Source organism: Bufo gargarizans, chromosome 1, assembly GCF_014858855.1.
Source record: "Bufo gargarizans isolate SCDJY-AF-19 chromosome 1, ASM1485885v1, whole genome shotgun sequence".
Taxonomy (NCBI): domain Eukaryota; kingdom Metazoa; phylum Chordata; class Amphibia; order Anura; family Bufonidae; genus Bufo; species Bufo gargarizans.
Window position 1 is genome coordinate 700,692,373 of NC_058080.1, and position 570,904 is coordinate 701,263,276.

Sequence of the window (570,904 nt, forward strand, 5' to 3'; positions counted from 1 at the left end):
GTTCCGGCAACGGAATTGCTTGTCGGATCACTCTGCCGCAACAGTGAAAGTACCCTTACCCTATTTGTGGAGGGTGTCCATTACTGTTTTCTGGACACATGTAAAGTCAGCAGTTTTCTCCATGATTGTGTAGCCTACAGAACCAGACTGAGGGACAATTTAAAGACCTAGGAAACCTTTGCAGGTGTTTTGTGATGATTATCTGATTAGAGTGTGACACCATGAGTCTACAATATTGAACTATTTCACAATATGCAAATTTTCTGAGATACTGACTTTTGGGTTTTTATTAGTTGTAAACCATAATCCTCAACATTAAAATAAATAAATGCTTGAAATAGATCACTGTGTGTAAGGAATCAATATGAGTTTTTATTGAATTACTGAAATAAATGAACTTTTTCATGATATTCTATAGAGATGAATTTGTACACAGCGTTAATACTTACCTTCACTCCATAACATTAACTGTATCTTTTTGTTACCTATAAAGCTAAATGCATGGATATGTCACCACCACCAGCTCGAGTCTGGAAGATCATCCCTTTCGTCAGTCTGATTTCCCTGCAAAACGCTGATGGTTCCTGGAATCTTACCCCAAAATTCTGCTCCATTCTGGGAATATCAGAGCAGGACATTAACAAGAATCCAGATCAGGTATGATGGATGTGTATGGATAATCTCAGCTTGATTCGACATTCTTGAACATTTTTACAATAAACAGAGCTGTGTAGTTCTGGTGTAATAGTACATCATAGTGATGGCGCGGGGACAGGAGCTGTGTCCACATCATCACTTGCAGGTGCCGACTATCTTATGTAGCCTTCAACCTGCTAGAGACAGGTCCTAATAGGATGCCTTTGAGCATTACATTGACAGTCATAATACACTGCAATACACCAATGGGAAGTTAGTCCTATATGGGACTGAAATAATAAAATAAACACATTTGTAAATGGTTCTCCAGCTTCTTAAAAAAATTTGGCTCTTTGCCTGCCAGACTTCCAGAAGGAAGCACACTTACCTACCTCCTGCTGCTTGGTTCCAGTCACTTGATTATACTATTGCATTCACCATGACAGTCCCTGACTGTAAAGTTCCAGCATGGACGGGGGTCATGTGTGTTGCAGCGGTGACTCGTCCCCCAAGCAACTCTAAAATGGCATCAATGGAAACAGAAGCTCTTACACACAGGTTGCTGAAATGTGGTTTTGTTAAGCTGGCAGAGAGAAGCTCTCCAGCTGTCAGACAGGGACGTGTGATGTAAAAGAAGTGACAGACAAGCAAGGATATCATTTTGCTGCTGTCTTGTTTTTGTGCTTACAACCTTTTTAAAAAAAAACCTGACCATGCGTCAGCCTATACCTATTCTTTACTGTTGGCGTGATTTGGATGAAAAGAGACATATGTCCGATCTCAAGCAAATCTCACAGGGGTTAATAGGTATCAAGAATTGAGAACTCTCAATTTGTATATTTTTTATCCACCGACTAACATGATACAGATATGTTTTTTGGATTTTACATGACAGAAAAAAAACTTGTGATGTCAGAAGAGATTACTCAAGGAGAGAAGCCCACAGCCGAGAGCTCCTGTGCAAGAGCAGTTAATGGGCGCCCTGATTTTCAAATACTAATTTGGCGACAGTGGGGTGCTAGCTATAGACATCTAATTTAGGCCTCTCCTTTGCCACTCTACCAAGTCTCCAGTACTGTAAATGTGAAAGTGGGTAGGGAGGCATGTGGCACATTACAGTTGGTACAGTTCAGTTGACAGCTTCTCACTACCTGGGTGAAATACAGTACCAATGCTCCATATATCATATTTAATTGAAGAAAATGATGGCTCTTGTCAAACTGAATGCTTACCGGGGAAACTGAGGGTAATCTAATACATTAATACTACACATAGGATGGATACCACCTTTAATAAAAGTATAGAACCTATTGTTCAAACCATTCACCATCCACAATAATATCTACAACTTCGCTGTCCTGAATAGTGTCAAGATAGTGATGTGTTCAGTTACAGGAAGCAACACTACAGAATCACTGGTACTCAGTTACCATCACTGGATGACATATTCACTGCTCGCAGCAGCAACAGGGCAAAAATTATCTGCGGGGATCCAACTCACCGCGGCCACAGCCTTTTCACTCCCCTACCCTATGGTAGGTGTCTTAGAGCCCTACATGCCCGCACCACTAGGCTGAAGAACAGCTTTTACCCCAAAACAATCAGTCTCCTAAATGCTCGGAGATTATTGCCCCTTTTTAGGATAGAAACTACCACAGACTGAAAGTGACTGCTGCATTCATGACCCCATGATGACCTCTTGTCTGCAGTGGTGTCTGAATCAGTGTGTATATATACTCACAAGCACTTCCTACTTTGCTCTTGCTATATATATACTGTGAACTGTGAATAGTAATGCTTTCTAGTGCAATGTTTAGTTTTTTTCTAGTGTAATGCTTTAGTTTAAATGTCAGTTCTTGTTCCTCTGTCCATGGCATCTAGGATTGCTCCAAACAACATTTCATTGTATTGTACATTGTATTGTACAGTGACAATAAAAGCATCTTATCTTATCACAAGAGCCTCGTGAGAGCACCGTACCTGATGTAGATAAGTGCACGTGTCACCAGGATCTCACAGTAGTGCAACCTCAGGCTTTGGACCTGAAACTTTAAGTGCTTAGATAATATATTCCGGTTTAATTTATAATTTCCTCCTCACTAGAATATGGACTCATCAGTGTGGGCTACGGTCTTGGCGGTGATCTGGATCCATGCATCTTGTCTGGACCAGAGAGAGGAATGGGAATTACTGGAAGGTAAAGCCATCTCCTGGCTTAAGGCTAAAGCAGGTAATAGCTTGGAAATAGATTTGACATGTTTCTAAAACTGACGTGTTAATGTAGAGCCCTAGTGTTTTAGCTTCAAATGTTGTAGGTTCCTGAATATTTCAGGTGCATAGAGTCCAAAGTTCTCAGGAAGGAGCTTCCACCCAAAATATTTGCTTTATATTCAGCCACGGGAATGATTTGTACCCTAAATAGAATATTACCTCACCATAGAAATTCTCCCACAGCAGCAGGTTATTCCCAAAATGACCTCACCATTGTTTCTTGACTTCCAAGGACTTCACTTGGACCATTCTTTTAAACTGCAGCATAGTCTACTCCTGGTTGTTCTGTTTTACTTTGTGTTTAGATGGAACAATTTACCACCAAATTGTGTGGCTCTATAAAGATGGCCAAGTTGACCCAACCAAACTATAACAGTAAGCAATTAACAATTTTTTTCCACTTCAGTTTCCTTTAAGCTCCTTCTCAAAGTAATATCTGACACCGCTCGTGTATCCTGTTTGGTTGCATCTCATGGCAGCCAGTAGGCAAGGGTCTGCTGGATCCCATAGTTGTTAGCTTTTCTGCATATCCATTCTTAAAAAATTAGATCCAACCATACATTTTGGTGAAACAAAAAAAATGTGTAGGAGAGAAAATGTAGTAAAATATCAAGAGAGGTAAGAGGAAGAGGCAACCAACAGCAAGATGGATAAAACGTGAAAGATAAGACAGAACATGCTGCAGGAACACCAGCCATATGGTCTTGCTTGCTGTAATTTAATAATATTTTTTTTTTCTGAAAACATATGCCCACATTTGCAACCATTTATTATGCTCCAATGCAGCTAAAATAATAAAAAAAAACTGCTTTTCAAATAGTCCTCTGCTGCTTTTGTACAGTATCATGCACAGGTTTTAAGAAGGTGTGATAAAATGCTGCAAAGTAAGAATGCTTTAAAAATTAGAAGCGTTAATAGTTTATTGTTATCAATTAACAAAATGCAAGATGAAAGAACAAAAGAGAAATCTAAATCCAACAACACCAGTTCTCCTAGGTACGTTTGTACACAGGTTTTGAAGGAACTCAGAAAGGAGGTTGTTCCAATCATCTTGGAGAACTAACTACAGATCTTCTGTGGATGTAGACCATGGTGGCTGAAATACTAACCACATTTCAACTGACATATAAATGGCTCCTTAATACAATATTTTTGTTGTAGTTACAGCTTTTGAGATGCTTGATTTTGTCAGTCAGTTGTAACGTATCTAATGCTATTGATGGTTCTAACCAGGGATTTGTTTCCTATTCTCCCAGGTTCCTCCTTGGATCAGTTGGTCAGAGCTGGAAATGATCTGCTGAAATCCTCAGTGAATCCTAATGTGTTTGGCCTGTGAGTAGAAGAATGAAGATGGTGGAGGTCTTTGGGTACGACCAGACGGTCAGGTCTCTGCATGCAGTTTTGGAAGCCAAAATCAGGAGCGGATTAAAAAAGGAGAGAAAATATAAAGGAGAAATAGAACTTCTCCTGTTTTTTTTTTTCTTAACTCACTTCTGGTTTGGGCTTCCGAAACTGCAAGCAGAAACCCGACTGTGTGGTTGTACCCTTCTAAGGAATACTGCCGCCCTCCAGAATTTTACTGCTTCTCACCTTTACTTTGGAATCAATTTTCATGATCTAATTTCTGTGTCTTATTACTCTTGAAATGAGATACAAGCCAAAGATGCAAATGATAAGTCTAGAGAATCATCTTTTATATTCTCATTACACAGACCTGTTAATGTTCACTTATTTTTAGAATGTACAGAGCAGCTCCACTGAAATATATGCATACATGGAGAGAGGCCTTAGGGGTGTACTGACACTTGGGAAAGTAGTAGTGCAGAAGAAAACCATTCTACAATGCCACCCTAAAAACTGGATTATTTCTTACTACACTCAATCAATAGATACCAATCAATAGTACATGTGAATATAAGAAATTTTGTAATGCATTTAATCAGAGAAATTATGCCTCATTCTACACTTTCAGCATTTTCTCTCCCTCTCCTCCTAAATCAACATTCATTGCTAAATCCACCTTGAGAGACTGATAAGGACTGTCAGCTCACTGAAGGATCAGATTATAGCTGCCAATAGGAGTTTATAGCGAGGGGAGGAGGCGTGAACTACTAGAGGGAAAAATAAAAACAAAATTCTGAAAGATACATCACAAGGTTTCTTATATTAACCTGTAATATTGATGTATACAACGTTTGTTAAAAGATTAGTTGTCCAAGATTGGAAAAACATGGCTGCTTCATCCAAAAGCAGAACCACATCTCTCCACAGGCTGTATATGGTATTACCACTCAGCCCCATTCATCTTAGTAGAACTGGGCTGCTGTGGGTAGTGTGTTTGGAAGAAAGCAGCCATGTGTTTCTAATCCTGGACAATCAAATTACAGTTTTTTCCTCCATGACCTTGTATTTAAATAAAGATCTGTTGATGGAAGGTTGCATGTGTCCTTCACCCAGGCCAGGAGATCTCTGTTCATCTTTATTGGTTGGTGGTATAAGTCAGAATCTCTCAGGGCAGCCAATAAGTTGGCCTTCTTTGGCTTTGCAGACACCCTGGAGGAAGGGATCAGTGTATTCTGTAGGGTATTACTGCTGAGTATTGTTTACCCTGTCTATGTTCCCATATGTATCATCATCATTAAACCGCATTTATAGTTCAGATGTTGGTGTCGTGGTTGTCTATATCCATCAAAGAGACATGATTAGCAGTCATAACATAAGGCCCAGCCGCCCCCACAACTATGACATGTTATTTATAACACTCCTGTTCTCTTAAAAGGCATGTCAGCAGATTTGTACCTATGACACTGGCTGACCTGTTGCGTGTGCACTTGGCAGCTGAAGGTATCTGTTTTAATATATGCAAATGAGTCTGTAGGAGCAACGGGGGTGTTGCTGTTACACCTAGAGGCTCTGCTCTCTCTGCGACTGCCGCACCCTCTCTACTCCTGGAGAAGTCAGGACCAGAAGTAAAGACATTTACACTGCCTGGCCCTGTCAATCAAAGTGCAGAGGGCGCAGCAGTTTCAGAGAGAGCTGTACCTCGAGGAGGTTGCTCCTAGAGGCTCATATATTAAAACAACATGTTCCTCAGCAATGCGGGCACATATGAACATGGGACCAATACAGATGCCTTCAGCTGACAAGCTCACATGCAACAGGTCAGCCAGTTTCATAGGTACAAATCTGATGACAGATGTCCTTTAAGTGGCAGAGGGCTCTCTAACATAACACAGCCCACATGCACCTGCAACATAGTATGTCCCTTAACCCATTGGCAACATGATGACAACTGCCGTAACTGTATCTGACAAAAGTGAGTACACCCCTCACATTTTTTTAAATATTTTATTATATCTTTTCATGGGACAACACTGAAGATCTGACACTTTGTTACAATGTAAAGTAGTCAGTGTACAGCTTGTATAACTGTAAATCTGGTGTGCCCTCAAAATAACTCAACACACAGCCATTAATGTCTAAACTGCTGGCAACAAAAGTGAGTACACCCCTAATTGAAAATGGCCAAATTGTGCCCAGTTAGCTATTTTCCCTCCCCAGTATCATGTAACTCTTTAGAGTTACAGGGTCTCAGGTGTGAATGGGGAGCAGGTGTGGTACATTTGGTGTTATCGCTCTCACACTCTCTCATACTGGTCACTGGAAGTTCAACATGTCACCTCATGGCAAAGAACTCTCTGAGGATTTGAAAAAATGAATTGTTCCTCTACATAAAGATGGCCTAGACTATAAGAAGATTGTCAACACCCTGAAACTGAGCTGCAGCACAGTCACCAAGACCATAACAGTGGTTTAACAAGACATATTCCATTCAGAACCTGCCTCTCCGTGGTCAAACAAAGAAGTTAAGTGCACGTGCTTAGCATCATATCCAGAGGTTGGCTTTTCAAAATAGACATATGAGTGCTACCAGCATTGCTGCAGAGTTTAAAGGGGTGGGAGGGCAACATGTCAGTGCTCAGACCATACGTTACACATTGCATCAAACATCCGTAGAATGGGTCTGCATCTGTTCTGCAAATTGCCAATTGCGGACCAATTCACCTCTATGGGGCAGGAATGGATGCGGACAGCACACAGTGTGCTGTCCGCATTTCCAGAGCGCGCCCCCTATCTTCCCGTCCATGGCTCCAGAAAAAAATAGAACATGTCCTATTCTTGTCCGCAATTGCGGACAAGAATTGGCAGTTCTATGGTGGTGCCAGCCGGGTTTATTGCGGATCCGCAATTTGCGGATGTGTCAATGGACCCTAAGGGCATGGATTACTGGAACCATGTCCTGTGGCGTAATGAGACAAAGATAAACTTATTTGATTCAGATGGTTGTCAAGCGTGTATGGCGGCAACCAGGTGAAGTGAGTCTTGCCTACAGTCAAGCATGGTGGTGGGAGTGTCATGATTTGGGGCTGCAAGTGCTGCCGGCTGTGGAGAGCTACAGTTCATTGAGGGAACCATGAATGGCAACATGTAATTGTGCCCAGTTGAGGCTGCATGTGGTTCTACTAAACATCTAGACCAGATTGTTTTGAACATTGCCATCCTGAAGTTGCTCCAATTGCTGCTCAACTGTTGACACTGGGGTAAAATCAGCACACGGCCACATTTAAAACCTAATTCCCAACCCCTTTCCTAACTCCATACCTATAATTATACTGTGGCCACCAGGAACGGACTGGGAACTTAAAGTGGCCCTGGAAAAAAATACTAAAAGTGGTCCCATTTTGTAGTCAGGTCCAAAATGATGGAAGGCAAGGCCAGCAATACCATATTGCAGCACATTATACCACTCTAACAGAGCCAAATACCACAGTCCATCACAAAATACTGCCCCCATCAGCACAAAATACATACCCAAAAACTTCCTCTGGCTGGCTGCTAGGAGGGCTCAGACGGCCCCCTGGGCATCAGCCCACTGAGAAATTTCCCTGTAAGATCTATGGCCAATCCGCCCCTGGTGGCCACACTAGTCTTTTACTACTCCTCCGTCATCCATGCCTCCGCTCTCTGCAGTGTTGTACAGCACCTCCAGTTGGTCAGGAAATGGAGGCCAGTGTTCATCTTCACCCTGCATGAGGCAACCAGCCACATAACATGGGGATCATGAACAGGGGCCATTTCCAGCAATATGCGGGCATGCCAGTCCAGATGTGGCAGCAAAGTCCATCCCCCGACAGCAGTTATGGGTGGTTTGGTAACCCTGGTATGTTTTTTTCAGGGCCCCTAAAACTGTACATTTAGCCAGCAAGAGGTGGGCCTTCAGGGCTGTCTAGACCACACATGCCAGTTCATTTGGGAAATGGAGGCAAACAGCATGAAGTAGGGGGGAACAGGGTTTGCCTCGGCAAGAGTAATACAACTGGGAGTAAAGTCAGAATTTTGGAGACAATAGATACTTGCTTTGTGATTCTTCTTCCAGGGATTGAGCAGTTGAGAATAGCAGTAAAAGGGACAAGGCAAGAGGAGCTGAAGAAGCCCAACAAGAACAAGCTGATGCTGATGTCAACATGGGTGAGTTGTCTCCTGATTCATCAGAAGATGAGTCATCGAATGGGGAAGAGAGAGGATCCAAGCAGGATATAATGTTGAAGGCCTTTAAGAAGTGTGCTTAAGTATTGAAGGAAAAAGAGGGTGTAATAAACTCACCTGTCCACAATGCAGCAGTGCGATCCTGATCCTCAGTACGACCGCGCCGAGAGAGATGCGCTGCTGAGCCAAGCTTCCTGATGATGCAACCGCATCCTTACTACAGGATGCAATTCTTTGTTTTTCCCGACAGCGGGCAAGATTAGCAGTGGGTTGATTGATAGCTCAACTGCTCTATGACTGTGTTCTTGCGTTTCTGACTAATGGAGCGCTGAGTCAATACACCTATCAGGTTCTGATCCAGGAACTTGCCACTCTATTTAAATCCCCTAACTGCATGTTACCATTGTCAGTGATAGTCTTTGGCTCACTAGCTAGGTTTCCTGTTACTGCATTGCTGATTGATTCTTCTGTGTCTCTGACCCTGGCTTATCTTCTGACCACTCTCTTTGTCACATTTTGGTACTGGTAGCACATCTGGATCTGACCCATTTCTGACGACTCTGGTATTGTGTTTATCTGTCTGTGTGTTTGTCCATCTCTGCACTTTAGTAGAATAGGGACTGTCGACCAGCTGCGTTCTAGCCATTTAGGGCTTGTACTTCAAGTAGCTAGGGACAGTGGGTGATTGCAGTTCAGGGCCTCACTGTCCTTGTCTGTATCTACACTACTGATGTTACAGGGGATGAGCAGAAGAAGAAAAGGGAAAGCAGCGTAGACAGGCAATTTGGTGAAGGTGATGGGGGCTAGGGATACTTATGCTTGCACTTTATCACCTATTTACTCCCATTTAGCTCCTAAGACCATGAAAAAAATTAGGGAAAGAAAATTTGTTCATATATTTGAGCTAACGAGGGACAGTAGCACTTAAGGACAAAGGATACAGCGAGGGAGAGAGCAGACGCAGATCGATAAGGAAATGGATTAAGGATTTTGTCTTTTTTACTAGTGTTTTAATAGAACAGGGACAGAGAAATTGTGGAAACCTGTGGTGCTATATGGACTTGATACTGGATTCCAGCTCTTTTTATCGTGGGTCGGGTTTGTCAGACTACAGCAAGAAATTTAGAAGGAAATGGCGGAGAACGAAGTCCTGAGTTTTGGGCAGAAGTACGTGGATTTGTGGTCCAGATTGATTGTCAGAAAAAGAGTTGCGTGGTCAGTTTTCCTGAGAAAAGCTGGTGTTAAAGCTGCTCTCAATCAGAGCCAAATGTATTTGCTCTACTGCTCCAAATTGTCTTAATCCTAGGATTTTACATGCATGGAAGAAACAGAACTGACACCAGGCAGGGTCAAAACAGTTCCTATTTATTACAGGAAGTTAAGCAGTTTTTATATCATCAGAGAGGACATCCCCCCTGAGGCTCGTGGCATTGTTCCAATAGCTAGAATACAAAAATAAGAAAAGAGATAACACTTGGCATCTGCGCACTGTGGATTGTTTTACTAACTTTGGTATGTAAACTATGCAAACATCTAGGTGCCAGCGCCATCTTGTAATGGCTTCACACTAACAGCAGTACAGCATATGTCATATATGACACATCAAGGAGGAAAAATGATATCCACATCTCTACCACTTGAACAGCAAACAGAGGGAAAATTGTTTGTTGGGCATATCATGAGAAGAGAATAATCGAAAATTGGTATTAGAACCCTTAAAACATAAGCATTTATTAGTATTCTTAAAACGACCCTTGGTGGTCAAAAGAAACTAAATAATAAACAAAAACACCCTTATTCAAAACAGTCAAGGGCCCAGGGGTAGGTATATGTGAGGATACAACCATGTGAGGAAAAAACCTTTCCCTATAATGATTCTGGTTGATCCTCAGCCTGAAGGCATCACCTAGAGGTGGTGATCCTCTGTCCTGGATTGCCCTAAATGCACCCTAGCAAACAAATAATACCCTATCATCCTTGACTCATCCTGCATGTTGGCCAGTATCGATATAGTAGAGTTAACACTCATGCTTTATGAGATGTGTTATCTAAACTAAATGTGTTAAGCAAACAGCTTCAATTGCTTTTCAATGGCTTTTGTTTCTAGATAACACGATGAGTTAAGAAATTTGAGTTAAGAATTTGAGTGTTAACCCTGCTACATCTGTAGAATCCCTCTACAGCAATATCCCCCATGAGAGCGGATTACGAGCGGTAGATTATTATCTACGCACCCGTGGCACTCACTGTAGAACCCATAATGAATTTATTCTCAATCTCCTGAGATTCGTCCTTACCAACAATTTCTTCCTATTTAATGCACGTCTTTACATCCAGCACAGGTACTTCAATCGGGAGCCCATGTGCCCCCACTTATGCTAATTTATTTCTGGGCTGGTGGGAGGACAACATTGTTTTCCCTGACTACCAGATGTGATGTCACAAGGAAATCGTGCTATGGACTCGTTACATCGATGACGTGTTCATCCTGTGGAATGGTAATAGCATTGAATTTACTCAGTTAGTTGACAGCCTTAATGTACATGAGATTGGCCTTAGCTTTAGTCATGAGATCCATGAGGATTCCATTACCTTCTTGGACGTTAGTGGTTGCCAACCTCTCCCCCTGTTTGGAGACCCTATCTTCAGAAAGCCGACTGCTACCAATAGTATTTTACATTGGGAGAGTTGCCACCCTCTCCCCTGAAGAGGGGTATCCCGAAGGGCCAGTATCTGAGGGTTAGGAGAAATTGTTCCAAGTCAGAGGAATTCCATAGGGAGGCCAGGAGACTCTACACTAGGTTTCAGGATCGGGGTTATCCCCAGGGGGTCTTTAGGAATTCCCTTCACGAGGCTCATGCAAGGGATAGAAGTGATCTCCTTATTCCTAAAACTCTGAAATTGAATAAGTCCCCAATCCGACTCATCTCCGCTTTTGATAAATGAGAAGGATCCTCAAAAAATATTGGTCTATTTTGTTAATGGACTCTGACCTCACTGACACCATTACGAAATACCCTAGCATCACTTACCATAGGGGCAGGAGCCTTCGTGACCGTCTAGTTCGTAGCCACTATTTGGCTCCACCTGCTAAGGACACCTGGCTTTTTAGGAGACCTATTGGCATGTTCAGATGTGGAGGATGTAAGGCATGTACCTTTATCTCCACCTCTAAAATGGTTACATTTTCGATCACGAATCGCATTTTTCCGATCAGGAATTTTGTCAATTGTAAAACCAGGGGGGTGGTTTATATCTGCCAATGTCCCTGTCCATTGGACTATGTTGGTAAAACCATCCATGAGTTGAGGAGGAGAATCTGTGAACATGTTAATGATGTCCTTAACAAAAAGGACACCCCAATTGCTAGTCTGGGATATGGGAGCTCACTGTAATAATTTTTGCACTTTACCCCCTGTAGCGGCCATGGATACGCGAAGTATCCGATTGTGTATGTGGGTGATGTTTATCCTGCCACCTGGCTATTATCAATTATGTTTATTTCTATATGATTCCCTCTGCATCGTCTGGGATTCCGTCCTTTTCAGTTTTTCATGTGTTGGAACTGACTTTTTCTGTATATGTGTGGCTGTGTTTCCGTACTACCTTGATCATTTGTTATATATACAGGGCCGTCTTTACCAAGGGGCAAAAGGTTGGTGCTGCCATGCCATGCCTGCCGGCACTGAGTCCAGGCATCGTACTGTTAGAGCTGTGAATGTGATCTAGGACCTTAGATGACATATGCTGTGAAGATACGAGATGTGCAGCACCTGAAGCTACGGATACTGGAAGCCTGTGCTAGCATTTCTCCTGCGGTGTTGCTATCAGTGTGTGAAGAGTGGGAGAAGAGGGTTGCATTGACAATCCAACACAATGGGCAGCACATTGAACACATTTTATAAGTGGTCAGAAACTTGTAAATAACTCATGAAAGAATAAAGTTTTGTTAAAACCAAGCACACCATTGTTTTTCTTGTGAAATTCCCAATAAGTTTGATGTGTCACATGACCCTCTTCCTATTGAAAAAACAAAAGTTGGATTCAAAATGGCCGACTTAAAAAACCACCCATCTTGAAAAGTTTCCCCCCTCACACATACTAATGTGCCACAAACAGGAAGTTAATATCACCAACCATTCCCATTTTATTAAGGTGTATCCATAAAAATGGCCCACCCTGTAGTCTCATTTTAGGCAGTTGAAGTGAGGAGCTTAGGGGACGTTACCAGCGGCATAGATAGTTATAGTGGAACGCAGTGAGGGACAAAGTTACTGAGTATTGCTACACTGACCTCTATCAAGTGTAATAGAGGCCTCCATTTTTGCCACCAGCAGAAAAATTATGCAGATTCCTGTGTTAAGTGTCGACCTGTAGCTATGGTGCAACCAGCAGCAACCGTAAAAAGAGACAGTAATACTGTCGCTATAATTGTAACCTTCTGTACAGGGATCAAATAGGAGCGGTTCTCTCAGTTTGACACAATCGCTACACAGGTGGAGGAGCCTCAAACAAGGCTTGATGGATTATTAACAACACAGCAAACATAGTGACAATCACCCCCATGAATAAAGTTGGACGAAATTAATCAACTAGGGGTCCCCACAGAACAAATGTGATCATACCACTAGTTTTCCAATTGGAATATATTCCTATTTATGCACCCCAAAGGCATTTAGGAGTAAAGAGTAGGTTGCCAGTAGCAACCAGTAGTAACACAAAAAACTACCTTATACCTCACTGAACACTGAAATTTTTAATTGGTTTTTCTTTTTTGTGTGTATGTCTTGAAATTAATTAATAAAGATAAGATTTTAAATATCAGTTAGGGACCCCTAAAGGGATTTTTGGTCCTACAGACCATTTCAGTATTTGCAAATAATATCCCGAGGGTCTCTAAAAGGGACTTAGAATATTACTGCTATACTGCTCTACTATATACTGTGGGGTACTGTATAGTGTGGGGTGCTATACTGCATACTGTGGGGTGCACTGTAACACTAGGGTGAGCCGAGCCCTGGTCTCCTTCCTGCAGAGCGGTGCCCACTTCCAGCCTGAGCCCAGAGCACTGATCCTGAGCCGCTGGAGTCTTCAGAACTGGAAGTATTTACAGTTATTCACTGTACTCTACCAGATGTGTGGATTTTTTGTGTGTTGTGTTGGAGGGTGTGATTGCCTGCTAAGGTGTGGGAAGGCGGGATCCAGGGGGCCCAAGTAAATTTTTGCCCAGGATCAAATCAATATTAAAGATGGCCCTGCATATATATCTCCAGTCTCTCTCTAAAGTTAGTAGCATTTGAGCCTTATTCGGTAATTAATTGACCTTTATTATGGTTATCTTCCATTTCTACATCTTATATTTGTTTTATTGTACCAGCTTAATTACGTTTTCTCCTCCTATTTTATTACCTTGTGGGAGGCAATGCTTGGCTCTGCGCCATCTCCTTCCCTTGATTATGTAGGCAGGAGGTTTGGCTCTTAGTCCCTCTGCCGGTTGGATCGCTAAACTGGAAGTAAGATAACTTGCGCTCCAGCCTGCGTTCTGCCTACAAGAAATGGGGTGCGTTCCATGTTCGAACGCACCAGAAATCGGAAGTAACACAGCTATTGGCATGAATGAGCGCATCTGGCACGGTTATTTTAACCTGCGCTCGCAGCCTTAACACAGGTCCGCTTTATCTTGGTACCTCTGGTGGGGCTGGATGCTTGACAGTGCATATGAAATTTTGAGTACTGTTCTTTCTTCCTTTTTTCGATTAGGATTGTGTGCTGCATTTGACTGGGTGACTGACTGGGGGTCTCCTCCATTTATATGTTTTATGAGGAACCCAGCCATCTCTATATTGGATCACATATCCACTTCAGCTATAGTGGTATCAACCAACCCCACCTCTTGGCTTCACTTTTCCTCTCCTCCTTTTTTGTAGGTGAAGGAGGAGGGGGGAGAATTGTAGCTGGTGGTTAGCCCTTTTTAACCACCCTCTATGGGTTACCCCATGATGAACCCAAATACTGGAGGAAATGCGTCGGGGTGATAGGGTACTAATTGGTTTGCTAGGGGGCATTTAGGGCAATCCAGGGGAGGTACGAGGATGAAGGATCACCACCACTAGGGTGATGCCTCCGGGCTTAGGATCAATCAGGTTCATTATAGGGAAAAGTTTTTTTCCTCACATGGTTGTATCCTCGCATATACCTACCCCTGGGCTCTTGACTGCTTTGAATAAGGGTGTTTTTGTTTATTATTTAGTTACATTTGACCACCAAGGGTCATTTTAAGGATACTAATAAATGCTTATGTTTTAAGGGTTCTAATATCAATTTTCGATTATTCTCTTTAATTTTGTTGGAACTCACTATAAACGCTTTATTTATCAGAGTACTTTTTTTGTCATATAATGAGAAGGCATGTCGGGGATATATAGCAAATGTTTTATATAAAAGAAAGGATCAAAGGAAATATTTCAAAGGGAATTGATCCTCGAGGTGGACATATAAAACACCTCAAAAAGAGATTGTTGTTAATTTAATTATGTTGTGCAATCAGTAAATCATTTTGTGAAAAAGAAAAGCAACTGCAGAGCTCACCTGTGTTAGTTGAAGCCTGGACTTGGCTTTTGGCAATGTGAAGAAAAAAGGAGAAATCCAGCTTACCATAAAAATGTAGGCTTTATTTCTTCAACGGTAAAAGCACAACATGGACACCACGGTCTAGGCGTTTTGGACAATTATATCTTAGTCCTTATTTATGACATGCCTTTTTTTCTTCACAATCAGTAAATCATGGTACAGGCATCTGTGCAAAAATATAAATGATTTATTATACAATAACTTCTTAAATGAATATAAAAGTAAATAATATGCAATAACTCACAGTTATATGCAGTACCCAAAATAACACCAAGACCAACGTATACACAATACCTCTCAAACATAAAATTGAATACGATCTGTCTCGACCACAATTATCAGATATAAAACTCAATAATTTTAACGATAGATACGAAACCTTGCTCTACACAAACTATGACAAATCTCAGATAATCGGGTAGTATTGCCACACAACTTATAAATTATCAAGCCTGGTATTGACTATGGAATGAAATTATTCCAATCAGAGAGTTTCCTCTGAAATCAATATTAGATCTTTTATTCAGTAATATGCATCTTTACTGTATAGTGGAAATATTGATATAGCACTTTTAACACTATACATCCACCATGCAACAGGGAGTTTTCTAAATATCAGGCTAATTAATTTATATCAACATTACATGGAATAAAGTTATACGTTACCCGAGAATGCAGATGATGTGCAGAGACTAAGGGAAGTCAGCTCCAAAGTCTGTTCTGGTCATTGGGATTTTTACTCCTGGGCTTTCTTTGTTTGTCTGTGCTTTCCTTGTTCCCCCTGTTCTTTCTTCTGTTGCTGTTTTCTGTCTCATATGTGTGTGGTTTATGATCACAAACTTATCAGTTAGACACATCTTCCTAACTTGGAGCTTTCCAATCATTGTCGGTTAGGCGTGTACATATGATAATGACAGTGATGTCATTGTATTACCCAAAATGCATTTCTGCTGTTATTCATGTACCCCTAGGTGACACTATTACCTAAGCTATTAATATCATTCTAGTAAGGGTTAAATATCCAAGTTTGACTTTGTCTCACATTCTATACACATGACATATGACACCTTAAATCAGAGCTCCAGGGATTAGTTCTGACACGTATACCAATTAAGCACAGACTTTTAGGTACCAGTTGGATGTTTCTCACACTCTCAGATTTATTTACAGATAATAATACAATGAACCTTGTTCTCTCACAGACATCTGTGCCTCCTCTGCTACTCCAGTGGGTGATTGATGGTTAGTTAAAATAACACATCTTTCCCTAGACAGAGACTCAACAGTTTTCATCATTTTCTAAGAATGTATGTGTTCCTAGTGAGAAATACAGTGCCTTGCAAAAGAAGTCCCCCCTTGACTTTTTTTGTGTGTTTTGGTGCCTCACAACCTGGAATTAACATGGATTTTTGAGGATTTGCATAATTTAATTTACAGAACATGCCCACAACTTTGAAGATGTTTTTTTTTTTTAAATTGTGATGCAAACAACAAATAGAAATAACAGAAAAAGTCAATGTGCATAACTATTCACCCCCCCCCCCCTAAAGTCAATACTTTGTAGAGCCACCTTTTGCAGCAATCACAGCTCCAAGTCACTTTGGATAAGTCTCTATGAGCTTGCCACATCTTACCACTGGGAGTTTTGCCCATTCCTCCTTGCAAAACTGCTCCAGCTCCTTCAAGTTGGATGGTTTGCGCTTGTGAACAGAAATCTTTAAGTCTGGCCACAGATTTTCTATTGGATAGAGATCTGGGCTTTGACTAGGCCATTCCAACACATTTACATGTTTCCCCTTAAACCACTCAAGTGTTGCTTTAGCAGTGTGTTTGGGGTCATTGCCCTGCTGGAAGGAGAACTTCCATCCTAGCCTCAAATCACACACAGAGTGGTGCAGGTTTTGCTCAAGAATATCCCTGTATTTAGCACCATCCATCTTTCCCTCAATTTTGACCAGTTTCTCAGTTCCGGCTGCTGAAAAACATCCCCACAGCATGATGCAGCCACCACGATGTTTCACTGTGGGGATGGTATTCATTGGGTGATATGATGTGTTGGGTTTGCGCCAGACATAGCGTTTTGTTTGATGGCCGAAAAGTTCAATTTTAGTCTCATCAGACCAGAGCACCTTCCTCCATACATTTTGGGAGTCTCCCAAATGCCTTTTCGCAAACTGACAACGTGCCTTTTGTTTTTAGCCAAAAGTAATGGCTTTCTTCAGGCCACTCTGCCATAAAGCCCAACTCTGTGGAGCGTACGGCTTATTGTTATCCTGATACTCCGGTCTCTGCTGTGGAACTCTGCAGCTCCTCCAGGGTTATTTTAGGTCTCTATGCTGCCTCTCAGATTAATGACCTCCTTGTCCGGTCCGTGAGTTTTGGTGGGCGGCCGTCTCTTGGCAGGTTTGCTGTTGTGACATGTTCTTTCCATTTGGTTATTATAGATTTGATGGTGTTCCTGGGGATCATCAAAGAGTCAGATATTTTTTTATACGTAACCCTGACTTGTACTTCTCAACAACATTATCCCTTACTTGTTTGTAGAATTCCTTAGTCTTCAAGGCAGTGTTTGGTTAGTGACGCCTCTAGCTTAGGTGTTGCAGCCTCTGGGCCTTTCAAAAAAAGGTGTGTATATGTAATGACAGATAGACACACAGATTGTACACAGGTGGACATTATTTCACTAATTATGTGACTTCTGAAGGCAATTGGTTACACCAGAGCTTTTTATGGGCTTCCTAACAAAGAGGGTGAATACATACACACATGCCAATTTTCTGTTTTCTATTTCTAAACAATAGTCTTATTTATATATTTTTCTCATTTCACTTCACCAACTTAGACTATTGTGTTCTGATCCATCACATAACATTCAGATTAACAAAACATTGAACTTAAGGATGTAATGTAACAAAACACGAAAAAAGTCATGGGGGGTAAATTCTTTTCCAAGGCACTGTATATTCTAGGCTACACTGATAAGGCAAGTATATGGAGGAGTCAAGAGAGATAGCTTTAAGCCAAACAGTCATTTGACTGACTGCTATTGAAGGAGAGTGGGCACCTTAAAACCTTAGCAGAACTTCTATGATGCAGGAGGGGAGCTATATCATTTTTTTCTATATAAGATGACTGTACAGTGCATGGCATAAAGACTGCTCTCCAGAATCAAATCAGGGAAATAAGATGCGCAAGCACTGAAGAAACATAGACTGCTGGGAGATTTCAGCTCTGAAGCAATGCGGAATTGTGGCTGCAGCTCTGAAGTATAATGCAGGTTGTATCGTCAGATTAGTACAAGTTAAGTGATATAGTGCAGTAGAAGACAACTAATCCATTCCTATACAGAGTTCTGATATGTGGACACACAAAAAAGTGAGAAAATCTGCAAAGAAACGGCACATACCTTTAACCCTTTCCACCCTGGGCCAGTTTACACCTTCCTGCCCAGGCCATTTTTTGCAAATCTGACATGCTTTATGTGGCAATAACTTTGGAAAATTTTTACTTATCCAAGCCATTCTGAGATAGTTTTTTCATGACACATTGTACTTCATGACAGTTATAAATTTGAGTCAATATATTTCTTTCCCCTTTATTTATGAAAAGAATTATATTTCTCTGCTTTTAAAATAGAAAGTGATACCTCATAAAATATGTATTCCTTAACATTCCCCATATATCTACTTTATGATGGCATCATTTTGCAAATGTCATTTAATTTTTGTAGGATATTAGAGGGCTTTGAAATTTTGATGCAAATTTTAGATTTTCCTGAAACTTTCAAAAACCCATTTTTTGAAAGGACCAATTCAGTTATTAAGTCACTTTTATGGGTTTACATAATAGAAATTGCCAATAAATGACCCCATTTAAGAAACTACACCACTCATGTTATTCAAAACTGATTTTACAAACTTTGTTAACCCTTTGGGTGTTCCACAAGAATTAAATGAAAAGGGAGATGGAAAATCAAAATTTAACTTTTTGGGCAGATTATCCATTTTTATCCATATTTTCCTGCAATACAGCAAGAGTTAACAGCTAAACAAAATTCAATATTTATTACCATGATTCTGTGGTTTATAGAAACACCATATTTGTGGTTGTGAACTGTTGCATGGACACACAGCAGGGCGCAGAGGGCAATCATCAACATATGGATTTTGGTGGGCAGTTTTCACAGGAATAATTTTCATGTGCCATGTTGCAATTGAAGACCACCTGATGCACCACTACAGTAAAAAAAAATCCCCAAAAGTGACCCCATTCTGTGAGCACTTTGGCCCCAAAGGTGTTTCATTGAATTAGGAAGCACATGACTATGAAAAGTTTTCACGCAAAAGTGACTTTAGGCTCAAATTTTCCACTTTCACAGGGGAAAACTAGAGAAAATACACCCCATAATTTTTTGCCCATTTCCTCCTGATTATGGAAATACCCCATATGTGCTTCTATACTGCTATATGGGCATACCATAGGGGTCAGATGGAGGGCAGATTTCTTCTGAATAATTGACAGGCACCATCTTGCAATTGAACACACCCTGTTGCACCCCTACAGTGGGAACCCCCAAAAAGTGACCCCATTCTGGAAACTACACCCCTCAAGGAATCTTTCAAAGTTTGTAGTGAGCACTTTGACCCCAAAGATAGTTCATAGAATTGGTTGTGAATTTGAAAAACTACATTTTTTTTCTAGAAAAAATGACTTTACGCCCACATTTTCAACTTTCACACTGGGTTAAAGGAGAAAATACACCCCAGTATGTGTTACCTATTTTCTCCCCATTATGGAAACACCCCATATGTGATTGTAGCTCGCTGTATTGGCGCACAGCAAGCAATCAATAAAATATGGATTTTACAAGCAGCCCTGAATAGACAAACATGGATTTTAGGTGTCATGTCTCGTTTGAAAAATTCCGGAGGTCCCCAGCAATTAAAAACCCCAAGAAGTGACCCCATTTTGGAAAGAGCACCCCCATACAAACATTTTAAGGGGTGGGAAATGGCACTTTTCAGCAAACAGGTGTCTTACAGAAATGAATATGTATTGGTTGGTGAAAAGTGAATGTAAGCAATGTGGACAAAATGGTAAAACTACAGGGAGCATCAATTATGAAATTATTTCATGGATGAGTGGTAAATTCTAAAACACTCCTTCATGCACAGGCCAGGTTTTTCAGGGCAGGTTTTGCAGTGGTAAATGGCGTCCTTCCTAAACCCCATTTTTGAACACACTCTGCATCTTTTTTGGGTCCTTCGCTTTCTTGCTGTCTGGGGGACTTCACCTGGGAAATGTGGTCCTTGGTTTGGAAGAATTAGGGCCTTAATCACTACTTCTTGAAAGTGAAGAAATGTTCCTGTGTTTCCTCTAGACTTAACTATGTCCTATATCTTCTATATAAAAAGAATCTTCATATAAAAGAGAGGATAAAAAAATATACAAAAATTATATGATCCTTCATAATCGCCTCTAAGTTCTTTTATCGAGTATCTTAATTTGTTTTGTGCAAGCAGTGAAACAAAGGGACAATTGTCTGCGCAAAAATATATATGTAGAGTTGAGCGAACACCTGGATGTTCGGGTTCGAGAAGTTCGGCCGAACTTCCCGGAAATGTTCGGGTTCGGGATCCGAACCCGATCCGAACTTCGTCCCGTATCCGAACCCCATTAAAGTCAATGGGGACCCGAACTTTTCGGCACTAAAACGGCTGTAAAACAGCCCAAGAAAGGGCTAGAGGGCTGCAAAAGGCAGCAACATGTAGGTAAATCCCCTGCAAACAAATGTGGATAGGGAAATGAATTAAAATAAAAATTTAATAAATAAAAATTAACCAAAATCAATTGGAGAGAGGTCCCATAGCAGAGAATCTGGCTTCCCGTCACCCACCACTGGAACAGTCCATTCTCAGATATTTAGGCCCCGGCACCCAGGCAGAGGAGAGAGGTCCCGTAACAGACAATCTGGCTTCATGTCAGCAGAGAATCAGTCTTCATGTCATAGCAGAGAATCAGGCTTCACGTCACCCACCACTGCAACAGTCCATTGTCAGATATTTAGGCCCAGCACCCAGGCAGAGGAGAGAGGTCCCGTAACAGAGAATCTGTCTTCATGTCAGCAGAGAATTAGTCTGCATGTCATAGCAGAGAATCAGGCTTCACTTCAGCCACCACTGCAACAGTCCATTGGCATATATTTAGGCCCAGCACCCAGGCAGAGGAGAGAGGTCCCGTAACAGACAATCTGGCTTCATGTCAGCAGAGAATCAGTCTTCCTATCATAGCAGAGAATCAGGCTTCACGTCAGCCACCAGTGCAACAGTCCATTGGCATATATTTAGGCCCAGCACACAGGCAGAGGAGAGAGGTCCCGTAACAGAGGATCTGGCTTCATGTCAGCAGAGAATTAGTCTGCATGTCATAGCAGAGAATAAGGCTTCACGTCAGCCACCACTGCAACAGTCCATTGTCAGATATTTAAGCCCAGCACACAGGCAGAGGAGAGAGGTCCCGTAACAGAGAATCTGTCTTCATGTCAGCAGAGAATTAGTCTGCATGTCATAGCAGAGAATCAGGCTTCACGTCAGCCACCACTGCAACAGTCCATTGGCATATATATAGGCCCAGCACCCAGGCAGAGGAGAGAGGTCCCGTAACAGACAATCTGGCTTCATGTCAGCAGAGAATCAGTCTTCATATCATAGCAGAGAATCAGGCTTCACGTCAGCCACCAGTGCAACAGTCCATTGGCATATATTTAGGCCCAGCACACAGGCAGAGGAGAAAGGTCCCGTAACAGAGGATCTGGCTTCATGTCAGCAGAGAATCAGGCTTCATGTCATAGCAGAGAATCAGGCTTCACGTCACCCACCACTGCAACAGTCCATTTTCATAAATTTAGGCCCAGCACCCAGGCAGAGGAGAGAGGTCCCGTCACAGACAATCTGGCTTCATGTCAGCAGAGAATTAGTCTGCATGTCATAGCAGAGAATGAGGCTTCACATCAGCCACCACTGCAACAGTCCATTGGCATATATTTAGGCCCAGCACACAGGCAGAGGAGAGAGGTCCCGTAACAGAGGATCTGGCTTCATGTCAGCAGAGAATCAGTCTGCATGTCATAGCAGAAAATCAGGCTTCACGTCAGCCACCACTGCAACAGTCCATTTTCATAAATTTAGGCCCAGCACCCAGGCAGAGGAGAGAGGTCCCGTAACAGACAATCTGGCTTCATGTCAGCAGAGAATCAGTCTTCATATCATAGCAGAGAATCAGGCTTCACGTCAGCCACCAGTGCAACAGTCCATTGGCATATATTTAGGCCCAGCACACAGGCAGAGGAGAGAGGTCCCTTAACAGAGGATCTGGCTTCATGTCAGCAGAGAATTAGTCTGCATGTCATAGCAGAGAATGAGGCTTCACGTCAGCCACCACTGCAACAGTCCATTGGCATATATTTAGGCCCAGCACACAGGCAGAGGAGAGAGGTCCCGTAACAGAGGATCTGGCTTCATGTCAGCAGAGAACCAGTCTTCATGTCATAGCAGAGAATCAGGCTTCACGTCACCCACCACTGCAACAGTCCATTTTCATAAATTTAGGCCCAGCACCCAGGCAGAGGAGAGAGGTCCCGTAACAGACAATCTGGCTTCATGTCAGCAGAGAATTAGTCTGCATGTCATAGCAGAGAATGAGGCTTCACATCAGCCACCACTGCAACAGTCCATTGGCATATATTTAGGCCCAGCACACAGGCAGAGGAGAGAGGTCCCGTAACAAAGGATCTGGCTTCATGTCAGCAGAGAATCAGTCTGCATGTCATAGCAGAAAATCAGGCTTCACGTCAGCCACCACTGCAACAGTCCATTGTCAGATATTTAGGCCCAGCACCCAGGCAGAGGAGAGAGGTCCCGTAACAGAGAATCTGTCTTCATGTCAGCAGAGAATTAGTCTGCATGTCATAGCAGAGAATCAGGCTTCACGTCACCCAACATTGGAACAGTCCATTGGCATATATTTAGGCCCCGGCACCCAGACAGAGGAGAGGTTCATTCAACTTTGGGTAGCCTCGCAATATAATGGTAAAATGAAAATAAAAATAGGCTTGAATGAGGAAGTGCCCTGGAGTCCAATAATATATGGTTAAGGGGAGGTAGTTAATGTTTAATCTGGACAAAGGACGGACAGGTCCTGTGGGATCCATGCCTGGTTCATTTTTATGAACGTCAGCTTGTCCACATTGGCTGTAGACAGGCGGCTGCATTTGTCTGTAATGACGCCCCCTGCCGTGCTGAATACACGTTCAGACAAAACGCTGGCCGCCGGGCAGGCCAGCACCTCCAAGGCATAAAAGGCTAGCTCTGGCCACGTGGACAATTTAGAGACCCAGAAGTTGAATGGGGCCGAACCATCAGTCAGTACGTGGAGGGGTGTGCACACGTACTGTTCCACCATGTTAGTGAAATGTTGCCTCCTGCTAACACGTTGCGTATCAGGTGGTGGTGCAGTTAGCTGTGGCGTGTTGACAAAAGTTTTCCACATCTCTGCCATGCTAACCCTGCCCTCAGAGGAGCTGGCCGTGACACAGCTGCCTTGGCGACCTCTTGCTCCTCCTCTGCCTTGGCCTTGGGCTTCCACTTGTTCCCCTGTGACATTTGGGAATGCTCTCAGTAGCGCGTCTACCAACGTGCGCTTGTACTCGCGCATCTTCCTATCACGCTCCAGTGCAGGAAGTAAGGTGGGCACATTGTCTTTGTAGCGTGGATCCAGCAGGGTGGCAACCCAGTAGTCCGCACAGGTTAAAATGTGGGCAACTCTGCTGTCGTTGCGCAGGCACTGCAGCATGTAGTCGCTCATGTGTGCCAGGCTGCCCAGGGGTAAGGACAAGCTGTCCTCTGTGGGAGGCGTATCGTCATTGTCCTGCCTTTCCCCCCAGCCACGCACCAGTGATGGACCCGAGCTGCATTGGGTGCCACCCCGCTGTGACCATGCTTCATCCTCATCCTCCTCCACCTCCTCCTCATCCTCGTCCTCCAGTAGTGGGCCCTGTCTGGCCACATTTGTACCTGGCCTCTGCTGTTGCCAAAAACCTCCCTCTGAGTCACTTCGAAGAGACTGGCCTGAAAGTGCTAAAAATGACCCCTCTTCCTCCTCCTCCTCCTCCTCCTGGGCCACCTCCTCTTCCATCATCGCCCTAAGTGTTTTCTCAAGGAGACATAGAAGTGGTATTGTAATGCTGATAACGGCGTCATCCCCACTGGCCATGTTGGTGGAGTACTCTAAACAGCGCAACAGGGCACACAGGTCTCGCATGGAGGCCCAGTCATTGGTGGTGAAGTGGTGCTGTTCTGTAGTGCGACTGACCCGTGCGTGCTGCAGCTGAAACTCCACTATGGCCTGCTGCTGCTCGCACAGTCTGTCCAGCATGTGCAAGGTGGAGTTCCACCTGGTGGGCACGTCGCATATGAGGCGGTGAGCGGGAAGGCCGAAGTTACGCTGTAGCGCAGACAGGCGAGCAGCAGCAGGATGTGAACGCCGGAAGCGCGAACAGACGGCCCGCACTTTATGCAGCAGCTCTGACATGTCGGGGTAGTTGTGAATGAACTTCTGCACCACCAAATTCAGCACATGCGCCAAGCAAGGGATGTGCGTCAAATTGGCTAGTCCCAGAGCTGCAACGAGATTTCGCCCATTATCACACACCACCAGGCCGGGCTTGAGGCTCACCGGCAGCAACCACTCGTCGGTCTGTTGTTCTATACCCCGCCACAACTCCTGTGCGGTGTGGGGCCTGTCCCCCAAACATATGAGTTTCAGAATGGCCTGCTGACGTTTACCCCGGGCTGTGCTGAAGTTGGTGGTGAAGGTGTGTGGCTGACTGGATGAGCAGTTGGAAGAAGAGGAGGAGGAAGCCGAGAAGGAGGAGGTGGCAACAGGAGGCAAAGAATGTTGCCCTGCGATCCTTGGCGGCGGAAGGACGTGCGCTAAACAGCTCTCCGCCTGGGGCCCAGCTGCCACTACATTTACCCAGTGTGCAGTTAGGGAGATATAGCGTCCCTGGCCGTGCTTACTGGTCCACGTATCTGTGGTTAGGTGGACCTTGCTACAGATGGCGTTGCGCAGTGCACACTTTATTTTATCAGATACTTGGTTGTGCAGGGAAGGCACGGCTCTCTTGGAGAAGTAGTGGCGGCTGGGAACAACATACTGTGGGACAGCATGCGACATTAGCTGTTTGAAGCTGTCTGTGTCCACCAGCCTAAATGACAGCATTTCATAGGCCAGTAGTTTAGAAATGCTGGCATTCAGGGCCAGGGATCGAGGGTGGCTAGGTGGGAATTTACGCTTTCTCTCAAATGTTTGTGAGATGGAGAGCTGAACGCTGCCGTGTGACATGGTTGAAACGCTTGGTGACGGAGGTGGTGGTGGTGTTGGTGGTACATCCCCTGTTTGCTGGGCGGCAGGTGCCAACGTTCCTCCAGAGGCAGAGGAAGAGGCCGAGGCGGCAGCAGCAGAAGAGGTAGCAGGGGGAGCCTGAGTGACTTCCTTGGTTTTAAGGTGTTTACTCCACTGCAGTTCATGCTTTGCATGCAGGTGCCTGGTCATGCAGGTTGTGCTCAGGTTCAGAACGTTAATGCCTCGCTTCAGGCTCTGATGGCACAGCGTGCAAACCACTCGGGTCTTGTCGTCAGCACATTGTTTGAAGAAGTGCCATGCCAGGGAACTCCTTGAAGCTGCCTTTGGGGTGCTCGGTCCCAGATGGCGGCGGTCAGTAGCAGGCGGAGTCTCTTGGCGGCGGGTGTTCTGCTTTTGCCCACTGCTCCCTCTTTTGCTACGCTGTTGGCTCGGTCTCACCACTGCCTCTTCCTCCGAACTGTGAAAGTCAGTGGCACGACCTTCATTCCATGTGGGGTCTAGGACCTCATCGTCCCCTGCATCGTCTTCCACCCAGTCTTGATCCCTGACCTCCTGTTCAGTCTGCACACTGCAGAAAGACGCAGCAGTTGGCACCTGTGTTTCGTCATCATCAGAGACATGCTGAGGTGGAATTCCCATGTCCTCATCATCAGGAAACATAAGTGGTTGTGCGTCAGTGCATTCTATGTCTTTCACCGCTGGGGAAGGGCTAGGTGGATGCCCTTGGGAAACCCTGCCAGCGGAGTCTTCAAACAGCATAAGAGACTGCTGCATAACTTGAGGCTGAGACAGTTTCCCTGGTATGCATGGGGGTGATGTGACAGACTGATGGGGTTGGTTTTCAGGCGCCATCTGTGCGCTTTCTGCAGAAGACTGGGTGGGAGATAATGTGAACGTGCTGGATCCACTGTCGGCCACCCAATTGACTAATGCCTGTACCTGCTCAGGCCTTACCATCCTTAGAACGACATTGGGCCCCACCATATATCGCTGTAAATTCTGGCGGCTACTGGGACCTGAGGTAGTTGGTACACTAGGACGTGTGGATGTGGCAGAATGGCCACGTCCTCTCCCAGCACCAGAGGGTCCACTAACACCACCACGACCATGTCCACGTCCGCGTCACCACAACAACCAAAATATTATTTGGCCCAATGTATTGTATTCAAATTCAGCGGGATTTAAATTTGAGGCCTAGTATTTAGGCGCTGGGTGACCGGTATGGATTTAGTGACAGAATTAGACTTGGAAATGCACAGTAGCGTGTGTGTGAAGTTATTCTGAATGACCCTATGTGCACCTTGAATATTATATACCCTTTTAGGGATAGATTTCAAATAGCTCTGATATAGCAGAAACCACTAAATTATGAAATTGCTAAATTGGGAATTGTATTTCAACCCAGAACAAAAAATGTGCTTTGACGGACACTAAATAACTTTCCCAGCCACAACAGTACAGCGGTAACGAGAGATTTAGCGGGATATAAATTTGAGGCCTAGTATTTAGGCGCTGGGTGACCGGTATGGATTTACTAACAGAATTAGACTTGGAAATGCACAGTAGCGTGTGTGTGAAGTTATTCTGAATGACCCTATGTGCACCTTGAATATTATATACCCTTTTAGGGATAGATTTCAAATAGCTCTGATACAGCAGAAACCACTAAATTATGAAATTGCTAAATTGGGAATTGTATTTCAACCCAGAACAAAAAATGTGCTTTGACGGACACTAAATAACTTTCCCAGCCACAACAGTACAGCGGTAACGACAGATTTAGCGGGATATAAATTTGAGGCCTAGTATTTAGGCGCTGGGTGACCGGTATGGATTTACTAACAGAATTAGACTTGGAAATGCACAGTAGCGTGTGTGTGAAGTTATTCTGAATGACCCTATGTGCACCTTGAATATTATATACCCTTTTAGGGATAGATTTCAAATAGCTCTGATATAGCAGAAACCACTAAATTATGAAATTGCTAAATTGGGAATTGTATTTCAACCCAGAACAAAAAATGTGCTTTGACGGACACTAAATAACTTTCCCAGCCACAACAGGACAGCGGTAACGAGAGATTTAGCGGGATATAAATTTGAGGCCTAGTATTTAGGCGCTGGGTGACCGGTATGGATTTACTAACAGAATTAGACTTGGAAATGCACAGTAGCGTGTGTGTGAAGTTATTCTGAATGACCCTATGTGCACCTTGAATATTATATACCCTTTTAGGGATAGATTTCAAATAGCTCTGATACAGCAGAAACCACTAAATTATGAAATTGCTAAATTGGGAATTGTATTTCAACCCAGAACAAAAAATGTGCTTTGACGGACACTAAATAACTTTCCCAGCCACAACAGGACAGCGGTAACGAGAGATTTAGCGGGATATAAATTTGAGGCCTAGTATTTAGGCGCTGGGTGACCGGTATGGATTTACTAACAGAATTAGACTTGGAAATGCACAGTAGCGTGTGTGTGAAGTTATTCTGAATGACCCTATGTGCACCTTGAATATTATATACCCTTTTAGGGATAGATTTCAAATAGCTCTGATACAGCAGAAACCACTAAATTATGAAATTGCTAAATTGGGAATTGTATTTCAACCCAGAACAAAAAATGTGCTTTGACGGACACTAAATAACTTTCCCAGCCACAACAGGACAGCGGTAACGAGAGATTTAGCGGGATATAAATTTGAGGCCTAGTATTTAGGCGCTGGGTGACCGGTATGGATTTACTAACAGAATTAGACTTGGAAATGCACAGTAGCGTGTGTGTGAAGTTATTCTGAATGACCCTATGTGCACCTTGAATATTATATACCCTTTTAGGGATAGATTTCAAATAGCTCTGATATAGCAGAAACCACTAAATTATGAAATTGCTAAATTGGGAATTGTATTTCAACCCTGAACAAAAAATGTGCTTTGACGGACACTAAATAACTTTCCCAGCCACAACAGTACAGCGGTAACGAGAGATTTAGCGGGATATAAATTTGAGGCCTAGTATTTAGGCGCTGGGTGACCGGTATGGATTTAGTGACAGAATTAGACTGGGATATGGCCAAAAAATAACCACACTATTGCTGGTTAAATGCACTTGGTGTGACAGCTTGACCAACCACACTACTGAGGGTTAAATGCACTTGGTGACGGGCGCAGCTTGCCCCTGATGTAGTATATATATGGCCAAAAAATGAACAGACAATTGCTGGTTAAATGCACTTGGTGTGACAGCTTCACCCTGATGTAGGCTTTAGCCAAAAAACAACCACACCATTGAGGGTTAAATGCACTTGGTGACAGGCGCAGCTTGCCCCTGATGTAGTATATGGCCAAAAAATGAACAGACTATTGCTGGTTAAATGCACTTGGTGACGGGCGCAGCTTGCCCCTGATTTAGTATATGGCCAAAAAATGAACAGACGATTGCTGGTTAAATGCACTTGGTGTGAGAGCTTCACCCTGATGTAGGCTTTAGCCAAAAAACAACCACACCATTGAGGGTTAAATGCACTTGGTGACAGGCGCAGCTTGCCCCTGATGTAGTATATGGCCAAAAAATGAACAGACTATTGCTGGTTAAATGCACTTGGTGTGACAGCTTGACCAACCACACTACTGAGGGTTAAATGCACTTGGTGACGGGCGCAGCTTGCCCCTGATGTAGTATATGGCCAAAACATGAACAGACTATTGCTGGTTAAATGCACTTGGTGTCACAGCTTGACCAACCATACTACTGAGGGTTAAATGCACTTGGTGACGGGCGCAGCTTGCCCCTGATTTAGTATATGGCCAAAAAATGAACAGACTATTGCTGGTTAAATGCACTTGGTGTGATAGCTTGACCAACCACACTACTGAGGGTTAAATGCACTTGGTGACGGGCGCAGCTTGCCCCTGATGCAGTATATGGCCAAAAAATAAACAGACTATTGCTGGTTAAATGCACTTGGTGTGACAGCTTCACCCTGATGTAGGCTTTAGCCAAAAAACAACCACACCATTGAGGGTTAAATGCACTTGGTGACAGGCGCAGCTTGCCCCTGATGTAGTATATGGGCAAAAAATAAACAGACTATTGCTGGTTAAATGCACTTGGTGTGACAGCTTCACCCTGATGTAGGCTTTAGCCAAAAAACAACTACACCATTGAGGGTTAAATGCACTTGGTCGCAGCTTGGATGCACTTGGTCGCAGCACCGCACAAGACACAAAATGGCCGCCGATCACCCCAGAAAAAAGTGACTGACAAACGGTCTGGGCAGCCTAAAAACAGTGAGCAATTGAGTATCAGCAGCTCAATGACCCACAGCTGCAGATCGATCAATAATCAAGTCCTTTGGAGGAGTTAATCTGCCTAATCTCGCCCTACTGTCGCAGCCGCAACCTCTCCCTACGCTAATCAGAGCAGAGTGACGGGCGGCGCTATGTGACTCCAGCTTAAATAGAGGCTGGGTCACATGGTGCTCTGGCCAATCACAGCCATGCCAATAGTAGGCATGGCTGTGACGGCCTCTTGGGGCAAGTAGTATGACGCTTGTTGATTGGCTGCTTTGCAACCTTTCAAAAAGCGCCAAGAAAGCGTCACAAAAGCGCCAAGAAAGCGACGAACACCGAACCCGAACCCGGACTTTTATGAAAATGTCCGGGTTCGGGTCCGTGTCACGGACACCCCAAAATTCGGTACGAACCCGAACTATACAGTTCGAGTTCGCTCATCCCTATATATATGTAATTTATTATACACAATACAAACCAAGAATATAAAATCAATACAATTGCAAAGACAAACAATGAAGCTGTAAAATAATACCCAAAATATGCCACACGGTGGTGCTAACACACCACTATCTCACCAGCACAGTACAATTTAAAGTTACCTGTGACAAAATGCCAATGCTATACTTTTAACAAACAGACCAATGATTTATATACCAGGAGAAACTTAGGATCTTCTGTTTACCAAACGGGCTATAACATGATAAAACATGGACTAATGCAGGAAAAATAAATGTTATCCCTTGACTCTGTATACCCTATGACCAATCAAAAATATATGATATTAATATGACAAAATATCCAGCTCGGCAATCAGACTACGGAATATAACTTCCCAAGGGTGTAGTCCTCTTTTCAAATAATGCCAGATCTTCCATTAGCAATATGCATCTTTGCTAAGAGAATAATCAGCATTATGGAGGCGCCTAACACTATATATTCCCACAGTATGGGGACTTTTGGCTATATACCGAGATAAATATTTTATTAATATCACGAACAATAAGCACAGTATACGTTACCGGGTCAAAGATAGACAGAGTTTCAGATGGGACCAGTTCTCAAGAACTAGTAGTCAAAATATAATCCAAGTTTCTTTTAGTATATCTTTCTTGTGGTCAGTTTCCTTTGTGAGCTTTTCTTTTTTTTGTTTGTGATGAGAGCTTCCTCTGATGCTCTGCACTCAAGTACTTATTCCCTACCTTATCTAAGAATCATCCCCTTCTGGATTAGGGATTTCCAATCAGGTAATGTGGGTGTAATCACATGCTAATAACACAATGATGTCATATTAACCCTTGACATGGTATTAAAGAAATGGTAAAATAATATAATATTGTCCATCTGCCTCCAGATGGTACTGTTATATAACATATTAACATCATATTTTTAAGTGAAAACTTTATATAACATGGCATCATTTTATTAGGTACCTTTTAATCTTTCTCAACATATCAAAGAGGAGGGATACTTCTCTGACACTCTGAAGTAATCTTTCCCAGACTTAGTAGTACCATCATGATTTTCCTAGACTTGAAATTATGGGTTTGATAATAAATACAATGGGCCTTACACTTGCACCGTGGGTTTGTATATCTAACTGTCCAAGCTATTGAGTAACGATGCCTGGAATAACATTAGATTTTCTGAGAAACTTCCATTAGCAGAAAACCTTAGTATTTTCTACACGTCCTAAGACTACAGTTGCAAGAAAAAGTATGTGAACCCTTTGGAACGATATGGATTTCTGCAAAGATTGGTCATAAAATGTAATCTGATCTTCATCTAAGTCACAACAATAGACAATCACAGTCTGCTTAAACTAATACACAAATAATTAAATGTTACCATGTTTTTATTGAACACACCATGTAAATATTTACAGTGCAGGTGGAAAAAGTATGTAAACCCTTGTATTTAAAAACTGGTTGAACCTCCTTTGGCAGCAATAACTTCAACCAAACGTTTCCTGTAGTTGCAGATCAGACGTGCACAACGGTCAGGAGTAATTCTTGACCATTCCTCTTTACAGAACTGTTTCAGTTCAGCAATATTCTTGGGATGTCTGGTATGAATCGCTTTCTTTAGGTCATGCCACAGCATCCAATCGGGTTGAGGTCAGGACTCTAGAAGGCGTATTTTCTTTTGTTTAAGCCATTCTGTTGTTGATTTACTTCCATTCTTTGGGTCGTTGTCCTGTTGCTTCACCCATCTTCTGTTGAGCTTCAGCTGGTGCACAGATGGCCTTAAGTTCTCCTGCAAAATGTCTTGATAAACTTGGGAATTCATTTTTCCTTCGATGATGGCAATCCATCCAGGCCCTGACACAGAAAAGCAGCCCCAAACCATGATGCCCCCACCAACATACTTCAAAGTTGGGATTAGGTTTTGATGTTGGTGTGCTGTGCCTCTTTTTCTCCACACATAGTTTTGTGTGTTTCTTCCAAACAACTCAACTTTAGTTTTATCTGTCCACAGAATATTTTGCCAGTACTGCTGTGGAACATACAGGTGCTCTTGTGCAAACTGTAAACGTGCAGCAATGTTTTTTTTGGACAGCAGTGGCTTCCTCTGTGGTATCCTCCCATGAAATCCATTCTTGTTTAGTGTTTTACATATCATAGATTCGCTAACAAGGATGTTAGCATATGCCCGAGACTTTTTTAAGTCTTTAGCTGGCACTCTAGAATTCTTCTTCACCTCAGTGAGCAGTCTGCGCTGTGCTCTTGCAGTCATCTTTACAGGACGGCCACTCCTAGGGAGAGTAGCAGCAGTGCTGAACTTTCTCCATTTATAGACAATTTGTCTTACTGTGGACTGATGAACAGCAAGGCTTTTGGAGATACTTTTATAACCCTTTCTAGCTTTATGCAAGTCAACAGTTCTTAATCATAGGTCTTCTGAGAGCTCTTTTGTGCGAGGCATCATTCACATCAGGCAATGCTTCTTGTGAAAAGCAAACCTAGGACTGGTGTGTGTTTTTTATAGGACAGGGCAGCTGTAACCAACACCTCCAATCTCATCTCATTGATTGGACTCCAGTTGTCTGACACCTCACTCCAATTAGCTCTTGGAGATGTCATTAGTCTAGGGGTTCACATACTTTTTTCACCTCCACTGTGAATGTTTACATAGTGTGTTCAATAAAAACATGGTAACATTTAATTATTTGTCTACCAAATTATTACCGGACAGAAAAAAATCGCAAAGAATTGCGAATCCACAAGGAGCCTTAACTATCAGTAAAGAAATTGCACAAAAATCTTTGCATAGTAAATATAAATAAACTTTATTGACAATGTAAAATACATACATGAAAAGAAGCCAGATTGGCTGGCGAAACGGCGTTGGGTCAGGAGGTGGCTGAGAGATCGACACACCACTCAGGGTATGCTTATCCTTTTCTCTTAATCACCAAGTCTGTTTATCCTCACATTTGTCTCCATTTGCCATTACTTGGGGCTTATTGTCTTGAGGTGTCTTGGTGACCAGCATCTGATTATCTTAATATATTTTTCCTTGACTCCTGGTGTGCTGACCTCCCAGCCCCTCCTTGGGTCCTATTCCTCTCCCTTGTGTTCCACCTTTGTGCTGCTTTTTTTCATGTATGTATTTTACATTGTCAATAAAGTTTATTTATATTTACTATGCGAAGATTTTTGTGCAATTTCTTTGGTGATATTTAATTATTTGTGTGTTATTAGTTTAAGCAGACTGTGATTGTCTATTGCTGTGACTTAGATGAAGATCAGATCACATTTTATAACCAATTTGTGCAGAAATCCATAAAATTCCAAAGGGTTCACATACCTTTTCTTGCAACTGTATATCCACTGAGTGAGATATACACGGCATAAAGTATGCATTAATATTTGGTTATACTATATATCAATATTGCATATTATACATGAATTATTGATATGTTCATACTAAAAAGCTAAATAAATGCACACATGAATATATATAATACTTATAAATATATGAATAGACATCACACACCAGATGTGTCTTAAGGATATAAATTCTTATCTTGTCAAACAAACATTGTTCCCTTCAAACAGACATGTTTGGAGAAGCCAGTATACTCCCTATAGATAAACCCATATATTTAAGCAATAACTTTTAAAATACAATGTCCTTTATATTCACTATGACTAGAGTTGGATGGACACCTGGATGTTCGGGTTCAACGGGTTCGGCCGAACTTCACTAAAAAGTTTGGGTTCGGTACCCGAACTTGACCCCGAACCCCATTGAAGTCAATGGGGACCCGAACTTTTGAGCACTAAAATGGCTGTAAAAATGTAATGGAAACTGCTAGAGGGCTGCAAATGTGGTTAAGAGCATGGCAAGTGCTCTGCAAACAAAAGTGGATAGGGAAATGACTTTAAATAACATAAAATACGTAAAAATAAAAAATTATAATCTTGATCTGGGAGGACGAGGTCCATATGGAGTAGGAGGTTGAGGAGGCGGTGGATGTGGCGGTGTAGGTTGAAGCGGCTATGGAGGAGGAGGTAGCCTACACAGTTTTTTGGTTTCAAATTTTATTTTTATTTTTTTAATTAGGTTACACCCCAAAACATTGGGAAATATAACCTGTGATAACCCCCTCCAGTCGTGCTAAACACACGTTCAGACAATACACTGGCTGCAGGGCAGGCCAGCACCTCCAAAGCGTAAAGGGCAAGCTCAGGCCATGTGCCCAATTTGGAGACCCAGATGTTGAAGGGGGCAGACATATCATTCAGTACGTGTAGGCGTGTGCATACATACTATTTCACCATGTCGCACGTCCCCGTGATGTCCAAGATCCAATTGGATATCTTCTCTATCAACTTTCTATGTTCTTTCATGCGCCTACCATGGTGATCACGGGTGGCATGGATTCAGGGTCACAGGCCAGAGAGGGAGCCTGAGAAAGCGATACTACATCCAAGGGAGGTCAATGGATGAAATTAAATGAGCGGAAATGTGGGACAAAGTATTGAAGCATAAGCTTCCTAGTTAAGAAGGGGGCGCGCGGCAATTACCCACTGCTGACTCGGTGAGGTAGTGACGATAAATAACAATACAGGACTCTTAAGATGCCCTGTTATTTGAATGAATAATAAAAAAATATAGGGAATGTCACTGTGGTATTTTGGATTTTGAAACGTTAGCCAGGAGGGGTACTTCCTCTTCCGCTCCAGTGTTTGGGAGATGGAGAGCTGAACGCTTCCGTGGGACATTGTGGAGATGCTTGGTGACGCAGGTGGTGGTGTTGCTGGCAGATCCTCTGTTTTCAGGGTGGCAGGTGACACTGTAACTCCAGGGGTGGATGAAGAGGCCAAGACTGCACAAAAAGAGGAAGCAGGAGGAGCCAGAGACCTTTCTTGGTTTTTGAGGTGTCTACTCCACTGCAGCTCGTGCTTTGCACTTAAATGAATGGTCATGCAGGTTGTGCTCAGGTTGAGAACGTTTATGCCTCGCTTCAGGCTCTGATTGCACAGTGTGCAAACCACTCGTGTCTTGTCATCAGCACATTGTCAGAAGAACTGCCACACCAGGGAACTCCTTGGAGCTGGCTTTGGTGTGCTCGGTCCCTTGATGGGCAGTAGCAGGCATACTGTCTAGGGGACAGCCGTTCCACTTTTGCACCCTGCTCCCTCTTCTGCTGTGCTGGTGGCTCTGTGCGACCACCGCCTCTTCCTCCGAACTACATAGGTCACTCGCATGACCTTGATTCCATGTGGGGTCCAGGACCTCATCATCCTCCACATCATATTCCACCCAGTCTTCACCCCTGCCCTCCTTGTCAGTCTGCACACTTTTGAAAGCCCCATCAATTGGCCCCTGTGTTTCGTCATCATCCGAGACGTGCTGCGATGGTCCTCCCATGTACTCATCTTGAAACATAAGTGGTTGGGCATCAGTTCACTTAATCTCTTCCACTTCTGGGGCATGGCTAGGTGGATGGCCTTGGGAAACCCTGTTAACAGAGTCATCAAAAAGCAGAAGAGACTGCTGCATGACTTGGGGCTCAGACTGCTTGGCTGATTTGCAAGAGGGTGAGGTGAAAGACTGATGGACATCGGCTGCAGGTGCCAACTCTGATCTTTCAGCAAGAGACTGGGTGGGAGACAATGTGAAGGAACTGAAGGCACTGTCAGCAACCCAATGTACTATCGCCTGTACTTATTCAGGCCTCACCATTCATAGAGCCACATTAGGCCCGACCAAATACCGCTGCAGGTTCTGTCGCCTACTTGCACCTGAGGAAGGGGTTTCATTTATGTGTGTAGCTGGCACAGATCGACCACGTCCTCTCCCTGCAACAGGAGCTCCACCAGCAGCACCATGACCTGGGCCACATCCCTTATTTGACACTCTCCTCATATTTCTCAAATTTAGGATCTTGTCCTAAATGTGTGTTTAATTAATAGCAGAATAGAACGACAGTATGTAAAGGTTGTATCTCAAACGTACAGATGCAGACTATGCTGCAATTAAAGTTTTTTGCCCAAAATGGTTGTTTTTCAAATAACTGAATAGAACCACAGTATCTAAAGGGTGTATCTCACACGTACTGATCTAGACTAGGCCGGAATTAAAGTTTTTTGCACAAAATGGCTGTTTTTCAAATAACTGAATAGAACTACAGCATGTAAAGGGTGTATCTCACACCTCCTGATCCAGACTAGGCCGCAATGCCCAAAATGGGTGTTTTTTTAATAACAGAATATAACAGCAGTATATAACCCTTGAATTTCACACGCTGTAATTTCAAGGGCTGTAAAATTGTGTATTTTGCCCAAAAAGGGTGTTTTATTAATAGAAGAATAAAACCACAATATCTAAAGTGTGTATCCCACACAGACTTATCCAGACTAAGCCGCAATTAATTTTTTTTGCCCAAAATGGGTGTTTGTTTAATAACTGAATATGACAGCAGTACATAACCCTTACATTTCAGACGTGCTGATGCTGCAAGGGCTGAAAAATGATGCATTTTGCCAATAAAAGGGTGTTTTTAAAAACCCAGAAAATTATGGCTGTATTTATAGCTTAAATTGCACACTGACTAATCCTGCAAAGGCACCAGATGTTGGATATTGCCAAAAATTTGTGTTTTTTCAAAGCCAGAAAATTATTTAAAAAAAATAAAACTTGTTTTTAATAATCACAGATGCAGCAAGGGCTGCAATATAAAGTATTTTGCAAGAAAAATGTTGTTTTTTTAATAACAGAATATAAAAGCTGTATATAACGATTGAATTTCACATGTGCAGATGCAGCTATGGCTGCTGTATTTTGCACAAAAAGGGTGTTTTTAAAAACCCAGAAAATTATGGCTGTATTTCAAGCTTAAATTGCATAGACTATTCCTGCAAATGCACCAGATGTTGGATATTGCCCAAAAAGTGTGTTTTTTTTTACTAACAGAATATGAAAGCTGTATATAATGCTTAAATTTCACACGTGCATATGCATCAAGGGCTGTAAAATTGTGTATTTTGCCAAAAAAAATTGTTTGTAAATACCCAGAAAATTATGGCTGTATTTCCATCTTAAATTGCACACTGACTAATCCTACAAATGCACCAGATGTTGTATATTGCCAAAAAAGGGTATTTTTTTTTAAACAAGATAATTAGTGCAGTATTTCAAGCTTGGATTTGAATGTCACAAAAGCTCAGATGCAGTGCTGGTGCTGGTGCACTGAGCTTGCATAAAATGGCCGCCGCCGCCGCCGCCCACCTAAATAACAAATAATAATAAAGTCCTTTTTCTCTGTCACTGGGCTCAGGGCAAGGTAAAAAAAATTGTGCACTGCACCCATACAACTAAATCTATGTACAGTCGTGGCCAAAAGTTTTGAGAATTACATAAATATTGGAATTTGGAAAAGTTGCTGCTTAAGTTTTTATAATAGCAATTTGCATATACTCCAGAATGTTATGAAGAGTGATCAGATGAATTGCATAGTCCTTCTTTGCCATGAAAATTAATTTAATCCCCCAAAAAAACTTTCCACTGCATTTCATTGCTGTCATTAAAGGACCTCCTGAGATCATTTCAGTAATCGTCTTGTTAACTCAGGTGAGGCTGATTGGGTTAAAATGGCAGACTTGACCTGTTAAAAGGAGGGTGATGCTTGAAATCATTGTTCTTCTATTGTTAACCATGGTTACCTGCAAAGAAATGCATGCAGCCATCATTGCGTTGCATAACAATGGCTTCACAGGCAAGGATATTGTGGCTACTAAGATTGCACCTCCATCAACAATTTATAGTATCATCAAGAACTTTAAGGAAAGAGGTTCAATTCTTGTTAAGAAGGCTTCAGGGTGTCCTAGAAAGTCTAGCAAGTGCCAGGATCGTCTCATAAAGAGGATTCAGCTGGGGGATCGGAGTGCCACCAGTGCAGAGCTTGCTCAGGAATGGCAGCAGGCAGGTGTGAGCGCATCTGCATGCACAGTGAGGCGAAGACTTTTGGAAGATGGCCTGGTGTCAAGAAGGGCAGCAAAGAAGCCACTTTTCTCCAAAAAAACACCAGGGACAGATTGATCTTCTGCAGAAAATATGGTGAATGGACTGGGGCAAAGTCATATTCTCTGATGAAGCCTCTTTCCGATTGTTTGGGGCATCAGGAAAAAGGCTTGTCTGGAGAAGAAAAGGTGAGTGCTACCATCAGTCCTGTGTCATGCCAACAGTAAAGCATCCTGAGACCATTCATGTGTGGGGTTGCTTCTCATCCAAGGGAGTGGGCTCACTCACAATTTTGCCCAAAAACACAGCCATGAATAAAGAATGGTACCAAAACACCCTCCAACAGCAACTTCTTCCAACAATCCAACAACAGTTTGGTAAAGAACAATGCATTTTCCAGCACGATGGAGCACCGTGCCATAAGGCAAAAGTGATAACTAAGTGGCTCAGGGACGAAAACGTTGACATTTTGGGTCCATGGCCTTTAAACTCCCCAGATCTTAATCCCATTGAGAACTTGTGGTCAATCCTCAAGAGGCGGGTGGACAAACAAAAACCCACTAATTCTGACAAACTCCAAGAAATGATTATGAATGAATGGGTTGCTATCAGTCAGGAATTGACCCAGAAGTTGATTGAGAGCAAGCCCAGTCGAATTGCAGAGGTCCTGAAAAAGAAGGGCCAACACTGCAAATACTGACTCTTTGCATAAATGTCATGTAATTGTCAATAAAAGCCTTTGAAACGTATGAAGTGCGTGTAATTATATTTCACTACATCACAGAAACAACTGAAACAAAGATCTAAAAGCAGTTTCGCAGCAAACTTTGTGAAAACTAATATTTGTGTCATTCTCAAAACTTTTGGCCACGACTGTAGATTGCTGAGTTCAATTAGGGTTCAGATCACAGATTCTGTCCTATTCTCTCCCTCAAAGCACCAGCAGCATCCTCTCCCTACACTAAGCACAGCAGAGTGATGTGCAGCACTATGTGACTCCAGCTTAGATAGAGGCTGGGTCACATGCTGCACTGGCCAATCACAGCCATGCTATTAGTAGGCATAGCTGTGATGGCTTCCAAGGTCACACAGTTAAACGCTTGTTGAGTAACTGCTCTGAGCCTTTCAAAAAGCGCCAAGAAAGTGCCAAACACCGAACCCGAACTTACTGAAATGTTCGGGTTCAAGTCCGGGGTCCAAAAATCCTAAAGTTCACTCAACCCTAACTATGACTCTTATACAAACTGAACTTGTCATGAACTCATCTTGGCCTCTTCAGCCACATAACAGAACATTGGTTCAAGCTGATTTCACTCTTAAAGGCCATGAGCATCAATTTTGAATATAATATCATTAGATAATACTGTACACTAATGAAAATGCACTACAAATCCCCCTTTATTACAATATATTCCATTGTTATAAATGTGAATGTATTGGAATGTCCAAAAGGGCTTTTCATACACCTTCTTCAATGTGTAGACTTGGTTTATAGTGTTCCAACCAGAGCTTAGTTAAAGTCATTCTGGAGAACCTTATCTATCGCATGACTTTGGATGGTCAAGATACTCAACCATCCCATAGATCCTGCATAACAGAATATAAGTCCGATAAATGTTTGTTTCGATTCTCCATCTCTGCATAAATATTTAGTAGGTTCCTTTTCAGTGAACCGATCTCAAGTTCTAATGTTTTGATAGAGATGGAATTGGCAACTGTTACACCTGTAGCAATAACAGCGCCCACTACGCCAACGATTATGGCGGCTACGATTGCAGAAAGGAATCGCTTTGGTCTTTGGTTTGTAGAAAATTGTTCTTTGCTGAGGTTCTTTCTCGCCTGTTCCAGGATCTGCAAAATCCGTTCTTGGGAAAATCTGATGTGCATCTGAAACCAGGATTGGATCTCATGCAACAGGATCTCGGACACGTTGAATTGTCTGTCGACGAAGATGCATGGATCAAGGCTGATGTAGATCTTCTAGGATAGAATCCTCTTGTTCGTCAGTATGAACCCCGCGGTGTCCTGCAGCTTGAGTCCGGATAAATGACCTAGTACAGCAATCGGCTTGGCGTGGAACTCCTTCACCAAGATTAGGATGACGTACACAATGGCAATAATCTGTGGTGGCATCTTGCATCTATAAAATATTGCATGACACATATGAGTACATACATCTTTCACTTTTTATCCTGCAAGAAGTTTTAGAGGTAAGTTAAGGGATGTTTAGTTACGGAGAAAACACAAGTGAGGATGGGTTAGTACACATATTTGTTCATACGATACCAATCCTGGTTTCCGTCTTTAGCTGGAACCTTGATATCTCTTCACCTCTCTTTATACAACTCCTTCTATCTCGCGAAGTCGGGAGCTAGGATGACAAACATGTAATTGGTTAATGTGCACCCATTTTTCTACAACTTCATCCCCCTTAGAGATTTTTATTTTGTAGACCACTGGTGACAACTTGTCAGTGATGACATAAGGTCCTTTCCAGGAAGGTAAGAACGTTCTCTCCTTCACTTGATCCCGAGCGAAGTTATAGAGATAAACCTGATCAGAAATTTGATACTCCTTCTGTGTAGTCTTCAAATTGTAGTATGTCTTAGCACTTATTGCCACTTTCTCTATATTCTTCTGGGCAAACGCAAAAGCACGCTGAAGGTGCTTGCGTCGATTTTCCACATATTGATGAGATGTTGTATCATTTATTAAATTGTGGTCTGTCGTCCGGTAGAGTAAATGCTGGGGTAACACCATCTTCCTGCCTGTGATCATTTTGAAGGGAGAAAGTTTGATTGCTGCACTTGGGATGACTCTGGTGGCCATAAGAACCAAAGACAACTTGACATCCCAGTCCTTACCGGATTTATTGACAAACTTTTTTAAAATGCTCACAATGGATTGGTTGTAGCATTCCACTCCACCACTAGAGGCTGGCTGCTAAGCTATATGCAGCTTCCTTTTTACCCCCAGTATCTCCCCACATCTTTGTCATCACCTCACTAGTGAAATGACTTCCACGATTGGACTTGATGCGTTGGGGAAGACCAAACCTGGAAAATATTTGGTAATCAGAAGAGATGTACATACGCTTGAACTGCCTGTTTTACAAGGCAAACATTCCACCAATTTTGTGAAACAGCAAGTCACGGTTAACATGTATCCGTTGTCTTTTGATGAGGTTGTTACTGGTCCGATGAAGTCAATTTGGATGTCCGACCATGGCATGGACATCCCCCTTTTCATCAGTGGTGCCCGATGAGTGGGTGCCTGTGGCTGGAATTGAGGGCAGTTTAGACATCCTTGATAATATGTGTGAATGTCTTGCAACATATGTGGCCAATAAGTGTAATCCCGTAACAATTCGTACGTCAACTTTTCACCTCGATGCCCAGCTGTTGGTGCATCATGGGCGTGTTTTAACATCAACCCTCGATATGCTGCGGGTACTACCCATTGCGTGATACTATTCTTCGAGGTCCTAATCAACAACCCATCCTGTATCGAGAATTGGGGCTTACCCTTCATCAAAATCTGTAACTCCTCTTTGCATTTATGGGACAATTCTGTGGATCTTCAATGTGTTTTTAGAAGGTACCAATAACTGGATCCCCCTTTTGGCTTGCGATGAGATCCTCACTAGGTGAATCTTGGCTCCATTCTAACACATTGGCTTCAGTTCCCTTTTGGGCCTGGCTTCTTGTTGTTGCCTCCACCTGGACAGTTCCCATGAGGTCATCCATGTCCAAAACTTCTCCATGGATGACTGCTTGTTTAGCGAGGCAGTCTGCTAGATCATTTCCTACCTTATCCATACCTGGATATTTTGATTGACCCCTTACCTTTTCCAGTAAATGGAAAAACTGTGGGTAATAAACATCTCGTTGATCTTACAAAACATCCTACTATGCTTGACTGGCTTGTTATTGCGGCTCATCATGTTGGATCTTTTCCATTCTGGGAAATACTCCACAAAGCTATTACGAATATAATCAGAATCTGTAATTATGGAAAACTCTTTAATATCATATTCGATAGCCGTTAGTACGGCTTTGTACACAGCGGTAAGCTCTGTGACCTGGTTACTTTTGGGACCGATTTCGTATCTGATGGACATATCCAGGAATATATTATTCCATACAATTCTGACAACTGCAACCAGTGTACGCTCAGTTCCCATATCCGTATGGAAAGAACAGCCGTCTACATATACATATGGAAATGATTTGCAGTACTCCTCTTCATAAGATTTATTTGGAGATGAAGATTGCTCTTCCAGGAAATCATTTTCTGGTGACTTACCTTTATGTTCTGCATTGGTACAATCATGAAGTTCAGCTAATCCTTGAGCAACTGGGTTCTTATTATTTTGTTTATACCTGATCTCCAACGGCCATCCCATTAAGGACATCGTCCAAGTGATTATCCTGCTGTTTGACAGATTTCTATCCTTGATCCTATCACTTTGCAAATATTGTAGTGGTTGATGTGCAGTTTCCACAATGATCTTTTCACCTTGAATAAAGCTCCTGAAATATTGCAAAGCCCACACTGTTGACAATAATGCTTTCTCACAATTATTGAATTTTACCTCAACCGGTGATAAGGATTTGCTGGCATAGGCGATGATCTTGTTCGGGTTTTTCTTTTTCTGGAGAAGGACTGCACTCACGCTTTTGTCGATGAAACCTGTTTCCATGAAGAAAGGTTTTCCACCCTCTCGATAGGCAAGGCATGGGCCTGGTCAAGCTTGGCCTTGAGTTCATTCACAGCTTGCTCATGATGCTCACTCCATTCCCATTTCACTCCTTTTTTCTGCAACTGCAAAAAAAGTTTTGTAATTGCGGCATAATTATCTATGAACTTACGGGAATAGTTCATCATGCCCAAGAAAGATCTCAATTCCTTAACGTTTGTAGGTGACTTTGTGTTGATCACTTCCTCCACCTTATTCTTCTGTTGATTCCATCAGCAGTGATTTCGTGATCTAGGAAATTAACCTTGGCATGACACTATTGAGCCTTCTGCAAAGAAAGTTTCACACCAGCTTTTCTCAGTTGGGTTAGTACATGCCTCAGTTCTGCAATGTGTTCCTCAAAAGTCGTGCTTTTGATTAGGATGTCATCCACATAGGATAATGTACCTCGTTCAGTGGCATCGGGCATTGCCTTATGCATGAACACAGCAAATTCACGGGCCGCATTTACGTACTCGAAGGGTAGTCGGGTCCATGCATATTGTTGCTTTCCAAATGTGAAGGCCAGTTTGTACTGATTCCTTTCGTCCACCTAAATCGTCCAATATCCTTGTGCACAGTCAAGGGCGGTGAAAATTTTGGATCCTTGAATTTGTGCCAAACATTGGTCAGTATATGGCACGGGCCATCCGGACATGTATACACGTTTGTTTAATTGCCTTAGGTCCGAGCAGAGACGAAATTGACCGTTGGGTTTGAGGACTCCAAGTATAGGATGGTTGAACGAGCTATGTATCGGACGGATGATGCCCCTCCTCTCCAGATTTTTTACGATTTCCGATAGTGACTCGTAAGCCACCAGCGGAAGTCGGTATTGTTTGACAAAGAGGGGTGCATCGGGATCTGTCTGGATTCTTGCAACATGTAGGTCTGTTTCTCCACAGTCGTAAGAATCCTTGGCAAAACATGTCCTGGAATTCTGTGAAGAGCTCCTTTAGCTGTTGACGCTCTGACTCATTGGAGCATGCGTTAGCTATAGAGATTTGTTCTTCCGCCTTCTCCTGAAATTCTGGAAAGATCTCAGGTTGACTTAACTCGTAAGTTTCTTCAAGCTCACTAGTTAAATCACTTTGGGTGTAGCGTACCTTATCCTTTCCTTGTTGGCATGACTCATATTTCTTTTCATCGATCTCATGGTTGAAAACCAATGATGACTCTTCGATGTAGCATGTACCTTCTTCAGAACAGAAAGGATAAACAGAGTAGATATTGAATAACCCCTTAGGTGTTGAGGAAAAACGTTGTTCCACTACCTGTTCTTCTGTTATTTATTCATCAGGAATAAGTCCAATGACGTCATTGTCGAATCCAAAAGTATAATATTCCAAATCCGTAGCTAAAAAAAAGGCAGAAAGGGAGAGAAGGCTCTCATAGGGTGAGTATGTCAGTTAGCAGTGCTCTTTTGTGGTGATGGTAGTGTGCTCACTTTTTTGGGTGGCACACCACAGTTAAGGCCAAACAAGAGAATTGTTGGTTGGTGCAGCCGAACTCATCCAATGACCTGGGGCGAGAGCCAAGTCGCCGGTCAGGTGAGTATTGGGTAGAAGATAAGCTAGACCAAGAAGGTCCAGCAGGCTTGTGGACGACAAAGGGCGCAGAGTCACAACCAGGCGTGATATTGATCTTGTCTTGCTCAGGGTGCATTCAGTGAAACTCACCCAATTTTGCAAGCAAGTTTTGTCAGTTTTGTCTGCGATTGCTTTCAGTTCAGTTTTTTTTCTCGTGGGTGCAATGCATTTTTCACGCGTGTGATAAAAAACTGAAGGTTTACAAACAACATCTCCTAGCAACCATCAGTGAAAATGCATTACATCCGCACTTGCTTCCGGATGTTTTTCACTGAATCCCCATTCACTTCTATGGGGCCAGGGCTGCGTGAAAAACGCAGAATATAGAACATGCTGCGTTTTTCTCGTAACGCAGAACTGATGAGTGAAAAAAAACGCTCATGTACACAGACCCATTGAAATGAATGGGTCAGGATTTAGTGCGGGTGCTATGCATTCACGTCATGCATTGCACCCGCGCGAAAAACTCGCTCGTGTGAAAGGGGCCTTACACATAGGTGCATATTCTCCGATATAGCTGCATGCAAGCAGCACATACATGTACAACCGCTTTTGACCAATACAGGCCTCCGTTGCGCATATGTGTTATTATCCCGAAACACGTCGTCTATAAATAAAACAAGATCAATATCATGCATGGTTGTGACTCTGCGCCCTTTGTCGTCCACAAACCTGCTGGACTTTCTTGGTCTAGCTTATCTTCTACCGAATCCATAGCTAGACCAATTACGGTGTCCGTTTGCAGGGATATGCTATGGGGAACCATGTTATGAATTATCATGTGCAATGGATCCTGACGGATGTTTATTATAGGAGTGGGTTTTACCTTTAGGCCGAGTTGCTGCATCCAGTTGGACAAACAGATCAAAGCATCAGTGTTCTTCAAATTTTGTCCCTTCTTCACTTGAATGGGAAGAATAAATGGTTTGCATCCTTCAGGGATTTTAACTTTATCAGCAACCATGATACTCACGGCATAGGGCATCTGTTGTTCCCATCATAAGGCTTGCTCTGCATCCTGGAACCCCTCTGGGCCTCCCAGTAATCTGGACCATAGATTATTATTGACCAGATCAATTTGCATGGTAAATCGGTTTAGAAGGTCGTTACCTATATACATCTGATGCCGTGGTTCATTCAACGTGACGAAAACGTGTTCTGTAGTCTTACTTCCTATGGAGATAGACAAAAGACATCTTGCAACCACATTATGACTCTGGGAATCTTCATCCAGATCATAAACCCAATGGTCCTGTGGAGAGGAACATTTAATCATTTTAGGATTGGTGACCTGTTTTAAGAGTCCTAGGCTTATGTAGCTGGCTTCTGATTTCAGTTCCAACTTGGCATATTTCACCCGGGCTATATTGTTCACCTTTATGGGAATGAATAAATTGTCATTGACCTCTTCAATCCGTACCATGGATTGAGTATACTTGGCCAGGTCCGCGACTTTGTGATTTCCCCTTTCAAGAGAAATAGTTAATACATCCTCATCCAAGGTTATCTTTTCGATTTTGTCCTTCTGGATGGTAATTATATGAGCGTCACCGTTGACAGCTTCCTCGGCCTTACCATTTTTCAGGATCGTGACATCCGGCGTTTGACTGTTCCTAAAATGAACTTCAACAGAGTTAGGCCTCTCTTCAATCACATGACAACCACGTTGGGTTTGTGCATTCCAAGAGTAATCATAGGCAATGGGTGCCTTCACCTGAGTCCAAACTGCTTCATTAATGAAGTCTATTATAGAACGCAACCTTTTCAGAAGGTCAATTCATATGATCAGCCGATCATATGGAAGGTCTACAATCAGTGTAGGGTGTCTAATTGTCTTCTTGCTAATTTTAATTTCCAACCATGCTGTAACTTTTACCTGCAAAGCGTCTCCACCTACACTTATCAAAGAGCCGGACGTTGATACGATAGGATCACTTGTTAGAGAAAACAGGATTGCAGGGATTGACATGATTAGCCTGCAAGATAGATAACATATTAGGCACCTCCTCACTGGCCACAATTTTAGGGTCAGGAACGCTCAAAGTCAAAATAGGATTATAAATTCAGCAGGCTGAATCTCAGCCTGCATTTGTGGGAGGGGTGAAGGGCTTTAAAAACACTGCCACTCAGTCAACCGGGCGCGCAATTTTTTGATACTGGCCACTTCCGCTTCCGGTTCATGGTCAGCGGCACCTCAGGACTAAGACAGGCAGCGTGAGGGCTCCTGTAAGTGCACGAGCGGCCGGGGCCTTGCCTCGCTACCCGTCTCCTTCCGGCATCTTCCTGACCGCGGCAGGCGCAAGTGGTTTCTCTTGCGGTCTCATCGGGGGTGGGCTAGCTCGCACCCCTGCACAGACATGGGATGGTCGGTTTCCGTGCCCCTTCCTCCGTGCATCTTTGTTGTTATACATGGCCACGGGAGTCGGAGTCCCGGTCTGCCCTGGACCCGTAGGTCCCTCTGTGTGCAGCATCAGGTGCTGGACGGGCCTCGGGTACCAGGGCAGGCATCTCCGCTCTATTACAGGTTGTTTGTGGCATGGCGCCCCCCACCGGCGGAGGGCAGGTTTGAGGTCTCCTGGCTGGAAGTACCATCCAGCTATTGTTACCTGCACTGGGGCTGGGCAGCCGACACATTTTGGGGTGTCAATCGTCACGTCCTGCTCATCTGCCTTCTGGCCGGGGCAGGAGGTCACGAACTGCCAAGACGGTTATGCGCTATTGCACGTCTCCTCTTATCAACTGGAGAAGAGGGGGCACGCACGTTGTGGCTTCGCCGGCAGTTCCTCATGGTTGCACCGCCATATTCACTCGCTGCCGTGGGAGGCTGTCGACGAAAGCACAGCACGCATATTATGGTCTTCTAGTTTTCTATGGTCCCCGGCAGTTGTGAGTTTGACTCATGTCTCGCCCACATTTGTCTTCTCCTGGGTCACGCAACCCATGTCTCCTTGCTTGGTACGCCCAGGCACCATGTCCCACACATTCTTGTCCTCGCCAGGCACGCCCCGGCTTCGTGTTTCTTCATGAGTCTTTGGTTTTCTGGTATTCTTTCCGGTGTCCTAGCCGCATGTTTCATGTCTCTCCCACGTTTGTCTCCTCCCGGGTCGCGCAACCTGTGTCTCCTTGCTTGGTACACCCAGGCACCATGTCCCACACATTCTTGTCCTCGCCAGGTGCGCCCTGGCTTCTTGTCTCTTTCATGAGTCTGGTTTTCTGGTAATTCTTTTTGGTATCCTAGCCGCATGTTTCATGTCTCTCTCTCTCTCTCGTTTGTCTTCTTTCGGGCCACACAAACCACGTCTCATTGCTTGGTACGCCCAGGCATCATCTTTTTTCCTCAACGTTCTTGTTCTCACCAGGTGCGCCCTGGCCTTTGGTTCTCATGGATTCTATTCCTGTCTCACTTCAGTTCTATCATGTCTATCTTGGGCTGGCCTGAAACTCAGTTTCCAGCTTTCCCGTTTCATCTAGTTTCTGTCTTCATCTCCTCTGTTTCAATGTTTCCACGTCTGTCCCCTTTTGGGCTCACACAGCCCGTGCCGCCACATACGGTACACCCAGGCGCTGGAACTCTGTCGGTTCGTCAGACACTCGGTCATTTCTTTCTTCTGTCAGTCTTAATTGTTTGATCTTGTTTGGGGTGTTCAGGACACCCCCCGTGGTTGCCTTCCTCACTCATGCATTCGCCTCCTGTGTTAGTTCTTGTCATATGCCAGGCAGGATTTGGTCTCGAGGTCGCCCTTCCATACTTAGAAGTCTATGATCTTATTCTTTTAGGTGCTAAGCTACCCCGCGGGTACCCTTAAAGATTCAGTCGTTGATTTCCAGGTAAGTGAAAAAGGTTCGCTTTGGCATTCCGGGCTCCTCGCATAGCCAATTGCGGCAAAATCTGCCATTTCCTTTCAGGTGACACTTCATTAGGCTTAGTATGAGTAGATACGACGTCTCCAGGTAGGTATTTTACCACTTTCACTCATCTCATTAGGGGTCACCAAGCCCAGCTACCGGGTCACGCTTCCACTTCTACCATCACCGTCACCTTGGGTAGGTTGAGGGCCTTCACGTTGCTACAATGTCGTCACTGGCCTCCCCATTCCACAGCCCATGCTCTTCACATAATGACAGGTCCCCCCCTTCTATCCACTTGTATTGCTGGCAAGGCTATACCATATTCCCTTCATTTTCAGCACATCATGTCTCACGGTTCTGATATTGAGGATTATCTGTCAACCGTAGAATCTGCGGTGTCGGAACAAGCCAGCCATTCATCCTACTGAAGTTGGACGGTTCCAAAACTGATTTCGGAATTGAACATAGTATCGCCTGTTGTTTTCCGAGCCTTCCAGTGCACCTGGAAGGCTCAATGTCCACTATCCAGTTGTCACTGACTCAGCTGCATGCCACCATTAACAGCTTGTCCAGCTCCCTGTTTGACATCAGTGCCAGATTACAGGCAGTTAAAAACAGGGGCGCGACACCTACTTCACCAGTCGCCTCCAGCCCAGGTCCTTCCACTTCTCGGCCTTCGTCACCAGGTAGGGTTTCCGGTGCTCCCGAGATTGCACCATCCTTTTTTGTCCCGGAGAACATACGCAAAGACATCCTGGCGGGCAAGGATGTCAATTTAGCGGCTATCCTTATTTCCACCCATGATAACATCAAAAGTAGGACCATTGCCAGCGGCGACGTGTCAGTGGTTCTGAATTCAAAGGATGCGAGGCTCAACAAAAAACTTACTATTCCAGAATTTGTACTAGCATTCAGTTTGTATCGGGACATCGTTTGTTCTGCACAGCCTGCCAGGAGGGAGGAGCTAGATGCTTATTCATATAGAGTCACGGAGTTGGGGTATAAGTATGGAGGATTTGCTTTCAATGACTATCATAGATCATTCTCGGCAAAGGCGGCGGCTGCACTCGCCCAGTTTCAGTACACAAACTGGGTTCTCCTAGACATGGAGCTCTTCTGCAGGCACTTTGCAGGACTTAAAGCCCCCACTTGCACCTATTGCCAATCAGTATTGCATGCTTCTGACTGGTGCCCCAGCTTAATTCTCACCTCCCAGGCAAAGCAACAGCCCAGCACGTCAGATCCCCAAAAGACACGTCCGCACCTGGACAAATTAGGCCGACCCATAGCGTTCCTGGAAAAAAATCTAATCTGCAATAATTACAACCTCACCTTCTGAAGCTACAATAAATGCAAAGCGCTCCATATCTGCTCCATTTGCTTCCGGGCCCATCCACAATCTTCCTGTTCCCAATGTTCAGGGAAAAGCTCCCGACTAGCCGACATTAAATTTACCGCCCTAGTCTCTCTTCTTAAAGATCACCACAACCCTGCATTTGTAAAATTTCTGGAATCAGGATTCACAGAAGGCTTTCATACTTTCATACAATGCCCCTAGTCTCATGGGAAGCACCCAACCTGGTGTCAGCCGTGGAAGATCCAAGTTCTGTGGATCTTCTACTGCAGGCCGAACTGCAAAAAGGCTTCATCATCGGTCCCTTTCCAGCTCCTCCCTTCAATACCTATAGAGTAAGTCCTATTGGTCTGGTCACCAAAACATTTTCTAATAAAAAGAGGTTGATCTACGACTTGTCAGCTCCTCATGCTTCCAGTATACCAAGCCTCAATTCCTTGATACCATCAGAAGAGTATTCAATGCAATACTCTTCCTTGGACGAAGCCATCCAATTGATTTAGCAAGTAGGGGGTCAGTGCGTGGTTGTCAAAAGTCGATATTTCTGACGCATTTAAGTCGCTGCCGATCCAGCCGCATTTATGGAAATTTTACGGAATCAAATGGAGGGACCAGTACTATTTTGCTACCCATCTGACGTTCGGGTCCAAGAGCAGTCCTTGGCTCTTCGACCAGTTTTCCCAGACCCTCCATTGGATTCTGGTAAATCACGGCAATTGTCCCAGGGTAATTCATTACCTGGACGACTTCCTATTGGTCGAGAGCCCCAACCACCTGCCTGACAGGTTGGAAAACGTGCTCAGCATTTTTGCAGAATTGCGTGTACCAGTGGCCCCATCAAAAGTGGAGGGCCCCTCTACGGTCATCACCTTCTTGGGTATCTCCTTAGATACAAACAAGATGGAGGCCAGGCTCCCGGAAGATAAATTAGCCAGGCTCAAAACATCCATTGCCAGCCATGTAGGATCTAGGACCATGACAAAAGTCAATTTACAGTCTTTACTGGGCTCACTCAACTTCGCTACCAAAATCATGCCACAGGGTTGTTCCTTCACATCAAGACTCCTCCAATTGTTTCCCGCAGCCACGGACCAGGATTCTCTTATCCATCTGGATCGGGAAGCCCTGACTGACTTAGCCAAGTGGAAGGTGTTCTTGTCCGAGTGGAACGGTATTTCCCTTTTCGTTCCTCAATGGAAAGAGACCTTCCCGACCATATACTCCGATGCAGCTGCATCATTTGGGTTCGGTGTCATATTCGGAAGGCAATGGTTCGCGGATTCTTGGCCGCCCCAAATATATTCCGACCTCCAGGCCATCAAATCTTCCCCACTACTGGAGTTCTACCCCATCGTGGCTGCTGCCCAAGTTTGGGGCAGAGACTGGAGTAACATTCCAGTCTCTTTCATTACCGATAGCCTCACAGTAGTTGGCATCCTCACCAAAGGCAGGTCCAGTTCGCCTAAGGTCATGCGCTTTGTGACCAAGCTGACATGGCTGGCCTTAAAACACAACTTCCACATCTCATACACCCACATTTAGGGCATCAAGAATCTAGAAGCAGATGCGTTGTCCCGCTTAAATTTCACCATTTTCTTTCAGGTCATGCCACAAGCCGAAAAGATCGGAATCACCCGCCCCCCGAAGTTCGAGTCACTGATTTTGGATTAGACAGGCACATATCAGTGGCTCAGGCACTCATCTGCAAGTCCCTTTCCACAAACTCAGCTAGAAATGATCAAGCAGGTTGGAAAGTATTCAAAGTTTTCTTTCTTCTTCATCCCAGGGGCAACACGGACCAAGTCACCTTCATCATGGCTTTTCTGGCTTACTGCCACAAAGACCGCCACCTATCATACAACATTAGGTTGTATTTGACAGGGGTGCAACATCACCTCATGATTAATCATCCCAGCAGCGGCTCCATTTTCTCCTCTCAAGCCATAAAAGCCACGTCACGCTGCATTCAAAAAAGCTCCACAAAATCAGAACACGTCAGGCAGCCCATTTCCGGGGAACTATTTAGGAAAATATCTTCCTCCTTAGACGGCCCCCCTTTCAGGCCACTCAAAAGCACCATTCTCAAGGCCACCCTCTACCTAAGTTTCTATGGCTTTCTCAGACCCGGGGAATTCACTAGCTCCTCCCCTCACCATTCAGGTCCAGTATTTAACCAGCTCGTCCACAAACAAGGTCATTTCATCTATATTTTACCCATATCCAAGACCTCGCAGTTAGGGCCCCCCGTGCTGGTAGAGTATTTCCCGACCAGCAACCCATGGTGTGCGGTGGCAGTCTTCAATAAACTATTAGCCACTCTAGGTGTCCGGGATCCAGATAGCACCTTACTTCCCTTCCCGTCATTTCCGCTTTCATCCACACAGTTTGTCAAGCACATGCGTAGCCTTGCGGCAGGGCTTGGGTACAACCCCAGGGTCATCTCAGGCCATTCCTTTAGAATTGGAGCCGCCTCCGCCGCTTCCAAGCACGGGGTTCCAGCTCACATCATCTGCAAGATGGGACGCTGGCAGTCGTCATGCTTCTCGCGTTATATTCCGCATCCCAAAATTGAGATCGCCAGAGCTTTTTCCACTCTGGTCTTGTAAGAGATTGTTTCAATAAACTATACCTACTCTCATGCTTTTTGCCCCCTTTATTTGCCTACCCTCGTACATGGCTAAGGGCACAGCACTAGCCTTTGCTTTGTTTTGTTTTAAGAACAGTTTTTATTTATTTTGTAGTACAACAAATAATGGAGCAGTGAGGTACAATTCCCGACTGTAACAAACTATACATAGTTGGCAGGCGGTACAAATATTATTGTAAACATTCCAACGTGTAGACAGTGTATGGTATTCACTTCACAGCAAAAAGCGGAATGCTGCGAAGAAGATATGTGCATCAGATATACGGTGATAAGTGAGTTAATGCACTAAGAAGAGAATACCCCATCATGCGATGCCGGAAACAGACACAGTGTAAAAATAAGGGGGGGGGGACAAATACAGGGAATGTAAAGGGAAGAGGGGGAGAAAGGAAGAAAAAAGGAATAAATGGGTGTGGGGGGGAGGGGGGTGCTGTCACTTACTTATCCTGTATTAGAGGAAGGACTGAAGTTAATGAATTGGATTCTTTCTTCTGCAAAGAAGTTGTTCGTAGCATGCCCCATGACTAACTGTGATAATCAGGGTTCTTTGTTTTAATAGTGCGACAATCTAATCTGTCGTCAGGCGTGGAAATCCCTAAAAGTTGTTCAAGGAGTCCAGATAGCTTCGAATCGTTGAGGTGTACGGGAGTCCCAGTGCGCTATCTGCTCTATACGGTACAATTGATCCCCTCTTTGAACCCATTGCTGAATCGGTGGTGTTTCTGCTTTCTTCCAGTAAACCGCTATAAGCAGTCTGGAAGAAGCCAGCAGGATTTTGCTAAGGATTTGTGTGGCCGCAGGGCATTTGAGATCCCTGAACACCCCAAAAAGACACAACTTTGGTGAAACCGGTACCTTCAACTTCACTATACTGGACAATGTTCTACATATTTCTCTCCAGTAGAGTCTTATCTTGGGGCAGGTCCACCATATGTGACTCTGAGTGCCTATGTCAGCGTTACATCTCCAGCACATTGGGCTACAGTCAGGGAACATGAGATGAAGGTGTTGCGGAGTATAATACCATTGGGTCATAACTTTATAACTACTCTCCTGTAGTTTGACACACCTGGACACCCTAAAGGGAGCTGTCAAGATGCTTCTCATTTCTTTTGCTGTGAACTGGATATTGAGATCCGATTCCCATTTTAAGATAAGCATATATTTATCTGGGCGTGCAAGGGACTTTAAGTTGGTGTAGAGTTTTGATATCTTTCCCTTTGGGTCTTTGATTTGTAGGGCCAGTTTTTCAAAAGCTGAATGTTCATTTATATCAGCAAGGTTTTTCAGGTGTACCTTTGTGAAATGTATAATATGCAACATGTGGAATGTGGAGAGGCCTATCAGCATGGGGTGTATTTTTAATTCATTAAGGGTAGGGATGTCGTTATTTGGGCATATGGCCAAGATGGGAGTAGAAAGAGTTTTGCAGGTAAAGTAGCTCTGAAATGAGCAGAGGATTGATAAAGCACATCTTGTACTTGCATCAGAGCAAGGCGATTTGGCAGGAATAGATCTGCCCAGTTGGAGTTCTGCCATATTCTCAATGTATATTTGGTGATCTGGCTATGTGTATGTAGAGCATCACTTTTCCAGTGTTTTCCTAGGAAAATTAAAGAATGCAAAGGGATATTTGACATGTTCTCTTCAACTATTAGGTCTAATCGCTGCGAGTTTGGGCGTAACCACTCCAGACATCTGAGACATATAAACGCTTTATGATAGACATATAGTTCAGGGATACCAAGTCCTCCATCTCTAGAATGTTGTGTTGTAATTTTGAGGGGTAATCTAGGTCTTCTACCACTCCATATGAATTTCGTGTGGATACCTTGCAGTTTTTATAGTATGTTTTGGGAATTGGGATGGGTAAGGCCTGGAGATAATACAGGATTATAGGGAGGAGTATTGTTTTAATAAGAGTCCTATGACCAAACCATGACACAAATGGGATATCCCATGAGCTTATCAAATCCTTCATTCGCTTCGGCAGTGCTTGGAAGTTTTCACGGAACAGGTGTGAGAATTCGGGTGTAATTACTATGCCCAGAAATACTATCAACTGACTAGTCCACTTAAAGGGAGTGGTTTTCTGCAGATTGGTTACGTTAATGGGGCTTAGGGACACATTTAGAACAATGGATTTTGATAGGTTTACAGAAAAATTTGACATAAGGTGGAAGTTCTGGAGTGTTGACATAATTTCTGGGAAGGCCGATTTTGGGTTCGTAATGAACACTAAAACGTAATCTGCAAAGGCAGCTGTTTGATGAGTTGTGGATCCTATCGTCAATCCCTTGATGTCCTTGTTTTGTCTGAAGGACTGCAGGAGTGTTTATATAACTAGTATAAAGAGTAACGGGGAGAGGGGACAGCCCTGACGAGTGCCATTTGATATTTTGTACATCAGAGAGAGGGTGCCATTCACTAGGATGCGTGCCGTTGGCGCATGGTACATTGCCATAACACTTTCTATAAAAGTATTCAGGATCCCGGATTTGGACAAAGTTTGAGCCATATAATGCCAATCCACTCTGTCAAAGGCTTTTTCTGCATCCATACTTAGTATGGCTAATGGAATTTTGGTATTTTTAGCTAACTGTATTAGATTTATAACTCTGACTTTATTGTTCTTCCCTTCTCTACCAGGTAAGGAAGCCTACTTGTTCTGCTGATATGAGTTCTGGTAAGTAATGTTTCAGTCTGTTAGCAAGCATTTTTGCGTAGAGTTTAAGGTCGTTGTTGAGAAGCGAAATTGGCCTATAATTTGAACAGAGTGAATGGTCTTTTCCTGGCTTGGGGATAATAGAAATCTGAGCCATTAACATGTCCCTAGTGAATGGCTTACCCTCCTGGGCTTCATTACAAACTGTCAATAGGCGGGGCAGTAATATTTCTTTAAACACGGAGTAATGAAAAATGGGGAGTCCATCTGGACCTGGACTTTTGTCAGGAGGAGACTCTTTCAAAGCTGCTTGTAGTTCGGTTAGAGTAAATGGGGAGCTTAACTTGTCTGCTTGTGTCTTGGTTAGTGAGGGGAGGTTCAAGGTATCCATCCAGTTCTGTGTCAATTATTTTTTTTAAATGACTTGTGGTGAGGTTGATGCCTCTTGGAGATTATATAATTGGCTGTAGTATTTGCAAAAGTGTTCTGCTATTAATTCTGTTTTCCGGACAACTTGTGAGTCCTGGGAATTTATATGGGAGATATAGGACGCCTCTTTCCTCTTTTTAACTTGGGACAAAAGCACTTTCGTGGCTTTATTTTCATGCACATAATATTTATATTGGGTGGACAGGAATATTTTCGCCGTATTAGTGTTTAATATATTTTTTTATTCTGACCTCAGGGTATCCAGATGTGCCAAAGTGTCTACCTTCAATGTTCTCCTGTGTTGATTCTCCAATTTGGAGATTTTTAGGGTAAGTTCTACTTTCTTTTGTTTTTGCTTTTTAACATAGGTGCCCAGGGCGATTAGCTGGCTTCTGATGACAGATTTGTGAGCATCCCAAATTATTGCTTGGGGCAAATCTTCTGTCTCATTCATTTAGAAGTACTCTTCTTTCAAATTCGCCACTTTTGGGATAGTGGAGGTTGATAGTAGTGTTTCGTTAAGTCTCCATCTGAATTCAGATTTAGGCATGTTAGGGACTAGGAGAGTTAGAAACACCGGGGCGTGGTCTGAGAAAAGTATATTCCCTATTTGCGCAGAAACACAATGCTAAAGGGAACTTACAGCTACGAAAATGTAGTCCAGTCTCTGATATGAGCAGTGGGCAGAAGAGAAGTAGGTATAATCTTTATCATTGGAGTGCATTGCCCTCCATACGTCTATGAGTCCTCGGCCTGAAAGTGCTATTTTAATTCTTTTCAACGCTTTTTTTGACATTGTCGAATTTCCAGTGGAGGAGTCAAGACTGGGGATTAAGGTCACATTGAAATCGCCTCCTAGAACAATGACGCCTTCAGCAAAGTTTTCCAACTTATCAATAGTTTCTAGTAGCCAGGGGGTCTGAGCTGTGTTTGGTGCATAGATATTACACAGCGTGAATAATTGGGGACCTAGCATACCCTTTACAAAAATAAATCTTCCTTCCATATCCCTTAATGTATCCTGGAGTATAAAGGGGGCACTTTTATGAATGGCTATGCTGACCCCTTTCGAGGCAGATAGTGGGGAGGGGCTGTGAAACCACTGATTATACAGCATGTGCGACAGTTTTGGGATATGGTTTTTCCTGAAGTGTGTTTCTTGTAACATCGCTATTTGCACTTTCTTCTTGTGTAAATGCTGGAATATTTGGCTCCGTTTTGAGGGGGCGTTTAGGCCCCTAACATTGTAAGTGCATATTCCTAACTTAGCCATTTAGATAGGTACTTCTCTGGAAAATTACTGCCCTTACCCGATTCCAGGACTCGTGTTGTGAACAGCGGGGCGAGGAGAAGGAAAAAGGAGGAGCAAGGTGGAGGAACGAAAAAGAGAAGAAGGGTGTAAAAACGGTAGGTACAAATGCAAATAACATAACATTTAACAAAAAATTCCATAACATGCACATAGGGATGGGGGGGTTGTCTATCAAACGTGTCCGTAGACCCCTATGAGAAAGCTATTTTGGGATACATATTTAAATGGCTAAGTTAGAAATATTCCTTATTCCAGAGAGACATATACCATAGAATTTTATAGTCTGAGAGATGAAAGACAGATAACAAGAGAAAGAGAATTTAGGACTGCGGGATGAGAACTGAGAAAAAGTAGACCTATTCTAAAGACAATTTAGCCGCCCACTAGATGGCGCTAGCTCGCCAAAAAACAAAATATTCTCGGCTAGCTCAGCGACACCTAGTGCAACCATACAAGTACAGTTATGTCTTCTTTTGCTGAAGGAAGGAGCGAGGAGTGAAACAGAAAAAATTATGAAAGAGAGGAAAGTGTTAAAGGGTATAGCTGATATGACAGGTATTAAAAGAGGTTGGTATCAGGCTAGAGAGAACATTAGGAGGATGAATAAGTAATCGTAATTATTCCCTACTAGTAGGTCAAAAGAAAGAGATATTGTTAGCTATATGCATATCACATCTTTGTGTTCTGTTCAGCTTGTGGGAGTTCGGCCGGGAATCCTCTTAGATTCTTGCTTCCTGGGGGACTTCTGCTGCCAGTCACTTCGTGCGGGTAGAGAAGGCAGAGATGCCAAGTTCGGAGCAGGGCACTAGTCTGATATATCGAGATCCTGAATGTCCAGACTCGCAGACTCTCAAAAGGTCTGCATTCGAACGGATGACTAGCTTCCGAAGTGGTGCATTGATTAGCGGTCCAAAGGGGTGAAGCCATCTATATGTCATTTTTTTCCGCTGCAGGACTTCTAAAAATGGTTTCAGATGTCAACGCTTCTTTAGGGTCATAGGTGATAGGTTTTGATATAATACTATAATGGACCCTTCAATATCAGCCGTTTTATTGTTGCGTGCCCACCTCCAGAATTTGTTCCTTTATCGAGAACTTTGTCATATGGCAGATGACATCTCCTGGGGGTTCTTGTGGTTTCAGCACTGGTCTCAGAGCCCTGTGAATCCTGTCCATTTCCAGGAGCTCAGGCGGGCAGTCCGGGACAAGGCGGGAAAAGAAAGCTTCCGCCTCTTGTTTCAGGGAGTCTTGCTTGACTGACTCAGGGACCCCCTTTAACCTGATATTGTTTCGTCTTCCCCTGTTATCTTGATCTTCTATTAGGGCATATAAGTGCAATGAGCAGGACACTGGTACAGTGGGTCAGCTATGCAGTGGGTCAATATATATGTGGGGAAGTTTGTGACGCCAATTGCAGCTTGCGCAGGTACTGTAGCAGGGCCCTTTGAGATGTTATAACTCACGTACCAGGTGAGGAATGCCAGAGGGGGATAATATCTCAGTGTAGTAGGTATAGTAGTGTCAACGGTGTCTCTTACCTTGGTACGGCTGGACTCCTGGATCCTGGCTGACTTGCAATAAATTGAGTGTTGTTTATAGGAGTAATTGAGGAATGATTGAGATACAGACAGGAGATATAATCCAACTTTTATTTACTGAATAGCAACAGAAATCCATACGAGTTACAGCAATAGTCTTGGGTCCCAGCAGGTATTAGCAATATGGGCAGGAATCTATATATATTCTGCTTCTTGTCATATGCCTAGAGAATCTGGCAGGTATCTATCTTCTGCTCTGTCTGTCTTCTGCTTGATGTGGGCCTGACTAGCTGATTTGGCTTCTCCTGGACTCTGGATAAGTACTCACAGGACTGCTCGCAGGGAATGATGTCTTCCTATAGATCTGTAGTTCTCGAGGTGTTGCTTGGTTGTCACCAGCTGAGGTAGATGACTCAGGCTGGGAAAAGTGATCCTTGGCCTCAGCCGAGGCTGGATCCTAGGTTGGGATCCCTGTAACTGGGAGCTCCTACTAACACAACCTACCCCCAGCAGGGGTGGCTGGTACACTAACTAACTTCCTTCTCCTCCTCATGAGACAGGACATGGGATCAGCCCACTTCTGCTCATACAGGGGAGACTAGATTGGAATGAAATATTCCAGTCTAGGTATACTAAACTGGCTAAATACCTGATCACACATTGCCGCCACCTGCTGGTGGACAGGGAAATTACAGCATGATATATGAAACAAGCATAGAAAATTATATATACAGGGAAATGCAATGTTAGATTACACAAGATGACAATAAATATACACCTGACATGTTGTAGCAGAGAGACAGAGTTTAGTGACATACTCTGGGATGTTACATACACGCTTACTTTAAGTTAAGCCATCCTCGGCTTACGCTAGGAGGGTGAGAAAGGAATCAGCTCTGGGTACCCAATAAAATACAAAGTGCTGCGTGAGTTACATATAATGACATACATAGACAAAACATATAACGGCTTTCTCGAGGTTCCTGCCCGCTGGAGTAAGGTGTCCAACACACAGTTTCCTTCTCTTGGTATAACCAGGTAACCTAATACTGCACAAAGCAAACATTACTGACTGACTTTGTATATTGTCCACCAATAACAAAGAAAGTATGGGGGTGTCTTTACTCCGTAATACCACCATTGTGTAATGCAAATCCAGCAAATAGAAGGGTGGCTTTATCCTGTATTCCCTTCCCTGCACCATAGCCTGAAGACATTTTGCTTGCAGCACGATCACTATGATGACTAAGAGGAAGCTGAGGTATGGCTCTAAGGCTTGAGGCGCCTTACCTTAAGCAAAATGCTCAGAAAGGGAGGTATTTATCGTCTCCGTATCTTCTGGCAATGTCACAGGAGGAGGGCCTTTAACACCTCAGGATGGGAACAATCTTAAAAATAAAACAAGCGGGAAGGAGCAGCCTAGGGCTTCTAAAGATTCCCGAAGCAGAAGAGGTACCTGTGAAGTAACTGGATCTGCCTGGACTTACCACTTGGTCCTACCCGGGTGTAGGCCATTAGTATACAACATCCCTATGATGACAGTCCGTATAAGGGGGGAGAGAACAAGAGCTGTAAAAAGGCAGACTTTAAGTAAGTTGCTACAATTTTTGTTAAGCGCAATGGTTAAGTGCAATCATGATAAACAGTGCATAAATTCACATTGTGGCACCTAGACAGAGAATACACACAATGGGCAGGTTATCTTAACCACTTAAGGACCACAGGTTTATACCCCCTAGTGACTAGGCCCTTTTTTACAAATCGGCACTCCACAACTTTAGCGGTTTATTGCTCGGTCATGCAACTTACCACCCAAATTAATTTTACCTCCTTTTCTTCTCACTAATAGAGCTTTCATTTGGTGGTATTTCATTGCTGCTGACATTTTAACTTTTTTTGTTATTAATCGAAATTTAACGATTTTTTTGCAAAACAAATGACATTTTTCACTTTCAGTTGTAAAATTTTGCAAAAAAAACGACATCCATATATAAATTTTTCGCTAAATTTATTGTTCTACATGTCTTTGATTAAAAAAAAATGTTTGGGTAAAAAAAAAATGGTTTGGGTAAAAGTTATAGCGTTTACAAACTATGGTACAAAAATGGGAATTTCCGCTTTTTGAAGCAGCTCTGACTTTCTGAGCACCTGTCATGTTTCCTGAGGTTCTACAATGCCCAGACAGTAGAAAACCCCCACAAATGACCCCATTTCGGAAAGTAGACACTCTAAGGTATTCGCTGATGGGCATAGTGAGTTCATAGAACTTTTTATTTTTTGTCACAAGTTAGCGGAAAATGATGATTTATTTTTTATTTTTTATTTTTTTCTTACAAAGTCTCATATTCCACTAACTTGTGACAAAAAATAAAAACTTCCATGAACTCACTATGCCCATCACGAAATACCTTGGGGTGTCTTCTTTCCAAAATGGGGTCACTTGTGGGGACGTTATACTGCCCTGGCATTCTAGGGCCCCTAATGTGTGGTTAGTAGTTTGAAATCAAAATGTGTAAAAAATGGCCTGTGAAATCCGAAAGGTGCACTTTGGAATGTGGGCCCCTTTGCCCACCTAGGCGGCAAAAAAGTGACACACATCTGGTATCGCCGTACTCAGGAGAAGTTGGGGAATGTGTTTTGGGGTGTCATTTTACATATACCCATGCTGGGTGAGAGAAATATCTTGGCAAAAGACAACTTTTCCCATTTTTTTATACAAAGTTGGCATTTGACCAAGATATTTATCTCACCCAGCATGGGTATATGTAAAATGACACCCCAAAACACATTTCCCAACTTCTCCTGAGTACGGCGATACCAGATGTGACACTTTTTTGCAGCCTAGGTGGGCAAAGGGGCCCAAATTCCTTTTAGGGGGCATTTTTAGACATTTGGATCCCAGACTTCTTCTCACGGTTTCGGCCCCCTTAAAATGCCAGGGCAGTATAAAAACCCCACATGTGACCCAATTTTGGAAAGAAGACACCCCAAGGTATTCAATGAGGGGCATGGCGAGTTCATAGAAATTTTTTTTTGGGGCACAAGTTAGCGGAAATGTATTTATTTATTTATTTTCTCACAAAGTCTCCCTTTCCGCTAACTTGGGACAAAAATGTCAATCTTTCATGGACTCAATATGCCCCTCACGGAATACCTTGGGGTGTCTTCTTTCCGAAATGGGGTCACATGTGGGGCATTTATACTGCCCTGGCATTTTAGGAGCCCTAAAGAGTGAGAAGAAGTCTGGAATATAAATGTCTAAAAAATGTTACGCATTTGGATTCCGTGAGGGGTATGGTGAGTTCATGTGAGATTTTATTTTTTGACACAAGTTAGTGGAATATGAGACTTTGTAAGAAAAAAATATATATATATTTCCGCTAACTTGGGCCAAAAAAAATTCTGAATGGAGCCTTACAGGGGGGCGATCAATGACAGGGGGGTGATCAGGGAGTGTATATGGGGTGATCACCCCCCTGTCACTGATCACCCCTCTGAAAGGCTCCATTCAGACGTCCATACGTTTTTAACGGATCCACGGATACATAGATCGGAACCGCAAAACACATACGGACGTCTGAATGGAGCCTTACATGGGGGTGATCAATGACAGGGGGGTGATCAGGGAGTGTATATGGGGTGATCACCCCCCTGTCATTGATCACCCCCTGTAAGGCTCCATTCAGACGTCCGTATGCGTTTTGCGGATCCGATCCATGGATGCGTGGATCCGTAAAACACATATGGGCATCTGAATGGAGCCTTAAAGGGGGGTGATCAATGACAGGGGGGTGATCAATGACAGGGGGGTGATCAATGACAGGGGGTGATCAGGGAGTGTATATGAAGTGATCACCCCCCTGTAAGGCTCCATTCAGACGTCCGTATGCGTTTTGCGGATCCGATCCATGGATGCGTGGATCCGTAAAACACATGCAGACGTCTGAATGGAGCCTTACAGGGGGGTGATCATCCCATATAGACTCCCTGATCACCCCCCTGTAAGGCTCCATTCAGACGTCCGTATGCGTTTTGCAGATCCGATCCATGGATGCGTGGATCCGTAAAACACATGCAGACGTCTGAATGGAGCCTTACAGGGGGGTGATCATCCCATATAGACTCCCTGATCACCCCCCTGTAAGGCTCCATTCAGACGTCCGTATGCGTTTTACGGATCCGATCCATGGATGCGTGGATCCGTAAAACACATACGGGCGTCTGAATGGAGCCTTACAGGGGGGTGATCAATGACAGGGGGGTGATCAATGACAGGGGGGTGATCAGGAAGTCTATATGCGTGATCACTCCCTTGTCATTGATCACCCCCCTGTAAGGCTCCATTCAGACGTCCGTATGTGTTTTGCGGATCCGATCCATAGATGCGTGGATCCGTAAAACACATACGGACATCTGAATAGAGCCTTACAGGGGGGTGATCAATGACAGGGGAGTGATCAGGGAGTGTATATGGGGTGATCACCCCCCTGTCCCTGATCACCCCCTGTAAGGCTCCATTTAGACGTCCGTATGTGTTTTGCGGATCCGATCCATGTATCCGTGGATCCGTAAAAATCATACGGACGTCTGAATGGAGCCTTACAGGGGGGTGATCAATGACAGGGGGGTGATCAATGACAGGGGGGTGATCAGGAAGTCTATATGGGTGATCACCCCCCCAGTCATTGATCACCCCCCTGTAAGGCTTCATTCAGACGTCCGTATGTGTTTTGCGGATCCGATCCATGTATCCGTGGATCCGTAAAAATCATACGGACGTCTGAATGGAGCCTTACAGGGGGGTGATCAATGACGGAGGTGATCAGGGAGTCTATATGGGTGATCACTCCTCTGTCATTGATCACCCCCCTGTAAGGCTCCATTAAGACGTCCGCATGTGTTTTGCGGATCCGATCCATGTATCAGTGGATCCGTAAAAATCATACGGACGTCTGAATGGAGCCTTACAGGGGGTGATCAATGACAGGGGGGTGATCAATGACAGGGAAGTGATCAGGAAGTCTATATGCGTGATCAACCCCTTGTCATTGATCACCCCCCTGTAAGGCTCCATTCAGACGTCCGTATGCGTTTTGCGGATCCGATCCATGTATCCGTGGATCCGTAAAAATCATACGGACCTCTGAATGGAGCCTTACAGGGGGGTGATCAATGACAGGGGGGTGATCAGGGAGTCTATATGGGCTGATCAGTGGTTCATAAAGGGTTAATAAGTGACAGGGGGGTGTAGTGTAGTGTAGTGGTGTTTGGTGCTACTTTACTGAGCTACCTGTGTCCTCTGGTGGTCGATCCAAACAAAAGGGACCACCAGAGGACCAGGTAGCAGGTATATTAGACGTTGTTATCAAAACAGCGTCTAATATACCTGTTAGGGGTTAAAAAAATCACATCTCCAGCCTGCCAGCGAGCGATCGCCGCTGGCTGGCTGGAGATCCACTCGCTTACCTTCCGTTCCTGTGAGCGCGCGCGCCTGTGTGCGCGCGTTCACAGGAAATCTCGGCTCACGCGAGATGACGCCTATTAGCGTTAGCGTAGCCTGGGAGAGGCGCCGCAATGACGCCTTTCGGCATTAGCGCGGCGGCAAGTGGTTAAATGTTGCAAAATTTGTAAACTGGTACAATAGTGCAAAATTATTAAATAGCATGAAATCACAAAGAGCTCAGGTATCACGTTTGAGTCCTTTCTTTGGGTGCAGACATTTACGTTGCAATAAAACATGTTATAAAATAGTGCAAAATTATTATTATTTTTTAATACAAGGATAGGCTCAACAATAACTTGAGTCCGGTTTCCTGGAAGTGTTTAAAGTTGTAGAATCCTCTGGAAACTGATAAAAGTCAATTTGTATTCCACAGGGTTAAAAGTAAGGGTTAAAATCAAGTAACCTGAGAAGGGGGATAAAACATTGAACTTGGACATGAGGGGGCTAAGTGCTGATGGGGGGAGTCCTAACTGGCAGGACCATCAGGATGAGGACAAAACCGGCAACCTGAAACAAAAAGTTAAAACACACAAAAACTGCCAACAGGTCCTTACCCGTCAGGAAACCAGTCCATGGAGTGGCTCCCAAATGTCACTGATTATTATTTTTGCTTTTCTTTATAGAGGACACCTTTTAGAGGACACCTTTTACAGATAGGTGTCCAGCTCCTCATCGCTGCTGGAGCTGCTGAACCTCATGAGAGGGTGTTCCTGCCTCTGATATGCTGCCATCTACTGGCTTTGTTATGAATTGCAGGTTAGCATCGCGAATCGTTGCTTTCGTTATGTGAAAAAAGGGATTGCTAACGTTGCTACGTTAGTGACGAGGTAAGAGTGCGCGCTGTACTCGTAACCCATTGGTCGAGATGTTGTTCATCACTTGAAGAGATATGGTGATTGGACGGATTGATCCCACCTGCTGAAACCGAGGATTTAAAGCTTGGTTCCCACCCCCACAAGCAATACCTGCATGTTATCCCCTGAAGACGCCGAGCACACATGTGTTGATTGTGTCCACCTGATATGTTTGACCTGTCCCTTATTTAAGGCCAGTGTCTCATATCATCATGTTGTCATGAGTAAGGATCTGAATTTGTTGATCTGAAACGCGTAGACCTGATGTACATGTCTGGATTTTAGAACGTTTTTCATTAAAGCATTTATATGGTTAATTGGAAGCTGGATCTCCTTTTTCACTTATATTTCTACTATCGCTGAGTTCCTGGCGAATATCCACTTCAAACTGGGACTAGCTGAGCCTCGACTATTGCTTTTTCTTGGATTACCTTCACTCAGGAACTGTTTGAGTGCTCCTGGTGCCTGCTGTTTATACCCAGTGCTAAATATTTTTATGGACACCACCAACGTGTCTCATACCTCCTTAGAGTCATCGATAATTGTGATGAAAGATTAAAAAAAATCAATGCTATATTCAATATAGAAGATGAGGATTCACGCAATGTCTTGGATCTTAAAATTCACATGAGTTCTCTTGAAAAGCTGCTCACACGTGAAATGCGCACCTGGTGGGACTTAAAGGGGTTGTCCAGGTTCAGAGCTGAACCTGGACATCCCTCCATTTTCACCCCGGCAGCCCCCCTGACATGAGCATCGGAGCAGTTCATGCTCCGATGCTCTCCTTTGCCCTGCGCTAAATCGCGCAGGGCAAAGGCATTTTTCTGAGTTCCGGTGACGTACCGGGGCTCTCTATGGGGCTGACAGGAACCCCGGTGACGTCACCGGCACTGATGGGCGGGATTTGGCTCTGCCCTAGCCAGTAAAACGGCTAGGGCAGAGCTAAAGCCCGCCCCTCAGAGCCGGTGACGTCACCGAACACACTGCTGGGCGGAAGTTACCGCCCGGCAGTGTGTTATTGTAAACACAAGAGCCTGTGCCCTGCGCGATCCAGCGCAGGGCACGGGAGCGCATCGGAGCATGAGATGCTCCGATGCCAGGCTCAGGAGGGCTGCCGGGGTGAAAATAAGGGTATGTCCGGGTTCAGCTCTGAACCCGGACAACCCCTTTAACCTCATTACAGAAGTATGTGGATAGAGGAATGATTCCTCGCGGCCTGAGGCTGCACAAGAAACCTACAATCACATATTCTGAGGATTTCACCACCAAATGGCAAACTATTTTGTTGGACTGCTCCATCAAATTAATGGGACTGATTATTTCCTATGAGGAAGAGACCCTGGTTAACCTCCGGGAAGAAATAAGAGTCACCCAAAATTTCATTGCACCTCTGGCGGACTCGTCCATATTCATTAATTTGGATGAGAAACTCCAACTGAATTTAAACAAAATGGAGGATAGTCTGATTGCTATTAAGCAGGACAAATTCGGCAGAGATATGCAAGACCACAAAACCAATAATGTCTACAATTGGTCTGATGCTAGAACCAACACTCCTTGCTCCATTATGAGGAAAACATACCGAGGAAAGAAATCAAAATCTCCTAAAGTCAGCTTCAGTTCCACAGACATCGACTCTTCTGACTCGCACGTCCTAGTGCATTATTTACACCTCATGTTACCGCAGAGGATACCACCTGCTCTGGGAAACCAGCAAAAAACGCCAAGCAGGGCGTAGACACAAGAAAAGGTGGGCGTTATCCTTCGCTTCAGAGAAAAACTTTGTTTATTCTCAAGTGATCAACATTTCCTCTATGATACTCTCCCAACCACAGATTCAAGTTCTATCTAAAGGACTATCTTTCTCACCAACGTGCCATTTTGACATCTACAAGACCTTTCTGGATGTGAACAAACTAGCTCGGGACCTTACTTTAAAGAAACATTTTGCTCACAATGATACAGGAGAATTCCCTCCTGTCAGTATGGTTCCTGCCCGTATTTCTCCTGTCATGAACTCTCCAAGCCAGACAAGCAAGTTCTTCCAGGAACTTGTTAACATCTCTCACCTTCACCAATGTTGGGACGTTTCTAGTTCTCTGTCTGTCTCTGATTTCTCTCATAATTTTGCAACTCACAATCGTGATTTTTATCCTATACAGTCTCACTATCTGGCTCTTGATCATTTTCCGGAATCAGTGGAGCGAGATTTGGTTGCATTAGGGATTCTTGCCAGTTCGTGTTTAAATTTAATACCAATTGTAACTTGTCCACAGCTGGAAAAAACGGCTGTAAAAGAGCTTGAAAATATGAAAGATGCTATATTCAAACAGGCGGATAAAGGGGGGTCGGTTGTGGTCATGGACCGCTCCATATATGCTTCCCAAAATCTTCTCATGTGAAAAATCCGAACTTCCCATCTCTACAGGACATAAGACTATATATCCAATAGATGGCGCTGTCCATGAGGAAAATGATAATAGTCTGCAGACTGTAGGACATAAGACTATCACTGAATGGGTGAATACCACTTGGTCCAATTATTAGGCATATTTGTGTGGTCATCAGGCTGAGGTTCTGGCTGAAAGCCATATTTCCTGTGACACAAGGTTTATTACCAGTGTTGAGCGGCAGGGGCAATATTCGAATTTGCGATATTTCGTGTATATTTGGATGAATATTCGTTATATATTTGCAAATGCGAGATCTCCAGTCATTATTTTCTTGAGTGCAAAAATCGGCAATCGGAAAATTCACAATAAAAATTTACGATAAAAAATTTGAAATACGAGAATTTGCGATCAATACTACTCTTTTTTTTCTATTAGAAATTTTTATTTAAAGAACATAACGTAACAAGGTACATACATAGGTATCTTGAACGTCTAGCATGACGTTGAGGTTGTACATTATATGATTCATTCCATACTAAAATAGACACTAATGACATATGTAGGCATATACAGTGGTTCAATATAATTGTGTTCCTGGTCACACATTGTTTATACATCTGATATTGTAAAATGCATCAGAGTAGATTTCTAGGTCATCCTAGCTATCAAAGATGATGCGAGTTCCTCTATATATTAATCAGGGTGTCTAAATTCGTGCCATAAACGCCGTTGTTTTTGGAATTTGTTATGGGTGCGGGCTTCCCAAGAGGAAAGTTCTTTAAATCTGTACAATTGGTCAATTTTTTATTTCCACTGTTCAAGGGGGGGGGTGAAGTTAATAACCAATATTTTGGCACTAGAAGGCGGGCTGCTATCAGTAGGTGCTTGAAAAGGAAGGGAGGAGAGGGTAGCTCCATATGGTCATCTAGATTAAGTAGTGCTATCAGAGGGGACAACTGCACTTTAGTGTGACAAATTTGGTTGCTTACATCAAATATTTTTTTCCACCAATTATTAATTATAGTGCACATCCACCATATGTGAAGGAATGTTCCTTTATCTTCGAGGCATCTCCAACATTTATCTGTTGCTGTATCCGAATACAGAGAGGTTACATCTGGCGTTTTGTACCACCTAGTTAAAATTTTGTAACTGTTCTCCTGCATACGTCCGCAGCGGGATGATCTATGGGGTGATAAGAGTATATCTGGTAAAGTAGATAATGAAAAGTCTTGGCCTAGATCTTTTTCCCATTGTCTAATGAATGCTGGTTTAATGAGTATAGAGGGATTGTTCAGTCTTTTATATAATTGTGAGATTAGCTTTTTTGGGGAGTTAGGGTTAGTTATAAGTGATTCAAACCAAACTAGTGGCCGAAACCAATAGCTACTACAGTCATGGCCAAAAGTTTTGAGAATTACATAAATATTGGAAATTGGAAAAGTTGCTGCTTAAGTTTTTATAATAGCAATTTGCATATACTTCAGAATCTTATGAAGAGTGATCAGATGAATTGCATAGTCCTTCTTTGCCATGAAAATTAACTTAATCCCCCAAAAAACTTTCCACTGCATTTCATTGCTGTCATTAAAGGACCTGCTGAGATCATTTCAGTAATAGTCTTGTTAACTCAGGTGAGAATGTTGACGAGCACAAGGCTGGAGATCATTATGTCAGGCTGATTGGGTTAAAATGGCAGACTTGACCTGTTAAAAGGAGGGTGATGCTTGAAATCATTGTTCTTCCATTGTTTACCATGGTGACCTGCAAAGAAATGCGTGCAGCCATCATTGCGTTGCATAAAAATGGCTTCACAGGCAAGGATATTGTGGCTACTAAGATTGCACCTCAATCAACAATTTATAGGATCATCAAGAACTTCAAGGAAAGAGGTTCAATTCTTGTTAAGAAGGCTTCAGGGCGTCCAAGAAAGTCCAGCAAGCGCCAGGACCGTCTCCTAAAGAGGATTCAGCTGCGGGATCGGAGTGACACCAGGGCAGAGCTTTCTCAGGAATGGCAGCAGGCAGGTTTGAGCGCATCTGCACACACAGTGAGGCGAAGACTTTTGGAAGATGACCTGGTGTCAAGAAGGGCAGCAAAGAAGCCACTTCTCTCCAAAAAAACCCATCAGGGATAGATTGATCTTCTGCAGAAAATATGGTGAATGGACTGCTGAGGACTGGGGCAAAGTCATATTCTCCGATGAAGCCTCTTTCCGATTGTTTGGGGCATCAGGAAAAAGGCTTGTCCAGAGAAGAAAAGGTGAGTGCTACCATCAGTCCTGTGTCATGCCAACCGTAAAGCATCCTGAGACCATTCATGTGTGGGGTTGCTTCTCATCCAAGGGAGTGGGCTCACTCACAATTATGCCCAAAAACACAGCCATGAAAAAAGAATGGTACCAAAACACCCTCCAACAGCAACTTCTTCCAACAATCCAACAACAGTTTGGTGAAGAACAATGCATTTTCCAGCATGATGGAGCACTGTGCCATAAGGCAAAAGTGATAACTAAGTGGCTCGGGGACCAAAACATTGACATTTTGGGTCCATGGCCTGGAAACTCCCCAGATCTTAATCCCATTGAGAACTTGTGGTCAATCCTCAAGAGGCGGGTGGACAAACAAAAACCCACTAATTCTGACAAAGGATTTGGGGTTAGGGGTTCTAAGCCATTCAACTGCTCTTGATAACAGAACTGCCCTACCGTTTAATTCAGGGTCTGGTAAGGCTATTCCTCCTGTGTGTTTAGGGTGTGAGAGTAAGGAGTAAGATAATCTAGGTTTCTTTTGGTTCCAAATGAACGATCTGAATAGTTTCTAGAGGGAGTCATAATAAGATTTAGGGATATGGATGGGCAAGACTTGAAGGTAAGTAAGGCAAGGTAATATCAGTGACATTAATAGGTTTTTACGTCCAAATCAAGATAAGGTAGGAATGTCCAGTCTATTTATGTCAGCTGTGATGGATTGCAATAAGGGTGAGTAGTTAAGTGCAAAGAGTTCAAACGGGTTGGGGCTTATTTTGATTCCTAAATAAGTTAGATAAGGAGATGACCAATCAAATGGAGAATTTTCCTTAAGGCTTTGTTGGGTATGTTGAGATATCTTTATACATAGAACTAGGGATTTTTGTTTGTTAATTTTAAAATTGGATAGAAAGCCATAGGTATCAATATATTTTTGAATTATAGAAAGTTAATTTTTCGGATTAGAGGTCATGATCATAATATCATCAGCAAAGGCTGCAATCTTGTGGTCATGACCTCCCAGCACCATTCCTTGGATTTCCGGATCTGCTCTCAGTCTGATAAGAAGAGGTTCCAGAGCTAGGATGAATAGCAGGGGGGAAAGGGGACATCCCTGGTGGGTGCCATTCTGTATGCGAAATGTATCAGATAGGTCCCCATTAATTAATACTGAGGCTGATGCTTGAGTGTACATTGCGAAGGTGGCTTGTACAAAGGGACCAGGCAGGCCAAACCCAAATAGGATTTGCTTCAGGTACGTCCAATTGATACTATCGAATGCTTTTTCCGCATCCGTACTCAAAAGGAGCAATGGTTTAGAGCGGAAGTTAGAATGGTATATTACATTTAGGACCCTGGACGTGTTGTCTCTGCCTTCTCTTCCTCTTACGAAGCCTACCTGATCCCCATGCACAAGCGAGGGGAGAAGGGCTGCAAGGTGGTTTGCTAGCATTTTTGCTAATAATTTGAGGTCTATGTTGAGGAGTGAGATGGGTCTATAACTTGCACATTGCTTGGGATTTTTCCCTTCCTTGGGAATCAGGGTTATATGAGCCATCGTCATATCTCTGGAAAGCTGCTTCCCCTGTAAAGCCAGATAACAAACTGAGAGCAGATGAGGTAGGACAATTTGTTGGTAAGTTTTGTAATAGTATACTGGTAGTCCATCCGGACCTGGACTCTTGCCATGAGGGGATTGCTTTAAGGCCGTAGTCAATTCTTCTAGCGTAAACTGGGATGCCAGTTTAAGTTTTTGGTTGGGTGAGATATTTGGTAATGTAATTGAATCCAGGAATGACGCTAGGAGAGCTGAGTGGGCTTCTGGGTTCAATGTTGGAGGAAGGTTTTATAATGATTCATAGAACGTACGGAATTGAGTACCTATTAGTTTTGAGGAATAAAGGGGGTTACCCTGGGGGGAATCTAATTGATGAATATAATTTGTTGATCGTCTGTTCCTAACCCTACGCATCACAAACTTAGATGCTTTGTCTCCATGTGCAAAGAATTTGTGTTGCGAATTCAGGAAATATTTGGCTGTAGAGTGTTGCAAAAGGTATTTCAGTTCTGCTTTAAGGTTTGATAATGCCAAAAACTGTAACTCTGAGACGGATTGTTTATGTGAGGATTCTAAAGAGTATATCCTACTACTTAAGGAGTCAATCTTTTTATTCCTTTCTTTTTTTAGAAAGGCTCCGAGGCTTATGAAGTGTCCTCTGATGAAGGGTTTATGGGCATCCCAAAGGGATTGATCTGATATCTCTGGCTGTTTATTTAGGGAGAAATATTCCTTGAGGGGCTCTGAAATCTTTTCCTTGATATTTTGGTTGTCTAACAGGGACTCATTTAAGCGCCATTTAAATTTGTTTGGGCTGGGGACAGGTGCAGAGATCGAGAGAAAGATAGGGGCATGGTCTGATAAGAGGATGGAACCTATTTTTGACCCGTGACAGAGCTGGAGATGTTCCTTGGACACAAAAAGGTAATCCAAGCGATGCAATGTTTTGTGGGGATGGGAGTAGAACGTATAGTCAATTGTGTCAGGATTTAATGTGCGCCATAAGTCAATAAGGTGCAAATTCCAAAAGCCCTCTCTTATGAAACGTAAAGTACTGTGGGTTAAAGCTGATTTACGGGTTGATGAGTCAAGCTGTGGGTTTAAAGTGGCATTCAGGTCACCTCCTACAACCATCAAGCCTTCAGCAAAAGATTCTATGATGGGAAAGATTTTTGAAAACCATACATGTTGTCTTATATTAGGGGCGTATAAGTTAATTATTGTATAAGTTTGAGGGCCAATAGAGCCTTTGATTAATAGGTATTTCCCTTCTGGGTCTTGTAGGTGAGAGATGTACTGAAAAGGAACCTTCCTCTGGAATCCAATACTCACCTCTCCAGATGCAGCAGAGTCACCTCCACAATGATACCACTGGGGTAGTTGGAGAAGGATAAGTTGGGATACTGATTAAATTTGAAGTGTGTTTCCTGGAGGAGAAGGACACTGGCCCCAGATTTGCGTAGCAATGTGAAGACCTGGCTCGTCTTAGAAGGGGAGTTAAAGCCCTTAACATTGTAAGACGCAAATGATAGATCAGCCATGTCGTCTGTTGTAAAGGGGATAACCTTGTTGAAGCCAGGTCCCCCTCCAGGAAATCCGTTTTTGAATGTATCCGCTTTGAGAAATCTGGGAAGGTGAGGTAGGAGCCAGAGGTGTTCTTAGTGTTGTCATTTGCATAGGAATGGAGAAGACTAGTACCTTAAACATAAAGCAAACAAAAGAACATGTAACTAATAGTGATGAGCGGCAGGTGCCATATTCGATTTCGACGAAATTCGCGAATATTCGATAGAATATTCGTTTTATATTTGTCAAAATCGAATATTCGTCATTATTCTTGTTATCGCGATTAATATGCGATTTAAATAATCAAATTTCGATTTTAACTTAAAGGCTACTCTCATATTGAAATAGCAATGCGATTATTTCAAGTTATAATAATCGAATTTCGATTTTAACTTAGCACTGCTATATTCCATATTCGTTAATTCTAGCCTAATATGGAATATAGCAGTGCTAAGTTAAAATCGAAATTCGATTATTATAACTTGAATTAATCGAATTGCGATTTCAACTTGGACCTGGTTTACTATGGTTGGCTTGGTAGAATTAGCGAATATGACGAATATATTCGTTATATTCCACAAAACGAATATGGCGAATGTATTCGTTATATTCCACAAAACGAAGATAACGAAATATTCTCCATCTTCGTTTTAGCTACCTATTCATCAACTTCGCTAATTCTAGCAATCATATAGGAAAGTTTACTATAGAGACAGCTAAGTTTAATTCGCTATGCGATTATATGACTGCTTTTTAAAAAAAAACAAATGGAATAATTATAATACCTGATAATTATTATAATTATTCTATTTATAAAAAAAAAGCAAAGTAATATAATCGCATAGCGAATTAAACTTAGCTGTCTCTATAGTAAACTTTCCTATATGATTGCTAGAATTAGCGAAGTTGATGAATAGGTAGCTAAAACGAAGATGCAGAATACTTCGTTATCTTCGTTTTGTGGAATATGACGAATACATTCGTTATCTTCGTTTTGTGGAATATAACGAATATATTCGTCATATTCGCTAATTCTACCAAGCCATTGAAGCCAACCATAGTAAACCAGGTCCAAGTTGAAATCGCCATGCGATTAATATAACTCGAAGTAATCGCATGGCGATTTCAACTAGGTAATTACATTCCTCCGCTCTCACACTCCTTCATCCAGCATAGGGCTGCTTCCCCAGGCTGTCAATCCAAGTCACCTCCCCCTCCTAACCCTACTATCCACAGCAAAGACAAAGACTTATATACTACCGGCACATACTGCAGCGCAGTGTCCGGCTCCACGTCTCACTCTGCCGATTCGGCTGTGTGCAGAGCAGTAGTTATGATTGCGATATTATGTCCCAGTTGTATATTCAGATTGTTACACCAGGGTGGAGGGGGGGGGGGGAGAGCTTGGACATAATATCGCTATCATAACTACTGCTCTGCACGCAGCCAAATCGGCAGAGTGAGACAAAAATTTGCATAGAAAGATAGCCTAATCCCTAATTAAATAAATAAAAATACATACAGTACAAATATATATTACTGCATATGGTGTTACTTTACTTTATGAATAAAAATGAATAATTTATATACATGTATATGTGCGTGTATATAAATATATATTATAATTATTATTATTTATATTATAATATAACTTGTAATATATTTTTATATTTGTAAAAAATGCATTGCTAGTTATCAATAATATCAGTATTTACATTTCTATGCAGTCATGCATTGCGATTGGTAGTGGAACTATGTATATACACAATATACTGCTGCACTGGATATAAATATAACATAAAAAACTTCTGGGGACTTAAGCTTATATTAGCAAATGTATATCAAATGAACTTTACTGAGGCTCTGAATAAGGTTGCACCCCATCCCCCCTCTCCCTACAGGCAGTCTGTGAATGAGATCGCACGCTATCTTTCTACACACTGATGCCCTGCCCTCCCATTCACTGAAAGCCGGTAGACAAAAGGAACTCCCTGTTTGGGGGAAGGGGGGGTATTGTCTGCAGGCTGAAAGTGCAGGTTATTTTCTGGCTGGAGACCCTTTCACTGCGCTTCTGGTGGAGTACGTGTTTATTAACTAAAATCAGGACAATAGCTAAAATAATGACCAGCAATAAAAAATAGCAATACATATAAATAAGTGATAGATCCAGGAGCATACACAAACAAATAAATTAATATCCCATAAATACTGTAGGTCCTTCACTAACTGCCTGCTGTCTCTGTTATATGGCAAATTCCATTAAAAGGTCGAAGCGCTGACATTGATAGTTACTTACCAACTACTGACACCTTGTCTATACTGCAACAAATTGCTGTGAACTTTGATACATATATATATATATATATATATATATATATATATATATATTCTCTATTCTCCTATTCTATGCTGCTACAATTATATTAGAATATGGAAGTGTCTTATTCCCCTCTGTGAATTGGAACACTATCTAACTCTGCTACATAAACTATGATATTTATGGGATATTAATTTATTTGTTTGTGTATGCTCCTGGATCTATCACTATTTTAAATGTATTGCTATTTTTTATTCATTGCTATATTTTATTGCTGGTCATTATTTTAGCTGCTATATTGATTTATTATATGTAAATATATTTTATATATTTATATTATATATACATTTACATATAGTATAATTAGTGTAATATTGTATAATTATTTTTTTAATACAGAGGTTATCTATATATGTCCATTATACTGTACAATACATTATATCTAAATCACCATACCTCATATGGATCATGGAATAAATAATTATACAATATTACACTAATTATACTATATGTAAATTTACATATAATATAAATACTGTATTAACATTCAGCCACTATAGGAACATAGTTAATAAATACACTGTATCCACTACTTCAGAGAAAAACACTTGAAGGATAAAAAAAAACAGATGAATGCAATAATATTGATTGTGTATCTGACATACTTGAAGCAAACTATCTTATTACTTGAAATTGGGACATTCTCTAATAACTTTCTTATCCCCTAAACACTGAAGGTATTTACATGCAAATCGCGATTCATATGCTAATGCCGCCCTTCATTAAGGTTGCAAGTACATACAAAAGGATCGACTAATGGTGTACATTGCAGTATTATACCTCAGTATCGCTGACTACACTGCCTGCGCCTGACTGGAAGCAAACTATCTTATTACTTGAAATTGTGACATTCTCTAATAACTTTCCTACCCCCCACTCTCAGTATGGCTACAATAGGATCTAAGGCCCCTTTCACACGGCGAGGAGGGGCTGGAAGGGTTAAAAATAGGGCTCATGGGGTTAAGAATAAATAAAAAATAATAAACTACTGTACAATGGACTAACTATACATTCATATATTTATGTACTGAATCACAATTATGATTCAGTACATCTAGAATATTAGACTATATATTTGCATATGCAGCTCTATAATATATCTGTATACACCGCTCCATTATGTCTTTAGATCTGTGATACAAGTGGATTAGATTTGGATAACACCTGGTGATACATTGTACCGGATTTTGTGCGGTCTACTGCATACAGATATATAATAGAGCAGTGTGTACAGATATATAACGAAGTGTTGTATACAGATATGTAATGGAGCAGTGAACAGTATACAGATATATAATGTAGTGGATACAGAGTGTATTTATTAGCTATGTTCCTATAGTGGCTGAATGTTATTACAGTATCGAAAAACAACATGTACAGTATGGATACATTTGTATTTAGCAAAGCCTTTTGAACATTTCCTCCTTGACGGCAGCCCCCCCCCCCCCCCCCCTTCTGCCAGGACAATTCCCACACCTATTCTTGCTATTCTTAATGTTGGATCTCTTTCTCCACAATTGCGCAATGGAAACCTAATATGAATTATGATGTTAACACTGACACCATTAAAACAAATAATATTGTTACATGAAAAACAAAAATAAATTAATTAATACAGCTCCAGCGCTGGGTGAGTTTTAAAATACACCAAAAGTTTACAGGCAAAAATAGACCAATATATACAGCGTTGCTGCTATATTGATTTATTATATATAAATATATTTTATATATTTATATTATATATAAATTTACATATAGTATAATTAGTGTAATATTGTATAATTATTTTTTAATACAGAGGTTATCTATATATGTCCATTATACTGTACAATACATTATATCTAAATCACCATACCTCATATGGATCATGGATTATACAATATTACACTAATTATACTATATGTAAATTTATATATAATATAAATACTGTATTAACATTCAGCCTCTATAGGAACATAACTAATAAATACACTCTGTATCCACTACTTCAGAGAAAAACAAATAAATAAAAATAAATATGGAAAACTCCATCAAGATACAAAACAATATACACTTAAAGGATAAAAAAAACAGATGAATGCAATAATATAGATTGTGTATCTGACATACTTGAAGCAAACTATCTCATTACTTGAAATTGTGACATTCTCTAATAACTTTCCTACCCCCACTCTCAGTATGGCTACAATAGGATCTAAGGCCCCTTTCACACGGGCGAGGAGGGGCTGGATGGGTTAAAAATTAATTAAAAATAATTTAACTCACCTTAATCCACTTGTTCGCGCAGCCCGTCTTCTCTTCTGTCTTCTTTCTTCAGGACCTGGGTAAAAGACCTGTGGTTACGTCACTGCGCTTATCACCATGGTGATAGATCATGTGACGGACCATGTGATGAGCGTAGTGATGTCACCACTGGTCTTTTACCCAGCTCCTCAAGAAAGAAGACAGAAGAGAAGACGGGCTGCGCGAACAAGTGGATTAAGGTGAGTTAAATTATTTTTTATTAATTTTTAACCCATCCAGCCCCTCCTCGCCCGTGTGAAAGGGGCCTTAGATCCTATTGTAGCCATACTGAGAGTGGGGGTAGGAAACAGATGAATACAATAATATTGATTGTGTATCAGACATACTTGAGTATTATACCCCTTATTAACCCCTCCAGCCCTATTTTTAACCCTCCAGCCCTATTTTTAATAGATAGTAAGATAATAAGATAGTTTGCTTCAAGTATGTCAGATACACAATCAATATTATTATCAGGCCTTTCACCCAGGTCCTGAAGACAGAAGAGAAGACGGGCTGCGCGAACAAGTGGATTAAGGTGAGTTAAATTATTTTTTTAAATTTATTTTTAACCCCTCCATCCCCTCCTCCTCCGTGTGAAAGGGGCTTTAGATTCTATTGTAGCCATACTGAGAGTGGGGGGGGGGGGGAACAGATGAATACAATAATATTGATTGTGTATCAGACATACTTGAGTATTATACCCCTTATTAACCCCTCCAGCCTATTTTTAACCCCTCCAGCCCCTTCTCACCCATGTGAAAGGGGCCTTAGATCCTATTGTAGCCATACTGAGAGTGGGGGGTAGGAAAGTTATTAGAGAATGTCCCAATTTCAAGTAATGAGATAGTTTGCTTCAAGTATGTCAGATACACAATCAATATTATTGCATTCATCTGTTTTTTTATCCTTTAAGTGTATATTGGTTTGTATCTTGATGGAGTTTTCCATATTTATTTTTATTTATTTGTTTTTCTCTGAAGTAGTGGATACAGAGTGTATTTATTAGCTATGTTCTATAGTGGCTGAATGTTAATACAGTATTTATATTATATATAAATTTACATATAGTATAATATGAGGTATGGTGATTTAGATATAGTGTATTGTACAGTATAATGGACATATATAGATATAGATAGATAGTAAGATAGATAACCTCTGTATTAAAAAATAATTATACAATATTACACTAATTATACTATATGTAAATTTATATATAATATAAATATATAAAATATATTTATATATAATAAATCAATATAGCAGCAACGCTGTATATATTGGTCTATTTTTGCCTGTAAACTTTTGGTGTATTTTAAAACTTACCCAGCGCTGGAGCTGTATTAATTTATTTATTTTTGTTTTTCATGTAACAATATTATTTGTTTTAATGGTGTCAGTGTTAACATCATAATTCATATTAGGTTTCCATTGCGCAATTGTGGAGAAAGAGATCCAACATTAAGAATAGCAAGAATAGGTGTGGGAATTGTCCTGGCAGAAGGGGGGGGGGGGGGGGGGCTGCCGTCAAGGAGGAAATGTTCAAAAGGCTTTGCTAAATACAAATGTATCCATACTGTACATGTTGTTTTTCGATACTGTAATAACATTCAGCCACTATAGGAACATAGCTAATAAATACACTCTGTATCCACTACATTATATATCTGTATACTGTTCACTGCTCCATTACATATCTGTATACAACACTTCGTTATATATCTGTACACACCTGCTCTATTATATATCTGTATGCAGTAGACCGCACAAAATCCGGTACAATGTATCACCAGGTGTTATCCAAATCTAATCCACTTGTATCACAGATCTAAAGACATAATGGAGCGGTGTATACAGATATATTATAGAGCTGCATATGCAAATATATAGTCTAATATTCTAGATGTACTGAATCATAATTGTGATTCAGTACATAAATATATGAATGTATAGTTAGTCCATTGTACAGTAGTTTATTATTTTTTATTTATTCTTAACCCCATGAGCCCTATTTTTAACCCTTCCAGCCCCTCCTCGCCCGTGTGAAAGGGGCCTTAGATCCTATTGTAGCCATACTGAGAGTGGGGGGTAGGAAAGTTATTAGAGAATGTCACAATTTCAAGTAATAAGATAGTTTGCTTCCAGTCAGGCGCAGGCAGTGTAGTCAGCGATACTGAGGTATAATACTGCAATGTACACCATTAGTCCATCCTTTTGTATGTACTTGCAACCTTAATGAAGGGTGGCATTAGCATATGAATCGCGATTTGCATGTAAATACCTTCAGTGTTTAGGGGATAAGAAAGTTATTAGAGAATGTCCCAATTTCAAGTAATAAGATAGTTTGCTTCAAGTATGTCAGATACACAATCAATATTATTGCATGTATCTGGTTTTTTTTATCCTTCAAGTGTATATTGTTTTGCATCTTGATGGAGTTTTCCATATTTATTTTTATTAATTTGTTTTTCTCTGAAGTAGTGGATACAGTGTATTTCTTAACTATGTTCCTATAGTGGCTGAATGTTAATACAGTATTTATATTATATGTAAATTTACATATAGTATAATTAGTGTAATATTGTATAATTATTTATTCCATGATCCATATGAGGTATGGTGACTTAGATATAATGTATTGTACAGTGTAATGGACATATATAGATAACCTCTGTATTAAAAAAATAATTATACAATATTACACTAATTATACTATATGTAAATGTATATATAATATAAATATATAAAATATATTTACATATAATAAATCAATATAGCAGCTAAAATAATGACCAGCAATAAAATATAGCAATGAATAAAAAATAGCAATAAATTTAAAATAGTGATGGATCCAGGAGCATACACAAACAAATAAATTAATATCCCATAAATATCATAGTTTATGTAGCAGAGTTAGATAGTGTTCCAATTCACAGAGGGGAATAAGACACTTCCATATTCTAATATAATTGTAGCAGCATAGAATAGGAGAATAGAGAAGATATATATATATATATATATATATATATATATATATATATATAGATATATATATGTATCAAAGTTCACAGCAATTTGTTGCAGTATAGACAAGGTGTCAGTAGTTGGTAAGTAACTATCAATGTCAGCGCTTCGACCTTTTAATGGAATTTGCCATATAACAGAGACAGCAGGCAGTTAGTGAAGGACCTACAGTATTTATGGGATATTCATTTATTTGTTTGTGTATGCTCCTGGATCTATCACTTATTTATATGTATTGCTATTTTTTATTGCTGGTCATTATTTTAGCTATTGTCCTGATTTTAGTTAATAAACACATACTCCACCAGAAGCGCAGTGAAAGGGTCTCCAGCCAGAAAATAACCTGCACTTTCAGCCTGCAGACAATACCCCCCTTCCCCCAAACAGGGAGTTCCTTTTGTCTACCGGCTTTCAGTGAATGGGAGGGCAGGGCATCAGTGTGTAGAAAGATAGCGTGCGATCTCATTCACAGACTGCCTGTAGGGGAGGGGGATGGGGTGCAACCTTATTCAGAGCCTCAGTAAAGTTCATTTGATATACATTTGCTAATATAAGGTTAAGTCCCCAGAAGTTTTTTATGTTATATTTATATCCAGTGCAGCAGTATATTGTGTATATACATAGTTCCACTACCAATCGCAATGCATGACTGCATAGAAATGTAAATACTGATATTATTGATAACTAGCAATGCATTTTTTACAAATATAAAAATATATTACAAGTTATATTATAATATAAATAATAATAATTATAATATATATTTATATACACGCACATACACATGTATATAAATTATTCATTTTTATTCATAAAGTAAAGTAACACCATATGCAGTAATATATATTTGTACTGTATGCATTTTTAATTATTTAATTAGGGATTAGGCTATCTTTCTTTGCAAATTTTTGTCTCACTCTGCCGATTTGGCTGCGTGCAGAGCAGTAGTTATGATAGCGATATTATGTCCAAGCTCTGGTTGGCTTCAATGGCTTGGTAGAATTAGCGAATATGACGAATATATTCGTCATATTCCACAAAACGAAGATAACGAAGTATTCTGCATCTTCGTTTTAGCTACCTATTCATCAACTTCGCTAATTCTAGCAATCATATAGGAAAGTTTACTATAGAGACAGCTAAGTTTAATTCGCTATGCGATTATATTACTTAGCTTTTTTTTTTATAAATAGAATAATTATAATAATTATCAGGTATTATGATTATTCCATTTGTTTTTTTTTTTAAAAGCAGTCATATAATCGCATAGCGAATTAAACTTAGCTGTCTCTATAGTAAACTTTCCTATATGATTGCTAGAATTAGCGAAGTTGATGAATAGGTAGCTAAAACGAAGATGGAGAATATTTCGTTATCTTCGTTTTGTGGAATATAACGAATACATTCGCCATATTCGTTTTGTGGAATATAACGAATATATTCGTCATATTCGCTAATTCTACCAAGCCAACCATAGTAAACCAGGTCCAAGTTGAAATCGCAATTCGATTAATTCAAGTTATAATAATTGAATTTCGATTTTAACTTAGCACTGCTATATTCCATATTAGGCTAGAATTAACGAATATGGAATATAGCAGTGCTAAGTTAAAATCGAAATTCGATTATTATAACTTGAAATAATCGCATTGCTATTTCGATAGGAGAGTAGCCTTTAAGTTAAAATCGAAATTCGATTATTATAACTTGAAATAATCGAATTGCGATTTCAATGTAATTCTCAAATCCGACAGTCCATTCTAGTATATGGAGACGTTCCCATGGTGATGGGGACGCTCCATGAGCAAGCAAGTCGGCAGAAGCGGCAACGGGCACTGACTGGAGCAGCCAGGAAGCCAGGAATCCAAAGGACAGGTAAGAACAACCTTAGGGAAGTGGGAAAGAAAAAAATATATAAAAAAAAAAAAAAAAAAAAAAAAGAATATTCGAAATATCGAATTTATATCACTATATTCGAAATATTCGAGAATTAGCGAAGTGCCGATATTCGCGAAAAAAATTCGATATTCGAATATTCGCGCTCAACACTAGTAACTAAAAAATAAACTTTTGAGTAACAAAACCCATTAACATGGGTCATTCTGAAAGTTAGAGTAAGGATCGCAAGGGGGGAAATGGTTTATCAACCCTATTGTGACCCTCACAGCACTAGAGGAAGCCTCAGCAGTGAGGCATATCGACAGACTGATAAGAAATTATTAATGGAGGGAGGGGGAGGGGTATATGAGGAATAACAGGATAAAGTGAGCGAGGGTAAATAGCAATCATCTTTGAAGAATCAATGGAGTACAGAGGGTTTAGGTGGATAGTGGGAGAAAGGAAAGTCGCAGGAAAAGATAAGGAATGGAGTTCGTAAGTTATCAGATCATTTCTGACGTTAGGGTACAGCATTGAAACCAGATTCTACTGTGTCATCTGTGCGGTCTTCCGCTTGAACCTCTGAGACTTCGGAGTGCGTGGTGGCTCAAAGGGTGAGGTCTTCGGTACTTCAGGTAAGTCCGTCAGGTCCTGGTATAGTTCCCAATTTTAGATCTCTAACGGAGCTATCTGGAGATGATCGTACACTCCGTTTAAATCGGCGAATGAAGTGACGGTGAGACGGCGCCCCTCATAGAAGAACGAGATTCCAAATGGGAAAGTCCATCGGTATGGTGTCTTCTTAGCTCTGAGCCAGTCGGTCAAGGGCTTCAGATTCCTTTGTTTCTTTAAGGTAGAGCCAGGTCTTGGTAAATGGATATAGGGACCTCTTCATACATCAGATCTGTAAGGTTTCTTGCGGCTTCCAGCACTGCCGTCTTGACCTGATAATTGAGCAGCCTACAGATGATATCTCTAGGCGGCTCTGACGGTTTGGGCTTGGATCTCAAAGCTCTGTGTGCCATCTGTGTGCTCTGTTTCCCATTTTTTTATACAAAGTTGTCATTTGACAGAGATATTTCTCGCACCCAGCATGGGTATATGTAAAAATACACCCCAAAACACATTGCCCAACTTATCCTGAGTACGGTGATACCACATGTGTGACACTTTTTTGCAGCCTAGGTGCGCAAAGGGGCCCAAATTCCAATGAGTATCTTTTAGGAGGGCATTTTAGGCATTTGGATTCTCACGCTTTAGGGCCTCTAAAATACCAGGGCAGTATAAATACCCCACATGTGACCCCATTTTGACACCCCAAGGTATTCCGTGAAGGGCATGGCGAGTTCCTAGAATATATATTTTTTTGGGCATAAGTTAGCGGAAATTGATTGTTTTTTTTTCCTTACAAAGTCTCATATTCCACTAACTTGTGACAAAAAATACATTTTTACATGAACTCACCATACCCCTCACGGAATACCTTGGGGTGTCTTCTTTCCAAAATGGGGTCACATGTGGGGTATTTATACTGCCCTTGCATTTTAGGGGCCCTAAAGTTTGAGAAGTATTGTCGTACTCAGGAGAAGTAGGGCAATGTGTTTTGGGGTGTCTTTTTACATATACCCATGCTGGGTGAGAGAAATATCCCCCTAAAAGACAACTTTTCCCATTTTTTTTATACAAAGTTGTCATTTGACAGAGATATTTCTCTCACCCAGCATGGGTATATGTAAAAATACACCCCAAAACACATTGCCCTACTTCTCCTGAGTACGGCGATACCACATGTGTGACACTTTTGTGCAGCCTAGGTGCGCAAAGGGGGCCAAATTCCAATGAGTACCTTTTAGGAGGGCATTTTTAGGCATTTGGATTCCAGACTTCTTCTCTTGCTTTAGGGCCCCTAAAATGCCAGGGCAGTATAAATACCCCACATGTGACCCCATTTTGGAAAGAAGACACCCCAAGGTATTCCGTGAGGGGCATGGCGAGTTCATAGTAGATTTTTTTTGGGGCACAAGTGAGCGGAAAATGTTTTTTTCTCACAAAGTCTCCCTTTCCGCTAACTTGTGACAAAAAGTTCAATCTGCTATGTAGTCAATATGCCCCTCAGCGAATACCTTGGGGTGTATACTTTTCCGAAATGGGGTCATTTGTGGGGTATTTATACTGCCCTGGCATTTTAGGGGCCCTAAAGCGTGAGAAGAAGTCTGGAATATAAATGTCTAAAAAGTTTTACGCATTTGGATTCCGTGAGGGGTATGGTGAGTTCATGTGAGATTTTATTTTTTGTCACAAGTTAGTGGAATATAAGACCTTGTAAGAAAAAACGAAAAAAAAAAAAAAAATTCCACTAACTTGTGCCCAAAAAAAAAAAATCTTCTATGAACTTGCCATGCCCCTCAAAAGTGATCTTTATAGCGCAGCTGCCATTTTACGGTGTTTTTGCAGTGATGCAGTATAGCACCCCACACTATACAGTACCCCACAGTATATAGTAGAGCAGTATAGCAGCCCACAGTATACAGCACCCCACAGTATACAACACCTCACAGTATACAGTAGAGCAGTATTGCACCTCACCGTATACAGCACCCAAAACTATACACGATACAGCCCCCCACACTATACAGTACAGCAGTATAGCACTCCACACTATACAGCACCCACAGTATACAGTTTACAACCCCCCACAGTATACAGGCCCCCCACACTATACAGGCCCCCACACTATACAGGCCCCCACACAGTATACAGCCCCCCACACTATACAGGCCCCACACACTATACAGCCCCCCCCCCCCCACAGTATACAGCCCCCCACACAGTATACAGGCCCCCTGAAACAGTATACAGCCCCCCACACAGTATACAGGCCCCCCACAGTCTACAGGCCTCCCACAGTATTCAGCCCCCCACAGTATACAGCCCCCCCACAGTATACAGGCCCCCCCTCACAGTATACAGGCCCCCCCACACTATACAGCCCCCCCCCACACTATACAGGCCCCCCACAGTATACAGCCCCCCACAGTATACAGGCCCACACAGTATACAGGCCCCCACACAGTATACAGCACCCCACTATACAGTAGTTTACAGTATATTAGCATAACAGCCCCTGTCACCTTTTTCTGATGTAATCTTTACAAACAAAAAAGCTCCACAGTTAAGGCAAACTTCTCCTACAACACTCCTGGTAGGACCTGTGATGACCTCATAGCCATGTGACCAGTAATATTGCTAGGTTACTGGTCACACTGGTGATGATGTCATCTAAGGTCTAAGGTCCTAGATCACAGCTCTAACACAGTACGATGCCTGGACTCAGTGCCGGCAGGCATGGCATGGCAGCACCCCCCTGTGCAGCTGACAGCCTGACACTCGGGGCAGTGGCTAGCAGGGCTCAAGAGGCAGCTGCTTTGGGCCCCCCAGGAGCAACTGGGCCCGGGGCAGCTGCCCCTTTTGCCCCTTGGTAAAGACGGCCCTGGTTGTCATGAGTAAGGATCTGAATTTGTTGATCTGAAATGCGTAGACCTGATGTACATGTCTGGATTTTAGCACGTTTTTCATTTAAGCATTTATATGGTTGATTGGAAGCTGGATCTCCTTTTTCAATTATATTTGTACCATCGCTGAGTTCCTGGCGAATATCCGTGCCTTCACTTCAAACTGGGACCAGGTGAGCCTCGACTATTGCTTTTTCTTGGATTACCTTCACTCAGGAACTGTTTGAGTGCTCCTGGTGCCTGCTGTTTATACCTAGTGCTAAATATTTTTATGGACACCACCACTGATTATTTCCTATGAGGAAGAGACCCTGGTTAACCTCCGGGAAGAAATAAGAGTCACCCAAAATTTCATTGCACCTCTGGCGGACTCGTCCATATTCATTGATTTGGATGAGAAAGTCCAACTGAATTTAAACAAAATGGAGGATAGTCTGATTGCTATTAAGCAGGATAAATTCGGCAAAGATAAGCAAGACCACAAAACCAATAATGTCTACAATTGGTCTGATGCTAGAACCAACACTCCTTGCTCCATTATGAGGAAAACATACCGAGGAAAGAAATCAAAATCTCCTAAAGTCAGCTTCAGTTCCACAGACATCGACTCTTCTGACTCGCACGTCCTAGTGCATTATTTACACCTCATGTTACCGCAGAGGATACCACCTGCTCTGTGAAACCAGCAAAAAACGCAGAGCAGGGCGTAGACACAAGAAAAGGTGAGCGTTATCCTTCGCGTCAGAGAAAAACTTAGTTTATTCTCAAGTGATCAACATTTCCTCTATGATACTCTCCCAACCACAGATTCAAGTTCTATCTAAAGGACTATCTTTCTCACCAACGTTCCATTTTGACATCTACAAGACCTTACTGGATGTGAACAAACTAGCTCGGTACCTTACTTTGAAGAAACATTTTGCTCACAACGATACAGGAGAATTCCCTCCTGTCAGTATGGTTCCTGCCCGTATTTCTCCTGTCATGAACTCTCCAAGCCAGACAAGCAAGTTCTTCCAGGAACTTGTTCACATCTCTCACCTTCACCAATGTCGGGATGTTTCTAGTTCTCTGTCTGTCTCTGATTTCTCTCATAATTTTGCAACTCACAATCGTGATTTTTATCCTATACAGTCTCACTATCTAGCTCTTGATCATTTTCAGGAATCATTGGAGCGAGATTTGGTTGCATTGAGGGATTCTTGCCAGTTCGTGTTTAAATTTAATACCAATTGTAACTTGTCCACTGCTGGAAAACGGCTGTAAAAGAGCTTGAAAATATGAAAGATGTTATATTCAAACAGGCGGAGAAGGGTGGATCGGTTGTGGTCATGGACCGCTCCATATATATGCTTCCCAAAATCTTCTCATGTTAGGAGATTCGGACACATATCTGGAGATGTCACATGACCCCACCCCCCAGTTTCAAAGTAATCTGCTTTCCTTGTTGTCCTTGGGGGTTAAGAGTGGTTTTATGGATAAAAAACAAGCTGATTTCACATATGTTTTACATCCTAATACTCCCATTTTCCACTCTTTAACCAAGATCCACAAGTCGGGCTTTCCCCCATCTATGCGGCCTATTGTGGCTGGGATAGGCTCATTTATGGAGCGTCTGTCTGCGTGGGTTGACAATTTGCTGCAGCCACTTGTCCAGACTGTTCCAGGCTTCCTCTTATATATTAGAACTGTACTCCAGTCCTTTCATGAATTTTCTTGGAAGCCAGAGTATATCTGGATAACTGCGGATGTTACATCTCTATACATGGTCATTCCTCACCATTCAGCGATTGCCTCATTACGATGGTTCCTGAATACTTATGCTGATTTCAGCTTGGAATTTCAGGACTACATATGTGATGTTGTCCTTTTTCTACTTAACTGCCTCCGGACCGCCTAACGCAGGATTGCGTTCCGGAGGCGGTCGATTCATTCCTCCTTGACGTGCCGGCGCGTCAACTCGCGAGACGCGAGATTTCCTGTGAACGCACGCACACAGGCGCACACGTTCACAGGATCGGTAGGTAAACGAGTGCATCTACAGCCTGCCAGCGGCGATCGTTCACTGGCAGGCTGTAGATGCGATTTTTTTTAACTCTTGAAAGGTATATCAGACGCGTCTGATATACCTGCTACCTGGTCCTCTGGTGGTCCCTTTTGCTTGGATCGACCACCAGAGGACACAGGCAGCTCTGTAAGTAGCACCAAACACCACTACACTACACCCCCTACCCCCCTGTCACTTATTAACCCCTTATTAACCCCTGATCACCCCATATAGACTCCCTGATCACCCCCCTGTCATTGATCACCCCCCTGTAAGGCTCTATTCAGACGTCCGTATGTGTTTTGCGGATCCACGGATCCGCAAAACACATACGGATTTCTGAATGTAGCCTTGCAGGGGGGTGATCAATTACAGGGGGGTGATAAACCCATATAGACTCCCTGATCACCCCCGTCATTGATCACCCCCCTGTAAGGCTCCATTCAGACATCCGTATGTGTTTTGCGAATTCGCGGATCCGCAAAACACATGCGGACGTCTGAATGGAGCCTTAAAGGGGGGTGATCAATGACAGGGGGGTGATCACCCCATATAGACTCCCTGATCACCCCCCTGTCATTGATCACACCCCTGTAAGGCTCCATTCAGACGTCCGTATGTGTTTTTTTTTTTTTATGATCACTGCAAAAACACCGAAAAATCGCTGCGGCGGGGCATGGCGAGTAAAGATCACTTTTGAGGGGCATGGCGAATTCATAGAAGAATTTTTTTTTTTTGGCACAAGTTAGCGGAAATAGATTTTTATTTTTTTTTCTTACAAAGTCTCATATTCCACTAACTTGTGACAAAAAATAAAATCTCACATACCATACCCCTCACGGAATCCAAATGCGCGAAATTTTTTAGACATTTATATTCCAGACTTCTTCTCACGCTTTAGGGCTCCTAAAATGCCAGGGCAGTATAAATACCCCACATGTGACCCCATTTTGGAAAGAAGACACCCCAAGGTATTCCTTGAGGGGCATGGGAATTCCTAGAATATATATACTTTTTTTGGCACAAGTTAGCGGAATTTATTTTTTTATTTTTTTCTCTTACAAAATCATTTTCCGCTAACTTGTGCCCCAAAAATATATATATTCTATTAACTTGCCATGCCCCTCACAGAATACCTTGGGTCGTCTTCTTTCCAAAATGGTGTCACATGTGGGGTATTTATACTGCCCTTGCATTTTAGGGGCCCTAAAGCGTGAGAAGAAGTCTGGAATCCAAATGCCTAAAAATGCCCTCCAAAAAGGTACTCATTGGAATTTGGGCCCCTTTGCGCACCTAGCCTGCAAAAACGTGTCACACATGTGGTATCGTAGTACTCGGGAGAAGTTGGGCAATGTGTTTTGGGGTGTATTTTTACATATACCCATGCTGGGTGAGAGAAATATCTCTGTCAAATGACAACTTTGTATAAAAAATTTGGAAAAGTTGTCTTTTAGAGAGATATTTCTCTCACCCAGCATGGGTATATGTAAAAATACACCCCAAAATACATTGCCCTACTTCTTCTGAGTACGGCGATACCACATGTGTGACACTTTTTTACAGCCTAGGTACGCAAAGGAGCGCAAATTCCAATGAGTACTTTTTAGGAGGGCATTTTTAGGCATTTGGATTCCAGACTTCTTCTCACGCTTTAGGGCCCCTAAAATGCCAGGGGAGTATAAATACCCCACAAGTGACCCCATTTTGGAAAGAAGACAACCCAAGGTATTCCGTGAGGGGCATGGTGAGTTCCTGGAATATTTATTTTTTTGGCACAAGTTAGCGGAAAATGTTTCTTTTTTTTCTCTTACAAAATCATTTTCCGCTAACTTGTGCCCAAAAAAAAATATTCTAGGAACTCGCCATGCCCCTCACGGAATACCTTGGGGTGTCTTCTTTCCAAAATGGGGTCATATGTGGGGTATTTATACTGCCCTGGCATTTTAGGGGTCCTAATGCCTGAGAAGAAGTCTGGAATCCAAATGCCTAAAAATGCCCTCCTAAAAGGTACTCATTGGAATTTGGGCTCTTTTGCGCACCTAGGCTGCAAAAAAGTGTCACACATGTGGTATCGCCGTACTCAGGAGTAGTTGGAAAATGTGTTTTGGGGTGTCTTTTTACATATACCCATGCTGGGTGAGAGAAATATCTCTGTCAAATGACAACTTTGTATAAAAAAAATGGGAAAAGTTGACTTTTAGAGAGATATTTCTCTCACCCAGCATGGGTATATGTAAAAATACACCCCAAAACACATTGCCCTACTTTTTCTGAGTACGGCGATACCACACTTGTGACCTTATTTTGCAGCCTAGGTGGGCAAAGGGGCCCAAATTCTAAACAGCACCTTTAGGATTTCACAGGGAATTTTTGACACATTTGGATTTCAAACTGCTTTTCACGCATTAGGGCCACTAAAATGCCAGAGCAGTATAAATACCCCACAAGTGACCCCATTTTTGAAAGAAGACACCCCAAGGTATTTTGTGAGGGGCATGGCGAGTTCATGTAAAATTTAATTTTTTGTCACAAGTTAGTGGAATATGAGACTTTGTAAGAAAAAAAAAGAAAAAAATCATTTTCCGCTAACTTGTGCCAAAAAAAAAAAATTCTAGGAACTCGCCATGCCCCTCATGGAATACCTTGGGGTGTCTTATTTCCAAAATGGGGTCACTTATGGGGTATTTATACTGCCCTGGCATTTTAGGGGCCCTAATGCGTGAGAAATAGTTTGAAATCCAAATGTGTCAAAAATGCCCTGTGAAATCCTAAAGGTGCTCTTTAGAATTAGGGCCCCTTTGCCCACCTAGGCTGCAAAAAAGTGTCACACATAAGGTATCGCCGTACTCATGAGAAGTTGGACAATGTGTTTTGGGGTGTCTTTTTACATATACCCATGCTGGGTGAGAGAAATATCTCTCTAAAATTACAACTTTGTATAAAAAAATGGGAAAAGTTGACTTTAAGAGAGATATTTCTCTCACCCAGCATGGGTATATGTAAAAATACACCTCAAAACACATTGCCCTACTTCTTCTGAGTACGGCGATACCACATGTGTGACCCTATTTTGCAGCCTAGGTGGGCAAATGGGCCCAAATTCTAAAGAGCACCTTTAGGATTTCACAGGGCATTTTTGACACATTTGGATTTCAAACTACTTCTCACGCATTAGGGCCCCTAAAATGCCAGGGCAGTATAACTACCCCACAAGTGACCCAATTTTGGAAAGAAGACACCCCAAGGTATTTTGTAATGGGCATAGTGAGTTCATGGAAGTTTTAATTTTTTGTCACAAGTTAGTGGAATATGAGACTTGTAAGAAAAAAAAAATCATCATATTCAGCTAACTTGTGACAAAAAATAAAAACTTCTATGAACTCACTATGCCCGAATACCTTAGGGTGTCTACTTTCTGAAATGGGGTCATTTGTGGGGGTTTTCTACTGTCTGGGCATTGTAGAACCTCAGGAAACATGACAGGTGCTCAGAAAGTCAGAGCTGCTTCAAAATGCGGAAATTCGCATTTTTGTACCATAGTTTGTAAACGCTATAACTTTTGCGCAAACCAATAAATATAAACTTATTGCATTTTTTTTTATCAAAGATATGTAGAACAATAAATTTAGAGAAAAATTTATATAGAAATGTAGTTTAAAAAAAAAAAATTACAACCGAAAGTGAAAAATGTCTTTTTTTTTAAAAAAAATCGGTAAATTTCGATTAATATAAAAAAGTAAAAATGTCAGCAGTAGGGATGAGCGAACCCAAACTGTATAGTTCGGGTTCGTACCGAATTTTGGGGTGTCCGTGACATGGACCCGAACCCGAACATTTTCGTAAAAGTCCGGGTTTGGGTTCGGTGTTCGTCGCTTTCTTGGCACTTTTTGAAAAGCTGCAAAGCAGCCAATCAACAAGCGTCATACTACTTGCCCCAAGAGGCCATCACAGCCATGCCTACTATTGGCATTGCTGTGATTGGCCAGTGCAGCATGTGACCCAGCCTCTATTTAAGCTGGAGTCACGTAGCGCCGCACGTCACTCTGCTCTGATCAGTGTAGGAAGAGGATGCAGCTGCTGTTAGGGCGAGATTAGGTAGTGATTAACTCAGCAAAAACATTTAATTCAGTGATCGATCTACAACTGTGGATCATTGAACTGCTGCTTTTTAATTGCTCACTGTTTTTAGGCTGCCCAGAGCGTTTTTATGTCACTTTTTTCTGGGGTGATCGGCAGCCATTTTGTGTCTTGTGGTGAGCCAGCACAAGCTGCCACAAAGTCCATTTAACCATCAATAGTGTGTGTTTTTTTTTGCTATATCCTACATCAGGTGCTTGGTTTTGCTTGCTATTTTATTGTCATTCACTTTGGCGCAGTGGATATCCGCACACAAGGTAGCAACCTCCACCTTTAGATGTTCCTCTCACTTAGAAGCATACATTAAAACTACACTTAGGTGGTATTATACCCCAGACAGGTTACGTGTGTTTTTCCCCAGTACCAGCGTACAATGTTGGAGAGGATGTGGCGAGCGTGGGACACTATATCACATTCTTTGGTCATGTCCGAGGGTTTGTTCCCTTTGGAGCCTGATGTTTACTGTGATATCTGGGATCGTTAGATATTTGATCACTCCAGACCCTGCCCTGGCCTTATTACTGATAGATCTTGACAAATTACCTGTTAGGTTTAGGGTTATTATAGCCCATTTATTGTTAGCCACCAAATTAGCAATAACAAGAAAATGGAAAAGTGAAAATATCCCTGATATACAGGAAATAGTCAGGTCAGTAGACACAACTAAATCCTATGAATATATGCTAGCACATCAATGGTTCCGAGTGAATCACCATCTTCAATCATGGGGGGACTGGAGGGGTCTGAATCCAACGATTCCGGAAAGACTGGGGTTAAACTGAGGGTCATATGAGTGTAATGGAGGGAGGGATACATCCGCAATATCTGAGATGATCTAAGCAAATCTCAAAAGATTTCTTAAAACATATTAACACTGAACTGACATGTTGTAGACATGACTTTAATTTGATTTGATTTGATTTTGTTATACATTACTTGCTGTATGAGCATTCTAGAATACAATGATTTGTGTTATATCATTTGGATTTTGTGAAAAAACATTGGAGACATGTGTTTGTATATACCGTTGTACTTATAAATTGTATACCACGAATTTAAACACAATCTCTGACAATAAAAACTTATTGAAAGTAAAAGGGTATATTAGATTGAAGGTGCGGATAGGGTCATCCTCAATAACTTCACACGCTACCGTGCATTCCCAAGTCTAATTCTGTCCGTAAACGTATACCTGTCATCCAGGGCCTAAATACTAGGCCTACAATTTATATTCAGCTAAATCTGTCATTATTGCTGTGGCTGGTCAAGTTATTTGGTGTCCGTCAAAGCACAGTTTTTGTTCTGGGTTGAAATACAATTCCCAACTTAGCAATTCCCTAAATTAGTTGTTTCTGCTGTATCAGGCCTACTTTAAATCTATCCATAAAAGGGTATATTAGATTGAAGGTGCGGATAGTTTCATCCTCAATAACTTCACACACACGCTACCGTGCATTTCCAAGTCTAATTCTGTCCGTAAACGTATACCTGTCATCCAGCGCCTAAATACTAGGCCTACAATTTATATTCAGCTAAATCTGTCGTTACTGCTGTGCCTGTATTAGTGTAATACGGTACCTAAATAGATAGCCAGATAGTTTTAGGTGTCTGTAAAAAAAGGCCTGAATTTGAATTCAATACATTGGGCCAAATAATTTTTTCTTATTGTGGTGAACAGTAAAAATGAGGAAAACATCTAGTAAGGGACGCGGACATGGTCGTGGTGGTGTTAGTGGACCCTCTGGTGCTGGGAGAGGACGTGGCCGTTCTGCCACAGCCACATGTTGTAGTGAACCAACTACCTCAGGTCCCAGTAGCCGCCAGAATTTACAGCGATATTTGGTGGGGCCCAATGCCGTTCTAAGGATGGTAAGGCCTGAGCAGGTACAGGCATTAGTCAATTGGGTGGCCGACAGTGGATCCAGCACGTTCACATTATCTCCCACCCAGGCTTCTGCAGAAAGCGCACAGATGGCGCCTGAAAACCAAGCCCATCAGTCTGTCACATCACCCCCATGCATATTAGGTAAACTGTCTGAGCCTCAAGTTATGCAGCAGTCTCTTATGCTGTTTGAAGACTCTGCTGGCAGGGTTTCCCAAGGGCATCTACCTAGCCCTTCCCCAGCGGTGGAAGACATAGAATGCACTGACGCACAACCACTTATGTTTCCTGATGATGAGGACATGGGAATACCACCTCAGCACGTCTCTGATGATGACGAAACACAGGTGCCAACTGTTGCGTCTTTCTGCAGTGTGCAGACTGAACAGGAGGTCAGGGAGGAAGACTAGGTGGAAGACGATGCAGGGGACGATGAGGTCCTAGACCCCACATGGAATGAAAGTCGTGCCACTGACTTTCAGAGTTCGGAGGAAGAGGCAGTGGTGAGACCGAGCCAACAGCGTAGCAAAGGAGGGAGCAGTGGGCAAAAGCAGAACATCCGCCGCCAAGAGACTTCGCCTGCTACTGACCGCCGCCATCTGGGACCGAGCACCCCAAAGGCAGCTTCAAGGAGTTCCCTGGCATGGCACTTCTTCAAACAATGTGCTGACGACAAGACCCGAGTGGTTTGCACGCTGTGCCATCAGAGCCTGAAGCGAGGCATTAACGTTCTAAACCTTAGCACAACCTGCATGACCAGGCACCTGCATGCAAAGCATGAACTGCAGTGGAGTAAACACCTTAAAAACAAGGAACTCACTCAGGCTCCCCCTGCTACCTCTTCTGCTGCTGCCGCCTCGGCCTCTTCCTACGCCTCTGGAGGAACGTTGGCACCTGCCGCCCAGCAAACAGGGGATGTACCACCAACACCACTACCTCCGTCACCAAGTATCTCAACCATGTCACACGGCAGCGTTCAGCTCTCCATCTCACAAACATTTGAGAGAAAGCGTAAATTCCCACCTAGCCACCCTCGATCCCTGGCCCTGAATGCCAGCATTTCTAAACTACTGGCCTATGAAATCCTGTCATTCAGGCTGGTGGACACAGACAGCTTTAAACAGCTCATGTCGCTTGCTGTCCCACAGTATGTTGTTCCCAGCCGCCACAACTTCTCCAAGAGAGCCGTGCCTTCCCTGCACAACCAAGTATCCGATAAAATCAAGTGTGCACTGCGCAACGCCATCTGTGGCAAGGTCCACCTAACCACAGATACGTGGAACAGTAAGCACGGCCAGGGACGCTATATCTCCCTAACTGCACACTGGGTAAATGTAGTGGCAGCTGGGCCCCAGGCGGAGAGATGTTTGGCGCACGTCCTTCCGCCGCCAAGGATCACAGGGCAACATTCTTTGCCTCCTGTTGCCTCCTCCTCCTACTCGGCTTCCTCCTCCTCTTCTTCCACCTGCTCATCCAGTCAGCCACACACCTTCACCACCAACTTCAGCACAGCCCGGGGTAAACGTCAGCAGGTGCAGCACGCCAGACCTGCAGGGTATAGCGACAGTGAGGTCACGGTATGGGCAATCGAGGGTTACTCACTTTTCTGAAGAGAACCCTGGGCAGGCATGCAACAGTGAAAGAGAGGTAGACACAAGTTCCTCTGGGGCACACTCTGTATGTAGGGACCAGGCCTGATGGTGTGTGAGGTGCCCTGGATGTTATAGGTGTTTTGAGTGCCTTAGGTAAGGTCCCTTTAACCCCTTAAGGACCAGGCTCATTTTCACCTTAAGGACCAGGCCATTTTTTGCAAATCTGACCAGTGTCACTTTAAGTGCTGATAACTTTAAAACACTTTGACTTATCCAGGCCATTCTGAGATGTTTTTTCGTCACATATTGTACTTCATGACACTGGTAAAATAAAGTCAAAAAAATTAATTTTTTTGCATAATAAAATACCTAATTTACCCAAAATTTGGAAAAATTAGCAAATTTCTAAGTTTCAGTTTCTCTACTTCTGTAATACATAGTAATACCCCCAAAAATTGTGATGACTTAACATTCCCCATATGTCTACTCCATATTTGAATTATTTTGGGAATTATATTTTATTTTTTTGGGATGTTACAAGGCTTAGAAGTTTAGAAGCAAATCTTGAAATTTTTCTGAAATTTACAAAAAAAACAATTTTTAGGGACCACTACAGCTCTGAAGTCACTTTGCGAGGCTTACATAATAGAAACCGCCCAAAAATGACCCCATTCTATAAACTACACCCCTCAAGGTATTCAAAACTGATTTTACAAACTTCGTTAACCCACAAGAGTTATTGGCAAATGGGGATGAAATTTGAGAATTTCATTTTTTTGCCTAATTTTCCATTTTAACCCATTTTTTCCACTAACAAAGCAAGGATTAACAGCCAAACAAGACTGTATCTTTATTGCCCTGACTCTGCTGTTTACAGAAACACCCCAAATGTGGCCGTAAACTACTGTACGGCCACACAGTGGGGCGTAGAGTGAAAGGTGCACCGTATGGTTTTTGGAAGCCAGATTTTGCTGGACAGTTTTTTTGACACCATGTCCCATTTGAAGCCCCCTGATGCACCCCTAGAGTAGAAACTCCATAAAAGTGACCCCATCTAAGAAACTACACCCCTCAAGGTATTCAAAACTGATTTTACAAACTTTGTTAACCCTTTAGGTGTTGCACAAGATTTAATGGAAAATAGAGATACAATTTCAAAATTTAACTTTTTTGGCAGATTTTCCATTTTAATATTTTTTTTCCAGTTACAAAGCAAGGGTTAACAGCCAAACAAAACTTATTATTTATGGCCCTGATTCTGTAGTTTACAGAAACACCCCATATGTGGTCGTAAACTGCTGTACGGGCACACGGCAGGGCGCAGAAGGAAAGGAATGCCATACGGTTTTTGGCAGGCAGATTTTGCTGGACTGTTTTTTTTGACACCATGTCCCATTTGAAGCCCCCCTGATGCACCCCTAGAGTAGAAACTCCAAAAAAGTGACCCCATTTTAGAAAGTACGGAATAGGGTGGCAGTATTTTTGGTACTAGTTTAGGGTACATATGATTTTTGGTTGTTCTATATTACACTTTTTGTGCGGCAAGGTAACAAGAAATAGCTTTTTTGGCACGTTTTTTTTTTGTTATTTACAACATTTATCTGACAGGTTAGATCATGTGGTAATTTTATAGAGCAGGTTGTCACGGACGCGGCTATACCTAATATGTATACAATTTTTTTTATTTATGTAAGTTTTATACAATAACTTCATTTTTAAAACCAAAAAATTGTTTAGTGTCTCCATAGTCTAAGAGTCATAGTTTTTTCAGTTTTTGGGCGATTATCTTGAGTAGGGTCTCATTTTTTGCGGGATGAGATGACGGTTTGATTGGCACTATTTTGGGGTGCATATGACTTTTTTATCGCTTGCTATTACACTTTTTGTGACATAAGATGGCAAAAAATAGCTTTTTTTACACCGTTTTTTTTTTTTTTTTTACGGTGGTCACCTGAGGGGTTAGGTCATGTGATATTTTTATAGATCTGGTTGATACGGACGCGGAGATACCTAATATGTATACTTTATTTTTATTTATGTAAGTTTTACACAATGATTTTATTTTTGAGACAAAAAAAAATAATGTTTTAGTGTTTCCATAGTCTAAGAGCCATAGTTTTTTTTTTGGGCGATTATCTTGAGTAGGGTCTCATTTTTTGCGGGATGAGATGACGGCTTGATTGGTACTATTTTGGCGTACATGCGACTTTTTTGATCACTTTTATTACCTTTTTTGGGAAGTAAGGTGGGCAAAATTGTAATTTTCTCATAGTTTTTATTTTTTAATTTTTATGGCGTTCACCGTGCAGGGAAAGTAACATCACCGTTTTATAGATAAGGTCGTTACGGAAGCGGCGATACCTAATATGTGTAGTGTATTTTATTTTTTACATTTTTATTTAGTGATAAATGTTTTGTTTTTTTATCTTAACTTTTTTCACTTTTTTAAAAAAAAAAATGGACCCAGACCCACATGGTTCTTGAAGATCCAGTGGGTCTGATGTCTGTATAATACAGTACAGAACCTATATAGGGTTCTGTACTGTATTTTACTTACACTGAACAGATCTATGCTTTTAGCATAGATCTGTTCAGCACCATGGACAGCAGGACACCTGAGCAGGCGTCCTGTTGTCATGGGAACCTTCCCCGTCTGCCACAACTTCGCAGACGGGGAAGGGTGAGGACGGGGCTTCGGAGGGCTCTCTCCCTCTCCATCGGGGTGGCTGCAAAGGCACAGCAGCCCCCCGATCGGAGAGGGAGGGAGCTCCCTGCGCTGTTAACCTTTTCCATACAGCGGTCCGTATGGCACCCTGGTATAACCCACTAGACGCCAACGATTATTCAAGGGGAGGCGGGCGGGGGATCGCGATCCCGCCTGCCACACCGCCCGCCTCCCGCACCGCCCCCACCGCCTGCGACACCCCCCCTGCACTACCCGCCGCCATCAAATCGTGCGGGGGGGGGGTGCAAAATCTTGATTTTAGGCACTCTGAAGTTTCTGATCCCCGCGGTCAGGGACCGCGGGGATCAGAAACTGCAAAAAGCGCAGCAAACCGCAGGTCTGAATTGGCCTGCGGTTTGCTGTGATCACCGACACGGGGGGGTCACATGACCCCCCCTGGCGTTTTGACAGGATGCCGGCTGAATGATTTCAGCCGGCATCCTGTTCAGATCAACCCCTGGGGCGCCGGAATGCCGATTTAAAGATAGGACGTACCGGTACGTCCTTGGTCCTTTAGGACTCGGGAAATAGGGCGTACCGGTACGTCCTATGTCCTTAAGGGGTTAAGGATCGTGACGCCAGTGCCTGTAACGGTGGCACACACCGATTTGTAGGAGGATTAATAGAGTACGCAGTTGGTAAACCAAACGTTGCTTTACTTTAGGAAACAATCCAACTTTATACATACAGTTGCAGTAGGTGAAAATAATGCAGTCCTTTCTAGTACAAGTGCACAGCAGGTTTATATCACAATCTGGCAGGTATAATCTTGCAAGATACTTGGAGGGCAAACAGTTATTGCTTTGCAGTACAATGCTGCTCTATCCCCTCAGCTATTCTAGCTGGCTGGATCCCAAGGCCCGGATGCCTAATTGCTGGCTTAAATCCTTGGTATATATAATCCTTCCTCCAGTATTGGCACTTGCTCTATATTAAACACTTCTGCCCATCAGGTTACTTAGGTTACTTGTGGTATCGTCCTTGCTGTGAGGGATACTGCAGGTTGCTCCCAGGAGGTGCTCTCCTACTACTGGGGTGTCTCATCTGTGTTGGTTGGATTACTGGTCTCCAGGCAGGCTGTACTCTTCCTAGCCTCCTAGTGCAGCTAGAAACCAGGACTATTCAGCTGCATGTCAGGAGGAGGCCCTCAGCATATCCTGGGCTGGTGCCTTCTCACTTCTGTCTTCACAGACTCCTGACTATGACCTAACCACTCCCTGTCTGGGCCTGGACATTTATACTAGGGGCTCCCTATCTCCCTCTAGTGTCTGGAATGTATAATTACACCTAACTAGGCCTGATAAGCATATAACAGGGGGAACCAAAATATGTAATACACATTGGAAAATACATTAAATGCATAGATAAATACAATATCACTGTCCCTTGTGAGCAGAAGTAACACGTTACCCAATTGACCCTTGTGGAGTGCCCACTCCTACCTAGTGGGACACTACACAGGCCCTTCTGAAACTCATATGTTTGGGGGACAGGCCCCACACCGCACATGAGTTGTGGCAGGGTATAGAACAACAGACCGACGAGTGGTTGCTGCCGGTGAGCCTCAAGCCCGGCCTGGTGGTGTGCGATAATGGGCGAAATCTCGTTGCATCTCTGGGACTAGCCGGTTTGACGCACATCCCTTGCCTGGCGCATGTGCTGAATTTGGTGGTGCAGAAGTTCATTCACAACTACCCTGACATGTCAGGGTACCACTCACCACCTCATATGCGACGTACCCACCAGGTGCCCAGGTGGAACTCCACCTTGCACATGCTGGACAGACTGTGCGAGCAGCAGCAGGCCATAGTGGAGTTTCAGCTGCAGCACGCACGGGTCAGTCGCACTACAGAACAGCACCACTTCACCACCAATGACTGGGCCTCCATGCGAGACCTGTGTGCCCTGTTGCGCTGTTTCGAGTACTCCACCAACATGGCCAGTGGCGATAACGCCGTTATCCGCATTACAATATCACTTCTATATCTCCTTGAGAAAACACTTAGGACGATGATGGAAGAGGAGGTGGCTCAGGAGGAGGAGGAAGAGGGGTCATTTTTAGCACTTTCAGGCCAGTCTCTTAGAAGTGACTCAGAGGGAGGTTTTTTGCAACAGCAGAGGCCAGGTACAAATGTGGCCAGCCAGGGCCCACTACTGGAGGACGAGGAGGACGAGGATGAGGAGGAGGTGGAGGAGGATGAGGATGAAGCATGGTCACAGCGGGGTGGCACCCAACGCAGCTCAGGCCCATCACTGGTGTGTGGCTGGGGGGAAACGCAGGACGATGACGATACGCCTCCCACAGAGGACAGATTGTCCTTACCTCTGGGCAGCCTGGCACACATGAGCGACTACATGCTGCAGTGCCTGCGCAACGACAGCAGAGTTGCCCACATTTTAACGTGTGCGGACTACTGGGTTGCCACCCTGCTGGATCCACGGTACAAAGACAATGTGCCCACCTTACTTCCTGCACTGGAGCGTGATAGGAAGATGCGCGAGTACAAGCGCATATTGGTAGACGCTCTACTGAGAGCATTCCCAAATGTCACAGGGGAACAAGTGGAAGCCCAAGGCGAAGGCAGAGGAGGAGCAAGAGGTCGCCAACGCAGCTGTGTCACGGCCAGCTCCTCTGAGGGGAGGGTTAGCATGGCAGAGATGTGGAAAAGTTTTGTCAACACGCCACAGCTAACTGCACCACCACCTGATACGCAACGTGTTAGCAGGAGGCAACATTTCACTAACATGGTGGAACAGTACGTGTGCACACCCCTCCACGTACTGACTGATGGTTCGGCCCCATTCAACTTCTGGGTCTCTAAATTGTCCACGTGGCCAGAGCTAGCCTTTTATGCCTTGGAGGTGCTGGCCTGCCCGGCAGCCAGCGTTTTGTCTGAACGTGTATTCAGCACGGCAGGGGGCGTCATTACAGACAAACGCAGCCGCCTGTCTACAGCCAATGTGGACAAGCTGACGTTCATAAAAATGAACCAGGCATGGATCCCACAGGACCTGTCCATCCCTTGTGCAGATTAGACATTAACTACCTCCCCTTAACCATATATTATTGTACTCCAGGGCACTTCCTCATTCAATCCTATTTTTATTTTCATTTTACCATTATATTGCGGGGCAACCCAAAGTTAAATGAACCTCTCCTCTGTCTGGGTCCCAAGGCCTAAAAATATCTGACACTGGCCTGTTCCAGTGTTGGGTGACATGAAGCATGATTCTCTGCTATGACATGAAGCCTGAATCTCTGCTATGGGACCTCTCTCCTCTGTCTGGGTGCCGGGGCCAAAATATCTGACAATGGACTGTTCCAGTTTTGGGTGACGTGAAGCATGATTCTCTGCTATGACATGAAGCCTGAATCTCTGCTATGGGACCTCTCTCCTCTGTCTGGGTGCCGGGGCCTAAATATCTGACAATGGACTGTTCCAGTTTTGGCTGACGTGAAGCCTGATTCTCTGCTATGACATGAAGCCTGATTCTCTGCTGACATGAAGCCTGATTCTCTGCTATGGGACCTCTCTCCTCTGTCTGGGTGCCGGGGCCTAAATATCTGACAATGGACTGTTCCAGTTTTGGGTGACGTGAAGCATGATTCTCTGCTATGACATGAAGCCTGAATCTCTGCTATGGAACCTCTCTCCTCTGTCAGGGTGCCGGGGTCTAAATATCTGACAATGGACTGTTCCAGTTTTGGCTGACGTGAAGCCTGATTCTCTGCTATGACATGAAGCCTGATTCTCTGCTGACATGAAGCCTGAATCTCTGCTATGGGACCTCTCTCCTCTGTCTGGGTGCCGGGGCCTAAATATCTGACAATGGCCTGTTCCAGTGGTGGGTGACGTGAAGCCTGATTCTCTGCTATGACATGAAGCATGATTCTCTGCTATGACATGAAGCCTGAATCTCTGCTATGGGACCTCTTCCTCTGTCTGGGTGCCGGGGCCAAAATATCTGACAATGGACTGTTCCAGTTTTGGGTGACGTGAAGCATGATTCTCTGCTATGACATGAAGCCTGAATCCCTGCTATGGGACCTCTCTCCTCTGTCTGGGTGCCGGGGCCTAAATATCTGACAATGGACTGTTCCAGTTTTGGCTGACGTGAAGCCTGATTCTCTGCTATGACATGAAGCCTGATTCTCTGCTGACATGAAGCCTGATTCTCTGCTATGGGACCTCTCTCCTCTGTCTGTGTGCCGGGGCCTAAATATCTGACAATGGACTGTTCCAGTTTTGGGTGACGTGAAGCATGATTCTCTGCTATGACATGAAGCCTGAATCTCTGCTATGGAACCTCTCTCCTCTGTCTGGGTGCCGGGGCCTAAATATCTGACAATGGACTGTTCCAGTTTTGGCTGACGTGATGCCTGATTCTCTGCTATGACATGAAGCCTGATTCTCTGCTGACATGAAGCCTGAATCTCTGCTATGGGACCTCTCTCCTCTGTCTGGGTGCCGGGGCCTAAATATCTGACAATGGACTGTTCCAGTTTTGGCTGACGTGAAGCCTGATTCTCTGCTATGACATGAAGCCTGATTCTCTGCTGACATGAAGCCTGATTCTCTGCTATGGGACCTCTCTCCTCTGTCTGGGTGCCGGGGCCTAAATATCTGACAATGGACTGTTCCAGTTTTGGGTGACGTGAAGCATGATTCTCTGCTATGACATGAAGCCTGAATCTCTGCTATGGAACCTCTCTCCTCTGTCTGGGTGCCGGGGCCTAAATATCTGACAATGGACTGTTCCAGTTTTGGCTGACGTGAAGCCTGATTCTCTGCTATGACATGAAGCCTGAATCTCTGCTGACATGAAGCCTGATTCTCTGCTATGGGACCTCTCTCCTCTGTCTGGGTGCCGGGGCCTAAATATCTGACAATGGACTGTTCCAGTTTTGGCTGACGTGAAGCCTGATTCTCTGCTATGACATGAAGCCTGATTCTCTGCTGACATGAAGCCTGATTCTCTGCTGACATGAAGCCTGAATCTCTGCTATGGGACCTCTCTCCTCTGTCTGGGTGCCGGGGCCTAAATATCTGACAATGGACTGTTCCAGTTTTGGCTGACGTGAAGCCTGATTCTCTGCTATGACATGAAGCCTGATTCTCTGCTATGACATGAAGCCTGATTCTCTGCTATGACATCAAGCCTGATTCTCTGCTATGGGACCTCTCTCCTCTGTCTGGGTGCCAGGGCCTAAATATCTGACAATGGCCTGTTCCAGTGGTGGGTGACGTGAAGCCTGATTCTCTGCTATGACATGAAGCCTGATTCTCTGCTATGACATGAAGTCTGATTCTCTGCTATGGGACCTCTCTCCTCTGTCTGGGTGCCAGGGCCAAAATATCTGACAATGGCCTGTTCCAGTGGTGGGTGACGTGAAGCCTGATTCTCTGCTATGACATCAAGCCTGATTCTCTGCTATGGGACCTCTCTCCTCTGTCTGGGTGCCGGGGCCTAAATATCTGACAATGGACTGTTCCAGTTTTTGCTGACATGAAGCCTGATTCTCTGCTGACATGAAGCCTGAATCTCTGCTATGGGACCTCTCTCCTCTGTCTGGGTGCCGGGGCCTAAATATCTGACAATGGACTGTTCCAGTTTTGGCTGACGCGAAGCCTGATTCTCTGCTATGACATGAAGCCTAATTCTCTGCTGACATGAAGCCTGAATCTCTGCTATGGGACCTCTCTCCTCTGTCTGGGTGCCAGGGCCTAAATATCTGACAATGGCCTGTTCCAGTGGTGGGTGACTTGAAGCCTGATTCTCTGCTATGACATGAAGCCTGATTCTCTGCTATGACATGAAGCCTGATTCTCTGCTATGGGACCTCTCTCCTCTGTCTGGGTGCCGGGGCCTAAATATCTGACAATGGACTGTTCCAGTTTTGGCTGACGTGAAGCCTGATTCTCTGCTATGACATGAAGCCTGATTCTCTGCTGAAATTAAGCCTGAATCTCTACTATGGGACCTCTCTCCTCTGTCTCGGTGCCGGGGCCTAAAAATATCTGACAGTGCCCTGTTCCAGTGTTGGGTGACATGAAGCATGATTCTCTGCTATGACATGAAGCCTGATTCTCTGCTATGGGACCTCTCTCCAATTGATATTGGTTAATTTTTATTTATTTTATTTTTATTTTTATTCATTTCCCTATCCACATTTGTTTGCAGGGGATTTAACTACATTTTGCTGCCTCTAGCCCTTTCCTGGGCTGTTTTACAGCCTTTTTAGTGCCGAAAAGTTCGGGTCCCCATTGACTTCAATGGGGTTTGGGTTCGGGACGAAGTTCGGGTCGGGTTCGGATCCCGAACCCGAACATTTCTGGGAAGTTCGGCCGAACTTCTCGAACCTGAACATCCAGGTGTTCGCTCAACTCTAGTCAGCAGCAATGTAATAGAACCAAATGAAAGCTCTATTAGTGAGAAGAAAAGGAGGTAAAATTCACTTGGTTGTATGACCAAGCAATAAACCGTGAAAGTAGTGTAGTGCAGAATTGTAAAAAGTGGTCTGGTCATTAAGGGGGTTTAAGCTAGGGGGGCTGAGCTGGTTAAACACAATGTATTCATGTTTAACCATTGTTTCTTCCTCCAACGCACCGGTAATTCCATGGGGGCAAAATTCTCACCCTCCATGGCTAACAGCTATATGGCGTGGTGGGAATCTTGCTATTTCTTTTCAGATCACAATATTTGGGGTCATTACGGTGGTATGGCCATTATATTGATCACTTGCTGTTCATCTGGTCAGGTGACCATACTGCCATACCACTGTTTTAGGAGTTCCTAAATAACAACACTTTGAACCTGAAATTCACTCTCAATTTCAACTGCACATCTATTGCATTTGACTTTGGTGGGCAATGCTGCCAAATCTAATGTAGTCCCCCGCACCTACTGCAAGAAGACTGCGGGTAACAGTTCTCTTTTCGCGTCCTCATGTCATCCTGCTCATGTTGTATGCAATATCCCTAGAGGCGAATTTATACGCCTCAGACAGAATTGCTCAAGTGACACGGGCTTCAAGGAAGAGCTCAACTTAGCTGCTGAGCGCCTTGTTGCCCGTGGATACAGCAACAGCAGCTTGACACAGGCCGCGGAACAAGTCAAATCACGGATAGATCTAGTCATCCCAAAAAACAGGGCTAGCATTCGATCTAATTTCATTAGTGAAGTCCCCAAGAACAGAGCCCCAGTTTTCTCCACGAGCTATAGTGCAGAATTTAGCAAGATCTGTCATAATCAGAAAAAATCTGTCCCTGCTGCGCATGGATGAACAGTTGATTGTTTCCACCTGATATGTTTGACCTGTTCCTTATTTAAGGCCAGTGTCTCACATCATCATGTTGTCATGAGTAAGGATCTGAATTTGTTGATCTGAAACGCGTAGACCTGATGTACATGTCTGGATTTTAGCACTTTTTTCATTAAAGCATTTATATGGTTGATTGAAAGCTGGATCTCCTTTTTCACTTATATTTCTACTATCGCTGAGTTCCTGGCGAATATCCGTGCCTCCACTTTAAACTGGGACCAGGTGAGCCTCGACTATTGCTTTTCCATGTTTATTATATGGTGTATGTCCTGATTGGACTTCTCAGGGCGAATTCTCTATGTCTAACACTGTCTAGATACAATTTCCCACTAAGGGGTCCCTACCTCTAAATCCCTGAACTAAAATCTATTCCTGCAACCCTACATGTTTCGCCGTGTACTCAGCGTCCTCAGGGGATGACATGCAGGTTTTGCTTGTGGGGGCGGGAACCAAGCTTTAAATCCTCGGTTTCAGCAGGTGGGATCAATCCGTCCAATCTCCATATATCTTCAAGTCATGGACAACATCTCGACCAATGGGTTACGAGTACAGGGCGCACTCTTACATTGTCACTAGAAACACAGAACCCTGATGAACCCTCAAGAATTTTAAGCCAGTTCCCAAGAAGTAAATGTATTTTAAAAGAGTGAATAATAAATATATAATTTTATGATTACTAGTCAGACAGGTTGCAAAAGGTCCGAGTGACCATTTAACCTCACAGAAATTAAAGCAGGCCCAGCATGCATGTGGAACCTACACTCCCTGAATTGTATTGTAGTATGGCACATAACAGGTAGAATTTAGTGTTAGGAACCCATCTTACAGAGATCGCCTTGATGTGTGGCAGATAGGCTCAAATAATTTTGTACAAAATAATTTGCCAAGCATCTGTAATTTATAAGTATAGCATTAGCAATTATTGTGCATGTTTGTACTTTATTTGGTTTGCAGAGAGCTGTTCCATTGCATGTTTTGTTTTACAGTGTTGTTTTCAGCCATAGCAACGTGCCCCTGCGCATTGGGATGTGCTGACTGACCCCCTTTTTCTTTGCACTTTGTACTGGAGTTGTGGCTGACACCTCAGTCGTGCATTCCTGACCAGCTCGTCTGTCCCATAGGCTGATTTTAATTAGTGTGAGTACATAGCTTAGCCTGCTCTTCCTCATTCATTGGAAGACATTTGGCACCAGGAGAGGTATAGTGTGGACTCTCATTGCATTCTTTGGTGGCCATTTGGCACCAGGAGTGGTGTGGAGTGGCTTTGGCATGCATGTTGGTACCTGCATTCCTTGGATATAATGGAGGCCATTTTGGCACCAAAGATGATATAAATTAAAGCAGGCCCAGCATGCATGTGGAACCTACGCTCCCTGAATTGTAATGTAGCTGTCATGGCACATAACAGGTAGAATTTAGTGTTAGGAACCCATCTTACAGAGATCGCCTTGACTTGTGGCAGACGGGCTCAAATAATTTTGTACAAAATTATTTGATAAGCATCTCTAATTTATAAGTATAGCATTAGCAATTATTATGCATTTCTGTACTTTATTTGGTTTGCAGAGAGCTTTTGCATTGCATGATTTGTTTTACAGTGTTGTTTTCAGCCATAGCAACGTGCCCCTGCGCATTGGGATGTGCTGACTTACCCCCTTTTTCTTTGCATTTATCTATATATATAGACTCTACCCTGTGACCACCCAAATATCTTTCCCCATCTCTTGGCCAAGAGAATGTTGTTCAACTGCTTTTACAATGTGCCCTTCCTGCCTTAGATATGCTAACAAGGGACACAATGCTACTGGCCATGCTGATATCACTGAATGGGTGAATACCACTGGGTCCAATTATTAGGCATATTTGTGTGGTCATCAGGCTGAGGTTCTGCCTGAAAGCCATATTTCCTGTAACACAGGGTTTATTACCAGTGTTGAGCGGCAGGGGCAATATTCGAATTTGCGATATTTCGCGTATATTTGGATAAATATTCGTTATATATTTGCAAATTCAAGATCTCCAGTCATTAATTTCTTGAGTGCAAAAATCGGCAATTGGAAAATTCACAATAAAAATGTACGATAAAAAATTTGCAATACGAAAATTTGCAATCAATACTACTCTTAAAGTAAAAGATATTGCAGCCTTATCATTGGCCCACAAGCAAGAAGCAGTGAGCGATCATGGGTATTGATGAAAAAAAATCTAGAATATTCGCAATATAGCACTATATTCAAGATTTTCGTGAATTCTCGAAGTGGCAATATTCGCAATAAAAAAATTGCGATTAGAATATTCACAATCAACACTATTTATTACAAGGAAATAATTCTACAGTACCTCTTATTTGCCCTTGTGCAGTGCAGTTATATGTTGTAAAGCTCTTTTTTCCATGTATTAGTAGCAAAAGAAAAATATATTTGCCCTTGTCTGGTGCAGTGATAGATTCTACAGCTCTGTTTGCCGTGTATTAGTGGCAAAATAAAAATATATTCGCCGTCCAGTGTTGCACTTATCTGTTGAAAAGCCTTTGGTGTTGTGTAAAAGTAGACAAAATTAGGGCCTAATTGCCATTCAGCGGTGCAGTGATATATTATAAAGCCCTGTCCGCGTTGTATTAGTTGCAAAAGAAAAATATATTCGCCGTTCAGCATTGCACTTATATGTAGAAAAGGCTTGTGTGGTGGAAAAATGGAAAAAAATAAGTGCCTATTTGCCATTCAGCGGTGCAGTTATATGTGGTGAAGCCCTTTTTGCGGTATGGACCGAATTACTTAGTGGTGAAATTTTTTATGTGAAACTGGCTTTTTTGGGGAAAATTGATAGGTGATTGTAGACCTCCTTTTGCTGTATGGACCGAATTACGTAGTAGTGAAATTTTTTATGTGAAACAGGCTTTCTGATAAAAATTGATGGGTAATTGTAGACCTCCTTTTGCTGTATGGACCGAATTACTTCGTCGTGGGTCCTGCAGTAAACATAATGAAGACGCTGATGACAACACACCAGCAGACTTTTCCTTTACCATATATTCACAATTAAATCAAGTAGCTTCAGTAAGTTGAAATCGTTCATGTGTTTTTTATCTGCTCCGTCTGCATTTGATCTCAGCTTTGGAGTCCAAGTACAGTTTCTTAAGATCAGGAGTTCCATCAGAATTGTGCGTAACATTCTTGGCTCCCTGTGCAAAGCCATAACAAAAGAACTCCGTAGGCAAAAGAAAATATATTCATCTTTCAGCGTTGCACTTACAGTACAGACCAAAAGTTTGGACACACCTTCTCATTCAAAGAGTTTTCTTTATTTTCATGACTATGAAAATTGTAGATTCACACTGAAGGCATCAAAACTATGAATTAACACGTGTTGAATTATATACATAACAAAAAAGTGTAAAACAACTGAAAATATGTCATATTCTAGGTTCTTCAAAGTAGCCACCTTTTGCTTTGATTACTGCTTTGCAAACTCTTGGCATTCTCTTGATGAGCTTCAAGGGGTAGTCACCTGAAATGTTTTTCACTTCACAGGTGTGCCCTATCAGGTTTAATAAGTGGGATTTCTTGCCTTATAAATGGGGTTGGGACCATCAGTTGCGTTGTGGAGAAGTCAGGTGGATACACAGCTGATAGTCCTACTGAATAGAATGTTAGAATTTGTATTATGGCAAGAAAAAAGCAGCTAAGTAAAGAAAAACAAGTGGCCATCATTACTTTAAAAAATGAAGGTCAGTCAGTCCGAAAAATTTGGAAAACTTTGAAAGTGTCCCCAAGTGCAGTCACAAAAACCATCAAGCGCTACAAAGAAACTGGCTCACATGCGGACCACTATACTAGTGTATTACTGTCCAGCAGCGGCTGCATGAAGCGCACGGCGTCATAGCAACCCATGACGCCGTGCGCTACAGCAGTCAGCAGGAATCCCGGCAGGGTTTTCACGGCCCGCACTCGGCCGCGGAACACGGCCGTGTGCATTCGGCCTTATTTAGTGGTGAAGTTCTTTGTGACATTGGCTTTTTTTCGGGAAAATATATGGGTGATTGTACACCTCCTTTTGCAGTATGGACCGACTTACTTAGTGGTGACATTATTTATGTGACACAGGCTTTTTTTCGGAAAATGTATGGGTGATTGAACACCTTTTGCAGTATGCACCGACTTACTTAGTGGTGAAATTCTTTGTGACTGTTCTGCTTCGCGTTATTGACTGTTGTATAACACTAGTCAGACAGCTTAACAATAATTCAGAAGTCAAGAAACGTGAGACATCAGATCTGTTTGTATTCTCTTTTCTGAATAACTTTGTAAAACTACAATATAAACATAAACAAAACATATGTATCAGTACATTACACATAATACAGTAGGCTCACTTCATCAGTGAGAGTACTCACAGACAATTCCACCATTAGTCCAGGAATAAATCAAGAGCTCCTCTGCATGCAGCCTGCAAGATCCAGGAGCAGTGATGAAATGGAGGAAATACAGTTCCAGGTTAAAGGTTACTTCCTCTGACTCAGAGAACAATACACTTCCTGTAAAGTTCTGGCGAAGTAGAAACTAACTTTGACCACTAGATGGCAGCAACGTCAAACATAATATTTCAGTACAATCTTTACAGCACATTATAATGCAAAATAGGCGGAACACTCCCTGTCTGGCATAATTATGTCACTACCTAAATAACTACTGCTATGCAGAAAAAACATATAAACAGGAAATGGAATCCTAGCTAATCTGAAACTAAAACTATGACGTCAGTTATAGGTCTAAGATACATTTTGGAAGTCCCATTCTTTGCAATCTTGACCTCCACCTTCCTAACTTTGCCATCCCTGCTTGGTAGAGCATTGACAATAAGTCCTACAGGCCACTCGTTCCTGCTCTCTTGGCTGTCCTTCAACAGAACAACATCACCCACTTTTACATTTGGGCGATCCTCAGTCCATTTCCTACGGCGTTGCAGATTTGACAGATACTCCCTCTTCCATCTTTTCCAAAAGGTGTCTGCCAAGCATTGTACTTGCTTCCATTGTTTAGCATTAACTTGTGTTGTACTTATGGTTCCGGATGGAGCAGACAAAGAGTTCACCTTTTGAGTCAACAACATTGCTGGGGTAAGGACTAGAGTTGAGCGAACACCTGGATGTTCGGGTTCGAGAAGTTCGGCCGAACATCCCGGAAATGTTCGGGTTCGGGATCCGAACCCGATCCGAACTTCGTCCTGAACCCGAACCCCATTGAAGTTAATGGGGACCCGAACTTTTCGGCACTAAAAAGGCTGTAAAACAGCCCAGGAAAGAGCTAGAGGGCTGCAAAAGGCAGCAACATGTAGGTAAATCCCCTGCAAACAAATGTGGATAGGGAAATGAATTAAAATAAAAATTAAATAAATAAAAATTAACCAAAATCAATTGGAGAGAGGTTCCATAGCAGAGAATCTGGCTTCCCGTCACCCACCACTGGAACAGTCCATTCTCAGATATTTAGGCCCCGGCACCCAGGCAGAGGAGAGAGGTCCCGTAACAGAGAATCTGTCTTCATGTCAGCAGAGAATTAGTCTGCATGTCATAGCAGAGAATGAGGCTTCACGTCAGCCACCACTGCAACAGTCCATTGGCATATATTTAGGCCCAGCACCCAGGCAGAGGAGGGAGGTCCCGTAACAGAGAATCTGTCTTCATGTCAGCAGAGAATTAGTCTGCATGTCATAGCAGAGAATGAGGCTTCACGTCAGCCACCACTGCAACAGTCCATTGGCATATATTTAGGCCCAGCACACACACAGGCAGAGGAGAGAGGTCCCGTAACAGAGAATATGGCTTCATGTCAGCAGAGAATCAGTCTGCATGTCATAGCAGAGAATGAGGCTTCACGTCAGCCACCACTGCAACAGTCCATTGGCATATATTTAGGCCCAGCACCCAGGCAGAGGAGGGAGGTCCCGTAACAGAGAATCTGTCTTCATGTCAGCAGAGAATTAGTCTGCATGTCATAGCAGAGAATGAGGCTTCACGTCAGCCACCACTGCAACAGTCCATTGGCATATATTTAGGCCCAGCACCCAGGCAGAGGAGGGAGGTCCCGTAACAGAGAATCTGTCTTCATGTCAGCAGAGAATTAGTCTGCATGTCATAGCAGAGAATGAGGCTTCACGTCAGCCACCACTGCAACAGTCCATTGGCATATATTTAGGCCCAGCACACACACAGGCAGAGGAGAGAGGTCCCGTAACAGAGAATCTGGCTTCATGTCAGCAGAGAATCAGTCTGCATGTCATAGCAGAGAATGAGGCTTCACGTCAGCCACCACTGCAACAGTCCATTGGCATATATTTAGGCCCAGCACACACACAGGCAGAGGAGAGAGGTCCCGTAACAGAGGATCTGGCTTCATGTCAGCAGAGAATCAGTCTGCATGTCATAGCAGAGAATCAGGCTTCACGTCAGCCACCACTGCAACAGTCCATTGTCATAAATTTAGGCCCAGCACCCAGGCAGAGGAGAGAGGTCCCGTAACAGACAATCTGGCTTCATGTCAGCAGAGAATTAGTCTGCATGTCATAGCAGAGAATGAGGCTTCACGTCAGCCACCACTGCAACAGTCCATTGGCATATATTTAGGCCTAGCACACAGGCAGAGGAGAGAGGTCCCGTAACAGACAATCTGGCTTCATGTCAGCAGAGAATCAGTCTGCATGTCATAGCAGAGAATGAGGCTTCACGTCACCCACCACTGCAACAGTCCATTGGCATATATTTAGGCCTAGCACACAGGCAGAGCAGAGAGGTCCCGTAACAGACAATCTGGCTTCATGACAGCAGAGAATCAGTCTGCATGTCATAGCAGAGAATGAGGCTTCACGTCACCCACCACTGCAACAGTCCATTGGCATATATTTAGGCCTAGCACACAGGCAGAGCAGAGAGGTCCCGTAACAGACGATCTGGCTTCATGTCAGCAGAGAATCAGTCTGCATGTCATAGCAGAGAATGAGGCTTCACGTCAGCCACCACTGCAACAGTCCATTGGCATATATTTAGGCCTAGCACACAGGCAGAGGAGAGAGGTCCCGTAACAGACAATCTGGCTTCATGTCAGCAGAGAATTAGTCTGCATGTCATAGCAGAGAATGAGGCTTCACGTCAGCCACCACTGCAACAGTCCATTGGCATATATTTAGGCCTAGCACACAGGCAGAGGAGAGAGGTCCCGTAACAGACAATCTGGCTTCATGTCAGCAGAGAATCAGTCTGCATGTCATAGCAGAGAATGAGGCTTCACGTCACCCACCACTGCAACAGTCCATTGGCATATATTTAGGCCTAGCACACAGGCAGAGCAGAGAGGTCCCGTAACAGACAATCTGGCTTCATGACAGCAGAGAATCAGTCTGCATGTCATAGCAGAGAATGAGGCTTCACGTCACCCACCACTGCAACAGTCCATTGGCATATATTTAGGCCTAGCACACAGGCAGAGCAGAGAGGTCCCGTAACAGACGATCTGGCTTCATGTCAGCAGAGAATCAGTCTGCATGTCATAGCAGAGAATGAGGCTTCACGTCAGCCACCACTGCAACAGTCCATTGGCATATATTTAGGCCTAGCACACAGGCAGAGGAGAGAGGTCCCGTAACAGACAATCTGGCTTCATGTCAGCAGAGAATCAGTCTGCATGTCATAGCAGAGAATGAGGCTTCACGTCACCCACCACTGCAACAGTCCATTGGCATATATTTAGGCCTAGCACACAGGCAGAGCAGAGAGGTCCCGTAACAGACGATCTGGCTTCATGTCAGCAGAGAATCAGTCTGCATGTCATAGCAGAGAATGAGGCTTCACGTCAGCCACCACTGCAACAGTCCATTGGCATATATTTAGGCCTAGCACACAGGCAGAGGAGAGAGGTCCGGTAACAGACAATCTGGCTTCATGTCAGCAGAGAATCAGTCTGCATGTCATAGCAGAGAATGAGGCTTCACGTCACCCACCACTGCAACAGTCCATTGGCATATATTTAGGCCCAGCACCCAGGCAGAGGAGGGAGGTCCCGTAACAGAGAATCTGTCTTCATGTCAGCAGAGAATTAGTCTGCATGTCATAGCAGAGAATGAGGCTTCACGTCAGCCACCACTGCAACAGTCCATTGGCATATATTTAGGCCCAGCACCCAGGCAGAGGAGGGAGGTCCCGTAACAGAGAATCTGTCTTCATGTCAGCAGAGAATTAGTCTGCATGTCATAGCAGAGAATGAGGCTTCACGTCAGCCACCACTGCAACAGTCCATTGGCATATATTTAGGCCCAGCACCCAGGCAGAGGAGGGAGGTCCCGTAACAGACAATCTGGCTTCATGTCAGCAGAGAATCAGTCTGCATGTCATAGCAGAGAATGAGGCTTCACGTCACCCACCACTGCAACAGTCCATTGGCATATATTTAGGCCCAGCACCCAGGCAGAGGAGGGAGGTCCCGTAACAGAGAATCTGTCTTCATGTCAGCAGAGAATTAGTCTGCATGTCATAGCAGAGAATGAGGCTTCACGTCAGCCACCACTGCAACAGTCCATTGGCATATATTTAGGCCCAGCACCCAGGCAGAGGAGGGAGGTCCCGTAACAGAGAATCTGTCTTCATGTCAGCAGAGAATTAGTCTGCATGTCATAGCAGAGAATGAGGCTTCACGTCAGCCACCACTGCAACAGTCCATTGGCATATATTTAGGCCCAGCACACACACAGGCAGAGGAGAGAGGTCCCGTAACAGAGAATCTGTCTTCATGTCAGCAGAGAATTAGTCTGCATGTCATAGCAGAGAATGAGGCTTCACGTCAGCCACCACTGCAACAGTCCATTGGCATATATTTAGGCCCAGCACCCAGGCAGAGGAGGGAGGTCCCGTAACAGAGAATCTGTCTTCATGTCAGCAGAGAATTAGTCTGCATGTCATAGCAGAGAATGAGGCTTCACGTCAGCCACCACTGCAACAGTCCATTGGCATATATTTAGGCCCAGCACCCAGACAGAGGAGGGAGGTCCCGTAACAGAGAATCTGTCTTCATGTCAGCAGAGAATTAGTCTGCATGTCATAGCAGAGAATGAGGCTTCACGTCAGCCACCACTGCAACAGTCCATTGGCATATATTTAGGCCCAGCACACACACAGGCAGAGGAGAGAGGTCCCGTAACAGAGAATCTGGCTTCATGTCAGCAGAGAATCAGTCTGCATGTCATAGCAGAGAATGAGGCTTCACGTCAGCCACCACTGCAACAGTCCATTGGCATATATTTAGGCCCAGCACACACACAGGCAGAGGAGAGAGGTCCCGTAACAGAGGATCTGGCTTCATGTCAGCAGAGAATCAGTCTGCATGTCATAGCAGAGAATCAGGCTTCACGTCAGCCACCACTGCAACAGTCCATTGTCATAAATTTAGGCCCAGCACCCAGGCAGAGGAGAGAGGTCCCGTAACAGACAATCTGGCTTCATGTCAGCAGAGAATTAGTCTGCATGTCATAGCAGAGAATGAGGCTTCACGTCAGCCACCACTGCAACAGTCCATTGGCATATATTTAGGCCTAGCACACAGGCAGAGGAGAGAGGTCCCGTAACAGAGAATCTGGCTTCATGTCAGCAGAGAATCAGTCTGCATGTCATAGCAGAGAATGAGGCTTCACGTCACCCACCACTGCAACAGTCCATTGGCATATATTTAGGCCTAGCACACAGGCAGAGGAGAGGTTCATTCAACTTTGGGTAGCCTCGCAATATAATGGTAAAATGAAAATAAAAATAGGATTGAATGAGGAAGTGCCCTGGAGTCCAATAATATATGGTTATGGGGAGGTAGTTAATGTCTAATCTGGACAAGGGACGGACAGGTCCTGTGGGATCCATGCCTGGTTCATTTTTATGAACGTCAGCTTGTCCACATTGGCTGTAGACAGGCGGCTGCGTTTGTCTGTAATGACGCCCCCTGCCGTGCTGAATACACGTTCAGACAAAACGCTGGCTGCCGGGCAGGCCAGTACCTCCAAGGCATAAAAGGCTAGCTCTGGCCACGTGGACAATTTAGAGACCCAGAAGTTGAATGGGGCCGAACCATCAGTCAGTACGTGGAGGGGTGTGCACACGTACTGTTCCACCATGTTAGTGAAATGTTGCCTCCTGCTAACACGTTGCGTATCAGGTGGTGGTGCAGTTAGCTGTGGCGTGTTGACAAAAGTTTTCCACATCTCTGCCATGCTAACCCTGCCCTCAGAGGAGCTGGCCGTGACACAGCTGCCTTGGCGACCTCTTGCTCCTCCTCTGCCTTGGCCTTGGGCTTCCACTTGTTCCCCTGTGACATTTGGGAATGCTCTCAGTAGCGCGTCTACCAACGTGCGCTTGTACTCGCGCATCTTCCTATCACGCTCCAGTGCAGGAAGTAAGGTGGGCACATTGTCTTTGTAGCGTGGATCCAGCAGGGTGGCAACCCAGTAGTCCGCACAGGTTAAAATGTGGGCAACTCTGCTGTCGTTGCGCAGGCACTGCAGCATGTAGTCGCTCATGTGTGCCAGGCTGCCCAGGGGTAAGGACAAGCTGTCCTCTGTGGGAGGCGTATCGTCATCGTCCTGCCTTTCCCCCCAGCCACGCACCAGTGATGGACCCGAGCTGCGTTGGGTGCCACCCCGCTGTGACCATGCTTCATCCTCATCCTCCTCCACCTCCTCCTCATCCTCGTCCTCCTCGTCCTCCAGTAGTGGGCCCTGGCTGGCCACATTTGTACCTGGCCTCTGCTGTTGCCAAAAACCTCCCTCTGAGTCACTTCGAAGAGACTGGCCTGAAAGTGCTAAAAATGACCCCTCTTCCTCCTCCTCCTCCTCCTGGGCCACCTCCTCTTCCATCATCGCCCTAAGTGTTTTCTCAAGGAGACATAGAAGTGGTATTGTAACGCTGATAACGGTGTCATCGCCACTGGCCATGTTGGTGGAGTACTCAAAACAGCGCAACAGGGCACACAGGTCTCGCATGAAGGCCCAGTCATTGGTGGTGAAGTGGTGCTGTTCTGTAGTGCGACTGACCCGTGCGTGCTGCAGCTGAAACTCCACTATGGCCTGCTGCTGCTCGCACAGTCTGTCCAGCATGTGCAAGGTGGAGTTCCACCTGGTGGGCACGTCGCATATGAGGCGGTGAGCGGGAAGGCCGAAGTTACGCTGTAGCGCAGACAGGCGAGCAGCAGCAGGATGTGAACGCCGGAAGCGCGAACAGACGGCCCGCACTTTATGCAGCAGCTCTGACATGTCGGGGTAGTTGTGAATGAACTTCTGCACCACCAAATTCAGCACATGCGCCAAGCAAGGGATGTGCGTCAAATTGGCTAGTCCCAGAGCTGCAACGAGATTTCGCCCATTATCACACACCACCAGGCCGGGCTTGAGGCTCACCGGCAGCAACCACTCGTCGGTCTGTTGTTCAATACCCCGCCACAACTCCTGTGCGGTGTGGGGCCTGTCCCCCAAACATATGAGTTTCAGAATGGCCTGCTGACGTTTACCCCGGGCTGTGCTGAAGTTGGTGGTGAAGGTGTGTGGCTGACTGGATGAGCAGGTGGAAGAAGAGGAGGAGGAAGCCGAGAAGGAGGAGGTGGCAACAGGAGGCAAAGAATGTTGCCCTGCGATCCTTGGCGGCGGAAGGACGTGCGCCAAACAGCTCTCCGCCTGGGGCCCAGCTGCCACTACATTTACCCAGTGTGCAGTTAGGGAGATATAGCGTCCCTGGCCGTGCTTACTGGTCCACGTATCTGTGGTTAGGTGGACCTTGCCACAGATGGCGTTGCGCAGTGCACACTTGATTTTATCGGATACTTGGTTGTGCAGGGAAGGCACGGCTCTCTTGGAGAAGTAGTGCCGGCTGGGAACAACATACTGTGGGACAGCAAGCGACATGAGCTGTTTGAAGCTGTCTGTGTCCACCAGCCTAAATGACAGCATTTCATAGGCCAGTAGTTTAGAAATGCTGGCATTCAGGGCCAGGGATCGAGGGTGGCTAGGTGGGAATTTACGCTTTCTATCAAATGTTTGTGAGATGGAGAGCTGAACGCTGGCGTGTGACATGGTTGAGACGCTTGGTGACGGAGGTGGTGGTGGTGGTGTTGGTGGTACATCCCCTGTTTGCTGGGCGGCAGGTGCCAACGTTCCTCCAGAGGCGGAGGAAGAGGCCGAGGCGGCAGCAGCAGAATAGGCCGAGGCGGCAGCAGCAGAAGAGGTAGACCTGCTCAGGCCTTACCATCCTTAGAACGGCATTGGGCCCCACCATATATCGCTGTAAATTCTGGCGGCTACTGGGACCTGAGGTAGTTGGTACACTAGGACGTGTGGATGTGGCAGAACGGCCACGTCCTCTCCCAGCACCAGAGGGTCCACTAACACCACCACGACCATGTCCACGTCCGCGTCCCTTACTAGATGTTTTTCTCATTGTTATGGTTCACCACAACAACAAATATATTATTTGGCCCAATGTATTGTATTCAAATTCAGCGGGATATAAATTTGAGGCCTAGTATTTAGGCGCTGGGTGACCGGTATGGATTTAGTGACAGAATTAGACTTGGAAATGCACAGAAGCGTGTGTGTGTGAAGTTATTCTGAATGACCCAATGTGCACCTTGAATATTATATACCCTTTTAGGGATAGATTTCAAATAGCTCTGATATAGCAGAAACCACTAAATTATGAAATTGCTAAATTGGGAATTGTATTTCAACCCAGAACAAGAAATGTGCTTGAACGGACACTAAATAACTCGCCCAGCTACAGCACTAACGAGAGATTTAGCAGGATATAAATTTGAGGCCTAGTATTTAGGCGCTGGGTGACAGGTATGGGTTTAGTGACAGAATTAGACTTGGAAATACACAGTAGCGGGTGTGTGTGAAGTTATTCTGAATGACCCAATGTGCACCTTGAATATTATATACCCTTTTAGGGATAGATTTCAAATAGCTCTGATATAGCAGAAACCACTAAATTATGAAATTGCTAAATTGGGAATTGTATTTCAACCCAGAACAAGAAATGTGCTTGAACGGACACTAAATAACTCGCCCAGCTACAGCACTAACGAGAGATTTAGCAGGATATAAATTTGAGGCCTAGTATTTAGGCGCTGGGTGACAGGTATGGGTTTAGTGACAGAATTAGACTTGGAAATACACAGTAGCGGGTGTGTGTGAAGTTATTCTGAATGACCCAATGTGCACCTTGAATATTATATACCCTTTTAGGGATAGATTTCAAATAGCTCTGATATAGCAGAAACCACTAAATTATGAAATTGCTAAATTGGGAATTGTATTTCAACCCAGAACAAGAAATGTGCTTGAACGGACACTAAATAACTCGCCCAGCTACAGCACTAACGAGAGATTTAGCAGGATATAAATTTGAGGCCTAGTATTTAGGCGCTGGGTGACAGGTATGGGTTTAGTGACAGAATTAGACTTGGAAATACACAGTAGCGGGTGTGTGTGAAGTTATTCTGAATGACCCAATGTGCACCTTGAATATTATATACCCTTTTAGGGATAGATTTCAAATAGCTCTGATATAGCAGAAACCACTAAATTATGAAATTGCTAAATTGGGAATTGTATTTCAACCCAGAACAAGAAATGTGCTTGAACGGACACTAAATAACTCGCCCAGCTACAGCACTAACGAGAGATTTAGCAGGATATAAATTTGAGGCCTAGTATTTAGGCGCTGGGTGACAGGTATGGGTTTAGTGACAGAATTAGACTTGGAAATACACAGTAGCGGGTGTGTGTGAAGTTATTCTGAATGACCCAATGTGCACCTTGAATATTATATACCCTTTTAGGGATAGATTTCAAATAGCTCTGATATAGCAGAAACCACTAAATTATGAAATTGCTAAATTGGGAATTGTATTTCAACCCAGAACAAGAAATGTGCTTGAACGGACACTAAATAACTCGCCCAGCTACAGCACTAACGAGAGATTTAGCAGGATATAAATTTGAGGCCTAGTATTTAGGCGCTGGGTGACAGGTATGGGTTTAGTGACAGAATTAGACTTGGAAATACACAGTAGCGGGTGTGTGTGAAGTTATTCTGAATGACCCAATGTGCACCTTGAATATTATATACCCTTTTAGGGATAGATTTCAAATAGCTCTGATATAGCAGAAACCACTAAATTATGAAATTGCTAAATTGGGAATTGTATTTCAACCCAGAACAAGAAATGTGCTTGAACGGACACTAAATAACTCGCCCAGCTACAGCACTAACGAGAGATTTAGCAGGATATAAATTTGAGGCCTAGTATTTAGGCGCTGGGTGACAGGTATGGGTTTAGTGACAGAATTAGACTTGGAAATACACAGTAGCGGGTGTGTGTGAAGTTATTCTGAATGACCCAATGTGCACCTTGAATATTATATACCCTTTTAGGGATAGATTTCAAATAGCTCTGATATAGCAGAAACCACTAAATTATGAAATTGCTAAATTGGGAATTGTATTTCAACCCAGAACAAGAAATGTGCTTGAACGGACACTAAATAACTCGCCCAGCTACAGCACTAAGGACAGATTTAGCTGGATATAAATTTGAGGCCTAGTATTTAGGCGCTGGGTGACAGGTATGGGTTTAGTGACAGAATTAGACTTGGAAATGCACAGTAGCGGGTGTGTGAAGTTATTCTGAATGACCCTATGTGCACCTTGAATATTATATACCCTTTTAGGGATAGATTTCAAATAGCTCTGATACAGCAGAAACCACTAAATTTTTAAATTGCTAAATTGGGAATTGTATTTCAACCCAGAACAAAAAATGTGCTTTGACGGACACTAAATAACTTTCCCAGCCACAACAGGACAGCGGTAACGAGAGATTTAGCGGGATATAAATTTGAGGCCTAGTATTTAGGCGCTGGGTGACCGGTATGGATTTAGTGACAGAATTAGACTGGGATATGGCCAAAAAATAACCACACTATTGCTGGTTAAATGCACTTGGTGATGGGCGCAGCTTGCCCCTGATGTAGTATATGGCCAAAAAATGAACAGACTATTGCTGGTTAAATGCACTTGGTGTCACAGCTTGACCAACCACACTACTGAGGGTTAAATGCACTTGGTGACGGGCGCAGCTTGCCCCTGATTTAGTATATGGCCAAAAAATGAACAGACTATTGCTGGTTAAATGCACTTGGTGTGATAGCTTGACCAACCACACTACTGAGGGTTAAATGCACTTGGTGTGACAGCTTCACCCTGATGTAGGCTTTAGCCAAAAAACAACCACACCATTGAGGGTTAAATGCACTTGGTCGCAGCTTGTGCTGGCGCACCACAAGACACAAAATGGCCGCCGATCACCCCAGAAAAATGTGACTGACAAACGGTCTGGGCAGCCTAAAAACAGTGAGCAATTGAGGATCAGCAGCTCAATGATCCACAGCTGCAGATCGATCAGTTAATCAAGTCCTTTGGAGGAGTTAATCTGCCTAATCTCGCCCTACTGTCGCAGCCGCAACCTCTCCCTACGCTAATCAGAGCAGAGTGACGGGCGGCGCTATGTGACTCCAGCTTAAATAGAGGCTGGGTCACATGGTGCTCTGGCCAATCACAGCCATGCCAATAGTAGGCATGGCTGTGATGGCCTCTTGGGGCAAGTAGTATGACGCTTGTTGATTGGCTGCTTTGCAGCCTTTCAAAAAGCGCCAAGAAAGCGTCACAAAAGCGCGAAGAAAGCGACGAACACCGAACCCGGACTTTTACGAAAATGTCCGGGTTCGGGTCCGTGTCATGGACACCCCAAAATTCGGTACGAACCCGAACTATACAGTTCGAGTTCGCTCATCCCTAGTAAGGACCATAGGTGTATCAGGGTCTGAGGACACAGGAACTATAGGCCTGGCATTCATAATAGCTGTAACCTCTGCCATAAAGGTGCTTAAAGTCTCATGGGTCAAGTGAGCAGTTTTAGTTTGTAGCAACATAGCGTCCAAGATTCGCCTGGCAATACCTATAAGTCTCTCCCAGACACCACCCATGTGTGAAGAGTGTGGAGGATTAAAGACCCATGTACATCCTCTGTCTTGGAGAAAGTCTTGCAATTGTGATTCGCTGGCACAAATGTTAAGTTCCTTGCAGGCTCCTACAAAGTTTGTTCCTCTGTCAGAACGGAGCAGTTTTGCTGGGCCACGAATTGAGAAGAATCTCCTCAAAGCATTAATAAAGCTTGATGTTGACATGGTTTCAAGTAGCTCTATGTGTACAGCTCGGGTGGACAAACAAGTGAAAAGGACTGCCCATCGTTTACTGTCTGCGCTGCCTCCTCTAGTGCGGCGGGTTAAGACAGACCACGGACCAAATACATCTAAGCCCACATTGGTGAAAGGTGGTTGAGCAATTACTCTGTCCTCTGGTAGCTCTGCCATCTTTTGACTTTGTAATCTTCCTCGCAGCTTGCGGCAGATGACACATTTGTGTATAACAGCTGATACCAAGCGTTTGCCACCAAGAATCCAGAAACCTGCGGTTCTAATTGCACCCTCTGTGATGTGTCGCCCTTGGTGAACTACTTGTTCATGATAGTACCTAACAAGCAGTGTTGCAATGTGGTGATTATAAGGTATAATGACAGGCTGTTTCTCTTCCTCTGAAAGTTCTGCAAGAGACAAACGTCCACCTACTCTCAACAACCCATTTTTGTCTAAAAAGGGGCTAAGCTTCCTAAGACGGCTTTGTTTCGGGAATGTCTTTTGATGCAGTCAATTTCCTTCTGGAAATGTTTGCTTTGAACAGAAGAGATTATAACAGACTTTGCCTGAGCAAGTTCTTCTAGATTGATTTGTTCATGGAAACTTTCCCACCTTCTGACCTGATTGCTGCTGGTTTCCCTCTGGAAGGTTTTAGCGACATGGATGAGTCTGGCTAGGGTCTTAACTAATATCTTCCAGCAAGAAAATCTATCAAAGCAATGTGAGTGAAGTGTGGCTTCAGAAGCTCTGGTACTGAAGCTTGTAATCTCAAATCTGATTTCAGGGTCAGCTTCAGGCCCTATGAGTGGAAAAGCATTAGCAGTGTCTATATCCTCACAGTGTGGTTGGTACAGAAAGGTTGGGCCTGAGAACCAAATAGAGTTCTGAAGGCATGCTGCTTGAGTAGGCCTAGTGGCATAATCTGCAGGGTTTTGATCTGTAGATACATAGGACCACTGATCTGGATGTGTAGACTGCCTGATTCTATTCACTCTGTTGGAGACATACAGATAGAACCTCCTAGTGGTGTTGCAAATGTACCCTAGGACAGTCTTGCTATCAGTGAAGAATTTCACAGCATCAAAATCAGTGTCTAGTTGATCTGTGATTAGCTCAGACATTTCGACTGCAAGTACAGCAGCACACAACTCTAAACGAGGAATAGTGTGGGCTGGTTTTGGGCTTAATTTGGACTTTCCCATGACAAATCCAACACGACACACATTTTCTGCATCAATTACTTTCAAGTAAGCTACTGCACCTATAGCTGTAGTGGATGCGTCTGAGAAGATACATAGTTCTTTCCTGCAAGCTGATGATAGAGATATGGGCACATAGCACCTGTCTATCTTTAGGTTCTCTAACGCTTGCAAGGATTCTGTCCATTGAACCCACTCACTTAGTCTCTCTTGTGGAAGCAATGCATCCCATTCATTTTTCCCAGATGACAGTTCACGAACTAAGGCCTTACCTCTTATTGTCACAGGTGATACAAACCCTAGGGGATCATAGAGGCTATTTACGGTGGATAGAATGCCTCTACGTGTAAAAGGCTTTTCCTCTGAAGAAACTCTGAAAACAAAACTATCATTTTCTAGATCCCAACTTAGGCCTAGGCTTTTCTGCAAGGGAAGGGCGTCTGTACCTAGGCAAAGATCTTTAAGGTCCTTAGCTCTGTCTGCTACAGGGAAGGCTTCCATTACTTTTTGGCTGTTGGAAGCGATTTTATGAAGACGCAGATTGGATTCTGCCAGCATTTGTTTTGCTTTGATAAGGATGGATATTGCATCTTCAGGTGTGCTAGCAGAAGCGAGTCCATCATCTACATAGAAATGTCTCAATACAAAGTGTTTGGCTTCTTGTCCATAGCACTCTGCATTTTTCTGGGCAGCCTTTTGCATGCAGTATATAGCGACGGCAGGAGAGGGGCTATTGCCAAATACATGCACTTTCATTCTGTACTCGACAATTTCTTTGTCTATGTCATTGTCTTTGTACCAGAGAAAACGTAGAAAGTCTCTGTGGTCTTCTCTGACAAGAAAGCAATAAAACATTTGTTGCACATCTGCTGTGAAAGCAACGGGCTCTTTCCTGAAGCGCATGAGGACACCTATCAAAGTATTGTTTAGGTCAGGGCCACTCAACAGTACGTCATTTAAAGACACTCCTTTATACTCTGCGCTGGAATCAAAAACTATTCTGATTTGGTTAGGTTTGTGAGGATGGTAAACACCAAACATTGGTAGATACCAGTGTTCCCTGTCTGTCTCAAGTGGTCCTGCAACTTCAGCGTGATTATTGTCTAGCATCCCCTTAATGAATTCAGTGAAATCTCTTTTCACTTCTGGCTTTCTCTGCAGTGTTTTGCTGAGTGAATGCAAACGCTTCATGGCTTGCTCCCTGTTACTAGGCAAAACACGTCTGGGTGTGCGAAAGGGGAGAGGAGCCACCCAACTGTGATTGTCATCTTGGTAAGCTTCTTTATCCATAATCTGCAAGAAGATCTGATCTTCTATAGAGAGGGCCTGTTTATCATCATCTTTAGTTTTCTGAAATACTGTTATCCCTAGATTGTCTGTCTCAACGTTGGAGTTGACTTCTTCTTTACCATATAGTGTAGAAAAGTCACAGTGTTGTGTTGACCTGCCAAAGCTTTCCTTGACAATGAAGTTGTTGTGACAGGGACTGAGAAGGGATGTGCGTCCATTTGTTAACACAGACGTCTTCAAAGTGCTCACGTTGTCAGGCTGGTGCACTGTCCCCAGGCAAACTTCTCCCACAATGACCCACCCCAGGTCCAGTCTCTGTGCATAAGGGGCATTATAAGGTCCATTGATTTGCTGGCGTACCTTGTGTACCTGAAGGATATCTCTTCCAAGAAGTAGAAGGATAGAAACATCTGGCTCAACAGCTGGGATTAGGTGAGCAATTGAGCGGAGGTGGGGGTGGTGATGAGCTACTTCTGGAGATGGAATCTCAGTTTTGTCGTCAGGTATCATGCCACACTCTATTAGGGTAGGAAGTGGGAACTGCACTTTCTTATTGAAGGATTCAATGGTAAAGTCAGTAGCTCTTCTCCCTGTGGTTTCAATTGTCCCTGCACATGTCCTTAGAGTGTATGGAACTGCACTTGCCTTAAGGTTAAAGATATCAAAGAAATCTGACTTTGCAAGGGATCTGTTACTCTGTTCATCTAGCACTGCATACATTTTCACCGCCCTTTCTCTCTTGCCAGTGGGATACACAGTCACTAGACAGATTTTAGAGCATGATCGTGCACTCTTGCCTTGTCCACATACTTCGGTGCAATTGGACATTACAGAGGAGAGTGAGGTCTCTTGTTGCTCCCTGCCCTGATCTTTCCTGGGTTCTACAGTCTCTAGTGGGGCAGGAGCAGGGCCGGGGTGCAAAGCTGCAATATGTCTCTCACTGCCACATTCTGTACATTCTACTGGTATTTTGCAGTCTTTGGCAATGTGATAAGTAGATCCGCAGCACTTGAAACAGATGCCGTTTTGTTTAAGGAAGGACATCCGCTCTGCGATGGGTTTGCTTCTAAAGCCTTTGCATTTCTTTAGTGGATGTGGTTTTTTGTGTATTGGACAATGTCTATCAGGGTTTTCTATGGTGTGTACCTTGTGGGTGCTTTGGTAGTCTGTGACTTCTGAAGGTACAGCTGTTTTGTGTGTGGATACATAGGTCCTACCGTGAGGTCTGTGAGGTCTCTCTGGTCTGTGTGATTGATTGCCGCTGGTGGTGAAGGCGAAACTGGGATCACTTCGGATTTTCGCTTGCTGTCGGACAAACCTAGAAAACACAGAGAAAGGGGGAAAAGAGACTCCATAATCTTCTTTGAATTTACCTCCCACAGACATCCACTTGTCTTGCAGATTTGAAGGTAGCTTCTCTACTATGGGATTAGTGCCTCTAGCTGTATCTAGATACGAAAGTCCTTGCAAGTAGCCATCCTCTTTGGCATATTCTATCTCTAGTAGGAGATCACTTAGTTCTTGTAGCCGCACGTTGTCTCTGTAGCCCACCTTGGGAAAGACTTCAAGTTTATTCAACAGTGCTCCTTCTATTACCTCTGGGGATCCATACGTTTCTTCTAGTCTTCTCCAGGTCATGTTGAGTCCTGCTGCAGGGTTAAACAGGTTTGCTCTTCTCATCCTCTTAGCGTGCTCTGCTGACTCGGTGCCAAGCCATTTTATCATTAAATTAATCATTTCTGCTGGTGATAAGTTCAGACCTTCAGTGGCATTCAGAAAGGAAGATTTCCATGCCCAATAGTTTTCAGGACAGTCATCAAATTGGAGAAAGCCTGAGCTAACCATTTCTTTGCGGATGAGATATTTGGTGACATCCGCTGCACATTGTTGTTCGCGCATGTAATCTGTAGGTTGAGGTGATGGGAACACTTGTTTTTTGTTCTTAGGGGTTTCTGGTGCTTCCTTCTTGGTTTGATGGCAGTCGCTGACCTCATGAGGTTGATTGGGCCTGCTCAGGGGGTATGTTGATCTCGGCCTGAATTCCTTTGCTTCAGGTTTAAGAGACTGTTCCTTTGTATGCGCATCAGTAAGGTTCTGGAGGTACTCATTTGTACGATCTGCAGAGAATAGAGGTTTTTCTGGAACCTCTGAGTCTTTATATGATCTTTCACTTCCTAACCGACTTGTTCCCATGTAGGCAGCGGCCTCTGCTTCAGCAGCAGCAGCTGCAGTCTGTCGCTGCAGGATGAGCAATTTTGATTCTAAAACCGCTTCTTCTTGTGCTATGGCCGCTTCCATAGCTGCCTCTTTAGCTCTCTCTTGTGCTATGGCAGCTTTCTTTGCTGCTAACTCCTGCATCATCATGGCTTCTTTTTCTGCATACTGTAGCTGGACGCGGGCAGCTTCTGCCTTGGCACGAGCTCTAACTGCTGAGGAACTTGCTGAGGACATCTTGCTAGCCTGTGAAGTTCTGGACACATGAGACTTTGCATCGTCTTGCTGGGCACTGGGAATGTTCTCCCTGCCTTGCTGTGTCGGCGGTAACGTGGCATCAGCCTGGTACTTTGTTCCTGATCTTAGACTCATGCTGCAGTAATGGCGTCTCAGTTTATTCCAGACCGCCACGTGGGTTGTCTTTTTACTGTTCTGCTTCGCGTTATTGACTGTTGTATAACACTAGTCAGACAGCTTAACAATAATTCAGAAGTCAAGAAACGTGAGACATCAGATCTGTTTGTATTCTCTTTTCTGAATAACTTTGTAAAACTACAATATAAACATAAACAAAACATATGTATCAGTACATTACACATAATACAGTAGGCTCACTTCATCAGTGAGAGTACTCACAGACAATTCCACCATTAGTCCAGGAATAAATCAAGAGCTCCTCTGCATGCAGCCTGCAAGATCCAGGAGCAGTGATGAAATGGAGGAAATACAGTTCCAGGTTAAAGGTTACTTCCTCTGACTCAGAGAACAATACACTTCCTGTAAAGTTCTGGCGAAGTAGAAACTAACTTTGACCACTAGATGGCAGCAACGTCAAACATAATATTTCAGTACAATCTTTACAGCACATTATAATGCAAAATAGGCGGAACAGTGACACTGGCCTTATTTTTAAAAATGTATGCGTGATTGTACACCTCCTTTTGCGGTATGAACCGAATTACTTAGTGGTGAAATTCTTTATGTGACACTGGCTTTTTTTCGGAAAATGTATGGGTGATTGTAGACCTCCTTTTGCGATATGGACCGAATTACTTATTGGTGAAATTCTTTATGTGACACAGGCTTTTTTGGGAAAATTTATGGGTGATTGTAAACCATCTTTTGCTGTATGGGCCAAATTACGCAGTGGTGAAATTTTTCATTTCAAAGCAAACTCTGCCGCTCTGTATCTCTTGTAAATTCAATGTCTCCAACTATGCCCCTCGCACGATTTACACCAAATACATTATTTTCATGTAAAGATCCAAGAATTATGTTGGAGGCATGTAGTGTATGCAAGCCATGTGTGACCCCTCTCATCACTCTCACGCTGTTCTACACCTGGTTTGCCTGGGCGAACAGAGTCACACAGAGGAGGAAATGCTGTGTCCTTCAGCAAGAAATCAAATCCTAGCCTTCTCCGTGACAACTGAAAATCGAGCAGGACCGGAACCAGCAGGTGGTGGCATACTTGGAGTGCACCCTGCCAGCCGTCATTGAAGATCCGCTGGACTACTGGACAGCCAAACTGGATTTGTGGCTGCATCTGGCCAAGTTTGCCCTGGAAAAGCTGTCCTGCCCAGCCAGTAGTGTGGCATCAGAGCAGCGAGGGCCATAGTTACCCCAAGGAGAATTGGCCTGTCCACCCTAAATGTGGAGAGACTGACCTTTTGTCAAGATTAATCAGGCGTGGATCAGCCAGGATTTCCACCCACCAATTCCTGATGCATCAGACTAGATCATCCATGGTGCCACATCAAGACTTTGAGAAAAGAGACCGATTATTTCTGGCTACCTGCCTCAGCTACTATTCTGATGCTACCACCCGCCTGATGCCACACATCTGATGCCAAGTGCTCCTTCTTTTACCCACCATCTTCAGCTGGTACTGGAATTGCCACCCACCTCCATACTATGTCACCTTGCCACTCTGTGGCCTCCTGATGATGCTGCCACCTCCACACTACGTCACCTTGCCACTCTGTGGTGTCCTAATGCTGCTGCTACCTCAACACTATGTTACCTTGCCACTTTGTGGCCTCCTGATGCTGCTGTCACCTCCACACTGTCACCTTGCAACTCTGTGCTGTGCTAATGCTGATGCTACCTTAACACTATGCCAACTTGCCACTCTGTGGCCTCCTGATGCTACCGCCACACTGTGTCACCTTGTCACTCTGTGGCCTCCTCATGCTGCTGCCCCCTTCACACTGTCACCTTGCCACTATGTAGCCTCTTCATGCTGCTGCCACCTCCACACTGTCATTGTCCCACCCTGTGGCCTCCTCCTGCTGCTGCTGCCACCTCCACACTGTCATTGTGTCACTCTGTGGCCTCCTTATGCTTCTTCCACCTTACCACTATGTTATAGGGCCACCGTGTGGACTTCTCATGCTGTTCCCACCCTCCCCACGTCATGACTGGGCCACTATTTTGCCTTTCGGCCTGGCTGACATCATCATTTATTTGACCCTTCTTCTGATCTGTCCGAAGGAAGGAAAAATGAGACTCACAACTGATCCTGTTTGTGTAGCAGCTGTAAGGCCTGTATGGTCCAATCAGAATTGGCTTATGATTTTGTAGCTAAAAGTAGGAGAGGGTACAAAACACAGCAGTCATGCAAATATTCCATTCACGTGTCATCTCTGTTTTGGATCCACTCCTGTTGGCATTAGCAATACTGATGGATTACTGACCAAATGCTGACCGAGTGAAGGCGGATGCTCCACAGACAGGATCCGTTTTTTCGGGGTTATTGTTCTGACGGATCAGAGGAAGGGCAAAATAATCAGTGATGTAAACACAAACTTACTGCTGACACCCTCTCCACTCTGTTGGGGGGGGGGGCTCTACTTGTATAAGCGTTTAATAGAACAGGTTCTGTAGACATCTATGTGGAATCAGCTGACGACGGTGTAAAAGGAGTGTGCTCTTTCACGCTACAATAGGATCTTGGGACTCTGCACGGTTCTTTATACCTGGTGCTAACATCGACCTGTAAGGCAGAGTTCATACTTGAGTTACTTGGTCGGTTTTGGCCCCATGACTGCCCAAATAAGTGAAGTGTGCAGTGATTCTAAGAGCGACGCCTGTCATCTGCATGTCATATGGACCCACTGTATAATTTCACTACCACAGCAGACTCCCTATGCGTGTTACTGCAAGGCACAGTGTTCTACACCACTATACAGGCTCTCTGCAGCCAGGAAATAGCCGTTTTTTACCGTAATTCGCCTCAAATTAATTCGGATCAAACCGTACCGGCGAATCAAATCTTTAAAAAAATGTCTCATCTCTACTGAGGAGATCTGTGTAGAGGAGTGGGCCAAAATCCCTGTTGCAGTGTGTGCAAACCTGGTCAAGAACAACAGGAAACTTTTGACTTCTGTAATTGCAAACAATGGCATCTGTACCAAATATTAACACTGATTTTCTCAGGTGTTCACATACTTATGTTCAGCAGGGCAAGACTAATACATTCTTAAAAAATCATACAATGTGATTTCCTGGATTTTTTTAAATGTTTTATTCTGTCTCTCAGAGTGGGAATGCAGCTACAATGTGAATTTCAGACTCCTCCATGATTTCTAAGTGGGAGAACTTGCAAAATCGCATGGTTTTCAAATACTTCTGTTCCTCACTGTATCATCTTGGCATATCTACTGTGAAGAGGGCATATCTTGGCACATATCTGTGAGTAGACCTGAGGGACTGAAACACTGGGTAGAAAATAAAAGTAGGCACATAACTAGGACTGATTCACATATATCCGCTCTGCAAAGAAAAATTGGGGGTCAGTCAGCACATCCAGTCTGCAGGTGCGCATTGCCATGGCTGAAAGCACAAAGGCAAAAAAATATATACAATGCAACAGCACTCTGCAAAGCAAATAAAGTACAGTAATGCCAAAATAATAGAAAGTATTCTGGTGCTAATGCTACGTTGATAAATTTGAGTTGCTTGCCAAATTATTTTGCATAAAATTATTTGGGCCCTTCTGCAATGAGCAGGACACTGGGTCAGTGGGGTTGCTATGCAGTGGGTCAGTTTATATGTGTAAAAGTTTGTGACGCCAATTGCAGCTTGCGCAGGTACTATAGCAGGGCCCTTTAAGATGTTACAGCTCATATACCAGGTGAGGAATGCCAGAGGGGGATAATGTCTCTGTGTAGTGTTAACGGTGTATCCTACCTTGGTACGGCTGGACTCCTGAATCCTGGCTCACTTGCAATAAAACTAGTGTGGTTAGCAGGGGTTTTGAGGAAATAATTGAGATCCAGTCTGGTAATAAAGTCAAACTTGAGTTTACTTAAGGGCAGCTTTGATCCATACAAGTTACAGCATAAGTCTTGGGTCCCAGCAGGTTTTGGCAATATGTGGCAGGAATTTATCTATTCTGCTTCTGGTACATATGCCTAGTAGATCTGGCAGGTATCTATCTGCTGCTCTGTCTGTAGTCTGCTTATAATGGGCCTGATTAGCTGAGGAGGTACTTATCTTCTCCTGGTCTTGGGATCTGTACTCACAGGACTGCTCGCAGGGTATGGTGCTGTCTTCCTGGAGATCTATTGGAGATGACTCAGACTGGGAAGATGGATCCTTAACCTCAGCCGAGGTTGGATCCAGGGTTGGGGTCCCTGTCACTGGGAGCTCCTGCCTGTTGGTAAACAGTAAAAACACAGAGCCTGCAACTAGAGAATCTCGGGGCTGTACAGAGAAAGGTGCTCAAAACTCAATATGAGTGCAATGCAATAAAAAACGAATTGCTCCTAAAGGTGTACATACAAAGTGTACTCAACCTTTTCAACAATTTTATTAAAGGGGTCCTGCAAGACTTTTATACTAATAAACTATCCTCTGGATAGGTTATCCTTATCTGAACAGTGGGGTCCGACACCCAGGATTCCTGACAATCTGCAGCTGTGTTTAGTATCGCCGGTCAGCCCCATTCACTTTAATGGGGATGAGCTGTGCCTAGGCCATGTGACCTATGAACGTGATGTCACATCGCCTAGGCTAAGCTTCGAGAAGGCTGCTGTGCTACTGTGAGCGCTGGTGCCTTCTCAAACAGCTGATCGGTCGGAGTCTTGGAAAACTCCTGGGATTATAGATTATACTAACCCCAATCGCCCAACTTGAAACCTACCATAAAATAAAGAGACACATGGACACATTATATAATGAATAAAATTAGGCCACGACCAACTTTATTAAAGAACAGCTCAATATTAAATAACCATATAAATTCCATTAATAATAACCACTGATGATTGGGGGCGTGGCCAGCTACCAGCATGTGAGCACGCATCTGATACCTGCTCCGATTCCCCTTCTCAATCCTGCTTAATCCTAGCAACCTGCTGACTCCTACCATCAAGTGGAGGGTGTGCAAGCGCAAGAGGAAACCCCGCACACCAAACATGGGTCCAAACAAAGCGCAAAATGCGGCTGAAAAGCTTAAAGAATATGCGAAGCAAGAGGCCCAACATGGCGTCATTGCGACTTCACCGTCGCATGCGGCGGTCACCCGCGGTCAGGCAGCGCAGCAACTGGAATCAGAGGGCTCAGAGGAACTGGAGTTCACCCTGAAGACAGCCTATGTCCAGCTAATGTCAGCGATCTCCTCCTGCCAGATATCGCTCACTGGAAAGATTGAGGAGGTGAGGGTGGATCTGAGCCTGCTTCGGCACAATGTTCAGCTGCTCAGAGATCGTGTTAAGAACACTGAGGACAGGGTGTCTACCCTAGAAGACCTGACTAGGCCCTTGGTGGGTAAAGTACAAGACCTGGAGCACTCTGTAAACCAGTGGCAGCAGAAATGTGATGATTTGGAGAACAGAGCCAGATGAAACAACGTCTGGATCCTGGGTCTCCCGGAAAGAGCAGAGGGTCAGGACCCTGCCACTTTTCTCGAGCAGTGGTTCAAAGCACAATTTCCAGAAGTGCTATTCTCCACTGCATACGCCATAGAGCGCACAGGGTTCCCACCAAATCCCCTCCTGCCGGAGCTCCACCGGGGCCTCTCCTTGCGAGATTATTAAATTGGAAGGACAGGGATGTCATTCTCAGCCAAGCAAGGAATAAGCAAGTAATCAAGCATGAAAATGCGACCATTTCCTTATTCCTGGATTTCTCAGCTGACCTACAAAAGAAGAGAGCCACATTTGTTTCAGTTAAACGGCGCCTCTGGGACCTGAATCTGCAGTACTCCATGGCATATCCAGCGCGCCTACGAGTAGTGGACAGCGAGGAAACCATCTTCTTTGCTGACTCCAAAGAAGCGGAAGATTAGGTCTCCAGAAAATCGGGACGTTCAGGACCACACTGATGCATTTCTGCTGTTAGGTGATCTTTCGATCGTCATAATACTAACCTGTCATTGTGTCTTCAGATGTGGGACTTGACAAACCGTGTAATCCTCTGTTAGCTGCTTTTGTTGCAGATTTCACTTGTTCGGGAGTTATGTTATAACTTATCTTACTTTTTTTATGCACACTAAGTCACTATCTGTGAACGCATGTTGTATGTTGCTTAATATGGGGTGGGAGCAACACCTGCATAGGTATTCCATCTATTTGCACTATGCAGGTCTCCGAAACCTTGGCCCTTATACTAGTTGGACTAGATTCCAACGACCTTTTACTCACTTTGTTACTTATATGTACCAAGTTATGTACCTTTAGGTTATGTTCCATCCAGGTGTGGGTTTCTCTCCTAGCAAAGCTAGATGGAGGGGTATCAGGGCATTGGTGTCAAAAAACAGATTGCATCTCTCCAGTGGAAAGAGTAGGGATACATCGAAAATGGCCTCCATGAAGGTTTTGTCGTGGAATGTAAGGGGATTGGGGGACCCCAAGAAAAGGATAGCGGTATTTTCACACATTCGCTTCTTTAACCCACTCATTTTTGGCCTGCAAGAAACTCACCTGACGCCAGAGACCGGGTGTAGACTTAAAAAACCCTGGGTTCAATACTTAGCTAATGCATATGGAAGCTCACACTCCAGAGGGGTCGCTATATTGGTCCATAGAAGCCTTAGGTGGGAGGTGCATCACTCAGTTATGGATCCGGAGGGGCAATATATTTTCTTATATGTGTATCTTAACTGTGTCCCTTACGTGGTGATTAATGTGTATAATCCACCGCCTGCCACTACCTCTCTACTGCAGACTGTTATAGGATTTGTGGCACAATATCCCAATGTTAGACTGCTCTGTATGGGCGACTTTAATCTGGTAATGAACAATGAGTTGGACAGATTCCGCAGGGATTCTGGTAGGAATAGTAGCTCTCCTTCTGACACTGTTCTGTCCAGAACAGCTGCGGAGATGGGGTGGTTGGGATGGTTGTGGCGGATCAGATATCTGCTTTTACAGGAATACTCATGCTTCACTTCATCTAGGGGAGCTCTTTCCAGGATTGATTACATTTTAGGGAATGCCTTAGTATACTGTGAGATATGGGCCTCAGGGTCCCTCGGATCATGCCCCGGTATTAGTAGAGCTAAAACTCCCCGATGCTGTTAGACTGGGAAGGAAGATGCGCATACATCCTTTTTGGTTATCTCTTTTCACCACTACAGACAGGGTTCCGGATCAACTGATGATGTTTCTGGAGGTGCAGGATGTTAAGATGGATGGTTTATTGTTGTGGCAAACGATTAAGGCGTATCTGAGAGGTTGCCTTAAATCGTCAATATCCTTCAAGAAAGATACGCAGCGCAAAGAGGTAGAAAAGGCTTTTACCACTTCCCCGACTGAGGAGAACAGGCTAGAATGGCTTAATAGAGGCAGATTATACATGTTACACTTGTCAGAAAAAAGCAACCGCAAATCATTCTTTCTTAAACAGCAGGCTTTTCAGATGGGTAACCAGGCTGGCAAGCTTCTTTCTCATCTTGCGCGCGGCAGCAATATGTCCCCTCCAGTTATCAGAATTCGGGGTCCTGATGGGCTGGTGCGGGAATCAGCAGATAGTATTCTAGAGTGCTTCGGGAGTTTCTACACAGATCTATATGACTCCGCTGTAACTTACACAGCGTGCGAGCTGGATGAATACCTTCTTGAGGTGCCTCCTCCTCAGCTGAGTGATCTGGATAGAGGTGTCTTGGAAGATGATATTACATTCGAGGAGATTAAACTGGCGATCACGGATCTCCCTGCTGGGAAGGCCCCAGGCCCAGATGGCATTCCGATAGAAGTTTACTCCAGATATGTTGACATACTAGGCCCGCAACTTCACAAATTATATTTGACTGCCCATACCCGAGGGTGCTTGCCGGACTCTATGTATGATGCGACAATTGTGGTTATCCTAAAGCCCAAAAAAAAAAATGTTGGAGTGCGGATCCTACCGCCCTATCTCTCTTTTGATTCTAGATTATAAAATATTCGCCTTAACAGAGTGGTCACTTCAGTGGTGCATAAGGACCAGTCAGGTTTCATGCCGGGCAGATCAACCTCTGATAACATCAGGAGGGCGCAGGTGATTGTACAGATAGGGGCAGCTGAGGGTAATCACTGGGCTCTGGCCTCCTTGGACACTGCTAAAGCCTTTGATTCGATAGAGTGGACATTTCTGCTTACTGTATTAAAGAGCTTTGGCCCAAAATTCATCAGATGGGTCGAGATATTATACAAACGACCAAGAGCCAATATATTAATAAATGGCCATCATTCTGATTCTTTCCCACTGAATAGAGGTACGAGACAGGGGTGCCCTTTATAATACTAACCTGTCATTGTGTCTTCAGATGTGGGACTTGACAAACCGTGTAATCCTCTATTAGCTGCTTTTGTTGCAGATTTCACTTGTTCGGGAGTTATGTTATAACTTATCTTACTTTTCTTATGCACGCTATGTCACTATCTGTAAACGCATGTTGTATGTTGCTTAAGATAATATGGGGTGGGAGCAACACCTGCATAGGTATTCCATCTATTTGCACTATGCAGGTCCCCGAAACCTTGGCCCTTATACTAGTTGGACTAGATTCCAACGACCTTTTACTCACTTTGTTACTTATATGTACCAAGTTATGTACCTTTAGGTTATGTTCCATCCAGGTGTGGGTTTCTCTCCTAGCAAAGCTAGATGGAGGGGTATCAGGGCATTGGTGTCAAAAAACAGATTGAATCTCTCCAGCGGAAAGAGTAGGAGGATATCCTATAAAAACAGGGATACATCGGAAATGGCCTCCATGAAGGTTTTGTCGTGGAATGTAAGGGGATTGGGGGACCCCAAGAAAAGGATAGCGGTATTTTCACACATTCACTTCTTTAACCCACTCATTATTGGCCTGCAAGAAACTCACCTGACGCCAGAGACCGGGTGTAGACTTAAAAAACCCTGGGTTCAATACTTAGCTAATGCATATGGAAGCTCACACTCCAGAGGGGTCGCTATATTGGTCCATAGAAGCCTTAGGTGGGAGGTGCATCACTCAGTTATGGATCCGGAGGGGCAATTTATTTTCTTATATGTGTATCTTAACTGTGTCCCTTACGTGGTGATTAATGTGTATAATCCACCGCCTGCCACTACCTCTCTACTGCAGACTGTGATAGGATTTGTGGCACAATATCCCAATGTTAGACTGCTCTGTATGGGTGACTTTAATCTGGTAATGAACAATGAGTTGGACAGATTCCGCAGGGATTCTGGTAGGAATAGTGGCTCTCCTTCTGACACTGTTCTGTCCAGAACAGCTGCGGAGATGGGGTGGTTGGGATGGTTGTGGCGGATCAGATATCTGCTTTTACAGGAATACTCATGCTTCATTCCCTCTAGGGGAGCTCTTTCCAGGATTGATTACATTTTAGGGAATGCCTTAGTATACTGTGAGATATGGGCCTCAGGGTCCCTCGGATCATGCCCCGGTATTAGTAGAGCTAAAACTCCCCGATGCTGTTAGACTGGGAAGGAAGATGCGCATACATCCTTTTTGGTTATCTCTTTTCACCACTACAGACAGGGTTCCGGATCAACTGATGATGTTTCTGGAGGTGCAGGATGTTAAGATGGATGGTTTATTGTTGTAGCAAACGATTAAGGCGTATCTGAGAGGTTGCCTTAAATCGCCAATATCCTTCAAAAAAGATACGCAGCGCAAATAGGTGGAACTACACACTAGATGCAAAGAGGCAGAAAAGGCTTTTACAGGTTCCCCGACTGAGGAGAACAGGCTAGAATGGATTAATAGAGGCAGATTATACATGTTACACTTGTCAGAAAAAAGCAACCGCAAATCATTCTTTCTTAAACAGCAGGCTTTTCAGATGGGTAACCAGGCTGGCAAGCTTCTTGCTCATCTTGCGCGCGGCAGCAATATGTCCCCTCCAGTTATCAGAATTCGGGGTCCTGATGGGCTGGTGCGGGAATCAGCAGATGGTATTCTAGAGTGCTTCGGGAGCTTCTACACAGATCTATATGACTCCGCTGTAACTTACACAGCGCGCGAGCTGGATGAATACCTTCTTGAGGTGCCTCCTCCTCAGCTGAGTGATCTGGATAGAGGTGTCTTGGAAGATGATATTACATTGGAGGAGATTAAACTGGCGATCACGGATCTCCCTGCTGGGAAGGCCCCAGGCCCAGATGGCATTCCGATAGAAGTTTACTCCAGATATGTTGACATACTAGGCCCGCAACTTCACAAATTATATTTGACTGCCCATACCCGAGGGTGCTTGCCGGACTCTATGTATGACGCGACAATTGTGGTTATCCTAAAGCCCGAAAAAAAAAACGTTGGAGTGCGGATCCTACCGCCCTATCTCTCTTTTGATTCTACATTATAAAATACTCGCCTTAACAGAGTGGTCACTTCAGTGGTGCATAGGGACCAGTCAGGTTTCATGCCGGGCAGATCAACCTCTGATAACATCAGGAGGGCGCAGGTGATTGTACAGATAGGGGCGGCTGAGGGTAATCACTGGGCTCTGGCCTCCTTGGACACTGCTAAAGCCTTTGATTCGATAGAGTGGACATTTCTGCTTACTGTATTAAAGAGCTTTGGCCCAAAATTCATCAGATGGGTCGAGATATTATACAAACGACCAAGAGCCAATATATTAATAAATGGCCATCATTCTGATTCTTTTCCACTGAATAGAGGTACGAGACAGGGGTGCCCTTTATCGCCTCTGCTTTTTCGCGGTCGCGGCGGAGCACCTAGCTCTTAGAATCAGGCAAGATCAGACGTACACGGATATCTCCATGGGATGCAGGGAGGATAAAATTGGGTTTTATGCGGATGATTTTTGTTTACGACCAACCCTGAGGTAACGCTCCCTAGAGCAATCGAGATTATCGAGCAGTTTGGCAGATTTTCGGGGTTGCACATAAATTGGACCTAATCCGCTATTATGCCCCTTTGGAACCACACATGGCCGTCTCACTACCATAATCTGCCAGTAGTGGATCGTTTCAAGTATCTAGGAATAATAATTACTAGAAACGCGCAACTGTCATACACTTTGAACATTGAACCCCTGGAGGCCCTCTTTGCAGACAAATTCAAAGGATAAAAATCCCTCCCCCTTTCCATCATGGGTAGATTGAATTTAGTTAAAATGATATTACTACCTAAGGGCCTATATCTCCTAGCTCATGCTTGCGCACCTATATCTAAAGGGTTCTTTGATCGTGTCCACGTAATGATTGCCTCATTTGTGTGGGGAAAGGCTAGAAGGAAACTTTCCTTAGCTGTACTTCAAAGGCCCAAATCAGGTCAGATGAATTATCTAATGCTGCATACTTCCTGCAAGTATACTTATATTTGAGCACTCTCTGGCCAGCCCTGGAGAATTCACACTGCCCTCGAGGTCGCCTGCTGCCCCTCCACAGGTAAGCACATCAAGTGTGGCAGGCTTCTAAATTACATTCATATAAGGACCTGGCCGATGTCATCCCGTTGTGGGATAACCCCTTGCTTTCTCATCTAAAATCGGTGGAAGGGGCTGACATGTGGAGGCTTCATGGGGTCTGCACACTGGAAGATCTGTATGAGGGTGGGCACTTGCGCTCCTTCTCGCAGATCCAGGACAAATTTGGAGTGCCCCGCAATATGTTTTTCAGATACCTGCAATTCAGGCATGCCCTACAGGCCCAGCTCAGAGAGGTAGGGAGGGATATCTCGAAATATCCCTTGATTGACATGTTTAGATCGCAGGGTCCGAGTGTAACGGTCAGCAGAGGAAGAGACCGTAGAGCAGGACTCAAGTACAGTGCAGCAGACAAGGAGGCTGAAGTAGAAACCGGCTTTATTAAAAGAGAACTCTAACTGCCGGAGAAGCAGATTTACAATATGAACAGCTTGAGAATTCACAACAAAGATAATGGAAATTTGCATAAAGAACACAAATGAATCACAACCACAAGTACAGACAATAGCAGGCTACTCTCTTCTAGGTAGTCCTATCTGTCCCCGCTACCCGGGGTGCACCTCTACGGTGCACTAAACTAAATCCTATTCCACTATGTCCTAGCTCAGGTTAGCATCAGTGCACTCACAGTTCGGTGTCCGCACATGCAGGCAGGTACAGTCTGGGTCCCGATCTGGTTGCTTGCTTGCTTGCTTCAGCGTGGCTCAGCTCTGGCCTCTCTTTGTAGTCTCTGTAACTCTGGTTAGAGATAATCAGCAGCTCTGGACGTGTAATCAGGCAGGGCCTGGAATTCACTCACAGTTCCTCTGGTAAGTGCCTCACACTACAGCAGACAGCACACAGATACTGTGTCACAGCAGGCAGGGAGAAATCGCTCTAATCTTCCCTGTGGATCTCCCTCTCAGTGCACAGCGTCCTTCTTCCTGTGTCCTCAGACACCTTCAGCCCAGGCTCATTGCTCAGCCCGGGAAAAAACACTTAACTCCTTGTCCTCTGGAAACAACTCCTCTCACTGTCCTACTCAGCCACAGTGGCCTCTGGTGGCTGGAGGGAAACATGACAGTCTGCTATATATATATGTGTTGGAAATGTTGCTGGATGATCAGGGCTGCCTCTTACACGAGAGGGATCATTTCCGTGCTGTATACACACTTGCTTTGCAATCGCATGACAATGAACCCTCTTGCCATTGAGAATAGGTGGAAGTTCTCCATACCCACTCTGACAGAAGATGATTAGAGTGAGGCGATTCTGACTCCAACCAGAGTTTCACCCTCTATTAATAATAGAATGATTCAGTTGTTCATACTGCACGGGAGTTACCTTACTCCAACCAGGTTGCATAAGATGGGAAGAAGTCCTCATAATAGGTGCCACAGATGCTCAACAGATAATGCCGACTTTTGGCATATGTTTTGGGAATGCAGCTATATCTGGTCCTTGGGGTGCTGTCTACTATGGTCCCTGCCACGGTTCCTCTGTGTCCCAAACTGTGTCTATTGGGTGTCCTGGATGAGGAGTCGTGGTCCCATTATAATAGAATATTTCTGGGGGAAACTTTATTACTAGCTAGGAAGGCTATTGTGCTTCGGTGGATGGGAGAAAGGCCACCATCACTAGGTCAGTGGAAGTCCTTAGTTTACCATGCAGTGTCCATGGAAAATATTGTCTTCAAGCATAGGAAGTGCCCGCAAAAATTTCAAAAGGTCTGGGGAGAGTGGTGTTACTCCTCGTTAACCTTACAAAACTCCTACATGTATTCAGTGGTCGATAATCTAAGCTTGGGTTAAATGTGCTGAGATCAGCCTCTTATCATCGCTTGAAACTCATTGTACCTACTTCCAGTCCTCTTCTACATGGTCTATTGTAATCCAATCTGTATGCCCTGTATCTTATCTTATGTTTAAATCATGTCATGCTAATCCCCTGCGTGGGAAACCCCTGTGCATTTCCTTACTTGATTCACACCTGGAATGTTAATCTTTAATAAAACGAGTTAAAAAAAAAAATTATAACCACTGATTAGGCCAGTCATAAGCTCGACTTAAATACCTGAATCAACTCGTCCGCTTGATAATTATTGGCAAGCGACCTTACCCAACAGACCATGCCACCTAAGCAGGGGGCATGGGCCCCACCCCATCCATAGCTAATTCGATCATGGTCTGCAAATCCAAATAAAAAATATCCAGGCCAATCTCTGAAAGATTAGTTTTATCTGAAAAATAAAGGCTGGGCAAACCTCCTTCCAAGTCCATGTGTCTAAAAGAAAAACCCCAAACTAGTGGCATAAAACGAGCCATGATCCTGTTTACACGAATTCTAATTTTGTCCAAAAATGTAAAATTCGCATAGCCATAACAATCTCGGCACCATTTCAGAAAAAAAAAACAGACGAGCGTCGGCAAACAGTCTCCTGACTCTAACTAAGTCTCTTCATACTAAATGTCAACTCAATAGTGCCTACCTTACCCACGTCATTACCACCCGCATGAAAAATAATAACATCCGGATCAGGATATAAAGAACACATCTCGAGGATTACGTCTAGCGGGGTTCCTAATGAAGTCTTCTAACACCGTTCCAAAAAATTCGAACATCTGTAGACCATGAAAGGTTGTCACCGTATGATCTTCCTAAGGCTCTTCTGTGGGCCCAGTGTATGAAGGAATGGCCGATGATCCATACGGTGCTACCTGTAAAAACTATCAAGAAAAACAAACAGCATTACATAACCTGAAGGGACGGTCTGATATAGAGCTGAAAACGGTTAGAAGACCACCTTCCCAACCTTTTAATCCGTGACTTACTCATCCACAAAGGGGCCGCTGTAGTCACAGCCCCAATCCTAAATGAATGAGACGTGATTTCAAAATCCCCCAGACCCAATTCCCTCAAGCATTTACACAAAACTGCTCTAAATGATATTGCGTTACTGGAGAGGAATCAACATGAACAAAAATAAACCCCCACCTGCTGGCGCAAGTGCCAGTAGCATGACAGAATACTACAGGGCAGATTACACCCGACTGGACTCTACCCACTCGGATCCATGAACCCTAACCTGCCTGATCTGTCTTTGAATGAGGAAGAAAACACTAATATATAATTACTATGCACACTCACGTTCATCCCAGACCAAACCCACATCAGATGTTCTACTTTTAGGTAAGATCTCACTGATCCTGAAAGCACCAAAAAACATGCATGCAAAAACTAAGAGAAAAGCAACGGCCTCATGTGCATTAGTTGCAGATCAACAACGTTACCTGACATAACAAAGACAACAAACTGGGGGAATAGGTCACCTATTATCCAGGAGAACAATTACCCACTTTATAACCCTTCAAACTTTCCTAACCATAAAATAATCCAAAACAAGAGGAACACCCAAAACTCTAAGAAAAAAAGGAAACACCTGCCAAAACCCGCACAACAGTTGCATGCACCAACTGCTCCTTAAAAAGATACAAACAAAAGGATAAGGTCGAACTTTCATCACCTACAAAAGGGGACCAACCCATAAACTTCACAAAACGGCACCACTTACCCCATGAACGCACATAATCTGACCAGGTAGCCGGGGCTAATGGTGACCGCAGATAGGACATATCTAGGACCAAATCAGATTCCAAAGCTATAGAGGACATTTCTCACCCTCTAGGTCGGCCCCCTTGCCAATGAGCAAAAAAACTGAAACTGAAAACGAGAGAGCGTGTCAGCAATGAAGTTATCCACACCCGGAATATGCCTAGCTTTAACCCAAATATTCAATTTCAAACACAGCAAAACTAAATGACGCAACAACTTAACAACTAATGGGCATTTGGACGATAAACAGGTAATTGCAAACAAAACCCCCTTATTATCAGTGTGCAGAAAAATCCTCTTTATTAGCAAAAAACGTACCCCATAAAACCAAAGACACCACAACAGGAAACAACTCCAATAAAACAATATTTTTCGTCACCCCATTCTCAACCCATGACGGATGCCATTTAGCCGCACACCAAAGACCTTTCCAATAAGCTCCAAATCAACAAGACCCCGCTGCGTCTGTAAACAAATCCAAAGCAGGAGCGGGGACAAAATCATCCTGCCAATACGAACAAGCATTATACTGCTGGAAAAATGTCAACCAAATTGACAAATCTTTAACTTCCTTTCCCAAATGCACATGAAATACTGGATTCAGCATACCCGCAACCTTAGCCGCCAATTGCCTACTAAAAACACGACCGATCGGGATAACTCTAGAGGCAAAGGCTAAAAGGCCTAATAGAGACTGAATTTCCTTCACGGTTGCATTCCGTTTACCCAACAACATAGTGATAGTAGAACATATTTTATTCACCTTCTCAACCGGCAGCCTAAACTCACCTTTTTCAGAATAAAAAACAATACCCAAATACTCCAAACAACTAACCGGATACACTGTTTTGTCAAACGCCAAACTCAGAACAAATATTAAGGATTCTAACAGATCTGAACAAACCGAAGAGTTCACTGGACCAATGAACAAGAAATCGTCTAAATAATGCATTACAGCACCCCGCATGCTCCTAACCGCTACCACCCACTCTAGGAAGGAAGAAAAAATTTCAAAATAAAAACAAGATAATGAACACCCCATTGGCAAACACTTATCAAAATAAAACAAACCCTGAAAGTGAAACCCCAAAGAGCTAAAAGCAGATGGGTGGATCGGCAATAGGCGAAAAGTGGACTGGATATCCGCTTTCGCCATCAAAGCCCCGTTGCCATAGCTACGCACTAGACTCACAGCTAAATCAAAGGTAGCATACTTTACTGAGCACAACACTTTATCAATTTCATCATTCAGCGACGCCCTATAAGGAAACGACAAATGGTGAATTAAACGAAAAGCACCCGGCTCCTTTTTTGGTACTACCCCTAATGGAGAAATGTGAACATTTGCAAAAGGAGGGGATGGGAAAGGACCAGCGATCCGATCCAATGCCAACTCCTTCCCAAACTTTGCTTGGACCACCAGCGGAAGCTACGCCACCTAAGATATAACCTATCCATAAAGCCGGTAAGTGGAAGCCTACCCCAAAACCCTCAAGGAGCAGATCCGCCACCCTGCGACTTGGGTATTGCTCTAACCAAGGGCGCATGATCTCCAGCTTTACTGGCGTCCACGCTCTTTGTAATAAATCCACTGGTAGAAGGCTTATTGGGCAAATTGTCTGTCTTAAAACAGCAGACCATGGGGTGGATACCCCCACAAAATGTACATTCGTGTCTGTATTTACAGGATGAAGGCCATCGGCACTACGCTTCATTAAACGCAAAGCACGCGCCCTTCCTCAGCCCAGACTGCTGTCCTGTCAAAGTTGGCTGCTGCTTAGGGGCGGAAGAAGATGTACACTGTGGCACCAATAAATTAAACCACAAACCCATTTGTGCCCCATCGCATGCTAGGGTATACCGCCAGCCGCTGCCTCATCGCACTCATCATATGCAAACCAACCCAACCACCCAAAATTCCTATAGGCTTCTAAAACATTGTCTAAATGCTGAAATAAACCCGAGCATCTTTGTGGGAACTTCTCACCCATCACACTGCAAAATATACAATAAGCCTGCAACCAGTTATTAAAAGTCTGAGGAATTAGACGTCTCCTATCCTCCTCCGTCTTATCATCCCACTTTTCTAATTTAGCAATAAATTCCTTTGATGCAGGCAACAAGGATAGGACGTCTACGAATTCATTACTCCATATCTTCTCTTTCATAGATATGGACAAATGAAAACCGAGAGGTGAGATATCACAAGGGAGCTGCTCTTTATAGGAAATCTCAGCCACCCCCTTCCCCCTAGAAGGTAACGGCAAAGGAAGGGAGTCCTCACTATCCGAGTGTTCCCCCCAAACTTGGGGGGACCAAACTCTGCAAGGAGGACAACATTTGACAACGATGCTAGAACAGGCGCTAAACCAGTGACACACTCACCCCCAGACGCCGCCCCCGGTTGATCCGAAGATGGACCGGATTCGCCAGGCTGCTGAAAGGAATCTTCTTGGCACGTATCACCCAGCTGCTCAACGCCAGAGCGGAGCTGCTGGGCTGGACGCTGCCCTGAAGGAACCCGACTCCTGCGCTGCCGTTCTTCTTACGATGCGGTGCCGCAGATGGACAGCCTCCCTGCAGAGCTGGCTGGGAACCTCTTCTTCTAGCAGGCAGACCGGAACTAATCTTCTGGACAAAGTTTCCGGGGGACCCTGAACTGTGGTGCGCAACCGGAACTGACGTCATCCGCTTGAGACCACTTCCTGTTCTGGCAGCAGACGCCAGTGTAGCGTTACATTACCCTACTTCGTGAGATTTCCCTACCTCCTGACTTCCCGTCGCACTGCTAATGACGTGAGGAGGCGTTCCTGAGTTTTGACGATCTGCGCATGCGCAAACCGACAGTTTATGGAAAATCTCAGCGGAGTTCAGCTTCACACCGGGACACTGCGCATGCGCCATCCGGAGTTAGCCGCACTTGCGCACTGGGCCGTAATATTTCCCTACTGAGGCTCTCCTGCGCATGCGCAGTGTTCCGGAGTAAAGCTGAACTCAGCTGAGATTTTCTATAAACTGTTGGTTTGCGCATGCGCAGATCGTCAAAACTCAGGAACGCCTCCTCACGTCATTAGCAGTGCGACAGGAAGTCAGGAGGTAGGGAAATCTCACGAGGTAGGGTAGTATAACGCTACACCGGCAGCTTCTCTGGTGAGGACCTGCAGGGGGTGGGAGAGAAAATTGTGCGCTGCCTCCTCTCAAGCTGAGGGGAGCGCAGCGCAGGAGAGACAGCCGGAGTCCCCACATCCACAGCCGACACAGCCGCGGATACAGCCGCCGAGACCACATTGCCAGGCTCCATCACGTCAGGAGCAGAGGATGAGAGGTCCAACAGGCAGGCATCCAACCAGGCAGCTGTTGGATGCAGCTGAGCTCTGCAATAAACAGCTCTGCAATAAACTCCTCCATGGTAAGAGAGATGACCGAGGCAGGCAGGGAAGCAGTCCACACGGGCGGCAGGCGGGCAGTCTGACCGGCAGCAGGATCCTAAACACAACTTAGGCAGACAGCCTAATACCGGCCACCTCGTCTTATATACAAAATCTACCCCACCCCCCCCCAAACCTATCCTCCAATGCCCTACTTGTTACTGGGGACCTAAAACGTCCTAACCCCAGCAACCATTCCCCTATAGGACCCCTACCCTAGCCAGTCACCCGCATTCTTCCCTTTACCCAGCAACCAAGCTAAATTTAGCCAACTAGGCCACTGAGTTTTGGCGGGAAACACTATCTTGGTGGGAAAATTCCCGGCAAAAACCCAATACTAACCCTTGGGAAAATCATAATCCCATGAAGATCCCTCCAAATGGGATTTTCGGGATCCTAACATTCTATTCTAAATGGCATACAATTAGTTTTTGTAACTTTTTTTTTAGATACATCAGAGCAGTATCACATATCATAGGTTTAGATACAGCAGTGCAGTATCACATATCATAGGTTTAGATACAGCAGTGCAGTATTACATATGATAGACTTAGATACAGCAGAGCAGTATCACATATCATAGGTGTAGATACAGCAGTGCAGTATCACATATCATAGGCTTAGATACAGCAGTGCAGTATCACATATGATAGGCTTAGATACAGCAGCACAGTATTACATGATAGGCTTAGATACAGCAGTGCAGTATCACATAAAATAGGCTTAGATACAGCAGTGCAGCATCACATATGATAGGCTTAGATACAGCAGCGCAGTATCACAGGATAGGATTAGATACTTGGGCTTAGCAGTGCACTATTGCTGATTATTTATAATGGAGCACAGTGTATATTGTGATGTAGACTATCCCTGCGGTTTATGGCAGGTTGGGGGAGTGTGCACACAGACTGCAGAGCCGCCCGTCCTCTCCCCTCAGCTGCTGGGAGCCCTGGACGCGCCCATCTACGGCACTGCCCCCTCCCCTCCTCCTCCCGAAGTCACTGACACCAATCCGGAGCTGATCACACTGCACAAGGGAAGCAGACGCACTGAGAAGACGGAGGTAATGTGAACTCTACAGTACATGTATACAGCGGTACGGTGCACCTAGTGTATATACACCTCACAGTACAGCGTATACTACTATATAGTAGATACTGGAGTACAGTGCACAGTATAGCATACACCCAGAGGTGTGGTACACACTGTACATGTGCAGTACATCACAGACAAGCATCCACACAGAGATGGAGAATATTCAGTATATAGTACAGTACAAGTATACATAGGTATGGTAACTGTATACAGAGTGGTATATAGTACAGAGGTATATAGTACAGTAGAGGTATACATAGGTATGGTAAATGTATACAGAGTGGTATATAGTACAGAGGTATATAGTACAGTACAAGTATACATAGGTATGGTAAATGTATACAGAGTGGTATATAGTACAGAGGTATATAGTACAGTACAAGTATACATAGGTATGGTAAATGTATACAGAGTGGTATATAGTACAGAGGTATATAGTACAGTACAAGTATACATAGGTATGGTAAATGTATACAGAGTGGTATATAGTACAGAGGTATATAGTACAGTAGAGGTATACATAGGTATGGTAAATGTATACAGAATGGTTTATAGTACAGAGGTATATAGTACAGTAGAAGTATACATAGGTATGGTAAATGTATACAGAATGGTATATAGTACAGAGGTATATAGTACAGTAGAAGTATACATAGGTATGGTAAATGTATACAGAATGGTATATAGTACAGAGGTGTATAGTACAGTAGAAGTATACATAGGTATGGTAAATGTATACAGAATGGTATATAGTACAGTAGAAGTATACATAGGTATGGTAAATGTATACAGAATAGTATATAGTACAGAGGTATATAGTACAGTAGAAGTATACATAGGTATGGTAAATGTATACAGAATGGTATATAGTACAGAGGTATATAGTACAGTAGAGGTATACATAGGTATGGTAAATGTATACAGAATAGTATATATGCCGAGGTATATAGTACAGTAGAGGTATACATAGGTTATACATAGGTAGGTATGGTAAATGTATACAGAATAGTATATATGCCGAGGTATATAGTACAGTAGAGGTATACATAGGTATGGTAAATGTATACAGAATGGTATATACGCAGATGTATATAGTACAGTAGAAGTATACATAGGTATGGTAAATGTATACTGAATAGTATATATGCCGAGGTATATAGTACATAGAGGTATACATAGGTTATACATAGGTATGGTAAATGTATACAGAATAGTATATATGCCGAGGTATATAGTACAGTAGAGGTATACATAGGTTATACATAGGTATGGTAAACAACAACAACAACAAACAAGATTCACGCCTGCAACAGCATTTGCTAGCGGCAGCGCGCCTAATTGTCGCAACCCACTGGAAAGACACGGCCACCCGGCGATTTCACAATGGCTTGCCAAGTGTGACCAAGTGTATAGAATGGAACAATTGGCTCATTGGGAGTTGAACAAACTGCATCTGTGTTTGAAGGGATTTGGGGGAATTGGAAGAAATTCAGGAAACTCAGTGACATTACCTGCCTGAACATCTTGTTCTCTTAGTTGCCATTTATAGAATTAATTTATCTGTACTCAGCGATATGTCGTTATTGTTCTTAAATATACAATTTATCAGAGTCTTTACATAAAGGAAAATGTCTGTTCTATTCCTGTATAATATACAGTGACATGGGGATGTGAAGGTCTGAGGTCAATCTAGATGTACAGTATTAGAAATACGGTGTATGCTACACACAGGAAATCTTTTTGTATCGTTGTTATACATGTCTGTCCTATGTCATTGTTGATGTGTATTCAATAAAATGTTTTAAAAACTAAACTAATGCTCTCCAAAGTGTAAAATTAAAAAAAGTAAAGACCCCCAAAAAAATAATGGCAAAGCATACCGTACTGCAGCTTCTTGCCCTGTCCCCGATGACCATAAACGACATGTCCCCCTACATCAAAAAAAGTGGACATAACTTAAAGGGAACCTGTCACCGGGATTTTAGGTATAGAGCTGAGGACATGGGCTGCTAGATGGCCGCTAGCACATCCGCAATACCCAGTCCCCATAGCTCTGTGTGCTTTTATTGTGTAAAAAAAACTATTTGATACATATGCAAATTAACCTGAGATGAGTCCTGTCCCTGACTCATCTCACGTACAGGACTCATCTCGGGTTAATTTGCATATGTATCAAATCGTTTTTTTTTACACAATAAAAGCACACAGAGCTATGGGGACTGGGTATTGCGGATGTGCTAGCGGCCATCTAGCAACCCATGTCCTCAGCTCTATACCCAAAATCCCGGTGACAGGTTCCCTTTAACCACTTCAGCCCCGCTAGCTGAAACCCCCTTCATGACCAGAGCACTTTTTACACTTCGGCACTACACTACTTTCACCGTTTATCGCTCGGTCATGCAACTTACCACCCAAATGAATTTTACCTCCTTTTCTTCTCACTAATAGAGCTTTCATTTGGTGGTATTTTATTGCTGCTGACATTTTTACTTTTTTTGTTATTAATCAAAATGTAACTATTTTTTTGCAAAAAAATGACATTTTTCACTTTCAGCTGTAAAATTTTGCAAAAAAAACCACATCCATATATAAATTTTTCGCCAAATTTATTGTTCTACATGTCTTTGATAAAAAAAAAATGTTTGGGCAAAAAAAAAAAATGGTTTGGGTAAAAGTTATAGCGTTTACAAACTATGGTACAAAAATGTGAATTTCCGCTTTTTGAAGCAGCTCTGACTTTCTGAGCACCTGTCATGATTCCTGAGGTTCTACAATGCCCAAACAGTAGAAAAACCCCACAAATGACCCCATTTCGGAAAGTAGACACCCTAAGGTATTCGCTGATGGGCATAGTGAGTTCATAGAACTTTTTATTTTTTGTCACAAGTTAGTGACACTTGTTAGTGACACTTGTTGACACATTTTTTTTTTCTCTTTTTTCCTTACAAAGTCTCATATTCCACTAACTTGCGACAAAAAATAAAAAATTCTAGGAACTCGCCATGCCCCTGACGGAATACCTTGGGGTGTCTTCTTTCCAAAATGGGGTCACTTGTGGGGTAGTTATACTGCCCTGGCAATTTAGGGGCCCATATGTGTGAGAAGTACTTTGCAATCAAAATCTGTAAAAAATGACCGGTGAAATCCGAAAGGTGCACTTTGGAATATGTGCCCCTTTGCCCACCTTGGCATCAAAAAAGTGTCACACATCTGGTATCGCCGTACTCAGGAGAAGTTGGGGAATGTGTTTTGGGGTGTCATTTTACATATACCCATGCTGGGTGAGAGAAATATCTTGGCAAAAGACAACTTTTCCCATTTTTTTTATACAAAGTTGGCATTTGACCAAGATATTTTTTTCACCCAGCATGGGTATATTTAAAATGACACCCCAAAACACATTCCCCAACTTCTCCTGAGTACGGCGATACCACATGTGTGACACTTTTTTGCTGCCAAGGTGGGCAAAGGGGCACATATTCCAAAGTGCACCTTTCGGATTTTGCAGGCCATTTTTTACACATTTTGATTGCAAAGTTCTTCTCACACATATGGTCCCCTAAATTGCCAGGGCAGTATAACTACCCCACAAGTGACCCCATTTTGGAAAGAAGACACCCCAAGGTATGTCGTGAGGGGCACAGCGAGTTCCTAGAATTTTATTTTTTTTGTCACAAGTTAGCGGAAAATGATGATTTATTTTCTTTCTCTTTTTTCCTTACAAAGTCTCATATTCCACTAACTTGCGGCAAAAATTTAAAAATTCTAGGAACTCGCCATGCCCCTCACGGAATACCTTGGGGTGTCTTCTTTCCAAAATGGGGTCACTTGTGGCGTAGTTATACTGCCCTGGCAATTTAGGGGCCCAAATGTGTGAGAAGTACTTTGCAATCAAAATGTGTAAAAAATGGCCTGCGAAATCCGAAAGGTGCACTTTGGAATATGTGCCCCTTTGCCCACCTTGGCATCAAAAAAGTGTCACACATCTGGTATCGCCGTACTCAGGAGAAGTTGGGGAATGTGTTTTGGGGTGTCATTTTACATATACCCATGCTGGGTGAGAGAAATATCCTGGCAAAAGACAACTTTTCCAATTTTTTTATACAAAGTTGGCATTTGACCAAGATATTTATCTCACCCAGCATGGGTATATGTAAAATGACACCCCAAAACACATTCCCCAGCTTCTCCTGAGTACGGCGATACCAGATGTGTGACACTTTTGCGCATCTAGGCTGCAAAAGTGCCCAAATTCCTTTTAGGAGGGCATTTTTAGACATTTGGATCCCAGACTTCTTCTCACGCTTTAGGGCCCCTAAAAAGCCAGGGCAGTATAAATACCCCACATGTGACCCCACTTTGGAAAGAAGACACCCCAAGGTATCCAATGAGGGGCCTGGCAAGTTCATAGAATTTTATTTTTTTCGCATTAGTTAGCGGAAATTGATTTTTATTTTATTTTTTCTCACAAAGTGTCACTTTCCGCTAACTTAGGACAAAAATTTAAATCTTTCATGGACTCAATATGCCCCTCAGCAAATACCTTGGGGTGTCTTCTTTCCAAAATGGGGTCAGTTGTGGGGTGTTTGTACTGCCCTGGCATTTGAGGGTCTCCGCAATCATTACATGTATGGCCAGCATTAGGAGTTTCTGCTATTCTCCTTATATTGAGCAGATATTGGGCTGAAAGAAAAAAATGAACGGCACAGATTTCTTCATTCCATTGATCAATGTGGATGAAAAAATCTCTGCCAAAAAAAAAAAAATGGAGGGGAAAGGCGTCTGCCAGGACATAGGAGCTCCGCCCAACATCCATACCCACTTAGCTCGTATGCCCTGGCAAACCAGATTTCTCCATTCACATCAATCGATGTGGATGAATAAATCATTGCCGGGATTTTTTTTTATTTTTTTTTATATATATACAAAGTGTTTGCCAAAGCATAGGAACGCCGCCTCCTCCTCAGCTCGTATGCATTGGCAAACGTATCTGTTACTGCAGAGTAGAAATCTCGTCTTGCAGCGCCGCATACACCGACTTGCGTGTAATCTGACAGCAGCGCAATGCTTCTGTCAGAATGCACATCAGTGCTGCAGTTAATCGATCGGTTGGTCCACCTGGAAGGTAAAAAAAAAAAAAAAAAAGAAAAGAAAAAACCAGGCCGCAACGCAATAATTTTATTAACTTTGCAACAGAACATATAAACTTTAACTTTTTTAACTGAACATTAACTTTTTTTCTTACGGCTAACTACACTGGTGGATGGGGCCACGGAACCTCCTGGGTACAGGAGGTTCTCGATGATCTCTTCCTGAAATTTGAGGAAGGATCCAGTTCTCCCAGCCTTACTGTAGAGAACAAAACTATTGTACAGAGCCAATTGAATTAAATATACAGACACCTTCTTATACCAGCGTCTGGTTCTGCGGGAAACTAAATACGGAGACAACATCTGGTCATTGAAGTCCACCCCTCCCATGTGGAGGTTATAGTCGTGAACTGAGAGGGGCTTTTCAATGACACGGGTTGCTCGCTCAATTTGTATTGTCGTGTCTGCGTGAATGGAGGAGAGCATGTAAACGTCACGCTTGTCTCTCCATTTCACCGCGAGCAGTTCTTCGTTACACAGTGCGGCCCTCTGCCCCCTTGCAAGACGGGTGGTAACGAGCCGTTGGGGGAAGCCCGCGCGACTAGTTCGCGCGGTACCACAGGCGCCAATCCGTTCTAGAAACAAATGCCTAAAGAGGGCCACACTTGTGTAAAAATTGTCCACATAAAGATGGTACCCCTTGCCGAATAAGGGTGACACCAAGTCCCAAACTGTCTTCCCACTGCTCCCCAGATAGTCAGGGCAACCGACCGGCTCCAGGGTCTGATCTTTTCCCTCATAGACACGAAATTTGTGGGTATAGCCTGTGGCCCTTTCACAGAGCTTATACAATTTGACCCCATACCGGGCGCGCTTGCTTGGGATGTATTGTTTGAAGCCAAGGCGCCCGGTAAAATGTATCAGGGACTCGTCTATGCAGATCTTTTGCTCTGGGGTATAAATATCTGCAAATTTCAGGTTGAAATGGTCTATGAGGGGCCGAATTTTGTGGAGCCGGTCAAAAGCAGGGTGGCCTCTGGGACGGGAGGTGCTGTTATCACTAAAGTGCAGGAAACGCAGGATGACCTCAAATCGTGTCCTGGACATAGCAGCAGAGAACATGGGCATGTGATGAATCGGGTTCGTGGACCAATATGACCGCAATTCATGCTTTTTTGTCAGGCCCATGTTGAGGAGGAGGCCCAGAAAAGTTTTAATTTCGGAAACTTGGACTGGTTTCCACCGGAAAGGCTGGGCATAATAGCTTCCCGGGTTAGCGGTTATAAATTGTGTGGCATACCGATTTGTTTCTGCCACAACTAAGTCTAAGAGCTCCGCAGTCAAGAACAGCTCAAAAAATCCCAGGGCCGAACCGATCTGAGCTGTCTCAACCCGAACTCCAGACTGGGCGGTGAAAGGGAAAACTACAGGTGCGGCTGAAGTTGGGGACTGCCAATCAGGGTTTGCCAGCACCTCTGGGATTCTAGGGGCTCTACGGGCACGTCTTTGCGGTGGCTGCGACGGGGTCACTACTGCACGTGCCACCGTACCAGCTTCAACTGCCCTTCTGGTGCTCGCTACTTCACCAGGTTGTACGGCAGTGCTGGTACTAGGTCCAGGAAGGGCTGGGCTGCTGGTGTATGCCTCACCACGTAATCCGACAGCACCAGCCCCACTCTGCTGCTCTTGAAGCGGATCCTGCGCAACCTGCGGTCTAGCGACACGGGGCCGGGTACGCCTGGTGCTATCAGGGACCTCAGCCTCCTCGTCCGAACTTTGGGTCAGAGAGCCACTGCTTTCTACAGGTTCGTATTCTGACCCGCTGGATTCATCAGATGAGGGTTCCCACTCCTCATCCGACTGGGTCAGAAGCCTGTAGGCCTCTTCAGAGGAATACCCCCTGTTAGACATGTGGGCAACTAAATTTAGGGGTATTCCCTGAGACTACCCAAGAAAAAAAAGCAAGCCTGTCTTACAAAGGGGAGGCTAGCGAAGTACCGGAGGCCGCTGCGGTTGATCAAAAATATCAAAACTGATTTTTTTATCGCCGCAGTGCGTGTAAAGTGAATGTGCAGCAATCAAAAAAAAATTATTTTTTTGTCACTGCGGTGGGGCGGGTGTGGGCGAACGCACGTGTGGGCGAGCGATCAGGCCTGATCGGGCAAACACTGCGTTTTGGGTGGAGGGAGAACTAAAGTGACACTAGTACAATTATAGATCTGACCGTGATCAGTTTTGATCACTTCCAGATACTATAAAAGTACAAATGCTGATTAGCGATACGCTAATCAGCGAATAACGGACTGCGGTGCGGTGGGCTGGGCGCTAACCGATCCCTAAACTACCTAACCAAGGGGCCTAAACTATACTGAAACCTAACGGTCAATAACAGTGAAAAAAAAAGTGACAGTTTGCACTGATCACTTTTTTCTTTTCACTTGTGATTGACAGGGGCGATCAAAGGGGTGATCAAAGGGTTAATCGGGGTGCAGGGGGGTGATCTGGGGCTAAAGTGTAGTGTTTGGTGTACTCACTGTGTAGCCTGCTCCTCTGCTGGATCCAACCGACGAAAAGAACCAGCAGAGGAGCAGGCAGCCATATAACAGATCATATTTACAAATATGATCTGTTATCTGGCTTCTGATTGGATTTTTTAAAAATCAGCAACCTGCCAGCCAATGATCACGGCTGGCAGGTTGCTGACGAAATACTCCTGAACGAAATGCCGGCGCGAACTGCGCATGCGCGGGCGCATATTCGCGTCATCTCGCGTCTCGCGAGATGACGCGTATATGCGTGACTCTGCGCAGCGCTGCCACCTCCGGACCGCACATCTGCGTTAGGCGGTCCGGAGGCGGTTAAAGGGGTTTTCCAAGACTAACAAATTCTCCACCATACGCCCCGGGCCCCTCACTCTGAATGATCTTGCCTGGCTCCCCGCTCTCTACACCTCTCCTGGTCCCCGTACCGCTGCAGATGCTTCTCCCGGATGAAAACATCTGGTGTTGGGGCGGGGGGAAGCAGCCAGTGGCAGGCGGTGATGGGGACAAGCCTCCCTAGCGTCACCAGCGATGCTAGGAAGGATCGTCCCCATCACCACCTGCCATTGGCTGCTCCCCCCGACACCAGATGTTTTCATCCGTGCATGGGGAGAAGTAATTGCGGCGTTCCGGGGACCAGGAGAGGTGCGGGGAGCCAGGCAAGTATATTCAGTGTGAGGGGCCCGGGCGCATGGGGGACATTTTTTTGTCTCGGATAACCCCTTTAAAAAAAAAGTATGTTTGCTATATAAATGGGTCAAAAATGTGAAAAACACATTTATTTCCTTTTTATTTTAAATTTTTTGAAGTTTTAAAAAATAAATACAAATAAATACTGAAATAAAAATTACATAAAGAGAGAGTGATCGTAACCTACTACAGGAGAGGGGGTTGCACAAGGAGAGGGGGAAGTTTCTGGGGGGGGAGGCCCCATTAAAAAATTTGCTGTGGGGCCCAGTCATATAGCAACGCCACTGATGCTGGGAGTTGTAGTTTCACAGCAGCTGGGGTGCCGAAGATTTCTGATCCCTGCATTAGGTTATACACAGAGGAAGAGTAAGGCCTCTTTCACATGGACGTCGCGTGTGAGGGCTGGACAAGATGTGGGTGATGGACCATGTAATGAGCGCCGTGATGTCACCACGGGTCCATTATATCAAAATAGAAAGAAGACATTCCAGGCTGAGCGTTCAAGTGGATTAAGATGAGTTTATTAATTGTTTTTAATTTTTTAACCCCTCCATCACTATTTTACTAAGCATTCTGTATTAAGAATGCTATTATTTTCCCTTATAACCATGTTATAAGGGAAAATAATAAAGATCGGGTCTCCATCCCGATTGTCTCCTAGCAACCATGTGTGAAAATCGCACCGCATCCGCACTTGCTTGCGGATGCTTGCGATTTTCACGCAGCCCCATTTACTTCTATGGAGCCTGTGTTGCGTGAAAATCACCGCTCATGTACACAGTCCCATTGGAGTGAATGGGTCCGGATTCAGTGCGGGTGCAATGCGTTCACCTCACGCATTGCACCCGCGCGGAATTCTTGCCCGTGTGAAAGGGGCCTAATGCATATATATGATAGTCGTGCAGCTGCTAAATATCATAGTATGCGCCTGGAGGTGCAGTGCATGCAGTAAGCTACAGCAGTCCATGCAATATAAGTTTGGACTAATTTTGCATTATGAATCTCTCCCTTAGTACTGTATTACACTTTATTTGCTCACGTGGGAGTATCTGTAATTTCTGACAATTCTCCCTGATGGGTGTAGTTGGGAAGAGTTTGCCTGAAGGAATACATAGTCAGTGACCCATTGAAGAAATACAGGTGTATTGAGTGTGATCAGGAAGTGTAGTGTCAGCCACCGCTCCCACATTACTCTCATTCTTCACATTGTGTGTATTATCTGCATCAGGATCTACATCCCGCCAGCCATTTATGTGTGTACATGTGGGGACATCAGTGTATTTGGTAGTCTGGACCCACACAATACTGCATCTGGCAGGATATGTCATCAGAATTTTTCAATAGTGCAGCCCCAGGCCTTATGCCTGTAATATCAAGTGATCAGATCTCAATACAAAAGAAAGTGAATAAAAAAGAGCTTTTGGAATTTTAATGTTCATTAAGAGTATTTAAAAATCCTCTAAATACGGTACCACTCCCACAAAAATATTTATTCTCTGACCTGTTAGAAAAGTACATGATGTAAACTGCAGTGAAGGTATAACCTCCCATCTGATCCTCAGCTGTGTCATGTGACCAGCACTCTGATCTCCAACTGACACAGGATAGGAAGTCAGTTACTTCTCTATTCATTCCTATGAGATTAAAGGGCTTCTGTCACCCCATTAAACCGTTTTTTTTTTTTCTTTACTAATAATCCCTACACTGCGATCTCATCATACATAAGCTAATTAATGATTTTCGTTCAGTAGAATTTGTTAAAAATCGATTTTTGAAATATGTAAATTACCTTGCTACCAGCAAGTAGGGCGGCTACTTGCTGGTAGCAGCCGCGTCCTCCGATGGTAATGACGCCCCCTCTGCTTGTTGATTGACAGATCCCGTCCGCTGGCCCTTTCTCTGCTGGCCCTGCCTGTTTTGATTCAATATCTGGCGCCTGCGCCGCGGCCGTACCTCTCTTCAATCTGCTTATGTATGATGAGATCGCAGTGTAGGGATTATTAGTAAAGAAAAAAAAAAAACGGTTTAATGGGGTGACAGAAGCCCTTTAACATTGAGGCTTCCATAGTAATACATAGAGAAACTGACTTCCTGTCCTCACATAAGACGCTGTGTCATTTGGAAAGTCAGAGTGATGGCCACATGACACAGCTGAGGATCAGAAGGGAGGTTATAACTCACAAATACAGTCACTGGTAAGAAGATTATATTCACCACAGATTACATCATGTACCTTTCTAACAGGTCAGAGAATAAACATTTTGTGGGAGTGCCTAGGCCTTTTTTAGTTTTTGCATTTTTATTTTTAAGCCTTTTTTAATTTTTGCATTTTTCTGTTCACATATCCATATGAGGGATTATTTTTTGCCGGACAAGATGCATTTTTTAAAGGCACCATTTAATTTACCATGTCTCGTGTTGGAAAACAGGAAATTTGGATTCTGATATTACGTCGTTCACTTTGTGCTAAAAATGACCCAAAATAAACCAAAAACCTTTTGAAAAATTTAAATGTTCTTTGCATCCCCATTTTTTGGCAGCAATATATTTTTTATATTAATCTATATTTCTAATATATATATATCATTTTTAATTTTTATTTTTACGTTATGGCATTCACTGCATAGGAAAAATATTTTAATAGTTTAGATATTTTTGGAAGCGGAGATACCTGTTATGTTTATTTTTTTTATTGTTGATGGTGGTGACATGACACGTCAAGATGGCCGTGACTGCCTCTCCGCGAGCAAATGGATGAGCTCAGTATGTATTTTTTTTGTTTGTTTTTTACTGCTGTGTTAGGAAAAATTGATTTGTTACCATGAAGCGCAAGGATATTCGGCTTCGTGATGAATCGACTTTTTCCTTAAATTCAGATCGCAGTCCACTTTGGTTACTTCGATTCTCTCAACATTAGTCTTTATGATGGGATTAGTATGACGGAGATGTGGTCTGGGTGGCCGAGGTGTGGTCAGGGGCGGATTAAGTGCATTATGGGCCCGGGGCTCTCTACCCAACTTGGGCCCCTCCCTCTATTTTAGTTTAGTTGTTTTTTCTATGTGAAGAGGCTGTGGTGCTTCGTGAGCGCCACAGTCTCTTCCTAGGCCATATGACATCACATTCATTGTTACTTGGCCTAGGTGCAGCTCAGTTCCATCTGAGTGGTTGGTGCTGAGCTGCAATACCAAGCACAGTGCTATCAAATGACATTGCTGAACATAGAGGCTGCGGAGCTTACTGGAACATTGCGGTCTCCTCAAACAGCTTATTAGCCAGGGTGCCAGGAGTCGGTCCCCCACCAGTCTCATATTGATGACCTATCCTGAGGATAGGCCATCAATATATAAATCCCAGAGAAACCTTTTACCTTATGCTATCTGTAGTGTTACATAGGACTGCAAAAATACCCAGGAGCCATTGGCTCCTAAACTGAAAAATTTAGGAGCAAAATTAATTTTTTTGTTGCCAAATTTAAAATACATACCGTATTTTTTGCTTTATAATATGCACCTGGATGTAAGTCACGGTATGGGCAATCGAGGGTTACTCACTTTTCTGAGGAGAACCCTGGGCAGGCATGCGACAGTGAAAGAGAGGCAGACACTAGTTCCTCTGGGGCACACTCTGTAGATAGGGACCAGGCCTGATGTTATGTGAGGTGCCCTGGATGTTGTAGGTGTTTTGAGTGCCTTAGGTAAGGTCCCTTTAAGGATCGTGACGCCAGTGCCTGTAACGGCGGCACACCGGTTTGTAGGAGGATTAATAGAGTACACAGTTGGTAAACCAAACGTTGCTTTACTTTATGGAAACAGTCCAACTTTATACATACAGTTGCAGTAGATGAAAATAATGCAGTGCTTTCTAGTACAAGTGCACAGCAGGTTTACTTCACAATATGGCAGGTATAATCTTGCAAGATACTTGGAGGGCAAACAGTTAATGCTTTGCAGTACAATGCTGCTCTATCCCCTCAGCTATTCTAGCTGGCTGGATCCCAAGGCCCGGATGCCTAAGTGCTGGCTTAAATCCTTGGTATATAATCCTTCCTCCAGTATTGGCACTTGACTAGATTACAATACCTCCTTTTCCTGGCTGTCTTGTCTGTTGGAAGGGAAAGGTGGCTGCAGGTCTCTCCCAGGAGGTGCTCTCCTACTACTGGGGTATCTCAACTGAGCTATCCTTAGCCTCAGGAGCTTCAGGCTGACTAGGTAACTCCTCTAGTCCCCTGGAATACACTAACTCTCCCCTGTCTGGGCCGTCCTATATATAACTAGGGCTCTCTAGCTCCCTCTAACGCCTGGGAGGCTAAACTGCACCCTGACAGGCCTGACACCCAGTTAACACAGGGAAATACATGCACATGGCATTCAATGCAATAAGACACATTAACCCCTTTTGTGTAGTGCCCACCTTTACCTAGTGGGACACTACACAATTCCTGGACAGTGTTAATATTAAATGTGACTATAAGCCCCTTCATCCATAGAAATTCACTCATGCACTGCTGCACATGGGTGTTTTCCTATGAATGAGGGGGGTTATAGTCACATTTAATGCAAACACTTAGGCCAATAATACTACAGCTCCTGGACAGTGTTTATATTAAATGTGACTATAGCACCATCCTAAAGGGTGCACCCATGTACCCATGCTCGGCATTTGGGTCGGCGTTGGGCCCCCCAGCGATGTCGGGCCCGGGGCTACAGACCCAAACGCCCCAATTATAATCCGCCACTGGGTGTGGTCGGGGGTTCCGCTCTGTATGCTCTTGGGATATTCGTGTACACGAGATCCAGTGCGTTCACCCCCCTGTCACAAAGTCCACATACTGGTAGAACCATCTTGAGATCTGCATGGTTGAAGTCACCGGCAACAATAATCAGTCAGTCGGGGGGCATGTTTTGCAGCTCACTGACTGCTTCATAGAGTTCACCAAGAGCCCCTTCTACGTTTAAGCTGGGTGGAATGTAGACTCCGATAATGAATAGTGATAATGGTAGGTAGAACGGTCTGTATGAACGAACGGTTAACACAGTCTGTGCACCATCTCAGGTAGGTATATAAGCACAAACTGCCTCAGCGGGTCTTGCCACAGAGAGCTGGGTTTGCTTGTCACGCAGCCAGCCCTTCCATCTATATAGCTGCATCTGGGACGTTGTCACAGAGCCATGCCTCTGTGCACACAAACACGCGGCAGTCCCTCGCCTCACTGCAGGGGTGGCACTGCAGTCGTATGTGATCCAATTTGTTTTCTAGAGAGCAGATGATGGGAGAGCAGAATTGATGGGAGAGCAGGTCGATACAGCGTGCCCTTTCTCCCCTCTTCTGGCGGATTGTGCATCTCTTTTGGTGTTCCCTTCCTGGGTGTGGACTTGCAGTAAACCGGATTGGAATAATCCACATTGACGCTATAATATGCAATGACTGGGTAAGGTGTAAATGATAGTAAAGAGTTTTTGTTCGTGGCGCCAATTGCAGGGTGCGCAGGGTACAGTCTCAGGGCCCTTTAAGGTGTTGCAACTCACGTACCAGGTGAGGGATGCCAGAGTTGTGTAGCAGTAGGTATAGTGTCAACGGTGTCTCCTACCTTGGTACGGCTGGACTCCTGGATCCTGGCTCACTTGCAATAAATAAGTGTGTTGCTAGTAGGAGTAATTGAGGAACTTGGTAGTAATGAATGAGATCCAGACTTGGAATATAATTCAAACTTGTCTTTACTCTGGTGCAGCAGTAATCCATATGAGGTACATCAATAGTCTTTGATCCCAGCAGGTATTGGCAATGTATGGCAGGAATCTGTCTTCTGCTTCTATCATATGCCTGGAGAATATGGCAGGAATTACTATTTTCTGCTCTATCTTCTGCTGTATATGGGACTGACTAGCTGAGGAGGAATTTGGCTTCTCCTGGTCTCTGGACGGTACTCACAGTTAGCTCACAGGATATGGTTCTTCCTGGAGTTCTGGAGGTGGCTGCTTGCTTGTCACCAGCTGAGGCTGAAGGCTCAGGCTGGGAATGATGATCTTTGGTCTCAGCCGAGACAAGATCCTGGTCTGAAATCCCTAGAACTGGGAGCTCCTACCAGCACAGCCTTCCCCTAGCCGGGGTGGCTGGCACACTAACTTCCTTCCCCACCCATGAGGCAGGATGTGGGAACATTCCACACCTCCTCAAAGAGGGGGGGCTAAACTGGAATGTACTATTCCAGTCTAGATATGCTAAACTGAACTAAGTCCCTTCTAAACACATTGCTGCCACCTGCTGGTGAACATGAAAATTACAGCAAATACATGTACAAGGTTTAGAAAATGCACATTTGCGAGGATGTGATGTAAAATTACACAGGATGACAATGCAGATACACTTAACAGGTTGTAGCAGGGTAAAAGAGTTTAGTAACATAACTCTGGGATGTTACACACTGCAGGACCCTCCGTGCATCTAGATCCAGACAAAGCTTCTGCTCCCGTGTAGTGCCCCCCTCCAACCTGGGGACTGTGGCTGGGCTCCTGCATGCAGCCGCCTCCGCCTGGGTACTCCTCCCAGAGCCGAGGGGTGCTTCTAGCATCCTACATCTCTGCTCCTTTTCTCCCCCATGTGTGGGACCTGTCCTGTTACTCTGCTTGGGACTGTTCCCTGTCTCCTGCTTGAGCTCCTCTGTCCTTACTGGCCCATATCCAGGCCTAGTGCTACTTCTTCCTGCCCGTTCATGTTCACCCCTCCCTCAATTCCCAGTACACCTGCCCTGGGCCAGGTTCTGGCTACCCCCTGTTGGCCATTTGCACTTATCGATCTAGCCGCTGTCCACCTGCCGCTTCGTTCTGATTCCCCCATCCGCCCCCCTCCTGGTTGCGGTAGCTTTCGCACACTGCGGCCTGGAGGTCTGTGTGCAGCAGGCTGTGGTCCTGGCAGGTAAGGCTGGGTGTGTAATGGGGGGTTAAGTGGGGGTCCAGCTCCATCTTCTTCCCCCGATTTCTCAGGTTTTATTGCTTGCTTGCTAATGGCAGAAGGGAGTAGTAGTGTGTACATACTGATGGGTCTGGATCAGTTTTATTGATAAAGAATTCTACATATTCCATTCCATGCAGTTCTAACTCCAGCATATAAGAGAAGCTTGTGCACCAAGCCCCTGAGATGCTAAGGCCTCTTTCACACGACTGTTTTTTTTTTTTTTCATTTACGGGACGTTTTTTTGCGTTCAGTATACGGAACCATTCATTTCAGTGGTTCCGCAAAAAAAAGGAATGTTCTCCGTATGCATTCCGTATTTCCGTTTTTCCGTTCCATTGAAAGATAGAACATGTCCTATTATTGCCTGCAAAATCCATTCAAGTCAATGGGTCCCCCCCAAAAAACTGAACACATATGAAAATGCATCCGTATGTCTTTATCCATTCCGTTTTTCGCTGAACCAACTATTGAAAATATTATGCCCAGCCCAATTTTTTCTATGTAATTACTGTATATGCCATATGGAACGGAAAAACGGACCAGAAACGGAAACAAAAACTGGAACAATGGATCGGTGAAAAACGGACCGCAAAACACTGAAAAAGCCGTACGGTTGTGTGAAAGAGGCCTAAGGCAGAGGATGGGAGTGGTAGTGGCCCTGATGAGATGTTATGTCACGTGTACTCCCTCAGTCTGTTGCTCCCTGAATATCGGTGCCATGGAAAGGTGGTTTGCGGAATAAGGCCAGAAGTAAATGTATAAAAGTCTCTCTTTACTTAGCGCAGAATATAACATAACATGGCATAACATTACAAGCGATTGCAGATGCCTCCCGGCCTGGGGTTTTGCACTCCTACTGCCTCCATCTAAGTAAGCTCCACCTTCTGGTGGGAGATATATAGTTTTTTTTCTTTAAAAAACACAATCTGCCTATTTTAGTGCATGATTGTAGTCCTGTTACAGTAACAATCCTGGAGCATCGTCTCTTAGAATTATGTTGTGTTATTCCTACTAGAAATGTATGAATTTATTGACAACTGCTTGTTACCAGCTGTGGGTGTCCTTACACTTTCTGACCGTCTCCAATCATTGTTGCCAATATCAGAATGTGTGGAAACACCCCTTAGGCCTCATGCACACGACCGTTGTGTGTTTTGCGGTCCGCAAATTGCGGATCCCCAAAACACGGATGGCCATTGATATAACTGCCTATTCTTGTCCTCAAAACAGACAAGAAGAGGACAAGTTATATTTTATTTGCAGACCACGGAACGGAGCAACGGATGCGGAACAGCACACTGAGTGCTGTCCGCATGTTTTGCTGCCCCATTGAAGTGAATGGGTCCGCATCCAAACCGCAAAAACTGGGTCTCGGATGCGGACCAAAACAACGGTCGTGTGCATGAGGCCTTAGTCTAACACAGACATGCTCAATCTGCGGCCCTCCAGCTGTTGCAAAACTATATCTCCCTGCATGCCCGAACAGCTTACAGCTATTACGATAAAGTATGTCCCAAACCTCAAGTATGCCTTTTAGGTATGATTCCGGTAAACACTAACAACAAACAAGATTCACGCCTGCAACAGCATTTGCTAGCGGCAGCGCGCCTAATTGTCGCAACCCACTGGAAAGACACGGCCACCCCGGCGATTTCACAATGGCTTGCCAAGTGTGACCAAGTGTATAGAATGGAACAATTGGCTCATTGGGAGTTGAACAAACTGCATCTGTGTTTGAAGGGATTTAGGGGAATTGGAAGAAATTCAGGAAACTCAGTGACATTACCTGCCTGAACATCTTGTACTGTTAGTTGGCATTTATAGAATTAATTTATCTGTACTCAGCGATATGTCGTTATTAGAGTTGAGCGAACACCTGGATGTTCGGGTTCGAGAAGTTCGGCCGAACATCCCGGAAATGTTCGGGTTCGGGATCCGAACCCGATCCGAACTTCGTCCCGAACCCGAACCCCATTGAAGTCAATGGGGACCCGAACTTTTCGGCACTAAAAAGGCTGTAAAACAGCCCAGGAAAGAGCTAGAGGGCTGCAAAAGGCAGCAACATGTAGGTAAATCCCCTGCAAACAAATGTGGATAGGGAAATGAATTAAAATAAAAATTAAATAAATAAAAATTAACCAAAATCAATTGGAGAGAGGTTCCATAGCAGAGAATCTGGCTTCCCGTCACCCACCACTGGAACAGTCCATTCTCAGATATTTAGGCCCCGGCACCCAGGCAGAGGAGAGAGGTCCCGTAACAGAGAATCTGTCTTCATGTCAGCAGAGAATTAGTCTGCATGTCATAGCAGAGAATGAGGCTTCACGTCAGCCACCACTGCAACAGTCCATTGGCATATATTTAGGCCCAGCACCCAGGCAGAGGAGGGAGGTCCCGTAACAGAGAATCTGTCTTCATGTCAGCAGAGAATTAGTCTGCATGTCATAGCAGAGAATGAGGCTTCACGTCAGCCACCACTGCAACAGTCCATTGGCATATATTTAGGCCCAGCACACACACAGGCAGAGGAGAGAGGTCCCGTAACAGAGAATCTGGCTTCATGTCAGCAGAGAATCAGTCTGCATGTCATAGCAGAGAATGAGGCTTCACGTCAGCCACCACTGCAACAGTCCATTGGCATATATTTAGGCCCAGCACACACACAGGCAGAGGAGAGAGGTCCCGTAACAGAGAATCTGGCTTCATGTCAGCAGAGAATCAGTCTGCATGTCATAGCAGAGAATGAGGCTTCACGTCAGCCACCACTGCAACAGTCCATTGGCATATATTTAGGCCCAGCACCCAGGCAGAGGAGGGAGGTCCCGTAACAGAGAATCTGTCTTCATGTCAGCAGAGAATTAGTCTGCATGTCATAGCAGAGAATGAGGCTTCACGTCAGCCACCACTGCAACAGTCCATTGGCATATATTTAGGCCCAGCACACACACAGGCAGAGGAGAGAGGTCCCGTAACAGAGAATCTGGCTTCATGTCAGCAGAGAATCAGTCTGCATGTCATAGCAGAGAATGAGGCTTCACGTCAGCCACCACTGCAACAGTCCATTGGCATATATTTAGGCCCAGCACACACACAGGCAGAGGAGAGAGGTCCCGTAACAGAGAATCTGGCTTCATGTCAGCAGAGAATCAGTCTGCATGTCATAGCAGAGAATGAGGCTTCACGTCAGCCACCACTGCAACAGTCCATTGGCATATATTTAGGCCCAGCACCCAGGCAGAGGAGGGAGGTCCCGTAACAGAGAATCTGTCTTCATGTCAGCAGAGAATTAGTCTGCATGTCATAGCAGAGAATGAGGCTTCACGTCAGCCACCACTGCAACAGTCCATTGGCATATATTTAGGCCCAGCACCCAGGCAGAGGAGGGAGGTCCCGTAACAGAGAATCTGTCTTCATGTCAGCAGAGAATTAGTCTGCATGTCATAGCAGAGAATGAGGCTTCACGTCAGCCACCACTGGAACAGTCCATTCTCAGATATTTAGGCCCCGGCACCCAGGCAGAGGAGAGAGGTCCCGTAACAGAGAATCTGTCTTCATGTCAGCAGAGAATTAGTCTGCATGTCATAGCAGAGAATGAGGCTTCACGTCAGCCACCACTGCAACAGTCCATTGGCATATATTTAGGCCCAGCACCCAGGCAGAGGAGAGAGGTCCCGTAACAGACAATCTGGCTTCATGTCAGCAGAGAATCAGTCTGCATGTCATAGCAGAGAATCAGGCTTCACGTCACCCACCACTGCAACAGTCCATTGTCATAAATTTAGGCCCAGCACTAGTGTTGAGCGGCATGTCCCATATTCGAATTCGCGAAATTTTGTGAATATTCGAAAGAATATTCGTAAAATATTCGCGATTATTCAAATTCGTTATTATTTCGCATATGCGATAATTCGAATTATCGCATAATACATATGCTATGCAAAATTCACATGTGCGCTAATGAAATCGCCTTACGAAGATTCGCAACTCAATTCAATCACTAATGTATGAATGCAATGCCCTTTGCCTCTGTTCTGGGACAAGTGTAGATATTCGCATGTGCGCTAATAAAATCGCCTTACGAAGATTCGCACCTCAATCACTTTCTAGGGAATGTGAGACTTTTGGGAATCAATCGAGATACAGTGGGGGGTGATGACAGTAGTTGACAGAGTACAGATCAATGTAATCTGTAAGGTGGAAAGTAAAATAAAAAATACGAATATTCGTAAATCGACTTTTACGAAGTTCTACGTATTCGCGAATATGGTGCTATACTATATGAATGCACAGGCCTTTGCCTCTCTGTTCTGGGGACAAGTGTAGATATTTGCATTTGCGTTAATAAAATCGCCTTACGAAGATTCGCAGCTCAATTCAATCACTAATGTATGAATGCAAAGCCCTTTGCCTCTGTTCTGGGACAAGTGTAGATATTCGCATGTGCGCTAATAAAATCGCCTTACGAAGATTCGCAACTCAATTCACTAATGTATGAATGCAAAGCCCTTTGCCTCTGTTCTGGGACGTGCCGATATTCGCATGTGCGCTAATAAAATCGCCTTACGAAGATTCGCGCCTCAATCACTTTCTAGGCAATGTGAGTAAGATCTGAGCTGTTGGACCTTTGGGAAACAATCAATTATATGTGTACTGTAATTTTGTGGGGGGGGGGGGGGGAAACAAAAAACGAATATTCGTTTTTACGAATATATAGCACTATATTCGAAATATTCGCGAAATCGCGAAGTTGCGATATTCGCGAAAAAAATTTGCTTTTCGAATATTCGCGCTCAACACTACCCAGCACCCAGGCAGAGGAGAGAGGTCCCGTAACAGAGAATCTGGCTTCATGTCAGCAGAGAATCAGTCTTCATATCATAGCAGAGAATCAGGCTTCACGTCACCCACCACTGCAACAGTCAATTGTCATAAATTTAGGCCCAGCACCCAGGCAGAGGAGAGAGCTCCCGTAACAGAGGATCTGGCTTCATGTCAGCAGAGAATCAGTCTGCATGTCATAGCAGAGAATGAGGCTTCACGTCACCCACCACTGCAACAGTCCATTGGCATATATTTAGGCCTAGCACACAGGCAGAGCAGAGAGGTCCCGTAACAGACAATCTGGCTTCATGTCAGCAGAGAATCAGTCTGCATGTCATAGCAGAGAATGAGGCTTCACGTCACCCACCACTGCAACAGTCCATTGGCATATATTTAGGCCTAGCACACAGGCAGAGCAGAGAGGTCCCGTAACAGACAATCTGGCTTCATGTCAGCAGAGAATCAGTCTGCATGTCATAGCAGAGAATGAGGCTTCACGTCACCCACCACTGCAACAGTCCATTGGCATATATTTAGGCCTAGCACACAGGCAGAGCAGAGAGGTCCCGTAACAGACAATCTGGCTTCATGTCAGCAGAGAATCAGTCTGCATGTCATAGCAGAGAATGAGGCTTCACGTCACCCACCACTGCAACAGTCCATTGGCATATATTTAGGCCTAGCACACAGGCAGAGCAGAGAGGTCCCGTAACAGACAATCTGGCTTCATGTCAGCAGAGAATCAGTCTGCATGTCATAGCAGAGAATGAGGCTTCACGTCACCCACCACTGCAACAGTCCATTGGCATATATTTAGGCCTAGCACACAGGCAGAGCAGAGAGGTCCCGTAACAGACAATCTGGCTTCATGACAGCAGAGAATCAGTCTGCATGTCATAGCAGAGAATGAGGCTTCACGTCAGCCACCACTGCAACAGTCCATTGGCATATATTTAGGCCTAGCACACAGGCAGAGCAGAGAGGTCCCGTAACAGACAATCTGGCTTCATGACAGCAGAGAATCAGTCTGCATGTCATAGCAGAGAATCAGGCTTCACGTCAGCCACCACTGCAACAGTCCATTGTCATAAATTTAGGCCCAGCACCCAGGCAGAGGAGAGAGGTCCCGTAACAGAGAATCTGGCTTCATGTCAGCAGAGAATCAGTCTTCATATCATAGCAGAGAATCAGGCTTCACGTCACCCACCACTGTAAGAGTCAATTTTCATAAATTTAGGCCCAGAACCCAGGCAGAGGAGAAAGGTCCCGTAACAGACAATCTGGCTTCATGTCAGCAGAGAATCAGTCTGCATGTCATAGCAGAGAATGAGGCTTCACGTCACCCACCACTGCAACAGTCCATTGGCATATATTTAGGCCTAGCACACAGGCAGAGCAGAGAGGTCCCGTAACAGACAATCTGGCTTCATGACAGCAGAGAATCAGTCTGCATGTCATAGCAGAGAATGAGGCTTCACGTCAGCCACCACTGCAACAGTCCATTGGCATATATTTAGGCCTAGCACACAGGCAGAGCAGAGAGGTCCCGTAACAGACAATCTGGCTTCATGACAGCAGAGAATCAGTCTGCATGTCATAGCAGAGAATCAGGCTTCACGTCAGCCACCACTGCAACAGTCCATTGTCATAAATTTAGGCCCAGCACCCAGGCAGAGGAGAGAGGTCCCGTAACAGAGAATCTGGCTTCATGTCAGCAGAGAATCAGTCTTCATATCATAGCAGAGAATCAGGCTTCACGTCACCCACCACTGTAAGAGTCAATTTTCATAAATTTAGGCCCAGAACCCAGGCAGAGGAGAAAGGTCCCGTAACAGACAATCTGGCTTCATGTCAGCAGAGAATCAGTCTTCATATCATAGCAGAGAATCAGGCTTCACGTCACCCACCACTGCAACAGTCAATTGTCATAAATTTAGGCCCAGCACCCAGGCAGAGGAGAGAGCTCCCGTAACAGAGGATCTGGCTTCATGTCAGCAGAGAATCAGTCTGCATGTCATAGCAGAGAATGAGGCTTCACGTCACCCACCACTGCAACAGTCCATTGGCATATATTTAGGCCTAGCACACAGGCAGAGCAGAGAGGTCCCGTAACAGACAATCTGGCTTCATGTCAGCAGAGAATCAGTCTGCATGTCATAGCAGAGAATGAGGCTTCACGTCACCCACCACTGCAACAGTCCATTGGCATATATTTAGGCCTAGCACACAGGCAGAGCAGAGAGGTCCCGTAACAGACGATCTGGCTTCATGTCAGCAGAGAATCAGTCTGCATGTCATAGCAGAGAATCAGGCTTCACGTCAGCCACCACTGCAACAGTCCATGGTCATAAATTTAGGCCCAGCACCCAGGCAGAGGAGAGAGGTCCCGTAACAGACAATCTGGCTTCATGTCAGCAGAGAATTAGTCTGCATGTCATAGCAGAGAATCAGGCTTCATGTCAGCCACCACTGCAACAGTCCATTGGCATATATTTAGGCCTAGCACACAGGCAGAGGAGAGGTTCATTCAACTTTGGGTAGCATCGCAATATAATGGTAAAATGAAAATAAAAATAGGATTGAATGAGGAAGTGCCCTGGAGTCCAATAATATATGGTTATGGGGAGGTAGTTAATGTCTAATCTGGACAAGGGACGGACAGGTCCTGTGGGATCCATGCCTGGTTCATTTTTATGAACGTCAGCTTGTCCACATTGGCTGTAGACAGGCGGCTGCGTTTGTCTGTAATGACGCCCCCTGCCGTGCTGAATACACGTTCAGACAAAACGCTGGCTGCCGGGCAGGCCAGCACCTCCAAGGCATAAAAGGCTAGCTCTGGCCACGTGGACAATTTAGAGACCCAGAAGTTGAATGGGGCCGAACCATCAGTCAGTACGTGGAGGGGTGTGCACACGTACTGTTCCACCATGTTAGTGAAATGTTGCCTCCTGCTAACACGTTGCGTATCAGGTGGTGGTGCAGTTAGCTGTGGCGTGTTGACAAAAGTTTTCCACATCTCTGCCATGCTAACCCTGCCCTCAGAGGAGCTGGCCGTGACACAGCTGCCTTGGCGACCTCTTGCTCCTCCTCTGCCTTGGCCTTGGGCTTCCACTTGTTCCCCTGTGACATTTGGGAATGCTCTCAGTAGCGCGTCTACCAACGTGCGCTTGTACTCGCGCATCTTCCTATCACGCTCCAGTGCAGGAAGTAAGGTGGGCACATTGTCTTTGTAGCGTGGATCCAGCAGGGTGGCAACCCAGTAGTCCGCACAGGTTAAAATGTGGGCAACTCTGCTGTCGTTGCGCAGGCACTGCAGCATGTAGTCGCTCATGTGTGCCAGGCTGCCCAGGGGTAAGGACAAGCTGTCCTCTGTGGGAGGCGTATCGTCATCGTCCTGCCTTTCCCCCCAGCCACGCACCAGTGATGGACCCGAGCTGCGTTGGGTGCCACCCCGCTGTGACCATGCTTCATCCTCATCCTCCTCCACCTCCTCCTCATCCTCGTCCTCCTCGTCCTCCAGTAGTGGGCCCTGGCTGGCCACATTTGTACCTGGCCTCTGCTGTTGCAAAAAACCTCCCTCTGAGTCACTTCGAAGAGACTGGCCTGAAAGTGCTAAAAATGACCCCTCTTCCTCATCCTCCTCCTCCTCCTCCTGGGCCACCTCCTGTTCCATCATCGCCCTAAGTGTTTTCTCAAGGAGACATAGAAGTGGTATTGTAACGCTGATAACGGTGTCATCGCCACTGGCCATGTTGGTGGAGTACTCGAAACAGCGCAACAGGGCACACAGGTCTCGCATGGAGGCCCAGTCATTGGTGGTGAAGTGGTGCTGTTCTGTAGTGCGACTGACCCGTGCGTGCTGCAGCTGAAACTCCACTATGGCCTGCTGCTGCTCGCACAGTCTGTCCAGCATGTGCAAGGTGGAGTTCCACCTGGTGGGCACGTCGCATATGAGGCGGTGAGCGGGAAGGCCGAAGTTACGCTGTAGCGCAGACAGGCGAGCAGCGGCAGGATGTGAACGCCGGAAGCGCGAACAGACGGCCCGCACTTTATGCAGCAGCTCTGACATGTCGGGGTAGTTGTGAATGAACTTCTGCACCACCAAATTCAGCACATGCGCCAAGCAAGGGATGTGCGTCAAATTGGCTAGTCCCAGAGCTGCAACGAGATTTCGCCCATTATCACACACCACCAGGCCGGGCTTGAGGCTCACCGGCAGCAACCACTCGTCGGTCTGTTGTTCAATACCCCGCCACAACTCCTGTGCGGTGTGGGGCCTGTCCCCCAAACATATGAGTTTCAGAATGGCCTGCTGACGTTTACCCCGGGCTGTGCTGAAGTTGGTGGTGAAGGTGTGTGGCTGACTGGATGAGCAGGTGGAAGAAGAGGAGGAGGAAGCCGAGAAGGAGGAGGTGGCAACAGGAGGCAAAGAATGTTGCCCTGCGATCCTTGGCGGCGGCAGGACGTGCGCCAAACAGCTCTCCGCCTGGGGCCCAGCTGCCACTACATTTACCCAGTGTGCAGTTAGGGAGATATAGCGTCCCTGGCCGTGCTTACTGGTCCACGTATCTGTGGTTAGGTGGACCTTGCTACAGATGGCGTTGCGCAGTGCACACTTGATTTTATCGGATACTTGGTTGTGCAGGGAAGGCACGGCTCTCTTGGAGAAGTAGTGCCGGCTGGGAACAACATACTGTGGGACAGCAAGCGACATGAGCTGTTTGAAGCTGTCTGTGTCCACCAGCCTAAATGACAGCATTTCATAGGCCAGTAGTTTAGAAATGCTGGCATTCAGGGCCAGGGATCGAGGGTGGCTAGGTGGGAATTTACGCTTTCTATCAAATGTTTGTGAGATGGAGAGCTGAACGCTGGCGTGTGACATGGTTGAGACGCTTGGTGACGGAGGTGGTGGTGGTGGTGTTGGTGGTACATCCCCTGTTTGCTGGGCGGCAGGTGCCAACGTTCCTCCAGAGGCGGAGGAAGAGGCCGAGGCGGCAGCAGCAGAATAGGCCGAGGCGGCAGCAGCAGAAGAGGTAGCAGGGGGAGCCTGAGTGACTTCCTTGGTTTTAAGGTGTTTACTCCACTGCAGTTCATGCTTTGCATGCAGGTGCCTGGTCATGCAGGTTGTGCTCAGGTTCAGAACGTTAATGCCTCGCTTCAGGCTCTGATGGCACAGCGTGCAAACCACTCGGGTCTTGTCGTCAGCACATTGTTTGAAGAAGTGCCATGCCAGGGAACTCCTTGAAGCTGCCTTTGGGGTGCTAGGTCCCAGATGGCGGCGGTCAGTAGCAGGCGGAGTCTCTTGGCGGCGGGTGTTCTGCTTTTGCCCACTGCTCCCTCTTTTGCTACGCTGTTGGCTCGGTCTCACCACTGCCTCTTCCTCCGAACTGTGAAAGTCAGTGGCACGACCTTCATTCCATGTGGGGTCTAGGACCTCATCGTCCCCTGCATCGTCTTCCACCCAGTCTTGATCCCTGACCTCCTGTTCAGTCTGCACACTGCAGAAAGACGCAGCAGTTGGCACCTGTGTTTCGTCATCATCAGAGACATGCTGAGGTGGTATTCCCATGTCCTCATCATCAGGAAACATAAGTGGTTGTGCGTCAGTGCATTCTATGTCTTTCACCGCTGGGGAAGGGCTAGGTGGATGCCCTTGGGAAACCCTGCCAGCGGAGTCTTCAAACAGCATAAGAGACTGCTGCATAACTTGAGGCTGAGACAGTTTCCCTGGTATGCATGGGGGTGATGTGACAGACTGATGGGGTTGGTTTTCAGGCGCCATCTGTGCGCTTTCTGCAGAAGACTGGGTGGGAGATAATGTGAACGTGCTGGATCCACTGTCGGCCACCCAATTGACTAATGCCTGTACCTGCTCAGGCCTTACCATCCTTAGAACGGCATTGGGCCCCACCATATATCGCTGTAAATTCTGGCGGCTACTGGGACCTGAGGTAGTTGGTACACTAGGACGTGTGGATGTGGCAGAACGGCCACGTCCTCTCCCAGCACCAGAGGGTCCACTAACACCACCACGACCATGTCCACGTCCGCGTCCCTTACTAGATGTTTTTCTCATTGTTATGGTTCACCACAACAACAAATATATTATTTGGCCCAATGTATTGTATTCAAATTCAGCGGGATATAAATTTGAGGCCTAGTATTTAGGCGCTGGGTGACCGGTATGGATTTAGTGACAGAATTAGACTTGGAAATGCACAGAAGCGTGTGTGTGAAGTTATTCTGAATGACCCTATGTGCACCTTCAATATTATATACCCTTTTAGGGATAGATTTCAAATAGCTCTGATATAGCAGAAACCACTAAATTATGAAATTGCTAAATTGGGAATTGTACTTCAACCCAGAACAAAAAATGTGCTTTGACGGACACTAAATATCTTGCCCAGCAACAACAGTACAGCGGTGGGTAACGAGAGATTTAGAGGGATTTAAATTTGAGGCCTAGTATTTAGGCGCTGGGTCACCGGTATGGATTTAGTGACAGAATTAGACTTGGAAATGCACAGAAGCGTGTGTGTGAAGTTATTCTGAATGACCCTATGTGCACCTTCAATATTATATACCCTTTTAGGGATAGATTTCAAATAGCTCTGATATAGCAGAAACCACTAAATTATGAAATTGCTAAATTGGGAATTGTACTTCAACCCAGAACAAAAAATGTGCTTTGACGGACACTAAATATCTTGCCCAGCAACAACAGTACAGTGGTGGGTAACGAGAGATTTAGAGGGATTTAAATTTGAGGCCTAGTATTTAGGCGCTGGGTCACCGGTATGGATTTAGTGACAGAATTAGACTTGGAAATGCACAGAAGCGTGTGTGTGAAGTTATTCTGAATGACCCTATGTGCACCTTCAATATTATATACCCTTTTAGGGATAGATTTCAAATAGCTCTGATATAGCAGAAACCACTAAATTATGAAATTGCTAAATTGGGAATTGTACTTCAACCCAGAACAAAAAATGTGCTTTGACGGACACTAAATATCTTGCCCAGCAACAACAGTACACCGGTGGGTAACGAGAGATTTAGAGGGAATTAAATTTGAGGCCTAGTATTTAGGCGCTGGGTCACCGGTATGGATTTAGTGACAGAATTAGACTTGGAAATACACAGTAGCGGGTGTGTGTGAAGTTATTCTGAATGACCCTATGTGCACCTTCAATATTATATACCCTTTTAGGGATAGATTTCAAATAGCTCTGATATAGCAGAAACCACTAAATTATGAAATTGCTAAATTGGGAATTGTACTTCAACCCAGAACAAAAAATGTGCTTTGACGGACACTAAATATCTTGCCCAGCAACAACAGTACAGTGGTGGGTAACGAGAGATTTAGAGGGATTTAAATTTGAGGCCTAGTATTTAGGCGCTGGGTCACCGGTATGGATTTAGTGACAGAATTAGACTTGGAAATGCACAGAAGCGTGTGTGTGAAGTTATTCTGAATGACCCTATGTGCACCTTCAATATTATATACCCTTTTAGGGATAGATTTCAAATAGCTCTGATATAGCAGAAACCACTAAATTATGAAATTGCTAAATTGGGAATTGTACTTCAACCCAGAACAAAAAATGTGCTTTGACGGACACTAAATATCTTGCCCAGCAACAACAGTACACCGGTGGGTAACGAGAGATTTAGAGGGAATTAAATTTGAGGCCTAGTATTTAGGCGCTGGGTCACCGGTATGGATTTAGTGACAGAATTAGACTTGGAAATACACAGTAGCGGGTGTGTGTGAAGTTATTCTGAATGACCCTATGTGCACCTTCAATATTATATACCCTTTTAGGGATAGATTTCAAATAGCTCTGATATAGCAGAAACCACTAAATTATGAAATTGCTAAATTGGGAATTGTACTTCAACCCAGAACAAAAAATGTGCTTTGACGGACACTAAATATCTTGCCCAGCAACAACAGTACAGCGGTGGGTAACGAGAGATTTAGAGGGAATTAAATTTGAGGCCTAGTATTTAGGCGCTGGGTCACCGGTATGGATTTAGTGACAGAATTAGACTTGGAAATACACAGTAGCGGGTGTGTGTGAAGTTATTCTGAATGACCCTATGTGCACCTTCAATATTATATACCCTTTTTGGGATAGATTTCAAATAGCTCTGATATAGCAGGAACCACTAAATTATGAAATTGCTAAATTGGGAATTGTACTTCAACCCAGAACAAAAAATGTGCTTTGACGGGCACTAAATAACTTTCCCAGCTACAACAGGACAACGGTAACGAGAGATTTAGAGGGATTTAAATTTGAGGCCTAGTATTTAGGCGCTGGGTGACAGGTATGGGTTTAGTGACAGAATTAGACTTGGAAATACACAGTAGCGGGTGTGTGTGAAGTTATTCTGAATGACCCTATGTGCACCTTCAATATTATATACCCTTTTTGGGATAGATTTCAAATAGCTCTGATATAGCAGAAACCACTAAATTATGAAATTGCTAAATTGGGAATTGTACTTCAACCCAGAACAAAAAATGTGCTTTGACGGACACTAAATATCTTGCCCAGCAACAACAGTACAGCGGTGGGTAACGAGAGATTTAGAGGGAATTAAATTTGAGGCCTAGTATTTAGGCGCTGGGTCACCGGTATGGATTTAGTGACAGAATTAGACTTGGAAATACACAGTAGCGGGTGTGTGTGAAGTTACTCTGAATGACCCTATGTGCACCTTCAATATTATATACCCTTTTTGGGATAGATTTCAAAGAGCTCTGATATAGCAGGAACCACTAAATTATGAAATTGCTAAATTGAGAATTGTATTTCAACCCAGAACAAGAAATGTGCTTGAACGGACACTAAATAACTCGCCCAGCTACAGCACTAGGGACAGATTTAGCTGGATATAAATTTGAGGCCTAGTATTTAGGCGCTGGGTGACCGGTATGGATTTAGTGACAGAATTAGACTGGGATATGGCCAAAAAATGAACAGACTATTGCTGGTTAAATGCACTTGGTGTGACAGCTTCACCCTGATGTAGGCTTTAGCCAAAAAACAACCACACCATTGAGGGTTAAATGCACTTGGTGACAGGCGCAGCTTGCCCCTGATTTTGTATATGGCCAAAAAATGAACAGACTATTGCTGGTTAAATGCACTTGGTGTGACAGCTTCACCCTGATGTAGGCTTTAGCCAAAAAACAACCACACCATTGAGGGTTAAATGCACTTGGTGACAGGCGCAGCTTGCCCCTGATTTTGTATATGGCCAAAAAATGAACAGACTATTGCTGGTTAAATGCACTTGGTGTGACAGCTTCACCCTGATGTAGGCTTTAGCCAAAAAACAACCACACCATTGAGGGTTAAATGCACTTGGTGACAGGCGCAGCTTGCCCCTGATTTTGTATATGGCCAAAAAATGAACAGACTATTGCTGGTTAAATGCACTTGGTGTGACAGCTTCACCCTGATGTAGGCTTTAGCCAAAAAACAACCACACCATTGAGGGTTAAATGCACTTGGTCGCAGCTTGTGCTGGCGCACCACAAGACACAAAATGGCCGCCGATCACCCCAGAAAAATGAGACTGACAAACGGTCTGTGCAGCCTAAAAACAGTGAGCAATTGAGGATCAGCAGCTCAATGATCCACAGCTGCAGATCGATCAGTTAATCAAGTCCTTTGGAGGAGTTAATCTGCCTAATCTCGCCCTACTGTCGCAGCCGCAACCTCTCCCTACGCTAATCAGAGCAGAGTGACGGGCGGCGCTATGTGACTCCAGCTTAAATAGAGGCTGGGTCACATGGTGCTCTGGCCAATCACAGCCATGCCAATAGTAGGCATGGCTGTGATGGCCTCTTGGGGCAAGTAGTATGACGCTTGTTGATTGGCTGCTTTGCAGCCTTTCAAAAAGCGCCAAGAAAGCGTCACAAAAGCGCGAAGAAAGCGACGAACACCGAACCCGAACCCGGACTTTTACGAAAATGTCCGGGTTCGGGTCCGTGTCACGGACACCCCAAAATTCGGTACGAACCCGAACTATACAGTTCGAGTTCGCTCATCCCTAGTCGTTATTGTTCTTAAGGGTACTTTCACACTTGCGTTTTTATTTTCTGGCACTGAGTTTCATCAAAAGGGCTCAATGCCGGAAAATAACTGATCAGTTTTATCCCCATGCATTCTGAATGGAGAGCAATCTTCAGTTCAGTCATTTTGACTGATCAGGCAAAAGATAAAACCGCAGCATGCTACGGTTTTATCTCTGGCCAAAAAAACTGAAGACTTGCCTGAATGCCAGATTCAGCATTTTCTTTTCCTTTGGAATGTATTAGTGCCGGATCCTGCATTCAAAATACCGGAATGCCGGATTCGTCCTGTCGGTCTGTGCATGTGCAGACCGAAAAAAAGGTGAAAAAAATAAATGCCGGATCTGTTTGGCCAGATGGCACCGGAAAGACAGATCCGGCATTTCAATGCATTTTTTTTACTGATCAGGCATTTTAAGTCTAACTAAAGCCATCAGTTGGTATGCGTTTTGCCAGATCCGGCAGGCAGTTCCGACGGCTGAACTGCTTTCTGGATCTCTCTGCCGCAAGTGTGAAAGTAGCCTTAAATATACAATTTATCAGAGTTTTTACATAAAGGAAAATGTCTGTTCTATTCCTGTATAATATACAGTGACATGGGGATGTGAAGGTCTGAGTTCAATCTAGATGTACAGTATTAGAAATACGGTGTATGCTACACACAGGAAATCTTTTTGTATCGTTGTTATACATGTCTGTCCTATGTCATTGTTGATGTGTATTCAATAAAATGTTTTAAAAACTAAACTAATGCTCTCCAAAGTGTAAAATTAAAAAAAGTAAATACAAAAAAAAAATGCAAAACATACCATAGTGCAGCTTCTTTCCCTGTCCCCGATGACCATAAACTACATGTCCCCCTACATAAAAAAAAGGGGACATAACCTAAAGGGGTTATCCGAGACTAACTCTGAATATACTTGCCTGGCTCTCCGCTCTCTACAGCCTCTCCTGGTTCCCGTACAGCCAGTGGCAGGCGATGCTAGGATGGATTGTCCTCATCACAGCCTGCCATTGGCTGCTCCCCCCGACACCAGATGTGGAGAAGTAGTTGCGGCGGTACGGGGACCAGGAGTGGTGCGGGGAGCCAGGTAAGTATATTCAGTGTGAGGGGCCCAGGCGCATGGGGGAAATTTTTTAGTCTCGGATAACCCCTTTAAAAAAAAAGAACGTTTGCTATTAAAAATGGATCAAAAATGTGAAAAACACATTAATTTCCTTTTATTTAAAATTTTTCGAAGTTTTAAAAAATCAATACAAATAAATACTGAAACACAAATTACATAAAGAGAGAGTGATCGTAACCTACTACAGGAGAGGGGGTTGCACAAGGAGAGGGGACTGCAAGGAAGTTTCTGGGGGGGGGGGGGAGGCCCCATTTAAAAATTTGCTGTGGGGCCCAGTCATATAGCAACGCCACTGATGCTGGGAGTCGTAGTTTTACAGCAGCTGGGGTGCCAAAGATTGCTGATCCCTGCATTAGGTTATACACAGAAGAAGAGTAAGGCCTCTTTCACAGGGGCATTGTGTGTGAGGGCTGGACAACATGTGGGTGCGTTGCGGGAAAAATTTTCCATGCGAGTGCAAAGCGTTTTAATGCGTTTTGCATGCATGTGAGAAAAATCGGCATGTTTGGTACCCAAACCCGAACCCGGACTTCTTCACAGAAGTTTGGGTTTGGGTTAGGTGTTGTGTAGATTTTATTATTTTCCCTTATAACATGGTTTTAAGGTAATAGCATTCTTAGTACAGAATGCTTAGTAAAATGTCCATTGAGGGGTTAAAAATAATAAACAAATTTAACTCACCCCATCCACTTGATCGTGTAGCAGATCTCCTTTTCTTTCTACTTTCTTCAGGACCTGGCTAAAGGACCTTAGATGATGTCACTGCGCTCTTCATATGGTCCATCTGTAATGAGCGCTGTGACGTCACCACGGGTCCATTTCATCAAAAAAGAAAGAAGACATGCAAGGCTGAGCGTTCAAGTGGATTAAGGTGAGTTTATTAATAGTTTTTTTTTTATTTTTTAACCCCTCCATCACTATTTTACTAAGCATTCTGTAATAACTATGTTAGAAGGGAAAATAATAAAGATTGGTTCCCCGTCCCTATCGTCTCCTAGCAACCATGTGTGAAAATCGCACCGCATTCGCACTTGCTTGCAGATGCTTGCGATGTTCACGCATCCCCATTCACTTCTATGGGGCCTGCATTGCGAGAAAAACGCAAAATATAGAGCTTGCTGCGATTTTCACACAACGCACAAGTGATGCGTGAAAATCACCACTCATGTACACAGCCCCATTGAAGTGAGTGGGTCTGGATTTAGTGCGGGTGCAATGACCTATTGAAGAAATACAGGTTTATTGAGTGTGATCAGGAAGTGTAGTGTCAGCCACCGCTCCCACATTACTCTCATTCTTCACATACTGAAAACCTTGTGTGTATTATCTGCATCAGGATCTACATCTTGCCAGCCATTTAAGTGTGTACATGTGGGGGGGACATATTTGGTAGTTTGGACCCACATGCCCGTAATATCAAGTGATCAGATCTCAATAAAAAATAAAGTGATTAAAAAACAATTTTTGGAATTTTAATGTTCATTAAGAGTATTTAAAAACCCTGTAAATAGCACTCCCACAAAAATATTTATTCTCTGACCTGTTAGAAAAGTACATGATGTAAACTGCAGTGAAGGTATAACCTCCCATCTGATCCTCAGCTGTGTCATGTGAAGGGCACTCTGATCTCCAACTGACACAGGACAGGAAGTCTGTTACTTCTCTATTCATTCCTATGAGATTAACATTGAGGGTCCTATAGGAATACATAGAGAAACTGAGTTCCTGTCCACACATAAGACGCTGTGTTATTTGGAAAGTCAGAGTGATGGCCACATGACACAGCTGAGGACCAGATGTCACGTCGGACAGGAACTCAGATACACAGACAACCAAATACACAAGTGTCTAGGCTAGATGCTGGGGACAGGTCACCTCCTAGCACATCCCTGACTTCTCTCCCTATGCTGCTAAGCCCACATTCAGACCTTAATGGTAGGAATGAAGTGTCCTCGTGCCTGGGCTGCAAACACCCTAGAATTCCTGAGATGGTGAAAGGGGAGAAGGGGCAGAAGACACACAAATAGCCTAGACCGCAAACAACACAAACAGAAATCAAACTTATCTGAGCTGGAACAGACAAGCCTTCCTTCCTTGAATCCAAGGCCAGACTGAAATCTATAACCCGCACGGCCCTCTGGAATTGAAGGCAATTTAAGCCAATGACCCCACCCAGATCAGCTGAAGGAAGGCGGATCCAGCATGATTCCAAAACAAACAAAAGGTTAGACACATGCTGCCAATCTGACAGACCTTCGCACACCGTCTGAGCAGGGCATGACAGTACCCCCCCTTCTAAGGGTGACCTCCGGGTACCCCGGACCAACCTTATCCGGGTGGGCTATGTGAAAAGCCCTAACCAGTCGGCTGGCGTTGACCTCCAGTGCCGGAACCCACATACTCTCCTCGGGGCCGTATCCCCTCCAGTGTACCAGATACTGAAGGGAACCCGGAAGAACTCTAGAGTCAAGAATCCTGGAGATCTCGAACTCTAAATTCCCATCGACCAGAACAGGAGGAGGGGGCAATGGCGATGGTTCCACTGGTGTCACATATTTTTTCAATAAAGATCTATGGAACACATCATGGATCCTCCAAGTCTGCGGAAGATCTAGTCGAAACACTACTGGATTGATCAGCGCAGATATTTTGTACGGGCCGATAAATCTTGGACCCAGTTTCCAAGATGGCACTCTCAATTTAATGTTTTTAGTGGACAACCACACCAGATCACCCACACACAGGTCCGGACCAGTCACACGTCTCCTGTCAGCCATTCGCTTATATCTCTCACCCATCGTCTCCAAATTCACTTGTATCCTCCGCCAGATAGAGGATAAGGTAGAAGAAAACCTTTCCTCCTCTGGCATCCCAGAGGAACTAGTCCCAAAAAAGGTACCAAACTGAGGATGAAAACCATATGCGCCCAAAAATTGTGACTTACCCGTGGATTCCTGTCTACAGTTATTCAAAGCAAACTCCGCTAAGGGCAGGAATGAGGACCAGTCCTCCTGATTTTCCGCCACAAAGCACCTCAAGTAGGTCTCCAGGTTCTGATTAGTACGCTCCGTCTGTCCATTCGACTGACCATATGGCCTGTCTAGGGTTCAGAAGCTTGGCAGATTGCAGATAAGCCAAATTCTTATGATCCGTATAAACAGTAACGGGGTGAGAAGCCCCCTCCAACCAGTGACGCCATTCCTCAAAGGCCAATTTTATAGCCAGCAACTCTATCTCCCACATCATAGTGGAAAAGAAAGCACACGGGACCCATTTGCCAGGAGAAGAACCCTGTGACAGCACAGTCAATGTCCCTGCCCACTGGACAGGCCTAGCGGATGGCGGACATAGCAGAGCCTGCAAGTCGTGCTGTGCCACTACCTAAGACACCCCTAGCCAGTGGCAGACACAGCAGAGCCTGCAAGTCAATAACTGCGCTGCAGTCCAGTACAGTAAAGTCTAGCCAAGGATATAATCCTAACTAACTAATGCGAGGCCTAGGCTAGTCTCTGTTACTTCAGGCACCACACAATATATTACAATCAGTAACAAGGTGTACTGATCTGCGTCCGTTCTGAGGCCGAGAATGCAGCCTACCAGAGATGGCCACCAACCTCTCAGCAACCGTGCGGCCTTGCTTGATGATGGGGTCTTCTGTCCACACACTGGACTGGTCTTCCTGGGACAACCTCACTTTCAAAAGAGCTGGATTCAGTAAAGGTACAACAGCCACTCTCCTTCTTTTGAGTGTCCATTAACTGCCGGACATCTGCAAGCCAGGATGGAATCGGATTCAGTCCCTCACAGCACAATCCTTCCACCATGCCATATCACCACTTCCTGGTTCACTCACTAGCAGCAGCATGAGTCATCACCTACTTTTCATATGCAAATCCCAAGTGTGCTGGTTGTAGCTGCAAAACAGTGGCCTCTAGTGCCCGAATGCCAAATGACAGTTTAAGTACAATTATTATGCAGAAATAGCTGTTTCACAATCTCACATGCCACCCCACTAGAAGTTGTCGCTTGCGGAAATTCTCCCCATACAAACTCATCCTGGGCATAGCGCTGTGGAGGCACACCAGGATTGGGCCTCGCTGTCCTTCTCAGATTGGGGGTTTCAGAAATACTGGGGACATCAGGCATATTTACAAGAAAGGAGCTGTTGATTGCTCAGCATTTCATCTGGGTGGCAAACCTGCTACGGCCGGAACCTCTAAGAACACTTGAGCAAGGAAGACCCACCATTCCTTCTCTTCCTCATCTGAGGGACTTTCCTCCATACCCTGAGCGTGAGGAGGCACCCCTTCGATGCACACCGGCTCATCAAAATTGCAACGTCTCAACATATTACGGTGTAAGTTCTGTGAGGGTCCCCCTGTCCCTACTGGCTCTACCTCATAGACCGGAATAGCGGGGTCTACCCTTCTCTTCACCGTGTATGGAACTGCCTCCCACCGTCCATCCAATTTCCCTGACGGCCGTTTGGCTTTGACCATACCCATCTTTCTGCTGTAATGTTGAGGACTGCGAGTTAACCGTCCCTGCAAACACCCTGCTGGCCAAAGTGTATGTGTCCGAAGGGGGTATCGCTCGACGAAGGGGCATTACGCTGCAGCCGGATAGGAGATCAGCCTGGACCTATGCTGTGGAGATCCATTCAAGGGAAACCACGACAGCGGAGTGAAACGGTTGAGTGATCAGAACCCTGACCCCGGTGTGGACTGCAGAACCCTGACCCCGGGGGAACAAAAGCTGCTGGAAGACACCCTCTGGGAATTTCAGGAGGCCTTCTCAAGACATGATGAGGACTTTGGGTGTGCTACTGCGATCGAACATGAAATTCCAACCGGTGATGCTGCGCCGATCAGGGAATGCTACCGGCAGATCCCACCTAAGATGTATCAGGAGGTGAAATATATGGTGGCCAGCACGTTGGAGAACTGGCTTTGACCATCACCCGATCACCAGGCACATACCCATCTTTCTGCACTGGTCTTGGGTTAGGATGTACCACCTGTCCCAGGCGCTCCCCCACAACCTTGTGGACCGCTCTCAGCTGGCGGCGGTGCTCCTGCCCCCATCTGGTGGAACTTCTCGTGGGGGCTCCATCGGGTTAGGCATGTGGAGATCTTCAATCTCCCGTCTGGCTAGTCCAAACATGAGCTGAGAGCGGTCCACAAGGTTGTGGGGGAGCGCCTGGGACAGGTGGTACACCCTAACCCAAGACCAGTGCAGAAAGATGGGTATGTCCCTGGTGATCGGGTGATGGTCAAAGCCGGTTCTCCAACATGCTGGCTACCATAAACAAACCGGATTTCAAAAAAGTTGGGACACTATACAAATCGTGAATAAAAACTGAATGCAATGATGTGGAGGTGCCAACTTCTAATATTTTATTCAGAATAAAACATAAATCACGGGACAAAAGACTAAACTGAGAAAATGTACCATTTTAAGGGAAAAGTATGTTGAATCAGAATTTCATTATGTCAACAAATACCAAAACAGTTGGGACAAGGCCATTTTCAACACAGTGTGGCATCTCCCCTTCTTCTTACAACACTCAACAGACGTCTGGGGACCGAGGAGACCAGTTTCTCAAGTTTAGAAATAGGAATGCTCTCCAATTCTTGTCTAATACAGGTCTCTAACTGTTCAATCGTCTTGGGCCTTCTTTGTTGCACCTTCCTCTTTATGATGCACCAAATGCTCTCTATAGGTGAAAGATCTGGACTGCAGACTGGCCATTTCAGTACCCGGATCCTTCTCCTACGCAGCCATGATGTTGTGATTGATGCAGAATGTGGTCTGGCATTATCTTGTTGAAAAATGCAGGGTCTTCCCTGAAAGAGATGACGTCTGGATGGGAGCATATGTTGTTCTAGAACCTGAATATATTTTTCTGCATTGATGGTGCCTTTCCAGACATGCAAGCTGCCCATGCCACACGCAGTCGTGCAACCCCATACCATCAGAGATGCAGGCTTCTGAACTGAGCGTTGATAATAACTTGGGTTGTCCTTGTCCTCTTTGGTCCGGATGACATGGCATCCCAGATTTCCAAAAAGAACTTTGAATCGTCACTCGTCTGACCACAGTCTTCCATTTTGCCACACTCCAATTTAAATGATCCCTGGCCCAGTGAAAACGCCCGAGCTTGTGGATCTTGCTTAGAAATGGCTTCTTCTTTGCACTGTAGAGTTTCAGCTGGCAACGGCGGATGGCACGGTGGACTGTGTTCACTGACAATGGTTTCTGGAAGTATTCCTGAGCCCATTCTGTGATTTCCTTTACAGTAGCATTCCTGTTTGTGGTGCAGTGTCGTTTAAGGGCCCGGAGATCACGGGCATCCAGTATGGTTTTACGGCCTTGACCCTTACGCACAAAGATTGTTCCAGATTCTCTGAATCTTCGGATGATGTTATGCACAGTTGATGATGATAGATGCAAAGTCTTTGCAATGTTTCGCTGGGTAACACCTTTCTGATGTTGCTTCACTATCTTTCTGCGCAACATTGTGGGAATTGGTGATCCTCTACCCATCTTGGCTTCTGAGAGACACTGCCACTCTGAGAATCTCTTTTTATACCCAATCATGTTGCCAATTGACCTAATTAGTGTTAATTGGTCTTCCAGCTCTTCGTTATGCTCAAATTTACTTTTTCAAGCCTCTTATTGCTACTTATCCCAACTTTTGGGGGATTTGTTGACACCGTGAAATTTTGAATCAACATATTTTTCCTTTAAAATGATACATTTACTCAGATTAAACGTTTGATCTGTCATCTACGTTCTATTACAAATAAAATATTGACATTTGCCATCTCCACATCATTGCATTCAGTTTTTATTCACAATTAGTTTAGTGTCCCAACTTTTTGGGAATCCGGTTTGTATTTCCCCTCCTGATACATCTTAGGTGGGATCTGCCGGTAGCGTTCCCTGATCGGCGCAGCATCGCCGGTTGGGATTTCATGTTCGATGGCAGTAGCACACCAAAGTCCTCATCATGTCTTGAAAAGGTCTCCTGAAATTCCCAGAGGGTGTCTTCCAGCAGCTTTTGTTCCCCCGGGGTCAGGGTTCTGCAGTCCACCCCCATACGGGCCGTGATCACTCGACCGTTCCACTATGCTGTCAGGGTTTCCCTTGAATGGATCTCCACAGCATAGGTCCAGGCTGATCTCCAATCCGGCTGCAGTGTAAAGCCCCTTCGTCGAGCGATACCCCCTTCGGACACATAAACGTTGGCCAGCAGGGTGTTTGCGGGGACGGTTAACTCGCAGTCCTCAACATTACAGCAGCGTTTAGGCACACATCCGTCTTTCACAACGGCAAGGGCCTGGGCTACCAGTGGGCGAATCTGCGTCTCTTCTTGATAAGCGGGCTCGATCAGGACCTCCAGTCCATTCAGTCTTCGTCCAGCCCCCACTGGCAGCATCAATATTCGCTCCTGTCAAGGTAGGATCTTCAACAGAGTCCTCCGTAGCACCCTCACGTCTCCAATAGCCCGTCCGGACAGGTTACTCTTTTGCAGGCTACAACTCCTCACCATTTGTTGTAAGACCTTCTGGGTAGGCCGGTGTGTGGTGGCCAGTTGCCAGTACTTTGTCCCTTCCTTGGCATAGAGTTGATGATCTAGGTCAGTGATACCTACGGCCCGCGGGCCAAATGCGCCCGGCAAAGCCGTGTCATGCGGCCCGCGCAGTGACCGGACTTTATCAGCGCAGGGAGCACTGCGAACGACACAGGCAGCAAAGCGATGCTACCTGTGCCTGCAATCTCCCCGCCCAGCGCCGCCTCCTAGCTAATTTATTCACTGCATTTGCCTCTGTGAAATTGAAGAAAAGCGCCGTAATCTCGCACAGGCGCACTGGCAGAGGCATTGAAGTGTGCATGCACCGTCTTCCTGGCCTCTGCCAGTGCGCCTGTGCGAGATTACGGCGCTTCTTTTCAATTTCACAGAGGCAAGGCAAGTGCAGTGAATAAATTAGCTAGGACGCGGCTCTGGGTGGGGGGGATATCTTTGGATGACACTAAGGGGGGAGATATCTGTGAATGACACTAAGGGGGGTAATATCTGTGGATGACACTGAGAGGGGGGATATCTGTGGATGACACTGAGGGGGGGATATCTGTGGATGACACTGAGGGGGGGATATCTGTGGATGACACTGAGGGGGGATATCTGTGGATGACACTGAGGGGGGGATATCTGTGGATGACACTGAGGGGGGGATATCTGTGGATGACACTGAGGGGGGGATATCTGTGGATGACACTGAGGGGGGGATATCTGTGGATGACACTGAGGGGGGGATATCTGTGGATGACACTGAGGGGGGGATATCTGTGGATGACACTGAGGGGGGGATATCTGTGGATGACACTGAGGGGGGGATATCTGTGGATGACACTGAGGGGGGGTATCTGTGGATGACACTGAGGGGGGGTATCTGTGGATGACACTGAGGGGGGGTATCTGTGGATGACACTGAGGGGGGGTATCTGTGGATGACACAGAGGGGGGGATCTGTGGATGCTGTAGGAGAAGCTGGCGGGAGATGAAAGGAGGAGGGGCCAGCTCCTGGTGGTGTCGGGCACACGGCGCAAGCATGGCTGTGGAGGATCTGACTGAAGCCTAAAGACCAGACATCAAGGTAGACCTGCAGAAGAAGGTGACAGCGCAGTATGTGATGTATATATGTGTGTAATGTATGTAGTGCAGTGTGTGATCATCACATACTGCACTATATACATTCATTACACACATGTATACATCACATGCCCCCTCACAGTAATAATGCCAAGATATGTGCCCTCTTCACAGTAGTAATGCTCACTCACGCCCCCTCACAGTAGTTATGCCCTGATATGTGCCCCCTTCACAGTAGTTATGCCCAGATATGTGCCCCCTCACAGTAATACTGCCAAGATATGTGTCCTCTTATGTAATGCTCACACATGCCCCCTCACAGTAGTTATGCCCAGATATGTGCCCCCTCACAGTAGTTATGCCCAGATATGTGCCCCCTCACAGTAGTTATGCCCTGATATGTGCCCTCCTCACAGTAGCTATGCCCTTATATGTGCCCCCTCACAGTAGTTATGCCCTGATATGTGCTCCCTCACAGTAGTTATGCCCAGATATGTGCCCCCTCACAGTAGTTATGCCAGATATGTGCCCTCTTCACAGTCGTAATGCTCACACGTGCCCCCTCACAGCGTTTGCATTTCTTTCTGGCAAAGCTACCTGGTTCCGGCCCGCAAAATTTATACCAAGTCTAGTGCTGCCCTCAGACGAAAAATGGTTGGGCACCACTGATCTAGGTCTCTCAGTATATTTATGCCCAGGGTCACGTCCTTTCCTTTCCAGGACGAATGATCCACCAGCACAACCCCTTTCTTGCCAATGTCTTGCCCAAACAGTCGGACCCGCATCTAGACTATCCCTCGGACATCCATCTCTCTATTTTCGGCAGCCGTCAGCCTGATGACGCTCCCGTCTTCGGGCACCATCATATGCCCGAAGTGCCTCTCGAAGAACTCCAAGGGCATTAGAGTGCATTCTGACCCTGTATCAACTGGGCAGCAAACCTTTTGGCCTTCTAACTCGGCTTCTAATACGGGGCTCTTCTGCCCGGCCCCCTCACCGGGGTTGTTCTGGGTGGCGTGGCACGAGGTGCAGGGACCGTCTCCGGAGGCCGGGACAGTTCTACCTTCATCTGAGACACTTCCAGTTGAAGCTCTTTCTATTCCGCTCATAGGGCCTGGACCACATCCTCTAAGGACTCAGATTCTTCAGATCCCGGCCGGTCCCTTGTAACATGTGCACTATTCACCACTCTCTGTGCCGTAGGTATGGGCTCTTCTTCTCTCTCTATGGCGGCTAAGTAAACTATGTTAGAAGCGCCCCTCAGCCCTGGGAGGAGTACCCAGGCAGAGACAGCTGCATGCAGGAGCCCAGACACAGTCCCCAGGCTGGAGGGAGGGCACTATACAGGAGCAGAGGCTTTGTCTGTATCTAGATGTGTGAGATTGTGAAACAGCTATTTCTGCATAATGTTTGTACTTAAACTGTCATTTGGCATTCCGGGCACTAGAGGCCACTGTTTTGCAGCTACAACCAGCACACTTGGGATTTGCATATGAAAAGTAGGTGATGACTCATGCTGCTGCTAGTGAGTGAATCAGGAAGTGGTGATCTGGCATGGTGGAAGGATTGTGCTGTCAGGGACTGAATCCGATTCCATCCTGGCTTGCAGATGTCCGGCAGTTAATAGACACTCAAAAGAAGGAGAGTGGCTGTTATACCTTTACTGAATCCAGCTCTTTTGAAAGCGAGGTTGTCCCACAAAGACCAGTTCAGTGTGTGGACAGAAGACCCCATCATCAAGCAAGGCCGCACGGTTGCTGAGAGGTTGGTGGCCATCTCTGGTAGTCTGCATCCTCGGCCTCAGAACGGACGCAGGTCAGTACACCTGGTTACTGATTGCAATATATTGTGTGGTGCCTGAAGTAACAGAGACTAGCCTAGGCCTCGCATTAGTTAGTTAGTTAGGATTATATCCTTGGCTAGACTTTACTGTACTGGACTGCAGCGCAGTTATTGACTTGCAGGCTCTGCTGCATCTCCCACCGGCTACAGGTGTCTTAGGTAGCGGCACAGCACGACTTGTATACGCTCTGTATTGTGCTCACAGCAGCGCTCGCTTGATAATAGTGCTAATAACATTGGGTGCCGATATCTACCCTACGCACTATAGCCCTGCCTGGGGAACACTATATTCTAGATAAAGGTTCACAGTGCCCAATCAGCATGTGGACCTAGCGGCTGCTCGACGCGTTTCTACTGTGTCATCAGGAGCCGATATTAACAATGGCTGCAAAGGAAAAAGAGTGCTGTCCGCCGCTGATGGTGTGCGGATGGCATCTATCTGGCACTGGGATGGCTGTACGCACCCTTTCCAACTGCAGGCTTAAATGATGAATGCCCCACCCCCTGGGCGTGGGCTTGTGGCAGCCAGCCAATCCGGAGTATGGGCGGGTCTACCACCCTGTCTCCGGAGGATGGCCAGCCACTGTATCAGATAACAGCCGGGGGAAAGAGCTGAACAGCGGTAACAGGTAAATAGGGGAAACTAAAAGGCGGCCATATAAACATAATCTACATTTCTACATTGGTCATCGATTTGAGGGCAAGCGCAGAGAGGATAAATGAGCCGTCACACAGTAACAGTGAGTCAAACAACGAGGGTAGAGCTCCTGCATTACATTAACTATGATATTCCCATGTCAATTGTAGTCCATTATGTCCAGGGCCGGTGCAAGGATTTTTGCCAACACAAGCGAAGCTACATTTTGGCGCCCCCCCCCCCCCCCCCATCCATGATCACATCATTACCCCCCCCCCCCCCCGCCCGGACGGCCCTGGCCCCATCCATGATCACATCATTACCCCCTAATGTGTCACATTTTACCCCCCCCCCATGGCACATTATTCCCCCACGGCCCCCGGCCGACCCTTCCTGGCGGCCTGGCCCCATTCCCATGTCACATACAGTGACATACTCAGAGTACAGACATTTACATTGTCCCCCCGGCCCTCCCTCCAGGCTCCATCATGTCACCGTCACACAAACTAGCGCCAGAGCAGAGGCGCTCAGGCTTAGCAGGGCATGATGTGTTTACATTTTTTTTATTACAAAACAACAATTAATATTGGGGGGGGGGGCGGTTGGGGTGTGTGACACCCCCCTTCCCCCCCAATATTAATGATTGTTGTTTTGTTATAAAAAATTTTAAACACGTCATTGATGTCGTGCTAAGCCTGAGCGCCTCTGCTCTGGCGCTAGTTTGTGTGTGCGCTAGCTAGCCTAGCGCTTTGCGCTCATCTCATCATTTTGAATTAATTTTAAATCAAATGATCATATTAATTATTATAAAATAACATTCAAAATTCAATTGGGACCTACCCTAACAAGTCCTGACCCCTGTTTAGTCCTGAAAGCCTGCCGAGTGCCAGTGTGCGTCTTCTGTCTGAAGGTCTGACTGACTCTGCTGAAGCCTGAATATATATGACTGACTGAAGAATCATCATCTGATCTTAGTGTACTTTCACACTTGCGTTGTTTGATTCCGGCAGGCAGTTCCGTTGCCTGAACTGACTGCCTGATCAGGCAAACTGTATGCAAACAGATGTAATTTTTTCTGACTGATCAGGCATTTTTCAGACTGATCAGGATCCTGATCAGTCAGAAAAATGCCTGATCAGTCAGAAAAATGCATTGCAATACCGGATCTGTTTTTCCGGTGTCATCAGGCAAAACGGATCTGTTTTTTTTTTTTTTTTTTCATTCTTAAAGGTCTGCGCATGCGCAGATCGGAAGGACGGATCCGGCACTAATACATTCCTATGGAAAAAAATGCATTCAGGCAAGTCTTCAGTTTTTTTCGCCGGAGATAAAACCGTAGCATGCTACGGTTTTCTCTTTTGCCTGATTAGTCAAAACGACTGAACTGAAGACATCCTGATGCAAACTGAACGGATTACTCTCCATTCAGAATGCATGGGGATATGCCTGATCAGTTATTTTCCGGTATAGAGCCCCTGTGACGGAACTCAGTGCCGGAAAAGAAAAACGCAAGTGTGAAAGTACCCTAATCTGATGATAATTCTGATTCAATTTCTTGGCGGGCGCAGGCCACGGCTGCCGTCTGACTCTGCTGAATATATTATGTCTGAGTGACTGAATTAGGCTGCTTTCACACTAGCGTTCGGGTGTCCGCTCGTGAGCTCCGTTTGAAGGGGCTCACGAGCGGACCCGAACGCAGCCGTCCAGCCCTGATGCAGTCTGAATGGAGCGGATCCGCTCAGACTGCATCAGTCTGGCGGCGTTCAGCCTCCGCTCCGCTCGCCTCCGCACGGACAGGCGGACAGCTGAACGCTGCTTGCAGCGTTCGGGTGTCCGCCTGGCCGTGCGGAGGCGTACGGATCCGTCCAGACTTACAATGTAAGTCAATGGGGACGGATCCGTTTGAAGATGCCACAATATGGCTCAATCTTCAAGCGGATCCGTCCCCCATTGACTTTACATTGAAAGTCTGGACGGATCCGTCCGAGGCTATTTTCACACTTAGCTTTTTTTTGCCATTTTAATGCAGACGGATCCGATCGAACGCTAGTGTGAAAGTAGCCTTAGATCAGAATTCATTCAGTCACTCAGACATAATATATTCAGCAGAGTCAGACCTCAGACGGCAGCCGCGGCCCGCGCCCGCCAAGAAATTGAATCAGAATTATCAGATTAATCTGATGAGATGATCTAATCAGATTATGAAATACAACACTTTCATTGTAGCTACTATTATCTGACCTAGAAGAATTTTGCTAATTTCAATATACTGTATGGTACAGAGCAGCCTTTCAGTATAATACAGTACATATCTATGCGCCTTGTGTATTAACAGCACATACATAGTTCCTTTCACTTGGCTAATGCTGTACTCACTGTTGATCTCTAAGCCTGTAACATCTTTCAATTTCCGCAGCTGCCTGTGTCAGTCTACTCACGCCCCCCTGTGCACTGCAGGTCAGGTGACTTGAGTTGTCAGTCACTAGTAGTGGCAGCCAGAGCGGCGTGCTGCTGAGCCAATGAATGAATATCTATCATTCATCTGTGCTCATCTATCTCTGCCTGCCAGTGCCTAGCTGCTGCTATGTTGCCCTGACTAGCACTACGAGTCCGGCCGGGCGGCCCAGCCAGCACACAGCCGCACTCGCACACTGTCCACACAGGGGGAGGGGGGCGGGGGGCGGGGCAAGTGATATCTGTTGCTCTAAAGTGAGTCCCTGTCCCTGACTACTGTCTCTAGACTAGACGAGCGCCGCGGCCGCCGGCCGGCACCCGCAGGGTGGACGCGGCAGGTTCAAGTAACAAGTCAGTCATAAAAAAAAAAAAAAAAAAAAAAAAACATTCATCAATTCTTCCGCCCTGCGCAGGGCGCGCCCTAAGGCGACCGCTTGGTCTGCCTTATGGTAGCGCCGGCCCTGATTATGTCACAAAAAGGCCAATGACATAAGGCATATCAGATCAGTGGTGTACATTAAGTGGTATACTGTCACGATACTGGTGCAACAGAACTGGAATCCGATGGCCAGGACTTGGGAGCGGAGTATATATAATACGGATGTAGGAGAACCCACATTGTTTACCCCATGTCTCCTTGAAAAGGAATAGTCCATAAAATTGCCACCAGCCCCGGAATCCACCATAGCAGAGGTGGATATCCACTGGGAATTAATTGAAAGTTTGATGGGGAGGAAACAATGAGAGTTTCTGTTATCCTTCTTAATACGAGGGGCCACTGAAGAGATGGAGCGGATGGTTGTTTCTTCCAATGATTCCGCTTCAGATGTCACAGAGTCTTCATCTGAGAGGGGTCTGTAATGGCTGCCACCAGTTTTCGAGGACGTCTGGGACAATTAATCAGAAAGTGGTCAGCTCTTCCACAATACAGACATAAGTTCTCTCGGAGTCTATGTTCCTTGCGATCAATATTTTCACGTTTTAAGATGGAGTCTATTTGCATTGGTTCGCTTTCTGGTTCCTTGTAGATTCTTTTTGGAAATTCTTTTGAAGTGTGGGCAGACGAAGAAAGTGCCTGCTTCGTAGTATAGTTCAGTGTGGCCCATCTTTCTTGCCATTGTTCAGCTAGTCGTGTATCAACTCGGATGCAGTGGTTGATAAAGGCATCAAGCTCTAAGGGGGCCTCTGCACGGACCAGCTCATCCTTTAGGGAACTACACAGTCCTTTCTTGAAAAAAGATAATTTTGCTGCATCATTCCAGTTAGTGTCAACGGACCATCTTTTAAAGTCCATAGCATATTCCGTGACGGGACGTCTGCCCTGGCGCAAGGCTAGTAAGGCTGCCTCTGCTGTAGCACCTCGGTTAGGGTCATCGAACATCTGGCTCATGGCCCCAAGGAAATCCTCCAGATTGTTTAGTCGGGCATCCCTAGTTTCGATCAACGGACTCGCCCAGGCGATAGCCTTGTGTGTGAGTAGCATAATGATGCATAGCACTTTAGATCGATCAGTAGAAAACTGGGAGGAGTTTGCGTCAAAGTAGAGGCGACACTAATTGATAAACCCCCGGAATTTGTTGCGGTCCCCGCCAAATCGGAATGGAGGTAATTTAGGAGTATTCTGGCTGGAGTATTCTGGAGTATTCTGGAGTATTCTGTCACGATACTGGTGCAACAGAACTGGAATCCGATGGCCAGGACTTGGGAGCGGAGTATATATAATACGGATGTAGGAGAACCCACGTTGTTGTGCTCCGCACAGATGAGGCAGAGTCTGTTGACGAGAACCGAGGTCAGGATAACAGAAGTCAGGGCAGGCGGCAAGCTGGCAGGAAGGTAGACGAGCAGAAGGTCAGGGCAGGCGGCAAGCAGGTACAAAGGTCCAAGAACAGTCCGGGTCAGCAACAGGAGGTAGCAGGGAGAACCGCTAGGGCACAGAACACATGGAGGAGTGAGTTCAAGCAAGAGGATTGTGGACTAAAAGCCAAACACAATACTCCAGCAAAGACAGGAAGGTCTGGCCAGTTTAAAAAGGAACAGGAACAGGGAGTGAGATGGTAACCAGGAAACACATAATCCACCATCTTGACTGAGGGCAAACTTGAGGGCAAAGTAAACTATATCAGGGTGGTTTCTGACATATACACAGAAACAAAGGGCTGCATATCCCTGTACATACTAGGGGTCAGATTCATGCTGACACAGAGCATCTGCAGGAGGCACTGCAGCAGACTGCATACACAGGAATAAGTCCCTGCTGCTCATTTAGGGTCATATACACCATATAGAATGGAGCCTCTAAAGGACATTGCTCCAGATAAGACTTAGGTTCTACGGAGAAAAAGCATTGTCCCTAAGTTGCTGCAAATTGACAGGAGGACTACTCCACAACTTCAACTTCCTATAAAAGAAAAAGGCACATGAGACCTTGTGACCAACAAACTATGTTGGAGTTTTGAGAAGGTGACTTTATTTAATCAGAATTGTGGCAAAAAACATAAAGCGTTCTCTTATTTGAAATAAGACTTGTTTCAGCACAGACTGTATGGTCATTTAGTTGGCACTCAGAGGAAGAACCTGAACAAGAAGGGTTCTGTAGATGGCTTGGGACATTGACCTTCCTTGTATGTGTATGACCGCACAATGGTGTTTTATCAAAACCAACTTAGATTATGGCAGACCTCCAGTGAAGACATGCCCAGTCCTAACAGAATTGTGGCCATAGTACTGGAAGCAGATACGGCAAATCAGGCCATGGAGAGTAGAACAGTGGACTGGTAAAGGGAATGGTTGATATAGGGGATAAGAATCCATGTACTACAAGTTTGGGGTCACCTACTAAAATGGCCATGGATACTACAGATGTAGCCAGTTTTTTGGCAAGTTCTTATTTTTTTTAACGTTATATCATAAACTGAGTGTACCATGTGAGATAATGATTGGAAATTCATATTATAACTTTACTAACTAGGTGATTATAATCCACATAAAGCTGGATTCCCACACCGAAGCATCTATACATCCATGTTACAGATGTGTGTGCTGGTCCGACCATGGGTTTACTGACCCAAACTCACAATATTATAAATCCCTACGATGCTGTGAGTTCAGGTCTGTGAACCCGTAGTCGGGCAAGGACACCCGTCTGTGGAATTGGTCTGATAGCTGTGTATTAACCAATTCTTGCATCTGACGTTGGCCATTACAAAACAAGCAAAAACTTCCCAGCAAAAACAGTAACTATACAATTGTATAATCAGCCAAAAATAAAAACTTATCTGATGTAGGATAGACTGTCTTTTCTTAACAGACTATCTGTTACCTCAGTAGTCCCAAATAAACGTTATATCATAAACTGAGTGTACCATGTGAGATAAAATAATATGTAGCTTTTATTAATCTCTTTTAAAATGAGTGAGACGGTGTTACTAAAATTCTTGCACACGCACTTTTGGGGCTAGGCGGTTTTATAATGGGAGTAGCGTCTTGGCGAGATCAACAGATATCACTCCTGTACAGCTTAGCCGAATTGTCTCTGACCCTAACTCTAGTATTGAGTGGGGAGATTGGCTAACTGGCTGTAGTCGGAGTACTTGCCCTGAAAAGAGCGACCCCCAGTGCAGTGGCAGAGCTTCTTCATATAAAATGCCAATCGCAGCTTGCTAAAGGATTCTGTCTCCTTTTGTAGTTCTAGCCCTGCCCCTTAGGCAGTGCTCAGCCAATCCCTGCGAGGCAGAGGAGGGCCAATGGGCAGTTCTAAACCGTCCTGACCCGCCCCACTCCGCCTACTGGGAGTGATGTTTAACCAGGGGCGGACTTGTTTCCATGGGGATCTTACTACGGGTCCTCGGCAGAATCACTTGCAGCTCACTTCCTGTTTTTATCAGCGCTGTCAAAACAATGACAGCGCTAGTGACGATCGGACTCATCCAGTGGCTCTAAACAGTTAGTATACTTAACAAGCTGTGTTTTAGTATGATTATCCTGTGTATATAGGTCAACTGATCATTTTCCTTACCGCCCACTTCCTATTTACATCATCGCTGTCAGAGGACTGTCAGCGCTGATCATAATCAAGCTCATCTAGCGATTCAAGGTAGTCAACCTATATTTTGTGGTCTCACAATCCATGTTTAAGTGAGATTAGTATATACAACCGCCCCACAAATATTATCCATCCATGCGATCATATTGAAAGGTTATTGCTGGCTTAGTTTAATCAAATGTACCCTATTGTATAGCAATTCTACAAATCAGTATGGGGGATGCAGTCTGAGGGCTCCGATAATTACCAACATATATAATTCTACAAATCAGTATGAGGGATCCAATCTGAGGGATCTGATAGGAACAAGACACATGGAGGCGTAGAAACCTAGTGTCTGTGGACGATAGATTCAAAGTCATCAATTTATCGTCCTATCAAATCAGCGAGAATTAAATGTCTCTCCTGAATAAAGGTCTTTCATATGTTCCTACAGTAAAATACGATTGCTTTGAATGGAGCAAAGATGTGGCCCTCTTTATACGCAAATTACAGTGGCACAAATATTTCAAAATACAATATCGGGAAAAATGTGAGGCATTGAATATAGATGCTAGTGATCTGACAGCAACAAAAACACTGGTGGGATTGATGGAAGAGGGGGAAAGGGACAGAGCAGAGGGCCCCTTTACCACACTAAAACTCAGAAGTACACAAATGCCGCCCCCCCTCCCAGATTCACACATATCTATTTTCCACAAGTTAGTTACCAGAGATCTAGAACAGATCAGTCAGTCTCTTCAAAAATTAGAAAAGGACAAAAATGTGGTCATAAAGTCCTCGGACAAAAGAGGCAATGTGGTCCTAATGGACCACGTGGTGTATAAAAGAATGTGTCTAGACATTTTTAAAGACACACAGTCATATACGATCTTACAAAATGACCCAGGTCCATCTTTCAAGATTGGTCCCAGGTCCAAGTTAAAAAATATCCTGGATGATGGACTAAAATGCAAACTGATTGATCAATCAGAATATGATTTCCTCCTGCCAAAAAACCCTATTCTTCCTACCTTTTACTCCCTGCCAAAGATACACAAGGGGACGACACCATTGAAGGGTCATCCCATTGTGTCATGGGTAGGGGGACTTGGACAAAATGTAGGTATCTATGTAGATAAATTGATCAGACCATTTGTGGACACCCTCCCGTCATACATCCGAGATACATCAGATCTGCTCCTCCAACTCAATGGTATATGTATCGACTAGACAATGATTTTGGATGTGGAAGCTCTTTACAGCTCAATTCAACATCATCTAGGCCTGAGAGCTGTAGAGAGCTACCTGTCCACTAGGGACAAAAGGCTGTCACCACACAACTCTTTTATACTGGATCTCCTACAATTCTGTTTAACCAGGAACTATTTTACTTTCAATGACCACTACTACCACCAGCTCAGGGGTACCGCGATGGGAAGTCCCTGTGCGCTATCTTACGCAAATTTACTCCTCGGCTGGTTGGAGGCCAACATCATATGGTCTGAGTCATTAAATCAGTGGTATACTGTCCTCATACACGTTAGCACGGTGTGTAATCTGACATGTAGCTAAACCTTTTTGTCCTCTGAGAGAAAAGAGACTGTTCCGCTTTAAGGTTCTCTTTATTGCTCGTAGACTGACAGGAAAGGTGAAACTACAGAATAAAACAGTAGTATTTTAGAACATAAATACCATGGTATATGGCATAAAACACAGATTAACCTGCTATACATCCAGTATATGATATAATACAATGATAGTAATGAGCTATCAATACAAGAAACATAATACAATGCAGTAAATGACACATAGATAGTGCTCTTACCGACTATGCTCAAAAACAGGCTGAATAACAGATGATGTGACAGGAAAACCAGTGAGAGAGCATGATTGCTGAGACATAAGATGGTGGCTGTTTGCTGTACCAGCACAAGACTAGCAAGAACCAGGAACTACCCACAATGCACTGGGACTCCCATAATGCATAGAGAAAAACAGGCTGGGTGAAATACCTAAACTCATCAATAGATGGTGCTGTTACGACACAATGTAATGCAAATGAATTACAACAGTTAAAATGCCATGTCAACTGATAAAGAGACAGAAACAACTGGAACTGAATCTGGGGACAGAACACTCCCCGCTTGACGTCAACCGACGTCACTATTGTATTCTTTTGGTGCAAACAGTAGAACGAGTTCTCCTACTGGTCTGAGGAACAATTTGGTCTCTCCCTGTCTCCGTATTTTCAATTCTACTTTGCGTACAATTCCGTCCTTACTTGGGAATGTCTTAGTCACAAGTCCTAACGGCCACTCGTTTCTCCGTGACTGGCAGTCTTTCATTAGGACTACATCGCCAGTCTGGAGGTTAGGCTTGTTGGTTTGCCACTTTCTCCTCGGTTGCAGAGTGGGAATGTATTGCTTTTTCCACTTGTCCCAGAACGAGTTTGAGAGACTCTGTACTTGTCTCCATCGATTTTTGTAAAGATCTTTGGAATTGAATTACTCCAGATGGAGCACAAATTTGTTCAGTCTTTTGGGTAAGCAGTGTGGCGGGTGTGAGAACTGTTGGGTCATCAGGATCGCTAGAAATCGGGGTTAGCGGTCTGGCATTTATGATAGCCGATACTTCTGCCATGAAGGTAGTCAGGCTTTCATGAGTCAGCTTTGAAGATCCTTCTTGTAAGAAGATTGAGTCGAGGATTCTCCGTGCGATGCCTATCATCCTCTCCCAAGCACCTCCCATGTGAGAAGAGTGTGGTGGGTTGAAGGTCCAAGTACATCCTCGTTCACTGAGGTATCTTTCTATGTTGTCAACATCCAAGTTGGAAGAGAGTTGTAGTTCTCTTGCTGCTCCGACAAAGTTTGTGCCTCGGTCAGAACGAATGTGTTTGACAGGTCCTCTAATGGCAATGAAACGTCGGAAAGCATTAATGAAACAGGAAGTATCCATAGATTCAATTACTTCAATATGGACAGCTCTGATGGACAGACAGGTGAACATAATCGCCCAACGTTTCCCGTGCGCACGGCCTCCCCTGGTTTGTCGGACAACCACAGGCCAAGGTCCAAACACGTCTAGGCCAACATTGGTGAAGGGTGGATCCATACTTAGTCGGTCATACGGGAGGTTTGCCATCTTCGGTGCCTGTGACATACCACGGAGTTTCCGACAGGTAACACATTTAAATATGAATCTGCATACACATCTTTTAGCTCCAACTATCCACATTCCAGCTGTTCTTAGAGCTCCTTCAGTAAACAGACGACCTTGGTGCTTTGTCTGTTCATGGTAATGTTGCACGAGCAGAGTAGCTATATGATGCTGTCCAGGAACTATCACAGGATGTTTCTCTGCTAGGCCTACATCGGCTTCCATAAGGCGTCCACCTACCCTTAAGAGCCCATCTTCATCGATCACTGGGTCTAGTTTCCTTAAAACACTACCTTTAGGCACGGGTCTTTGGCTGACTACACAGTCGATTTCCGTAGCATAGGTTTCATGCTGTACAGCCTGGATAATTACATTTTTTGACCGCTCTAGATCGAGAGCTGTGTAGACATGTTTACAATGATGCCAACCTCTACAGATATCTTTATCTGCCGATGAGGTTGCTTTGTACGACCGAGCAATGTGGGTCAGGCAAGTGATGGCACGGACAAGAGATCTCCAAGTAGAGAACCTACTGAATCTGTGGGATTTCAGGTGGTGGTCCAGAGTCTCCGTATGTAACACAGATACCTGAGGACGTATCTCAACATCAGCATGGGGGTCTACTAGTTCAAACATGGGCAGGTACCAGCGCTCTTCCGAGTCTCGAAGTACAGGTGCTAGCTCTGCATGACCATTCCGGAATATCTTTTCCATGAAGGTAAAGAAGTGATCTCTCATCTCAGGTTTGCTTCTTAGGTTGTGCCTGAGAGAGACAAATCGCTTGAAAACTTGCTCTCTATTGTTGGGTAAGCGTTGTCTTTGAGGTTTAAAGGGTAGAGGTGCAACCCAGCTTCTTGTTTCGTCCTGCACCATTCCCTGCTCCATTATATCTAGGAACAGTCTATCTTCGAATGACATCGCTATACGATTGTCTTCTTTAGTCTTGCGGAAGACTGTGGATCCCAGGTGGTCTTGATTGGCATCCCAGACGAAGTCATCGTAGGTGGGACCTGCAAAGGTACCTGGTGATGAAGTGCTTTGAGGCAGTTCCTTGATGAAGAAGTGATTTTCGCATGGTTGGAGAAGAGATGGGCGTCCATTCTCAAGTGTACTGGTAAGCATGCTGTAGACAGTTGTTGGTTTGTGTACACCTCCCAAACAGACTTCTCCTACAATGACCCATCCTAGGTCTAGTCTCTGGGCGTATGGAGCGTTGTGAGGTCCATTAATCTGCTGTCTAACCTTGTGGACCTGTAGGATATCCCTCCCGAGGAGTAATACTATCTGAGCTTCAGGATCAAGGTTCGGGATCAGGTGTCTTATACGCTTCAGGTGAGGCTGATGCGCTGCTACTTCTGGCGTGGGTATCTCGGACCTGTTGTCAGGAATCTGGTTACATTCCAGTATAGTTGGTAAAGGCAGACGCACTTGACCATCGCTGGACTCAACTATGTAGCCGCTTGCCCTTCTTCCTGCTGTTTCCACAGTACCAGCACAAGTTCTTAGAGAGTAGGGGGCACCGGGTCCTTTGATGTCGAAGCTATCAAAGAAGGCAGACTTCGCTAACGACCTGTTGCTTTGATCGTCTAGAATTGCATACACTTTGATGGCTTTGCTTCGGTCGTCTGCTGGGTAAACCTTCACTAGGGAGATTTTAGAGCAGGATCTGCCTCCTCTGAGGTCTCTGCAAACCTCCGTACATTTAGAAGTAACTGCCAAAGTGTCAGTATTTGTGTCCTTCAGCTCCCCGCTTTGCTCTTGGGTTTTGGATGAAGCCCATGATGGTGGCCCAGGGTGTAGAGCTGTGTTATGGTTTGAGCTGTCACATTCGGCACACTTTGCACTAACCTCACAGTCCCTGGCGAAGTGCGAAGTTGACGAGCAGCATTTAAAACAGATGTTGTTCTCCTTGAGGAAGGTCTTGCGGTCTTCCACTGACTTTTCTCTGAAGGTTCTGCACTTAAGTAGAGAATGAGGCTTCCTGTGTAAGGGACACTGTCTGGTCGGGTCCTTGGGTTTGTCTCCTCCTTGATAGGAGCTGAACTCTTTATGGACTGCACCTGTGGAAGAAACGTTAGTTTTGTGGACCTCCACCGTTGCCCTACGAGGTTTACCGAGTGAGGTGGTGGCACATGACATCATGAAATCAAAGCTAGGATCATTTCTGATTTTTGCTTGTTCAGAGACAAAATCTACAAACACATTAAATGGAGGAAATGGTACATTGTAAGTCTGTTTATACCGAGAACCATACATGACCCACTTCTCTTGCAAGTTGTATGGGAGCTTCTGAACTATGGGATTCACACCTCTAGCAGTGTCAAGAAATGTCAATCCCACCAGATCCCCTTCTGCCTTTGCTACACTCAGTTCCATTAATAAGTCACTTAACTCTCTAAGCTTTGAATAGCCTTTGTTCACTATTTTAGGAAAGTCCTCAATTCTCTTAAATAAGGTGCTTTCTATGACCTCTGCTGCGCCATAAACCTCATTAAGTCTCTCCCAGACCCTTTTTAGACCAATGTCTGGATAATTTACATCGATGTCTCTAATCCTTCTAGCGTGTTCGGCGGACTCACTTCCCAGCCATTTTACCAGGAGATCCAGTTCTTCACTACAAGACAGACCTAAGTCTCTGATGGCATTTTGGAAGGAAGCTCGCCAAGCTCTATAGTTCTCAGCACTGGTCGCTGAACTTTACAAGTCCCTTGTTGACCAGCTCACGTCGAGCAAGGAACCTGGCAAAGTCCATTGTGGCTTGATTGGCGCTGGAACCGGCTGGTGGTGTGTTGTCAGAGTGAATGTGTGGTGCATGGCCATACCTGTTGGTAGTCTCTGGTTTAATCCTGTCTGTGTAATACCGTTCTGAAGCAAAGGGCATCTCTCTTAGCAGGGGCGGATTTCTGATTCTCTGTTCTGGAGAGAAGTTGTTGTAGGCAGTTTCACTCTGATGTGTATTCTCTAGTCTGCTGCAAAGAGACCGATAGTCGACTTTCTGATGATCCAAATAAGCAGATAGGCTTGGCTTGTCAACAAACCGCTTTGTATTAAGCTGTGGATCTGGGTCGTCGTCCGACTTGGAATGTTGATAGATCTATTGTAAGGTACGCTGTTCTGGATCTTGGTATTCAACTTCTGGATGGACATTGCTGCGATGACTCTTGGTTTCCTGAAGTTCCGTGGCTTCTAGATACTCTGCTTCCGCTATGGCAGCTGCTGTCTCTTTATCTGCGGCCAGTTTTTCTAGAGTGGCTTCAAGTTGCGCTTTCTCCCTATTCAGAGAAGCTTCAAGTTGCGCTTTCTCTAGCTTTATCTGCACCTCTTGTTCTATGAAGCTGGCTTTTGCCTTTGCTGCTTCTGCTTTGGCGCGGGCAATGGCGGCAGCTTCTCTGATCGATGTCCTATTTGAGCCACTTATCTGAGACCTTGTCTTAATGGAAGATGCACGACTAATAGGCATGTTGCGACTGTTAGGAGACTTCTGCGATATCCGTAAGTAGGCTCTGCGTGGATAATGGCGGGCTCCGTATAGTCAGATATTCGGTGCGACTGTTAGAAGACTGTTGCGATATCCGTATGCAGGCTCCACGTGGATAATGGCGGCTCCGTCAGTCTGATCTTCAGAGCTTGTTCTCAGCAGTCATTTCACTGCTGTCTTTGGCAGTTATTCACTGAGCTTGTTCTCAGCAGTCGTTTCACTATACTGTCCTCATACACGTTAGCACGGTGTGTAATCTGACATGTAGCTAAACCTTTTTGTCCTCTGAGAGAAAAGAGACTGTTCCGCTTTAAGGTTCTCTTTATTGCTCGTAGACTGACAGGAAAGGTGAAACTACAGAATAAAACAGTAGTATTTTAGAACATAAATACCATGGTATATGGCATAAAACACAGATTAACCTGCTATACATCCAGTATATGATATAATACAATGATAGTAATGAGCTATCAATACAAGAAACATAATACAATGCAGTAAATGACACATAGATAGTGCTCTTACCGACTATGCTCAAAAACAGGCTGAATAACAGATGATGTGACAGGAAAACCAGTGAGAGAGCATGATTGCTGAGACATAAGATGGTGGCTGTTTGCTGTACCAGCACAAGACTAGCAAGAACCAGGAACTACCCACAATGCACTGGGACTCCCATAATGCATAGAGAAAAACAGGCTGGGTGAAATACCTAAACTCATCAATAGATGGTGCTGTTACGACACAATGTAATGCAAATGAATTACAACAGTTAAAATGCCATGTCACTGATAAAGAGACAGAAACAACTGGAACTGAATCTGGGGACAGAACAAGTGGCATGAAAGTATAGCTCTATGGTATAGATTCATAGATGACGTGTTCGTACTCTGGAGAGGCACAGAGCGGTCATTCACGGAATTTGTGAAAATCATTAACATAAATGATTTAGGACTGAGATTCACCTCCGTATCGAAACGAACGTCACTTCCGTTTCTCAATGTTTTGATCGAGAGGGGCCCAGATAATAACATTAGGACATCAGTTTTCCGAGAAACAAACGCGATGAATAGCCTACTCCGTTGGGAGAGTGCACACCCCTACTCCCTACGTAAAGGTATACCAAAGGGTCAATACCTTAGGCTATGTCGCAATTGTTCTAGCATGAAAAAATTCAAACTGCAAGCCAATGATTTAAGAATAAGGTTCAGGGACAGGGGATACCCTGATGGCATCCTCAGCTCTGTGTTTGAATCAGCATGCAGAGCAAAAAGAGAGTCGCTTCTGGTCCCCAAGAAAACAGCAGAGATAGAACAGCCATCAAATAGACAGATAAGAGTCATTGGGACGTATGATAACGCACACGCAGAAACCAGACAGACACTAATCAAATATTGGGATATCCTATGCGTGGATCCAGACCTGAAAGAGGTGATTGGAACATATCCACAGATCACCTTTAGAAAAGGACGGAGTCTAAGAGACAGGCTGGTTAATAGCCACTTCCAACCCCCACAACCAATGGGAAACTGGCTGTCAAGAAGACCACTGGGCATGTTTAAATGTGGTAAATGTGCGGCCTGTAGCCAAGTTAATTCCATCAAAAAATTTAGGAGCTCACACACGGGAATCGAGTATGACATCCGGGATTTCATAAATTGTGTGACAGTAGGAGTAGTTTACTTGGCACAGTGCACATGCCCTCTAGATTATGTGGGCAAGACCAAAAGGGAGTTTAGACGCCGTATGAGGGATCATTATAATTACATTGCCAAAGAAAAAGATATGTCGGTGGCGAGACACATAAATCAAGTACACAGAGGGGATGCATCATGCTTTAAATTTGTGGGCATCCAACATATCCCCCAACCTAGAAGAGGGGGGATTGGGATAATAAAATCTTGAAGGCAGAATCCAAATTGATTTTCAAGCTAAATAAAAGTTACGCCGAATGGCTTGAATGAATATCTCTCCTTCAAGCCATTCCTTCAATGACACCTTTTAGCCTGACCACTATGTATGGTAGGGACTCAGTCCTGTCTGGAGTATCATCTATAGACAAATCCTTATAAACTGGTTCATGGGCTATATTATGCCAGAATATATCAATTTCTGCCTCCACTGTGTAAGGATAATGTCAGCCACATAATAATACCGTTCATAGGCTGGCACATATACATACAGTTGCAAGAAAAAGTATGTGAACCCTTTGGAATGATATGGGTTTCTGCACAAATTATTAAATGTTACCATGTTTTTATTTAACACACCATGTAAACATTCACAGTGCAGGTGGAAAAAGTATGTGAACCTCTAGACTAATGACATCTCCAAGAGCTAATTGGAGTGAAGTGTCAGCCAACTGGAGTCCAATCAAAGAGATGAGATGAGATTGGAGGTGTTGGTTACAACTACTCTGCCCTACAGTTCTGGGTTTGCTTTTCACAAGGAGCATTGCCTGATGTGAATGATGCCTCGCACAAAAGAGCTCTCAGAAGACCTACGATTAAGAATTGTTGACTTGCATAAAGCTGGAAAGGGTTATAAAAGTATCTCCAAAAGCCTTGCTGTTCATCAGTCCACGGTAATACAAATTGTCTATAAATGGAGAAAGTTCAGCACTGCTGCTACTCTCCCTAGGAGTGGCCGTCCTGTAAATATGACTGCAAGAGCACAGCGCAGACAGCGAAGAATCCTAAAGGGTCAGCTAAAGACTTACAAAAGTCTCTGGCATATGCTAACATCCCTGTTAGCGAATCTACGATACATAAAACACTAAACAAGAATGGATTTCATGGGAGGATACCATAGAGGAAGCTGTCCAAAAAAAACATTGCTGCACGTTTACAGTTTGCACAAGAGCACCTGGATGTTCCACAGCAGTATTGGCAAAATATTCTGTGGACAAATGAAACCAAAGTTGAGTTGTTTGGAAGAAACACACAACACTATGTGTGGAGAAAAAGAGGCACAGCACACCAACATCAAAACCTCATACCAACTGTGAAGTATGGTGGTGGGGGCATCATGGTTTGGGGCAGCTTTGCTGCGTCCGGGCCTGGAAGGATTGCTATCATCGAAGGAAAAATGAATTCCCAAGTTTATCAAGACATTTTGCAGGAGAACTTAAGGCCATCTGTCCACCAGTTGAAGCGCAACAGAAGATGGGTGTTGCAACAGGACAATGACCCAAAGCATAGAAGTAAATCAACAACAGAATGTCTTAAACAGAAGAAAATACGCCTTCTGGAGTGGCCCAGTCAGATTCCTGACCTCAACCCGATTGAGATGCTGTGGCATGACCTCAAGAAAGCGATTCACACCAGACATCATCCCAAGAATATTGCTGAACTGAAACAGTTCTGTAAAGAGGAATGGTCAAGAATTACTCCTGACCGTTGTGCACGTCTGATCTGCAACTACAGGAAACGTTTGGTTGAAGTTATTGCTGCCAAAGGAGGTTCAACCAGTTATTAAATCCAAGGGTTCACATACTTTTTCCACCTGCACTGTGAATGTTTACATGGTGTGTTCAATAAAAACATGGTAACACTTAATTCTTTGTGGAGTGGGGCGGGTCAGGACGGTTTAGAACTGCCCATTGGCCCTCCTCTGCCTCGCGGGGATTGGCTGAGCGCTGCCTAAGGGGCAGGGCTAGAACTACAAAAGGAGACAGAATCCTTTAGCAAGCTGCCATTGGCATTTTATATGAAGAAGCTCTGCCACTGCACTGATTGCTCCCTGATGAACCATTGTATTATGGAAAAACGCTTCGGATAGAACTTGCAGTCAGCTATTAGAGGAAGGGATATACAGATCAGGCCCAAGGTTTCAGCGGCTGGGGGTCGCTCTTTTCAGGGCGAGTGCTCTGACTACAGCCAGTTAGCCAATCTCCCCTCTCAAGACTAGAGTTAGGGTCAGAGACAATTAGGCTAAGCTGTACAGGAGTGATATCTGTTGATCTCGCCAAGAAGCTACTCCCATTATAAAACCGCCTATCCCCCATTAGGGCAATAGACCTGACACCCCTTCTTTCAGTAAAGAGCCATACGCACAAAAGTGCGTGTGCAAGAATTTTAGTAACACTGTCTCACTCGTTTTAAAAGAGATTAATAAAAGCTACGTATTATTTTATCTCACATGGTACACTCAGTCTATGATATAACGTTTATTTGGGACTACTGAGCTAACAGATAGTCTGTCAAGAAAAGACAGTCTATCCTACATCGGATAAGTTCTTATTTTTGTCTGATTATACAATTGTATAGTTACTGTTTTTGCTGGAAAGTTTTTGCTTGTTTTGTAATGGCCAACGTCAGATTCAAAAATTGGTTAATACACAGCTATCAGACCAATTCCACAGACGGTTGTCCTTGCCCGACTACGGGTTTACAGACCTGAACTCGCAGCATCGTAGGGATTTATAATGTTGTGGGTTTGGGTCAGTAAACCCATGGTCGGACCAGCACACACATCTGTAACATGGATGTATAGATGCTTCGGTGTGGGAATCCAGCTTTATGTGGATTATAATCACCTAGTTAGTAAAATTATTATATGAATTTCCAATCGTTTAGACCACCATGTTGCAGGAAAATCAGTGACCTTGTCATTCTAAGGCTACATGCACACGAACGTTGTTTGTTTTCGTGTCCGTTCCGTTTTTTTTGCAGATAGGATGGGGACCCAATTTCAATGGGTCCGCAAAAAATGCGGACAGCACACCGTGTGCTGTCCGCATCAGTATGTCCATTCTGTAGCCCCGCAAAAAAAATTGAACATGTCCTATTCTTGTCCATTTTAGTTGTTGTTACAATGGATCCGCAAAAAGAAAAAGGGATGTCATCATTTTTTTTTGCGGATCCGCAATTTGCGGACCACAAAACACGTACGGTTGTATGCATGTAGCCTAAGTCACATGCAAAGAGAAGAAAAGTCAGTCATACACATTAGATGTATTTCTGCAGAGCCCAATATCAGCAGGGTCTCGTAACTCCCCTCCAGTGGCAGATGTCTGGGAGATAAAGATCAGGTTGTCGGATTTCCACATGCCCATTACTTTTGTTCTCGGGAGAAGTTTGGCAGCAGCTTTTTCCTGATAACACTTAGCGGGGATCAATGTTCATGAAATTCAGAGTTGTTAAGAAATTTCTGTGAGTCATAAAGGTTAGTGAGTATTAAAGGCGAGTAAGTAGGCAGTTGACTATGACTCTGAAAAACTGTAATCCCGACACAAAAGACTGGGGAGGGGGGGTACTGATAGGCTAAGAATGACAGCATGTTTTACCTATTAGTCAGTCTATTCCTTTCTTTTGTCACTTGATGTCCTCCATCTGCAGACCCTGTCTGCTGGAAAAGGATTTCCCCCCTTTGACCTCATATCAGCTCCCCAATGCCTCATATCAGCTCCCCATTGCCTCATATCAGCCCCCCATTGCCTCATATCAGCTCCCATGCCACAGAGCACATACAAAAAAATCCACTTACCTTTCCTGCTCCAGACGCTGCCACTCCTCACCTCCAGCGCGCTCCCTCTCTCTCTTCTTCCCTCTGCAGCTGTACTGTCACCAGATGCGCATAGCGTGAGGTCACAGAGCGCCGTCATACTGTGCGCAGCCACATCATAGCCGAGGACCAGGAAGTGCTGAGTACAGAGCCTTCACCTCTTCCCGGTCCTCCGGTACTAATGAGCGGTTCCATAATGGAAGCACTCATTAGTATTTACCCCATAAGACGCAGGGACATTTTTCCCCCACTTTGGGGCGAAAAATACGGTAGATAGATCATTGATAGCTATGAGATAAATGGATACTATTCTAACACTGCTATCAGAGGCTCTGTTCCTAGCCTCCGTCAGCATTTCATTTAGATTTGATGGATTTAGCGCTAAACTTCCTGCCAAAATGACAGGCACCACCGTTTTGAACCTATTTTTAAATGACATTCAACGCTACCAAACATACAGGAGAATACAGCGCTACATGCCTTGTACATCCAGTGACTTCTCCTATGCTTGTAGATGTTTTATTTTCTCATCTTTTGCCCAGACCGCCATGAAGACTTCTTTCAGCTATGCAGGGTTTCCCACACAGACATCTAAGGTTCCTTACTTTTCCATAATCATTCCCACTTTTTTAACATAAGCTCCCCATTCTGGGACCCCCACAATATCATCCTCCTTTCTCTCTTTGCCATAACTTGACCACTATGCTCCATAGCACCCCCAAATACTATATTGCAGAAACATGTAGTTTCCCTGAAAATACTAGTGCCACACAAAAAGTGCTCCCACGCAGTGCCCTCAAAAATAAGTACCCTGACAAATAATGCTACTGGCAGTAATAGTGCTACAAACATAATGGCATTTGAATGTGGATTAAAAGTACTTTTTCTCCAGCAGAAATGAGATCAGTAGGTGAGAGTAGTCATTAGATTCATCTGAGCTTCCGCCCTACAAGGCACTGTGCCTGGTGTGACTCCCTCTAATGTTTGCCATGCATACTATTATACAGTACATGATCATGAGTCACCAGGGATCTTCTGCTATATCTAATAGTATGGAGTAATAGTCACATGGAGTAAAACATCATATGGAGTTGTATTGATTGCATGGTTTTGGTTTAAGAAACAATAACTTGTCTGGTTTTAAACAATATAGCCAGGTGCCTCTACCCCAAAAGCATTTCTAGAATCCTTTATTTTCTCAACTTTAATTTAACAAAACTGCTAGTGCATGTCCTCATCTCCCACCCAGACTACTCTGTGGGAGATGCTGCCTGATACAAATACCTGTGTGTGAACTATAGTGAGGCTAAGAAGGCCATCCACGACCTCTGGTCCAATCTCCCCACCTCAACACATTATCTTCTGTTTCCCTACTGATTTCTCATTGAATCCCCTTGGGCTCATCTACCCCAGCACTTCAGACTGTTGTCTACCATCTGAACCTTCGAAAGCAACCTGAAAACCCACCTCCAGAAAGTCTTCAACCTACAATAACCCTGCTGTCACTATGCACTCATCTGAGCAGCTTATACCCTCAGGCGTGGCCTCTCTCCCTTTGTACCTACAGTACCTGTCAGTTAGCACATGTTTATTGTACTAGTTCCGTTTGTTGTCTCAGGTTAGGTACTGAAACCCTTTTTCGTATGTACACAACCCTGGGATTAAAGGGGTTGTCTCATCGCAGACAATGGGGGCCTATCGCTAGGATATGCCCCCATTGTCTTATAGGTAGGTAGGACCACTGGTACCCGCACCTATATCGAGAATGGATGGCGCATACGCAGCCTCCATCCATTCATTTTCTATGAGACTGCTGGCTCGGTTATTTCTGTTGAGCCCTGTGGGGATTTGCTCTGGTAGACAGGCTTGTGGGCGCAGTATAGAGGCAACGACAACGTCTTTAACTGAAACAGTTCGGTGTTTATTCACACATAAGGATAAGCCAAACAAAAAGTCAGTTTCAAGGAAAACAGTCACCTTGAGTCTGGTGTTTGTTCACACCATGCAGCAATGCAGAAGTCCTTGGACATAGCAGAAACCACCTGCTCTCACACCAACAAGGCCCAGGCCTGAACTCCCAGGTTCCAACACAGAGACTGACAGAGCTACACTGTCAGAGAGGAGTAAATTCCCACCACCTGACAGTGCTGCCTGTGTTTTATAGCCGAAACCAAGACCCGGCCTGGGACGTGGGGAGAGCCACCCACCCCACACTTTGGCTGCTCCCAGTAAGAGCTGCCGGATCGGCTTAACAGCCATACTAAATAGCAAAACCATGTCAGCCAGCACTAACTGTTGCTGACACAGGAACTGTTTTCACTCAAGGCCAGAAGATGTCATGTTAGATTATGTATAAAATGTGCTCTTTCAAAAATTGTAAGAACATTTTTACCCTTTTATAGAATTTCCTTTGATCCAACCATATTGGGGTTTTAAGGGTTTCTTGCAAGGTTTAACCCTGCCATTTTTCACCTTAAGGACCAGGCCATTTTTTGCTAATCTGACGTGTGTCACTTTATGTGGTGATAACTTTAAAACGCTTTTACTTATCCAGGCCATTCTGAGATAGTTTTCTCGTCACGTATAGTACTTTACGTCAGTGGTGAAATTGAGTCAAAAAAAGTAAAAAAAATAAATTTGAATTCCAAATTTACCCAAAATTGGAAAGAATTGCAAATTTCCAAATTTCTATTTCTCTACTTTTATAATAGATAGTAATACCTCCACGAATAGTTATTACTTTACATTCCCCATATGTCTACTTCATGTTTAGATCATTTTGTAAATGCCATTTTATTTTTTGGGGACGTTTGAAGCAAAATTTCTAAAACCCACTTTTCCAGGACCAGTTCAGGTCTGAAGTCACTTTGTGAGGCTTACATAATAGAAACCACCCAAAAATGATCCCATTTTCCAAACTAAACCCCTCAAGATATTCAAAGCTGATTTTACAAACTGTGTTAACCCTTTAGGTGTTCCACAAGAATTAATGGAAAATAGAGATAACATTTCAAAATTTCACATTTTTGGCAGTTTTTCCATTTTAATCAATTTTTTCCAGTTACAAAGTAAGGGTTAACAGCCAAACAAAACTCAATATTTATGGCCCTGATTCTCTAGTTTACAGAAACACTCCATATGTGGTTGTAAACTGCTGTACGGACACACGGCAGGGCACAGAAGGAAAGGAACGCCATATGTTTTTTTGGAAAGCAGGTTTCACTGTGATAATTTTAAAGGGGTTGTCCAAGTTATATTTATTGATGACCTATCCTCAGGATAGGTCATCAATATCCGATCGGCTAGGGTCCGACACCCGGCACCCCCGCCGATCAACTGTTTGAAGAGAAGGCACGCGCCGTGCCAGCGCCGCCTCCTCTTCAATGTTTACCTTCTCGCCATTGCATCTGCAGCGGCGAGCAGGTGTAATTACACCTAACCATCCCATTCATTTCAATGGTACGGATCGCTGCTTGACACTTGTATAGGAGCGATCCGTCTCATTGAAATGATTGGGATGGCTTTGGTGTAATTACACCTGCTTACTGCTGCAGATGCAACAGCGAGAAGGTAAACAATGAAGAGGAGACAGCGCTGGCACGGCGCGCGCCTTCTCTTCAAACAGCTGATCGGCGGGGGTGCCGGGTGTCGGACCCCAGCCGATCTGATATTGATGACATATCCTGAGGATAGGTCATCAATAAATTTGACTTGGACAACCCCTTTAAGCTGCCATGTCACATTTGAAGACCCCCTGATGCACCCCTAGAGTAGAAACTCCAAAACTGTGACCCCATTTTAGAAACTACACCCAGCAAGGTATACCAAACTGATTTTACAAACTTTGTTAACCCTTTAGTTGTTCCACAAGAATTAATGGAAAATAAAGATGAAATTTCAGAATTTCACTTTTTTGGCAGATTTTCCATTTTAATCCATTTTTTCCAGTTACAAAGCAAAGGTTAACAGCCAAACAAAACTCAATATTTATGGCCCTGATTCTGTAATTTACAGAAACACCCCATATGTGGTCATAAACTTCTGTACGGGCACACGGCACTGCGCAGGAGGAAAGAAACACCATGCGCTTTTAGGGAGGCAGATTTTGCTGGTTTATTTTACACCATGTCCCATTTGAAGCCCCCTTGATGCACCCCTAGAGTAGAACCTCCAAAAAAGTGACCCCATTTTGGAAACTACGGGATAAGGTGGCAGTTTTGTTGGTACTATTTTAGGGTACTTAGGAAGCCAGCGGTGTGTGCACATTTACACACCTTCTCTAAGGAGACTGCTCCACTCCAGTCATCCGGCGTGTGCCTCGGGCCTGAGTGATCCGACGAGACACCAAGAAAGCAGCACTGGATTGGTGGAGGCGGGGCCGGAGGCAGGGCTCGATGTAATTAACTGGGAGAGCACTTGCGTGCGGGGCTGCGGAGACAGCGATAATTAGGACTTGCAAGGGGGGGGCCCTCTTAGAAGCGGTGCACAGGTATCGGCAGTGGTATCGGGGACATTTGCACGAGTACAAGTACTCGTGCAAATGTCCGGTATCGGGTATCGGGACATCCCTAGTACTATTATAGGGTGCATATGACTTTTTGATTGCTTGCTATTACACTTTTTTTACGGTATTCACCTGAGGGGTTAGGACATGTGATATTTTTTATAGAGCAGGTTATTACGGATGTAAGTTTTACACAAGGATTTCATTTTTTAAACAAATTTTTTTTTCTGTTTTTGGGCGATTATCTTAGGTAGGATATGATTTTTGCAGGATGAGATGACTGATTGGCACTATTTTGGGCTGCGTATGACTTTTTGATCGCTTGCTATTACACTTTATGTGATGTAAGGTGACAAAAAATGGCTTTTTTTACACCGTTTTTATTTTACCTGAGGGGTTAGGTTATGTGATATTTTTATAGCCCAGGTTCTTACGGACGCGGCGATACCTAATATGTATACTTCTTTTTATTTACTTAAGTTTTACACAATAACAGCATTTTTAAAACAAAAATAAAATATATGTTTTAGTGTCTCCATATTCTGAGCCATATTTATTTATTTTTTTGGATGATTTTCTTAGGTAGGGGCTCATTTTTTGCGGGATGAGGTGACGGTTAGATTTGTACTATTTTGGTGGGCATATGCCTTTTTTATCGTTTGGTGTTGTACTTTTAGTGATGTAAGGTGACAAAAAATTGTTTATTTAGCACAGTTTTTTTTTGTTTTGTTTTTAAGTGTTCATCTGAGGGGTTAGGTCATGTGATATGTTTATAGAGCTGGTCGATACGGACACAGTGATACCTAATATGTGTAATTTTCATTTTTTTCCCCTATTTTTTGCACATTTTTTTTAACTTTATTTGGTGAAAATGACAAAAAAAAATTACTTGAAACTTTTAATTTTGGGGGGGAAAACTTTATTTTTTAAACTTTTTATTCACTTAAATTTTTTTCCCCACTTTGGGACTTCAACTTTTGGGGGTTTGATCCCCTTTACAATACATGTCACAAGCCATGTCACATTTGAAGACCCCCTGATGCACCCCTAGAGTGGAAACTCCAAAACTGTGACCCCATTTTAGAAACTACACCCAGCAAGGTATACCAAACTGATTTTACAAACTTTGTTAACCCTTTAGTTGTTCCACAAGAATTAATGGAAAATAAAGATGAAATTTCAGAATTTCACTTTTTTTGCAGATTTTCCATTTTAATGCATTTTTTCCAGTTACAAAGCAAGGGTTAACAGCCAAACAAAACTCAATATTTATGGCCCTGATTCTGTAATTTACAGAAACACCCCATATGTGGTCATAAACTGCTGTACGGGCACACGGCACTGCGCAGGAGGAAAGAAACGCCATGCGCTTTTAGGGAGGCAGATTTTGCTGGACTGTTTATTTTACACCATGTCCCATTTAAAGCCCCCTTGATGCACCCCTAGAGTAGAACCTCCAAAAAAGTGACCCCATTTTGGAAACTACAGGATAAGGTGGCAGTTTTGTTGGTACTATTTTAGGGTACATATGATTTTTGGTTGCTCTATATTCCATTTTTTGTGAGGCAAGGTAACAAGAAATAGCTGTTTTGGCACCGTTTTTATTTTTTGTTATTTACAACATTCATCTGACAGGTTAGATCATGTGGTATTTTTATAGAGCAAGTTGTCACAGACGCGACATTACCAAATATGACTACTTTTTTGGGTTGTTAAAGTTTTACATAACAAAGCATTTTTGAAACAAAAAGATTTTTTAGTGTCTCCACTTTCGGAAAGTCATAGTTTTATTTATTTTTTGGGTGACTGTCTTGTGTAGGAGGGGCTCATTTTTTATCATGATGAGATGACGGTTTGATTGGTACTATTTAGGGATGTCCCGATACCATTTTTTTAAGACTGAGTACGAGTACCGATACTTTTATTTAAGTACTCACTGATACCAATTACCGATACCAATTTTAACAATAAAATACACACACACGTATTTTGTGACCACTGACCAACCAAAAGGCGCAAAAACAGAACTATAACATTCTTTAAGTACAAGAGGCAGTGTATCAACTATTTATGTAATATAAGTGGAAGGTTTTTTTTTTTTTAAGCGGCGCAGTTGCTGATAGCAATGTTTACTTTTCCTTTGTACAAGGGTTAATAAATGAATAAATGGGCATATAACCATGTTTCACAACCAATGTGCCTCCAGCAGTTGCAAAACTACATCTCCCAGAATGCCTGGACAGCCTTTGCATGCTGGGAGGTGTAGTTTTGCAACTTCTGGAGGCACACTGGTTGGGAAACACTGTTATATGCCCATTTCCTCCCCCCTCCACCTTATTTTATATTCTCTTTTTACTGAATTTCTCCTAAGCTTTATTACTATTTACTAGGGTCGGTTCCTCTACCTTTGGAAACTCCTGGCAGGCAAACTCTGTGTGAGGAGGGTGTCTGGACTCTGGAGAGGCTTTTCCCGTGGCAGGCTTGCTCCTGTGCTCCGATTCGGAGATCAGATGTCTGTGGGCAAGGAGAGTTAGGAGACATTACACTGGGGGTAGCCACAAGGAGACGTTATACTGTGTGGGGGCAGCCACAAGGAGACGTTATACTGTGTGGGGGCAGCCACAAGCAGACGTCATACTGTGTGGGGGCAGCCACAAGGAGAAGTTATACTGTATGGGGGCCAGCCACAAGGAGACGTTATACTGTATGGGGGCCAGCCACAAGGAGACGTTATACTGTGTGGGGGCAGCCACAAGGAGACGTTATACTGTATGGGGGCAGCCACAAGGAGACTGTAAGGGGGCCCTAAGGAGACATTATACTGTATGGGGGCCACAAGGAGACATTATACTGTAAGGAGTCAGGACAACAATTTTTGAAGCCCCTCCCCCCTCAGTATAATAGTCTTGTGGCCATCATACAGTAATGTATATTTCTTCTTGCCCTAATGCCTGCTTTTAGAGATCAATGTGCAGCTCGCAGGCAGGAAGGGAAGGACCAGGGCCAAAGAAGACAGACACAACAATCTTCTAACTAAGCTTTATACACTTACTAGGGTCGGTTCCTATAACTTTTAAAACTACTGTCAGCCAGAGGGTGTCTGGACTCTGGAGAGGATTTTCCCGTGGCTGGCTTGCTCTTGTGCTCCGATTCGGAGATCAGATGTCTGTGGGGGGAGGAGCCGGGGACTGTGGCGGCCGCTGCGGAAAGTGTGAATCAGAGCAGCCGCAGGAAAAGTCTCTTTCCAGACAACCTCCAGGCATAACTAGAGTTCTATGGGCCCCGGGGCAAACTTTGAATTGGGCCCCCCCACCGGGCCCGACCCCCCCAGTCATACACAGGGGACTGGCATGGCAGCAAATTGTTCATAGAGGCCCAGCCTCGGGGGCAAAATCATGAAATATATACAGAGCGGGCAAAAAATGTAATATATACACATGAGACAAATGTAATATATACAGAGGGGGCAAAATGTATATATATATACACCCTCTGCGACTGCGATCGTTGCGCCCCTGTCTTTTTATAAATCTATTTTGCCCCCTCTGTATATATTACATTTGTCCCCTGTGTATATATTTAAAAAAATTCCCGCTCTGTATATATATATATATTTTTTTTTTCACTTTGCCCCTATATATGTCATGATTTTGTCCCCCAGGCTGGTCCCCTATGAAGGATTTGCTGCCATGCCAGTCCCCTGTGTATTACCACTGTGCCACACTGCCAGGTGCCCCTCTGTGAGTTAGGAAGCCAGCGGTGTGTGCACATTTACACACCTTCTCTAAGGAGACTGCTCCACTCCAGTCATCCGGCATGCGCCTCAGGCCTGAGTGATCCGACGAGACACCAAGAAAGCAGCACCGGATTGGTGGAGGCGGGGCCGGAGGCGGGGCACGATGTAATTAACTGGGAGAGCACTTGCGTGCGGGGCTGCGGAGACAGCGATCATTAGGACTTGCAAGGGGGGGGCCCTCTTAGAAGCGGCGCACAGGTATCGGCAGTGGTATCGGGGACATTTGCACGAGTACAAGTACTCGTGCAAATGTCCGGTATCGGGTATCGGGACATCCCTAGTACTATTATAGGGTGCATATGACTTTTTGATCGCTTGCTATTACACTTTTTTTACGGTATTCACCTGAGGGGTTAGGACATGTGATATTTTTTATAGAGCAGGTTATTACGGATGTAAGTTTTACACAAGGATTTCATTTTTGAAACAAATTTTTTTTTTCCAGTTTTTGGGCGATTATCTTAGGTAGGATATGATTTCTGCGGGATGAGATGACTGATTGGCACTATTTTGGGCTGCGTATGACTTTTTGATCGCTTGCTATTACACTTTTTGTGATGTAAGGTGACAAAAAATGGCTTTTTTTACACCGTTTTTATTTTACCTGAGGGGTTAGGTTATGTGATATTTTTATAGCCCAGGTTCTTACGGACGCGGCGATACCTAATATGTATACTTTTATACGTATACTTAAGTTTTACACAATAACAGCATTTTTAAAAAATATATATATATATGTTTTAGTGTCTCCATATTCTGAGCCATATTTATTTATTTTTTTGGATGATTTTCTTAGGTAGGGACTCATTTTTTGCGGGATGAGGTGACGGTTAGATTTGTACTATTTTGGTGGGCATATGCCTTTATCGTTTGGTGTTGTACTTTTAGTGATGTAAGGTGACAAAAAATGGTTTATTTAGCACAGTTTTTTTTTGTTTTGTTTTTAAGTGTTCATCTGAGGGGTTAGGTCATGTGATATGTTTATAGAGCCGGTCGATACGGACGCAGTGATACCTAATATGTGTAATTTTCATTTTTTTCCCCTATTTTTTGCACATTTTTTTAACTTTATTTGGGGAAAATGACAAAAATGTTTTACTTGAAACTTTTAATTTTTGGGGGGAAAACTTTATTTTTTAAACTTTTTATTCACTTAATTTTTTTTCCCCACTTTGGGACTTCAACTTTTGGGGGTCTGATCCCCTTTACAATACATTCCAATACTTCTGTATTGGAATGCATTGGCTCTATGAGTAATACAGTGTGTATTACTCATACAGCTTCCTGCCTGTGAGATTCAGGGGGCTGGATCTCACAGGCTCTCCACCGGAAGGTGGCCCCGATGCCTAAGGAAGGCATCGGGCTGCCTTCCATGCCATCGGGTCCCTGTCACAGCAGCACGGGGACCCGATGGCAGCTCCGATCCCCGCCCGACATCGCACGTGACGCTGTCAGCGCTGACCGCGGCACATGAAGGGTTAATGCGCATGCAGCAGGAGTCCAGCTATCAGTGACTGCCAGACCCCTTCTGCGGATCGGGCGGGCGCAGCTCCAGCTCAGCTCCAGCTCAGCTCCCTTTCAAGTGAATCCAGAAACTACACAGTGTATGGAGCCTTCTGCTTCCACTCTGTACAATGTACATTTGATGGCAGCTACCTCAAACAGCTGATCGGTGGGGGTGTCGGGCCCGACTGATCTGATAATGATGATCGATCCTGAGGTTATCAATATCAACATCCTGGACAACCTCTTAGGCTCACCTTTAAACAAAAGGGTCAGATTAAGATTGGAAGTGGTCGCAAGCAAAACATAAAAACTTCTTCTAAAATAACAACCCCTTTAATGTTCTCTTCACATTTCAGTTTTTTTCTTCCATCAGAGAGATATGTCAGGAATATTTTAAGATGTATACTCCCGCCAGATACCTGTGGATATGTTTGAGCCTTCCCTCAGCACAAACAGAGTATGTAGTAAAAATGAGATATAAACGGTCACCGCCAAACAATGCTTAGAAATCTTTGCTGCATGACGGAAGAATTTGGAGTTCTTGTTAATCTTCAGTTGTGAGTCCCTGAGAACAACGTTCAAATTGAAATATGATAGAGATCAGAGATACTGAGCTGAGGAAGCAGAGATACAGAGACATCCTGATGACTGTTGTGTCTTATGTTCTAACAGAGCAAGACCCAAGATGCCGCTGCCTCCTCCTCGTTTTGGTCTCATCGTTGTTTGTTCCAATCTTCCAGGTGAGAAACTTTTTTCCTGTTTTTAGCCAACCAGAAAATTCTATATCTCATTGTGGAGTCTTGGGTGACTTTTATTTTCGTCATTTCAGGGATATAGCGGTCACTATATTCAAGGTTTATCCAACCATACTTTTATGGAATATTCATAGTGTAATGCAGTGATGCCCAACCTGTGAACCTCCAGCTGTTCTAAAACTACAATTCCCAGCATCCCTGGACAGCTTACAACTATCAGCCTACAGCAGGGCATGGTGGGAGTTATAGTTTTACAACAGCTGGAGGGCCAGAGGTTAGGCATCACTGGTGTAATGGATTAGGGTTGCACCGGATATCGAACTATCAATACCAAATCGATACCTTTAGACCAGTACCAATTCGATACCGGGTTTTAATATTTTCCGATACTAGACTGCGCTACGGCACAGTCTAGTATCAATTCGAGAACATGGCATGTGTCGCTCTAAGCACGCGCCATGTTCTCCTTAGCAGCACAGTGGAGAAGGAGGCAGTCTCTCCCTCCTTCTCCACTGTGCCGCTGCTGCCACTGCCACCAATGAGAAGACAGGGGAGGAGTAGGGGAGGGGCTGTGGCCACTGCACCACCACTGAAGATAATTAACCTATTAATAGAAATGTAGGATGCGGGTGCCAGCGGTATAACATACCCGGCACCCGCCCTCTATGACAAGGCGCTGTAATTTGCCAAACCGCGGCAATTAACTCCTCAGGTGCCGCACCTGAGGGGTTAATTGACGGGGATCACAGCACCTTGTTGTAGAGTGCCTTTTCATCCTATATTTGTATTAACAGGTTAATTATCTTAAGTGGTGGCGCAGTGGGCCCCCCCAGCCCTCCCAGTATTATAGTTATTGATGGCAGCGGCCACAGGGTTCCCTGCTCCCCTCCTCATTTGTGGCAGTGGTAGCTTCTGATTGGAGCCCCAGCAGTGAAGTTGAAGTTGTGGGGCTCGCTACTGACGCCCTGGCTGCCATGGTAAGCTCCCTGCGGCTGTGTGCACAAAGCACAGGGCAGCAGGGAGAGTGTGAAGTCCTATTCACCCTAATAACGCATCGCATCCGCACTTGTTTCCGGATGCAATGCGTTTTTCACTGAAGCCCCATTCACTTCTATGGGGCCAGGGCTGCTCAGCCTCATTGTAATGAATTGGTCCAGATTCCATGCAGGTGCAATGCGTTCGCATCACGCATTGCACCCGTGCGGAATACTAAGGCCCCTTTAACACAAGTGAGTTTTCCGCGGGGGTGCAATGCGTGATGTGAATGCATAGCACCTGCATTTAATCCTGACCCATTCATTTCAATGGGTCTGTGTACATGAGCGTTTTTTTAAAAAGCATCAGTTCTGCGTTGCGTAAAAAACACAGCATGTTCTATAGTCTGCGTTTTTCACGCAGCCCTGGCCCCATAGAAGGGGACCTCTCTCCTCTGCCTGGGTGCTTGGCCTAAATATATGCCAATGGACTGTTGCACTGGTGGCTGACGTGAAGCCTGATTCTCTGCTATGATATGAAGACTGATTCTCTGCTGACATGAAGCCAGATTGTCTGTTACGGGACCTCTCTCCTCTGCCTGGGTGCTGGGCCTAAATTTATGACAATGGACTGTTGCAGTGGTGGCTGACGTGAAGCCTGATTCTCTGCTATGACATGCAGACTGATTCTCTGCTGACATGAAGCCAGATTGTCTGTTACGGGACCTCTCTCCTCTGCCTGGGTGCTGGGCCTAAATATATGCCAATGGACTGTTGCAGTGGTGGCTGACGTGAAGCCTCATTCTCTGCTATGACATGCAGACTAATTCTCTGCTGACATGAAGCCAGATTGTCTGTTACGGGACCTCTCTCCTCTGCCTGGGTGCTGGGCCTAAATTTATGACAATGGACTGTTGCAGTGGTGGGTGACGTGAAGCCTGATTCTCTGCTATGACATGCAGACTGATTCTCTGCTGACATGAAGCCAGATTGTCTGTTACGGGACCTCTCTCCTCTGCCTGGGTGCTGGGCCTAAATTTATGACAATGGACTGTTGCAGTGGTGGGTGACGTGAAGCCTGATTCTCTGCTATGACATGCAGACTGATTCTCTGCTGACATGAAGCCAGGTTGTCTGTTACGGGACCTCTCGCCTCTGCCTGGGTGCTGGGCCTAAATATATGCCAATGGACTGTTGCAGTGGTGGCTGACGTGAAGCCTCATTCTCTGCTATGACATGCAGACTAATTCTCTGCTGACATGAAGCCAGATTGTCTGTTACGGGACCTCTCTCCTCTGCCTGGGTGCTGGGCCTAAATATATGCCAATGGACTGTTGCAGTGGTGGCTGACGTGAAGCCTCATTCTCTGCTATGACATGCAGACTAATTCTCTGCTGACATGAAGCCAGATTGTCTGTTACGGGACCTCTCTCCTCTGCCTGGGTGCTGGGCCTAAATATATGCCAATGGACTGTTGCAGTGGTGGCTGACGTGAAGCCTCATTCTCTGCTATGACATGCAGACAAATTCTCTGCTGACATGAAGCCAGATTGTCTGTTACGGGACCTCTCTCCTCTGCCTGGGTGCTGGGCCTAAATTTATGACAATGGACTGTTGCAGTGGTGGGTGACGTGAAGCCTGATTCTCTGCTATGACATGAAGACTGATTCTCTGCTGACATGAAGCCAGATTCTCTGTTACGGGACCTCTTTCCTCTGCCTGGGTGCCGGGGCCTAAATATCTGAGAATGGACTGTTCCAGTGGTGGGTGACGGGAAGCCAGATTCTCTGCTATGGGACCTCTCTCCAATTGATTTTGGTTAATTTTTATTTATTTAATTTTTATTTTAATTCATTTCCCTATCCACATTTGTTTGCAGGGGATTTACCTACATGTTGCTGCCTTTTGCAGCCCTCTAGCCCTTTCCTGGGCTGTTTTACAGCCGTTTTAGTGCCGAAAAGTTCGGGTCCCCATTGACTTCAATGGGGTTCGGGTTCGGGACGAAGTTCGGATCGGGTTCGGATCCCGAACCCGAACATTTCCGGGAAGTTCGGCCGAACTTCTCGAACCCGAACATCCAGGTGTTCGCTCAACTCTAATCAAAATGCATTGGAAAAAACTGAACAACTGGCAGGCAAAACTGACTGAACTTGCTTGCAAAATGGTGCGAGTTTCACTGAACGCACCCTAATCCGTCATGCTCGGTTGAAAGAGGCCTTAGGCTCCGGGTGCATTGCGGCAAACCCGCACGAGTAGGCATGCAATTGCAGTCAGTATTGAGTGCGATTGCCTTCCGATGTTCAGTTTTTTCCACGCGGTGCAATGCGTTTTGCACGCGCGTGAGAAAAAACTGAATGTGGTACCCAGACCCGAACCCGGACTTCCTCACTGAAGTTCAGGTTTGGGTGAGGGTTTCTATTCATTTTATTATTTTCCCTTATAACATGGTTATAAGGGAAAATAATAGCATTCTTAATATAGAATTCTCACTAAAATGTGGCTTGAGGGGTTAAAAAATAAAAAATAAATTAACTCACCTCACATTAACCAATGACATAATCACAAGTTCTGGTCTGTCAGGTGAATGCCTAATTTTTGGGGCCTGCACTCCAGTGGCTTACAGTAACATTTTTATCCAGTGATTGCATAATATACCTCCAGCCACATAATCACAAGTTGTTTTCTGTCAGGTGAATGCCTAATTTTTGGGTCCTGTACTGGCCTACAGTAAAAATTTTATCTAGTGACCAATAAAAGCACACAGAGCTATGGGGACTGGGTATTGCGGATGTGCTAGCGGCCATCTAGCAGCCCGTGTCCTCAGGTCTATACACACAATCCCGGTGACAGGTTCCCTTTAAATTCTTAGAAATTGTAAATAAAGTTTTACAGGAGATTCTCCGTCCGTATACTCTATCAGGATACTTGGATGTCATGGACCTGGAAGCTACCCCCTCTGTTATCCAGATTGGGATTGTTTTCTGTGTGATGAACCAATTCTAGCCTTGAGAAATATCATCTTACCAAGGTTAAATCAATGCTACTTTAGTCTTGCATAGAAGATGCTCCACTTTTTCAGCAGCAAAATTTTACAAAGAAATATAGGCCCATGTTTATCAACCAATTTCAACCAGATTTTGGCATAAATCTGCCCCCAAAAAGTTGTCATTTGCAACTTTTCCTTCCCCACTCACCAGCTTTAAAGATTTGCCAGAAAAGTGGGCATGGTTTACTGTGAGAAGGCATGGTCTACAACTTTCAGACAGATTTATTAATAGAGAGAAAAACTTAAATCCAGCTCACCTCCCAGTTAGTATAATCCCGATTCTGAAACCCTAGGGGAGTGACCCCGTCGCAGGCTGCAGGTAATTTGGAAGAAGGTCTCAGATTCAAGTAGGGTCCATATTAAAATCGCTTCTTTATTTGGACATCATACAGACATGACAGACTGCCACACAGTACAACAGATTGGCGTTGACGCGTTTCGGGTACTGAGACCCTTAGTCGTAACGTTGTTGCACAGTGAGATACCCCAATATAAAGGAAAAAGATAGCCATTCCCCCCTACAATCCATGGGAGGCGGCATTGATCCCATTGGTCGTCTCACTGTGCATCACACCCTAGTTGCCACCCATTCATTACCAAGTTAATGCATTGCAGACTGTGCTGGGACTTAACAAAAGTTAACCCTTAAGGACTCTGGTCCAAATTCTGTGAACATTCACTAAAAAAGGGGGGAAACAGGTGAAAGTCCAAAAAAAACGCACAGTGTGAACACACCGACTCGTGTAACATATAAAAACATATATTGTACAAAACCAAAACAGCCTTCACCTTAATAACAGTATTTTTAACAGTATTTTTTCTGCTTAGGACATTGGTGCCACGCTTAGTAATCTTGTTATGCAGGAGAGAACCACTAATAATGATAATGGCACCAAGAACTGGGGACCAAATGGACAGACACAAGAAAAGGAATGGGGGGGGGGGGAAGGGGAGACAGTGAGAAAGAATAGACACGCAGGAATGATACACATAAATGCACATATTTATATGTAAATGAACATATTTGTTATTGGTATATGTACATCAATTCCTTTTTCAGGTTAAGGCCATATGGAACTCTAGTGTTCAGCCTGAAGATCCAAAACGCCTCCCGTAGGAGGAGTTTCTTGCGGTGGTCACCACCTCTCTTAGGGGCAAATACCCTCTCTATCGCGAAGGCTTTAAAGCCCCTTACTTGACGATCATGTATTTGTATAAAATGTCTAGCTACATTCGAAATATTAAGTGCATTAGGGTTGCTTATATAATTTAAATGTTCCAGAAGGCGATTCCTGAATCTTCGGATCGTACTTCCAACATACATTAAGTCGCAATCCTTGCACTGTATAATGTATACCACTCCTGCAGTGTTGCAATTAATATAGCTTTGTATTGGAAAGCTGCAGGAGTGGTCAGATCTGTCAAAGGACTTGGAGGGGGTGGCATAGATGCAAGTCTTGCAGGGATTGCCCCCGCATTTGGAAAAGCCCTTGTATCTGAGCCAACTAGACTTCATGCTGGCTCCCATCCTATTGGCCGTGAAGAGGGATGGGGACAGCGAGCAGGACAATGTAGTGGCTTTTCTGGAAACAATTTTGAGACCTGATTTCAGGGCATTATATAATATTTCGTCATCATACAGAATAGGCAGACAGCCCTTAATGATGGAGCTGATTTTATTGAACTCCTTGCTATATGCCAGCGATAACGTTGGTACATTGTCCTGGTCACTGTTCCCATACCTCTCCATCCTCCTGGATGGGGTATCCCGTTTGCCTCCTGCTGCTATTTTGCCAAAAAGCATTTCCCCTCTATTTTTTCTCCGTGCAATAGCTCTGCCCCTCTCTAGCATCCAGGTGGGGTAATTTCTGGCTTTTAATCTGACATCTACCTTATTAAATTCCTCATCCAGAAGTGCAGGGAGACTGCAGTTCCTGGCTGCTCGTATGTATTCCCCAACGGGGATCGCCCTGATGGTGTGTAGGGGATGATGGCTCCTGGCATTCAGGATGGAATTTCCGGCCACCTCTTTTCTATATGTTCGGGTGTGCACCACTTCACCTGGGCAACCTCGGAGCGTCAGGTCTAAGAAATTGATAGTGGTCTCACCGAAGGCACATGTGAAACGTAGGTTGTAATTATTCGCATTAAGGTACATCTGGAGGTCCGGGACGGCAGATACACCGCCCGCCCAAATCATGAGCAGGTCATCGATGTATCTGCCGTACCAGACCAATCCAACCCCAAAAGGGTTGTCCACATTATATATGAATTTTTCTTCCCAGTATGCCATGGTTAAATTCGCCAGCGAGGGCGAAAATTTCGCCCCCATTGACACTCCGCGTGTCTGTAAGTAGTGCACACCGTCGAACATAAAGTAATTGTGAATAAGCAAGAAGGCTGTGACCTCACACACGTAATCAATATAGTTGGGGCCACATCCCGTATACCTATGGAGATGGTATTCCATGGCCATCAGGGCGACCCCGTGGGGGATGGAGGGGTACAGAGCTATAACATCCGCCGTGATCCATATATAGTTGGCTTCCCATTTTAGGCTGTACATGGCTCTTAATACGTCTGATGTATCCTTAAGGAAACCCGGCGTGCGCCTGACAAGTGGCTGGAGGATGTTGTCCAGCCAACTGCCCAGGCGCTCCGTCAGGGATCCCATGCCAGACACTATGGGGCGAAGAGGGGGGGGGGTGGACACCCTTGTGGATCTTCGGCAGAGCATGCATAATTGGGGTCACGGGCGCATCCACACACAGGTACCTATATTCTGTTTCTGTAAAAATGCCCATGTCTCTTCCTTTTTGTATTAGAGACATATACTCAATCATGTATTCACTGAGTGGGTTACTAGTTAATATTCTGTATGTGGATGCGTCCGTTAACATGTCCCGCATCTGGCCGCCATATAGATCCTTGTCCATGATGACCACCGCCCCCCCCTTATCCGCCATCTTGATAACTATTTCACTACATTGCTGTAGTTCCATGAGGGCCTGAAAATGGGAGTGGCCTAAATTATCTGGACATTTGGTAACCTTAGTTTCCTTTTGGATTCTTTCCAACTCCTTTTCCAATGTGCCCTGAAAAATGTCCATGCTACTTGTGCGCGACATTACCGGATAAAATTTAGTATTGCGAGTTTGTAATCTCATGACAGGTCTGGCTGACTCCACGATTCCCTGTTCCTCCTGAAGACCCGCAAGACAGCATAGAGACAGCTGTTCTTTGAACATTAAATCCTTATAGGAATTTTCCTCATAAGTCTCTATCTGTACTGGCGGGTGTTCAGGAGGGGCAGGGATATCATGGAAGTGCCGAGATACTGTAATGTTGCGCACAAATTTTGTTAATATTCAACATTGTGGAGAACATATCAAAATGCGCAGATGAGGCAAAATTGAGACCAAGAGACAACACATATTCCTGATCTTTGCTTAGTTTTATACTAGACAGGTTCACAACATTTAAGTGGTCAGAGCTTACTTTTGTCTGGTCTGGAGCCGGGTGGATCTTGGATGCGGTAGTCTGGTGTCTCCGTCCGGCTCTCCCTCTGCGTTTTTTGGTGTATTCACCATTTCCCTCTTATCTCTTTCATTTTTAGATTTTTTATAATATGACGCTGTATTAACCCTCTCTGGTGAGGCCAGCGGAACGGAAGCACCAGACTCCGGATCAAAGGTCCCGGCTACATTGGAATAATCTGACACCTCCGTGTCTGAAGAGAAACTAACTCTTGATACTCTTTTGTGTGGTTTGGACTTCTTGCGGTTTTTTAAAATAGATTTCGGCGTGGAGTAAAGGTTCTCCCGTCTTCCCCATTCATAAACTTGGTTGGTCGTATAATCATGAAGGTCTCGCTGGTATTTAGAATGTTTGTATTCCATTATAGTGTCCTCCAGTTTATTAATTGAAGCCTTGGTGTCCTCCTCCATGGATAAGAACTCCGTGTTGCTGTTAAACTTTGTGAGCTTGTCTTTACATAATTGGATATCCTGTTGTAGGCCAGTCAGTTTCTCATTTTCTGAATCCACAATGAGCTTCATTAGCTTCAGAGAGCACTCTGACAAAATATCGTTCCATTTGCAGACAAAGTCCTCTGAAAAAACTGTGGTGGGTATTTTTTTAATTCTTAACCCACGCGGAATCATGTTCTTTTCCATGTATTTGGTGAGCGTGGTACAGTCCCACCAGACCCGAGTCTCCTGATTTAGCAAACGTTCCAGGTTGTTCATTAGACCTTTTAAATCCAGGTCCCTGGTGCCAATCATATCCTCCGCTGAGAAGACTGAGTCCGCTTTTAACTGTCGGTCTTGTGAGCTGTGAAAGGCCATGATGGGCAGGTGCGTCTGTGTAACTTTCTGTGGCAGTCCGCAAAATAACTCGTCCAATGAAGCAATATAAGTATTGTTGGTACTGATAATTTTCGGGAACTGGGGGCGTTGCACGGAAAAACCACTTGGGAAACAGAGAGAAAAACTTAAATCCAGCTCACCTCCCAGTTAGTATAATCCCGATTCTGAAACCCTAGGGGAGTGACCCCGTCGCAGGCTGCAGGTAATTTGGAAGAAGGTCTCAGATTCAAGTAGGGTCCACTATTAAAATCGCTTCTTTATTTGGACATCATACAGACATGACAGACTGCCACACAGGACAACAGATTGTGGTTGACGCGTTTCGGGTACTAAGACCCTTAGTCGTAATGTTGTTGCACAGTGAGATACCCCAATATAAAGGAAAAAGATAGCCATTCCCCCCTACAATCCATGGGAGGCGGCATTGATCCCATTGGTCGTCTCACTGTGCATCACACCCTAGTTGCCACCCATTCATTACCAAGTTAATGCATTGCAGACTGTGCTGGGACTTAACAAAATTTAACCCTTAAGGACTCTGGTCCAAATTCTGTGAACATTCACTAAAAAAGGGGGAAACAGGTAAAAGTCCAAAAAAACGCACAGTGTGAACACACCGACTCGTGTAACATATAAAAACATATATTGTACAAAACCAAAACAGCCTTCACATTAATAACAGTATTTTTTTGCAGTATTTTTTCTGCTTGGGACATTAGTGCCAAGCTTAGTAATCTTGTTATGCAGGAGAGAACCACTAATAATGATAATGGCACCAAGAACTGGGGACCAAATGGACAGACACAAGAAAAGGAATGGGGGGGGGGGGGGAAGGGGAGACAGTGAGAAAGAGTAGACACGCAGGAATGATACACATAAATGCACATATTTATATGTAAATGAACATATTTGTTATTGGTATATGTACATCAATTCCTTTGAATACTGCTAAAAAATACTGTTATTAATGTGAAGGCTGTTTTGGTTTTGTACAATATATGTTTTTATATGTTACACGAGTCGGTGTGTTCACACTGTGCGTTTTTTTGGACTTTCACCTGTTTCCCCCTTTTTTAGTGAATGTTCACAGAATTTGGACCAGAGTCCTTAAGGGTTAAATTTTGTTAAGTCCCAGCACAGTCTGCAATGCATTAACTTGGTAATGAATGGGTGGCAACTAGGGTGTGATGCACAGTGAGACGACCAATGGGATCAATGCCGCCTCCCATGGATTGTAGGGGGGAATGGCTATCTTTTTCCTTCATATTGGGGTATCTCACTGTGCAACAACGTTACGACTAAGGGTCTTAGTACCCGAAACGCGTCAACGCCAATCTGTTGTACTGTGTGGCAGTCTGTCATGTCTGTATGATGTCCAAATAAAGAAGCGATTTTAATATGGACCCTACTTGAATCTGAGACCTTCTTCCAGATTTATTAATACTAAACTCAAATTTTGGCTCAAATCTACACCTGACTATAGCAGCTGCAGAAGGAAGTGCCATAGTGATTCATCCTCCTTTCTTTACCTATGACTACAGTTTTCCAGTCCAATATACTGTACTTAAACGTATTGTATCAATCAGTAGTTTGAAGAGGTCGTGGTGCTCCAGTGAGTGCTGCAGCCCCTTCCTAGACCAGTGATGTCGCGTTCATCGGTCACATAGTCTACGTGCAGCTCATTCCATTCCAGTGAATCGGCCTTGGATGAAATACAAAGCACAGCTGCTATACAGCGTACGGTACCAGGGGTGTAGCTAAAGCCTCATGGACCCTGGTGCAAGAATTCAGTTTGGGCCCCCCTTCCCTCAGTGCTTTGTGGACAGGGGCAGGGAAGCACGTGGCCTTCATGCTGCCTGAGGCAAAAATGGAAATGGCACCTCCCCCCCTCAATGCCAAATTCTTGATCTAACCCCTTCCCTCCAGCCACAGGTATAACTTGCCCAGCATGCACTTTCTATAATATCAATGTCGTCTTATGCTCCACAAGGGTCTTTGGGCCTCCTCAGGCTCCTGGGACCGGTAGAGACTGCTACCTCTGCACCCCCTATAGCTACACCCCTGTACGGTACTGTGCTTGGTACACATGTAGCAGGGGTAACACTCAAACACTTAACTCACATTTCATTATCTCATTGTGTTATCTTGAAACAAAAGCCATTGAAAAGCAATTGCTTAACGCATTTAGTTAACTTTAGTTTAGTTAACACATCTCATAAAGAATTGTCTTAACCCTACTACATCCCTATGTTGTGAGGAGACAGGCTCTTAAAACAGCTGATCGTCAGGGGTGCCGAGAGTGGGAGCCCCACCAATCAAATATTGATGGCCTATCCTAAGGAAAGGCCATCAGTATAGTACTTCTGGAAAACTCTGAAAACTCATGAGCAATGTAATATTGGGGAAACTAAAAGACCAGAATAGTGCACGTTATCAGTTGTGTCCAGCCATTTTTTTGGCTGTTTTTGCAGAGACAGACACAATGTCGTGCGCTATGTGGACAGGTCCAGCGTCTACGGACTGATGGCACCAAACAGAAAAGCGTAGCATGCAGTTTGTTTTTATCTGGCGCAGTTTGACATCACAGCTGATGCGCCAGAAGAAAATGAATGATCATCAATTCTAGCTTCAATTTTCCCCTCGCGTTTTCTGCACCATGCCGAAGAGAAACTGAGCCAGATTGCCAGACGTACAGTATGTGAAGGAGCCATTAAATACAACCCTGATGAATAAAACTATTAGTTTCTCTTCCCAAATAGCTGCAATAACAAAAGGCTTTTCAAAGTACAGATGGGTCCTTCCTTACATTTTTTACATTATTTTCTTGACATGTATTTTTTTTCCTTTGTGCTTGAAAAATCCTGAGATGTGTCATGCGAGAAACAAAAAAACTATTTGCGTTACATTGCAAATAACACGAATATATATTTTTTTCAAACCTCACTCATCTCGTAATATCTCAAGAAAGAGAAAAGGTAAGAGGGGCACAACAAAAATGTACAAAACTAAAAATAAATCAGAAATAATGCAATGCAGAGTGTTATTTTAATCACCTATTCTCAGGATAAATCATCAATAGGAGATCACGGGGTCCGACTCCTAGCACCCCCGCTGATCAGCTGTTTGAGCACCACCGCGCTCAATGGAGCTTCAAAGGACGCCTCCTCACAGCTTACTAAGCACAGTGCAGTCCGTGATAGCGGTTATGCTTGGTATCGCAGCTCATCCCTATTCACTTGTATGGAACTGAGCTGCGCCTATACCATGTCACCAATGAACATGACGCCACATGGCCTAGGAAGAGGCCTAAGTGTTCTGGAAGCACCATGTCCTCTAAGAACAGCTGATCAGTGTGGGTACCAGAAGTCAGACGGAAACCAAACTGATATTGATGACCTGATCCTATGAAAATTAAGGAAAACCCCTTTTAAAAATTAAATAAGTAAACACAAAAGACTAAACCGTTGCTGGGGTCTCATTCAGGCTACAAAGTCATAGTAGTGCCCTGTGCCCCTGCCTAACTCACCTTTGCCTTGACTAGTATGGGACATGGTATATGTTATTTACGTTATATTAGGCACTCAATCCTATCAAGAACATTACAGGTGGTTGATGCACATATTACTTCTTCAATTTCTTTGGGTCATTCAGTTCCTCTCAAGGGGATCTCTGTTGACGTCCAGGTGAAAGGCTTTGTGGCTGATGTGTCTGCTACGCTCCAGTACAAGAATGAGGAGGAGAAGGCTGTGGAGGCCATCTTTGTATTCCCCATGGATGAAGACTCAGCTGTCTACAGCTTTGAGGCCAAAGTAGAGGGAAAGACCATTGTAGCCGATCTCCAGGAGAAGAAACAGGTAATTTGTTGGTGCTTTTGAGGATATAATGAAAAGTGTAACAGTGGCAACTAATGGTACCCATACGCATAAGAGAACACCAATTGCAGCTAAAGACACAGATTGCAGTAATTCTAACCAATTATCTTATGTGTATGGGGTGTTCCAAGTCTCCCTGGACAGGAGATATCATGGGAAAGAAGCATCAAGCATGCTAAATTTCAATATGTCCAATCCTTTGTTCTCAAAGAGCATAAAGTCCCCTTAACAAGGGACGAGAATCTGCCATATAATTGCTAACAATCATTCATAGGGACTTTCATTTAGCAATTATTTGGAAATGTAAAGGTCCCTTTAGACGGGATGATACAGCCGTCGATTGTCGGGAGGGAAGTGTTCACTCCCTGGAAGCACCTGCTTGTCAGCAGAGAAGACGGCCACATTTACATGCAACGATCTCCTCCATGGTATTGGGAGGAGCAAACGCTAATGCCATGGCTCGTTGTTTGCTGACAGCAGAGCCGGTTTACACAGCACAATCTGGCTAATGACGATTCTTGTGTCCACATGAATGATCTATTACCCGAGTAATTGTCAGATACTCGATCATAAGAGTTCCTATGAACGCTCGTTAGCGATTTATCTGGTGGTCTCTCGGCCCGTATAAAGAGCCCTTAGGCTACCTCAGAGGTGTCTGGCAGAGGCTTAATCCCCTCCCCCCATTGAAAACATGTACACATGGTCAAACCAAGCATGCATGTGTTTGAGGAGTCAAGAGGAATAGCTGCAGCCGCTTAAAGGAATATTTCCGGGATTTTGATATAGCTAAAGAGATTTGGTCAAACGTAAAATATTGAAATAGTCTAGTGTTTATGGCCCTGTCTTCTTTCAAGATGATTCCTGGGAACAGGATATTCTTGTCATGGTCATACCTCCGAATCAGATCCTGGCCGCCATTCGCACCAGCCTGACCTCTCCCCTGGGTGAGCAGATTTTGGCGGCTCAATCTGGTGCTCCCTCTGGGAGACCCAACGGCAGGTGTTTTGTGCCTGAGGAGTTGCGCACTCGGTTGTTGCGAACCTACCATAACTCCAAGGCCGCGGGGCATCCTGGAAAGAATCAGCTGTCCTGGGCTGTTTCACGTCTGTTCTGGTGGCCTTCCCTACGTTCCGACATCGCCGCATATGTAGCGGCATGCTCCGTTTGTGCCCAGAGTAAGTCCCCTCGGCACCTTCCGTTGGGCCTTTTGCAACCCATAGCCACCGGGGAGCGTCCATGGTCACACCTGGGGATGGATTTCATTGTGGACCTCCCTGCATCCCGAGGCCATACGGTCATTCTCATGATAGTGGATCGGTTTTCCAAAATGTGCCACTGTGTTCCTCTCAAGAAGTTACCCTCTGCACAAGAGTTGGCCTCGATTTTTGCCAGGGAGGTCTTCCGGTTGCACGGTTTGCCCAAGGAGATTGTGTCGGATCGGGGGAGTCAGTTTGTGTCCAGGTTCTGGCGCGCCTTTTGCTCCCAGTTGGGGATTCATCTCTCTTTCTCCTCGGCCTACCACCCTCAGTCCAATGGGGCCGCAGAACGATCCAATCAGGCCTTGGAGCAATTCCTTCGTTGCTATGTCTCCGATCACCAAGACAATTGGGTTGACCTCCTGCCTTGGGCTGAGTTTGCCAGGAACACGGCGGTGAACTCTTCCTCTGGGACGTCTCCCTTCATGGCCAATTATGGGTTCCAACCTGCCGTGTTACCGGAGGTATTCTCTCCCCAGGATATTCCGGCTGTGGAGGATCACCTTTCCGTCCTACGTGCTTCTTGGGTACAGATCCAGAGGTCCCTTGAGGTCTCTGCGCAGCGCCAGAAACTCCAGGCTGATCGCAGACGAGCGCCCGCTCCTTCCTACCAGGTCGGAGACCGCGTATGGTTGTCCACCCGCAACCTCAACCTTCGAGTGCCCACTCCCAAGCTGGCGCCTCGCTTTGTTGGTCCCTTCCGAGTGCTTCGCAGGGTAAACCCGGTAGCCTATGCCCTTGCGCTTCCTCCTGGCATGCGGATCTCCAACGTGTTTCATGTCTCCCTGTTGAAGCCACTGGTGTGTAATCGTTTCACTTCCTCGATTCCTCGGCCTCGTCCGGTCCAAGTGGGCAATCGTGAGGAGTATGAGGTGAGCAATATCCTGGACTCACGCCTGGTCCGCGGCCGGGTGCAGTTTTTGGTCCATTGGCGTGGTTATGGTCCAGAGGAGCGTTCCTGGGTTCCCTCCGCAGATGTCCATGCTCCTGTCTTGCTCCGAGCCTTCCACGCACGCTTCCCTCAGAAACCGTTCCTTACTCCGCGGAGGAGGGGCCCTTGAGGGGGAGGTACTGTCATGGTCTTACCTCCTTGCTGTTCCCTTCGTTTGACATGTGCTGGCGGCCATCTTGGTTTCTGGGTTTTCTTGTAGCCTCCCACCCTGCGGCTCCTCCTTCCCACTGGGAGGAGCTGGATGCCTAGCTCATATATATAGGAGGTCTGTGGCTTCAGTTCCTTGCTTGGTCCTCCTGTGTTCACATGCTTCCAAGACTGCTGCTGCTTCTGGTTCCTGATCCTGGCCTCGTCTGACTACCCCGTTGGTTCCTGATTCCGGCTTCGTCTGACTACCCCGTTGGTTCCTGATCCTGGCTTCGTCTGACTACCCTTCTGGTTCCTGACCTCTGTCTCCGCAAGACCCTGCTTCGGTTTAGCCATCCGTTTGGACTTTGCTTACGGCTTGCTCTTCAATAAAACCTTCTTATTTTCCACTTATCTCTTGTTGTACGTCTGGTTCATGTGGTTCCATGACAATTCTATACTCAAAACAAACCTTAAAATTGACTTGCCTAGCAATTCCGAAAAAATCATGTTTTGTTTAAGCCTCCTATATGATACTATAATGTAGAGGAGACCTCTACTCTCTGCTGAACTGTGTGCCGTAAACGTGAACACTGTCCTATATCTCATTCAGTTGGTTGGGTACAACCTGGGGTCAGTACTGTGTATGTAGAGCCATATTAATATACTGTGCATCCTACAATGCAAATCAACAAAGCATGTTCTGTGCAGACACTGACCTAGCAGGGAATGAGGGGAAGTAAGCACTTAGTAGCTATGGAATAGTGAATAGTGTATGAGCTTTATTTATCAGAACAAGTAGCGTATTTGCAAAGTTGCTAAACTTTATGTTAATGTGAGCATGATATTCAAACATGAAAAAATAGTTCCAAAGTAAGAACTGATTTCAGCAAATTAAATGTTAAAAAGCCTGGAATTTTCTGTTCTATCCCGTTAGGATACTGCAATGTGAAAAAAATAAATAAAATGCTACATACCTTGATATATGTGTAATCGACTGCATTACATGCGATGCTGGAAGTGATCACCGTTTTCTGCCAGACACATTTAAACTCAGCACTCCATGTTCCTGATTGTATCAGCAGGCATATCGGATGGGAATAAAAGAAACCTCATGGTGGATGTTTTCCTTCAAATGTTCCACAGTGCCAAGCATGCTCTGAAAGATTTTTCTTTTCAACTGTGTTGGCTAAAGTTCCTTTGAAATTACCCTGTCGCTGAAAAAGGACTTTAAGGGGTTGTCCGGATTTAGAGCTGAACCTGGACATATCTGTCACGGACGTTCCCGTCGCAGGTACCAGGAGATCAGAGAGACTGGAAACACAAGGGTTTAATTGACAAGTTCCTTGTGGATCTTATTGAGTCTGTGTTTTGGTTAATGCCACACCCCTTGCTTCAGGTGTTGCTTGTTGGTAATTAACCTTCCCCATAAGTAGCCGCTTCTCACTCTTGGAGGTGCAGTTTATAGATTTTCTTCCTGTCTTCTTACTAGCTGGTCGGCTGTACTCTGTGGTGCTTATGGAGTTGCCAGTTTTCTACTTTCATATAAGTCTTGTATTTTCTTATTGTATTGTTTTTGTTATATTCCCTGTTGTTTGTATCTGGGCCTGAGACAGAGACTTCCATTCGTCCATCTGGGGAGGAATGGGTTGTCTCTGGTCCTAACCTTATTCCAGGGCCTTATAGGGAAATAAGGTTCTAGGTATCCTGCATATGAATATTCCTACCTTCAAGGTCTATTCATATTGATAGGTAGTTAGGGCCCGGATTAGGGTTGTTTAGGAGGTGACCTGTTCCTTCCCTAGTTTCCAGGCCCAGTTACTGTTCCCCTTCCCTCCTGTGTTCAGTAGGGAGTTTCCCCCGTCCCCACACTGATCGTGACAATATCCCCATCCTCGCCTCTCCGGCCCCTCTTGCCCTGCGCTGAATCGCTCAGGGCAAAGGTTTTAATTTGGAGTTTCGGTAACGTACCAGGCTCTCCATAGGGGCTGCTAGCTGGAGGCTTCCGGCAAGCAGTGAGCCCGGTGAAGGAGCATGGCAGCAGTAAAGCCTACCCATTACAGCCGGTGATGTCACCGGGAAGCCTCCGCCCAGCAGTGTGCCGATATAAACATTTCTGCCATGCTCCATTCCCATGTGTGACACGTTGCTCCATCTTGCTGGAAGTAATGCTCCGTTAACTCACTACCATCTAGTCCAATGATTCACAAACTGTTCAAAAATGTTTAGGTACACATTTTACCATGAAGATACACTGCTCAATACAGTACACCACCATCCTGATGATAAGTCGAGTGACTAAGTGAAGAGGTACAGGGGTGTGCACCAGGAAGTCAAACATCACAATGGCTGTGACGCTGGGGCATCCCTACTTGTTCGACGCTCCGTATACACTGAGGAGCACATTGCCTGTTTAGTCAGATTGCTTAGCCCTAGTGAGAGTTATTACAGAATATTTATATTTGGCCTTTTTTGAGTGAATCTTCCTGTAGAAAGATATTAAACATTATATTAGAAAAACATTCTCTGGTGGTATGATGCTTTACTGAGAAAGTGGGTCAAGGAGTTAAAAACAATAGTTCCCATAATGTAAATCTTAAATCAAGCTCTGTGCAGACCCTGAACCAGCAGAAATTACTGGAAAATTTAATCTGTGAAGTCTGTAAACTATATACCGTATAATAAACCCATCTAGCCAGATCTTGATGAGTTATAGCATAGCCCTCTTCTCCTTCCTCTTCCTCCAGGCTCATAAGACCTACGATGAGGCCATCAGCCAAGGCCAGCAGGCTTTTCTTCTGGAAGAAGACGAGAGCTCTGCTGATGTTTTCCGCTGCAATGTTGGGAACCTGCCACCTGGTCAGGAGGCTGAAGTGACATTAAAATATGTGCGGGAGCTTCCAGTCGAGGCTGACGGCGCTGTCCGATTTGTGCTTCCTGCTGTCCTCAACCCCAGATATACCCCAAAAGGTAAGGCAGTCAAGCTGACCCTCAAAAATTTTTAATTCTCTTATAAAGTAATTCACATGCATGCCTGCCATGTATGCACCATCCCAGCATGTGATATGGGTTCAACTGCAAGGGGTTTATCTTTTTCTACTCAGTCTTGCGCTCACCTTCAACTTAGGTTGCATATTGAGCATAAATCACACCCCAAAACAGTCCATGCACCTAAAATATACATTGTCACTACGTTTACATCACAGCCAATGAGATGCCACTCTGTTAACACATATCCTGCTCTAAAGTATCAAAAATGTAAAACTCGCATTGAGGGGCTATGGATTCTTAGAGCATACAAGAAGGAAACATTAAAGTTTCACGCTTTAATAGCAAAAGGTGCAGTGCTTACAAAATACTGTACAGAAGGAGACAGAATGACATACAAACTGTTATAAAATAATTGGATAAAAACAGCTAAAGGCCTAAAACCTGCAATCTTTAATCTCTTATGTTTCCTTGAGGGCAGGGGATGTAACAGATCCACATCTAGGTATCCAGTCTGGCCTCAGTCGTGTGAACCCCTTTATATTGAGTCAGTCATAGTGTAAGATCCTCACCTGCTTTGCACTCCAGGGCAGGGGCGTAGCGTGGGGGGGGCCGGAGGGGCCGTTGCCCCGGGCGCCAAATTGCAGGGGGCGCCAGGCATCCGAAATTTCAATGAGGGCTACGGGAGCCTATGGCTCCCGTCCCCTCCGTTATGCCCCATAGGCTTCAGGCCTAGTCCTGAAGCCTATAAGGCAGTAGAGGCGAGCGACGCAGGACTCGGTCACGATAACCTCACTGTGACCTCCTGCGTCGGGTCTCGCGAGATGACGCGATGACGCGGCGCAGGAAGGCACAGTGAGGCGTTCGTGACCGCCTGCGGCGGGAACAAGCGGGGATGGAGATAGTAGGTAAGTATTTTTTTTTTATGTTAACTTACCTAATTGCAGAGGCTCTGGCGGCAGTATGGGGGGTGGGAGAGGAGAGGAGAGGACTGGAGCAGAAAGGCTTCAGTGGCATGATTGGCACAGCAATAAGAGGGGCGATTATATTAGCAAAGAGGGGGGCCAGTACATTAATAACAGAGGGGCCATTACATTAATAACAAAGAGGGGGACATTATATTAGCAAAGAGGGGGGCCAGTACATTAATAATAAAAAGGGGGCCATTATATTAATAATAAAGAGGGGGGCCAGTACATTATTAATAAAAAGGGGGCCATTATATTAATAATAAAGAGGGGGCCATTACATTATTGTTATTAATGTAATGACCCCCTCTTCATTATTAATGTAATGACCCCCTCTTTATTATTAATGTAATGACCCCCTCTTCATTATTAATGTATTGGCCCCCTCTTTATTATTAATGTAATGACCCCCTCTTTATTATTAATGTAATGCCCCCTCTTTATTATTAATGTATTGGCCCCCTCTTTATTATTAATATAATGACCCCCTCTTCATTATTAATGTAATGACCCCCTCTTTATTATTAATGTATTGGCCCCCTCTTTATTATTAATATAATGACCCCCTCTTCATTATTAATGTAATGACCCCCTCTTTATTATTAATGTAATGGCCCCTCTTTATTATTAATGTATTGGCCCCCTCTTTATTATTAATATAATGACCCCCTCTTTATTATTAATATAATGACCCCCTCTTCATTATTAATGTAATGACCCCCTCTTCATTATTAATGTAATGACCCCCTCTTTATTATTAATGTAATGGCCCCCTCTTTATTATTAATGTAATGGCCCCTCTTTATTATTAATGTAATGGCCCCTCTTTATTATTAATGTACTGCCCCCTCTTTATTATTAATATAATGGCCCCTCTTTATTATTAATGTAATGACCCCCTCTTTATTATTAATGTAATGGCCCCTCTTTATTATTAATGTAATGGCCCCTCTTTATTATTAATGTACTGCCCCCTCTTTATTATTAATATAATGGCCCCTCTTTATTATTAATATAATGGCCCCTCTTTATTATTAATGTAATGACCCCCTCTTTATTATTAATGTAATGGCCCCTCTTTATTATTAATGTAATGGCCCCTCTTTATTATTAATGTAATGGCCCCTCTTTATTATTAATGTAATGGCCCCCTCTTCATTATTAATATAATGACCCCATCTTTGTTATGAATGTAATGACCCCCTCTTTGTTATGAATGTAATGACCCCCTCTTTATTATTAATGTAATGACCCCCTCTTTGCTAATATAATGGCCCCCTCTTTGTTATTAAAGAGGGGGCCAGTACATTAATAATAAAGAGGGGGCCATTATAATATACAGGGGGAATGAAAGCTATCTGTCTGGCTCTAGCTCAGTATTGGGGGGCAGCAGGATGACAGTGTTGAAGGAAGGAGAGCATGATAGTAAAGTGAGGAACCTAAATTTTTTTCGGTGAAACTCTGCAGAGACGAGAAGCGGCTGAAAGAAGTTATCATGGTGGTCTTATCTCTGAATGAAGACGTCGAGGAGAGTCTACATCACAGGAGACGTCACTGGATGTAACAGGTATGGTGCGGTATTCTACTGTAATAATAATGTCCATCCACATATCTGTTTCATGGTAGGGTTGGGGGAGAAGATTGAGAATTTGGCCCATACTGCCGCATTCTGGCCCCAGACTTCAGGTCACACTGTACGTGTTCAGAATTCTGGGGCCTCACACCCATCTACTACATTATCTGTACTCAGAGAGTTATCTCTGTGTTATCTGAGGTGTAACATAGGACTGCTAGTGATCTACTACAGTATCTGTTAAAAGTGGCGTGCCTGGGGTAGGCGCGGGGGGGGGGGGGGCGCAATTTTTGGCTTGCCCCGGGTGCTGGCAACCCACGCTACGCCACTGCTCCAGGGGAACCAAGAGGGGTCCTCGTGGAGTTGCGGGACAGGTTATGCGTGTCTCTGATGCACCAGCGCTGACCCCTTTGCGAGCCAGTGCGGAGATGCGTTCGCGTGGACATCGGAGGGGAGGACCGTCGGAGTCCCGGGGACAGAGTGGCCAGGCGAGTGACAAGACGCCGCGGCCAGGGTTGTCTCCGGTGTCTCCTGCGACTTCCGTTTCCGCATCTGGGTCCACGCGCTCGCATACTCGCGCTAAGTCAATCATGCGTCCGTGCGTACGCACGAGGGCAGGTTCGCAAAGGGATACACGGTCGCGAGTACGCGCTTCTTATGCACTTCGTCGACCAGTGGCGCATATTATACTGACTCACAAGAGCAAAGTGGATTAGGGAGCCAGCCATGTGTTAATCAACTTGTGATTGCCTTAGGCCTTGTACTCAGGTGCAGGGCAATTTGTTCACCTATGGTAGTGGACACTTGGCACCCTGGGATTGGTTAGCAGGCATTTAAAAGGAGGTCTCTCAGGGTGATCAGTGCCCACTGTTATTTTCCCTCAACCAGGTATAGGTCACAACTCCTAGTGACTGAAGACTGCCAGGAACTTTGTCCTTTACAGCGGACCCAAGATCTGGAGTGACTCGACTGCCAAGTGCACAGCATCATTCAGCACTGGTTGGGACTATTCCTGGAATCTCCTTGCCTGTTTTTTTGTTATTATTCCTTGTTACCAGCAAGTGTCCTGGACGTTTATGTTTCTGGTGAATAAACACCTTTTTGCTTTCATCACTGGTCTGTTTGTTGGTGCCTTGCATTACAGAACAGTGGGCCCAACTAACAGTTGCCATGGACAAGATCCAGCAGCAGCTGAATGAATTAACGGGAGCCGTTAACCTGCTGTTCCAACGACGCCCAAATATACCAGCAGCCGCTGCAGCGCAAATCCAAGAGCAACTGACAACTGTGATGGAGGAGGTTCAGCAGCTTATCCAGGGAGCCTCAGCACTACCCGTCACTATCGCAAGGCATCAAACAGAACCTAAGATCCCTCTGCCTGACCCCTTCACAGGAGAGCGACAGGAGTTCTTAAACTTCAGGGACTCCTGTCTCCTTTATTTCCAGTTACGACCGATGGCTTCTGGCACTCTCAGGCAGAGAATTGGGATTGTAATGTCACTGCTACGTGGAGACCCCCAACGTTGGGCATTTAACTTGCCTCAAGACCATACAGCTTTTTCGTCAGTGGATGCCTTCTTCGAGGCTATGGCTGTGATTTACGATGACCCGGATCGTACTCGCACCGCAGAGACCAATCTTGAGCATATTCAACAAGGCCGCCGCCCAGCTGAAGAATACGCTGCAGAATTCAGGCGATGGGCAGCTTTCACCACCTGGGGCGACGCAGCCCTACGCCATCGCTTCCGTTTGGGACTTTCGGATGCGGTCCGGGATCTTCTTTTTCAAGATGGTCGTGCAGTGTGGATGACTCCGGGAATACAGGTAACGGTGGGGGCTGATCATCGGGAGACCTTAAGCCTTTTTGTCCTTGACATGCCATCCACTCCCGTGATTTTGGGTCTCCCTTGGTTAAGGCTCCATAATCCAGTAGTGGACTGGCGCTCGGGTCTTATCTGTCAGTGGAGTACGGAATGCCTTACTAAGTGCATTCGTCCCGACCTGTCACTAGCCTCCATGGAAGTATTAAGTACTTTACCACAGCAGTATCATAATTTCCGAGATGTGTTCAGTCCTCAGGGGGCTGATGTATTACCTCCCCACAGGTCATATGATTGTCCTATAGACCTGTTGCCAGGCACCATGCCACCACGAGGGCATCTTTATAATCTCACTGGGCCTGAGGTTCAGGCTCAGCGGGAGTATATTAAAGAGAACCTTGAGAAGAATTTCATTCGTCCATCCACTTCCCCTGCTGGAGCTGGATTCTTCTTTGTGGAGAAGAAGGATGGAGGCTTGAGACCTTGCATCGATTATCGTGCCCTTAATCGGATTACGGTGAAGAATCGGTATCCACTGCCTCTGATTGATGATCTGTTTTCTCAGGTGGCAGGGGCCCGAGTCTTCACCAAACTCGATTTAAGGGGTGCTTATAATTTAGTTCGCATTAGAGAGGGTGACGAATGGAAGACCGCATTTAATACCAGAGACGGGCATTACGAGTATCTTGTGATGCCTTTCGGTCTCTGTAATGCTCCCGCGGTCTTCCAGGAGTTCATCAACGATGTTCTCAGAGATTTCTTGGATAGATGTGTTGTTGTCTATCTAGATGACATACTAATCTACTCCTCGGATCTGGTCTCTCATCGGAGACACGTGTGTCAGGTTTTCCAGAAGCTGAGGGAGAACCACCTCTATGCCAAACTTGAGAAGTGTCTGTTTGAGGTGAAGGAGTTGCCTTTCCTGGGGTACATTATCTCAGAAAAGGGATTGGCTATGGACCCATCCAAACTTTCTGCTGTCTTGGATTGGCCTCAACCTAAGGATCTTAAGGGGTTGCAGCATTTCTTAGGCTTTGCCAACTTCTACCGCAAGTTTATTAAGAATTTTTCTGCGATAGTAGTACCTCTCACCAACCTCACTAAGAAGGGAGCTAATCCTTCTAAGTGGACGAGAGAGGCAGTCAGAGCCTTTGAGACGCTGAAACAGGCCTTTTGCACGGCACCAATTCTTACTCATCCAGACACCTCCAGACCTTTTGTTCTCGAGGTCGATGCCTCAGAGGTCGGTGTAGGGGCGGTTCTCTCACAGTATTCTGGGGACCCCGAGAGGTTACATCCCTGTGCCTTCTTCTCTCGGAAGCTCTCTCCAGCCGAGTGTAATTATGATATCGGCAATAGAGAGCTTCTGGGAGTAAGATTGGCTTTTCAAGAGTGGAGACATTGGCTAGAGGGTGCAGAACATCCCATCACGGTTTACACTGACCACAAAATTTGGAGTATCTAGAGAGTGCCAAAAGACTCAACTCCCGACAAGCCAGGTGGGCATTGTTTTTCACCCGCTTCAATTTCCGCCTCACTTATAAACCAGGTTCCAAAAACGTGAAGGCAGATGCCCTGTCCCGCTGCTTCCCTGAGGCTGCTTCCGTCCTGGACTCTGAGCCAGAAACCATTCTCCCAACTAAATGTTTTCTTGCTGCCCTGGGGGCCGCAGAAGTAATGGAGGACTTGTCCTCTCTTCTTGAGCCCTCACAGGCAGAGAGTCCACCTGACAAACCCGAGGGTCGATGGTTCGTACCCATTAACCTTCGATTGGAGGTCATCCGACAGCTTCATGACTCAAAGTCTGCCGGGCATTTGGGTGTTAAAAAAACACTTGCCCTTGTTAAACGTCACGTGTGGTGGCCCAACATGTCCGTGGATGTTAAGGCCTATATCCAGGCATGTACTGTTTGCGCCAGATGTAAACCGTCCCAGTCTGCCCCTTCTGGGACTTTACTCCCACTGCCTATTCCCCAGGCTCCATGGACTCACATTTCCATGGATTTCATCACAGATTTGCCAAGGTCCTCTGGAAGTACGGTAATCTGGGTAGTGGTGGACCCTTTTAGTAAAATGGCCCATTTTATCCCACTCCCTGGATTGCCCTCGGCCAGAGAATTGGCAGATCTGTTCTTGAATCATGTCTTTCGATTACACGGAGCGCCAGATGACATTGTTTCAGACAGAGGAGTGCAATTCATCTCCCGCTTCTGGCGTTCTTTCTGCTCCCGATTGGGTATTAATTTGTCTTTTTCTTCTGGTTTTCACCCAGAGACCAACGGTCAGACGGAAAGGACTAACCAGACCCTGGAGCAATATCTCCGGTGCTTCGTGTCAGACTGCCAGGAGGAATGGGCAGCGTATCTACCCTTTGCGGAGGTGGCTTATAATAACTCTGAGCATGCTTCCACTAAGATGTCTCCGTTCAGGTGCGTGGGGGGCAGGGATCCAAGACTCTCTTCTTTGGCCGGACCCTCCACTGACTCACCGGTGGTGGATCAGTGGTTCAAGGATAGACGTCCCATTTGGTCGTCGGCCCAGCGGAATCTCCGCAGTGCGGTGGCGCAACAGAAGAAATTTGCTGATCGTCATCGCACCGTAGAGCAAAAGTTTAAGGTGGGAGATCAGGTGTGGGTCTCCACCCGGAACATTCCGCTGCGTCAGCCATCTTCCAAGTTGGGTCCTCGATTCATTGGCCCATACCCAGTGACACAAAAGATCAACCGAGTTACGTACAAGGTTGCTCTTCCACCGTCGATCCGAGGAGTGAACACCTTTCATGTTTCACTTCTCAAATCGGCAGCCGACTCCGCTCCCTTCATTCAGACCCCATCCCCGCTGGAGGTCCAAGGGGTACCGGAGTTCGAAGTGAACAGAATTTTGGACTCTCGTTTTGTCCAAAGGTCTCTTCAATACTTGGTGGACTGGAAGGGTTTTGGTCCAGAGGAGAGATGTTGGATACCTGCTCGCCAGGTGCATGCGGATGAGTTGGTGGCAGCCTTTCACCGGGATAATCCGGGGAAAGCTTGCTTGGAGTCTTCAGAGCCGCCTCCTCGAGGGGGGGGTAATGTAAGATCCTCACCTGCTTTGCACTCCAGGGGAACCAAGAGGGGTCCTCGTGGAGTTGCGGGACAGGTTATGCGTGTCTCTGATGCACCAGCGCTGACCCCTTTGCGAGCCAGTGCGGAGATGCGTTCGCGTGGACATCGGAGGGGAGGACCGTCGGAGTCCCGGGGACAGAGTGGCCAGGCGAGTGACAAGACGCCGCGGCCAGGGTTGTCTCCGGTGTCTCCTGCAACTTCCGTTTCCGCATCTGGGTCCACGCGCTCGCATACTCGCGCTGAGTCAATCATGCGTCCGTGCGTACGCACGAGGGCAGGTTCGCAAAGGGATACACGGTCGCGAGTACGCGCTTCTTATGCACTTCGTCGACCAGTGGCGCATATTATACTGACTCACAAGAGCAAAGTGGATTAGGGAGCCAGCCATGGGTTAATCAACTTGTGATTGCCTTAGGCCTTGTACTCAGGTGCAGGGCAATTTGTTCACCTATGGTAGTGGACACTTGGCACCCTGGGATTGGTTAGCAGGCATTTAAAAGGAGGTCTCTCAGGGTGATCAGTGCCCACTGTTATTTTCCCTCAACCAGGTATAGGTCACAACTCCTAGTGACTGAAGACTGCCAGGAACTTTGTCCTTTACAGCGGACCCAAGATCTGGAGTGACTCGACTGCCAAGTGCACAGCATCATTCAGCACTGGTTGGGACTATTCCTGGAATCTCCTTGCCTGGTTTTTTGTTATTATTCCTTGTTACCAGCAAGTGTCCTGGACGTTTATGTTTCTGGTGAATAAACACCTTTTTGCTTTCATCACTGGTCTGTTTGTTGGTGCCTTGCATTACACACAGATTATCGTTTGAGCCCTTAGTTCGGGTTTCAGAGCTATCCTTCTGATTCATTCTCCAAACCCCTTATATGTGACTGGAAAGTATATTAAATAAGGGGGTAAGTATTGTGAATATTGAATTGGCACTGTCACTTCATTCACCTCACTTTATGGGATGGGGGGTGTTGAATCTTGTAGAAGCCAGGGTGAAGTGTCAAAAGTCTCACTTTATTTTCCTCAAGAAAGCTCTGGGTCCTTTATCGCCATCTGCCAATAACAATGCCCTAGGCAGTCCAAAATAGATTTATTCTCTTTGTAAAAATAACCCTTTAGATGCCACATATGTACAGCCATGTTCCTATTCATTACAATGTCAAAACATTTAAGTGAACCCTTTGAGTTTTTCTGGAAAATTGTGACAATATATCATGGGTGAGATGAGTGATTGATGGTGAGAATTATGAAGCATGGTGAGACTTGATGAGGGTGAATGATAACAAGAATAATGAAGAATGACTGGACGGTGAAAATAATAGAGAATGAAGATGATTGATGTCAACAATGGTGGATCAAGGGGATGATGGTAAATAATGGTGTATGAATGTGAATGGATGATTAGAAATGATGAAAAAGGGAATTATGAGGATGAATAGGAGCAGATGATGATACAACAGAGAATAATCGATTACAATTATAGTGGATGAAGAGGATGATGGTGATGGAGTAGATTATGATAAAGGGGTGTCCATAGATGATTAGGATGATGACAATATGGGACTATGCTGGATGAAAGGTATGACAGAAAATGAGGGTTATGAAGATAAATGTTGATAAGACTAGAACAGTGGAATTTCATGAGGACTGGATAATGATTTTGGATAATGTTCATGATGAATGATTTCAGGGTTAATGCACAAAGAGCTGATAATATACATATACTGTAGATGTTATACTGAATCACGAATGATACATAACAGTAGTCACATCCTGTTGTGATCTACAATGCATTCAGGAAGTCTTATGACCCTTCTACTTTTTCACATTTTGTTATGTTGTGGCCTTGTGCTAAAATTAAAAAAATCAAGCCCCCCCCCATCATTCTGCACTCAATACTCAATAATGAGAAAGTGATAAAGTAATTTCTGTATTTTCTCCTATTCTTCTCTGCAGATCCTCAGTCAGGTTGGATGAGTACTGTCGGTGGACAGCCATTTTCAGGTCTATCTAGAGATGTTCGCTTGGGTCCAAGTCAGGGCTCTAGCTGGGCCACTCAAAAAGATTTGTAGAGTTGTCCCTAAGCCACTCCTGTGTTGTATTAGCTTTGTGTGTAGATCATTGTCTTGTTTGAAGGTGAACCTTCCTCCCAATCTGAGGTCCAGAGCACTCTGGATCAGGTTTTCATTAAGACCATCTCGGTACTTTGCTCCATTGAGCTTTTCCTCAATCTTGACCAATCTTCCTGTCTGATCCACTGAAAAACATTCCCATAGCATGATTCTGCCACCACCATTTACTGTAGGGATGGCATTAGCCAGGTGATAAGCAAATGCCTCGTTTCCCTCAGACATGAATGCCTGAATTAGAATTGAGACCAAAAAGGTCAATCTTGTTTCATCAGACCAGATAATCTTGTTTCTCACAGTCTGAGAGTCCTTTAGGTGCTTTTTTTGTAAACTCCAGGCAGCTTTCATGTGTCTTTTACTAAGAAGAGGCTTCTCTGCCATAAAGCCGAGATTTGTGGAGTGCTGCAGTGATGGGTGAACTTCTAGAAGCTCTCCCATCTGCACACAGGGTAAGGAGCTCAGCCAGAGTGACCATTGGATTTTTGGTCACCTCATTTACCAAGACCCTTCTCCTCTGATTACTTTGTTTGGTGGGGCGGCCAGCTCTAGGAAGAGTCCTGGTTGTTCCAAACTTCTTTCATTTTAAGAATTATGGAGGCCACTGCACCAACCAGGCTCTGGACGAGAGACAGGGGAAGGGTCACCTCCTAGCTAATCCCTGACCTCTTTCCTTGCACTGGTCAGCCCACATACAGACCTTGAAGGTAGGTGTGATGTGTCCTCCAGCCTGGGCTGACAATACCCTGAATTTCCTGAGATGGTGAAGTGGGGAAATAGGAGCAGCCTGCTCGCACAGAACCTGGATGGGAAAGATGACACAAAACAACCAAACTAGAAATGACACTTATCTTCCAGAGCAGGAACAGCCAGCCAACCTTCCCTCCTAGCTTCCCAGACCACAATGATTAGTATAATCCGCTCAGATCACTTGACTGGAGTGCCATTTAAACTAATGACTCCACCCAGTGCACCAGATGAGTCGCGGATCCAGCACGGCACCAAAACAAACACTAACTTCGTGCTGCTATCCTGGCGGACCTCCGCACATCGTCAGAGTGGGGCATGACAGTACCCCCCCTTCTACGGGGGACCTCCGGACACCCCGGACCAACCTTTTCCGGATGGGACCTATGAAAGGCCCTTACCAGTTGGCTGGCGTTGACATCTGACACTGGAACCCACATCCTCTCCTCAGGACCGTATCCCCTCCAGTGTACCAGGTACTAATGGGAACCCCGAAGAACTCTTGAGTCGAGAATCCTGGAGATCTCGAACTCCAAGTTTCCCTCGACTAGAACAGGAGGAGGAGGCAATGGCGATGGTTCCACCGGTTCTATCCTGGAAGAATCCTGATCAGTTTTATCCTAATGCATTCTGAATGGAGTGAAATCCGTTCAGGATGCATCAGGATGTCTTCAGTTCAGGACCGGAACGTTTTTTGGCCGGAGAAAATACTGCAGCATGCTGCGCTTTTTGCTCCAGCCAAAAATCCTGAAGACTTGCCGCAAGGCCAGATCCGGAACGAATGCCCATTGAAAGGCATTTATCCGGATCCGGCCTTAAGCTAAACGTCGTTTCGGCGCATTCCCGGATCCGACGTTTAGCTTTTTCTGAATGGTTACCATGGCTGCCGGGACACTAAAGTCCTGGCAGCCATGGTAAAGTGTAGTGGGGAGCAGTATACTTACCGTCCGTGCGGCTCCCGGGGCGCTCCAGAGTGACGTCAGGGCGCCCCACGCGCATGGATGACGTGATCACATGGCACGTCATCCATGCGCATGGGGCGCTCTGACGTCATTCAGGAGCGCCCCGGGAGCCGCACGGACGATAAGTATACTGCTCCCCCGCTCCCCACTACTACTATGGCAACCAGGACTTTAATAGCGTCCTGGCTGCCATAGTAACACTAAACGCATTTTGAAGATGGATCCGTCTTCAAATGCTTTCAGTTCACTTGCATTTTTCCTGATCCGGCGTGTAATTCCGGCAAGTGGAGTACACGCCGGATCCGGACAACGCAAGTGTGAAAGAGGCCTAAGATGGTCTAATATGACCCTTTGCCAAACTCTCGGCGACATACTTTCGCATGACCTCTCTTTCGGGTTGAGAGAGGTTGTAAAGCCGAGACTTTGGCAACTTAGCCCCCGGAATGAGATTCACTGGACAATCATAGTCTCGATGACGGGGCAATTCCTGAGCCCCACCCTCCGAAAAGACATCCGCAAAATCCGAGAGATACTGAGGTAAAGCCGTAATGGACACACCAGAGATAGAAGTGCCAAGACAATTATCCGAACAAAAATCGCTCCAACCAATGATTTGTCTCGCTTGCCAGTCTATAATTGGGTTATGTCTAGTCAACCATGGCAAGCCCAAAACTATAGGAGCTGGCAAATTCTTCATGACAAAACAAGAAATAATTTCAGCATGTGAATCACCCACCCTTAAATGAATCCCATGAACAATGTGAGTAAGGCTCCTTTGAGAAAGAGGGGAAGAATCAATTGCAAAAACACGAATCTCGTTCTCTAACGTGCAAGTACTTAGTCCTAGGTTTTGAAGAAAAAGAAAGTCAATTAAGTTTACCCCAGCACCACAATCAAGGAATACATCAACAAACACATCTTTTGACTCTAGCGCCACCATAGCTGAAAGGAGAAAACGGGAACTGCAGGGAGCTTGCATACCTGTCTGCTCCACCACACCATTCATACTACCAATTGTGAGGGAAGGTTTTTTTTTTTTTTCTTTTTCTCTTCCACCTGTGGTTTAACATAAGGACAAGAAAAAATAAAATGACCCCTCTTTCCACAATAGTAACATAGATTGTGCACCTTTCTAAAGTCTCTACTCAGAATGGCAAGATATCTGACCTAACTGCATGGGTTCCTCCCCTACCCCAGAGTTATAAGTAATACCAGTAGGTAAAACAAAACCACATGCAGGAGGGATCCCCTTCACGGAGGGACCCTTACATCTCTCTCTGATACGTCTATCCAACCGTATAGCCAAAGACATTGCATTCTCTAGAGTATCCGGATACTCATGAAAAGCCAGGGCATCTTTCAACCTTTCAGATAACCCCTGACAAAACTGACTACGTAAGGCGGGGTCGTTCCACCCCGACTCAGTAGCCCACCTCCTAAACGCTGTGCAGTAACCCTCTGCAGTATGTTTACCCTGTAGTAGGTTACGCAATTTCGATTCTGCGATCAAGACCCGATCTGGGTCATCATAAATCAATCCCGGGGTTTTGAAAAATTCCTCCACCAACCGGAGGGCTAGAGAACCGGGCGGCAGAGAAAAAGCCCAGGATTGCGCGTCCCCTTTAAGCAAAGACATGATGATACCAACCCTCTGATCTTCATTACCTGACGAAAATGGACGCAGTCGAAAGTACAATTTGCATGACTCTTTGAAGCGGAAAAAATCATCCGTACCCCCTGTCAATTTCTCGGGAAGAGCAACTTTAGGCTCCCCACCAATTTGACCTGTACCTGATGCCAGAACCCTCTGACACTGTGTGACCGAACTATTCAGATCCGCAACCTCTAGGGGTAAACCCTTCATGCGGTCAACCAGTGCATCAATTGACGCCATCACAAAAGCGCTGAGTAATGGCAGTCACAGTATGACGGATTATAATGTCACGGCGGGCGTGCACTCGGAATAACAGATAACGCACCAACCAGGCTCTGGGCGAGAGACAGGGGAAGGGTCACCTCCTAGCTAATCCCTGACCTCTTTCCCTGCACTGCTCAGCCCACATACAGACCTTGAAGGTAGGTGTGATGTGTCCTCCAGCCTGGGCTGACAATACCCTGAATTTCCTGAGATGGTGAAGTGGGGAAATAGGAGCAGCCTGCTCGCACAGAACCTGGATGGGAAAGATGACACAAAACAACCAAACTAGAAATGACACTTATCTTCCAGAGCAGGAACAGACAGCCAACCTTCCCTCCTTGCTTTCCAGACTACAATGATTAGAATAATCAGCTCAGATCACTTGGCTGGAGTGCCATTTAAACTAATGACTCCACCCAGTGCACCTGATGAGAGGCGGATCCAGCACGGCACCAAAACAAACACTAACTTCGTGCTGCTATCCTAGCCGACCTCCGCACATCGTCAGAGTGGGGCATGACAGTAGGAGTATCTCTGTTTTCACTTTGTCATGACTGGGAAAAACTAGACTTTTTTTTTTGCTAAAGGCTGCAACATAACAAATGTGAAAGGGTCTGAAGACTTTTCAGAAAGCGTTGTATCAAGCTTATTTACTTTTCCTGCTTTTCTCCTTATTCATCGTCCCCAATTCCCCATTCCAGACCAACCTGGGAGTGTGACTGCCACACGCCCACAGGTGCCTATAGGAGAGATCCCATACACCCTGAGTCTGAGCGCACATTTCCAGTCTGCATTCGGCATTGTCAAGATAGTATCCAACTGTGATATCAACCCTGTGGAGTACACTAATGAGGACAAGACCGCAGCCAAGGTGAGGGAATCACAGAGCTGTGCGGACTGCATAAATCCATAATAAATGTCCGACATAATGCATGTTTATATTTCCAGGTATCGCTGGCTGAGGGACACAAGTTTGAGAGAGACGTGGAGCTCCTTGCTTATTACTCAGAGGTGAACAAACCGAGTGTGACTGTGGAGGCTGGGACAGTACCTGCTGATGCTGCTAAGGAGCCAAAGTCATCAGGTGACTCAGATGCTCAATACGTTGACCATACCTGCTTTATGCACACTTCAAACGTCAAGTACATCTTCTAAGGAACTGTAGAGCTTTTCAATACTGACTCAAGAACCTCTCCGTAGCATCCAAGAAGTTCATGAGCAGATGCATAGAAAAAAAACACTTCTAAACACTCTGTATCAATAAAATGCTAACAGATTTCCATAGTACAATACGGACCGGGTTCATTTTCACCTTAAGGACCAGGCCATTTTTTGCAAATCTGACCAGTGTCACTTTATGTGGTGATAACTTTAAACGCTTTGACTTATCCAAGCCATTCTGAGATTGTTTTTTCGTCACATATTGTACTTCATGACACTGGTAAAATGGAGTCCAAAAAATGAATTTTTATTTATAAACAAAAATACTAAATTTACCAAAAATTTGAAAATTCTCAAGTTTCGATTTCTCTATTTCTATAAAACATAGTAATGCCTCCAAAAATAGTTATTACTTTACATTCCCCATATGTCTACTTTATGTTTGGATCATTTGGGGAATTACTTTTTAATTTTTGGGGACGTTACAAGGCTTAGAAGTTTAGAAGCAAATCTTAAAATTTTCAGAAATTTTCAAAAACCCACTTTTTAAGGACCAGTTCAGGTCTGAAGTCACTTTGTGAGGCTTACATAATAGAAACCACCCAAAAATGACCCCATTCTAGAAACTACACCCCTCAAGGTATTCAAAACAGATTTTACAAACGTTGTTAGGTCAGGGGTACTCAACTAGTTTTATTAAAGGTCCACATACCTGGGTCTGCAGTCAGGTGAAGGTCCGAGCTGAATTCCAACAGTAAAGATGAATGCCCCTATTAGTGCCCCCAGTAATAATAATACCCCCATTAGTGCCCCAAGTAAGAATAACGCCCCCATTAGTGCCCCCAGTAAGAATAATGCCCCCTTTAGTGCCCCCGGTAAGAATAATGTCCCCATTAGTGCCCACAGTAAGAATAATGCCCCCATTAGTGCCCCCAGTAAGAGTAATGCCCCCATTAGTGCCCCCAATAAGAATAATGCCCCCTTTAGTGCCCCCGGTAAGAATAATGCCCCCATTAGTGCCCCTGGTAAGAATAATTCCCCCATTAGTGCCCCCGGTAAGAATAATGCCTCCATTAGTGCCCCTGTAAGAATAATGCCCCCATTAGTTCCCTCAGTAAGAATAATGACCCCATTAGTGCCCCCAGCAAGAATAATGCCCCCATTAGTGCCCCCAATAAGAATAATGCCCCCATTAGTGCCCCCCAGTAAGAATAAAGGCCCGATCAGTGCCCCCAGTAAGAATAATGCCCCCATTAGTGCCCCCCAGTAAGAATAATGCCCCCATTAGTGCCCCCGGTAAGAATAATTCCCCTATTAGTGCCCCCAGTAAAAATAATGCCCCCATTAGTGCCCCCGGTAAGAATAATGCCCCCATCTCTGCTTTTGCAAAAAAAAAAAATTCCATTTGATGGCGCTGCGGTGAACACTCTCTGTTGACTGGAAACTGAGGACGGGACCTGCGCTCCAGTGTTATGACGTCTCGGAGCTCCTGTCCTGAGCTTCCAGTCGGCGCGTTCCCTACTACGCAAACAAATGGAGGAGGTAGGTAAGTTCTTTTTTTTTTTATTAACACAAGTGGCGGTGGAGGTAAAGGCTGTACTAGTGAGTGCTCTGCAATGGAAGCGCTCATTAGTAACAGTCCATACAGAAAAATTGTGGGTATAAAGAAATTACCTGCACTGGCAGGGCCACTAAAATATCGGCCTTGTCGGTGAGATACTGGCTGGGTGGCAACCCTAGCCGCAGAACAGTCATATGTATTTTTGTTCCACATCCAACTTCCATTATTGGTGGATTAGATGCAGACCCCTTAATTTCAATGGGGCCACAAAAGATGCAGACAGTACACAGTGTGCTCTCTACATCTTTTGCGGCCCCACTGAAATGAAGGGGTCCGCAGCCAATCCACCAATACTGGGGATTGGATGTGGAACAAAAATACCATGATGTGAATGGAGCCTTATCTTTATTTAACCATTACAGAGAGAGGCACAGGCCAACATGGGAACAGGCCACTGACACTGGAGTCCTTTCCTGCAGTCAGTGACGTGTTCCTGCTTGTCTGTACCCCTCAGTCCCCTCCCTTCCCCCCAAAATGTGGACTTTATTCCATTGGTGGCAGTGGTGATGTCCAGCCTCTTCTCCAGCAGCAGGTAAGTGTCCTTTGGAGCTTGAAGCTCCCTTACGTGCCGCTGCTGCAGGAGAGAAGGGACTGATCCGCTGAGAGAGACTGCTTCCTCCGCGTGCAGGCACCGATGTGAAAGCGCTGAGAGAGACAAGTTACCTGCATGTGGCGGAACCTGTCTCTTTCAGCACGCTCATCCCCTTCCATCCGGCGCCTGCATGGGGAGGAGCTTGTGCCCCAGCTCTTTCCGGCGCACTGTCAGATTAGGAAGCAGCCTAAAGTGCTGCTTCCAATGGAAGGGATGGCAGGGGTCCGGACAGCTGGTGTCCACGGTCCGTATTTGGACCGCGGTCCGCCAGTTGAGTATCCCTGCTTTAGGTGTTCCACAAGAGTTATTGGCAAATGGAAATGAAATTTCAGAATTTCAATTTTTTTGTCAAATTTTCTATTTTAATCCATTTTTTCCAGTAACAAAGCAAGGGTTAACAGCCAGACAAAACTCAATATTTATTGCGCTGATTCTGTAGTTTGCAGAACACCCTATATGTGGCCATAAACTACAGGGTGGGCCATTTATATGGATACACCTTAATAAAATGGGAATGGTTGGTGATATTAACTTCCTGTTTGTGGCACATTAGTATATGTGAGGGGGGGAAACTTTTCAAGATGGGTGGTGACCATGGCGGCCATTTTGAAGTTGGCCATTTTGAATCCAACTTTAGTTTTTTCAATGTAAAATCAATTTTGAATACCTTGAGGTGTGTAGTTTCTTAGATGGGGTCACTTTTATAGAGTTTCTACTCTAGGGGTGCATCAGGGGTTCTTCAAATGGGACATGGTGCCAAAAAAAGGCCATTCAAATCTGCCTTCCTGAAACTATACGGCGTTCCTTTCCTTCTGCGCCCTGCCGTTTGGTCATACAGCAGTTTACGACCACATATGGAGTGTTTCTGTAAACTGCAGAATCAGGGTAATAAATATTAAGTTTTGTTTGGCTGTTAACCCTTGCTTTGTTACTGGAAAAAACTAATTAAAATGGAAAATTTGCCCAAAAATAACTATTTTGGCACCGTTTTTATTTTTGACCATGTTCATCTGAGGGGTTAGGTCATGGGGTATTTTTATAATGCAGATTCTTACGGACGCGGCGATACCTAATATATCTACTTTTTTAAAATGTATTTAGGTTTTACACTATATTATCCTTTTATAGACAAAAAATAAAAACATTTTAGTTTCTCCAAAGTCTAAGAGTCATTTTTTAATTTAGTTTTTAGCCGATTATCTTAGGTAGGGGCTTATTTTTTGCGGGATGAGAGGACGGTTTTATTAGCACTATTTTGGGGGGCATATGACTTTTTGATCGCTTGCTATTACACTTTTTGTGATGTAAGGTGACAAAAAAATGCCTATTTTTTGCACAGTTTTTATTTTATTTGTATGACCGTGTTCATCTGAGGGGTTAGGTCATGGGCTATTTTTGTAGAGCAGATTCTTACGGACGCGGCGTTACCTAATATGTCTACTTTTGTTATTTATTTTAAAAAATATATGTTTTTGTTTTAGTGTCTTAAGTCTGAGAACCATAGTTTTTTTTTCGATTGTCAGTGGCTAAATGGAATAAAAATTGGGGAAGGGGATTATAAATGTAGTACTCCATGGAAGTGTGGTACTCCCTGAAGCAACTGTCAATGCAGAGGCCCTGATGATCGGTGCACGTGTCACACTGAGTGGTGGTGTCCTTCCGTATCCCCCTCCTGTTACACACGCTGCACTTTTTTGGGGACCGTCCCTTCTTTCCAGTATGGGGGACCACACCTGGAAAGATCAGGGCCTTGAGGACTGCCTCATAGAACTGAAGGAATTTCCCTGTGTTGCCAGCACTCTGGGACAGCAAAAAAGAGTTGTACAAGGCAACCTTTACCAAGTAGACCTTAACTTTTTTGTACCATGCCCGGGTTTTGCGCATGGCATTATATGGCTTGAGGACTTTTTCAAAGAGATCAACTCCTCCCATATACCGATTGCAGTCGACGATACAACCGGGCTTGAGGACCGTTGCCGCGGTACCTCACACAGGGACAGGGGTTATGCCGTTACATCCCTTTTGTCCTTATATCTGACGAGCAACAGTTTTCCACTGGTAAGGGCACGGGTCTCACCCCTGGGGATAGTTATCTGGAGGGGGTGGGTAGGAAGGCCGCGTTGATTTTTCCGCATGGTCCCATAAGCGGACGTGGATCTGGCGGCAAGGGACTGGAACAAGGGGATACTAGTATAAAAGTTATCCACGTACAGGTGGTAACCTTTATCTAGTAGTGGGTGCATAAGGTCCCACACAAGTTTCCCACTAAAACCCAGAGTGGGGGGACATTCTGGGGGTTCAATACGGGAATCTCGCCCCTTGTACACATGAAACTTGTAAGTGCACCCTGAGGTACTCTCACAAAGTTTGTGCAGCTTCACGCCATATCTCGTCCGCTTAGAGGGAACATACTGGCGGAAAATGAGTCTCCCCTTGAAAGGAACGATAGACTCATCAACCGCGACCTCCCTTCCAGGTACACAGGCCTCCAAAAATTTGGCCACGAAGTGATCGATGTCCGGCCTGATTTTGAACAGGCGGTCATAGGCAGGATCACCTCGGGGGGGGGGGGGGGGGACATGCTGCATTATCTGCATAATGCAGGCATTTCCGGATGGCCTCAAACCAGGTACGTGTCATGGCTGTACTGTAAAGTGGGGTCTGGTAGAGGACGTCCCTACTCCAGTAATGCCTGTCACTGGGTTTTTTGGCTAGGCCCATGTGCAGCACAAGGCCCCAAAACGTCCTCATCTCGGCTGCACTGACCGGAGTCCAGCCACTGGCCCTAGCCAAAAAGGAGCCCGGGTGTTGAGCAATGAACTGTTGGGCGAACAGGTTCGTTTGCTCCACCATCAGATTCACAAAGTGGTCACTGGAAAAAATTCTAAAATAGTCATATTCAGTTAAGCCCACTGTGGGAATCTGGATTCCTGCTTGGCCAACAAAATCAGGAATCACAGGCTCAAAATGCTCTGAGGTACACCAGACAAGTTCATCGGTGGGAGTATCAGGTGGACTTATCTGGTGGGCCGGAAAACTAGTACGAGCCCCAGAGCTGCTCGTACTAGTGTGGGCCACAGAGTCCCTGGCATGGCGCTCCCCTTGCTCCGCCTTGCGGCGTCTCTGCAGATGGCAAGAGGAAAGTGGGGTTATCCTCGTCCTCACTGAGAACGTCCGGCGGGCCATAGGGGAGTGTGTGTGTGTGTGTGTGGAAAATCCCCAAAAGTGTAAAAAATAAAATAAAAATATTCAAACGCGCTGATCAGCGGTACGAAGCTGATCAGCGGTGGGGTGGGCATTGCGCTAACAGTGGCCGGACGCTAAAAAAAACACTTGCACCCCAAAAACTCTTGTGTGTGGGGGCAGGGGGGCAAGCTGCAGCACCCCTGGGGGAGTCTAGGGTCACACAGCTGAGTGCTGTGGACCCCAGACACCCAATCAGGGTGCTAGACCGCAAAACAAATTTTTTTCCCTAACCATCCCTCACGATCCCTGCCTAATCTACCTCTCCCAAAAACACTGATTTGTGCCTGATGGCACAAAAAAACTCACAGTACAGTCGGAGGCTTCTCTCTCTCCCGCTCCACGGACCTGTATGAGCGGGGAGAGGAGCTCCGGCAATTCAAAACTGCCGCTCCGTCCGCCCAGCCGTCCAGCGATCCTGAGAGGTGGTGTGACGGCCACCTCTCAGTATAACAGGACGGTGATTGGTGGTGTATTATCACACCACCAATCACCGTCCTATTCCGGGTTATCGGGTCACCAGAGACACATATCTAAGGTTGTTGTGGTGACATTTAGTTAAAGCCAAAACTGAAGAAAGGGTGCTGTGCTGCACCCAGTGGAGAACTACTAAAGAGGTCACCATGAAGTAACAGTTTGGATTATACAGTTTGATCAAACCTGATACAAACCTATACATTTTGCTTCGCACTATATGGGTGACTTAAGTGCTGAAGAATTCTGGTGGTAGGGAGGATGCATCACAAAGGAAGCCAGAGAGCTGAGCTATTGAGAAGTCCCCAATAACTCAGCAGACTTCTGACACCTCCTGTTTCCATGTGGGCTTCTCTTCCCAGTCTCCAACAGCCAGTCTTCAATTGATCTTTTCTGCCACTTACCCCAGAGCATCGTTTAGGCTAAATTAACACGACCGTATATGTTTTGTGGTCCGCAAATTGCACATCTGCAAAAAAAAAAAAAGGGTGACGTCCGCAAAATGGAACGGACATATGGATCAGCATCAATGGGTCAGCATCCTATCCGCAAAAAAACAACGGAACGGACACGAAAACAAAATACGTTCTTGTGAATGTAGCCTTATTCACATCATTGGAGCTGAGCTGCAACACCAGACACAGCCTGTTGGCATTGTGTGGTGCTGGTTCTACAACTTCTTTAACTTGTTTAATTACTTTAGTCCTTTATTCTATGCACCGCTGCTTTGCTTTCCATTTTTAGTGATTTTTTCTTGTTTTGTTCTCTAAGAACTCTTTTGACATGCCAGTTACATATGGGTGAAATTATGGTCCTTCCAGATCGCATTTTACATGACAGGAAGGAATTCAGCAGGTAGTCCCATATTTGTGGACAGCCAACATCCAGACAGAAAATAAGAAATTTAGACCCCCTCTTGTCAAAAAGAGTGCAGTTGCTGCAACTTCTGATTCTACTACAGAATCCAATAGGACAAAAGAACACACGAAAATAAATTATAGAAACTTGTTTTTCAGCTTATATTTTACTGGATTAAATGGATTTACCATTATTCAACTGGAATGTTAGTGAGACAAAGTTTTGCTTTTTTCTAATTACTACCTTGTTTCATTCCCTTCTAGTTTTCCACAAGTTATGGACTCTAGTTCAGCAAAAATTCAGCTCAAAACCTCACGTTAGACTTGGTAAGTCATTCTGGGATAGCTTATGTGATTTGATTATAGTACGGTAGATATGTTATAATAACTGGGTCATGTTGACCAGTCGAGGAGGTGACAGAGTTGCATACCAGATGTTTGCTGAGGCTGTCTCCCTCTCTGATGAGCTCTTCTCCAGTAGCTTTGCCGTGGTCACCATCAATCCATGACTCAACTTCTGTCCAATAGTTTTTGTCTCATGGTTGTAGAATGAGGCTTTTTGGGTTCTGGTTGGGTACACACATTTTGTTTATGGTTCAGCCCAAATCATGCCAACATGGACATCTGCATGGTTACAACTGTATCATGGCTGCTATGTGTGAACTCTGACTTATTGTTCCTGGTTATGGGCTCTGTTGATACATTCTCTTGGGTTGTTTCTGATGATCTTATTAGGACCTGCTATGTATGGTACAGTATCTTACTCGTGCTGCCTTGTTCCTGGTTTCGACTCTTGGCCTGTTCCTGGACTCTGGGCTACTGGCCCATATATCCTTGTTCCTGGGATCTGGTTCCTGGCCTTGACCTAAACTGCTTTCACATGCTTTTTCTCTTACAATGATCCTGATTATGGTCCTCCTTGCTCTGACTCACACCTCTGGCCGACCATGGTCCATTCCTTTTTGGATTCGACCTATCTAACTTTGGCTCCATCTAACTACACTTAAGTTTTTTCCTCATTGATCCAATCCTGGACTCCATCCCTGACTTCGCTCAAGACCGATGTGACCATTGGCCTGTCAGAGCCTCTCCACTCTTCTTGGCTTTGTTGTCCAAGTATACTCATCTTGAACTTTTACATGGGGTATCCCTAAGGAAGACCTGTCCTGTCCTGCAAACAGAGCATAGATTTGAATGGACACTGTGTAATCCTTAGTTTCTACTGTAGGGTTTGTGTAGGTAAATTGAACACTGCCTGGTTTCCATATAAATTACAGCTGATCGATGGGGGTTCCAACAGGGTGACACATTGTGTCTTTGAGGATAATAGGTAAGGATAATATAAAGTGGAAAACCCCCGTAAAACATTCATAGTTCTGTTGGCAGGAGATGCCTGATACACATGAAATTTGTAATGCAAGGCACCAACAAACAGACCAGTGATGAAAGCAAAAAGGTGTTTATTCACCAGAAACATAAACGTCCAGGACACTTGCTGGTAACAAGAAATAATAACAAAAAACCAGGCAAGGAGATTCCAGGAATAGTCCCAACCAGTGCTGAATGATGCTGTGCACTTGGCAGTCGAGTCACTCCAGATCTTGGGTCCGCTGTAAGGACAAAGTTCCTGGCAGTCTTCAGTCACTAGGAGTTGTGACCTATACCTGGTTGAGGGAAAATAACAGTGGGCACTGATCACCCTGAGAGACCTCCTTTTAAATGCCTGCTGACCAATCCCAGGGTGCCAAGTGTCCACTACCATAAGTGAACAAATTGCCATGCACCTGAGTACAAGGCCTAAGGCAATCACAAGTTGATTAACCCATGGCTGGCTCCCTAATCCACTTTGCTCTTGTGAGTATAATATGCGCCACTGGTCGACGAAGTGCATAAGAAGCGCGTACTCGCGACCGTGTATCCCTTTGCGAACCTGCCCTCGTGCGTACGCACGGACGCATGATTGACTCAGCGCGAGTATGCGAGCGCGTGGACCCAGATGCGGAAACGGAAGTCGCAGGAGACACCGGAGACAACCCTGGCCGCGGCGTCTTGTCACTCGCCTGGCCACTCTGTCCCCGGGACTCCGACGGTCCTCCCCTCCGATGTCCACGCGAACGCATCTCCGCACTGGCTCGCAAAGGGGTCAGTGCTGGTGCATCAGAGACACGCATAACCTGCCCCGCAACTCCACGAGGATCCCTCTTGGTTCCCCTAGAGTGCAAAGCAGGTGAGGATCTTACAAAATTCTTCTTACTTCGCCATCTTTTGTGATATCTAACTGATTTATTTTCTTATTTTTTAGGGTCTTTGATGACCGAGTCTGTTGCCATGTTGAACTTCTATCCCAGTTTCCCAGCCGTGCAGACAAACTGTGGAGAATTTATCTTTGTGGTGGACCGGTCCGGCAGTATGGAGTGTGCAATGAATTCAGAGCCAAATTCTCTACAACGTATTGACAGCGCGAAGGTCAGTGAAATCATTCCAGTCCACCATTAAAAATGACCATCTATATAGCAGCCATTTGTAGTGATTTGAGGAATAGTCCATATGCCTAAATTGTGCGAGTGAGGACGTGGCTATAATCTATTGCTTTTTTTTCTCTCTTATGCAGGAGACCCTCGTCCTTCTATTGAAGAGTTTGCCTCTTGGGTGTTACTTTAATATCTTTGGATTTGGTTCCCACTTTGAGTCTTTCTTCACGTGAGTTTAATGTGCTTTGCTTTGGTACTGTATGTAGACACTTTTGTACTTTTTGGGGCCCGATAAAGGTTAGGTTGTGCTTTTTATTTCTTTTATACAGTAACACTTACCTTGTTTCTCTAATCAATCGTGTATCTGCAGCGAACCGGACCGCAGGGGCAACACGTGAGGGTAGTAATTGTTTGTACTTCCGTTTAGCAGAGCCTCCCTGGGCGGGCGTGCAGTGATGGGGAAGACAGCACTAAATCCTCTGGGGCACTCTCTAGTAAAGGGATCACCAGCCAGATGGTAGTTGAGGTGCACTTGATGGTATAGGTGTTTAGGGTGCTTTGGAGGCTAGGACCCCGGTTGTTTGTGACGCCAGCACCATTAGGTGCACATGAAGTTGGTAGAAAGAATGAAGAGTCAATTGTTATAAACAATAGAACTTTTACTAGATCACTTGTCTTCAGGTAGTCAGTACAGTTCATGTAGATAGCAAAGCCATCATATAAATATGGATCCAGCTGTATTCCTTATAACATGCTTGGTATTGTAATCTGTGGAGTTTTCCTTCTTTCTCTATATCTTTCTATACTTTGTCCACATTCTAGCACTCAGGTACTGAATATAATATCTCTTACTGGTCAGTAGCAATCCACAGGGTGGCTCCCTAATGGCAGCCATCAGTCTTCAGCTCTATTCTTTGGAAAGGATGCTCACTGAAGAAATTACTGTCCACTATGTTCATAGAGTTATGTGGTAAAAGATAATTTTGCACACTAATCATCCGGTTGTGTCCAAGTACTTTTAGGTTCCTCCTGGTCATTGTTGCTTGTGAAGTCCATTGGCTAAACTTGCTCCAACCTTCACTAGACTTTCTCTATATCCAGACGTAGACTCACTGGTCTGTGCTTTGCTGCTGGCTCACTGTTCTATATGCTCCCTTAGCATGATCAGGGCCAAGGGGATAAAATGGCAGCTACATTGTGGACAAGGCCTTTTCTGCTCCTCCATTAACCTCCTCACGACCGCTGTACGCAGGATTGCGTCTTCGCGGAGGTCGTGCTGCTCTGGGTGGACGCGCCGGTGCGTCCTCTCGCGAGACGCGAGATTTCCGGGTATGCCGGCCCGCGCATGCGCATCGCGGGCCGGCAAAATTCAAAGAAGAAGTTCGTCATCAACCTGCCGGCCACGATCATTGGCTGGCAGGTTGATGATTTTCAAAAAATCCAATCAGCAGCCATTTAACCCCACATATTAGTAAATATGATGGGGTTATATGGCTGCTGTGCTCCTCTGCTCCTTCTTTTGGTCGGTTGGTTCCAGGAGAGGAGCAGAGGAGCACACATCACTGTGAGTACCCACTACAGTACACTTAGCCCCCAGATCACCTCCCAGCACCCAATTAACCCTTTGATCACCCCTTCTTGCCCCTGTCAATCACTAGTGAAAAGGAAAAAAAGTGATCAGTGCAAACTGTCACTTTTATTTTTTTCACTGGTATTGACCGTTAGGTTTCAGTATAGTTTAGGCCCCTTGGTTAGGTAGTTTAGGGATCAGTTAGAGCCCAGCCCACCGCACCGCAGTCCGTTATTCGCTGATTAGCGTATCGCTAATCAGCATTTGTACTTTTATAGTATCTGAAAGTGATCAAAACTGATCACGGTCAGATCTATAATAGTACTAGTGTCACTTTAGTTCGCCCTCCACCCAAAACGCAGTGTTTGCCCGATCAGGCCTGATTGGTCGCCCACACGTGCGTTCGCCCACGCCCGCCCCACCGCAGTGACAAAAACAATTTTTTTTTTTGATCACTGCACATTCACTTTACACGCACTGCGGCGATAAAAAAATCAGTTTTGATATTTTTTATCAACCGCAGCGGCCTCCGGTACTTCGCTAGCCTCCCCTTTGTAAGACAGGCTTGCTTTTTTTTCTTGGGTTGTCTCAGGGAATACCACTAAATTTAGTTGCCCACATGTCAAACAGGGGGTATTCTTCTGAAGAGGCCTACAGGCTTCTGACCCAGTCGGATGAGGAGTGGGAACCCTCATCTGATGAATCCAGTGGGTCAGAATACGAACCTGTAGAAAGCAGTGGCTCTCTGACCCAAAGTTCGGACGAGGAGGTTGAGGTCCCTGATAGCAGCAGGCGTACCCGGCCCCGTGTCGCTAGACCGCAGGTTGCGCAGGATCCGCTTCAAGAGCAGCAGAGTGGGGCTGGTGCTGTCGGATTACGTGGTGAGGCATACACCAGCAGCCCAGCCCTTCCTGGACCTAGTACCAGCACTGCCGTACAACCTGGTGAAGTAGCGAGCACCAGAAGGGCAGTTGAAGCTGGTACGGTGGCACGTGCAGTAGTGACCCCGTCGCAGCCACCGCAAAGACGTGCCCGTAGAGCCCCTAGAATCCCAGAGGTGCTGGCAAACCCTGATTGGCAGTCCCCAACTTCCGCCGCACCCGTAGTTTTCCCTTTCACTGCCCAGTCTGGAGTTCGGGTTGAGACAGCTCAGATCGGTTCGGCCCTGGGATTTTTTTAGCTGTTCTTGACTGCGGAGCTTTTAGACTTAGTTGTGGCAGAGACAAACCGGTATGCCACACAATTTATAACCGCTAACCCGGGAAGCTCTTATGCCCAGTCCAAGTTTCCGAAATTAAAACTTTTCTGGGCCTCCTCCTCAACATGGGCCTGACAAAAAAGCATGAATTGCGGTCATATTGGTCCACGAACCCAATTCATCACATGCCCATGTTCTCTGCTGCTATGTCCAGGACACGATTTGAGACCATCCTGCGTTTCCTGCACTTTAGTGATAACAGCACCTCCCGTCCCAGAGGCCACCCTGCTTTTGACCGGCTCCACAAAATTCGGCCCCTCATAGACCATTTCAACCTGAAATTTGCAGATATTTATACCCCAGAGCAAAACATCTGCATAGACGAGTCCCTAATACATTTTACCGGGCGCCTTGGCTTCAAACAATACATCCCAAGCAAGCGCGCCCGGTATGGGGTCAAATTGTATAAGCTCTGTGAAAGGGCCACAGGCTATACCCACAAATTTCAAGTGTGGCCCTCTTTAGGCATTTGTTTCTAGAACGGATTGGCGCCTGTGGTACCGCGCGAACTAGTCGCGCGGGCTTCCCCCAACGGCTCGTTACCACCCGTCTTGAAAGGGGGCAGAGGGCCGCACTGTGTAACGAAGAACTGCTCGCGGTGAAATGGAGAGACAAGCGTGACGTTTACATGCTCTCCTCCATTCACGCAGACACGACAATCCAAATTGAGCGAGCAACCCGTGTCATTGAAAAGCCCCTCTCAGTCCACGACTATAACCTCCACATGGGAGGGGTCGACTTCAATGACCAGATGTTGGCTCCGTATTTAGTTTCCCGACGCACCAGACACTGGTATAAGAAGGTGTCTGTATATTTAATTCAATTGGCTCTGTACAATAGTTTTGTTCTCTACAGTAAGGCTGGGAGAACTGGATCCTTCCTCAAATTTCAGGAAGAGATCATCGCGAACCTCCTGTATCCAGGAGGTTCCGTGGCCCCATCCACCAGTGTAGTTAGCCGTCTACACGAGCGACACTTCCCCAGTGTCTTTCCTGGTACCTCAAACCGACCGCCACCCCGAAAAAAATGTCGTGTCTGTAGCAGGAGTGGAATAAGGCGTGACACCCGCTATTTCTGTCCTGACTGTCCGGACCACCCTGCCCTATGCTTTGGAGAGTGTTTCCGGAAGTACCACTCACAGGTACACTATTAGCATAGGGATCATCTCACCAGGATAGGCACACAGGGCTATTAGGGCCCATTCACTCACAGCTGCTGCAAACGTCTTCTTTCACATGGGACAAAGTGCATAACGCACTTCGCCACATCTTTGGGCGATTTGCGCTTTGCACATTGACCCATGGGGAAGGAGAGGTTTGTTCTATAAAGGTAAAAAAAAAAAAAAAAAAAAAAAAAAAACACCAGTAAGCAAACACATTAATGTTTAGTTCAAAAAGTTAAAGTTACATGTTCTGTTCCAAAGTTAATAAAATTATTGCGTTGTGGCCTGGTTTTTTCTTTTTTTTTTTTTTTGTCTTTTTACCTTCCAGGTGGACCAACCGATCTACTAGCTGCAGCACCGATGTGCATTCTGACAGAAGCATTGCGCTGCTGTCAGATTACACGCAAGTCGGTGTATGCGGCGCTGCAAGACGGGATTTTCTCCTCTGCAGTGACAGATACGTTTGCCGAGGCATACGAGCTGAGGAGGAGGCGGCGTTCCTATGCTTTGGCAAACACTTTGTATATATATAAAAAAAATAAAAAATCCCGGCAATGATTTATTCATCCACATCGATTGATGCGAATGGAGAAATCTGGTTTGCCAGGGCATACGAGCTAAGTGGGTATGGATGTAGGGCGGAGCTCCTATGTCCTGGCAGACGCCTTTCCCCTCCATTTTTTTTTTTGGCAGAGATTTTTTCATCCACATTGATCAATGCGAATGAAGAAATCTGTGCCGTTCATTTTTTTCTTTCAGCCCAGAGGCTGAACGAAAAAAAAAATCTCATTACCTGTATGCTCAATATAAGGAGAATAGCAGAAACTCCTAATGCTGGCCATACATGTAATGATTGCGGAGACCCTCAAATGCCAGGGCAGTACAAACACCCCACAACTGACCCCATTTTGGAAAGAAGACACCCCAAGGTATTTGCTGAGGGGCATATTGAGTCCATGAAAGATTTAAATTTTTGTCCTAAGTTAGCGGAAAGTGAGACTTTGTGAGAAAAAAAATAAAAATCAATTTCCGCTAACTTATGCAAAAAAATAAAAATTTCTATGAACTTGCCAGGCCCCTCATTGGATACCTTGGGGTGTCTTCTTTCCAAAGTGGGGTCACATGTGGGGTATTTATACTGCCCTGGCTTTTTAGGGGCCCTAAAGCGTGAGAAGAAGTCTGGGATCCAAATGTCTAAAAATGCCCTCCTAAAAGGAATGTGGGCACCTTTGCGCATCTAGGCTGCAAAAAAGTGTCACACATCTGGTATCGCCGTACTCAGGAGAAGTTGGGGAATGTGTTTTGGGGTGTCATTTTACATATACCCATGCTGGGTGAGATAAATATCTTGGTCAAATGCCAACTTTGTGTAAAAAAATGGGAAAAGTTGTCTTTTGACAAGATATTTCTCTCACCCAGCATGGGTATATGTAAAATGACACCCCAACTTCTCCTGAGTACGGCGATACCAGATGTGTGACACTTTTTTGATGCCAAGGTGGGCAAAGGGGCACATATTCCAAAGTGCACCTTTCGGATTTCACCGGTTATTTTTTCCAGATTTTGATTGCAAAGTACTTCTCACACATATGGGCCCCTAAATTGCCAGGGCAGTATAACTACGCCACAAGTGACCCCATTTTGGAAAGAAGACACCCCAAGGTATTCCGTGAGGGGCATGGCGAGTTCCTAGAATTTTTTATTTTTTGTCGCAAGTTAGTGGAATATGAGACTTTGTAAGGAAAAAAGAGAAGAAAAAAAAAATCATCATTTTCCGCTAACTTGTGACAAAAATAAATAAATTCTAGGAACTCGCCATGCCTCTCACGGAATACCTTGGGGTGTCTTCTTTCCAAAATGGGGTCACTTGTGGCGTAGTTATACTGCCCTGGCAATTTAGGGGCCCAAATGTGTGAGAAGTACCTTGCAATCAAAATGTGTAAAAAATGGCCTGCGAAACCCAAAAGGTGCACTTTGGAATATGTGCCCCTTTGCCCACCTTGGCAGCAAAAAAGTGTGACACATCTGGTATCGCCGTACTCAGGAGAAGTTGGGGAATGTGTTTTGGGGTGTCATTTTACATATACCCATGCTGGGTGAGATAAATATCTTGGTCAAATGCCAACTTTGTATAAAAAAATGGGAAAAGTTGTCTTTTGCCAAGATATTTCTCTCACCCAGCATGGGTATATGTAAAATGACACCCCAAAACACATTCCCCAACTTCTCCTGAGTACGGCGATACCAGATGTGTGACACTTTTTTGATGCCAAGGTGGGCAAAGGGGCGCATATTCCAAAGTGCACCTTTCGGATTTCACCGGTTATTTTTTCCAGATTTTGATCGCAAAGTACTTCTCACACATTTGGGCCCCTAAATTGCCAGGGCAGTATAACTACGCCACAAGTGACCCCATTTTGGAAAGAAGACACCCCAAGGTATTCCGTGAGGGGCATGGCGAGTTCCTAGAATTTTTTATTTTTTGTCGCAAGTTAGTGGAATATGAGACTTTGTAAGGAAAAAAAGAGAAGAAAAAAAAAATCATCATTTTCCGCTAACTTGTGACAAAAAAAAAAAATTCTAGGAACTCGCCATGCCCCTCACGGAATACCTTGGGGTGTCTTCTTTCCAAAATGGGGTCACTTGTGGCGTAGTTATACTGCCCTGGCAATTTAGGGGCCCAAATGTGTGAGAAGTACCTTGCAATCAAAATGTGTAAAAAATGGCCTGCGAAACCCGAAAGGTGCACTTTGGAATATGTGCCCCTTTGACCACCTTGGCAGCAAAAAAGTGTGACACATCTGGTATCACCGTACTCAGGAGAAGTTGGGGAATGTGTTTTGGGGTGTCATTTTACATATACCCATGCTGGGTGAGATAAATATCTTGGTCAAATGCCAACTTTGTATAAAAAAATGGGAAAAGTTGTCTTTTGCCAAGATATTTCTCTCACCCAGCATGGGTATATGTAAAATGACACCCCAAAACACATTCCCCAACTTCTCCTGAGTACGGCGATACCAGATGTGTGACACTTTTTTGATGCCAAGGTGGGCAAAGGGGCACATATTCCAAAGTGCACCTTTCGGATTTCACCGGTCATTTTTTACACATTTTGATTGCAAAGTTCTTCTCACACATTAGGGCCCCTAAATTGCCAGGGCAGTATAACTACCCCACAAGTGACCCCATTTTGGAAAGAAGACACCCCAAGGTATTCTGTGAGGGGCATGGTGAGTTCCTAGAATTTGTTATTTTTTGTCACAAGTTAGCGGAATATGAGACTTTGTAAGAAAAAAAAAAAAAAAAAATCATCATCATTTTCCGCTAACTTGTGACAAAAAATAAAAAGTTCTATGAACTCCCTATGCCCATCAGCGAATACCTTAGGGTGTCTACTTTCCGAAATGGGGTCATTTGTGGGGTTTTTCTACTATTTGGGCATTGTAGAACCTCAGGAATCATGACAGGTGCTCAGAAAATCAGAGCTGTTTCAAAAAGCGGAAATTCACATTTTTGTACCATAGTTTGTAAACGCTATAACTTTTTTCCCAAACCATTTTTTTTTGCCCAAACATTTTTTTTTATCAAAGACATGTAGAACAATAAATTTGGCGAAAAATTTATATATGGATGTCGGTTTTTTTTTTGCTAAATTTTACAGCTGAAAGTGAAAAATTTCATTTTTTTTGCAAAAAAATCGTTACATTTTGATTAATAACAAAAAAAGTAAAAATGCCAGCAGCAATGAAATACCACCAAATGAAAGCTCTATTAGTGAGAAGAAAAGGAGGTAAAATTCATTTGTATGGTAAGTTGCATGACCGAGCGATAAACGGTGAAAGGAGTGTAGTGCCGAAGTGTAAAAAGTGCTCTGGTCATGAAGGGGGTTTCACCTAGCGGGGCTGAAGTGGTTAAGTTACTTCCTTATCTTCTACTCTCCAAATCTAATCTCCTTCTACTCTCCCATGAAACAAACCCCCACTATTTATATAAGTGATGCCAGCACCACTTAGGGGCAAAAAGATTTAATGCCAACTAAACAGCCTGATAATAGGAATTACAGCTTGATATCACAATACATTAATATGACAATTAGCAAAAGTTTTAAGTGCCCACATGTAGCACATAGTGGGACACGGCATATCTATGAGTTCTTGAGACACAAGACAATATGGCATCTCTTACCCTTTCTCTTCGTTCATTTATTTGTATTCTTCAGGGAGAGTAAGGAGTATACACAGCAATCCATGGAAGAAGCTGTTAAGAAGGTCAATGAGATGAAAGCCAACTTTGGAGGAACAGAAATCTTGAGCCCTTTGAAGAAAATCTATGATACCGCTGGGAGGCCAGACCACCCAAGACAGGTTAGTCTCTCAAAAAATCTGTAAACCTTTTGTATTACTTACTGTCTAACTGATAATCAGGTACCTGTACACTACATTACATTTATTATGAGATTGTCCCCTAGCAGTGGGCATTTAATAGGTTCAACTTGTATAGATGCACATGGGGGATAGCAGAAAATGAGGCCTCTAGTATCTTGAAACTAGTATACCTCTTGAACACTTAGTTGAGCTAAGCATCCATATGTATGAGGGGTAGGTAGGATTAGATGTCTGCTGACAGGGGCGTAACTAGAAGTGACTGGGCCCCACAGCAAATATTTGTAAGGGCCCCCCCAGCGAGCTTCGCACCTCCCTCCTCCTGTGTAAACCCCACTCCTTTGGCACAGTGTAGCGGTATACTGTATATTGTGTGGCACAGTGTAGCGGTATACTGTATATTGTTTGGCACAGTGTAGAGGTATACTGTATATTGTGTGGCACATTGTAGAGGTATACTGTATATTGTGTGGCACAGTGTAGAGGTATACTGTATATTGTGGGGCACAGTGTAGAGGTATACTGTATATTGTGGGGCACAGTGTAGAGGTATACTGTATATTGTGTGGCACAGTGTAGAGGTATACTGTATATTGTGGGGCACAGTGTAGAGGAATACTGTATATTGTGTGGCACAGTGTAGAGGTATGCTGTATATTGTGTGGCACAGTGTAGAGGTATACTGTATATTGTGTGGCACAGTGTAGAGGTATACTGTATATTGTGGGGCACAGTGTAGAGGTATACTGTATATTGTGGGGCACAGTATAGAGGTATACTGTATATTGTGGGGCACAGTGTAGAGGTATACTGTATATTGTGTGGCACAGTGTAGAGGTATACTGTACATTGTGGCGCACAGTGTAGAGGTATACTGTACATTGTGGCGCACAGTGTAGAGGTATACTGTATATTGTGGGGCACAGTGTAGCGGTATACTGTAGATAGTGGGGCACAGTATAGAGGTATACTGTATATTGTGGGGCACAGTATAGAGGTATACTGTATATTGTGTGGCACAGTGTATGCTATATGTGTATAACATAAACATATTTCATATGAAAACTTACAGTTACTTGGCTTGGCCCTTGGGGATCTCGGACGCCACTTCCACACTTTGGCCTGGGGCTCGGCGGAGCTGATGTTGTGTTTTACCCTAATGAGAAAGATTTCATAATAAGGATTTGGAGAAGGGGCAGACGGATAGCAGAGCAGGGAGAGGCCGGTGCTGCTACTAGGGGGTCATACCATGGGGGAGTAATAAAGCCCACCATAATGCACCCCCCCCCCCCCCAGTAGAAATAATTCTCCTTATAATGTGACAGTGCAAAAAATACCCCCTTGTAATGCCCCCAGTTGAGCTAATGTTATGAGACTTCTACTGTTATAGCTGGCTAAGTGTACATCTATACACATGACAGCTGCCCTAACACACCCAGCACTGCTATATCTCTATATGACAGCTGTCCCAGCACACTAAGCTCTGCTATATCTCTATATATGACAGCTGCCCCAGCAAACCCAGCTCTGCTACATCTATGCACATGACAGCTGCCCAAACACACCCAGCACTGCTATATCTCTATATGACAGCTGTCCCAGCACACTCAGCTTTGCTATATCTCTATTTATGACAGCTTCCCCAGCAAACCCAGCCCTGCTACATATATACACATGACAGCTGCCCAAACACACCCAGCACTGCTATATCTCTATATGACAGCTGTCCCAGCACACTAAGCTCTGCTATATCTCTATATATGACAGCTGCCCCAGAAAACCCAGCTCTGCTACATCTATGCACATGACAGCTGCCCAAACACACCCAGCACTGTTATATCTCTATATGACAGCTGTCCCCGCACACTCAGCTCTGCTATATCTCTATATATGACAGCTGCCCCAGCAAACCCAGCTTTGCTACATCTATACACATGACAGCTGCCCAAACACACCTAGCACTACTATATATCTATATATGACAGCTGTCCCAGCACACTCAGCTCTGCTATATCTCTATATATGACAGCTGCCCCAGCAAACCCAGCTCTGCTACATCTATACACATGACAGCTGCCCAAACTCAACTACTACTGCTATAGCTCTACAGGGAGTGCAGAATTATTAGGCAAATGAGTATTTTGACCACATCATCCTCTTAATGCATGTTGTCTTACTCCAAGCTGTATAGGCTCGAAAGCCTACTACCAATTAAGCATATTAGGTGATGTGCATCTCTGTAATGAGAAGGGGTGTGGTCTAATGACATCAACACCCTATATCAGGTGTGCATAATTATTAGGCAACTTCCTTTCCTTTGGCAAAATGGGTCAAAAGAAGCACTTGACAGGCTCAGAAAAGTCAAAAATAGTGAGATATCTTGCAGAGGGATGCAGCACTCTTAAAATTGCAAAGCTTCTGAAGTGTGATCATCGAACAATCAAGCGTTTCATTCAAAATAGTCAACAGGGTCGCACGAAGCGTGTGGAAAAACCAAGGCGCAAAATAACTGCCCATGAACTGAGAAAAGTCAAGCGTGCAGCTGCCAAGATGCCACTTGCCACCAGTTTGGCCATATTTCAGAGCTGCAACATCACTGGAGTGCCCAAAAGCACAAGGTGTGCAATACTCAGAGACATGGCCAAGGTAAGAAAGGCTGAAAGACGACCACCACTGAACAAGACACACAAGCTGAAACGTCAAGACTGGGCCAAGAAATATCTCAAGACTGATTTTTCAAAGGTTTTATGGACTGAAATGAGAGTGAGTCTTGATGGGCCAGATGGATGGGCCCGTGGCTGGATTGGTAAAGGGCAGAGAGCTCCAGTCCGACTCAGACGCCAGCAAGGTGGAGGTGGAGTACTGGTTTGGGCTGGTATCATCAAAGATGAGCTTGTGGGGCCTTTTCGGGTTGAGGATGGAGTCAAGCTCAACTCCCAGTCCTACTGCCAGTTTCTGGAAGACACCTTCTTCAAGCAGTGGTACAGGAAGAAGTCTGCATCCTTCAAGAAAAACATGATTTTCATGCAGGACAATGCTCCATCACACGCGTCTAAGTACTCCACAGCGTGGCTGGCAAGAAAGGGTATAAAAGAAGAAAATCTAATGACATGGCCTCCTTGTTCACCTGATCTGAACCCCATTGAGAACCTGTGGTCCATCATCAAATGTGAGATTTACAAGGAGGGAAAACAGTACACCTCTCTGAACAGTGTCTGGGAGGCTGTGGTTGCTGCTGCACACAATGTTGATGGTGAACAGATCAAAACACTGACAGAATCCATGGATGGCAGGCTTTTGAGTGTCCTTGCAAAGAAAGGTGGCTATATTGGTCACTGATTTGTTTTTGATTTGTTTTTGAATGTCAGAAATGTATATTTGTGAATGTTGAGATGTTATATTGGTTTCACTGGTAAAAATAAATAATTGAAATGGGTATATATTAGTTTTTTGTTAAGTTGCCTAATAATTATGCACAGTAATAGTCACCTGCACACACAGATATCCCCCTAAAATAGCTAAAACTAAAAACAAACTAAAAACTACTTCCAAAAATATTCAGCTTTGATATTAATGAGTTTTTTGGGTTCATTGAGAACATGGTTGTTGTTCAATAATAAAATTAATCCTCAAAAATACAACTTGCCTAATAATTCTGCACTCCCTGTATATAACAGCTGTCCCAGCACACTCAGCTCTACTATATCTCTATATATGACAGCTACCCCAGCAAACCCGGCTCTGCTACATCTATGCACATGACAGCTGCCCAAACACACCCAGCACAGCTATATCTCTATATGACAGCTGTCCCAGCACACTCAGCTCTGCCATATCTCTATATATGATAGCTGCCTCAGCACACCCAGCTCTGCTACATCTATATATCTCTAAGTATTGCTATACAGTAGATAGATATATAGAGATATAGCATGGCTGAGTGTGCTGGGGCAGCTGTCATGTTGTAATAACCAGACAGCTGAGAAGCTCTGACAGAGGCCTTTCAGAACCTCCTCCTTGAGTTCTCTTTGTTGTGCTGTTCAGTTCCTCATCTCGTTAGCCTCTCTCAGCTGTCATGGAGTTGGACTGATTGCATCCCTTTAAATTCCGCCCCATAATGCATTACTGGGCGGCTTATACTACTTCCTGGAGTGTGTGTGCATGCTGATCTTTCCAGTCTGCTACAAAGTTAAGTGCTGAACATTTATCTGTTATTTTCTGTTTGCTGGATCCCAGGTGACCCTGGCTCCCTCCGTGTCTGGTGTAGGGAGCCGGTGGTCGTGTCCCCTCACTATTGTAGGGTGTTCAGGGGTTATATAGTCGAGGTACGTGGATATGCAACCTTCCACCTCTGGGATCTTTGCATAGGCTGAGCAGCCAGGGAAAGTCTCAGGTCTTGTGCAGGGGTCTCCCTTTTAATTCCTTAGCTTTGGATCCACTCAGTCATATATGCATGTTGCTTTGTCTTGTTTCCTGTACACCGTCCGTGACACATGTGTATAGATGTAGCAGAGCTGGCTGTGTTTGGGCAGCTGTCATGTGTATAGATGTAGTAGAGCTGGGTTTGCTGGGGCAGCTGTCATATATAGAGATATAGTAGAGCTGAGTGTGCTGGTGCAGCTGTCATGTGTATAGATGTAGCAGAGCTGGGTGTGTTTGGGCAGCTGTCATGTGTATAGATGTAGTAGAGCTGGGTTTGCTGGAGCAGCTGTAATATATAGAGATATAGTAGAGCTGAGTGTGCTGGTGCAGCTGTCATGTGTATAGATGTAGCAGAGCTGGGTGTGTTTGGGCAGCTGTCATGTGTAAATGGCTGTGTGGGTTAATGCTTTGCCTCTGATACATTGGAGGTTGTGGGTTTGAATCCCAGACACATCAGGAGACAGTAAGATTAGATCATATTAGCGAGGGGCCCTGTGTAACTAACTTGAAAATAAACTGTCACACGCTGCCGGGGCGCCGGTAGTTACGCCACTGGGCTCGGGCCTGGCTGCCTGTGTGTAGTGTGTGTAAAAAACTAAAAATAATAATCAACAGAAGGTGGCCTGGACGGGCCCCATAGCTACTGCTATAGTTGCTATGGCGATTCCTACGCCACTGTCTGCTGAATTCAGCTATTAAAGGTGTACGATCAACTTCAGTACACAGCTCTACACCCTCAGTGCAATGCCAAGCTGCTCTGTCATACTCTGAGTACAGAGCTATCCTCCACTAAAAGCAATGCTAGAATATGTCCATGCATACAGGATGCAGTGGAGCATGCCATCATTTTTTTTACGTTGAACTCACATGGAGTCTAACAGAATAAAAACCTTTGTGTGGAATCAAAGGCATATGGTGGTAGAATAGTGACTTCATGAGAGCCCCGTTTTGGGCAATAATACACCTTTGTGCATAAGCCCTTAAAGGCTATGTACACGTTTGGAGGCAATTTTTTTTATGATTGCATGTTACAAATTTTTGGCTAAAAAATCATTTTTTCAATTGGCCTTTATTAAAAATATTCAGCTGTTCTGTCACGAAGGGTGTTTTTCTAGCTGTGTGACTAGTACTTTCACTTTCACTTTGTGCTGGTCATCTAGTAAACCTTATCTCTAAAATACTGAGAGGTCATAAACACTTATTTAATACACATTCTATCAGTAAGATAAGGATTGAGCTTTAATAGGTGTTTTTAGTGTAAGAGAGCTGAGATAAGGAGTGCGTCTGCTCCTGGTATGACGGAAAAGACAGAAAATCCAAAGGGTGCTACTAGAGCATGTCGGCTCTGTACAGAAAAAAAAAGATACCATATTTTTAATGAAGACTAATTTAAAAAGTTACAGTATTTTTATCTCAAAATGAGTATAATGCAATAATAATAAAAATAAAAAAAACTGCCCCCAAAGGTGTAAATAGCCTTTAAAGTCTTTAAAAGATCAGTTATGTTACTACTAAACTCCCTTCCCCACCAAGATTACACTTGGTCTATGTTCATATTTACAAATAGTCTCGTTTGCTGTACCTATGAACAACGCTGTACAAGGCTGGGGTAAAGTGAGCTCCTCTGGTTTGTTCCCTCTGGCTTTTCATTTTGCATTACTAAGGACACCAAGTTAGAATAATCTGTGGTAGAATGTTTTATTTTGAGGGGTAGTTTAATTTAGAATATGTGATGCATTTAAACTCTTTCAATTTATGGTCTTTTAAGCTTTTTCTCTTCACGGATGGAGAGGTCGGGAACACAAAAGAAGTGATTGATGAAGTCCAGAAAAATTCTCATAATCACAGGTGATATCAACAATCCTACTGTGTTATTGCGCCAGTCTCAACCCATTTTATCCCTAATACACTGACATATCCCTAATATTTGTGCCATTGAGTAACCATGGATTTTTTTTAACCAACTCATTGAATCCTTTAGCTTACTCCCACCTCAAATAAGCCGCCTAGTCATGTGATGGACAAGACATTGCATGTTGCTCGGCCATTCCTGTCTTCTTGCACAGATTTGTTGAATACTTTAGAAAAAAACTAAATAAAGAGCTCCAAAAAATTCCCATAAAAAAATTAATGTATTAAATATACATGATTAAAAATACAAACATTTGGGGGCGGAGCCTAGCCACCGACTGGAATGGACGTGTGAGACTGCTGCTCCTTCATAAAACACCTCTAAACTGCCTTTAATAGCGAACAGAATTACCCCAAAGATGGGCAAACACAGCAAAGAACGCTCAGGGGACCGCCCCAGTACCCCAAAGTTTATGGGAAGTCAGTCTGACCTGCAGAAATACTGGAAACCTCAGACAGACCGGGTAGCTGGTACTGACCCCATCATGGCGCTGAGAGCGGGAAACTCAGGGGACCAAGCTTCAGATCTAGAAAGCCTGACAGGGAGCGAGCATGGAGATCCTGCAACATCCCTCATCACCAAGGCCTTTTTAAAAAAGACCATATTCCAAGCCATGCGACCCATCATGGAAGAATTGTCTGACATTAAATCTGACCTGCGACAGATGAATAGCAGGGTCGAGGGTCTGGAGGCCAGACAGGCTGAGATGGAGACCCTAACCGATGCCATGTCCGCGCGCTCCACTCAACATACAGAATACATCAACAGATCTCTTCTCCTCATAGAGGACCAGGAGAATCGGAGCAGGAGGAAGAACATAAGAATTAAACAGCTCACCGAACAGTACGCTCCTGAATCCTTGAGGAAGGTCGCCATGGAAATCTTCCAATCCCTGCTTGGTCCAGAGAGAGCTGCCAGCGTGGTTATAGAGCGCATCCACCGAGCGCTGCGACCTAAGCCCAAACAAGGAGAGCCTCCGCTGGACATCATCTGCGGACTCCTGTCTTTTGTGGATACTGCACAGATCCTGCAAGCGGCCAGAGAAACCTGCCCGATTACCTATGGGGGTGAAGAGATCCAGTTCTACCAAGATGTCGCCCCCTCTACGCTAGCCAAGCGACGCATCCTGAAGCCTCTCTTAGAGGTCCTGCGTGAGAAAGGCATCCAGTACACCTGGCTCTTCCCGTTTGGCCTGGCTGTCTGGATTAACGGGAAGAGGCTCACTGTTCATTCGCCGGACGACCTGGGAAGAGTGTGGCTTGCGCTGAACATGGAGCCGTTAGCTATACCATCTTGGCTGCCCTTACCCCCAGAGGAAGATCTACCATCCTCATCTAAGAAGAATATGGGACTGCCGCAGCGCTCTGCCGGATCATCCAGGTCCAGAAAGGGAGCTCCGGGACCCCTTCCCTCCAGAGACACCTGAATGCAGAGGAGGACTTGCTTTATAAATGAACCTGCTGCCGTTCGGGCTTTCTGTGAGTTATATTGCCGGGACTTATAGAGTTAATAGTTACGGTTCCCCCTAAATAGAAGACCACCCTCCTGTTGCCCCTTCTCTACTGGGTTTAGTTAATGATCATTAACAGCAGCGCTCAAACAGGGCGTATTACTTACATAGCCTCTCCTGTTAGAGTTCTGTGACCGGGGGCCCCTTCTGTATATATCGCCACTAGCAGGGATCCACTCTTTGATCGGGTCTCTGCCTGGCTGCACCGGATCGCTGCGCTTACTGCTTGGTCAGGAGTGGAGGTGCAGTGCCGTCCTGAGCGCTTGCTGTGTGTGTGGAGATGCGCTGCCACGATATGTAAGAGATTTTCACATAGTGGAGTACTGCTGCCCCCCAGTGGTAGGTTTGTGGTGGTGCGTTTCTACACTCACTAAATACCATGTCTATGCAATATGGTGTAACTTAGCTACATTGATGTTTTGGGGAATTTGAGTTCTGGGATTTTAGCTATATCTCCTAGGTATGGGTAGAGAATGCTGTCCTGTTCTTGAGTAAACCAGCTCCCCAACATTGGCATTATTCCCTGCCACCTCGCACATGACCCTTTATGCCCCCAATCATATGACCCCCATCTTCTTCTTTCCCCCCCCCCCACCCTCCCTTCCCCCTTTATCTAAGGTGGTCGAGTATAGAGATGCTGCCTATCCCCTGGGTTATGTGTGACAGCCCAATGTAGCTCCTAAAAATAAGTAACTGAATAGTGGCCCAACTGCACGCAGAAAATTGCGTATTCGCGGGGTCCCCCCTCCCCCCCCCTGTTTTCTATGCTGGGGATCCCCCGGCTGCGTACCTACAACAGGTCAGTGGTGATGCTGTTGTCCACTGAGTATAGAGTTCTCACATACCTGATTAGGTTGTAGGAAAACGGTAGAGGGAAGATGCGGATCTTTCTTTCGCCTCCCAGGGCTCTATATTTCATGTGTTACCAGTTAATGAGTATATAGATCTCGCGTTTCACAAACGTTAATTCTGTTCATGTTTTGTGCATCTGTTATTATATGACACTTGGCGGTGACGAGGTGTTCGTCATGTCTAGGCACTTTTGTGGTATTACCCCACTCCCCCCCCCCCTTCCTTCTATTAACATCTATCCCTATTGATAGTGTGTCCTCAGCAGAATAGGTCACACATCCTGCTCATCTTATTCCATACGTAAGGGATTTCCTACCTCCCCTACTATATCCCAAAATCGTTGGGATTTACTCCTGTTTTTCTAGATACTGAAGATCCTTGTGTGTGTTTTTGGTGTCTTTCTTTGTTGTCTGTGTCTTGTGTGTCCTCGTGGTACCCCCCCCCCCCCCCCCGTCTCATTCGTCCCAATCCCATAGCTCCAGAGAGTTCGACCACGGCTACGTAGACTGCTCCCCACCTGAGAGTCGAATTCGCACGAAATGGCTGTTGTGGTGGCATCGTACAACGTAAAGGGACTCAATGAACCTTGCAAGAGAGCCCTGGTACTGTCTCTGCTTCAGAAAGAAAAGGCATCTATCATATATCTGCAGGAAACACACTTCAAATCCGGTAAGGCCTCTTTCACACTTGCGTTGTCCGGATCCGGCGTGTACTCCGCTTGCCGGAATTACACGCCGGATCCGGAAAAACGCAAGTGTACTGAAAGCATTTGAAGACGGATCCGTCTTCAAAATGCTTTCAGTGTTACTATGGCACCCAGGACGCTATTAAAGTCCTGGTTGCCATAGTAGTAGTGGGGAGCAGCATACTTACCATCCGTGCAGCTCCCGGGGCGCTCCAGAATGACGTCAGAGCGCCCCATGCGCATGGATCATGTGATCCATGCGATCACGTCATCCATGCGCCTGGGGCGCCCTGACGTCACTCTGGAGCGCCCCGGGAGCCGCACGGATGGTAAGTATGCTGCTCCCCGCTCCCCACTACAGTTTACCATGGCTGCCAGGACTTTAGCGTCCCGGCAGCCATGGTAACCATTGAGAAAAAGCTAAACGTCGCATCCGGCAATGCGCCGAAACGACGTTTAGCTTAAGGCCGGATCCGGATCAATGCCTTTCAATGGGCATTCATTCCGGATCCGGCCTTGCGGCAAGTGTTCCGGATTTTTGGCCGGAGCAAAAAGCGCAGCATGCTGCGCTATTTGCTGCGGCCAAAAAACGTTCCGTTCCGGAACGGAAGACATCCTGATGCATCCTGAAGGACGGACTGTCCATTCAGAATGCATTAGGATAATCCTGATCAGTATTCTTCCGGCATAGAGCCCCGACGACGGAACTCTATGTCGGAAGACTATAACGCAGGTGTGAAAGGGCCCTAAGGTGCCCAATCTTTCTTCTACTAGATACTCGCACTGGTTTCACTGTCCATTTTCCACTGCTAGTAGAGGGGTGAGTGTTGCGATTCATAAACAACTATCCTTTAAACATTTAGCGACGGTGGTGGATCCAGATGGGCGCTACATTTTCGTAAAAGGCTTAGTGGCGGATAACCCAGTGACACTTGCTAACCTATATGCCCCAAACAGAGGGCAAGTCCCCTGGTTAACTCAAACCCCGACACAATTATCCTCTTTTCAAGAGGGTATAGTAATTTTAGGTGGAGACTTTAATGCCACCCTGGAACCTGATCTTGATTCTTCGACCGGTCGCTCGGCCCTTTCTCACAAGCTGTTAAAGAGCCTTAAACAACACCTGAAGAAAGTAGGTGTAGTCGATGTCTGGCGTACTCTAAATCCGGTTGAGAAAGATTATACGTTCTATTCCTCTGCGCAAGTGTCTTATCAAAGACTCGATTACCTGTTCCTGTCTTCGGCCCAGATTCACAGAGTATCAAAGACGTCCATAGGTAGCATCACTATCTCAGACCATGCTCCGATCTTTTTGCATCTTCATATCTCAGATCCCCCCTCTAGGGAACGGGTTTGGAGGTTGAACGAGACTCTCCTCGCTGATGCCAACCATAAAGCCAAAATCGCAAAAGCCATCTCTGAGTACTTTATCACTAATACTGTGGGACCATCAGCTCCTTCCCCATCCATTATTTGGGAGGAGCATAAGGCCAAAATCAGGGGTGATCTGATATCTCTGGGAGCATTCACCAAAAAACAGCGCACTTTAGCGTTGTCTAATCTACTTGATCGCATCTCAAAGCTAGAGCTCTCCCATAAAAGGAGTCAGGCTCAAGCCGTCCTAAATGAACTTTCAGTAGAATGCTCAAACCTAAAGAATCTATTAAACTTAACTTCTGCCAAGCTCCTCATGCGCTCCAAATTCCGAGCTTATGCGCACGGTAATAAGGGGAACAGATTAATGACAGCTCTAGCTAAAAAGCAACTAGACACCTCTCGTATATCCTCAATTAAAACCTCAGACGGTAAACAGCTTAAAGCCACGCCAGATATAGCCAAAGCGTTCTGTGACTTCTATGCAGAGCTTTACAACCTCCCCTCCCCAAACCAGACGTCGGCTGCTGAAATTAAGGCAGCGACGGATAAATTCCTTGAGATATTGCTACTTCCAGTTCTGCCCAGTGATAAAGCGTCAGCTCTGACAGCCCCAATAACGGATACCGAACTACGTGCAGTTTTTGCATCGATCCCCTCGGGCAAAAGTCCAGGCCCTGATGGCTATTCCATTGTCTATTACAAGACATTCATAGATATTTTAGCACCGCACTTTAGAGATCTGTGTAACCACCTCTTGACCGGGGGAACCCTCCCTCCTCAGGCGCTGGAAGCACACATCACCATAATACCAAAACCAAACAAAGACCCCACGTCATGTGGAAACTACAGACCAATCTCCCTCCTGAACACAGACATCAAATGGTGGGCGAAGATACTAGCGACCCGACTCCAATCGGTCCTTCCAGACATCATTAATAGGGAACAAGTAGGGTTCGTCCACGGTAGACAGGGTAACGAGAACACCAAGCGCTTGCTGCATCTGATTGACTGGGCCAGATCAAAACATTGCCCTTTAGCACTTTTAAGTACTGATGCAGAGAAGGCCTTTGACAGGGTAAGCTGGCAATTCATGCCCGCCGCCATGTCAAGGTTTGGCTTCTCCCCACAGTTAATCAGTGCAGTATTGACTCTCTATTCGGCCCCCTCGGCCAGGGTCCGGGTTAATGGCTCTTTCCCCCCCCTTCTCCATCGCCAACGGAACCAGACAAGGGTGCCCCCTGTCTCCAGTGCTATTTATAATTGTAATGGAGACCCTATTATGCAAGATTCGTCAAAATCCTGAGATTTCTGGACTCAACGTGAATAAACACACCCATGTCGCAGCGGCCTTTGCGGACGATCTGCTTGTTCTAACATCCAATCCCACAACTTCCTTCCCAGAACTAGTGAGAATTTTTGAAGAATTTGGTTTTTTGTCCAATTTCAAGATAAATTACAGTAAATCACAAGCGCTTAACATAACGTGCCCTCGAAATATGGTCCTAGAACTCCAACGTACCAACCCATTCACATGGGCCCCGCACTCCATACAGTATCTCGGCGTTCATATCTCGGCCAATCCAAATGATCTATTCAGCTTAAACTACGCCCCGCTCCTGAAAGACATTAGACAGCACCTACAGACAGTGAAGCTCCCATTTGTCTCATGGATGGGCAGAAAAAACTACTTAAAGGCCTACATTGTCCCCAAGTTCATTTATCTCATACAAACGTTACCTATCTGGCTGCCAAATTCCTACTTTAATGAGATCAAAAGAATCTTCTCCTCCTTTATTTGGAAGAGTAAAAAAGCTAGAGTAGCCTACTCGACCCTAAGGGAAAGGAGGTTTGGGGGGTTTGGGTTGCCAGATATTCGCCTTTTTTACAAGGCCACCCAAGTGATCAGGGGATTGGACATACTAGCTGGGGAGCCAACGTCAATCTGCGCCCATCTGGAAGCCGCCACCCTTACTTACAGAGAAAAACTCGCCCTATGGGGGGTTCGCCCCTGCCTACATGATTCCACAAATGTATTGTATATGTGGAAAGCAGTACTAGCAGAATGGTCTAAGCTGTTCACGGCCAAAGAGCTGAGATTCCCGCACACTCGTCTCCCTCTATCTTTGTTACAAGCTCACATCCACAGAGATATACTTGATGCTTCAGGCATCTGGTCAATTCTTCATAACCACTCACTTGATAGTATTAGAAACCAAAACGGGGAGCTCGATTGGTCGTCCATACTTAATGCACCTCTAGTGAATAAAGCGTCTTTCCTGCAGATACTAGGCTTCCGTAAGGACATTAAGAAACTCGAGATGCCCCCCCCCTCATAATACTCCACTAACATGGCTTGAAGAACGTGTGGGGTTTCCCTTCCCTGCTTCAAAAGCTTTATCTAAAATGTACAAGCTCCTTCTCTCAGCCGCTCCGCCAACCATGTCGCATCTCGCTGCATGGGAAATTGAGCTTTCTACAAAATTTTCGGCTCCTGAAAAAGCAGCCATTCTAACTAACTCACATGGCTTCTCACGCTGTGTAATTGTGCAAGAAAACTCCTTCAAACTCACGACCAGATGGTATAAAACGCTGGTATTTCTTCACAAATTAAACCCTTCTATACCTGATGTGTGTTGGAGGTGCTGCACTGAACCGGGATCACTGTCCCACATTTGGTGGAGCTGTCATAACATACGCCCCTTCTGGCTCCAAGTTGAAAATACTATTAACCAGGTATGCTCTCCACAACGTCCATTGGTATTGGATCCTAAATTAGTACTACTCTGGTGCCCAAACCAAACCTTTACCCCGTCAAAATCTAATTTACCCACGATGCTACTCACGGCGGCGAGACTACTTGTTCCGCTCAAATGGAAATCAGATAGACCCCCGTCACAAGTGGAATGGTTGGATAAGGTGGACCAGGTATACCGCCTAGAAGAGTTAGCGGCCTGGGAAATGGGAAACCGCCAGAAATTCCTAAAGGTCTGGCAACCCTGGAAGCTTTTTCGTGGCTTTGCTTGATCATCTGAGCTTTCCAACTCTTTCACAGCGACCCCCCCCCCCCTTGCATGTGCCCTATATGTTAGTCTACATGTTGTCTGCTGTCTGCCCTTGTCTACATGTCATTGTGATTCCTAGGACCACCTTTTTGGCCATATCAGAGGCCTGACATATGTTTGGTTTCTAACGTCCTTTTTGTCACATGATTTTATATAAGTCTATATTTCACACAAATGTTGATATTCATGTGCTTACTGTTTGATGATGTGTTTATCTAAATATTACCTGTACTTGTGATAAAGCAATTTGTTTCTTCTTGTACTATTTCGCTGATGTTTAATAAAAAGAAAATTGGCAAAAATACAAACATTTGTTCCCCCAAGAAAGACAATGCTACTTTTTCTATTACATTAATATGGAGAGCAGTACCCAGTTAGCATTATGATATTAATATTAAGACTAGTGTTATCTTTACTAATTGTTGAATACTTTGCCTGACCTGACACATACCATCATTGAGCAGCCAGAAATCCTAAATTCCTTAGAATAAAAGTCACATCTCTTGTGGCTGCTGTTTTACATTGACTTTCTGACCACGTTCCATGAATCACCAAGGTTCTATGAAACATGATTGGGAAACATTCTCAGAAACAATATTCACCTCATTTGTGAGGACCTGCTGTTTATGCTTTATCTGTTGGGTCGAGGTCAGCATGACTGGCACCCATTTTCTGGTGTATTCACCATATACAGTACAGACCAAAAGTTTGGGCACACCTTCTCATTCAAAGAGTTTTCTTTATTTTCATGACTATGAAAATTGTAGATTCACACTGAAGGCATCAAAACTATGAATTAACACATGTGGAATTATATACATAACAAAAAAGTGTGAAACAACTGAAAATATGTAATATTCTAATTTCTTCAAAGTAGCCACCTTTTGCTTTGATTACTGCTTTGCACACTCTTGGCATTCTCTTGATGAGCTTCAAGAGGTAGTCACCTGAAATGGTTTTCACTTCACAGGTGTGCCCTGTCAGGTTTAATAAGTGGGATTTCTTGCCTTATAAATGGGGTTGGGACCATCAGTTGCGTTGTGGAGAAGTCAGGTGGATACACAGCTGATAGTCTACTGAATAGACTGTTAGAATTTGTATTATGGCAAGAAAAAAGCAGCTAAGTAAAGATAAACGAGTGGCCATCATTACTTTAAAAAATGAAGGTCAATCAGTCCAGAAAATTGGGAAAACTTTGAAAATGTCCACAAGTGCAGTCACAAAAACCATCAAGCGCTACAAAGAAACTGGCTCACATGCGGACCGCCCCAGGAAAGGAAGACCAAGAGTCACCTCTGCTGCGGAGGATAAGTTCATCCGAGTCACCAGCCTCAGAAATCGCAGGTTAACAGCAGCTCAGATTAGAGACTAGGTAAATGCCACACAGAGTTCTAGCAGCAGAGACATCTCTAGAACAACTGTTAAGAGGAGACTGTGTGAATCAGGCCTTCATGGTAGAATATCTGCTAGGAAACCACTGCTAAGGACAGGCAACAAGCAGAAGAGACTTGTTTGGGCTAAAGAACACAAGGAATGGACATTAGACCAGTGGAAATCTGTGCTTTAGTCTGATGAGTCCAAATTTGAGATCTTTGGTTCCAACCTCCGTGTCTTTGTGTGACGCAGAAAAGGTGAACGGATGGACTCTACATGCCTGGTTCCCACCGTGAAGCATGGAGGAGGAGGTGTGATGGTGTGGGGGTGCTTTGCTGGTGACACTGTTGGGGATTTATTCAAAATTGAAGGCATACTGAACCAGCATGACTACCACAGCATCTTGCAGCGGCATGCTATTCCATCCGGTTTGCATTTAGTTGGACCATCATTTATTTTTCAACAGGACAATGACCCCAAACACACCTCCAGGCTGTGTAAGGGCTATTTGACCATGAAGGAGAGTGATGGGGTACTGCGCCAGATGACCTGGCCTCCACAGTCACCGGACCTGAACCCAATCGAGATGGTTTGGGGTGAGCTGGACCGCAGAGTGAAGGCAAAAGGGCCAACAAGTGCTAAGCATCAAGACTGTTGGGAGACCATTTCAGGTGACTACCTCTTGAAGCTCATCAAGAGAATGCCAAGAGTGTGCAAAGCAGTAATCAAAGCAAAAGGTGGCTACTTTGAAGAACCTAGAATATGACATATTTTCAGTTGTTTCACACTTTTTTGTTATGTATATAATTCCACATGTGTTAATTCATAGTTTTGATGCCTTCAGTGTGAATCTACAATTTTCATAGTCATGAAAATAAAGATAACTCTTTGAATGAGAAGGTGTGTCCAAACTTTTGGTCTGTACTGTAGGTCCTAGTATTCAACCCACTACCTTGTGGTGGGAAGGTTTAGTTGACAGTTGATTTATCATGAAGGCCCAATAGTTATATAATATTTATCCATGATGGGACATTTCTGACTTTCTATTCCTTCTGTTGTGAATATAAGGAACCATTTTAAAGGTCCAGATACCAGTTTCTTGGTACTCAATTTTTGTATGGGTTAATTATGTATGACATATCACATTGTGACCTTCATATTCTTGACTTTTGTGTAGATGCTTCACATTTGGGATCGGTGAGGGCGCCTCCACATCCCTCATCAAAGGTATGGCCCGAGCAGGTAGTGGAACATTTGAGTTCATCATCGGCAAAGAAAGAATGCAAACCAAGGTGAGTGCTGGCCTTCTTGGTTGGGCTTATTTCTCGAAGTTTCAAGTAAGGATCATATCTGGGGGCAACATGCATAATTTCAGTGTTCACATTATACCCCTGTGCTGATGGACGTCCTGATGATGTGCTGAAGTGGATTGTAGATGTTGACCCTCGTCAGACTTCCCAGGACCACAATGCTACTAGACTATTGTGCTTCACATACAAATGCATTGTATAGGGGTTGTCAAGATTTTGATATTAATGACCTATCTTCAGGATAGGCGATTAATATCAGATTGGCGGGGGTCCGACTTCTGGCACCCCCAGTGATTAGCTGCTTGAAGTGCAGTGCTTCAATGAATGCCACAGCCTCTTCGTAGGTCAGGGTCTTCACGTTCATCGATCGCACGGCCTAGGTGCAGCTCAGTCTCATTCAAGTGAATGTGACTGAGCTCCAATACCAAGCACAGCGCTATTGAAGAACAACGCTGTGCTCGGTAAGCTGCAAGGAGACCGTAGCGCTCCACTAAGTGCCGCAGCTTTCTCAAACAGCTGATTGGTAGGGGTCCCGGGTGTCCAACCACTGCTGATACTGATGACCTATGCTGAGGATGTGTCTGTACTTTTGCAACCAATGCAAAGGTAGAAAGCTGCTATGCAGACCTATGTCTTTATGGTTACAGTTTATAAGTAAATCTGCCCTGTACTTAATTCTGCAGTCATGTCATTGTCATCTGCCCCCTCTACTACTACAAGAACAGAGAGAAATAACGCATGACTGCAGGATCAGACTACACGCAGGTTTGGTACTCTGCAGCTATGGAGACAAGCAGATCTGCAATGACGAGCGAAGCAAGCTTCGGATCCTAGATCCGAAGTTGCTTCGCTCAGAACTTAGGATTAATGCATACGGAGATCTGTCTCCGTACAGCATTAATATGTATGGCCTCAGATGAGGCGAAGTCAGTTATTCCCAAAGTCTCTCAAGACTGATTTGGATCCGAGGTACCATTTGGAACCGAAGCAGAGTTCAGATCCAAGTTTTAAAGTGGCTTTCCAGTTTAAAAATCAAATACCAAAGCTATTCATGGACTTCGCCTCATCGCAGACCATACATTTAATGCTGTACGGAGACCGATCTCTGTACAGCATTAATCCGAAGAACACCGGGGGATTTTTAATAAAGACCATTAGCATAGTTGCTTCACTGTTTATTTCAGATACACTGGAGGAATACAAAACTGGTTGCAAAAGTCTACATACCTTTTGAGGGAATAGCTCTTAAAAGGGTATTCCAGCAAATGTTAAGATTAAATATGGTAACTGTGTAATGGATCTTATTGTTAACTAATTATAATAGTATTAGGTTAGGTGTGTTTTACAAGGGTACGTTTATGAGTCAAGTTGATTAAAATAGGTTAAAGCAATTGATTTAATGAGGCAGTAATACAAACAGATACAATAAATCTCAAGTAATAGAGAATACTACTTAGCTTGTGATTTATGAGGAGTCCATAATTCTGAGCAGCAACTATGAGGAGGAAGGAACAGATGATATGGAATCTCTGTCTGCATCCTGCCGCAATAGATGAGCTCCTACTAACTAAAGCTTAAAGGGGTTGTCTCACCTCAGCAAATGGCATTTATCAAGCCCCTTACTAATGTATTGTAATTATCCATATTGCCTCCTTTGCTGGCTGGATTTATTTTTCCATCACATTATACATGGCTTGTTTCCATGGTTACGACCAACCCTGTAATCCATCAGCGGTAGTCGTGCTTGCACACTATAGGAAAAAGTGTTGGCCTCTCTGGTGACCAGGACAGTGGGAGCGCCTATAGGCTAGTGCTTTTTCCTATAGTGTGCAAGCATGACCATCATTGCTAGATTGCAGGGTGGTTGTAATTATGGAGACATAATGTGATGAAAAAATTAATCCAGGAAGCAATATGGATAATAAAAATATATTAGTAAGTGCCATGTATTAACTTTCTCTACATAATAAATGCAATTTGCTGAAGTGAGACAACCCCTTTAATGCTGTATCTTATATAGTTTCCTCATGACAACCCACCCCTTCTCCCAGTAATGACCTGTTTAAATACGATTCATTGATATTGAAGGATACATCAGCGTGGCTAGCTCAGCTGAATGTAATGATATCTTTCACTTTAGTGATCAGGTCTGCTTAATTCTGGAGAAAAAATACTTTTAATCTATATGCTAATGATCAGTTAAGTGCACTGAGGGCGGATCCAAGTCACTCTGTGCACCCTTGCTCCTCCTGATTCCTCTGCCAATCCCTCCCTTTTCATCCTGATTGACAGAGCGAGGAGAGATGACTATGCAGCTATCATCCCCTCTGTATGGGGACTTGCAGTCAGTACATCTCTGTTCATATCAGGACAATCTGCTGCTGCTAAAGACTGATTCCTTTACCTTCAAAGTATGAGTCATTAGCTAAGAACATTTAAAAATTAGCACAATTTCACATACAGGCAGGTGAACCCAAGTAACATTTTCAATAAAGAAGTCCAATCATCGTAATTTTTTTTTACATTTTTTTTTGCCTACTAGGTTCTTCGGGCTCTAAAATGTTCCTTACAGCCCACTGTGAAGAATGTCTCCCTGACTTGGTCTCTTCCCTCTGGCATGGAAGCCATTGTTCTGTCTAAGGTCCCCACTGCCATCTTCCAGGGACAAAGGTCTATTGTGTATGCCCAACTGAAAGGAAAGGTAGGTATGATCGGGTTCAAAGCTCTAGATCCCAAACACCCCACTGTCGTATATCTTTTATATAAAAAGAATCTTCATATGAAAGAAAGGATCAAAAAAAAAATATATATAAAAATTATATGATCTTTCAGGCTGACATAATCGCCTCTAAGTTCTTTTATCGAATATCTTAATTTGTTTTGTGCAGAGAAACAAAGGGACAATTATTTATGTAAAAAAAAAATGTAATAATTTATTTATGAATGATTATAAATCCAATACAAATACCAACATAAGATAAATGATGAGTAATAATGTACTATCAACAAACCACCACTAGATGGTGATGTAACCAAACACCATTACCTCACCAGCACAGTACAACTTAAAGTTACCTATGACAAAATGCAAATGCTAAACTTTTAACAAACAGACCAATGATTTATATACCAGGGGAAACTTAGGATGTTCTGTTTACCAAACAGGCTAAACCATGATAAAACACAGATTATACAGTAAGAATAAATGTTATCCCTGGACTCTGTTTCCCTATGAGCAATCAAAAATATATGATATTAATATGCCAAAGTATCCAACTCGGCAATCAGACTACGGAATCTAACTTCCCAAGGGTTTAGTCCTCTTTTTAAATAATGTCAGCTTTTCCATTAGCAATATGCATCTTTGCTAAGAGAATAATCATAATTACGGAGGCGCCTAACACTATATATTTCCACAGTATGGGGACTTTTGGCTATATACCGAGAGGAATATCTTATTAATATCACGAGCAATAAGCACAGTATACATAACCGGGTCAAGGATAGACAGTTTCGGATAGGACCAGTTCTCAAGAACTTTTTCTAGTAGTCAAAATATAATCCAAGTTTCTTTTGGTATATCTTCCTTGTGGTCAGATTCCTTGGTGAGTTTCTTCTGGTGAGAGCCCTTGATGCTCCACACTCGAGTAATTATTCCCCACCTTATCAAAGAATCATCCCCTTCTGGATTAGGGATTTCCAATCAGGTAAGGTGGGTGTATTCATATGCTAATAACACAGCAATGTCATATTAACCCTTGACATGATATAGATTTTTTTTTTTTAATTATATAATATTGTCCATCTGCCTCCAGATGGCACTGTTGTATAACATATTAACATCATATGTTATAAGTGAAAACTTATATAACATGGCTTTATTTTATATATGTACCTTTAACCTTTTTAAACTTATATCAATGAGGAGGGATACTTCTTTGACACTCTGAATTAATCTTTCCCAGACTTAGCGGGACCATCATGATTTTCCTAGACTCTTGAATTTATGGGTTTGATAAGAAATACAATGGGTCTTACACTCGCACCGTGGGTTTGTATAATCTAACTGTCCAAGCTATTGAGTAACGACGCCTGGACACACACGGCATAAAGTATACCTTAATACTTGGTTATACTATATATATCAATATTGCATATTATAAATTAATTATTGATGTGTTCATAGTAAAAAGCTAAATAAATCCACACATGAATATATATAATACTTATGAATATATGAATAGACATTATACACCAGATGTGTCTTAAGGATATAAACTCTTATCTTTTCATGGCTTAGCCATAACACAAACATTGTTCCATTCAGACAGACATGTCTGGAGAAGCCAGTATACTCCCTATAGATAAATCCCTATCTTTTAGCAATAACTTTTAAAATACAATGTTCTCTATATTCACTATGACTGTACAAAAGACCAATTGTAGGAAGTTCAGCAAAATAGAGCACGGCCTGCTACCACCCAATAGCCAAACAGCAAATATGCAAAAGAATGGCCAGCTCACAAGAAGTTAATTACATACAATTTAATCCCAACCTATAAAATTAAGCCAAGTGTTGGCTAATCATACATATACATACATATACGTTCTTATGCTGACATAGATATACCATATGGCAGCATGCAATTAAATGTATTATTAGATCAAGAGACTTGAAAATAAAAGTTAATACATAAAAATATAAGAAATAACAGCTTAGTATAAAGGAGGGACCGTGATCATTTATTAATTGTTATTTTTTATATTTTTATGTATTAACTTTTATTGTCAAGTCTTGGATCTAATAATACATTTAATTGCATGCTGCCATATGGTATATCTATGTCAGCATAAGAACGTATATGTATGTATATGTATGATTAGCCAACACTTGGCTTAATTTTATAGGTTGGGATTAAATTGTATGGAATTAACTTCTTGTGAGCTGGCCATTCTTTTGTATACTTATATAAACTGAACTTGCCATGAACTCATCTTGGCCTCTTCAGCCACATAACAGAACGTTGGTTCAAGATGATTTCACTCTTAAAGGCAATGAGCATTCATTTTGGCTGTAATATCATCAGATAATACTGTACACTAGGGATGAGCGAACTCGAACTGTATAGTTCGGGTTCGTACCGAATTTTGGGGTGTCCGTGACACGGACCCGAACCCGGACATTTTCGTAAAAGTTCGGGTTCGGTGTTCGTCGCTTTCTTGGCGCTTTTGTGACGCTTTCTTGGCGCTTTTTGAAAGGCTGCAAAGCAGCCAATCAACAAGCGTCATACTACTTGCCCCAAGAGGCCGTCACAGCCATGCCTACTATTGGCATGGCTGTGATTGGCCAGAGCACCATGTGACCCAGCCTCTATTTAAGCTGGAGTCACATAGCGCCGCCCGTCACTCTGCTCTGATTAGCGTAGGGAGAGGTTGCGGATGCGACAGTAGGGCGAGATTAGGCAGATTAACTCCTCCAAAGGACTTCACTTGATTAATCGATCGATCTGCAGCTGTGCATCATTGAGCTGCTGAAATTCAAATGCTCACTCACTGTTTTTAGGCTGCCCAGACCGTTTGTCAGTCACTTTTTTCTGGGGTGATCGGCGGCCATTTTGTGTCTTGTGCGGTGCTGCGACCAAGTGTATCCAAGCTGCGACCAAGTGCATTTAACCCTCAATGGTGTGGTTGTTTTTTGGCTAAAGCCTACATCAGGGTGAAGCTGTCACACCAAGTGCATTTAACCAGCAATAGTCTGTTCATTTTTTGGCCATATACTACATCAGGGGCAAGCTGCGCCTGTCACCAAGTGCATTTAACCCTCAATGGTGTGGTTGTTTTTTGGCTAAAGCCTACATCAGGGTTAAGCTGTCACACCAAGTGCATTTAACCAGCAATAGTCTGTTTATTTTTTGGCCATATACTACATCAGGGGCAAGCTGCGCCCGTCACCAAGTGCATTTAACCCTCAGTAGTGTGGTTGGTCAAGCTATCACACCAAGTGCATTTAACCAGCAATAGTCTGTTCATTTTTTGGCCATATACTAAATCAGGGGCAAGCTGCGCCCCTCACCAAGTGCATTTAACCAGCAATAGTCTGTTCATTTTTTGGCCATATACTACATCAGGGGCAAGCTGCGCCCGTCACCAAGTGCATTTAACCCTCAGTAGTGTGGTTGGTCAAGCTATCACACCAAGTGCATTTAACCAGCAATAGTCTGTTCATTTTTTGGCCATATACTAAATCAGGGGCAAGCTGCGCCCGTCACCAAGTGCATTTAACCAGCAATAGTCTGTTCATTTTTTGGCCATATACTACATCAGGGGCAAGCTGCGCCCGTCACCAAGTGCATTTAACCCTCAGTAGTGTGGTTGGTCAAGCTATCACACCAAGTGCATTTAACCAGCAATAGTCTGTTCATTTTTTGGCCATATACTAAATCAGGGGCAAGCTGCGCCCGTCACCAAGTGCATTTAACCAGCAATAGTCTGTTCATTTTTTGGCCATATACTACATCAGGGGCAAGCTGCGCCCGTCACCAAGTGCATTTAACCCTCAGTAGTGTGGTTCGTCAAGCTGTGACACCAAGTGCATTTAACCAGCAATAGTCTGTTCATTATTTGGCCATATACTACATCAGGGGCAAGCTGCGCCCGTCACCAAGTGCATTTAACCAGCAATAGTGTGGTTATTTTTTGGCCATATCCCAGTCTAATTCTGTCACTAAATCCATACCGGTCACCCAGCGCCTAAATACTAGGCCTCAAATTTATATCCCGCTAAATCTCTCGTTACCGCTGTCCTGTTGTGGCTGGGAAAGTTATTTAGTGTCCGTCAAAGCACATTTTTTGTTCTGGGTTGAAGTACAATTCCCAATTTAGCAATTTCATAATTTAGTGGTTCCTGCTATATCAGAGCTATTTGAAATCTATCCCTAAAAGGGTATATAATATTCAAGGTGCACATAGGGTCATTCAGAATAACTTCACACACACGCTACTGTGCATTTCCAAGTCTAATTCTGTCGCTAAATCCATACCGGTCACCCAGCGCCTAAATACTAGGCCTCAAATTTATATCCCGCTAAATCTCTCGTTACCGCTGTCCTGTTGTGGCTGGGAAAGTTATTTAGTGTCCGTCAAAGCACATTTTTTGTTCTGGGTTGAAGTACAATTCCCAATTTAGCAATTTCATAATTTAGTGGTTCCTGCTATATCAGAGCTATTTGAAATCTATCCCTAAAAGGGTATATAATATTCAAGGTGCACATAGGGTCATTCAGAATAACTTCACACACACGCTACTGTGCATTTCCAAGTCTAATTCTGTCGCTAAATCCATACCGGTCACCCAGCGCCTAAATACTAGGCCTCAAATTTATATCCCGCTAAATCTCTCGTTACCGCTGTCCTGTTGTGGCTGGGAAAGTTATTTAGTGTCCGTCAAAGCACATTTTTTGTTCTGGGTTGAAGTACAATTCCCAATTTAGCAATTTCATAATTTAGTGGTTCCTGCTATATCAGAGCTATTTGAAATCTATCCCTAAAAGGGTATATAATATTCAAGGTGCACATAGGGTCATTCAGAATAACTTCACACACACGCTACTGTGCATTTCCAAGTCTAATTCTGTCGCTAAATCCATACCGGTCACCCAGCGCCTAAATACTAGGCCTCAAATTTATATCCCGCTAAATCTCTCGTTACCGCTGTACTGTTGTGGCTGGGAAAGTTATTTAGTGTCCGTCAAAGCACATTTTTTGTTCTGGGTTGAAGTACAATTCCCAATTTAGCAATTTCATAATTTAGTGGTTCCTGCTATATCAGAGCTATTTGAAATCTATCCCTAAAAGGGTATATAATATTCAAGGTGCACATAGGGTCATTCAGAATAACTTCACACACACGCTACTGTGCATTTCCAAGTCTAATTCTGTCACTAAATCCATACCAGTCACCCAGCGGCTAAATACTAGGCCTCAAATTTATATCCCGCTAAATCTCTCGTTACCGCTGTCCTGTTGTGGCTGGGAAAGTTATTTAGTGTCCGTCAAAGCACATTTTTTGTTCTGGGTTGAAATACAATTCCCAATTTAGCAATTTCATAATTTAGTGGTTTCTGCTATATCAGAGCTATTTGAAATCTATCCCTAAAAGGGTATATAATATTCAAGGTGCACATAGGGTCATTCAGAATAACTTCACACACACGCTACTGTGCATTTCCAAGTCTAATTCTGTCACTAAATCCATACCGGTCACCCAGCGCCTAAATACTAGGCCTCAAATTTATATCCCGCTAAATCTCTCGTTACCGCTGTACTGTTGTGGATGGGAAAGTTATTTAGTGTCCGTCAAAGCACATTTTTTGTTCTGGGTTGAAGTACAATTCCCAATTTAGCAATTTCATAATTTAGTGGTTCCTGCTATATCAGAGCTATTTGAAATCTATCCCTAAAAGGGTATATAATATTCAAGGTGCACATAGGGTCATTCAGAATAACTTCACACACACGCTACTGTACATTTCCAAGTCTAATTCTGTTAGTAAATCCATACCGGTCACCCAGCGCCTAAATACTAGGCCTCAAATTTATATCCCGCTGAATTTGAATACAATACATTGGGCCAAATAATATTTTTGTTGTTGTGGTGAACCATAACAATGAGAAAAACATCTAGTAAGGGACGCGGACGTGGACATGGTCGTGGTGGTGTTAGTGGACCCTCTGGTGCTGGGAGAGGACGTGGCCGTTCTGCCACATCCACACGTCCTAGTGTACCAACTACCTCAGGTCCCAGTAGCCGCCAGAATTTACAGCGATATATGGTGGGGCCCAATGCCGTTCTAAGGATGGTAAGGCCTGAGCAGGTACAGGCATTAGTCAATTGGATGGCCGACAGTGGATCCAGCACGTTCACATTATCTCCCACCCAGTCTTCTGCAGAAAGCGCACAGATGGCGCCTGAAAACCAACCCCATCAGTCTGTCACATCACCCCCATGCATACCAGGGAAACTGTCTCAGCCTCAAGTTATGCAGCAGTCTCTTATGCTGTTTGAAGACTCCGCTGGCAGGGTTTCCCAAGGGCATCCACCTAGCCCTTCCCCAGCGGTGAAAGATATAGAATGCACTGACGCACAACCACTTATGTTTCCTGATGATGAGGACATGGGAATACCACCTCAGCATGTCTCTGATGATGACGAAACACAGGTGCCAACTGCTGCGTCTTTCTGCAGTGTGCAGACTGAACAGGAGGTCAGGGATCAAGACTGGGTGGAAGACGATGCAGGGGATGATGAGGTCCTAGACCCCACATGGAATGAAGGTCGTGCCACTGACTTTCACAGTTCGGAGGAAGAGGCAGTGGTGAGACCGAGCCAACAGCGTAGCAAAAGAGGGAGCAGTGGGCAAAAGCAGAACACCCGCCGCCAAGAGACTCCGCCTGCTACTGCCCGCCGCCATCTGGGACCGAGCACCCCAAAGGCAGCTTCAAGGAGTTCCCTGGCATGGCACTTCTTCAAACAATGTGCTGACGACAAGACCCGAGTGGTTTGCACGCTGTGCCATCAGAGCCTTAAGCGAGGCATTAACGTTCTGAACCTGAGCACAACCTGCATGACCAGGCACCTGCATGCAAAGCATGAACTGCAGTGGAGTAAACACCTTAAAACCAAGGAAGTCACTCAGGCTCCCCCTGCTACCTCTTCTGCTGCTGCCGCCTCGGCCTCTTCTGCTGCTGCCGCCTCGGCCTCTTCCTCCGCCTCTGGAGGAACGTTGGCACCTGCCGCCCAGCAAACAGGGGATGTACCACCAACACCACCACCACCACCACCTCCGTCACCAAGCGTCTCAACCATGTCACACGGCAGCGTTCAGCTCTCCATCTCACAAACATTTGAGAGAAAGCGTAAATTCCCACCTAGCCACCCTCGATCCCTGGCCCTGAATGCCAGCATTTCTAAACTACTGGCCTATGAAATGCTGTCATTTAGGCTGGTGGACACAGACAGCTTCAAACAGCTCATGTCGCTTGCTGTCCCACAGTATGTTGTTCCCAGCCGCCACTACTTCTCCAAGAGAGCCGTGCCTTCCCTGCACAACCAAGTATCCGATAAAATCAAGTGTGCACTGCGCAACGCCATCTGTGGCAAGGTCCACCTAACCACAGATACGTGGACCAGTAAGCACGGCCAGGGACGCTATATCTCCCTAACTGCACACTGGGTAAATGTAGTGGCAGCTGGGCCCCAGGCGGAGAGCTGTTTGGCGCACGTCCTTCCGCCGCCAAGGATCGCAGGGCAACATTCTTTGCCTCCTGTTGCCATCTCCTCCTTCTCGGCTTCCTCCTCCTCTTCTTCCACCTGCTCATCCAGTCAGCCACACACCTTCACCACCAACTTCAGCACAGCCCGGGGTAAACGTCAGCAGGCCATTCTGAAACTCATATGTTTGGGGGACAGGCCCCACACCGCTCAGGAGTTGTGGCGGGGTATAGAACAACAGACCGACGAGTGGTTGCTGCCGGTGAGCCTCAAGCCCGGCCTGGTGGTGTGCGATAATGGGCGAAATCTCGTTGCAGCTCTGGGACTAGCCAATTTGACGCACATCCCTTGCTTGGCACATGTGCTGAATTTGGTGGTGCAGAAGTTCATTCACAACTACCCCGACATGTCAGAGCTGCTGCATAAAGTGCGGGCCGTCTGTTCGCGCTTCCGGCGTTCACATCCTGCTGCTGCTCGCCTGTCTGCGCTACAGCGTAACTTCGGCCTTCCCGCTCACCGCCTCATATGCGACGTGCCCACCAGGTGGAACTCCACCTTGCACATGCTGGACAGACTGTGCGAGCAGCAGCAGGCCATAGTGGAGTTTCAGCTGCAGCACGCACGGGTCAGTCGCACTACAGAACAGCACCACTTCACCACCAATGACTGGGCCTCCATGCGAGACCTGTGTGCCCTGTTGCGCTGTTTCGAGTACTCCACCAACATGGCCAGTGGCGATGACGCCGTTATCAGCGTTACAATACCACTTCTATGTCTCCTTGAGAAAACACTTAGGGCGATGATGGAAGAGGAGGTGGCCCAGGAGGAGGAGGAGGAGGAAGAGGGGTCATTTTTAGCACTTTCAGGCAAGTCTCTTCGAAGTGACTCAGAGGGAGGTTTTTGGCAACAGCAGAGGCCAGGTACAAATGTGGCCAGACAGGGCCCACTACTGGAGGACGAGGAGGACGAGGATGAGGAGGAGGTGGAGGAGGATGAGGATGAAGCATGGTCACAGCGGGGTGGCACCCAACGCAGCTCGGGTCCATCACTGGTGCGTGGCTGGGGGGAAAGGCAGGACGATGACGATACGCCTCCCACAGAGGACAGCTTGTCCTTACCCCTGGGCAGCCTGGCACACATGAGCGACTACATGCTGCAGTGCCTGCGCAACGACAGCAGAGTTGCCCACATTTTAACCTGTGCGGACTACTGGGTTGCCACCCTGCTGGATCCACGCTACAAAGACAATGTGCCCACCTTACTTCCTGCACTGGAGCGTGATAGGAAGATGCGCGAGTACAAGCGCACGTTGGTAGACGCGCTACTGAGAGCATTCCCAAATGTCACAGGGGAACAAGTGGAAGCCCAAGGCCAAGGCAGAGGAGGAGCAAGAGGTCGCCAAGGCAGCTGTGTCAATGCCAGCTCCTTTGAGGGCAGGGTTAGCATGGCAGAGATGTGGAAAACTTTTGTCAACACGCCACAGCTAACTGCACCACCACCTGATACGCAACGTGTTAGCAGGAGGCAACATTTCACTAACATGGTGGAACAGTACGTGTGCACACCCCTCCACGTACTGACTGATGGTTCGGCCCCATTCAACTTCTGGGTCTCTAAATTGTCCACGTGGCCAGAGCTAGCCTTTTATGCCTTGGAGGTGCTGGCCTGCCCGGCGGCCAGCGTTTTGTCTGAACGTGTATTCAGCACGGCAGGGGGCGTCATTACAGACAAACGCAGCCGCCTGTCTACAGCCAATGTGGACAAGCTGACGTTCATAAAAATGAACCAGGCATGGATCCCACTGGATCTGTCCGTCCCTTGTCCAGATTAGACATTAACTACCTCCCCTTAACCATATATTATTGGACTCCAGGGCACTTCCTCATTCAATCCTATTTTTATTTTCATTTTACCATTATATTGCGAGGCTACCCAAAGTTGAATGAACCTCTCCTGTGTCTGGGTGCCGGGGCCTAAATATATGCCAATGGACTGTTCCAATGTTGGGTGACGTGAAGCCTGATTCTCTGCTATGACATGCAGACTGATTCTCTGCTGACATGAAGCCAGATTGTCTGTTACGGGACCTCTCTCCTCTGCCTGTGTGTGTGCTGGGCCTAAATATATGCCAATGGACTGTTGCAGTGGTGGCTGACGTGAAGCCTCATTCTCTGCTATGACATGCAGACTAATTCTCTGCTAACATGAAGACAGATTCTCTGTTACGGGACCTCTCTCCTCTGCCTGTGTGTGTGCTGGGCCTAAATATATGCCAATGGACTGTTGCAGTGGTGGCTGACGTGAAGCCTCATTCTCTGCTATGACATGCAGACTGATTCTCTGCTGACATGAAGCCAGATTCTCTGTTACGGGACCTCCCTCCTCTGCCTGGGTGCTGGGCCTAAATATATGCCAATGGACTGTTGCAGTGGTGGCTGACGTGAAGCCTCATTCTCTGCTATGACATGCAGACTGATTCTCTGCTGACATGAAGCCAGATTCTCTGTTACGGGACCTCCCTCCTCTGCCTGGGTGCTGGGCCTAAATATATGCCAATGGACTGTTGCAGTGGTGGCTGACGTGAAGCCTCATTCTCTGCTATGACATGCAGACTGATTCTCTGCTGACATGAAGCCAGATTCTCTGTTACGGGACCTCTCTCCTCTGCCTGTGTGTGTGCTGGGCCTAAATATATGCCAATGGACTGTTGCAGTGGTGGCTGACGTGAAGCCTCATTCTCTGCTATGACATGCAGACTAATTCTCTGCTGGCATGAAGACAGATTCTCTGTTACGGGACCTCTCTCCTCTGCCTGTGTGTGTGCTGGGCCTAAATATATGCCAATGGACTGTTGCAGTGGTGGCTGACGTGAAGCCTCATTCTCTGCTATGACATGCAGACTGATTCTCTGCTGACATGAAGCCAGATTCTCTGTTACGGGACCTCCCTCCTCTGCCTGGGTGCTGGGCCTAAATATATGCCAATGGACTGTTGCAGTGGTGGCTGACGTGAAGCCTCATTCTCTGCTATGACATGCAGACTAATTCTCTGCTGACATGAAGACAGATTCTCTGTTACGGGACCTCTCTCCTCTGCCTGTGTGTGTGCTGGGCCTAAATATATGCCAATGGACTGTTGCAGTGGTGGCTGACGTGAAGCCTCATTCTCTGCTATGACATGCAGACTGATTCTCTGCTGACATGAAGCCAGATTCTCTGTTACAGGACCTCCCTCCTCTGCCTGGGTGCTGGGCTTAAATATATGCCAATGGACTGTTGCAGTGGTGGCTGACGTGAAGCCTCATTCTCTGCTATGACATGCAGACTGATTCTCTGCTGACATGAAGCCAGATTCTCTGTTACGGGACCTCCCTCCTCTGCCTGGGTGCTGGGCCTAAATATATGCCAATGGACTGTTGCAGTGGTGGCTGACGTGAAGCCTCATTCTCTGCTATGACATGCAGACTGATTCTCTGCTGACATGAAGCCAGATTCTCTGTTACGGGACCTCCCTCCTCTGCCTGGGTGCTGGGCCTAAATATATGCCAATGGACTCTTGCAGTGGTGGCTGACGTGAAGCCTCATTCTCTGCTATGACATGCAGACTAATTCTCTGCTGACATGAAGACAGATTCTCTGTTACGGGACCTCTCTCCTCTGCCTGTGTGTGTGCTGGGCCTAAATATATGCCAATGGACTGTTGCAGTGGTGGCTGACGTGAAGCCTCATTCTCTGCTATGACATGCAGACTGATTCTCTGCTGACATGAAGCCAGATTCTCTGTTACGGGACCTCTCTCCTCTGCCTGTGTGTGTGCTGGGCCTAAATATATGCCAATGGACTGTTGCAGTGGTGGCTGACGTGAAGCCTCATTCTCTGCTATGACATGAAGACTAATTCTCTGCTGACATGAAGACAGATTCTCTGTTACGGGACCTCTCTCCTCTGCCTGTGTGTGTCAGGAAGCAGGGGGTGTTACCCCTACTCTGGGACCACGGGCACGGCGCAGGGCACGGGTTCCCCTTCAGCTTGGTAGAACACCTGGTGCCCGAGGTGCGGGTGCACGGCGTGTGCGCAGTACACAGGCTGCTCGCACATTTCCGGGTGCATAGAGTTCCTGCATTATCCGGCTGTCAGGTGTGAGTCTTGCTGAGGGAGATTCCCAGTACACACCTTCCACCTTCCTCGCCTGCCATTGGTTCCTGGGGAGGGTGGTTCCTACCTTCCCTGGCTATAAAGACCTGGCCTGAGCTCTGGTTCATTGCTGAGTTATTCCACCTTATGGTGAACACCTAGCCTCCCTGCAGATCCTTCTATTGCCTGTTGTTTCTTTGTATCCTTCCCGGCTACTGACCCCTGGACTGTCTTCCGCCTTGAACCTTCGCCGCCTGCCTCGACCCGGATTGGACATTGACTACCCCTCTTGGATTATCCCTAAACTTGTACCGCATTCTGGGCTGTCAGCTGCTTACTGCCAGTGGGTTCCTCATCCCACTACTGGCTCCCTGGGAGGTTCTGACAGAATAACTCAGCCTTCACCATGGAACCCGCAAAAGCAGTGGATCCCATGACGGCCATGACCCAGCAACTTAACCTCATGACGCAGGCCTTCCAGGAGATGCAAGCGAGTCATGAGCACCTGCTGCAGAGGGTTGCCACACAGGAGCAGCGCATCGCAGAGCGCACCGCGCTACCACCCTCGCCTCCCCCTACGCCGGCGCGCACCCTGGAAGTGGTCTCTAGCGAGCCGTCAGTCAGCCTCCCTGAGCGGTTTTCAGGAGATCGGAGGAAGTACCGCTCCTTCATCATCTCCTGCGAGCTGTTGTTTTCCCTGAAGCCACGTACATATGCCACGGACTTCGTCAAGGTACGCACGGCAATTTCCCTGCTCTCAGGGCCTCCCCAGACCTGGGCGCACCAACTCCTACTAGCCGATGACCCAGTGCTGGCATCTTGGAAGTCCTTTGCCGCAGCTATGCAAAGACTTTATGATGACCCCCTGCGTTCTTCAACCGCCAGGGGTACCTTGCGCACCCTCCGCCAGGGCAGACGTCCAGTGGAGGATTACATCATGGAATTCCGTGAGGTAGCCCCGGATACGGGCTTGAACGAGGTGGCCTTGATTGACCAGTTCCGCATCGGTTTGTCCGAGCAGCTCAAGGATGAGCTCGCCCGCATTGGGGTGTCGGGCTCCTTGGGGGGCCTGATGGACTCAGTAACTCACCTGGATCGCCGCTTCCGGGAAAGACGACAGGAGCGACAACAGACCCCGCCTCTAACGGAGCGCCGGTCGGAACCCTTAAGGCTTCCTGTTCCTGTGGTAGCAGACGGTAACCAGGAGGAGCCGATGCAGATCGGGGCTGTTCGGGGTCCCCTGTCCACGGTGGAGAGAACCAGGAGAAGAACCTTGCATCTATGTTTATACTGCGCAAAACCGGGCCATTTCCTGAAGGACTGTCCCATCAAACCTCCCGAAGGTAGGCCGGAGACACCCACGGTATGCATTAACCTACCTATGTATAACAACTCGTCTCATCTCACCATCCCTGTTTCCCTGCAGCTGGACAACAACAATATTGATCTCTCTGCCATCATTGATTCGGGCGCAAGCAGCTGTTTTATGGACAAGGATCTGGCTTCCCAACTAGGCATCCCGTTGCGCCCTAAGAAGAACCCATCCCAGCTGCATCTGGTGGATGGCAGCACCCTAAAGACGGGACCTATCGCCATGGAATCACATCCCTTGTTCCTCCGCATCGGCCTTTACCATTCCGAGAAGATCGTGTGGGACATCGTGCCTTCCCCCTTGTTTCCAGTCATTTTAGGCATCCCCTGGCTTAGGAGACACAACCCCACGATTAACTGGACCTCTGGCTCCATCACCTTCACGCCCTCCTCCGGTTCTCCTGTTCGCGCGTCTGTTTGTAGGGAAAAAAGATGGGGGTCTCCGGCCCTGTGTCGATTACCGGGCCCTGAACGACATCACCAAGAAGAACCGGTACCCACTCCCTCTCATTCCCGACTTGCTGGACAGAGTCAAGGATGCCCGTTTCTTCACCAAGATCGACCTCCGTGGGGCCTACAATCTGATTCGTGTCAGGGAGGGGGATGAGTGGAAGACAGCATTCCGCTCACGGTTTGGGCACTACGAGTACCTTGTCATGCCCTTCGGGCTCTGTAACGCCCCTGCCACATTTCAGTGCTTCATCAATGACGTCTTCCGTGACCTGTTGGATACCCATGTTGTGGTATATCTGGACGATATCCTTGTCTTCTCCAGATCACTGCCACAACACGAACGGCATGTCAAATCGGTGCTCCAGCGTCTGCGGACCCACAGTCTCTATGGCAAGCTTGAAAAAAGCACCTTCGAAGTCTCGTCCATTGAGTTCCTGGGCTACATCCTATCCCCAGGTCGAGTGGAGATGGACCCCAGGAAGATCCAGGCCGTCCATAATTGGCCTGTCCCCCGCAATCGGCGGATGGTGCAGCAGTTCATTGGTTTTGCCAATTTTTACCGCCGATTCATTCGGAACTTTTCAGCGATCTGCGCTCCCATCACTGCTCTGACCAGGAGCAACACCCTGTTTGAATGGACCCCGAAGGTCCAACAGGCATTCCAGCACCTTAAGAGGCTGTTCACACAGGCACCTATACTGGTACAACCGGACGCCTCTTGCCCGTTTTTTCTGGAGACCGACGCCTCTGAGGGGGCTATCGGGGCTGTTCTCTCCCAGGTCCAAGGGGAGAAGCAGCTTCTCCATCCCGTTGCCTTTTATTCCCGCAAACTCACCGGGGCCGAACGCAACTATGATGTGGGTGAGAGGGAGCTGCTCGCCATCAAGGACGCCCTGGAGGAATGGAGACATTTGCTGGAAGGAGCCGAAAACCCTGTGGTGGTGTACACCGACCATCGCAACCTCGAATATCTCCGCAGTGCCAAGCGACTGCGTCCTCGACAAGCCAGATGGGCTCTCTTTTTCTCCCGTTTTCGCCTCCAGATTACCTATCGACCGGGATCCAAGAACGGCAAGGCTGATGCCTTGTCCCGTATGTGCTCCTCCGAGGCCGATCCTGCACCTCCGGAACCGATCCTGCCAGCCGCATACTTTCTGGCCACCCAACACTCCTTGATCGAGAGGATCCGACGGGCCAGCATGCCAGCTCCAGAGGAGGCAGCCCATCTGCCAATGAAGCAGGGGCTTTGTTACCACCAACAGTGGATCTACGTCCCAGTCTCCCAGCGACTGCCTGTACTACAGCATCACCATGACCACCCCACAGCAGGCCACCGAGGTAGGCGCAACACCACGGAATGCATCCTACGTCAGTTTTGGTGGCCCTCTTTGGCAGCCGACGTACGCTCCTTCATAGAGTCTTGTTCCGTGTGTGCACTCTACAAACGTCCCACCTCAAAACCTGTTGGGTTATTACAGCCTCTGCCAGTACCAACCCTTCCATGGCGCAACATAGCCATGGATTTCATTGTGGACTTACCGCCTTCACAAGCCTGTACCACCATCATGGTGGTGGTGGACAGATGTACCAAGATGTCCCACTTCATTCCGACCTCCGGTCTCCCGACGGCCCAAAAAACCTCAGAGTTGTTCCTCCAACACGTGTTCCGGTTGCACGGGCTCCCTGATTCCATCGTCTCAGACCGGGGCTCACAATTCACCTCCCGCTTTTGGACCCAGTTTTGCCGTAGCCTTCATATCACTCGCAGCCTGTCTTCTGCCTATCACCCCCAGTCCAATGGGCAGACCGAAAGGACCAACCAAACCCTCGAACAGTTCCTTCGCTGTTACACATCCCATCTACAAGACGACTGGGTGAGCCATCTCCCCTTCGCGGAATTTTCCTTCAACAATCAGCTTCATTCCTCCACCGGGCTCTCACCATTCTATGCCAACTATGGCTATCATCCCGCAACTCTCCCGGATCTCCCCCTTGATGTCCCAGTGCCTGAAGTGGCTCAACGGCTCCGGCTCCTACGAGAACTGAGGCGGACCCTAACGCAACAACTCCAGGCCGCTCAGCAGCGGCACAAGATGCAGGCAGACCGTAGACGCACAGAATTCCCCAGGTACAAAGACGGGGACAAGGTGTGGCTTTCCACACAGCACCTCAAGCTGTCCTGTCCCTCCCGAAAACTGGGACCCCGTTACCTTGGTCCCTTTGAGATCGTGAGTATGGTCAACAACGTTGCAGCCAAGCTCCAGTTGCCTACTTCCCTGGGAATCCACCCGGTATTCCACGTGTCCTTGTTGAAACCACACCGTGCCAACCCGTTCTCGGACCGGGCACCTGCTCCACCACCTCCCATCCAGGTGAATAACGATGATGAGTATGAAGTCCAGGAGATCCTGGACTCCCGCCGCCGGCGTGGGGTCCTGGAGTATCTCATCCACTGGAAGGGGTACGGTCCCGAGGAGCGTTCCTGGGAGCCCTTGGGGAATGTCCATGCGGCCGCCAAGGTGCGGGCGTTCCATCGGGCTCACCCCGAGAGGCCTTCCCAGGGTCGCGTCCGGAGGCCGCTCCTTGGTGGGGGGCTCTGTCAGGAAGCAGGGGGTGTTACCCCTACTCTGGGACCACGGGCACGGCGCAGGGCACGGGTTCCCCTTCAGCTTGGTAGAACACCTGGTGCCCGAGGTGCGGGTGCACGGCGTGTGCGCAGTACACAGGCTGCTCGCACATTTCCGGGTGCATAGAGTTCCTGCATTATCCGGCTGTCAGGTGTGAGTCTTGCTGAGGGAGATTCCCAGTACACACCTTCCACCTTCCTCGCCTGCCATTGGTTCCTGGGGAGGGTGGTTCCTACCTTCCCTGGCTATAAAGACCTGGCCTGAGCTCTGGTTCATTGCTGAGTTATTCCACCTTATGGTGAACACCTAGCCTCCCTGCAGATCCTTCTATTGCCTGTTGTTTCTTTGTATCCTTCCCGGCTACTGACCCCTGGACTGTCTTCCGCCTTGAACCTTCGCCGCCTGCCTTGACCCGGATTGGACATTGACTACCCCTCTTGGATTATCCCTAAACTTGTACCGCATTCTGGGCTGTCAGCTGCTTACTGCCAGTGGGTTCCTCATCCCACTACTGGCTCCCTGGGAGGTTCTGACAGTGTGTGTGCTGGGCCTAAATATATGCCAATGGACTGTTGCAGTGGTGGCTGACGTGAAGCCTCATTCTCTGCTATGACATGCAGACTGATTCTCTGCTGACATGAAGCCAGATTCTCTGTTACGGGACCTCCCTCCTCTGCCTGGGTGCTGGGCCTAAATTTATGACAATGGACTGTTGCAGTGGTGGCTGACGTGAAGCCTGATTCTCTGCTATGACATGCAGACTGATTCTCTGCTGACATGAAGCCAGATTGTCTGTTACGGGACCTCTCTCCTCTGCCTGGGTGCTGGGCCTAAATATATGCCAATGGACTGTTGCAGTGGTGGCTGACGTGAAGCCTCATTCTCTGCTATGACATGCAGACTGATTCTCTGCTGACATGAAGCCAGATTCTCTGTTACGGGACCTCCCTCCTCTGCCTGGGTGCTGGGCCTAAATATATGCCAATGGACTGTTGCAGTGGTGGCTGACGTGAAGCCTCATTCTCTGCTATGACATGCAGACTGATTCTCTGCTGACATGAAGCCAGATTGTCTGTTACGGGACCTCTCTCCTCTGCCTGGGTGCTGGGCCTAAATATATGCCAATGGACTGTTGCAGTGGTGGCTGACGTGAAGCCTCATTCTCTGCTATGACATGCAGACTGATTCTCTGCTGACATGAAGCCAGATTCTCTGTTACGGGACCTCCCTCCTCTGCCTGGGTGCTGGGCCTAAATATATGCCAATGGACTGTTGCAGTGGTGGCTGACGTGAAGCCTCATTCTCTGCTATGACATGCAGACTGATTCTCTGCTGACATGAAGACAGATTCTCTGTTACGGGACCTCTCTCCTCTGCCTGGGTGCTGGGCCTAAATTTATGAAAATGGACTCTTACAGTGGTGGGTGACGTGAAGCCAGATTCTCTGCTATGGGACCTCTCTCCAATTGATTTTGGTTAATTTTTATTTATTTAATTTTTATTTTAATTCATTTCCCTATCCACATTTGTTTGCAGGGGATTAACCTACATGTTGCTGCCTTTTGCAGCCCTCTAGCTCTTTCCTGGGCTGTTTTACAGCCTTTTTAGTGCCGAAAAGTTCGGGTCCCCATTGACTTCAATGGGGTTCGGGTTCGGGACAAAGTTCGGATCGGGTTCGGATCCCGAACCCGAACATTTCCGGGATGTTCGGCCGAACTTCTCGAACCCGAACATCCAGGTGTTCGCTTAACTCTACTGTACACTTATTCATTAAAATATATTCCATTGCTATAAATGTGAATGTATTGGAATGTCCAAAAGGGCTTTTCATAAGTCTTCTTCAATGCGTAGACTTGGTTTATAGTGTTCCAACCAGAGCTTAGCTAAAGTCCTTCTGGAGAACCTTATCCATTGCAAGATACTCAACCATCCCATAGATCCTGCATAACAGAATGTAAGTCTGATAAATGTTTGCTTTGATTCTCCATCTCTGCATGAATATTTAGTAGGTTCCCTTTCAATGAACCAATTTTAAGCTCTAATGTTTTGATAGAGTTGGAATTGGCAACTGTTACACCGGTAGCAATAACAGCGCCCACTACGCCAAACATTATGGGGGCTACAATTGCAGAAATCAATCGCTTTGGTCTTTGGTTTGTAGAAAATTGTTCTCTGGTCAGGGTCTTTCTCGCCTGTTCCAGGATCTGCGTAATCCGTTCTTGGGAAAATCTGATGTGCATCTGATACAAGGATTGGATCTCCAGGAACAGGATCTCGGACACGTTGAATTGTCTCTCAATGAAGACGCGCGGATCCAGGCTGATGTAGATCTTCTGGGATAGAATCCTCTTGTTCGTCAGTATGAACACTGCAGTGTCCTGCAGCATGATTCCGGATGAAGGACCTGACACAGCAATCAGCTCGGCGTGGAACTCCTTCCCCATGATTAGGATGACGTGGACAATGGCAATAATCTGTGATGGCATCTTGTGCCTATAAAATATTGCATGACACATATGGATACATACATCTTTCACTTTTTATCCTGCAAGAAAAGAGTTAATGCTATCATATACCTTCGATTGGCATAGGTTCTTTCCTTAAACAGAGCAAGTTCTTTGTTTTAAAGGTAAGTTAAGGGATGTTTAGTTACGGAGGCAACACACATAAGGATGGGTTAGTACACATGTTTGTTCATACGATACCAATCCTGGTTTCCATCTTCAGCTGGAACCTTAATATCTCTTCACCTCTTTTCATCCAACGCCTTCTATCTTGCGAAGTCGTGAGCTAGGATGACAAACGCGTAATTGGTTAATGTGCACCCATTTTTATGCAATTTCACCCCCCTTAGGGATTTTTATTTTGTAGACCACTGGTGACAACTTGTCTATGATGACATAAGGTCCTTTCCAGGAAAGTAAGAACTTTCTCTCCTTCACTTGATCCTGAGCAAAGTTATAGAGATAAACCTGATCGGAAATTTGATACTCCTGAGTAGTCTTCAGATCGTAGTACGTTTTGGCATTCACTGCGGCTTTCTCTATATTCTTCTCGGCAAACGCAAATGCATGCTGAAGGTGCTTGCATAGATTTTCCACATATTGATGAGATGTTTTATCATTTATTAAATTGTGGTCTGTCATCCGGCAGAGTAAATGCTGGGGTAACACCATCTTCCTGCCTGTGATCATTTCGAAGGGAGAAAGTTTGGTTGCTGCGCTCGGGGTGAATCTGATGGCCATAAGAACTAAAGGCAACTTGACATCCCAGTCCTTACCAGATTAATTGACAAACTTTTTAAAAATGTTCACAATAGATTGGTTGTAGCGTTCCACTCCACCACTAGAGGCTGGCCGATAAGCTATATGCAGCTTCCTTTTTACCCCCAGTATCTCCCACATCTTTGTCATCACCTCACTAGTGAAACAACTTTCACAATTGGATTTGATGCGTTGGGGAAGACCAAACCTGGAAAATATGTGGCTAATGAGAAGAGATGCACATACGCTTGAACTGCATGTTTTCCAAGGCAAACATTCCACCCATTTTGTGAACAAGCAAGTCACGGTTAACATGTATCTGTTGCCTTTTGATGAGGTTGTTACTGGTCCGATGAAGTCAATTTGGATGTCTGACCATGGCATGGACATCCCCCTTTTCATCAGTGACGCCCGATGAGTGGGTGCCTGGGGCTGGAAATGAGGGCAGATTAGACATCCTTGACAATATGTGCGAACATCTTGCAACATATGTGGTTAAAAGGCGTAGTGTCACAACCAGACAGCTGAGAAGCTCTGACAGAGGCCTTTCAGAACCTCCTCCTTGAGTTTTCTTTGTTGTGGTATTCAGTTCCTCATCTCGTTAGCCTCTCTCAGCTGTCATGTAGTTGGACTGATTGCTTCCCTTTAAATTCCTCCCCATAATGCTTTACTGGGCGGCTTATACTTCTTCCTGGAGTGTGTGTGCATGCTGATCCTGTTTCCCAGTCTGCTACAAAGTTAAGTGCTGTACATTTATCTGTTATTTTCTGTTTGCTGGATCCCAGGTGACCCTGACTCCCTCCGTGTCTGGTGTAGGGAGCCGGTGGTTGTGTCCCCTCACTATTGTAGGGTGTTCAGGGGTTATATAGTCGAGGTACGTGGATATGCAACCATCCACCTTTGGGATCTTTGCATAGGCTGAGCAGCCAGGGAAAGTGCTAGGTCTTGTGCAGGGGTCTCCCTTTTTGCTCCTTAGCTTTGGATCCAGTGAGTCATATATGCATGTTGCTTTGTCTTGTTTCCTGTACACCGTCCGTGACACGTAGTCCCGTAATAATTTGTACGTTAACTTCTCACCCCGGTGACCAGCTGTTGGGGCATCATGGGCATGTTGTAACATCAAACCTCAGTATGTTGCGGGTACTACCCATTGCGTGATACCATTCCTCGAGGTCCTAATCAACAACCCATCCTGTAACGAGAATTGGGACTTACCCTTCATCAAAATCCGTAACTCCTCTTTGCCATCTCAGTCTTCTGTATTTATAGGATAATTCTGTGGATCTTCAATGTGTTTATAAAAGGTACTAATAACTGGATCCCCCTTTTGGCTTGCAATGAGATCCTCACTAGGGGAATTTTGGCTCCATTGCAACACATTGGCTTCAGTTCCCTTTTGGGCCTGACTTCTTGTTGTTGCATTCACTTGGACAGTTCCCATGAGGTCATCCACGTCCAAAAATTCTCCATTGATGGCTGCTTGTTTAGCGAGGGAGTCTGCTAGATCATTTCCTTCCTTATCCATACCTGGATATTTTGAATGACCCCTTACCTTTTTCCAGTAAATGGTAAGACTGTGGGTAATAACCATCTCGTCGATCTTACAAAATATCCTACCATGCTTGACTGGCATGTTATTGCTTCTCATCATGTTGGATCTTTTCCATCCAGGGAAATACTCCACAAAGCTATTTTGGGACCGATTTTGTATCTGAGGGACATATCCGGGAATATATTATTCCATACAATTCCGACACCTGCAACCAGTGTACGCTCAGTTCCTATGTCCATATGGAAAGAACAGCCGTCTACACACCGTAATGTTTTTCAGTACTCCTCTTCATAAGATTTAGGCCTCATGCACACGGCCGTGTTCCGCTGCCGAGAGCGGACCGTGGAAACCCGGCCGGGATTCCTCCTGACAGCATGAGCGCTTGGCGTCATTGGTTGCTATGACGTTGTGTGCTTCATGCAGCCGCTGCTGTACAGTAATACACTAGTATTATGCATGAACACAGCAAATTAATTGCTTGCATTTATGTACCCGAAGGGTAGTCTGGTCCATGCATATTGTTGCTTTCCAAATGTGAAGGCCAGTTTGTACTGTTCCCTCTCATCCAGTTTAATCGTCCAATATCCTTGCGCACAATCAAGGGCAGTGAAAATTTTGGATCCTTGTATTCGCGCCAAATACTGGTCAATGTATGGCACGGGCCATCCGGACATGTATACATGTTTGTTTAATTGCCTTAGGTCTGAGCAGAGACGAAATTGACCGTTGGGTTTGAGGACTCCAAGTATAGGATGGTTGAACAAGCTATGTACCGGACGGATGATGCCCCTCCTCTCCAGGTTTTTAATGATTTCCGATAGTGACTCGTGAGCCGCCAGCGGAAGTCGGTATTGTTTGACAAAGACAGGGGGTGCATCGGGATCTGTCTGGATTCTTGCAACATGTAGGTCTGTTTCTCCACAGTCATAAGAATCCTTGAAAAACATGTCCTGGAATTCTGTGAAGAGCTCCTTTAGCTGTTGACGCTCTGACTCATTGGAGCATGCGTCTGCTATAGATATTTGCTCTTCCACTCATTCCTGAAATTCTGGAAAGATCTTAGGTTGACTTATCCCGTAAGCTTCAAGCTCACTAGTTAAATCATTTTGGGTGTAGCGTACTTTTTCCTTTCCTTGTTGGCATGACTCGTATTCCTTTTCATCGATCTCATGGTTGAAAACCAATAATGATTCTTCGATTTGGCATGTATACCTTCAGAACTGAAAGGATAAACAGAGTGGAATTTAAATAACCCCTCAGGTGTTGAGGAAAAACATTGTTCCACTACCTGTTCTTCTGTTAGGTATTCATCGGGTATTTATCAAGTCCAATGACATTATTCTGGAATCCAAATGTATAGTATTCCGAATCCATAGCTAGACCAATTACTGTGTTCTTTTGCAGGGATATGCTATGGAGCCATGTTATGGATTATGGATGTTTATTATAGGAGTGGGTTTTACCTTCAGGCCGAGTTGCTGCATCCGGCTGGACAAACAGATCAAAGCATCTGCGTTCTTCAAATTTTGTCTCCCTTGAATGGGAAGAAGAAATGGTTTGCATTCTTCAGGGATTTTAACCCCATCAGCAACCATGATACTCACGGCATAGGGCATCTGTTGTACCCATCTTAAGGCTTGCTCTACATCCTGGAACCCCTCTGGGTCTCCCGGTAATCTGGACCATAGATTATTATTGACTGGCAAATTAGTGTAGAAAGTTGTTACCTATATACATCTGATGCCGTGGTTCATTCAACACTGCGAAACGTGTTCTGTAGTCTTACTTCCTATGGAGATAGACAAAAGACATCTTGCAACCACTTTATGACACTGGGAATCTTCATCCAGATCATGAACCCATTGGTCCCGTGGAGAGGAACTTTTAATCATTTTAGGATTGGTGACCTGTTTTAAGAGTCCTAGGCTTATGTAGTTGGCTTCGGATTTCAGATCCAACTTGGCATATTTCACCCGGGCTATATTGTTCACCTGTATGGGAATCAATACATTTACATAGTTACATAGTTAATACGGTTTAAAAAAAAGACATAAAGTTCAACCAAGGGATAGGTGGGGACGCGATTCCCAGAAGGAAGTGAGACTCAGATTTCTACAGGTTTTCATAAGCATTTATGTTTTTTAGCATTTAAGAATTTGTCTAAACCCTTTTTGAAACTGTCCACTGTTCCTGCTGTGACCACATCCTGAGGAAGTCTATTTCACAGATTCACAGTTCTTACAGTAAAGAAGCTTTGACGCTTCTGGAGACTGAACTTTTTCTTCTTCAGTCGGAGGCAGTGCCCCCTTGTCTTTAGAGCACATCTTACATGGAACAGCTTTTCGCCGTATTTTTTGTATGGCCCATTTATATAATTGTACAGGTTAATCATGTCCCCCCTTAGACGTCTCTTCTCAAGACTTAATAAATTCAATTATTTTAATCTTTCTATATAACTAAGACCCTCCATGCCCCTTATCATTTTAGTAGCTCTCCTCTGTATTTTTTACAGCTGCAGTGCATCCTTTCTATGTACTGGTGCCCAGAACTGGACTGCGTATTCCAGATGAGGCCGCACCAGCGCTTTGTAAAGTGGTAGTATTACATCCCTGCCCCGCGAGTCCATGCCTCGTTTAATGCATGACAATATCCTGGTGGGCTTAGAAGCAGCTGATTGACATTGTATACTATAATTAAATCTACCATCCACAAGGACACCCAAATCATTCTCTATAAGTGACTCTCCTAGTGCTACATCACCTAGGACACATGAAGCACAGAGATTATTACTACCAAGATGCATAACTTTACATTTGTCCACATTGAACCTCATTTGCCAAGTTGATGCCCAATCACTCAGAGTGTTCAAGTCAGCTTGTAGTTTGTGGACATCTTCTATAGACCGTTGAGTTCTACACATTTTAGTGTAATCTGCAAAAATAGATATGATGCTATTAATCCTGTCCTCAATATCATTAATAAATAAATTAAATAATAAAGGGCCCAGCACTGAACCTTGGGGTACACCACTTATAACCTGGGACCATTCTGAATAGGAATCATTGACCACAACTCTCTGGACACGGTCCTTCAGCCAGTTTTCAATCCAATTACAAACTATACTTTCCAAGCCTTTAGACCTTACTTTACTTAATAAGCGTCTGTGAGGGACAGTATCAAAAGCCTTTGCAAAATCCAGAAACACTACATCCACAGCCGCCCCTCTGTCCAGGCTACTACTCACCTCCTCATAAAAACAAATCAGGTTAGTCTGACAACTTCTGTCCTTGGTAAACCCATGCTGGTTATCACTTATATTATTAATAGTCACATACTCCTTTATATAGTCCCTTAAGATTCCTTCAAATATTTTTCCCACAACAGAAGTTAAACGAACTGGTCTATTATTACCTGTGGAGGACCTTCATCCTTTTTTGAATATGGGCACTACGTTTGCCTTGCACCAATCACTTGGCACTTTACCAGTCCCTAGAGAATCCTTAAAAATTATAAACAGGGCACAGCAATGACTGAACAGAGCTCTTTAACCTCTTCCGGACATAGGGCGTACAGGTACACCCTTATGTCCTGGTGCTTAAGGACACAGGGCGTACCTGTACGCCCTGTGTATTTTCAATCACCATTGAGCAGGCACCTGGGGCAAATGCGCCCCCCCCCCCGTGTAGGCGATCGCAGCAAACCGCAGGTCAATTCAGACCTGCGGTTTGCTGCGTTTCCGGGTTATTCGGGTCTCTGAGGACCAGATAACCCGGAACAGGATGGTGATCGGTGGTGTGATTTTACCCCACCAATCACTATCCTGCGATCCTGAGTGGTGATGGTGACATCACCACTCAGGATCGCTTCTGATTGGTAGGAGGGCGGGCCGGCGGCAGTTTGAAATGATAGCAGTGCTCCTCTCCTCCTCCTTTTGTGTCCGAAGCCCGAGGAGAGAGGAGCGTTGCTGCTACACGTGCAATCCGTGCCCCAGCACTCATCCTTGCCCCCAGGACCCGATCTGTGCCCCAGCACCCCCATTTTTATCATCAGGTAATTAGGGATAGGGAATAGAGTATAGGGAAAGGTTAGGCTAGGCAGGGATATAAAAGGGAAAGTTATTGGTAAAAAAAAGTTTGGTTGCATCACCCTAAGTAGGGTGTCTGGGGTCTACAGCACAACTGTGTGACCCTAGACCCCCCAGGGGTGCTGCTGCTTGCCCCCCTACATTTTTTTTGGGGCGCAGGCATTTTATTTAAAAAAAAATTGTGCATACGCTGACTGTGGCCGGCACTCTTAGCGTCCGGCCACTGTTAGCGCATCGCACACCCCACCGCTGATCAACTTCGGACGGTTGATCAGCGGTTTAGATTTTTTTTTTTACTTTTTTATCACATTTTTCCCCCCACACACACGCACACCAAATAAAGATTTACACACACGCACATACACACACAGACACACACTACCCTATGGCCTGCCGGACGATCTCGGCTAAGGAGGCATATGCCCAGCTTGCCTCCGACTCCGAGAGTCCCAGTGAGGACGAGGATGACCCCACTTTCCTGTTGTCATCCGCGTTCTCCTCATCATCTAGCGATGATGAGCCCCCAAGGCGGCGTAGACGCCGCAAGGGGGCCGCCATGCTAGGGACCCTGTGGCCCACACTAGTACGAGCAGCTCTGGGGCTCGTACTAGTTTTCCGGCCCACCAGTTAAATCCACCGGAGCACCCTGCCGGTGAACTTGTCTGGTGTACCCCAGAGCAATATGAGCCTGTGATTCCTGATTTTGTAGGCCAATCAGAAATCCAGATTTCCACAGTGGGCTACACTGAATATGACTTTAGTCATTTTTTCAGTGACCCACTGGTAAATCTGATGGCGGAGCAGACGAACCTGTACGCCCAACAGTTCGTTGCTCAACACCTGGGCTCCTTTTTGGCCAGGCCCGGTGGCTGGACACCGGTCAGTGCAACGGTCCCCAAAAAAAAAAACGGTGCAAAAAAATAACTTTTTTTGTCACCTTACATAACAAAACTTTTAATAGCAAGCGATCAAAAAGTCATATAGCCCCCAAAATAGTGCCAATAAAACCGTCCTCTCATCCCGCAAAAAATGAGCCCATACATAAGATAATCGGCTAAAAATTAACAAAAAAAATGACTCTTAGACTTTAGAGATACAAAAACATTTTTTTTGTACCAAAAAGGATAATATAGTCTAAAACCTAAATAATTGTAAAAAAAGTAGACTTATTAGGTATCACCGCGTCCATAAGAATCTCCTCTATAAAAATACCCCATGACCTAACCCCCCAGATTAACACGGTCCAAAAAAAACAAAAACGGTGCCAAAACAGCTATTTTGGCACTTTTCCGTTTTTTCCGGTAACAAAGCAAGGGTTAACAACCAAACAAAACTTAATATTTATTACCCTGATACTGCAGTTTAAAGAAACGCCATATTTTTGGTCGTAAACTGCTGTATCAGTAAAAGTGAGCCCGCAAAAGGAAAGGACCGACATGGTTTCTGGAAGGCCGATTTTGATGGCTGTTTTTATTGACACCATGTCCCTTTTGAAGCCCCCCTGATGCCCCCCTAGAGTAAAAACTCCATAAAGTTCCTCAACAGTTAATGGCAAATGGAGATGAAATTTCTGAATTTCAATTTTTGGTAACCTTGCCTCACAAAAATGTAATATAGAGCAACCAAAAATCATATGTACCCTAAAAATAGCCCCCCAGAAAACGCTACCTTATCCCGTAGTTTCCAAAATGGGGTCACTTTTAGGGAGTTTCTACTCCAGGGGTGCATTAGGGAGGTTGAAACAGGACACCAGTCCATAAAAATCAGCCCTCCAAAAACCAAACGGCGCAACTTTCCCTCTACGCCCCGCTGTGTGGCCGTACAGTAGTGTACGACCATATATGGGGTGTTTCTGTAAACGGCAGAGTCAGGGCAATAAAGATACAGTCTTGTTTGGCTGTTAACCCTTGCTTTGTTAGTGGAAAAAATGGGTAAAAATTGAAAATTAGGCAAAAAATATAAATTTTCTAATTTCATCCCCATTTGCCAATAACTCTTGTGCAACACCTGAAGGGTTAACGACGTTTGTAAAATCAGTTTTGAATACCTTGAGGGGTGTAGTTTCTTAGATGGGGTCACTTTTAGGGAGTTTCTACTCCAGGGGTGCATCAGGGGGGTTGAAACAGGACACGGAGTAAATAAACCGGTCCATAAAAATCAGCCCTCCAAAAACCAAACGGCACACCTTTTCCTCTACGCCCTGCTGTGTGGCCGTACAGTAGTGTACGGCCACATATGGGGTGTTTCTGTAAACGGCAGAGTCAGGGCAATAAAGATACAGTCTTGTTTGGCTGTTAACCCTTGCTTTGTTAGTGTAAAAAATTTGTTAAAATTGAAAATTAGGCAAAAAAATGAAATTTTCTAATTTCATCCCCATTTGCCAATAACTCTTGTGCAACACCTAAGGTCTCTTTCACACGGCCGTTGCAGAAACATGTGCGGGTGCGTTGTGGGAACACCCGCGATTTTTCCGCGCGAGTGCAAAACATTGCCATGCGTTTTGCACGCGTGTGAGAAAAATCGCGCATGTTTGGTACCCAACCCCGAACTTCTTCACAGAAGTTCGGGTCTGGGATCGGTGTTCTGTAGATTGTATTATTTTCCCTTATAACATGGTTATAAGGGAAAATAATAGCATTCTGAATACATAATGCATAGTAAAATAGCGCTGGAGGGGTTAAAAAAAATAAAAATAAATGTAACTCACCTTAGTTCACTTGCTCGCGTAGCCGGCATCTCCTTCTGTCCTCATCTTAGCTTCATCTTAGCTTTGTGTAGCAACAGGACCTGTGGCGATGTCACTCCGGTCATCACATGATCCATTACCATGGTAAAAGATCATGTGATGACTGTGACGTCACCAAAGGTGCTTGTTGCTACACAGACCTAAGATCAAGACAGAAGGAGATGCCGGGCTGCGCGAGCAAGTGGATTAAGGCGAGTTCAATTTTTTAAAAAAAATATTTAACCCCTCCAGCGCTATTTTACTATGCATTCCCCCATGTTATAAGGGGAAATAATAATGATCGGGCCTCCATCCCGATCGTCTCCTAGCAACCGTGCGTAAAAATCGCATCCTCAATTGCTTGCGGATGCTTGAGATTTTCACGCAACCCTATTCACTTCTATGGGGCCTGCATTACATGAAAAACGCAGAATATAGAGCATGCTGGGATTTTCACGCAACGCACAAGTGATGCATGAAAATCACCGCTCATGTGAACAGCCCCATAGAAATGAATGGGTCGGTATTAAGTGCGGGTGCAATGCGTTCAACTCATGCATCGCATCCGCGCGGAATACTCGCCCGTGTGAAAGGGGCCTAAAGGGTTAACAAAGTTTGTAAAATCAGTTTTGAATACCTTGAGGGGTGTCGTTTCTAGAATGGGGTCATTTTTGGGTGGTTTCTATTATATAAGCCTCACAAAGTGACTTCAGACCTGAACTGGTCCCTAAAAATTAGGTTTTTGAAAATTTCTGAAAAATTTCAAGATTTGCTTCCAAACTTCTAAGCCTTGTAACATCCCTAAAATATAAAATATCATTCCCAAAATGATCCAAACATGAAGTAGACATATGGGGAATGTAAAGTAATAACTATTTTTGGAGGTATTATTCTGTATTATAGAAGTAAAGAAATTGAACTTTGGAAATTTGCAATTTTTTATGAATTTTTGCTAAATTTGTTATTTTTATATAAATAAATGTTTAAAATTTTTTTAACTTCATTTTACCAGTGTCATGAAGTAAAATATGTGACGAAAAAACAATCTCAGAATGGCCTGGATAAGTCAAAGCGTTTTAAAGTTATCACCACTTAACCAGCTTTCTGTTGTAAAATTTTTCAAATAAAACTACATTTCTATATAAATGTTCCTCTAAATGTATTGTTCTACATGTCTTTGATAAAAAAAAATGCAATAAGTGTATATTTATTGGTTTGGGTAAAAGTTATAGCGCTTACAAAAAATGTTGCAAAAAAATTAATTTATGCACTTTGACTTTCTGAGCACCTGTCATGTTTCCTGAGGTTCTACAATGCCCAGACAGTAGAAACACCCCACAAATGACCCCATTTCGGAAAGTAGACACCCTAAGGTATTTGCTGATGGGCATAGTGAGTTCATGGAAGTTTTTATTTTTTGTCACAAGTTAGCGGAAAATGATATTTTTTATTTTATTTTTTCTTACAAAGTTTCATATTCCACTAACTTGTGACAAAAAATAAAATTTTACATGAACTCACCATACCCCTCACGGAATACCTTGGGGTGTCTTCTTTCCAAAATGGGGTCACATGTGGGGTATTTATACTGCCCTTGCATTTTAGGGGCCCTAAAGCGTGAGAAGTAGTTCGGAATCCAAATGCGTAAAAATGCCCTGTAAAATCCTAAAAGTACTCATTGGAATTTGGACCCCTTTGCACACCTAGGCTGCAAAAAAGTGTCACACATGTGGTATCACCGTACTCAGAAGAAGTAGGGCAATGTGTTTTGGGTTGTATTTTTACATATACCCATACTGTGTGTGAGAAATATCTCTGTAAATGACAACCTTTTACATGTTTTTTATACAAAGTTGTCAATTTACAGAGATATTTCTCTCACCCAGCATGGGTATATGTAAAAATACACCCCAAACCACATTGCCCTACTTCTCCTGAGTACAGCGATACCACATGAGTGACACTTTTTTGCAGCCAAGATGCGCAAAGGGGCCCAAATTCCAATGAGTACCTTTAGGATTTCACAGGGCATTTTTACGCATTTGGATTCCGTGAGGGGTATGGTGAGTTCATGTAAGATTTTATTTTTTGTCATAAGTTAGTGGAATATAAGACTTTGTAAGAAAAAATAAATAAAAATAATCAATTTCCGCTAACTTGTGCCAAAAAAAAAAAATCTTCTATGAACTCGCCATGCCCCTCAAAAGTGATTTTACGGTGTTTTTGCAGTGATCAGAAAAAAATAATTCTGTCACTGCGGTGGGGCGGACAAGATCAGGCCTGATCAGGCGAACACTGCGTTTTTTTTGTACAGCCTATAGAACATGTCCTATTCTTGTCCGCAATTGCGGACAAGAAAAGGCATTTTCTATATAGTTCTGGCAATGTGCGGATCCGCAAAATGCGGAAAGCACATTGCCGATGTCAGTGTTTTGCGGATCCGTGGATCCGCAAAACACATACGGACGTCTAAAAGGAGCCTTACAGGGGGGTGATCAATGACAGGGGGGGGGATCAGGGAGTTTATATGGGGTGATCAGGGGTTAATAAGGGGTTAATAAGTGACGGGGGGTGTAGTGTGGTGATTGGTGCTACTACAGAGCTGCCTGTGTCCTCTGGTGCTCGATCCAAGCAAAAGGGACCACCAGAGGACCAGGTAGCAGGTATATTAACAAAACAGCGTCTAATATACCTTTTTGGGGTTAAAAAAAAATCGCATCTACAGCCTGCCAGCGAATGATCGCTGCTGGCAGGCTGTAGATCAACTTCTGAGCTGAGGGTTGCTGTGAAGGCTCCCGGAAAAAGGGGGGATATCTTGGCCTCTCAGAAGAGCTAAACTATATCCTGCACAGCTCATATCCTGCACAGCTCATGGAGGATAGAAGGCAGACCTCCATGGGCTCTAACTGCATGTGTTGCCAAGATGCTACATCATTAGACACAGCACTTGGTGCTCATATATGCTGTAAAGGAGCGTGACACATGCCAAAAAGGGGCAGGAGCTTCCACGAAAGGGACGAGTCTAGAGAACAGACATGTTCATGCCGTGAAAAAAATCTCTCGCGAGATGACGCACGGATGCGTCTACGAGGAATACTCCGGCCGCCCGCAGGACGCATCCCTGCGTTAGGCGGTCGGGAGGCGGTTAAAGTGACACTGTTCAGATTTGCAAAAAATGGCCTGGTTCTTAAGGTGAAATAAGGTTGTGTCCTTAAGGAGTTAAGCACTCTTGGGTGTAATCCATCTGGACCCAGAGTTTTGTTCACATTTACCCTATTTAACTTCTCTTGGACCATATCTACAGTTAGCCAATTGAGTATATCATTGGATGTACTAACAACCCCGGCACCACAGATATCAGCTCCTTTCTCTTTTGTATATACAGAGCTAAAAAAACTATTTAGGAACTCTGCCTTTTCCTTATCTTCAGTGACTAACCTGAAACCCCCCCCCCCCCCCCTTACCATTATTTAGGGGACCTACCTGCTCAGACCTAGGTTTTTTAGCATTCATATATTTAAAAAAAAAAAGGGGGATTTGTTTTGCCTTCTTTTGCTACCTGCTGTTCGTTTTGTATCTTTGCTAATTCTATCTCCTTTTTGCAGATTTTATTAAGCCCTTTGTAATCTTCAAACACTACAGCTGACCCCTCAGATTTGTATTTTTTAAATGCTCTCTTTTTTTTCTCTTTTATTGCTCTTTTTACAGTAGCTGTAAGCCATGGGGGGTTTCATTTTAGCCGTGTATACTTGTTGCCTAAAGGGATACATTTTTTAGTGAAATGTAGATTTGAAGCTCTCCCATTTATCCTCTGTATTATTATGTGACAGTAGCTGCTCCCAAGCTCTGCATCATTAGAAATTACCAGATCCAACAGAGCATCGCCCCTAGTGGGAGCTTCTACAAACTGGCCCGTAAAGTGGTCCTGCAGCAAGTCGAGGAATTTTCTCCCCCTTGCAGTTGAGGCAGAACCATGATCCCAGTCAATGTCTGGGAAGTTGAAATCTCCCATTATGACTACTGTACCAGCCTGTGCCACCTGCTCTATTTGGTTATACAGTTGTGTTTCTATCTCTTCTGTGATGTTAGGGGGTCTATAGATTACACCAAGTATCATTTTATACTTCTACCCATAAGGTTTCCACATTCTCACCATCCTCACGCACAATTGCCTCTTTCACACCTGTCTTCAGATCACTCGTCACATACAGGCACACGCCACCACCTTTTCTATTGACCCGGTCTTTCCTAAATAGCCCAGTCATGCGAAGAGTCCAACTATGTCTCAGCCACACCAACTACATCTATTTGTTCTTCTAGTACCATAGCCTTCAGCTCCCCCATTTTTCTACCTAGACTTCTGGCGATTGTCATTGACCTTTTCAATCCGTACCATGGATTAAGTATACTTGGCCACTTTGTGATTTCCCCCTTCAAGAGAAATAGTCAATACATCCTCATCCAAGGTTACCTTTTCGATTCTGTCCCTCTGGATGGTAATGATATGAGCGGCACCGTTGACAGCTTCCTCGGGCTTACCATTTTTCAGGATCGTGACATCTGGCGTTTGACCGTTCCTAAAATGAACTTCAACAGAGTTAGGTCACTCTTCAATCACATGACAACCACGTTGGGTTTGTGCATTGCAAGAGTATTCATAGGCAATGGGTGCCTTCACCTGAGTCCAAACTGCTTCATTAATGAAGTCTATTATAGAACTCAACTTTTTCAGAAGGTCAATTCCTATGATCAGCCGATCATATGGAAGGTCCACAATCACTGTGGGGTGTCTAATTGTCTTCTTGCCAATTTTAAATTTCAACCATACTGTACCTTTTACCTGAAAGCGTCTCCACCTACACTTATCAAAGAGCCATCGAACAATTTTAATCTTGGCCTCTTCGTGTCACGGCTGAGGATGGGGAAAACCCTCAGCCGTGCGGTGCCAGGAGATGGAAGGGTTGTCACTTGGCCAGAACCACAGAATTAGGGAGCAGGTCACCTCCTAGCGCTTCCCTAATCTGACCCTGACTCCTAGCTGTATGGGCCGCCCTTAAAGGTAGGAGGGCCCATACTCAGGAACCTCGGATCCCTACTGACCCTCCGTCGTTCCCTGAGCTAGGAGCTGGGTAGACAGCCCGTTCCTCCTGGAGGCGGAGAAACAGGAGTCTAATGTGGCCAAGCTACAAAGGGAAACAGAAACAGCTATGGCAGTGACAGGCAAAAGTAATCCACACAACACTCACCTGCCACAGACAACACAACCAGGAACCCATGTGCAGGTGCTGTTAGTTCAAGACACCAAGGAACACAGCACACACCAGACATCACACAGGAATCCTGGACCATAAGCTGCAATAAAACAAAACCCCACACACACCTAGATAACACCATGTAACAAAGTTTTATGACCAGAAGGGAGGCCCCCACTGGTAGATGGTAATACACAGGAGGCTGCTCCAGCTATGCCTGGCTGAAGCAACCTACTGAGCCAAGCCAAAGACAGAGGCTTTATAGGCCTAAGTGGCCACACCCAACGGTCAGACACACCCAGTGACTCACACACACACACACTGGGAAGGGAGTTAACCCTTCCAGCACCAGGGAAGGGAAAACACCACTTAAAAGGGAAGTGCACAAAATACATAAAACACAGTGTACACCATACACACACACCTAACATAAAGAAAGTCAAGTGAGACCGCATGCCAAAGCAGCAAGCTGCCTAGCACTGCTCAGGCTGCTCTGCTGGCAATTAAAGAACACAACTAGTTGCCCGCGGCAACCACAAGTGAGGCCACACACAGCGACCCTCACCTGTGGTTGAACACACAAACTAAACCGCAGGCAACCGCATGCGGTAAGGAGTCACGGACATAGCCATGGCCGTGACACTTCGCTGTTAAATCCAGAACCTGTTGGAAATAACTATATGATAACATTGTGACCTGTGATCCCTTATCATCTAAACCCCTGATCGGCCTGATATGTTCATCTTGAAATAAGAATCCACAAATTATCGGCCTTCAACCTGAAATAAATGACACAAGATATTAGAATGATTACTCATATGACTTTTTCGGAGGGTTTGACCTCTCTGCAGCGTTGCGACCTCTGCTGAATCCTTGACATTCCTGCTGCACAGAGCAGTAGCTCCCATCTTTGGGGAAAACTGGACTATGTCACAGTTTATAGACGGTTCACAGCCTGACGTTGATACGATAGGATCACTTGTTGGAAAAGACACAGGATTGCAGGTTTCGACATGATTAGCCTACAAGATAGATAACATATTAGACACCTCCTCCCTGGCCACAATTTTAGGGTCAGGAACGCTGCAAGGCAAAATAGGATTAGAAATCATTTTGGATTCTTCCTCAACCACCTTGATAAACTTGTGTTGGCCTGGGCTCTGACCCTGCCCTGTTTGCTTTATGGGGCTGAGCTGGGACTTGGAGTTGCCCCTAAAAAAGGTTCAGGTTGTTTTCCTGGGGACCCCTGGGACAACTTACATATGATGTCACTCAGCTTGGCCACTTGTTCTGCCAACTGATCAAGCCGATCGTTTAATTTGCGCACATTTTGGTCCTGTGGCGCGCCCTGGTTATTGGGGGTGACCTACTCCTATTTGAAGTAGAGGGTTTAGGCCTACCTTCCCTCTGTTGTCTGGGCCTGATATTCCAGCACCTGTATCCCTGGGGACCCCTATTGTAAGAGGGACGGTAGTTATACCTCCCAGCACCAGAATTATCCCCCTCTGACCCATTGAGGTTTTGGGGTTTTATCTGTTTGGGTCCTACCTGTTGTCGCTGGACTTGTTGGACAGGTCCTGTAGATTGAGGGTGCATCCGTGGCTGTGTTTCAAATCCAAAGCTAGGGTTTGCCTTAGCTTCAGCTACATTTTGCACTGGGAACTTTTTGAACCTCCTCTCACCAAGCGCCACCAAGGGAGCTTCAATATCAAGATCTCTAGCTAGGCTATGTTTGATCTGGGTTGGCATTGCATCATAAAACAACTGCTTAAATTCTTCAGATTCCCAATTTGGGGATCTATATGCTATATATCATGGTCGATTTTCCCAGACTCTTGAATTTATGGGTTTGATAAGAAATACAATGGGCCTTACACTCGCACCGTGGGTTTGTATAATCTAACTGTCCAAGCTATTGAGTAACGACGCCTGGAATAACATTCGTTCTTCTGAGAAACTTCCATTAGCAGAAAACCTTAGTGCTTTCTATACCTCCTAAGACTATATCCACTCAGTGAGATACACACGGCATAAAGTATACCTTAATACTTGGTTATACTATATATCAATATTGCATGTCATAAATGAATTATTGATATGTTCATACTAAAAATCTAAATAAATACACACATGAATATATATAATATTTATAAATATATGAATAGACACCACACACCAGATGTGTCTTAGGCCTCATGCACACGACCATTCCGTTTTTTGCGGGCCGCAAACCGCGGATCCGCAAAAAACAGAAGCCGCCCGTGTGCCTTTTGCAATTAACGGAACGGGCGCCCCATTGTAGAAATGCCTATTCTTGTCGACAAACTTGACAAGAATAGGACATGTTCTATTTTTTTTGTGGGGCCACGGAACAGAGCAACAGATGCGGACAGCACACGGAGTGCTGTCCGCATCAGTGCATGGGTCCGAATCCGAGCTGCCAAAACGGCTGCTCGGATGCGGACCCAAACAACAGCCGTGTGCATGAGGCCTTAAGGATGTAAATTCTTATCTTGTCATGGCTTAGCCATGACACAGACATTGTTCCCTTCAGACAGACATGTCTGGAGAAGCCAGTATACTCCCTATGGATAAACCCATATATTTTAGCATTAACTTTTATAATACAATGTTCTCTATATTTACTATGACTTTTATATAAACTGAAGTTGCCATGAACTCATCTTGGCCTCTTCAGCCACATAACAGAACTTTGGTTCAAGCTGATTTCACTCTTAAAGGCAATGAGCATTCATTTTGTAATATCATGTAATATCATCAGATAATACTGTACACTTATGAAAATGCACTACATCACTCATAAAATTCTCACCATTATTTGTAATAGCTAGCTGCAAAATAAGGCCCCTTGCAGACGAGCGTGTCCGGATGCGTTGCGGATGTTTTCAGTGAAAACTGCACGATTTCGTAAAGCCATTCAGTTTTTTTTGCGATCTCGTTCAGTTTTTATCGCGCGGGTGCAATGCGATTTACTGCGTTTTGCGTGATAAAAAAGTTAATGTTTACAAACAACATCTCTTAGCAACCATCCGTGAAAATCGTATCCGCACTTGCTTGCGGATGCGATTTTCACGCAGCCCCTTTAACTTCTATGGGGACAGCTTTGCGTAAAAATCGCTGAGTATAGAACATGCTGCGATTTTCACGCAACACAAAAGTGATGCGTGAATACTACCGCTCATGTACACAGACCCATTTAAATCAATGGGTCCGGATTCCGTGCGGGCGCACGTATTGCACTGGCGCGGAATTCTCGCTCGTGTGAAAGGGGCCTAAGAATATACATAACCATTTGCCAATCACGTCTTAAGAGTGAATCCTTTCATGACACAAGAAGTGCCTATTTTAAGGCAAAATGCCTTTGGTAGGGGTGAGTCTATGCTCATTTCATAATAGAAGCCTCCTCTGCGCACCTTTTATTGGTTGACTACATAGAAAGTATTCAAACCCCTCAACCATTTGACCATGTACATGTACTGTGTAACACCATTGATGAGTCATTTAAGCTTACACTTTCTAGGTGGAGACTGAAGCGGAGGGTGAGGTTTGCCTGCAGTACAACTTTAAGGATGAGCTTTTGAAGAACACCATTCGTTTCCCTCTTAAAGTGGAGAAAGCTGAAAGGTAATTCAAGGATAATTCACTGTCAAACAGAATAAACCCACAGAGTAATGGGGTAACACAATTAATTAAATCCACCAGTGCATTGTGGGAAAAGATGCTAAAAACAGCCTTAGCGCGGGTTCACATCACGGTTATGAAGTACTTTATCGCTTTCCGTTATTACATGGTTATAACAGAAAATAACGGAATTCAGAAGACGGAATTAAAAATGGAAACCTTTTAGAGGCATTCCGTTTTGACCCGTGAGAATAGAGGTCTAATGGGCAAGCATAACGGAACCGTCTGGATATGCACCTCTACATAACTTAGGCACATTCAGTGCAAGAGGTATTAAGACCGGTGTCTAAAACACCAGTCTTAATAAATTACCCTTATTGTTTTTTAGTTTTTTTCCATTTATTACACCAGATCTCTGCTTCTTAGTATAAATATATACAGTATATATGTATGGGTGTGTGTACTTTTTCAGACATTTTGTTATACTTTGCTTCATGAATTACCTAACTTGTTTTGAAAGCTTGTTATGTTAAATTGGTTATATTTTATTAGACATTAAAGGGGTTTTCTGGGCATTTTATACTGATGACTTATCCTCTAGAAAGGTCTTCAGTATCTGATTGGTGGGGGTCAGACATCATCCAATGATCAGCAGTTTGAGAAGGCACCGTCGCTCGCAGTAGTGCCATGGCCTTCTCTCAGCTCATTAACCACAGCACCGTATATTGTATAGCGGCTGTGCTTGGTATCGCAGGTCAGCCTAATTTACTTCTATGGGGCTGAGCTACACCTAGGCCGATGAACGTAGAGTCACCTGGCCTAGGCAAAGCTGGAGTAGGCCGCGGTGTTACCGCTGCCTTTTCAAAAAGCTGATCGGCGGGAGTCCCAGGTGTCAGACCTCCACTGATCAGATACTGATGGCCTGAGGAAGGTCATCAGTATAAAACACCTGGAAAACACCTTTAAAAGGTATGATACCTGTTATACCTGGTATGATTATTTTCTTTCTCCTAATGTGATCAATAAAACATGTTTACAGTACCAGAATTTTTCTTCTGATTTAACTTCTTATCATATTGCTTTTTGATCTTGAGCATAGATTCTTCTTGAAATCACTGTACACAATGACCCCACTGACAACAAACCAATCATAGATCTACCCATCTACTAAATCCCATTCTTTTCTCAGACCCACCATCCATAGACTGGCAGCCAAGTCTCTGATCTCTGAGCTGGAATGTGGAAAGGACTCTAGATCCGAGGATGGGAAGAAGAGGATCCTGGAGATCAGTCTAGAGTCTGGAGTCATCTCCTCGCTTACTGCCTTTGTTGCTGTTAATAAAGACACCAAGACTCCAGTGAAAAGTCCTCCAGTGCGAAGGGACATCCCTGCTCCAGGCTTAATGCGTGGTAAAAATACCAAATATATGCTCATATACAAGTACTAGCCGTATTAGTACCCATATAGTATAACCATTCATATCAACCTACATATTGTGTAACAAAATCAGTGCTTATATAATAGAACCAGCCATGCCAGGTCTCATACAATAGAACTGGCCATATCAGTACTTATATAAAAGAACTTGCCATATCAGTGCCTTATATAATAATACTGGTCATATCAGTGCTCATATAATAGAACTGATCATATCAGTGCTCAAATACACTGCCTGTCCCCAAAAAAATCGCCACCAAAAAAAAAATACAAAATGTTCAAACACTCTAATATTTCGCTGGACCGCCTTTAGCTTTGATTACGGCACGCATTCGCTGTGGCATTGTTTCGATAAGCTTCTGCAATGTCATAAGATTTATTTCCATCCAGTGTTGCATTCATTTTTCACCAAGATCTTGCATTGATGATGGTAGAGTCTGACTGCTGCGCAAAGCCTTCTCCAGCACATCCCAAAGATTCTCAATGGGGTTAAGGTTGGACTCTGTGGTGGCCAATCCATGTGTGAAAATGATGTCTCGTGCTCCCTGAACCACTCTTTCACAATTTGAGCCCGATGAATCCTGGCATTGTCATCTTGGAATATGCCCGTGCCATCAGGGAAGAACAAATCCATTGATGGAATAACCTGGTCATTCAGTATGTTCAGGTAGTCGCTGAGCTCATTCTTGGAGCACATACTGTTGCTGAACCTAGACCTGACCAACTGCAGCAACCCCAGATCATAGCACTGCCCCACAGGCTTGTACAGTAGGCACTAGGCATAATGGGTGCTTCACTTCATCTGCCTCTCTTCTTACCCTGATGCGCCCATCACTCTGGAACAGGGTAAATCTGGACTCGGACCACATGACCTTCTTCCATTGCTCCAGAATCCAATCTTTATGCTCCCTAGCAAATTGAAGCCTTTTTTTCTGGTTTTCCTCACTGATTAGTGGTTTTCTTACGGCTACACAGCTGTTCAGTCCCAATCCCTTGAGTTCCCTTCACATTGTGCGTGTGGAAATGCTCTTAATTTCACTATTAAACATAGCCCTGAGTTCTACTGTAGTTTAAAGGGATTCTGTCACCTCCCCTAACCCAAAATCGGATTTTAAAGCGGTCATGCAGCACAGCTTACCTTGAATAGGCTGTGCTCTTCTATCTTGTAATCCGTCCAGTAGTTTATGTGAAAATCGACTTTTATGGTTATGCAAATTAGCCCTGAAGGTGCCCAGAGGGGCGTTTTGTTCCCCTTAGTGAGCCCAGTAACGCCCCTCTTACAGTGCCCAGCCCGCCTTCCTTGCGACTGTCTAACCGCCCCCAGCCTCCCACAGCCTTTCATCCCTCTCCTCCCCCTCCCTCACAGCCGAACGAACTCTCGCACAGGCGCAGTACCCACTGAGGGCTGCGCCAGTGCGATCTGCAGGAGACTGAGGGCAGGAGCTTCATCCTCGTCACTGGGCATGCGCCGAGCCCAGTGACGTCCGATGCTCGCTCTTCCCTGCTGACTGAGGGAAGAGCGAGCATCGGACGTCACTGGGCTCGGCGCATGCCCAGTGACGAGGATGAAGCTCCTGCCCTCAGTCTCCTGCTGATCGCACAGGCGCAGCCCTCAGTGGGTACTGCGCCTGTGCGAGAGTTCGTTCGGCGTGAGGGAGGGGGAGGAGAGGGAGGAGAGGCTGTGGAAGGCTGGGGGCGGTTAGACAGTGCAAGGAAGGCGGGCTGGGCACTGTAAGAGGGGCGGTACTGGGCTCTCTAAGAGGAACAAAACGCCCCTCTGGGCACATTCAGGGCTAATTTGCATAACCATAAAAGTCGATTTTCACATAAACTACTGGTCGGATTACAAGATAGAAGAGCACAGCCTAATTAAGGTAAGCTGTGCTGCATGACTGCTTTAAAATCCGATTTTGGGTTAGGGGAGGTGACAGAATCCCTTTAAGTGATCGTCGATCACGATCTTTCAGGATTTTTTTCCCGCCACATTTCTTCCTCGAATACAATGGGTCCCCACTATCCTTCCAGTTTTTAATAATGCGTTGGACAATTCTTAATCCAATTTTAGTAGTTTCTGCAATCTCCTTAGATGTTTTTTCTCTGCTTGATGCATGCCAATGATTTGACCCTTCTCAAAACAGACTAAGGCTACTTTCACACTTGCGTTTGGAGCGGATCCGTCTGGTGTCTGCACAGACGGATCCGCTCCTATAATGCAAATGTTGGGATCCGTTCAGAATGAATCCGTCTGCATTATCTTTCAGAAACAATTCTGTCTGAAAGTTAGACGGATGCATCCAGACTTTGCATTGAAAGTCAATGGGGGACGGATCAGTTTGAAATTGTACCATATTGTGTCAACTTCAAACGGATCCGTCCCCATTGACTTACATTGTAAGTCTGGACGGATCCGTTTGGCTCCGCACAGCCAGACGGACACCCGAACGCTGCAAGCTGCGTTCGGGTGTCTGCCTGCTGAGCGGAACGGAGGTCAAACGGTGCCAGACTGAGGCATTATGAGCGGATCCGCATCCACTCAGAATGCATTGGAGCCGTACGGATCAGTTCGGGGCCGCTTGTGAGAGCCTTCAAACGGAACTCACAAGCGGAACCCCGAACGCAAGTGTGAAAGTAGCCTAACATCTTTTCCACAACCACGAGATGTGTCTTTCGACATGGTTGTTTAAGAAATGAGAAGCAACTCATTGCACCAGTTGGGGTTAAATAACTTATTGCCAGCTGAAAGATAATCACCCATGCAGTAATTATCCAATAGGAGGCTCATATTTGCTTAGTTAAATCCAGGTGGCAACTTTTATTTTTTTGGACAGGCAGTGTAATAGTACTGGTCAATGGTCATATCAGTGCTCATATAATAGAAATGGCCATATCAGTGCTCATATAATAGAACTGTAATATCAGTGCTCATATAATAGAACTGGCCATATCAGTGCTCCTACAGACGTGGACAAAATTGTTGGTACCCTTTGGTCAATGAAAGAAAAAGTCACAATGGTCACAGAAATAACTTTAATCTGACAAAAGTAATAATAAATTAAAATTCTATAAATGTTAACCAATGAAAGTCAGACATTGTTTTTCAACCATGCTTCAACAGAATTATGTAAAAAAATAAACTCATGAAACAGGCATGGACAAAAATGATGGTACCCCTAGAAAACACAGAACATAATGTGACCAAAGGGACATGTTAATTCAAGGTGTGTCCACTAATTAGCATCACAGGTGTCTACAACCTTGTAATCAGCCATTGGGCCTATATATATGGCTCCAGGTAATCACTGTGTTGTTTGGTGATATGGTGTGTACCACACTCGACATGGACCAGAGGAAGCAAAGGAAAGAGCTGTCTCAAGAGATCAGAAAGAAAATTATAGACAAGCATGTTAAAGGTAAAGGCTATAAGACCATCTCCAAGCAACTAGATGTTCCTGTGAGTACAGTTGCACATATTATTCATAAGTTTAAGATCCATGGGACTGTAGCCAACCTCCCTGGACGTGGCCGCAGGAGGAAAATTGATGACAAATCTAAGAGACGGATAATCCGAATGGTAACAAAAGAGCCTAGAAAGACTTCTAAAGAGATTCAAGGTGAACTTCATGCTCAAGGAACATCAGTGTCAGATCGCACCATCCGTCGTTGTTTGAGCCAAAGTGGACTACATGGGAGACGACCAAGGAGGACACCATTGTTGAAAACGAATCATAAAAAAGCAAGACTGGAATATGCCAAACTACATGTTGACAAGCCACAAAGCTTCTGGGAGAATGTCCTGTGGACAGATGAGACAAAAATCGAAGTTTTTGCCAAGGCACATCAGCTGTATGTTCACAGACGAAAAAATGAAGCATATCAAGAAAAGAACACTGTCCCTACTGTGAAACATGGAGGAGGCTCTGTTATGTTCTGGGGCTGCTTTGCTGCGTCTGGCACAGGGTGTCTTGAATCTGTGCAGGGTACAATGAAATCTCAAGACTATCAAGGAATTCTAGAGAGAAATGTACTAGCCAGTGTCAGAAAGCTTGGTCTCAGTCGCAGGTCATGGGTCTTGCAACAGGACAATGACCCAAAACACACCGCTAAAAACACCCAAGAATGGCTAAGAGGAAAAAATTGGACTATTCTAAAGTGGCCTTCTATGAGCCCTGACCTCAATCCTATTGAGCATCTTTGGAAGGAGCTGAAACATGCAGTCTGGAAAAGGCACCCTTCAAACCGGACACAACTGGAGCAGTTTGCTCATGAGGAGTGGGCCAAAATACCTGCTGAGAGGTGCAGATGTCTCATTGACAGTTACAGGAAGCGTTTGATTGCAGTGATTGCCTCAAAAGGTTGCGCAACAAAATATTAAGTTAGGGGTACCATCATTTTTGTCCATGCCTGTTTCATGAGTTTATTTTTTTACATAATTCTGTTGAAGCATGGTTGAAAAACAATGTCTGACTTTCATTGGTTAACATTTATAGAATTTTAATTTATTATTACTTTTGTCAGATTAAAGTTATTTCTGTGACCATTGTGACTTTTTCTTTCATTGACCAAAGGGTACCAACAATTTTGTCCACGTCTGTATAATAGTGCTGTGCAATGTCCATATAGTAGTGCCTGTCATAAACCTTATCATTTAACATCGCTAACCATATTGGCATATCTTTTAAGTGTGCCTGCACACGGTGTGGATTACGCGCAGTTCTTCAGCCCAGTGAAAATCGACCTACTGAAATTTGCAGCGTGTCAATTGTTGTGGATTTTACCCTTTCCAATGGAAACCGCATAAAACACATCAAAACCGTGATACAGTTGCAAGAAAAAGTATGGAATGATATGGATTTCTGCACAAATTGGTCATAAAATGTGATCTGATCTTCATCTAAGTCACAACAATAGACAATCACAGTCTGCTTAAACGAATAACACACAAATAATTAAATGTTACCATTGAACACACCATGTAAACATTCACAGTGCAGGTGGAAAAGGTATGTGAACCCCTAGACTAATGACATCTCCAAGAGCTAATTGGAGTGAGGTGTCAGCCAACTGGAGTCCAATCAATGAGATGAGATTGGAGGTGTTGGTTACAGCTGCCCTGCCCTATAAAAAACACACACCAGTTCTAGGTTTGCTTTTCACAAGAAGCATTGCCTAATGTGAATGATGCCTCGCACAAAGGAGCTCTCAGAAGACCTACGATTAAGAATTGTTGACTTGCATAAAGCTGGAAAGGGTTATAAAAGTATCTCCAAAAGCCTTGCTGTTCATCAGTCCACGGTAAGACAAATTATCTATAAATGGAGAAAGTTCAGCACTGCTGCTACTCTCCCTAGGAGTGGCCATCCTGTAAAGATGACTGCAAGAGCACAGCGCAGACTGCTCAATGAGGTGAAGAAGAATCCTAGAGTGTCAGCTAAAGACTTACAAAAGTCTCTGGCATATGCTAACATCCCTATTAGTGAATCTACGATACGTAAAACACTAAACAATAATGGATTTCATGGGAGGATACCACAGAGGAAGCCACTGCTGTCCCAAAAAAAACATTGCTGCACGTTTAAAGTTTGCACAAGAGCACCTGGATGTTACACAGCAGTACTGGCAAAATATTCTGTGGACAGAAGAAAACAAAGTTGAGTTGTTTGGAAAAAAAACACAACACTATGTGTGGAGGAAAAGAGGCACAGCACACCAACATCAAAACCTCATCCCAACTGTGAAGTATGGTGGTGGGGGCAGCATGGTTTGGGGCTGCTTTGCTGCGTCAGGGCCTGGACGGATTGCTATCATCGAAGGAAAAATGAATTCCCAAGTTTATCAAGACATTTTGCAGGAGAACTTAAGGCCATCTGTCCACCAGCTGAAGCTCAACAGAAGATGGGTGATGCAACAGGACCACGACCCAAAGCATAGAAGTAAATCAACAACAGAATGGCTTAAACAGAAGAAAATATGCCTTCTGGAGGGGCCCAGTCAGAGTTCTGACCTCAACCCGATTGAGATGCTGTGGCATGACCTGAAGAAAACGATTCACACCAGACATCCCAAGAATATTGCTGAACTGAAACAGTTCTGTAAAGAGGAATGGTCAAGAATTACTCCTGATCGTTGTGCACGTCTGATATGCAACTACAGGAAACGTTTGGTTGAAGTTATTGCTGCCAAAGGAGGTTCAACCAGTTATTAAATCCAAGGGTTCACATACTTTTTCCACCTGCACTGTGAATGTTTACATGGTGTGTTCAATAAAAACATGGTAACATTTAATTCTTTGTGTGTTATTAGTTTAAGCAGACTGTGATTGTCTATTGTTGTGACTTAGATGAAGATCAGATCACATTTTATGACCAATTTGTGCAGAAATCCATATCATTCCAAAGGGTTCACATACTTTTTCTTGCAACTGTAAATAGTGTGGATTGATGTACATTTTTTTGGTGCGGTTTTGGTGCAGATAACTTGCAGCTTTTTTGCACACAAATGTGCACCGTGTGAAGGCACCATAACACAGCCTACCCCAATAACCTGAGTCCTTTCTAAGAGATGTCATTGTCAACATAACCAAAGGCTTCAGAGATCTTTGAGCATTTGATCCTTTGGTTAAATGGGCTGATGCACAACAAGAAGCTTTGGACACTTTCACTCAGTCACAATAAAGATTTTACAGTAAATACCTGGATGCTCTTGAGAAGGAGTTTTGGATGTTGCTGAAGAAGATCTGCTCTCTTCAATAATTCCTTGTCTCACAGTGGAAGTTTGAGAAGAGTTTTTCTAGAATAGAGGGGCTACACTAAGAAGAGTCTGAGAGAAGCAAATAAATAATGAGAATCTGTGCACACATTGCCCCCCGCACAGAGAAGACCACCAGAGACCTGGCTCGGGTCTCAAAACATGGGTCTTATAAGCCATTTTTATGGTCAACTTCCATTAGGGCATTCTTCTTACAATTTGCAGGCCTACATTAAGAGTTATCACATTATTATTAACAAGGATTGTGTTTTCTCGAACGCCATTGCCATCTCCAATCATTTTGACTGTCTTGTCTGGGTATGACCTAGCTGCCATCCTGCATCACGGGGGCAACACCAGATGTCACACCATGAAATCCTTTCTAGTACAACAAGGTTATGTGAAAACCTTTTGGTACATCAAAAGTGAGGACTCATACACTGCACAGAATATGATATTGGCAATTGATTATTAGTTTCCTCTAAACAGGGATCTTCTCAGACTTCCTGTGAAATTTCGCTGTGTATTCTGACATTATTAAAGGTCCTTTTGCATGGACTGATATTATAAGCAATTATCTGGAATGATCCATTCTTTCCTGATAATAGCTTGATCATCAGGAAGATGAGAGCATCAGTTACATGCAGCAATCACCTCCACTGTATGAGGACTAGCGATCACAACTGCCATTGCTTGTCCCTATACAGAGCAGATCCCTGTCTACATGGGGCGATCTACTGAGACTATCACCCAATGAATGAGCACCTCTACACAGAGCAATTATCAGCAATGAGCATTTCTACAAATACTAATCCCCATTTATTTGTCCATGTGAAATGACATAACAATGTTTTTTTTAAATGTTGTTTTACTTCATTTATTTCCCCAGGTGTGAGGTCAAGGTCACTAATGGCTAGTGGTGGACCATTACTTATGAGCGGTCATAGTATTCCTCAGCGAAGACTAGGTGAGTAGTGTTACTTCTTTGAACTTTTTGGGCATGAAACTTACTTCTGTGCCTTCTAGAATGACCCGTCCACATGACATGTATATATCGTTTATCATTGGTATAGCATCGTGGTGCTCAACAGAGGGATAAGGCATTGAGTGCTACATATGCAAATCATTATTAGTGATGAGCGGGAGGTGCCATATTCGATTTCGCGATATTTCGCGAATATTCAAATGAATATTCGTGTTATATTCGTCGAAATCGAATATTCGTAATTATTCTAATTATCGCGAATAATATACGAATATTTTTTTTTCCGCGTATTGCGATTATTTATCTTGATAGTATAAGGCAACGTTCCTATGCTAATTGACTATGGCTAGGCTAATATGTGTATTTTACGAAATTTCGTGATTTGCTCTAACTTCGTCTCTTAGAATATTACGAATATTCTAAAAGACGAAGTTAGAGCAATATTACGAAATTTTGTAAAATACACATATAGATTGTAATTCATCTAATATAGTGCTATAATCCCTTTTTTTGCCTCTAATTTTTTTTTGCCTCTTCTGAACTTAAGTTTTGTAAAATATGTACACTATTAAAAAATATTACTATAGCAGTATATTAGCTTAAATACAATCTATGTGTATTTTACGAAATTTCGTAATATTGCTCTAACTTCGTCTTTTAGAATATTCGTAATATTCTAAAAGACGAAGTTAGAGCAATATTAAGAACATTTGCAAAAGCCGAAATTGCGATGCGAGTAATATAATACGAAATAATCGCATGAAGATTTCAACTTAGCACTGCTATATTCCATATTCTAGCCTAGTATGGAATATAGCAGTGCTAACTTAGCACAGCTATATTCCATATTAGGCTAGAATATGGAATATAGCAGTGCTAAATTGAAATCTTCATGCGATTATTTCGTGTTATATTACTCGCATCGCAATTTGCGAAATTTCGTAAAATACACATATAGATTAGATTGTAATTTAGCTAATATGGAATATAGCAGTAAGTTGAAAACGCCACTGACTGGAGCAGCCAGGAAGCCAGGAATCCAAAGGACAGGTAAGAACAACTTTAGAGAAGTGGGAAAGAAAAAAATATAATAATTAAAAAAAATAAAACGAATATTCGAATTCGCGAATATATAGAACGATATTCTAAATATTCGCGAAATCTCGAAATTGCGATATTCGAGAAAAAAATTCGCAATTCGAATATTCGCGCTCAACACTAATCATTATCAAGATTCTGTATGGGTAGCTTGTTTCCCCCTTAGCAGCATGTCTGATATATATATATATATATATATATATATACACATACAGGGGTGGACTGACAACTCATGGGGCCCCCGGGCAATAGGAGATTATGGCGCCCCTGTGTCCCCGCCCACCCTTAAGCCACAGCCACACCCACATATAGCACCGCCCACATCACCTAAACTTGGTACAGAATTTCTCTTCACCCCCCCTGTTTAAAGTGACCTTACTTTCTAATGAAGAGAATAAAACGCATTTTAAAAGAATCAGTTACCCAAGGTAAACCCAGTGACTTACAGGTGACGTGTCGACAGATTTCAGTTTGTTCACTTTCCTTTTCTTTTGAATTTGTTTCCAGAAGCTCATGCGCAGACATCTTCGGCCAGGGGTGCAGCCACCTCTGTCACATAAAAAGACACCAGTATTAATATATGACACAGGGTAGAGGAGGTCTGTTACCGATTTAGCATTAGGGACCAAATACCTTTGACTTTGGCTTGTTGTTTCTGCAGTCCACCCCAACCCTCTATAGCAAATGACCCCCTATATAGCTGCCCCCTTTTAGGGTCTATTCACACGTCCGTTGTTTCTTTTCTGATCTGTTCCGTTTTTTGCGGAACAGATCTGGACCAGATCTGGACCCATTCATTTTCAATGGGTCCTGAAAAAAAATCAAACAGCTCAATGTCTTATTTTTTTTCAGGACCCATTGAAAATGAATGGGTCCAGATCTGGTCCAGATCTGTTCCGCAAAAAACGGAACAGATCAGGAAAGAAACAACGGACGTGTAAATAGACCTTAACACTGCTACCCTGTAGTGTCCACCAATACTTTGCCCAGTGCTGCCCATGTGCCTACATTAGTTTACTTTCAAACTGCTAAGAACATGTTAACATAATAAGTTGTGAAACTTTTTTGATCCCACCGCTCACAGAATTGCAGTGGTCTCATGTCTCAGTGGAGGGGGACATAGAATTACATAGACCAGGACACGGGAAGTAGTGGAAGAAGTGCGGCAGGGATCAGAGATGTATCACTACTTTTTTTCACATTCAAATCAGTTTTCAAAAATGAATTCTACACGGCTAGATAAACCCTACTTAACACATGAGCCCAAATGAGATCCCCAAATTAATGCAGACCTCCAGACCAGATCTCAAAATGAATCCAGATTCCAGATCAGCCTCCAAATTCATACAGACCCCAAATTGGCCCCAATTCCATTCAGAACCCAGAACAACCTCCAAATTCATACAACTCAGCCCACGAATTTATATAGGCCTCAAATTTATCCAGACCCCTGTCACCCCTATAACATCCACCTCACTCCCTAGTAAACTAAATGCAGCCCTCAGAGTAGAAAAAAAAAAAAATACAGTGTATACTCCCCTCTCCTTCAGGCGCCATCGCTCTTAGTTTAGCGCTGTGTCCTGGCGCCAGTGCTGCACTATGTCCTGACATCACACAGCGCCAGGTCATTTGTGCAGCAGTAGTGCCACCACAGTATCTGCCCACATACACTGAGCACCCCTATCCTCCACAGTATCTCCCCTCTTACACTGAGCACCCCCATCCCCCACACCATCTCCCCTCATACCCTGAGCACCCCCATCCTCCACACAGTATATCCCCTCATACACTAAGCACCTCCATCCTCCACAGTAACTCCCCTCATACACTGAGCACCCCCATCCTCCACAGCATCTCCCCTCATATATTGAGCACCCCCCAGCATCTCCCCCCCATATACTGAGCACCCCCCCAGCATCTCCCCTCATATACTGAGCACCCCCCCAGCATCTCCCCTCATATACTGAGCACCCCCCCAGCATCTCTCCTCATATACTGAGCACCCCCCCCCCAGCACTCCCCTCATATATTGAGCACCCCCCCAGCATCTCCCCTCATATATTGAGCACCCCCCCAGCATCTCCCCTCATATACTGAGCACCCCCCAGCATCTCCCCTCATATACTGAGCACCCCCCAGCATCTCCCCTCATATACTGGGCACCCCCCAGCATCTCCCCTCATATATTTAGCACCCCCCCCAGCATCTCCCCTCATATATTGAGCACCCCCCCAGCATCTCCCCTCATATACTGAGCACCCCCCAGCATCTCCCCTCATGTACTCAGCACCCCCCTGCCCCAGCATCTACCCTCATATATTGAGCACACCCCTGCCCCAGCATCTACCCTCATATACCGAGCACCCCCCCAGCATCTCCCCTCATATAGTGAGGACCCCCCCTTCCCAGTATCTCCCCTCCATGCACTGAACATCCCTCATGCACAGGCTCCAGCACATGTACATTATGGTTTGTACTCACTGTGAAGAAAGTTCCTCACAGGTCAGAGCTGCCTAAATCCTCCCCATATAAGCTCCTCCTCCTCCCTTATGCCGCTCCACACAGTCCTCAGTGCCTTGTCCTCTTCTCACACAGGCCCCGCCTCCTTGCCTGACACGCTCCCACAGGCCCCGCCTCCTCCCTCACACACTGCACAGGCTGCTCTAGCATCTATCCCAGGAAATACTGCAGCCATAGAGAAGAGGGCCAGCGGTTAGTGCTGGGAGCGCTGTACTCACTGTTCCTTCAGTCTCCTCCATGCGGTGGCAGCCCTGGCCCGGCTCTAGAAACAGCCCTGCTGGCAACCAATGAAAGGTACCAGGAGCTTCTCACAGGACCCCCTAGTGGCCACGGGCCCTCGGTCCATGCCTAAGTGCCCGAATGGTCAGTCCGCCCTTGTACATATATGTAATGAATCGTATTTTTTGCTTTATAAGACGCACCCAATGATAAGACGCATCCCAGATTTTAGAGGAGGAAAATAAGAAAAAATATATTTTTCATCAAACCTCAGATCAGATCTTCAGATCAGACCCCCATAAATATCAGGACATCACATCAGACCCCCATATCAGGACATCATATCTGACCCCCATATCAGCCTTCAATGTGAGACCCCAATCAGACCTCAAATTAGCCCTTTGTTTCTGACCCCCATCAGACCCCAGATCAGAATAAATAAAAAACTCCTCTTACCTCTCCTGCGCCGCAGCTCCTCTTCATCTCCAGCACTGTCACCTGACAGCGTGTAGTGTTAGGTCTAGTGCACGCACTACGTCCTGACACTGTACGGGGTCAGGACAGTGCACCGCTGGCCCCAGAAAAGAAGACCAGGGAGGGTGAGTACCGGAAACACCTGCAGCGCTTCTTCATCTCCAGCAGAGAGGGTGAGTACCGGAAGCACCTGCAGCGCTTCTTCCCCACTCCCGGCACCTAATGCATACTAGTGAGTGTTTCCATAATGGAAGCGCTCACTAGTATTCACTTTATAAGACGCACGGCCATTTTCCCCCCACTTTTGAAGGGGGGAGAAATGTGTCTTATAAATATATATTTAGCCGTATTCCCATCATCACCAGGCAGGAGTGCACCCATCCTTTCTGCAACCTGAAGAGAACAGTAAATTGACAACCCCCACACACTATAGAGTGGACATTGGGCAACATGGTGCCTTGCAGCGCTCAGGTCCTAGGTTTGAATCTGCATGGAGTTTGTATGTTCTCCCTCTGTTTGTGTGGGTTTCCTCTGGGTTCTCCGATTTCCTCCCACACTCCAAAGACATACTGATAGGGAACTTAGATTGTGAGGCCCATTGGGGGTTCAGAACATCCACAGATAGGGTTATAAAAATCCTGATTACATGCTGTGTAAAATGTGCAGTGTACTTGCATGCAGATAATTTAGATCCCTTCCTACCTGCACTCACAATATTAAACTCATCCATAAGTGTGCGCTGGAAGAAATAAGAATGGTATCAGAACCAAGCACATAAATCGGGCACCAGAACAAAGCTTGTTACATCAATGCCGAACCAGAACAAAGCACAATACAGCACATGTTATGTCAGAACCAAGTTCATATCATACATATGGCGGGTTGCTCTCAGTGGCTAATACTCAGGTTGTACCATGCACTGGAACAATTCCCAAATCCCCACCCTATGATTCTTCTTCAGGGAGAGGTGAATGGAGCAGGAGTTGTAGTATATTATCTTATTATAACAAAAAAGTATGTCTCACCTGGGAAGTGCCCCACCGCTGCGGTTTTCCCACTGTGGCTCTCCTGCAGCTATGATGCTGAGACCACCTCACGTGACTGCTGCAGCCAATCAGCTGACACAGACCTGGCAACCCTTTTAAATATATGGTTTTAGGACACTCATGACTAGTTCTTGTAATTCTCATCTGATTTTGTTTCCGGTCGAAGTCTTCATTTAAAATCTTCAGGTATGCTATAGCCTAAAGGAAATGCTGCTCATGTATTTAAAGGGGTTCTCCAAGTTCAGGGCTGAACTGGGATATAAGCTATTCTTATTTTTTTTTTTACTATATATGAGTGGAGCAGGGTCTAGGCTGTTTTGGAGGCAAAGTAGCATAGTACCCCCCTCCAAAACAGCCTCTGGCAGCGCTATAGACCGTCTGTGCCGGTGACGTCACTGGGCTCACTGAAGGCGGAAGTCTCTGCTCAGCATAGTGATGTAAAGCCCGGTACGTCCCCGGGAGTAAACAAAGAGACCTTGCGCTGTGTGATGCAGCACAAGGCAAGGGGGGGCAAGGAAATGTTCCTATGCGCCACTCATATATAGTAAAGAAAAAAACTTATACCGTGTTAAGCCCTGAACCCGGAGAACTACTTTAATTTTACTTTTATGACTGTTATGTAAGTCTTTTGAAGAGGAATAATGGAGGAAATTTATACAGCCCAGCACGACAGAATTCTGGCTTCAAAAAGTCACAAAAGTGGCCGTGTTTAGCCTGCCGAGATGATTTAAGGTAGATTTATTTACTGAGCCTTTTAAAAAGAGCCCAAAAACAGTTGCATCCCAGTAAAGGATGAGTTCACATCACGTCTTTGACATCTGTTTAATGCATACAAAAAAATTATACATTAATGGATGCCATATAGTTCCATACAATTTAGATAACCGATGGCCAAACGCTTTCTAGGCAGTCAGCTCTCCCTTCCAACTCCCCCATATGCATGGACCCTCAAAGAGGACCTGTCACCTCTCCTGACAGTTTTAGGCTAGTTTCACACTAGCGGCAAGGAACTCCGGCAGGCTGTTCTGGCAGGTGACTAGTCTGTCGGATCCGTGCTGCCGCTACGATGTGTCGTAGTTTTATTCTGGCTGCCTCTCGACACGTTTGCCGTGATGCCGCCAGAACTCCGGCCCGCCCCCATTATAGTCAATATGGCCGGAGCGGTAGTCCGGGGCATGCGTCCACTAGTGTGAAATTAGCCATAGCAACTATTTGCATTCCCCATATAACAACAATTATGGAGCATCTATTCTTATGACTCTATGCTGTGCCATTCCTTTATTATTCCTGCTAAACGTTTACAAATAAATTGCCAGCAATCTGCAGTAAAGGTACTGCTGGGCGTTACCAGTTGCTGGTGTGTCTGACTCTGTCCAATCAGTGCTGCTGGTGTCAGACTTTGCAGGGACATCCCCCAACTGGTAACACCCATCTGCAAGCTGCTGACAATTCATTCATAAACTTCTAGTAAAAATAACAGAGGAATGGTACAACATAGAGCAAGAATTATTATTAAACAGAAATTACTACAAGTAGTTACTACAGTGGACATGTCAGGGGAGGTGACTGCTAGGGATGAGCGAACTCGAACTGTATAGTTCGGGTTCGTAACGAATTTTGGGGTGTCCGTGACACGGACCCGAACCCGGACATTTTCGTAAAAGTCCGGGTTCGGGTTCGGTGTTCGTCGCTTTCTCGCTTTTGTGATGCTTTCTTGGCGCTTTTTGAAAGGCTGCAAAGCAGCCAATCAACAAGCGTCATACTACTTGCCCCAAGAGGCCGTCACAGCCATGCCTACTATTGGCATGGCTGTGATTGGCCAGAGCACCATGTGACCCAGCCTCTATTTAAGCTGGAGTCACATAGCGCCGCCCGTCACTCTGCTCTGATTAGCGTAGGGAGAGGTTGCGGCTGCGACAGTAGGGCGAGATTAGGCAGATTAACTCCTCCAAAGGACTTGATTAATCGATCGATCTGCAGCTGTGCATCATTGAGCTGCTGATACTCAATTGCTCACTGTTTTTAAGCTGCCCAGACCGTTTGTCAGTCACTTTTTTCTGGGGTGATCGGCGGCCATTTTGTGTCTTGTGCGGTGCTGCGACCAAGTGCATCCAAGCTGCGACCAAGTGCATTTAACCCTTAATGGTGTGGTTGTTTTTTGGCTAAAGCCTACATCAGGGTGAAGCTGTCACACCAAGTGCATTTAACCAGCAATAGTCTGTTTATTTTTTGGCCATATACTACATCAGGGGCAAGCTGCGCCTGTCACCAAGTGCATTTAACCCTCAATAGTGTGGTTGTTTTTTGGCTAAAGCCTACATCAGGGTGAAGCTGTCACACAAAGTGCATTTAACCAGCAATAGTCTGTTAATTTTTTGGCCATATACTAAATCAGGGGCAAGCTGCGCCCGTCACCAAGTGCATTTAACCCTCAGTAGTGTGGTTGGTCAAGCTGTCACACCAAGTGCATTTAACCAGCAATAGTCTGTTCATTTTTTGGCTATATACTACATCAGGAGCAAGCTGCTCCCGTCACCAAGTGCATTTAACCCTCAGTAGTGTGGTTGGTCAAGCTGTCACACCAAGTGCATTTAACCAGCAATAGTCTGTTCATTTTTTGGCCATATACTACATCAGGGGCAAGCTGCGCCCGTCACCAAGTGCATTTAACCCTCAGTAGTGTGGTTGGTCAAGCTGTCACACCAAGTGCATTTAACCAGCAATAGTGTGGTTATTTTTTGGCCATATCCCAGTCTAATTCTGTCACTAAATCCATACCGGTCACCCAGCGCCTAAATACTAGGCCTCAAATTTATATCCCGCTAAATCTGTCGTTACCGCTGTACTGTTGTGGCTGGGCAAGTTATTTAGTGTCCGTCAAAGCACATTTTTTGTTCTGGGTTGAAATACAATTCACAATTTAGCAATTTCATAATTTAGTGGTTTCTGCTGTATCAGAGCTATTTGAAATCTATCCCTAAAAGGGTATATAATATTCAAGGTGCACATAGGGTCATTCAGAATAACTTCACACACACGCTACTGTGCATTTCCAAGTCTAATTCTGTCACTAAATCCATACCGGTCACCCAGCGCCTAAATACTAGGCCTCAAATTTATATCCCGCTAAATCTGTCGTTACCGCTGTCCTGTTGTGGATGGGCAAGTTATTTAGTGTCCGTCAAAGCACATTTTTTGTTCTGGGTTGAAATACAATTCCCAATTTAGCAATTTCATAATTTAGTGGTTTCTGCTATATCAGAGCTATTTGAAATCTATCCCTAAAAGGGTATATAATATTCAAGGTGCACATAGGGTCATTCAGAATAACTTCACACACACGCTACTGTGCATTTCCAAGTCTAATTCTGTCACTAAATCCATACCGGTCACCCAGCGCCTAAATACTAGGCCTCAAATTTATATTCAGCTGAATTTGAATATAATACATTGGGCCAAATAATATTTTTGTTGTTGTGGTGAACCATAACAATGAGGAAAACATCTAGTAAGGGACGCGGACGTGGACATGGTCGTGGTGGTGTTAGTGGACCCTCTGGTGCTGGGAGAGGACGTGGCCGTTCTGCCACATCCACACATCCTAGTGTACCAACTACCTCAGGTCCCAGTAGCCGCCAGAATTTACAGCGATATATGGTGGGGCCCAATGCCGTTCTAAGGATGGTAAGGCCTGAGCAGGTACAGGCATTAGTCAATTGGGTGGCCGACAGTGGATCCAGCACGTTACATTATCTCCCACCCAGTCTTCTGCAGAAAGCGCACAGATGGCGCCTGAAAACCAACCCCATCAGTCTGTCACATCACCCCCATGCATACCAGGGAAACTGTCTGAGCCTCAAGTTATGCAGCAGTCTCTTATGCTGTTTGAAGACTCTGCTGGCAGGGTTTCCCAAGGGCATCCACCTAGCCCTTCCCCAGCGGTGGAAGACATAGACTGCACTGACGCACAACCACTTATGTTACCTGATGATGAGGACATGGGAGTACCACCTCAGCATGTCTCTGATGATGACGAAACACAGGTGCCAACTGCTGCGTCTTTCTGCAGTGTGCATACTGAACAGGAGGTCAGGGATCAAGACTGGGTGGAAGACGATGCAGGGGACGATGAGGTCCTAGACCCCACATGGAATGAAGGTCGTGCCACTGACTTTCACAGTTCGGAGGAAGAGGCAGTGGTGAGACCGAGCCAACAGCGTAGCAAAAGAGGGAGCAGTGGGCAAAAGCAGAACACCCGCCGCCAAGAGACTCCGCCTGCTACTGACCGCCGCCATCTGGGACCGAGCACCCCAAAGGCAGCTTCAAGGAGTTCCCTGGCATGGCACTTCTTCAAACAATGTGCTGACGACAAGACCCGAGTGGTTTGCACGCTGTGCCATCAGAGCCTGAAGCGAGGCATTAACGTTCTGAACCTGAGCACAACCTGCATGACCAGGCACCTGCATGCAAAGCATGAACTGCAGTGGAGTAAACACCTTAAAACCAAGGAATTCACTCAGGCTCCCCCTGCTACCTCTTGTGCTGCTGCCGCCTCGGCCTCTTCTGCTGCTGCCGCCTCGGCCTCTTCCTCCGCCTCTGGAGGAACGTTGGCACCTGCCGCCCAGCAAACAGGGGATGTACCACCAACACCACCACCACCTCCGTCACCAAGCGTCTCAACCATGTCACACGGCAGCGTTCAGCTCTCCATCTCACAAACATTTGAGAGAAAGCGTAAATTCCCACCTAGCCACCCTCGATCCCTGGCCCTGAATGCCAGCATTTCTAAACTACTGGCCTATGAAATGCTGTCATTTAGGCTGGTGGACACAGACAGCTTCAAACAGCTCATGTCACTTGCTGTCCCACAGTATGTTGTTCCCAGCCGCCACTACTTCTCCAAGAGAGCCGTGCCTTCCCTGCACAACCAAGTATCCGATAAAATCAAGTGTGCACTGCGCAACGCCATCTGTAGCAAGGTCCACCTAACCACAGATACGTGGACCAGTAAGCACGGCCAGGGACGCTATATCTCCCTAACTGCACACTGGGTAAATGTAGTGGCAGCTGGGCCCCAGGCGGAGAGCTGTTTGGCGCACGTCCTTCCGCCGCCAAGGATCGCAGGGCAACATTCTTTGCCTCCTGTTGCCACCTCCTCCTTCTCGGCTTCCTCCTCCTCTTCTTCCACCTGCTCATCCAGTCAGCCACACACCTTCACCACCAACTTCAGCACAGCCCGGGGTAAACGTCAGCAGGCCATTCTGAAACTCATATGTTTGGGGGACAGGCCCCACACCGCACAGGAGTTGTGGCGGGGTATAGAATAACAGACCGACGAGTGGTTGCTGCCGGTGAGCCTCAAGCCCGGCCTGGTGGTGTGTGATAATGGGCGAAATCTCGTTGCAGCTCTGGGACTAGCCAATTTGACGCACATCCCTTGCTTGGCGCATGTGCTGAATTTGGTGGTGCAGAAGTTCATTCACAACTACCCCGACATGTCAGAGCTGCTGCATAAAGTGCGGGCCGTCTGTTCGCGCTTCCGGCGTTCACATCCTGCTGCTGCTCGCCTGTCTGCGCTACAGCGTAACTTCGGCCTTCCCGCTCACCGCCTCATATGCGACGTGCCCACCAGGTGGAACTCCACCTTGCACATGCTGGACAGACTGTGCGAGCAGCAGCAGGCCATAGTGGAGTTTCAGCTGCAGCACGCACGGGTCAGTCGCACTACAGAACAGCACCACTTCACCACCAATGACTGGGCCTCCATGCGAGACCTGTGTGCCCTGTTGCGCTGTTTCGAGTACTCCACCAACATGGCCAATGGCGATGACGCCGTTATCAGCGTTACAATACCACTTCTATGTCTCCTTGAGAAAACACTTAGGGCGATGATGGAAGAGGAGGTGGCCCAGGAGGAGGAGGAGGAGGAGGAGGAAGAGGGGTCATTTTTAGCACTTTCAGGCCAGTCTCTTCGAAGTGACTCAGAGGGAGGTTTTTGGCAACAGCAGAGGCCAGGTACAAATGTGGCCAGCCAGGGCCCACTACTGGAGGACGAGGGGGACGAGGATGAGGAGGAGGTGGAGGAGGATGAGGATGAAGCATGGTCACAGCGGGGTGGCACCCAACGCAGCTCGGGTCCATCACTGGTGCGTGGCTGGGGGGAAAGGCAGGACGATGACGATATGCCTCCCACAGAGGACAGCTTGTCCTTACCCCTGGGCAGCCTGGCACACATGAGCGACTACATGCTGCAGTGCCTGCGCAACGACAGCAGAGTTGCCCACATTTTAACCTGTGCGGACTACTGGGTTGCCACCCTGCTGGATCCACGCTACAAAGACAATGTGCCCACCTTACTTCCTGCACTGGAGCGTGATAGGAAGATGCGCGAGTACAAGCGCACGTTGGTAGACGCGCTACTGAGAGCATTCCCAAATGTCACAGGGGAACAAGTGGAAGCCCAAGGCAGAGGAGGAGCAAGAGGTCGCCAAGGCAGCTGTGTCATGGCCAGCTCCTCTGAGGGCAGGGTTAGCATGGCAGAGATGTGGAAAACTTTTGTCAACACGCCACAGCTAACTGCACCACCACCTGATACGCAACGTGTTAGCAGGAGGCAACATTTCACTAACATGGTGGAACAGTACGTGTGCACACCCCTCCACGTACTGACTGATGGTTCGGCCCCATTCAACTTCTGGGTCTCTAAATTGTCCACGTGGCCAGAGCTAGCCTTTTATGCCTTGGAGGTGCTGGCCTGCCCGGCGGCCAGCGTTTTGTCTGAACGTGTATTCAGCACGGCAGGGGGCGTCATTACAGACAAACGCAGCCGCCTGTCTACAGCCAATGTGGACAAGCTGACGTTCATAAAAATGAACCAGGCATGGATCCCACAGGACCTGTCCGTCCCTTGTCCAGATTAGACATTAACTACCTCCCCTTAACCATATATTATTGGACTCCAGGGCACTTCCTCATTCAATCCTATTTTTATTTTCATTTTACCATTATATTGCGAGGCTACCCAAAGTTGAATGAACCTCTCCTCTGACTGGGTGCCAGGGCCTAAATATATGCCAATGGACTGTTCCAATGTTGGGTGACGTGAAGCCTGATTCTCTGCTATGACATGCAGACTAATTCTCTGCTGACATGAAGCCAGATCCTCTGTTACGGGACCTCTCTCCCCTGCCTGGGTGCTGGGCCTAAATTTATGAAAATGGACTGTTGCAGTGGTGGGTGACGTGAAGCCTGATTCTCTGCTATGACATGAAGACTGATTCTCTGCTGACATGAAGCCAGATTGTCTGTTACGGGACCTCTCTCCTCTGCCTGGGTGCTGGGCCTAAATTTATGAAAATGGACTCTTACAGTGGTGGGTGACGTGAAGCCTGATTCTCTGCTATGACATGAAGACTGATTCTCTGCTGACATGAAGCCAGATTGTCTGTTACGGGACCTCTCTCCTCTGCCTGGGTGCTGGGCCTAAATTTATGAAAATGGAATGTTGCAGTGGTGGGTGACGTGAAGCCTGATTCTCTGCTATGACATGAAGACTGATTCTCTGCTGACATGAAGCCAGATTGTCTGTTACGGGACCTCTCTCCTCTGCCTGGGTGCTGGGCCTAAATTTATGAAAATGGACTGTTGCAGTGGTGGGTGACGTGAAGCCTGATTCTCTGCTATGATATGAAGACTGATTCTCTGCTGACATGAAGCCAGATTCTCTGTTACGGGACCTCTCTCCTCTGCCTGGGTGCCAGGGCCTAAATATCTGAGAATGGACTGTTCCAGTGGTGGGTGACGGGAAGCCAGATTCTCTGCTATGGGACCTCTCTCCAATTGATTTTGGTTAATTTTTATTTATTTAATTTTTATTTTAATTCATTTCCCTATCCACATTTGTTTGCAGGGGATTTACCTACATGTTGCAGCCTTTTGCAGCCCTCTAGCCCTTTCCTGGGCTGTTTTACAGCCGTTTTAGTGCCGAAAAGTTCGGGTCCCCATTGACTTCAATGGGGTTCGGGTTCGGGACGAAGTTCGGATCGGGTTCGGATCCCGAACCCGAACATTTTCGGGAAGTTCGGCCGAACTTCTCGAACCCGAACATCCAGGTGTTCGCTCAACTCTAGTGACTGCTCCTCTTTAACTTAAAGCCACACTGCAAAAATTCTACAAAACACCATAAGGCAGATTATACGAAGGCTGGCGTTTCCTACGCAGTTTTATGTGTTTTTTGCTGCAGATTTTCAGGTTTTTTTTTTAGCAACCCCATTTAAATCTATGAGGAAATAAAACACTGTGTATGGGGCGGAATCTCACAATTAACATACAGCGGAGTTTAAAAATGTTTTAATCCTCATGGCAGGTCAATTCCGTGCGTAAAAAATACAAAGTGTACATAAGATTTGTCAAATTCCATCCACTTTGCTGGTACTGTATTATGCTGTGGTTTTTTCGGACAAAAATCCCTGTGGAAAAAACAAGTGTAATCCACAAATTTTGTAGGTAATGCAGTAACATCAGTCATTTACAGTACGTAAGTTTCCAACCCAACTGGCCACCAGTGAGTGATAAAGTGAATGTCCCAAGAAGACTGAATAACAAATTAAAGTTTTTTTTCTTAGATTCTGATATTGATGACCTAATCAGGGCTGGCAACCAGAATTTTTCTTTTTTCCAGACAACTTATCCCAAAATCAGACAGCCAACATTTTTTACAGACAAACTGGAAAACCATAATGAATGATAAAGATTCTAAGTAATTTTTTTCTATAGCTCCATATACTGATAGCCAGCATTTACTGTGAGCTGTAAAACGATAATTACCACCAAAATAATCAAGTCAAGAACCACCAGCCTCAAAAAAAGTGCAGTGGGGAGAGGAAGTGCAGTGAAGATGGTATAAGGAATCAGGCCAGAAGTAGAAGAATAAAAGTCTGTTTTTACTTAGTGCAAAGTTGAAGCTGTAGTACATCCAACAGTAGTAGTATACAGTACAATCTCTCTCTCCAGATGATGAGGTATGGTGGCTGGCAGAGGGGCAGATAATGGCACCGCTAGTATGCTATCTTGCGGATATATCTCTCCTAAACTGGCACTTGTGGCTGGAGGTGTCCACTTGGTGAAATTACAGGCTTTTACGAGTTGGCCTGGCTTGTATGTGACCTAGCTGATGAGTGTCTGAGCTGTAGTCCCTCACCTGCGGCACTGTCAGTAATAGCTATCAGTGTTGCTCAATCTGCTGACTGTAAGTGCTGTAGTTTTAAAGATATCTATAGCAATGGACCTTGCAATCTCCCTGGAGTAGTGTTCCTCACAGATAGAGTTGAGGTTTTTTTCTCCTCCTCATTGCTCCGATGCTCAGTATTCGCATACTGTGCGGGGCATAGGAGGCATATTTTAAAAAAATCAAGCAAAAGGCAGCAAGTACAGGTACTGTATACATCTCCCTTAATAAAACCGCATGAAAGGTCCTCTTGAAGCCCTATGGAGCTGGAGCAGCTGGTCCTCCTCCCTTGCTATTCTAGCTCTCCCCTCTAGTACTGCACTACCTATAATTTTTTGCAATAAATGTAGACAATAAATAATTAGCGAAAATTATTATGATTACATGTCATAAATATCATTAGAAAATACTTCTTGTAATCTGCAGACCTCTTGGCACACATGGCACATTAGTCGCCACCCAGGGAGACAAACTACAAGCCTGAGTCAAACTCAGGGCCTCAGAGCTGACAATTTAATACCCCAAACAATATGTAATCACCTCAGTCAATATATTATCACCATATGTAAAATGTAATGACAGTCCATTCAGGTCTCTTCAGCATTATGGGAGCTGTGTGGACGCAGCAATCAGTGCTTACTGCTCAGGCTTTAGTTCTAGGCTAGCCAAGGCCCAGGGGCAGGAGGTGGCGGCACCCTCACAGGCAGGCAGGTACGCGAGTTGGCAGTCACACCGTTCCTACTTCCCCCTTTGGTTGCACCGATGGTGTCCAGTGGCGTTGCAAGGGGTGCGGGCCGCAACGGGTGACACCAGCAGGGCCGGCCGGCAACTTGCACATTTCTCAGTTATGAATCCCAGGCATAGTTATCTGTATTGCCATCCTCAGGAGAGGATGTGTCTGGTATTCGAACCCACGACCTTCTGCAACAGACGCAAAGCACTTACCCACATAGCCGTAAAAGCTGCATTGCCACTGACTGAAAAAATATGAGACTTCTACTGTTATAGCTGGCTAAGTGTACATCATATATAGAGACATAGCAGAGCTGAGTGTGCTGGGACAGCTGTCATATAGAGATATAGCAGTGTTGGGTGTGTTAGGGCAGCTGTCATGTGTATAGATGTACACTTAGCCAGCTATAACAGTAGAAGTCTCAGTCAGTGGCAATGCCGCTCTTATGGCTGTGTGCTTTGCCTCTGATGCAGAAGGTCGTGGGTTCAAACCCCAGCAGAAACTTTTCTGAAATACAGGCTAAATTAGAATACACAAGCACTGACTCCATATATGGACATACAGGGCGGGACACAGGAAGAAGCTGACATGGAGGTAAGTATAAGTGTTATACAGTATACCTTTACACTGTGCCACACAATACACAGTATACCTCTACAATGTGCCATACAGTATACCGCTACACTGTGCCACTTAATATACAGTATACCTCTACACTGTGCCACACAATATACAGTCATGGCCAAAAGTTTTGAGAATGACACAAATATTAGTTTTCACAAAGTTTGCTGCTAAACTGCTTTTAGATCTTTGTTTCAGTTGTTTCTGTGTTGTAGTGAAATGTAATTACACGCACTTCATACGTTTCAAAGGCTTTTATCGACAATTACATGACATTTATGCAAAGAGTCAGTATTTGCAGTGTTGGCCCTTCTTTTTCAGGACCTCTGCAATTTGACTGGGCATGCTCTCAATCAACTTCTGGGCCAATTCCTGACTGATAGCAACCCATTCTTTCATAATCACTTCTTGGAGTTTGTCAGAATTAGTGGATTTTTGTTTGTCCACCCGCCTCTTGAGGATTGACCACAAGTTCTCAATGGGATTAAGATCTGGGGAGTTTCCAGGCCATGGACCCAAAATGTCAACATTTGGTCCCCGAGGCACTTAGTTATCACTTTTGCCTTATGGCACGGTGCTCCATCGTGCTGAAAAATGCATTGTTCTTCACCAAACTGTTGTTGGATTGTTGGAAGAAGTTGCTGTTGGAGGGTGTTTTGGTACCATTCTTTATTCATGGCTGTGTTTTGGGGAAAAATTGTGAGTGAGCCCACTCCCTTGGATGAGAAGCAACCCCACACATGAATGGTCTCAGGATGCTTTCTGGTTGGCATGACACAGGACTGATGGTAGCGCTCACCTTTTCTTCTCCAGACAAGCCTTTTTCCTGATGCCCCAAACAATCGGAAAGAGGCTTCATCGGAGAATATGACTTTGCCCCAGTCCTCAGCAGTCCATTCACCATATTTTCTGCAGAAGATCAATCTGTCCCTGATGTTTTTTTTTTCAAAAGAAGTGGCTTCTTTGCTGCCCTTCTTGACACCAGGTCATCTTCCAAAAGTCTTCGCCTTACTGTGCGTGCAGATGCGCTCACACCTGCCTGCTGCCATTCCTGAGCAAGCTCTGCACTGGTGGCACTCCGATCCTGCAGCTAAATCCTCTTTAGGAGACGATACTGTCGCTTGCTGGACTTTCTTGGATGCCCTGAAGCCTTCTTAACAAGATTTGAACCTCTTTCCTTGAAGTTCTTGATGATCCTATAAATTGTTGATTGAGGTGCAATCTTAGTAGCCACAATATCCTTGCCTGTGAAGCCATTTTTATGCAACGCAATGATGGCTGCACGCGTTTCTTTGCAGGTCACCATGGTTAACAATGGAAGAACAATGATTTCAAGCATCACCCTCCTTTTAACAGGTCAAGTCTGCCATTTTAACCCAATCAGCCTGACATAATGATCTCCAGCCTTGTGCTCGTCAACATTCTCACCTGAGTTAACAAGACGATTACTGAAATGATCTCAGCAGGGCCTTTAATGACAGCAATGAAATGCAGTGGAAAGGTTTTTTTTGGGATTAAGTTAATTTTCATGGCAAAGAAGGACTATGCAATTCATCTGATCACTCTTCATAACATTCTGGAGTATATGCAAATTGCTATTATAAAAACGTAAGCAGTAACTTTTCCCATTTCCAATTTTCATGTAATTCTGCCCCACAATATACAGTATACCGCTACACTGTGCCAACAATATACAGTATACTGCTACACTGTGCCCCACAATATACAGTATACCTCTATACTGTGCCCCACAATATACAGTATACCTCTACACTGCCCCACACAATATACAGTATACCTCTACACTGTGCCCCACAATGTACAGTATACCTCTACACTGTGCCACACAATATACAGTATACCTCTACACTGTGCCACACAATATACAGTATACCTCTACACTGTGCCACACAATATACAGTATACCTCTACACTGTGCCACACAATGTATAGTATACCTCTACACTGTGCCACACAATATACAGTATGCCTCTACACTGTGCCACACAATATACAGTATACCGCTACACTATGCCACACAATATACAGTATACCTCTACACTGTGCCACACAATGTATAGTATACCTCTACACTGTGCCACACAATATACAGTATGCCTCTACACTGTGCCACACAATATACAGTATACCGCTACACTGTGCCCCGCAATATACAGTATACCGCTACACTGTGCCACACAATATACAGTATACCTCTACACTGTGCCACACAATGTATAGTATACCTCTACACTGTGCCCCACAATATACAGTATACCGCTACACTGTGCCCCACAGTATACCTCTACACTGTGTAGTCTGTTCTATAAGCACCATTGTTTTGTGGCGGCGGACAGAAAATAATCTGGAAGTGCCCCTCCCGAGACCAGGCTCTGACTGCTAGGGGGGGTCTGCTGAGCTAACGGATGCCCCCTATGGCAGTAGCACCACCATAGCCCCCATATATGGCTAAAAAATTATTGCTTTGGGGGGGGGAGGGGGGGTTACACCATTTCCTACCGCATCGGGTGACACCAGCCCTAGCAACGCCACTGATGGTGTCCATCACTGCTGGAGTGTGTGCGACAGAACAAGTCGTTCCCACTCACTGCTGCTCCACCAATCAGTATAACACTTAGCATCGCAGTTAGGGTGGCCACATAACTCCCAAAATGAGGACATCCCACCTGAGACAGTGGGGCAGGATACTACAATACACACAATGGAAACCTTGATCTATATAACATATTGTTTAACTCCCCAAACTTGACGCCTACTTGCGATATTTAACTCCTCCTTTCTTTGCTACCTCCAAAAGTTTTCTATTTGACATTACAGGGAAGAGGTATAAGAGGAGAGAACTACAACTCCCAGTGAGGCTGTTGTTATGTGCTATCAGAGGACATTACAGAGAAGAGGTGTAAGAAGACAGAAACTCCCAGCATTTCTTTGGCTCTGACTCTGAATTCATAATTTCTCCAATTTCTTTTTCTCTACACCAGGCATGCTCAACCTGCGGCCCTCCAGCTGTTGCAAAACTACAACTCCCAGCATTCTCGGACAGCCTTCAGCTATCAACCTACAGCAGGACATTGTGGGAGTTGTAGTTTTACAACAGCTGGAGGGCCGCAGGTTGAGCATGCCTGCTCTACACAAAGCTCCCCTCATGTCACATGATGTCATCACAGGTCCTTCATTACCACTTGTCTCTACTGCTGAGCTCTGCTCCCTCCTGCACTGAACACATGGTGGTGACATCATCACAGGTCCTTCACCACCACTTTTTTTCTTCACTGTTGAGCTCCGCCCCTCCTGTATTGATCACCTGAAAGTGACGTCATCACAGATCCTTCAGCTCTTACAGTGTAGCAGATTCAGAGCAGGTCCTGTGATCAGTAGTTACTGCTGTTGTGTCTGGAACTCTCTTGTCCTCTCTGTTATCAGCCATTATCAGAGCACCACAGCCCCCTGAGGACACCCCCAACCCCTCATCAGTAACATAGTAAAATAGTATATAAGTAAAAATAAAAAATCCTGGAAAACCCTTTTAACTTTACTTTCATGACTTAGATGTAAGTTTGTTGAAGGGGAATGTATTAAACCCTGCACTCCAGAATTTTGGCTTCAAAAAGTTGCAAAAAAGGGCTTTGCAACTTTTTGGACCTATTTGCACAAAAAATTAAATGTTCCATTTTCAGTACATCTTAGGGAGAGTTCACATCACCATTATTTTTCCGTTCTATTAAGTAAAAACTGTAATAAAAAAAATAGGCCTGAGAAGTCGCAAAGTTCTTTTTTTGGCAACTTTTTGAAGCCAAAATTGTGGAATGCAGGGTTTACACTGATCTCCAGACAACCCCATGCAGCTCCATCATATCCCACTACCATGTGTACCCACTATAATCCAACATTATCATCAACTAATGCAATCACTGCTAAATATAAGCACAGCCAGTGCTATCATGACCACTATTGCCCTCACCCAACACCATCACCACTTCAGAACTCTTGCATTCTCCCCAGTTGAAGGCCTGGCCAACGTAAGTAGGTGAAGTGAAGAAAACCTTTAGCCATATCCACATTGGTGGCAGGTGGGGCTAACGCAATGGGACACATGTGTTTCTTAAAATTTTTAATCTTTTAACTCCACATTTAGGAAGAGGTTATAGCAGTGTCTTGGGCATACTCCATTACTTTTATAATTATTTTCACATAATACAACGTATTAATCACATTAACCCCTTCTACCGCCAGCGATTTCCCGTTTTTGCATTTTCATTTTTTACTCCCTGCCTTCCCAGAGACATACCTTTTTTTATTTTCCATTTACCTAGACGATCAAGGGCTCATTTTTTTTGTGGGGCAAGCTGTACTTACTAATGGCACCATTTATAATTTCATACTGAATGGTGGGAAGTTGGAAAAACAAAAACACAATTCCGCCACAGTTTAATGGGTTTATTTTTACGGTGTTCCCTATGCTATAAAACTGACTTGTTACTTCCATTCTCTGGATCAGTACGATTACGGCGATATCACATTTTTATAGTTTTTCTTCTGTTTTGATACATAAAAAATATATAAAAACTTTGGAAAACATTTTTTTTTTCTTTTCAATCGCCATATTCTAAACTCACATTATAGTTATGTGGAGCAGTGTGAGAGCTCATTTTTGTGGGACTATCTGTAGTTTTTTATTGATACAACTGGAGTGTGTATAACTTTTTTATTACTTTTATAATTTTTTGGGGGGAGGTGAAGCAATGAAAAAATGGAATATTGGTTATTTTGATTTCTCTGTTGCGTCTTTCGCAATATGGGATAAATATTCTTTTTATATTAAATATTATTTTTATAGTACAGGCGTTTTTGGGAGCACTGATACCTATGATGTCGATTTTTTAATTGTTTAATTGTGTTTATTTTAACTTTAAGGAAAGGAGTTTATTAGGATTTTTATATACCTTATATTTAGTTTATACACTCCCAGCATATCCAGGCTGTTATTATATGCTATCAGAGGACATAACAGGGAAGAGATATATGACAGAACTACCACTCTGCAGGATTTCTGTGGGTCTCATACTGAATCTCCTCCACACAAAGCTCTGCTACCTGCTGAGCTCTGCTACCTCCTGCACTGATCACATGGCAGTGATGTCATCACAGGTCCTTCACCACCACTTCTCTTCTCCACTGCTGAGCTCCACCTCTTCTGCACTGATCACATGATGTGACATCATCACAGGTCCTTCAGCTCTTTCCCCCCAAAGTTAAAGAGAGTGCACCACACAAGTTTCACCACCCTCTATTCACTGTTATGCGAGTTCCAAAAATAGAGGATCACTGGCTCAGCTATTTCTGGCAGTTTTATAGATGTGAATAAAGAGAGGGATCTGTTCATGCATAGCGCGCTTTCCATTCACCGCTATGGAACTTTCAAAAATAGCCAAGCGTGCTCGCTTGGAAATTTCCAGGAGCTTCCATGGCAGTGAATAGAGAGCACACTGCGCTGGTTGCCATGAGTGGGCGTAGTCTGGCCACGTGCAGCCAGATGCCCCGTGGAGTTGCACCCTGACTGTCTCCAGGAAGTGATGGCACACACCTGAGACACCAGGGAGTGAAATGGGAGCTGTATGAAGAGCTGTGTCTGTATGTATAGTACATACTGTTGTGTCTTATCTAATCCTTTATCAGTACAACAGAGTTGTCAAATAACTGACCACTCTCTTATAATAATGAGATTGCTCTGATTCTGCCCAGGCTGTAGACTAAAGCTGAAACATTTCCTTTTGCCATTGCAGTAACCTATGACATATTGCATTACAAATCAGCATATCCTGACCAGGTGATGTGCAGCATGGTACCATTCAATCAATGGGGCTGATCTGCATTTCTTTAGCAGCTAATAGACTGCTGTACCTTACTTGGGCTGAAGCTCCTTATTATGCAAGGGATTAGAAGGGATCACAGCAGTCGGATCTGATGATTAGTAATATATTGCATGTCCTAGTGTACAGTATGTCATAACATATAGAAAAAGATTAAAAATGACACGTGGCATTCTTCTAATGGAAGTTACGCCACTTACTGTACCTGCTGCATTTCCTTTAATACATTTTCCTTAATGTCACTACAAAGCTGGTAACAAAAATCATTTTTAGAAGAAAAATTTGTAAAAAGTAAAACCTGAACTTTAAAATTGTAAAATGTGAAGTCATAAGAGTGATGTACAGTATCATATATCGTATGTAAGATAAGGTATGGCTGGACGTGTACTCAGGTCCAATGGTGGTGCGGAGTATTCAGTATTTGGCCACTTTCACGTGGTCAGTATTTGGTCAGGAATGGATCTTACAGAGAAAAAGTACAATGGAAATATTTGTGCCTCTTCTGCTTTTCAGACTCACTCCTGGTTTTGACTCACAAATACTTATTCAAAATACTGAAAATGGACTTAGGGTGAAGCCACTTGTAGCAACCAGCGTGGGCAGGAACCATGCTGAAGTTAAAGTGTAGCCTGCTATTTGATTACCAGCACTTGGTCTTTGCAGATTTGACATGCACTGGTTAGGGCGGGTTTGCATTTGCGTTATGGAATTCAGTTATAGGTAACGGAATATAACAGGACTATTTTTTCCGTCATGTATAACGGAACCGTTATTTGGCCCCATATACATTTATTAGGACAGAGCATAACGGAATGCCTTTTAAAGACTTCCATTTTGAATTCTGTCCTATAATTCCATTATATTCCGTTATAACTCTGTTAGAGCGGAACTAATAACTGAATCCAATAACGCAAATGCGAACCCGCCATTAAAAGGGTTTGCAAGGAATTAAGAAAATTAAAATACTTAAATATTTATTCATTATAAATATATTCCCAAATACCTTTGATTAGTTAGAATGGCTCATTTGGTCTAGGGAGCAATCAACAGGGGAAATAAAATGGCCGCCGTCCTATTGGTGCACAAAAAACTTGTCCTAATCACACAGGAGGACAAGTTACTTCTGAGCTAAAGAGCTGCCTCATCCTCCTCTCTGCTCTGCTTGTCAGGGATTATGATTCTAAATACAGTTTAATATGATCTTCTGCTGAATCTCTGTAGGAATGGAGTTCATGAGTAGACATGAAGTACAAAGAGGAGGGTGGGGTGTGGGTAATGAGCAGCAGCACTTGTATGCAGTCTCCATTAACATAGCCCCACATTATCACAGTCTGTTATGCAAGCAGATGTGGAACCACTGCGCCACTGACTGGCTATTCCCTGGAAGGGCGTGACTAAGTCACTACCTGGTGATCACTAGAGCCTTTGATGGTGAGGATAGGCTTGGACCTACAGAGATTCAAACAGCCATTATAACTAATATAAGGTATTTGGGAATATATTTATAATAAAGTAATTAAGTATTTTAATTTTCTTAATTCCCGGAGAACCCCTTTAAGATGTATTGTATTCACAGTTTGCAGTTCAGTTGCAGCTCTAATTATTTTTTTCTATTTTACTTTTTTACTTAGCACTTCCCAAGATGAAGATACCCCTATATATAAGTGCCCGTATGTAAAATCTTTTTTTCTCCTTATTACATTATGGAAAAGTGAAACCCTATCCTTATCCAATATCATAACGACTCAACACACTGATCTCCAGACAACCTCATGCAGCTCCATCGTATCCCATCTCTACCCACTATTATCCATATCTAACATCTTCTAATGCAATCACTGCCAAACATAAGCACAACCAGCGCTATTATGACCATTACTACCTTCATCCAACACCATCTCCTCTTCAGAACTTTTGCATTCTCCCCAGTTTATGGTATATCCCAGCAATATGCCCAGGTGAAATGGGAACCTAAAGTGACCCTGGAACAATGTAAAAGTGTCCTCATATTGCAGAAAGGTCCAAACAGGCAGAAGGCCTGGCCAACGTAAGTAGGTGAAGTCAGGAAAACTATTAGTCATATCCACATTGGTGACAAGTGATGCCAACACAATGGGGCAAATGTGTTACCTGAGAAATTTTATCTTTTATGGGTTTTGTTTTTACAACGATCCCTATGTGGTAAAACTAACCTGTTACCGTAATTTTTGGGTCAGTGCGATTATGGTAATACCAAATTTGTATATTTTTTTTTGTGTTTTTTTTCTTTGTTTGTTTGTTTGTTTGTTTTTTTATATTCTTTTTATAGTAATTTTCAATTACAGTATATATAAATAAAAGGTATAACTTAAAGGGAACCTGTCACCGGGATTTTGTATATAGAGCTGAGGATATGGACTGCTAGATGGCCGCTAGCACATCCGCAATATCCAGTTCCCATAGCTCTGTGTGCTTTTATTGTGTAAAAAATAAAACGATTTGCTACATAAGCAAATTAACCTGAGATGAGTCCTGTACGTGAGATGAGTCAGGGACAGGACTCATCTCAGGTTAATTTGCATATGTATCAAATTGTTTTTTTACACAATAAAAGCACACAGAGCTATGGGGACTGGGTATTGTGGATGTGCTAGCGGCCATCTAGCAACCCATGTCCTCAGCCCTATACACAAAATCCAGGTGACAGGTTCCCTTTAATTGTACTCTACACCAAGTCAGAGCAGTGTAGTCTAGTTTGTACACTGCGACTTGCTTTTGCTGCCAGGTTTATTTCATAGCAGCTGAGAGTATACTGTGATTACATTTTTTTATTTTTATTTTTTTCTCTTCCTTCTCCAGGTTGTTACACAGGTGAGTAATTAGGGTGTTGCTATCTAATTAGGAGAAGTTAAATAGCTAGTCTAGAGGGCAGCTCAGTCCTTTGAATCCAGAGGAAAAAAATTAGTCTGGTTTGAGAGCTGCACTTACACAAGCAGACAAACAACGAGTTTGTGAGCGTTCGCGTGTTTGAGTTCAAGTGTGTGTTTGTATTAAGTGTGTGACTTTAGATTACTTGACTTCAGGGACTTTAGAAGGGGACTACAGTAAGTTAGAGTCTTATCACTGCACTATATTGTATTATTATTTTTTTCTCTTTTCTTGCGTAATCCCCATTTAGTATGTGTTCCATTATTGTGCACATCTTGTCTAATGTATGCAGTTCTGGAACAGCCGTTTGAGGGTGCATATCTTTGTTCAAAATGTGAGCATATTGCCTGTTTGGAATCGCACATTGTGTATCTAACAGGCGAGTTTCAACACTGGGAAGCGTTGACAATTTGTAAAAGAGTTTGCTGCTCACTGAGCCAGCACTCTATGGGGTAGATGTGGGGGAGGGTGGTAGCGAGGAGGCTCACCAAAGTGAGGTAGCTAGCTGGATAACAGTTAGAAAGCGGGGAAGATGAAAGACTGCCAGGGAGGCTAGCCCTGATCTGACACACCCCAACAAGTTTGCAAGGTTGGCAGATAAGGGGGATGTCAGTTCAGGGAGAGCACTGCTGCAGCCGGACCCTTCCTCTGCCAGTCAGGGGAATGTCAGCTCCAATAAGCAGAAGAGCAGGGCAGGCCAGATAGGTGCTGGTAGTGGGAGACTCAATTATTAGGGGTACAGATAGGGTGATCTGTCACAAAGACCGGGATCATCAAAAGATGTGTTGGCTTCCTGGTGCTCGAGTTGACACATCGCGGATCGGGTTGTCAGATTACTGGAAGGGGCTGGAGAAGATCCAGCAGTCATGGTCCATATCGGAACAAATGACAAACTTAGAGGTAGGTGGAGTGTTCTTAAAAATAATTTTAGGGATTTAGGTCACAAGCTTAGAACAATGACCTCAAAGGTAGTGTTTTCCAAAATATTACCTGTACCACGAGCCACACAAGAAAGGCAGTGGGAGATTAGGCAGGTTAACAAGTGGCTCAAGAACTGGTGTAGGAAGGAGGGGTTTGGGTTCCTGGAGAACTGGGCCGACTTCTTTGTCGGCTACAGACTCTATCATAGGGATGGGCTGCACCTCAATGGGGAAGAGGCAGCTGTGTTGGGGGAGAAGATGGCTAGAAGGCTGGAGGAGTGTTTAAACTAGGGACTAGGGGCAGGGTAATTACGTTATAGGATGGGAAGATAGTGCAGATAGAGACCAGGGGCAAGGTAATGGGACTGTGGGAGGAATGAAAGGAGGGACTAGAACAGTTCAGAAGGAAAGGAGTAGGGTAAAAAATATACATAAACCTCTTAATTGTATGTAATACCAGAAGCCTGACTTATAAAACTGGTGAACTGGAATTAGTGGTGTGTGAGGACTATGACATAGTAGGAATAACTGAGACATGGCTGGATGATAGCTATGACTGGGCAGTTAATGTACAGGGTTACAGTCTGTTTAGAAAGGATCGCCAAAACAGGATAGGGGGAGGGGTCGGCCTTTATGTAAAGTCCTATCTAAAGCCCACAGAAGATATAAGTGAGGGACATGAACATGTGGAGTCACTGTGGGTAGAAATACATAGAGGCAAAAACAATAATAAAATACTAATAGGAGTTTATTATAAACCACCCAATATACCAGAGTCCACAGAAAATCTGCTACTAAACGAGATAGATGAGGTTAGATCATAATGAGGTGGTTATTATGGTGGACTTTAAATGGTAGGGAGACAGAAAAAAGGAAAACAGCGGCACTGCCCCTTTAAGGAAATCACTCACATATCCTCGGATCCCGGAACTCCTAAGACGCGTGGCTGCACAGGTTAGACCCGGACTGCGTGGTGATCAGCGTGGTAAGCTTAGAGAAATCAGCATGGACGGTAGTGGACAGGTAGACACGGCACTCACCAGGGTCGGTTCTTCAACAAAACTTTATTGCTGGCTAGCAAGTAGACATCAGCTGCACAGGCTGGGGAGCGGGACGGCCTGGGTGTGAAAGAGCGTTCTTTCACACCCAGGCCGTCCCACTCCCCAGCCTGTGCAGCTGATGTCTACCTGCTAGCCAGCAACAAAGTTTTGTTGAAGAACCGACCCTGGTGAGTGCCGCGTCTACCTGTCCTCTACCGTCCATGATTATGGTGAACTTTAACTACCCAGATATACAGGTTTCAGTTTCCCAGTCTTTATCTCATAAAGAAAAGAGGTTCTTGGCAATAATCAAAGAACATTACCTTTCCCAACTGGTTCAGGACCCGACCTAGAGGGACAGCAATACTGGACTTAGTATTAACAAATATACCTGACAGAACAACAGATGTGCAGGTTGGGGGACACCTAGGAAATAGTGACCAAAAAGTAATAACCTTCCAATTGTTATTCAAAAGAGGGTTTCCTCAGGGAGGAACCAAAATATCAAATATCAAAAAAGGTAAATTTAGCAAACTAAGAAAAGCCATAGGCCTAACTAACTGGGACAAAGTCCTCAAAAATAAAAATACAGCCACAAAATGGGATATTTTTAAAAGCATCTTAAAATCTAATTGAGAGGTACATACTTTTATGGGAATAAAAGGTTAAGGAACAAGAGAAAACCAATGTGGATAAATAGAACTGTAAAGAAAGCAATAAATGACAAAACGAAAGCATTTAAATCAGTAAAACAGGAGGCTTGCGAGGAAACACTAAAAAACTATCAGGAAAAAAATTGAATATGTAAAAAGCTAATAAAAGCAGCCAAACTAGAGCAAAACTAGCCCTAAAATGTACTTTAATTAATTAAATGGTAAAAAGTACAAATCTGAAGGTGTCGGCCCTCTACAAAGTAATGAGGGGGGAGTTGCAGAGAGCGATGAGGAGAAAGCAAAGCTATAAAAAAAAAAAAAACTCTCCACTGTATTCACTGAGGATAATAAACTGCCAGATGAAATGCAGAATGTAGGGGGGCGTGGCCTGGACGTCTTCAGGAATGGCCGCGTGAAGACAGAGCTCCGCTGCCATTAGCTGCTAAAGGAGATTCTCCTGCCACGCCAGCGCAGCACATGGGGAAAAAATTACCGGTCAAGCCCTCCAGCTCGTCCCGAACGTCCGTCTGGGTGAATACGACGCTTGATTCTTACCTAAGCCGCCCACTCCACACGACCCCGTCTGGCCGCGGCCTGTTTCCATTTCAGGCCTCCGACGCGTGTGGGAGTGAGGAGACGTGCGCACAGCCGCTGTCAGGTACATGCCGCAATACAGCCTTACAGCTTACCACCTCCTCCCTGTCCCCGTTAGCAAGGACTTTCCTGCCCAGTAGCGCAGAGGGGGTACTGTTACGTCCCGCAGAAGTGAGAGTGGGGCTACATTTAGCAGGAGACACTGCCGCCATTATGCCGCCAAAATCGACAGCTAAGCAGGCTAAGCAAATGGCCACTCCGTCCCAGAGGCAACGAGACTGGGCCGAATCTTCTGACGACCCCTCTAGCCAAACGCATCATAGAAGGGCAGAGGGAGGATAAGCTGCTGCTTGGGAGCAGGGGAATGAATACGTGGATGAGGGAGGGGACGACTCTCTACAATCTACCCAGGGCTCTGCAATTCTTCAACAAACTTTACAGCATCTGCCTACCAAGGAGGATTTTAAAATGCTGGTCTCAGAAGTCAGGAACGCCTGCAAATCTGAAATCTCATCTTTGAGGCAGGATCTGAAGCACTTAGCAGACCGTATGGACACTATTGAAATAGATCATGACGACACCCGTAAAAGTGTTGCACATCTACAATCCGTTATTGCTTCTCAGTCCCAAGTCATTAGGGACAATGCACGCCACCTAGAGGATCTGGATAACAGAGGACGCAGAAATAACATCCGTATACGGGGTTTGCCTGAATCCACTGCTGAGGAAAATCTACAGGAACTGTTATCTGAGCTTTTCAACACTTTATTAGGCACTCAGCCACCCCAGCCTATCAAGTTAGATCGAGCTCATAGAGCATTGCGGCCTAAGTCCTCTTCCTCGCAGCCTAAAGATGTCATCTGCTGCGTACATGATTTCCAGATGAAGGAATGCATCATGTCTAAAGCCAGGGAATTACGCTCCATTGACTTTCATGGTACTTCTGTTCATTTGTACCAAGATCTCTCTTGGTGGACACTTCAGAAAAGAAGAATCTTACAGCCCCTATTGCAACTGCTGAAGGAAAAGAAGACGCCCTATAGATGGGGATTCCCATTTGCATTAATAGTTACGAAAAATGGCAGGTCCTCCATCCTGCGTCAGCATGCAGACCTCCCTGATTTTTGTGCTGCTTTGGGCATTGAGATTCCATCCATCACGGACTGGGAACTACCGGATCCACAGCCTGCCCTGGGTTCGATCTGGCAACCTGCCAGACAAAAGAGAAGAAGATCGTCCCCTGCTGGAGGGACCCCTTCACGTGAGCCACAAGATGATCCTCGATGATTGCTGCATGGACGTCATTTGCTCAATTTATATCTCCTAATGTTTTTATTCGCCTTGAGGCGACGGCCTTATGGTTCTTTGTTTAAGGTCCTATGATAGTAGAATTGTTTTTTTGTTCAATTCTTTGGTTCCTTCAGGTTCTTATAGGCTCTGAAACCTGGCCCATCCTGTGCCAGTCCAGTCACGCTTCCACTAAGCAGACCAGTGGTTTCGCCCTCTCCCTCCCGCTTCTGTTGGCTGGGATGGAGGGATGGCAGTTTGTTGACATTATCATTATTAGTTGCTACTTACTGATCTGTATCTGGGTGACAGCACCCAATATTCTGATACTATATGGTGTATCTTTAATGTGTGTATGGTCTTGTGTCTCCCCCCCTCCCTCCTTGTGTCTTTTTTCTGTGTTTCCTATATTCAGGTCTTCAGAGTTCGACCCACAATTGACTGAACGCATTAAAGTGTTTTCATCTATGTTACTGTCCTTGAAAAGGATCTATGGCAGCCGCATAGCAAGTATATTTATCAGATGTTTTAAAGATGATTAAGTATGTCTCGCTCAATGTAAAAGTCCTTAACTCTAATGTGAAGAGATGCCTGGCACTTACTGAGTGCAAATCTCAAAAAGCTGACATAGTCTTTCTACAGGAGACCCACTTTGATCACCAGGGCTCTTTCAAATTTGCGCAATATTTATTCCCTCGTATATATTCTGCCACATCTGGGAGGAAAACGGCAGGTGTTGCCATTCTCATATCAGCTGATTGCCCCTTACAAGTGGAGGACGCTATTATTGACCCCGCTGGCAGGTATATTATACTAAAGGCCACACTCAATGGCAGTCCACATGTACTGTGCAATCTGTACGCCCCGAATACTGCTCAAATCCCCTTCCTTAACAAAGTGTTTTTGAAATTATCTAAGTTGCTCCCAGCTGCGTTACTAATAGGGGGAGACTTTAATCTCTCCTTTTCCGAACGCTTAGATATATTAACCCTCCAGAATAGACCGCCCACTAGAGATCAATGTCGAAATTCACGTCTTTTTAGGCGCCTTATTCGAAAATTTGAATTGTATGACCTGTGGAGAATTAACTATCCCACTGCAAAAACATTTTCTTTTTTCTCACATCCACATAATACGCATTCCCGTATAGATTATTTTTTGGGTAATGTCCCAATTTTAAGGATGCTTGCAGATGCTGACATAGGGCCTATATCGTGGTCTGATCATGCCCCAGTTTCAATTGCCATTAAAACTTCAGGATACCACTCTAGAATTTGCCATTGGCGGCTTAATGAGTCCTTTTTACATCAACTGCTGCTTAGACAAGAGCTACGTGATGGCCTTGCAGAATACTTTACCCTAAACCAGTCCTCTGGTCCCCCTATATCTATGATATGGGAAGCCCATAAGGCAGTCTTAAGAGGCACCTGTATAGCTATGGGATCTCGATTAAAAAAAGACTGTACTATGCAGCAACACACTATCACCTCTCAGCTGAAGGACTTAGAGCGAATGCTAGAATCCCGATGCTCGCGACCTTTGCTTAGACGCATTACCATCCTACGGGCCAGATTGAAGGAGCTAATGTTTTATAAAACTGAGAAAAAATTACTGTATTCGCGACAAAGATTTTATATGTGGGGGAATAAGCCACACACCCTCTTGGCTCGACAGCTTCGGGAGTCTGGCATTACAAATACTCCAACTGCTATGAGGCAAAGTGATGGTGCAATAGTATATGATCCAGAGGTCATCTCTAACTTATTCCATGACTATTACGAGGCGCTTTACTCTATCCCCCAACAACTTCCATCTGACCCGGGGCGAAGTCGGCTCCTCCTGGATTCCTTTCTTTCTAAATGCAATCTTCCTCAGTTGTCTGGAGAAGCTCTGGCCTCATTGAACACTCCTATTACTGTAGAGGAATTGCAGGAGGTACTGAAACAATTGCCCAATAATAAAGCCCCTGGGCCAGATGGTCTACCATACATTTATTATACAACATTTTCCAACATCCTTTTACCGCATATGACACTATTGTTCAACTCTTTTTTACAAGGATCCCCAATACCCACTTCAATGTCGCACTCCTATATAACTTTAATACCTAAACCAGGTAAAGATCCCCTAGAATGTGGAAATTACAGGCCCATTGCACTTCTTAATTCGGATTTGAAAATTTTCACGAAAACTTTGGCTAACCGACTTTCAGACTGGTTACCCCAACTGATCCATAAAGATCAAGTGGGCTTTGTCCGGGACCGACAGGGCGGAGATAATACAAGGCGGACCATTGATCTAATTGACATCACGAATAGACGCAGGGACTCAGCTCTGTTGCTAAGTCTTGAAGCGGAGAAAGCGTTTGATCGCTTAGGGTGGCCTTTTATGTTCTTTGCTATGGAGGCCTTTGGTTTGGGAGGCCCTTTCCTTACAGCCCTCCATGTCCTCTATGCCCAACCCACAGCGACGGTGAAAATGAAGCATGCTCATTCCTTACCTTTCCCTATCAAAAATGGTACGCGTCAAGGATGTCCGCTATGCATAGAACCCTTGGCAGCGGCCATCCGTTCTCACCCTGATATCCACGGGATTAAAGTGAATGCAGTTGAATTCAAACTCTCGCTATTCGCTGACGATATTTTACTAACATTAACTGACTTGCATGTCTCGCTCCCCAACCTTTTTAAATTACTAGAGACGTATGGTAGATTATCTGGTTATAAAATTAATGCCACAAAAACGGAGGCTCTTTCCCTTAACCTTCCTCCTGATAATTTGACCACCTTAAAATCTAGCTTCCACTTTCAATTGACGGAAACGTCACTGAGGTATTTGGGGGTAAATCTAACCCCTACATGCTCCTCGTTGTACGCTCAAAATTTTCCATCTACGTTCCGAGAACTCAAAACTTTGCTGACTAAATGCATGCCTCTTCCCATCTCCCTATTGGGCCGTATAGCGTCAGTCAAGATAAATATTTTGCCTAAATTACTGTATTTATTTGAAACTCTCCCAATTCCTGTTCTAGAGAAGGAGTTGCGTAATTTTCAGTCATGTATGCTTAAGTTCATCTGGAATGGGAAGAGGCTGCTCAATTTTAATGTCACCTAAAACTCAAGGAGGGCTAGCAGTTCCGGATATTAAAAAATATTACTCGGCTACACACCTTAGAAGATTGCCAGCCTGGTCCAACATATATGCGTATTCTAGATGGGTGGAAATAGAGAAGTTGTGGATAGTCCCTGTACATCCGAATTCACTCATTTGGCAGCCCTCGCTTAGACCTGAGCTATTAGGCCCCATGTCTATTACCTGTAACATATGGTCGAGATGTAACAGACTGTTTTCACTTGCTTCGGAAAAATCTTCTATGATCTCCTTTCTGTCTAATCCATTATTTACGTTGGGAATGCACACAGCCTTTCTTAAAACATGGTTTCCTAGGAAACTGTTCAGATTTGCGGATGTTGTAAACTATAGGTCTCTGGGCTTTTTATCATTTGATGAGATACGATCCTTGCATCAACTGCCGGAGTCCTCTAGGTTTCAATATGTGCAGATATGCCATTTTTTTCGGACCTCTTTCACTCAATGAAAGTGTCAACCCCTACACCATTTGAGAAACTATGTAAGATGACGATTACAACGCGGGGTTGGCTATCCTATAGCGCATGCTGAGTGGAAACAGATATGGGAACGGGCAGCGAAGTCGTCTTCATGTGTTACATATAGAGAAAACACATATAAAGTGCTTATGTTTTGGTATCATACACCACAGCTACTAAAACACTTTAGCCGAGATATTTCTGATAGATGTTGGAGATGTACGACAGGTGAGGGGACTCATATTCATATTTTTGGGGAATGTCCTGTGATTGAGCCTTTTTGGAGAATGGTGGGGTCTGTTCTCTTTCAACTCCTCGCAATTCAATTTCCTTTTACACCTCTTTTTTACTTATTGAATATGCCAAAAATGTGATTAAAGAAACAATTCCTGCTTCTAGTCCTTCAGGTGTTGACGGCGGCTAGACGCCTAATTGCAGGGTTTTGGTTGAGAACAGACGCGCCTGCCCGACTGGACTTCATCCACAGTGTGATGGAGGTTAGGAAAATGGAATACCTAACTGCCTGCATTACTAACTCAGTTGATAGATTTACAAAGGTCTGGCAGGCATGGGATGATGCTTTTGATCACTTACAGTAAGGGTCCTCTGAACATTAGTTTTTCTTCCCCCCTTTTTTTCATTTTTTTTTCTTTCCTCTCTCTCAACCTTATGTGTCGTGTCGTTGTCGTTATTTTATGTCTTTTTTGTGTCAACTCCCAATGTGGCCATTGGCCTCTGATACGAAATATGTGTTTTATGTACCAATATACATTCTTGATATTGATGTTATGCGATATGACATTGTACCTGTATTGCTTTTCACTGATATGCAATGTGACATTGTACCTATATTACTTTTTCATTGATAAAAATTAATAAAATAAACAATTATAAAGAAATGCAGAATGTAAAAGTAGATTCCCCATTAAAAGTGCCTTGTCTGACCCAGGAAGATGTACAGCGGCTTCTTAAAAAGATTAAAATAGACAAATCGCCAGGACCAGATGGCATACACCCCTATATCCTAAGAGAATTAAGTAATGTCATAGCCAGACCCTTTTTTCAGATTTTTAAGGACTCTATACTGACAGGGAGTGTTCCGCCGAATTGGTGCATAGCAAATGTTGTGCTAATATTTAAAAAAGGTACAAAAACACAGCCCAGAAACTACAGGCCGGTAAGTTTAACATCTGTCGTGGGTAAACTGTTTGAAGGTTTTCTAAGAGATGCTATCTTGGAGTACCTCAATGAAAATAAGCAAATAATGCCATATCAGCATGACTTCATGAGGGATCGGTCATGTCAAACTAATTTAATAAGTTTCTATGAGGAGGTAAGTTCTAGACTTGACAGCGGCGAATCAATGGCTGTCGTATATCTGGACTTCTCCAAGGCATTTGACACTGTACCGCAAGAAAGGTTAGTATATAAAATGAGAATGCTCGGACTGGGAGAAAATGTCTGTATGTGGGTAAGTATATGGCTCAGTGATAGAAAACAGAGGGTGGTTATTTATGGTACACACTCAGATTGGGTCACTGTCACTAGTGGAGTACCCCAGGGGTCAGTATATGGCCCTATTCTCTTGAATATACCTATTAATGATCTTTTAAAAGGCTTGCACAGTAAAATAAAAAATGTTGCACTAAACTGTGTAAAGTAATTAACACGGAAGAGGACAGTATACTGCTACAGATGGATCTAGATAGACTGAAGGCTTTGGCAGATATGTGGCAGATGAGGTTTAACACTGACAAATGTAAGGTTTTGCACATGGGAAGGAATAATGCAATTTACCCATACATGCCAAATGGTAAAACACTGGGTAACACTGACATGGAAAAGGACCTAGGAATTTTTGTGAACAGCAAACTAAGTTGTAGAAACCAGTGTCAGGCAGCTGCTGCCAAGGCCAATAGGATAATGGGTTACATCAAAAGGGGCATAGATGCCTGTGATGAGAACATAGTCCTGCCACTTTAACCGCCTCCGGACCGCCTAACGCAGGATCGCAGGCGGATTTCGGAGGCGGCTCACTAAGGCACAGTCACGCATCTATGTGTCATCTCACGAGACGCGATATTTCCTGTGAACGCGCGCACACAGGCGCGCGCGTTCACAGGAACTGCAGGTAAGCGAGTGGATCTACAGCCTGCCAGCGGCGATAGTTCGCTGGCAGGCTATAGATGCGATTTTTTAACCCCTAACAGTTATATTAGACGCTGTTTTGATAACAGCGTCTAATATACCTGCTACCTGGTCCTCTGGTGGTCCCTTTTGCTTGGATCGACCACCAGAGGACACAGGCAGCTCTGTAATAAGTAGCACCACACTACACTACACCCCCCCTGTCACTTATTAACCCCTGATCAGCCCATACAGGGAGTGCAGAATTATTAGGCAAGTTGTATTTTTGAGGATTAATTTTATTATTGAACAACAACCATGTTCTCAATGAACCCCAAAAACTCATTAATATCAAAGCTGAATATTTTGGGAAGTAGTTTTTAGTTTGTTTTTAGTTTTAGCTATTTTAGGGGGATATCTGTGTGTGCAGGTGACTATTACTGTGCATAATTATTAGGCAACTTAACAAAAAACAAATATATACCCATTTCAATTATTTATTTTTACCAGTGAAACCAATATAACATCTCAACATTCACAAATATACATTTCTGACATTCAAAAACAAAACAAAAACAAATCAGTGACCAATATAGCCACCTTTCTTTGCAAGGACACTCAAAAGCCTGCCATCCATGGATTCTGTCAGTGTTTAGATCTGTTCACTATCAACATTGCGTGCAGCAGCAACCACAGCCTCCCAGACACTGTTCAGAGAGGTGTACTGTTTTCCCTCCTTGTAAATCTCACATTTGATGATGGACCACAGGTTCTCAATGGGGTTCAGATCAGGTGAACAAGGAGGCCATGTCATTAGATTTTCTTCTTTTATACCCTTTCTTGCCAGCCACGCTGTGGAGTACTTGGACGCGTGTGATGGAGCATTGTCCTGCATGAAAATCATGTTTTTCTTGAAGGATGCAGACTTCTTCCTGTACCACTGCTTGAAGAAGGTGTCTTCCAGAAACTGGCAGTAGGACTGGGAGTTGAGCTTGACTCCATCCTCAACCCAAAAAGGCCCCACAAGCTCATCTTTGATGATACCAGCCCAAACCAGTACTCCACCTCCACCTTGCTGGCGTCTGAGTCGGACTGGAGCTCTCTGCCCTTTACCAATCCAGCCACGGGCCCATCCATCTAGCCCATCAAGACTCACTCTCATTTCATCAGTCCATAAAACCTTTGAAAAATCAGTCTTGAGATATTTCTTGGCCCAGTCTTGACGTTTCAGCTTGTGTGTCTTGTTCAGTGGTGGTCGTCTTTCAGCCTTTCTTACCTTGGCCATGTCTCTGAGTATTGCACACCTTGTGCTTTTGGGCACTCCAGTGATGTTGCAGCTCTGAAATATGGCCAAACTGGTGGCAAGTGGCATCTTGGCAGCTGCACGCTTGACTTTTCTCAGTTCATGGGCAGTTATTTTGCGCCTTGGTTTTTCCACACGCTTCTTGCGATCCTGTTGACTATTTTGAATGAAACGCTTGATTGTTCGATGATCACGCTTCAGAAGCTTTGCAATTTTAAGAGTGCTGCATCCCTCTGCAAGATATCTCACTATTTTTGACTTTTCTGAGCCTGTCAAGTCCTTCTTTTGACCCATTTTGATCAGGGAGTCTAAATATGGTGATCACCCCCCTGTCATTGATCACCCCCCTGTAAGGCTCCATTCAGACGTCAGTATGTGTTTTGCGGATCCGATCCATGGATCCGTGGATCCGTAAAACACATACCGACATCTGAATGGAGCCTTACAGGGGGGTGATCAATGACAGGGGGGTGATCAGGGAGTCTATATATGGTGATCACCCCCCTGTCATTGATCACCCCCCTGTAAGGCTCCATTCAGACGTCCGTATGTGTTTTGCGGATCCGATCCATGGATCCGTGGATCCGTAAAACACATACAGACCTCTGAATGGAGCCTTACAGGGGGGTGATCAATGACAGGGGGGTGATCAGGGAGTCTATATAGGGTGATCACCCCCCTTTCATTGATCACCCCCCTGTAAGGCTCCATTCAGACTTTTTTTTGGCACAAGTTAGCGGAAATAGATTTTTTATATTTTTTTGTTTTATAGTTTTTTTCTTACAAAGTCTCATATTCAACTTGTGACAAAAAATAAAATCTCACATGAACTCACCATACCCCTCACGGAATCCAAATGCGTAAAATTTTTTAGACATTTATATTCCAGACTTCTTCTCATGCTTTAGGGCCCCTAAAATGCCAGGGCAGTATAAATACCCCACATGTGACCCCATTTCGGAAAGAAGACACCCCAAGGTATTTGCTGAGGGGCATATTGAGTCCATGAAAGATTGAACTTTTTGTCCCAAGTTAGCGGAAAGGGAGACTTTGTGAGAAAAACAAAACAAAAAACAATTTCCGCTAACTTGTGCCAAAAAAAAAAAAATCTTCTATGAACTCGCCATGCCCTTCATTGAATACCTTGGGGTGTCTTCTTTCCAAAATGGGGTCACATGTGGGGTATTTATACTGCTCTGGCATTTTAGGGGCCCTAAAGCATGAGAAGAAGTCTGGGATCCAAATGTCTAAAAATGCCCTCCTAAAAGGAATTTGGGCCCCTTTGCGCATCTAGGCGGCAAAAAAGTGTCACACATGTGGTATCGCCGTACTCATGAGATGTTGGGCAATGTGTTTTGGGGTGTCTTTTTACATATACCCATGCTGAGTGAGATAAATATCTCTCTATAATGACAACTTTGCATAAAAAATTGGAAAAGTTGACTTTTAGAGAGATATTTCTCTCACCCAGCATGGGTATATGTAAAAATACACCCCAAAAGACATTGCCCTACTTCTTCCGAGTACGGCGATACCACATGTGTGACACTTTTTTGCAGCCTAGGTGGGCAAAGGGGCCCACATTCTAAAGAGCACCTTTAGGATTTCACAGGACATTTTTAACACATTTGGATTTCAAACTACTTCTCACGCATTAGGGCCCCTAAAATGCCAGGGCAGTATAACTACCCCACAAGCGACCCCATTTTGGAAAGAAGACACCCCAAGGTATTTCGTGAGGGCATGGCGAGTTCCTAGAATTTTTTTATTTTTTGTCACAAGTTAGCGGAAAATGTTTTTTTTTTTTTTTTCTTACACAGTCTCATATTCCACTAACTTGTGACAAAAAATAAGAACTTCCATGAACTCACTATGCCCATCACAAAATTTCCAAAATGGGGTCACTTGTGGGGTAGTTATACTGCCCTGGCATTTTAGGGGCCCTAATGCTTGAGAAGTAGTTTGAAATCAAAATATGTAAAAAAAAATGCCCTGTGAACTCCTAAAGGTGCTCTTTGGAATGTGGGCCCCTTTGCCCACCTAGGCTGCAAAAAAGTGTCACACATGTGGTATCGCCGTACTCAGGAGAAGTTAGGCAATGTGTTTTGGGGTGTCTTTTTAAATATACCCATGCTGGGTGAGAGAAATATCTCTCTAAAAGACAACTTTTCCCATTTTTTTTATACAAAGTTTTCATTTGACAGAGATATTTAGCTCACCCAGCATGGGCATGTGTAAAAAGGCATTCCAAAGAGCACCTTTAGGATTTCACAGGGCATTTTTTTACACATTTTGATTTCAAACTACTTCTCACGCATTAGGGTCCCTAAAATGCCAGGGCAGTATAACTACCCCACAAGTGACCCCATTTTGGAAAGAAGACACCCCAAGGTATTTCGTGATGGGCATAGTGAGTTCATGGAAGTTTTTATTTTTTGTCACAAGTTAGTGGAATATGAGACTTTGTAAGGAAAAAAAAAATTCATCATTTTCCGCTAACTTGTGACAAAAAATAAAAAGTTCTATGAACTCACTATGCCCATCAGCGAATAACTTAGGGTGTCTACTTTGCGAAATGGGGTCATTTGTGGGGGTTTTCTACTGTCTGGGCATTGTAGAACCTCAGGAAACATGACAGGTGCTCAGAAAGTCAGAGCTGCTTCAAAAAGCGGAAATTTACATTTTTGTACCATAGTTTTTAAACACTATAACTTTTACCCAAACCAATAAATATACACTTATTTTTTTTATCAAAGATATGTAGAACAATAAATTTAGAGAAAAATTTATATAGAAATGTAGTTTTATTTGAAAAAATTTACAACTAAAAGTGAGAAATTTCATTTTTTTGCAAAAATTTCGGTACATTTCGATTAATAACAAAAAAAAGTAAAAATGTCAGCAGCAATGAAATACCACCAAATGAAAGCTCTATTAGTGAGAAGAAAAGGAAGTAAAATTCATTTGGGTGGTAAGTTGCATGACCGAGCAACAAACCGTGATAGTAGTGTAGTGCAGAATTGTAAAAAGTGGTCTGGTCATTAAGGGTGTTTAAGCTAGGGGATCTGAGGTGGTTAAAAATCACTGGTCAGACTACACATGGAGTAACACTAACATGGAAAAGGAACTAGGAATTTTAATAAACAGCAAACTAAGCAGTAAAAACCAGTGTCATGCAGCTGCTGCCAAGGCCAACAAGATAATGGGTTGCATCAAAAGGGGCATAGATTTCCGTGATGAGATCATAGTCCTACCACTTTACAAATCACTAGTCAGACCACACATGGAGTACTGTGTACAGTTCTGGGCTCCTGTGAACATGGCAGACATAGCAGAGCTGGAGAGGGTCCAGAGGAGGGCAACTAAAGTAATAACTGGAATGGTTGGACTACAGTACCCTGGAAGATTATCAAAATTAGGGTTATTCACTTTAGAAAAAAGACAACTGAGGGGGAATCTAATAGTTATGTACAGGTAAAACTAAAAAAATTTGAATATCTTGCAAAGTCCATTTATTTCAGTAATGCAACTTAAAAGGTGAAACTAATAGATGAGATAGACTCATTACATGCAAAGCGAGATATTTCAAGCCTTTATTTGTTATAATTTGGATGATTATGGCTTACAGCTTATGAAAACCCCAAAGTCACAATCTTAGGTACCCTTTGCTCAGGGGGTATGAACTAATTAGCTGACTAGAGTGTGACACTTTCAACCTAGAATATGGAACCTTTTCACAATATTACTGAAATAAATGAACTTTTGCACGATATTCTAATTTTTCGAGTTTCACCTTTATAAATATATCAGGGGTCAGTACAGAGATCTCTCTCATTATCTATTTATCCCCAGGACTGTGACTGTGACGAGGGGACATCCTCTGCGTCTGGATGAAAGAAGGTTTGTACACAAACATAGAAGAGGATTCTTTACAGTAAGAGCAGTGAGACTATGGAACTCTCTGTCTGAGGAGGTGGTGATGGTAAGTACAATAAAAGAGTTCAAGAGGGGCCTGGATGTATTTCTGGAGTGTAATAATATTACAGGCTATAGCTTCTAGAGAGGGGTCGTTGATCCAGGGAGTTAGGCCTCATGCACACGACTGTTTTTTTTTAAGGTCCGCAAAAACGGGGTCCGTAGGTCCGTGATCCGTGATCGTTTTTTCTTCCGTGGGTCTTCCTTGATTTTTGGAGGATCCACGGACATGAAGAAAAAAACGTTTTGGTGTCCGCCTGGCCGTGCGGACCCAAACGGATCCATCCTGACTTACAATGCAAGTCAATGGGGACGGATCTGTTTGACGTTGACACAATATGGTGCAATTGCAAATGGGTCTGTCCCCCATTGACTTTCAATGTAAAGTCAGGAGTCCCTATTATACCATCGGATCAGAGTTTTCTCCAATCCAATGGTATATTTTAACTTGAAGCGTCCCCATCACCATGGGAACGCCTCTATGTTAGAATATACTGTCGGATATGAGTTAGATTGTGAAACTCAGATCCGACAGTATATTCTAACACAGAGGCATTCCCATGGTGATGGGGACGCTTCAAGTTAAAATATACTAAGAACTGTGTACATGACTGCCCCCTGCTGCCTGGCAGCACCCGATCTCTTACAGGGGGCTGTTATCAGCACAATTAATCGCTGGGGCTCCGATCGCTAACCATGGCAACCAGGACGCTACTGCAGTCCTGGTTGCCATGGTTACTTAGCAATATTAAAAGCATCATACTTACCTGCTGCGCTGTCTGTGAACGGCCGGGAGCTCCTCCTACTGGTAAGTGACAGGTCTGTGCGGCGCATTGCTTAATGATCTGTCACTTACCAGTAGGAGGAGCGCCCGGCTGGTCACAGACAGCGCAGCAGGTAAGTATGATGCTTCTAATATTGCTAAGTAACCATGGCAACCAGGACTGCAGTAGCGTCCTGGTTGCCATGGTTACCGATCGGAGCCCCAGCGATTAAACTGGGACTCCGATTGGAACTCTCCGCTGCCACCAATGATGGGGGGGGAGGGGAGGCCGCACTGACCACCAACTAAATTAATACAATAGAGGGAGGGAGGGGGGCCGGGGGGGGGGGGGCGCACACTGGCCACCAATGAAATTAATACAATAGGGGGAGGGAGGGGGGGCCCGCACTGGCCACCAATGAAATTAAAACTGGGGAGGGAGGGGGTCTGCCCCCTGCTGCCTGGCAGCCCCTGATCTCTTATAGGGGGCTATAATATGCACAATTAACCCATCACGTGCGGCACCTGAGGGGTTAATTGTACGGATCACAGCCCCCTGTAAGAGATCGGGTGCTGCCAGGCAGCAGGGGGCAGTCATGTACACAGTTCGTAGTATATTCTAACTAGAAGCGTCCCCATCACTATGGGAACGCCTCTGTGTTAGAATATACTGTTGGATCTGAGTTTTCACGAAGTGAAAACTCAGCTCTGAAAAAGCTTTTATGCAGACGGATCTTCGGATCTGTCTGTATGAAAGTAACCTACGGCCATGGACGCAGATGCCAATCTTGTGTGCATCCGTGTTCTTTCACGAACCCATTGACTTGAATGGGTCCGTGAACCGTTGTCCGTCAAAAAAATAGGACAGGTCTTATTTTTTTGATGGACAGGAAACACGGATCACGGCCGCTGATGAACAACGGTGCATTTTCCGAGTTTTCAACGGACCCATTGAAAGTCAATGGGTCCGCAGAAAATCACGGAAAACGGAACAACGGCCACGGATGCACACAACGGTTGTGGGCAAAAATTGGCTTCTACCACACAGGGTTTTTTTCTTTTTGCCTTCCTCTGGATCAACTTGCAGGATAACAGGTCGAACTGGATGGACAGATGTATTTTTTTGGCCTTATAAACTGTTACTATGTTAGTGGTAGAGTTATTTTCCAGTGCGCTTCTATATATTGTTGGATGTTATGCCAGAAGTTTTGAATGTTGTTACAGGTCCATAATCCATGCCATAGGTCTGTGATTGATGCGTTACATTTAGGGGAGTTTGTTATTCTTTTTGGATTTTTATCATTTTTTGGGATGTTAAATCCTAGATATGCTTTATGTCTTATTTTGAAGAAGGGTCCATGTCTTAAAAAGTTTTTGGATATGTGTATGTGAAATGGCTGGATTATTTTGAGGTGTTTTCAATAAAAGATCAAATGTTGTTTCTGCAGCTTCTTTACCTAGATTATTTAATCTAGATTGCAGAAAAGGGGATATTTCTGTGTAGGTGAGGAACCGGATATTTTTTGGGTTATATTTCATTATTATTTCTTTTTCTGTAAGCCATCCTTTATCAGATTCATGCATTAGTTTGACCCGCTGTGTGGGTTCCCTTTTCTTTTCATTCTTTAAATAAAGGCCTGTCTTTTCCAGGAGTAAATTCTATGTGGTTCCATAGCGGCATGTGTTTACATAATAGATACGGTAGTTTGTTTATTTTTCGGATCTCTTTCCATGTTACCTTGTCTTAGGACTATTGATCTCTTTGCTGTGGTCGGCCATTAGGTGTATTTTATGTGTAAGAGACTTTTTTGAGATTTTTCTGGCACTATTAATGCTTTTTCTAAAGGAGTGTTGGAGTAATGCTGAGACTCAAACAGGCAAAATATTGTAGTTTCAAATTTTCAGGAGGATTATTTCTCCTTCCTCTTTTGGTAACATTAGTTTTTTAGTGCAATTTTAGTTTTTTTTGCTTTGCCATAGAAATTTTTAACATATTGTTTATGTTTGTTATATCTGTATGTTTTAATAATATAGTGATGGTTTGAAGTGGATATATAGTATATCATTTTGGAAAAGTTATAATTTTTTATATTTGACATTGTCCCATTGATGATAGTGATAAATGTTCCCATTTTTGTAATTCCTATGTTTTTTTTTAATAAAGGGGGGCAGTTTAACATATATTTGTGGGTGTGGATACTGGTTTTAGAGTTATGCCTTTCTGACACCAGAACTGTTCAGATTTGGGATTTTTTAGTGCTGATAATTCACTTTTAGATATGTTAATATATAATCCTGCTATTATACCGAAGTCTTGAATATGTGTCAGTACTTTTTTTTATTGTTTTTGTGGTTGAAACATAAATATTGTGTCTTCTGCAAACATAGCTAATTTTACTTCTTTTTTTTGTCAATATTGATCCCTTGTATAGTTCTGATTCTTCTAATGATTTTGCTAATGGTTCTCTGGCCAAATCAAATAGAAGTGGGGATAGGGGACATCCCTGTCTTATTCATTTATATAATTAAAATGTGGGAGATAAGAACCCTGGTGTATGTATCTAATGTTGTTCTGTAAGTTCATTATGTCGAGCACTGCCCCCAACCAGAACCACCTTATATTGTCAAATGCTTTTTCAGCATCGAAGGTTATTAATGTTGGATGTTCATCTGATTGGGGACAGTGCTTAGTTCTGTCTAGTATAGTTAAAACCTTTCTAATGTTGGTGACTGCTGCTCATCCTTTGATGAATCCAACTTGTTCAGGTTTTAAAGGTTTTGGCATCAGAGAGGCTAGCCTATCTGCAATTTTTTGGGATATTATTTTATCTTGGTCTATTAGAGAAATCAGTCTGTAAGGTCCAGGAATTGTTGGGTCTTTGCCTATTTTTGGCAGTAATTTTATGTGAGCAATATTAGAATGTAGTGGTAATTTCCTATTATACAGGTAATCTCCTGTGTAATTGGGATAAATATTCCTATATTTTTATAGTACGGGTGTTTTTCGTGTGTGCGATGCCTATGATTTTATTTTTTTAATAGCTTAATTATTTTCATTTTGGAGAAATTGGGTTGATTTGAATATATACACTCACCTAAAGAATTATTAGGAACACCATACTAATACAGTGTTACATAGTAACATAGTAGATAAGGCCGAAAAATACATTTGTCCATCCAGTTCGGCCTGTTATCCTGCAAGTTGATTCAGAGGAAGGCAAAAAAAAACCTGTGAGGTAGAAGCCAATTTTCCCCACTTTAGGGGAATAAAAAATTCCTTCCCGACTCCAATCAGGCAATCAGAATAACTCCCTGGATCAACGACCCCTCTCTAGTAGCTATAGCCTGTAATATTATTACACTCCAGAAATACATCCAGGTCCCTCTTGAATTCCTTTATTGTACTCACCATCACCACCTCCTCAGGCAGAGAGTTCCATAGTCTCACTGCTCTTACCGTAAAGAATCCTTTTCTATGTTTGTGTACAAACCTTCTTTCCTCCAGACGCAGAGGATGTCCCCTCGTCACAGTCACAGTCCTGGGGATAAATAGATGATGGGATAGATCTCTGTACTGACCCCTGATATATTTATACATATTAATTAGATCTCCTCTCAGTCGTCTTTTTTCTAAAGTGAATAGCCCTAATTTTAATAATCTTTCAGGGTACTGTAGTTGCCCCATTCCCGTTATTACTTTAGTTGCCCTCCTCTGGACCTTCTCCAGCTCTGCTATTTCTGCCTTGTTTACAGGAGCCCAGAACTGTACACAGTACTCCATGTGTGGTCTGACTAGTGATTTGTAAAGTGGTAGGACTATGATCTCATCACGGGAATCTATGCCCCTTTTGATGCAACCCATTATCTTGTTGGCCTTGGCAGCAGCTGCATGACACTGGTTTTTACTGCTTAGTTTGCTGTTTATTAAAATTCCTAGTTCCTTTTCCATGTTAGTGTTACCCAGTGTTTTACCATTTAGTATGTACGGGTGACTTGCATTTTTCCTTCTCATGTGCATAACTTTACATTTATCAGTGTTAAACCTCAGCTGCCACTTATCTGCCCAAGCCTCCAATCTATCCAGATCCCTCTGTAGTAGTATACTGTCCTCATCAGTGTAAATTACTTTACACAGTTTAGTGACATCTGCGAAAATTGATATTTTACTGTGCAAGCCTTCTACAAGATCATTAATAAATATATTGAAAAGAATAGGGCCCAATACTGACCCCTGAGGTACCCCACTAGTGACAGTGACCCAATCTGAGTGTGTACCGTTAATAACCACCCTCTGTTTTCTATCACTGAGCCAGTTACTTACCCACTTACAGACGTTTTCTCCCAGTCCGAGCATTCTCATTTTATATACTAACCTTTTATGTGGTACAGTGTCAAATGCTTTGGAGAAGTCCAGATATACGACATCCATTGATTCGCCGCTGTCAAGTCTAGAACTTACCTCCTCATAGAAACTGATTAAATTAGTTTGGCATGACCGATCCCTCACGAAGCCATGCTGATATGGAATTATTTGCTTATTTCCGTTGAGATGCTCTAAGATAGCATCTCTCAGAAAACCTTCAAACAGTTTACCCACAACAGATGTTAAACTTACCGACCTATAGTTTCCAGGCTCTGTTTTTGGACCCTTTTTGAATATTGGCACCACATTTGCTATGCGCCAATCCTGTGGGACATTCCCTGTCAGTATAGAGTCTGCAAATATCAGAAATAAGGGTCTGGCTATGACATTACTTAATTCCTTTAGGATACGGGGGGGAAATGCCATCCGTCCCTGGCGATTTGTCTATTTTAATCTTTCTAAGTCGCTGATGTACTTCTTCCAGGGTCAGACGGAACACTTTTAATGGGGAATTTATTTTTGCATTCTGCATGTCATCTGACATTTCCTCAGTGAATACATTGGAGAAAAAAATATTTAACAGCTTTGCTTTCTCCTCATCGCTCTCTGCGACTTCCCCCTCATTACTCTTTAAAGGGCCGACACCTTCAGATTTATACTTTTTAACATTTATATAATTGAAGAGCATTTTAGGGTTAGTTTTACTCTCTTTGGCAATTAATCTCTCGGTCTCTAGTTTGGCCGCTTTTATTTGTTTTTTACATGTTCTATTTTTTCCTTATAGTTTTTCAGTGCTTCTGTGCTACCCTCTTGTTTCAGTGAATTATATGCTTTCTTTTTGTCATTTATTGCTTTCTTTACAGTTCTATTTATCCACATTGGTTTCTTTTTGTTCCTTAACCTTTTATTCCCATACGGTATGTACCTCTCACAATGAGATTTTAGGATGTTTTTAAAGATATCCCATTTTAAGGCTGTATTTTTATTTTTGAGGACTTTGTCCCAGTTAGTTCGGCCTATGGCCTCTCTTAGTTGGCTAAATTTAGCTTTTTTGAAGTTTGGTATTTTTGTTCCTCCCTGTAGAAACGCTCTTTTGAATGATAATTGGAAGGTTATTACTTTATGGTCACTATTTCCCAGGTGTCCCCCAACATGCACGTCTGTTTTTTTGTCAGGCCTATTGGTTAATACTAAGTCCAGTATGGCCGTCCCTCTAGTCGGGTCCTGAACCAGTTGGGAGAGGTAATTGTCTTTGGTTATTGCCAAGAAGCTATTTCCTTTATGAGATATACAAGTTTCAGTTTCCCAGTCTATATCTGGGTAGTTGAAGTCCCCCATAATAACCACCTCATTATGATTTGCCGCCTCGTCTACCTCATTTAGTAGTAGATTTTCTGTGGACTCTGGTATATTAGGTGGTTTATAGTAAACTCCTATTAGTAATTTATTTTGGTTTTTAGCTCCATGTATCTCTACCCACAGTGACTCCACATGTTCATGTCCCTCACTTATATCTTCGCGGAGTGTGGGCTTTAGACAAGACTTTACATAAAGGTAGACTCCCCCTCTCCGGTTTTGACGATCCTTTCTAAACAGACTGTAATCTTGTACATTAACTGCCCAGTCATAGAGCTATCATCCAGCCATGTCTCAGTTATTCCCACTATGTCATAGTTCTCCTCACACATCAGTAATTCCAGATCCCCAGTTTTATTAGTCAGGCTTCTGGCATTAGTATACATACATTTGAGAGGTTTATGTATATTTTTTACCCTACACCTTTCCATCTGAACTGTTCTAGTCCCTCCTTCCATTCCTCCCCCAGTCCCACTACCTTGCCCCCGGTCTCTATCTGTACTATCTTCCCCTCTTATAATGTAGTTTCCCCCCCCCCCAGTCCCTAGTTTAAACACTCCTCCAACCTTCTAGCCATCTTTCTCCCCAGCACAGCTGCCCCTTCCCCATTGAGGTGCAGCCGGTCCCTACGATAGAGCCTGTAGCCAATAGAAAAACCTGCCCAGTTCTCCAGGAACCCAAACCCCTCCTTCCTACACCAGTTCTTGAGCCACTTGTTAATCTCACTAATCTCCCGTTGCCTTTCTTGTGTGGCTCGTGGTACAGGCAGTATTTCAGAAAATACTACCTTTGAAGTCCTTGCCCTCAGCTTTTGACCTAAATCCCTGAAATCATTTTTAAGGACTCTCCACCTACCTCTAACTTTGTCATTGGTTCCGATATGGACCATGACCGCTGGATCTTCTCCAGCCCCTCCCAGTAATCTGTCAACCTGATCCGCGATGTGTCGAACTCTAGCGCCAGGAAGACAGCACACTGTTCGGCGATCACGGTCTTTGTGACAGATTTCCCTATCTGTTCCCCTAATAATGGAGTCTCCCACTACCAGCACCTGTCTGGCCTGCCCTGCTCTCCTGGTTCCCTGCTTACTGGAGCTGATATTCCCCTGACTGGCAGAGGAAGTGTCCAGCTGCAGCAGTGCCGTCCCTGGACTGACATCCCCCTCATCTGCCAAACGTGCAAACTTGTTGGGGTGTGTCAGATCAGGGCTAGCCTCCCTGGCACTCTTCCCTCTCCCCCGCTTTCTAACTGTTACCCAGCTAGCTACCTCACTTTCCTCAGCCTCCTCTCTGTCACCCTCCCCCTCATCTACCCCAAAGAGTGCTTGCTCGGTGAGAAGCAAACTCTTTTGCAAATTGTCAATGCCTCTCAGTGTTGCAACCTGCCCATTTAGAGACTCGATTTGCGATTCCAAACTGGTAATTTGCTCACATCTTGAACAAAGATATACATACACCCTGGAACGGCAGTTCCAGGACTACATACATCATGCAAGATGTGCACTGGACTGCGTTGTGAATTGTGCAACACATACTAAATGGGGATTACACCAGTAAAAAAGTAAAACAGTAAATATGATTTAGAATTAGACCCTGTCTGCTGTAGTTGAAGGACTACCTAAAATTAAGCCAACAACACACAAGGAAATTATAACCAAACCTTAGTTTCCAACTCCTTGTCTTAAACTCCTTTTTTTTAACTCCACTTAATAAGAAGCCACTTAGTAGAGCAAGCCTCAGGAAGAGATAGCTCTGGAGAGTTAAGTGGTTCAATTTATAGCACCTGGTTGCCCAGGCCACTCCCCTTAATCAAGCAGAGAAAAAAAAAAAGTTATAAATGGCAGTAATAGAATGCAAACACTTAACTTTCAAGTTGGACCCCCTTTTGCCTTCAGAACTGCTCAGGTAGCCCGTGGCATTTAAACGATGGCCAATTGGCACTAAGGGGCCTAAAGTGTGCCCAGAAAACATCCCCCACACCATTACACCACCACCACCAGCCTGCACAGTGGTAACAAGGCATGATGGATACATGTTCTCATTCTGTTTACGCCAAATTCGGACTCTACCATTTGAATGTCTCAACAGAAATCGAGAATCATCAGACCAGGCAACATTTTTCCAGTCTTCAACAGTCCAATTTTGTTTAGCTCGTGCAAATTGTAGCCTCTTTTTCCTATTTGTAGTGGAGATGAGTGGTACCCGGTGGGGTCTTCTGCTGTTGTAGCCCATCCGCCTCAAGGTTGTGCGTGTTGTGGCTTCACAAATGCTTTGCTGCATACCTCGGTTGTAACGAGTGGTTATTTCAGTCAACATTGCTCTTCTATCAACTTGAATCAGTCGGCCCATTCTCCTCTGACCTCTAGCATCAACAAGGCATTTTCGCCCACAGGACTGCCGCATACTGGATGTTTTTCCCTTTTCACACCATTCTTTGTAAACCCTAGAAATGGTTGTGCGTGAAAATCCCTGTAACTGAGCAGATTGTGAAATACTCAGACCGGCCCGTCTGGCACCAACAACTATGCCACGCTCAAAATTGCTTAAAATCACCTTTTTTTCCCATTCTGATATTCAGTTTGGAGTTCAGGAGATTGTCTTGACCAGGACCACAACCCTACATGCATTGAAGCAACTGCCATGTGATTGGTTGACTAGATAATCGCATTAATGAGAAATAGAACAGGTGTTCCTAATAATTCTTTAGTGAGTGTATATATATATATACAGTACAGACCAATAGTTTGGACACACCTTCTCATTCAAAGAGTTTTCTTTATTTTCATGACTAGGAAAATTGTAGATTCACACTGAAGGCATCAAATCTATGAATTAACACATGTGGAATTATCTACTTATCAAAAAAGTATGAAACAACTGAAAATATGTAATATTCTAGGTTCTTCAAAGTAGCCACCTTTTGCTTTGATTACTGCTTTGCACACTCTTGGCATTCTCTTGATGAGCTTCAAGAGGTAGTCACCTGAAATGGTTTTCACTTCACAGGTGTGCCCTGTCAGGTTTTCTTGCCTTATAAATGGGGTTGGGACCATCAGTTGCGTTGTGAAGTCAGGTGGATACACAGCTGATAGTCCTACTGAATAGACTGTTAGAATTTGTATTATGGCAAGAAAAAAGCAGCTAAGTAAAGAAAAACGAGTGGCCATCATTACTTTAAGAAATGAAGGTCAGTCAGTCCGAAAAATTGGGAAAACGTTGAAAGTGTCCCCAAGTGCAGTCACAAAAAACATCAAGCGCTACAAAGAAACTGGCTCAAATGCGTACCGCCCCAGGAAAGGAAGACTAAGAGTCGCCTGTGCTGCGGAGGATAAGTTCACCCGAGTCACCAGCCTCAGAAATCGCAGGTTAACAGCAGCTCAGATTAGAGACCAGGTCAATGCCACACAGAGTTCTAGCAGCAGACACATCTCTAGAACAACTGTTAAGAGGAGACGGTGTGAATCAGGCCTTCGTGGTAGAATATCTGCTCGGAAACCACTGCTAAGGACAGGCAACAAGCAGAAGAGACTTGTTTGGGCTAAAGAACACAAGGAATGGACATTATACCAGTGGAAATCTGTGCTTTGGTCTGATGAGTCCAAATTTGAGATCTTTGGTTCCAACCACAGTGTCTTTGTGCGACGCAGAAAAGGTGAACAGATGGACTCTACATGCCTGGTTCCCACCATGAAGCATGGAGGAGGAGGTGTGATGGTGTGGGGGTGCTTTGCTTGTGACCCCAAACACACCTCCAGGCTGTGTAAGGGCTATTTGACCATGAAGCAGAGTGATGGGGTGCTGCGCCAGATGACCTGGCCTCCACAGTCACCGGACCTGAACCCAATCGAGATGGTTTGGGGTGAGCTGGACCGCAGTGAAGGCAAAAGAGCCAACAAGTGCTAAGCATCTCTGGGAACTCCTTCAAGACTGTTGGAAGACCATTTCAGGTGACTACCTCTTGAAGCTCATCAAGAGAATGCCAAGAGTGTGCAAAGCAGTAATCAAAGCAAAAGGTGGCTACTTTGAAGAACCTAGAATATGACATATTTTCAGTTGTTTCATACTTTTTTGATAAGTATATAATTCCACATGTGTCAATTCATAGTTTTGATGCCTTCGATGTGAATCTACAATTTTCATAGTCATGAAAATAAAGAAAACTCTTTGAATGAGAAGGTGTGTCCAAACTTTTGGTCTGTACTGTATATATATATATATATTTTTTTACACTTTCCTTTGGGAATGTGAACGTGTGATCATTGGATCGCTTCTGTCATAGGCTCCAATTAATTAGCATTAGAGTCTATGATAATTTCACTATGCTCCTATGGAGCCCTGCTACAGGCAAGGTCTCTATAGAAACATAGCTGCAGCAGCCTTGGTTCCTTCAGAAGAGAAAGAACAGCAGAGCTGTACTCGGCAATTTCAGGGGGTTTCACAGGGTACGGGCCTCCTTTTTTGGGATTGGTGGGGGTCGCAGCAGTTGGACTCCCACCGATCTAAAAAATACAGGATAGAGAATAACTTTACATAACCGGAAAACCCTTTTAACAATAGCTTATGCTCAAAAATTATATGCACACCCCAGATGCTGCAGACCCTAAAAATACACACCTCAGATGCTGCAGACCCTAATAATACACACCTCAGATGCTGCAGACCCTAATAATACACACCTCAACTGCTCTGCAGAACATCATACTGCAAACATCAGATGCTGCAGAACATCATAATGTACAGAAAATCACCCACTACTCTCCTCATCCAACACCATCATTACCCGCTACTATACTTATCCAACACATCATGAGTCAACACCATCTTCATCTTACATTATCGTCCCAGAACATTTTGCTTGTCCAACAGTATCCTCATACTGCAAGTGCTTCAATACTGTAAACCTAGCGCAAAAAGGACAGGACACGATAAACATCTGTGAGATAAGGATAGACTTCAATTTGCAGCAGAGTCAGTCTTCTTTTCCATTTTTTGGCCCGGGTTTAGAGTAGTAACGGGGAACATGGGACCTCCATTTTCTTCATCAGTGGATGATGTATTATGGTCAATACAGGTTGAGAACCTGAAGTCTAGACCCTTGAGAACATATAAGAATTACATGTAGGTATCAGAAGTCCTGCCCCCTATACACAATACAATGTATTACATCAAGGTAGGAGACTTGTATGCAGGATATGGTCACACATTCTAATTCTATTTTTTGTTTACTTTACAGCACCAACGGCATGTTATGGTAAGTAATGTGTTTTTGTATTTTTAAGGTCAGATGATATATTGTAGAATAGGGCACTTTTGACTGATCATGAAAATACACAGGAGATTAAACATGAAGTTGATCAGGGGGCTCTTTTTTAATTATAAGATGTATGACACATGAAGCATATAGTGACCAGATAAGGAGCAGATATAGCGACTGGATAAATATCACATGTAGTGACCAGATAAATATCGAATATATGGGCAGCATGGTGGCTCAGTGGTTAGCACTGGTGGCTCAGTGGTTAGCGTTGTTGCCCTGGGTCCTGGGTTTAAATCTGACCAAGGACAACATCTGCATGGAGTTTGTATGTTCTCCCCGTGTTTACGTGGGTTTCTTCTGGGTTCTCTGGTTTCCTCCCATACTCCAAAGACATACTGATAGGGAACTTAGATTGTGAGCCTCATTGGGGACAATGCTAATGTCTGTAAAGTGCTGCGGAATATGTCAGCGCTATATAAGTGCATAAAATAAATATAGTGATATCATACAACATTTAGTGGCCAGATAAATAGGGCAGAGGGCAACCAGATAAAAAGAGCAGTAATATATAGCCCATCCTAGTGTAGTAATAGTATTATAAGCTAAGAATGCTATTTCTCTAGCATTTCCCCTCTATAGTGATTAATCACAGTGTGGACAGTAGTGTGTGGTATATGGACTAATATTCTGTAATCATTTGCTTTTCTTTCTTTTACCGAGTTAGGTAAGGTTCTCTTTGTTCTACTTCAAGGGGTTGTGTCACTTCAACAAGTAGCATTTATCATGTAGAGAAAGTTAATACAAGGTATTTACTAATGTATTGTGATTGTCCATATTGCCTCCCTTTGCTGGCTGGATTCATTTTTCCCTGCAATCCATCAGTGGTGGTGGTCGTGCTTGCACACTATACTGTAGGAAAAACTGTCGGCCTCTCTGGTGACCGGGACCGTGGGAGCGCACATAGGCTGGTGCTTTTTCCTATAATATGCAAGCACAGCCATGCTGATGGATTGCAGGGTGGCCGTAACAATGGAAACAAGCCGTGTATAATGAGATAGAAAAATGTATTCAGACAGCAAAGAAAGCAATATCGGTAATAACAATACATCAATAAGTGGAGTGTATTAACTTTCTCTGTATAATAAATGCCATTTGCTGAAGTGACAAAACCCCTCTGAGTTCTCCTTTTTAACCCATCTGTGTGAATACAATGAACTGTATGTGATTGCTGCAAAAATTGCTAGTTGTTGCAAAATGTGCCGCTCAATGCAATCCTCTGGATGTGTCTGCTGGTAGTTGTTGACTAGGCCTAATCAAAGCGGTGACATTTCCATCTGTTGTGCCCCGTTCTGTGTGAGAAATACACTGCTGGAAAATGGGAAAAAAAAAACTTGAAGGAGTGAAGATAAAACGCCTATTACAATATGTCCTGGAAGGTGTTACATGTAGTGATCCAAGTTCCAAGATCTTTACTTTACATATAGATGCTCGATGGACTTATTTTTTTGATAGGAGGTTCTCTTTTAATTCTAAGATATATGACACAAGCATAGAGCGACCAGATAAAGGGCATATATATATATATATATATATATATATATAGCAACCAATCAGATTTCACATTTCATTTTCCAAAGGAGCTGTCAAAAATGAAAGGTGGAATCTGATTGGTTGCTATGGGCAACTAAGCCAGTTCTACTCTACACCAGTATTACCAACTAACAGGGACAAACATATACAATAATAATACATTTTTATTAGATAACATCATAATAGACAACAAAATAAGTAATAATCAATATAATAAAATAGCAGTAATGCAGTAGCGCTGCGAATCAGCGGCACACCAAAGATACACCGGATAAATGTACCCCTCTAAGACACCCTCCCTAATGGCTTGGCAATAATAATCATGCAGAGATAAAAAAAATCTCCTCAACAAGCCAATGGAGAGCTGTTACGGATGGTGTTGCAGAAAACTGGAACTTATAAATAAATATTCGACTGGCTTGATCCCAAACTAAGGAGCATATGGGTGAGCCCTATAAAACCCCTAGAGCTCTCCCTGAATGCTATGCCCATGCAAAGGTCTTTATGGTAGACGATTGCATGTCCACGTACCTAATACTATGTAACACCTGGAAACCCTATAATAGTGAGGGGACACGACCACCGACTCCCTGCACTTAATACGGACAGAGTCAGGGTCACCTGGAATCAAGCCAGCAAGGAAACACAAATAAAGGAAACAGACTTATCTGAGGAATCAGCAGAAGCAGCCTCCAGCAGTGAACACAATCCAGGAAGAAGTATAAACCGCAAAAGTGAGGCAGTATGGGAGGGAATATAAAGGGAGACAATTAGTGTAAATAGGTGACAGCTGGGAAAAGGAAAGGAGATGACAAAGTGAAACCAAAACAAAGAACGTCATGCAGGTAGAGAAGAACATCTAACAGACCTTCTCACAGAAGTGGCGGTGACAAGAGCATGTATTATAGAGCATGTATAAAAATGATATAGGTGATATCTTGCAAATAGAGTTGCGACAATCATCAAGGATAATATAAGATGTCAGTATAGATATGTCAGAGCCACCCACATGCAATAATCCATGTGGAGCCCATATCCCAACAACAAGCAAGTAGCAACCAATTAAAGATATAATGAGGGACAAACCTTAGATCTCTGGTGAGCGCACCCCGATGCGCGTTTCGCTCGGCTTCTTCGGGGGGCTTGTCTATCCTGCCTGAACCATACTCTTAAATAGGCCTACAGCTGGGAAAATCAACCACTCACATACCACCATGTAGCGCGCCGATACGCCGGTGGCGTCACATCCGCCCATACTGGAGCCAGGAAGTGACGCCTATGATGTCACATCCGCCCACACTGGAACCAGGAAGTGGCCTCTCGCGTGAGCTGCACATGTTCATGTGATCATTATCGTCACATGATCGGGATACGTACTATCATATGCTATGCCAAACTGGGTGGCCATTGTAACCAATGGTATCAGGATGATAACAACAAACAGCTATCTCAAGTAAGGCTACTAGAATTTAATCCCGAACCGTAGTTGATATTAGTGACCCTCACAGATCAGCTTTATAATAGTGGGACATGTTGGTAATTATAATTATAAAGCTCCACTCGGCACCTCAGAATTACAATAACAGGAGGAGGGGGGAGGAATTACAAAGACGGAGGGTGGGGGAGAAGGGACAAACTACTTAATTTAATTTAAGCCCCATAAAGTGCAAATGCGTATCAAAACTCACATAATAACAATAAGATCCACAATTAATACAATTCAATATTAATAAATAAATAAATAAATCCATACATCAATCCATATATTGTATAATAACTTCTGAAAGCACATGTATAAATAAATAACTAAAAATGAATGAATAATAAAAATTAAATCCAATCCACCATCAAATATTAAATCCCATATAAACATATTACATCTATATGATTATATACATGACTCTGCCTATAATCGGGATCAAAACGTGATGGTGCTTAACAAAGTTTATAAAATTTGCAAACCATTACAAAAAATTTATTGATATGACTTTACAAGAATAAGTGCACAACCAAAAGTGATAAAGTGCAAGGGTGACAGTGCTCCGTGCAGTGAGATGTGAAATAAAGCATAAATAACCAATATATAAAGTATAAAGAATTCTTAATACCAAACATAAAGTTGGTAGATGCAAGTGCGATATACGTGCATACATAGACTGTAAAGATTTACATGGCCAAATATATAAATAGATAAGCAGTCATACATCAGCACCCCATAGTATATACATGATCTTATACGCTATATATAAATTATCATCCATCCCTAAAGGGGTTTGTAGCTATTATCTCCTCCCCAATGGATCCGATTCATGCATTCTCAGATGAAAGACAAAGCATCAGCTGCTACAAGCATCAAAAGCTCGTCTTTATTTCTCAAACACATAAAATGTTATTAGCATCAGGCAGGATAAGACACCTACGCAAATTATATACGAGGACCTGTTAAAATACAAATAAGACAATTAAAATAACAGTTAAAAACAACGGTCCTGGGTGTCAGGCCCAGACCCAGGGCACTGATGACCCGAGGAGAGCCACCTGAACTGAACTGAGGGCACTGAGGAATACATCATCACAGATAGCATTGTGAGGAGAGGGAGGAGAAAAATGGAGCAAAAAAGGTCAAAAATTATTTTAAATCCCCCCACCGTCTAGAATGAATAGGGCAAAACTATTGCCCTCATTCAAACCCAGCGGTGCAACTGTATTTAATAAAAAAATCTATTTTGTTTCTTTTTGGGCTAATATTTTCTTCCAATCGCCTCCTCTTGCAGAAATAAGCACTTGGTCAATGCCCCTAATGCAAAGTAGGATGCCATCTGAATCGTACTTCTCTTTAAAATGTCTGGCCAAGGTCTTAAGTTGTGTAATGTCCTTCTCATCTTTTGCTACCTGAATAAAAAAGTACATGTTCCTTGACCCTTCTTCTCAGCTGTCGAGACGTTAATCCCACATAAATAAGATCACAAGGGCAACTCGCTTAATAAATGACCCCAATGGTCGTACACGTGATCGTATGTGTAATCTTGAACACTTTGGCCCCTGCCGCATTGTGGAAGTGAGTTGCCCTGTCCATGTTGGCACAGACAACGCACTTCCCACATTCTTTACTCCCCCACGGCGGCCAAACAACCTTCCTTGTGAGCATAATAACTGCGGACTAATTGGTCACTCAGATTCTTATACCTGCGGGAGGTTGCTGAGGCACATGGGGGTATCACTTCTTGCAACTGAGGACCTGATTTCAAGATGTTCCAATATTTATTCAGGGCTATATTTACCTCCTTCCATTTGTTGTTAAATGCCGTGATAAACCTAATCTGTTGCGTATCTTGACAGATTGGTTTCTTATGAAGTTAATCGCCTCTTTGATAGTCGTGCTCTCTTATAAGCTGTCTCGATGCAACAATTACCATAACCTCTCTCTCCAAATCTTCTTCTGAGGTCCTCCGCCTTTATCTCAAGAGACTCGTCGGCCAAACATATCCTACGGGCTCGCAGGAACTGACCCACTGGTATGCTCTTTATCAAATTGCCAGGGTGTGACAAACCTGCATGTAGAAGTGCATTCACAGAGGTTTCTTTTCGGTACAGGTTAGTACCCAGATGGCCAGTCGCATCCACCTGGAAAACCACGTCCGAAAACTCAACATTCGTACGGGCCACCTTAAAGGTAAGTTTAATATTCTTACTAATGTTGTTCAGCAGTCGAATATAACGCCCAAACTCCTCTTCAGTCCCCTGCCAGATAATCAGTATATCATCGATATACCTGCCCCAATATTAGACCTTGTTAGACTCTGGCAGGGGATTGGACTGGAGGATATCCCTCTCCCACAGCCCCAGGAACAAGTTTGCATAAGAGGGCGCACAAGACGCCCCCATTGCGGTGCCCTGGATCTGTAGGTAGAAGGATCCCCCCAAAAATGAAGAAGTTGTGAGTAAGGACGTAATTGAGAAGAGTTAGGATGAAATTGCACTTCTCCTTACCCATACTTGTAGTCCTTAAAAATAAATCCGTGGCTTCCAACCCGTCTTGATGTTTAATCGACGTGTACAAAGATTCCACATCGCATGTGGCGATGAGCATATCAAATTCCAGGTGTATGTCCTCTATTTTTCTTAAGATATCCATAGTGTCCTTTAAATGTGTTGGTAATCCCTCCACCAGCGGCTGTAAAAATTAATCTGTGTATTTACAGACTGCATCATTTAGACCATTTACCCCTGATACGATGGGCCTACCAGGAGCCTTGTCAAATCTTTATGTATCTTGGGTAAAAGATAGAGGGTGGGATTCACAGGATGATCCGGTAACAGGTGGGAACTTTGTCTCCCAGAGATAATACCCTGCTCTACCCCTGATTGCAAGATAACTTCAAGTTCTTGCTTGAATTTAGTTAGGGGATTTAATGTCAATTTCTTATAACAGTTGCCATTCTGCAACTGTCTTTGCACCTCTTTCTCATACATGGCCGGATCACTGGGGGGAGATAATAGCTACGTACCCCTTTAGGGATGGACGATAATTTATATATGGCGTATAAGATCATGTATATACTATGGGGTGCTGATGTCTGACTGCTTATCTATTTATATATTCGGCCATGTAAATCTTTACAGTCTATGTATGCACGTATATCGCACTTGCATCTACCAACTTGATGTTTGGTATTAAGAATTCTTTATACTTTATATATTGGTTATTTATGCTTTATTTTACATCTCACTGCATGATCACGGAGAACTTTAACCCTTGCACTTTATCACTTTTGGTTGTGCACTGATTCTGTAAAGTCATATCAATTCATTTTTTGTAATGGTTTGCAAATTTTATAAACTTTGTTAAGCAACGTCACGTTTTGGTCCCGATTATGGGCAGTGTCATGTATATAATCATATAGATATAATCATGTGTAATATGTTTATATGGGATTTAATATTTGATGGTGGATTGGATTCTATTTTTAGTATTATTCATTCATTTTTATTTATATATTTATACATGTGCTTTCAGATGTTATTATACAGTATATGGATTGATGTATGGATTTATTTATTTATTGATATTGAATTGAATTGTATTAATTGTGGATCTTATTGTTATTATGTGAGTTTTGATACGCATTTGCACTTTATGGGGCTTAAATTAAATTAAGGTAGTTCGTCCCTCCTCCCCCCTCCTCCTGCTATTGTAATTCTGAGGTGCCGAGTGGAGCTTTATAATTATAATTACCAACATGTCCCACTATTATAAGGCTGATCTGTGAGGGTCACTAATATCTGTTACGGTTCGGGATTGAATCCTAGTAGCCTTACTTGAGATGGCCATTTGTTTTTATCATCCTGATGCCATTGATTACTATTGCCACCCAGTTCGGCATAGCATATGATAGTACGCATCCCGATCATGTGACGATAATGATCACATGAACATGTGCAGCTCACGCGAGAGGCCACTTCCTGGTTCTGGTGTGGGCGGATATGACGTCATAGGCGTCACTTCCTGGCTCCAGTATGGGCAGATGTGACGTCACCAGCATATTGGCACGGTACATGGCGGTATGTGAGTGGTCGATTTTCCCAGTTGTAGGCCTATTTAAGAGTATGGTTCAGGCAGGATAGACACGCCCCTTGAAGAAGCCGAGCGAAACGCACGTCGGGGTGCGCTCACCAGAGATCTAAGGTTTGTCCCCCATTACATCTTTAATTGGTGGCTACTTGCTTGTTGTTGGGATATGGGCTCCACATGGATTATTGCATGTGGGTGGCTCTGACATATCTATACTGACATCTTATATTATCCTTGATGATTGTCGCAACTCTCTTTGCAAGATATCACCTATATCATTATAAGACATGCTCTCCATTGGCTTGTTGAGGAGATTTTTTATCTCCGTATGATTATTATTGCTAAGCCATTAGGAGGGGTGTCTTAAGGGGGTACATTTATCCGGTGTATCTTTGGTGTGCCGCTGATTCGCAGCGCTACTGCATTACTGCTATTTTATTATATTGATTATTGTTTATTTTGTTGTCTATTATGATGTTATCTAATAAAAATGTATTATTATTGTATATGTGTGTCCTTGTTTCTTGGTAATATTGAGTACTTGCTCACACATAATTCTTCATCTTTTAGATGATTGTTTCGGTTATAATTTACACCAGTTTGATAAATCTCCCCCATAGTGTCTAGATAAATATCACATGTAGTGACAGATAAATATCATATATAGGGGCTCGTTAATAAGACAGGCGTTTTAGACGCTGGTGTTAATAAAGCCCTATAGCTGGCGATGAATCTGCCGCAGTTAAGAGGCGCAGCCCTCTACATAACTTCCGCGGATCCTCCGCCAGTTCTAAATGTAAGACAGGTTCCTAGTTGTCTTACATTTAGACCTTTTTTTCTACGCCTGAAACAAGCGTAGAAAATGGTAAATAAGACGGGCCTACTGGCCCATCCCCTTCCCCGCCCACAGTGCGCCTACTTTTTTAGACCTGGCGTGAGCGGGGAGAAGTCGCAAATTGCAGCAACAACTAACCTCTGCGCTGCAATCTGCGCCTGAAATACCCGTAATTTAGGCAGATTTCAGCATGATAAATTACCACCATAGTGTCTAGATAAATATCACATGTAGTGACCGGATAAATATCACATATAGTGACCGGATAAATATCACATATAGCGACCAGATAAAAATCACGTATAGTGGCCAGATAAATATCACATATAGTGATCAGATAAATATCACACCATGTACTATGGTGAATAGAGATGGCCCGAACTATTTGCCGGCGAACAGTTCCCGGCGAATATCGCATGTTCGCGTTCGCCGCTGCGGGCGAACATATGCGATGTTCGGTCCGCCTCCTATACGTCATCATTGAGCAAACTTTGACCCTGTACCTCACAGTCAGCAGACACATTCCAGCCAATCAGCAGCAGACCCTCCCTCCCAGACCCTCCCACCTCCTATCAAAAAGCAAGGACAGCATCCATCTTAGATTCATTCTGAAGCTGCAGTGTCACAAAGTTGTAATCGCAATGCGATTAATACAGGTTATATTATTCGCATTGCGATTACAACTTAGAGCTGGGTTCCTAATGGTTATATTGATAGAATATAACGAAGATTGAGACTATAGTGCTATATTCGTTGTCAATTCTAGCAATACAACCATTAGGAACTCAGATCTAAGTTGTAATCGCAATGCGAATAATGCAGGTTATATTAATCGCATTGCGAATGCAAGCAAAGTTCCTAATGGTTGTATTGCTAGAATTGACGAATATAATGAATATAGCACTATATTCTCAATCTTCGTTATATTCTAGCAATACAACCATTAGGAACCCAGCAGCTCTAAGTTGAATTCGCAATGTGATTAATATAACCTGCATTAATCGCATTGCAATTACAACTTTCTCAAATCCGACAGTACATTCTAGCATGGAGCCGTTCCCATGGTGATGGGGACGCTCCATGAGCACGGAAGTCGGCAGAAGCTCTAAGTTGAAATCGCAATGCGATTAATTCAAGTTCTATAAATCGCATTGCGATTTCAACAGAACTTCTGCCGACTTCCGTGCTCATGGAGCGTCCCCATCACCATGGGAATGACTCCATGCTAGAATGTACTGTCAAATTTGAGAAAGTAGAACTCGCAATGCGATTAATTCAAGTTCTATAAATCGCATTGCGATTTCAACTTACCACACTCTGCGTCAACTACGTAATTTTCCATGGGAGTTTTGCCATGGATCCCCCTCCGACATGCCACAGTCCAGGTGTTAGTCCCCTTGAAACAACTTTCCCATCACTATTGTGGCCACAAAGAGTCCCTGTGGGTTTTAAAATTCGCCTTCCTATTGAAGTCTATTGCGGTTTGCACGTTCGCGAACATTTGCGGAAACTCGCGTTCGCCGTTCGCGAACAGAATATTTTATGTTCGCGACATCACTAATGGTCAATACAGGTTGAGAACCTGAAGTCTAGACCCTAGAGAACATATAAGAATTACATGTAGATATCAGAAGTCCTGCCCCCTATACACAATACAATGTATTACATCAAGGTAGGAGACTTGTATGCAGGATATGGTCACAAATTCTAATTCTATTTTTTGTTTACTTTTCAGCACAAATGGAAAGTTTTAGTAAGTAAGATGTTTTTGTATTGTTAAGATCAGATAATATATTGTAGAAAAAGGCACTTTTGACTGATCATGAAAATACAAATTCAAAATGAAGATTCAAATACAGATTCAAAATGAAGTTGATCAGGGGGCTCTTTTTTTAATTATAAGATGTATGACACATGAAGCATATAGTGACCAGATAAGGAGCACATATAGCGACTGGATAAATATCAGATGTAGTCACCAGATGAATATCAAATATATGGGCAGCATGGTGGCTCAGTGGTTAGCTTTGTTGCCTTGCAGCCCTGAGTCCTGGATTCAAATCTGACCAAAGACAACATCTGCATGGAGTTTGTATGTTCTCCCCGTGTGGGTTTCCTCTGGGTTCTCCGGTTTCCTTCCACACTCCAAAGACATACTGATAGGGAACTTAGATTGTGAGTGCTGCAGAATATGTCAGTAGAGATGTCGCGAACACAAAATTTTCCGTTCGCGAACGGCGAACGCGAATTTCTGTAAATGTTCGCGAACCGCCATAGACTTCAAAAGGCAGGCGAATTTTAAAACCCACAGGGACTCTTTCTAGCCACAGTAGTGATGGGAAAGTTGTTTCAAGGGGACTAACACCTGTACTGTGGCATGTCGGAGGGGGATCTATGGCAAAACTCCCATGGAAAATTACATAGTTGACGCAGAGTTGGATTTTAATCCATAAAGGGCATAAATCACCTAACAATCCTAAATTATTTTGAACAACGTGGTTTAAAACATCTAGTGTGTGTATACGATCAGGTATGATGTTGTATCGATCAGGTAGTATAAGGGTTACGCCCGCTTCACAGACATTGACAGACCAAACTCCCCTTTTATTGCACCGCAAACAACCGCAAACAGTCCATTTGCCCAACCACAAACTTCCCATTTGCAGAAGGTTGGATACCAAGCTAGCCATGTCCCGTTGATGTCATTGAAGGTTTCTTCCTCCACCCAGCCACGTACAACACCAAGGGTCCCCGAAAGGTGAATTTAATTGATTTTTCGAATGGGGAGATGGTTAAAAAAACGCTGGCTCCCTCCCCTTTGTTTGAATCCACGGTCACTGCGTCTGCGCCGTGCAATTTACTGTCACACCCGTGAGTGGTATTTTCTGTAGTACTATTCTCATCAGTTTAATCCCTGTTACGTCCCCAATCTGGGGTCCATTTATTAAATAGATTTTTCGAACGGGGAGATGGTTAAAAAAACGCTGGCTCCCTCCCCTTTGTTTGAATCCACGGTCACTGCGTCTGCGCCGTGCAATTTACTGTCACACCCGTGAGTGGTATTTTCTGTAGTACTATTCTCATCAGTTTAATCCCTGTTACGTCCCCAATCTGGGGTCCATTTATTAAATAGATTTTTCGAACGGGGAAATGGTTAAAAAACGCTGGCTCCCTCCCCTTTGTTTTAATCCACGGTCACTGCGTCTGCGCTGTGCAATTTACTGTCACACCCGATATGAGTGGTATTTTCTGTAGTACTATTCTCATCAGTTTAATCCCTGTTACGTCCCATATCAGGGATTGCCTTTTGTGAAAAAAAATTTAGGCCGGGTACCTTCGACTGCCTTCACAGTGACAGACCAAACTCTGATACAACACAAACTGAATCGGGAGATGGAAAAAGCAGCTTGGTCGGTCCTCTTACTCCCAAGTTGGGGCACTGTGCGTGCACGGAGCAATGTGTTGTGACACCCTATATGAGTGGTGTCTTAACTAGTACTATTCCTATCAGTTTAATCCCTCTTACGTCCCCTATCCGGGGACATGTGTTGAATTGATTAACCATTGTCGAATTAACGAACCATTACGACATCCTGCAATAATTTAGTTCTGAGCTTTGTACTTGCTTTGTATTGGAATTGATGGGGATTTTTTAAATTGTCTGCATTATTTCTAATAAACTATTAAGAGACTTTATTATGATTTTTTATTTTATGTATTATAAACCCATACAACTTAAAAAAAATATATAATTAATGTTTTTTCTATGAAAAATTATCCAGCCGATCGCTTTTGGTCTGATCATAATGAAGCAACGGCCTTATCATCTGGGGGTGTGGCAACATTGCCAACACACTCATTGAGGTGATGATCGCTTCATTGTGATACGCAAGCCCCTTCAGCACAACAAGGTAACGATCACGAAGGGGAATTTACACTTGTATGTGCCATTTTTTTTTGTTTTGTTTTTGCATGTACACATGCCTGAAAAATAATGGTATTGTTGCAGCCGCTGTTGTAGCAGCGGCCGGAAAAATTGATGTTTTCAAGGCAGAAAGGTGACTAAAACATTGCGGCTTGAACCCTAGTTGGTGGCGGAGAATTCACGAAAGTCATCCGGTATACAGACATTAAATACAGCAGCGTGGGGACCATTTTGAGGCCAAAGCATGTCATCAGGCCTTTTGTTAGTCAAACGTATCCCCCACTGTCAGTCCCTTCGGGATCCATGCCTCATTCGTCTTACTGAAGGTGAGGTAATCAACACTTTTTTGACCGAGGCGACTTCTTTTGTCAGTGACAATGCCTCCTGCTGCACTGAAGGTCCTTTCTGACAGGACACTTGAAGCGGGGCCGGCCAGAAGTTCTATCGCAAACTGGGATAGCTCAGGCCACAGGTCAAGCCTGCACACCCAGTAGTCAAGGGGTTCAACGCTCCTCAGAGTGTCGATATCTGCAGTTAAGGCGAGGTAGTCTGCTACCTGTCAGTCGAGACATTCTCTAAGGCTGGATCCCGAAGGGCTGTGGCGATGTGTAGGACTGAAAAAGCTCCGCATGTCCTCCATCAACAACACGTCTGTAAAGCGTCCTGTCCTTGCCGCCATGGTCATGGTAGGAGGAGGATTACTTTCACCTCTTCCCCAGTTAGATTCCAGTTGTGCTGTGACATCCCCCTTATAGGCTGTGTAAAGCATATTTTTTAGTTTGGTTTTGAACTGCAGCATCCTTTCTGACTTTCGGTAATTTGGTAACATTTCCCCCACTTTCTGCTTATACCGGGGGTCTAGTAGCGTGGCCACCCAGTACAGGTCGTTCTCCTTCATCCTTTTTATACGAGGGTCCCTCAACAGACATGACAGCATGAAAGACCCCATTTGCACAAGGTTGAATGCAGAGCTACTCATTTCCCGTTCCTCGTCCTCACTGATGTCATTGTCGGTCTGTTCTTCACCCCAGCCACGTACAACACCACGGGTCCCAGATAGGTGACAACAACAAGCACCCTGGGATGCCTGCTGTGGTTGGTCTTCCTCCTCCTCAAAGCCACATTCCTCCTCTTACTCCTCTTCCTCATACTTCTCTTGCAGCGTTGCCGCAGGCCCGGCAAGCGATGATGACAAGGCTGTTTCTGGTGGTGATGGTGACCACAACTCTTCCTCTTCACGCTCATCTACAGCCTGATCCAGCACTCTTCGCAGGGCACGCTCCAGAAATAAAACAAATGGGATGAGGTTGCTGATGGTGCCTTCGGTGCGACTGACTAGGTTTGTCACCTCCTCAAAAGGACGCATGAGCCTACAGGCATTGCGCATGAACGTCCAGTAACGTGGCAAAAAAATTCCCAGCTCCGCAGAGGCTGTCCTAGCACCCCGGTCATACAAATACTCGTTGACGGATTCTTCTTGTTGGAGCAGGCGGTCGAACATTAGGAGTGTTGAATTCCAATGTGTCGGGCTGTCGCAAATCAAGTGCCTCACTGGCATGTTGTTTCGGCGCTGAATGTCTGAAAAGTGTGCCATGGCCGTGTAGGAACGCCTGAAATGGCCACACACCTTCCTGGCCTGCTTGAGAACGTCTTGTAAGCCTGGGTACTTAGACACAAAGCGTTGTACGATGAGATTCAACACATGTGCCATGCACGGCACATGTGACAACTTGCCCAAATTCAATGCCACCAACAAATTGCTTCCATTGTCACACACCACTTTGCTGATCTCCAATTGGTGCGGGGTCAGCCACTGATCCACCTGTGCGTTCAGGACGGACAGGAGAGCTGGTCCGGGGTGGCTCTCTGCTTTCAGGCAAGTCAACCAAGAGAGCGTGACACTGCCGTATCCAGGATGTGGAATAGCCCCTGGGGAGCTGGGGGGATTCAGTTGATGTGCAGCTAGACGCCGCAGCAGAAGAGGACTCAGCCGAGGAGGTTATGGAAGAGGATGGAGTATGAGGAGTAGAGGAGGTGGCAGTAGGCCTGCCTGCAAGTCGTGGCGGTGTCACCAACTCATTCCATGCTTGGCAGCCGTCAGCAGGTTGACCCAATGCGCAGTGTAGGTCATATACCTGCCCTGACCGTGCTTCAAGACCAGGTATCAGTGGTCAGATGGACCCTTGCCCAACACTGTATGCAAGAGATGCCATGACTTCCTTTTCAATCACTGAGTAGAGGTTTGGGATTGCCTTTTTTGAAAAAAAAATTTGTCCGGGTAGCTTCCACTGTGGTGTCCCAATAGCGACACATTTTTTGAAGGCCTCAGACTCCACCAGCTGGTATGGTAAAAGCTGGCGGGCTAAGAGTTCCGTCAAGCCAGCTGTCAGACACCTGGCAAGGGGGTGACTCTGTGACATTGGCTTCTTACGCTCAAACATTTCCTTTACAGACACCTGACTGTGGGCAGATGAGATGGAACTGCTGAAGGTGAGAGGCGGAGTGGCGGGTGGTTGAGAGGGGGCAAGGAGGACAGCAGTGGTTTACGTGGCTGAAGATGCTGGACCAGGAGGAGGATGGTGGCTTTGAGTTTGTGTGCTGCTTGTACTCATGTGTTGATCCCATTGGCGTTTGTGATGTGAGATCATGTGCCTTCGCAAAGCAGTTGTACCGAGGTGGGTGTTGGACTTCCCACGCCTCAGTTTCTTTTGGCACAGGTTGCAAAAGGCATTGCTGTTATCAGAGGCAGACACACCAAAAAAATGCCACACTGCTGAGCTTTGCAATGACGACATTCTGGTGGTGGCAACAGCATGCGTTGATTGGCGTGCTGTCTGGCTGACCCCGGGTGCCGATACATGCTGTCTGACTGTGCCACTAACTCCTTGCGACGACCTCCCCCTGCTTCCAACTTGTCTCCTCCTTCTCTTTGTCTCCCCTTCTGAACTTTCCCCCTCTTCTTCTTCTTTTCGAGCAGGCACCCACGTGGCATCCACGGACACATCATCAACCACTTCACTTGTATCTGACACCTCAGCAATGGAAGCAGCAGCGGTTACAACATCATCATCATCACACTGTACGTCCATGTGTGTAATGCTGCCTGACTGAGACATATCCCTATTATATACATCCTCTGGCAATAATGGTTGCGCATCACTAATTTCATCCAACTGATGTGTAAATAACTCCTCTGAGGGATCAAGTAAAGCGGCTGTGGTGGTAGTGGTGGTGGTGGCGGCGGGCGGGAGAGTGGTAACTTGAGAGCAGGTGACCAAAGCTGAGCTGGAGGAGGATGGTGCGTCAAGGTTCTTAGCGGAAGCTGTTCACAGAACCACGACCACGATGGCCCCTGCTGGGTGGCCTTCCTCTGCCTGTCATTTTTTTTTTAGATAAGTGGTACTATGCGTGCAAGGTACTGTGCCACCCTGGTGGGCAGAGGGCACAGTACAGTCTGTGTGGGCCTGACACACACTGGCTTGCAAATGGGATTATATCACAGAAAAATATTAAATATAATTTTTTTATCTGCAAGGTATTTGTGAGTGAGTGACACCCTGTAACGGTATGAGTGGAGTCCTAGCCAGTGGCCACAGTACAGTCTGGGGCCAGACACACACTGGCTTGCAAATAGGATTATATCACAGAAATATATTAAATATAATTTTTTTTATCTGCAAGGTATTTGTGAGTGAGTGACACCCTGTAACGGTATGAGTGGAGGCCTAGCCAGTGGCCACAGTACAGTCTGGGGCCAGACACACACTGGCTTGCAAATGGGATTATATCACAGAAAAATATTAAATAGAATTTGTTTTATCTACAAAGTATTTGTGAGTGAGTGACACCCTGTAACGGTATGAGTGGAGGCCTAGCCAGTGGCCACAGTACAGTCTGGGGCCAGACACACACTGGCTTGCAACTGGGATTATATCACAGAAAAATATTAAATAGAATTTTTTTTATCTGCAAGGTATTTGTGAGTGAGTGACACCCTGTAAGGGTATGAGTGGAGGCCTAGCCAGTGGCCACAGTACAGTCTGGGGCCTGACACACACTGGCTTGCAACTGGGATTATATCACAGAAAAATATTAAATATAATTTTTTTTATCTGCAAGGTATTTGTGAGTGAGTGACACCCTGTAACGGTATGAGTGGAGGCCTAGCCAGTTGCCACAGTACAGTCTGTGGCCAGACACAAACTGGCTTGCAAATAGGATTATATCACAGAAAAATATTAAATAGAATTTTTTTTATCTGCAAGGTATTTGTGAGTGAGTGACACCCTGTAACGGTATGAGTGGAGGCCTAGCCAGTGGCCACAGTACAGTCTGGGGCCTGACACACACTGGCTTGCAAATGGGATTATATCACAGAAAAATATTAAATAGAATTTTTTTTATCTGCAAGGTATTTCTGAGTGAGTGACACCCTGTAACGGTATGAGTGGAGGCCTAGCCAGTGGCCACAGTACAGTCTGGGGCCAGACACACACTGGCTTGCAACTGGGATTATATCACAGAAAAATATTAAATAGAATTTTTTTTATCTGCAAGTTATTTGTGAGTGAGTGACACCCTGTAACGGTATGAGTGGAGGCCTAGCCAGTGGCCACAGTACAGTCTGGGGCCAGACACACACTGGCTTGCAAATGGGATTATATCACAGAAAAATATTAAATATAATTTTTTTATCTGCAAGGTATTTCTGAGTGAGTGTCACCCTGTAACGGTATGAGTGGAGGCCTAGTCAGTGGCCACAGTACAGTCTTGGGCCTGACACACACTGGCTTGCAAATGGGATTATATCACAGAAAAATATTAAATAGAATTTTTTTTATCTGCAAGGTATTTGTGAGTGAGTGACACCCTGTAACGGTATGAGTGGAGGCCTAGCCAGTGGCCACAGTACAGTCTGGGGCCTGACACACACTGGCTTGCAAATGGGATTATATCACAGAAAAATATTAAATAGAATTTTTTTTATCTGCAAGGTATTTGTGAGTGAGTGACACCCTGTAACGGTATGAGTGGAGGCCTAGCCAGTGGCCACAGTACAGTCTGGGGCCTGACACACACTGGCTTGCAAATGGGATTATATCACAGAAAAATATTAAATATAATTTTTTTTATCTGCAAGGTATTTCTGAGTGAGTGACACCCTGTAACGGTATGAGTAGAGGCCTAGCCAGTGGCCAGAGTACAGTCTGGGGCCAGACACACACTGGCTTGCAACTGGGATTATATCACAGAAAAATATTAAATATAATTTTTTTTATCTGCAAGTTATTTGTGAGTGAGTGACACCCTGTAACGGTATGAGTGGAGGCCTAGCCAGTGGCCACAGTACAGTCTGGGGCCAGACACACACTGGCTTGCAACTGGGATTATTTCACAGAAAAATATTAAATATAATTTTTTTATCTGCAAGGTATTTGTGAGTGAGTGTCACCCTGTAACGGTATGAGTGGAGGCCTAGTCAGTGGCCACAGTACAGTCTTGGGCCTGACACACACTGGCTTGCAAATGGGATTATATCACAGAAAAATATTAAATATAATTTTTTTTATCTGCAAGGTATTTGTGAGTGAGTGACACCCTGTAACGGTATGAGTGGAGGCCTAGCCAGTGGCCACAGTACAGTCTGGGGCCTGACACACACTGGCTTGCAAATGGGATTATATCACAGAAAAATATTAAATATTATTTTTTTTATCTGCAAGGTATTTCTGAGTGACACCCTGTAACGGTATGAGTGGAGGCCTAGCCAGTGGCCAGAGTACAGTCTTGGGCCTGACACACACTGGCTTGCAAATGGGATTATATCACAGAAAAATATTAAATAGAATTTTTTTTATCTGCAAGGTATTTGTGAGTGAGTGACACCCTGTAATGGTATGAGTGGAGGCCTAGCCAGTGGCCACAGTACAGTCTGTGTGGGCCTGACACACACTGGCTTGCAACTGGGATTATATCACAGAAAAATATTAAATAGAATTTTTTTTATCTGCAAGGTATTTGTGAGTGAGTGACACCCTGTAACGGTATGAGTGGTGGCCTAGCCAGTGGCCACAGTACAGTCTGAGGCCTGACACACACTGGCTTGCAACTGGGATTATATCACAGAAAAATATTAAATAGATTTTTTTTTTATCTGTAAGGTATTTGTGAGTGAGTGACACCCTGTAATGGTATGAGTGGAGGCCTAGCCAGTGGCCACAGTACAGTCTGAGTAAGCCTGACACACACTGGCTTGCAACTGGGATTATATCACAGAAAAATATTAAATATCATTTTTTTGTATCTACAAGGTATTTGTGAGTGAGTGTCACCCTGTAATTGTATGAGTGGAGGCCTAGCCAGTGGCCACAGTACAGTCTGTGTGGGCCTGACACACACTGGCTTGCAACTGGGATTATATCACAGAAAAATATTAAATATATTTTTTTTATCTGCAAGGTATTTGTGAGTGAGTGACACCCTGTAACGGTATGAGTGGAGGCCTAGCCAGTAGCCACAGTACAGTCTGGGGCCAGACACACACTGGCTTGCAACTGGGATTATATCGCAGAAAAATATTAAATATAATTTTTTTTATCTGCAAGGTATTTGTGAGTGAGTGACACCCTGTAACGGTATGAGTGGAGGCCTAGCCAGTGGCCACAGTACAGTCTGTGTGGGCCTGACACACACTGGCTTGCAAAATATTAAATAGAATTTTTTTTATCTGCAAGGTATTGTCTGTGACACCCTGTATGAATGGTGTGCACACAGTACAGTCTGTGACTGAGCTTGCAGCCTCTCACACACGGGCAGGCAACTGCAATATATATATATATATATATATATATATATATATAAGAAGCAGACTGATGTACCAGCCCTGAAAAGGGCTTTTAGGGGTGCTGTCAGGATGCTGTCCTTACAGCAGATGAGTCTGTGGACACAGAACAATGCCCTAGCTAATGCTTTCCCTATTAGATCAGCAGCAGCAGCACTGTCCCTCCTCTCACTGAGAATGCAGCTTCCGAATAAATCTAAAATGGATGCTGTCCAGGAGGTGGGAGGGTCTGGGAGGGAGGGTCTGCTGCTGATTGGCTGGAATGTGTATGCTGACTGTGAGGTACAGGGTCAAAGTTTACTCAATGATGATGTATAGGGGGTGGACCGAACATCGTATATGTTCGCCCGCCACGGCGAACGAGAACAACCTATGTTCGCCAGCGAATAGTTCGGGACATCACTATATGTCAGCGCTATATAAGTGCTAAGTGCATAAAATAAATATAGCGATATCATACAACATATAGTGGTCAGATAAATAGGGCAGAGGGCAACCAGATAAAAAGAGCAGTAATATATAGCACATCCTAGTGTAGTAATAGTATTATAAGCTAAGAATGCTATTTCTCTAGCATTTCCCCTCTATAGTAATTAATCACAGTGTGGACAGTAGTGTGTGGTATATGGACTGATATTCTGCAATCATTTGCTTTTCTTTCACAGATTCTGATCCCGTCTCAGGTAAGGTTCTCTTTATTCTACTTAGATTCTCCTTTTTAACCCATCATCGGTGTGAATTCAATGAACTGCAAGATATGTCATTAATATGTGATTGTTGCAAAAGTTTCTAGTTGTTGCAAAATGTTGCGCTCAATGCAATGCTCTGGATGTGTCTGCTGGTAGTTGTTGACTAGGCCTAATCAAAGAAGAGAAATTTCCATCTGTTCTGCCCCGTTCTCTGTAAGAAATACACTGCTGGAAAATGGAAAAAAAAACTTGAAGGAGTGAAGATAAAAAGTGGGCTGCTAATGTCCTAAAGGTGTTACATGTAGTGATCCAAGTTCCAAGATCCTTACTTTACAGATAGATCCTCCACAGACTTTTTTGTCTGGTATCACTGTTGTTTTTTCTGACACCACTGTTTTTCATCTTCTCTGTTATGGGACATTTGATTGGGTGTTGTTGAAGTGTTCACTATGCTTGCTAGATGAAGGCGTGCACCATTAGTGCCATTAAGGGACTTTGAAAATTGATGAATAGTGAAATATCGAGAAGTCGTATGGTCCACCTGTCACATCTCAGAAAGACTTAGATGAGAAGATTATGTAGTACATCAGTGGTGTCCACAGTGGTCAGAGGAGGCTGGTCACACATAGCGAGAGGGTTCTGTATGGTCAAGACAGATACACGCTAAGAGCACTGTATAAAAAGAGCTGCTGTATCTCTTGTTTAAATGTTGATGATTTTGGCTTACATCTAGTGAAATCCCCAAATTCAGAATCTCACAAAATTACATTATATAAAATAATATACAGAAATGTTGTCCTCCTAAAAAGTATGTACAAATAAACACACTCAGTACTTGGTAAGGGCTCCTTTTGCATGCATTACTACATCAATGCGGCGTGGCATGGAGGCGATCAGTCTGTGGCACTTATGGATCCCATGTTGCTTTGATAGCGGCCTTCAACTCATCTGCATTGTTGGGTCTGGTGTCTCTTATCTTTCTCTTGACAGTACCCTATAGATTCTCTATGGGGTTTAGGTCAGGTGAGTTTGCCAGCCAATCAAGCACAGTGATACCGTGGTTATTAAACCAGATATTGGTACTTTTGGAAGTCTGCTGGAAAATTAAATCAGCATCTCCATAAAGCTTGTCAGCAGAGGGAAGCATGACGTGATCTAAACTTTTCTGGTAGACGGCTGCGCTGACTTTGGACTTGATATAACACGGTGGACCAACACCAGCAGATTTCAAACTTCACAATGGACCTCGAGCAATTTGGATTGTGTGCCTCTCCACTCTTCCTCCAGACTCTGGTACCTTGATTTCCAAATGAAGTGCAAAATTTACTTTCATCTGAAAACATTACTTTAGACCACTGAGCAACAGTCCAGTCCTTCTTCTCCTTAGACCAGGTAAGACTCTTTTGACATTGTCTCTGGGTCATGAGTGGCTTGACACGGAATATGACAGTTGTAGCCCATGTCCTGGATACGTCTGTGTGTGGTGGCTCTTGAAGCACTGACCCCAATCGCAGCCCACTCCTTGTGAATCTTCCCTAAATTCTTGAATGCCCTTTTCTTGACAATCCTTTCAAGGCTGCGGTTATCCCTATTGTTTGTGCACCTTTTTCTACCACACTTTTTCCTTCCACTCAACTTTCCATTAATATGCTTGGATAGAGTACTCAGTGAACAGCCAGCTTCTTTAGCAATTACTTTTTGTGGCTTAGGGTACTTTCACACTAGTATTTTTCTTTTCCAGCATAGAGTTCCATCCTAGGGGCTCTATACCAGAAAAGAACTGATCAGTTTTATCCTAATGCATTCTGAATGGAGAGCAATCCGTTCAGGATGCATCGGAATGTCTTCAGTTCAGTCTCTGTGAAAAAAATAAATGCCGGATCAGTTTTTCCGGATAACACCGGAAAGACGGATCCGGCATTTCAATGCATTTGTAAGACGGATCAGGATACTGATCAGTCTTACAGATGCCATCAGTTGGCATACGTTTTGACAGATCCGGCAGGCAGTTCCGGCGACGAAACTGCTTGCCGGATCACTCTGCCGCAAGAGTGAAAGTACCCTTACCCTCTTTGTGGAGGGTGTCCATGACTGTTTTCTGGACACATGTCAAGTCATCAGTTTTCTCCATGATTGTGTAGCCTACAGAACCAGACTGAGGGACAATTTAAAGACCTAGGAAACCTTTGCAGGTGTTTTGTGTTGATTATCTGATTAGAGTGTGACACCATGAGTCTACAATATTGAACTATTTCACAATACGCAAATTTTGATACTGACTTTGGGGTTTTTATTAGTTGTAAGCCATAATCCTCAACATTAAAAGAAATAAATGCTTGAAATAGATCACTGTGTGTAAGGAATCAATATAATGAGTTTTTGTTGAATTACTGAAATAAATGAACTTTTTGATGATATTCTAATTTATAGAGATGAATGTGTACATGGGGTTAATACTTACCTTCACTCCATAACATTAACTGTATCTTTTTGTAACCTATAAAGCTAAATACATGGATATGTCACCACCACCAGCTCAAGTCCTGAAGATCCCCCCTTTCGTCAGTTTGGTTTCCCTGCAAAACGCTGATGGTTCCTGGAATCTTACCCAAGAATTCTGCTACATTCTGGGAATATCAGCGCAGGACATTATTAACAAGAATCCAGATCAGGTATGATGGATGTGTATGGATAATCTCAGCTTGATTCGACATTCTTGAACATTTTTATAACTTTTTTTATTTAATTTTATTTTTAAAAAGCCCATATCAAAGAATATGCAAAGGTCTGATCATGGAATGAAGAAATGACCAAAGACACTATAACATGTTGCACTTCTGCAACATGGAAATTTCAGCAACCGTCAAACATACTTTAGGGCACATGTACTAACTGTGTGCCAGGTTTACAACTACGCAATTTTGCAACTTTTTAAAAGCCAGCAGTGCCAGAACAACATATCTCCATCTATTGTGTAATGGCTGGAGCTGGTTATTGCAGTGATGCTCACATTCACTTCGATGGTAACCAGCTCCATCCACTGCAGAAATGAACAGAGCTGTGTAGTTCTGGTGTAATAGTACATCATAGTGATGGCGCGGGGACAGGAGCTGTGTCCACATCATCACTTGCAGGTGCCGACTTTATTATGTAGCCTTCAACCTGCTAGAGACAGGTCCTAATAGGATGCCTTTGAGCATTACATTGACAGTCATAATACACTGCAATACACCAATAAGAAGTTAGTCCTATATGGGACTGAAATAAAAAAATAAACACATTTTTAAATGGTTCTCCAGCTTCTTTGTCTCTCTGCCTGCCAGACTTCCGGAAGGAAGCACACTTACCTGCCTCCTGCTGCTTGGTTCCAGGCCCTTGATTATAATATTGCATTCACCATGACAGTCCCTGACTGTAAAGTTTCAGCATGGACGGGGGTCATGTGTGTTGCAGCGGTGACTCGTCCCCCAAGCAACTCTAAAATGGCATCAATGGAAACAGCAGCTCTTACACACAGGTTGCTGAAATGTGGTTTTGTTAAGCTGGCAGAGAGAAGCTCTCCAGATGTCAGACAGGGACGTGATGTAAAATAAGTGACAGACAAGCAAGGATATCATTTTGCTGCTGTCTTGTTTTTATGCTTACAACCTTTTAAAAAAAAACCTGACCATGCGTCAGCTTATACCTATTCTTTACTGTTGGCGTGATTTGGATGAAAAGAGACACATGTCCGATCTCAAGCAAATCTCACAGGGGTTAATAGGTATCAAGAACTGAGAACTCTCAATTTGTATATTTTTTATCCACCGACTAACATGATACAGATATGTTTTTTGCATTTTACATGACAGAAAAAAAAACTTGTGATGTCAGAAGAGATTACTCAAGGAGAGACGCCCACAGCCGAGAGCTCCTGTGCAGGAGCAGTTAATGGGCGCCCTGATTTCCAAGTACTAATTTGACAACAGTGGGGTGCTAGCTATAGACATCTCATTTAGGCCTTTCCTTTGCCACTCTACCAAGTCTCCAGTACTGTAAATGTGAAACGTGGTGTAATGGACCGTTCAGCACACAATTCCGTTCAGACGATATCCTTCTTCCAGATTGACAGGCAGTTACTGCAAGCACCAGTCTGCCGAACTGCAAACTACACGAATCCTTCAACTCCGGAACAGGAAACACATGAACACTGAAAACAGCTGAACAGGAAAAGCATACAATCGGCTTACACTCCTGGCAATCAGCATACAGTCCAATTCCCCAAATAACGAGACGACACTTCGTTTTGAGGTCAAGCAGAACTCTTTAATAGGTTATTTTTCAGCCTTTTATGCAGGTCTCCTAGCAAGGGACACTCCCCCTGGGGCCCTTGTAAAAGACTGTGACAGTTTATATTTTAGCCAATTACATACATTTACTGTATTGAAACCTTCCCAGCAATTGTACACAAAATCCCCTTCCCTCTGTCTGTAACGCAATCAACAAAATACAATGAGCATTGTCTGTGACGCAATTAACTAACACACTGGCATTGTCTGAGACGCAATCAACAAAATACAATTACCAAATGTAATGGGCTAACTTAATCACTCACAGACAGAAAACACACAATTTTCCCCCAAACACAGAAAACACCCCAAAACCCCACATATCCTCATAATGTATACATCCATGGATAGCTCTGATCTGGGTGAACAACATATCTAAAAATCACCCGGATCCGAGCAGGGGTTCAAGAATTCCACGGAAGTCACATTTGGCCGGCCGCAAGCATGGCTTTCCTGCCCAAAACAGTTCCACAGATTTAAGCTGTGCGGCCGGTCTGTCTTCTCCTTCAAAGTTAGTATGGGTCATAATCCTGTGGCAGGAGGCGGGCAAACAGCCCCCTCCAAAACACAGTGGCGAAGTGGCTTTCGCCACACGTGGGTAGGGAGGCATGTGGCACATTACAGTTGGTACAGTTCAGTTGACAGCTTCTCACTACCTGGGTGAAATACAGAACCATTGCTCCATATATCATATTTAATTGAAGAAAATGATGATTCTTGTCAAACTGAATGCTCAACGGGGAAACTGTAGGTAATCTAATACAATAATACTACACATAGGACTGATACCACCTTTAATACAAGTATAGAACCTATTGTTCAAACCATTCACCATCCACACCAATATCTACATCTTCCCTGTCCTGAATAGTGTCAAGATAGTGATGTGTTCAGTGACAGGAAGCGACACAAGAGCCTTGTGAGAGCACTGTACCTGACGTAGATAAGTGGACATGTCATCAGGATCTCACAGTAGTGCAACCTCAGGCTTTGGGCCTGAAACTTTAAGTGCTTAGATAATATATTCTGGTTTAATTTATATTTTCCTCCTCACTAGAATATGGACTCATCAGTGTGGGCGACGGTCTTGGCGGTGATCTGGCTCCATGCATCTTGTCTGGACCAGAGAGAGGAATTGGAATTACTGGAAGGTAAAGCCATCTCCTGGCTTAAGGCTAAAGCAGGTAATATCTCAGAAATAGATTTGACATGTTTCTAAAACTGATGTGTTAATGTAGAGCCCTAGTGTTTTAGCTTCAAATGTTGTAGGTTCCTGAATATTTCAGGTGCATAGAGTTCAAAGTCATCAGGAAGGAGCTTCCACCCAAAAAATTTGCTTCATATTCAGCCACGGGAATGACTTGTACCCTAAATAGAACATTACCTCACCATAGAAATTCTGCCACATCAGCAGGTTATTCCCAAAATGACCTCACCATTGTTTCTTAACTTCCAAGGACTTCACTTGGACCATTCTTCTGAATTGCAGCATAGTCTACTCCTGGTTGTTCTGTTTTCTCGCCCATATTCATTGGGGGACACAGGAACCGTGGGTATAGCTATGTCCTCTAGGAGGCGTTGACACTAGTAAAATCTGTTAGCTCCTCCCCTGGCAGCTATACCCCCTCCAGCCTGGAGAGAGAGCTTCAGTTTTTTTCTAGTGTCAATAGGAGGCAAGACCTCCAGCTCCTGAAGATTTTTTATTTTAGTTTATTTTTTTCTCTTCTTTTAGGTGGGAAACAGTGGTCGCCTCGCCTCCCTGTTCTCCCGGGGGGAGCACGCCAGCGTTGTTCCGCCACGCTGCCTCCTCCCCCACAAGAAGACAAGGTGGACCAGGGCAGCCTCGCCAGCAGAAGGGTCACCCATCCAAGCCCCCTTTTCCAGCTTCCTGCCACTATGGTGCCAGTAGCTGAAGGGGTGACCCTGCTGGACCAGAGGAAGGGTGAAATTGGCATCAGGAAGAGGAGAAGATGAGGTGAGTACACTGGACTAGGTCCATAAATTTAACCCTTCCCCCCCATGACCTTCCCTCCCTTGTTGGGCACCGGTGGAACTATCAGGGACAGCCTGGCTGGGAGATAACGATACGGGGGACCGCTGGGGTGCCACCAGTATCAGAGTGCTAAGCACTCGCTTATGGAGGTCAGATCTTCAGGGAGTTGTCCTGCTGGCACTCTCTGGCCTTATCCCCCCCCCCCCCTGCCTCCTCCTCTACAATCATGTGGGGTCATCTGGTTGATGGGCCGCACTAGGGGGTTAATGGTGCTGAAGCAGGAGACCGAGCACACCACTGTCTGGAAGCGCTCGGTCAGACATGCAGAGAGGGGAGCAGAAGAGGCCATGATCCACCCCTTCCTGGAGCGGATGCGCTGCAGTGAGACTATCGCTCGATCAGTGTTCCGGCCGGCGTGTTCAACAAACTGTAGCTCTCCTGTCGGCCCGCATTAGTCGTAGAGTTGTTTCGACGGGGCAGGCGCTGGCGTACTGCTCCGGTCCCTCTGTGCCCCGTCCGACCGACGGATTCCGGTCGGCCGTGCGAAACATGCGGATCCAGCCACCCCCGCTGCGGGGGGGGGTGGGGGCATGCACTGGCGGAAAAACAGGGAAGGGAGCAGCAAGGCTCCCCCCTATGAGGATCGCAGGTGTCAGGGCACTAGGGGGTTAATAACAGACGCAAATTATTCCCGCCACTCACCCCCCCCCCCAAAGCACTTGGCCCCGCCCCTCTGACATCACTAATGTCTTCCTCAGGGCAGCTTAACCCCTTCTGACCAGCCACCTCCTGCGGCCAGCTCCAGATATTCTGAGGATTCTGTCTTCAGTACAAGGTGCCTGTAAGTTGAAGCAGTTAACCCCTTCCTGCCTCTCTGCCCACTTGTCGTTTGGGCATCCTAGTTTTCTTTAAAAAAAAAAAAAGGGACGAGGTAGATGCGCGTTCATAAGGGCCCCCTTACAGGGATGTATTGCATTCCTCAGCCTCATCACCACAGGCCTCCCACCCCCTGTCTGTGTGGTACCAAGCTGGGCCCGTGTCCTATATGGACAAAGGAGGACCTCTCGTAGTTCCCAATCCGCCCTCCAGGGTCGTTGGTTGATAATCCTCCACCTGCGCAGATCCAGGGAGGACAGCCGAAGTATGAGTCGTGTGGTTGATCCCAATCCGTCCTCCGGGGCGGTTTGGTTGATAATTCTCCACCAGCGCCATCCGGTGCAGAACCTCTGGAATTCCCATTCCACCCTCCGGGGTCGTCTGGTTAATCATCTCCACCTGTGCCATCCAGCGCAGAACCTCTGGAAGTTCCCATTCCCTCCTCCGTTTGGTTGATAAGGCTCCGCCTACGCACTCCAGTGGACGGACCTCTAGTTCCCACTCCACCCTCTGGGTAGTCTGGTTGATGTATTCCCACCGGCGTGGCGTACAACTGCCACGGGCAAGCTTCTAAACGGTAGAACTGCGCGCAAGCGGGCCAGAGCAGAACATTTTCTCCTCTGCCACCTCCGCACCCACCACCTTCCTCCCTAGGGTCTCGCTCAGACACACCCCTCCATTCCTGGAGAGGTTCGGTCCAAGGGGGTGGGGGTGATATTGTGATTCGGGCTCTTACTCGAATCTGTTGCAATCTTCAAGATTGTGTCCATGGTAGCAAGCAGTCCTTGTCGTCTGCATTACCCCCTCCTTCAGGCAGAGTATTTGCACCACTGCTGCATACAATACTTACCGTAGGCATTATAGGTGAACTAAATGCTAGAGCGCTGTTTCAGTGACGGCAGTAGGCGTTTCCCCTTTCTTAAGAGACGGTATTGCATTCCACTGGGTACAGTATGTACCGTATGCATTAGCCTCTTCCATAGGTGGCGATCTGGCATTATCACCGGTTACAGTGCTTACTGTAGGCATTACCCCTTCCATAGTGGGGCGATTGCACTCTCACAGGGTACTGGATTTGCCATATGCATTGCCCTTCCATAAACAGCGTAATCTCTCTACCGTTGCATTCTGTTCCTGCCGTAAGCATCCGCTGGCAGCACTTGTAGGCATCACCCCCTTCTTAGGTGGAGTAATTGCACTACTACAGATACAGTATTACCTTCTGTTCTGCCCCCTGCGGTAGGTGGTCTAAGTACAGTTACACTGGGTTAGTGCTGGACGTATGCATCCCCCCTTTTGGTAGCTGGCGGCATTGCATCTCCACTGGGTTCTGTGCCTGCCGTATGCATTAGCCTTCCTCCCATCACCATGCTTCCTGTTCCATTCCCCTTCCTCAAGTGATCCGCTTCCAGGGGAATACCTAAGCATCTTAGATTACTACGGTTCAACTACGCCACGGCGATAGATACCTTAGCTTCTTCTGTGGGGCGTGGCAACAGTCGATACCCGCGGATGCTGGTGCTCTGCACCTGCGGTGTATGGGTGCCGCCAGTGGATACAGTCGCTGTTTCCACTAGGTATCCTTTTTATCTTCGGTACTGGTTTGGAGCATGGTTGTGCTATCCTCTGTCTCTCAGAGGAGTTGCCTAGCAACATTTATGGGTCCTACAGACCACCCTTCTCCATGGGCCTCCTCGGTTCCAGTCGGTCAGGACGTTGTCCTCATCACTATGTAGTGCATATGCCATTGCGCATATTCTGGGGAGTAGCTTACATCGAGTCGAGTGTTCTTTGACTCTGCAGTCCCCCTCAGCTGGGGGTTCTACCTTGACGCTAGCTTCCTGTTGCTCCTGTTCGGAGCCCTTCCAAGTAAAGTGTTAAAGCTAGCTCTTCTCAACTGGGGCAGTTTGGTGCCATGGCTCCTACAGATGGCCTCACGGCTTCCCTTTAGTTTGCGCCGACGGGGCAGGCGCTGGCTACTTCTGAGAGAGTGGTATTTGCATTACCACTACATACTATGGTTCTTACTGCACAGCTCCTTCGTCAGGTGGCGGATTCTTCTAGATCTGAATTGGTGGATACCGTGGTATAGCCCCCTCCTCCGCTGGAGTATGGGCTAGTGATACAGTTGTGGCTCCCCTTACTTGGCTTCCTCCTCAGGCGGAGTTTTTTTGGCACAGCCACTCAACCCCTGGCTACATCTGCATTTGCACGGGGTATTCTTTAGTGGCCTTAAATTCCAGAGTTCGGACCCGGCTGGTGGGATGTAGCGTGTTCCACATCTCTCCTTCTGCAGGTGAATTCCTCACATTGGTCCGGGGTGAGTTACCTGTATAATATATTCCTCTCTTAAGACATCTGCTGGTGATCTTACTTCCCACCGCCCATTCCGGGGGTAGACTGCGAGACTCCTACACCGGACGGAGCGGGGTTGCTGTCACGTCTTGACATGATGATGGATGTTCCATTCCTGGTACGGGACACCCTTCTATTTCTTCTTCCACCTTGAACAAACGGCTGCCGGCCTCTCCCTTCTGTATTCCTGGACTGCGGAAGGTGTTCGAGTCAGGCTGTCTGCGTTGGAGTCACCCGGACGTGGACTTGATGGCTTCAAGACTGTCTCGGAAGCTTCCCACCTTTCTCTCCCGAGCAGCAATCCGGAAGCTTGAGGCGTGGACGCACTGATTCCCAGGTAAGGGTTCTCCATCCTTGCGTTTTCCCCCCTCCCTCTTCCTACCCAGAGTTCTATGGAAGATCAGGATGGAGGGTATTCCGACTATCCTAGTCGCCCTGGGGATTGGCCGTCGCACATAGTACGCCGACCTAGTCTTCTTCTAGGGGACATCCTGGTCACTGCCACTCAGAGATGTCCTTCCTTTAGAGTCCAGTTTTCCATTAGTATTTTAGGTCTCTTAGTTTGCTGGCGTGGCTATTAAGACCTCCATTCTATGCTAAGAGATTTTTTCGGCGGATGTCATCCGCAAGCCTGCATCGTCCAGGATCTATTCAGGACCTGGAGGTCCTTCCTGGGTTTCTGTGGAAGCCGAAGTACTCTGCCACTTTGTTTTTCTCCCCACGGCCCTGTCCTTTCTTCAATCAGGGTTGGACCTTGGTCTGGCCCCTAGTTCTTGCAGAGTCAGGCGTCGTCGCCTTCTATCCTTTTACAGCGCTCTCAGGTTCCCTAGGGCCTGTAAGGACCTTCTTCAGGGAGTAGCTAGTATGGTTCCTCCGTACCGTCCTCCCTTACTGCCTTGGGATCTGAGTTTAGTCCTCTCAGCGCTCCAGGCTTTCCCTGGAGCCCTTGTGGGAGAGTTTCTCCGACTCCTGTCCTGGAAGTTAGTTTTTTCTGGTCGCTATCACTTTCATCAGACGTGTGTCTGAGTTGGCGGCGCTCTCTGCAGAGAACTCTTCCTGGTTCTTCATAGGGTCAAGGTGGTTCACTGGCCTGTCACTTCTTTTCTTCCGAAAGGGGTCTCTGACTTCCATATTAATGAGGAAATTGTCCTTCCCTCACTGTGCCCATCTCCTTCACCATAAGGAAACACCATTGGTCGTTGTCAGAGCTCTGAAGATCTATTTAGCAGCCTCCGATCCCTTCCACCGTATGGATCCCCTTTTTGTCATTCCTGAGGGTCCTCGAAGGGGATTGGTGGCTTCCAAGGTGGCAATCGCACGCAGAATTCTATCTACAATTGCTGAAGCATACCGTGCCCGAGGCAGGGTTCCGACCTCAGGTGTCACGACTTACTCCACCAGAGCGGTGGGCGCATCTTGGGCGCGGAGGAATCGTGCTTCGGCTGCTCAGTTGTGTAAGACGGCTACTGGCCCTCTGTACACACATTCACAAATTTTACCAGGTGCAAACTTATGCATCGGCGGACGCTGCCTTAGGTCGCATGCTCTTGCAGGCGGCAGTTTCTTAGATGCCTGCTGGGACGCTTGCTTCCATGGGTCTGTGGTTTTTCCCTCCCTGTGGACTGCTTTTGGACGTCCCATGGTTCCTGTGTCCCCCAATGAATATGCGCGAGAAAAGGAGATTTTTGTATAACTTACCAGTAAAATCTCTTTCTCGCTCTTCATTGGGGGACACAGCACCCACCCAGTTTTGTTGTTCGACCACAGTTGAGCAGTTGCTGGTTTGAACCCCGTTGGGTCCTTTTGGCATGGTTGGTGTTCCATGTTTTTTCTTGGTTGGCTTGCTTCTCCTACTGCTTGTACACAAACTGAAGCTCTCTCTCCAGGCTGGAGGGGGTATAGCTGCCAGGGGAGGAGCTAACAGCTTTTACTAGTGTCAACGCCTCCTAGAGGACATAGCTATACCAACGGTTCCTGTGTCCCCCAATAAAGAGCGAGAAAGAAAATTTCCTGGTAAGTTATACAAAAATCCCCTTTTTCTTTTGTGTTTACATGGAACAATTTACCACCAAATTATTTTGTGGCTGTATAAAGATGGCCAAGTTGACCCAACCAAACTATAACAATAAGCATTTAACAATTTATTTACTTTAAGCTCCTTCTCAAAGTAATATCTGATACCACTCGTTTGTTCTTTCACCTCTCTGAAAGACCTCACAGTTCCTGCACTCTCCTGGCCCCGGCGATCACATGACAGCGATCTAGAAGGCAGGGACACCTGGGCACTGTCCTTGCCTTCTCTAAAGGTTGCCCTGCTGTCACTGACAGCGGGCAACCTGATCTGCAGCTGCACGATTAGCGTGTAGCTGCAGTTTCTAAATGGACGTTCAGGAACGTCCATTCAGAAATTGAGAACCACCTCCCGGACGTTTATATCCTATGGGCGGACGGGAGGTGGTTAAAATTTATTAAAAAACAACAATCCCAATTGACTCCAAAAACTCCTAGAACACCTCTCAGTATCAAGAGCTTCGAAGCACAGTTTGAACAGAGTCTGTAGGTTAAGCAGTTCGGGCTGTATTAATACCAGAATTCTGTCATTCTTTTCTATGGGACTTTTTCATTTTTAAACATAAATTTATTGAAAACTACAAATCCAATCGACTCCAAAAATACATAGCATACCTCTCAGCACCAAGAGCTTTGAAATTCTGTTTGAATGGAGTCTGCATGTTAAAGGGGTTCTCCGGGAATTAAGGAAATAAAAATACTTAAATATTACTTTATGTTCATTATATTCCCAAATACCTTTCATTATTTATAAAGGCTCATGTTGTCTAGGGAGCAATCATCAGGGGAAACAAAATGGCTACTGTCCTGTTAGTACACCCAAAATCTGTCCTAATCATACAGCAGGGCAAGTTGCTTCACAACACTGCCCCATCTCTGCTCTACCTGACACAGGTTATGATCCTGAATACAGCTGATAAGATCTTCAGCTGAATCTCTGTAGGAATGGAGTTCATGAGGAGATATGAAGTACAGACAGGACAGACTGTGGGCTGTGGTAATGGAGACTGCATATAATAGCTGCTGCTCGTTATCCACACCCTCCCCTCTGTACTTCATGTCTCCTGATGAACTCCATTCTTACAGAGATTAAGCTGAAGATCTTATCAGCTGTATACTGACAAACAGAGCAGAGAGGAGGATGAGGCAGCTCATTAGCTCAGTGCCCTGAAGTAACTTGTCCTACTGTGTAATTAGGACAGGTTTTGTGTACACTTATTGGACCGCGGCTATTTTATTTCTCCTAATGACTGCTCCCTAGACAAAATGAGCCATTATAACTATTGAAAGGTATTAGGAAATATATTTATCATAAATTTATATTTAAGTATTTTCATTTTCTTGATTCCCGGAGAACCCCTTTAAGTAGTGTGGGTTGTATTGATTGCTAATGTTGAGCGAATCGAACTCCACGATCTGAATTTCAGGGGAAAATTTGATTCGCTGCGAAGCCGAATTTCCTCGATTTCCTCTAAATCGATTTTATCTGGAATGGTGTAAAAAACTAGCATACAAGCATACTTACCTCATCCATTTGAGTGCAAAGAGCTGGCCGCTGGCATCTTGATTGAAGATATCGCATGACATCCCGTGCGCGGTGACGTGTGACGTCACCACGCCGGCCGACGAGATGTCATCAGGAGCCGCACAAGATTTTGCGCTAGATCTTTATTCAAGATGGCGACGGCGGCCAGCTCTTCCCGATCAAATGGATGAGTGTATGATTTTATTTATTTTTATTTTACACCGGATTACTGCTATCAAATGCCGTGATCATGTATAAGTGCGGCATCTGAGGGGTACAATGATGGGAAGCGGTGCAATCGCCGCTCCCTGTCATGGCACCCACTACTTACAAAGAAATGCACTTCAAGCTAATTTTTTTGTAAAATTCAGCGATGCAGCCGAATCGAATTCTCCAATACTTTGCTCATCTTTATTGATTGCAGAAAACTGGCGAAGAATAATAAATAAATATATGAGAATGTGATTTTCAAGCACTATAAATATAAGGGGAGAAAATTCTATACAGTGCTTTTTCAAGTACTATAACTATTAATACTTCTATTTTTGAAAGCATTCTTACTTTGCAGCATTTTTTCCTCACTTGCCTAAAACTTTTGCACAGTACTGTATACATTTCCTATACAGGCCTACAATATGCATCTCCAAGGTAAAAGACTGCAAAACATGTAGTCTGATCTTGTACTCTATAGGCTAAAAAAGAAAAAGCAGAGAGGAATGCAGATCCAGACCTTACACATGGGCACGTGTCTGCATAGGAGCTTTATGAACAAAACAAGAAGAGATTTTTAAACACTGCCTCTAAAGTTGCTTCCTTTTTGCTTTATTTTAGATGCATAGCTACAGATGAGCATTTCATATTTGAAAATTCTTCTTGACGCCATTTTGGTGAAGGGAAATTTTCCATTACCAAGCTGTATTTACTGCATATAAGACCATGGCGGCTGAAATACTAACCACACTTCAACTGACATGTAAATGGCTCCTTGTAGGAGAGTCCCTGGGATAATAGACGGACAATACGTGCCACCAGAGGTCCTGGCCTCGGAGTAAGAACCGGATCATTGTAGTTACAGCGGCGGATGCTGCTGGCGCAGCGTATCTGTGCCGGTTCTTACTGGGAACAGGTAAAGAGCAGGGTGGGTGCCTCTTCCCCACGGCCAGCCCAGGTTTTTGGTGGAGATGAGCCTTTGAAGAACCCAGCCTGCTGAAGATGGGGGGTGGGGTGTGTCTTGCTGTGCTGGAGGTTTTGACAGACTGAGTCGGTGCTGGTCAAGGAGAGACTGGGCGCAACACAAACTGAAGGATAGCCCTGGGACCTGTGGTGCCACTAGCCGAAGGGGCTCCGGCCTGAGGGAGACAAAGGCAGGTAGTTTAGAAGCCTGCAGGACCGGTGTGATCTGTACAGACACAAGGTGACTCAAACCTGCTGTTTGTTTGCTATGGAAGGACTTTTTGTTCTATGCTCTTTGTGGATACGCCCCTGTGTGGTCTGCACATTACCTGTTATGCCTTTGGTGTGAATAAAGTCACAGTGTATCACAAATACTGTCTGTGATTGCCGCAATACTGCCGCTGCTACCGTAGCCTACCACAAGCACACTCCCACACTCCTTAATACAATATTTTTGTTGTAGTTACAGCTTTTGGGATGCTCGATTTTGTCAGTCAGTTGTAACGTATCTAATGCTATTGATGGTTCTAACCAGGGATTGTTTCTTATTCTCCCAGGTTCCTCCTTGGATCAGTTGGTCAGAGCTGGAAATGATCTGCTGAAATCCTCTGTGAATCCTAATGTGTTTGGCCTGTGAGAGGAAGAATGAAGATGGCAGAGGTCTTCGGGTACGACCACACGGTCAGGTCTCTGCATGAAATTTTGGAAGCCAAAATCAGGAGCGGATCATAAAAGGAGAGAAAATATAAAGGAGAAATAGAACTTCTCCTGTTTTTTTTTTTAACTCACTTCTGGTTTGGGCTTCCAAAACTGCAAGCAGAAACCTGACTGTGTGGTTGTACCCTTCTAAGGAATACTGCCGCCCTCCAGAATTGTACTGCTTCTCACCTTTACTTTGGAATCAATTTTCATAATAAAATTTCTGTGCCTTATTACTCTAGAAATTAGATACAAGCCAAAGATGCAAATGATAAGTCTAGAGAATCATCTTCTAGTTATATTCTCATTACACAGACCTATTTTTTTAGAATTTACAGAGCAGCTCCACTGAAATATATGCATACATGGAGAGAGGCCTTAGGGGTGTACTGACACTTGGGAAGGTAGTAGTGCAGAAGAAAACCAATCTACAATGCCACCCTAAAAACTGGATTATTTCTTACCACACTCAATCAATAGATACCAATCAATAGTAAATGTGAATATAATACATTTTGTAATGCATTTCATTAGAGAAATGATGCCTCATTCAACACTTTTCAGCATTTTCTCTCCCTCTCCTCCCAAATAAACATTCTTTGCTAAATCCACCCTGAGAGACTGATAAGGACTGTCAGCTCACTGAAGGATCAGATTATAGCTGCCAATAGAAGTCTATGGCGAGGGAAGGAGGCGTGAAATACTAGAGGGAAAAAGCAACATTTTTTTTTCTGAAAGATACATCACAAGGTTTCCTATATTAACCTGTAATATTGATGTATACAACGTTTGTTAAAAGATTAGTTGTCCAAGATTGGAAAAACATCCAAAAGCAGAACCACATCTCTCCATTCACCTTAGTAGAACTGGGCTGCTGTGGGTAGTGTGTTTGGAAGAAAGCAGCCATGTGTTTCTAATCCTGGACAATCAAATTACAGTTTTTTCCTCCATGACCTTGTATTTAAATCAAGATCTGTTGATGGAAGGTTGCATGTGTCCTTCACCCAGGCCAGGAGATCTTTGTTCATCTTTCTTGGTTGGTGGTATAAGTCAGAATCTCTCAGGGCAGCCAATAAGTTGTCCTTCTTTGGCTTTGCAGACACCCTGGGGGAAGGGGTTACAACATGGTTGCTCTACAATATGGTGCATAAAACGTGTGAATATTTTTGGAGATGGGTGGAATTACTCTTTACTAAAATCTGTTTATAACTGATCTTTCAAAAATGGGTCAACAACAGTCAAAAGAAAACATCTGAGGAGAGTCCCCATTCAGATCAGTGTATTCTGTAGGGTATTACTGCTGAGTATTGTTGACCCTGTCTATATTCCCATTATCCAGTTATGCATTTCTTGTAATAGTTAAAAGTTGATAAAATGTTCTAATCCATTGTTACAGCTTTCAGCTCCAATATATGTATCATCATCATTAAACCGCAGTTATAGTTCAGATGTTGGTGTCGTGGTTGTCTATATCCATCAAAGAGACATGATTATCAATCATAACATAAGGCCCAGCCACCCCCACAACTATGACATGTCATTTATAACACTCCCAGTGGCGTACACACAATCCATGGGGCCCCGGTGCAAAACTGATCCATGGGGCCCCCTCCCCGTCGCCGCCCACCCAACCTCCCTCGACCGGCCGGCCGCCCGCCTTGCTCTGCCTGCTACAGGACATTTAGTAAGTACGGTAGTACAGATGGGGCTAGGAATAGGAACGTTAATTAAAGTTATTAGAAAAGGTTTAAGCAATAAAGCAGTGAGTGAGCGGCGAGGCCGGAGTACAGTGACCACACCGGCCCCGCTGCATTTGCATGACACCGGCCCCTCCACCCTCTCCCTCCCACAGGTTTAGCTATGGTATATTAGGGCATCTGTGGATGACTTACATTGAAAGTAACGGCTGAGCCAAACTGATGCATTCTGAACGGATCCCTATCTGATGCCCTGAACGGATCTCACAAACTGAATTCAAAACGCCAGTGTGAAAGTAGCCTTAGGCCTGGCCTAGCAGGCACTGCCGCACAGAAGCACAACACTGGGCGGGGGGCCCGCCCACGGCCCGCCCACCCTGGTTATTATACAGGCAAGACTGGCGCAGCAGTGCAGCAAACACAGTACTATTGCAGGGCGGGGCCAGGGGTCCACAGGCGGCCGGGCCCCCGGGAGTGCCGGGCCCGGTCGCAACTGCGACCCCTGCGACCCCTGTATGTACGCCCCTGAACACTCCTGTTCTCTTAAAAGGCATCTGTCAGCAGATTTGTACCTATGACACTAGCTGACCTGTTGCATGTGCGCTTGGCAGCTGAAGGTATCTGTTTTAATATATGCAAATGAGTCTGTAGGAGCAAAGGGGGTGTTGCTGCTACACCTAGAGGCTCCGCCATCTCTGCAACTGCTGCACCCTCTCTACTCCTGGAGAAGTCAGGACCAGAAGTGAAGACATTTACACTGCCTGGCTCTGTCAATCAAAGTGCAGAGGCCGCAGCAGTTTCAGAGAAAGTTGTACCTCTAGGACAGGCATCCTCAAACTGCGGCCCTCCAGCTACAGTTTACAACTCCCAGCATGCCCGAAAAGCCTACAGGTATCGGCCTACAGCAGGGCATTGTGGGAGTTGTAGTTTTACAACAGCTGGAGGGCCGCAGTTTGAGGATGCCTGCTCTAGGAGGTTGCTCCTAGAGGCTCATATATAGAGTTGAGCGAACACCTGGATGTTCGGGTTCGAGAAGTTCGGCCGAACTTCCCGAAAATGTTCGGGTTCGGGACTAAAAAGGCTGTAAAACAGCCCAGGAAAGGGCTAGAGGGCTGCAAAAGGCAGCAACATGTAGGTAAATCCCCTGCAAACAAATGTGGATAGGGAAATGAATTAAAATAAAAATTAAATAAATAAAAATTAACCAAAATCAATTAGAGAGAGGTCCCATAGCAGAGAATCTGGCTTCCCGTCACCCACCACTGGAACAGTCCATTCTCAGATATTTAGGCCCCGGAACCCAGGCAGAGGAGAGAGGTCCCGTAACAGAGAATCTGGCTTCATGTCAGCAGAGAATTAGTCTGCATGTCATAGCAGAGAATAAGGCTTCACGTCAGCCACCACTGCAACAGTCCATTGGCATATATTTAGGCCCAGCACCCAGGCAGAGGAGAGAGGTCCCGTAACAGACAATCTGGCTTCATGTCAGCAGAGAATCAGTCTGCATGTCATAGCAGAGAATCAGGCTTCACGTCAGCCACCACTGTAAGAGTCCATTTTCATAAATTTAGGCCCAGAACCCAGGCAGAGGAGAGAGCAGTGGCGGATTACAATAGGGACGTTCGGGTCGGCAGCCCCGGGCCCAGCTCCGCTGGGGGGCCCAGCGCTGACCCGAACGCCCACATACTGCGGCGGGGCACGGGAGCGCATAGCTCCCTGTCCCGTCGCCGATCACCACCATAGGCTTCAGGCCTTGTAGGCCTGAGGCCTATGCGGTAGTGAAATCCCGGCGCAGGCGTGCGTGATGACGTCATCGCGCGCCTGTGCCGGGACGCAGCACTGTGACGCGCCTGACTCATCCCGCCTTCCTCTGCGAGCAAGCGCCTGGCCCTGGACATAGGTGAGTATTTATCTTTTCATTTTTTGTTCATTTTTTATTTTTTTATTTCATGTGCCTACTCTGGGGGGGGCAGTGGTGGGGGCAAATTATTATGAGAGGGACTACACTATGTGGGGGAAAATTGCTGTAGGGGGGCAAATTATTATGAGAGGGACTACACTATGTGGGGGCAAATTGCTGCATGGGGCAAACTATTATGAGAGAGACTACACTATGTGGGGGCAAATTGCTGTATGGGGGCAAATTATTATGAGAGGGACTACACTATGTGGGGGCAAATTGCTGTATGGGGGCAAATTATTATGAGAGGGACTACACTATGTGGGGGCAAATTATTATGAGAGGGACTACACTATGTGGGGACAAATTATTATGAGAGGGACTACACTATGTGGGGGCAAATTACTAGATGGGGCAGTGTGGGGGCAAATTGCTGTGTGGGGGCAAATTATTATGAGAGGGACTACACTATGTGGGGGCAAATTGCTGTATGGGGCAAATTATTATAAGAGGGACTACACTATGTGGGGGCAAATTATTATGAGAGGGACTACACTATGTGGGGGCAAATTATTATGAGAGGGACTACACTATGTGGGGGCAAATTACTAGATGGGGCAGTGTGGGGGCAAATTGCTGTGTGGGGGCAAATTATTATAAGAGGGACTACACTATGTGGGGGCAAATTATTATGTGAGGGACTACACTATGTGGGGGCAAATTGCTACGTGGGGGCAGTGTGGGGGCAAATTATTATGAGGGACTACACTATTTGGGGGCAAATTGCTATGTGGGGGCAAATTATTATGAGAGGGACTACTATGTGGGGGCAAATTACTAGATGGGGCAGTGTGGGGGCAAATTGCTATGTGGGGGCAGTGTGGGGGCAAATTATTATGAGAGGGACTACTATGTGGGGGCAAATTGCTATGTGGGGGCAGTGTAGGGGCAAATTATTATGGGAGGGACTACTATGTGGGGGCAAATTTCTATATGGGGCAGTGTGGGGGAAACTATTGTGTGGGGGAAATTGCCATGTGGGGACAGTGTGGGGTAATTTCTGTGTGGGGAAATTGCTATGTGGGGGCAGTGTGGTGGAAATTACTATGTGGGAGCAGTGTGGGGCAAATTACTATGTGGGGGCAGTGTGGGGCAAATTACTGTGTGGGGGCAGTGTGGGGGAAATTACTATGTGGGGGCAGTGTGGGGCAAATTACTATGTGGGGGCAGTGTGGGGCAAATTACTGTGTGGGGGCAGTGTGGTGGAAATTACTATGTGGGGGCAGTGTGGGCAAATTACTATGTGGGGGCAGTGTGGGGCAAATTACTGTGTGGGGGCAAACTACTATATGGGTGCAGTTTGTGTGAAATTACTGTGTGGGGGCAAATTACTATGGGGGGGCAGTGTGGGGAAAACTATTGTGTGTGGGAACAGTGTGGGGAAATTGCTATGTGGGGGCAGTGTGGTGGAAATTACTATATGGGGGCAGTGTGGGGCAAATTACTGTGTGGGGGCAAGCTACTATATGGGGGCAGTTTGGGGGAAATTACTGTGTGGGGGCAAATTACTATGGGGGGATTACTATGTGGGGGCAGTGTGGTGGAAATTACTATATGGGGGTGTTGCTATTGGGGAGGCACTATAGGGGCAATTCTATTATTTCTGGGGATACTATACAGGGATTATTACCTGGAGCACAATATAGGGTGGTATTATTACTGGGGTCTCTAGGGGACGTTATAGCTACTGTGGACACTATAGGGACATTTGGGGTCATGTATCAGACTGGTGTAAAGCAGAACTGGCTTAGTCGCCCATAGCAGCCAATCAGGTTCCACCTTTCATATTTGACAGCTCTTTTGGAAATCCAGTTCTACTTTACACCAGTTTGATAAATTACCCCAATTATGTCTATTAGGGTCACAATTTTTTAGCAGTATAGTTCCTGGGGCATTGGGGGGCACAACGGGCACAGTATTGCGGGTGGCAGCAGGATGACACTGTGGGGACACCAGGATGGGGGGGATGATGGAAAAACTGAGAAATCTAACGTGTCTGTGTTACAAACTGTAGAGACGAGATGCGGCTGAAAGAATTTGCCATGGTGGTCTGGGTCAAATGGAGGAGAAGAGGAAAGAGAAGGTCTACATGACAGGAGATGTCACTGGATGTAACAGGTATGTGGTGCTGTATTCTCCTCCATGTCTTTTTTATTACAATTATATGTATTTTAAATTTGGCGACCAAATTTTTCAGTTTTAGGACCCAATTTGGGGTATTTTTTTTTTAGTCTGAAGATGTCATATGGCCTAAGAAGAGACTGTGGCGCTCATAAAGCACCGCAGCCTCTTCATACAAAAAAAAACTAAACTAAAATGGAGGGGGGGGGGGCCTAAGTTGGGTAGACAGCCCCGGGCCTATCATGCACTTAATCCGCCCCTGGGAGAGAGGTCCCGTAACAGACAATCTGGCTTCATGTCAGCAGAGAATCAGTCTTCATGTCATAGCAGAGAATCAGGCTTCACGTCAGCCACCACTGTAAGAGTCCATTTTCATAAATTTAGGCCCAGAACCCAGGCAGAGGAGAGAGGTCCCGTAACAGACAATCTGGCTTCATGTCAGCAGAGAATCAGTCTTCATGTCATAGCAGAGAATCTGGCTTCCCGTCACCCACCACTGGAACAGTCCATTCTCAGATATTTAGGCCCCGGAACCCAGGCAGAGGAGAGAGGTCCCGTAACAGAGAATCTGGCTTCATGTCAGCAGAGAATTAGTCTGCATGTCATAGCAGAGAATGAGGCTTCACGTCAGCCACCACTGCAACAGTCCATTGGCATATATTTAGGCCCAGCACCCAGGCAGAGGAGAGAGGTCCCGTAACAGACAATCTGGCTTCATGTCAGCAGAGAATCAGTCTTCATGTCATAGCAGAGAATCAGGCTTCACGTCACCCACCACTGTAAGAGTCCATTTTCATAAATTTAGGCCCAGCACCCAGGCAGAGGAGAGAGGTCCCGTAACAGAGGATCTGGCTTCATGTCAGCAGAGAATTAGTCTGCATGTCATAGCAGAGAATGAGGCTTCACGTCAGCCACCACTGCAACAGTCCATTGGCATATATTTAGGCCCAGCACCCAGGGCCGGACTGGCCTACCGGGATACCGGGAAAAATCCCGGTAGGCCGGTAGCCCTGACTGCCGCTGCGGCCGGCCGTGGTGCCGGCGACAAGTTCCCTGACTGCCGCTGCGGCCGGCCATGGTGCCGGCGAGTTGAGTCAGTGCAGCTGCGAGGGAGGCAGGCTCCTTCTCCTCTGCTGCACAGCAGGCCCGCACGGGCGGGCGGCCGGCCTGATCACATTCAACAGGCAGCCGCAGCCCGCAGACAGTAACAAACACAGAGGACACACACACCACTCACCACTTAAGGAGGAGCCAGAGAGGAGGCGGTCGGGGCAGCACAGGACAGGACAGCAGTGCGCCGCACAGTGTGTGAGACGTGACGTCACACGTCATCAGCGCTCCCTGCTGAATGAACTGTGGTGGCACTGTGAGTGTCATGAAACTCATCTTATTAATCATAATTGGGAAATTGGCGCCTCATCTGGGGGAGGTGCTAGGAGGAGTCTGTCTATGTCAAGTAAAGTTCAGCCTGGCGCCCTGGGCAGCAGTCAGAGAGAGAGAGAGAGTGAGACTGACCTGCTGTTAGTGGCAGTGCAGTGTCCAGTTGTCCACTCTTCCAAGTGAAGTGCCACTGCCAAGTAAAGTGCCACTGGCACTGCCACAAATCCATTGCCACCAATCCTGCAGCAGCACCCTAAGAATTTCAGCAGCAGAGGCAGGCTCAGGCTGGCCGCTGGGAAGGCTAAGCCGCTGCCACTCTGCCACCTGCCAGTGCCACTGTCTGTGCCAGTAAAGTAGTGTGGAGGTCGACTGGAGCCTCTGGACTGGAGCCTGGAGGAGGAATCCGCAAAAAAAATAAAAAGTCATAAGGTAAATGGCCGTGGCGGGCCCGTGGGTGAATCAATGATATTGATAGTACCATAGGGGGCGTTTATCAAGTTATTAACCACCTCCCGACCGCCTAACGCGCCGATGCGTCCGGGAGGTGGTTGATTTGTTCCTCCTGGACGCATCGGCGCGTCATCTCGCGATACCCGAGATTTCCTGTGAACGCGCGCGCTCACAGGAACAGAAGGTAAGCGAGTGGATCTCCAGCCTGCCAGCGGCGATCGCTCGCTGGCAGGCTGGAGATGTGATTTTTTTTTAACCCCTAAAAGGTATATTAGACGCTGTTTTGATAACAGCGTCCAATATACCTACTACCTGGTCCTCTGGTGGTCCCTTTTGTTAGGATCGACCACCAGAGGACACAGGTAGGTCAGTAAAGTCGCACCAAACACCACACTACACCCCCCCCCCCCCCCCCCCGTCACTTATTAACCCCTTATGTCATGTTACATGATATTATTTTTTATTATGTACTGTCTCTTTAATGCCTATCTAGTTTGTCTCTTGTGGCATTCCTTAGTTTGCATGCTGCTCAGTCTCCTCCCCCTCTTTGCTGTATCAGCCATTTTAATGCTGTAATTCATCTGACCTGTGTCTATTCTCTATACCTGCATGGAAGAATCGTTCTTTTACCTGTTGTAACTTGCATTCTACGGATCATACGACGAATAAACATCGCCAGATCTTCTTTCATGTGAGTTGGGACTGAGTAAGCTATCTGGAAAGGTGATTTGGGATGAATAATCTCTTCAGGGCAATGAGCTCCATGTGCTACTGAAAACCACATTCATAGCCTTTGCAGCCGATTCAGAATAGTAAAAGAACGATTCTTCCATGCAGGTATAGAGAATAGACACAGGTCAGATGATAGTGAAGTGTAACTGTGTGTATTGCACGAGAATTCTGCATACAACCCCAGCACAGCTTGTTACAGCTCCTCACAGTATACAGACACTCTTCACTGCTACAGTCAAGCCTGTGTACTGCAGGCCATCATGAGTGGAAAGGGCTCAGTGTGTGATGAAACACCACAGCATGCTTCACACAGAGAAAGTCAGGATGAGGACCCAGAGTTCACTGCATCGACCAAACGCTCTGTGAAACCCACTTGGAAGGTTAAAGAGAACTATGAATCCATGAGAACTGAACTAGCAACCAGTTTGAAGCAGATTTGGGATAAAATCCTCACCCACATTGATGTGATTTCATGTCCCAGCCATGAGGTACTGCAACTAGAGGGCGCCATAAAGCATCTCTCTGCTTCATACGAACTGTACCAGACTACAAGCAACAAATATAAAACTATTCTGCAAAGCATCAACACTGAGGAGTCCTTAGAGCAACTTAACAATGCCCAGCTTCTTAATGAGGAAAGAGAAAGCTTTATCCAGCGAACTAAAGCAAAGGCAGAAGCAAAATTAATGCTGCCACGGGACACTGTATCTCACAAATCTGTATCCACCAGACGTTCTAAAGGTTCCTCTAGATCCCGAAGTTCAAAGCACTCAACGCTTAGTGAACAGCTAATGAATGCCCGCGCCGAAGCAGAGGCTATCAAGGTACGGGCCGCATATGCAAAAAAAAGAGCAGATATGGAGACCGAGGTTGCAGTAATGGAAGCCGAGGCAGCGCATCAAAAGGCAGCAATAGAAGCTCAAACGGCACGTCAAAGGGCAGCAATTGAAGCTTTAAAGGAACAGAGCAACTACGAGGCAGCTGCAGCAAAACTAAAGGTTTTGGAACAAGCTATCGGTGCAGATGAAAATGCTAGCGAAAGGGTCAGCGTCAAGGCAGATGTAGCAGATCCTTTTGAACGCACTAAGAACTATGTTCTAAACCACAGCAGTGAACACTCAATTACCTCCACGTTTCACGGCAACGCAAGGACTTCACCACATCATCAGGTAAAAGCCGTTCCAGCCACTTCCTACATGCAAACCCACCCCAGTGCAGCTCCCGACTGTCATGCTGATCCCGCATATGTCACAAAACGGCACACTAAGCCGCAAGCAAGTCGCCAGCCTCCTGCTAACAGTACTGTTCCAGACCTTCACCCAACAATTCAGCTGAATGCCCTTGCTGCACCATATCTTCCCACGTCTCTTTGCAACGATACCATAAACAATGCGATCCACAACAATCAACCAGCAACCTCCTATGTAAAGTCAGAGGCAACCGATACAACAGAGGTAGTAAAGTACTTACTTCGACATGAGCTCGCCAAGTCAGGCCTAGTAAACTTCGACGACCATCCTGAAAATTATAGAAGCTGGAAAGCCGCTTTCAAAACTACATTAGGCGGTATCGGTTTTACTGCCGATCGTGAGCTGGATCTGCTGATCGGGTTGCTTGGCCCACAGTCAACAGAACGTGTCAAGAGCCTCAGGTCAGTTTACATCGACAATCCAACTGCAGGTCTCACCGCAGCATGGGAGCGTCTAGAACAGACTTACGGTAGTCCTGAAGCCATAGAGAATGCATTGCTCAAACGATTGGAAAATTTCCCAAGGATATCTGGTAAGGACAATATAGAGTTCCAGAGACTCAGCGACCTTCTTCTCGAAGTCCAGCTTGCCAAAACTGACCCTAAGCTACCTGGCCTCAGTTACCTGGACACTGCTCGAGGAGTTAACCCTATCATTTGCAAGCTTCCGCATGGCCTACAAGATAAGTGGATCCAAGTTGGGTCATCATACAAACGGGAAAACAAGGTTTCCTTTCCCCCGTTCTCCTACTTCTGCAATTTCGTCAGGAACATTGCTGACACCAAGAACGATCCTAGTTTTGCATTCAACGAGTTCAATACTCCCTCACCTAAAGGTGACAACCTACATACTAGCTACAGGAACCGCAGAGGTCCCGTGTCCGTTAGGAAGACAGACATTATTCCCACTCCCGCCCCAAACAAGAGCGGCAAGATCGAAAACCCAAACCGATTATGTCCCATCCACAAGAAGCCTCATCCCCTCAAAAAATGTATCGGTTTCAGAAAGAAGCCCCTACAAGAACGAAAGGAACTCCTAAAGACTTTTGGGGTATGTTATAGATGCTGTGCTTCCACCGATCACTTTGCCAAGGAATGTAAAACTCCTATCAAGTGCATAGAGTGCGGTTCCGAGGACCATGTGCAAGCACTCCATCCCCTTGAGTCCAATCCTTCACAACATGCAGACCTTCCTCCTGGGCAGAACCACAGCGGGAAGAGTACAGATCACGTACCTAATTCCACCATGGTATTTTCTTCGTGCACTGAAGTCTGTGGGGAAGACCACTGTGACAAATCTTGCGCTAAAATATGCCTAGTGAATATTCATCACAAGGATCAGCCAGAAAAGACTTTAAGGGTGTATGCTATCTTAGACGATCAAAGCAATCGATCGCTTGCACGATCCGAACTGTTCGATCTATTTTGCACAAAAGGAGAGGTTCACCCTTACACCTTAGGCACTTGTAGTGGAACTACAGAGGTTTTTGGAAGAAGGGCTCATGGATTTATTGTGTCCTCCCTAGAAAATAACCTACAATTACCCTTACCTACACTTGTAGAGTGTAACCAGATACCAGCCAACAAAGAAGAAATACCTACACCAGAAGTTGCCTTCTACCACCCTCATCTAAGGTCAATAGCCAGTGAAATCCCACCACTTGACAAAGATGCTAAAATCCTTCTTCTGCTGGGAAGAGATATTCTAAGGATCCACAAGGTACACAGGCAGGTCAGCGGACCTCCAGAGGCCCCATTCGCCCAGTACCTGGACTTAGGCTGGGTCATCATAGGCAACGTCTGTATAGGCAAAATGAAAAGGCCTACTAACATTTCTTCATTCAAGACAAATGTATTGCCAAATGGTCGTAATACTCACTTTGAGCCATGCCCACATCACTACTGGGTGAAGGAGAAGGTAACTAGCTGCAAGTTGCAACATCGCAACACAAACCTTTCCCCCACCTACGATGACAGCTTTGGTTCTACAGTTTTCAATGTAAGCAGTGAAGACGACAAGTTGGCTCCTTCGGCAGAAGACAAAGAATTCCTTAAAGTAATGGACAATGAGTTCTTTCAGGAAGATTCCAATAGCTGGGTAGCACCCCTACCCTTTCGCCTCCCGAGAGAGAAGCTACCAAACAATCTACATCAAGCAGTCAAAAGATTCTCCTCCTTAAAGCGTACCTTAAGCAGGAAGCCAGAGATGGAAAGACATTTTGTGGACTTCATACAGAATATCTTTGACAGGGGTCATGCCGAACCCGCACCCCCATTGAAAGAAGGAGAAGAATGCTGGTACCTCCCTTCCTTCGGTGTGTATCACCCACGAAAGCCAGACCAAATCAGAGTTGTCTTTGACTCCAGTGCCCAACATGAAGGCTTCTCACTTAACGACATGCTCCTCACAGGGCCTAACTTGAACAACAACCTCATTGGAGTCCTAATTCACTTTCGTCAAGAACCTGTAGCGGTGATGGCCGACATTCAACAAATGTTCCACTGCTTCATCGTCAAGGAAGATAACAGGAATTACCTCAGGTTTCTATGGCACAAGGACAACGACATCAACAAAGAGGTAATTGATTACCGAATGAGGGTACATGTCTTTGGGAACAGCCCTTCCCCAGCTGTAGCAATCTATGGACTAAAAAAGACAGCTCAGCTTGGAGAAGCTGAGTATGGATCCGATGCTCGTCAATTTGTTGAAAGGAACTTTTACGTAGATGACGGGCTCAAATCCTTTCCTACTGCTAAAGAAGCAATTAATCTTCTTACCAGAACAAAAGAGATGCTAGCTGTAGCAAACTTGAGACTTCACAAAATTATATCTAACAGCCAAGAGCTAATGAATGCATTTCACCCTGAGGACTATGCTGCCAGTGTGAAAGACCTTGACCTTGGGTCAGACGCACCCCCTATGCAGAGAAGTCTAGGTCTGCTGTGGAACATCAAAGTAGACACATTCGCCTTCCAGGTGTCAACCTGTGACAAACCCTTCACCAAGAGAGGAGTCTTGTCCGTAGTGAACAGCATCTACGACCCACTGGGATTTATAGCCCCAGTCACCATCCAAGGTAAGATGTTATTAAGACAGCTTACTACTGATAACATAGATTGGGACACTCCGTTACCTATTGAGAAACAACGAAGATGGGAGAAATGGAGAGGTTCTCTGAAGACATTAGAACAGTTCCAAATTCCACGTTGCTATGCCCCAGTCTCCATCTCAGCCGCTGTCCAGAGGGAAATCCATATTTTCTCTGATGCATCAGTTGAAGCTATAGCTGCAGTGGCCTATTTGAAGACCTCAGGAGTTAATGGAGACATACACTGCAACTTTGTTCTAGGCAAGACAAAGCTAACACCAAAACCCGCACATACCATACCCAGACTTGAACTTTGTGCAGCTGTGCTAGCAGTGGAAATAGCTGAAGTCATAAAGAGTGAAATGGACATTAACATTGATTCCTTCACATTTTACACAGACAGCAAGATAGTGCTTGGTTACATTTACAACCAAACTAAACAATTTTACGTGTACGTCAGCAATAGAGTAGAACGTATCAGAAGGTTCTCCTTGCCAAAGCAATGGCATCATATTCCCACTGACCTTAATCCTGCCGATTGTGGGACAAGAGCTATATCTCCAGTAGCTCTCCTCGACTGCTTGTGGCTGTCGCCTCCAAGATTTCTTTCTGAAAACTCCTACTCAATTCCCACGGACACTACCTATGAACTGGTACATCCTGACGATGATAAAGAAATCAGGTCTATGTACACCACACTGTGTACCTCTGCGAGTTCAGAACAAAAACTAAAGTCGCATCGTTTTGAACGTTTCTCAACCTGGTCATCAGCTGTTAGGACCGTTGCTTATTTGATACACATTGCCCATTGTTTTAAATGGAGCTCAACTTCAGAATGTCATGGCTGGCATATCTGTACCAACCTCCCTACTGCAACGGAAATTGAAAAGGCGGAAAGGGTAATCATTCGCTGTGTACAACAAGAAGTGTACAGGGAAGAGTTGCACAGATTCAAAGGTGGAATACCTCTATCAAAGGGTAGTTCACTATTTAATCTGAACCCTGTAGTCGATGACAATCAGTTGCTACGAGTTGGAGGCCGAATAGAGAAATCTGACCTGTGCAGCAAGGAACAAAACCCCGTCATCATACCAGGTCAGCACCACATTGCCACTCTTCTAATACGGCACCATCACGAACTAATACAGCACCAAGGCCGACAATTTACAGAAGGTGCTATCAGGTCAGCTGGCTTGTGGATTGTTGGAATGAAGAGATGTGTTTCTTCCCTGCTTTTTAAATGCGTCAAGTGTCGCAAGTTAAGAGGTAGACACCAACTACAACAAATGGCAAGCCTGCCATTTGATCGCCTGAGTACAGACCCACCTTTCACCTACGTTGGAGTTGATGTATTTGGTCCATGGACTGTGGTAACTCGTAGGACTCGCGGTGGAGCAGCCAATAGCAAGAGGTGGGCCGTGTTGTTTACCTGTCTCAGCGTACGAGCTGTACATATCGAGGTGATCGAGTCAATGGATTCGTCTTGTTTCATCAACGCTTTACGAAGATTCTTCTCCATCCGAGGACCTGTCAAACAACTAAGATCCGACTGTGGTACCAACTTCGTTGGAGCCTGTAAAGAACTTCAACTAGACAATTTCTTAGCAAACAATGGATGTACTTGGCTGTTTAATTCACCACATTCTTCGCATATGGGAGGATCCTGGGAGCGAATGATTGGAATCGCTCGAAGAATTCTCGATTCCATGTTGCAGGACCACAAGTCTTCACTATTGACTCACGAGACTTTGAGTACCTTTCTCTCAGAAGTATCCGCCATCATTAATGCAAGGCCTCTAGTACCAGTATCTTCCGATCCTGATGCTCCAATGATCCTTACCCCAGCCACACTCCTTACTCATAAGGTTGGAACTACCGTGATATCTTCTGCCGAGATTGACCCGAAGGATATCTATAGGCGTCAATGGAAACGGGTGCAACACCTAGCCAATGTGTTTTGGCACCGCTGGAGAATGGAGTACCTGCATACCCTTCAAAGCCGTTCCAAATGGCAAACACCCAAGCCTAACCTCAAAGTAGGAGACCTTGTTCTTCTGAAAGATAGAGAAGTCTGTCGCAATGAGTGGCCTATGGGTCTTGTAACAGGCGTAATGCCCAGCGATGACGGAAAGGTTCGAAAGGTTGAAGTTAAGATAACTAAAGGAGGTTCTGCTCGGACTTTCTCACGACCAATCACGGAATTGGTGCTTCTTCTCCCAAGTGAGTGACTTAGGCAGGAGTACCGGCTATACCTGTTATGGCGGGGAGAATATCACTATTGACTGTGCTACTGTTGAAGTCCCACCATTACAAACGATAGACCGCAGGACTCAAGCCATCTGTTTTTTTGGACGTCATGTTTCATTGTTCATTTACTGCATACCTTCTTGTGTTTGCGGGTATCTCGTATCTATGGTTTACACACCAGTTTTACCTTTAACGTTTCTTCCCCTACAGGTTCAAGTTGGACTTATCTTTATATATGTAATAGACTTTGAAATCTAAAGATTTCAGGCGGGGAGTGTCATGTTACATGATATTATTTTTTATTATGTACTGTCTCTTTAATGCCTATCTAGTTTGTCTCTTGTGGCATTCCTTAGTTTGCATGCTGCTCAGTCTCCTCCCCCTCTTTGCTGTATCAGCCATTTTAATGCTGTAATTCATCTGACCTGTGTCTATTCTCTATACCTGCATGGAAGAATCGTTCTTTTACCTGTTGTAACTTGCATTCTACGGATCATACGACGAATAAACATCGCCAGATCTTCTTTCATGTGAGTTGGGACTGAGTAAGCTATCTGGAAAGGTGATTTGGGATGAATAATCTCTTCAGGGCAATGAGCTCCATGTGCTACTGAAAACCACATTCATAGCCTTTGCAGCCGATTCAGAATACCTTATAAACCCCTGATCACCCCATATAAACTCCCTGATCACCCCCCTGTCATTGATCACCCCCCTGTCAGGCTCCGTTCAGACGTCCGTATGATTTTTACGGATCCACAGATACATGGATCGGATCCGGAAAACACATATGGACGTCTGAATGGAGCCTTACAGGGGGGTGATCAATGACAGGCAGGTGATCACCCATATAGATTCCCTGATCACCCCCTGTCATTGATCACCCCCCTGTCATTGATCACCCCCCTGTAAGGCTCCATTCAGACGTCCGTATGATTTTTACGGATACATGAATTGGATCCGCAAAACACATGCGGACGTCTGAATGGAGCCTTACAGGGGGGTGATCATCCCATATACACTCCCTGATCACCCCCTGTCATTGATCACCCCCCTGTAAGGCTCCATTCAGACGTCCGCATGTGTTTTGCGGATCCGATCCATGGATCCGTAAAAATCATGCGGACGTCTGAATGGAGCCTTACAGGGGGGTGATCAATGACAAGGGGGTGATCAGGGAGTGTATATGGGTGATCACCCTCCTGTCATTGATCACCCCCCTGTAAGGCTCCATTCAGACATTTTTTTGGCCCAAGTTAGCGGAAATATATATTTTTTTGGTTTGTTTTTTCTTACAAAGTCTCATATTCCACTAACTTGTGTCAAAAAGTAAAATCTCACATGAACTCACCGTACCCCTCACGGAATCCAAATGCGTAAACATTTTTAGACATTTATATTCCAGACTTCTTCTCACGCTTTAGGGCCCTAAAAAGCCAGGGCAGTATAAATACCCCACATGTGACCCCATTTCGGAAAGAAGACACCCCAAGGTATTCGCTGAGGGGCATATTGAGTCCATGAAAGATTGAAATTTTTGTCCTAAGTTAGCGGAAAGTGAGACTTTGTGAGAAAAAAACAAAAAAAAAATCAATATTCGCTAACTTATGCAAAAAAAATAAAAAATTCTATGAACTCGCCAGGCCCCTCATTGAATACCTTGGGGTGTCTTCTTTCCAAAGTGGGGTCACATGTGGGGTATTTATACTGCCCTGGCTTTTTAGGGGCCCGAAAGTGTGAAAGTCTGGGATCCAAATGTCTAAAAATGCCCTCCTAAAAGGAATTTGGGCACCTTTGCGCATCTAGGCTGCAAAAAAGTGTGACACATCTGGTATCGCCGTACTCAGGAGAAGTTGGGGAATGTGTTTTGGGGTGTCATTTTACATATACCCATGCTGGGTGAGAAAAATATCTTGGTCAAATGCCAACTTTGTATAAAAAAATGGGAAAAGTTGTCTTTTGCCAAGATATTTCTCTCACCCAGCATGGTTATATGTAAAATGACACCCCAAAACACATTCCCCAACTTCTCCTGAGTACGGCGATACCAGATGTGTGACACTTTTTTGATGCCAAGGTGGGCAAAGGGGCACATATTCCAAAGTGCACCTTTCGGATTTCACCGGCCATTTTTTACACATTTTGATTGCAAAGTACTTCTCACACATATGGGCCCCTAAATTGCCAGGGCAGTATAACTACGCCACAAGTGACCCCATTTTGGAAAGAAGACACCCCAAGGTATTCCGTGAGGGGCATGGCGAGTTCCTAGAATTTTTTATTTTTTATTGCAAGTTAGTGGAATATGAGACTTTGTAAGAAAAAAATAAAATAAAATAAAAATCATCATTTTCCGCTAACTTGTGACAAAAAATAAAAAGTTCTATGAACTCACTATGCCCATCAGCGAATACCTTAGGGTGTCTACTTTCCGAAATGGGGTCATTTGTGAGGTTTTTCTACTGTCTGGGCATTGTAGAACCTCAGGAATCATGACAGGTGCTCAGAAAGTCAGAGCTGCTTCAAAATGCGGAAATTCACATTTTTGTACCATAGTTTGTAAACGCTATAACTTTTACCCAAACTATTTTTTTTTGCCCAAACATTTTTTTTTATCAAAGACATGTAGAACTATAAATTTAGCGAAAAATGTATATATGGATGTCGTTTTTTTTGCAAAATGTTACAGCTGAAAGTGAAAAATGTCATTTTTTTGCAAAAAAATCGTTACATTTTGATTAATAACAAAAAAAGTAAAAATGTCAGCAGCAATAAAATACCACCAAATGAAAGCTCCATTAGTGAGAAGAAAAGGAGGTAAAATTCATTTGGGTGGTAAGTTGCATGACCGAGCGATAAACGGTGAAAGGAGTGTAGTGCCGAAGTGTAAAAAGTGCTCTGGTCATGAAGGGGGTTTCACCTAGCGGGGCTGAAGTGGTTAAAAACATACGTATTACCTATCCACAGGATAGGGGATAATAAGTATTTGATCACAGGGGGTCGACATGCAGAATGAGGCCGAGCTCACCCTTCCCCCATCTTCCAAGTTGTATTTGTCTTGGCAGTGACGGTTGCTAAGCGAATCGCCAGCTATAGCGAACAGCGCTGAGTGGTCCACACTGTCTGCCAAGACAAATACGGGCCCCATTCTGGAGATCGCTGGGGCCCAGGGGAGTCCCTCCCATCCTGTGGATAGGGGATACATTTTTAATTACTGGATAACCCCTTTAAAGTCATACAAGTCTGTCATACGCCATTTATTAAAATTTTCCTCCTCTGTGTCCCCATATACCGTATTTTTCGCCGTATAAGACGCACTCCCCCCCCCCCCCCCAAAAGTGGGGGGAAAATAGCAGTGCGTCTTATACGGCGAATGCTGCTGATTTTGCCGAGTTTTCAATGATACACCCGCCACGATGCCGCGCGGCAGGTGTATCAGCTGTGAGGGAGGAGGGGCTGGGGGCTGCCATCTGGCTTTATAATGACAGCGGGGCCCGTCCAGTGACTGTATTCTACTACACGGGCCCCCAGCTCACTGTATAATCGTATCTCTAATAGTAAATTGTTATGCATATAAACGCATAATTAGCGCTGTGTATTACTTACAACTACAAGCGATCGCCGCTCGGTAGGTAGCAGAGAGGAGGGAGAAGGCAGGCCGGGAGGACAGGCGCTGGCAGCGTTAGTCATGCGCCTGCGCCGCCCACTTTATGAATGAAGCAGGCGGCGTGGGCGCATGATGTATGACTAACGCTGCCAGCGCCTGTCCTGCCGGCCTGCCTTCTCCCTCCTCTCTGCACTGAGCGGCGATCGCTTGTAGTTGTAAGTAATACACTGCGCTCATTATGCGATTATGTACATAACAATTTACTATTAGAGATACGATTATACAGTGAGCGGGGCCCGTATAGTAGAATACAGTCACTGCACGGGCCCTGCTGTCATTATAAAACCAGATGCGACCCCCAGCCCGTGCATTGAGGGTCATTCACTACAGGGACACTTATGGAGGGGATCTGTGGATGACACATAGCATAAGATGCTGTATATGTGTCATCCACAGATCCCCCCATAACTGTCATACACAGATCCTCATAACAGTGCCATCCAGAGAGCCCAATAAGAGCCACCCACAGATCCCCCATAAGTGTCACCCACAGATCCCCCATAAGTGTCACCCACAGATCCCCCATAAGTGTCACCCACAGATCCCCCATAAGTGTCACCCACAGATCCCCCATAAGTGTCACACACAGATCCCCCATAAGTGTCACCCACAGATCCCCCATGAGTGTCACCGACAGATCCCCCATAACAGTGTGTCACCCACAGATCCCCCATAACAGTGCGTCACCCACAGATCCCCCATAACAGTGCGTCACCCACAGATCCCCCATGAGTGTCACCGACAGATCCCCCATAACAGTGTGTCACCGACAGATCCCCCATAACAGTGTGTCACCCACAGATCCCCCATAACAGTGCGTCACCCACAGATCCCCCATAACAGTGCGTCACCCACAGATCCCCCATAACAGTGCGTCACCCACAGATCCCCCATAACAGTGCCATCCACAGATCCCCCCATAACAGTGCGTCATCCACAGATCCCCCCCATAACAGTGCCATCCACAGACCACAATTAGTTCAAAACCCACCAAAAGCACACCTTTTGGTTCAAAATATTTTTTTTCTTATTTTCCTCCTCAAAAACCTAGGTGCGTCTTATAGGGCGAAAAATACGGTAGTACATACAGCCCCCCCATGTGCCCCCATATAGTACAGTACCCTGTGCCCAAAAATACAGTACAGACCCCCCTCTGTCCCCCCAGATAGTACAGACTCCCCCTTTGTGCCCCCATATAGTACAGGCCCCCCTCTATGCCACCAAATAGTAAAGACCCCCCCCCCTCTATGCCGCTATATAGTACAGGCACCCCCACTCTGTCCCTCCATATAGTACAGGCCCCACGCCTCTGCCGCCATATAGTACAAGCTCCCCCCTCTATGTCACCATACCCCTCTATGTCGCCATACAGTACAAGGTCCCCCATCTGTGCTGTCATATAGTACAGACTCCCCTTCTCTGTGTCGCCATGTATATTGGGAGTTTGTAAAGAGGTGGGGATGGTGCTGGAATGAGAAGCCTAAAATATTTGTCTTGCAGATTCTGCGGAGGCCAGAAAAAGAGACTGATTCCAATCAAAGAAGACGTAACCTTTGATTCACCCTGAGAAGTCGCTCTGTGAGTCGATAATTTTAAATATGAACTTTTAATCACTTATGGTTTGCAGAATCTGTGTAGTGCTAGTATTTTCCAGTATATGGTCATATTGGTCTTTGTTTAGTGGATTTTATTTAGTTACAGTGTGGTGTTAGTATCCAGTCACTATGCGGGGGTAATTGTAGTGGTCCTAGTGCTCCGGTATACCTTGTACACTGGTATTATTGAAAATAATGGTCAGTGTACAGGATTTGGTCAGTAACAGTATGATGATAATATTTCTTCTTGTATACTGGTATTAGTGGTAACATTGGTTTCAGTATACAGGATTTGGTCAGTAACAGTATAATGGTGATAATATTTCTTCTTGTATACTGGTATTAGTGGTAACATTGGTCTCAGTATACAGGATTTGGTCAGTAACAGTATATTGGTGATATGTATGTGTAGAAATTTGTCTTAACATACGTTAACACTTTTAGTGCTGTTGGGGGGTTAATCAGACACTGAAGCATGTCTACTAGTGACTCGTGACTTTTTGTAGTCTTGGTAATACTCTATATGACGGACCCCCGTACTCAGGATGAGTATGTCCGCCGCTGTCTTCTTCCTTGCTGATGAGATATTGGAACCCACTGATCTGTAGCTCCCAGTTTTCCCAGTCACTGGTTGGGACTCTGGTTTATTGAGAAACTGCACAAACTTTTATACAGCAAGTGATGAGATCAGATTATAATCCCATCACATCTACAGATCGGTCTGCTCAACACCACAGGGCTTCCCCTCGTAACGAGCTGGCCAGAATGTCATTGTTCTAAGCTCCCTCAGAGAACAATGGGAGATAATGAGGGACGGTGCTGATAGTCTTTTCATATCCATGTTATACAGCATAACGCACTCAAACACAACTCGATACCAATACACATTTAACTTATAAACTCATCACCATGTCGTCACACTCTACATCAGTATTCCCCAACTTGTGGCTCTCTGGCTTTTGCAAAACTACAACTCTCTTTTAGGGCATGATAGGAGTTGTAGTTTTGTAATTTATTGTCATATATGGAAAAGACATTTGTAAAGGGGTGAAGTTAATAAAGATAGCCACGACCTAGGGGGACCCCAAGAAATAATTTTGCATGACCCTAGGATCAGCCTGTGTTTGGCCACTCAAAGCCAAAAACTCCTGGGCCGGTCTGCAAGCCTATAATATTCTTGTGGGTCAGCCAGGCCATACCCTGCAGTCAGTCAGTATGAGTAGAAACCTGGCATTTGATTTGCCAGTCTTCTGTAAAATAATTATGCACAGGTTAGTGCCCTGAGGTCAAAGGGCACAGCTGTACCATACATGACAGAAGCTGGTAAATCAAATACCAGGCTTCTACTATATAAGCTCCTATCACTACAGCCTGCCAGGGAAGCCTGACATTTGATTTGCCCAACTTCCGTCATGTTGCAGACTTGTCGCTGTGCCCTTTGAGTCAAAGGACGCCCACAACATCAAGTTTGTAACAGTATGGAAGCCCGGTAAATGAAATGTCAGGCTTCTCTGTCCCCTAGCATGATGCTGAGTTCATACATACTTTTGTTTAAGCAACTATCTCTTTTTTAGTGAATCTCATATTGCTATGGATAAGACAGGCGAAGGAAAAAGGAAACAGAAAGGAGGTGCAGAAAAAGAACGTGAAAAAAAAAAAGACTTTTAGAACAAGATGCAAGCCAATGTCAAAAAGTTAGTAGCTTGTTCAAGATAGTGGCAAAAAAGCAGGATCTACCTGCATCTCCACATGAAGACAGCGATGCTAGCTGCAGCACAGCAATGCATAGTACTGTGCAAAGCAGTGTAAGTGAAGATATTAATGCTGATGAAGGAGAACATAGTCACCACTGTATTGGAGCTGCTATTGCGCTAGAAACTGATGAAGAACTTGAAGAAGTAATTGCTAGAAAATCATTAGGAGGGGAAGAAATTCCAGAAGTAGTTCCCAGTAAGGAGAGTGCGCCTGACACAGTTGATGACAAAATGTGGTTTATCAGACCAAAATCAGAAAATGTGGATACCTTCTTATCGTTTCATCCATGTCAACCAGATGTACTTCCTTTCACCTCAAAAAAGTTGTATCAGAGGAGAGATGGACAGAAGTGTTACTGGTTGACATATTACCATGGATATGGTGCTTTCTTCTGCACGGTGTGTCTTGCTTTCAGTAGAAAGACAGACAGCAGTGCTTTTGTTGATGGTTGCATTGATGAAAAGCACATGTATCAGAGAATTGAAGAGCACCAAAGAAGCAACCTCCACAATAATAGCGCTGAATATTTATTAATGAGATCAAAGAATATGGACATATCCAGTCGTTTCTTTGAGAAACAAACAACAGCCAGAAAAGAGGAAGTAAAGCGAAAACGTGCCATCCTTGAAAGAGTGATTGAAACCATCAAGCTGATTGGGAAAAGAGGCCTAAGCTATCGTGCAACAACTGAAGCAGCATATACTTTAGATGATGAAAAGTTGGACCATGGAAATTTCTTAGAGATTTTGCTACTCCTAAGCAAGTTTGATCCCTTGCTAAAAAATCATCTTGATGTAGTCATCAAAAAAAGTAAAAAGCAGCATGAAAGTGCAACGAGTAGCAAAGGCCGTGGCGGATTTGTTACACTCATTTCAAAAACTACAGTGAACAATATCATCAGTGTAATTTCAGCACTTTTGAAAAAAGGTATTGCCCAAGAGATCAGAGACGCCGGCATGTTCTCAATACAGCTGGATACAACTCAGGACATAAATGTCTCAGACCAGTGTTCAATAATAATTCGGTATGTCACAGATGTGGTCCATGAACGTCTGGTCGCTGTGGTGACTTGCACATCCACTACAGGGCAGGCTTTGTGTGAAATGGTCAGCAATGTATTGGAATCCTTGGATATTGATATTACCAACTGTGTTGGGAACTCAACAGATGGAGCTTCTAATATGCAGGGTCAGTACAATGGGTTCAGCACATGGCTGAGTAAGAAAGCACCTGGCCAGATCCATGTGTGGTGCTATGCACATGTACTAAATCTGGTGATGATGGATGTCACAAAGATATCTGTTCAGGCAATATCATTGTTTGGTTTGTTAAATTCATGTGCTGTCTTTCTCCGCGAATCCTATCTCAGGATGAATGTATGGCGGGAAAAGTGTCATGAAGAATGATTTCGATCGCTTTCTGTGATAGGAGAAACAAGATGGTGGTCCAGAGATGCAGTACTTAAAAAAGTGTTTGGTTCCTTTAATGATCCAAGTCAAGCCTTGTATGTTGATTTGATCCAGACCATGACAGAGATATCACATTCTGATCGGTTTAATGCTGACATAAGATACAAGGCTGGAACTTACTTGGACTCCCTTAAGAAATTCAACATAGTTGTAACAGCACAGCTGTACTTATTCATTTTCCAAAATACCACACAGGGTATGGATGTACTGCAGGCATACCGGATGGTGACAGAAACCGTCGATATGTTAAAAAAACATGATCGTGATTTTAAAATGATTAAAGATGCTGCAAAGAAGTTTGCAGTCTGGGCTAACAACAGGTTGGATACAACTGACTGCAAAGTTGAGATTGAGGAAGACTTTCCACCACTGCGAAGGATACAACGGAAGAAAAGAATGGCTGGTGAGCTTGCAGTAGATGAACCAATCTTGTTGGCGGATGATCAGTTCAGGGTGGAGGTGTACAATGTGACCATAGACAAGATTATTAATAGTTTGCAGAGCAGATTTACTACACATGGTCAGCTGTTTGCAGATTTGGCATGTTTGGATCCCAAGCATTTTGAAGACATTTTAGCACACCTTCCCAACAATGCACTTGAACGACTGAGCAGCCTTGTAATTAGATTTGACTCTATGGCAACTAAAGAGAAACTGCAAAGTGAACTTCTTGATTTTGCATCTAAGTGGCACCGATTAAAAATGTCTCTTGATGAAGAGTACACAGATGCCAACAATGAAGGTCAAGATGAAGACGCCATCCATTCTCATCTTATCTCTGAAACTGAGGGACAACTAAACTCAAATGTTAGCGAGAAAAGTGGAAAGTGCAAGACTTGTAAGAGCTGTATAGCCTGCTGCTACAATGTTTTACTGCATTTCAACTTGTACAGTCTAGCATATTGTTCACTTTTCAATGCATACAAATTAACCCTGACACTTTCCTCTTCCCAAGTAGCATGTGAAAGGTCTTTTTCGAAACTTAAGTTTATCTTAAACAGGCTTCGAAATTCCCTCTCCCAACCACATTTAGAGGCCTTTATGCTGATGTCCGTGGAAAAAGATGCCTTGGTTGGACTAAACAATGACACCATCATTGATGTTTTGGCTTCAAAAAGTAGCTTGCTTCAAGGGATGTTGCTTACATAACACAACAAGCATGTCAATGGACTAGTTAATAGGGATGTACCAATGCCAGTTTTTAATGACAGTTTCCAGATACTTGGAAATACTGATCTCTAAATGCTGGAATTTGAGTGATTCCAGCGCATACAGGGCTTATACTAAATGCCTATTTACTGAGAGATTTTGTAAAAACCCTCTACATGCTGGAATCACTTAGATTTCCGCATGTACTGCCGGCTGCCAGCCTGGGCATGATAGGAGTGATTGCTTAAAGCACTAACATTTTATATCATGCCCAGGCAGCCAGTACATGCGGAGATCTAAGCGATTCCAGCATGTATAGGCTGTCTGAGGCTAATAGTGATAGGAGCGTGATTGGTTTTTTGAGTAATGTTTCTATGTTTCTTTCTGAAAAGTGTTGGGTTGCTTACCATGGTACTGGTGCATCTTAGAAAAGTTTTGTTCTTTTCTGAAATGGGGATGTTATTATGACTTCTATAGAAAGTTTTTTGCACATTTTGTACTTTTATAGAATTAACAGCAACATAATTGCACTTTTTTTGGGTCAAAAATGTTATTTGAACTGTTAAACTATATGATTATTGTTTAGTTTAACATTTTGCACTTTTTACCTCAAAGGGTTTCTTTGCACTTTTTTTTCCCTCTTAAGTTTTTTTTTGCACTATTCATCATCTACTGGTTTTGTGTGTGTTGAGTAACTAAAATAAAGTAAGAGTTTGAAACGGTGTCTTACATTCTTTAAAGTTCTTTGATTATTCTTAGTTCTGAGTCTGTACCCATGGATAATGGTCTACTGTAGTGTTTCCCTACCAGGATGCCTCCAGCTGTTGCAAAACTACATCTCCCAGCATGCCCTGACAGCCAAACGCTGTGTGGGCATGCTGAGAGTTGTAGTTTTGCAACAGCTGGAGGCATCCTGGTTGGGAAAAGCTGGTCTACGGTGATAATATGAACAATAGGGGTTCTACAAAAGAGCTATCATGGGGCAAAGTTCATATTCGTGTTTAGACATGTTTTAAAATGAACGCTTTCCCTTTTATAAACAAGTAAATAATGACGCAATGCTGTGGGGCTGGTATGCAACTTTTTCCAGGGCTGGTTTTTACCCCCAGTCCGGCCCTGCCAGCACCCAGGCAGAGGAGAGAGGTCCCGTAACAGACAATCTGGCTTCATGTCAGCAGAGAATCAGTCTGCATGTCATAGCAGAGAATGAGGCTTCACGTCACCCACCACTGCAACAGTCCATTGTCATAAATTTAGGCCCAGCACCCAGGCAGAGGAGAGAGGTCCCGTAACAGACAATCTGGCTTCATGTCAGCAGAGAATTAGTCTGCATGTCATAGCAGAGAATGAGGCTTCACGTCAGCCACCACTGCAACAGTCCATTGGCATATATTTAGGCCCAGCACCCAGGCAGAGGAGAGAGGTCCCGTAACAGACAATCTGGCTTCATGTCAGCAGAGAATCAGTCTTCATGTCATAGCAGAGAATCAGGCTTCACGTCAGCCACCACTGCAACAGTCCATTGGCATATATTTAGGCCCAGCACCCAGGCAGAGGAGAGAGGTCCCGTAACAGACAATCTGGCTTCATGTCAGCAGAGAATCAGTCTGCATGTCATAGCAGAGAATGAGGCTTCACGTCACCCACCACTGCAACAGTCCATTGTCATAAATTTAGGCCCAGCACCCAGGCAGAGGAGAGAGGTCCCGTAACAGACAATCTGGCTTCATGTCAGCAGAGAATTAGTCTGCATGTCATAGCAGAGAATGAGGCTTCACGTCAGCCACCACTGCAACAATCCATTGGCATATATTTAGGCCCAGCACCCAGGCAGAGGAGAGAGGTCCCGTAACAGAGGATCTGGCTTCATGTCAGCAGAGAATCAGTCTTCATGTCATAGCAGAGAATCAGGCTTCACGTCAGCCACCACTGTAAGAGTCCATTTTCATAAGTTTAGGCCCAGCACCCAGGCAGAGGAGAGAGGTCCCGTAACAGACAATCTGGCTTCATGTCAGCAGAGAATTAGTCTGCATGTCATAGCAGAGAATGAGGCTTCACGTCAGCCACCACTGCAACAGTCCATTGGCATATATTTAGGCCCAGCACCCAGGCAGAGGAGAGAGGTCCCGTAACAGACAATCTGGCTTCATGTCAGCAGAGAATCAGTCTTCATGTCATAGCAGAGAATCAGGCTTCACGTCAGCCACCACTGCAACAGTCCATTGGCATATATTTAGGCCCAGCACCCAGGCAGAGGAGAGAGGTCCCGTAACAGACAATCTGGCTTCATGTCAGCAGAGAATCAGTCTTCATATCATAGCAGAGAATCAGGCTTCATGTCACCCACCACTGTAAGAGTCCATTTTCATAAATTTAGGCCCAGCACCCAGGCAGAGGAGAGAGGTCCCGTAACAGAGGATCTGGCTTCATGTCAGCAGAGAATCAGTCTGCATGTCATAGCAGAGAATCAGGCTTCACGTCACCCAACATTGGAACAGTCCATTGGCATATATTTAGGCCCCGGCACCCAGACAGAGGAGAGGTTCATTCAACTTTGGGTAGCCTCGCAATATAATGGTAAAATGAAAATAAAAATAGGATTGAATGAGGAAGTGCCCTGGAGTCCAATAATATATGGTTAAGGGGAGGTAGTTAATGTCTAATCTGGACAAGGGACGGACAGATCTTGTGGGATCCATGCCTGGTTCATTTTTATGAACGTCAGCTTGTCCACATTGGCTGTAGACAGGCGGCTGCGTTTGTCTGTAATGACGCCCCCTGCCGTGCTGAATACACGTTCAGACAAAACGCTGGCCGCCGGGCAGGCCAGCACCTCCAAGGCATAAAAGGCTAGCTCTGGCCACGTGGACAATTTAGAGACCCAGAAGTTGAATGGGGCCGAACCATCAGTCAGTGCGTGGAGGGGTGTGCACATGTACTGTTCCACCATGTTAGTGAAATGTTGCCTCCTGCTAACACGTTGCGTATCAGGTGGTGGTGCAGTTAGCTGTGGCGTGTTGACAAAAGTTTTCCACATCTCTGCCATGCTAACCCTGCCCTCAGAGGAGCTGGCATTGACACAGCTGCCTTGGCGACCTCTTGCTCCTCCTCTGCCTTGGCCTTGGGCTTCCACTTGTTCCCCTGTGACATTTGGGAATGCTCTCAGTAGCGCGTCTACCAACGTGCGCTTGTACTCGCGCATCTTCCTATCACGCTCCAGTGCAGGAAGTAAGGTGGGCACATTGTCTTTGTAGCGTGGATCCAGCAGGGTGGCAACCCAGTAGTCCGCACAGGTTAAAATGTGGGCAACTCTGCTGTCGTTGCGCAGGCACTGCAGCATGTAGTCGCTCATGTGTGCCAGGCTGCCCAGGGGTAAGGACAAGCTGTCCTCTGTGGGAGGCGTATCGTCATCGTCCTGCCTTTCCCCCCAGCCACGCACCAGTGATGGACCCGAGCTGCGTTGGGTGCCACCCCGCTGTGACCATGCTTCATCCTCATCCTCCTCCACCTCCTCCTCATCCTCGTCCTCCTCGTCCTCCAGTAGTGGGCCCTGGCTGGCCACATTTGTACCTGGCCTCTGCTGTTGCCAAAAACCTCCCTCTGAGTCACTTCGAAGAGACTGGCCTGAAAGTGCTAAAAATGACCCCTCTTCCTCCTCCTCCTCCTCCTCCTCCTCCTCCTGGGCCACCTCCTCTTCCATCATCGCCCTAAGTGTTTTCTCAAGGAGACATAGAAGTGGTATTGTAACGCTGATAACGGCGTCATCGCCACTGGCCATGTTGGTGGAGTACTCGAAACAGCGCAACAGGGCACACAGGTCTCGCATGGAGGCCCAGTCATTGGTGGTGAAGTGGTGCTGTTCTGTAGTGCGACTGACCCGTGCGTGCTGCAGCTGAAACTCCACTATGGCCTGCTGCTGCTCGCACAGTCTGTCCAGCATGTGCAAGGTGGAGTTCCACCTGGTGGGCACGTCGCATATGAGGCGGTGAGCGGGAAGGCCGAAGTTACGCTGTAGCGCAGACAGGCGAGCAGCAGCAGGATGTGAACGCCGGAAGCGCGAACAGACGGCCCGCACTTTATGCAGCAGCTCTGACATGTCGGGGTAGTTGTGTATGAACTTCTGCACCACCAAATTCAGCACATGCGCCAAGCAAGGGATGTGCGTCAAATTGGCTAGTCCCAGAGCTGCAACGAGATTTCGCCCATTATCACACACCACCAGGCCGGGCTTGAGGCTCACCGGCAGCAACCACTCGTCGGTCTGTTGTTATATACCCCGCCACAACTCCTGTGCGGTGTGGGGCCTGTCCCCCAAACATATGAGTTTCAGAATGGCCTGCTGACGTTTACCCCGGGCTGTGCTGAAGTTGGTGGTGAAGGTGTGTGGCTGACTGGATGAGCAGGTGGAAGAAGAGGAGGAGGAAGCCGAGAAGGAGGAGGTGGCAACAGGAGGCAAAGAATGTTGCCCTGCGATCCTTGGCGGCGGTAAGGACGTGCGCCAAACAGCTCTCCGCCTGGGGCCCAGCTGCCACTACATTTACCCAGTGTGCAGTTAGGGAGATATAGCGTCCCTGGCCGTGCTTACTGGTCCACGTATCTGTGGTTAGGTGGACCTTGCTACAGATGGCGTTGCACAGTGCACACTTGATTTTATCGGATACTTGGTTGTGCAGGGAAGGCACGGCTCTCTTGGAGAAGTAGTGGCGGCTGGGAACAACATACTGTGGGACAGCAAGCGACATGAGCTGTTTGAAGCTGTCTGTGTCCACCAGCCTAAATGACAGCATTTCATAGGCCAGTAGTTTAGAAATGCTGGCATTCAGGGCCAGGGATCGAGGGTGGCTAGGTGGGAATTTACGCTTTCTCTCAAATGTTTGTGAGATGGAGAGCTGAACGCTGCCGTGTGACATGGTTGAGACGCTTGGTGACGGAGGTGGTGGTGGTGGTGTTGGTGGTACATCCCCTGTTTGCTGGGCGGCAGGTGCCAACGTTCCTCCAGAGGCGGAGGAAGAGGCCGAGGCGGCAGCAGCAGAAGAGGCCGAGGCGGCAGCAGCAGAAGAGGTAGCAGGGGGAGCCTGAGTGACTTCCTTGGTTTTAAGGTGTTTACTCCACTGCAGTTCATGCTTTGCATGCAGGTGCCTGGTCATGCAGGTTGTGCTCAGGTTCAGAACGTTAATGCCTCGCTTCAGGCTCTGATGGCACAGCGTGCAAACCACTCGGGTCTTGTCGTCAGCACATTGTTTGAAGAAGTGCCATGCCAGGGAACTCCTTGAAGCTGCCTTTGGGGTGCTCGGTCCCAGATGGCGGCGGTCAGTAGCAGGCGGAGTCTCTTGGCGGCGGGTGTTCTGCTTTTGCCCACTGCTCCCTCTTTTGCTACGCTGTTGGCTCGGTCTCACCACTGCCTCTTCCTCCGAACTGTGAAAGTCAGTGGCACGACCTTCATTCCATGTGGGGTCTAGGACCTCATCGTCCCCTGCATCGTCTTCCACCCAGTCTTGATCCCTGACCTCCTGTTCAGTCTGCACACTGCAGAAAGACGCAGCAGTTGGCACCTGTGTTTCGTCATCATCAGAGACATGCTGAGGTGGTATTCCCATGTCCTCATCATCAGGAAACATAAGTGGTTGTGCGTCAGTGCATTCTATGTCTTTCACCGCTGGGGAAGGGCTAGGTGGATGCCCTTGGGAAACCCTGCCAGCGGAGTCTTCAAACAGCATAAGAGACTGCTGCATAACTTGAGACTGAGACAGTTTCCCTGGTATGCATGGGGGTGATGTGACAGACTGATGGGGTTGGTTTTCAGGCGCCATCTGTGCGCTTTCTGCAGAAGACTGGGTGGGAGATAATGTGAACGTGCTGGATCCACTGTCGGCCACCCAATTGACTAATGCCTGTACCTGCTCAGGCCTTACCATCCTTAGAACGGCATTGGGCCCCACCATATATCGCTGTAAATTCTGGCGGCTACTGGGACCTGAGGTAGTTGGTACACTAGGACGTGTGGATGTGGCAGAACGGCCACGTCCTCTCCCAGCACCAGAGGGTCCACTAACACCACCACGACCATGTCCACGTCGCGTCCCTTACTAGATGTTTTCCTCATTGTTATGGTTCACCACAACAACAAAATATTATTTGGCCCAATGTATTGTATTCAAATTCAGCGGGATATAAATTTGAGGCCTAGTATTTAGGCGCTGGGTGACCGGTATGGATTTACTAACAGAATTAGACTTGGAAATGCACAGTAGCGTGTGTGTGAAGTTATTCAGAATGACCCTATGTGCACCTTGAATATTATATACCCTTTTAGGGATAGATTTCAAATAGCTCTGATATAGCAGAAACCACTAAATTATGAAATTGCTAAATTGGGAATTGTATTTCAACCCAGAACAAGAAATGTGCTTTGACGGACACTAAATAACTTGCCCATCCACAACAGGACAGCGGTAACGAGAGATTTAGCGGGATATAAATTTGAGGCCTAGTATTTAGGCGCTGGGTGACCGGTATGGATTTACTAACAGAATTAGACTTGGAAATGCACAGTAGCGTGTGTGTGAAGTTATTCTGAATGACCCTATGTGCACCTTGAATATTATATACCCTTTTAGGGATAGATTTCAAATAGCTCTGATATAGCAGGAACCACTAAATTATGAAATTGCTAAATTGGGAATTGTATTTCAACCCAGAACAAAAAATGTGCTTTGACGGACACTAAATAACTTTCCCAGCCACAACAGGACAGCGGTAACGAGAGATTTAGCGGGATATAAATTTGAGGCCTAGTATTTAGGCGCTGGGTGACCGGTATGGATTTAGTGACAGAATTAGACTTGGAAATGCACAGTAGCGTGTGTGTGAAGTTATTCTGAATGACCCTATGTGCACCTTGAATATTATATACCCTTTTAGGGATAGATTTCAAATAGCTCTGATATAGCAGGAACCACTAAATTATGAAATTGCTAAATTGGGAATTGTATTTCAACCCAGAACAAGAAATGTGCTTTGACGGACACTAAATAACTTTCCCAGCCACAACAGGACAGCGGTAACGAGAGATTTAGCGGGATATAAATTTGAGGCCTAGTATTTAGGCGCTGGGTGACCGGTATGGATTTAGTGACAGAATTAGACTTGGAAATGCACAGTAGCGTGTGTGTGAAGTTATTCTGAATGACCCTATGTGCACCTTGAATATTATATACCCTTTTAGGGATAGATTTCAAATAGCTCTGATATAGCAGGAACCACTAAATTATGAAATTGCTAAATTGGGAATTGTATTTCAACCCAGAACAAAAAATGTGCTTTGACGGACACTAAATAACTTTCCCAGCCACAACAGGACAGCGGTAACGAGAGATTTAGCGGGATATAAATTTGAGGCCTAGTATTTAGGCGCTGGGTGACCGGTATGGATTTAGTGACAGAATTAGACTTGGAAATGCACAGTAGCGTGTGTGTGAAGTTATTCTGAATGACCCTATGTGCACCTTGAATATTATATACCCTTTTAGGGATAGATTTCAAATAGCTCTGATATAGCAGGAACCACTAAATTATGAAATTGCTAAATTGGGAATTGTATTTCAACCCAGAACAAAAAATGTGCTTTGACGGACACTAAATAACTTTCCCAGCCACAACAGGACAGCGGTAACGAGAGATTTAGCGGGATATAAATTTGAGGCCTAGTATTTAGGCGCTGGGTGACCGGTATGGATTTACTAACAGAATTAGACTTGGAAATGCACAGTAGCGTGTGTGTGAAGTTATTCTGAATGACCCTATGTGCACCTTGAATATTATATACCCTTTTAGGGATAGATTTCAAATAGCTCTGATATAGCAGGAACCACTAAATTATGAAATTGCTAAATTGGGAATTGTATTTCAACCCAGAACAAAAAATGTGCTTTGACGGACACTAAATAACTTTCCCAGCCACAACAGGACAGCGGTAACGAGAGATTTAGCGGGATATAAATTTGAGGCCTAGTATTTAGGCGCTGGGTGACCGGTATGGATTTAGTGACAGAATTAGACTGGGATATGGTCAAAAAATAACCACACTATTGCTGGTTAAATGCACTTGGTGACGGGCGCAGCTTTCCCCTGATGTAGTATATGGCCAAAAAATGAACAGACTATTGCTGGTTAAATGCACTTGGTGTCACAGCTTGACGAACCACACTACTGAGGGTTAAATGCACTTGGTGACGGGCGCAGCTTGCCCCTGATGTAGTATATGGCCAAAAAATGAACAGACTATTGCTGGTTAAATGCACTTGGTGACGGGCGCAGCTTGCCCCTGATTTAGTATATGGCCAAAAAATGAACAGACTATTGCTGGTTAAATGCACTTGGTGTGATAGCTTGACCAACCACACTACTGAGGGTTAAATGCACTTGGTGACGGGCGCAGCTTGCCCCTGATGTAGTATATGGCCAAAAAATGAACAGACTATTGCTGGTTAAATGCACTTGGTGTCACAGCTTGACCAACCACACTACTGAGGGTTAAATGCACTTGGTGACGGGCGCAGCTTGCCCCTGATGTAGTATATGGCCAAAAAATAAACAGACTATTGCTGGTTAAATGCACTTGGTGTGACAGCTTCACCCTGATGTAGGCTTTAGCCAAAAAACAACCACACCATTGAGGGTTAAATGCACTTGGTCGCAGCTTGTGCTGGCGCACCACAAGACACAAAATGGCCGCCGATCACCCCAGAAAAATGTGACTGACAAACGGTCTGGGCAGCCTAAAAACAGTGAGCAATTGAGTATCAGCAGCTCAATGATGCACAGCTGCAGATCGATCAATAATCAAGTCCTTTGGAGGAGTTAATCTGCCTAATCTCGCCCTACTGTCGCAGCCGAAACCTCTCCCTACGCTAATCAGAGCAGAGTGACGGGCGGCGCTATGTGACTCCAGCTTAAATAGAGGCTGGGTCACATGGGGCTCTGGCCAATCACAGCCATGCCAATAGTAGGCATGGCTGTGATGGCCTCTTGGGGCAAGTAGTATGACGCCTGTTGATTGGCTGCTTTGCAGCCTTTCAAAAAGCGCCAAGAAAGCGTCACAAAAGCGCCAAGAAAGCGACGAACACCGAACCCGAACCCGGACTTTTACGAAAATGTCCGGGTTCGGGTCCGTGTCACGGACACCCCAAAATTCGGTACGAACCCGAACTATACAGTTCGAGTTCGCTCATCCCTACTCATATATTAAAATATCATGTTTCTCAGCAATGCTGGCACATATGAACATGGGACCAACACAGGTGCCTTCAGCTGACAAGCTCACATGCAACAGGTCAGCCAGTGTCATAGGTACAAATCTGATGACAGATGTCCTTTAAGTGGCAGAGGGCTCTCTAACATAACACAGCCCACATGCACCTGCAACCTAGGATGTCCCTTAACCCATTGGCAACATGATACAACCGCCATAACTGTATCTGACAAAAGTGAGTACACCCCTCACATTTTTGTAAATATTTTATTATATCTTTTCATGGGACAACACTGAAGATCTGACACTTTGTTACAATGTAAAGTAGTCAGTGTACAGCTTGTATAACAGTGTAAATCTGGTGTGCCCTCAAAATAACTCACACAGCCATTAATGTCTAAACCGCTGGCAACAAAAGTGAGTACACCCCTAAGTGAAAATGGCCAAATTGTGCCCAATTAGCCATTTTCCCTCCCCAGTGTCATGTAACTCTTTAGAGTTACAGGGTCTCAGGTGTGAATGGGGAGCAGGTGTGTCACATTTGGTGTTATCGCTCTCACACTCTCATACTGGTCATTGGAAGTTCAACATGGCAGTGGCACCTCATGGCAAAGAACTCTCTGAGGATCTGAAAAAGAAAATTGTTGCTCTATATAAAGATGGCCTAGACTATAAGAAGATGCCAACACCCTGAAACTGAGCTGCAGCACGGGGGCCAAGACCATACAGCGGTTTAACAAGACAGGTTCCACTCAGAACAGGCCTCGCCGTGGTCAACCAAAGAAGTTGAGTGCACGTGCTCAGCGTCATAAACAGAGGTTGGCTTTTCAAAATAGACATATGAGTGCTGCCAGCATTGCTGCAGAATTTAAAGGGCTGGGAGGGCAACGTTTCAGTGCTCAGACCATATTGTTGTCCCAGAAGAAAGCCTCTTCTAAAGGTCATGCACAAGAAAGCTTGCAAACCGTTTGCTGAATACAAAAAGACTAAGGGTCCATTCACACGTCCGTAGAATGGGTCCACATCCGTTCCGCAAATTGCGGAACAGATGTGGACCCATTCATTCTCTATGGGGCAGGAATGGATGCGGACAGCACAGTGTGCTGTCCGCATCTGCATTTCCGGAGCTCGCCCCCGATCTTCCAGTCCGCGTCTCCAGAAAAAAATAGAACATGTCCTATTCCTGTCCGCAATTGCAGACAAGAATAGGCAGTTCTATGGGGGTGACGGCCGGATATAGTGCGGATCCGCAATTTGCGGATTTGTGTGAATGGACCCTAAGGGCAGGAATTACTGGAACTATGTCCTGTGGTCTGATGAGACCAAGATAAACTTATTTGATTCAGATGGTGTCAAGCGTGTATGGCGGCAACCAGGTGAAGTGTGTCTTGCCTACAGTCAAGCATGGTGGTGGGAGTGTCATGGTTTGGGGCTGCAAGTGCTGCCAGCTGTGGGGAGCTACAGTTCATTGAGGGAACCATGAATGGCAACATGTAATTGTGCCCAGTTGAGGCTGCATGTGGTTCTACTAAACATCTAGACCAGATTATGATAAGCATTGCCAACCCGAAGTTGCTCCAATTGCTGCTCAACTGTTGACCCTGGGGAAAAATCAGCACACAGCCACATTTGAAACCTAATTCCCAACCCCTTTCCTAACTCCATACATATAATTATGCTGTGGCCACCAGGAACGGACTGGGAACTTAAAGTGGCCCTGGAAAAAAAATACTAAAAGTGGTCCCATTTTGTAGTCGGGTCCAAATTGATAGAAGGCAAGGCCAGCAATACCATATTGCAGCACATTATACCACTCTAACAGAGCCAAATACCACAGTCCATCATAAAATACTGCCCCCATCAGCACAGAATACATCCCCAAAAACTTCCTCTGGCTGGCTGTTAGAAGGGCTCAGACGGCCTCCTGGGCATCAGCCCACTGAGAAATGTCCTTGTAAGATCTGTGGCCAATCCGCCCCTGGTGGCCACACTAGTCTTTTACTACTCCTCTGTCATCCATGCCTCCGCTCTCTGCAGTGTTGCGCAGCACCTCCAGTTGGTCAGGAAATGGAGGCCAGTGTTCATCTTCACCCTGCATGAGGCAACCAGCCACATAACATGGGGATCATGAACAGGGGCCATTTCCAGCAATATGCGGACATGCCAGTCCAGATGTGGTGGCAAAGTCCATCCCCCTACAGCAATTATGGGTGGTTTAATAACCCTGGTATGGTTTTTTTCAGACCCCTAAAACTGTACATTTAGCCAGCAAGAGGTGGGCCTTCAGGGGTGTCTAGACCACACATGCCAGTTCATTTGGGAAACTCAACTAATTTTAACCCCACAAATGGAGGCAAACAGCATGAAGTAGGGCGGAACGGGGTTTGCCTCAGCAAGAGTAATACAACTGGGAGTAAAGTCAGAATTGTGGAGACAATGTATACTGGCTTTGTGATTCTTCTTCCAGGGATCGAGCAGTTGAGAATAGCAGTGAAAGGGACAAGGCAAGAGGAGCTGAAGAAACCCAACAAGAACAAGCTGATGCTGATGTCAACATGGGTGAGTTGTCCCCTGATTCATCAGACGATGAGTCATCGGATGGGGAAGAGAGAGGATCCAAGCAGGATATAATGTTGAAGGTCTTTAAAAAGTGTGCTAAAGTATTGAAGGAAAAAGAGGGTGTAATAAACTCACCTGTCCAAGATGCAGCAGCGATCCTGATCCTCAATATGACCTCGCCGGGATAGATGCGCTGCTGAGCCAAGCCTCCTGATGATGCAAACGCATCCTTACTACAGGATGCAATTCTTTGTTTTTCCCGACAGCGGGCATTGTTGGGAAAGATTAGCAGTGGGTTGATGGATAGCTCAACTGCTCTATGACTGTGTACTTGCGTTTCTGACTAATGGAGCACCGAGTCAATACACCTATCAGGTTCTGATCCAGGAACTTGGCACTCTATTCAAATCCACTAACTGCATGTTACCATTGTCAGGGATAGTTTTTGTTTGGCTCACTAGCTAGGTTTCCTGTTACAGCATTGCTGATTGATTTTTCTGTGTCTCTGACCCTGGTTTATCTTCTGACCACTCTCTTTCTCACGTTTTGGTACTGCGTAGCCCATCTGGTTCTGACCCATTTCTGACGACTCTGGTATTGTGTTTATCTGTCTGTGTGTGTTTGTATGTTTCTGCACTTTAGTAGACTAGGGACCGTCGACCAGCTGCGTTCTAGCCATTTAGGGCTTGTACTGCAAGTAGCTAGGGACAGTGGGTGATTGCAGTTCAGGGTCTCACTGTCCTTGTCTGTATCTACACTACTGATGTTACAGGGGATGAGTGGAAGAAGAAATGGGGAAGCAGCGTAGACGGTCAATTTGGTGAAGGTGATGGGGGCTGGGGATACTTATGCTTGGTAGCTATTTAGAAATAGTGACTTTTAAAAATACCTTTATTAGTGATATTATAGGTATAGGTATGTATATACCAACAAAGTGTTCTACAATTTCAAAAGGGATTATATATAAATTGCTTTTGATAGGGGAGTAGTGACCCCTATTAATGATACAATAATATCTATAGACTAGTACGGTTCGAATATCATATCAAAAGATAGTAAAAAGGGTCTGAGGAAAGGGCAGGGCAGACACAATGCTTACCCTAATTAGCCCTGAAAACTGCTCAGCCCAGGGTAACCTCCTAATGGTGGGGGTTCCCTGTCCCCGAACCTAAGGCTATCAACTCCCTAAATTGACCCTAGCCAAAATTAAGATAAACCGATATGATATAGAGGAAATGGAAGGTGGTACAATATATGGAATCACCACCCACCCTTATCCAACAATCAAAGATACACAAAAAATAGGAGTGGAAGGAAGCCTGGATACTGTCTAATCCACTCAACTATATAATACGCACGTTTTTTATATAACAAACACATCCTATTATACACACCTCAACGCGTTTCGCCTGTATGGAATCAGGCTCATCAGGAGGTAGGTAAACATTAGGACAGAGTCCAACTAGGATAAAGATGTGAAACTGATACAAGGGCGATAGTATGAATACAAAGATACTTAGCTACAGATGTTCAGAGATGAGGGCGTAGATACAGCATTACCAGAAGGCATGATGATTACATCCAACAGGAAAGATACCTAAAAAGATGTATAGGTAAGGCGGACACTTAGGTATGGAATAACTAATTACAGCTCTAGAGAATCACAATCACAGTGGTTTCAACGGCCAAAAAGACTTACATAGTGTTGGTGCTGGTCATTACTTCACCCAGTAGCCTGCTTTGGGCCCAGGTGTCGTGCCGGTAACAGTTTACCCCATTTATTAGGTATCTTTCCTGTTGGATTTAATCATCATGCCTTCTGGTAATGCTGTATCTACGCCCTCATCTCTGAACATCTGTAGCTAAGTATCTTTGTATTCATACTATCGCCCTTGTATCAGTTTCACATCTTTATCCTAGTTGGACTCTGTCCTAATGTTTACCTACCTCCTGATGAGCCTGATTCCATACAGGCGAAACGCGTTGAGGTGTGTATAATAGGATGTGTTTGTTATATAAAAAACGTGCGTATTATATAGTTGAGTGGATTAGACAGTATCCAGGCTTCCTTCCACTCCTATTTTTGTGTATCTTTGATTGTTGGATAAGGGTGGGTGGTGATTCCATATATTGTACCACCTTCCATTTCCTCTATATCATATCGGTTTATCCTAATTTTGGCTAGGGTCAATTTAGGGAGTTGATAGGATTAGGTTCGGGGACAGGGAACCCCCACCATTAGGAGGTTACCCTGGGCTGAGCAGTTTTCAGGGCTAATTAGGGTAAGCATTGTGTCTGCCCTGCCCTTTCCTCAGACCCTTTTTCCTATCTTTTGATATGATATTCGAACCGTACTAGTCTATAGATATTATTGTATCATTAATAGGGGTCACTACTCCCCTATCAAAAGCAATTTATATATAATCCCTTTTGAAATTGTAGAACACTTTGTTGGTATATACATACCTATACCTATAATATCACTAATAAAGGTATTTTTAAAAGTCACTATTTCTAAATAGCTACTAATTTAAAAACCCAGGTGACACCAAAATCTAATAAAAATCTAATTACTAGTCAATTTTTGGATACTTATGCTTGCACTGTATCACCTATATACTCCCATTTAGCTCCCAAGACCATGAAAAAAATTTGGAAAAGAAAATTTTTACATATATTTGAGCTAACGAGGGACAGTAGCACTGAAGGAGGAGAGAGGAGACGCAGATTGATAATAAAATGGATTAAGGATTTTGTCTTTTTTACTAGTGTTTTAATAAAACAGGGACAGAGAAATTGTGGAAACCTGTGGTGCTATATGGACTTGATAGTGGATGCCAGCTCTTTTTATGGTGGGTCTGGTTGGTCGGACTACAACAAGACATTTAGAAGTAAATGGCGGGGAACGAAGTCCTGAGTTTTGGGCAGAAGTACGTGGATTTGTGGTCCAGATTGATTGTCAGAAAAACAGTTACACGGTCAGTTTTCCTGGGAAAAGCTGGTGTTAAAGCTGCTCTCAATCAGAGCCAAATGTATTTGCTCTACTGCTCCAAATTGTCTTAATCCTAGGTCAAAGCAGTTCTCATTTATTACAGGAAGTTAAGCAGTTTTTATATCATCAGAGAGGACATCCCCTCTGAGGCTCGTAGCATTGTTCCATTTGCTAGAATACAAAAATAAGAAAAGAGATAACACTTGGCATCTGCGCACTGTGCATTGTTTTACTAACTTTGGTATGTAAACTATGTAAACATCTAGGTGCCAGCGCCATCTTGTAATGGCTTCACACTAACAGCAGTACAGCATATGTCATATATGACACATCAAGGAGGAAAAATTATATCCACATCTCTATCACTGGAACAGCAAACAGAGGGAAAATTGTTTGTTGGGCATATCATGAGAAGAGAATAATTGAAAATTGGTATTAGAACCCTTAAAACATAAGCATTTATTAGTATCCTTAACCCCTTCCCGACCCATGACTAATACTACTCAGGCTGGGTCTCCTAGGCAACCTGTTCGTGTACTACTCACTGTAGTACACAAACAGGCAATGCATTACAATACAGATGTATTGTAATGCATTTCAGAGAGGATCAGACCCCCAAAAGTGAACATCAGAAATAAAGTAAAAAAAAAAAAAAAAGTATTAGGTATCGCCGCGTCCGTACAGATCGGCTCTATAAATGTATCACATGATCCACCCTGTCCGATAAATACCATAGAAAAATAATAAAAATGGTGTAAAAAAAGCCATTTTTTACACCTTACATAACAAAAAGTGCAACACCAAGCGATCAAAAAGGCGTATGTCCCACAAAATGGTATCAATAAAACCGTCACCTCATCCCACAAAAAATGAGTTCCTACCTAAGATAATCGCCCAAAAAATAGAACATGGAGACACTAAAACATCATTTTTTGTTTCAAAACTGCTATTATTTTGCTAAAGTGAAATAAATAAATAAAAAGTTTACATATTAGGTATCGCCTAATAAAATATCATTACTTCGGTTTCAAAAATGCTATTATTGTGTAAAACTTAAATAAATAAGAAAAAGTAGACATAGTAGGTATTGCCACGTCTGTAATAATCTGCTCTATAAAAAAGTCACATGACCTAATCCCTCAGGTAAACGCTGTAAAAAAATATATAAATAAAAAAAATTGGTCCCCTTGCCCCCTACAGTGTAATAATGAATGATCAAAAAATCATATGTACCCCAAAATTGTACCAATAAAAATGTCAACTCTTACTGCAAAAAACGAGCCCCTGCACAAGACGATCAGCAGAAAAATAAAAAAATAGGGTGTTTAGAAAATGGAGATACAAAAACCTAATTTTTTTTAAAAAAAATGCTTTATTATGTAAAACTGAAACAAACATCATAGAAAGTAGACATATTTGATATCATTGCGTCCGTAAAAACCTGCTCTACAAAAATAGTGCATGATCTAACCTGTCAGATGAATGTTGTTCAAAATAAAAAAAGGTGCCAAAACATCAATTTTTTGGTTACCTTGCCTCACAAAAAATGTGAGGCAAGGTAACCAAAAAATTGATGTTTTGGCACCTTTTTTAATATCATGTACCCCAAAATAGTACCAATAAAACTGGCACCTTATCCCGTAGTTTCCAAAATGTGGTCACTTTTTTGAGTTTCTACTGTAGGGGTGCATCACGGGGGCTTCAAATGGGACATGGCATCTAAAAACCTGTTCAGCTAAATCTGCCTTACAAAAACCATATGGCGTTCCTTTTCTACTGCGCCCTGCCGTGTGCCCGTACAGCAGTTTACGATCACATGTGGGGTGTTTCTGTAAACCTCAGAATCAGGGTAATAAATATTACATTTTATTTGGCTGTTAACCCTTGCTTTGCTACTTTTGGAAATTTTCCGAAAAATTTCAAGATTTGCTTCCAAACTTCTAAGTCTTCTAACGTCCCCAAAAAATAAAATTTAATTTTCAAAATGATCCAAACATGAAGTAGACATATGGGAAATGTAAAGTAATAACTATTATATGAGGTATCACTATCTATTATAAAGGTAGAGAAAGTGAAATTTGAAAACTTTTAACCCCTTAAGGACTCAGCCCTATTTCACCTTAAGGACCAGGCCATTTTTTGCAAATCTGACCAGTGTCACTTTAAGTGCTGATAACTTTAAAACGCTTTGACTTATCCAGGCCATTCTGAGATAGTTTTTTCATCACATATTGTACTTCATGACACTGGTAAAATGAAGTAAAAAAAAATTCATTTTTATTTATAAAAAAATACCAAATTTACCAAAAATTTGTAAAAAATTGCAAATTTCCAAGTTTCAATTTCTCTACTTCTATAATACATAGTAATACCTCCAAAAATAGTTATTACTTTACATTCCCCAAACTTCATGTTTGGATCATTTTGGGAATGATATTAAATTTTTTGGGGATGTTACAAGGCAGAAATCTTCAAAAACCAAATTTTTAGGGACCAGTTCAGGTCTGAAGTCACTTTGCGAGGCTTACATAATAGAAACCACCCAAAAATGACCCCATTCTATAAACTACACCCCTCAAGGTATTCAAAACTGATTTTACAAACTTTGTTAACCCTTTAGGTGTTCCACAAGAGTTATTGGCAAATGGAGATGAAATTTCAGAATTTCATTTTTTTGGCAATTTTTTTTTTCCGTGACCGTCTAGTTCGTAGCCACTATGTGGCTCCACCTGCCAAGGACACCTGGCTTTCCAGGAGACCTATTGGCATGTTCAGATGTGGAGGATGTAAGGCATGTACCTTTATCTCCACCTCTAAAATGGCTACATGTTCGGTCACGAATCACATTTTTTCGATCTGGGATTTTGTCAATTGTAAAACCAGGGGAGTGGTTTATATCTGCCAATGTCCCTGTCCATTGGACTATGTTGGTAAAACCATCCATGAGTTGAGGAGGAGAATCTGTTGCTAGCCATGCGATTGATAAGCATTCAGGGGACCCCAATATATTGCATTTCTCAGTGTTGGAAATGATTCCCACACCACTGAGAAAGGGGGGCTGGGATAGGAAAATTCCTCAAAAGGAATCGGAATGGATTTACCTTTTCCGATCCCAGTCCCCCAGGGGTCTTAATGAAAGATTGACCTTTAGCTGCTTTCTGTAGATACCTGATACCTGGGAGCTCACTGTAATAATTTTTGTACTTTACCCCCTGTAGCGGCCATGGATACGCGAACTATCCGATTGTATATGTGGGTGACGTTTATCCTGCCACCTGGCTATTATCAATTATGTTTATTTCTATATGATTCCCTCTGCATGGTCTGGGATTCCGCCCTTTTCAGTTTTTCATATGTGGGGACTGACTTTTTCTGTATATGTGTGGCTGTGTTTCCGTACTACCTCGATCATTTGTTATATATATATATCTCCAGTCTCTCTAAAATTAGTAGCATTTGAGCCTCATTTGGTAATTAATTTACCTTTTTCATGGTCATCTTCCATTTCTACAACTTATATTTGTTTTATTTTACCAGCTTAATTACGTTTTCGCCTCCTATTTTATTACCTTGTGGGAGGCGATGCTTGGCTCTGCGCCATCGCCTCCCCTTGATTGTGTAGGCAGGAGGTTTGGCTCTTAGTCCCTCTGCTGGCATGATCGCTAAACTGGAAGTAAGATACCTTGCGCTCCAGCATGCGTTCCGAATCGGAAGTCACGCGGCTATTGGTGCGAATGAGCGCATCTGGCACGGTAATTTTAACCTGCGCTCGCAGCCTCACCACAGGTCCACTTTATCTTGGTATCTCTGGTGGGGCTGGACGCTTGACAGTGCATATGAAATTGTGAGTACTGTTCTTTCTTCCTTTTTTCGATTAGGATTGTGTGCTGCATTTGACTGGGTGACTGAATGGGGTCTCCTTTATTTATATCTTTTAGGAGGAACCCAGCCATCTCTATATTGGATCACATATCCACTTCAGGTATAGTAGTCTCAACCAGCCCCACCTCTTGGCTTCACTTTTCCTCTCCTCCTTTTTTGTAGGTGAAGGAGGAGGGGGGAGAATTGTAGCTGGTGGTTAGCCCTTTTTAACCACCCTCTATGTGTACCCCCCGATGAACCCAAATACTGGGAGAAACGCATTGGGGTGATAGGGTACTAATTGGTTTGCTAGGGCGCATTTAGGGCAATCCAGGGCAGGTACGAGGATGAAGGATCACTACCACTAGGTGATGCCTCCGGGCTGAGGATTAACCAGGATTATTATAGGGAAAGGTGTTTATTTCTCACATGGTTGTATCCTCGCATATACCTACCCCTGGGCCCTTGACTGTTTTGAATAAGGGTGTTTTTGTTTGTTATTTAGTTACATTTGACCACCAAGGGTCATTTTAAGGATACTAATAAATGCTTATGTTTTAAGGGTTCTACTACCGATTTTCGATTATTCTCTTTAATTTTGTTGGAACTCATTATAATCGTTTTATTTATCAGAGTACTTTTTTGTCATTTAATGAGAAAGCATGTCGGGGATATAAAGCAAATGCTTTATATAAAAGAAAGGATCAAAGTAGAAACATTTAAAAGGGAATTGATCCTCGAGGTGGACATATAAAAACACCTCAAAAAGAGATTGTTGTTAATTTAATTATGTTGTGCAATCAGTAAATCATGGTACAAGAGTCTGTGCAAAAATATAAATGATTTATTATACAATAACTTAAGATACAATCAAAGCTTAATGAATATAAAAGTCAATAATATGCAATAACACACAGTGATATGCAGTACCTAAAATTCTAACACTAAGACCAACTTATACACAACACCTCTCAAACATAAAATGTAATACGATCCGTCTCAACCACAATTATCAGATATAAAACTCAATAATGTTAATGATAGATACGAACCCTTGCTCTGCACAAACTATGACAAATCTTAGATAATCAGGTAGTATTGCCACACAACTTTATTATCAAGCCTGGTATTGACTATGGAATTAAATTATTCCAATCAGAGAGTTTCCTCTGAAATCAATATCAGATCTTTTATTCAGTAATGTGCATCTTTACTGAATAGTGACAATATTGATGTAGCACTTTTAACACTATACATCCGCCATACAACGGGGAGTTTTTTAAATATCAGGCTAATTAAGTTATATCAACACTACACAGCATAAAGTTATACATTACCCGAGTATGCAGATGTTGTGCAGAGACTAAGGGAAGTCAGCTCCAAAGTCTGTTCTGGTCATTGGGATTTTTCTCCTAGACTTTCTTTGTTTCTCTGTGTTTTCCTTGTTCCCCCTGTTCTTTCTCCTGTTGCTGTTTTCCTCCTCGTGTGTGTGTTTTATGATCACAAACTTATCAGTTAGATACACCTTCCTAACTTGGAGCTTTCCAATCATTGTCGGTTAGGCGTGTACATATGATAATGATGGTGATGTCATTGTATTACCCAAAATGCATTTCTGCTGTTGGTGTAATGTTACTCATTTACCCCTAGGTGACACTTTTACCTAAGCTATTAATATCATTCTAGTAAGGGTTAACTATCCAAGTTTGACTTTGTCTCACATTCTATACACATGACATATGGAACCTTAAATCAGAGCTCCAGGGATTAGTTCTGACACGTATACAAATTAAGCACAGACTTTGGTACCAGTTGGATGTTTCTCACACTCTCAGATTTATGTACCGATAATAATATAATGAACCTTGTTCTCTCACAGACATCTGTGCCTCCTCTGCTACTCCAATGGGTTATTGATGGTTGGTTAAAATAACACATCTTTCCCTAGACAGAGATTAATTAACAAGGTTTATACTTAAACTGTTTTCCTCATACTCTAGGAATGTATGCGTTCTTAGTGAGAAATATATAAGATGTATTCAATATAAAACAATACATATGTCCTATTGATTATCTTATACTAAAAACTTAATGTTCATTATGCATATACATCAAAGATTTTCTGCTTCATCAACAGACATTAATCCATAGGGGTAATTAACACCAGATGCATCTAGAAAATATTCTTATCTCAGTCATAAATCCACAAAGCGACAAGAATGACTCTTCTCTAGTGATGAGCGGCCGGGGTAATATTCGAATTCGCGATATTTCACGAATATTTGGTAGAATATCCGTGATATATGCGCAAATTCGAGATTATTTTCTTGATCGCAAAAAATCGGCAATGTAATATTCGCGTAATGCGCGCAAAATACAGGCGTGGGTCACTATAGCTACATTTTTCAAGCTGCTAGAAGTTTCGTGAGACTGGAGAAAATGGTTGGCATGGCAGAATATTACAATAGCTTTATATGCAGATAGAGTGCTCCAATATATTTGCGATTGCAAAATCAGCACTAATGATGCAAATATTTTAGCGCAATACGTGCAACTTCACATTTTAACAGGTCTGACTACTTATTAGTGATTGGTGCACTAAGTATTGTTGTGAACTTGTGAGATCACAGCACTATGTCTGTAGCATGCATGTATGGACAGCAGAACCTATCAGCTACACTATATCACTATCTAACCTACACTGACTATCTCCTACTAACTATCTGTATAATATATATATATATTGTAGGAGAGTCCCCGGAATAATAATGGACGGACGATACGTGCCACCAGAGGTCCTGGCCTCGGTGGAGTAAGAACCGGATCATTGCGGTTACAGCGGCGAATGCTGCTGGCGCAGCGTGTCCGGGCCGGTTCTTACTGTTCCCCACGGCCAGCCCAGGTTTTTGGTGGAGCTGGGCCTTTAAAGAACCCAGCCTGCTGATGATGGGGGTGGGGTGTGTCTTGCTGTGCTGGAGATTTACACAGACAGAGTGAGTGCTGGTGAAGGAGAGTCTGGGCGCAGCACACATTGAAGGATAGCCCTGGGACCTGTGGTGCTACGAGCCGAAGGGGCTCTGGCCTGAGGGAGACAAAGGCAGATAGCCTAGAAGCCTGCAGAACTGCTGTGGTCTGTCCAAAACAAGGTGACTCAAACCTGCTGTTTATTTTCTATGGAAGGACTTTTGTTCTATGCACTATGTGGATATGCACCTGTGTGGTCTGCACATTGCCTGTTATGCCGTTGGTGTGAATAAAGTCACAGTGTATCACAAAGACTGTCTATGATTGCCTTAATACTGCCGCCGCTACCGTAGCCTACCACGAGCACATCCCCACAATATATATATATATATATATATATATATATATATATACTAACTAACTATCTAATGTAAGGACACAGAAAAGCAGAGAGCACAGCAATAACACTGCTCTCTCTCTCAGATCTGCAAAATACTGCATACAAGGGCTGCTGGGGAGGTTCTTATATAGTAAGGGGTAGGCAACTTTCCTATTGGTTGCTAGGGATGTTGCTAAGCTCAGACAAAGACACTGCAGCCTTCTCATTGGCCCACAAGCAAGAAGAGAGGTTACTGATGAAAAAAAAATGAGAATATTCAAAATAACAAATATATATCACTATATTCTAAAAAATTCGCGAATTCTCGAAGTGACGATATTCGCGATTAATATTCGCTATTCGAATATTCGCGCCCAACACTACTCTTCTCAGACTGGTACATCTATGAGAGAATAAACCTTATGAACAGTGTCCTTTCCATGAACCTCTCTCGGCCATCTTTAAAATACATACAAAATGGTGAATATAACACACATGGCCTATTATATACCAAATCCACTATAATTAGGATATTTTTATATAATCTTATATACCTATGAAAAGACACAACAGGCATTCACCTTTTTTTGCTTTCAAATTCAGGCATAGCTGTGCAAATTGCGAGTTTAATCATATCCAAGTGGAGTGTTTTAAGAAACGTTTTAAGGGGAAGGGGAGCAGCTCTTCATTCCAATTTAAAAAGTAGTAACACCGGTGAAACTAGACAGACTAAAAGGATAGCTTGAGAAATATCCTTTGAGGGACAAGGCGGATTTGCTCTTGAAAGTTTTTGAGAATTGTTTTAAACTACCAGTGTCTTTTGGGGTTGAGGGGGTGCAGCGGGTAAAGAACTTGAAGTTCACAAAAAAAAAAATCCAGAAGTTTTAAGGGAAAAGTGAAAGAAAAGAGGTCCAATTGGGAAGAATGATGGGGCCATTTAAAGTACCCCCCATAGAAGGGCTGGGTTTTGCCGCTGGGTGTTGTGTCCAAGAAGGAAGTGAGGGAATAAAGAATAATTGAGCATTTGTCCTATCCTAACGGCGGGTCTGTGAATAATGCTGATTGACAAAGAGCTATGTGAGGTACATTATCAGTCATTTGAGGAAGCGATCAATTTGGTGAGAACTTTGGGAAAAGGGGCACTAATTGTGAAGTAGACATATAATTGGCCTTTCATTTGTTGCCCTTGAATGCTGACAGTTATAGGTATATTTACTGTAAGGGTTTGTGGGAGCCTGATAGGGAAGTTTATTAATCTGATGGAGGATTTTGGGGTACCGATGGCAAGTGAATAAACAATGGTTCCTACCACGAAGATTATATATTTGGGGATTGAAATCAACTTGAAGGCAGGTGTGATAGACAAACAACCTTGAGAAGGGCTGTGAGGGCCATGAAAAGCAGGAGTAGAGTCTCTTTGAGGGAAATGCAGTCCCTGTTGAGGTCATTGAACTTTTCATGCAGGTTTATCCCAATGGGAAGAATTTTTTTTCCAGGAGCATCGAACAGAGCACAGTGGTGGCTAAGAAACGCTTTCATGAGATCCGAATAGGGTGAAGATTGAAGGCAGATCTGATGATGTGGGAAAGGTTCTTGAATTAATTTAATGGGGTAGCGGTATGGCTGGAAGAGCCACCATGCAATCAAAAGATAAGGGGGCAAATTTATCAAAACTGGTGTAATGGAAAAATGGTTTAGTTGCCCCTAGCAACCAATAAGATTCCACCTTTCATTTTTCACAGCTCCTTTAAAAAATAAAACGTGAAATCTGATTGGTTGCTATGAGCAACTAAGCCAGTTTTGCTTCACAACAATTGATACATTTTCCCCAAGGTTGTTTACAGACGTGACAGGGGCATAGAGTTTTGGGGTGTATTTTGAGAGGAGATGGTGTGCAGGTAGATGGTTGGCAGATTGGGAAGCTAAGGGTCTGCTGAGGAATATCACACTGCTGGAAATGTTCCCTATTGTGGTGGCAGTGGAATTATGGGCAGAAGAGTTGCAGAACAAATGGGTGGTGTTTTGGTCCGATAACATGAGCATTGTGAATGTGATTAACATTTTATCAAGCAGTTTGGAACCAGTGATTAGGTTGGTTAGGCTTCGGGTGTTGAGGCATATACAGCATAACATATACTTCAGCATGAGGCTTGTACCTGGGGTAAACAACAGCAGAGCGGATGCCTTTTTGAGAGGAAGAATGAGAGAATTTTTTGAAACGGAAGGATTGTTCTCAGGCCAATGTTAGCACACAGCATACCTGGGCAAGTTCTGGGCCTACTGCTCCTGGGGGGTCCACTGTGCTGCTATGAGCGCTTCCATCAATACAGATGGAAGCGCTCATTGCTGGAGCGCAATGAGTTGCGGTCATTTTATTCACTAACCGCAGTTTCAGGGGTGTAGCTATTGTGGAAACCACTGCTTCGGGCCCTGAGAGCAGAAGGGGCCCGGGAGCAGTAGCAGGGCCGCAGCGTCAGACTGGAGCAAGAAGCATCAACAGCATGCAGAGGCCGGCTGCTTCTGCCCCCTTACAAGCTCCTGTGCTGGGGAGCTTCAGACACCCCCCCCCCCCCCCTCTTCACTTTATTCAGTAGAGCAGGACATCTTGCCTGAGAAGCTTCAGACATGCCCTCTCTACACAGGACACATGCTGCCTGAGGAGGAGAGAGACCGGAGGGCTGGAGCAGTAGTGTGAAGACAGTCTGTGAGTGAGTCTGCACTGTGACCGTCTCTTCCCTGTGGGACAAGAAGGGTGGTTAGGGAACTCTTCAAGCTGCTGCTGGATGCTGTAGACTAGCAGCTTCATGCTATTTAGTTGTTTTACTGCCTCATTAAGCAGTTTGCCTCCATGACACCTGCCCCTGCCTGCCCCATATCCTGTCCTATCTCATCCTCATGGAGCCTCTTCTGTCTCCTTTCCTCCCTCATGTATCCAGAGCTCCTGTTCCACCCTCCCATCTCCTATTGCTCCCCTGCACAGACAAAAAATTGCTGTGGGGTCCAGTCAGTTCTAGCTAGTGAGGGCCTCTTGCACAGTATATTGACCCCAGTGCCCCCTCCATAAAGTATAACCCCCAGTGTGGGGGCCACTATTCTGAATGGAGGGCCACTGTGGGGTCATTAAACTGTGTGTGAGGGGCCACTGGGGGGTCATTATACTTTGTGTGGGGGCATTGTGGGGGGCATTATACTGTGTGAAGGGCCACTAGTGATCATTATAGATGTATGGGAGTGATGTGGAAATGGCTAAGTGAGATGAAGCAGTTACGGGCAAGTAAAGGTAAAGCCGCCATGGCAGTGGCAGCGCGGTATCATTCTTCTCAAAACTAAGGGAAAAAGCAGATCCAACTGCATCCTTTGTAATAAGGAGGGCTATGAAGTGGTGGTCAAGGGGCCAAAAAAGACTTGTGATAAGTGGGGGCTATTAGATTGGGGAAGGTAGTTCAAATTAGTGTCTGCACTGAAGGGAATATGCAAAGGGCAGTATGAAGAATTTCTATTCAAAACGGCTTTTGTCATGACTTTTCTGGGATTAAGGGTTAAGGAACTGGTGGCTGCTTCCAAAAAGGATGAATCGGGACTGAAGATAAGTGACATAAGTGTTCTGGAGAATAAAATAATTTTCCACATTGCTAAACGGAGAACTGACCAAAAGGGTATGGGCATGTGGATTACACTGGAAAAGACTGGGGTCACCTGTGCCCATGGAGCATGATTAGGAAATATTTGAAGGTGAGGGGGGACTATGCTGGGCCTTTGGATGGTAGCGCATTGTCCATGTTCCAGTTTTGCACAGTCATGATGAAGGCCCTGGTTGCAGCTGGGCTCCAGGGTTGTCACTATGGCTCGCATTACTTTAGAATTGGGGCCACATTGGAAGCAGCGGCTACAGGCCATTCAGAGGTGTGCATAAAGAACTTGAGCAGGTGTAAGTGGAATGCATATCAAACTTTATGTCCACTGTTTGGAGCAATAAAATAGATAGTAGTTCAATAGTTAGGTTCGTTCCTGAGAGTGGGTTGGTTATGCTTTGGGGATTTGTGGTTGTTGTTATTGATAGAAAGTTACTGTGTTGTGTTCCTCTTTATGCTTGCAGCCAATAAGGTGGTGTGGATCACAGGACACTTCTTTGTCAATTGAACAGCGGACAGAGCAAGGAGGAACCCACACGGCCTGCAGGTGGTCTACCGGAAGACAGAGTTGTTGTGAGATGGTGGGGCTAAAAAGGCTTGAGGTGGTGTCAGATCAGCCAGCTGGTGAAGTAGGCAGCTGAGAGGAGTGCTCCTCCAGACATCATAATTGTACACGCTGGAGGTAATGACTTGACACCGAAGAAATCCACGCAATTAATAAAGTACATACGTCTGTAGCTTGGTGGCCAAATATGAGAATTGTATGGTCATGCATGGTTCAAAGAAGGGAATGGCCACACGCCGTGTCAGTGCCAGTGGTCAAGAGATCCCACAAGAATCTCAACAAAGCAATAGAGAAATGGGTGCTGGAAAAAGGTGGTGGCACAGTGGAGTATGATGACCTGATCAATTTCAAGTGCAACAGCTTGTACAGGTTGGATGGAGTGCATCTGTTGGACATTTTTGGACATCATGCTGCAGGAGGCTCTTGAAGTTTGCTGGAAAAGTAGGGCAATGGTGAAGGAACCCTACCTTTGTTTGGCAGAAATCGTGACACATGGATAGTTTTGAGGCCCACAACAGTTAGAGGGCACCTGCTTTGTAGGAGGGAGATCACAGCGCGCTAGCCGTGCGCTAGGCATGGTCCGGCTGACCCGGTAGAGCAGGGATGCCCAATCTGCGGCCCTCCAGCTGTTGTAAAACTACAACTCCCACCATGCCCTGCTGTAGGCTGATAACTATAAGCTGTCTGGGCATGCTGGGAATTGTAGTTTTGCAACAGCTGGAGGGCCATAGGTTGGGCATCGCTGCGGTAGAGTGATGTGTCGCGATTTTGGTCTTGGGCTCCCTTGATAAATAAAGGTGTCAGTTGCCACCATTTTTGCCAACAAAAAGTCTTTGTGTTACTGTGTTATTATAAAAGGTTGGTGGGGGCTTGGTGGTGAGTATATTGGTAAAGGGAATGGGAATAGCAGGTTCACTCCTTATAGGTTTGGACAATACACCAGCTCAACAGACAGTTTCACACATTATATTGTACATACCTTCCAACTGTCCCAGATCCGGCGGGACAGTCCCGAATTTCAGTGGCTCTCCCGGAACAGCTGAGGTATGTCCTGCTCTCAGCTGTCTCTGCATAGGTCGCAGAGACAGCTATTCGCTCCCCGCTTCACCATTCAGCTGCCAGCACTCCCGGCAGCAGCATGTCTGGCAATTTGCTGCTAGGGAGCGTCGGCATCTGAGCTGTGAGCATCAGAGGAACTAGGTGAGAATTTAGACAAATACAAAGATGGCTCACCTGTCCACTGATATAGAACTGGTGCACCAATCAATATGACTCACTGCCACCAATAAATAAAATTTATATATGCAATAAATGATAGGCACTCAATGTCTGGAGTCACTTTAAGCCGGCGACATTTATTTAAAAAGACCCCAACACACAAATATATTTAAAATAATAATAGATTTAAAAAAAATTGAAATAAAAGCTTATTAATAAATTGTCTCCACCTGGGATTAGGTCACGCTTTTGGAAAATGATAAGGCCTCTTTCACACTTGCGTTGTCCGGATCCGGCGTGTACTCCACTTGCCGGAATTACACGCCGGATCCGGAAAAACGCAAGTGTACTGAAAGCATTTGAAGACGGATCCGTCTTCAAAATGCTTTCAGTGTTACTATGGCAGCCAGGACGCTATTAAAGTCCTGGTTGCCATAGTAGTAGTGGGGAGCGGGGGAGCAGTATACTTACCATCCGTGCGGCTCCCGGGGCGCTCCAGAGTGACGTCAGAGCGCCCCATGCGCATGGATGACGTGCCATGCGATCACGTCATCCATGCGCCTGGGGCGCCCTGACGTCACTCTGGAGCGTCCCGGGAGCCGCACGGACGGTAAGTATACTGCTCCCCCGCTCCCCGCTACACTTTACCATGGCTGCCAGGACTTTAGCGTCCCGGCAGCCATGGTAAATATTCAGAAAAAGCTAAACGTCGGATCCGGCAATGCGCCGAAACGACGTTTAGCTTAAGGCCGGATCCGGATCAATGCCTTTTAATGGGCATTCATTCCGGATCCGGCCTTGCGGAAAGTCTTCAGTTTTTTTGGCCGGAGCAAAAAGCGCAGCATGCTGCGGTATTTTCTCCGGCCAAAAAACGTTCCGTTCCGAAACTGAAGACATCCTGATGCATCCTGAACGGATTTCACTCCATTCAGAATGCATGGGGATAATCCTGATCAGGATTCTTCCGGCATAGAGCCCCGACGACGGAACTCTATGCCGGAAGACAATAACGCAGGTGTGAAAGAGCCCTAAGATTGTCATATACCATATAAATCACTGGTAGTGACCAAATCCCTGTCGGAGAGTTGCCACCGTAGTATGAATGGTGTCATTCAATTCATCCATGTGTATCATTCACATTATATTATACCTCGATACATCTAGCATATTGGTTCATTATATGCAATTGATAATTGCGCAATCACAAATGTTAAAATGAACGGCTGCGTAATGTTCCGAACGCTACAGAAGTGATATAGTGATACCCTAATGTGACTTAGCGTGTTATAAAGTCAAATCTCGATCTTGATAACAATACTGGATAAAATATAAGGTTGTAAAACTGTATACCAGAGAATGCCAGAAATATCTGGCATAACTACTGTGAGGGGGCACATATCTGGCATAACTACTTTGAGAGGGCACATATCTGGCCATAGCTACTGTGAGAGGGCACATATCTGGCATAACTACTGTGAGGGTGCACATATCTGACCATAGCTACTGTGAGGAGGCACATAAAGGACCATAGCTACTATGAGGGGGGAACATATCTGGGCATAACTACTGTGATGGAGAAAATATCTGGCATAACTACTGCGAGGGGGCAAATATCTAGCATAACTAATTTGAGAGGGCACATATCTGACCATAGCTACTGTGAGGGGGGGCACATATCTGGGCATAACTACTGTGATGGAGGAAATATCTGGCATAACTACTGTGAGGGAGCACATATCTGGCATAACTACTTTGAGAGGGCACATATCTGGCCATTGCTACTGTGAGAGGGCACATATCTAGCATAACTACTGTGAGGTGGCACATATCTTGCCATAGCTACTGTGAGGGTGCACATATCTGGCATTACTACTGAGAGGGGGCACATATCTTGCCATAGCTACTGTGAGGTGGCACATCTGGGCATAACTACTGTGATGGGCACAATGTCTGCATTACTACTGTGTGCTGGAACAAAGGGGGATTAATTACTATGAGGGGGCATTAAGGGGACTGGGTGTGTATAATTATGCTTTGGACGGATTAGAGGCGTGGCCTAGTATGAAAAAAATTGCGGCTGCATATATTATAATAATAATATTAAAATGTATTTCTATAGCGCCACCATATTCCGCAGCGCTTCAAATTCATAGGGTTCATGTACAAAACAAAAGTAACTGGCTAATATGCAACTAGGAGTCAGGGCCCTGCTCGCAAGAGCTTACAATCTATGAGGAATTGTGGGTGACACACAGGGCCGGTGCAAGGATTTTTGCCAACACAAGCGAAGCTACATTTTGGCGCCCCCCCCCCCCTCCCCTCGCAGCTCACCTGGTCCTGGTCCTGGCTGCAGCAGCTGGCTTCTCCTCTGTGTGGTCCTGGTATCTTCTCTCTGCTTTAGACAATCGCTTTGAGGACCATATTTTTCGCCCTCTAAGACACACCTAGGTTTTAGAGGAGGATAATAAGAAACAAATATTTTCCATTACACCTCAGGTCAGACAAGCAATCAGACCCCCAATGTTAATCAGACCTCAGATCAGACCCCCATGTCAGACATCAGCCCCCATCCATCAGCCCCCCATGTCAGCCATCCTGCCGCCATGTCAGCCATTAGCCCCCCATGTCAGCCATTAGCCCCCATCCATCACGCCCCCATGTAATCCAACATGCCCCCATGTAAACCATCATGCCCCCATGTAAGCCATCAGCCCCCATGTCACATTTCTCCCCCTCCATGTCACATTTTTCCGCCCTCCCCCAGGGTGCGCCCTAAGGCAGCCGCTTGGTCTGCCTTATGGTAGCACCGGCCCTGGTGACACATAAGGTAGTTGATTGTGATAAGTAGGCCAGAGGAATTGGTGGGGGAGATGTTTAGTCTGGGAAAAGTAATTTTAGGTAGCTTGATAAGCCTGCATGAAAAGATGTGTTTTTAAGGCGCTGGAGAAAACGTGTTTCAGGTGTGTGCCAGGGTTGCCGTGTACTGTGTCGAGAGGGTCGGATTGATATTGGAGTAACTTCATCTAGGATGGCTTTGAGGGTCTTGTTATATTGTCCCTCTTTGTGTCTTTCGAAAGTTGGGAGGAACTGTATGCATGATGGGCTGAGCAGCACAAGTATCACACAGGAAAGGTTTCACAACAGCACAGTATGACGCATTGTAGGATTGGGGTCATATGCTCAGCAGTGCACCGTTCCTGGATCGTCTTTCTGAATAAATAGACTGCAGAGCTGCCCATCCTCTCCCGTCTATGACACAGCAGCCCCCTCCCCAACACAAGAATACAGGAAGTCACAGACAGCAATCTAGAGCTGATCACACGGCACTGGAGGAGAAACAGAAGGTAACGTGAATGCTATAGTACATGTATACAGCGGTAGGGTGACCATAGTGTATGGTATGTATAAAGTACACCTAGTATACAGTATTGTAGTGTATACATGAAGGTGCATAAATGTAGTATATAGTATGTGTATAAGTTACAGTACACATATTGTGCAACATATTGTGTATATATATATATATATATATATATATATAATATATAAAATACAGTATAGCATATAAAAAGAGATGTAAACACAGTAGATAGTATAGTATATGGATACTTTCATGCAATAAATGTAATATACAGAATAGTATATATTCAGTACAATACCTCCGGATTATCAACAATATGTCATTGTGTAGAAGTTTTACTGTTTTATGAGAAAAACAGGTCAAATAGAAATAATACTGTTCTAACTGAACTGCAGTTATTTGTTGCACTGTTTGGTATGAGTGATGATGAGGTAATAGTGTAAAGTGATGAAAGAAGATGCACCGTCAGTGTTGCGTGTGAAATGGGAGGTTTTTTTTAACCCCTTCCTGCAAAAGCCAGTTTGGGTCGAATGCCGAAGCCCCATTTTTCAAATCTGACACATGTCCCTTTCTGTGGTAATAACTTTGGAACGTTTTTACTTATCTAAGCCATTCTGAGATTGTTTTTTATCGTGATGCAAAAAAATCTGGAAAAATTAGCAATTTTCTAAATTTAAATTCCTCTGCTTTTGAGGCCTCATGCACACGACCGTTGTGTGCATCCGTGGCCGTTGTGCCGTTTTCCGTTTTTTTTCACGGACCCATTGACTTTCAATGGGTCCGTGGAAAAATCGGAAAATGCACCGTTTGGCAGCCGCATCCGTGAGCCGTGTTTCCTGGCCGTGAAAAAAATATGACCTGTCCTATTTTTTTCACGGCCAACGGTTCACGGGCCCATTCAAGTCAATGGGTCCGTGAAAGAACACGGATGCACACAAGATTGGCATCCGTGTCCGTGATCCGTGGCCGTAGGTTGCTTTCATACAGACGGATCCGAAGATCCGTCTGCATAAAAGCTTTTTCTGATCTAAGTTTTCACTTCGTGAAAACTCATTTCCGACAGTATATTCTAACACAGAAGCGTTCCCATGGTGATGGGACGCTTCTAGTTAGAATACACTGCAAACTTTGTACAAGACTGCCCCCTGCTGCCTGGCAGCACCCGATCTCTTACAGGGGGATATGATAGTACAATTAACCCCATCATATCCCCCTGTAAGAGATCAGGGCTGCCAGGCAGCAGGGGGCAGACCCCCCCCCCCCTCCCCAGTTTGAATATCATTGTGCGGCCCCCCCCCCCCTGTTGTTAACTCGTTGGTGGCCAGTGTGCGCACCCCCCTCCCTCCCTCCCTCTATTGTTTTAATACATTGGGGCCAGTGTGCGCGCCCACCCAACCCCCCCTCCCTCTATTGTTTTAATACATTGGGGCCAGTGTGCGCACCCCCCCCAACCCCCCCCCCCCCCTCCCTCCCTCTATTGTAATCATCATCGGTGGCAGCGGAGTAGAAGATTTTCATACTTACCTGGCTGCTGGCTGCTGCGATGTCTGCGTCCGGCCGGGAGCTCCTCCTACTGGTAAGTGACAGCAATGCGCCGCACAGACCTGTCACTTACCAGTAGGAGGAGCTCCCGGCCGGACACAGAGATCGCAGCAGCCAGCAGCCAGGTAAAGTATGAAAATCTTCTACTCCGCTGCCACCGATGATGATTACAATAGAGGGAGGGAGGGGGGGGGGGGGGGTTGGGGGGGTGCGCACACTGGCCCCAATGTATTAAAACAATAGAGGGAGGGAGGGGGGGTTGGGGGGGCCCGCGCACACTGGCCCCAATGTATTAAAACAATAGAGGGAGGGAGGGGGGGTTGGGGGGGCGCGCGCACACTGGCCCCAATGTATTAAAACAATAGAGGGAGGGAGGGGGGTGCGCACACTGGCCACCAACGAGTTAACAACAGGGGAGGGGGGGCCCACTGGCCACCAATGAGTTAAAAACAGGGGGGGGGGGGGGGTCTGCCCCCTGCTGCCTGGCAGCACCTGCCAGGCAGCAGGGGACAGTCATGTACACAGTTTTTTTGTATATTCTAACCTGAAGCGTCTCCATCACCATGGGAACGCCTCTGTGTTAGAATATACTGTCGGAAATGAGTTTCACGATGTAGCTCATATCCGACAGTATATTCTAACATAGAGGCGTTCCCATGGTGATGGGGACGCTACAAGTTAAAATATACCATCGGATTGGAGAAAACTCCAATCCGATGGTATAACAGAACTCCAGACTTTACATTGAAAGTCAATGGGGACGGATCCGTTTGAAATGGCACCATATTGTGTCAACATCAAACGGATCCGTCCCCATTGACTTGCATTGTAATTCAGGACGGATCCGTTTGGCTCCGCACGGCCAGGCGGACACCAAAATGACTTTTTTTTCATGTCCGTGGATCCTCCAAAAATCAAGGAAGACCCACGGACGGAAAAACGGTCACGGATCACGGACCAACGGAACCCCGTTTTGCGGACCGTGAAAAAAAACGTCCGTGTGCATGAGGCCTAAGACAGATGTTGATCCTTCACTAAATGGTTATTAATTAACATTCCCCATAAGTCTACCTAAGGCTGCTTTCACACTAGCGTTCGGTATTCCGTTCGTGAGCTCCGTTTGAAGGAGCTCACGAGCGGACCCGAACGCAGCCGTCCACCCCTGATGCAGTCTGAATGGAGGCGGATCCGCTCAGACTGCATCAGTCTGGTGGCGTTCAGCCTCCGCTCCGCTCGCCTCCGCACGGACAGGCGGACAGCTGAACGCTGCTTGCAGCGTTCGGGTGTCCGCCTGGCCGTGCGGAGGCGTGCGGATCCGTCCAGACTTACAATGTAAGTCAATGGGGACGGATCCGTTTGAAGATGCCACAATGTGGCTCAATCTTCAAGCGGATCCGTCCCCCATTGACTTTACATTGAAAGTCTGGACGGATCCGTCCCAGGCTATTTCCACACTTAGCTTTTTTTTGCTAAAATAATGCAGACGGATCCGTACTGAACGGAGCCTCCGTCTGCATTATTATGGGCGGATCCGTTCTGAACGGATCCGCCCGAACGCTAGTGTGAAAGTAGCCTTATGTCACCATCATTTTGTAAATGTAATTTCCTTTTTTTATACGGCGTTAGAATTCTAGAAGCAATTTTTAAAATTATTATGAAAATGGTCAAAACTTTTTTGAGGACCAATTCAGTTGTGAAACCACTTTGTGGGGCTTACATAATAGAAAGCACTAGAGATGAGCGAATTACCGCTTATGAAATTCGTTCACACTTTGTTTGGTGGTAAAAGGTGAATTGTGTTATGGATTTCGTCACCACGGACCATAACGCAATTCTATAACAGAATGCACAACGGAATGCCTTTAGAGGCATTCCATTATTCATTCCGTCATGATAGAAGTCTGTGGGCTGCAAAATGGATCCGTCCCGTTTCCGTTATGCAGGGGAGCTGAGCTGAGTGTGAGCTCTCTGGGTACGGCCACACAGTCAGGTCTGATGCAGTTTTGAAAGCCAAGAGCCAGCAGTAAATTCAAAAAAGAGAATTAGTATCCGTCTTTTTTTACTTTTTGTCCTTTCATGATCCACTACTGATTTTGGCTTCCAAAACGGCATCAGGAAACCTGACCGTGTGGCTGTACCCTCAGACAGCTTCTCTGATGGATTTCTCTAAACAGAGTGTGTGTATGTGTAAAAAAAATTAGCTGAAAAAGAAACAAAAGGATACAAGGAAAATTATCTTTAGCTCATAATCGGTGCAATTTAATAATTAAACGCAATGTTCTTAAACTTTTTTCTCTTATGTACAGCACCATGGAATTAAAGGGGTTATCCAAACCTGAAAAACCCATCCACAATGCCCGCACCCCTCATACAGGGAATACTTACCTGGTTCCCGATGCCTGTGTCCTTCTGGATCCCTCCACAGCCGTCACATCTCTCCAGCGTGCAGATCACAGCATCCATTAATGGGGGTGCAGCCAATAGCAAGCCACACTGTGGTCACACGCAAGGGGGCGGGTCACCGTAGTGGCCTGATATTGGCTGCAAATCCCCCCCCCCCCTATGACGGATGTTGTGGTCTGCACGCCAGAGAGATGCAGCCACGGCCGCGGAGGGATCCGGAAGGACACAGTTTTAGGGGACCAAGTATGTTCTGTATGAGGGACCAGGGCATTGTGGGTGTTTTTTTCAGGTTTGGATAACCCCTTTAATGACGTTTTAAAATGAATAATAATTATTATAACAATACAATATTTATATCATGGATCCATAGAGAGGGACGAAGGAAGGATATAGTAGGGGCTATAAAATGCAAAATGATTGTTTCATTGGTGTTGAAAAATATCTCGTGCGCTCGCACCCTAGAGGGCTGTGACTTCAAACAAGCCACTGGTACAATTCATGGTTTCAAATTCTAGGTAACAGAGTATTTTGGGCACTGATAAAAAACCTGATACAGAATCCACATCAAGTTTTTTTCAATGTGTTTTTTTTTTTATTCCTGGCCACTTTCAATTAAATTGTAGGCACGGATTCCGCATCAAGTTAGGTTCACACACAGTGCTTGGGGTGAGGATTCTTCGCTAAAAACACATGAAGAACTTCCTCATTGCTTTTATTGGGGAATCTGCATGTTAATCCGTACAGAGCTGTTGTTTCCCACATGAAGTTTAAAAAACTGCAACGCAGAAATTCCATACGGAATCCGCATCCAGAATTCCATTGAAAATAGCCAGGAATAAAAATTCTCACTAAAGCCTCACCCAAAACCATGTTAAAAAACATGCCAGATTACGCATCATGTTTTTTTCAGTGCTGAAAATACTCTGTGAATCTAGTCTTAAGGGCTCATTCACATGACCGTAGGGGTCCCGTTGCCGTATTCGGACTTCATATGCGGATCTACAATACACGGTCATCGTTCCGTGTGCATTGCGCATCATGGATGCGGACCCATTGACTTGAATGGGTCCGCAAATCCGGAGATGCAGAACGGTGTGGAATGGAAGCACGGAACGGAACCCCACGGAAGCACTACGGAGTGCTTCTGTGGGGTTCTGTACTTCCGTTCCACCAAAAGATAGGACACGTTCTATCTTTTTGCGGAACCGAGGGATGCGGACCCATTCAAGTTGAATGGGTCTGGATCCGTCCCGGAGGCCTCACGAACGTTCTCTGTGCATTGGGGACCGCAAATTGCGGCCCCAATGCACGGAACGGAACACCTACATTTGTGTGCATGAGCCCTAAGAATGGACAGGACACTTCTTTTTCCACAGTGCAGTTTTTAAAACCGCAAGCGGGGAAAAAAAAACACTGTATGGTTTAACATGCAGATTCCATATTGAAGTAAATGAGGGAATTCTACATGCGTTTTTGGCAAGGATTTTTGGTGTGGAATCCTCGCCAAAAATACATCATGTGAACATAGCCAAACTTAAAAGGGTAGTGCTTCATTCTACTAATCAGCAAGGGCCCCATTGATTACATTTTTTCATTCAGGGCCAGAAGACTTCACGTTAGGTTATGTATAAAATTTACTCTTTCGAAAAGATGGAGAACAAATGTGACCCTTTTACAGAATTGCTTTCAAGAAATCTGTTATATCGTTCCAAGGGTTTCAGGCAAAGAATGAAAGAAATTAGTGAAGGAATGAGTTAAAGAGTGGAGGAATTAAGACTGTGTTCTCATTACAGACATTCTTGTTGTATCTTATCTCCTAATAGAACAAGAGCAAAAATATCTTGCCTTCCTCCATGTTATGGTCTTATCGTGGGTTGACTCCATACAGCAGGGTGAGACATTTTGTCCCGTTATTGTCTTAAAGAAAATTGTATATCTCGTGGTAGAGTCTTTGATGGCTTTTACTGTCCACATTTCAAAGATATAGCTGTCAATATATTCAAGATGCTATATACTGTTATACATTTATCAAAGAAAACTGTCGTAAAAAAAAGTGGAAAATTTTGGTGCATGCCCCATTTGTTCAAAATTTTTAGACTTTTTTGGGTTTTCCCAGAATGTTGGCTGGGAATGGTCAATTCAGGGCCTGCACATTTATTATAATTTGCGCCAAGAAACTGTGTGACTCTCACCAAGAATTCTTTGGTCAGAAGAATGTTATGGATCCTAACAATGCTGAAATAGATTTGGGGTAATTGGATATATGGCTTCATATGACCTCTCTCATTCTTTCTTATACAGTACCAACTATTTGTTGTGAATCTACCTCAAGTTTTTATAAACTTTAAATAATTTTGAGTTTTATAGGGGATTCTTAGGAGCATCTAATGAGACATCCCCATCCATATACTCTATAAAGGGTACATGGACGTCATAGACCTGGACGTCAGCCCATCTATTAGCCAGATTGGGTTTGTTTGCTGAGCCATGAACCAATTCTAGTCTTGATAGATATCAGCTTCTACCAAGGCTAAGCCAAAGCTACTTCAGTCCTGTAAAAAAAACACCACTTTTTCAGCTGCATAGAAATAAATTTACACCAGATTATGGTGTAAACTGAGCATCGTGAAGTAATAATTTGAAAAAAATTATGCAACTTTTGCCAGTGCTTGCCGAAACACAAATTATATTAGAAAGTTTTAGAACATCATATCATACAATAATTAAATGAGTTTTCCAGGATTGCTATATTTTCTATACTCATATAGCTGCATACCTTATGCACATCTTCCCCACTTTTTTTTTCCGACTATCCTTACCCAACCCATGATGCACTTGTCCTTCCTCTGCAACAGCTCCAGCCCCCCAACTATGTCTAGCTAGTTCATAGCTCTTCCCACCCAGCTTGTTACATAGACACTCCCCTATCACTGCCCCGTCCACAGACATGACATCACAGGAAATGGACATGGTCATGTAACCACATCCCAGAACGGGAGCTAGGAGAAATAAATGTAAAAGAAATACATTACAAACTTACAGCTACCTTCATAAATGATGATTTTAAAGGATCTTGATGCAAACCGGAAAACCCCTTTAAGCTTTAGATACAAAAACTCAGAACACAACCTTAAACAAATTTGCATTAAAGGGAATCTGTCCATGCAATCTTGGGCTATTATCTGCAGTACTATATGAGTGGTAGAAGGAGTCCAGATTGCTGGGTCAGCAGGGAACCATCAATTCTGAATATTCACACCCATTTCATCAGTGATACTGGCAAGGAACCATGGGCTAGGCCTCCTGGCTAACTCACGTGGCTTCACAAACGTGGGACACTTCTCATCCAGAAATGTTATTTAACCTATAGGGGGAACGCAACACACAACGCATTAACTTGTCCTCTTTGATCTAACAGCCAATCCCATCAAGAACATTACAGACTGAGGTGGTTAAAGCTCATCTCATTTCTCCATATTCTTTGGTCATTTAGTTCCCCTCAAGGGGATCTCGGTTGACATCCAGGTGAAAAGTTTTGTGGCTGATGCGTCTGCTACTCTCATGTACAAGAATGAGGAGGAGAAGCTAGTGGAAGCAGTCTTTGTATTACCCATGGATGAAGACTCTGCAGTCTAAACATTTGAGGCCAAAGTGGATGGAAAGACCAGGTAGGAACAGGTAATTTTTTATTTGTTTCCAAAGATATCATGAAATGTGTAAGAATTGCCACTGAAGGGGCCAAACACGTAAGAAAAAAGTTGGTCAGGGATGCAGATTTCAGTAGGACCGACCAACCATCTTTTTGTGTCCCCAGTTTCCTTGACAGAAGATGGTTGACTTTCTTTATGTCCAATGCTTTGTTCTCAAAGAACATAAACTGTCGCCAAAGATGTCTTTAGTGACTTACTCCCCTCCCCTAATGGGAAACATATGAGCAATACATGCTCATGGGGGAGTCATTAGGACTTTCTGTAAGCAATTGTAAAGGCTTAAAGAGGTTTTCTGAGACTTTTATACTGATGACCTATCCTCTGAAGGCTGTGGCACTCATAGGAGCACTGGTGCCTTATCAAACAGCTGGTTGGCAGGGGTCCTGGGTGTTAGGCCCCCAACAATCAGATACTGATGAGCTATTCGGATCAATTTTATTATGGGACCGGAGAACCCTTTTATAGTTGCCACATATATATTCAATAGCCGCTCAGCTCTGCCAAGTGTGTATATGTTGTAAATGGGGGAGAGCCTCTGGTCTTGAGTTATCTCTTGAGAACAAAGAGTTGGGCATGTTGATACTCAACATGTTCAATCCTTATTTAACCCGACAGGCCAAACGAACGTACAGTACAGACCAAAAGTTTGGACGCACCTTCTCATTCAAAGAGTTTTCTTTATTTTCATGACTATGAAGGCATCAAAACTATGAATTAACACATGTGGAATTATATACATAACAAACAAGTGTGAAACAACTGAAAATATGTCATATTCTAGGTTCTTCAAACCTTTTGCTTTGATTACTGCTTTGCACACTATTGGCATTCTCTTGATGAGCTTCAAGAGGTAGTCCCCTGAAATGGTCTTCCAACAGTCTTGAAGGAGTTCCCAGAGATGCTTAGCACTTGTTGGCCCTTTTGCCTTCACTCTGCAGTCCAGCTCACCCCAAACCATCTCGATTGGGTTCAGGTCCGGTGACTGTGGAGGCCAGGTCACCTGGCGCAGAACCCCATCACTCTCCTTCATGGTCAAATAGCCCTTACTTTCAAAGTTTTCCCAATTTTTCGGCTGACTGACTGACCTTCATTTCTTAAAGTAATGATGGCCACTCGTTTTTCTTTACTTAGCTTACTTACTGCTTTTTTCTTGCCATAATACAAATTCTAACAGTCTATTCAGTAGAACTATCAGCTGTGTATCCACCTGACTTCTCCTCAACGCAACTGATGGTCCCAACCCCATTTATAGGGCAAGAAATCCCACTTATTAAACCTGACAGGGCACACCTGTGAAGTGAAAACCATTTCAGGGGACTACCTCTTGAAGCTCATCAAGAGAATGCCAAGAGTGTGCAAAGCAGTAATCAAAGCAAAAGGTGGCTACTTTGAAGAACCTAGAATATGACATATTTTCAGTTGTTTCACACTTGTTTGTTATGTATATAATTCCACATGTGTTAATTCATAGTTTTGATGCCTTCAGTGTGAATCTACAATTTTCATAGTCATGAAAATAAAGAAAACTCTTTGAATGAGAAGGTGTGTCAAAACTTTTGGTCTGTACTGTATATATGGCCACGTTTATTCTCCTTTCCAGATGATTCCTGATAACTGGTTATTTATGTCCAAAGCAGTCCTCAAAATTGATATATCTAGTTCTTCTGGTGAGAATATGAAGAACAAGATTAACAATTCTGTGGAAAATCATGCTTTTATGATGACCAAGCAAGAATCAGCCCTCAAGCGAGTTCTGTGGCATCTTCCTAGGCCAGTGATTTCACGTTCATCGGTCACATGACCTAGGTGAAGCTCAATCCTATTCAAGTTGCAAGTGAATAGGCCTGGGCTCCAATACCAAGCACAGCCACTATACAATGTACGGCGCTATGCTTGCTATGCTATGAGGAGGCTGCTCGGCGGGGGTGCCGGGTGTTGGACCCCAACGTTCAGATGGACTGAGATCAATTGAGGACCTGTTGGGAATATGCAACTCCTGGAAAACCCCTTTAAGCTTAGAAGCTATTCAATTGTGAAAGTTACATGTAAAAATGCATTACAAGTGAATGTTATAATGTAAAGTACCCCTACACATTGCTAGCACTAGATAGGCTTACAAAGAAGGATATTGCAGTTTACAAAAACACGCATTGGTGGTATGATGCTATAATGGGCAGAAAGAAGTGTTTTTCAAGGAGCATTTTTCATATCTCATTCTCAGAGAGCACCGTAGCAAAATTTAGTATGGGCCGTCCTGCCCCACCTGGTTTCCCAGTACATCTGCGTCAAACACTCCCAGTCGACCCAGAATGTAAAGGGCATCTGTCAGCAGATTTGTACCTTTGACACTGGCTGACTTGTTACATGTGCGCATGGCAGCTAAAGGCATCTGTGTTGGTCCCATGTACATATGTGCCCGCATTGCTGAAAAAAATGAAGTTTTATTATATGCAAATTAGCCTCTAGGAGCAACGGGGGCGCTGCCATTACACCTAAAGGATCTGCTCTCTGCAACTGCCACACCCTCTGCACTTTGATTGACAGGACCAGGTGGTGTAAGCGTGATCACGCCTTGCCCTGTCAACGTACAGAGAGCACAGCAGTTGCAGAGAGAGCAGAGCCTTTAGGTATAATGTCAACGCCCCCTGTTCCTCCCAGAGACTAATTTGCATATATTAAATCATCATTTTCCTCAGCAATGCGGACACATGTGAACACAGGACCAGCACAGATGCCTTCAACTGACAAGCGCACATGTAACAGGTCAGCCAGTTTCATAGGTACAAATCTGCTGACAGATGCCCTTTAACCACCTCAGCTCCGCTAGCTTAAACACCCTTAATGACCAGACCACTTTTTACAATTCTGCACTACACGACTTTCACGGTTTATTGCTCGGTCATACAACTTACCACCCAAATGAATTTTACCTCCTTTTCTTCTCACTAATAGAGCTTTCATTTGGTGGTATTTCATTGCTGCTCACATTTTTACTTTTTTTGTAATTAATCGAAATTTAATGAAATTTTTGCAAAAAAATGACATTTTTCAATTTCAGTTGTAATTTTTTTTTTAAAACCGACATCTATATATAAATTTTTCTCTAAATTTATTGTTCTACATGTCTTTGATAAAAAAATAAATGTTTGGGTAAAAAAAAAAATGGTCTGGGTAAAAGTTATAGCGTTTACAAACTATGGTACAAAAATGTGAATTTCCGCTTTTTGAAGCAGCTCTGACTTTCTGAGCACCTGTTTCCTGAGGTTCTACAATGCCCAGACAGTAGAAAAACCCCACAAATAACCCCATTTCGGAAAGTAGACACCCTTAGGTATTCGCTGATGGGCATAGTGAGTTCACAGAACTTTTTATTTTTTGTCACAAGTTAGCGGAAAATGATGAATTTTATTTACTTATTTATTTTCCTTACAAAGTCTCATATTCCACTAACTTGTGACAAAAAATAAAAACTTCCATGAACTCACTATGCCCATCATGAAATACCTTTGGGTGTCTTCTTTCCAAAATGGGGTCACTTGTGGGGTAGTTATACTGCCCTGGCATTTTAGGGGCCCAAATGCGTGCAAAGTAGTTTGAAATCAAAATCTGTAAAAAATGGCCTGTGAAATCCGAAAGGTGCTCTTTGGAATGTGGGCCCCTTTGCCCACCTAGGCTGCAAAAAAGTGTCACACATGTGGTATCGCCTTACTCAGGAGAAGTTGGGGAATGTGTTTTGGGGTGTCATTTTACATATACCCATGCTGGGTGAGATAAATATCTTGGTCAAATGCCAACTTTGTATAAAAAAATAGGAAAAGTCTTTTGCCGAGATATTTATCTCACCCAGCATGGGTATATGTAAAATGACACCCCAAAACACATTCCCCAACTTCTCCTGAGTACGGCGATACCACATGTGTGACACTTTTTTGCAGCCTAGGTGGGCAAAGGGGCCCACATTCCAAAGAGCACCTTTCGGATTTCACAGGCCATTTTTTACAGATTTTGATTTCAAACTACTTTGCACGCGTTTGGGCCCCTAAAATGCCAGGGCAGTATAATTACCCCACAAGTGACCCCATTTTGGAAAGAAGACACCCCAAGGTATTTCATGATGGGCATAGTGAGTTCATTGAAGTTTTTATTTTTTGTCACAAGTTAGTGGAATATGAGACTTTGTAAGAAAAAAAAAACATCATTTTCCGCTAACTTGTGACAAAAAATAAAAAATTCTAGGAACTCGCCATGCCCCTCACGGAATACCTTGGGGTGTCTTCTTTCCAAAATGGGGTCGCTTGTGGGGTAGTTATACTGCCCTGGCATTTTAGGGGCCCTAATGTGTGAGAAGTAGTTTGAAATCAAAATCTGTAAAAAATGCCCTGTGAAATCCGAAAGGTGCTCTTTGGAATGTGGGCCCATTTGCCCACCTAGGCTGCAAAAAAGTGTCACACATCTGGTATCGCCGTTATTTAGAAGAAGTAGGGCAATGTGTTTTGGGGTGTCTTTTTACATATACCCATGCTGGGTGAGAGAAATGTCTCGGCAAAAGACAACTTTTCCCATTTTTTTATACAAAGTTGGCATTTGACCAAGATATTTATCTCACCCAGCATGGGTATATGTAAAATGACACCCCAGGAGGGCATTTTTAGACATTTGGATCCCAGACTTCTTCTCACGCTTTAGGGCCCCTAAAATGCCAGGGCAGTATAAATAACCCACATGTGACCCCATTTTGGAAAGAAAACACCCCAAGGTATTCAATGAGGGGCATGGCGAGTTCATAGAAATATTTTTTTTTTGGCACAAGTTAGTGGAAATTGATTTTTTTTTGTTTTTTCTCACAAAGTCTCCCTTTCCGCTAACTTGGGACAAAAATTTCAATCTTTCATGGAATCAATATGCCCCTCAGCGAATACCTTGGGGTGTCTTCTTTCCAAAATGGGGTCATTTGTGGGGTGTTTGTACTGCCCTGTCATTTGAGGGTCTCCAAAATCATTACATGTATGGCCAGCATTAGGAGTTTCTGCTATTCTCCTTATATTGAGCATACGGGTAATGAGATTATTTTTTTTCGTTCAGCCTCTGGGCTGAAAGAAAAAATGAACGGCACAGATTTCTTCATTCGCATCAATCAATGTGGATGAAAAAATCTCTGCCAAAAAAAAACAAAGGAGGGGAAAGGCGTCTGCCAGGACATAGGAGCTCCGCCCAACATCCATACCCACTTAGCTCGTATGCCCCAGCAAACCCAATTTATCATTGCCGGGATTTATTTTTTATTTTTTTATATACAAAGTGTTTGCCAAAGCATATGAACACCGCCGCCCCCTCAGCTCATATGCCTCGGCAAACGTATCTTTTACTGCAGAGGAGAAATCTCGTCTTGCAGCGCTGCATACACCGACTTTTGTGTAATCTGACAGCAGCGCAATGCTTCTGTCAGAATGCACATCAGTGCTGCAGCTAGTCGATCGGTTGGTCCACCTAGAAGGTAAAAAAAACAAAACAAGCTCTTATCTGGCCAGGTCGGGATTACCGAAACTACCGAGTGAGGCCCTTGAGGGTTTGAACAGTCCGTTTACCACTGATGAGATTGAAGAGGCTCTGAAATCGATGCAACCTAGTAAGGCTCCAGGGCCCGACGGCCTACCGGCCTCCTATTATAAGAGATTCCTCCCCCTCCTCCGTACTCCCCTTACCAATGCCTTGAATAAATTGAGCTCCGGGGTCCCTCTTCCTAAAAACATGTCGCATGCACACATTACTGTTATCCACAAGGAAGGTAAGGACCCGACCGCCTGTGCTAGTTACCGGCCCATATCTCTACTTAATGTAGACATTAAGCTTTTCGCAAAAGTCTTGGCCACCCGCCTGACTCCTTTCCTGGCGGACCTTATACACTTAGATCAGGTTGGCTTCGTTCCCTCAAGGGAGGCGAGAGATAACACCACAAAAGTTTTGAACTTGGTCCATCTTGCCAAGATTCAACGTTCCAACTTATGCCTCCTCTCCACAGATGCCGAAAAGGCTTTTGACAGGGTGGGATGGCCTTGGTTATTTGCTGTTTTAAACCATGTGGGTGTGGAGGGCTCTCTATTGACATGGATCCGCTCCTTATATTCTTCTCCCTCGGCAGCCACAAAGGTTAACGGTGTCTTCTCGCCTCCCTTTGAGATTAGGAATGGTACGCGCCAGGGTTGTCCTTTATCTCCTCTAATCTTTATCCTCACCCTAGAACCACTCCTGAGGACTATACGGAACAACCCTGACATCTCTGGTCTGATGGTGAGAGAACAGGAGTTTAAGATAGCGGCCTATGCGGATGACCTGATGTTTATGATTACCAAACCGCGGGTCACCCTCCCTAACTTAATTGAGGAATTCAAAGTATTCCATAACTTGTCCAACCTGAAAATTAACTTACAGAAGTCTGAAGCGCTTAATGTCTCCATTCCATCCACTCTCGAAGCCGAACTGGCGGGGTCCTTGCCTTTCCGCTGGACGACGGGCGCCATTAAATATTTGGGCACTATGATCCCCAAAGACTTGCGGGAGCTATTCCCAAGGAATTTTACCCCTCTCCTGAGTCAGATCAAAGACGACCTCAAGAGGTGGTCCAAAGGCCTATATACGTGGTTCGGCAGGTGTGCCATCTTTAAGATGAATGTCCTTCCACGCCTACTATATTTGTTTCAAACCCTCCCCATCCATATTCCGGCCAGTTTTTTCTCTGCCGCGCATCGTGTCCTCTTTAAATTTCTGTGGGCTGGGAAGTGTTCGAGATTGTCTAGATCCTTATTGCATGTGTCGAAGGACAGGGGGGGCCTAGGGATTCCGGACCTGAGGAAGTATTATGCTGCCTCTATGTTTCAACGCGTGGTTGATTGGTCCCGACATACCCAGTTCAAACAGTGGATTTCCATTGAGCAATTCACATCCCGGACTCCTTTGGCCCTTCTGCCATGGACAGACAGGAGGGTCCCTGGTGACCTCTCCTCTCATCCTCTCATAGGCCCTACCCTGGTTCAATTCCGTAAATACCAACAGATCTCTACAATCTCCCCCACGCCCTCCCCAATGTTCCCTGTCCTGGGACACCCGGACTTCCCGGCGGGTGGCTCGGGGGGCCCGTTTGCTCGGTGGAGATTGAGTGGTAAGTGTCGGGCACCATACTTTAGAACATCTGGTAGGTGGCTTACTTACTCAGAGCTATTAGGACTGACGGATCCCTGCCCTCTAGGTCCCTGGAGATCGAGACAGCTCCATCACTTCATCAATCCCTTCCTCTCAGGGGTCTGACAGGGCACTCACTCCTTTTGAAAAGACGTGTATTGGCTCCGGACTTTATCGGCACTCGCTTTCAGAATTATACAAGGCATTGGTGACGCCGGGTTCGGACTATCTTCCCTCTTACTCAGCCAAGTGGGCCCAGGACTTACAGGTGGATATCTCCTCCGACCAGTGGCTTAGGATTTTCCGATTTGCCCATAAATCTTCCATTGCCAGTAGATATCAGGAGGCCAGTTACAAAGTGCTGTCGAGATGGTACTATGTCCCGACCCGTCTCCAGAGGATGTTCCCGTCGGCATCTCCTCTATGCTGGCGATGTGACTCCCAACAGGGCTCCCTCCTACATATCTTCTGGCAATGTGACAAAATCAAACCTTTCTGGGACTCGGTTCATGAGACCCTGGCCTCCATTTTTCCCTTTTCAATTCCTAACACACCGGAGTTTTTCTTGCTCTTTCTCTCGGATTTGCCGTTGATCCTGTTTCGGCGGTCCTGTCTACGTCACCTGGTCATAGCGGCTAGGTCTTGTGTCCCTGCGAGGTGGAAGTCTGCCTCTCCTCCCTCCATGGGAATGTGGATTCAGAGGGTTGAAGAGATTCGGAGAATGGAGGAACTCACGGCATCTTTGCACGGTGGTAACAGAGCTTTTGTTGCTATGTGGTTGTCACTACCAGAGCTTTGAGACGTTCTCAAAGCTCTGTGTCTCCACCCCTGTGATGATGTCACTTAGGGTTGGAGGTTTTCTCACTGTTCTGTTTCTCCGTCCAGCCATTGTCAGTCTAGGGGCAATGGTGCGGACTCATTCAGTATGCAGGGGTCTCATCCTGTCTCGCTCCCCTCTGAGGAGGAGCCCATGCAGCTAGGCCGACTTGCCCCTGATAAAAGAGGATTTAGTCCTCAGAATATGGTGTGTTTTTGTTGTGGGGGCATAGGTCATTTGGCAAATGTTTGTCCGTCTAGGAGATTCCTGAACTGTACTAAGAGCGATAATAAGAGAAAAACCTCAAGAGGTAGATCATCAAGTTCTGCTTCATCTGCTACTTTGGGCAAAGTTGATGTGGGAATTGATGCTTTTCCTCTGACCTGCAGTTCCCGTTTTCTCCTGTCTGCCAGGGTGGCGCTAGAGAGCAAGGTCATTCCTTGTGAGATTTTTGTCGATAGTGGAGCGGCCGTTAATCTTATTGACACTCAATTTGTAGCTTTGCATGGGTTTCAGGTTTGTACATTAGAAAAGGATATACCTGTTTTTGCTATTGACTCTGCCCCACTCTCGCAGAGATCTCTGAAAGGCATTGTTCACAATATCCGGCTAGCTGTAGGTGACACTCATGTGGAGGAGATATCTTGTTTTGTCCTTAACGGATTGCCTTCTCCTCTAGTTTTGGGGCTACCCTGGCTCACTAGACATAACCCCACTATTGATTGGCAAGGAAGGCAAATAAATGAGTGGAGTGACTTTTGTAGAGAGAATTGTCTCACAGCCACTCTTGCTGAGGTGTCTACTAAAACTCTGCCATCATTTCTCTCTGATTTCTCGGATGTGTTTTCCGAGAGCGGTGTTCAGGAGCTACCTCCTCACCGGGAGTTTGACTGTCCCATTAACCTCATTCCCGGCGCCAAGCTGCCAAAGGCACGCCTCTACAATCTCTCACAACCGGAGAGACTCGCAATGCGAACCTATATCTCTGAGAGTCTCGAGAAGGGGCATATTCGTCCCTCAAAGTCGCCTGTTGCCGCGGGTTTTTTTTTGTTAAAAAAAAAGATGGCTCTCTGAGACCTTGCTTAGATTTTAGGGAGCTGAACCGTATCACGATTCGCGATCCCTATCCCCTTCCTCTGATCCCGGACCTCTTCAACCAAATTGTTGGGGCCAAGGTGTTTTCCAAATTGGATCTGAGAGGCGCGTACAACCTGGTCAGGGTCAGAGAGGGGGATGAATGGAAAACGGCCTTTAATACCCCTAACGGGCATTTCGAGAATCTCGTTATGCCTTTCGGCCTGATGAATGCTCCGGCCGTCTTTCAGCATTTTGTTAATAGTATTTTCTATCATTTAATGGGGAAATTTGTATTGGTGTATCTTGATGATATTTTGATTTTTTCCCCTGATGTTCAGACTCATCAGGATCATCTTTTTCAGGTCCTGCAGATACTGCGGGAAAATAAACTGTATGCCAAGCTGGAGAAATGTCTTTTTATGGTATCAGAGATTCAATTTCTGGGTTTTCTCCTCTCTGCTTCTGGTTTTCGCATGGATCCGGAGAAGGTCCGTGCTGTGCTGGAGTGGGAGCTTCCTGAAAATCAGAAGGCATTGATGCGCTTTCTGGGTTTTGCTAACTACTACAGAAAGTTCATTTTGAATTATTCCTCTATTGTCAAACCCCTTACTGACATGACAAAAAAGGGGACGGATTTTTCCTCTTGGTCGGAGGAGGCGCTTGCAGCCTTTTCTAAGATTAAAGAGAGTTTTGCGTCTGCTCCCATCTTGCTGCATCCCGATGTTTCCTTACCTTTTATTGTTGAGGTGGATGCTTCCGAGGTGGGTGTGGGTGCAGTTTTGTCCCAGGGCCCCTCTCCTGCCAAATGGCGACCTTGTGCCTTTTTCTCTAGAAAACTCTCCCCGGCAGAGAGAAACTATGATGTGGGAGATAGGGAGTTGTTGGCCATCAAGTTGGCTTTCGAGGAATGGCGCCATTGGTTGGAGGGGGCCAGGCACCCTATCACCGTTTTTACCGACCATAAGAATCTGGCGTACCTGGAGTCGGCCAGGCGTATGAATCCGAGACAGGCCAGATGGTCTCTGTTCTTCTCCAGATTTAATTTTGTTGTTACTTTCCGCCCTGGGATCAAGAATGTGAAGGCTGATGCTCTCTCTCGCTGTTTTCCGGGAGGAGGAAACTCCGAGGACCCGGGTCCCATTTTGGCGGAGGGGGTAGTTGTTTCTGCTCTATATTCCGATTTGGAGGCCGAGGTCCAGGCTGCCCAGTCTGAGGCACCTGCCCGTTGTCCCTCCGGGAAGTTGTTTGTGCCTCCTGAGCTACGTCACAAACTCTTTAAGGAACATCATGATACAGTTCTTGCTGGTCACCCCGGGAGTAGAGCCACGGTAGATCTCATTGCTCGGAGATTTTGGTGGCCGGCTCTTCGTAAGTCTGTGGAGGGTTTTGTGGCGGCTTGTGAGACGTGCGCTCGCGCTAAGGTCCCTCGTTCACGACCTTCAGGTTCCCTTCTCCCGTTACCCATACCTTCCCGTCCTTGGACACACCTGTCCATGGACTTTATCACGGATCTTCCTCGTTCCTCGGGGAAGTCGGTGATCCTGGTGGTCGTGGACCGTTTTAGCAAGATGGCTCATTTCGTTCCTTTCCCTGGTTTACCCAATGCTAAAACGTTGGCGCAAGCTTTTGTCGATCATATTGTTAAATTGCACGGCATTCCCTCTGAGATTGTTTCCGATAGAGGCACGCAGTTTGTGTCCAGGTTCTGGAAGGCTTTCTGTTCTCGCCTGGGGGTTCGGCTGTCCTTCTCTTCTGCTTTTCACCCGCAGTCGAATGGTCAGACTGAGCGCCTCAATCAGAATCTGGAGACATATTTGCGCTGTTTTGTGGCAGAGAACCAGGAGGATTGGTGTTCATTTCTCCCTCTTGCTGAGTTTGCTTTGAACAACCGTCGTCAGGAATCTTCTGATAAGTCACCATTTTTTGGTGCATATGGGTTCCATCCGCAGTTTGGGACATTCTCGGGAGGGGCTCTTTCTGGTTTACCTGAGGAGGAGAGATTTTCCTCGTCTTTGTCTACCATTTGGCAAAAGATTCAGAGTAATCTCAGAAAGATGAGTGAGAAGTATAAGCGTGTGGCTGATAAGAGACGTGTGCCTGGTCCGGACCTGAATGTGGGTGATCTGGTGTGGTTGTCTACAAGAAATATTAAACTGAAGGTTCCCTCCTGGAAATTGGGCCCCAAGTTTATTGGGCCTTATAAAATTTTGTCAGTCATCAATCCTGTTGCCTTCCGCCTTGATCTTCCACGGGTTTGGAAGATACATAATGTTTTTCACAGATCTCTCTTAAAACCATATGTCCAGCCCACGGTACCCTCCTCTTTGCCTCCTCCTCCGATTTTGGTTGATGGCAATCTGGAGTTTGAGGTTTCCAGAATTGTGGACTCTCGCATTGTCCGCGGTTCTCTTCAGTACCTCGTTCATTGGAAGGGTTATGGTCCTGAGGAGAGGATGTGGGTTCCGATGTCGGACATTAAAGCCACTCGCCTTATCAGGGCATTTCATAGGGCTCATCCTGGGAAGGTGGGTCCTGGGTGTCCGGAGTCCACCCGTAGAAGGGGGGGTACTGTCACTACCAGAGCTTTGAGACGTTCTCAAAGCTCTGTGTCTCCACCCCTGTGATGATGTCACTTAGGGTTGGAGGTTTTCTCACTGTTCTGTTTCTCCGCCCCTGTGATGAGGTCTTACTCTCAGCTGTCTCTCCTGCGTTTGATTTCTCTGCCTTTAAATCACCCCTCCTCCTATTGCAGGGCGTGGATTATATTTCTCCTTTCAGTTGTAGCTCTGCCTTGAGTATCTTCACTCCTTTAGCTACTAGTTCTCTGGACCTGTGTTCTGCTGCTGCAAGCACTCCGGATATTGCCAGCGGTCCTTGGATCCGTCTTCTCTACGGCTGCAGCTCCATCAGCTAAGTGTGCAGACTTTGTTATGTACCTGGTGATTTCCTGACTGGATCTGAGGTGGCCCCGGTTCCCTCCTTATTCTGTGCAGGGCATCGGAGGCCGTGCCCCTTCCACTATTGTAGGGGTTACAGGGCTCATCAGTCTAAGGTACGCGGGCATGCCTCGTTCCACCATTTGGATCCGGGCATGTGCTTTAGCAGCATAGGGAGAGTGTTGAGGGTCTGACAGGGGTCACCCTTTCTCTTCCCTAGTTTGGGTCCGGTCAGTAGCTCTTTTTACTGTGTATACTCTTGTTACCCTTAAACAGCCGTGACAGTGGTCCCCTTGGTTCACCTTTCAGGACTCTTCGGAGTATCGGAGTCTGCTGGCTTGAGAGTCTCGTTTGGACGCTCCTGTACACTTCTCTCATCCCCCCCTGCTACCTTACCCTTTATCCCTTAATGCCTCCCTGATGTCCCTGTCCTGTGTCCCGTCCCCCCCCCCCATTCATGTTGTTGTTCATTGATTTTTCTTTATTTTTATGCTGAGGCCATGTCTTCTTTGGCCCTTTGTTTCTCCTTTTTCTTTTATTCTATATGGTACATATCAGATGTGTCACGGTGCTTTAGTGTGACAATAGGCTGCATATCAAACACTGTCTTATGTGCTGTAATTGTTGGTGCATTGTTAGATTATGCTTAAGGATGACAGTCGGCGTAGGCCCGACTACTATTTTTTGCTGTATGTGATTCAACATGCCATGATTTTGTTTCCTTTGCGAAATAGAAATAAAGAATTTCAAAAAAAAAAAAGAAAAAGAAAAAAACAGGCCTCAACGCAATAAATTTATTAACTTTATAATAACATTTGAACGGAACATATAAACTTTATTACACTTTTTGAACAGAACGTTAACTTTTTTGCTTACCGGTGATTTTTTTTTTTTTTTTACCTTTATAGAACAAACCTCTCCTTCCCCATGGGTCAATGTGCAAAGCGCAAATCGCCCAAAGATGTGGCGAAGTACATTATGCACTTTGTCCCAGGTGAAAGGAGTGGTTTGCAGCAGCTGTGAGTGAAATGGCCCTAATAGCCCTGTGTGCCTGTCCTGTGAGATGCAATCCCTATGCTAAGTGTACCTGTGTGTGGTACTTCCGGAAACACTCCCCTAAGCATAAGGCAGGGTGGTCAGGGCAGTCAGGACAGAAATAGCGGGTGTCACGCCTTATTCCACTCCTGCTACAGAGGGGTGACGGTTGGGTTGAGGTACCAGCAACGACATTGGGGAAATGTCGCTCGTGTAGACGGCTCACTACACTGGTGGATGGGGCCACGGAACCTCCTGAATACAGGAGGTTCTCGATGATCTCTTCCTGAAATTTGAGGAAGGATCCTGTTGTCCCAGCCTTACTGTAGAGAACAAAACTATTATATGCAGCCAATTGAATCAAATATACAGACACCTTCTTATACCAGCGTCTGGTGCGTCGGGAAACTAAATAAGGAGCCAACATCTGGTCATTGAAGTCCACCCCTCCCATGTGAAGGTTATAGTCGTGGACTGAGAGGGGCTTTTCAATGACACGGGTTGCCCATTCTTTTTGTATTGTCGTGTCTGCGTGAATGGAGGAGAGCATGTAAACGTCACGCTTGTCTCTCCATTTCACCGCGAGCAGTTCTTCGTTACACAAGGCAGCCCTCTCCCCCCTTGCAAGACGGGTGGTAACGAGCCGTTGGGGGAAGCCCCGGCGACTAGGTCGCGCGGTGCCACAGCAGCCAATCTGTTCTAGGAACAAATGCCTGAAGAGGGGCACACTTGTGTAAAAATTGTCCACATAAAGATGGTACCCCTTGCCAAATAAGGGTGACACCAAGTCCCAGACTGTCTTCCCACTGCTCCCCAGGTAGTCAGGGCAACCGACCAGCTCCAGGGTCTGATATTTACCCTCATAGATCCGAAATTTGTGGGTATAGCCTGTGGCCCTTTCACAGAGCTTATACAATTTGACCCCATACCGGGCGCGCTTGCTTGAGATGTATTGTTTGAAGCCAAGGCGCCCGGTAAAATGAATAAGGGACTCGTCTACGCAGATGTTTTGCTCAGGGGTATACAAATCTGCAAATTTGGTGTTGAAGTAGTCTATGAGGGGCCGAATTTTGTGGAGCCGGTCAAAAGCTGGGTGGCCTCTGGGACGGGAGGTGCTGTTATCACTAAAGTTCAGGAAACGCAGGATGGTCTCAAATCGTGTCCTGAACATAGCAGCAGAGAACATGGGCATGTGATGAATTGGGTTCATGGACCAATATGACCGCAATTCATGCTTTTTGGTTAGACCCATGTTGAGGAGAAGGCCCATAAAAAATTTAATTTCGGAAACTTGGACGGGTTTCCACCGGAAAGACTGGGCATAAAAGCTTCCCGGGTTGGCGGCTATAAATTGAGTGGCATACCGATTTGTTTCTGCCACGACTAAGTCCAAGAGCTCCGCAGTCAAGAACAGCTCAAAAAATCCCAGGGCCGTACCGATCTGAGCTGCCTCAACCCGAACTCCAGACTGGGCGGTGAAAGGGGGAACTAATGGTGCGGCTGAAGTTGGGGACTGCCAATCAGGGTTTGCCAGCACCTCAGGGACTCTAGGGGGTCTACGGGCCTGTCTGTGTGGTGGCTGCGACGGGGTAACTATTGCACGTGCCAACGTACCAGCTTCAACTGCCCTTCTGGTGCTCGCCACTTCACCATGTTGTACGGCAGTGCTGGTACTAGGTCCAGGATGGGCTGCGCTGCTGGTGTATGCCTCACCACGTAATCCGACAGCACCAGCCCCACTCTGCTGCCCTTGAAGCGGATCCTGCGCAACCTGTGGTCTAGCAACACAGGGCCGGGTACGCCTGGTGCTATCAGGGACCTCAACCTCCTCGTCCGAACTTTGGGTCAGACTGCCACTGCTTTCTACAGGTTCATATTCTGACCCGCTAGATTCGTCAGATGAGGGTTCCTATTCCTCATCCGACTGGGTCAGAAGCCTGTAGGCCTCTTCAGAAGAATACCCCTTGTTTGCCATTTGGTCAACTAAATTTAGGGGGTATTCCCTGAGACTACCCAAGAAAAAAAGCAAGCCTGTCTAAGTGATTGTGCAGTGATCAAAAAAAAATTTTTTTTTTGTCACTGCGGCGGGGCAGGCGTGGGTGAACGCACGTGTGGGCAACCTATCAGGCCTGATCGGGCAAACACTGCGTTTTGGGTGGAGGGCGAACTAAGGTGACACTAATACTATTATATATCTGACTGATCAGTTTTGATCACTTACAGATACTATAAAAGTACAAATGCTGATTAGCGATACGCTAATCAGCGAATCAGTGACTGCGGTGCGGTGGGCTGGGTGCTAAACGATCACTAACTACCTAACCAAGGGGCGTAAACTATCCTAAAACCTAACAGTCAATACCAGTGAAAAAAAAAAGTGACAGTTTACACTGATCACTTTTTTCCCTTTTACTAGGTGATTGACAGGGGCGATCAAGGGGTGATCAAGGGGTTAATTGGGGTGCTTGGGGGTGATCTGGGGCTAAGTGAAGTGTTTGGTGGCTACTCACTGTGAACTGTGCTCCTCTGCTGAGACCAACCGACGAAAAGGACCAGCAGAGGAGCAGAGAAGCCATTTAACACCTTATATTTATAAATATAAAGTGTTAACTGGCTTGTGATTCGTTTTTTTTTTAAAATCATCAGCCTGCCAGCGATGATCATTGGCTGGCAGGCTGATGATGTAACCCCCCTCGAACTCATGCCCCCGCGACTTGCGACTCCAGAAATGGGTGCCCCTCTCATGGGCTCCCCGGGCGACCTCTGGTCCTAATGCCATTGGGATGACAATTTGTTGTCGGTACTGTAGCTCTGACCGTAAGTATATGGTCTGTTGCAGGAGGCCCTGGGTAACTGTCAGCTTATTCCACTGCCTCAACAACTTTTTGCCCTCTGGGGTCAAATGAGCCCGCTCTTCTGGCAGAAGCCAGATCTTGGTCAGGACTTATTATTTCACTTTCCACAGGTCCGGGCAGCCATTCTGGACTCTCTCCCAATCATCCAGCGTCCTTCCCAATACCATGAACATCCCGGACACCACCCCACTTTAATATGGCACGTCCTGGCACAGGGGTAATCGACCAAGATCAGGAGTCTTAGTGTCCTCTAGCTCCTCTTCAGCTCTTCTTTGTTCTTGCCAGGGTGTAATCTTCACCAGGGTCCTTCGCAGCACCTTCACGTCTTCAATGGGCCGACGGGACATGTTGCTCTTTTGCAGACTACAACCCCTGACCATCCCGTTTAACGTCAACTCGAACTCCACTTGTTCTGGGCACTCTCTGGACACATGGCCGTACTGCCGACAAGACCAACAGCAAGGCTCTCTTATAATGGGCCCCCTCTCCTGGGTCATCCTGGGTGGAGTGACGAGAAGCGCTGGAGTCATTTCCAGAGACCGGAGTGGTCCGGCTTTCATCTGGCACACTTCCAACCGAAGTTCTCTCAATTCTACCTGTAGGGCCTGGATCAGATCCTTTAAAGACTCGGATTCTTCAGACCCCGACTGGTCCCTTGTACATCCACACAACTGTGCCTCTGTAGTGTTGGGTTATATAAAGACCAAATGCTTTATATTTAAAAAAAAACTAAAGGATCAAAAGAAAAAATATTTAAATTATATTGATCCGTGAGATGGACATAAACATCTCCAAGAGTTCGATAAAGAACCTAATTATTTTGTGCAATCAGTAAAAAAAAAAACAGGGTACAATCGTAAATGCAAAATATAAATTTCAATAATGTACAATGATATGCAGTACCCAGAATTCGCCACTAGATGGTGCTGACAAAACACTACTCAACCAACACGAGAATATTATGCAATACTGCTTTCAATTAGGAGAGATATATCAATCAATTGATTATTTACAGAAATTCAATAAAGAAAATGACAGATATGAACTCTTGCCCTGCCAAATCTTATGCCCAATTTTGGAAAATGCTAGTATTGCAATAAAACCTATAAATTATCATCTTGATATCAAACTAAGGAATATAAAGATTCCCAACAAAGAGTTTCTCCAATATTATCTCCTTTATTCAGTTATATATGCATCATAAACGAATCAGAGACTATATTGATGTAGCAACTAACGTTACACATCCACAAATAAGCAGGTATCTGGATAAGTATCAAGCCAATTAATTTAGATTAATACTATATATAAATAATAGTATACATTACCCAAGGATGTAGGTGATAGGCAGAGTCTAGGGGAAGTCAGCTCTCCAAAGGTTTTTCTGATAATCCCAAAACCTTTCTCCAGAGATCTCCCTCTCTTTCTTAGTTTTTTTCCCTCTTTTTGTGTCCCCTCTCTTTCTTTGTTTTTTCCTATTTTTGGTATCTGGTTTCTTAACCAAAACTTATCAGATGTGCACACCTTCCTAGTTTGGAACTTTCCAATCATTGTTGGATAGGCGTGTACATTGATAAGGAATGTGACATCATAACACTACCCAAAATGCACTTTTGCTACTGGTGTAGTGTTACCTACTCATACCTAGGTGGCACTGTTGTATAAGCAATAAGCATTATACCATTAAGGGTTAACTCATACATCCCTGACATTTTCAATACTACACACCTCTGACATCTGGAGGCCTTGTTTCAGAGCTGAGGGACAAACTTTGATACATGAATATATACTTTGGGGAACATCTACTGTAGACAATTCTCACACTGTGGAATTCATGTTCAGATAAGAAATACAATGAAGCCTCTACTTCTGCAGGTGTTGTGTATCTTCTAACTGTCTAATTGTATTCTTAATTGTTACAATAACATTAGTTCAGTAATTTTCTCATGGACTTACTTTGGCCTACATTAAAAATCCATACAAAATAGTGAATATAAACTAATCTTGTTCTTAAAGACAATGAATATCCATTATAACTAGAATAAGTAAATACACTGAGCAAAAATATAAACACAACACTTTCGGTTTTGCTCCCATTTTGCATGAGCTGAACTCAAAGATCTGAAACATTTTCTACATACACAAAAGACCCATTACTCTCAAATATTTTTCACAAATCTGTCTAAATCTGTATTAAGGAGCACTTCTCCTTTGCCGAGATAACCCATCCCACCTCACAGGTGTGGCATATCAAGGTGCGGATTAGACAGCATGAATATTGCACAGGTGTGCCATAGACTGCCCACAATAAAAGGCCACTCTGAAATGTGCAGTTTGATCACACAGCACAATGCCACAGATGTTGCAACGTTTGGGGAAGCGTGCAATTGGCATGCAATGTCTACCAGAGCTGTTGCCCATGCAATGAATGTTCAATTCTCTACCATAAGCCATCTCCAAAGGAGTTTCAGAGAATTTGGCAGTACATCCAACCGGCCTCACAACCGCAGACCACGTGTAACCACACCAGCCCAGGACCTCCACATCCAGCATGTTCACCTCCATGATCGTCTGAAACCAGCCACCCGGACAGCTGCAGCAACAATCGGTTTGCAAAACCAAAGAATTTCTGCACAAACTGTCAGAAACCGTCTCAGGGAAGCTCATCTGCATGCTAGTTGTCACCGGGGTCTGGACCTGACTGCAGTTCGTTGTCGTAACCGACTTGAGTGGGCAAATGTTCACATTCGATGGCGTCTGGCACGTTGGAGAGGCGTTCTGTTCACGGATAAGTCCTGGTTTTCACTGTTCAGGGCCGATGGCAGACAGCGTGTGTGGTGTCATGTGGGTGAACGGTTTGCTGACGTCAACAATGTGGATCGAGTTGCCCATGGTGGTGGTGGGGTTATGGTATGGGCAGGCGTATGTTATGGACAACAAACAGGTGCATTTTATTGATGGCATTTTGAATGCACAGAGATACCGTGATGAGATCCTGAAGCCCATTATTGTGCCATTCATCCACGACCATCACCTCATGTTGCAGCATGATAATGCACAGCCCCATATTGCAAGGATCTGTACACAATTCCTGGAAGCTGAAAACATCCCAGTTCTTGCATGGCCAGCATACTCACCGGACATGTCACCTATTGAGCATGTTTGGGATGCTCTAGATTGGCGTATACGACAGCACGTTCCAGTTCCTGCCAACGTTCTGCAACTTCGCACAGCAAATGAAGAGGAGTGGACCAACATTCCAAACGCCACAATCAACAACCTGATCAACCCCTTACATCTTCTCCAAAGTGGCAGAAGTAGTGGCCTCCTTAAGCCGAAAGAGAATACTAATACTTCCATACCTGAACGACCTGTTAGTCATAGCGGAAAGTACAGATCTGCTTCAGTCACATATTCAGGTGGTCCTTTCTCATCTTCAGGATCTTGGCTGGATTTTCAGTTGGGAGAAATCCAGCCTTCTTCCAGCCATTCAGAGTTTTTCTGGGCATCCTTCTAGATTCCATCTTCCAGAAATCCTTTAAACCCTCCCCAAAGGTCAAGGATTTGAAGGTCAGAATCCAACAATTCCTCAGGGGTCCAATGTGCTCCATCAGAGAAGGCATGAAAATGCTGGGGTGTCTCTCGACCTGCATCCATGCGGTTGCCTGGGCTCAATACCACATGAGATCTAATCCTTAAGAAATGGATCAGATCTCAGCTAACTCTGGACCAGAAGATATATCTGCCCAGGGTCATAAAAATCTCTTTACAATGGTGGCTGAGACAAGAATCTACAGACGGGGGTCTGCTGGAATCAGGAGGAAGCTTTCTCATTGACAACGGACGCCAGCTCCTGGGACTGGGGCGCCCTTGAAGCCGGAAATTCCTTTCAGAGGACTTGGTCCGAATCTCAGAAGAGGATGTCATCCAATTACAAGGAGCTTTGGGCAATATGGGAAGGTCTAAAAGCAACATAGACCCAGTCAAAAAACCGGCATGTATTGGTCCACTTGGACAACTCCACAGCTGATCCGTTATCAAGGGGGTACAAGGCACGGTCATCTAAAGAGTCTCTAAAGACAGATATTCTCATGGGCAGAGAAGAATCTAAAATATCTTACAGCGGTACACCTAAAGGGCTCTCTCAATCTAAGGGCAGATTTTCTCAGTCGGCAGAAACTAGATCCAGGCAAATGGTCTCTTTCTTTAACAGCATTTCGGAAGATCCAGGTTCAGTGGGGCATCCGAGTCTGGATCTGTTCGCCTCAAAGAAAAACCACAAGGTTCCTCATTACTTCTCCCTTAACCAAAGGGATCCCTGCATGGCAGTAGATGCCTTCACCCAGGACTGGACGTCGGGTCTCGTCTATGCCTTTCCACCAATCCCGATGATCCCGAAGGTCCTGCAGAAATTCCAGACCGAGAAGTGTCCCTAATCCTGGTGGTCCCTTTTGGGCCCAGAAGGTTTGGTCTTCTAAGATCCCTTAGCTGGGAGGAGCCAATCCTGTTTGCCCGATGGAGGACCTCCTAATGCAGGGCCGAATCAGCCATCCGAACCCCAGGCTTTTTCAAACTATCAGCCTGGTTGTTGAACAGTCCATCCTCCTAGGTATAGATTTATCTCAGAGGGTGGTAGGTACCCTAATGCTCAGCAGAAAGTCCAATACCTCCAGAGCATATCTTAAGGTGTGGAAAAAGTTCACCTATTGGGAGGGAGGGGGAGGGGGACAGCACAGGTTTAACCAGTCCACTCCCAATATCCCTCTCATTCTGGATTTCCTCCAGGATGGGTTGGATATGGGTCTCTCCCCAAACACTCTAAGGGTACAGGTGTCCGCCCTGGGTGCCCTCTACAACACTAGTCTTTATGATGCTCCCTGGGGTTCTAGGTTTTTGAAAGCTGCAGATAGGCTAAAGCCTAGAATTAAGAATTTGGTAGCCCTATGGAACCTGAATACAGTCCTTTTAGGCTTGTCAGATTCCCCATTTGAGCCTATAGATGCTCTGTCTATCAAATGGCTTACTCTTAAGACAGTTTTCCTGGTAGCAATATCTTCCACTAGGAGAGTGTGCGAGCTTCAGGCTCTATCCATCCAGGAGCCCTTCCTTAGGGTCCTAGAGGATAAGTTAATATTTAAACTACACCCCAATTTCCTCCCTAAGGTAGTATCCACTTTTCACAGGTCCCAAGACATTGTCATTCCCTAGTTATGTGCCAATCCCAAGAATGAGCAGGAAGCAGAAGGGTAGTTCTTCATAATATAGACGCTACCAGAGATTGGAGGATAGACAAAAAAAAGTGTGCGTTTTTTTGGCCCTAATAGAGGTAGGAAAGCAGCTAAGAGGTCTATATCCCGGTGGATAAGGAGTGCTATTACGGAAGTGTATACAGCCTCTGGTAAAGAGCCTCCTTCTCTCTGAGCCCATTCAGTGAGAGCAGTGTCCACCTCCTTGTCTGAAAGGGCCTCTGCCTCCCAAGAGCAGATTTGCAGGGCGGCCACTTGGAGGAGGGCCCATACTTTTACCAAACATTATAGGCTTAATGCATTTGCCAATAAGGATATGGCCTTTGGACGCAAGGTCCTGGGTGCTGTAGTCCCTCCCTGAGTTGTTTCACTTTGTTAGTTCTCCTAGTGTGCTGTCATGAAGACGAGTGGGGAAATAAGTATTACACTCACCGGTAATCCGGTTTCCTGGAAGTCTCCATGACAGCACATATGTTCTCGCCCTTTTTTGATAACTTCTTTTGGTTCTACCCTTTATCCTGGTCTCCGTTAAAATACACTGGCGATAAGGGGAAGGGGTGGGGTTTTAACCTCTCTGTGTGTTTTATTGTCCTATCAGAGGAAGTCAATCTCCGAGTGTGCTGTCCTGGAGATTTCCAGGAAAACGGATTACCAGTGAGTGTAATACTCATATATGTGATTTACCGCAAAATTCATACTCCTTCTCGGCTAAAAATACTCCTCAAAATTGTTGAGAGGAGTATTTTTACTCTTCTGGAAAAAATGTAGTGCGACCTCTGTACAGGAGGGAAAGGCAAGGGGAAGTACATACGAGGGCAAAGGCAAGATGTACTATATACAGGGCACACAGACAAGAGGCACTATATACAGGGCACACAGACAAGAGGCACTATATACAGGGCACACAGACAAGAGGTACTATATACAGGGCACACAGACAAGAGGCACTATATACAGGGCACACAGACAAGAGGCACTATTTACAGGGCACACAGACAAGAGGCACTATATACGGGGCACACAGACAAGGGGCACTATATATGGGGCACACAGACAAGAGGCACTATTTACACGGCACACAGACAAGAGGCACTACATACGGGGCACACAGAAAAGAGGCACTATAGAAAGGGCACACAGACAAGAAGAACCATATACAGGGAGCAAAGGCAAGGGGCACTATATAAATGGGGCACAGAGCAAAAGGTACTGTATACAGGGGGCACAGGCAAAAGGCACTATTTACAGGGCACACAAGCAGGAGGCACTAAATACAGGGGACGTCCTCTGTAAGGGACTAAATGTTTATTCTGGCAAGTGTAGTCTACAGGGTGATGATGGTTGGTAGCATTCTGTTTTATGTAACAGCAACTGACAGAAAATGTTTACATTTGTTCAATTTATACTGGTGAGGCCTGAACAAGCAGTGGAGGGTCTAGGCGCAAATGGCCACTCCCATTTTGCCCCCACCTGCTGTGGGATAAACACCTTCTTAAGGGCTTTCCCAGGTTGATATCTCTACTTGGGTTTTGGCTGCTGTTTTGGAGTGCTGTGCGGGAGACCCAGGAGCTGCCAGCAGGTAGAGAGGGGGTCTCACTGCAAGGGACTAAATGAAAGAGAGTCCAAAGCAGCGGTGAGTAAGACTGCAGAAGTGTGAGTAACACACCGCCATCCTGCCCCTGGCGGAACTAAGTGTGTGCCCTCTTCTGAGACGCTAAATAAGGCTCACTCTCACTATATGTTATTATAGACCTGTAGATAATACACAGTACTACTAATTTCTATATACCGGGGTCACTCTCACTGTATGTTATTATACACCTGTAGATAATACACAGTGTGAGGAATGTGGAGTTATGATTTTGTTCCAGCCATTTGCTCCAGGAGTGGGCAGTGGAAATCAAACTCCACAGGGGGGCCCTGGTTCAAAGCATGGCCAGGTGTTTATAGTTCACACTCCACTCAGCCAGAGCGGAGGCCCACACATCCTACAGGAACCCTCCTCCTCCCCCCCCCCCCCCCCCCCCCCCGTAGGGGGTCTCAGAACCATCTCCCTCTGACCTTCTGGTCTGGAGCTATGGGCCCTAATGGGTTTTGTGGGTCATTTGGCTGCCAGGACCAGGAGGGAGGGGGAACCCCTCCCAGAGGCAGGGAGGGGCGTGGCCGACTACAGGCGAAAAGACCCATGCAGGCAGAGTCCAGTCTTTTTCTGAAGGGAGGTCACGTCATGTAGCGTGTTTAGAGGGACCTGGGAACTCGCTGTCCTCACTGCCCCCATGTGACTACAGCCAAGCCTTACAGCAACCCATTATTCATCACCATCCAAAGGACTACTGGTAACTGACCCTTTTCTGTTTAACCCTGTTTTTACCATATCATCTGTATTTGCACATCAGACCACTGTATATATTCTCTGTGTATATCGTGTAATGTCTAGTGCACCCTTAAGGCAATTAAATATAGCATTCAATCGTGTGCTGTCCTTGTATCTCGATTATGAATCCCTACGTCCGTGTTTCGGCATAATTATACGCTACTGTGGGTTGGTTTCTCACCCTATATAATCCTGTTAGCGGACCGGGCTTATATCAAACGAGGAACTGGTGGCAGTCTACCGGGCTGAGATAGCGCTGTTTCACTGGGACAGTGAAAAGGCTCTCTCAGCTTGTCAGGGTGGTGAGTGAGTGTGTTACGCCGGAGGCCTCATGGACCATTATCGCTCACCCCTCCTGTCTCTCTGTGCCCGCGTGGACAGGAGGCATCTGTGGAAACTGTATCAAGATGACCTTACGTTCTCCCAGGGCGGGCGTAACGTCACGTCTTGGAAACCAGTAACTAAACTGTATCTCGTGAGCTTGGCGTAGATGACGTCAGGTGGGTCCGTGAGGTGCAGTATTCGTCACACACAGTACTACTGATCTCTATATACCGGGTGTGACGAATACCACCCCTCATGCCTGCTTGACGTCAACTATGTCGAGCTCACGAGACGCGGTATGGTCACTGGTTACCAAGACATGACGTTAAACCCTCCTGGAGGAGCATGTAAGGTCAGCTTGGTACAGTTTACACCGACTCCTGTCCACACAGGCACAGAGAGGCAACAAGCTGAGGGAGCCTGGTCACTGCCCCAGTGAAACAGCGCTTCCTCAGCCCAGCTTCTCGTTTGATATAACCCCAGTCCGCTAACGGGATTATATAGGGTGAGAAACCAACCCGCGGTAGCTTTTAATTAGTCCGAAAAACGGACGTGGGGATTCGTGATCGAGATACAAGACAGCACAAGAATAAATTATATATTTAATCACCTTAAGGGCACACTAGATAACACAATATACAAAAGGAATATATACAGTGGTCTGAGGTTACAAATACAGGTAATATGGTACGAACAGGATTACACAGAGTACAAGTCAGTTACCGGGTAGATGAATGTTCCTTTGGGTTATGATGGTCGAATAGTTCTTGGATGGCACAAGCCTTTTAAACTGTAGCCAGTCCCTCCTCTTCCCGCCTCTGGGAAGGGTCCCCCCTCCCTGCTGATCCTGACAGCTCAATGACCCACAAAACCCTTTAGGGTTCATGGCTCCAGACCAGAAGGTCACAGGGAGATGGTTCTGGTACCAACAGACCCGCCTGGGTTCCGGCTACAAGTAGAGTCCAAACACGGTACCATCATTTGGTTTTTGTGGGGAGATACAGTACAGACCAAAAGTTTGGACACACCTTCTCATTCAAAGAGTTTTCTTTATTTTCATGACTATGAAAATTGTAGATTCACACTGAAGGCATCAAAACTATGAATTAACACATGTGGAATTATATACATAACAAAAAAGTGTGAAACAACTGAAAATATGTCATATTCTAGGTTCTTCAAAGTAGCCACCTTTTGCTTTGATTACTGCTTTGCACACTCTTGGCATTCTCTTGATGAGCTTCAAGAGGTAGTCACCTGAAATGGTTTTCACTTCACAGGTGTGCCCTGTCAGGTTTAATAAGTGGGATTTCTTGCCTTATAAATGGGGTTGGGACCATCAGTTGCATTGTGGAGAAGTCAGGTGGATACACAGCTGATAGTCCTACTGAATAGACTGTTAGAATTTGTATTATGGCAAGAAAAAAGCAGCTAAGTAAAGAAAAACGAGTGGCCATCATTACTTTAAGAAATGAAGGTCAGTCAGTCCGAAAAATTGGGAAAACTTTGAAAGTGTCCCCAAGTGCAGTCACAAAAACCATCAAGAGCTACAAAGAAACTGTCTCACATGCGGACCGCCCCAGGAAAGGAAGACCAAGAGTCACCTCTGCTGCGGAGGATAAGTTCATCCGAGTCACCAGCCTCAGAAATCGCAGGTTAACAGCAGCTCAGATTAGAGACCAGGTCAATGCCACACAGAGTTCTAGCAGCATGACACATCTCTAGAACAACTGTTAAGAGGAGACTGTGTGAATCAGGCCTTCATGGTAGAATATCTGCTAGGAAACCACTGCTAAGGACAGGCAACAAGCAGACGAGACTTGTTTGGGCTAAAGAACACAAGGAATGGACATTAGACCAGTGGAAATCTGTGCTTTGGTCTGATGAGTCCAAATTTGAGATCTTTGGTTCCAACCACCGTGTCTTTGTGCGACGCAGAAAAGGTGAACGGATGGACTCTACATGCCTGGTTCCCACCGTGAAGCATGGAGGAGGAGGTGTGATGGTGTGGGGGTGCTTTACTGGTAACACTGTTGGGGATTTATTCAAAATTGAAGGCATACTGAACCAGCATGGCTACCACAGCATCTTGCAGCGGCATGCTATTCCATCCGGTTTGCGTTTAGTTGGACCATAATTTATTTTTCAACAGGACAATGACCCCAAACACACCTCTAGGCTGTGTAAGGGCTATTTGACCATGAAGGAGAGTGATGGGGTGCTGCGCCAGATGACCTGGCCTCCACAGTCACCGTACCTGAACCCAATCGAGATGGTTTGGGGTGAGCTGGAACGCAGAGTGAAGGCAAAAGGGCCAACAAGTGCTAAGCATCTCTGGGAACTCCTTCAAGACTGTTGGAAGACCATTTCAGGTGACTACCTCTTGAAGCTCATCAAGAGAATGCCAAGAGTGTGTAAAGCAGTAATCAAAGCAAAAGGTGGCTACTTTGAAGAACCTAGAATATGACATATTTTCAGTTGTTTCACACTTTTTTGTTATGTATATAATTCCACATGTGTTAATTCATAGTTTTGATGCCTTCAGTGTGAATCTACAATTTTCATAGTCATGAAAATAAAGAAAAATCTTTGAATGAGAAGGTGTGTCCAAACTTTTGGTCTGTACTGTATGTATATCTCCCCTCCATGGCACCTGACCTCCAACCTATGACCATAGGCATGTTCGTCTTTGCCCCAGGATGACTATATGTTATTATTATAGACCTGTTGATAATACACAGTACTAGTGATCTCTATATACCGGGGTCACTCTCATTATTATTATTATTATACACCTGTAGATAATACACAGTACTACTAATCTCTATATACCGGGGTCACTCTCATTATGTTATTATTATATACCTGTAGATAATACACAGTACTACTGATCACTTTATATTTATATATACTTTATTATTGGTATGGTGGGGGTTAGGTGTTTTCTTTAATTACATGGTGGGGGTCTGGTTGTCATTATGGGGGTGCAGTATAAGTAAAGGCTCAGGACCACACAGTTGTATATTTCTGTTGAGCTTGGCTGCGCTTCTTTCTGTTGCCATGGTAACCGGCTGTCTCTAAACATGACCAGCTGCAGCCCCCACATACCCCCACGTACTGTTGCCGCCGCCACTTCCGTGCCACCTCCTCCTGACTTGTGTGTGGGCATCACCACTGACTCACCTGTGCAATGTCACTCCACATGCCACACACATCCCGGATGTGCACTGATGGATGCCGCAGGAAATGCAGCCTGTATTGTACGTCAGTTTATACTGAGCACCTCGCCTGCTGGGAGTTGTAGTTGTACACAACAGCAGGTTTAAGGCAGATACCTCTGCTATACGCTGTGATAAATGCAGCTGGAACACCGCTCGCAGGGCGGCCGGATATAAAATAAATAACATTTCTTATGTCCCAGAGCTGAGTTTGTTACAGTGTATCAGTGCAGACAATTCTCTGTCAGCTAAACATAGATGAACATATCTCTCTCCTGTCCTGGTGTCTGCCCTGATAACTTTTCCCGACACTGATACAATGTAACAACCCTGACAACACTTTGATTAAGACTAGGTTTTCAACTCACGGCATTGACATTCATTGACAGCTAGCAGAGGTCTTTAAAATGGTGAATATTGTAGACACAAAATGCATTAGAAAACTTCAGAACCTTTCATTGTACAACAATTAATCTTTGCATGTAACATATGTCCGTTTAAAATTGATCCATTTTTCCTTCTTTTTTTTTTTCCAGTAGTATTTACGCTTCTATTCCGTTTTGCCTTTCCATTTGTGATCTGTTTTTTGCAGAACGGAAACGGAAGCATACAATAATGTTTAAGCAGTAAGTACATAAAAAAATTGGGCTGGGCATAAGATTTTCAATAGATGGTTCCGCAAAAACGGAACAGATACGGAAGACATACGGATGCAATCCGTATGCATTCCGTTTTATTTGCGGAACCATTGACTTGAATGGCGCCACGGATCGTTATTTGCGGACAATAATAGGACAAGTTCTATTTTTCAGCGGAATGGAAACGGAATGCATACGGAGTACATTCAGTTTTTTTTTACAGAACCATTGAAATGAATGGTTCCGCATACAGACCACAAACGGAATCCACAAAAACTGAACGGAAACTGAAAAAATACGTTCGTGTGCAAGAGGCCTTAGTCTGAGATGACCGATCCCTTATAGACCTGCGCTGATACCACATTATATGCTTATTTTCATTGAGATACTCCAGAATAACATCTCTTGGAAAACCCTCAGTTTATCCATGACGGATGTTATTACAGGAAGTAAGAAACCAGAGGGATTGGTTTACATGGTAAAAGCGGGTCAGGGGAGTACAAATTTAAAAAAAGAACCATGTAAATGATGTGTAGTGCCCTGAAGCAGGGGTACTTTAAAGTCAGGACACATTGGCCCTTGCTTCCCCTTTGCAAAATAATCAACTCCTTACTTTATTTTACTTTAAAGGGTTAACTTTCACTAAATTACCCTGTTTAATACTTTGTAACTGCATTTTATATGTATGTTGTGATATATATCCTGTTTATTTGCACAGCACTGTGGAAAAGGTTAATGGATACCGAGAGGCTTTTGGGACTTTCTACCAGGGCTGTGGAGTCGGAGTCGGAGTCGAGGAGTCGGAGTCGGAGTCAATTTTGGGTACCTGGAGTCGGAGTCGGAGTCGGCAAAAAATGAACCGACTCCGACTCCGACTCCTACTAAATTTAAATTGGAATAAAAAAATAAAAAAGCAAGTTTAAATGTCCGAATTCATAAACAGTTATAATTAATGACTTCTCTACTGTAAGAATAAAGGCCAATGCATGCAGTGCCTCACGTAACCGCAAAACAAACGCGTTCAGTGATGTGAAGAAGCATGCTTTTCATATGCTTCACTATATGGTACGCAATGCACAATTAGGAGTGGCAATACATATACTTTGCATTGTGTTGTGTTCTGATGTTACAGGGAACACAATGCCCATGGTTAACATAGCCTCTCACTGATAAGGGATTAAGTAAATATGTGTTTTGCAGGACTAGAGACACTTGTATAAGTGAAGGGAATGGAGGGTCAATAGTTCAAGACTGAAGCTGTAAACCATGGATGTCAAACTCATGGCCCTCCAGATGTTGCAAAACTACAACTCCTATCATTCCCTGATAGCTGTAGTTTGCCCAGGCATGATGGGAGTTGTAGTTTTGCAACAGCTGGAGGGCCACGAGTTTGACATCCCTGCTGTAAACCATTGGAAAAACTGCTGTAATTCAGCTAAGGCTATAAAACGTGTAAACTCAGAATGTTATCTTAAACTTTAAACATGACTATGGGATTCTTCTAGGGAAATCATGTTTTAAAATAAATGTCCCTTCTTGGATCCTCCCACTGCCCTGTCTTCAGCAGAAGATCAGCACACAAAGGAGAAGGCAGCAGCTTCTGCCCAACTACCTCTCTGTGCTAGAAGAGCTTAGAAGAACTTCTTTCTTTCCTTCAAGGAATGTATAAAATACATTTGCATATTAAATACAGAGGAGTCGGAGTCGGGGAGTCGGAGTCGGAGTCGGAGTCGGAAGTACAAAAAACTGAGGAGTCGGAGTCGGAGTCGGAGCATTTATCTACCGACTCCACAGCCCTGCTTTCTACCTAATAATGAGAAGCTTGTAATTTTCCACAGCTACCATAAGGTTTAAAGAAGATCATGAAAAATATCCAGACTTGTTTACCACCAAAACCAGGCAGACTGACCTTTTGAATGTCTGGTTTAGCTATGTTATGTCTGAAAACCTGTTTTTGTCTGGAAAAACTGCTGTGTCATTGCCATCGAGTATCATTGAAGCTTTAATACAAGTCTTTGAGAGATGGCAGTTGTAACATTGTATTTGTTTGTGCTAAGTTTCTCCACTCCTCCCACTAGAAGGTTCTAGTTCAGCTAGAAACTGTATATAAGTGAGCAGTCAGAGCCCCTAGTATTCTGCAGTTATGGATCAGTCCTTAGAAGAGGAGACTCTGCTGGACTATTGAGCGACGCTGAGATGGGGATACTCTTCTACAGACCCTGGGCCTCCAGCCTTTGGCCAGGGTACCAGCCTTCTGAGAGAGAGAGGGACAGATAGCTCAGGCCCTTCCTCAGCATCAAACCCTTCTTCTGCCAGGGAGGAGACTGGAGAAGCCAGCCCTATAACTCGCCTGTATTGTATAGTACCTGAATTCCTCCAATAAAGAAGCACACTGGTTTACTGCAGACCCTGACTCTCTGGACTTATTTCTCATTGGGGTGCACCATGCCTTCTCTTCCGGAGAGCAGCAACATGTGGTGACACCTTGACAGTGTCTGGGGGACCCATCGTATCATTGGGGCAACCCCAAACCTGGCCACTGCACATGAGGTAAGCAACTACATCAGCTTAAATACTATTGTGATCCCAGAAAACCCCTTTAAGTCCATCTATCTTTTTCTACTGTAACCTAGACATGCCCCTCCCCCTCTTTCCTATTGGCCGCTTTCTCAGTCCTGCAGACAGTAGTGTACATAGTGTACATAGATATCATAGGGCCGTATAGCAAAACTTAGTAAGGGGCCTCCAGTGAAATTTCTAATGAATTTACAATATTTTTTTTGCTTCATGGAGGAATGATTTAATAAAAATTTACTCCTTCATGAAGTTTACCTGACTTTTAGTGGAACAGGTACTTTATAAATATGACGCTCATTGTGAACAACAAACAGTTTTATTTAATTACAACTGGCCTAAATACATTAATAAATCTCCCCCATACTTCTCTGTCTCCTGCTTCCCTTCACACATCGTATTATAAAACTGTCTGCAGCCACCACAAGGGGGAGCTCAGTGCATAAGAATTTATATAATTCTCAACTCAATGGAAGTTATAAAAATCTCTATGCACTGAGCTCCCCCTAGTGGCGATTACAGGAAAATGCCGTTGTATGTTGGGTAAACAGAAGCAGTGGTGTGGGCTTCCATGCTAAGTAACATATCTCTATTCAATGTGTCCTCATGTTTCTCTAGCTGAAGTTAGGTCACAGCGGGCGGTATATGAATACTTCAGTGGGATGGTGTGAGATGAAGCTTTGTAGAAATATATAAGTTCTGATCACGGCAAAACAAAAGTTTTGTAGTCTTCAAGTGGTAGAAGTTTATTTCCAGAAGACTGATCAGGCCATTAACACCTTGGAGCAGGTGGCTGATGCATACAGGGTATTATTAGTCACATTCCGCCATATACTCCGCCATCACACCACTCAGCTCATTAGAGTCGTGACTGGAATTGCCTAGGAAAGTTTAAAGTGCATATTATTTATATCAACCAAGAAGCAGAGGCACACATTGTTCTCATCTAAATCTCACATTTTCTACGAAGTCGGGCTCAGATATCTCCGTGACAACACGAGACATTCTTCTATCTGAGATCCCTGTCTAATCTGTACTATATGGATAATATCACATATACTTGTGAAGAACAGTCCAGAAACATACTGTCACTCTCCAGCTGATATGGAACTACCACCAGTGGTGCACATAGAGAAGTAAGGGCTAGTGTTGAGCGAACGTGTGTTTTAAGTTCGGCGTCTAAAATTTGGGTTCAGGTTATCGAAGAATCGCGTTATGGATTTCGCTACCACGGACCACGTTATGGTCTGTAGTAGCGGAATCCATAACGCGATTCTTCGAGAACCCGAACTTTAGACGCCGAACTTAAAACACAAGTTCGCTCAACACTAGTAAGGGCCCCATAGCAAGGGTCAAACCGGGCCCCCCACACAGGACAAAAGGGTTTCCGCCTAAACCCTTCTCAATGACCCTTGGGCCATTTTTTCTACTGCTTCATTTGCTAAAAATTGTTCCTTTAGAGGGTAGAGTCCTGACCAAGTTTCCACCCCCAGTAGAAGAGGAGATAATCCCAACAAGGGCTTCCTGCACACGAAGTTGTGCGCCCCGTGGCCGTGTGCAAAATGCGGGCCGCAATGCACGAACACCATCCGTGGGGCAGCCACAGCGGATCGCGGACCCATTCACTTTAATAGGTTCGCGATCCGGACATTCCCCCAAAAGATAGGACATGTTCTATAGTTTTGCGGAACGGAAGTACGGGACGAAACACCACGGAAGCACTTCAGGCTTCTGTAGGGTTCTGTTCCGTGCTTCTATTCCACATCTCCGGATTTGCAGACCCATTAAAGTGAATGCACACGTAACGGTGTCCGCAATACGGCGACGGTACACCTACGGTCGTGTGCAGGAGGCCTAAGATTGGGCCCCATAGCAGTTGCATGGTCTGCCGCTATGGTAGTTACGCCCCTAACTGCCACTCACAGCCATGAGCCAGCTAAGAGTTCCAGAAAGTTGTAGTATGTAGTCAAAATTATTGAGAAAAGCCTCACAAGAACATAACAAAAAAGAACATCATACCTCAATTATCCCTCTCCAGTCTCTTCTTCCTGGTACTTCTTGACACACAGGAAATTCTGGCTCTAATCACTGGCTGAGGCAGGTCTCAGCTAAGGCCATTGATTGAGTGAGTGGACAATTCCTGCTTGCCAAGAGCCAACAGGAAGTAGAGAGTTGAGGACCAGGAAGCTTCGATGGAAGTAGGATCAGTGAGGAGAATATAATTTTTTTTTTCATTTTGTTGTGCCATTTGGAGGGTTTTCTAATAATTTTATTGCCTGGACCATGCCTTTTAAGGAGGTTGTCCTACCTCATCAAATGCCATTTATCGTGTACAGAAAGTTAATACAAGGCTCTTGCTAATATATTGTGATTGTCCATATTGCTTCCTTTGCCGGCTTGATTCATTTTTTCATCACATTATACACTGCTTGTTTCCATGGTTACAACCACCCTGCAATCCATCAGCGGTGGCCATGCTTACACACTATAGGAAAAACTGCTGGACTATGCGCACTACCGAGTTCACAGCCACCATAGAGGCTAATGCTTTTTCCTGTAGTGTGGAAGCAGGACCACCACTGATGGATTGCAGGGTGGTCCGTAACCATGGAAATGAGCAGTGTATAATGTGATGGAAAAAAGTAATTCAGCAAGCAAAGGAGGCAATATGGACAATCACGATACATTAGTGCCTGGTATTAACTTTCTCTACATGATAAATGCCTTTTGCTGAAGTGACACGACCCCTTTAATGATTGTGCAGAACACTGGTGAGGCACTCTTGCACAATCATAGAGCATGTCGGTGAGCCGAAGGGGAGGATGGGAGGAATGGCAGTGGCTCTGGTGGTGTTAACAGTACTCAAAGTTCACGTGGCAGTCCTCTCCATGGTGCTCCCTGGGCTGTGAATGGAGGGTGCACCTTTTCTTCCCTCAGGACACACCATTGTATTGGGTCTCCAGTCTGGTGGTAGTTGAGGTGCCCTTGATGGTGGATAGTTGATAGGGTGCAAAGGGTCAGATGTAAGAGCCAGCAGATTGTGGAGACAATAATGAGGCGCTTTGGTTGCAATAAATAAAGTCTTTCTTTACTGACTTGATGATAGACACAGTAGTACATGTAGCAGCAAAGGCACAGTTCCAAAGTATATCACAATGTAATCCTCTCCCAATAGCAGTATATAGGCAGCAACAATGATGGTGGTAGTAGTAGTACTCCCTGACTCTCTCTCTAAGGACACTTTGCAGTCTCTCTGAACAACCATAGGCATGCTATTATGTTCTTATTAACCCTTTCTGCAATTCCTGGCTGAGGGATGCTCATATATACATGCTAATAAATCCGGATGGCCAATCCGTCTCAAAGTTGAGGGGTGCAAAAGCAATATACCCTCTCCACAGCAGCAAAGCCTTACTGCCATAAACAAAAGCAAAACCTTGCTGTCTAAATGCAATGCACAGTCCCGTTGTTTCTAGACCTTCTAAGATGTCTGTTCTCTTTCTTCAGGGATACTCTGATGAAAAAGTGTCTTCTCTGGCAGCTGCATCCTGACAGATAAACACATTCTTTCAACTTTGGCCTAGTTTGTAGAACACACCTGAACTACTCAAACAAGACCCCGACCAGGGGATGGGCTTAGTCCATCACCCTGGTAACCTACCCCAGTCTGCCAGTGCAAACTACAGTGAGGAACAGAAGTATTTGAACACCCTGCAATTTTGCAAGTTATCCCACTTAGAAATCATGAAGGGGTCTGAAATTCACATTGTAGGTGCAGTCCCACTCTGAGAGACAGAATAAAAAATTAATAAATCAGGAAATCACATTGTATGATTTTTAAAGAATGTATTTGTCTTGCGCTGCTGAACATAAGTATTTGAACACCTGAGAAAATCAGTGTAATATTTGGTACAAAAGCCTTTGTTTGCAATTACAGAGGTCAAACATTTCCTGTAGTTCTTCACCAGGTTTGCACACACTGCAGCAGGGATTGTGGCCCACTCCTCCACACAGATCTCCTCTAGATCTGTCAGGTTTCGGGGCTGTCGCTGAGCAACACGGAGTTTCAGCTCCTTCCAAAGATATTCTATTGGATTTAGGTCTGGAGACTGGCTAGGCGATTCCAGAACCTTGATATGCTTCTTACTGAGCCACTCCTTGGTTATCCTGGCTGTGTGCTTTGGGTCGTTGTCATGTTGAAGACCCAGCCACAACCCATCTTCAATGCTCTGACTGAGGGAAGGAGGTTGTTGCTCAAAATCTCACAATAAATGGCCCCATTCATCCTCTCCTTAATACAGTGCAGTCGTCCTGTCCCCTTCGCAAAAATGCACCCTCAAAGCATGATGTTACCACCCCACCCCCCCATGCTTCACAGTAGGGATGGTGTTCTTGGGATGCAACTCATCCTTCTTTTTCCTCCAAACACGACGAGTGAAGTTTAGACCAAAAAGTTCTACTTTGGTCTCATCTGACTACATTACTTTCTCCCATGCCTCCTCTGGGATCATCCAGATGGTCATTGGCAAACTTCAGACGGGCCTGGACATGTGATGACTTGAACAGAGGAACCTTCCGTGCAATGCATGATTTTAAACCATGACGCGTAGTGTTCTACTGACAGTGACCTTTGAAACTGTGGTCCCAGCTCTCTTCATGTCATTGACCAGATCCTCCCTTGTAGTTCTGGGCTGATTCCTCAACTTTTTTTTTTATCATCAGTGATACCCCACGAGGTGAGATCTTGCATGGAGCCCCAGTCGGAGGGAGACTGACAGTCGTCTTTAGCCTCTTCCAATTTCTAACAATTGCTCTATTGATCTATTTTCACCAAGCTGCTTGGCAATTGCCCCGTAGCCCTTTCTAGTCTTGCGGAGGTCCACAATTTTGTATCTGGTGTCTTTTGACAGATCTTGCCCATGGTAGTAGTTGGCGTCTGACTGACTGTGGGTCTTTAAAGAGCTCAGACAGGTGCTACTACGTTAAATTAATGAGTGGAGTAGAGGTGGACTTTTTAAAGGCACAGTAACAGAATTCTTGCTGTTTCTCAGGTGTTCAAATACTTATGTTTAGCAGTGTAAGACAAATACATTCTTTAAAAATCATGCAATGTGATTTCCTGATTTTTTTTATTCTCTCTCTCAGAGTGGGAATGCACCTACACTGTGAAGTTCGGACCCCTCCATAATTTTTAAGGGGGAGAACTTGCAAAATCGCAGGGTGTTCAAATACTTCTGTTCCTCACTGTATGTTGCCTACATGCTGCTATTTGGTTTACAGAGTGCATAGAAAGACAAGTGCTTTTACATCAAATCACAACATTTAATTAAATAATATTGCATTAACCCTTTTAGCAATAATTAACTCTTTGCAGTATTGATCAGGGATACTGCTCATGGAGAGCAGTCTATGTAACAGAGGGGAGCATAGAGAGTAGAGGAAGCATAGGGAGCAGTCTGTGTGAGAGAGGGTGGCATTGAGAACAGACTATGTAACAGGTGAAAAATAGGAAAAAACAGTTCCAGCACTCACAATAAAACTTTGTTGCACTTTTATTTCTTCTTGTAGCAAATAACTCACATAGACACAATTCTCCACCCTAGCATAGTTGACCCGTTTCGAACACAGGTGTGTTCTTAGTCGTAACCAAATGAGACTCCCCTTGCTAGGCTTCAAGTACAGATCCCACCTTCAATCAGGTCAGGGGTGGGAATACATAAACCTGATGCTCAGGGAGTACTCATTAACTTGTCACATATAACACATAAAATCCACATATAAAATTATATAAGATGCAACATTTCATGTTATAAATTAACAGTCATTATATAGTCAAGATCTCAGATTGAGTCTACAAACATGAAAAACACAAGATGTGAACAGAATAAAAAGGGTAAAAAAAATTAAAGGGAGTCTGTCACCTCAATACGGCCATATACAGCGCTTACATGGCTCTGTAGCACACCTATACAGGATTGTAACGGTACCTTTGTTCTTTTCTTTAGACTTGCACAAACAGGAAAAACGAAGTTTAATTCATATGCAAATGAGCACTCGCAAGTGCCCAGGGGCGGCGTTCAGTGTGTAGGTGCCCAGGGGAGGCGTTCAGTGTGTAGGTGCCCAGGCTGCTCTGCCTTCTTTTCAGTTTCCTCCTCCCCAGCCTCTGTCTATGCCCGCCCTCCAGTCTCTTGCCTCATCGATAGGTCCGGACATGGAGAGATGGCAAAGGCAGAGGCTGGGGAGGAGTAAAGTGAAAAGAAGGCAGAGCAGCCTGGGCACTTACACACTGAATGCCGCCCCTGGGCACTTGCGAGTGCTCATTTGCATATGAATTAAACTTCGTTTTTCCTGCTGGTGCAAGTCTAAAGAAAAGAACAAAGGTACCGTTACAATCCTGTATAGGTGAGCTACAGAGCCATGTAAGCGCTGTATATGGCCATATGGAGGTGACAGACTCCCTTTAAGTTAATTTCCTGAAGTCACATTGTCAAGGCATTATAAAGTACATCTATACCCTTTTGACAAAATACAATGGGGCTTGCTTGTTGTTTAAGTGTGCATGGGAACTATAAGAATAAATAAAAACTAAAAAAAAATATATATTTTATATATGTGTAAATATTATTGGTTATATTCAATAAATATTAATGAAATTTAATAATAATACATTTTCTAGAAGAACTGCCTACGGAGTCAATCACCATATAATGTACACTATGCCAACTGTATTACAATTAATGTAACTTTTTATTGGAAATGTCAAGTTGTGGCTCGAATCATGAAAGCATTTAGTGGGTAAAACATATTTGCAATTTTTACATGGACGACTTCCACATTTTGAGAAGCCCGTATATTTAAGCCAAATGCTGTATGAAGTTTTTGTCACAGTTGACACTACCCTGCAACCATCTTTCAAAACATTGTGTAAAATGTCATCCTCATATACAATGGGGAGACATTCAAGTATGGCATTTTTTATTGAAAAAATTGTCAACTATATGTCAATACTAATGTAGGTTGTGTGGTATTATTTTTATTTTTACTTCCCCTATTAAAATCATTTCATTAAATAATATTGCATTAACCCTTTTAGAAATAATTAACTCTTTGCAGTAAGGATCAGGGGTAGTGCACATGGAGAGCAGTCTATGTAACAGAGGGGAACATGGAGAGCAGTCTATGTAACAAAAATGGGGTGGAGAGCAAACTGTGTAAAAAAAGAGGAGGCATAGGGGGCAGTCTGTGTGAGGGAGGGTGGCATTGAGAACAGACTATATAACAGGTGGCATGGAAAGCAGCCTGTTTAAAACATGGGGCATGTGCACCAGTCTGTGAGAGAGGGGAAATGGGAAGCAATATGAGAAAGGAAGGGGGACAATGTGTGTGAGAGATGGGCGCAACAGTTGTAACAGAGGGGGAAGCACAGGAAGCAGTCTGTGTGAGTGTGTGGGGTCTGTCTATATTAGTCTCAGTCTTCTTGCTGGACTCTGGAGGGGCGAGTACCCAACATGTACCCGGGGAGAAACATTAAAGTGACGCAGGGAATGTAGATAACAGACACGTGGCACTCACCAGGGTCTGGTCTTCATGGATTCTTTATTGCTAGCTAGCAAAGTAGCATCGGGTGCAGAGGCTGGGGAGCGGGATGGCCCAGGTGTGAGTAGGCGGTGACGGCCGTTTCGCGCTGAATCGCGCTTCCTCGGACCGCTACTAACGTGCAGGCGCACAGACGTGCATTTAAGGGCAACCATAGGTCATCACCATGATGACCATGGACGCTCCCCCGGTGCGCACTGTGAACAATACAGAAAAGGATCATTGCGATATTACACACAAGCTGCAGAGAAGCATTTAGCAACACACTGTCAAATCTTGGAGGAGACAAGTTACAATCGCATACAGGGAGACACTAAGGGAGTGTACAAGGGGGTTGGTACATCAGTGCTGATTCCCTAACACTATATGGTGCATTAGGAGAATAAAGCACAAGGAGAGAAGTGGGAAATGATTATCTAAAACAACAGGTAGGCATGTTATGGCACGGGCGGGCAGGACTGACAAATATTTGGGTATACTAGTGTGAAAGAAAAGAGGGCCTTAGAGAAAAACAGCCATGTCATTTTTGTCATTCAGACCGTGTGGTCCCATGGCTCCCGTTTTGATGATCCATCGAGCCTCCCGCTGCAACAAAAGGCGGTGGCGGTCCCCACCCCGTGGGATGGATCCCACCGCCTCTATCCCAGCAAAGGATATGCTGGATGGATCACCATTATGGGTTGAGCGGACATGGTCGACAAGGCGGGGCGAACCTCGTCCCGTCCTTATTGAACCAAGATGTTCACGTATACGCTCAAACAGGGGCCTAATGGTTTTGCCGATATAAAACCTATTGCAGGTACATGATATGACATAGACCACGTGAGAAGTGCGACACGTAATGAAATCATTGACCATATGTGTGACACCCCCTAAGGACAAGAACTTCCCCTGTGAATTATGGGGACAGAACGAACAAGTCCCACATTTAAAGTTGCCCTGAGGTCTCCTACTCTGGAGCCAATTAGGCTGTTTTGTCTGCCCTAGCACGCTGTGAACTAACCTGTCCCTTAGGGTCTATTCACACATCCGTTTTTTCTTTCCTGATCTGTTCCGTTTTTTGCGGAACAGATCTGGACCAGATCTGTACCCATTCATTTTCAATGGGTCCCAAAAAAAAAAAAAGAAATCGGACATTGTGCTGTCCGATTTTTTTAAGGACCCATTGAAAATGAATCGGTACAGATCTGGTCCAGATCTGTTCTGCAAAAAACGGAACAGATCAGGAAAGAAAAAACGGACGTGTGAATGGACCCTTAAGGTGTGACATTTTCTAAAGGTGATTAAAGGTCGCTGGGAGACCAAATCCCCCAAGGCGGGATCGCCTTTCAAGAGGTCCCAGTTACTGAGCACTGCTCGTTTTACAATATCTGCAGCTGGACTGAATTGAAAGATAAAGGTGAATCTATCGTTATTGTCATTTTGAACCTGATCACTGAGGAGACTATGCCGGGGACGAAGAGCTGCTCGATATAACGCATCGATGACGTCCCTTCTAGGGTAACCCCTTTCAAGCAGCCTGTCCTTGAGTTGATGGGCCTGCCTAAAACATTAAAGTGAACCACCGGTTCAAGCCAAATTCACATAAACTAGCGAACGGGGAGAACACATGATGCCCTCCTTTTTATCTATTCAGCATCAGGGCATCGAATCCTGGTCCCCACCTCTGCCATACAAGATGGCTGTGCCACTACTCAGACTACAGGATGCATGCTATCAGTAGTCCAACCCACTTACTGCCGCCCATGAATTGACCAGCGCTGCTCACGTAGTGCTGGCCAATCCAAGAGCGGCACTGGACAAGCAGGAAGTGTCTTGGACTACGGACGCACAGCGTGCATCAGGTACTCTTAGGGGCGGCACGGCCATTTTGGATGGCAGAAGCGGAGACTTGGAATCGGTGGAGCTGCAGCTGAAAAGATGAAAGGTGCCATGTAAGTGTTATGTTCATTCCCCCATTAATGGGTTTCCTCCGGGTTCTCCGGTTTCCTCCCACACTCCAAAGACATACTGATAGGGAATTTAGATTGTGAGCCTCATTGGGGACAATGCTAATGTCTGCGGACAATGGGGGACATTGGGGACAATGCTAAAGCGCTGCAGAATATGTGAGCGTTATATGAGTGAGTATAATAAATAAATAAATGTGAGTTGTTAAAATCTTGAAGCTGAGGTTTCATTTAAGCCTTACTCTGCCCTACACCACGAGGGATACTGACATTATCACCTTCTCTGCCCTAGACCCCAGAGATGTCACTATATAAACCCATTATGGCAACTTATTTGGCGCTATGAAGCAATATTTACTTACAGCTGTTTTGAATCACAGTTTACGATAGTTTCACACTATCTTTTGGTCACAGTTAGTAGAAACTGTAAGGGGTTACACTCTCAGGTAGGGCAGCGATGACAGATTTTCTTGCAGACCACAGGGTTAATGTCCAAATGTTGCTTTATTTATCACACTCCGGCAATACAGGCAACCCCAGTTATAATTCACTGGGTAAGGTGAAGGTCCAGCACCACAAAACATAAACCAAAATAAACACCTGCCCGTCTAGGCTCTGACTAATACAGTGAAGTTCCTAACTCACCTATTGAACACATATCACACAGAGAACTCAGCTTCTCTAGCCAGCAGGGCAGCCATCTTCCCAGACTTTCTCCAGGCCTCACTCCCCTAGACTGACAGCCTGGACTATGCTTTATTTCACCTTGACGATCCCAGCTAGCTTCAGCTGGGAATCCCTCAGGCTAGGGGAAAACCTGTCCCGGAATGGGGTGGACTGGGGAGGTCCCTCTACCAATCCTACCTTCTCCCAGTCCAATAAAATCCATCCCATAAACTTAACAAAACTGTCTCAGCAACCTACACATTGCTCAGACCATTTTAACCTTCTGGATTTTATTTACCTCACCCAGTTGAGGAAGCTGGGTGGGATATACACCCCTTCCAGGACTTTACCATACACTTTTCTGTTCACCTTACCACAAAACGTTATGAATGAAATAACATTTCAAAGTTTATTAGGTATACATTAAAAAGGGAAGGGTATGTAAGGAAATAATATAAAAAACGTTGAGATTTTATTTCATTCATAACGTTTCTAACTGTGACCAAATTATACCTGTGAAACGTAACCTATATCATCTTTTCAGTGTTTTATGAATTAGTTTCACACTATCGCCAAATTGTTCCGGCAGGAACTGCCTGTTGGAGTTCATCATATCCAGCATAGTTGGATTCTACTCTTCCCCGCTGGAGTCTATTGATTCTAATGGGATCCATTAGTGCTTGCAGTGGTATTTGTCCGGACAAATCTTGGCACTAATGCTGGAAACATGCCGGAGTCCTACCTGGTCACATTATAGTCAATGGGTCCTGGCGGTACTCTGACAGCTTACTGAACTCCGGCAAGCTATTCCTCTACCGGAACAGTTTAGCGCTAGTGTAAAACTAGAAGGAACAGCGCCCAGGTCCCACCTGCTCTTTCACTAGCTACACAGAGAACATTGTTCGAAACAGGTAACGGGTGTAATGAGTGACAGAGAGCGGAGGCGGTAGAAAAACTGCTAACCTTTTGGTAATGACTCAACAGATCACAGAACACCAAAATAACAATTTCCTGCACTTCTCGGCGAGCAGAGCACGCGACACATCGAAAAATTCCTTGAAACCTTTGAAAGTAGGTTGTAACAAGAAAGACGCTGACACAGAAATGGAAATTGTTGTCAGACACATGATTGTGTCTACAGGACCCAATGCAGAACAATACGTAGCTGACACATACCACCACCAGTGGGGTCCCCCTTCTGCTGCTCTATTGGAGTACCAACACCTATCTCCATATACTCTGCCTTCAGTAGTGATGGGTCCTCCATTTAAATCTTTTGGGTTTCAGGGGGTGTGGGGGGATCAGCCAACACCCCAGGCAAAAATGAAGAAAGAAACAAAAAAACTGGTTTTGCCTGAAATGTTTCTGATCAGTTGATGATGATAGAGTCCCATTGATAGATGTCCCTATAATCAACTGTTGATACAGATGGTCCACTGTAGTCACCGTCCTTAATAAAGGCATTACTATAGTGATGGTCTGTGCAGCATCTACAGAGCATCGTCATCAGGGCTGATCTTGTATGAAAAAGGAAAATCCCCCCAATATAAAATTTCCACTTAGTTGCAGATTATATATCTGTGTGGACATGCCGTTTAGGGGACCAGTCAGGAGCCTTGTTTCCTTCATCTCTTGCCAATTACCCATCATTCCTCAAATTACACACTTCAGGGATCAGTGTGGACCTAGTTTTCTGCCGTTTCGCTCTCCCTGAATACTAATGATGTTCTGCTGAATCGTGGCGGTCATATGAGGACACAGACTGAAGAGACTGAACGCAGACATCTTGTCCAAGATGGAATCTGAGCAAACTGTCATCCTCTGCAGCAGGGGTAGGCAACCTTCGGCACTCCAGCTGTTGTGAAACTACAACTCCCAGCATGCATACTTGCTCTGCTCTTCTCAGAACTCTCAAAGAAATGAATGGAGCATGCTGGGAATTGTAGTTTCACAACAGCAGGAGTGCCGAAGGTTTCTGATCCCTGCTCTGCAGCATTATATAAGTGCAGTGACCCAGCTGATCACTGCTAAGAGTTAATGGGGTTGTCAGTCTGACTTCAGAAAATGGCATTTATCATGTAGAGAAAATTAATACAAGGTACTTACTAATGTATTGTGATTATCCATATTGTCTCCTTTGCTGGCTTGATTTATTTTTCCATTACAATATACACTGCTCATAATCCAGGGGTTACGACCACCCCTACAGACTGCTATGGGCAGCATGTAGCCTGATCCCACAATAAGTTGACAGCAGTTTTTCTCTATAAAGGTGGCTTTTAGCTTTAAATTAAAGGGGTATTCCCATCACATACAATGGGGGCATATCACTAGGATATGCCCCCATTGTCTTATAGGTGCGGGTCCCACCTGTGGGAGCTGCACCTACAAGCAGAACAGAGCGGGGAGAGCTGTGGCCGTCCACCACCAAGCGCTGCTCCCATACAAGCAAATGGGAGCACACCGCGCTTGCCCGGCCCCTGCTCCCGTTAATTTCTATTGGGCAGACGGAAATAGCCTATTTTAGGCGGCCCCATTGAAATGAATGGAGGGCGGCTGCGCATGCGCAGTGCACCCTCCATTAATTTCCCCGCTCCGTTCTCATTGTAGGTGCAGGTCCCAGAGTATGAACCAACTGGATGATGCTGGCCTATTGTGACACGTGCAGTATTCGCCCATTGTCCCTGGAGGATGCTGGCTCATTGTGGCACACAAAGTGTTCCGTCTATTGTTCCGGGAGGACGCAGGCCCTTTGTACCATGCGTTTGTAAAGAGTGTTTTATCCATTGTCCCTGGAGGATACTGACCCTTTGTGACACAAGCAGTGTTCTGTCTGTTGTCCCTGGCCCATTGTGATATGTTCAGTGTTCTCTCCATTGTCCCTTGGAGGATTCTGGCCCAATGTAACACGCACAGTGTTCTGGTCATTGTCCCTAGAGAATACTGGCCCCTTGTGACATGTACAGTGTTCTCTCAATTGTCGCCGGAGGATGCTGGTCCATTGTCAAATTTGTAGTGTTCCGTCCATTGTTTCTGAAGGATACTGGCCCATTGTGACACATGCAGTGTTCCATCCATTGTCCCTGGAGGATGCTGGCCCAATGCAGTGTTCTGCCCATTGTCCCTAAAGCATGTTGGCCCATTGTAACACATACCGTGTTCTGTCCATTGTCCTTAAAGGATGCTGGCCCTTTGTGACATGAGCAGTGTTTCGTCCATTATAGTTTTTCATCTCAACTTTATGAGAGCCGTAACTTTTATTTTTTAATATTCATAGCTGAATGAGGGCTTGTTTTTGCAGGACAAGTTGTATTTTCCAATGACACCATTTTGGGATACTTATAACTTATTGATTAACTGTAATGAACTGTTTTCAAGTGGGGAAAAGGAAAAAAAGCAGCAATTTTGCCTCTTTTTTTTTTTTGCATTATAAATTTTGTACTATTTACTGTGCAGAATAAATAACATGCTGCCTTTATTCTAAGGACTTGTACAATTTCAGAAATATACCGGCAATAAATTCAATTTTTTGAGGTTTTACTAGGTCCCCTCCCTCTGTCAAACCACTTACAGTAGATGCCACACTTGCTATTGACCGTGGCATCGGAGGTAACTCCAATCCTGGCAGTTGCAGCAAGATGTCCACTATACATCAGGGCTGATACCCCTCAGCTCAGCTCCTGAACCCAAATTACTTGCAATCATAATGTACAGTTATCATTTTGCGGGAAAGAGTCACTTTGAAACCTCAGGAGCCTAAAACGGTAGACTTTCTATTGAGATAAGAAGTGAGGAGGGACATCACTCAGCTGAGAACTTCTAACTCCCCCCTTTAGTGACCGTCAGGATTCTCACAGTTTAGACCTCCACAGATCAAAACCTTTCATATGTCGCATCAAATGTTTTTACAAGTGAAATTACTTTTTAACGTTTTTTGAACAATTAATATTAAGGCTCCCAATTATACAAAAGGTCAGTCCGTCATGACAGCTTGCAATCTAATTGGAAGAAAGCAGAGCAGATGGTTGGATGGGACATGTGGACAGAGCGGGAACACTGTGATCATTAGTGCTAGAGATCCATAATGCTTTGTTCTATTAAAACTAATGAAGAACACCATGAAATCAACATAAAATAATGCCGTCCCTCCAAGTAGCATTCTACAAACTTTGCTTTTCTATGTGGTGGTATAGTAGAGCGGTAACTGCTATCAATAACATGGAGGATAGTTTTTGTGGGATTATTCCATCTTCTGGAAATAACGTCCCTCCTTCCCCCCCCAAAAAAACTTGTGTACTGTTATGGTGGCGGTCTGTGCCCACCTCTCCTCTGCTGCTGGTGGGTTCAGGCGCTGTTCTGCTTACTTGTTCCATTGCTCCTGAACTCTGAAAGCTCTGAACTGCTACTGTTTCTTCTTTCCTTCTACCCAGGAGGGCCAGCCGCTGCAGTACAACTGCTCTGTTCACCTCCATGTCAGCCGAGGCCTGTCTCCTGCTTAGCATGTAGGACACAAGCAAGCACCCTCTGGCTCTTAAAGGGCATGTGTACCCTAAATCTTCCCCAGCCAATACCTAGCAGAGGCGGCTCTAGACTTTGTGAGGCCTTAGGCGAAACTCAAACATGAGGCCCCCACGAACATTGTTGGGATGCTTGTGATCTCCCGTACGGCACCCAGGCTCATTCCTCAAGAAATAAGCTGTGTCAGCCACCGCACGGAGCGGTGGTGTGGTCAACACTCCCCCTCTATGTATCTCTAAGGAAGACTCAGAGATACACAAGTGCTCTATCTGCGGCTCTCCCATAGATTCATGGAGGGGGAGTGTTGACCACAGCTCGGGGCACAAGGAGATCCGGAGTACCATACAGGAGATCGTGGGGGATCCCAACGGCCGGACCCCCCCGATCAGACACTTATCTCCAATCCTTTGGATAGTGGATTTATTTTCCTATCCCGGAGTACCCCTTTAATATGCAGTGACATCACAGTAAAGGGTTAATATGCACAGTGACAACACAGCGCAGGGCTTATATTCACAGTGCATATTAACCCTTATATTCACAGTGCATTCACGTTTACAAGTTGTCCAGAACACAGCCGCCAGACTGATAACTGGAAAAAAAAACTGGGAATCTATTACTTCTTCCTTGAAGACCCTCCATTGGCTACCCGTGAAGGATCGGATCAAGACCCTCTGCCTCACCCATAAATGTACACAAGGGAAAGCACCCCAATACCTCTGCAAAAAAATAAAGCACTACACCCCAGGTCGCCCCCTCCGGTCAGCTAACCAGAACCTCCTCCATATCCCCAAGACCCGCTACAAATCAAAAGGCGAACGAAGGTTGGCAGTCCAAGGACCCCGGCTATGGAACACTCTACCTGCGGAGATCCGCTCAGAAGAAAACCATCTAGCCTTCAGGAAGAAGCTCAAGACCCACCTCTTCTGAAAGCACAGGTGGTCAAGGGCTGCAAAAGCACCTTGAGGCGATTTAGTTTGCAATTGTAGCGCTATATAAGTTATTCATTCATTCATTCATTAACCCTGGCCCAGTTCTCTAAATCGACCCTCCCCCCGCACACCGCATTTTGCTGTATTTGCCTTACAGCAGCATACAATAGTGCTCCTCGTAGTCCCACCAATAGTAATTCCCTTCTAGAATGTTCTCATTAGTAATACTGCCCACCACACTGCCCCCATTAAGTAATTTGTCCGCCACACTAAAATGTGATCTGATCTTCATCTAAGTCACAACAATAGACAATCACAGTCTGCTTAAACTAATAACACACAAAGAATTGAATGTTACCATGTTTTTATTGAACACGCCATTTAAACATTCACAGTGCAGGTGGGAAACGTATGTGAACCCCTAGACTAATGACATCTCCAAGAGCTAATTGGAGTGAGGTGTCAGTCAACTGGAGTCCAATCAATGAGAGGAGATTGGAGGTGTTGGTTACAGCTGCCCTGCCTTATAAAAAAAACACACACTAGTTCTGGGTTTGCTTTTCACAAGAAGCATTGCCTGATGTGAATGATGCCTCGCACAAAAGAGCTCTCAGAAGACCTACGATTAAGAATTGTTGACTTGCATAAAGCTGGAAAGGGTTATAAAAGTATCTCCAAAAGCCTTGCTGTTCATCAGTCCACGGTAAGACAAATAGTCTATAAATGGAGAAAGTTTAGCACTGCTGCTACTCTCCCTAGGAGTGGCCGTACTGTAAAGATGACTGCAAGAGCACAGCGCAGACTGCTCAATGAGGTGAAGAAGAATCCTAGAGTGTCAGCTAAAGACTTACAAAAGTCTCTGGCATATGCTAACATCCCTGTTAGCGAATCTACGATACGTAAAACACTAAACAAGAATGGATTTCATGGGAGGATACCACAGAGGAAGCCACTGCTGTCCAAAAAATACATTGCTGCACGTTTACAGTTTGCACAAGAGCACCTGGATGTTCCACAGCAGTACTGGCAAAATATTCTGTGGACAGATTAAGCCAAAGTTGAGTTGTTTGGAAGAAACACACAGCACTATGTGTGGAGAAAAAGAGGCACGGCACACCAACATCAAAACCTCATCCCAACTGTGAAGTATGGTGGTGGGGGCATCATGGTTTGGGGCTGCTTTGCTGCATCAGGGCCTGGAAGGATTGCTATCATCGAAGGAAAAATGAATTCCCAAGTTTATCAAGACATTTTGCAGGAGAACTTAAGGCCATCTGTTCACCAGCTGAAGCTCAATAGTAGATGGGTGTTGCAACAGGACAACGACCCAAGGCATAGAAGTAAATCAACAACAGAATGGATAAAACAGAAGAAAATACACCTTCTGAAGTGTCCCAGTCAGTCCTGACCTCAACCCGATTGAGATGCTGTGGCATGACCTCAAGAAAGCGATTCACACCAGACATCCCAAGAATATTGCTGAACTGAAACAGTTCTGTAAAGAGGAATGGTGAAGAATTACTCCTGACCGTTGTGCACGTCTGATCTGCAACTACAGGAAACGTTTGGTTGAAGTTATTGCTGCCAAAGGAGGTTCAACCAGTTATTAAATCCAAGGGTTCACATACTTTTTCCACCTGCACTGGAAATGTTTACATGGTGTGTTCAATAAAAACATGGTAACGTTTAATTCTTTGTGTGTTTTATTAGTTTAAGCAGACTGTGATTGTCTATTGTTGTGACTTAGATGAAGATCAGATCACATTTTATGACCAATTTGTGCAGAAATCCATATCATTCCAAAGGGTTCACATACTTTTTCTTGCATCTGTGTTTTTTTTTTATTCTTTTTATACTGGACTATCTGTTACTGCCACATGGGGGGAGAGGGAGGCACTTGATACTGGCACATGGGGGTGGGGGGGGGTTAGCACTTGATACTGGCACATGAGGGGGTTGGCACTTGATACTGGCACATGAGGGGGTTGGCACTTGATACTGGCACATGAGGGGATTGGCACTTGATACTGACACATTGGGGGTTTGGCACTTGATGCTGGCACATGGGGGAGGCACTTGATGCTGGCACATGGGGGTTTGGCACTTGTTACTGGCACATGGGGGTTTGGCACTTGTTACTGGCACATGGGGGGGTTTGGCACTCGTTACTGGTGCATGGGGGCATGGAGAGGCACTTGTTACTGGCACATGGGGGGCATGGAGAGGCACTTGTTACTGGCATATGGGGGGGGCATGGAGAGGCACCTGTTACTGGCACATGGGGGGTGGAAGAGAGGCACTTGTTACTGGCACATGGGGGGTGGAAGAGAGGCACTTGATACTGGCACATTATTATGGGGCACTATGGGGCTTCTACTGAGGCCACAAAGAAGGGGTATTTTATATGGGGGGGCTCTGTGTGGTACTAGTATTATCAGGAAACAACACTGGAAAATGTCGCGCTCATCCACAGGGAACCAGGAACCCGGACCTCGCCCTGAACTTTGGCGCACAGTAAGTTCCAAAATAACAAGAAAAACGGTCCAACTTCACTGAAGATACTTGAGGCTTTATTTAAATCCCGTGCAGCTAAAAACCAACATACAGCAATGCAGAAAATCGACCGGTTTCGGATCACTACAAATTCGATTTTCTCCATTGCTGTATGTTGGTTTTTATCTGCACGGGATTTAAATAAAGCCTCAAGTATCTTCAGTGAAGCTGGACCGTTTTTCTTGTTATTTTAGTATTATCGGGGGTATTATCTGTTTCTGCAGTATAGTATTGGGGAGCACAGTGGCACAGTATTGGGGGTGGTAGGATGATTTGTCCAAACTCATTAGGGCAGGAAGATCACATTACCTGTGACCTAGGTAAAAAAAAATCTTGCTCTGGATGCAGACGCCATGCCTGGCGTGCCGCTTATTTGTAGAGAGTTAGGCCTCTTTCATACGGGCGTTGCGGGAAAAGGTGCGGGTGCGTTGCGGGAACATGCGCGATTTTTCCGTGCGAGTGCAAAACATTGTATGCATTTTGCACGCACGTGAGAAAAATCGGCATGTTTGGTACCCAAACCCGAACTTCTTCACAGAAGTTCGGGCTTGGGATCGGTGTTCTGTAGATTGTATTATTTTTCCTTATAACATGGTTATAAGGGAAAATAATAGCATTCTGAATACAGAATGCATAGTACAATAGCGCTGGAGGGGTTAAAAAAAATAATAATAATTTAACTCACCTTAATCCACTTGATCGCGCTGCCCGGCTTCTCTTCTGTCTGTCTTCTGTGCTGTGTGCAGGAAAAGGACCTGTGGTGACGTCACTCCGGTCATCACATAGAACATCACATGATCTTTTACCATGGGGATGGATTTTTAACCCCTCCAGCCCTATTGTACTATGCATTCTGTATTCAGAATGCTATTATTTTTCCTTATAACCATGTTATAAGGGAAAATAATAATGATCGGGTCTCCATCCCGATCGTCTCCTAGCAACCGTGCGTGAAAATCGCACCGCATTCGCACTTGCTTGCAGATGGTTGCGATTTTCACGCAGCCCCATTCACTTCTATGGGGCCTGCGTTGCGTGGAAAACGCACAATATAGAGCATGCTGCGATTTTCACGCAACGCATAAGTGATGCGTGAAAATCACCGCTCATGTGCACAGCCCCATAGAAATGAATGGGTCCTGATTCAGTGCGGGTGCAATGCGTTCACCTCACTCATCGCATTCGTGCGGAAAACTCGCCCGTGTGAAAGGGGCCTTAGAGTGTAGCGTCTCAGTGTATTGAGTGTAGTGCGCTTAGTGTATTGTGAGGCTAAAAGGGCAAGATACTGTAAAGGGACATCCAGTGTAATTTTAATGTAATTTTAAGGATACTTTTACACTTGAGTTAAAGATTTCCGGTGTTGAGTTCCGTCCTTAGGGCTCAATACCGCAAAAAACTGATCAGTTTTATCCTAATACATTCTGAATGGATCAGTTCAGTCCCTCTTACGTTTTTGGGATGGAGAAAATACCGCAGCATGCTGCAGTTTTCTCTCCGGCCAAAAATACTGAACACTTGCCGGAATGCTGGCATTAATTTACATTAAAGGGTATTAGTGCCGGATCCGGCATTAAGTGTTCCGGCAAAACAGATCCTGCTTTCCGGTCTGCGCATGCAGACCTTTAAAAATGCAACAAAAATAATACCGGATCCGTTTTTACGGATGACACCGGAGAGATGGATCCGGTATTGCAATGCATTTGTGAGATGGATTTGGATCCGTCTCACAAATGCATTAGTTTGCGTCCGGATTGCCGGATCCAGCAGGCAGTACCGGCGACGGAACTGCCTGCCGGGATCCTCTGCCGCAAGTGTGAAAGTACCCTAATGTAGTTGCAACAAAGTAGGAGACTACTGGTGAGTGTTTAGGGATGACTGTAGCCCAGGATGAACGATAAGAGCACTCCGGATATATAAATTCATTTGTGGTCACGGCTACCTGTGTGACGAAGGCAACTAGAAACGTGACCATCAACCTGCCTATCTAACTAGATCTAAGCGGCTTGAATTGTGCCATAACCGCTGCGTAGGACGGACGTCTAAAAGAGGGCATACCGTGTAAGATGTAACATGAAAAAGAAGGGCGGTTTGGGAGGGTACACAGCACCGACGCTGAGCCCAGAGGGGACCCCTGTGAGGTTAATAAAGGCTTTCATACTTGTGGTCACGGCTAGAGATGGCCAGTTCGCCAGCGAACACATGCGATCTGCCATCTTAACTTACAAGTCCGGCGAGGCACTGGTAAGTCCTTACCTGTGCCTGTGCGCGAGCCGGTCTGAAATGAAATGCGGTCTCCGGGAGCAGGAGGTTCCGAGAACGGCCCCCGGAGGCTGGTCTCGGAACTGCCTCCTCCCGGAGACCGCATTTCATTTCAGACCGGCTCGCGCACAGGCACAGGTAAGGACTTACCTGTGCCTCGCCGGACTTGTCAGTTAAGATGGAAGATCGCATGTGTTCTCTGACGAACACTGCGAACTGGCAATCACTGGTCACGGCTACCTGTGTGACGAAGGCAACTAGAGACGTGACCATCAACCTGCCTAACTAGATCTAAGCGGCTTGAATTGTGCCATATCCGCTGTGTAGGAGGGACGCCTAAAAGAGGGCAAAACACCACAACTCAATGATTAGCAATACTTTATTACAAACCAACACTACATGACCAAATCCTGAAATACAAGCAACATCTCTTGATCGGGTTGAGGTATATACACCTATTAAAACAAGAAGGGCGCCAACGACCTAGTTTGCGGATAATATGGGCCGGCACTCTGTTCCTGGAGGCAGCGGATGCTGCACATATCCTGAAAGAGTGACCCAACATGGTTGCCGGTTGCAACGCTAAATTGGACACCAGCATACGGACATGACATACAAACTGAGAGGTGGTGAGTGGTGCTGTGGGAAACGGCAAAAGAGGACTATCTGGGTCTCGGTCTGCTAAGGCTGTCAGTAACTGCTGAAAGACCTGAACCGCGCACCATGAATGAGACGTCGGAAAGAAAGTGACCTGAGCAGGGGGTCCTGTCTGAGATGTCTTGGTGATGGGTAAGGACAGCGTGTAACCGTCGGGGCTCAGGCTCAACTGGTTGAGGCTGACAAACCTGCTATTGGTGGAAGTGCACGTGAACTCGCCCGGCCTCATGAACCTGTAGAATGCTAAGTAGATGGTGGCTTTAAGCACTAAACTGGGGAGTACACCGAAAGGGGCTCTATCCAACATGTCAGACAAGTCCTTAAAGATCTTACCAGTGATGGCCTGTCTGCAAGGCTGGCCTTCCGTACTACATTCACCCAAACTTCTCAAGTTGGCCTTGATAACATGAGCAGAAAACAGGGACCCCCGCTCTGGATGACTTATGGCGGAGAAATGTTGTACCCCAGCCAGGTAGGACCGAACAGTGTTGTGGGACAACTTCAATTCCGAGTGGCAGTATCCTATGAATGCCAAAATATAATCTATAAAGCTAGTACTTCCCTGGGGGTAACTCTCCTGAAACCTGCCGAACAGATCCCAACCTGTGTTGTAACTCCTAGCCCTGTTAGATGACAGTGACCTGGCTACCAGGCTGTTTGCAGTAACCAGATGGTTTGCTAGTCCAAAACTAACACTGAGTAAGGAGGAATCGAGGCCCCTATGACGTCCGCTTCTGGCATGACCTGTGAAAAGAGGGAGAAGTTAGCCTGCGAAAACGCGTCAGCCGCCATGTTCTGTGTACATCGGACATGGGAACAACAGTAGTGAAAGTTGTATTGTAACGAGAGCTGCACTAAATGTCTCATGAAAGACGTGTGGGGATTTAGATCTACCTTTTGTTAAAATGTCCTCTGTAGCCAAATTATCTGAAATGAACACAACCGTGGAATTGGCGCATGAGCTACCCCAAACCTATGCGGCAGCCACTATGGGGTACAGTTCAAACAAGGCTGAAGTCTGTAGAAAACCCGGGATCTGTCTAACTTCTGCGGGCCATGTCCCAGCAATCCAGTGGGTGCCAAAGATGGTTGCAAAACCAGTGCCAGCGGAAGCATCAGAAAAGACCATGGGAGACGAACCAGAAGCAGCAGGAATGAAAAAAGAAATCCCATTCCACTGACTCAGGAACTGGTCCCACATGGGTAGATCTGCCACTGCCTGGCCATCTAGCTGTACTGGGCTATCCTGATGTGGTGCCGCAGGAAGAAGAGCCAACAGACCGGAAATGAATGACCTATCCTTTGGAATAATACGCATAGCAAAGTTTAACATCCCCAATAATGACTGTAAGTCCGCCTTCGTCGCCACCCTCACTACTGTGAACTTGTGGATGACTTCCTTTATCCTCACCAGTTTGTCTTCAGGCAGTCTGGCTAACATGTTCCCTGAATCTAGCACAATGCCCAGGAACATGATAACACTGACACACTCTCTAGTCTTGATTTCCTCAAAGGTTTATTCACCAACACTTTGCGACGTTTCGACCTGTGTGGTCTTTATCAAGGATTTGATAAAGAGCACACAGGTCGAAACGTTGCAAAGTGTTGGTGAATAAACCTTTGAGGAAATCAAGACTGGAGAGTGCTGCGTTTTTTTTACAATTGCATCTAAAGTTGGGGGAGTCCGAGACTGACTTCCGACACGGCAGGCACCACCACAACTAGGAACGGTATTGACCCCTGTTTTCCGTTGTGCTGCTACATTTAGCTTTTTTCTTAACACTGGCACACCTAGCTGGGAGAAAACTGCTCGTAAGTTTTCAAGCCCCTGGAGGTGTACATACCGGACGTTCAATCAGTAAAAAATTATCCAGATAGTGGATGACATGTTCGCAGTGGAACTTGATTTCCAAAACCCAATGCAGGGCCTGCGCAAACTGATCAAACAACCAAGGGCTACTCTTGGAGCCAAACGTTAGCTTTGTGGCGAAATAGTACAAACTCCTCTATTTTATACCATGCCATTGCCAGAGCGCAGGCATAATGGGAAGGAGTTTGAAAGCATCAGATATATCTGCCTTAGACAAGTAGGTCCCAGGCCCTAACTGCATGATGGTTGCTATGGCCTGATCTATCATAGAATACGTCATGCGGACTTCCTCTGACGGAATGAGGGAATTGAGGCTGGCAATGTGAGAAGCATGCAGTGCTGAGAGGTCGTAGATCAGCCTCTCCTTTCTGCTAAATTTACCTGTGACTACCTCTACCGGGCTAACCCTCCAGCGGTCGGATGGAGACACCGAAAAAGGCCCTATGAGAAACCCTTTCTCTAACTCAGCCTCTAACAACTTGTCCACTGAAGTTGGGGCCCTCTCAGCAGACTGTACATTTTTCCACTCATACGTAACCTTTGGCAGGGCGACCAGTCCTGTATGGAACCCTACCACGAACCTGGTGATCAAGAAATTGGCAAACTTAGGGTCATGGTGACCTTGCAGACATAACTATAAATAATTAGTGTTGATGACAGTCATGTAAGCTTTATCTGACTTTAATGTGCACTCTATCTTAGGATGAGCTCTGAAACAATTGGTGCAGACATGAAGCAGACGACATTGGCTGTAATTACAAGCTGAGAGATTGAAGTTGTTGCAAATCTGGGATCTCTCTGAATGTTTGATAGGGCGATCTAACTTATCCACCATGCCGGTACCCCTGTGAGCATCCGACGGACCGGCTGCAGGGACTTTGAAACGGTTGCACTATGACACCATTCTGAAACTGACTAAGTGCTGCCGCTGCTTTCGCAGACAAAGAACAGTGGTAGTCGTAAAACGCAGCACCGCCATACTTATGCCCCAAATCACTGACGTAGAGATCCAACTCCTCTCTCCTGTCTGGACGGACAGAGCAGATGACATCCCTGTACAAGCTGAACGCCAGAACGAATTCCGGAATCGTTAGCTTCCAATACAGCCTCTGGTCGCGGCTCTTGAGAACAACCGAAACTTCACCACAGGCAATAACTGTTATCGGAGAGATCTCGAGTGGCAATCAGTAAGGAAGCTAGATTCATGTCTCTACCCTCAAGTATGTCCTTCTTGATATTCGCGGGAATGAAATGAGCAGGTGTGACGTTGGGCACAGGGGACATTGTACCTGAAAAACCTGCGTGGATGTGGAGGCAACAGGTAAATCTGGTGGAGGATAAGCGACAACTGCACCCAGAGACTCCACTGTCTCCAACTTCACCTGAATATTGGTGATTGATTGAGGACGTCAAGTTATTGATCATGACATGCAACTGTGAAAGAGAAGTCTGTACTGTGGCCATAGACACCTCCTCTTGGCTAGGACCAGCTGTACCCACCACGAGTAAGCGGTACAGCTCCGCCTTCCTAGCAGTGGCCGAGAAAGGGATACCCCTTTTCAACAACTCCGACATGAGCTTGGGAATAGTCCAGCTCCGGAGCGAAGGAACACTGCCACCCTCCGACATCCTGGCGACATTCTCATCCACGGAAGCTTCCACTTTGTCCAATTGTGTCCCTAACAGCTACAGGGCAGCCAGGAAAATGGGTATGCTGTTCTTCTTTGGCATCAGCGTGAGTATCTTCTCTAAGATAAATATCAGGGGGAGAATATTGTTGATGCATGCTGCAATTGTCCCTAATGACAGATCTGGAGCCTCTTCAAAGAGCCTGAGTAAGGCCTCTTTCACACGGGCGTCATATTTTTGGCCCGGATAAGAGGCGGGTGCGTTGCGGGAAAATGCGCGATTTTTCTGCGCGAGTGCAAAACATTGTAATGTGTTTTGCACTCGCGTGAGAAAAATCGCGCATGTTTGGTACCCAAACCCGAACTTCTTCACAGAAGTTCGGGCTTGGGATTGATGTTCTGAAGATTGTATTATTTTCCCTTATAACATGGTTAACATAGTATAATAGTGCTGGAGGGGTTAAAAAAAAAAAAAAAGTTAACTCACCTTATCCTCTTGATCGCGTAGTTCCCGGTCTCTGCTTTACTAGCTGTGGGCTAAATGACCTGTGGTGATGTCAGATCACATGCTCCAATCACATGGTCCCATTCACTTCTATGGGGCCTGCGTTACGTGAAAAACGCAGAATATAGAGCATGCTGCGATTTTCACGCAACGCATAAGTGATGCGTGAAAATCACCGCTCATGTGAACAGCCCCATAGAAATGAATGGGTCAGGATTCAGTGCGGGTTCAACTCACGCATCGCACCCGCGCGGAATACTCGCCCATGTGAAAGGGGCCTAAGTGACACAGGTGATGAGCTTGCGCCCTGCTGAGGCGGTCTGGTTGATGGCAAAATTATTCACTGCTTTCCGCTACTTGTATAGAAACTGTATAATATGCAAGGTTCCGGATCAAGCAGTGTAATGGTTCAGTCAAAGTCCAGACCTAAATCCCATTGAGAATCTGTGGCAAGACTTGAAAGTTGCTGTTGTCAGACGCTCTCCATCCAATGTGACTGAGCTTGAGCTATGTTGCAATGAAGGATGGGCAAAAAGTTCAGCTTCTAGATGTGCAAAGCTGGTAGAGGCATATCCCAAAAGATTTGCAGCTGTAATTGCAGCAAAAGGTCCTACAAAGTATTGACTCAGGGCTGAATACAAATGCACCACACACTTTCAAGGTTTTTATTTATTATTTCTGAGCCTGTTAGCCCACTGAGGAATCTAGGGAAGCGTCCTGCAGAAACTTGGCTGGGTGGCATATGGGAGCTGGCTGAACTTGGTTGTAGAATAGGGCTATTTAGGGCCAACTAGGGTCACTGAGTAGGGTGGTTCTTGTCAGGGTGGGTGCTCTGCAGAAGGACTCGCCTAAGAGGGATAGATAGTGTACACAATTTATGTATTTAACTCTACGGCAAGATCCACACCTATAAGTCCACATGGTCTCCAGGCTGAAGAGGCTACTGGCAACCAAGTCAAGGAGGAATCTGTAATATTTAGCTAGATAAAGAAACCTGCACATCTGTCTCCAAAGAAGTGGGCGAGTGGACTGTGCTCCCTGATTGACCTATGTACTACGTAGACCTGGTGAAATATAGAGGCATATTAGGTCTTTTGTTTGAGACTGTGGAGTGAAAAGCAGATCTTACTATTTATTAGTATGGACCCTACTCATTTTGATAACATTTTACTGTGGCTATAATAGTATTTTGAATATAAAAAATCAGGCTGGCTGTTCATACACAGAAAAAAAATGCTTTTCTTGCAGAATCGTATAAAGGCAGAAATAGCTGCCAGCAGATCTATTCAACACTCAGCTCTGTCCCTCACTCTCTCTATATGCTTTCCTTTATCCAAGTCCCTAAAATATACCCAATTATAGCTCCTTATTCTCTCGCTATACTCAGCTTATTGGATCCCTATCACACTAGATTTGCGGCTTGTTTCTGTAATAGCTTTATAGCTTTTTGTCAGACTCTGCGACATAACTCCCTTCCAGGTCACAAGCTGAAGACAGAATGGCAATAGGGATCTGCCTGCCTACTGCCCCCTGATCAGGCTATCTTTCGGACTCTGAGGCAATTAGGGCATGTCCTCCTCCACACTTCTTCCCTGTGTCATGTGATTCTACATCTTCTTCCTCCCTCATGGTTTTCCCCCGCCAATATTTACATATAAATGGCGCTGGGTGGCATTTTTATACGATTCGTCCGAAACTAATGACAAAAAACTTCGGATTCGTATGGCAGACAAAGTTTTGTGAAATTCGTAACCAATCCTATTCGTTTAATAAATATATTCGCTCATCTCTGCTCAACACATGAGACCACAATTGATTTCCAAAATGAACAGTCTCTAAAAAACACTTTGGTTTGGCACTGCTCACTGATTTCTGCTAAGATATAAGAAAATGTCCATTCAAATCAATGAAAACTTCTTTGATTATATCCGAATTCAGGAAATAAAAATCTCTGAGTGGTGCCAGAGGGGATAGTTTTTTCTATAGTGGCTTTTCATTGCAGAAATTAATAGTGGTTCGAGATAACCAGTTCACCAGTTTGATCTTACTTGCATCGATGGCATATCAGAAGACCATTACTACTGGTTTAAAGTTTTTTTTTCCGAGACTTTTAGGCCCCTTTCACACGAGCGAGTTTTCCGCGCGGGTGCAATGCGTGACGTGAACGCATAGCACCCGCACTGAATCCTGACCCATTCCTTTCAATGGGGCTGTGCACATGAGCGTTGTTTTTCACGCATCACTTCTGCGTTGCGTGAAAATCGCAGCATGTTCTATATTCAGCGTTTTTCATGCAGCCCTGGCCCCATAGAAGTGAATGGGGCTGCGTGAAAAAAAGGCATTGCATCCGCAAGCAAGTGCGGGTGTGATGCGTTTTTCACTGATGGTTGCTAAGAGATGTTTGTCAACCTTCAGTTTTTTATCACAAGCGTGAAAAACGCATCAAAACGCATTGCACCCGCGCGGAAAAAACTGAACAACTGAACCCAATCGCAGACAAAACTGACTGAACTTGCTTGCAAAATGGTGCGAGTTTCACTGAACGCATTTTGAACGCATCTGGACTCCAAAAATTTGCGGATACGCAAAATACATTCAGACGTGTGAATGGACCCTAAGGGCTTTTTCACACCAGCGGATGCCGTGCGCAACATCCGCTCCGTAAATGACAGCCAAAACCCGATGCAGACTGCAGAGGCACGGAGCATTATCAATCATGTTAATGCTCCGTGCTTCTGCAGTCCGCATCAGGTCTTGGCTGTCATTCACGGAGCGGATGTCACACACGGCATCCGCTCGTGTGAAACAGCCCTAAAAGTCTTGGAAAACCCCTTTAATTTTATATAGTAATTTGCTATTTTGTAACATGTACATCTGTGTTTTCCCTGCCAACTATGCCGGGGATCAACAACCTCTGTCACTCCAGCTGCTGTGAAACTACAACTCCCAGAATGCCCCATTCACTTCTATAAGAATTAGAAGAACAGCAGAGCATGTTTGCATGCTGGGAGTTGTAGCTTCACGGCAGCTGGCCCCTGCTCTATGCTGTCTCACTCCCAGGCCCACAAACCATCTGCCCCCACCTTTTCTCGCTGCTTTCCTTCTTTCTTATAAAATCGTATTGTTGCCTGGAGTTTGTATCTCCTTCCCCTCATCCCCCGATACACACCACTGTGCTCTGCACTACCTCTCTCTCCATCTCTGCCTCTAATTAAACCGCTCAGAACTCAGCGTTCCAGACAGCAGCTGCAAGCGGATCTATTGTAACTGAGGCAATGTAACAGAATAACAACAGCACAAGTATCAACAGGAAGTGTAATCCAATGCAAGTTTTGTTTGTAATAAGACTATTATATGGAGGTCGGGAAGTGTCGCAGCAGGTGCCAATGTGTACAATGCCACTTGTTACAAGAAAAGGCTATGTACTGCATTATGTTGGCAGCGCCCTATTCACCAGTCTCAAAGCAATTTCCCAATTTATACTAGCTGTACATACAGTATATAATTATAGTGTATTCAGGCCCTTTCATGTTTTTCACATTTTGTTATGTTGAAAAAAAAAAAAAAATTCTCCCCATAAATCAGCGCTTACTCCCTCTTAATGAGAAATTGAAAACAGAATTTTAGAACGTTCCAACATTTATTAAAAAAGGAAAAACTAACACTTTGCATGGACATAAGTATTCAGACCCTTTGCTATGCCACTTGAAATGTATAACACCTATTATATTGGAGCCCTCCGGTGTGCACAATAACGTGTGGTAAAATATATGCTAACACCCATAGAACAACAGAAACCATACCACGCTTAATGAAGAAATATATAAACATCTTTATTATAACAATTGATAAAAATACAATAAAACACATCACAGTACAAGGATAGCCTTACATGTCAGAAAAGCTGTACCCTGAGATCCTATCACTGTCTACCCAATTATGCATAGTGCCATATGGAACAGACAGTGAGTAGCTGGCTACATACAACAGTACTAGACAGCCATAATAATACCAAATAATAGGTCCAAAAATGGTATAATCACAGAATAGAAAATAAATGCAAACCCCCCACCCCCATTCTTGCACAACCCCTTTTAAGTGTTTTATGGGCTTGGATTTTTATAGAGTTAAATACATAAGTTGTGGGCAGTATCTATCCCTCTGGTAGGTGTTGGTAGTGGGACTTGCCATTCCTTCTTCACTCCAGTACAACACTTTCCCCTACTCAGAGGTAAACAGAGGTGCAGCTGCTGCGCTCATTACTGTGGGGATAAATACTCAGTCAGAAGGCTGGAAGCTGCATGACCTGTTAGCTGTGTAAACCTAATCTCCTATCTTATGCTGAGAGCATAGGTGAGAAAAAAAAAATGGTATTGGATTATTAAACTGAGTCTTTTAAAATCTGTCATCACTATATAAGATCTCACAGCTGGCAGAAGTTTGAAACAACAGGACTCTTTCTAAAGCTGGCCTTCCCCCAAACTAAGTAATCAGGGGAGAAGGGCCTTGGTAAGAGATGTGACCAAGAACTGGCTCTGGCTGAGCTCCAAAGATCCCGTGTCCTTTCAGACTGTGAAAAAAATATTCTTTGGTCTGATGAAACCAAGATTGAACTTTTTGACCTACAATCTAAGCATCATGTCTGTAGGAAACCACCCACTGCTCATCACCTGCCCAATACCATCCCTACAGTGAAGCATGGTGGAGGTAGCTTCATGCTGTAGGGTGTTTTTAAGTGTCTGGGACAGGAAGACTGGTCAGGGTTGAGGGAAAGTTGAATGGACTAAAGTACAGATATTCTTAATGAAAACCTGATCCAGATTAATCTGGACCTAAGAGTGGGCAAAAGTGTCACGACCCGTGGTTAGGTCGTGACTCTGTCTTCACATGCAGTTGCCTTTGGCAACATGGTTTGCATGTGAGGCACTTTTCCTTGGATGTGGTGTTTCCCAATTTTGGTATGCACTGGGTTAAGGTGTGTCTGGTAGGTGTGGTGGGTGTGACCCCAGGTCTCCTTATATGTTGGTGTGGTGGAGCCTGAAGGTCAGTTTGATTTTGGTTGTTAGCTCTGCTCCTGGGCTGTTTGTGATTGTCTGTGTGAGTCACCCTTATTTATTATTCTGTTTACTTTGCTGTGTCTGTTGTCCCCTCCGGTGTGTTTCTGTCATTCCTCCCCCCACCTAGTGTATGTAGTTATGGTGTGGGTTTTGCTTGGAGGTTTGATTGTGGTGTGTGACGGCTCTGAGAAGAGCGTGCTTTCCCGGAGAGGTTAAGCGAAGGCAAGACTGTGGGTTTCCCAGCCTGGAGCTTCCGTCCATCTCGGCTGCGGCAGGTAAGTGTAGATAGCATTGTTATGTTGCTGTGTGACTTACCTGCCGTACTGCTTCACCCATAGCCTTGCATCCTGTCAGCTACTGGGCCTCTGGAGCCGCCTGTCATCCATGTCGTGGATGCACAGGTATTCTCTGCCCTGTCGTCAAGCCTAGGGCATAGCAGGGATAGCAGGGTCCTAGGTTGGTGAGAATGAGCATTACCTTCTGAGGCGGCTCATGCGCTAGGAGTCTAGGGAGAGCTCAGGGTTACATTAGGAGGTGACCTGCTCCCTGTTCCTTGCTATCTGGCGTTGCAGCCTTAGCTATTGCACGGTGGGGGGTTTTCCCCACTCCCCGCCGTGACAGAAAGCTTCACCTTCCAACAAGGCAATGACCCTAAGCACAAAGCCAAGACAACACAGGAGCGGCTTAGGGACAACTCTGTGAATGTCCTTGAGTGACCCAGCCAGAGCCATGACTTGAACCCAATCGGACATCTCTGGGGAGACCTGAAAATGGCTGTCTACTGATGGTCCCCATCCAACTTGACAGAGTTTGAGAGGATTTGCAGAGAAAAATGGCAGAAAATTCCTAAATCAAGGTGTGCAAACCTTGTGTCATCATACCCAAGAAGACTGGAGGCTGTAATCACGGCCAAAGGTGCTACAACTAAGGGTACTTTCACACTAGCGTTCTAGGAATCCGGCAGGCAGTTCCGTTGCCGAAACTGCCTGCCGGATCCGGAAATCTGTGTGCAAACGAATACTATTTGTTTCCGTTTGACAAATGCATTGAAATACCGGATCTGTCTCTCCGGTGTGACAGATCCGGTATTTATTTATTTTCACATTTTTAAGGGTCTGCGCATGCGCAGACCGGAGAACCGGATCGGTGACGGATCTGGCATTAATACATTTTAAATCCAAATGCCGGATTCTGGCAACTGTTCAGAAATTTTGGCCGGAGAAAATACTGCAGCATGCTGCGGTATTTTCTCCAGCCAAATACCGTAGAAGTGACTGAACTGAAGACATCCTGATGCATACTGAACGGATTGCTTTCCACTCAGAATGCATTAGGACAAAACTGAAAAGTTTTTTTCCGGTATTGAGCCCCTAGGACGGAACTCAATACTGGAAAACTTTAACGCTAGTGTGAAAGTACCCTAAGTCCTGAGTAAAGGGTCTGAATACTTATGTCAATGCAATATTTTAGTTTTTACTTTTCAATAAATTAGCAAAGATTTCTAACCTTCTGTTTTCATATTGATGGAAAACATTTTTATATTTTTATTATTTTTGATCAAGGCCTCAACATAAAATGTGAAAAAAGTGAAATGCGAATGCACTGTATATACAGAAGATGCCCAGGTTATACCAGCATGCTCCATATCACTATATATAAGAAGATGTATAACTTATACTAGCTGTATATATAGGTAAGGCTGACAAGTCAGCCTGCATTTGTGGGAGGGGCGCAGACACCTATAAAATGGAGGCACGGCCTCACCTGCTTGCGTTTCCGGTGCATCTCTCACCTCAAGCGACACTTCCTCTCCCACGGCACGCCTTCCCAGGTAAGCAGGGCCGACGGGGTTCATCTCGGGCACCGCTAATCTCGTCCGGCATCCCAGGTAAGTCCGCCCCTCCCCTGCTTCCTTTTTCGCTCCCTACCCTACAGCCTCATGTTCCCCTTCTGGGCCACCCGCCGTACGCTCCCGGGCTGGCTCCGCTCATGTTTCCTGCCTGCTGGCGCTGCGGGGTCACATGGGCCGCGAGCTCTGAGTCTCACCACTCGAGCTTCCTGTTTCCCCAGCAACAGGGTTCGCGTCCCTGGACTGCGGCCACGTGAACCCGGAGCTGATTAGGAACGAGGCAGTGTCAAACATTACATAAAGTTAGATCTGCAGTGACGTGGATTCAGTGGGTCCTTTATCACGGTCTATAGAGAATTAGGAAAATTAGTTTTAATTACTGTTTGTCATCTCGCAGTTGCAGTATGTCGCACACGTCCGACATCGAGGAGGCCTTGTCGGTTCCTGAAACCCCCGCGTCCGAGCAGGCCAGCATCTCATCTTTAAGGAACTGGACAATTCCGAAATTAATCATGGAACTAAAAAGGAGAGGGATTCAACACCCTGCTTCCGCCCGGAAGGATTGTACAGGCTGCTGATGGCCGAACCAGCAGCCCCAGAGCTGGAGCAAGTCTCCATGTCCACACTCCAACTGTCACTGACTCAGCTTCATTCAATGATGAATAACATTGCCTCCTCAGTCTCAGATGTGCAGGCTAGGCTTCTGGCAGTAGAATCCTATCAGGGGTCCGCATCTACCCAGCCTGCATCACCCTTGCCAGTAGCCTCCACTTCAGGGCCCTTTCCCCCAGGTAGGGTCCTAAGCACGCCAGAAGTAGCTCCCTAACATTTCATTCCCAGCAATATCAAAAAAGACATCCTAGAGGGAAAAGATGTCAACCTAGCGCCTATCCTCAAAGCCACTCACGACGCAGTGGAGAGCAGAACGATTGCTTGCGGCGACGTGTCCATTGTTCTCAAAGCCAGGGATGCCCGCCTCAACAAAAAGCTGTCCATCACCGAGTTTGTCCTAGCTTTCAGCCTGTTCAGGGATTTCCTTTGCTCAGCCCACCCTGGGAGGTGGGAGGAGTTGGATACCTACCTTTACCAGGTCACGGACTTGGGCCACAAGTACGGTGGCATGCTTTCTACGACTACCACCGCTCATTTTCTGCCAAAGCTGCCGCCGCTCTTACCCAATTCCAGCACGTCACTAACTGGGCTTCCATGGACATGGAGCTTTTTTGCCAGCACTTCGCAGGGCTCATGGTCTGCACTGGATCTTGGTCAACCGCTGCGACTGTCCGCTGGTCATCCATTACCTGGATGACTTCCTTGTGATAGAGAGGCCAGACTGCAAGCCCAGCAAGCTCAAGACCCTCCTCCATCTTTTTTCCTGACTCAATGTCCCGGTGGCACCCTCCAAAATAGAAGGCCCCGCGACGGTATTCACCTTCCTGGGCATAGTCTTGGACACAGTCAAAATGGAGGCCAGGTTACCAGCAGAGAAGATCACGAAAATCAAGGAGGCCATCTCCAAGTCAGCGGGCAATAGGACCTGTGCCAAAGTAGAAATGCAGTCCCTGCTAGGTGTGCTAAATTTCACCACCAGAGTCATGTCCCAAGGTAGGGCTTTCATGTCCAGGCTACTGCAATGACTCCCCTCAGCTCCCGAGCAAGACAGCCTCTTTCGTTTAGATGCCCAAGCTATGGCCGATTTGGCCATGTCGAGGGACTTTCTGGCCGAATAGAACGGAGTCTCCCTGCTCGTCCCGCAACTGGGGCCCGCATCCACCTTGATTTTCTCGGACACCGCCGCCTCCGGGGTTTTGCGGCAATCTGCGGGATTCAATGGTTTGCGGGCTCTTGGCTGTCAGAGATTTCTTCAGCAAGAGTCACTTTGAAATCTTCTCCATTATTGGAATTCTACCAGATTGTGGTGGCTGTCCAAGTATGGGGCAGGCAATGGGCCAATTCTTCCATGGCTTTCATCACCGACAACCAGACGGTGGTAGAAATCATCACTAGGGGCAGATCCCAGTCACACCAGATCATGTCTTTTGTCCACAGGCTGCAGTATAATTTTCACGTATCATGCAGGCACATTCAGGGGAAACGTAACGTCGCCGCAGACGCTTTATCACGTTTTCATTTTAATGCTTTCTTTCAGATCATGCCGGAGGCAGAACGAGTGGGCCTACCCCCTCCGGTTTTTCAATTGCTAATAATGGATTAAAATCATATATTTCTTCAGCCAAATCTCTGATGCAATAGTCTCTGTCTGTTAACACGGCGAGGAATTATAAAACCGCTTGGAACACGTTTAACAGATTCACACTCCTTCATCCAAGGAAGAATACCGACAAGACCACGTACATCACAGCCTTCATAGCTTACTGTCATACTGACCTCAAACTGTCCTACAACACTATCAAGTTGTACTTGGCCGGGGTCCAGCATTTTTCTATGTTGGAGGATCCAGGAAGTTGGTCGGTTTTCTTGTCCCAGGCAGTAAAAGCGACGCTCAGAGGCGTTCAGAAGAGTAGCGGGGGGTCCGTGCCGAGCAGACAGCCGGTGTCAGGGGAACTCTTCAGGAGGCTTTCCACCTCCCTAGATGGTCTTCCTTTTGGGCTCCATTCCAGCACAGTCATCAAAGCGGCCATGTACCTTAGCTTCTATGGGTTTTTGAGACCCGGTAAATTTACCAGCATTTCAGTCAAGGCAAAAGGTTTAACTAGGGGTCAGCTGGTATGGTGTAGCGACCATTTCTCCCTATACCTTCTGGCATCCAAAACCTCTCAGGTAGGGCCACCGGTGGAGGCAAAGTACTTCCAGATCTTCAACGCCTGGTGCCCAGTTAAAGTTCCTAGGAACTTGCTGGCAGTTTTGGGGGACTCCGCCCCAGACAGTACTTTGCTCCCGTTTAAGGTCAGTGCCATCACGCCTTCTCAGTTCATCTCACATATACGCACCTTGACATCCGGCTTGGGCTTTGATCTCAAGGCGATTTCAGGGCACTCATTCCGCATTGGGGCTGCATCGGCGGCTTAAAAACATAATGTCCCCGGCCATATTATTTGTAAAATGGGTCGCTGGCACTCCTCGTGCTTTGCGTGTTATATCCCGAATCCCCACGCCGAGATCTCCAAGGCTTTACACAGTTTGGCTTTATGAATTGGTACATGTTCAATAAAGTTACTCTCTACCCTACTTGGCTTAATTTTTACCCCCTTACAGGCCTACCCATGGCATGGCTAAGGGCACCCCGCGAGCCATTTAGTCAGGTTAGCAAGCTGTTAGTTAGTTCAGTCAGGTCCTGGTTCTTCAGTATACCAAGTTCTCTTCCGTAGCCATGAACACAAATAGGTAAGGCTGACAAGTCAGCCTACATTTGTGGGAGGGGCGCAGGCACCTATAAAATGGAGGCACGAGCTTACCTGATTGCGTGCGTTTCCGGTCTTTCCATATTCCTCAGAGTATGCCCCCTTATAGGCCTACCCACTGCATGGCTAAGGGCACCCCGCTAGCCATTTAGTGAGGTCAGCAAGCTGTTAGTTAGTTCAGTCAGGTCCTGGTTCTTCAGGGTACCAAGTTCTCTTCCGTAGCCGTGACCACAAATATAATTATATACAGGAGATATCCAGGTTATACCAGCATGGTCCATATCACTATATACAAAAAGATGTATAACTTATACCAGCTGTACATATATAATTACATATCAGGAGACACATGGAAGAAATGCTCAGTGATTAGTTTGCAATAACAAATCTGTACAGTTATGAGAACAGGATTCAAGATTTGTCAGCCTCACTTCAGGGATTATATAAAAGATCTTGTATGTGTGCTACTGTGGTGTGTGGGTTGTCAGTCGCAACGTGAGACTCATTTAATGCTCCAGCAGAGGACTGTGTATATACTGCTGGAGGCACACGAAGTCCACAAACTTGGGAGGAGAAATTGAGGGGGTGAGATACATAATAGAGAGTGTTTAAAGGAAGAACATGGGGTGGAAAGAACCTGAAAATTAAAGTGGCGGTGCCGCTGAAGAGTTTCTTTAACAAGAGACTTAATTGCTCAACTGGATTGGCTAAGTCTCAATGCTGCCCTTCGGCGTGTCACTAGGGAACACGGACATCAAAAAGATCCTTGGATCATAGAAGCTATATTAGTGGATATCTTCAGAACTAGAGACAAAACCACTAAACCACTAGACACTATGGTCTAGGATACTAAATCACTGAACACAAGGGACCACTGGACATCAGTGACTGATGAAGTAAACCACTTGCCACCAGAGGAGACTGAGGTACAAAAGGTTGAGTCACTAAACCACAAGCTACTAAGGAATGAGGCACAAAACCACAGCCCACCAAGGACTCAGGTACTAAACCTCTGGACACCAAGGAATTTTGGAAATAAACAATGGCCACCAGAGAATGAGATACTAAATCTCTAGCCTACTGACTAAGGTGCTAAGCCATCAGCCTCCAAGGACTGAGGCACTTGACCACTGTCCAGCATGAACTGAGGCGTTAAACCACTGTCCAGAAGTAACTGCGGTACTAAACCACGGGCCAGCAGGAACTGAGACACTAAACTAAAGAACACCAGGGACTAATACACTAAACCACTGGACATCAGACACTTATGAAGTAAACCATTGTCCACCAGAGGAGACGGAGGAAAAAAAGGTTGGGGCACTGAACCACAAGCCACTAATGACTGAGGCACAAAACCACAGCCCACCAAGGACTCAGGTACTAAACCACAGGAAACCAAGGAATTTTGGAAATAAACACTGGCCACCAGAGAGACATTAAACCTCTAGCCTACCGAATAAGGCACTAAACCATCTGCCCCCAAGGATTGAGGCAGTAGACCACTGGCCAGCCGGAACTGAGGTACTAAACCACTGTCCAGCAGGAACTGAAGCACTAAACTATGTCCAGTAGTAACTGAGGCACTAAACCAATGGCCAGCAGGAACTGAGGCACTAAACCACTGGCCAGCAGAAACTGAGGCACTAAACCAATGGCCAGCAGGAACAGAGGCACTAAACCAATGGCCAGCAGGAACTGAGGCACTAAACCAATGGCCAGCAGGAACTGAGGCACTAAACCAATGGCCAGCAGGAACTGAGGAACTAAACCAATGGCCAGCAGGAACTGAGGCACTAAACCAATGGCCAGCAGGAACTGAGGCAATAAACCACTGTCCAGCAGGAACTGAGATACTATACCAATGGCCAGCAGGAACTGAGGCACTAAACCACTGTCCAGCAGGAACTGAGGAACTAAACCACTGGCACTGGGTATATTGGAGTAATAAATCAGTTTACGCCATGATATGAGGATTAAACAACCTCAACACCAATGATTGAATACCTACGACATTGAACAGCAGAGTAGAACTGGATCACTGAACAACCCTAAGAGGGGGAACTAAACCAGTGAACGTCAGGGTTTATGGCGCTAAACCAATGAACGCCAAGGATTATGGTGCTAAACCAGTGAACGCCAGGGATTATAGCACTAAACCATTGAACGCCAGGGATTATGGCGCTCAACCTGTGAACGCCAGGGATTATGGCACTAAACCAGTGAACGCCAAGGATTATGGCCCTAAACGAGTGAACGCCAGAGATTATGGCAACTGAGTTTCTCATTACAATTATTCACCATGCGGTGCTGCATTGAACAGTACTTCGCTCCTCATAATCTATACCGGTATATTATTCTAATATTTGTAACTTGACCTAGATTCCATCAAGACATCTCTGATGCTATAACCCTGAGTCCTCTAGATTGTAAACTCCCATGGTCAAGGTTGTCACTTTTTATTTTTGCAAAAAATTTTATTTTATTCTTCCTTTTGTGCTCATTCTACATACAGCAACACATTCCTTCCATTGCAACTCACAATCCTGTCTTTGGCATCAACGTTAATTTCATGCAGCATCGATGGCCAATACAGAGCGCTATTATCTGCAGCCCTTGGCTATGATATTGTGTTATTTACAGCAGGACCTGATGGCAGGCTGAGGCTGAGCAGTCCAATTCAGCAAGAGATGTAAAACTTACCTGCCGACATTGGAAAATGAATTCCAGGTACTTTGTACAAGTGTATCTAAGCCCATCATTAGTGAAACTATCTGCTGGACCAGTGTATCTAAACTTACCATGTTTGAAACTGCCTGCTAAGCTGTGTCCCTAAGCCATGTATGTGTGATACAGTGTGCCCAGCTGGTGTACCTAAGCCATTTATGTGTGATACCATCTGCTGAGCTGGTGTACCTAAGCCATTTATATGTGATACCATCTGCTGAGCTGGTGTACCTAAGCCATTTATGTATGATACCGTCTGCTGAGCTGGTGTACCTAAGCCATTTATATGTGATACCATCTGCCGAGCTGGTATATCTGCGGCTCTGTTCAGACTATAAATATAGGAAATGTCGCACTAGATTGAGATATGGATCCAATAGAGCTGCACCCACTAGCAGACAGCACGCAGTCTGGTATAAAATTTGTATAAAGGGATAGAAGTGGGGCACACTCAAAAAGTAGAGGGATCTTTATTGAGACACACAAAAATAATCACAATAATAACAGCTAGTGAATAATAATATCAGCATTAAAATATCAGCAATATGAGCAATAAAATTTCAACAATAAAAGAGCAGATTAAATAATTATTCAAACAGTATAGATGGTGTTAATAATAAAATAGTACCAATAGTAAAATGATGAGAAAAAGGAATGGGTAAAAATACATTAAATTTGAAAGTGTTGGTATAAATAGGATCCCAATAAATATAGGAGTTAATACTCAATGTTATTCCTCCGTGTGCTGAGGCTCACTCCGGTACCAGTCCTTAACACAAATGTTGAAAGGTCAGGGTCCCAAGCGTATACAGCTATGTCAGTTTGTTTGGACAATGTATTTGCTGTTTATACGCACAGCGGCGTCCCGCTGTATTGAAAGCGATCGCTTAGGCTGGGCTATGCAAGTTCTTACCCGAGGGCTTTTAGTGCTGGATGATGACCCCTCCACTTGGCATGTTGTATGCAATCTCCAGTCTCAAGGGGTAATGTTCAAGTTTGAATTTGGCGCCAGTGAGTTGTTTGTTCCACGTGGTTGCGGACCGTCTCACGTGTAATGGCGCATATATTTGCCGGTAATTCACCGCTACTCGCTACTCTGTTCAGACTATGCTCAGAATGTAAGCAATGACATATGTCAGGAAAATCTTGACACATATTAACCAGTCACATCCGCATATTGGGAGGCATACTCCACAGTATGGCATACATCAGGAATACATACCAGGGTGCACACCAAACACAGTGTAGCCAGAGGCTAACGTCCCCTACATACTGGGAGTGGAATTTGTTGCTTTTGGGGGGACCAGCTAACAATTATATGTGTATGGAGGACTTCCGACTCTCCCCTCTACAGATTATGTTGGGGAGAGAAGGATCGGGCAAATTAAATTTCAACACTCTATTCTTTTTTCCCCCAGGAGATAAGCCTCTAAAGAAGTCTGGCAGTGGCTTTATTCTCCCTCCCCATCTAAAACATGGCTGAACTGAGCATTTATCTGGGGCTGGAGGAAGCAAGCATTTGGCCACCAGCTATTAAAAGTGTATGTCGACCTGAAGATATGCCTTCAATATGAGTAAGGTGCGCCCCGTTCTGGAGACAGGAGTGGATTCCAGAGGTGGGACCTGCACCTATCTGACTTTGATGGCATAACCTAGTGATGAACCAACCCCTTTAAGCTTACCAGGTGTGATACGGTCTCCGAGAACCACACAGCACTACTCTCCTCATGGTTTCTGTTGATCTGGTAGGTTGTTTGGCCCCACAAAGTTAGTGGTGCAGTATCGTCACTAATGATAATCACTTCTAATCGTTACCTTAAAGGGATGAGAAGTGTGTAAAATAATAAAATAGGTCATATCTTACCGATCTCTGGATGTTCCTGTTCCAAAATGTTCTAGTCCCTCACCAGTCTCTACTTCATGGACCTCCTCGATAAATAGGAAATGACCTTTCAGCACATCACTGGTCTCAGTGGTGACCCACCTCAACCAGTGCTTGTCTAGGTGATCATTTACTGTGTGTCGAGAGGAACCAGGAAGCGGAGACCGGCGTGCGACCGGGAAGTGTCAGAATGGGAACGTCGAGAGATTGGTAAGGGATTACTTATTTTACTGTTTTCCATCGTTCTGAAGCTTTAAAAAATGTTACTCGGTTGGAAAACCACCTTGACTATTAGTCCTGAGCCCCTTGTTTCATGAATAGAATGCAAGAACTAAAGAGAAGATTGACCCTCAATAGGAGAAAGGATAACAAAGCAGACATATATGTCGAGCGGAACTGGAGGAAAGCTGGACGATGACCTCTAAAGGACACCGCAATGGTTGTTATCGAACATCAAGGTCACCCAGAGGCAGAGGCGAGGACAATAATGAAGAAAACATGAATTGACATCATTTATAACAATACAATCGGGTTGACTGGCGTCAAAAAAAGATCTTGAAGATGGAAGTGTATTATTTAAGCGGTGACTCTTCCATCCACGTTACTTCACACAGACTCCCACTGGCAGAAATGCTGAACATAATCTCTTGGCTCAGTTCCCGAGTTCTCAGAAGCCATATAAGGGCTGTGGGGCTCCGAGCGCTGATGTCACCGGCAGCGTGTGACAAGTGGGTGGGCTACAGGTATTACATTGATGTGTCATCACCGTGATCTGTCTCATTAAACACTAAGCACGGAGTGTAAAATCTGAGAATCGGAAATTAAGAAAAAAGGAAAACAAGGATGAGGGGAGGGAGCGATGTCAGCGCTGCAGATCGTCTGTTCAGACTAAGGACGACGCAGAACACGGCAGCTGGAGAGGGTGTGCTGCATTGTGTAAGAGGGGAAGTAGCAAAGGCTCATGTACAGAAGAAGAAGTGTGTACATGGCTCTGTACTGATCAGCTGCATCTGTGCTGTAAACCTGGAGCACTGAGTAGACACATCATGTCCACAGGGTCATAAAGAGACATAGAGGGAATGGTGCAGCCAGGCAAAACAACCTGTGCTAGGAAAACCCTCCAGTCTTAAAAAAGCAAAAATGTAATTCCCTATTAACATCATCTCCAATGTTCTATTCTTGTACATAGGAGGCAGTATTATAGTAGTTACCGTATATTCTTGTACATAGGGGCAGTATTATAGTAGTTATATTCTTGTACATAGGAGGCAATATTATAGTAGTTATATTTGTGTATATAGGAGAAGTATTATAGTAGTTATATTCTTATACATAGGATGCAGTATTATAGTAGTTATATTCTTGTACGTAGGAGGCAGTATTATAGTAGGTATATTCTTGTACATAGGGAACAGTATTATAGTAGTTATATTCTTGTACATAGGAGCAGAATTAAAGTAGTTATATTGTTGTACATAGGAGGCAGTATTATAGTAGTTATATTCTTGTACATAGGAGGCAGTATTATAGTAGTTATATTCTTGTACATAGAAGCAGAATTATAGTAGTTATATTCTTGTACATAGGAGGCAGTATTATAGTAGTTATATTCTTGTACATAGGGGCAGTATTATAGTAGTTATATTGTTATACATAGGATGCAGTATTATATTGGTAAAATTCATTCAAAACCCAGTAGTTCACTTCTTAAGTGGTTAAATTGTGCTGTATACAATGTTTGTATCCCAAAGGCTGAATACAGGGAGTTGAGGGTTAATACCCTGGCTTTGTAGAGATAGTTGATGGGTGGGGGTCTAGTCCCACCCCGTGGGCCAGGGACTTGAGCTAGTGAGTTTGCAGCCAGCATCTGATGTGTCAGGAGCTACAGCTAGAAGCTGGTGTTACAGAATTGCAATGTATGCAATTTCTTGATAGTAGCTAGGTGTCGGACCCCATCTGATCAACTTATTTAATGTCATCTCCTGAGGAGCACCATGTTCTGGATGAGACCTCACAAGTCAAGCAGTACAGCAGACTCATCCGTTGAGAGGTTTCTGACATTTTGGCGCGGTGTGGCCTCCTCATCCTTGAATGTTGTTATGAGTTTGCTTATGGGTTTCTGCTGGATTTCTATGGCACCTGCTGGATATTTCTGTAGCAATTTGCAGCGATGAGTCAGAGAACCTTTCATGTGACCTTTATTACTCACATGTGACATTATTGGACTCAAAGGGAATCTGTCACCAGGAAAATCATTGATAAACCAGGCACAATGTCTTGTAGGACTAGATACCTTTTACTTAGCGATTCATTGCTTCATTGTAGACAAAATAAATACTTTTGATCCGTATGCAAATGAGCTACGTAAAAAATTCTGAACCCGCATCGCGAGATTACGGCGATCTAACTGTGAGCTAGGAGGAGATTCGGAGGACGCAGGCGGTGCTGGGCTCCTTCACAGGCGGGCGTGGTTGGGCACCAGGAAGGTTCGTACAGCCCTTTGGGCACCTTACAAGGCTCATTTACATATCTAAAAAATAATTTTTTTAAACAAAATAAAAGGACATAATAGGACCGGTATATTGCGGACATGCTAGCGGCAATCTAGCCGTGCATGTCCGCAACTCTATAACCAAAAACGAGGTGACAGAATGCCTTTCAAAGGCATCTGTCAGCAGCTTTGTCCCTATGACACTGGCTGACCTGTTACATGTGCACTTGGCAGCTGAAGGCTTCTGTGTTGGTCCCGTGTTCATATGTGCCTGCATTGCTGAGAAACAAAGTTGTAAAAGGTGTGGGGATTGGCTCTGGTAGGCAGGGTGAGCGGGCGCAGAGCAGAGGCACCAAAACAGTTCTTGATCGAACTGCAGTGTTTTATTCACATAAGCAGGTTTAACAGTTCAGTAAACAACTTTACCTTACTTGAAAGTCCTGGGGTTCATTCACACCATGCTGCAGGTTTTGCATAAAGAGTCCAAATCCAGGTGTGTGTTCACACTTTGCCAACAGGATCCCGCCAAAGTTCAAGTCCAGGATTTAGTCATCCTGTCTTCCCCAAACAGGTCACAAACCTTCATCCAGGCACAAGCCTCATACCTTAAGGCCTCTTGCACACGGCCGTTGTGGTTCCGTTCCGTGCAATGCACGGGCAATGTCGTGCGGCGGCTGGGACGGATCCAGACCTATTCAACTTGAAAGGGTCCGTGATCTGTCCGTTCCCCAAAAAGATAGAACAAGTTCTATTTTTTGCAGAACGGAAGCACGGATCAGAACCCCACGGAAGCAGTCCTCCTGAGCTGGTGGTAGAGACGGGAGTTGAACAAGAAGTTAGAGTGAGAATAAATTTCAATAGTGACAGGATGAAGTGGCTATGGGCTCCAAATTGTGTCCCCCTCATGCTTAGATAATACGCCACAGCTGCAAGGCCCTTCTCATGTGGAATTGAGCTATACAGCGATTCAACGTCTATACTGGCGAGAAGGCATGACGGATCAATAGTGAAGGTTTCAATGTATCAAGAGTGTATAGTGGGAGGGCCAAAACAAACTGTCTGAGAACTTTATCCACATACAGACCACAATTTTGTGTCACTGAATTCACGCCTGGAACAATAGGATGTCCCTTTAAGGGGTTCAGTCCCTTGTGGACTTTTGGCAGTCCATAAAAGGTTGCCAATTGGGGTGTCTTGGGGAGTGGTCAGGAATAAGGACCGCCTTATTCCTAGTTATAATGTTTGCTGTGATATTATATGTTTTATGGGTATATGTCATAGTGTAACATTGTCCAGTGTGATTTACCTTCATATACATTATGTATTTATGTTTTTGTATTGCCAGGTCAGCAGCCATTGATGAATTGGTTGAAGGCTGCATATAGTTCCGAGATATCTGCCTCATACCTGTGAAAACAGCAAACTGCTCCCCGGGGGGTTAGTTAGCACATAGATGCTAACCAGGATGGGCCCGTTTGCTGGTCACACTCAGGACAGGGGACAGCAGACTCTCCGGTGCTGTGTATCAGCATGGAGGCTTCATACCAGAGAATGAACAATAAGTTGTAATCCTTCATAACTAGTTCAGGATGGGGCTGACGTCTCCAAAACCAAGCTCATCATATCTGGTATGATGGGGGCATCGCATGGACACCAGACATGGCGTATCAACTCGCCTTCATCTTCTTAAAATAAGGATCTCATCTTCCGAGCATCCTGGACGTGTCGCGCTTGATATGCTGAATTATGAAGAAGGTCTGGAGTCTGTATCTTCACCAGGGCAACTGGGAAACTATCTTTTTGATTTTTTCTTACCTGTTCCCTAGATGGCCAATGGGCATAAAAATGCAATCCCTGGATATTTGGGTGTCACAAAGTGGGAGATCAAATCGAATTAGTTTGTGCACCATTACTCTGCCCAAATCTCCTGGGAGGAAAGGACTTTTACCACACAAATGTTAAGTATTAAAACTTTCTTTGTTTTCTCCTTTTTATTTTACAATTGTTTGCCATTTATGCATGTCTCTTGTTAATCATTTTTTGTAACCAAGTGCTGTCCATTTTTTATACATTAAACCTAAAAGTTTGATGGTTTGTCTTCTAACCTTAAGAACCTGTTAGCTCCATGAAGAGTGTGTGTTCAGTCTGAGGCTGTATGTTGTTTTTCCGTGAGGCTTACTACCGTTTGTGTGTGTCTGCTTCCGAGTGGAACACTCAGGGGTGTCCTATCGACCTTATAACTAATGGGTGGTGCCAGTGAACGTTTTGTGTTAGTGCGTGGGTGTGCTTGCAGGCTTCAGGTGACGATTTATGTTCAAGTTACAGCCCGGCGCAGGGCGTAACAGCCTGTGAGGGCGTGAGGTGAATCAGACTGAAGGGCTTGGGCAACCCTTGTCACGTGACGTTGTATTCTGCCTCATTTATAACTTTCCGAGTAATCTCCTTTTTCAGGATCATTATTATATGTCCTAGACCAGTGGGGGAGTAATGTCACTTCCTCATTTGTTTTACTGTATTTTTTTCTATTTCTCACGTACCACAAGTGAATGAAGCGAATCTCATTATGCGCTCCTTGATTGTTACTTGATGCGCTCCATGCGATGAGCTTTTCTAGCCGGATCTGAAGTCGTCCAGCGTTCCACCGGCATGCGTTCCATCGACTAGAAGCCTGTATTGAGCTATCCGCGATGCGCCTCAACAGCCGGACCTGAAGTCGATTTTGCATTCCACCGGTCTGCGTTCCACTGATCGGAAGTAGGCAGTATAGCGTGCACGAGGAGCGCTCCCTCTCCTACCAAAACCAGAGGTTGTTAACTATAATTTATGCGCACCATCATCGCATCAGGACATAGGCAAGCTGTAGCTGGGGGAGGATCCATGTGAGTAGACATTACTGTTGAGCGAGCATGCTTGGCCAAACTGCTGTTCGGCTTAAACGTGCAGGTAAGTACTGCCCTCACCGTAATGGCAGTAGCCATGTTGGCTACTGGCATTACAGTGATTGGCTGTTTGGAACACGTAATCGCACCCGATGACACATGTTCGGCTCATTTGTAGTTAGGGAGCGCTGCGCTTCAGAAGGGACAGAGAGTGTAGGGAGTATCTATTTAGTAGAAAAATGTTTCAAAGACCCAAAAGTCCTTTTAAGGACTATTGTGTGTGGTGGCAGGCTGGCAGTATTTTATAGCTACAGTACCATTTTTCCCCCCCCAGCATTTTCAATACTTTTTCGATAGAGGGTGTCTGCAGTGACTTGTGACATCTGTCCAATACCTTCTGTGTGTCAGGGCCAGAGATTGGAGAAATATAAGTGAAAATTAATATATTTTTTCCTTCATTTTCAATACTTTTCCTATAGAGGGTGTCTGCAGTGACTAGAGACATCTGCCTAATACCTTCTGTGTGTCAGGGCCAGAGTTTGGAGAAATATAAGTGAAATCTATTTTCCTTTTTCCATACTTTTATGTACTTTTTCTATATACTGTGCTTGCTGTGAACTGTGACATCCGTGCCACATATTATGTGTCAAGCGTGCATATAACATTTAATATAAAGAAGGCGAGCAGTAAGTGATGGGGAAGTGGCCGTGATTCTGATGGTTCACACAGAGGCCGTGGCCCTGGGAGAGTTGAAACTGTGCCTGCTGCCAGAGCACAAGAAAAACAATCATCCACGATACCGAGCTTCATGTTACAGTTTGCGTCGCAGGACAAAACTCTTGAAGTCAGACCAGTGCTACCAGGTGGTCGGTTGGTTTGCAGCAGATAATGCTTCCAGTCGGTGGAAGACAGGGTGGTGCTTAACCAAGTCCAGTCTCAGTAGCCAACAGTCTGGTCAATAGAATCCTCTCCCTGATTCTCCTTCCACCCACCATGGAGAGTCTGGCCAAACATTTGATCCCACACTAGGAATTTCCGAGGAGCTCTTTTCATCACCATTACGAGATTTGGCCCTCTCGCCAAGCACGCTTGAAGAGGGACATGAGATCCCAAACTCTTGAGCATCCACAGTCACAAGAACATGACGGTGGGGAATGGCAATTAGTGTTTAATGAGGTGGATGATGATGAGACACAGTTGCCAATGAGTCAACCGCAATTACTGTCTCAAGAGGTTCATGAAGAGGATGAGACACAGTTGTGAATCACTGAGGTTGTGGTTAGGTCAACAAATCAAGAGGATAATCAGAGTGAGGAAGTGGAAGAGGAGGTGGTGGACAATGAGGTCACTGACCCAACCTGGGAAGGTGGAAAGCCAAGCGAGGACAGTAGTACAGAGGGGGAAGGATCTGCAGCACCGTAACAAGAAGTAAGAGGCAGTGGGGTGGCAAAAGGGAGAAGACGGGCCACACCAAACAGGCCCCCAACTGTTCCACAGAGCACCCCCTTGTGTAAATCTCCCTTGCCAAAGGGTTGGTGTTCTGCAGTATGGCGCTTTTTTTTCGGAAAGTGCGGTCAACAAAAGAATAGTAGTTTGCAACCTGTGCAACACCAAAATGAGCCGGGGCGTGAACACTAGCAACCTTACCACCACCAGCATGATCCGCCTATCACGGTAGGTGAGGAAAGAGGAGCAAACCAAATACAACAAAAGCAACAACACACCAGGCTAGGCCCCAAAGCTAGGGAACAAGGAAAGGTCACCACCTGACAATCCCTGAGTCTTTCCCTAACTGTTGACAACATGAGCATATCCTAAAGGTGGAAGTGCTCATGCGCTGAAACCTAAGCCTAGCTGAAACTGTAACAAACCCTCAGCTAGGGAGCTGGGGATAAGACAATCAGTTCCTAGCGCTTGGTGCAGGAACCAGTGTCTTCCTGATGCCTAGGCAGAACAAACAACAAAAGGGAAGGAATAGGCCTTAGCTTAAGACGGACGGGGAGCAGGACATCCACCAAACACCAGCTGAGAACTCCAGAAGCAAATATAAACCGCAAGGCTATAGTGAGAGGCGGGTATAAATAGCACCACTAAATAGCTAATGAGCAGAACCTGTGGAGAGGTAGGATCCTGCCCAAAACCACAACAAAGAGAAACAGAACAATCTGTGAGATAGACTCACTTGTAGGAAGTCTGTCAGATCTTCTCAGGCCTCTCACAGGGCAGGGCGTGACACCGCCACATGGCATCCAAGCACTGTAATAAGTGGGACGAACGCCTGGGTCCACAATCTGTGTCTTTGAGTCACACCACTGCCTCCTCTTCCCCTATGGTACGTGCTGGCCAATCGTCTGTCGAAGGCGCAGACGAGGATGCCTCCTGCCCTGCACCTGGACCTTCGCAAGCACCATCAGCGACCACATCCACTTTCCTGTCCCAGCGCAACATCCAAATGCCATTACTCCAGGCATTTGAACGCAAGCGCAAATACCCAGCCACCCACCCACAGGCCATAGCACTAAATGCCAACCTTTCAAAATTACTGGCCCAGGAAATGTTGCCATTTAGGCTTGTGGACACTGAGGCCCTCCGCAGCCTGATGTCGGCAGCCGTCCCGCGATACTCTGTCCCCAACCGCCACTATTTTTCAAGGTGTGCAGTGCCCCCCTTACACCAACATGTGTCCCGAAATGTCACACGTGCCCTGACCAACGCAGTTACTGGGAAGGTCCACTTAACGACTGACACATGGACAAGTGAATTTGGACAGGGACGCTACATTTCCCTGACGGCATACTGGGTGAACATTGTGGAGGCTGGGAGCGAGTCGTACCCTGGGATGGCACAGGTGCTACCGACGCCGAGGATTGTGGGCCCTAATTCTATCAGAGTTTCCGCCAGCACCTACGTTAGTGGCTCCAACCCCCACTTCTCCTCCTCCGCCTTCACTTCCACCTCCGAATTATCCGCGTGCAACACCAGTCAGCCATCAGCTGGTAGCTGGAAGCAGTATAGCACTGCAGTGGGGAAGAGTCAACAGGCCGTGCTGAAGCTGATCTGCTTAGGAGACAAGCAGCACACAGCTGCAGAGCTGTGGCAGGGGATAAGAGACCAAACTGAGCTGTGGCTCTCGCCACTCAACCTACAACCAGGCATGGTTGTGTGTGATAATGCCCGTAACTTGGTGGCGGCTTTGGAGCTCGGCAAGCTCAGAGACATCCCATGCCTAGCCCACGTCTTAAACTTAGTGGTTCAGCGGTTTCTCAAAACCTACCCTAATATTCTTGAGCTACTGGTGAATGTGCGCTGCGTGTGCACATTTGCGCAAGTCATCGATAACTTCAGCTGATCTGTCAACGCTACAGAAGCTTTAACTTGCCAGCTCACCGGCTGTTGTGCAACGTGAGCATGCGCTGGAACTCCACGTTCCACATGTTGGCCAGGCTTTGTGAGCAGCAGAGGGCAGTAATGGAATACCAGCTGCAACACGGTCGTCGCCTTTCCAGTCAGCTTCCGCTAATCAGAAGCGAGGAGTGGGCATGGATGTCTGACCTCTGTGACGTTTTAAGAAACTTTGAGGAATCAACACAGATGGTGAGCGGCAATAACGCTATTATCAGCGTAACCATCCCGCTTCTGTGTCTACTCAAACGCTCGCTGCTCACAATTAAGGACACCGCTTTGCATGTGGAAGAGGTGGAAATGGGGGAAGAAGACATTACACAGGGTGATACCCAGACCGCCCTCCGTCCGTCTTCTCAGAGAGAATTGGACGATGAAGAGGAGGAGCAGAAGACGGTTGCTTCCGCTACAGAGGGTAGTACCCATGGAAGTTTAATTCCATCTGTTCAGCGTGAGTGGGCAGAAGAGGAAGAAGAGGATGAGGAGATTGAGAGTGATCCTCCTGATGATGACAGCGAAGTCTTGCCTGTTACTCTGGCACACATGGCTGACTTCATGTTAGGCTGCCTTTCCCGCGACCCGCACGTTATATGCATTTTACACAACACAGATTACTAGATGTTCACCCTTCTCTACCCCCGCTACAAAGAGAACTTCTCATCTCTCATTCCTCAGGTGGAGAGGACGAGCAAAACGGTACAATACCAGAAGGTCCTTGTTGAAAAATTGCTCCAAACATTTCCATCTGACAATGCTGGCGGCAGAGTCAGTACTTCCTTGGGCAACCGAGGAGGGGAGACAAGGACAACACACAGCAGTTTCAACACTCTCCAAGGCCTGGGACAGTTTCATGACACCCCGCCAGCACCAACACCCTGATGCGCGGCCTAGTTTCACAAGGAGGAAAACGTTTTAGAAGATGGTGAAGGAGTACGTAGCAGACCGTGTCAGCATCCTCAGTGATGCCTCTGTGCCTTACAAATATTGGGTGTCCAAGCTGGACACGTAGCACAAACTGGCGCTCTACGTCTTGGAGGTGCTGGCCTGCCCTGCCGCCAGCGTTTTGTCTGAGCGGGTATTTAGTGCTGCTGGTGGCATTATAACAGATAAGCGTATCTGCCTGTCAACTGAAAATGCTGACAGGTTGGCCTGGATTGCCCCAGACTTCTTGACTCCACCAGAGGAAAGCGGATGAACAAAGGCACTTTAAATGTGTTGTTTAATGTACTCAATATACTGTATTCCCATTCCACCACAAAAAAGGGTATATGGTAAAATTTTCCTTTTCTCATCCTCCTCCTCCTCTTCCATCATATCAACATGCTTGATCGTCGCATATAATTTTTTACAGGGTCAGCTCACCTGCTGGCCCTCGCATATAATGTTTTACAGGGTCAGCTCACCTGCAGGCGCCCGCATATAATTTTTTACAGGGTGAGCTCAACTGCAGGCCCTCGCATATAATGTTTTACAGGGTCAGCTCACCTGCAGGTCCTTGCATATGTTTTACAGGGTCAGCTCACCTGCAGGCCCTCACCTACAATCTTTTACAGGGTCAGCTCACCTTCTGATGACAACAGCGAAGTCTTGCCTGTTGGTACTCTGGCACACATGGCAATCAGATTTCAGCCATTGACCTCCCTTGGATGTGGTAGCCGTTTCTCAGGCTCCCTCTTCGGCATCGAACCCTGATTCCCCGATACCCGTTATCACCATGGTAGGCACAGAAAAGAACATTAAAAGTTGATAGGGCAGACATCCAAATGGATCGTCGTCGTCACAGGGACGTGCAATCGCCCAGAGATTATCTAGAGTCACTAATGCAGCAGCAGGCCCTCGCCCCTAATGTTTTAGATGGTCAGATCAGCAGGCCATTGCTCCAAATGTTTTTGAGGTTCACCAGCATCAATCATAATTTTTCAAGGGTGTGTATGATGCCCTCCTTTATGTGTAACAAAGGGTGTTTTGGAGTGCTGGTTCCTTGTAATTTTTGGCAGCCCAAAAGTTAGAGCATAGGCTTTATGAGTGTAGGAGTCCCACTACCTGAACTATTGTACCACAATGTGAATGAGGCCCTCCTTTATGTGATATACAGGTTGTATTGGAGTACCTCTTCCTTGTAATTTTTGGCAGCACTTGCACTTTATATACAAGTAAATATACAGGAAAGAATGTTTCTTAACAATTTTTCCTCTAAAGATTTTTTTTTTCGGTTTTGTGCGTATTATTGTCAGTCTGTAAAAGTGGCGTACTACTTGGACAACATGGTTCCCAGCAGCGACCTGAGAGTCCAAGATACATCGAGACATCCTCCTCATGCTTTTCCCGAACCATTTCCGTGGTGTTTCCATAAATTTCTGACCTTTTCCTATGAACAAGGGTTCTCCCATTGACTTCCATTATACTGAGGTGCTTGGTAGAGAACCGAGCATCCCGATGTGTTCGGCCAGAGCACCCGAGCACTTTGGTGCTCGATCAACACTAGTAGACATCAATAGGAGTACCCATGCTATTCATGGGAAATCCTCTCAGTCAGATCCTTGTTCTAGTTATGTTCTATTATAGGTGGAGTGCTCATCTGCATTAACTTTGTGGAACTTCAGATGGAATCATTTGCATCTTTTCCTTGACGCTAATTGCCTAAGTCCGTCTATCCTTTTATCAATTTGTATATTCATTTATCAATTTGTATATCCAGTTATCTCTTTTCCACCCATTACCAATACCAGGCATATTTGAGCCTCTTCCCACACAGGCCCCCTGAAGAACCTCTTTGGGGAAACGCGTCGGGGTTTGGGAAATAAGTACCTTTATTTGTTCAGGGTGAACTAGGGGAATACAGGCCAGGAACGAGGACGGAGGGTCACCCCCTCTGTCCCTATCCACTCGTTCTGGACACCTATTCCCCCGTTTTATGTATATTTTCACTGTATCTTATATTGAGTTAAGTTCACAATTATATTGATAGACCCTTACATATGGGCCTTTTTTAAGGTAATGAAATAAAATGAGTTTTTTAGGAGTCATTTTATTAAGGTTAGCATATACAGTTTGAGAATAGGACCCAGGGTGATAATTCACCATAATATCAAAACACTTTCAGATAGACGAACCTGTCATCAACTTTATGGTGCCCATACTAACAGCAGCATGAAATAGAGACAGGTGAGTTGATTTCAGAGGTCTGTCATTTAAAAGTCAAAAATAAGTGGTTGCCGAGAACCAACATCACAATCATTGCAGACTGGGCCTGGAAAAGAGTCACGGCCACCTGAGAAGAGTCCTGGTTATTCATGAATTCCTGCTCTCCTGCCCACCTGCTGATGACTCACAGGCTTCTACCTTGATTTCTCTAGGAGAGAACTGCCAATCATCAGATGGACGAGGAGAGCAGGAGATTATGAATAACCAGGACTCTTCTCGGGTAAATTTTAAGCTTTTCAAGGGCCGGGCTGAAATGATTGTGATGCTGGTTCTTGGCAACCATTTACTTTTAGCTCATGAGGGACACACCGCTGACATCAGCATTTCTGTCACTAATTTATGCTGCCCTCAGTGAGGTCAGAATAAAGTTGATGACAGGTTCACTTTAATGAATATGTATTTAAAGAATACGTATGGGGCAGATTTTTATTCCCAGTCCGGCCATGATATACGCTCTTCTTTATTTTCGTGTATTGGGTGTGTGGGTGTCATATTTCCCATAAGTTCTGGATTCAGTGGGACAGTCTATCCATATTTTCCCTGCCAATGGTCGTTCGGCGCAGGTAGGTGTGATGCAGAGATGTGATTAAGCCTGCTGTGCCTGGCTACAGACAGTAGAGGGGAGCAGACCTGCTATCTTAGGGGCATCACTACTGTGGAGGTCACTTTTGAGGCATTATACTGTGTGTGGGCACATATAGGGTCATAACACTGTGTTAGGGGCACCATACTGTGTGTGGGTGCTAATGTGTCAGGGGCACTAAAGGGGTATCCTGTCTGAGGGGCACGAAGGGTGAATCATAATTGTCTGTAGGGCACCTGTACTGTGTGGAGGGCACTAAGAGGCATTGCAATTGTTAGGGGGACATTCTTACAGTGTTGTGACCCAATGCCCCTATTGTCTGATAGGTGCATGTCCCACCTACACCAAGAATGGAGTGGGGAGAGCGGTGGCTGGAGAACCCCGGCTTTCCCAAGGTCCGGCCACCGCCAAGCTCTTTCCCCATAAAAGTGAATGGGAGCATGCCGTGCTTGTGTGGCCACTGCTCCTTTTCATTTCTATGGGGCCGACGGAAATAGCCGAGTCAGTGCTCGGCTATTTTTGGCGGCGCCGTAGAAATGAATTGAAGGCAGCTGCACATGCACAGAATGCCCTCCACCACCTTTCCCGCTCTGTTCTCCGTGTACTGTAGGTGCCGCCGATATCAGACAATGGGGGCATATCCCAGCGATATGCCCCCATTGTCTGTGATAGGAAAACCCTTTTAAGTCCTCTAAGTCCTTAGTGTATGGAGGGCACAAAGGATACTGAGTGGGATTGGGTGCATATGGATAGGGAGTGGGTTAGAGGCGTGACAATGTAAAAAAAAAAACGTGGCACGTTTTTTGGGGGAGGTATGATGTGTGTCGTGCCATGTCGGTGTTATCATAGGGATCAATAGTTAAGCTTCTTCAAATATTCATTTGAACAGAGTAAAAAATACAGGTGCCATTTTGAAACCTTGACCTGAATATTAGAGGCATGGCGGATACAACTTGCTATGGTGCTATGAAGGCAAAAGTGTTCCTAGTATGCCATCAGCTGTGTCAGTAATAAAAAATGCAGCCATTTTGTATTGCAGATATTACCATATATATATCCGCAGGGTCTGACCTCATAAATACTTATCAATCAGATATAATGTGGACATTGTGCTATCAGCTCCCGGAGGCTCGGACATGTTTCTGTATTGCAATACATCATATTTTGAGTACCACCTACTCATTCTCATTCGGATATTCTGGTCTATTCTTGTACGCACCATAAGCGGTTCCGGCGGATCAGACTGAGCACTATCTGTACTGTTTTCCTGGAGCCTCTTACCTGTTACCATGGAAACATTTGCAGCCGTTACAAATTATAATACAACATGGAAAAAGAGGAAGGAAGTGGATGAATGGAGGGGGACAAGGTGGGATGGAAACAGAGGGGGTGTAGGAAGGCGTTCGCAGTTATGGCGGCCATGTCTACTAAGTAGAAAGAAATTCTGGGATACAGCAAACATGGTTCATATTATTGAAGCTGTAAACTGATGGCAAATATCTACATTACTCAGGCACAGGTCACCTACATGTCTAACACAGCTACGTTTTAGGATCTACATATTGCCCACAACGTCCAGAGCCCTTGTACCTACACCACCATAGGGTTATAAGGGGATCCAATATCGGAGGTAACGCCAATGAAAAGATGGAGCATTTTGGCTGTAAGACAAAGGAACACAAAAGGATTTATGCTGAACTGAAAGTTCCCAAGAACACAGTGGTCTCCATAATTCTTAAATGGACGTTTAGAACAACCAAAATTATTCCTAGAGTTGGCTGCCCCACTAAACTAAGTAATCGGTGGAGAAAAAGCCTTAGTAAGAGAGGTGACCAAAACAAACAATGGTCACTCTGGCCAAGCTCCTTCAAAGATCATGTGTACAGATGGGAGAAACTTCCAGAAGGTCAACCATCGCTGCAGCACATCAATCTGGGTTTTATGGCAGAGTGGCCAGAAAGAAGCCTATCCTCAGTAAAAGATACAAGAAAGTTTGCAAAAAATCACCTAAACAATTCTCAGACTGTGAAAAATAAGAATCTCTGCTCTGGTGAAACCCAGATTAAACTTTTTGACCTAAATTGTAAGAGTCATGTTTGGAGGAAACCAGGCACTGCCCAATACCATCACGACAGTGGCCTTCCATCTAGCACTCTCGCACCCCTCCAATCTATCCTCAACTCTGCTGCCAAAATCATCCATCTTCCCCCCACCTCCCCCACTGCTTCTCTGTCAATCCCTTCTCTGGCTCCCCATTGCCCAGAAAATTCAGTTTAAAATACTAACAAATACATACTAGGCTGTCCACAACCTGTCCCCTCCATACATCTCTGACCTACTTTCCTGATACATCCCCACACGTAATCTCCGATTCTCACAAGACCTCCTTCTCTCCTCTTAACTTCTTCCCACAATGGCCTCCAAGATTTCTCCTGTGCATCCCCCATACTCTGGAACTCTCTGTCCCAACACATCAGACTCTCACCTACAGTGGAATCCTTCAAAAGAAACATGAAAACCCACCTCTTCAGACAAGCCAACAACATACAATATACCTGCTGCCGCTATACTGCTATATAACCTTCTCTCATTCCTTGTAGATTGTAAGCTCTCGTGGGAAAGGTCCTCTCTCCTTCTGTACCAGTCTGTTAACCTGTCTTATTCCTGCTTATTAAAGTTGTTCTGTATTATTTATGTATACCCCTTTTTATATGTACATGGAATGAATGGTGCTTTAATATTAATTAATTAATTATGGAGGAGTTTTTCAGCAGCTGTGATAGGGAGACTGGTCAAAGTTGAGGGAAAGCTGCATTGAGCAAAGTACAGAGATATTATTAATTAAATCCTGACCCAGAGAGCTCTGGGCTGAAGCTATACCTTCCAACAAGACAATGACCTTAAGCACATAGCCAAGACAACATAGGAGCGGCTTAGGGACAACTCTGTGAAAGTTCTTGAGTGGCCCAACCAGAGCCCTGACTTTAACTCAATTGAACATCTCTGGAGACCTGGAAATAGCTGTCCACTGACTGTCCCGATTGAACCTGACAGAGCTTGAGAGGATCTGCAGAGAAGAATAATGGGATCCCGAAATTCCTATATGGAGGGATCCTCATGGGATTTTGATCATCCCATATTGTCTTTATACCGTTTTGGCGGGAATTTTCCCGCCAAGAATGGTGGTCAAGGTGGCTAAAAATAGCAAATCTGGAGCTGCGTCCCGCCCGCCTTCTCTCCTCTGAAGAGTTGCTGTTCACATTCTTACCCGTTGCAGGATTTTATCTCTGCGCTCCAAAGTCGTGCTGAGGTGGGAGAACGTCCGCCTGGTTGGAGTCGTGCCTGTCGGACCTCATATCTTCAACGCCGGCGCTGCCTGGAGCAGACATGGCTGTGGATTCCAGGACCCCTTTTTGTGCTGTGGTGGTGTCCAAGGACCTCCCTGCTGCTTTGCCTGCACTGCGCTCTTCTTAGCATGAGAGGAGGCAGCGCACCTATTTCTCCCCTGCATCTGACGCCGTTTCCGGAAGAGGCAAAGTGGAAGTCACGTCACATCCGGGTGTACGGCATTCTTCTGTGTCACCCAGGAACTTTGATGCACCTTTTGGTTCCGGCTGTCCCCCTCACAATGGATGTTCGCTGCCTGCCCCTCTGGATGGGATACAAGCGGGGGAGGAAAGGAAAGGACGCAGGCACGGAAATCGTGGTCAGCAGTTGCTGCGCCCAACCCACTCCTGTGTTGAGCAGCGGGAGGGCGCGTGCCAGGAAGATTTCTTTCTGTGTATGTTTTTTGAAGCTTTTAGGATTAGTGAGCTTTTACCGAGAAAAGGAAGGTCTGGTCAGGGCTTAATGTTGGAGAATGTGCACATTCATTCTAATTATATTTTGTTTTTTCTTCCTAATTCTAAGACGGATCAGACTGGGAAGGGTTCTTGGATACGTGTGAGCAGAATCAGGTCAGGTGATCTCTGCCCGGTGAGTATGTTATCACGTTCTTTGTATTGCAGACCGGCGGGTGGTTCATTGTTTTTTATTTATTTAGATTTTTCACTGCTAACTCAATACCAATTTCGGTCAGTCTTGTCTAAATGTTTTCGGGAATTGGGTTTGGAGGGTTTCCGCTTTACTTCACACTCTTTCAGGATTGGAGCTGAAATTATGGCAGCTCAATCTGGATTGGGAACATCAACACGAAATTCCAAAATTCTTATATGGAGGGATTCTCATGGGATTTTGATCATCCCATATTGTCTTTATACCGCTTTGGCGGGAATTTTCCTGCCAAGAATGGTGGTCAAGGTGGCTAAAAATAGCCATTGTCTCTGGGTAGAGGTAGGTAGCGGGGGATTGGCTGAGAAGGTTACCTATTGAAGGTCGTTGCTGGGCAGAGTAAATATTGATGCCCAGCAACAGTTAGGGCATTGGGTGGTTACTTTGGCGGGTTAGCTGTTTTGTGTATATATATTGCGATGTTTGACAGTGCTATTGCTGTCAGCCAAGCCGCAAGTGTGGAGCTGCGTCCCACCCGCCCGCCCTGTAAATGTTATATTGTCAAGGTCTCTTTATTAGAAGGAGGGGTAAAGTCGCTCGCTGAAATGGTGAGTGGACGAGTAATTCTGGTATTTAGGCCGAGCTTATGGCTGGTCTAATCTGTGGTTATTAAATTATATGGTTTATGTTTTAATGGTTTAAGCTGTTCTTTAATAAAGCTGGCCGTGGCCAAATCTTTCCATCACATCAGGTGTCCACGTGTCTTATTATGTTTATTTATGGTTTAAGTAAATTAAGAATTTATACAGGTTAATATGATCTATGATCCCATGTGAGAAAATCCCGAAATCCAGGTGTGCAAACCTTGTGGCCTCATACCCAAGAAGACTGGAGGCTGCAATCACTGCCTAAGGGGCTTCAACTAAGTCCTGAGTAAGGGTCCATTCACACGTCCGTTGTTTGTTTCCTGATCTGTTCAGTTTTTTGCTGAACAGATCTGGACCAGATCTGGACCCATTCATTTTCAATGGGTCCTGAAAAAAAACGGACAGCACAATGTCAGATTTTTTTTCAGGACCCATTGAAAATGAATGGGTCCAGATCTGTTCAGCAAAAAACGGAACAGATGAGGAAAGAAACAACGGACGTGTGAATGGACCCTAAAGGGTCTGAATACTTATGTCAATGCAAGGTTTTAGTTTTTCCTTTTAAATAAGATTTTGGGTACCAAGTGCAGATATCCTAAGGGTAAGATAATTTCTACCACCCAGCAACTTAGTAACATAGTATATAAGGCTGAACAAAGACATCTGTCCGTCCAGTTCAGCCTGTTATCCTGCACGCTGTAAAAACGAAACCCATACAATGACGCAATTGAATTTTTTTTTTCATTTCCACCCCATTAATATTTTCTTTGCAGTTTCCCAATACTTCGTATGGAATATTAAATGGTAATTTTAGAAAATACAACTTGTCCCACAAAACAACAAGCACTCATACGGCGATGTGAATGTGAAAATAAAAAAAAGCTATGGCTGCTGGAAGGCAGGGAGGAAAAAAAATTAAAAATAGCCTGGGCAGGAAACCAGTCACGTGACACTCTTTTTCGTAAAATCCTACATGTGCCGACGTCATGTTTTTTACCTGGTTTCCAGGGAGACATTACTTCTTCAGCTCAAGACAGGGAAAGTGCTCAGGACAGGTCAGAACTATTCGTCTCCCTGGCGCATGCGCAGATAAGGTGTATTCAGGAGTTTGCACGTGTGCCAGGGGGATGAGTAGTTCTGGCCAAGTTCACAGCACCTGCTCTGTCCTGGGCTGTAGAAGTGACACCCCCATCTGTAGACCAGACTGGAAAACTGGTAAAGGACATAAGGATGGCAGATGTAGGATTTTCCCGATCTTGGTCTTTAACTCCTCAGATGCCGCCGTCGATAGCGGCTGAAGTATCTGTGGGGTTACACAGAGGGGGGGAGGCTCCCCCTGTCCACCGATCTGAGCCCCTGCTGTGAAATTGCAGGGCTACGATCACTTGCAATAACAGCCTGTGGCCTTCTGAACGTTCCCATACCATACCTGTCAT

The 570,904-nt window shown here is 44.8% G+C and overlaps 3 protein-coding genes across 10 annotated transcripts in view; all 3 read left to right on the forward strand.

Annotated features, from left to right (window-relative positions):
- The window catches only part of LOC122936669 (von Willebrand factor A domain-containing protein 5A-like), a 14,535-nt gene extending 9,078 nt beyond the window's left edge, over positions 1 to 5,457 (forward strand). The window contains exons 5-7 of one of the 2 annotated variants that reach the window (XM_044292604.1): positions 494 to 657; positions 2,740 to 2,866; positions 4,164 to 5,457. In XM_044292604.1, the coding sequence (XP_044148539.1) occupies positions 494 to 657; positions 2,740 to 2,866; positions 4,164 to 4,243 (371 nt within the window). In that variant the 3' untranslated portion in view covers positions 4,244 to 5,457. The remainder of the gene's footprint in view (positions 1 to 493; positions 658 to 2,739; positions 2,867 to 4,163) is intronic. The other variant, XM_044292605.1, reaches the window with a different exon arrangement.
- A 140,740-nt stretch (positions 5,458 to 146,197) lies between these two features.
- LOC122924806 (von Willebrand factor A domain-containing protein 5A-like) lies at positions 146,198 to 420,397 on the forward strand. The gene is made up of 25 exons (XM_044276248.1): positions 146,198 to 146,252; positions 217,833 to 217,900; positions 229,954 to 230,156; positions 235,256 to 235,478; positions 249,413 to 249,582; positions 249,660 to 249,795; positions 256,924 to 256,986; positions 258,962 to 259,125; positions 259,271 to 259,359; positions 267,343 to 267,487; positions 273,696 to 273,775; positions 283,877 to 283,991; positions 286,552 to 286,710; positions 323,281 to 323,384; positions 324,571 to 324,791; positions 332,453 to 332,530; positions 356,008 to 356,046; positions 357,215 to 357,226; positions 384,505 to 384,522; positions 389,563 to 389,633; positions 389,713 to 389,791; positions 403,957 to 403,974; positions 406,486 to 406,652; positions 409,366 to 409,492; positions 418,858 to 420,397. The coding sequence occupies exons 2-25, from the start codon at positions 217,846 to 217,848 to the stop codon at positions 418,935 to 418,937; spliced, it is 2,616 nt and encodes an 871-aa protein (XP_044132183.1). The 5' UTR covers positions 146,198 to 146,252; positions 217,833 to 217,845; the 3' UTR covers positions 418,938 to 420,397.
- A 7,123-nt stretch (positions 420,398 to 427,520) lies between these two features.
- On the forward strand, positions 427,521 to 510,539 carry LOC122924807. Of its 7 annotated transcripts, none has more exons than XM_044276252.1 (7): positions 427,521 to 434,454; positions 439,092 to 439,169; positions 455,277 to 455,368; positions 462,299 to 462,342; positions 480,109 to 480,177; positions 481,779 to 481,963; positions 510,410 to 510,539. In XM_044276252.1, the coding sequence occupies exon 1, from the start codon at positions 427,600 to 427,602 to the stop codon at positions 433,903 to 433,905; it is 6,306 nt and encodes a 2,101-aa protein (XP_044132187.1). In that variant the 5' UTR covers positions 427,521 to 427,599; the 3' UTR covers positions 433,906 to 434,454; positions 439,092 to 439,169; positions 455,277 to 455,368; positions 462,299 to 462,342; positions 480,109 to 480,177; positions 481,779 to 481,963; positions 510,410 to 510,539. The 7 variants fall into 7 exon arrangements, 6 of the variants coding, with proteins under 6 accessions (XP_044132187.1, XP_044132189.1, XP_044132184.1 ...); XM_044276254.1 differs by having other exon boundaries at positions 481,704 to 481,953; positions 510,410 to 510,523; XM_044276249.1 differs by having other exon boundaries at positions 481,779 to 481,953; positions 510,410 to 510,523.
- The last annotated feature ends 60,365 nt before the right edge of the window (positions 510,540 to 570,904 follow it).

Bases quoted from the DNA above. Each gene is read 5' to 3' on its own strand.
- LOC122924806 (XM_044276248.1), top strand. From the start codon at position 217,846: ATGCCGCTGCCTCCTCCTCGTTTTGGTCTCATCGTTGTTTGTTCCAAT. The intron at 256,987-258,961 runs GTAAGTCATTCT...CTTATTTTTTAG, and splicing joins AAAACCTCACGTTAGACTTG to GGTCTTTGATGACCGAGTCT. The intron at 286,711-323,280 runs GTAGGTATGATC...TACACTTTCTAG, and splicing joins ATGCCCAACTGAAAGGAAAG to GTGGAGACTGAAGCGGAGGG.
- LOC122924807 (XM_044276252.1), top strand. From the start codon at position 427,600: ATGAGTGGAAAGGGCTCAGTGTGTGATGAAACACCACAGCATGCTTCA.